The 487587-nt window shown below is 42.7% G+C and overlaps 32 protein-coding genes and 6 long non-coding RNA genes across 74 annotated transcripts in view; 16 read left to right on the forward strand and 22 right to left on the reverse strand.

Annotated features, from left to right (window-relative positions):
• The window catches only part of srcin1a (SRC kinase signaling inhibitor 1a), an 86454-nt gene extending 70603 nt beyond the window's left edge, over nucleotides 1-15851 (reverse strand). The window contains 6 exon segments of the mRNA XM_086054886.1: nucleotides 7511-7972; nucleotides 8876-8971; nucleotides 12192-12348; nucleotides 14099-14192; nucleotides 14261-14405; nucleotides 15708-15851. Of these exon segments, the coding sequence (XP_085911012.1) occupies nucleotides 7511-7532 (22 nt within the window). The 5' untranslated portion in view covers nucleotides 7533-7972; nucleotides 8876-8971; nucleotides 12192-12348; ... (1 more) ...; nucleotides 14261-14405; nucleotides 15708-15851.
• Nucleotides 14139-22589, forward strand: wnt9b (wingless-type MMTV integration site family, member 9B). Its single transcript, XM_086054901.1, has 4 exons — nucleotides 14139-14431; nucleotides 15635-15888; nucleotides 18389-18654; nucleotides 19692-22589. Exons 1-4 carry the CDS (start codon nucleotides 14160-14162, stop codon nucleotides 20151-20153), a joined length of 1254 nt encoding a protein of 417 aa, XP_085911027.1. The 5' UTR covers nucleotides 14139-14159; the 3' UTR covers nucleotides 20154-22589.
• Nucleotides 22590-27947: 5358 nt separating this feature from the next.
• On the reverse strand, nucleotides 27948-30294 carry LOC147134410 (uncharacterized). The gene is made up of 3 exons (XR_015090039.1): nucleotides 30097-30294; nucleotides 29452-29534; nucleotides 27948-28517 (listed from the first exon to the last, which is right to left on the reverse strand). It is a non-coding gene; the product is annotated as an uncharacterized LOC147134410 (long non-coding RNA).
• Nucleotides 30295-30320: 26 nt separating this feature from the next.
• On the forward strand, nucleotides 30321-33383 carry gosr2 (golgi SNAP receptor complex member 2). The gene is made up of 6 exons (XM_086054902.1): nucleotides 30321-30559; nucleotides 30641-30705; nucleotides 32065-32173; nucleotides 32253-32385; nucleotides 32580-32720; nucleotides 32869-33383. The coding sequence occupies exons 1-6, from the start codon at nucleotides 30531-30533 to the stop codon at nucleotides 33028-33030; spliced, it is 639 nt and encodes a 212-aa protein (XP_085911028.1). The 5' UTR covers nucleotides 30321-30530; the 3' UTR covers nucleotides 33031-33383.
• A 196-nt stretch (nucleotides 33384-33579) lies between these two features.
• On the reverse strand, nucleotides 33580-59426 carry gpatch8 (G patch domain containing 8). 12 transcript variants are annotated; one of them, XM_086054898.1, is made up of 11 exons: nucleotides 59166-59423; nucleotides 56353-56430; nucleotides 54935-54972; nucleotides 51788-51806; nucleotides 48501-48573; nucleotides 43076-43117; nucleotides 39005-39072; nucleotides 38831-38917; nucleotides 38603-38746; nucleotides 38383-38513; nucleotides 33580-38177 (listed from the first exon to the last, which is right to left on the reverse strand). In XM_086054898.1, exons 7-11 carry the CDS (start codon nucleotides 39029-39031, stop codon nucleotides 34370-34372), a joined length of 4197 nt encoding a protein of 1398 aa, XP_085911024.1. In that variant the 5' UTR covers nucleotides 39032-39072; nucleotides 43076-43117; nucleotides 48501-48573; nucleotides 51788-51806; nucleotides 54935-54972; nucleotides 56353-56430; nucleotides 59166-59423; the 3' UTR covers nucleotides 33580-34369. The 12 variants fall into 12 exon arrangements, with proteins under 12 accessions (XP_085911024.1, XP_085911022.1, XP_085911018.1 ...); XM_086054896.1 differs by having other exon boundaries at nucleotides 51788-54759; XM_086054892.1 differs by lacking the exon at nucleotides 43076-43117.
• On the forward strand, nucleotides 58796-70866 carry map3k14a (mitogen-activated protein kinase kinase kinase 14a). Its single transcript, XM_086054900.1, has 16 exons — nucleotides 58796-60161; nucleotides 64187-64507; nucleotides 64578-64659; nucleotides 64737-64974; nucleotides 65188-65565; nucleotides 65916-66050; nucleotides 66131-66260; nucleotides 66343-66471; nucleotides 67264-67368; nucleotides 67451-67608; nucleotides 68137-68287; nucleotides 68470-68721; nucleotides 68806-68915; nucleotides 69401-69539; nucleotides 69657-69757; nucleotides 70439-70866. Exons 2-16 carry the CDS (start codon nucleotides 64195-64197, stop codon nucleotides 70637-70639), a joined length of 2622 nt encoding a protein of 873 aa, XP_085911026.1. The 5' UTR covers nucleotides 58796-60161; nucleotides 64187-64194; the 3' UTR covers nucleotides 70640-70866.
• A 337-nt stretch (nucleotides 70867-71203) lies between these two features.
• Nucleotides 71204-76741, reverse strand: LOC147134414 (apoptosis regulator BAX-like). 2 transcript variants are annotated; one of them, XM_086054904.1, is made up of 7 exons: nucleotides 76243-76741; nucleotides 75906-76044; nucleotides 73720-73768; nucleotides 73469-73627; nucleotides 72997-73132; nucleotides 72276-72380; nucleotides 71204-72191 (listed from the first exon to the last, which is right to left on the reverse strand). In XM_086054904.1, exons 2-7 carry the CDS (start codon nucleotides 75910-75912, stop codon nucleotides 72093-72095), a joined length of 555 nt encoding a protein of 184 aa, XP_085911030.1. In that variant the 5' UTR covers nucleotides 75913-76044; nucleotides 76243-76741; the 3' UTR covers nucleotides 71204-72092. The 2 variants fall into 2 exon arrangements, with proteins under 2 accessions (XP_085911030.1, XP_085911029.1); XM_086054903.1 differs by lacking the exons at nucleotides 75906-76044; nucleotides 76243-76741 and adding an exon at nucleotides 74737-74870.
• A 2998-nt stretch (nucleotides 76742-79739) lies between these two features.
• Nucleotides 79740-82567, reverse strand: arl5c (ADP-ribosylation factor-like 5C). Its single transcript, XM_086055694.1, has 6 exons — nucleotides 82364-82567; nucleotides 81912-81972; nucleotides 81699-81846; nucleotides 81458-81541; nucleotides 81158-81309; nucleotides 79740-81076 (listed from the first exon to the last, which is right to left on the reverse strand). The coding sequence occupies exons 1-6, from the start codon at nucleotides 82407-82409 to the stop codon at nucleotides 81028-81030; spliced, it is 540 nt and encodes a 179-aa protein (XP_085911820.1). The 5' UTR covers nucleotides 82410-82567; the 3' UTR covers nucleotides 79740-81027.
• Nucleotides 82568-83532: 965 nt separating this feature from the next.
• Nucleotides 83533-111421, reverse strand: cacnb1 (calcium channel, voltage-dependent, beta 1 subunit). 2 transcript variants are annotated; one of them, XM_086055057.1, is made up of 14 exons: nucleotides 111147-111421; nucleotides 106946-107032; nucleotides 96934-97053; nucleotides 95983-96105; nucleotides 95778-95914; nucleotides 95592-95659; nucleotides 94292-94320; nucleotides 91373-91453; nucleotides 90933-90991; nucleotides 90744-90853; nucleotides 89092-89243; nucleotides 88465-88560; nucleotides 87588-87773; nucleotides 83533-85213 (listed from the first exon to the last, which is right to left on the reverse strand). In XM_086055057.1, exons 1-14 carry the CDS (start codon nucleotides 111234-111236, stop codon nucleotides 84680-84682), a joined length of 1872 nt encoding a protein of 623 aa, XP_085911183.1. In that variant the 5' UTR covers nucleotides 111237-111421; the 3' UTR covers nucleotides 83533-84679. The 2 variants fall into 2 exon arrangements, with proteins under 2 accessions (XP_085911183.1, XP_085911184.1); XM_086055058.1 differs by lacking the exon at nucleotides 94292-94320 and adding an exon at nucleotides 94639-94799.
• On the forward strand, nucleotides 85672-87506 carry LOC147134417 (uncharacterized). Its single transcript, XR_015090067.1, has 4 exons — nucleotides 85672-85760; nucleotides 86190-86333; nucleotides 87119-87363; nucleotides 87455-87506. It is a non-coding gene; the product is annotated as an uncharacterized LOC147134417 (long non-coding RNA).
• LOC147134418 (uncharacterized) lies at nucleotides 97852-112067 on the forward strand. Its single transcript, XR_015090066.1, has 6 exons — nucleotides 97852-97947; nucleotides 98183-98280; nucleotides 101475-101656; nucleotides 106909-107050; nucleotides 109250-111433; nucleotides 111816-112067. It is a non-coding gene; the product is annotated as an uncharacterized LOC147134418 (long non-coding RNA).
• A 2344-nt stretch (nucleotides 112068-114411) lies between these two features.
• On the forward strand, nucleotides 114412-117046 carry rpl19 (ribosomal protein L19). The gene is made up of 6 exons (XM_086056483.1): nucleotides 114412-114545; nucleotides 114886-114992; nucleotides 116022-116144; nucleotides 116224-116344; nucleotides 116649-116759; nucleotides 116854-117046. Exons 1-6 carry the CDS (start codon nucleotides 114541-114543, stop codon nucleotides 116975-116977), a joined length of 591 nt encoding a protein of 196 aa, XP_085912609.1. The 5' UTR covers nucleotides 114412-114540; the 3' UTR covers nucleotides 116978-117046.
• A 2455-nt stretch (nucleotides 117047-119501) lies between these two features.
• st8sia6 (ST8 alpha-N-acetyl-neuraminide alpha-2,8-sialyltransferase 6) lies at nucleotides 119502-123396 on the forward strand. The gene is made up of 6 exons (XM_086056674.1): nucleotides 119502-119769; nucleotides 120020-120088; nucleotides 120546-120620; nucleotides 120955-121099; nucleotides 121762-121967; nucleotides 122664-123396. Exons 1-6 carry the CDS (start codon nucleotides 119564-119566, stop codon nucleotides 123139-123141), a joined length of 1179 nt encoding a protein of 392 aa, XP_085912800.1. The 5' UTR covers nucleotides 119502-119563; the 3' UTR covers nucleotides 123142-123396.
• A 3195-nt stretch (nucleotides 123397-126591) lies between these two features.
• On the forward strand, nucleotides 126592-136285 carry LOC147134421 (alpha-2,8-sialyltransferase 8E-like). Its single transcript, XM_086055293.1, has 6 exons — nucleotides 126592-126965; nucleotides 130728-130802; nucleotides 130902-130976; nucleotides 131099-131243; nucleotides 131412-131617; nucleotides 132662-136285. Exons 1-6 carry the CDS (start codon nucleotides 126808-126810, stop codon nucleotides 133131-133133), a joined length of 1131 nt encoding a protein of 376 aa, XP_085911419.1. The 5' UTR covers nucleotides 126592-126807; the 3' UTR covers nucleotides 133134-136285.
• Nucleotides 136286-137316: 1031 nt separating this feature from the next.
• On the reverse strand, nucleotides 137317-170282 carry gjc1 (gap junction protein gamma 1). Its single transcript, XM_086055291.1, has 2 exons — nucleotides 169543-170282; nucleotides 137317-142179 (listed from the first exon to the last, which is right to left on the reverse strand). The coding sequence occupies exon 2, from the start codon at nucleotides 142123-142125 to the stop codon at nucleotides 140680-140682; it is 1446 nt and encodes a 481-aa protein (XP_085911417.1). The 5' UTR covers nucleotides 142126-142179; nucleotides 169543-170282; the 3' UTR covers nucleotides 137317-140679.
• Nucleotides 170283-172654: 2372 nt separating this feature from the next.
• Nucleotides 172655-184724, reverse strand: eftud2 (elongation factor Tu GTP binding domain containing 2). Its single transcript, XM_086056254.1, has 28 exons — nucleotides 184561-184724; nucleotides 183517-183635; nucleotides 183274-183436; nucleotides 182612-182690; nucleotides 182444-182519; nucleotides 182271-182336; nucleotides 182150-182185; nucleotides 181827-181917; nucleotides 181682-181764; nucleotides 181447-181613; nucleotides 181249-181373; nucleotides 181122-181185; nucleotides 180955-181045; nucleotides 180734-180869; nucleotides 180472-180599; nucleotides 180058-180251; nucleotides 179865-179976; nucleotides 179642-179782; nucleotides 179453-179554; nucleotides 179295-179377; nucleotides 178906-178992; nucleotides 178041-178167; nucleotides 177687-177774; nucleotides 176783-176901; nucleotides 176437-176531; nucleotides 176216-176369; nucleotides 173583-173690; nucleotides 172655-172961 (listed from the first exon to the last, which is right to left on the reverse strand). Exons 2-28 carry the CDS (start codon nucleotides 183622-183624, stop codon nucleotides 172866-172868), a joined length of 2919 nt encoding a protein of 972 aa, XP_085912380.1. The 5' UTR covers nucleotides 183625-183635; nucleotides 184561-184724; the 3' UTR covers nucleotides 172655-172865.
• Nucleotides 184725-185531: 807 nt separating this feature from the next.
• On the reverse strand, nucleotides 185532-190265 carry phospho1 (phosphoethanolamine/phosphocholine phosphatase 1). 2 transcript variants are annotated; one of them, XM_086055988.1, is made up of 2 exons: nucleotides 189221-190265; nucleotides 185532-188006 (listed from the first exon to the last, which is right to left on the reverse strand). In XM_086055988.1, the coding sequence occupies exon 2, from the start codon at nucleotides 187953-187955 to the stop codon at nucleotides 187197-187199; it is 759 nt and encodes a 252-aa protein (XP_085912114.1). In that variant the 5' UTR covers nucleotides 187956-188006; nucleotides 189221-190265; the 3' UTR covers nucleotides 185532-187196. The 2 variants fall into 2 exon arrangements, with proteins under 2 accessions (XP_085912114.1, XP_085912113.1); XM_086055987.1 differs by having other exon boundaries at nucleotides 185532-188085; nucleotides 189221-190261.
• Nucleotides 190266-190691: 426 nt separating this feature from the next.
• Nucleotides 190692-207360, reverse strand: znf652 (zinc finger protein 652). Its single transcript, XM_086055986.1, has 7 exons — nucleotides 207082-207360; nucleotides 201829-201966; nucleotides 200735-201689; nucleotides 199640-199787; nucleotides 198869-198984; nucleotides 197576-197720; nucleotides 190692-194767 (listed from the first exon to the last, which is right to left on the reverse strand). Exons 3-7 carry the CDS (start codon nucleotides 201659-201661, stop codon nucleotides 194166-194168), a joined length of 1938 nt encoding a protein of 645 aa, XP_085912112.1. The 5' UTR covers nucleotides 201662-201689; nucleotides 201829-201966; nucleotides 207082-207360; the 3' UTR covers nucleotides 190692-194165.
• Nucleotides 206468-207716, forward strand: LOC147134426 (uncharacterized). Its single transcript, XR_015090146.1, has 2 exons — nucleotides 206468-206965; nucleotides 207076-207716. It is a non-coding gene; the product is annotated as an uncharacterized LOC147134426 (long non-coding RNA).
• Nucleotides 207717-208229: 513 nt separating this feature from the next.
• Nucleotides 208230-211563, reverse strand: phb1 (prohibitin 1). Its single transcript, XM_086056663.1, has 7 exons — nucleotides 211401-211563; nucleotides 210861-210963; nucleotides 210020-210181; nucleotides 209780-209922; nucleotides 209579-209695; nucleotides 208984-209079; nucleotides 208230-208894 (listed from the first exon to the last, which is right to left on the reverse strand). The coding sequence occupies exons 2-7, from the start codon at nucleotides 210943-210945 to the stop codon at nucleotides 208682-208684; spliced, it is 816 nt and encodes a 271-aa protein (XP_085912789.1). The 5' UTR covers nucleotides 210946-210963; nucleotides 211401-211563; the 3' UTR covers nucleotides 208230-208681.
• LOC147134428 (uncharacterized) lies at nucleotides 211540-218081 on the forward strand. Of its 5 annotated transcripts, none has more exons than XM_086056660.1 (6): nucleotides 211540-211631; nucleotides 212566-212749; nucleotides 213115-213218; nucleotides 213613-215913; nucleotides 216365-216573; nucleotides 216651-218081. In XM_086056660.1, the coding sequence occupies exons 2-6, from the start codon at nucleotides 212566-212568 to the stop codon at nucleotides 216736-216738; spliced, it is 2886 nt and encodes a 961-aa protein (XP_085912786.1). In that variant the 5' UTR covers nucleotides 211540-211631; the 3' UTR covers nucleotides 216739-218081. The 5 variants fall into 5 exon arrangements, with proteins under 5 accessions (XP_085912786.1, XP_085912783.1, XP_085912785.1 ...); XM_086056657.1 differs by having other exon boundaries at nucleotides 211541-211631; nucleotides 212563-212749; XM_086056659.1 differs by lacking the exon at nucleotides 211540-211631 and adding an exon at nucleotides 211949-212034.
• Nucleotides 218082-248589, reverse strand: vat1 (vesicle amine transport 1). The gene is made up of 6 exons (XM_086056662.1): nucleotides 247968-248589; nucleotides 240358-240565; nucleotides 227546-227716; nucleotides 226789-226878; nucleotides 226090-226331; nucleotides 218082-223537 (listed from the first exon to the last, which is right to left on the reverse strand). Exons 1-6 carry the CDS (start codon nucleotides 248403-248405, stop codon nucleotides 223271-223273), a joined length of 1416 nt encoding a protein of 471 aa, XP_085912788.1. The 5' UTR covers nucleotides 248406-248589; the 3' UTR covers nucleotides 218082-223270.
• LOC147134430 (uncharacterized) lies at nucleotides 238936-241918 on the forward strand. Its single transcript, XR_015090232.1, has 3 exons — nucleotides 238936-239687; nucleotides 240328-240582; nucleotides 241195-241918. It is a non-coding gene; the product is annotated as an uncharacterized LOC147134430 (long non-coding RNA).
• Nucleotides 248590-250815: 2226 nt separating the features above from the next.
• On the forward strand, nucleotides 250816-278512 carry LOC147134431 (rho-related GTP-binding protein RhoN-like). Its single transcript, XM_086056664.1, has 5 exons — nucleotides 250816-251731; nucleotides 252959-253046; nucleotides 272118-272227; nucleotides 274522-274656; nucleotides 278141-278512. The coding sequence occupies exons 1-5, from the start codon at nucleotides 251630-251632 to the stop codon at nucleotides 278408-278410; spliced, it is 705 nt and encodes a 234-aa protein (XP_085912790.1). The 5' UTR covers nucleotides 250816-251629; the 3' UTR covers nucleotides 278411-278512.
• A 13492-nt stretch (nucleotides 278513-292004) lies between these two features.
• Nucleotides 292005-316495, reverse strand: mrc2 (mannose receptor, C-type 2). Of its 2 annotated transcripts, none has more exons than XM_086054980.1 (28): nucleotides 316220-316495; nucleotides 310697-311122; nucleotides 309698-309871; nucleotides 309271-309435; nucleotides 308767-308880; nucleotides 307722-307865; nucleotides 307457-307648; nucleotides 306283-306437; nucleotides 306046-306150; nucleotides 302173-302288; nucleotides 301950-302098; nucleotides 301660-301883; nucleotides 300847-300989; nucleotides 300667-300763; nucleotides 300463-300592; nucleotides 300042-300074; nucleotides 299785-299951; nucleotides 299519-299687; nucleotides 299204-299346; nucleotides 298511-298622; nucleotides 298267-298433; nucleotides 298081-298189; nucleotides 296879-297117; nucleotides 296040-296202; nucleotides 295685-295834; nucleotides 295489-295602; nucleotides 294282-294461; nucleotides 292005-294194 (listed from the first exon to the last, which is right to left on the reverse strand). In XM_086054980.1, the coding sequence occupies exons 1-28, from the start codon at nucleotides 316365-316367 to the stop codon at nucleotides 293947-293949; spliced, it is 4476 nt and encodes a 1491-aa protein (XP_085911106.1). In that variant the 5' UTR covers nucleotides 316368-316495; the 3' UTR covers nucleotides 292005-293946. The 2 variants fall into 2 exon arrangements, with proteins under 2 accessions (XP_085911106.1, XP_085911107.1); XM_086054981.1 differs by lacking the exon at nucleotides 316220-316495 and adding an exon at nucleotides 311432-312013.
• Nucleotides 316496-317905: 1410 nt separating this feature from the next.
• On the reverse strand, nucleotides 317906-327143 carry tlk2 (tousled-like kinase 2). Its single transcript, XM_086054982.1, has 21 exons — nucleotides 326505-327143; nucleotides 325423-325505; nucleotides 324307-324384; nucleotides 324137-324206; nucleotides 323687-323730; nucleotides 323485-323583; nucleotides 323022-323123; nucleotides 322830-322922; nucleotides 322634-322744; nucleotides 322386-322522; nucleotides 322063-322215; nucleotides 321915-321981; nucleotides 321731-321828; nucleotides 321563-321644; nucleotides 321133-321224; nucleotides 320953-321042; nucleotides 320697-320866; nucleotides 319756-319894; nucleotides 319560-319671; nucleotides 319018-319125; nucleotides 317906-318929 (listed from the first exon to the last, which is right to left on the reverse strand). The coding sequence occupies exons 2-21, from the start codon at nucleotides 325501-325503 to the stop codon at nucleotides 318756-318758; spliced, it is 2100 nt and encodes a 699-aa protein (XP_085911108.1). The 5' UTR covers nucleotides 325504-325505; nucleotides 326505-327143; the 3' UTR covers nucleotides 317906-318755.
• Nucleotides 327144-327337: 194 nt separating this feature from the next.
• Nucleotides 327338-331041, reverse strand: mettl2a (methyltransferase 2A, methylcytidine). The gene is made up of 9 exons (XM_086054983.1): nucleotides 330877-331041; nucleotides 330626-330714; nucleotides 330183-330442; nucleotides 329350-329399; nucleotides 328935-328995; nucleotides 328734-328873; nucleotides 328320-328426; nucleotides 327816-327881; nucleotides 327338-327687 (listed from the first exon to the last, which is right to left on the reverse strand). The coding sequence occupies exons 1-9, from the start codon at nucleotides 331017-331019 to the stop codon at nucleotides 327527-327529; spliced, it is 1077 nt and encodes a 358-aa protein (XP_085911109.1). The 5' UTR covers nucleotides 331020-331041; the 3' UTR covers nucleotides 327338-327526.
• Nucleotides 331042-331614: 573 nt separating this feature from the next.
• Nucleotides 331615-343427, reverse strand: LOC147134435 (integrin beta-3-like). The gene is made up of 15 exons (XM_086056219.1): nucleotides 343166-343427; nucleotides 341704-341789; nucleotides 341260-341464; nucleotides 340933-341185; nucleotides 340688-340850; nucleotides 340464-340625; nucleotides 340175-340270; nucleotides 340016-340105; nucleotides 339815-339949; nucleotides 339315-339744; nucleotides 335117-335339; nucleotides 334199-334299; nucleotides 333997-334116; nucleotides 333423-333589; nucleotides 331615-332475 (listed from the first exon to the last, which is right to left on the reverse strand). Exons 1-15 carry the CDS (start codon nucleotides 343221-343223, stop codon nucleotides 332401-332403), a joined length of 2364 nt encoding a protein of 787 aa, XP_085912345.1. The 5' UTR covers nucleotides 343224-343427; the 3' UTR covers nucleotides 331615-332400.
• A 5533-nt stretch (nucleotides 343428-348960) lies between these two features.
• On the forward strand, nucleotides 348961-349569 carry rprml (reprimo-like). The gene has a single exon (XM_086055868.1). It carries the CDS (start codon nucleotides 349162-349164, stop codon nucleotides 349525-349527), a length of 366 nt encoding a protein of 121 aa, XP_085911994.1. The 5' UTR covers nucleotides 348961-349161; the 3' UTR covers nucleotides 349528-349569.
• Nucleotides 349570-352339: 2770 nt separating this feature from the next.
• Nucleotides 352340-362578, reverse strand: LOC147134437 (uncharacterized). The gene is made up of 3 exons (XR_015090138.1): nucleotides 362465-362578; nucleotides 360802-360899; nucleotides 352340-352604 (listed from the first exon to the last, which is right to left on the reverse strand). It is a non-coding gene; the product is annotated as an uncharacterized LOC147134437 (long non-coding RNA).
• A 108-nt stretch (nucleotides 362579-362686) lies between these two features.
• On the reverse strand, nucleotides 362687-366020 carry tcap (titin-cap (telethonin)). Of its 2 annotated transcripts, none has more exons than XM_086055961.1 (3): nucleotides 365933-366020; nucleotides 364418-364700; nucleotides 362687-363577 (listed from the first exon to the last, which is right to left on the reverse strand). In XM_086055961.1, the coding sequence occupies exons 2-3, from the start codon at nucleotides 364564-364566 to the stop codon at nucleotides 363187-363189; spliced, it is 540 nt and encodes a 179-aa protein (XP_085912087.1). In that variant the 5' UTR covers nucleotides 364567-364700; nucleotides 365933-366020; the 3' UTR covers nucleotides 362687-363186. The 2 variants fall into 2 exon arrangements, with proteins under 2 accessions (XP_085912087.1, XP_085912088.1); XM_086055962.1 differs by having other exon boundaries at nucleotides 364418-364687; nucleotides 365933-366011.
• Nucleotides 366021-368593: 2573 nt separating this feature from the next.
• LOC147134439 (melanoregulin) lies at nucleotides 368594-372849 on the reverse strand. Its single transcript, XM_086056215.1, has 6 exons — nucleotides 371378-372849; nucleotides 371113-371283; nucleotides 370595-370760; nucleotides 370431-370521; nucleotides 369267-369430; nucleotides 368594-369068 (listed from the first exon to the last, which is right to left on the reverse strand). Exons 2-6 carry the CDS (start codon nucleotides 371196-371198, stop codon nucleotides 368877-368879), a joined length of 699 nt encoding a protein of 232 aa, XP_085912341.1. The 5' UTR covers nucleotides 371199-371283; nucleotides 371378-372849; the 3' UTR covers nucleotides 368594-368876.
• A 137-nt stretch (nucleotides 372850-372986) lies between these two features.
• Nucleotides 372987-381570, reverse strand: stard3 (StAR related lipid transfer domain containing 3). The gene is made up of 15 exons (XM_086056214.1): nucleotides 381469-381570; nucleotides 379834-380063; nucleotides 379664-379741; nucleotides 378800-378877; nucleotides 378653-378706; nucleotides 378302-378419; nucleotides 378111-378212; nucleotides 377993-378048; nucleotides 377826-377918; nucleotides 376535-376597; nucleotides 375648-375743; nucleotides 375227-375306; nucleotides 375046-375150; nucleotides 374866-374959; nucleotides 372987-374623 (listed from the first exon to the last, which is right to left on the reverse strand). Exons 2-15 carry the CDS (start codon nucleotides 380047-380049, stop codon nucleotides 374492-374494), a joined length of 1365 nt encoding a protein of 454 aa, XP_085912340.1. The 5' UTR covers nucleotides 380050-380063; nucleotides 381469-381570; the 3' UTR covers nucleotides 372987-374491.
• A 1135-nt stretch (nucleotides 381571-382705) lies between these two features.
• ppp1r1b (protein phosphatase 1, regulatory (inhibitor) subunit 1B) lies at nucleotides 382706-435900 on the reverse strand. Of its 6 annotated transcripts, none has more exons than XM_086056735.1 (8): nucleotides 435867-435900; nucleotides 432391-432522; nucleotides 411045-411107; nucleotides 394638-394968; nucleotides 387258-387347; nucleotides 387094-387169; nucleotides 385147-385251; nucleotides 382706-384429 (listed from the first exon to the last, which is right to left on the reverse strand). In XM_086056735.1, exons 4-8 carry the CDS (start codon nucleotides 394743-394745, stop codon nucleotides 384260-384262), a joined length of 549 nt encoding a protein of 182 aa, XP_085912861.1. In that variant the 5' UTR covers nucleotides 394746-394968; nucleotides 411045-411107; nucleotides 432391-432522; nucleotides 435867-435900; the 3' UTR covers nucleotides 382706-384259. The 6 variants fall into 6 exon arrangements, with proteins under 6 accessions (XP_085912861.1, XP_085912860.1, XP_085912863.1 ...); XM_086056734.1 differs by lacking the exons at nucleotides 432391-432522; nucleotides 435867-435900 and adding exons at nucleotides 420125-420194; nucleotides 420314-420371; XM_086056737.1 differs by lacking the exons at nucleotides 394638-394968; nucleotides 411045-411107; nucleotides 432391-432522; nucleotides 435867-435900 and adding exons at nucleotides 387849-387964; nucleotides 388040-388760.
• On the forward strand, nucleotides 404611-409952 carry neurod2 (neuronal differentiation 2). 2 transcript variants are annotated; one of them, XM_086056732.1, is made up of 2 exons: nucleotides 404611-405049; nucleotides 407457-409952. In XM_086056732.1, exon 2 carries the CDS (start codon nucleotides 407464-407466, stop codon nucleotides 408580-408582), a length of 1119 nt encoding a protein of 372 aa, XP_085912858.1. In that variant the 5' UTR covers nucleotides 404611-405049; nucleotides 407457-407463; the 3' UTR covers nucleotides 408583-409952. The 2 variants fall into 2 exon arrangements, with proteins under 2 accessions (XP_085912858.1, XP_085912859.1); XM_086056733.1 differs by lacking the exon at nucleotides 404611-405049 and adding an exon at nucleotides 405067-405230.
• Nucleotides 435901-436409: 509 nt separating the features above from the next.
• On the reverse strand, nucleotides 436410-448032 carry cdk12 (cyclin dependent kinase 12). Of its 2 annotated transcripts, XM_086056731.1 has the most exons (15): nucleotides 447418-448032; nucleotides 446080-447319; nucleotides 444213-444923; nucleotides 443361-443540; nucleotides 442867-443006; nucleotides 442622-442792; nucleotides 441767-441956; nucleotides 441624-441680; nucleotides 441418-441519; nucleotides 441231-441308; nucleotides 440294-440410; nucleotides 440082-440213; nucleotides 439749-439990; nucleotides 439155-439541; nucleotides 436410-437495 (listed from the first exon to the last, which is right to left on the reverse strand). In XM_086056731.1, the coding sequence occupies exons 2-15, from the start codon at nucleotides 447219-447221 to the stop codon at nucleotides 437164-437166; spliced, it is 3981 nt and encodes a 1326-aa protein (XP_085912857.1). In that variant the 5' UTR covers nucleotides 447222-447319; nucleotides 447418-448032; the 3' UTR covers nucleotides 436410-437163. The 2 variants fall into 2 exon arrangements, 1 of the variants encoding a protein (XP_085912857.1); XR_015090246.1 differs by lacking the exon at nucleotides 436410-437495 and adding an exon at nucleotides 437916-438827 and having other exon boundaries at nucleotides 438866-439541; nucleotides 446080-448032.
• A 1275-nt stretch (nucleotides 448033-449307) lies between these two features.
• Nucleotides 449308-464114, forward strand: fbxl20 (F-box and leucine-rich repeat protein 20). Its single transcript, XM_086055359.1, has 15 exons — nucleotides 449308-449949; nucleotides 453019-453080; nucleotides 454583-454637; nucleotides 454715-454789; nucleotides 454895-454989; nucleotides 455082-455150; nucleotides 455545-455640; nucleotides 455841-455967; nucleotides 456047-456121; nucleotides 457016-457146; nucleotides 457269-457329; nucleotides 457454-457498; nucleotides 457864-457920; nucleotides 458022-458234; nucleotides 459113-464114. Exons 1-15 carry the CDS (start codon nucleotides 449908-449910, stop codon nucleotides 459218-459220), a joined length of 1311 nt encoding a protein of 436 aa, XP_085911485.1. The 5' UTR covers nucleotides 449308-449907; the 3' UTR covers nucleotides 459221-464114.
• A 139-nt stretch (nucleotides 464115-464253) lies between these two features.
• Nucleotides 464254-487311, forward strand: LOC147134445 (SH3 and cysteine-rich domain-containing protein 2-like). 10 transcript variants are annotated; one of them, XM_086055363.1, is made up of 14 exons: nucleotides 464254-465331; nucleotides 466366-466415; nucleotides 466595-466663; nucleotides 467831-467892; nucleotides 475339-475696; nucleotides 477328-477422; nucleotides 478804-478888; nucleotides 480496-480611; nucleotides 481426-481495; nucleotides 481888-481961; nucleotides 482473-482564; nucleotides 483853-483904; nucleotides 484944-485084; nucleotides 485771-486884. In XM_086055363.1, exons 4-14 carry the CDS (start codon nucleotides 467842-467844, stop codon nucleotides 485867-485869), a joined length of 1233 nt encoding a protein of 410 aa, XP_085911489.1. In that variant the 5' UTR covers nucleotides 464254-465331; nucleotides 466366-466415; nucleotides 466595-466663; nucleotides 467831-467841; the 3' UTR covers nucleotides 485870-486884. The 10 variants fall into 10 exon arrangements, 7 of the variants coding, with proteins under 7 accessions (XP_085911489.1, XP_085911488.1, XP_085911490.1 ...); XM_086055362.1 differs by lacking the exon at nucleotides 466366-466415 and having other exon boundaries at nucleotides 464254-465787; XM_086055364.1 differs by lacking the exon at nucleotides 466366-466415.
• Nucleotides 487312-487587: the final 276 nt, after the last annotated feature.

Below are 487587 nucleotides of genomic sequence, written 5' to 3' on the forward strand. Positions count from 1 at the left end.
ACTTTAACTTGAGTCTTACTGTACTGAAATAACAGTACTCTTACTTGAGTCAATTTTTTGGCTACTCTACCCCCCCCGCTGACATTAGGTTAATTCAGTTAAGGTTTTCTGTACATGGGCCCCGAAAAATAAACAAGTAAGCTAAACAAATGAACAAACACCAACGATAATAAATAGGCGTCACATGATTGCAGACAAAAGAAAACAGCAATCGTTTTTCAGCCCTAAGAAAATCTCAGTGGGAGAGTATATTTCTTCTGCCTGTCTTCTTTCGCTCATGCTCCCTGGCAGTGTTTCAAAAAATGTCAATGCCACACACTGGCGTTAGAGCCTTGGGTTTGCCGTTAACGCATTGGACTGAGGAGATGGATGCAGCCCGGCTGATCGATGGGGAGGCAAGGATCGCATCGAGCGCTGGATGAACTAAAAAGGGAACAGGTCGGTCTCAAGGGGGACGAGGAAGAAGGATGTGACCTTTTCATAGTCGCTGCCCTGATAGTTTGTGGCAGTTGGGTCGGGCGCGGCCGTGGACTTCGCATGCAATGTTTCGCCTGATCAACTGGGAGACTGGGCATTGAAAGTCCTGTACTGCTCTTTCCTATCATTTGCAAATATTACACGGACAATATCATCTTTTTTTGTGGGGAAGAAGGGCGGTGTTAAGCAAATTCCCCGTTTGTCTTCATCCTGAATTTGCTGGCGTTGGATTTTTTTTTTTTCTCCCAACCAACTAACAAGTCAACCAAAAAAGTAACCCCCTGTTGAACTCTCACATTGCACTGGGAGGAGGTCGACTGACAGTCTAAAGGAGGCTCTGCATCGTACAAGGAGGTATTGGAACATCCTGGTTACGATATGCAGAAACATCAGTTGGTTTCTTACCAAACCAAAAATGCACAAAGTTCTTGCAAAGCTTTGCTGCAGAGACTTAACGGGCACTCATTCAAGTATTGATCTAGAGAAAGGAAAGCACATAATAAAGAAACACGGTGTAAGCTAACAGGGATGCAGAATGAACATCTAAATTATTTTTCGTGCCCAGAGGCAGTTGAAACACTGGGAAGGAAAAATTGTAAAGTGATACTTCATCACAGTCACTTTGGGGATTTCAGGTTACGGGGTCTGATGAATCGAGCGGGACAACTGAGAGAACGCCGATGAACGAGTATAGAACCAGAACGCAATAAGTGATAAGTTGGACCCAGTTGGGAACAGAAGGAGGCTAATCTGGGCCCGGAATCATCAGCGCCTGCGCAGCCTGCTTTGTATTCCTGCCAGAGCATCTGGGGAATGAAAATCAGAGTTGATAAGAGGTAGAACGTAGGAGGGAACCATCGGGAGGGGAAAAAGGAAAACTATTACCGCGTGTGCCAGCGCCTCGCTAACGTCGCCAAGCTCATTTCCTCCAAAAGCGCCGCTTGCCTCATCGCTCTTTGTTCTCTTAGCGAGCGCTCCCGATTGCCTTTCTCGGCGGGACTTTAGCGCAGAGGCCAGGAAGTAGTCGTAAAGCCAGGTGAGGAAAACCAGCATGACACAATGTCAGCCGAAAATGTATTCAACAAAGATGAGTTTGGCCATTCCGTACAGACGACAATATACAAGAAAATGACTAGCTTTATTTTTAGATCACAATCTGGCAGTCAACATTTTGCCAATCAAGAGACAGACGTATGTCTAGCTCTGCCATTTTTGTACCCTAACATGAAATTGGTCCCTTTCATCCATTTTCATTTGGATTTGTCCTTATTCGTGTCACCGATAAACTGGCGCCTATCCAAGCTGGCATTGAGTGAGAGGAGGGGGTACATACAGGACTGGTTGCCGGCCAATTGCAGGCCGCTGTCACACCTACGCACAATTTAGAGACTTCAAAGAACCTTAAGGTGTGTGTTTTGGAATATGGGAGGAATCCAGAGTATCTGAAGAAAACGAGATGTGGTAACCAGTAGCAGGCTAATACCATTTTTTAGTCCTTTTGTACATACTGTGGCTGTCAAGTGGGGAGTTTGCGATTTCACTTTCTGTCATGGTTGTTAAAACTGATATGACATGATAAATATATGACCTCGCCACTCAAACTTGAATTTCCTCTAAAATGTCATTACGAATAAGGTGCTTTTTGTGGGGTGGCAAGGTTTGAGGTCAGCACGGGTCTGCCAAGTGCCAAGTGGGCGATGGATGACTGACACCTCATGAGTCACGCTTTCGGCCTCTGATTGGTTGTTTTTTTTCTCAGGTGTGATGTTTTCTTTGTGTATCAAATTAGAGGCAAAAATGGGGACTGGGACGGCTTACTTCCTCTGGCAGAATGTAAACTTGAGACATGATGACGTAAATTTTGACCTGTAGCCTCGGGATGACGAGAAATCTGTCAGCATGTGACAGGAGGGTGATGCACTGCTTTAACTAAGGCAATCTAGCTTTACAAATCCGGTGTACATATGGTGGAGGCCAATTTTTCTAAGTCCATTAAAAAAAAATTATTCAATTTCAAGTCAAACCTGGTTATATAATGAGTGTAATAAATGAGAACAGATTGCTTTGTCTTAACGATCCATCTTAGTGATACATTCAGGCGTGACAACAAAAAGACTAAACCTGCTGATAAATGGCAACAGTGATGATACAATAGTAATGACAAGTCTTCTCATTATTTCATTCTTTGCCTGTCATCACTGCGCCCACACATCAAACTTCCCACCTCAGAGGTGCGGCATGAGAGGTGAAGAGAACATTCTTTGATAAATGTCTGTAATATTGAAACTATTGAATCATTAACAACCTTGTGACTACATTGCCAGACAGAGGGAGAAATCTCTGGAGCAGAATGCCGAAATTTAGATTTTAGAGAGTGTGATAAGACTTCACAGGAAATGTACAGTCTGCCGCGCTGTATGTTAATTAACCATCTTGGATGTGCGTCAAGAAAGCTCCGGCAGGCGCCGGTCCAGTGACAACCTGCCGGGACAAGGACGCCATATGAAGCATAAAAGTGGATGTTACTACCCGCGTGAACCAAATATGATATTCTCCTATTAATGTGTGCATGACTATCAGATTTCATCTCGCAACGCTGCTCCCACAAGGGTCAATTACTCTCTGACATGCCCCGAAAGCACAGCGAGCGAATGGCTGTCGAAGCCCGGCGTGAAACATTGCATCATCGCCAGCCAATCGCGGGCCAGGGCTGGCGGGTCTTTGTGCAGCGGGAAGGAGCAGGTGCGCGACGGCCAATAAGTGAGTGTGCAAACACGCTGACGTCGGTCTACTTGCGCTCTGTCTTTAAAATAAAGCTCAATAAAAAGGCGAGTTCATGTGAGGTTCGCTGTTTGTGCATGCTGGATAAACATCGGAGCCCAAACTGCCCACCTGCCTTAGGAAAAAAGACGAAAAGCAGAAGAGAACAACTCGATTTGAAGTCCTCGGGGGGGATGTGGAGGGGAACTGATGAAGACGCAAACGTGCGCGGTTGCTAAACAGTGTTTGTAATTAAGAGTGCAATAAATGGGAGTATCACGAGTAAATCCCATTCTCAGTTGATTTGGCAGGATTGATTACGATGTTAGGGTCCCATAAAATAATATTGCCCTTGTGGAATGTAGTCATTTGAAGATTTAGGTGACACTTTCAGGGCAGTATTAATTTAACCAAATGTTTATTAGTGTGGTGGTGAGGAAACTGACCGCACACGTTCACTGCCTTGTATTTGTGGCACAAAGTGTTTTTCATATAACTTTACTCCCGCGTTAGCGTATGCTAGTGATAGACAACGCTAAGTTAGGGCGTTAGGTACAAATTCTAGTAGGCATTTAAGTCCATCATTAGCCGAGGACCCCTTTACGATGGAATGAGAGGGACCAAATATTACACCACCTCTCAGTATGATATGAGTAAACATACAGTTTTGCAATTCCTGTTTTTAAACCACTGCAATGACTTTCGGATCCCTGTAGATGGCGGAGTTCCATTGTTTTGAATGTGAGATCAGCACAGCTTCGGAGCAGAAGGTACAGATTAGGGGGTGATTATGTCAATCATGAAGAGAAATGCCAAAACATTTGAAGTTGGACAGGTTCATGCAACAGGTACTTGAACAGTGCCTTGTGCTATACGATAAAGCTGCCTTGCCTTATACTGCCAGAGAACACAATATTCTATGGGTCTTGAAAACCCCGAGAAAATGCTCTAAAACGGCTGGGAACATGCAGAACTCTGCTTTGAGAATGACCGCAACCTAAACAATTCAAGAACATAACTAGTGCCTCTGTAAAGGTTTTTTTTTTGTATTACTACTCAACAATATCTCAAAGTCATATTCTTCCGCACCAGAGTACGTTTCTTTTCTTTAACGTGCATCTAAAAGTGTCACTGCAGGATAGGATAGAGGGATTTAAAAGGGAGATGAACACGAAGGTTAGCGGGATCAGTCATCTGTGGACAATGGCATCATCGGCGTCGGCGCACGGGTTTTAACGCTCCGCTCTGCTTAAGATATTCCCCCGCTTGAGCCCGCTAGTGTGACGTCTAATGGGTTTACTTCCATTCGCCACGGCAGCCGGCGGTTAGAGGCCCCGCCTGCTCCGGAGGCATGTTGCGGCAGATTAGCCATGTTCAACTAATTGCTCTTAATTGCCACCAGTGGCGATGAAAGTGTGTCGTAGCCTCATAGTATTGTTTGACCCAGGGTCTCTCAAAAATGGGTCGAATGTATGCCTGCTTTATGAAAAACGTTAAGGCAATACATGACATCATTTCGGAACATCTCAGCTTTGAACTATTCGTTGCATGACTTTAAATTCCCAAATAAACCACCGAGGCGACAGAAACGAGTTAAATCTGTTGTGACAGACACAAGGCTTTAGCGTAATAAAGCATGAAATCAAATAAACTGCAGAGTGCAAAAGGTCTAAACACGCTTAAGTCGGCCGTCACCTGAATGTGACCCGGGTAAGCTCCTGAATGAAACAGAAGCAAAGTGTGTTTCCCTCGCTGAGGCGGAATAAAAGACTTTAGGGGCTGTTGAGCAGTTACGAGCATCCTAAATGATGACCTTATTCCAGCGCGCCACCACTGACGAGACCCTCGGCATCTCCGCGCCGCTCAGCTCTTTCTCGCCTTTCTTGCTTTTGTGTTCTTCTAAACTTCCTTTCATTCCTATCATCGCCTCCCTCGGGCTCACTCGACTGTCCGCCGAAATGACGGCTGAGGATGAAGACTTTGAATCCTCACGCAGCATGCCAGTTGTTGTTCCCTTTCACACCCCCGCACCCTCGGTGCTTTTCCCTCCTCTCTGCGTGTCCTTGAATGGACCCCAATGAAAGTAGAATGGCCGGGCAATCCTAATTTGGATCAGCACTCAATGGCCGACCCACCTAGTACATATTGCCCAATGAAAATCTCATGAATCCACTTTATGGCTAATATGACTGGAAAACGGGATGAGACCGCGCATGCGTTGCCAAAAGTGTAAAGCCGAGCAACAAATAAAAACAAGGCTGCCAGAACACCAAAAAATGGTTCTTCTTTTACTTATGACCATTCGGTTTATGTCAGACATCCGTTGACATGACGTAATCCGAATATCGGAAATACGCTGTAGTCAGACATTAACCTACGCTATTACAATAGAATATCAACAGAAAATAATCCAATGAAAAACAGTCAATGCGGTGCGACTTACTTTTTATTTCATCTTGACGTTTGTTTTTTAAATTCAGTTTAACTCGTTTTTAGAGGGTATTAGTTTTTATTTTTCCATAAATGCTTTGTTGTATATGAGTTTCTATTAGTTTTAGAATTAGTTTTAAATTTTTAATATTCATAGAGTATTTGTTGAGAACAAGATTTTAAAAAAAGTACATTTATTGTCTAAGTAAACTACAATTCCAGAATTACTTTTAGAAAAACATCTAAAATAAACCTTGAAAGCTCACGTATAAACTTAAAGACAAAAAGGAAGGACATTTTCACTTTTTCTACAGTCAGTTTTAGTGAGCTTTCAGTTTTAGTTATCGTTTTTAAAAAACTTTTGTTCTATTGAAAAATTTCAGTTCTAGTTATTCCGTTAGCTTTCAATAACTATAATAACTTTGGCGTGGTGGTAGCTAAGCGACCATATTCTTTCCCTGCTGCGCAAACTAATTCATTTTGCATCGTTTTTAACCTTGAAACGTCATACATTGCTACATTAGCAATTATGTTGAATTCAATGTAAAGCATCAATGTGTTGCTTTACCCTGCTAACCATCATTACAAGCTGCAACGAATGTCTCACACTACATTCACACATCAACTGATTCAAAACATACAAGTACAACAACTACAGTACAGTATTGACAGTGGAAAAAAATCAGTAGTGACTTGATATATGGGTTTAATTTGTTCCATAACCATGTTTGTAACTTGAATTTGCAGCTCAAATCATCTCTCCTCATTGATATGAATGACCATGCTAATAATGTGTTCCAGCCCCCCCAAACAAAACAACAAAAATGTTGTAATGTGCAAGGAAAAATAGCTCTCCATAATATTGTACTTTATAAAAACATGCAGTAATGGCATAATTAACCCAGGTTACAAACTTGGACTGTTCGCCAGTCAGTCCTAGTGCGCAGAGACAGACATCCAATCACATTCAAAATCACAATTTCATTTAGAGCTTTTGAGAACATAACAGCCATGATTCTGGAATGGGGGAGCAAGCCGGTGGACCCGGAGATTTGAAACCCAGAACATTTCAACCGTGAGGCAAACGTGCTAACCAGTATCGAACTACGCTGCCCCCGGTATGAACAAAATGTGACAACACAGCTATCATCGGACAGAGGCGGTACGCTTGACAAAATGAAGGAAATTGCACTTCTCATCATGTCACCTCTATTAAACCAAAACTGAAGGGGTTCCACAAAGTTTTGTGGGAATTGGTTATGTCATTTTGCTTCCATTTACTACAAACTGCAACCTTGGTGGAGGTAAGCATCCGGACTATTTGCATCGTCTCATTAAGGCTCGCCTTGACCTTCAATTAGCTTTGTCATTGGAACAAATGCAGCGTGCACCCCCGAGAATAAAGGACAAACTATGACAGAAGGAATAGAGGTTGACCTGGACATTCATCCATTAGAAAATACCATCCCCAACATGGCCTCTGGAGGACAAGTCCCTGTAATCAGCCAACATGACACCCGGCAATTATGAGTCCTCTGTTGCGTGTGTGTTTGGCTTTTCCTATCACCACTTTACAAGGAAAAGCTTCCATATAGGCGTCTTCGGGTCCAGCACACCTGCACACACACTAGCACCACCTGCTTCCAACCTTATTGTGCTCCCCCACCCCAAGCACCTCTAACCTAAACTGAGCTTCACCCGTACCACCTGCATCCAGCATCGCTCTCCTCCGGCACAGCCCAGCCCCCCATCTTGAACAGTGTGACAGTCAGCAGGTTGGCTCGCACAACACACGCACACACACACACATCATATCATATAAAAAGCAGAGGGTTTGACATGCCTTGGGATGGTGCATTGCCCATGCTGCGTCAAGGAGCGCTGCAGCCGTGACAGTGATCGCGTTTCCCTTTTCCTCGATCCCGCCTCCTTTTTCGCTCCACGCTCCTTCGCCTCGCGCCGGGCTCCGGCTTCCAGTCGCTCCACTCCGGCTTTGTTCCCCTTTTTGTCCCTTCGCCCTCGCTCTGACTCCCTTCCCTTTGGCGAGATGGCCGCGGTACAGCGGCAGCGGCGTGTGTGCGTGTGTGTAAGCGTGTGCGTGTGTAGGGGTGAGTGTGTATGTGTGTAGGTGCCAGCACGTGTGTGTATGTGTAAGTGTTTGTATGGGTGTGTGTAAGGGAGCGCCCGGGTGGGGGGTGGGGGGTGGGTTGGTAGAGCAAGAGAGAGAGACAGAGAGGGAGGGGGCGTGCTCTTCACAAGCCTTGGGAGAGGGGTGCATGCCGGTGCACGGAGCCTCGGCACACAGCTTGCGAAAGGAAGCACAAATGTTGATAAATTCACACGTTCCTCTCTCACTGGCCCCCTCCACTTCCACATTAAACATCGTACTTTCTCTCTTAAAGACACAGGCGCCACTAAACTAGGTGCCAATACGCGATGGTCATTGAGCTTAAAGCCGTGGTGGACAGAAAGAAGAAAAATGAAATTGTTTAAAACGGGCAGGGGCGTCGCACCAAAACCGGGGCACCCATAAATAATCATCAGGACTGATATTTCCATAAATTAAAAAAAAAAATATATATATATAGACATAATCAGGGGTCACCTACGTGGTGCTTGGAAACACCATGTAGCGCTCAAGTACCACATGGGTAGCCTGCGGGCATGTTCTAAAAATAGCTCACTAGTGATGGGACACTGTGATTTTCTAGGAACGCTGTAGGATTGATCATTTGGTAATGTAAACACTGGCAGAGATTTAGAGAAATACAAATCTCCCTCGAAAGTCTTCCCGCCCGCTGGGTGCTGTTTAAAAGGTACTGACGCAGAAATGGGGGACCAAGCCATCGCACCAATATCTCGCATCACATCAGAGCTATATCCAAATATCTATATTTGCATACAGACATTTTTACTACTCGAATGATATAATTTTTTTAGACAGCTGCACATGAGGCTCTGTGCTACAAGGGTCAAATGGTGTGAAACCAGTAGCTAATAAAAATAAACAATTAATCGCAAATGAGCTGCACCTATTTTGTTTGTTTGCCGCATATGCGTGCATATTTCAAGGTAATAGACGGTGACCGAGGCAGAGGAGAAAGCAAATGTCAGGATATGGAAAGATAAAAGCGGATGAGAGCCTATTCACCACGAGAACGGATGAATAATGGATGTTCACGCCGCGCATCAATTACACGACACATACCAGTTTGTCCAGTACGTCCAACCGGTCCATCGGCACTCTCCTTTCCGCCAGTCAGCAGGGACCGTCCACCAAAAAGTAGGCCATGCCAAAATATCCCTGCAATGATAGTTCTTGCATTAAGTTGTTGCATTCACTGACTTGTGTTTAACTTGGGAGATATCATGCATAAATTAGCAGCAATAACCCTTAAGGGCGCATCTAGCAAGTATTCCCGTGGGTCATGAGCGAATGCAGCACAGCAATGAACATTTCTCTGCGATAAAACATGATTAACTTCATAATTAGGTGGCTAACAAGAACAAAACGTCGCTGTATTTCTAGCCTTTGGTCCGCTTACTCCCCAGATGAGGCGCTTTTTATCGGTCATTTCATGGGATGTAAAGTAAGCAGTCACCAAACACACACAGCTTTATGTAGTGCTCTTGTGAAGCTGTATTTTACACTTTTATTGCAAATAATAATCAGCTGAGGCAAACAGCGCTTTAGGGCTATATGAAGGACAATTAGGCCAAATACGCACAGTGAACAACACCGAATCGCATTTTTTTTTCTGGGCCGTAACGAGACAGGATTGAAAGTGAAAAATCGCAACAATACATCTATATATTTTTTTAAAATATTTTTTTCCATTGTTTTATGACTAACATAGGTGATAATGTGTCTGACGTGTTAGGTTTGACATACATGCGGTTGGTCATTTACATTCCTTTGAAAGGCAAGACACATTCAAGTGCCTGCCTACTTCGTGATTGCTACACACCCGCTCAATTGAGGGAGAAAATGTCTGAGCAGCAACAACACAGCAACTTGAGGACTCGAGGAATAAACTGCTTCCAATTCGTTTTGGGGAAACCTCCTGAAAATTTCGAAAGCGGAATTGTGCTGTGTTCAGGCACATTTCGCAGAGGATGGCTTTGTCGATGTAAGCTTTCATTAAAGCAAGCCTCCTCCAACTGTGGCTACCGTCAACCCTCATGCCAGTTCAACCACATGAAGTTGGTCAGAGGAAAGGAAGACCCATAGCGAGTACGACTGATAAACTGATTATTGGAGGTGTGATTCATTCATAATGCGGCTGTCGTTGACCGGCAATTGTCTTAAACCGGTAAAAGGTAAAACTAGCTTGTCCACAACGAGCTTAGATACATTACATGTACCTTAAAGTACCTGTTGTACGAATGGCATCCGGGCCATTTTATTCTTCATAAAAATAAAACATTCTATACAATAAATCGAATGTCATGCACAATTGTGATCACACTCGAAAAATGCTCTTCACATGTCGTCGATCTTATATGGTGCATATTGGCTGGTGGCCATTAAAAGTGTCATTTTATTTCCCAGCATGCACTTCAGATAATATAACCGTCCTGAAATTGCACGGCGTAATGTTGTTCCTGCAGCAGGTTCATGTGTGTGTTTTTTTTCCTTGTGTGGGGGTGTGTTTGTGAGTGCGTTAATAGCACTTTCAACTTCCCCAAGGAGATGAGGAGTCAAAACAAGCATTAACTGAGAGATGAAACAAGCCTTGCATTTAGTGACAACTAAAACGGCGTTTACTTGGGGACTATTATACATTTCAGCCATATTGTGAATCCACAGTCCACTGCCAATCACCTGGTATGGCCTGTGTTACCATGGCTACGTGAGCGGCTGGAGATGACTTGCCTTTATAATGCGATACGGCCACTTGTGGACTCACTGGCTCCACATAGTGTGAGCGTGTATGCATGTGTGTGTGTGTGTGTGTGTGTGTGTGAGCGTGTGCATGTGTGTGTCCGCATGTGGGTGTAAGGACAGGCACGGCGCTGAGCACCTTCTGTGCTTTCTGCAAGCCAAACAAATGCAAGTCACCGTGCACGTTATACAACAGCTCCCTAGCTCTTGTGTTGTTTTTACCTTCACTCAGTCACTCGCCACCCTAAATAATTCACCGCCAATATCCACAGATTGATCTTGAAATATTGATCTGATGGCGAATAATGGTATGGAGCTTCCTCTTCCTTTGCTGAGAGTGATGTATGGACTCTGGAAGCCAGCAAGGGCAGATGAAGAGAAGGGAAAATACACAAGGATGGATGGATGGGCGAGCGAGCGAGATGAAGATGGACGGCGTGAAGGATGGCATGATGATGGATGGATGGAGATACATGGATGGATGAATAGTTAGCAATGGATGGATGCAAAGATTAAGACTTCCCATGGATGGATTGACAATGGATGTATTGATGGATGAATGGATGGATGATGGCTAGATAGACACTATATGGAGATGGATGGATGATGGATGGATGGATAAATGTATGGATAAAATAGTTAGACAGAGATAGATATAGTGATGTTGGCAAGAAAATGATTGGCGGATGGAGATAAATGGACGAATGGATCAATAGAGATGGATGCATGGAGATGGGTGGAGGGATTGAGATAAATGGATGGATGTATAAACAGAGATAGATGGCTGCACTGATGGATGGAGATAGCTAAATCAATAGAAGTGACTATAGATGGTGAGCTGGTGTGAGAAAGGTGACAGGTGGGTGGATGACTGAGTTGGATGATGGATGGACGTAGAAGGAGATGGATGAGTGATGATTGATAGCAATGGATGGATGGATGGGATAATAAATGGAGATAAATGAAAGGGTGTATATGGAGATGGATGGATGGATGCACATAAGAAAAGAGATCAATGGATGGATGAAGACGGATTGACTGAGTGATGGGTAGGTAGATGAATGACAGAGGGAGAGGGACAGAAAGGCAGATTGAAAACGAAATAATTATTGTGCTATAGGACAAACTCCTCTAAAATATAATCCCATTATCATCATTCTCTCCAACGTCTACTCTAATAAAATCTAATACAAACGCTGGATGAAAATTACAAATATAATAATGCTCAGTTTTGGTTGACGTTATTGATTTAACAATACGACGCAGTGGGCAGGAGCAATCATCCTCTTTTGGTTGCCCTATTATTGGAAAAAAATGTGCATTACTCTCTTTGAATATTTAATGCAGCTTTCATATGTGATGGAGCCAGTGTGCCTAATGTTGCGAACAGTGCCTTTCCATTGGCAGAAATGGCGGCTGTTGGCTCCAAAGACGATTGGTAATGTGCTGTGAAATTAATATTTGTGACATCTGACAGAAGGTTCCATCCAAAAGGTCACACGAGGGAAGTAGAGTATGACGCTGCATATCTTATCGGAATAATTCCCGCTTCTCTTCTGTGGTCAAATTGATCCAGTTTGATGCATATCACAGATAGTCTCCTACAGTTGCCATGCTTTGGAGAGGGCTACCACTGTACCTGCAGAAAAGGACCCTCAAAAGCACTGTGCTCGCTGCTCCATCCTTTCGCAGTGTGCCTCTCTATAAATACATAGGGTGCCGTTTCCAAGGTAACAACTCTTTGGAGGATTGGCCACCTGAAATGCAGCCGGAGCGAGAGAAGGAGGGTGAGTGGTCTGCAGGGGAAAAAAAAAGAACAAAGGCATACATGTGTACAGTATAGTATGTACAGTGGACATGTGTAAATTTAATGTATTTGGTGTAACTGGAATGGTGAGTTTGCAGAATTGCATAAATACGCATTCATCATATTAAATTTGGTGTTCATAAAGAAATATAGGGACAAAATAAAGTCTACTTAAATGAGAGGGGACTCTATTCAGAGGATTTGCAGAATCGATATTGAAATGGGGGGTTTGCGATGCATCGATATATTGATGCAGTTGACGTCTGCGGTCATTGCATCAATAGATTGAAATAGGCAGCAATCGTGCTCGCACAATCATGGCTGACAAAGGTCATCTGTGGGGCACACTATTAAACTTTTTTTTATCAAACCAACTTTTTGAATGCAATCAAAGGTGAGACATCAGAGGAGATAGAGTAAATCAAATCACATAATGTTATGTGCTAATGTTAAAAAAATATTGGGAAAAAAAATCCACTTATGGTGAATCCAATTCTTTGATTTGATCGAACACCCCTGACAGAAATCTTGTTACAACTTTGACTCCCTCTAGATCAGTAATGCCCTAAGTGTGGCACAGACAGCACTGGTGATACGCGGACTCCCTCTAGTGGTATGCAAAAAGCATAACGTTAGTGTCTTGACCTTTTTTTTAATCCAGTAGTTCTTCAGTACATTAACTATTCGTGTGTATTAGTATTTGCATTTAGTATCTCATAAATATCTTTTTTTCCAAACATTTATTCAGGTAGAGTATAGTTAGTTCGTTAGCAAAAATAATTCTGTCTGCAAAGCATGGATGGCCTCATTACTAAAACAGTTCAATTTCAGTAGATGCGCGCACTAACGACCATTAACATGAAATAGAACATTTTGAGCACAAAAACGTGTTTCGAGCACGAAAAACAACTCAAACCTCTGAATCTGCAACATCAGTGCGCTATATAAAATACAGCAGTAACATATCAAGAGCATAATAATGCCAACATTATACGCCTTAGCCTTACTGTATGTCAGAGACCATGAATTGGGTAACAGCTATAATCAATGCTACTGTAAATTCAATAAAATACTAATTAAAAAAAATATATCATAAAGCGTCATCTCACAAAATAACCTCTTAATTAATTTTACACTTGGGAGGGTGGGCATGAGCCATTCTAGAGAGACAAATGTTTTGTTTATAAACATTAAAAAGGTAACTTTAGATAATAAAATAGGTCCCCTTTAACTTGAAATTAATACAATCTTAAATTAATTTCTAGTCCAAGATATTTTACACCGCATTAACTTACATTGTAAAAGAGTACCTTATGTTCTGGCCAGTGAGTCTTAAAACTAAAATGTATTTTCAAACCACTAGATGGAGCAATTTCCTCAAATAGTTTATTTATCAACATGGCCACGTCATCGCAGAAGACACATTATTTTCATCTTAACATAAAGACTGAATGTAAAATTACAACTAAAATAAAAAGGTACACGCATTGAAATATTTCATTATCATTCTTGTATTCCTACTTGGAATAGTAAAGTGTTATTATAGATAATAATTCTTGCAGATGGGCACCATTTAGATTTATAAAAAAGGATTATCATTAATAATAATTTGCAAATAGATAGTTCATATTTCATCTTATTACTCCTGAAGATTGGCACCATTACTTATGATGTATGGCAAATGAATTTCACTTATGAATACACTTTTTGGCTCGGCGAACCGTGACGTTTTTGTTTACCGTGACGTGAAGGTGTTGGCGGTGCTCAGGTAAATGAACTCCCCCCTGCAGCTGCATCCACATGGGTGGCGCTGACTGTGGGAGGGCACCACACCTAATAAAGAAAGTGGAGAGGGACTTCAGTGAGGATGATACGTCATTCCTCCCCCGGCCCCCTCCCACCTTAAAGAGGCGCGCCGGTCGACAGGGCTCGGACTTTCTCCTTGGGCAGAATCAGCGCGATGAAGAGCAGAACCGAGCCGGCAGCATGCGCTCCAGGCTCCCGCGGACCGCCTGCCTACTGCGCCTCGTTGCACTCTGCATCCTCCTGTCGCACAGCGCAGCTTACTTTGGGTCAGCAAACCTTTTCACATGGTGCACATTGCAAATGTTTCGAGAGGCGCAAAACGAGAAATGCACGTGTTGATTGTGCATTTGGAATTGTGTTGATTTGGCTCTTCGAGCAGGTTTCTCCTGCATGTACCTTGTTGCTGTTTTGGTTGTTAGATATAGTTTTGTTGCTGCTGTGTTAGATTTGGTGCGTTCGACGTTCCCTTATAATATGCTGTCTCTTAAATCAATTTTGTTATTGCTTGAAAATAGGGTTTAATTCCAGGGGGTTTTATGTGTGTGTAATGTGTAAAGTGACTTCAGAAAACCTGTGTTGTGAAGTGGTAACAAATCAAATTGAATTGAACTGAACCTAGAGAAAATTAAATAGTTTAAGTTAACTTTTCCTTTTTAAATGTTAATTTTGAAAGACTAGACATTTATTTACTCTGTATAATAAGAAATTATATTCAATACTCAACATCATTTAGATTTTTTTTTAATATTTGAAAATATTTTAATAATGTATAACAATTATAACTTTAGATGTAAAGTACAAAAATACAATGAGTTTTTTTTTTTAACTATTATTTTTTGGAAATAATTTTGAGGCAACTATCAATCAGTTTTGATCAGTGCAAGAAATAAAACAGGTTTAGCTAGTTTAGTACATAAACATATTTGCACAAACAATTTTTTTTTTACTTTTAAGCTATTATGTCATATCTATCGATTGTAGTGATTCTAATTAGTATAATACATTGTTTCATAGCTTTTTATGAAAATGTTTCATCTGTGGGAAACTGATTCTAATTAGTATAATACATTTGAAAATCAAGCTTTTTTAAATGTATTTTACTATTTTATTCCACTGATTAAATTCGGTATACTTTAATACTGTAAAACTATACTTATTTAGCTTTTTTATTATGAAAACATTGAACAAACCTTTAATTTAATATACTTATTCAAAAAGTATACTGTAATAAAAAAATGATTATACAATCACAATCACAACCTACTTTTACTGTATGAAAACTTAAATTGAAGATAATCAGAATAACAAAAAAAAATGTTTTTAGCATTATCTTCTTATTTCTTGACTGTTTTTTTACTGTATGAAATATTTTTTAAAAAGCATATGCATAGTTCAGCTTTTAATGTGTGTGGGCTTTTGATTTCATTTTCCTTATTATGATTATTTTTTATCTTTCTGTCCACGTCTAGGCTGACAGGGCGGGAGCCCCTGGTCTTCCTGCCCGGCCACTTCTCCAATGAGCCGACAACGGGCAAGGCCCACCTGAAACAGTGCGAGCAGATGGTGCTGTCCCGGCGGCAGAAAAGGCTGTGCCGACGTGAACCCGGCCTGGCCGAGACGCTGCGTGAGTCGGTGCGCCTCAGCCTTCTCGAGTGTCGCTACCAATTCCGCAACGAGCGGTGGAACTGCAGCCTGGATGGCCGGGGGAGCCTCTTGAAGAGAGGTAGGACCCCATTTGGGTGGGGGGGGGCAAGTTTGAGGGGGGCAGGGGGGCCTCCAACCTGTGACCTCGGGAGAACGTTGCGGTGTATCCTCTTCTCCCAATCACTCACAACGACAGACACCTGAAGAGGACAGAAGACATTAGCCGCGGTGCAACAATTCATAGCCGCTTGGCAAGCCACAATATTAGGTACTAGCGGTGTAACAAAAAACAATTCGAAAAATCGATTTTGATCTAAAAGATGGGAGTGCATCAGCTATCGAATATTTTGGTATTTGGATACCTTACTGAAGAATTCCATTGAATAATCGAGTATTCGGATAAAAATGTTGACACCACCAGAAAGGCCATCAATTTGTTGGAAAATCATAAACACAGATATTCAAAGAGCAGTAATAATACACTTCTCAAATTCTACATGCACTTGGAAGGTATTGATCTACTTTATGTGTTTACATGGCTTTGGTAGTGCGATGCACTCAATTTTAGGAACCTTTCTCCTATTTTATGGTTAACCAATCAATCAGCAATCACTTTGAGTCAAAAATAAAAACCTTCTTGCAGCTGCAAGTTGAGCTTGAATCAAACAGAGCTGGTACATCTGCATATCAACATGTGGGCTAGATGAACAGGTCAGCAAGGAAGTAATGAGGGAGTGAGGATGCCAACAAATGGCGGTGGTGGTGGTGGCGGAAACTTCTGAAGCTCCGTGTGGTTATTTTTATCCACCAGGAAAAGCGCCCAATTCCCAGAGGAAAAGGGTGGCGCGATTGCCCGCTTTCATGTGGGAAAAGGCTGCATCCTAGTCAAAATAATAATTAATTGGATCAAAATAGACACGCTGGGCCGATATCTCGGGGGCGACGCAAATAACAGAGTGTGACATGGAAGAGACGGGTCAGAGGAGGATGACACGATGACATGACAACAGGGAGAACGCTTCGTAAACATTTGGGCTCACAAGCTTATTCAAGGGCATTTGGGCTTTTTGGAGTGTTTAACAATACAACCAAAATCCTTTTGGTCTTATTTTTGGGTTTTAAGGTTTGGTTCCCATTCAGTACAACACAGCGACAAAACACAAAACTGCGAGCAGTAAATTGTCCGATAAATCAAAGATGAAATAAAAGAAGAAGAGTTTAAATCTTTTCTTTTCAGGGAAGCACAATCAATGTATATAGCATGTTTAGTTAGTTAGTTAAATCACATACTTTTACTAAATATGGTTTATTTGCCATTATTAGCTATTAGCTTAGAAGAGCCAGTCCTCTGTAGCCAATGCGCACTAGCTTAGCACCTAGCATTGCCTTCACAGATCCCGGGTAACTGAGGAACCAGGGACGCTGGGTGACTGCTTGGCAAGTTTGACATACTGCCAAAAGCATATCACTAACGAACCACATCTGCTAGTCACAGGATGAGTTGCACTGTATTTGTTTACAAGAAAGTTGCAATACACTTGCTGACCCTTACTTAATACGGTATGCTCCTGAAAATGAAGGTCCCATACTGAAAAATTTGAATACTTGGACCATTTACACCCGTAAAGACTAGCATGACCACATTCATATTTTAACAACAAAAATTCACACTTAATTAAAAAAAGAAAATGCTGGCTAGCAGGCGCAAGCATCATAAATCAACAGACCTGGATGGATTCTTAGTGAGATTATGTTCTTTGTGCTGACTTGTTGCGAGGCAGAATGTAGCCATTAAAACATGTGGCAATTTGGCTCTGCTGGCTCACGCAATAGAAAAAGGATAAGGAGAGTCGGTAGGTACAATAACTGAAATAGTGCTCCAACGCTAACATGCAGCTAGTCATAATTACAGTAAATATTAGGATGAAAGACGTCTAGGGCATGAATGCCTGAAGTTCCAAAAGTAACCCAGTGTTTCTCATATATATTGTTTTGCTTTAGGCGTTAATTTACAAATATGCATGTCTAACAAGTTCAATTAAAGAACATAAATTCAACGAATTCTCTCGTAGCCCAGTCGAATCATTCCTGTGTGTTTGCACTGCTTTTTTCCACTATTTTCCAAAAACAGCTCATAACAGACCAATGGATTTGACAACAATGCGGAACATTTCATTTGGAATTGGTGTCTCACAATTGGAAACATTCTTTTGACAACTCTTTAGACAAAATGACTGTCGATAGTTCTGCTGTGTAAATCTTTTTTTTTTTTAAATCCATTGGTGTGAGGTCCAGGAAACACCACCGCAAAACTAGTTCATTGCACGTCGATCGTAACCCCGAAACGTATGTCGGTACCAATGGCAACAAAGTACCGTGCCTGGCTGCATTGAATTTGTTTGGAAAGTCGGCAGGAACAGTGATTGACTCAGTATTCGGTATCAAAATTAAAAAAGGTACGCTTATCAACGATTTTCTTTCTTTAACCACAGCACTCTCTGTTGGACATGGTGGGGCACTGTCCGACTTGCCCCTAGTGTAAAATCCCCTGTGAACCATTTCACTCTGGTTTGTTCCAGCCTTCAAAGAGACGGCCTTTCTCCTGGCGGTTTCGTCGGCGGCGTTGACCCACGCCCTGGCCAAGGCGTGCAGCTCGGGCCGCATGGAGCGCTGCACCTGTGACGACTCACCCGGCATCCAGCACCGGGAGGCGTGGCAGTGGGGGGTGTGCGGCGACAACCTCAAGTACAGCACCAAGTTCCTCAAGAGGTTCCTGAGCCAGAAAAGGGTCAGCAAGGACTTGAGAGCTCAGGTGGATGCCCACAATGTCAATGTGGGAATTCGGGTGAGTACACAGCGGCCAAAAAACTGCATTTTTTTTTGTTCTTAACTGCACCATGAGAGAATTCTAGACTTGGTTTTAAGTCAGCAAGATGAGAGTCAGAGCCAGGTGTTCTCAGACATGATAAAGCTTGCTGTGCGGGCCAACTACAAATTAAAGGTCTTATATCGCAGAGGGAGCGATTATAAAGCGGCCTCTTTTTTAATATACGAGCAAGCGTTTTTTTCCTCGTACTAAATCACTGCACTCGCCATAAATCCCGCCTAATGTTGGTAACCACCACTGTGGCGCTCTGAGATAGACAAGAAACCCCCGGGAGGCTTTCACCCTAGAAACCAAAACAAAAAAAAACAGGAAGAAGTAAGGGCAGCTAACCGAGTTGACTGTTTTCCTGACTTTACACCAATGTGGTCTGAGAAGAGAGCATGGCCCTCCAGCCACCCACCCATCTCTCAGTATTAGTACTCACAAGCCCCCTGAGGGTTTCATACCTGCAGAGGGAGGAACTGCGCAGAACTTTTCAACCCCAAAGTACCCTGGGGCCTGTCAGACTAACCCCTGTGCTATCTGACCTGTCTCTGGCTCTCACCAAGACAGATGGCTGAGCGATGGCGCGAACAAATCAGGAGTACCCCTTATATTCGAGTTTTTTTGGGGTGGTTGGTTGACGTTGACTGCATGGCGTGAAAGAGAGGCGGAGAGATTCCAGCACTTGCACCACGGGTCCCTCCATGCCTCGGGCTCGAGGAACGAGACATGCGAGGCAGACGGTACTAGTCGCAACAGAGCCCGAGCTGTCCGAGTGAGAGATGCGAGCCAAATGAAATACGACAGTTGCCTCGATCCATTATGTTAGAGTTTCCACCGAGCCGAGCAGAAACATTTTGAAAAGGTGCAGCCGACCGCCTTCAGGAAACCGTCCGCCTCCGTGCAGATAGACCTCCCAGATAAGAGGCCAGGTAATGAATCAAAGCCAGAGAACTGACATCTCCCTGTTTGTTTCCCCCTCTGCCCCCTCCTTCTTGCGCTGTCTGTCCAAGGCGGTAAAGAGCGGCCTCAAGACCACCTGCAAGTGTCATGGCGTTTCCGGATCTTGCGCCGTACGGACTTGCTGGAAGCAGCTGTCCCCGTTCCACGACACGGGCCGGCTGCTCAAATACCGCTACGACACAGCCATGCGAGTTCTCAGCGTCACCAACGTGGCCACCGGCGAGAGCGAACTCGCGGGGCCGCGTCGCCACAGCCAGAGCTTGCGCACCACCGACCTGGCCTACCTGGAGGAGTCGCCCAGCTTTTGCCGGCCCTCGCGCTACTCAGCGGGCACGGGCGGACGCTCATGCGCCAAAGACACCAGCTGCCAGAACCTGTGCTGCGGCCGCGGCTACAACACGGCCATGCGCCTCACCAGCCTTTCCTGCAACTGCCAGGTGCGCTGGTGTTGCCACGTTGAGTGCCAGACGTGTGTCCGTGAGGAGGAGGTGTACACCTGCAAGAGCACATAGGCCTCGGGATCCTGCGGAACACTGAGATCCCCTGGGAACGTGGCAGAAAGTTATCAGACCAGCCACATATAAACATGGCCGAACTTTAACAGCCAACGGACAACTCATGTAATCTGGCGAGGCACACTTTGGAACACTTTGTGCAAGATAGAGTAATAGTGTTTGCCATTTAAGGCTTGAACATTTTCAAATTTAATTTATCATCCATTTCTATGACTAGATTACATTACGCCTCCAAGCAACGGCAATTAAGTGTCCAGCAATTCGGGTTAAAACATACAACCTAAGACCTCATTTCCAGGAGGTGGTACAATTCGGTTCAGGTCGTCTCACTGCAATTTGGAACACAAAATCCAATATGGAAAGTGTAGTCTGGATGGGGTGGTGGTGGATACTGCGTTAGCTACGTGAAAAGCTTGACAACACTGCGTAAACCGCCCCACTTAAAACAAAAATGGAGGAGGCCCAGCATTGGATGTTGTTTCTTCTTTGACACGTGGATCAGTTTTGGTTGTTATGGTGTCCTAAGAACTTTTACCATGCCATAAGAGCTTGGTGCAATGCGGAAACTTTAGCATGATAAAATAATAAAAAAATAAAGAACAAAAAAAAAAAAGCAAGACCACTATGACATTTTTCATCGCTTTCTAAAGAGCAAATTTAGTTTGGTCTTTCCACTTGTAATTTGGTAATTCTGTCGTCTTTAGTCCGTCGCAAACATTCCGTACTATCTGGAATTGTGGGTTAGCGAAAACAATTACAGTCTGTGAAAAGTTATTTCTTTGACTCTTCTGAGGTTGTTTTACGATATTATTTTGGATCCAGATGGTACATCACACAGGATAGTGCATTTTACATCAACCTATGTTTCCACCAAGAGTTACAGTTCAGTTCAGTTAGTCACAATACGATTTCAAACTCAAAGAAAAGATTTTGGGGTTCTTTTCTTGGGACAAGAATCATTTAACTCATTCACTGCCAGACATTTTCAGACAGTTTTATACCCTAACGTTTGAATTTAAAAAAAATATATATATATATAATTAAGTTTCAATAAGAATTGAATGGCTGGATTGTGAAAAGACAAATAAATATGTCAACAACAGTGAATGAGTTAAAGGTATCGTACTGTAAAACTGTAACATTATTTTAAAAAGCGTGTGTACTACGACCAATGTCATTGCTTTGAGCAATGTCATTGCTTGAGCAAATTCACTATTGTTTTTCCACTTCCGTCTTCACACTCAAGTCTCGTGTGCCATACTTTCTTCACCGGGCCGTCGGAAATGGTGACTGTTCCCCAATGACACAATATGGCTTATTTGCCAGGGCCCGTTAGCTAACACACTATTATATTATATAGCTTACTATTCACTATTATGTAATTTTCCTAATATTCATCATCCAAAGGGTACATCACACAGGATAGTACATTTTATGTAAAAAACAAAACAAAAAAAACATTTGTTTCAGCTGGTTTGTGACCCCTGAAATAGTACCCTTGATTTTGAGAGTTTCATGCTATTCTGCACAATTTTTCCATTGTGCCAGATGCACTGAAAATTCCCACTGAGCATTTCAAACAGGTACGGTAAACTTTCAAATGTATCTGATCTACTACTGCTGCTTTTTGTACTTTACGCTCTGAATGAACTTGTCTGTCTTTCATGTCTGCTGTATTTTATTATTTTTTTGATGCCAGTTAAGGGTTAAAGCACTTATGCTGCTCTAACTATGTGCAGTAAAGAAAAAAAAACAGAATTGATAGGAGGGAGTTTAAAAAATGATCACTGGAGGACATTATTTTGCGTGCATGTACAGGATGATTATTGCCCCCCCCCAAAAAAAAAAAACCACGCTGGCTCTTCGGTTGCTCTTATGGAAATGTTTATGGAAATCTCTGAGTGGAATGAATGCGTGCCTACAGAGGGAAGTAAAGGGGGTTTTAACAGTGTGGGGATCAAAAACAACGATGCTTTAAAGTTTAAAATTGCCCCAGAGAATAATTTGTTATTGTTTAAAGTGTAATTTAACCACATATTTACCATAAACGCTTTCAACGTGACTCCGTAATTGGCCTCCCTGTTTTCCCTCCCAGTTGCAAATCAAAGAAAATGGCCGTGTGGCGGCCCCCAAAGAAGCAAAGTGTCCATGTGTGCAGGTCAAAAGAGCCCAAAAGCCTGTGGGACTTTGCAATTAAAGATCTTTTGAATAGAACTAACATCAGGGTCATATAGTTTTCTACCTCACCTTTGATGCCCATTGATGAGTGGCATTATACTCTCATGGAGATTCAGTAAATGTCCTTTAAGTATGTCCTTTGTAAAGTGTCTTTTGAACCTGGTAATATATCTCCACATGTCAAAAGTGTTTTTTTTTTTATATATTTACTTTCTTATTTAAAGCAAATAAATAAATGGACAAATGTTTGTAAGAGACCGTGTCACTGATGTCAATGAGTGCCCACACAAACACACAAATACACGATAGCAATAGCGTGGCAGTAATTTTGGCAGGAGACTTCCCAACAGGTGTTGTGCCTATGGCCATCCATAACGCGATGATGATGATAATGATGATGATGATCACAACGAGGAGGATAACGCTGAGGAATGTCGCATATGCAAACAAACAAGGGTGGTCGACCCAGCCGTTTACGTGCGATTAAGCGTGATTCAGAAACGTATTTTGTACGCCCTTTTTTTTTTTTTTTTTTTTTTAGGAACGTCTGCTTTTGATGTTTTCCAAAGGCAGTGATTACGCACTATTATTCCTCGTTAGGGTATCAACAAGAGCCCGTTGTAATGAGTAGAGGTAAGACAAATTGTTCTCTATACGCACAATAGCCAGCACGGAATCATATTTGTTAATGTGGATAGACAAAACACAACTGATTTCTCCAAATTAATCTTTATACGATAATAATGTTGTTCAAACAACCCTTGCAGAATTGATGCGCTTCTATTGTCTCATAAAGGCCTACAGAGTCCATTTTGAACCCCCTAATTCCTGCTAGAGAAAGTAGTTTTCCTACTCAAGAATAATAACACTTTGTAATAATAACAACAACAATAACTTGGATTTATATAGCACTTTATAGGTCCTAATATAGATCCAAACCTGCTGAAGCGCTACTTAATCTTGCTACACACAATAATACTGTAAAATTGAAGTTACAATGACGAACACCCAAACACCCTAATCCAGGGATCACCAAAATGGTGCCCCAAGGCACCAGGTAGCCCCCAAGGAGCACATGAGCAAGCCTGTTCTAAAAATAGCTCACAGGTGATGGGATTTGATCATTTTCTAGGAGTATTTATAGGATAAAATATGTTTGCTAATTATTCTGACAAATCCTTAACACGTTTAAGAAATGTTTATCAAACTGGAAGCCCTTCGCACTAATCCGTAGCCAAGTAGTAGATCTCAGCATCAAAAAGGTTGCTGACCATTGCCCTAATCTAAAATTAAAGTTATAACGATAACACCCACTAAACATGGTACCACATGTGGTTCCACACCTTCTAAAGCACAACTAGTTCTTACTATTCACAATACTCCAACGTTTAAGTTCTAAGGAGGAAAACAGAAACTCCCTACTCTTAAATTGAAGTAAAGTGAGGAACACTAAACATGGTACCAAATATTGTTCCACACCTGTAACAGTGTTCTTCAACATGTGCTGTGTTGTTAACTTAAGGTTCTAGGACTCACTTAACCTGCTACCAAATTTGAGCTCTTGCTACTTTATATTAGATATGAAGATATATTTGTTATATATCATTATAACAGTTGAATACCCAACCCTTCACTTCGAATTTTTTCTTCACTGCAGAATTCATTTCCCCTTCCTTCAAAGCTGAAAAGTCACAGAGCACCTGAATGCGGCATTCTTCTCACTGGCGCCAGAGGTTAAACAAGTTCACAGACTAGCCCACTAGACAACCGTATCACTGTATCATAATATCACAAATCAATATTTAACTTTAATCGACGTGACTTCTGGATAAGGAAGGAGATGAGGGGGATGTTTTGATTTGATTTTTTTTTTTGCTATGTCATGGGACATCAAGGAAGAAAACGAGGATGGACTGATAGGGACCCCCGCGAGGCAACCCCCTCCTCACTTTGCTCATGCTGCTTGTTGTTGTTGTTTTATAATGAACTCCTAAAGCCTTCATTTCCCTTCTCCACCCGAGTGGAGCGGGCGCAGCGAAGGGGGCTTCGGAGTGTACCGCGGGATTCGCACGCACTAGCCCCAGGGTGGCGGCAATGAACGGGGGCGGGGGGTGGTTAGATGTGGGGTTGCGATGTAATATCAATGTGTGTGTGTGTGTGTGTGTGTGTGTGTGTGTGCGCTTGACACAGGCTGACATGCGGGTGAAGGTAGGAACAGGTTTTTGCATATGTGTGTGCACACACCTGTGGTCAATTCAGCAGGATTGCAGGTGACATGCGAGAGGGCGTGTTTGTATTTGGGTTCTTCGGTGCGGGCTTGGAGCTAGGCTAGGCTAAGCTAAGCCAGGCCCAAAGCTCCCGTTTGCCACCCAGGAGACAGTGAATGGCACCCAACACAATTTGTTTCGATTTGGTTGGACAATTTCTCCCATAGGTAGGAATCCATTGCAGGGCCTAACTCTCTGTACATGGTCATAAATTAATAAGGTTAACAAAGTTTTAGAGTGAAAAAAAAAAAACAATAAAAGAGTCGAGTAGCACTTTGGCAGGCCAAGAACAATATTTGCACATGGACAAAGATGTACCCTTCTCGATGGAGACAGAGTGGAAGAAGACGATGCGTCATCGCAGCAATCCATGCCTCAATGGAGCAGTCTCTGCTCTGGTCATGATGTGGCAACTGACCACATGAGCAGGGTACTCTTGTTAAACACAGAAAGTAGCTGGTGATCATTGCTGCTAACTTAAAACTGTCCAAAGGGCTCAGTATAGTAAAAGTAGAAGAGTAAAAACTAGTTAACTACCGGTACAGGCAATGTGAGTTTTATATATTTTTTTAGATTTCCCCCCAAATTCAACAGTTCTGTTGTATTATTCTAATTCTGCTTAACTGTAACTTTACTGTAAAAGCGTATTTTCTAGCTGTAGCTAGCAATGCTCGGAGGTTTATATGTGACTTATTTGTGGGCCGCTCAGCGAGGCGTGCAGAGGTTTGTTCGATGCATTAGCTCAAGGACACAAAGCGTTGGTTCCTCATCTGTAATCGGAACCTCGAAGCCTCGGGTGAGGGGGAAAAAGAACAACACCTAAAACCTGACCGAGACTTCCGCATCGATAAGTGCTTGATCTTGATAGCATCAGTGCTAATCTGCTGCATAGCCCGACACGACCGTGGCGGGAGAATTCAACCGTTGATGGGGGTTTAAATTAAAAAAAAAAAAAAAAATTTAAAAAGCATTTTGTAGAGGGGTTAAAAAAAAAAAAAAAGAGGGGAAAATTACAGATACAGTACACAGAGAATACAGCATTGGGCAGGAATTTAGGAATGAGTAATGCAATTGCTCAACCCACAACAAGAACATGCACTGCCTCGGGCCATGACAAGGTTGAGTGCATACCTCTATTGGGGGGTTGGGGTGGGGGCAACTGGGTGGGTGGTGTTTTGGGGGTTGGATCGGGTATGGTGGCTGACGAGGTCGCGCAGTCCAAAAAAAAAAAACTTTCCAAGAATTACAACAAAATTCCACATATTAAATCTGAAAATAATTGCGATATGGTGTGAACTGAATTACACCTTAATTAAAGGTAATTGAATTGTTATGACGAATACCATTCAAGACATCATAGCTTGATGGTATAAACTTAAACAACAGCTTATGTACCGTATTTGTAATTATGAATATAGACGCACATGCATACACACATACATACATCCACATACAAACATTATGAAATGGTCTAGATTTCCCATGGAAAGGATGCCCTGTAGGGTGTTTCTCATCTCTCTTGACCACACACGCGCACTCATTTGGACACTTACATACACATGCTGTATGACTGCGCAGCAGGGAACTCCTAGGAGAAGTTGTTCCCATGCTTCTGCACTTGCACACCTGCAGCAGCAACAACAAGACGGCCGGTATCGTCGGACATGATAACGCCTTTGTGCGCTTTCATAACTCACTCCCTGCGCCATGCTACTCCTCTCGGCTACGCACACACATTCGCAAACCTCCATTACAACCAATACCAACACATCCCGGCATCAACATTGTCCAAGAGGGGAAAAACACACTGATAAAAGGAAAAGGAAGACCTTGTGTCTGGAATGTTGGCGACACAATCATGTTGTCGGTTGGGTACGGACACTTTATTAGCTATAGCTGCAGAATCAAACTCCGGCAAAAATCTTCAAAATTGCTGCACCCTTAAAAATACAGTAAATAGCTGACACCGAAGCACGCTCTTAGAATGTGTTTGCTGGATTTTACTGACATCAACTTTAGTTTTTCAATGATAACAGACATAAAAGAAATGCATTTGGACAGGGAAAATCTCATCTAGAGAGCACCAGCGGCCTGAGGGAAAAAGAAAGTTGCTGAAACGCATTGCACGTCCACTTTAACAACAGCCGGTGATCAAATGTTCAGGTGATGGAAAAATACTGCTCGAGGGGTATTGAAGTGTTGATGGTAAAGTGCAGACCTTTTTATCAACCGAGGGAGTTCAGTGTTGTGTTCGTGGCAGCTGTTTACATCCTACCGCGAGACGACAAGACTACAGCGCTAGCTCTACTGCATGACATCATAGATAAACATAGACTGCACACCCAGACGCCATGTTTGTTGCAGCTGGAGATTTTAACCACTGTAACTCCAGAACCGTTCTCCCAAAGTCATACATATTATACACTTGAGCCCAACCGATAGGGATTTTTTTGAGGCCTATGACGATTCCGATATCTGGCGAAGTAAAATTCTCATCACCGATTAATTGCCCAATTAATAATAATAATAAACCGGTATAATGAATAATATGACTTTTTAGGGTGCTTTAATGCTTACAACAGAATAGTTCCCATTGGAAATAACACATGACGACAGTGCATTATATTTATATATAATTAATTACTACCGTAGGGATTTTCTTATATTAGCAAACTAACTGTAAGTATGGTACCATTTGATCCATCTTCATTGGAAATAATCACCATGCATATCATTAGCATATTAGAATTTCATCAAAAAGGATATGATTACAGGGCATTATTTAAAACTTAATTGTTCCATTCTAGCTGTTTCTGAACTTAAGTTTCTATTCATCTTGCAATGTGTTAGCATAAAAACTGTTAGCAATTTACCATTACAACAACTTCAGTACACTTTAGCACCATAGCACATTACTGAGGTACCAGATGCTCCACAATTAACATTATGGGCCAAAGAAAGTTGTTAGCATGCTATAAGTTAGCATTCACCCATCAAAAATGAGCATTTTTATCTTTGTGGCATCAGCTCCAGTTCATGTATTGGTTGGTATTGTAATACAGTCCAACCTCAGTTTTTACAGGCCCAGGTTTTCATACAATTCGTTTTTCACCTATTTTTTTCTCGACCCAGTTTCATTTGCTCAGCTTTCGTACGGTTGAAATGGTCCATACCAAACTCATCCGCCTGTCCACGGGACTTACCCACTCATTTCCTGGAATCTAACCCCACATCAAGCATCCAATAATCATGCACGGCTTTGAGTGTTTTCTTGTTGCAATCATAAGTCCCGAGAAGAGACGAGAAACACCTTAAAATTCAAGAACTCAAAATCAAAAAACAAAACCAAAAAAACTATAGTTTTTCTTTTTAAAATGCAATGCTTGTTCATCTTTTTGAGTGTCTGGAACGGATTAATTAGATGTTTACATTATTTCCTACAAGAAATATTACTTCGGTTTTTGGATGCTTCTGTTTTAGTCAGTCTTTTTGGAACAGATAGCGAAAACATAGTATATAGTGTACCTAATATTGTGACCACCAGTGTAAGTGTAGGTAGGAGAAGGCCTGAGCCGTCAAGCAACCATCCCTCAAGTGTCACAGGTGGTGTAGCCACAGGCCTGTGTGTGTCTGGGTGCACAAATATGTGTGTGTGTGTGTGTGTGTGTGTGTGCACATGGGAGTGAGTGAGTGCATGTGACTGACAGCTCGATGTGATGGTCTCAGCCTCTGTCGGAAGGAGGGAAAGCCGATCAGCTCAATCAGAACATGACTCACTTGCAAGCAGTCCCATTTTTTTTTCCCCAGCAGAACTCCAGGCGGCCCGGGCCAGGCCGGGCAAGGTTCTGACAGGCCCCGTTTGTGCTCTCATTCAGCGTCTCGTCATAGCAGCTTCAAAGTGGAGTAGATGGTCTCCCTCGGGGGGGAAATGAGAAGAAGAAGATCAGTATGCCTTCAAAAAAATGAGTGGTATCCCAAAAATTGCGGAGCCGAAGGCCTTTTTTTCTTTTCCTCCTCCTGCTCCTCTCATAATTGTCTTCTTTACTTCAGTCAGTTTCTCTGTGACTAGTAATTTTTGAGTTATGATCTATGACAATGACTGGGAAACTTCCTTTCCTAATCCTTAACAGGGTAGTCATTGAAAAGTACTTTAACACTAGAAAATTACTGTAGCACATGAAGGCTTTTTTAATTTATTTTTTAACTTGTGTGCCTATTTCTGGATTTGCAATCATTAATATTATGTTTAAAATAAATATCCATTTGTCCATTTACTGAATTGCATTTTGGAACAAATCACATGGTTCAAGTGGCATCAACTTCCACTCCGGTACCAAATGTCGTTCCAGAATCAGTCTTTCCAAATTGTATATAGGGTCCATAGCTTTTTCTGCTTTTTCTTTGACTTTTTGATGATGTGTGCCTTATTTGTTAAATTAGCCCCACAGTATCACCAATTCACATAAAATTCTTTGTGCATGTCTATCAGTTTATCATAAAAGGATGCATGAAAAGGTCTCATTGAACATCCCCCAAATTTAACAGAAAGTCAGACATTTTGATTGGAAGACACCATTTTGGGCGAATTCAAGGGCTTTTACTGGGGAATTCACCCAAACGAGCCCCTATCACAAGCAGCTATCCTCGACAGATGTACAATGTTAAATTGACCTGCTTTCTTGCATCTAACGAGGGCGGAAAATGTCTTTCAGTGCCTTGTTCAAGAGCCACTCTGTCTCGCATGGTAATGGGCTGGCCTATCTTCAGCAACCAGTCCCAATTTCACAACGGTGCGCTTCGTTGGTGGAGGTAAGGTCAGGGAGTGGTGCGGTGAGATGCCTTGAACACACCTGCAGTCTGGACAGTGGCTTGTGCCCATGGTGCTCAGGTGTGGAGGCGAAGCAGTAAGCTCATCTCATCCTTTCCTCGGGGGCTGAAAGATAAAGAAAGACAGACTGGATGAAAGAAAGAAAGAAAAAGAAAAGAACCCCGCGACCTTGAGACTGGGGGGGGGGGGTAAATGCTCCCTTGTGGACCTCTATGAGTTGACAGGGGCCTTCATTTGGCGCTTCCCCACGCCGCAGGGGGATGTGTTATGACAACCGAGAAAAAAAAGCAGGGTGAGCAAGAAGTGGCATGAACGCATCTCCAGATTTTCTGACAGTTTCATAGCCTGGAGATACACACTGCCATCAAGTCAAGCACCATCTGTCTGGCTCCACTTGTTGATGGCTGTGCCCAATGAGGTAAACAAATATTACTAAGGAAAAAAAAAGAAGAGCTTGTAACAGCTTGCTCATAGATTTCACTGGACTAATTAACCCCCTTGCCTTAAAATTAGTCAGCAAGATGATGGAGGACGGAGGTGATTGCGGTTTTGGCTTGGGAATCAGTTTTCCACCTAAGGAACTGTTGTGAAATGTTGGTTGGGAAATGCCATCTGATACTTTCACACAATACTGCACAACAGTTCTGTGGCTGTAATCTTACCTCACCTTTTTTGAAACATTAGGCCAAACAGGGATATCCTGACATTTAATCCATTAAAATGGAAAATAGCTTGACTGCTTAGCCAGCCTGAGGACACGTGTCAAATGATTCTTTCCTGCCGCCTTAAATTGCCAAATGAAACGCACAAAAATACAACTTAAAGGTTAAAACTGTTGCTCAAATATTTAAACCGAAGTTACCTTTCCAAAATGGCGGCCAGTGCTCGCCGCCACTCAATTTCCGTCTTTGGTGTGGCGTCACGGTACTTCCGCTTTCTGCACTTCCGTACACAAACGCTGATGACGTGGGCTTTACTACAGCGCTACCTCGAGCTAGCTAACTTTCCTCACTGAGTTACTCGCCGAGGGGCGATAAACCCGTAAATAAATATATAAACAAACAAAAAATAAGCGAGTAGCTCAGCGGGAGACTGTCGAAGATGGAGACGCTTTACCACCAGACAAACAAGTGAGTTACTTGGAAATGTTCTTCGATTTAGCTTACTAGCTTTCGATTTAGTTTACTAGCTAACCTATTTCTTATGTTTAGGCAAATCCAGGAGGTGCAGTCGCTCATGGGCAAGCTGGAGGGAACAGATCGCCAGTCAGTTCACTGTGAGTATCAATTGCAGATGCTGGAGTAAGTCACACACTGTACGTGCAAGTCATACAGGATATGTTATGCCGAAGCTGCCGTCTCTATTCCTATCGTTGAGCTGCTTACTAGATCATTATTGTGTGGTGTTTCCGTGTATGTTACCCCTTCTATCCAGAATATTAGGATCAGATCTGAGTTTGATGTGTCCAGAGTGAGTGACACCCACCAATGTGTGTGTTTGTACACGTGTATTCCTTCCGGTACTCCTTTCTGGGCTAATTAATGTCCATTCCGCACGCACTTCTTGTTATGGCTGCCCGTGCTTGATTGTTTTGTATGCTTGGTGATCATTTTGGAACAGGAAACTGCAGGGCTGGGTTCTTTTAAAGATAATGGTGGGAAGTTGGTAAAGTCCCCCCCCCACACACCAAAAAACAGCAACAATAAATACAGTACAATAAATAAACTAGAACCATATGCAAGAGGCAAAAATGTGACGGTAATCATTGATTCAGTACAATATGGCTAAAGTGACAATACCAATAATAGAAAAACTGTGAACAGTGTGTAGTCAGCATGGGAAATTGATTTTGAAGTGGTTTAAGACTGTAAAATGAATTCAGAGATTAGTTTCGAAATATATCAAGCCTGCTTATCTTAATTTTACACCAGTATGACAGTCTCCAAGTTTAAATTGCTACTTAAAACTAGGGCTGAACAATTAATCAAATTCAAATTAACAATGTAGTAGAATGCAATTTTGGAGGGGAAAAAAGGTCAGTAGTAGGCTTTATTTTTGTATATTTTATTTATTTATATAGTGTCTGGATAAGTTCATTGTTCAAGAAGTGCAATCCACATGTTTGTATATCATTGTTTCATCAAACACAAAATAATCAGATTTATGACTTACTGAAATATGTTTACTTCACGCTTGTTTGGTAGAATTTTGTTAACTTATCTTCGTGAACGGTTAAAAGACTGCACATCAAAGTGTGTAGTAGGTTAACCATTCTAATTGAAGCAGATAAATGAACTCTATTATTAAACCATGGTTCATTTTGTCTTTATTTTAGCATGAGCCTAAACTATAAGACCAAAACATTTATGTATAGTAAATCAGTTTTTTTTTTTGTAATTCAGTTTCATTTGTTTGGGTTTAAGAAATACATGGGAAGAGGACCTTGAAAAAAATAATTGCGTATTAAATCGCAATTGCAGTGTTAAGGGGAAATAAATCACAAATACTTTTCAAAATGGTTCAGCCCTATTCAGAATCAAAATGTGAACACGTATGAACATTTGAGGGGGCTAGTTATAGGGGAAAGGCAATATTTTAGCAACACCTCTCACTGTGATCTTCTCTCCATGTTCAGTGTTAGAGAATGAACTTCAAGCTCGCATCGAGCAGATCTTCAACCATTTGGAGCGTCTGGAGATTCTGGCCAGCAAAGAGCCGCACAACCGCCGCCAGAACGCCAAACTGTAAGTCAGGCGAGTCACCCCTCAAAATGGAAATCACAAAGAATGATCTTTTACAAATATTTTCCTCTCGCTCCAAAAGGCGCGTGGACCAGCTCAAGTATGACGTCCAGCACCTGCGCACCGCCTTGCAGAACTTCCAGCACAGACGCTACACCCACGAAGCTCAGGAGCGAGAGCGGGAGGAGCTTATGAGCCGGACCTTCACCACCAATGTCAGTTGTGTCCATTTTGTCGCTTGTAATAAAGTATATCTCACTGCAGTTCTACATTTAAACCACACAACTCTAAATTGGGATTTGTTTATATACTGTAACACCCATGAAAACTGATTGCTTATATCTGTCGTACCGTGGGGTGAGAACAATAAACCTCTGGGAACGCTCGAATGGTATCGTAATTTCCACAGGACGCCGACACCTCCATCCCCATCGATGAGACGCTGCAGCTCAACACCAACCTGCACAACGCACACAGAGGCATGGACGACCTGCTCGGCAGCGGTAGCAGCATCCTCAATGGGCTCAGAGATCAAAGATCGTCACTCAAGGTAAGTGCATAAACCCTTCGTAGAAAAGAGAAGTGAATCTGTGGGTGGTACAGTTTGGAAAGCCAAAATCTTGATCCCATCTACCATTTAGTGACCCCCCCCATTCCCCCCTTCTTGTAATATGTTGTGTCATGTGTTTTTTTTCCAGGGGACCCACAAGAAAATGCTGGACGTGGCCAACATGCTGGGCCTGTCCAACACGGTGATGCGGCTCATCGAGAGGCGAGCCACCCAGGACAAGTGGATCATGATTGGAGGAATGCTGCTCACGTGTGTCTTTATGTTCCTGGTGATACGATATCTGGGATGAACCCAGCCGGGCGATTTTGGGGATTTTTTTTTTCCCACGTCAGATATTTTATTAGTCGTGCCATCGCGGTTGTCATTGTTGCACCTTCCTAACAGTATTCTACCATTCATGGACTCACACCTTTGAAATACAAGCTGATCTGAAATGACCATTTAAACTTTGTTTGGGGGTGGGGGTCAAATATACCATTAAACCGTACGCTGGTTAGAGGATTAAAATGTGATGTAGGCTCATTAAGAAGAGGTGAAAGGTAAAACAATTGTAATTGTACAGCTTATTGTCATGATTTACAGTTGACTCTAGTCTCACTATGTGAGTGATTTAAATCTGTTAAATAAAACTTGTATCATTTCCTTGCTTGTCTTATTTTAATTAAATCTAAATTCATAAAATAGTTTGGGTGCCTTATGGCGTTCCAGCAATCTAATCTCACTTGTACTTTGGGTTTGGACTCCAAGGAGCAATGGCGCCACCTACTGTCATAATGGACAGTTGCGCACTGTGTTATTGGTAGCTGTTAAATTCCCCAAAACAAAAAAATACAAGGGATGAACTCAAGGGTTTATTGGTTGAAACAATTAAATGTTTTAAAGAAAAATACAGAGTAGCTACAGTTTGACCATTCTCTCCAGGCCCATCGAGGCAGGTGAGCAACTTCCTTGACCAATAACAACCGCTAGAATGTTAAGGTTACTCTACAGCAGCTTTATTTACAAAAAGAAAAAACAAAATTCACAAAGATCAACAAAAAAAAACCAAACCTTTCCTTCTTGGAAAAGCGCATCTTGGAAAATAACTTAAAAACAAACAAAAAATTATTGCAGTATACTACAATCTGACTAAGATTTCAGTGCAAGAAATGTCACCTGGCGTTGCGAATTGGGGCGGGGGTTAATCGCTTTTGTAAATAGTCGCAATGATCTAGGTCGCCAATTCTTCTTTGGGTGGGATTCTTCAGATTGCACACTGATATATATGTACACGTTACTGCAAGTAAGTAAAAGTAGTCATATTAAAGCAGGGGTGGTTCTCCTTAAATGACGTTTGGACTGTATATAGTTGCTCACCCCTGTCTTATTTTTCTTCTCATTTCCTAATTTTTCCTCATGGCTTTTGCCATTTTGTTTGTCACTGGCTGTAGAAGAACAAAAGTACAAACAACAAGGGGGGAAAAAAAAAAACATCCAGTGGTTTAAAAAAAAAAAAAAAAGTAATTGATCCTGTTTATGTACCGCATGGAAAAACCAAGCCAGTGTCCGGAGAAAGTCTTAGGAAAAAAACAAACTCCAAAAACCTCCAAAAGAGAGGAATAATTAGTGTCCAATCAGACTTCACCTGCTCAGGTGCCGTGGTTAGGTGGATGCTGTAGGTCCTGCCCTGAGAAGATGGGGTGGAGGAGCGGGTGTAGCTGGAGAGCTGCCGCTGCCGCCGCCGCCGCCTGCGAGGGCCTGGGCGTGAAGAGAGTAGGGTAGAGGGCAGCGTGGGGCACGTGGTGGAGAGCCAAGGGCGTATGGTGGAGCGCCGAGGCCGGGATGATGTGTATGGGCTGCCCGGAGAGGAAGGCGGTGGGGTGGGCGGGGATCAGCCCGGCGTGTCCCAGTGAGTGTCCAAGAGTGGGCCCCAAGGGGGATAAGGAAATTGGGGTGAGGTGGTGCTGGGGTATGTGGTGCACCTGGGCCAGCTGGGCATGGGCGGGGTGCGGGTGGTGCGCCGGGTGGATGCCCATGGCGGCGGCGGTGGCGGCGTGGTGCTGCAGGATGGCGTGCTGCACGGTGGCGATGGACGTGCCCGACGCCACCGATACGGCGGGCTGCTGGATGTGGATCTGCTGCAGGGCGGGCGGGGGCGGCGCCGGCGCCAGGTTGGCGGTGGCGGCCACGGCAGCCGGCGGGAAGTTTTTGACCTGCTTGGCCAGCAGCTGCTGCTGGATGTGCTGCTGCGCCGCCTGCTGCAGCTTGCTGTATTTCTCCATCTCCTCCGGCGTGAACGTGATGGGCTGACTCTCCAGCGGCGCCAGGCCGTCTTCCTCCGCCTCCAGGCCATCCTCCTCCAGGCCGCCAGGGGCGTACATGGGGTAGCCGTGCATCGGGGGCTGCTGCTGTTGCATGTCGGGCATGAGGGTCTCCATCATGGGATTTTGCAAGGGCTCCTGCGGCAGTTCCCCTTGGTACTGAGGTATCATCACAGAGGAGTCCTGCTCATACAGTAGCCGCGGCTCTTGTAGCACCTGAGCCTCTGCGGTTGGCTGTTGCGTCTCTTCCTGTACCGTCGTGCTCTGTGGGGTCTCCTCGACTTTCTGCACTGGCGGAACTGGAGGTGGCGGTGGCGGCGGCGGCGGCGGAGGAAACTCCCTTATGGGCTCCACTAGGATAACTTCTCCGTCAACCTCAGTGCTCTTCCCTGCTCCGGGTTTCTCACATTCATCCATTCTGTTTGGTGGGATCACGGGCGCTTTCTTCCCTGCTTGTAGTTTGCCAAAAAGCGGCAGCATGCTTTTGGTCGATGGGGGGAGTTTGGGACCAAAGTATCCCTGTGGCGGATCCTTGATCTTTAAACCGGATTTGGTTCCTGTGACGGGATCATCCGAATTCTTTTTGGACTGAATCTTCTCCAGGAGCTGGCGTGCCGTGAGGGAGTTTTTGTACTCCCCTGCATCCCGGGAGCCGCCTAGCCGCTGAGCCTGCGTGCTGGTGGAAATTCGGTTCAGGGTGCGTGAGGCGGATCGCGGGGACTGCGAACGATATATGTTGGAGCGGTTAAAGTCCCTGCGGAGGGTCTCGCTGCCCCCTCGGCTTCGGGTGCTTCGGTGCGGGGAGCCCTTGGCGGAGCTGGACGAGCGGCTGGCGGAGCTGCGGCTCCGGCTGTAGCTGCGCCTCCAGGACCTTGCGCTGGTGCTGCGGCTCCAGCTACTGGAGCTCCTGGAGGTGCTGCGGTGGTGCCGCCGGTGCCGCTTCCTGCGGCTGTAGCTCCGCGACCGCGAGCGGGAATCGTCGGAGGACGACGAGGAGTACTGGCGCCGCCTGGACCGCCGGTGACCCCGGCTGCCCCGCCTCTCGTAGTCCGAGTCCGACGAACGTTTGGAGTGCCTGCGCCGGTGCCCCTCTGTACTGTAGTCGCTGTAGCTGTCCGAGTAGCTGCGGCTTCGGTGGCTGTAGGCACTGCTGCCCGCCGAGGAGCGCTCGGAGCTGCTGGAATAAGAGCGACTCTGGGAAGTTTTGCCGCGGTGGTGCCGCCGACGGCTGCTGCCGCGTCTCGAAGAGCGGCTGCAGGAGCGCCTCGACTCCTCGCTGTGGTGACGCCGCTCTTCCCGAGGACTCGACCGGTGATGGCGCGAACGCTGGGTGGTGGAACCGCCTTCCTCTTCACTCTCGCTGCTGGGAGGTCTTCCGGGACCGGGGCTTTTCTGAGCCGACGTGGAACAAGAGGCACTCTGGGAGGGACCGGAGTCGGTTTTTAGTCGCTTGTTGCTGCCATGCTCCTCCGAGGTAATGGCTTTGTCTAAACTTTTTCCCGTGCTGCCTTCCTCAACTCCTGATCTGCTAATGGGGTCCTTCATCGCCCGCTTCCTCTTGCCAGTGGCTACATCTCCTCCAGCTGGGGCATGCACTGAGGAAGGCTCGGGTTTAACTTCAGACTTTACCTTGGCTTTCTCCTTTTCCTCACCTGCAACCTCTTCTTGTTCCGCTGCTTTGTTCTTGCTCTTCTTTTTTTTGTGCTTCTTCTTCTTCTTGGGCGTCTCTTGAATTAGTTTAGCCTCGCCCTCGGCATCTTCGACAGCCGCATCTTTATCTTTTGCTTTGCGCTTCGAATGCTTTGTCGACTTTTTGTGCTTCTTCTTTTTCTTCTTCTTCTTTGCGCTGCCGCCCGCTGACGCTACTTTTTGATGGTCGCCTTCGGATTGGCCACGCTCTGCCTTCACAATGGCCTCATCGCTGTTGAGCTCTGTTTTAGCAGCTGGTTCCGCTTTAGGGGGTATCACCTCTTTCGGCTTTTTTTTGTCAGGCTGCTCATCACACTTTGGAGACTTAACGGCCTTGCCTGCGCGCGCGCCTCTGTTACGAGACAACTTGAAATCAAAGTATAAAGGATTGCAACTGTAAGACAGCGAGGGCAGTGCTTTGGTGAACTCAAGGAGCTCAGAAGGCCACTGCAGGGTGGTGCTCTCATCTTTACTCAACACAGGGAAGAAGGGACCCACGGGAATCTTGGGACCCAAGTCGGAGTCCAGAGGCTCCGGTGGTGGTGAGCTTTCTTCTTTCTGCGTAGGGGAAACAGGAAGATCAGGAGTTGCCTCTACTGTGCTTGAAGTGTTATCTTCCTTCACTTTTGAAGCCAGAGGAGTTTGTTGAGCTTCAGGGGTTGAGGCAGTGACGGCATCATCATCATCATCATCATCATCTTCATTGCTGCACTCGACAATGTTGGACCCCTGAGAAGCGTTCTCGGCGTTCTCAGCCTTCTCCTCCTGCACTTCATCCTCCTCTTCCTCTTCTTTGCTCTGATTCTGATCAGACGCCTTCATGAACAGCAAAAACTGGAAGTGGGGCTTCACTCGACAGTGTGCTGGGGGCATGTAGTGGTAGTACTGTGGCTCCTGTCCTGTGTAGCTCTCCTCCTTCTTCATCATCATTTTCAGCTTGCTAAGCGTAGAAGCCAGCGAGCTTCCGTCACCGGACTGCTGCGCCTCCTCTGTCCCGGTCGCAATGCTGGCCTCTCCTCCATCGCTTACCCGCGAGCTTCCTTTGGGGCTGTCAGCATTGCAGGCAGACACTTCGTCCTGCGCCACCGCCACCGCCTTTTCCCCCTCCTCGCCATCCTCTCCTTCGATGACCTCCTCGCCAGGATCGGTAAACACGGCGGCTGCCGTCTCCAGTTTCACCGGCGCTTTCTTGGCGAAGGAGAACGACACGCTGACTTTGGATGACGCGCTGGTGGTGGGTGAGGAGCAGTTCTTCTTCTTGCCCAGGGAGAAGCTAAATGTCGGCGCAGGCTTCGGGGAGGCTTGTTCGCTTTTGTCTGGGACACAGACCTCCGAGGCAGGCTCTGCCATGACAGCGCTCTCAGGGGGAAAAATGTCTCCATCTTCGGCCTTCTCGCCATCTATAGCCACTGTGGTGGTTTTGAACATGGGCCCGCTTCCTGGAGTGCTGAAAATAATAATCACAGGACGGAAAAGACTTGTAAATTCAACGGAAACGCGACACTAACATCTGACACCACTCGTAATACCATATTTGAACGCACTATATCAATAAGAGATGTTAAACTCAATGACAACTGTAGCATATTAGTGCGTTTATCAACTAAATCTACCAGTAGAGGGCGCTGCAAGAACGAATAAAAACATCCTACCGGTCCTGCTGTTTCCTCTGCTCGGCCAGCTCGTGCAGTCGGCGCAGCATCTTTTCCTGCTTTTTGCCACCTTTGCGGGAACGTGACGACACATTCCGAGCAAACTCCCGCTGCTTGAGCTCCTTGAGCCTCTGTGAGACGAAACAATCGGCGTTAGCCTCAAGATGACTCAGAAAAAACGTCGGTCATCCATTCAACGGGGGGTGCAACCAAGTTGTACCTGCTTGTGGGCGTGGTCATAGGAGTTGATGTGGTTGTCAAATTCCTGGTGCTTGGTGTACTGCTTGTCACACAGCTCACAGTAAAAATTAGCCCTCAAGTCTTCCAAGGCTTTTGCAATTGCTTTTTCCTTTTCAATCTGATCCTGTTGACAGTGAAAAGTACAGGAAGAAAAAGTTTAAAAGGAGTTTACAAGCAGTGGTCTAGTTCTGACCAGACTAGGCCCCACCTTGTATTTTTGCCGTAGCTCCTCTGTCTCTTCCTTCTCCACTTCGAGCACTCTTCTTTTCTCTGTGGCATCCTCTGCATAGTCCATCTAAAAATGGACATTGCTTACAATCCAATCCAACAACAAAAAAAAAAAACTGACTGAAAAAAATAATCTACAGGAAAATGCCCTTACCTCCATCTCCATCCGTCCCATCCCCATGACATCATATTTAAGAATAATGGGCACGGGGTCCGTGCGTCCTGTGGGAACAAGAGACAGAGAGACAACAAGGTGAGTTGTTTCTTAAACTCGCTGGGTGGAAGGCCAGCTCGGAGACAGCCTGCTTTTAAGAGCATAGGGTGCTGGGGTTAGAGAAATTAGCCTTTTAAAAAAGTGCAAAGAGACCAGAAAGCTACAGTGAACCAAAGCCCAGCCATTATCACAGCTTACTGATGAGACTGCAAGTTTACCTATATATTAGCTATGGTTAATATGCTTAGTGTGACAAATTTCAAATTTGTGGTACCTTATATGCATCAGTTTCAATGTCAATGTACAAGGAGCAGCAACAGGCTGGTACACACAAGCAGCATCATCCGTGAGGACAACAAAGCCTCGCTGTGTATTCTGCAGCCTAATGCCTCACCATCCCTTTCTGATTGTCGTCTGATTTCCCAGTCCACAGTTAAAAAAGTATCCCCAAACCTCTCTGTAAAGTTTATCCGTAAGCTGTGAAAAGAGCTAGATCAGTAGGAAAGTAATTGTAGAGAAAAATAAACAAAAGACAATCAAAAAGAAAATATAAAATAGAAATCAAAACTACTTGGAAGATTGAGACGTAAACGGCTTAATCCACTCATAATCAGCCAAACAAAGCAGATAGAGATAAAGACATACTGTAGTCAAATAAAAAACAAAACAAAAACAAGACACAAGCAATGAACTACAGCAGTAGTGACGTCACAGGCCAAGGTATCGCCATGGTGACAGTGCAAGGGATGGGGATACTTACCCGCTAACACATGGAAATGGGGAGGAGTAATAATAAGGGGCTGGGAGTACAGACAGAGATGGACAGGAATTCTCAGAAATACACACATATATATATATACATATATAATATATATATATATATATATATATATATAATATACATATATATATACATATACATTATGTATATAATATATACATATATAATATATACATACATATATATACATACATATATGTATATACATATATAATATATACATATGTATATACACATTTATACATATATATGTATATATATATACATATACACACATATGCATTACATATATACATATATACACATATGTACATATATATACACACACATGTATATATATATATATATATATATATATATATATATATATATGTACATACATACACACACACATATATGCACATTATCTCTCTCTCTCTCTCTCTCTATATATATATATATATATATATATATATATATATATATATATATATATATATATATATATATATATATATATATATATATATATATATATATATATATATATATATATATATATATATATATATATATATATATATATATATATATATATATAGATATATATATATATATATATATATATATATATATATATATATATATATATATATATATATAGATACATACATATTAGGGATGTTACAATATCGGCAATATCGTAATACCACTATATTAAAATTGCCACAATATATCATCGCAGTCGTACCACTATATTAATAGCAGCAAATCTAATTTAAAAGCCTAAGTTGTTTTACATTTCTGCAGTTCCACCACCCTCTGGTGGTTAGTTTATTTGTGCAGTTTAAGTTGATGCAATAGATGTTTAAGACCCACGCTAATCGCCAGATAAAGAGGAACATAACACATTTGCGTTCGTCCACAAATGTAGCCGATTCATAATGTGTGCGTGCATTAGCAAGTAAATGCCTCAATATTAAGTGTTCGGTCATTGTAGGTCATCTATTTCTTTGTGAATGCTGTTATGTATAGAAAAAAAAAAACAGAATATTGTAATGTTTTTTTTTTAATATCTCCCCTGTTTTTTTTTTTTTTACAATATCGTGAGTTTTTATACAGTATTGGGAGCTTTTAATATATCGCCAACCTCCCCACAATACCGTGATAATTATCGTATCGTGAGGTTAATAGTGATAATTATCGTATCGTGAGGTTCATATCGTGACATATATATACACATATATATATATACACATATATATATATATACACATATACACATATATATATATATACACATACATATATACATATACATATATATATATATATACATATATATATATATATATATATATATATATATATATATATATATATATATATACACACACACATATATATACACACACATATCTATCTATCTATCTATCTATATGGACCAGTGAGTGTTGCTCCTCTTACCAGCCAGACACAACAACCAGTCTTATTATCATTTCAGTTTGGTTTCAACTTTTTCACACACCCCCTCCCCCCGCCTCACATGGTTTTGGTTGCAGTGAATCATGTTTAGGCGTATACCATTGGGTGTATGAGATAGGCACAAGTATGGACAAGTAAATACTCTTGGGCAACTAATACTTTTGCATGGCTGTCACTTTTAAATCTCTCCGTAAAGATAAATGCACTAATATCTACAGAGCGTTCTTTTCTTCCCATGGGAGGCCAAGAACAGAGAAATTGTTTCATCAACTTCCTTTTTAGAGATCATCACAGCCCAATGACATTCAATTCTGAAATCACAAATGCATGGGCATTGTAACATTACAGCCTGCCTGGACTCTCAGCCCCACTGCAGTGTCTGTCACTTCCATAGAGCTTTTTGGCCCTGTTCCACTGCATCGTACCGGCTGGGGCTAGACCGGCTCAAGACAGTTTGCTTCTGTTTGGCGCAAAGTCCATATCGCTTGGAAATGGATCAGTGCAGCAAAGGTGAAGACTGTGGAATCCATTATTGCGCCATCTCCAGCTGACGCACATGAACAGGTTCAGCTAACATTAGCCTGTGTTTATTTTTGTCGTTTTGAGGAGTGTATCCAACAAGTGTTAAAATGATTCCCTGACTAATGTGCTCGACCAATGAGCGACGAGCAGTGATTTACGTCACTCATAGGGTATCAGCATGCTTTGAAACTGAAGTAGTACCTGATTGTACTTTCTTTTGCCAATGGAAAATATTGTGTAACCTCTTTTCACACTGCATCTTAAAACTGTCATTTTCCCAGCTGATCTGTATAAATAGCATCAATTCAGAATTGGGAGGACAAAGTCGAACAATAGATTTTCAGAGGTCCAAGGATATATAGGAGCTATAACAGAGGCCCAAGTGTAAGGGTATTTTGTAATGTCAGGGCCGGGGGTGTGAACCTCGTACTAAATTTCTTGTGTTTAATGTGTTTAAAGCAATTGTCGCCGCCCATCCTGCTATTTGTCATCTCGCATCTAATTACTGCAGGATAGGACATTGCTGTGTGAAGGAAAAAAAACTGTTGCGGCAATACCCTGCTTAAAGATATAAAATGCAAATGTGGATTAACTGTGGATCTACTGTTGTGGTTCTGAAGTGGTAATATTTGTGTCAAAGAGCAGAGTAGGTACCGTGCAGTGAAGAAGGCACATTCAAACTGCCTGCCTCACTGATGATGTCATAATTCAGGGGGCAAAATGTGGGATGGGTGATTGTCTGGTATGTTGATGCGGAGTTAAATGTGTCTACTGGTACTAGGTGGTTGGCGTGCACGTCAGTCCACTGCAGTGGTTCGTCTGAATGGAGTCGCAAGCCCAGCCCAGAATTAAAAGATTCATTAACAAATGCATCCCAAATCTTATCACCAATCGTCAAACACAGTGACAATACGTCCACATTACCCATCCCAGTGGAAAAAGAAAGGGACCAGACAACAACGATGTGCATCTAAATCACAAGGTGTGAATCACAAGGTTTAAAAAAAAAAAAAAAAAGAGAAAGAAACAGAAGAAAAAAAAAAGAAAACAAAATGACAATGTTCTAAGAGTAATACATAATGCATGATAATATATACAAGCAGCAGAATGAGGACTAATACGGAGAGAATTGAAAGCCTATGTAGTAGCATTGGTGCTGTGATGACAGGAGAAACAAAACAAAAAATGGGAGGAAACAAAACAAAAAAATAAACAATTCAATTGGGGGATAAAATAACATTTACCACTAAGTTTACCATCAGCACAACATGGGCAGGATCAAATCGCTGTAAAAAAGAAACACCAATTGGTTAAGCAGGAAGATTGAGACACATAGAGAAGGGAGGGCGGGGTTGGGTGTGTACGTGAATGTGTGTGTGGAAGTGTGGGTCTTGGCTGGGGGGGCGGATCATTACCTGCGGGGTTTAATGTGTCCACACCCCCCATCCGCCCACATCCCTTTACACACAACTAGGTGCTTACAGGATCCCTCTCACCACCATCTCCAAACCACAGGTCCCAGTGCCCTGGCTTTTTTGGTATTTATCTCATTGCCTCAACCAGAATAGGCCCCAAACACCACTGTGCCAATAATGTTCCCCTTTGTAGCTAAAATGCGGCTACACTGTATGGACACAAGTTTTGGGACAAATTGCCCAATGACAAGGGTGAATCTCTTGAAATCGTAATCATCTGAGCGAGATGTAGGTAATTGTATGCTTCCAACTCGGTTAAGGCCCTTTTCATTCAGTTATGGGGGGTGGGGGGTGGGGGGGAAGGTTCTCAAAGGCATGTTTGAATGGGTTTAGTGTAGATGAGGCCAACTGGCAAAGACGAAGCCAGCCAGGAGGCCCTCTCAAGTCCAAAATCAGTGACGAGTCAAAGGTGTTATAGATTCAACACACTTTTCCAGTTGGTAAGACCGATGTGTGCCAAATCTTGTGTCCACATAGTGCAGGGTTGGGGAACCTACAGCCCATGTTTGCATGTGTTACCAGAACCAAATAAAGGCCTCAGTGGAGCTGTTTAGAAAACAGCTTCAACCACGCATTGACAAAAAACTGAAATGGATGGATAAAGGTTCCCCATCCCTAATATAGTCCCAACAACTAAACAATTTTGGAGGAGCTTTACTGGGTGAGGGACTGACTTTAAACAGCTGAGAATCTTATCAGCTCAGACAAAAATAAAAGCAGCACACAAGCTAAGGGTGCTAACGTAATGAATCCAAAACAAAATGTAGTTTTGGAGTATCAAAATGTGGTCATCTTGGCCATCTATTGTGGACGACCGCCACCTTCCCCCTTTAAGATGCCTTGGTGAAGTTAGCAAAGCCTTAATCCAAAATGTGTTATTTTTTTGGGGGGGGGGGGCATATTTAAACTTCTCACCCCAGAATGGTGAAGACGTGACAAGCAAATGTACCTGAAGAATTTAACCCGCCAGACTTTAAGCAGTGCTCGACACATGCAGTGCACGCAATACCTTCAACTACTAAAAGTCACACTGTACTACTGGGCGACATTTTATTCTGCCATTTTGTGCGCAAGACCACCCTGATGCGCCGACAGCAACACTGCTTAAAGCCCAGGGGGAGTGTGACAGTCGGAGCCAGGCAACGGTGCACCTCTGAGACAAACATGCCGTGCAGGGGGGGGAGAAAGAGGGGAGGATGGGTGGGAGTGTGTAACCAAGGCAACAGAGATGTTGAGGGTGTAGGAGGGTGGTGAGGTTTTCCCTGTAAGTTGACACTATGGCCCGGTCAGTTACAGTTACATTCACACAGACGCGCTCGCACGCACACGCGCGCACACACACACACACACACACGCATCTCATCAGTCCCACGTGTGACAAGCACACACATCCCAGTGTCACAAGTTGTTTTAAAGTTGAAACAGGCAAACAAGCAGAGAGGAGGTGAAGTTGGGTCTACTCTGCAAGCCATTCAAAGTCTGAGCCGTGGTCGCAGCCAATCAGATACCCGACAGCAGCCGCGGAAACTCAAAGTGGGGGGCGGGGGGGGGATGACGAGCTAGTGATAAATAATGATTCTAGGGAGTGTGACGGAATCACGGCTTCTTACGTCTGCATTGATTGAAATGAATTGTCGTTTTTTGCTCAAATCACAGCACTTTACATCGGGAGCGGATTCAGATAAAGGTTTAGTGATTATGAAGCAGAGAGGAGGAGGCTGACAGAGGCCATTAGCCTACAGTATACTGTATATAAAAAAAATAAAAAATAAATAGGGGGGAGGGGGTTACACTGAGGTGAACTGCCAAGTGGGAGAAAGAAAAACACACACCCACACACACGGGCACGCACGCACGCACGCGCACGCACGCACACGGACATACAGAAGGGTCCAACAAACCTTACCTAAAAAGGGGCAAAAAAAGGGACAAAAGAAGAATAAGAACACAGTCAATACAGTGGAAAACTTAAAAAGGGGACAATGCTTTTCACTTGAAAATTCAAAACCCTTTGATAAAAGAGGATTAAAACGATTGCACTTCAACAAGACACAACTGCTGTGTTGCAAATCAATGCATCCGGCAGGAGGACAAAGCCCTGATTTGTCTGAGTGGACGGCACTTTGCCGCAGAGACATCTGCACACAAAGCAGGAAAGCTTACGTAAGCGTACGCCAGCGGCGCCCGGGGCCAGCTCTGCAACTTATTCTCTCTCCTCCGCACAAAGCAAACATCCTTATCGGGTTCGATACATATCGCCCCGCCGCTCAAGGCCAGACCGGCGAGTTCGTACTATGCAAAGCCCGCCAGTGACTTATTGTCTAGGGCCTGACCGATTAATCTGCCTGTCCGATTGTTTTTTTATTTTTTTATTATGTACTTTATCAATTTAAAATGACGTCCACAGATAAATATGATCTCAAATTTTACTTCAGAGAAAACTATATCATAACTTTGATTTTTACAAGCAAGGCTTGGGTGAGCATTGTAACTCGTGTGGACGAATTGACCGGGATGTCGCTAGTTTGCACACAACCTAAATTGACGGTTTGCTTGATTAAAGAAGACACATTTACCAAACTATTGATGTGTTGCGCTATGCTACGGCAACTTCTAAGCTAGTCCGGGCTAAGTGTTTCTGTGTTCAATGTTTGTGGACGTCACAAAAAACTAAATATCAAGTAAGCATGTTCTGTATTGATAGCACACGCTTTGACGTTGACAAAAAAGTACGCTTCATGAAAATTGGTTGACAAATGAGCAAGGTATACGTTTTCAGTGCACGTGCGCATCCCACTTTGATGGAAACGTTGCCACCATCGTCGCTGAGCTGAGCTTGGCTGCTTCTTTTCACGACAGTTGCAATGCTAATGCTTACGAGGTACTGGCTCGCTGACAGAAAGCGGGTCGTGAGAGTTCACATTAGCATTAGCAGCTAGCTTTATTACGCCACCAATCATCGCAAAGAGTTTTACAATAGCCGGTGGTCGCTGCCTGGGCCTCTAACGGACATTTGGGATTGTCAGTGTAGTATTCTCAACTATCAGTCTTGTATTCCTTTTTTCCACTATTTACAGCTCAGCACACAGTGCTACAGTTTGCATTTGACATGCACGTCTTATGTAGTGCCCCCCACTGAGACACGACAGTATGTTAAAATATCGCATTCATTGTTGTAAATTCCGTGGATTTGGATAACGCTTGACTACTTTCCATAGTGAATTCAGACAGTATATTACTCTAACAAACTTTTTCTGTCTTTGTATTTCGTTATTTTTTTTCCTCCATTTTCCTTTTCTCTGTATTTGTTCATTTTTATTTTGAATGATTCTTCCATTTGTACTGTTATGCTTGACCTTTATGCTTGATAAATTATGTGTTCATTTTTATTTCGAATGATTCTTCCATTTGTATTGCTATGCTTGACCTTTATGCTTGATGAATGTTTACATATGTAAAAGGTTGGACATAATCAGTAAGTATAATGATTAAAACGGTGCTTTTACCAAGACGACAAACCTGTGCATTCCTCAATGTTACTTGAAGCGCGGTTGTATCCAAATTAATTCTTTGCACTTGACTCCTTGAAAAGAAGTTTTACAACCACATTGATTGGGACTTTTTTCCGGTCACTGGATATTTCTGTTTCTGGCATTAATTTAATATAGTTTTAAGGAAAAATACTTTAGGGGACCCCAAAAAAATAAACCCTCATTTTATCTATTATAGATATTTTAAATTAATCTTCTGATTAATCTGTAATCTATATTGTTGTCTGCCAAATATTAGTATCGGCATTGGCCTAAAAAAAATCCATATCAGTCGGGCCCTACTTATTGGGCTTGGTCGGCTTTCGTGCATGCTTGCTAGGCTGTGCAGAACGCAGCAGCGATGACATGTTGAATGAGGTTCACGTTGATATATTGCATATGTTCATGAAAGAGAATCAGGGGTGTTGGTTTCCAACACAGCTGCAACAAGCAATCTTCATATCCTCTGGCTTAACACAATCAAGTGTCTAAATGTGAGTCTGCAATGTACATCGCCCTTTTAGTCAGACATAAAACACTGTTAACAGCAAAGTCGAGAAGTGTATACCACGCCTTCAGTCACGTAATTGTAAAATATACAAGATAATTTGAACTTTCCTGGTTATATCTTGCTTCCAACTGAGCAGAATGACCTCATTATATCCAAGATCCTATGGCAGTCAAATATTAACTTGCCAAATCTGATGCCAAAGTGACATAAAATACCGCACACTATATTCCTATAGCGTATATAATCTTTATGACGAACGTAAAGGCCTGTTAGCCACATTCCAGAAGTCTCAGATGTCAACTGATTAATATTCTATGAAACATGCATATGTTCTGCAAGAGTGTTACTTGCTAAGCACAACTGAGCAAAATGATGGTTAAGATGGCAGAAGAGAGCATTAAATGCCAGACATTACATGGAAACTCAAGCTCCACTTTGTGTAGACTGCAAAGACTGAGTGCATGACGCAGACTATAAAGTCAGAGTTTAGGTTAATAAAAGAAAGGATGGAAAAAAAGCAAGCAGTATAGGAAGTGCCTGGGCGTTTTAGAAACATGCCAGGGCTCAGCAAACAAACTCTGCGCCAAAGAGCAGAGCACCGCTGTGCTAACACCATGACTATCTGGCCTACTTTGGCCCAGACAGCCAACCTAGCTCTTCAGCACAATTTCTTTACCTCTGATACATGTGCTCAACTGGGTCAGACAAGAAAAGCAATCTAATGGAAAATTAACATTTTCAGGAGCTATCACCATACCAGAACAGAGACTCTAAATTCTGCAGAGGAGAGCTGATTGACCTCAAGGCAACTTCAATTAACTGAAGACTAACAATCTAAAGGCTTGAAAACACTCCAGCGTGACATTTACTCAAGTTAGCTGAATATCTGTAAATCAAATGCATTTCCCCAATCGCCAGAACCCCTCCTACACCTCTTCATTAAGCTCCCCCCAAAAAATGTCCTCCCACTTCATGTTTGAGAGGAAGCAGAAGGACAGCAGCAAAGTGAGGCCAGTAGCACAAGATGGACATAAGAAGGTGTTGCAAAGTCGCCGGGACAAATAAGGACCCTGGAAATGTGAACAGAGAGAACTGGCAAATGGCACCAGTGTACATTGGCAGAAGGGCTGTGTGTGGATGAGTGAGCGCTTACCCTGCATGGTTTTGCCCAGGCCCTGGCCCAACTTCCAGCCATGTTTCTGAAGCAGCCGGTGCCCGATGTTGTCCTAGCAGACAGGAGAGAGGAGAGAAACCAGAAATATTCCAATAATAAGAGGCGCTTTTCCCCCCGTGGAGTCACGGTTCACACGACAACAAAACAAAGCACTCAGCTCACACGATCATCAGCACAGCCACCACCACCACCATCGTCATCATTAACGTCATCCACGTCAACTACAAAGTGCACGTCAGTGTCTTCCATCACAAGTGTGGGGGCAGAAGGGTGGGAGACTGAGGGGAACGCTTGGTTTTTTTTTTTTTTACCATTAAAAGAGGCTATGTGTAGTCTGCACACTACAATAAATCCTAATGTGGCAGTGTGTGAACAGCCGTTTAAAGGCCATGACATTGATCACTAAAAGTTGGAATGGGAAGGAGGAAGAAGGGCAATATATGCATCTCACACACACACACACACACAAGCGCACACAGATATATATGAACCACTACAGAGCAAGATCTTAGTAAACAAAGAAAAGTGACACAGAACAAGTATGGAAATCTTGCATTAACAAAATGACGACCAGAAACTCCAAGCTTGCTGTGATTCTGTAACCATGGCAGGAGGAGGGGGTGGCGGGGGGAGCATCATGAAACACGTAGCTGTCACAAATAAAATACAAAACAAAAACAAAACAAAACAAAAAAAACAAGAGGAAGAGACAGGAGTGGGGCTAGCGGGGCCTTGGATTACCATTACAAGGCCCGGGGGTGGAGAGAATAAGCACGTGTGAAGGGAATATGTGCAGGCCAAAAAGCGGGAGACGACGTATGCAAATAACCCCATTGAAAAAAATGGAAATTGCCATTGTGCATGTTGCAATTTTTTTTAAACATCTTTACAAAAACATTATCTTCTTGGTGGATTGTTCTCAGAAGAATTGATAGTATGACTAAGATGAAAGACCCCACTTAACTGGACAAAATGGCCTCCAATGCAGGGTGTTAACCCAGTTTTGCACTATATTATTGGAAAAAAGTGCCTTTTTCATAATTCAATAAATACTTTCTTTATTGAATGGCCTGAAGTGAGCGGGGGCAGGCTACAGTCACCCGCAACGCTAATGGGGGCGAGCACTATAAATTATCGTGATATGGAACGCTAATTCTTTCTCTCCATGTCGAAATGGTGAGGTCACTATTTGAGAGTGCTCGGTAGCCTGGCTTTATATCTAATTTCATCACGGTCATTTTCTTCCTCATACCAATTGCAAAGAGGCCATCTCATTTTGGAGTCTAAATGCTCTGGATTGTTTCATATTATCGCCCAAATCTGCCAAATGAAGATGAGTCACAAACAGGAACGTATGAACATGCACAAAAGGAATTCCTTCAACACTTTGGGGCGAAATGTGCAAGTCTCCCGAGACTGTTATGTCACTAGTATGGGTCAGCAAAAAAAAAAAAACGGAAAACATTAAGTGAAATGCAAGACTGTCCGAACACTACACACTACAGTACAACCTCAAGCACAAATAAAGAAGACAATGACGATTTCTTAATAAAAAAAGTGTTGTTCTATTGTGATTATAACTATTCCAGGTTTGTCTGACATTCACCAGAGTGCTGCATTCTACCAAAAAAAATAAAAAATAAAAGAGCAAAACATACAAACCAAACATGAAGGATATTTATAATCACAAAGAGATTGACATCAACGTTCACGAAAACGGAAGGTGAAGGGGGTTGGAACAAAAGAAAAATAAAACTGCATGCAGCTTTTTGTTACAATTGCTTTAACAAAAAGCTTCTGTATTAGTAGCACACTGCCAAAAGGTGCACATACAACTGAGGAGGCGGGAGTGTAGGGATTGTGTCAACAAAACACCAAGTGTGTTAGCCTCAGGTGGATCAGGCACAGAGAAGGTGGTGATGGCTCAACAGGGCCCTTTTCGTTGTTATTTTTTTTTTAATTTGAATTCAAGAATAGATGAGAATGTACAGGGGGCAGTAAAGAGCAGGCTGAGCCATGATGGAAGGAACGTTTTTGTGTGTGTGGGGCGGGGGCGTGAAAGGTAAACTGAGTATGGATGGGTTAGTGCATGTGAAGGGGAGTGGCAGTTACACGTAGCACGCACAGCATCTCAGCCCACAAGGTCCTCATTAGGGATGGCTTCTTCAATGCCAACCATTTCAGATTTAACAATTCTGCTACCAAAAGCAAAGAGAGGCCACTTCCCATTTCAAAAATGTGATATTTTGTCTAAGTTGAGAGCCACGTTTCCACCAAGTGGTACAGTTCCCCGTGTGCAACTCCATTGTCACACGCTTTGAAAGGTGCCAACATACTGAGGCCGCTTTTTGGCAACCTTGTGTGGTGGGTGTTGTGGTACAATACAGTGGTGGTTGAGTTAACTGCAATCTGTTGAGGCAGGCGGCCACCCCGCAACGAGTCACGGGTCTGTTTGAGATTTCTTCTTGAGAGGGAGTCTTTTGTTGCCAAGTGCTTGCTCATTCGAGCTCGCCTGTTTTCTGAAGCTGAGCCGTAATTGGTCGTTATCTGAGCATTTGTGATGTCATATTTCAGTCGACAGAAGTGACAAAATGGCCGCCTCCTGAGATGGCTAAAAACGGGTGGATTTTGCCGCTTAACTCATATTCCACAAACAATACCGTTCTAAATCCAGAAATAACTTATACCACATAATGGAAACATACCTAAAGCTAAAGGTCAAATCAAAAAGCTATTGTTGTGCATAACTACCTCGCTAACATGTCCAGAATGTGAGGAAGTACGGATTGTGGAGCATCTCCTCGATTTTAGCGTGGTTCGCTGATTTCATTGTGTGTGTTGGGGGACATTGCAGAGTTTGCTGCAGGGAATGTTTCATCCCTCCCTATACGCCTCTTTCGGTCCACTACTGCAGGATTATGCTACAGTACAATGGCATCTTTATTGATTTAGGGCATAGACTCGGAGAAGGGCAATTAATAAGAGGGTCCCCAAGTGTATGGCCTGATTAAGCGAAGATAATGCTCCACTTTCCTTCAATGTGCTTGCACAAAAGTTCTTTCCTTTTAGCTATATGTAAAAACAGGAAGGGCTGGTTAGGGCAAGATTTGTTTCTGGTGGCAGAGATGAGGTGCCGGCGGCGTGTCGGAGCGACAGATATGAGTGCACCAAAAGAATGGACGGACAGACGGAAGGACGGACGGATGAAAGCAAAGACGGCGAGTCCAACAGCAGTGCAAGTGGAGTGAAGGCATTTCCATACGAACCTGGCTTTAAAATACTGGGCTGTCAAAAAAACAGTCACACGTGACACAACGTAAGAAACCAGCCAAACGCTTTCAACTGCAATTCTGCTAGCTTGTCTACTAAAAAAAAATCCAAAACAGCTTCTCTCTGCTACAAAAAAAAAAAAAAACAATACTGTATACAAACAGAAAAGGTAGGCATGTCAAAAAAAAAAAATCACCCCAAAAAAAATCCAACTGTTAATACAGGAGAAAAGAAAAGAAGAAAATGTTATCCAAACAAAAAACCTCTACAAACTGGGGGGGGGGGGGTTGGAAAGTTTGCACTGCGCTGTTACCGACACAGTGCCTTGCAAAGATATGGCCGTGGGAAGAGATATGCAGGGGAGCCCACCTTGAGACCCCAGAGTACTAATGCAGTCAGTCTATGCAGCAAATTGGGGGTTTAGTGTATGTAATTGCGCGTGAGAAATGACTAAGAACTGGTCTATGTGTTAGCAAATTTAGCATGTACGCGAATGTGGCACATTTCAAAACTTGTCGAGTGCCAGTGGCGTAGTCTACCACTTGTGCAACAGCCAATTCAGAAATTTGGACAGTTGTGACTTAGTGAATCAGAGTTACTGCTACACGTTCTACTCTAAGAACAGGAAATAACATATACAGGCATGATACTTACCTCTGCATTCTGATGTTTGTGGCTGAGTAAGTATAAGAGTATATGAGGGACTAGTAAAGGAAGTCAGCAGTAACTCATGTGGTTGACTGATTGGGAAAAGAGAACCCTGTCATTTGCTTTCCCCTAAAATCACTGATAGAGGGTCGGTGTGATTGTGATTGGGGTATAGATGTTCATTTTATGGCTCTGAGGGTGCCCACTGCATATCGGTCTGATTCAGGATGATTGAGAAGGGGAGTAAAAAGGTGACAGGGGGGAGGAAAGTGAAGACGACAATTGGTGGTGTCGTACTGAATGCTACCATGCATGCAATGCAAAACCAATGTTAGAGAGACGGGGAGAGGGGTAAAGACACGAGTAAAAGATCCCAGTCAAGTACCACAGACCTCGAGCTGCCTATGGATGACATACAACAAGAGGTTGAGGGGAGGGGCTCCCAGACGCCACGCTGAAGCATTCACTGAAAGAAAGGATGATCTTGTGACACAATCAATGGCTACGTTTACATGGACACATTTAGTCGGATTAAAAGCCTGATTGGAATAAAAATACTTCATGTACACACCGCATTCGGAATATTCCGACCCGATCAGGCCCATTCCGAACAAGATTTTACTCCGAACGCATTAAAAAAACAAACACTTCTGCCCAAATTTCGGAACAAACCAAACCGTCTTTACTGCACATGGCTGTGGCATGAGTATACGCGTTTCTGTTATTCGCGGGAGCTAGTAGAAGCAGAGCGAGCGAAGGACATGGCAGGCGCAAGACTGTGCTGGTACATTTTGAAGCTCCAATAGGAAGTGTTAACTCGACGTAACAGCGAAAATGGGAAAAAATACGCGAAATAACGCTAACGATTAAAGTAGAAATGGACAGAGTGATGTTTAGTTGACAGGGAAGTCGCTACGGCTGCTTGTTCTATTTCTGGTATATTTGGTCAATCTGCGCATGTCAAAATATTTTTTCCGGAACCAAAATGTGATGCTTGAACACGCAAGTCCTAATCAGATCAATATTTTTAGTGTCCATGAAAACAGCGCATCCGATCGTAATTTTAATACATGTCTGATCGGATTAAAGAAATTTTGTCCATGAAAACGTAGCCAATAATCATGATGAGGTTATGCCAAGTACAGTGGTACCTTGACAGGGTTCCTATAGATTAAATTCAAGACTTTTTAATTCCACTTTAAATTACATTTAAGACCAAATTCAAAATTCTCGAAAGAATTTTCATTTACAATCATAAAATTCATCCTTATCACGTTAACAATTTTTTTAAGACTTTGGAAAGACTGATTTAAATTACTGGTTTTTAGTTTCATGCATTCATTGCCTTTTAAGACTTTTTAAGAAGCCGCAGGAACCCTTGCTTGAATTAGCAGCACCCCAACTTTCAAGTTTTTACATCTGCGAGCCATTGCTTGGTCAATTTTTTCACTTTGTGCTAAGAGCGAAAATCGGAATTACAAGTGATCTTCAGATACGCTACCGCTCATGTAAGTGGAAAAAAAATAGTATCCCAGTAGCCCAAAATCAGTCTAGGATCTCACACAGACATGTTCCTGATGTCACGCTCTAGGCCCCGCCCTCCACCACACAGCTCAGTCGCAGTTGTTGTTGTGACTTCTGGCTTGGCCTAATGTTCAGTAATTAAGCTTTTTTAAAAACAATATATTAACTTTTTTTTTTTTGTAATTTTCATTATGAATATCCTTGCTAATCAAGGTACCACTATACATAGCAGTGTTTATTTGATCATTAGACCACTTTTTGCTATAACAACTTGCTGAAACTCAGCTCTCGGTGGCCCCCCCCCCTTCCTCCATCCATAAATAATAGCGCAGGAGCAGAAGAGCCACTCAAGCCAGGTAAGCAGGCCACCTCTCGCCCTTTTGTATTTTTCCACCACCCACACAATAGTGGATGACTCCCTCCGTGCAGGAATAGGTGTTAAACAGAAACAGCTACAGCGCAGCTTGTCTTTTGGTACATACTACAGATGATTGAACTTGTTTCAGATCTGGTGCTGGCTGTTGTTCCAGTCTAACTGGTTCAGGTAGAACATCCACAAGAGAGCATGCTCGACTCCAAGGAAGAAAAAAAAAACGGGCTTGGGCCTGCTTAACACGAGGCTTCAGAGACCACTTTAAGCGGGAACGGAAAAGACGGGAGACAGTAAAAAGAGAGAGCTTCCTGCGCTATTCTTCACGTGCCTCTTTAGCGGAAATAAATAAAAATAAAAATGCAGTCCCAGTTGCACAAGCACCATGCCAGCACAGAATGACAGAGGGTACTGTACACCGAATCACTGTGTAGTAGGAGGGGAGCGAGGCAGAAATTAAGACAGAGATAGAATAGAGATGTAGAGTGTAACAGTGGTGAGTGAGAGCAAGAGAGAGAGAGAGAGAGACAACAACAGTCAAGAAAATCGTTACAAGGACCCTAGAGACAGGAGTAAGAAAGCAGAGCGTGCAAATACAAACCGGGTCATTGCTGCTTAGCTAATTGGGGGGCCAATTCGCTGCAGGAGAGAAATGTCGAACACCCCAAGTTGTGTACAATAAGATAACTGTCCTACAAACACAAACAAATTCTAAGCTACGTACACAGACGCACACACACAAACACGCACATACACAGTCACTCAAACACAAAACTAGCCACTCACATCATCTAATGTGTGCTTTGTTGTTTGGGGAGTGGAATAAGCACTGCTCAATGATTAGAATTGGGGTGGGGAATATCAAATCAAGATATAAAGTTGAAACCAGAAGACACACAGGCCCTGATCTTGGCCAATTAAATTGCCAAAATTACTTCTCGGATTTTCTAAAATATCTATTAACCATAAATATTTTCCCAAAAAATAGCCCTCTCTCATAATTCTGTTACTTAGTAAAAAAGAAATATTTTGGGTAATCCTAATTTGACTCCAAACAGGAAAGTTTTAGTAGCATTTCACATCAGACAATGATTACAAAAAAAAGTGTGTCTTCAGTGGAGCACGGAGTTCAAAGTAAACACGGTGAAGCTGCATTTAGCCGTTATGCTGCACACAACTGAAATAAAATGCCAACAGACGTTAAAGTCAGCTCTGAGTGTAAATGCTTTTAAATACGTTTTTTTTTTAAATGTTGCTTTTGTTTCCCCCGTACCTTTCATTCAGGTCTTTTAAACATTTTTAAATAATTGTTTTCTTTCAGGTATTTTAGAAATCTACTCTTATTTCTTTACTTTTAAATGTTTTTGAAAGTTTTCTGTTAATGTGTTTAAATGTTGTCAATGTATGTTCTAGTCATTTTTGAGAGTTTTGTTTTCTCTTCTTTGCTTCTGAATGTCGTTAACTGTTTGTAAATGCATGCAGGTGTTGTGTCTTTGCTTGTGTGACGAACATTGAGTTGCCTTGTGTATGAAATGTGCTGCAAAAATAGAGCTGCCTTGCCTTTTTATATAGCGCATGTAATCTTCAGGTTTCAACTGGATGTGAACATTCAAATAGCAGGTCTGTAGTCACAGAAAAATACATTGCTCCGTAAACAAAAACTCACTAAATTAACTTATTTATTCAAAATGACTTCTCAGTGCTTTATCCACTCAATTTTCTCAACTCATCTCATAGTGTGACAAAGGCTAATGATAACGTTATTTGCAATTGAAGCCAAACATCTACCTAGCATGTATGCTATCAACTTAAATGTCACACAGGATATGGATAGCGGAGGACACAGGGGCGGGGGGGTTGAGAGGTATTAATCGACACGAGATGTGCATTTCTATTGCTTAAATTGAGTGAAGAGGCCGCTTAATGTTAAAACAAAACAAAAACAAAAATCCCTGCCTGGACCAATCATCCACTCTCACAGCTGGTCCAATGGTGCGGGACGACGGGATGCGGCCTTACCGATTCAATGGGCTTGTCCAGGGATGCCTGCTCCAGCTCCACTTGGCCATCTTCATACTGATCAAAGTGATTCCCACCCTGTGCGACACACATTTAAAAAGTCCATTTCACACACAAGAAGCACTTTACTGTCATGAATTACACAACCTCTGTGCAAATATTAGAATGTCTGTCTCTACTTCAAACAAAAATAGAATTTAGTGACGAAGCTAAAACTGTACGCATTATTGCCATGTCCACTCATCCTGCATAAGGACGAGCCATACAACTGCGGAGCAGCAGACTATGAATTTATGGGTTTGTTGACTCCAAATAGGGAGTGTTTGTACGGCGGACAGATGGCTTCCTGCATTCGGCTGCGGAGGACAGGCCAAGGTTGCGTTTCATCCAGTCCGCCGACCTTCAAGTGAGCAGTAAATGCAAAGAATAAAAAAGTCCTCCTTTGCTGGACATGGCACAAAGCAATCACGGGGTCAATCGCACTGAGCTTTGACAAAGACATCGTACCCATTTGTATGTTGCAAAAGCAGTGATTAATCCATATTTTACAGACTTTTGACCTGAGGTATGTGCAAGCAAGCCACAAATATTTAGCAGAAGTCGCCTTGCTTCAACTATGTACAGGTTTTGTCAAATGAGACATTTTTCGAAAGAGGAATTATATTTTTTATTTTTTTTATCTATAACCCAGAAATATTTATTTCTATGTTTGTGAAAGCTGATTGTTGTTTGCTTTTTCTCGGAAACCTGATGTTTAAGAAAAAAAAAATCAAAGATGTAATTAAGGCCATGTGTGAATCCCTACTAATCCATCAAAATATATTGCTATATTCTCACGCACTTCAGTTCAGTTTTGGAATTGCTGAGGTTAACGTTCCTGGGCCAGAGAATGTGATTTCTCCCATAACAATCTAGGATCCCGCAATGAGGTGATTTGATGCAATGCTGGTCACTAATTCAGATTAAAACAGGAGCCTGCATCAGAACTAGTGAAGCCAGTGAGGGAGGGATTATGATGAAGAGAGTTGCCGTGGAAGAGCGAATCGATTTCTCCCCCACACACACCTTCTCTCTCCTTTGGGTGACTTTGCCATCACACCACTGCATGTGCTTGCGGTGCAGCACTAATCCACCGCAAATTTGTATTCTCCAGACTCTGGGGTACTGTTCCTCACTCCATTTTATTTCTAAACAGATTGGTGCGTATAACTGCTTTAACATTGGTCCATGTGGAAAAACAATCCCTGCAAAGTTTCAAGACTGACATTTTTTAAACCTTTTTTGTAATTGAATCAATTAATTGCCGCAGCGTTACTTATGACATGAATAAAATTATTACTTTGCCTGATTTGTCAATCAAAGAAGAGTATTTGAAAGCCCTTCCCCAGAAAGGAAATGATAAAGAGTTTCAACCAGCTCTGTGTGTCCTCTAAACCTAAAATAACAAAGCTGTGTGTTTCTAGTGCTCCAGATAAGCCGCCTGGGTAAAGCACAATGCAGGTCAATAGAGAGTGCAGTTTGCAGCAATATCCACGGATGCCTCCGGTGGCCAGTTGCTTGGAAGCGGGCGTCGCTCCGTGACTGAACCCGTCCAAATACTGAAAGTGCCACTGTGCAGAATTGAGACGCTGCTCAGCAGACACATTCAGATTGCATTTCACCCATAAACTGCAGATACGCATTTCCCACTATGAGCAAATAAGGTGAGAAATCTGGGGAAGCAGTGTCACCAAATTAACCTAATTGGAATCGTTAGCCACATACAAAAACAGGTCATGGGGTAGAATGCATGCTATGTAACAAGACAGTCATATATTGTCTGCATTAATAAAACTTTATAATTTCATTTTTGTCTTAGGTTTGATCAAAGTAGTCCAGTCATACAACATCAGTGTAAAATACAGTACTATACATGTAGAACACACATTTTTTTGTACATGTATGTAATACGAAGATTATGAGAAGCCATGTCACGTAATAAAAAGTACAAGTTAGCGTTAAGCACTGACTGCACAAAATGCAGTGTTTTGTATTATCGGGTGTGGTCGCAAAGCACAGATAACTGAATCATGGACCAACTTCTCAAATGCAGGCTGTCATGATGATGAAGAGCAGTACAATTTAGAATTTACTCAGTACAAATAGTGTAACACGTGTAATAATACGCTTTATTGACATTTTCAGAATGTTACTGTCATTACGCTCAAACTGATTTAACAGCATCAATAAATACAATCATATTTGTGCTGTATGTCATGCTACCATCAGATAATTTAGTATTTCAAACTACAACAGTCATCTGGGTGGAATCAACTACTAAGGGAAGATCGTAGACTCTGCAGATTACCAAAAAAAAAAAGAAAACGTCACTGGCATTGCATGGTGATGTTAACATGAATGCACAATAAACGCACTAGTTAGCGACGTGCTTGCTGGTTAGCCATGCCTCGTTAGCATATGTCGATAAACATCCAGGCTTGTCAAGGTCATTAAAGCGCAATTCGGTGTAAATTATCGAATGTATCGCTGCATGGTTTTGCAGGTAGAGTTACTGTCGCAGAGGTAGACGAGTGTTACGACTCAGAAAAAAATGCGTTGGATGTTAATTTAGAGAACGCCAAAACATCGAAAGGGGGAAGTGAAATTTGACAAGAGCCGCAGTGCACTGCCGCTAGCCTGGCTAGCTGCGAAGGCTAACTAGCGAAAAGGATGCAGAAATGAATCAGCTGTCAGTGTTCGTGGTTATTTATTAATGTCTCGAGACATCACAGAGGACGCACAAAAACAAAAAGAAGCCACGAGTGGCCTTTTACCTGGAAATCACGCTCTTCGTTGAAACGAGAAAATCTGTCGGCCATTTTCTAAACACAGCAGCTTCTCTTTGCTGGCCGTGTGTGTCCCCCGGCAGAGTGCACCGCTGTGATGCGCACTCAGTAGACTATTAGCTGCCAATTAGCTTCTAGCATGCTAACAAGCCAAGCAAATTGATAGATGCGTTATTGTCCAACACATTACTGTTAAAACTAGCTGGTTAGAAATATCACCTTATTCCATATGCATGTCTTAAAGTGTACTGAAAGTTCCAAAAAAAATGTGGCACAGTACTGTTAATGACACTTGAATACTAGTTTAGAAAAGACTGTCTCCATCTAGTGGTAACGTTATACTTACGCTTTTTTTCAATCTATTAAAGGTTCATTATTTAATTACAGTAATAAAATAAGAATATTGTCGTTGATTTTAATGAATTGAAGCAATGGAAACGAAACGAAAGACGACAGAATCAATAAATACAAGGTTGAACATACTGCAACTTGTGTACAGTACGGCATGGGGTATACAGCAAATAGTTTTGAGGTATTTGATTAATCATTATTATGTTTAAATATGTGAGACGCACTAAAATTAAGAATTCAGACATTTAAGTAGGTTTGTTTATGAAGTAACTAAAAAAAACCTCCGCCTTTGAGTCCAAGAAAGCGGAACTATGCTGTCAAGTTGCTGTTAAACGCGCTGCGTCACACAGGATATTTGAACCAATTCCAACTTCAAATGAAAAGAATCATTGCATTTGTAAAAGGACAAAGAATGTCACGGCACGAGAACCTAAGGAAGATAAAACATTTTATCAACACTGTAGTGTTTCTAAACTTCAAATTATTGTATGATCTTTATTACCAATGTGGTAAAAGTGTGAGCGCGACAGTTACTTTGAAAAAACGAATCAACCAGGAAAAACCAAGAATTTACTAAAAACATTTTTTCCATGCAACAAACGACCAACGCCTACTAATAAGACACTCGACTCGGTAAGTAAACAAATATCATCCTAATTTTAATCTAGGCGTTTGTATGCCACCAATATTGTCTTCTTTATCCGTATTCTTCGCGACATCAACATTTCACGCAAGATATACCTATTTTCTGTCCGTTTCCGGTGTGGTGAGGACGTTTTCTTCTTTTGCTCGAAGATCATGTGGCAAAAAAAAAGAAATGTCATTAGTAAATGAACGGATAAACTTTGGTTGGAAAAAAAAAGAGTGTATTTTAGACATTCCGTTGCAAATTGCCCACAGTTTTGTCTGTTTGATCCCGTGTCGGAGCGTTTTCTTCGCGGAAAAAAAACGAGGCCCGTCATGTTGCATTTTGCGGTTTATGCTTACTCAAACTCTCGCCAAAAACCCACGTTGTTTTTCATTTTGCATGCATTTAAACGATCTAGGCAAGGATTTCCTATGTTTCCTCAATATATATCTTCAAAACACACGGTTGACACGTTAAACTGTGTTGAACTGGAAAGTGCAAAAAAAGTTAAAAAAATAAAATAAAAGTTAAAAAAAATATGAAATAGTAGGTCAGTAGTGTAATTATAATGTATATATAATTGTCGGGATAAATGTCTTAAAACTGCACTAAGTTACTAAAAGGATGGTTTGTTGTAACACCTAAACAAAAATTAATTGAATATGAATTGCAGTGCAACTGCAAGCACCAATCACCTACTATTCTATAAAGTACTATAGAATTGATAGAAAACAATTATAATACAGCACGTTTTCTGAGAAAAAGCAACATAAAATAAAGCTGCAAACAGCGATGAACGTGCCCTTGCACGCTTTTACACTGTTAAGCAAAATTCAAAATGATCATTGAAGTTTGACGCTGAACGTAGGCAAAAAAAAAAAATCACATTGTGAGATCAGCTGTCTGTCTACTATAGCTGCTTCCAAATGGGGATCATTTTAGTGAATTCCTTCATAGATAGTCAAATTACGAGTGCAAAAATGTGCCCAAAATGACTGCTTCAATCTAAAATGGTCCACTTCCTGTTCAATTTCAGACACAGGCCCTTGAGACATTTTCGTGAGTTCTGTTATGACACCCAATTTTGTGTCAAACAATGAAGCTGGTGCCAGAGGCTGTTCTTTCGTATTACATATTGGTCAAGTTCCCAGAGGTTTTTATTGACTGCGAGCATACACTGTACATGCAAACTGTAAATTATGTGAGCTTGCTGACAGGTTGGACAATGACAGGGCGGATTCGTTTTGTCAAATAACTTGTTGCAGACATTAAAATCATACCCTGTAGTTAGCAGAGCAGTATAATAATATATGCGTATAAGAAGACATCAGAATTTCATTATTCTATAGTTTCCCGATGACTCAGTGATTCTATTAAAGACACCGAAGGCACCTTAAAGTGATGACCCAAAAATAACATTGTTGAGACTCCATATTTGCCCATAGAACGTTTGCCTGCTGCAAACAAGCAATACACACGAAGCAGTCAACATTCCATGTTGTTGTATGATTATGATCAATTATTTTTTTCACCCTAGTGGCAAGTGGCCAAAGTTTTACGAGAGTTGCCAAGAGTCCTGTGTGTGTCTGTAAATCGAGCCCCCTTTTCACTACTCTTACTAAAGCCCTTGGAATTTCATTAATCTGCGTGGGCGTGTGTATGCGCCACAAGTTAGCTCAAGATAGCCACTGTCGCTATGCGGAGTTCAAATCAGGAGTACACTAATAATGCAAGAGGATTCAGTAAACAATGTATTTACTATTGTGAGTGTCATTTAGAGCCAAATGTTGCATTTCGTAGGGTAATGCACGTGCATTTATTGCTGGGGCTGCCTCTAGAATGCAAGATGTTATTTACATTTCTAGTTTTGATCTTTTCTCTTTTAGAAAAGAAAAAAACAAAGGCGCTTAAAGGACTACCGTATCTTTACATTACAAAATAAATTGCTGGTTCTCGCGGACGATTGTCTGGCCGCATGAATTCCATCCGTAATGTCTACTTTTCAATTACATTGTTGATCCAAGTGGATCCAATTTAGCTATTGTCGCTCCCTGACGTCACGCTTTTTATTTCATTTTTTTTTACCAAGCAGCCGTTGAGTGTGATCTGCCTACAGCCAAATAGGTCGTGGCAATGCATTTCCCCTAAGTCACCAGACTCCTCCTATCAAAGGCGCTGCAGCAGTACAGTGAGTGTCAAGAGCACAAAGGACAGGAGCCGCTTGCACTTTTATTACTCAGCTCAGAAACGCTTTCTCTCAAAGAGTTTTTACGGTTGTTGTTTTTGCTCGGGGACTCTGTCTTCCATCTTTCCACTCATTTGGGGTGTGACTTCGTGAGGAAGCGACATTCGGATCGCTTTGTTCTGCAGAGCCAGAAGGTAATGACTTCACTCGACCGACTGCTTGAAATGTAAAATGTTTCAGCATGCTGTGGTCATACCCGTTTTGCTCCTGAGTGAGAACTCCAGAGAAGCTAGCTCCATGCCTACAGTGTGTGCACTAACGGACAGAGTGTTGTAATGCAACACGTCGAGACGAGACATTCATTTGCTTCATTGTTAGTGTTGGTAAAGTGTCACGCAGTTCCCCTAACTGTAACCAGCGCTTGAGTTACTCGACAACAACTCTGCACAGCAGGCCCGACTGAGTTTCCTGTCATCATTCTCTACCCGCTAAAAAAACGATTTAGTTTTGTGACGTTAAATGGCACATCTATATAGAGGACAATGCTAACATACAACCCCCGTAGAAATGGTCATTGTTGTGGTTTGGTTTGCGCTTCAGCAGTTGGACATTGGACTTTTTTTTTCTAGCCGTTTCCTGTCCTGGAAATGTCAGTGTAGCTGAGTCAAGTCAGCACGCATTATAAATGTCATCAGAGGTGTTGGATTTAGCTCTCAGGACAGGTCATTGTAGCAAAGCAGAACACAGAAAACAACACAATAAAACTAATTTTCATTAAAAAAACAGTCGCATTAATAAAGCTAGATATCGTCACTGTCTGATGCCAAAGTATTTCTTAAGACCTCAGCACGAATGAGTGTTATTACGCAGATTTAGTGGCCGAAAGGTAAGCGTATGCTCTCAGAACTTGTCCTCAATACAAAGTGATTATTGATAGGAGGTGTGGTCTAAAGAGGAAGTATAGTTCTACCAGATGATACAGATGAAATAAAACATATATTCATTGGGTGTTTCGCTAGTCGAGAATGAAAGTGAAGTTAGAGCCTTTCAACAAAGTGTCCGTTGTTAGAGAAGATTAAGATTCCTCTATGGCCGTTGTGATGAAATGAACAGAAAACTCTGTGTAAACAAGATGAAGCGTTTGTTGTTACATTGCCAAGAGCCGAAAGAGAGAATGGATTTCAAATGTGCTCTTTCAAATCAGGGAATTACAAGCAAGGCCATTTTTGTGACTCAGATGTTTTTGACAATTCAGCCCATGATGAAAATTAATTTAGATTTGGTTGGTTTGAAGAAGGGTTGAAACATTATTTGAATTCAAATCAACATTGCAATGGAGAAAAATGTAATTTTCAGACAATTTTGAAAAAAACAAAACAATTCTGCTTCATTATTTTATATACCGGTGTGTGTGTGCGTACGTGTGTGTGTGTGTATGTATATATACATGTATATATATGTGTGTGTGTGTATATATATATGTATATGTATATATGTGTGTGTGTGTATATATATATGTATATGTATATATGTATATGTGTATATATATATATATATATATATATATATATGTATATATATATATATATATATATATATGTGTGTGTGTGTGTATGTGTATATGTATATATATATATATGTGTGTATGTGTATATGTATATGTGTGTATATATATATATATGTATATATATATATATGTATGTATATATATATATATATATATCATATGTATATAATATATATAATATGGATCCAATTTTGCTGAGCAACATGACATTTGGTAGGTATATGTAAGTAAAAAAGTTTCAAGAACCCTTGTCTTTTTTTTTTTTTTAATACCCACAGCAGCAGACATGGCAGTGAGCCAGAGGATCCTCAACTCCACCGCCCCGTTCTCCGGCTTGCCGCTGGCCGACCTTAAGGCCTCGTACCCAAAATGCACAGTTGCGGAGAAAGGAACACATCAGCACCACAAACAACAGCAGCAGCAGCAGCAGCAGCAGCAGCAAGCCGAAGAGGAGGAGGACGATGAGAAGTGGAAGAGCAGCAAAGTGGACTACATTGCACGATTGAGCCCACTCTTGAACAAAGTGCTGACTCAGGGCACCGCTGAGCAAGTCGGAAAGACACCGCTGAAGAGCTCCCCTTTCATTGCACAGGCTGAATGTAATTATGAAGATTCCATAATCGCAAAAAATTCACAACTATTGTAATTTAACACGGCGCCCTCCTCTAGGTGAAACCCAGGACTCCCAGGAATTTAGTCCATCCTGCTTTGAGCGCTCCTACGTTCCCTCCTCTCGCTGTTCTATCGTCAGGTATCATTCGCACTTCAAAAATTCAACCCCAAAAATGTTAGCATTGCATCATGTTAGCATCCATACTTTTGTTTCAGTCTGCAGCTGGAGCACAACAACGTGGCGTGTCCGACCACGGCCTCCGTCCAAGTGCCGGCCACACTCAACCCGAGAAAGAAGCCCCGAAAAAGAGTGAAACGTAAAGGCCGGAAAAAAGTCCCCTGGCAGAAGAAGAAGAAAGAAGAAGAGGAGCAACATAGCAAATACCACATAGACATTGCACTGCCCTCTGGAGTCCCTGAACAGGAGAGCGGGAGTTCCCTGGAGCACATCCGAGTAAGCGCAATGGTTTCGTGAGATAGACAAAAGTATTTAGCCAAACCTTTTAATCACTTGAATCAGTCCATCAATTCAATTGAAGGCTCCATCTTATCCGCATGGAAAAATGTGGGGATGGATGGATATATTCCATACATGGCATGTCAAAATAGAAGAAAATAAGACAGAAGCTATTATATGAGGAAATCAGCGTGCTTTCCCCTTTTGTAGGGTGATTCGCTGCGAGGAGGAAGGAGCCCCCTCGGTTCCTCGTGCTGCAGCAGCGTGGAGAGCTCAGAGGAGGAGGATGTAGCGCCCCCTCTCTATCGCAGCAAGCTCTACAACACATGCTCCAGATGCTCGCCACTTGCCTGGACCGAGCCATTCCCGGGCACCCTGCGGAGCCTCCGCTCGTACGGGCCGGACAGCGACTCGCTCAGCAGCGCCGGCGACTGCTCGCTGGCTCTCATCGGCCTGCGGGGCAGCGTCAGCCAGGGCGACCCGTGCTACGCCGGGCCCTTCTTTAAAGAGGTGGAGCGTAGCGCGGGGGAGGAGGAAGAAGACAAGCGGGAGTCCGTCGACAATGAGGGCATCATTTTTTACAACGAAGTGAGTTCTTTTTTTGGAGATATGTTTTGCGTTTTTTTTATGTATCCATTTAAAACAGTTCCCAGGTGTCTTATTAACATGTCTGCGGCATAAAAATACCCTAAAATATTTGCAGTTTACTATTCATGATTAGAGTCGATGTAATTACTTATAGATGTTACACATGCCAGCAAAGCATTTTTTTTTATTAGACAAGGATGTTGCTTGACAAAATGAAGCTCCTCCCCGTAGATCAACATAGTTCCTTGACACCAAGATGTCACTAGGTGGCACCAAAGCAATTTATATATTGGACATGCCTAAATATGCGGCCTTTAATTACAAATAGATAATCTGCCCCTGCCCATCAGAACATCCAGCCTGTTGATTCAGAGTATAAGGAAGGAAGGGAGTTTGTCCTGTCGGAGTTTATCAAGGAAGGCTCCTACGGCGAAGTCCACAGCGCTCGAGATGTCAAAACGGGCTTTAAGTTTGCTGTCAAAAAGGTAACATTGAAAAATCAGCAATTCATAGCCCAGTTTGGATTTTAAAAAAATGTTTGTTTTTTACACCTTCCTACTTCCAGATCGCCCTGAAGAGGTTCAACAGCGAGGAGGCAAGCACGTGGAGTGCCCTCCGATCTCCTCGCATCCTGGAGCTCTTCGGAGTTGTCCGAGACGGGCCTTATGTTTTCTTTCTCATGGACCACAAATCTGGCAAGTGCTTCTTTAACCTGGCCCGCAATAACCCTGTGATATACTGCATTGCGATAAATAATAGTACACCATTTCCGTCTAGGCTCCCTAGGCCAGCTGATAATGCAGCGCGGGCGGCTGCCGGAGGACCTGAGCCTCTATTACCTGTTGCAAGTCGCGACAGCGCTCGAGTACCTGTCCAAGAAGAAAGTGGTGCATCTTGATGTTAAAGGTATCTGTGGCAATTTTTTTTAATACCTTTAATTCTACACACACCTTTCTGGATGTGTGGCCTACACTTGCCTTAAGTTTTGGCGCAGGTCCGATTAGAAGTACAAATCCGGGGCAATTAAAGTTATGCAGGACTGTGTAAAAGTCTTGTTTTATTTTGATGATTAGTTACACATAAAATTGAGAAATTATTCCTATCTATTTAGTCTTTGTACTCCTGTGATACCTCAAGTACCTGAAGCCTAAAAAATATATATGCATTCTACATGTTCCGATGTATGGAGACTTATGGTTCATCCTGTAGTTTGTGAACTGTAACAGGACTGCAACCGCAGCTCTGACTTTAATTAGCTCTCATCTGGACGTTTAGTCTCACATGGATTTACAGCACCTGTGACTGAGCGTGAGGACGGCGGCAGCGGGTTTTGGGAATTTCCCATTATGACTCAGCCGCTGCTGGGAAGCCAAGGCGCATGCGCGGCGGCCAAAAAGCGCGCGAGAGAGAAGGGGGGAGGGAAGATAGAAGAGCTAGGAAGTCATGGGAGAAAAGAGGTGGGAGGGAGGTGTGTAGAGGTAAGGGAAAGGTGGATGAACTGAAAGTAAATGACACCAAAACTGCTCTTGTAGTTTTGTATTCTCTCTCCCCCCCTTTTTTTTTTTTTTAATATCCCTCCCTTGTCTTTCTGGGCCTGTGCAGCTGCTCTGTTTCCAATTAAACAGCCCTTCAAGTATGCATAAGTCATGGAAGTCACCCAAGCTCCATATTTTTTTTTTTTCCCCTCGTGTCCCTCAGCCGACAATGTGTTGCTGTCCGAGGACGGCAGAGACTCCTTCCTGTGCGACTTTGGCCACGCCGAGAGATTGGACACTGGCGGGCAGAGTCTCAGTGGGTCCCGAGGTAGGACCCGTCCGTAGGCGGACCACCAAAAATATGACTTACCTATCGCGTTTCTCACTGTTGGCCATCTTGTCGAAAGCAGACCTGAAGGGTACTGAGACGCACATGGCCCCCGAAATGGTGAGGGGTGAACCCCGTGGAGCCAGAGCAGATGTGTGGAGCAGCTGCTGCATGTTACTGCACATGCTCAACGGGTGTCAACCATGGACCAGATATTACACCTGTAGACTCTTCCTCAAGGTACCAAATGACACAGGCGGCAAAAATACTCACAATCTGTATTTAAAGTGAAAGTCAATGCAAACTCTTTTTTTTTTTTTTTTTTTTTTTTTAAAATATGTTCTATGCAAGCCCACTAGTTGAAACGGGGCATTCCGATAAATATTGCGTTTGTGGAATAAGTGTTAATCCACTCGATTTTAGCCATCTCTGAGGGTGGCCATTTTGTCTTCTGTCGACTGAAAATGACATCACAACTGCTCACAATGAGCAATCACGGCTCAGATTCAGAAAACAGGTCAGGTGTGATTGGTCGTCGTGAGCAGTTGTGATGTCATTTGCAGTCGACAGAAGACAAAATGGCCGCCCCCCCGAGATGGCTAAAAACTAGTGCATTTTGCTGCTTAATTTATATTGCACAAACGCAAAATTAATCAGAATGCCGTGTTTCAACTAGTGGGCCTGCTGGGAACATATTCTTGAAAAAAATATGTTTGGGTTGACTTCCGCCTTAAGATTATATGATCAGTGAAATCTTGTTGTCAACAGATCGCTAACGACCCGCCGCCGCTCCGAGAGATCCCGCCCGACTGCGGCCCCCTCACGGCGGAATTGATCAAGGCGGGACTGCAGAAGGATCCCAGCAAGAGAGCGTCGGCCAGTAACATGAAGGAACGCGCAGCCAGAGCTCTCAAACAAGGTGCTTATACTCCGAAGTTTACATGGGGTCCGGTGGTATACATTGTGGCAATATACAACCAAGCTTTTCTAGTTTTTGTATCATACACACTGAATGAATGAATTTGATGAAGTAGTAGATAGGATAATCGATTCTAAAAAGACATGCCTGAACTTTATCTTACCCTTGACCTTTGCATGTAGTCGGCGGACTCAAAAGCCCATGGAGCAGATCCTACACGGAACCTCTGTATTTCACCAACAAACCTCCAGACTCCCTGCCAGCCAAGTGCGAAGGCGATGAGAAGACGGACAGGAGCGCGATAGTGCAGCTGAACGACTGCGGTGAAGACGAATCCGACGTGTGTGAGCGAGGAACCCATTTCGATTCAAACCAGTCGAAAAACAGGATCACCGACTCGGTACCGGAACTTGAGCTGCGTAAACTAGAGAGAGGTGAGCTTCCCGTCCACTGTCTTGGCTTGTCTATGCGACATATTTTTCAGCGCTTTCTCTGTTTTTTTTGGGGGGTGGGAGCAGATTTCTATCTTAGCAGCCTTTCCCAGCTTCACTCTGCTGAGATGCAGGAGCAGCTCTTGTCTTGTCTCAGCAGCGACGCCTACTCCAACCGGGATCCGTGGGACAAAAAGGTCATTCATAACTCGTACGATCTCAATTAGGCATGGACCAATATTAAGTCCTGACGGTTTTATAACTATAAAATATTTTGGTATTGCGGTATTAAAATTACAGCTCTAAAATGTATTTTTTAAGAATATTTAGTTGAATTAAAACAGCATTTGTTTCCATTGAACACAATCTGTTTTCCTTTTGAAATAAGATATAGAATATTTGGTACATTAAGAAGCGTGTACAATGTTAAGTTAAAATGAGATAAATAAATATTAACATTCTTCTTCTGTTTTAATTCTTCATAGTAAGTCAGAGTCCCATCACTGGTAGAAAAAAAACAATGGGCTACTCGTGTTGTCCTTAAGGCTAACTAGTACCCGCTGGTACCATATTTGTTTTTCGGGACAATGCACATTAATCGACATGGAAAAAGATATTGGTGTAATTATTCCAAAGTTACTGTACTGCAGTGTACTCACCCTTCCCCGCTTGGGTTGTTCAGGACTCGGGCCGGTGGTCGCTGAGCCCCACCGACGACTGCAGCTCGGGAGTCTGCTCCGACAGCAGCCAGCTAGATGGGCAGCAGAGCGTCAGTCTGGACCTGCTGGGCCATTCGCCGCCTCAGCCGTGCTGCTTCCAAGGTGCAACGCCAAAGCGCATATAATTCTCGCACGCTTGCTCGCTCTCCCTCCCTCTCTCTCTCTCTCTCTCTCTCTCTCTCTCTAACGGCAACGGTAACCTTTGTTGTCCGGGTCTAGGGGTGGACGTCTGCATCAGAGACTTCAATGGGACAACCATCCAAATCCGGGAGACAAGGCGGGTGAAGGTGGGCCACATTGCCACTGGCATCAGTGATCAGGTGAGACCCACCAATTCCTCCTCCTCCGCCTCCTTTTTGAAATACAAGGCTATATTTTAGGGGTGTACCTGTACTCTAATCTGATTTTTCAGTACGGTACAGAGGCGTACCAAGTACATGGAACATATAGTGTAACCACTGATCTATAAACAAATGCAATGCAGCTCATCTACTGGATTGTGGAAGTCATGGCAAGCAATATGACTTTGGCAGTACTTGTTTTTATTTTCATGATCATTTAGACCATTCAAACTGTTATATTGCTCTTGGTTGAATTGTTAGTTTCCTGAAAGGAAGACAAACTGCTGATGTTGCACTGTCCTAAAATTTAAAAAAAGACTAAAAAAGATTTATGTTATTTAATATATATTTCATTGCATGGATTTTATTATTCAGTTGAAAATCTTTTTATTGGTAAATTAACTGTTGCGCTTGTTTGCATGGTTTGTTTCCTAAAAAAAAAAAAGAGAAAGAAACTTGATGTTGCACCTTCTTAAAATCTTAAATCGAATACATTCAAGCTGTCATGTTTTTTTTCCTTTAGTAATCTTTACTTTATTGGAAAATATACCAATATTCTTGTCTTCTTAGAATTGATGTAGACATTTTCTTTATATTAGAGAATTAACTGCTAGCCAACATTACACCTATTCTAAATACATATTTCTTCCCCCGTTTTAGATCTCTGAGAGAGTTTTCACTTTGGAGACGCAGCTGGGATGCACAGTAGCTCACGACAAGGAGGTGCAGGAGTCGGGCCTAAAGCTCTGCTGCGTCCTGGCTCCTGACTTCAGCGCCTCTTGGCGATGGAGGATCAGAGATGGAGCGCTGGAAACTAGAAGAGAGTTTAAACAAAAATGTAGTCCTTTTGACATGATTTGATGTCTTATTCTGTCCGTTCTAGTCCCTCGCAAACTACATTGCAGGTCTGAGACTATGTAGTTTGATTTTGTTTTTTTATAATAATCCTGTACTTAACCTTAATAATAGAAGCATCTGAAGATTCCCATGTCCATTTCCACTGCAGGAATTTAGTTATTTTAGTTACCCAGCAAAAAGTCTCCATTTGTAGAAAAAGATAGATTGCAATAAATCCCAATCTGACCATGTCAATGCGTCTTTTTGTTTTTTTTAATAAGGAAAAACAGCACTCTGTTATATTGGACTTCATTACAAAAAAAAACATTATCTCATGATTAAATAGGATGTAAATAAAAATATTTTTGCCTCATGATTTAATGCTGCTCCAATTTATTGTGCTGCTCCTTCTAGTGTAACCGCCTTGGCCACCGTGAGGCAGTATAATTCATGGAGACACAGATCAACACATCAGGCTCACAGTTCTGACACCGGTAAAATGTATGTCTTAGCTTCATTTGAATTAATTGTCAATGGGCGTTCATGTTTGATCTTACGGAGGTTTAATATTGAAGCAAAGAAAACACACAAGAGTTAAGTGTTTAATATCCATATTACAACATACAAACTCATTCCAAAGTGATGATTTCCAGGGCTTGACTTGAAACTTTTAGAAAATGTGATAGAAAAAGGTGAACATTTCAGTATATAAAAACAAAGAAACAAGACCAAGGCACTGACAAACCAATATATAAAATATTTTTTTGCTGTGAAGTCAAAACTGATTATTGAATGACTCCCATAGAACTAATACAGTACTGCACTTTTGAAACAGGTGAAACACCCCCAACCTTTCTGTGTGTTTTATGACCACATGCGCACACAATTTATTACAAATGCTGGTCCAAAGTGTGACTAAACATTACATAAGCAGACTCCATTTTAGAAGACAACAGAACAGCTCTATTAACCATGTGACTTGTCCACATATTGCTTTTGATACAGGAGTCAAACAAAAACAGGACAGAAACGGCAGCCATAGTCTTGTTTTTTTTTTTGTTGTTTTTTTTTTAATCTTACTGACAAATGAAGATTGCTATTTTTCTACGTAAAGGAAGAAGCCAATAGTAGAACATGTTGATTGCACATTGACAAATCAGAGGAAGATGCATTCTTTCTGAATGAAATGAAGGAGGTAAAACATCCTCCAAGTGACAGCAGAAAACAAAAATACAGTGTTTTTCTTTTCTGTACCAAAAAGGTAAAAAATAAATTACTTAAAATGCATTCCCTCGCTCAGGCGTGTGTCTGCGTGTGTGTTTGTGTGCCCCCTGCAAACAGCCTTTAGTGCATACGGCTCACATGACACGGAGGGGAGGGGGGCTACGACAGCGCCACGGTCCGTACAAAAAGTTCAAGTCCTCATGCAAGTTCTTTGTTCTCCTTGGCCTCCTTTGCCCCCTACGGGTTGCGCTCCTCACATTTTACGAGTCACAATGATCGTGGCGATGACCCCCGCCATGAACACGGCCACCAGCTGCCACGTCGGAGTACCAAAGTAGGCGCGAATGCTCTCCTATAAAAAAATTGAAAAATACAAGGAGAATGTTTGAATGCTGAGTAAGCAGCGCCTGGACGTGGTGATTTCTGATATCCTTACCCAGCCTCCTTGTTCCCAGATCCAGTTGAGAACGTTTTCGCGGAGGTAGTCGATGGTCCAGTTGATGATGGTTCTTATGATGTCAGGAACTTGAGTCAGGAGCGCCTGCAATCAATATACACAATTTGGAAATAGTTTAATTTGGCGACTTTTTCCAACTTGTTAAAAAAAAATAAAAATAGCACTACACTACTACTGGATAAAAATGTATCGCATATTTTGATACATTTTTTAATGATAGGGGGCAGTACTGTATTTTACAAAAACAAGAGAATGTACATGAACTTGTTTTGTAACGTTTAATTACTGTATGCACTGTAGTATTTGTGACTTTAAGAGCTGGAGTGAGTGTATTCGACTACCTGTCGTGTGAAATGAACGTCTGAAAGTGCATCGTGACTGTGGCGCTTTTTGCCCACATCTAAGTGCCTTACTGTACTTTCAGTTATTCACTGCCAGCGCAGTAAAGATGGATCTTGGGACCTCTATAACCGTCAATGGCAGTGAACGAGTTAATTGCCCCACATGTTTTTTCCCCCCTTGCTTGGTGCGTGTGAAGCTCAAATTTTGGCTCACAACAGAGCAAAAACCTGTATTGGCAACTTGGCAAGAAAATAGGGTGTGGTATCTGTTTTAAACTGTGAAAAAAAATCATGGTACGTTTCCTTAAGCCTCTCTCTCATAATTGATCATTTCCTTGTGTTCATTCGGCTTAACTCACTTTGATGACAAGTCGACAGGCCAAGTAAAAGAGGGTGACCACTCGGCCCCAGCTGAACTTTCCGTCGGAGAAGATCTCAACAGCAACTTTGACAAAAACCTCCTTGGTAGGTCTCAGCGAAGGGCAGTTGATCATCCTTAGCGAGTGAAATTAAAATCATTAGGAATTAGGGTTACTGTTAACCTTATCATTCGATTACATTGACCGGTCAATTAATCTGCCCTAGTAGATGCAGTAAGGTAAGATAAGGTAATATGAGATAAATGAAGATACTGTATCTTGGATAGATACACAAGGGGAATTTACTTTTTCAGTAGTCTCCACAATGACAGCAACGCAAGGCCTAGCAGCCATGACATATTACTAAAATTTAATCTATGTGAAAACATTAAACATGTCATCCTTACAAGTCTTTCTTTTTCATTTTCTTTAAATACAGAAATAAAAGAATTAAAAATGATGAGTGAATTACCGTTGGAGCTCCACGTTGCCGTCCAACTCGTCTCCAATCTTCTGCAGGCACTGAGCCAGCCTCTTATGATTGGTATCACATATCTCGTCCCCGCCCAGCTGGGCCCGGGTCACTACGGCGCTATTGTCTCCGTGCCGGCTGACTCGCTCGTAAATAAAACTGCAAGAAAAAAAAATCATTTGATTTCAAGAAAAAAACAAAAACACATGTTTTTGTGATTTGTTACATGGTTACATGACATTTGAGCTTACTCCTTTAACAAGACGGCTCCCAGTTCCAATATCTGCTCCTTGGAGTCACCTGCAAGACATAGAACAGGGTTGACACTGATAAATATAAGAGAGTAGAACTTGCTACGTTCATAACCATTGTATTATTCTGATTTGCATTTTCAAGGAGCTGCCATTTTGGCCTATATATATATATATATATATTACAAAATTGATGAATACAAAGAACTCTGTTCATCCGTTTGGTGTGATGTGTTGCCCACTTATATTTACAATATTTTCACACAACTCATGCATTTGTCTCATGCTGAAAATGAAACAATACCTTAGACACAAAAACTATTTTTTCTATATTGACACAAAGTATCATGGGATGTAAAGTACATTGAAACCTTGTAAATTCCTGGTTTGGCCTTCGCTGTTTTTGTGATACTGTTGGCATCTTGGTATCAAGGAAGTACGCTGAAGTGAGCTGAGGAGTTTCAATTACACATAAGCAGTGGTTGCTGCCAACTTGTGGCATGTATCGCCAATTATAAACAGTTTTTTTTTATGGGGAGGTCACAAATGTCCGGCACTGGCAGATTTTCGCAGTGTGGTCGGTTCACTACATTATTTTTCTAGTGACCACCAGTTGTTCACCATACATTTATAGTCACATTCCCTCATACAAGAACTGTGAAAAAGGATCAACAGAATATGTTACTCTTGCAAAGTAACAAAGGCTAGAATATAACATAAAACATTGTGACCATATATGAAAATAGGTCAACATTTTGAGGTCTACGTCGCCACACTGGTGTCGTTTGTGTCCTCCTGACTTATCTCGAGACTAACTTGAGGCGCGCGCTAACGTGAGGCTAACGTCTCGCCTCTCGTGGCAAAATATGTTGCGTTTTCCCAACGACAATTTAAGCCACTGTCGTAGAATGAGAGCGAATGGCGACAGGGCTGTGTCGTGTACGCGTTACGAAACGCCGGCGACACTGTCACGGGTACTTTTCGTGAGCATAACAAAGGTGCGACTCGCTAACCTACCCTTGCCACCTCCACCCGGGTGCGCTGCCATCTTGAACGATTTGTGCTCAAACAAACACACCGCTGGAACTTCCGGATTAAAACACGTGACCGCTTGTTTGTCTTTGGCAGGCGGTGCGATGATGTCATCTTTGTTTTTGTCTTCAAAAATCAACTAACTGCCATGTTTATGTAACCAGTAAGTATTAAAATATATATATATATATTATGTAGTTTTTCCGTGGTCAGTAGCCACGCGCTGGTTTGTGCCGTTTTCAGCTTTTTTTTTTGATCGTTTTCAGATTTTACAAACCTCGACCTTAGTGACAGTGACATAACTGTAAACGCTAAACGAATTTTAAAAAAAAAAATTTTAAACTCAATGACAAACGAAAAATTACAACAAATGACATACTTTTTTTTTTTTTAATGGACTGTTTACCTAATGGCCAGTAAACGATAATTAAAAATGTTAAAAGTTGTCTTTCCGTAGCGTCATATCCGGTAGATTTGTCAGTCAGCCAAAATACGAAAAAGAACCATAACATACGAATAGTAACATGATTGTATTCTGAGGTACACCACGCAAGGTTTCAGTTCTACGTTGAAATAATATCCACGGATATCGATACGTGCCTATCATTTTTGGTAGAGGAAATATATCCATCATAAATTTTTCAGACATTGCATTCTACTAAATAGAAGTTTATAGTGATCTAAAATCGGTACAAACTTAGCTTTAAAATTAAATAAAGAAAGAAATAAACTTTCAGTGACGCCATTTTCGAACATGTCCATGTTTAATTACACGACATTAAAAAAATATAATAATTACGTGACATACAGGAGGTCATATTTATATGTAGAGAAAGCTCTACAGTTGCCACAATTCTGAAATCAAAATTAAAAGCACTGCATTACAGTTCTAATTCATCCCTTCTTACTGCCAAAATGAAAGACAGTTGCCATTTTGGTGAGATATTTTTGGCCGAGAATATCCATCCATCCATTATCGATACCGCTTATCCTTACAAGGGTCGCGGGGCGTGCTGGAGCCTATCCCAGCTGTCTTCGGGGAGCAGGCGGGGGACACCCTGAATTGGTTGCCAGCCAATCGCAGGGCTCACAGAGACAAACATCCGCACTCACAATCACACCTAGAGGCAATTTAGAGAGTCCAATCAACTTACCATGCATGTTTTTGGAATGTGGGAGGAAACCAGAGTACCCGGAGAAAACCCACGCAGGCACGGGGAGAACATGCAAACCCCACACAGGGAGGCCGGGGCGGGATCGAACCCACGACCTCTAAACTGTGAGGCGGACGTGCTAACCAGTCGACCACGTGCCACCCCAAGGAGGATATGAAAATACAAAAATTATCAATAAATATCAATAATATTTATATACTGTGTTTATAATGGTTATACGTGGAAAATGCCACAAGAATATTATTACCAATTTGATTAAAAACATCTCAATTCAAGACTTTCCCACTAAATGCAGGAGAAACTGAACAATAATTACCTCTCAGATGCCATGCATTTCAAAATAGATGTTTGATTCTCTTGGCATATGTGATTAGATAGTTGCCTTGAGCTTGGCTGTTGTGTCGCGGTGACCTTTCCTTCTGGCTCGGCATCTTCTTACCTATGGCACCCTTGGCTCATTAGTTGATTTCAGTTAAGGCCATAGAGTCACACCTAGTCACAAGGACTATGCAGAGTCGCCCCCATTGAACCATGAGTATAAGAGTGGGAATCCTGGGACTGGGGGTTAGGTTAGACCTTCTTCTGAAATCTCGCAGAAAAGGCTCCACGGCAATGTATCAATCTTTCTGGCATCCATCTTTCTGGTATGTATAGTACTTACTATTAGCATAGCGAGCATGAAAGACAAAAGAATCTGGCAAAGTTTCCGCCCAGAAACCTTTCAATGACAGTCATTAGTGAACATTTCCATATTTCAAGTAATGTTTAAAAAAAAAATTAAATAAAGACTAAAAACACCCTTTCTTCACATAGAACATTTCCCTCACTGGCTATGTTCTTCCTTCTACTAAAGCTTTGTGATGATTACTTCCCTAAGGTGATTGGCTGGGAGATGTCACATGGGCTCATTCTACTGCCCTTGATGTAAAAGGTTACCAAATTCCCAAATACTGTACTGTTAAGACAGGACATTATCAAAAAAATTGTCCAAACATTGGTATTCAATTACTACAAATAAAATGCCCTCTATGTCCTTGAAGTGAGTTGAGGTATACAACTTTGCGACAGAGAATCAGAGAGGGTTGCTGTTATAGCTTAAGGGAATGCATAAATGACTTTAAAATCAATGATAAGAACAAACAAAGCAAATGTGTGTCTCTATTAAAGGTGTTAATTTACTGAACAATTATGAACTACAATTAAAAAGGTGTAAATCACTCGCTGTGTAAAAAAAACCAGAGGTTTAAAAATAACGTTATAACATTTTAATCTGGTATAAATATGAATATATTATATATGGGTATGTATGTATATGTATGTATATATGTATGTATATACAGTATGTATGTATGTATGTATGTGTGTATGTATGTTTGTATCCATGTGTATATATGTATATTGTCAAACTGTATGGAAATATGTCATACTAGTATAGTTCATTGATATGCTTATCTGTACATGTGTATAAAGTGTGTTAAGAGAGCATTTTGTTTTTACAGTATCTTGTGATACATTACTAGATATGAATAACCTACTAGTGTATTAACATGGCCCTGAGATTGGCTGGCAAACAATTCAGGGTGTCCCCCACCTACTGCCCGACGACAGCTGGGATACGCTCCAGCACGTCCGTGACCCTTGTGAGGATAAGCGGTATGGATAATAGATGGATGGATGTATTAACATGATTATGATGAATAATATATAGAGAACAAGTGGTAGGACTAGATAGGTTTTTGTCATCGATCTTTTCTTTCTTTCTTTCAGTTTTTATTTTATGTGTTCATCTGTTCAATGAATCAGTCAATCAATCAAAAGTGTATAGAACAAAAATTCAAATGCTCTTCCACTACCAGAGCTACAACCATTCATTATTATAATTTCAGTACGTATAATTTCAGTATGTAGTCCTTTTGTGACATTTTTGTTTGGTGGTGTGACATGAGGTTCGATCCCGGCTCCGGCCTCCCTGTGTGGAGTTTGCATGTTCTCCCCGTGCCTGCGTGGGTTTTCTCCGGGTACTCCGGTTTCCTCCCACATTCCAAAAACATGCATGGTAAGTTGACTGGACTCTCTAAATTGCCCCTAGGTGTGATTGTGAGTGCGGATGTTTGCCTTTGTGTGCTCTGCGATTTTCTGGCAATCAATTCAGGGTGTCGCCCGCCTACTGCCCGAAGACAGCTGGGATAGGCTCCAGTGACCCTTGTGAGGATAAGCGGTGTCGATAACGGATGGATGGATGGTGTGACATGAGATTATTCCAATGTAAAATATGTCACAATTGGTGGGGAAACAGCTCTTTAAAGGGCCCGCATTGACTGCGGGGTACATTGGAGGAATTGTCTCACCTGCATGACATCACAGTTAGCACTGTGCTATTTATCTGTCCTCTGGCTGAGAGGAGTTGACAGGTGGAGTCATGATGACATCACACTGTGTAATTTTAAATCTTGAGCGTGCCGGAATGGATGTCCAACTTAAATTGCACCGTCACCTGCATGACCTCACAATTTACATTGTGCTAATTACCTGTCCTCTGGCTTAGAGGAATAGATAGTTGGAGTCATGATGACATCACAATGTGCAATTTTAAACACTAAGCGCGCACTGCCCCGGAATGGATGTCCGATATAAGTCACGCCAATGCTGTAGATCGGCCCAGCAGCAAGGATGCGAATCCTAAGCAGCGTCGGTACTTGGCTAGCCGCAACGGCGAGAAGCTGCCTCCTGGCAACACCCTCAATCGGAGGCCCTCACCACCCCATCAATGGTGCATCGCCACCGCAAACCGAGCGTGCTCCCCTCCACGGGAAATCCAACAGGCACGTCCTGCTATATCAGGTTACCGGAAGCTGCTCTACGCACGTTCAACACACTCAATGCTGGCACCACCTGCACACCATAAGCTCCATGTTGAGCTGCATGCACCGCAGGAGGACTCCTCTGCAGTTTTATCCGTATATTTCCTCGCCCATAGCACTCGGCAAAACCGAGAAACAAGTTCCCACGGTGCTCGGACGCTTAGCGCAGTCCGCTAGTTCTGTCATGGCAGCAAGCGGACGTACGGCATGTTGGTTCTTTGAAAGCGTGAAGAGAAAATTCATTTACTGCTTCAAGATGGCAGTGATGCTGTACGTCATATTGTGCATTAGGAACCTGGTAGTGGATTGCATTGACATTCTAGCTGCCATCCTTTACTTGATTCTCCTGTTTAAATTGTGAAATGAAGATGGAATACACAAACATGACTGCATCAATACAGCATAGGTAGCAGAGCAACAAGGAGAATGTTTTGATAAAAAAAAAAAAGTATACATCTGTACTATTTAGTTTCAGACAATACTAAGCAAATTGCATCACAAAAACTCATGACCTCATATAATCAAAACAAACACTGCCGTTTATGAAGCAAAAAAGCACTTAAAAATGTTTGGGAAAAGGGCTGTCAAACCCATTTTTGTGGCGGGCCACATCGTAATTTTCTTTCCTTGAACCCAAATAAATGTATGATTGCCCCATCGCATACAGCACACACAGCAAATGATGAATATCTAGTTTTGAAATCAGGCGAGGAAAAACTGTTCAAATATTAATTACATTTATTTTAAAAGGGGGATTACCAACAAAAAATGCTTGTGATATTTCAACATTTTAAAAGTAAAAACAATTTGCCATTTTAGTATTTGAGTAAGAAAGATGAAGTCGATGCAGATAATTTGCTTACTTGGGCCATATATAAGGTGGCAGGCCGGATCTGGCCTCCAGGCCTTGAGTTTGACACTTGTGATCTACATGAAATAATCCTCCACAAGGTTTAAATAAATAAATACTTTATTGAGTATCCGTGTAATGTAATGCTACACATGACTGATTTTTGATACCAGCCAACCATAAAATAGGCACGATAATTGGTGAAAATAAAATGATAAAATCCAAAACAAAACATTGCATTGCACAATACATGATCAAAAGAATAAACTTTAACAAAATTAATTCTACAATTTTCTAACTGCCCTCAGGCATTGCAATTGGTACAATAAATATGCATTTCAAATGCTACAAAATGACAAAACCGAGTAAATCCCTTCAGTGGTTACAGTTTGTATAATAAATAAATTCAATATAGAGTGGTGCCTTGAGATATTAGTGACTCTTAGTTTTTCAAGATACGAGCTGTCTTTTAGCTTTGACCTTTCAGTCTGCTAGTTTAATGCTAATGTTTAATAGCATTTATGTTGAGGTGAGATAACAAATGATTGAACACAAATGGTGCAGCAACACAAGTACAAAGATAATATAGCAGTCCTCAGATTCTCTATCTCCTGTGACTAATAATAGTGCCACACCTATATGCTGAGAGAGGAGTTAAGATGTCTCAATGAAAGTAAATCATGTGTCTATATTGTCTGTTTTTATGACGTACAATACAATGGAGTGCTATTTGTTCTCATTAAATCACACATTAGGGCATTTTTTTTGTTTTTTGCGGGGAAGGCTGTAACAAATTATTGGCATTTCCATTCATTTCCATGGGAAAAAATGATTTGAGATAAGCAAGCTTTGACTTACGAGCGTAGTCTCAGATAGCATTAAACTTGTATCTCAAGGCACCACTGTATTTTAATAATGGCATAAACTGTCCATTTTAACCAAGTTTATATTTCAAATGTTTGGTTTTGTTTCATAAAAATGTTTTAAAAATCCAAACTCTGTAAATATCCAATGTAGTTAATTCCCATTAATTCCTGGTAATTTATAGGAAAATAATTTACATCACTAAAAAAATTTTTATAAATCCATCTCATGCAATCCTAATGACACCAGACATGTGTACAAAAGTACTTGGTTCCTTTCCCAGCACAAAGGAGGTTTTAAAACCAAACATCCATTCATTTGGTCTGATTTCACAAGTAGAGCAGAGAACAATCACACAAGTGTTATAATTACATGGTGAACAATCCCAATTTATGCTGACGTGAATGCTGTGCACGTTCTTGCATACCAATCGTATGATTGGCACGGTTCAGCTGAGGTAGGTGTGTTCCAGTGTTCACTGTTACGCAATCTTGACATAACCTTTGAGGAAGACGTTGAAGGATCTTCACGAGGCGACTACCTGCGACTGCATCCAGTCCAGACTGGAATTGAGGCTGGAAGACACAACAAAGTGATCTTGATGCTGCTGTCAATTCTCATTTTTTGTAATGATTCTTTCATGTCGTGAGACTGACCCCTCGCCAGTCAGGCCGCAGCAGGCCTGCACGTGCCAGTTGTGCGTTGTGATGGCGTCCAGCGTGAGGCGCCGGGAGATCTCGGCTGCCGTCATGGAGCCCTTCACGTCCTGTTTGTTGGCCAGCACCAGAACGGCGGCGCTCTGCAAGTCCTGCGGGAAGCACAAGAGAACAAGCGTCTGACCGTTCAACTCTGTTGACCAAAATGAAAAGCTTTCATATACACTCGCATACCACTCAAGTGTGTAAGAGTTGCAATGGGCGCCATAGAAAGTGAAAGTATGGAAAATGCCTATGCACCTCATGTGCGAGCATTCGGTGCAGCTCGTCTTTGGTGAGCGTGAGTTGTCCCGGGTCCGTGCTGTCCACAACAAGGATGACAATCTGAAAAGTGCACCGTTGTCACAAACATCATTAGTTCAAGCAGATTTGCACACATCAGTGATTATCACAGCTCCTGGTTATCAGAAGCAGTGATAAGGCCCACAAAACAGAAAAATGCTTATGTAACCGTTCACGACAGAACACGCTATCGACACACCTCAGCGTTGGAGTAGTAGGAGTACCAGGTGCTACGAAGACTTGTCTGGCCTCCGATGTCCCACACTAAAAAGTGTGTGTTCCTGACAGTGATCTGCTCCACGTTGCTGCCCACCGTCGGTGACGTGTCAACAGCTTCCTTTGTCAGACTAGAAGTCAACAGCGTTGGTAACACATCAAGGAAATGTGTTGCTTAGTAAATAAGGTGACTTACAACTGGTAGAGGATGGTCGTTTTGCCTGCGTTGTCAAGACCAACAATGATGACTTTGTGTTCTGGAAAACAAAGTTTGTGACATTGCTTTAACAAAAACAACAATGACACATTGTTGTCACACATGATGACAAATGAAAATATTACGTGATGTAAAAAATTCACTTATGCAATAAAATGTCATCGATATCATTACAACAAAAGGAACTTAACGACTATGTGAAGTGATCTTTATTGTGGCATAATGAAGCTAATGAATTCCAGTGATCACTTTTGACACTATCACTTACAAATAGTGATAAAGCACATGCATTATGACAATGATCAATATACAGTATAAGTACAGTCATATTAATTGGCACTGCTGGCTAAGCGATTACAGGAAATTAATTTCAAGATGCTGTTCCATTTTTGTAGGGGGGGGGAATTGAAGAATAAACTAATTAAGCTTACCCTTGTTACCAAACACAGTCATCATCTTGGTGAGAAGGAACCCCATATCCAACGGATGTGTATGAAGAAGGAAAGTAATGAACAAATCCGCACGAAGAAGTCTCCTGGTAGAAGCTGAACTGAACTCTCAACTGAACTCTCATCAAACCGGAATCTTTATTTCACAATGGAAAAAATGGAACGGGAACGCCTCCGATGCTTGAATCTCCCACGCTGGCTCGTGATGCATGAACCCACCTTTTTCGTGACGTAATTAATTCTCATTCAGTACATATTTTCTGTCGTTTTGTCGCGTATCAAGAGCTAGCTTAACTTTTTCGTAAAATCGAAGGTTATCGTCTCCAACAATAAAGACATTTTTTTTGTTTTAATTAAGTGACTGTGGGGTTGAAGAATGAAAACTAAAAGAATAAAATGTTTCATGTATTATTTGGCAGTATGGATTGGACGTAAATACATGCGTCTTAATGACCATTTGAAATGCGGAAGGGATACGCTGATTTTGCGTTCCAAAGGGTGGATACTATTTTTAAGAACTCAGGAACAGAGCAGAAAATATGAGTTTATAAGTTCAGCACTTGAAAATTACGAGTGTGTAAATCTTAGTTCGCGGCAACATTCTATATTCATCGAATGTTTAGAGTAAATCACTTATACTGGCGACTGTTAAAAAAAAAAAAAAAAAAAAAAAAAGCTTCAGTACCGTGTTGTACCTGAGGGCAACACTGTTCTCTCGAATGGAGAGATTGATGACGCACCTAGTGACGCACCCGTCATCTCCAAATAAGGGCAAGGGGACTTTCGTTTCCGTGTCATTTCCAATACATGAAGTGAAACAATGTGTGTCAGCAATAATGTAATATTATAGCGGTTAAATAAAGAAATTATGGGCGAAAGTTGAGTGAGTCCTGATTAATTCATGTTAAATGTAACCTGGAACACCTAAAGTTTGAATTGGGCCATTCTACATTTTTATGACCTCCGCATAGAAACTTTATAGCTATCCTTTAGGAACCTTTAAGATGCTAAATGTAATTAAACGTGTATCAATTAGAGTGAATCCTCAGTGGCTTACTGAAGGAGCATTTTGGCTGGCTGCACTGACCCATCCAGCCATCTTACTGGGACCTATTATACTTTAAAAAATACAATAAAAAACGACACAGGAATTTTCTGCTGACATTTTTAATTAAAATACGAATTTATCCACGGATTAAAAATGAAAGGCAGAAAAAGCAAAAAAAAATGTAGCTACAATCAGGCACCAATGATACATGTTATGTCATATATTATCTTTTTTTAAGCAATTGCGATAACGCAACAATAACATTATTCAATATTCATTTATCCAACTGAAGAGGGAAAGGGGGAGCGGTTAATGTTTAAAGCCTCTCACAACCTCACAAGTGGAGCTTAAAAAAAGAAGATAAGAGGGTGGCACACACAAATTGAGTTGGTGTGATTTGAAGCAAGTATATCTGAGCATAAAGAACACAAAGAAAGCCAAATGTGTTGGACCTAGAGAAAGAGACAACATGTGGCCTGCAAAGAAGGAGTGTAAGAGTTAAGACGGCGGCGGCGCTGTTGGCGGACATGGCTTGTCGAGACCTTCCGGCACTTGGGATTGTGGGAGTTTTTTGGCAGGATGGTGGGCTTGGGGGTGCAAGGGTGGCACACTGAAAACTACAACGGAGGAGAGAACTGTGTCCATAAAAAATATCAAACATATAGCGACTTGTCCACCTGTTTTAAGGTCCGGGTGATAAGAAGTGGACTTTTAAAAAGGGAAGATGTGGAGCGACCCTGACACTGCACACTGGGGGGTGTATCGGGGTGGGGTGGGGTGTTGATATAGACCCTGTTTAAGACTTTGGAGGACAGACGTGAAGACGTCCTCACATTCGACTGAAACTTGACGGCGATGACAATCATAACAAGTAGTGTCCTCGTGCTGTCTCGTGACATTCATGCAGAATTAACGTGGAAAAGCAAAATACAGAAAACCCCCGTTATTTGCAAATTCGCCTAATCGAGATTTTTTTTTTCCTGAAAAACTCATCTAGTTACAGTGCCTTGGCGAAATTTGGAGCTTTTTTCTGTTACGCCCTAAAATGCCACACGATTGCACCAAAGCTCAGATGAATTGATGTCTGGAAAGTATATTGAAATAACATATTTTAAATGCTATATGAAGGCGAATCGATCCTCAGATTGCTTGTTTGGGCTCATAATGTGGAGATCTGCTCCCTGCAAATAGCGGGGGATTACTGTAGTTGTCGGATGTAAACATTTGTCGTCTCCTCCTCTTGTGTCCCCTCAGCGGATGTAGACGTCCCTGCCCCAGTCATCCTGGTTCTTGTTGCGGCCCTTGTTGGCCACCGTGTCCAGCGGCTCCTGGCAGTAGCGCTCCCTCAGCTTGGCCCGCCCGTGCTGCTGCTGCCCCCCGTGACTGGGCGCCGGCGGCTGGTTCAGGTTCTCCTGGTCCGGCTCGGCTCCCTCGTCCTCCCATGATGCCTGGCGCCCATGGTGCTGCGCCAGGTGGAGGCGGCTGCCCCCTCCTCCGCCGCGGTAAGGCTCAGGCTCCTCGTAGGGGTCGGTCTCAATGTCCATGCAGGAGTCTCCGGCCTCGGTGTACGCCGAGTCCCGGCTGCCCTGCGTCTCCGAATCGAAGGTGTCTTGCCGGGATAGGCCGCGGCCGCTGCCCCCTCGGAGCTGGCCGCGGGAGGAGCGCAGGTACTGCTGTTGCTGATGTTGTTGCTGAGGTTTTCCCCCGAGGTCGCCGTGGTATTCGCTCCCGCCGCACTCCGTGCCCTCCCGCTTGGGGGGCTCGCCGTGCACCAGGTTGGACCCCTGTGGCGAGTCAGTGGCGAGCCACGTGCACGGTGACCATGCAGAGACAAACAGTGTGAGTAGTTAGTTAGGGGATGCAGGTTGAGCACAAGCAAAAAACACATTACAGTTTACAGTCGAACCTCCAAAGTTGAATACCCCCAAAAGTGGTAACATCCAATTTGTCAGAATCAAGGCTATACTAAAATATTAGCTTGTAAGTTACAACGCTAGTATCAGATATCCTCTTTCAATATTGAAATAAATAGAAGCGTCATTAATCCGTCCGTGTTTTTTAGTAAGGTAAAATATCATTCTATAATACTGTACTTTCTAAAATCTTTTTAGTAATAACACAAGTAAGTAGAATGTAAATAATTAAACAGTTTGGGCAATTGATTTCATTGTGCTGTGCCTTCAGGTGTGCTCGTCTTGGCCACCAGGAGGCAGTATAATAAAGTCAACAAAGAAAAATGGTACTTTTCTCTTCTACGCCTACTGGAGTCTACTACTCAGTAAGATGCTGTAGTAGTAGTAAATTTTCCTACACAATAAAGAATATATGCTTGTAAGTATTGTTATATTGTCGGTTTTCTTGCGTTGCTCCACGGTTTGTGTTCAAATCTCCGACTCCTGTTCTAAAACTACAACCAGAGATGCTAACCGTAAGCATGTCTGTGGCGCTTTTCCACTTCATGTTAGCATTTAGCAAGTGTGCCGTTTTTAAGGCAAGGTTGTTTCAGGGCCGAGTAGTTTAACTTATTCTAGTTTGATCTTTTTTATAATATAGAATGAACCCAGTTTTTACCCTTGTATGACAGTTAAGAATGTAAAAAGAAGTTAATTAAAACGTGTTGATAATTGTGTTCTGATGGTGATGTGATTCTGATTTGAACAGAGTAATCCACCGAATTTCATCTTTGGAGATTCGACTCTGTGCTACTCTTTACAATACTATATATACTAACCTAAATTGTACTATTTAACAAATTTGCAGGTTAAAGTGCTGGTGTAAACATGCTCAAAACGTCCATAGAAATATGCACAAAAGTGGTCAAGGCAAACCAAAACACACCCAAGCAGTTAATCGACACAACTGTGCCACCCTCTGGCTCAACGAGGTCATGGCACCAAACAACAGGTAGGTTACCTTTTTACACTAAATGTAAAAAAACATTTTTCTACCTTTAAATGGTAATTTAGTGGGGATCTGTTTTAAAATATGTTTTTCACACCAAGACGTTTGTGGTACTAAAACAGGGCTGGGCAAACTTGATATTTTATAAAATATTTGATTTAAAAAAATCATTTGTACATGAGGTAATGTTTAAAAAAAAAGAGAAAAAAAAGTTAAAATGTCTATGTAAAATGTGTAAAACTTTAATTTTGATTTTAATAATGATTAATTCAGATGTAAAATTGTCCATTTCAATATTTTATTTACAATAAATCAATTAACCAATTATTTAATAAATGAATTCATACATTTTAATGAAGACACAAAAGTACTTCGCATTAATTTGTCATTTTTGTCTCTAAAATTGGTCATTTAAAATGTAAAATTATTAAAAAATATATTTTTACTATACATGTGATAAAATGTTCTTTTTTGTCAAATAATTGGTTAATTATCCATCCTTTTTCGTTACTGTTTATCCCACTCTTAATTATTAATACATTGATAACATGTATTACAATAAAAAAAAAAAAGATTTGTCATTCTAAAAGTTTCATACACATTTGAACTTTGACCTGGCCCATCTGTCTTGTTTCAAAAATCGAATGTGGCTCTTGAGCACCAAAGTTTGCCTAGCGCCTGATATTGAGAGATTTTTCATAGCCAATAGCTCAATCAACCAGACAAGTGTTAGATGCATAATGAAACTGCACTTTTGGATTAGTGTTTTGTTGTTTGTTTGTTAAAAGGTATATCAGCGGCAGCCTGGACCAAACTGGGCGCCTTTTCCAATTGAGGAGGAGGCAGGCATGACTTGCTGTTTTCAGGGGCGGCGCCATGGCAACAACGGGGGAGGACAGCAAACCGGAGAGCTGCTGGCGGAGGAAGAAGGCCACCGAGGTGACTAAACGAGGGCAGGGGATTTGGCTCTTAATTGCAAAGAGAAAGAGGAGGGAAGCGGAGCCTTCTGAGTGTCTCCGGATTTCCACTTTGGGTGAGATGGTCTTCATTTAGCAGGTCTCTGTGTATGTTTTTTTTTGTGTGTGTTTTTGGTTTTTTTGACGAGTTTCTCCTCCCGCGTTCAGGCGGCCAGAGTCTGAGTGGTGTGCTGGACTGACTTCAGAGGGTGTGCTCGTCCTCTATGCCCTCAGCGGCGGCGTGGCCGTCCAAATCGGGCCACAGATCCATATTCCTGCGCAGCGAGGTGAGCACCTGTACCTGCAGGTTGGACACGGGCTCGGGCGAGGCGGCCAGCGCCGCCGTGGCCATGGTGCGGTTGAGCAGCGGGTTGGGTGGGTTGCTGCTGGGCGGGTGCGTGGCCTTCCAGTAGGCCTCCAGGTAGTCGGCCAGGTGCTCGCAGGCGTCCTCCAGCTGGTTCTCATCCAGGATGATGTCGAATAGTTCCTGCAGGTAGAGGAGATGCCAACATTGCATTAGGAGCAAATGGGGCAGTGACCCACTGGATCTCGTTACAGTGATCCCCCCTTAGGAAGTATATAATTGCCTATAGATGGCGGGAAAGCACTATCTTTGTCTAAATGAAACCCCTGGACTCACTTCAATATAGATCCTTGACACCATGAAGTGCCAAAGCACTAGGTTTGTCTAAATGAAACTCCTCAATTCACTTCTACAAGGTTCCTTGACACCAACAATGCAGCAATACCGTTTGAAAGATGAGCCACGGTTGAAAGTTGAAGGATACATGGATTGTAATTTCACTCTTGGAAGCTGAATTTTGCTGAATTGTGATGTTAAAGTCTGGCAAAATTCAGAAAGGCTTGCTCACAGACACATTGTCAGAAATAGGCAACTCACAAAAGAATTACTTGGTTGTTTAACTTCACACTTATTGTGTAGTCAGGTTCTCCAAATTATTTGTAGACAAGCTGTTAAATAGTCAATTTTCTATAAGTCTCTTTTCAGACTTTTGTGTTGAATCAACAGAATTGTGAAACTGGTTGACAAAAAGAAGACTTGGAGCAATGAATCTTCATTGCTATGCCTTCTAGATAAGATTTTTAGCAATAGAATATCATTTAAATACAAAAGCAACACTCAAGCTTTTGTCAAAGTGTCAAAAGTGAAGACTTACAGGGGGGCACTGAGCCAACTTGTCTGCCGCCACCATCTGCACGTTGAGGTGTTTGGCTTGGGACTTCCCCCTGGATTTGATGAGCCTCTGCAGAACCTGGGAGCCATTTACAACCCCACAAATGGTGAAAATTTTGAAAATAATTTTTAATGCACTTATTCAAAGACGCAGAAATTTAAAATTTCAGCCCTGGACAAATATGGGGAAAAAAAATTAATAATAATAATTAAAAAAAAAAAAAAACATTGTCACTGTCTATTGAAAAATACCCCAATTTATGGTGACAATTTCCGTTGGTGACAACCAATCATTCTGATTGGTTGAATGGTTTTGTTACTTCCCCTTTCTGATTTGCTAGCTGACAACCAATAATAAGCTTAGCTAAACGTTGCTATTTACTTAGATTTGTTACTGCTTGTATTATGAGTATGTTGGCAAGGTTGGTATGTGTGCGTTTTATTTCAGAAAACCACAACTGTGGATGTAATGCTATATATTTTTATGAGAAAAACGGCACTCTTGGATATTATACTTGATAAAAACACGCAGCAATGACAATTAAATACAACCAGCTAGTACTACGTACTTGTAGTTCCCTCCAGAAACAAAGTACTTCCCACCACTAACCTTAGGTGATGCTATCTTGATGTAGACGATGATGGGAGCCAGCGAGGTCTTGGCCAGCTGAGACGGGTGGTTGATGGTGTCGGCGTCCAAGGCCACCAGCTGCAGCGTGCGGGCCAGCTCGAAGATGCGCTCGATCTCGCTCTGAACCTCAGCTACATGCAGTGCGGCAAACACATGAGAGGAAGCGGTGAGAGCAATGACAAGCAGTACTTGAATACTGTGTTCTAACTGCTTGGTTAGTTTGAGATCATGCAAGAAAAACCCAGTGTGAACTGGCTCAGATCACACGTTCAGTTCCATTTATGCACAGCTAAATGGAACGGTGCACAGCATTCTCATTCTGTCGCCTCCCAAACATTACGGAAATCCTCATGTTGCTTTTCTCTTCTTTAAAAAAAAAAAAAAAAAAAATACATGAATAAAATATGACAGAAGGAGGCAGTTGAAGAATGAGATGCCATAATAATACGGGCACACATTCTCATTAACATGACAGAAGCCAATGAAAATAAACAGTTGGCGATTAGTGTCCAAAGCGTGCTGTGCTAATCTGAATGGTCCCTCCGTACTCGGTGGAAATGTGGTTAGTGTTGCCATCAAGCGTGGCGCCCTCGCTTTTGAAGCGCTATTGAGGCCGGAAGTGGAGGCAAGGTTTCCATTAACCTCCGCACACACACGCACACACACGTACTGATTGGTTGCAAATTGAAGTGAGAAGCTTGCCCCCCGCTATTCCTGGACTTCCCACAGTAGCTCCACGAGGACCATCTAAAGCGCCTCCACCCTCACACAAGGTGTAGAGCGGAATGAGAGTATCAGCTTGCCACTCCGGTTTGGCTCTCGCTCGAAGAGAGCAGCTCGCGGCCCTTGTGCCCTCCTACGGATATGCTTTTTGGTTTCATAACACTTTTTTTTTTTTTTTGGGGGGGGGGGGGGATGGTAGTCTTTATTGGAAGCTACAGGCTGTCACACAGAGAAGTATGAGGAGCAGCAGACAAGGCAAGCAGACGGGCAAATAAAGTGTGGGGGATGGGAGAGAGTCAGGAGGAAAAGGTGGGCTGGGGCGGGGGGTGCATACATACCCAGGACATCTGATTCAAGAGAGGGTGGAGGAGGAGGAAGATGATGAGGAGGGTGGGCCAAAGGAGGTGGAAGAGGAAACATGGGCGAAGAAGGACAGAGAGACAGGATGAAGAGAGGTCAGACTCAGGAATTTTGGAAGAAAATTAATGATGAATAATTTTGTCAGGTTCTGATTCATGGTCCTGAGTACTTGAATTATGTTTGAATGCTTAACTATTTAGTTAAAAGGACATCATATGTTCTATGCTCCTCCACTAGTCAAAACACGGCATTCTGATTGATATTGCGTTTGTGGAATATGAGTTAAGCAGCAAAATCCACACATTTTTGTCCATGTCAGGGGACGGCCATTTTGCTACTTGTTGTCGACTGAAAATGACATCACAGTTGCTCAAGGCTCAGGTAACAACCAATCATGTCTCAGCTTCAGAAAACAGGTGAGCCTAATTTGTTGTTTGGAAGTATATCTTATCTGATAAGACAACATATAATAACACAGATGTTTGCTGAACAAAGTGGTATGACAACAACAAATATTACAATTGTGTGTGTGTGTTTTGTGGGCTTACCCAGACTGGAACGGGTGCTGGAGCGCTCGATGATGGTGTGTTTGCTGGGATTATTGAGGACTGAGCGCTTGGCCAGCGAGATGTCCGCCGTCACCCGTGTGATGGATATCCTGCGACCGGGAGGCAGTCGGTTGGTTTAAAAAAATTTTTTTTTTTTTTTTTAAACGCCGCCGAGGACAGACCACTTACCGTCCCTCGAACTTGTGTTTCAGGAAATCAAAGAGAGCCTTCTGCATCATGTCTGTCACCTGCAGCACAGTCAGCAATATTGACATTGTCAGAGAGGTACTTGGAATATGAATATGTATGAAAAAGTATCGGGACACATAGTTGTTACACCTGTGCAAATATGTGGATGAAAGTATTGGGACACACTATGGTGTTTATGTAATTAAAATCATATCAATCAATCACACTAAGGTGGATTCAAGTATGGGGGGCATGGATGGATCTCTTACACTTGTGCACAAATGTGGACAAAAATAATTGGACAGATGGTCATGGAGGCTTCCACTCTTCTGGGAAGATTTGTTCTCTTTTTTTTTTTTTTTATATACAAGCCGAGTCTTTGCTTCGTTGAATTTCTCAAATTGGAGCTTATGAGATGAATGTCCCGTGAGTGAGCTCACCTCGTAGCCTTTGAGCGACGGTCCGACCAGGATGATGGGTCTCATAGAAGGAACCACGTCATAGGGTGGTACGTGCTCCATCTGTGAGAAGGGACACACATCTTTTAATACACTCACAAAAGGACCCGCGGCCACATCCTGAGAGCATTTCAAATCAATATACTTTCATCATGATTTAATGACTTCTGTGAGTCACTTTCATACCAATTACAGGAACTTCTATTCCTCTGTCTGCTGTCAAACTTAATTAAAGTCTGCTTAATTATGCCCAGAGTACCAGGGGAGCTGTTTTTTTTACACTCACTGGCCAAAACATAAAGTACATCTGATAAAAGTTAGGAAGTACAACATACGAACGGAATAAAAGAAAATTCCTTTTCAGACATTTTTTTTGTATTTAAGCAGTATAACTTCCGTAAGCCGTAAAATGGACTGATCCACAACATGGGTCAATTTGACCCAACGTTCTTGGTTGTTTTTGCAGAAAACAACCCAAAAATGGGCTGTTTTGTACAAGACAATCCAAGAAAGTGGGTCAAATTGATCCAATTTGCGTATTGGTCCATTTTTGAGCCAAAATTGTGTTATTTTTAACCCAACTGTTTTTAGAGTGTGTTATCTGCATTTGTTCTCAGCATATTTATTAGCAATAGAGTACAAATTAGTGCAAGTCGATTTACAGTGTCCACTCCTAAATGTTCTACTCTGCCCAGTGCTGCTAGTAAAATGGGTAGAATAATACTCCCCAAACTGGTCGCCAGCCAATCGCAGAGCACGTATACACAAACACCCACAGACAAGTCAGAGTCTTCAATTAACCTACCATGCATATTTCTGGTGTGTGCGAGTAAGATAGAGCATCTGTAGAAAAATCATGCAAGCACGGGGAAAACATGCAAACTCCACGCAAGAAGGTTAAGGAGCCCAGATTCGAACCTCCAACTCAGAACTGAGTGCTCAACACTTTATCACCGTTCCACCAATACTTGTGGTAAACATATTCTTATAGTTAAACTTTCCTCCCAAAACAGCAGTATTACCATTTTACAGTGAACCCTCATTTATTATTGCAAATACATTCCAGACCCACACAAGACAGGTGAAGATCTGCGATAGAAAGATAAGGTAAAAAAAAGCATTTAAAAAAAAAAAAAAACAGTTTTACCACTCCCACACACCTTGAACACATTTAAACTTTGTGGTGCAAATCTGTAAATCAGAAGTTTTGATACATAACTGGTAGTGAATCTTAATAAATTGTGCCGAGGGTGCAAAAAGTCTATATAAGCATGTTTGCACTCTTTGTTGAAGCAAAAAAAAAAAAAAAAAAGGTACATTAAGCCTTCAACACATATACACATTGCCCACGCATAGATGAGCCACGCTTTAAGCTTATTCTTACATTGTGACTCATGACAAGTATGATTCAAGCGCTTTCCCTCTTCAAAGGTCCCTTTTTCCCCCCCAGGCTCAACACAGCACCGCCACGCAGAATGGGGTGAAAACAGAGACTCCAGAATACATGGTGACGGCAGAAAATCTGTATTCCCGTCATGCCTCCTCTTTCTGTTGAAAGCCATTTACATTATATTACATTACATTACATAAATCTCTTTCGGCCTCATTTGCATCCACACGGGCTATAAATACATATTTAAAAAGGCTCCTAATGGTTCTCGTCCGCGCGGGGCCCGGCGCTGGAGTGGTGTACATAACAGCGGTGTATTAATAGTGTTAGCACAGTGCACAGTGGACTGCATGGTGTCAAGTACGGTGTACAGTAACGCTGTCCCGCTCCACCGGCGCGTTTACATGCATTTCGACTTGAGTGATACGCTTTGGCATCGAATGCAGAGCTTCCAGAATATCGGCTCTGTTATCTGTGCACCCTGACTCAATTTTGCTAATTGACGACTACAGTATGTGTGTATAGTTTTATATGTCTCAGATATGCTAATAATTAGCTCAGGATTATCCCTTCCCTCATTCCGTGTGATGTTCAGGGTAGTAATTGATTATAGATTAAGTCTTCAAATCATTTTAAGGGAAATGGTTTATATAGTATGGATATATATGTATTCTACAAGCACAGCAATGGTCATATTTTACTCTAATGGCCACTTAAAAATGTAAATACCTAGATATTTCCGTTCAAACAGATCTTCCCGCGGGGCCTCCGTCTCCCACTTTCGTCACAAATGGAGATGAAGGCATGTCGGGAAGCATCAATGGACATGGACCTGCGGCGTCGCCATGGCGGGACAGAGTCGCGAGGCTTGGCAAGTGATGCATTTGAATGCATATTAGGCTGTGTTGGGGATGGGAAACACTCCCTCTCCACTGAATGAGTTTCTAATTTTGTTGTGCTCTTTAGACAACTAATGATCACTAACGCAGTCCATCTCATTGTGCTGATATTTATACGGTAAAATGTTCCATTTATAGGGGACTGTTTATTTTTTGCATTCAGTTGTTTGAAGTTTTACATTTACCGTTGCATCTATGCTAATTTCTGTTCGTCATTTTATGGCATTTTACATTATATGTTAGCATTAAGATTTTCCTTGATATCTGGTTTGTTTGAACATTTCAATGTTTCGATGTACAATTCCTCTTGTCGTGTCAGTTTTCCAGATTGAAGCAAGCACACTGAGCCTCTTACTGTATTTGGAGAACTGTGAGCGTGGGACCAAAGGAACATTTTTTTTTTTTTTTTTACGTGGTGACGCTATCACAGTTTTTCACCTGCCGCTAGGTCTAGAATGTATCACAGAGGATAAACTTGGCTTCACTGTTTATTGATCAAGGAGTATACAGTTTTTTCAATAGAGACAATGCTCCCAAAAATGTCCCCTTTTGTAAATCTCTCTGATAAGAATGAAGATGTTAGTCCGGTTAGGAAAGGAAAAGCGCACTCACCGACTTCTGTTTCTGTTTTGCCGGACCGCCTGCATAAGATTTCCACAGAACATGCCAGAAGACACACAAAAAAAACACACACGCGAGCATGGTTAGTCATTGGCAGGTTAGCATTGAGGGGAGCGGGGTGTTACAGTTTATAGCGCCTTCCTATTAGAGTTTCAGGCAGCTGTGAGGTGTTAGTGGAGGCATCTTAGATGAGTTATGGGCAGAGGGGCGGGGGGTTCAAATCAGGCAGGTGGGAGGAGGAAGGGAGGGAGGGTTGCTGGCAAAGGCGAAAGCATCCAGGACCCCTCTCCCGCCGCCCCCGAATCCCAAACTCCAGTCCCATCACTTCCTAGTGTTACCTTCTTAAAGAAAGGCAGCCGGTGCGTGTTGGCCTGAGGTGAGGTCACGCTGCCGGACATGCCCTTGGGGGAGCGAGGGTCCCCCTGCGACTCAGGGAGCTCCTCGGCATCAAGGTCCAGGGGGTCAACGTCATAGGTCACAGTGGGCATGTCCACGTGCGCTGATTGGGAGGCGGGGGGGGGGGCAGGAGATATGGGGGGGGCGCAGAGGAAAAGAAGCGAAAGAGCAAAGACAGTGACAGAAATAAGGAAAAAGGGGGAAGATAGATGACGAGATGTGAGATGCATTAAGACGGAGGCACCAAAGGAAAAAAAAAAAGGAGACGTCATTGACAGGACGTGTGAGGAAGGAAATGTCAGATTGTCACGAGAAAACACAATGCCGCATGAATGCTGAGTGATGCTTGAAGAAGGTAACGCATTGAGGACAACAAGCATTCAGCACACAGCAGAACGTGAAAGCCAAAATCATTTCTAGTCATTTGTTCATATTGAATATGAATAAACAATTCCCTGTTCATGAGTTTTGAATAGTCCAAATGCTGAATAGAATCTTGTCTGATTTCAATCTGCTTTGCCGCTATTATGCGAAATAAAAACGTGTCAGTAATTTTTTTTTTTTTTTTAATCCCAGAGATTATTGTGTGCGAATGCCTGTCTGAGAATTCACTCACAAATGAGAGCTAACTGATGTGGCAACAAAACTGCAGAGGAAAGCCTTAATTCAAGCAACAAAAGCTGAGTGACGTGAGCAGAAAATAGAGACAGAAGAAGGAAGTTATCGAGGAACGGGCGGGTTTTTTTTGTGTCAGAACCTCTTGATTTAACACGGGGTGGGAAGATCGGTTTCCAGGCAGAACACCAGAACCTGTGACCCGATACTCCACTGAGTGATGCTCTGATTGGCCAATTATGCTCTTCATATGAAAATGTACACATTTTCTTGACCTCACCTGTGCCAGGTGGGGTGGGCCTGCGCGTTCCCGTGGCGACATCCAAGCTAGAGCTTCCTCCGGATTTACTAAAACAGGACAAAAGGACATATTTTATCTTTAGCGACAATTTGTTTTTTTTTACAGACATGCAAATCTGAAATGGGTGCTGACAATATAGTTTCTTGTATTTTTCCTAATCCTGACCTGGAGCTGAGTCTGTTCTGTCTCATCCTCTGCTCCTGCAGAAGCCGGGTGTTCTCCAGCTTGACCGGGCTGGGGATGAAGCCCACCTCGCAGCCCTCCTTCACCAGACGCCCGATCCACCAATCGTTGTTGTATTTCTGCACGCGTAAAACCGACAGCCAGGCATTAGGAGACCATCTCCGAGCACAGGTTGGCGCAAACAAACCTCTTTGATGTGTAGGAAGTCTTTGGCTTCGAAGGATATGGCCATGCCCTGCACAGGAACGTCGTCGCTGGGGCCCGGGTTGTAGCCCACGTTTGTCCGCACGGCAAACGCAACTGGTTTGGTCTGAGCAAAAATAAAGAAACGTTCAACAATTTTCATTCAACAGCAAGTGTCAAAATGGCCGCACTCTGGGCTAGATAAAAACAGGTCAATTTTTCTGCTTAATTCATATTCCAGAAGTGAATTAATTAATTAACAGAATGCTGCGTGTAGACTAGTGGAGGCGCATACAACATATTATTGTAAAGGAAGGTTTTGACTTGACTTCCCTTTTATGTAGACTCTGACATGGGACCCAACCTAAATGGATTCTTTTAAGGCCATTGCCACTTCTGATATTTGACAGAACAAAACTCAGATAAACAATTAATCAGTTGATTAATAAAAAATATATACAGTATATATAATGAATAACAGAAATTATTTTTTTGTCCCTTAATGCTTATAATAATAATGATATGAATTACAGAAACAGCATTTGACTGTTTTACAGTATTTTGTCCTTTAGTAACTAAAGTAAAGCAATTTTAACTTTACAACACAGAGAAAAAATGACAAAAATCTGATTTGTTGTTTGTTTTTTGGGGGGAGGTGTCATTATCGTTGCCTTATCTTGTAATGTGTTAATGTATTTAAAAGCAAATCATTAACAGATCTAATATCAGGCCCTGGTCTGAAATATTTTTTTATTGTCAATTACATACAGTAAAATATTCAGTTTTGACAACTTTGCACACCAGAAAAAAAAAAAAACTCTATTGTAATCCTTGTCAGATCGTGTAATCATCCGCAAACATTGAAAAAAGTATTTTGACAAAAAGTAAAGAGTAGAAAGTGCAGACATCTATTTTAAACTTTAAGGAGGAAAAGTAAAAAAGTTAAGTGGACGACCTTTGCTTTCTCGAGCGTGGCGAGGGCCTGCCTGTCCGCCTCCTTCCTCAGGGCCTCGGGATCCTCCTCCAGGGACACGTCAGAGTCCGACGGCCGGCTTGTATAGGAGTCCGCCGAGCCCTGCCGCACAAGCAGAAGAGTATGAGGGACGTTCCCTGCGCTCTTTTGCAGTTTGGCCATCTTTTCCAATTTCCTGCCTACTGTACTTGCGCGCCTGTCGAGATGACTACGCGGCCCACATCGTCGTTCATATTACTGTAAGAACTGAAAGGTGACTCGCTGTAATTTGAGGTGCTTTGGCCGCACAACAAAAGGTAGAGTCAGCCATGCAGATAAGCCGTCTGGTACACACCACCACTACACACACATAATGGCCCGAGGACCGGACACTTCATTGGCTATAACTGCACATTCTCATGAGAGCCAATACAAGAGCTGGAGGCTATTAAGAAAGCCGCCTTAAAAATTTCAGGCAATTTTGCAACCAAATTATTAAAAATACCTCTCCGTATTATGAAGTGGAACTCAATTTATTTATTTATTTATTTTTTAAAAATCATAGATACTCAATGTTTGTCAAGTTAATGCTTGGAGATGTACCTGGAGATGTCTTTTCATCTATTTATGTAACCGGTGCTTTTCAGCCCAAATTGATCATTATTATGTAATGTAAAAATATATACACTCTGGTTCTTTTCCATTCTTTGTCTAATTAGTGACGTGGTTACTTTTATTACTTTTTAAATTTATTTTACTTGTATTTGGGGATACAGCAGGTTTTTTTGACCCTTTGAGGACATTCAAGACCTCTCAATAAATAGAGAGTGGGTGCCATGGGCTCTGTGTTACTTCATAATATATTCAAAACATTTTGTGATGTAATTTTTTTGTACATGATTTTTTTTATTTATTTTTATTTATTTTTTTACAGTGACTGCAGCTTGCATTCTGGAGCAGTTATTAATGTCAACGACCAATGACTGTGGATGGAAAAAAAGTGCTACCTTTGTAAAGGTAAAACATTTTGACGCGGCTCGTGTATTGCATTGTGCAAGTGTACCTAATGAAGTGTCTAGTGAGTGCATATTTTTCATGGAGGGTAACTTGACTCCCCGCCACTGACCACAATGCAGACACCCGTCCCACCCGTAACGTGTCGGCCCAGCAGTGTGAACCTCTACTATGGAGTGTTTAAGAGTCAAATTTATATAACCACCTCTCATTGTTTTTTCTTCTTTTTTTATTTTAGCCCTCTAGTGCTTTGTAGGTGGTGCTGACAAGAGCGCCGACAGCTGAGTGCGCCAAGCAGAACAAGTGAGTCATGAGGTGTGGGCCTCCAAAATAGAGGTGAGAGAGCGCAAAAGATGACACAAGCCATATGTAACCGACATATTCCCTGCCGGCAAGTCAACTGCACGTGTCAGATTTGAAACACCATCTTTGATGTAGTGACCACATTGCTGTTCGATTAAGTCTGTGTTTTGAGGTCTATGGTACAATAAGTGAAATCCACAGAAATATCGAAATACTCCCGAGGCATGTTTTTATAGCATTTATGGCACTTATTTTTTAAGGTCATTAAACACACTTTAAAACAATATAAAGGCATTCAAACACATTTCATGTATCGAGATAGAGCAAGAAGAGCAACGGCTAAGACCAAAATATTGTACAGACAGCGTAACAGTGCACCACTCGCTGTGTTTGGAGTAAACGAATCCTGTTTTTTTACAAACTAACAAACTTAACTCACATTATATGGTATTTCAATCATGAAAAATTAGTTCATGGCATTTCAATTAATTTCAATGGGGAAAATGGACCTGATTCATGACTAAATAAGGTTATGAGTGTGGTCACTGTCCCAGAACGAATTAACAATTTTGGGTGTGCATATATACACTAAGTGTGGAATGGATTTCTGCATGTTTGTGTAAGGAATGAGTGCAAACCATTATTATTATTATAATGAGGAATGGGATCGGAGTCCAAACGTGTTATTCTACTGGCAGCTTTGAAGATTTGGTTACTGGATGCTTCGGGGATGCTGTAGGAGGCAAAAAAACAACAGCGTGTGTGTGAGGAGAGCTTTTGGCTGCGTGTGTGTGTGTGTGTGTGTTTAATGTACCGCGCTGCCTTTCATGACGGTCCTCATCTCTCTTTGTGCAATTCCCAACCAAACGACAAACACCAGAGTGTTGATTCTGGCTCAACCACCTGTCGCATTGTGCCGCTCCGCAGACTTGCATGTAGACACTCCCTGTTGCCGGGGCGACGGCACTCTCACTAATTCCCGGTGTTCCTCCACACATACACGCTTACGCACACACCGTCCCCACTTCCTGTTGCATCTCGGCTCATGTAATGAGGATGGCACCAGCCGCCTCCGCTGACCAGCTCTGACTCATCCTCTGGGAGCATCCCGACAACACGGGAAGTTCAACAGAGCTTTTAATGGCTGACCTTCGAGGTGGGGAGGGGTGAATTGTACTAAAATAAAAGGCACAAGGATGACGTCTGAAATAACTGACAAATGTTTGAGTCACACAGCTTGTTGAGTCGACTAACACACACAAATAAAAAAAAGAATATATAGGCAGCTGTGCCTCAATCGTGTTTATCCTTATTAAACATTGCCAGACATTTTAGGGCATTTGGAATTTTGCAAGACTCTCAGGATATTGTATTCAATGATTATATATGCACCAAATCTACCACATGAAATTACAGACTCTTTCCTTTCACCAGGAAAAAAAGTTTGATTCTGCCTTTTTCTGTTCTTTTATAATCGGCAGCGGAACAAAAGTAGGTTTAACAAAATGCAGCCGTTTCCCATACACAAACACACAAACTGGGTTGATCTCAGCTAGAATGGTGCATCGCTGCCATCTACTGGTGGTTGTGTATCAGTAGAGTTGGTTCCAACCTTGAAATTTACAGTGGATCAGCATCAGATTCTCACCCACCCATCCCTGTTGAAAAATGTAATTGACAAGTATACAGTGGGAATAGGGGCCAAGCTGGCCTGCTATTAGTCAAAATAAGCGAATTGACGCCCATTGAAACGCATTGGAAAAAAAGTCTTTTTTAACCTGCCCCCCTAACTTAACCAATCAGACATGAAAGCCTTTTTAAATCGTCTTCCTCTCTCCCCCTTCCCTCATCCCCTCCTCATGTCACCGGGGCTGGCTCTAATTTAGCCGCTTGCTTCACTCCGCATACAGCTCCCTGTTCAAAATAGCTGCGAGTCATGTGACGGCCCAACCGCTCCGCCATTGGCCGCCGCCAGGCTTGAGACCCCCGCGGTGTCATAGTAACCACCTCAGCCGCATCCGTGTGCAGGAGGAGACGGGAAACTTGAGGATGGTTGTGGATGAATTTAAACGTGTTGTAAATAATCCATCACACTAAAATCTGGTGTGATGCCCTTGACCATCAACATTGCGAGAATAATCCAGAGAATGGTGAAAAAGGGAGGTGGTCTGTCAGACGAGTCGCATGCATTGTGATGCATTCGCACCTCCTTAGCAGTGATATTGAATAACTAACTCAGTGGGGGGAGGGAGAAAGCCAGGCCAAGCAGAGGGGCACAGTGGTAAATGGACAAGAGCTTCGACTAATGAGGGTCGAGAAGCATCGTCACCGCGCAGCAAAGAAAAATGAGTTCACGCTCCCCGTGGGTGCGTTCTCCGGAACCTGTGGAAACGGCTTTCAGGCAAGAAGCAGAACGTCAACTCGAAAAGCAGCTTAGATTGGTGAATCGAAAGAGTAAGGGAGAAAAGATGGGACAGTACCAAGAAACGTCACAAATCCCCCGCTAAAGATATCTACATCCCAACATATTTGCTTACTCCTTGTACAAAATACATGATAGAGTTTAAGATATTAAACAGTCTGAAAACAAGGGCTATAGAGCCAAGTGATTGGACCACTTCTGGTGTGGACAAACTCCAAAGACGGAAGACATTAGGTCCAAGCCTAAAGTCATTTAATCCAAGTCTCAAGGCTTTTGGTCTGACTTTAAAGTAAGTCCAAAGACAACAAGTCTAAATTAAAAGCATTTGATACAATTCTAGCCTAATTTAGTCCAGTCAGAGTCATTTGGTCGAAGGCTACAGATAACTGGTCAAAGGCAAGTCACAAATAATTAATCTTAGATCAAAGCGGTTAGTTCAAATTCAAAGCAACCTTCGAGTCTACTCTTAAATTTGCAATCGTTTCGTCAATATCAAAAGGCGCGTGATCAAAGCCTGAAGCGGTCATTGAGTCCGAGTCCGACAGTTTTTAGTCCAAATCTCAAGCAAGTCAAATATGAATTCATGTTAGTCTTCTTTAATTATGTTTGCTTGAGCAACGAGTCCAATACGAGTGGATGCGAGCAGTGAGGCAATTGATGCATAGTGTTCACACAAGACACCTGATGATGATAGCATCCGAACGCTAATAGTCACATAGGGTCATTTACTGCCGGATTATTCAAGAGCAAGGAATCCTAAAGTAAAACAAAATAGCGGTAAATGTTGTATTTGTTTTGTGCTTAGAAGTGGTCGGCAAGACAAGACTGAAGTGCCTGGATGCCACGCGGCGGAACAAAAGCAACTGATCTACAATAACAAATCACGTCTGAAGCACACGGAGAGCGGCTGCGGGCGGCCATCTTTATTTGCTCTGTCACAGCGGTGCCATGGCAACAAAGTCTGAGGGTGTGGAGTTCACTGGAGATGTGAGTCATGCATTCCTTTTTTTTTTTTCACGACAATACTATAAATATGAAAAAAATAATGTCACTGGCAACTTATAGGAACATCTATACCATATATACCTTATAAGGTTACAAAATTATTACAAACAGCTCCTTGAATGATGCAGTATACTGTAGCTGTACACCGCAGCAAACTACAACCACAATAATTAAAAATATTGTGCAACGAATATCTCGCTGACGGTATCAATACAAATCGGGGATTATTTCTTCTCTAAAGGCATAGTTTTGGATGCAGCTGCAGTATCTCATAAAAAAAGCTTTACAGATAAACTGTAGATAAAGAATGCATGTATAAAGTCATGTGCAAAAAGTTATTATTACTAACGCAACAAGAATCTGCTGTAGAAAAGCTGGCAGTTGTAAAAGCGTCATTTTGGGAGACCTTGGTAGAAGTTTTAAAGCTATCATAACATCAACTGAAGCTGAAACATTACTCTATTTTGATTTAAGAAAATACAAAATGTATAATACAAAGTAGGACGTTTATCTAATAGTGAAAATAACTCCACTCCCCATAAACTTGTCGCGCACCGTTAGTAAACTAATTACTGACAAGACATTCATCGAGTATATTTCTGTAATTCAAATTTAGTAGGAAAGCATACGATATTGCATACTGAGATTCAAACAACTGTGTTATAAAAATACAGAAATATTGACCATAACATGCAAGACTTATATTCAATGAATAATTTAACAGGATTCATTTCTGATGCTTGTATCACTTTGTATACAAATTCCTGAAGTTTCCTCCCAAAGTACACCATCATTTTTACAGATTAGCTACACATTGGTCGGTTCTATGTGTTTATAAAGTTAATAAAGTCCCCCCCTATGAAACGGCCACAAAGCTGTGCCGGAAAGCTGACTGGTCAGTGTGCGTAGCACTAGACGCAACCGGTGGGACTGGAAGTCTAAATTAAAAACACAGAGCCTTCCCAGCAGCTGTGACCGACCCAAAATGGAATTACAAAGCAAGCCGCTGACCCGGAGTTATGGTGCTATCAGGACGCAGGGTGGCAAATTCATATTTCCAACCCGAGTTACTCCATCTCACAGCAAAAAAAAAGCACCTGCCAAGGCAGTTAGTCCAACAAAAGGCCGCCGAAAAGTCGACAAGATTCTTCTTACCACGACGGGCCGCTGAATCCGCTCAGTCCTCTCCATGCCTCCTTTGCCACACTCTCCTCACCACGGCCGACCCAGGGGGGGCAGTGCCGGAGTCCACAAACTGTGTGTGTGTGAAATGGCAACTTGTGTGCGTGTGTTAGCTGGACAAGTGTACATGAGCAGAGAGATCCAGAAAAGAGTGCGGTGTGTGTGTGTGTGTGTGTGAGAAAAGTAGGAGACGCTCTCTTAACCTCCAACCCCTTTACGCCCACCCCAACCTCACCGCGCTCTCCCGTATACCTCCACAACCCAAAGGAACGTGAACCTTGTGTAAAGGAAGGGAAATGGAGCCAGCGGGATGGGGGTCGGGTTGCAGGACTTGTGCTACATTTGCAAACTGGGGAAATATATTTAGCCGCCGGCCCGGCAGGAACAGGGACGTAAGTGCGTCGAGGCCAAGGAGGAGGCTCGGTATGCAGCCGTCAGCCATCCAATGCCCCAGCTGACGTGGGATAGGACGGGGCAGTGCCCAGGGAAACCCCCCTCCCCTCTGTAGCTCGCTCTCTCACTCTACTGCTGCTGTGATCTCTCATGGACGCACAGAACTCTGTCTAGGATCACTTGGAAGCAACTGGCTGTGGACAACCTCGACTGACGAAAGACCATTGGTCGAAGTCTGGAGACATTTTGGTCCCAATCTGAAGCAATTCTAAAAGCGTTTGATGTTGAAAGTAATTTGTTCCAAGTTTAAAGCAAGTCTTAAGGTGTTTTGTTGCTCTGTTCCAAAGTAACTAGACCAAAGCATCTGGTCTACAGCAGCCCTACAGTCATTTAGTCCAGGTTCTGAACCAAGCTCAAGTTCCAAGTAATTTGCTCCAAGTCTAGAGCAAGTCTTAAGTCATTAGGTCCAAGTCCAAAGTCATCTCACCCAAGTACCAAGTTATTTAGTTCAGGTCTAAAACAGATGTAAAGTCACTTAACAACTCTTTAAAATCTTTCAAGTCAATTTCAATTCTTAAATCAAGTCCAAAGCTTTTTGGGTGCAGGTCTTAAACCATTTTAGTCCAAGTGATTTTTACTGGGTGCAAGTCCAATATCGTCTTGTGCTTTTCAAATGAAGGTCTAAAGTCAAAAAGGTCCAAATATTAATCTACAGCTCAGATTCTAAATCAAGTTTGTCAAACAGATTGCTTGTCCTTTCACGAGGTAAAGGAAGGATGCCTACAAGCAGCTTGATGGCGCTCTAGTAATCTGGAGCCATTGCGTCCACTAGAGGGCAACCTATTATCCGATCAGCAGGCGCCTGTAGCTGATGTCAACATAGTCAGCAGGCGAAGGTGAAAAAATGGAGATCCGCCAGTTGGTCAGACTGCAGCAACTGGGGCTCTGCTGGCATTCTTATGTCACCACTGACAGAAGCACTGGACCAGTGGTTCTAAAACTGAGCCTGTCATGTTGGTGCTGGTAGCAGTGCATGTCAGATAGCGACAATAGAAGAATATGTCATTTATTGAATAATTTGGTTGAAATGTGAAAAAAAGGTCATTATGCATGCATGTGGTAATTATGTTTACTTAGCATCGGTGGGTCCTTGGAAAATGTTCTGCCCTGTAAGAGGTCCCTGGTCCTAAAGGTTTTGAGAACCCCTGCTTTAGACATGTCAACCAAGACCTGATTTGGTCTCATTTCCCCTGCTTTCATGATAACAATCAGCAAAATAAACCTGCAACTGGTCCTGATAAATTTGTCAAGTCTTATGTCTTAAAGTACGGTTAAGTGAAGATAAATGTCTTCTTAACAACCCTGCCAACTTTGAATTAAAAAAAAAAAAAAAAAAAAAAATTTAAGTCAAGTATTTCAAATTAGGCTTCAAAATGGTAAAAACACTGTGGGCATGTTCACTGAATACGTTGACACCACGCTCCGTTCAACTGTCAATTCAATACCACTGTCTAAAAACGTTCTTATGTCTGCAAATCCCTACATGTTTGAGCTGCATAAATATATCTGCTTAAAGCCTTTAGGTGGCTGGAATTACATCCCAACGAGCCTTCACAGGGCTTTTCACGCCCTGATACGAGGCGCTAGTCACCAGCTAGCTCACAAGCTAACAGACTAGCGGAGCTGACGCCACGGACCAGGCGGGTTCGTTCGCTGCATCGCCTTCTCGCTTGGTGTTGTATCGGTTTGTAGGTCCAAATAACACTTCAGAAAAACCCAACTATTTATTAAAACAGCAGCACGCGCTAATGCTTTACATAACACAAAATACATAAAAGATAGGAATTTAACACCACTCTGTTCTATAAATTGTGGTGTCCAGAGAAGATGCATTTTCGGGTGTAGTCACAGCTAGCTAGCTAGCTAACTGTGCGCTGTAGCGGTCGAAACTATATACTGAACCGTAGTGGGGAAGGGGCGGCTCGTGCAGCTCACCGCAATGAAATATCTGAATTCACTTCACAGGGTCTTTAAATAAAATGAGTCTCAGTCCTAAATAAATGCGAATGTTGTGATACTATTCTCGATGTATCAGTAGCACAAAGTCACATCCCCTTCCAACATAGTATGTCATTGCCCAGGAGAGCGCAGCACACGTCAGCATCATCCGTGGCAGACAGTCATCTTCATCGTGTTTTTGTTGAACTTGACGCGCGAACGAGGCTACGCAAACACGTAGGCCGCGGTGGCGCCCACGCACAAAAACAGAGCGCCATCCAAGCACCGTCCCCCTCGCATCTCCATCCCACTGTGGCTGCGCACACGGGGAGATTCAGTGGCCTGGTTGCCATGGAAACCAAGCCCCGGTGTACCAGCCAGCTCCGCCGACGGTTGATCGTGTGTATCTGTGCGTGTTTGAATTGAGTATGCTCTTGCGTAGGTGTGTGCGAGACTATAATGCCTATACGGCGCCTGGCTTTGAGCAAAAAGAAATGAAAAATAGGGTGACTGTACAAAAACCTATAGGTTCGCCTACAAGCTTTTTGGTGGTAGTGTTTTTCATATGAAAAGGCAGGAAATCAGGTGCATGCCATTTATAACAGGTCCTGTTATAAACCAGAACAATATGGACATTTCATAACTCTGAGTCACACGTCACTTGAGCCAAGTCATTAGTTTGAGTCCTAAAGCTTGTATTGAGTCACTTGATTCAAGCCTAAAACAATATCCAAGTAAATTAGTAAAAAGAAGATTTAAAATTATTATTTCATCCCAGTCGAAAAGAACTCCAGAGTCCTTTGTCAAAGTCTTAAGTCCTTTGGTCAAAAGCAAATTCATTTGGTCTAAATCGGGAGGAAGTCCAAGGTCATTTGACTCAAGTTTGAAAAAGCTTGGACCCAGCCTAAAGCAAATGCTAATTTTTTTGTCATGAAGTCTAAAGTTTACGTAAATTAATTTGGTCAAAGTTCACAGTAGGTGCCAGGTCAATTATTCCATTTCAGAAGCAGGTTTCAAATCATATGGTCCATGTTTAAAACCAACCCAGACTCAAAAATACTTTAGACGAAGTCTAAAACAAGATTAATTCATTTAGACCTAGCCCAAAGTGACTTCACCTAAGTGTAAACCAATTCTAGAGCAATGAGGTTGACATTTATTCTGGCGCTTGATACCAAGTCTAAAGCTGTAAACCTTAAATCACTAGGTCGAGTCAATTAAGTCTCAAACTAGTCTTAAGAAATTTGGGCCAAGTCTAAATAAAGACCCAAGTAAAAAAGCGGATCTCGTCCAAATCAAAAGCCAAACTTAGTTCTATCTTAATTTTCCCAAATCTATCGCAAGTTCCAGGACCTAGTCCATTGTAATTCTATCAAAATGTAATGCAAACCGACACTTATCTGGCCGCGGTCCGAAGTAATTTGCTCTTAGTCTGAAGTAAAAGGCAAGCCATTTGGTACAAGTCAAGAGCAAGTCTTAAGTCATCTAGTCTTAGTCATACAACGCTCCAAGTCTAAAGTACTTGGTCCCTAGTCTTGATTGAGTTGAGGAATCATTCACAGTATGACATCGACGTTATACCATAGACAAAGTTGCAGTTTTTGGTGTTGTTACATTTGTGCAACCGCTACTATTTGAGTCTGCGATGTGATTCTCAACAGGGTGAGGCTCCAAGTACCCAAGCGGGACGGAGGTTACCTGTCGGACAAAGCTGTTGGACGTGGTGTCGGACGAGGTGCTTCCATCGGAGCGCTTGAAGCGGCTCTTCCTCTTGGCGTACTTGCCCTGACGAAAGAGAGAAGGGTGGGTGTGGGTTTGAAAGAGAGAAAAAAAAAGTTGGCCTCCACACAGTCATTTATCTTAACAGATCGTTTAAGCCCCGGCCACTGTATGCGATGGAGTTGTGGATAAGGCGACATTAGCCTGAGAGGGAACACGCGCGCGCGCACACACACACACACGAAATTCATGAGCAGCCGAGGCGACTCCTCATTTTTCATGTTCTGTTGCAACCCGCTAATCAGATTGGCGGACCCCTGCCAAATGGGTTCTATCCGGGTTGGGCAGAGGCCGCTCATTACATTAGAAGCCCACCCTGCCCACATCGCCATGGTTACGCAATGCCGACTAATCATGTTTGCGGGGAGACGGCCTGTTCGTCTTCTTCCTGTGTGAAGAGAGTAGCCGCTGCATCAGACGAAAACGCACCGCCTAACGTAATGTGCGCTTGTATTACACTCAGCGGACACTTTATTAGGTACACCAGCGCAATCAAACCACAATTAGAAACAGCTCTCGGTATGATGCAGTTCTCTTCAATACTACTGCAACCACGGTAATAAGGATACTGTACAAAGAATACTTCTCTGACAGGGTCAGTCAAAAATGATCATTATGTTTGACTCGGCAGGTGTAGCTACCGAATTAAGAGGCCTGTGGGTGTGCATTACGTCAGGGCGGGATAGCAGGCTCACGCTTACTTTTCTTGTTCTGCTGGTACAAAGAGTTGTGTTGATTAATTGCACATGTAATAATACTCCAGACCCGCAGGTGGCAGCAGTTTGTGTTCATCGTTTAAAAAAAGCCATAGGTGCCATGGCTCCATAAAGTCTGCCTGAGAGCAGTAGTAGTTCGCAAACTTTTTCTACTGAGCTCTCTAAGTACCACCATAATGACTTGCGTTAAAACACAAAAAAATATAAGGGAGGGGGAGGAAAAACAACAACAACCCTAGGCTGAGCCCTTGTAAGGGGAGCACAATATGAGTTTGGAAAAAAATAAATCAACAACCAAGCATATATTACTTCACGACACACAGACTAGAACCTGTGGAGGTGGGGTCGGGGGGTGTCGGAGGGGGACATTACAATCCAACCTGCAGAGGGCAGAGTTTGCAGCCAACAGGGTGCCACCACATCCCATTCTCCAGGTGTGCCATAATAGGAAGGAAGGGAGAGGGGTGTATTGCATATAAAAGTAGTTTAAAACAACAGTCAAATGTAATGTAAAATACATCTTAACTGTACAATATACTTCTGGTATCATTTTTCTTTAACGTTAGTAGCATTAACAAATGCCTGTGGGTGCAGTTTTTATGCACCACGGGGGCGATGCAGCGATGTGCCAGCTCCTTGTCAGTGGGGAGGGGGTAAAAAAAAGGACAGGCAAATGCCAGCAACAGGAAGAGCAGGGGCTTCTTGTTGGTAAATTGTCAACCAGATTAGAAGTAGTGTATAATTAAAGAGGAAGCAAGCAGAGGTGTTTATTCAAGTGGAAGCCCGGCGGGGCAAACTGCCTTTCCTGGCCCCCGGGTGATACCTTTCAATCGATGCAATTAGTTTAATCACAGTTAGATGTAATTCCAACAATTTTGAATGTCTGGATGGGTAGCACAAAATAGCTGCGTCAAACTTAAAAGATGTATCATCCTATGGCGACCTATATCGAGCTAAGTGGAGTAGTTGCTCTTTTAGGATCTAAATGGTCTTCAAAACATCAGATGCAAGAAGACTTTAGGGTTTTAGACACCTCCAACACAAAATGACCGAGTTAACTCAAAACAATTGCATCTCTAATCATCTTTTCCAATGAGAAAGAATGGAAACGCCATAAATATCATTCAGCCTCCCCAAGAAAACAACAAAAAATGTTGTACTATGTATTTTAATAAGGAAAAAATATCACTCCATAATATTGTACCTCATAACACATACAGTAAGGACATTTAAATAGCGTTTTTGTCACACTCTATCAATTGAATGGCCATCGGGGGCAGTATCAGACATTGTTCATTGAGACAGTCCAGCTCCTCTCAGCTCATCAGTATGGCACTAATATTAGTCATTCTTCAGTGTGGATAAAGAATATACATACCTGTCAAGCATGTTAAGCTATAAAGCTAAATATGATTTAACACCTCACTACCGGGCCGAATTTTAATCAATCTTTTTCATTTGTCCAAGATTTCCTCACCGTTTTTTTTTTTTTTTTTCCCGGCATCAGACGCAAGTTGAGACTAAAGTTCAAGTTTCCCGGTACATGGAGAACTTTGAGGGGGCCGAGAGGATGAGGAGGCCAGAGGAGAGTGGGAGTGAAGGCATGATGTGAAGCGCCTGTTTCTTTCGCTGCATGTGCAGAGACAATGAGTGTGCTCAGCGTGGGTGTGTTTATTCCACTTTTTAACATTGTGTTGTGTTGTGTTTCCACACTCAATCCCCCGAAAAAGAAAGGAACAGCCTATTTGCGGTTGCCGGGAAGTGGCACCATAGAGAAGTGAGGAGTGTCAATACTCTCAATGACGGGAGCAAAAACCGGGCTAAAATACACTCATTTGACACAATATTAGGTACAGCTGCACAATCTGCTCGGATCTAACTAAAGATGATACAGTTACATGAAGTTACATGAGGCATGATGTTGTTTTCACAAAGACTTTGTACTGTATTTGTATTTAAAATAATTCCGTAAAAAAAAAATCTATAAATGTACTCTGTATAAAATAATTTTCATTTTTTTAAATGAAATATATTTACTGCTTTCATTTTTTTATGCATCTAACAGAGCTGTTTAACCTCATTTCAGTCCAACACAATTTTCCTCCATAAAAAATAATTGGCCAGCTGATTTAACCCCCCCCCCGACACACACACACACACACACACATTAACACATTACGACAAAGATAATGACTTTCAATCATCCCGAAGAAAATAAAATGTACAATTTTTGCACATTTTTCTCTCTGTTGTGAAATTTAACAGACACTAAAAGACAAAATATAGCAAAACAGTCAAATGTTCTGCTTGTAATTCATATCTTTATTGTTGTACGAGTTCAGGGAACAAAAGTCATTTTATTTGTATATTTTTAATGAATCTGCATATTATTAAGTTATCAAAAGTTTATTCTGACAAATATTGGAATCGGCATCGACCTAAAAAAAAAAAAATGTTGGTCCAGCACTAAAAAAATATTAATATTGATTTTATTTTACTGTTCCACATTTTATATTTATGTATTTTATTAATTTTAAACAGCAAAAAATGAAATTTACTTTTTTTAACATTCATTAATTTGCTCCAAGTTTTATTGTTTTTTATTTTGTATTTTGTAAAGAGCAACATTTACTTACTTAATTTTTTCTTGTTACTGTTATATTTAAGTATTTTATTTTGATGTTTTATTGTTATACTATTTTTAAAGATTACAATTATTTTTGTTTGGAAATAAAAATATAAACATTTTTTATTTTTATTGTTATTATTATCGTAATTCTTATTTCTCCTAGTTGCCCTTGTAACAAAATATATTGATTAAAACATTAGAAACGACATGTACAATAATAAACAGATGAAATTACAACTTCAAAAGTGAGCATTGTCATCTTTGTAAATGCACAATTTTTGATTCGATGGCTAAGTAGATCGTGCGAGTGTGACTAATGAATGAAACTAAGTCTTTAAGATAGTGATGATATTCTTTCCGTTCAAATGTGTTCTACTTTCTATAATTATGACACAATGTTGTGTGTGTAGTTAAACAAAGGCGTGGCTTTACATCGCATCCAATTGACATCCTTACGTTGCTTATCGCACCACTGTGTGCACAAACGCTGATTATTAACTACCAATTACCATCTGATCACATGCAAAAACACATAATACATATCATTTAAAATATATGGGAAGAATTTGGAAGTTAGTGTACATAGAAAACATTCTCGTGGGAGAATCATCTCATTGGAAGCAAATGTGCAACTGGTAAACAACCTGTTAATCTGTTTTGGAAAACACACGCAACATTTAATTTGTTGCCAGAAAACGGGTGCAGTCTAGTTGTCAAGAATATGTGTGTCCTTTTTTTTTTGTTTTTGTTTTTTAAAATCCTCCCTTTTTCTTACCTGTGATTGAGGATGGGGGTCGAACATGTCCATTTGGATCTCCTGGGTCGAGGTGGAAGGCGTCCTGGACATACTACTTTTCTGTACCATTGATTTAACTTTTGGCCCTTGATCAAAGAATGTCTTTTAGGCGAGGAGGTGTTTACGTCGGCCTCCACGGACTCATCTCTGTCGTGTCAGTGGGGCTCGCCTGGCCGATGCTGAGTGGAATGGCAACAGCTGCCTTTGCTGCGAGCCTGCCGACAAAGCGGAGGAAGGAAGCGCCGTGTTGCTAAGTTAGCGGAAGAGTACGTAGAAACATCCGGTTGTAGCCTTCAAAATAAATAAGATGTGTTGTTGTTTTTTTCATTTGACCAATTTTATGCTTGTTCGTAAAAGCTAAAAGTCACTTCTGTATTAGTAATGTATGTATGTATTATCATTCTATCAATACCTCCCCCACCCCCGTTTTCCAATAATTCTGGGGGTTTAATTGTTTTTTTAATCCCATTTTAAAGGAAGAGAATAGAATACGACAGAATAGAAAAGGAATGCTGGTATACGTTGTAAAATGTTAAGAACGCCCTAAAAAAAACAACTACTATCAGGGGTGCCTATCTGCATGCTTTTATTTCAAAGAGCTCCAACTTCCAGTGTCATGTTTGTGTACATTGATGTTTCTCTCTCCAGCTGTGAGCCCAGCAGCCCCACCCCGCCGGACAGAGCTCATGGATTGATGGGGGAGACCACACACAGAAGGTTCTAGTTGTATTGATAACATTAATATTAGTACATGTGTTGCTAAAAAATATACTGGGTGCAAGGTGTTCCTGAATGTTACATTTTGGAACAATTGATTACTTGAAGTGACAATCATACTATATATTAAGTACACCTGCACAATTTTCATTCTTAATTATCCATGTTAAAATACATCTGCATATTCATATTACGAGTCTAATTTGTTCAGTGACCATGCTCAAAACTCAAAACCCTCTTGCAGCAGTAATGAAATAAAAATAATTAAATCATTTTTACCACACTGAATCTATTGAATGCCCAATGTGGTGGTCCTTTTGGTGTGCCCACCTTGGCTACCTTATACTTGGTAGTGTAAGACAGCCAAATGGATACACTGTTCATTCAGATGTCTCGCAGAAAAATGACATATTGTGTGTCTACCTGTGTTGCTGCACTGTTTTTGCACAATCCGTTGCTAAGCGGGTTAAAGCACCGCAAAATAGATGCTATTTATCCTATCCTTTATCCTTTTGGGACCCACAAGTGAGACTCGTTGGTGATTTTTATCAATATTTTGTAATTATTATCCTGCTTAGTTTGAAGTTCTATTTTATAGAACTTCCCTCAGCTAGATTTCATCCTTCAGACCTGTCACATTTTTTACAATCTGTACTTTGCAATTTGGAGAATAACCATGGGAAAACAAGCCCATCTCCTTTTCCGTGCATGATGCCATGGCAACAGCAAAGGCTATTAGATTATATCAGAGCATCTCATTTTTATACATATCATGACCTGATGGTTTGGATAAGGCATGAGCTTGCCACATTTATGTATTTTGGTCAAAAGAATTCAGGCAGAAGAAATAGAAGCAGGAAGTAAAAGTGCATGAGCATGTTGTGGTTTTAAATTCAAGCTAACGCTTTTTAAAACGAAGGAAGTAGCGGCTCCCTTTTGCAAATTTTATTCCAGCCATTGATACACAGACTTGTGGCATGCTGCTGCCGAAACGGGCTGCAGAAGATATGGAAACTAGAAATAAAAGTACTTCTTGAAAAGAAAGTTGAACATCATGTAATGAGAATGCTGAGTAAAGAGAGAGTGACGTAGTAGTGCTTGTGGCACACTGCTGCCAAAACAGGCTGCAGGAGCAAAATTAATAGTAAGAAAAAGTACATGCGGTATAGAGGTCATGTAATGCTAAAAGGTAAGTAAAGAGAGAGCAAGGTAGTGGAACCCCTTAGCAATTTTTGTTGTGTTTTGTGTTTAGTTGTTTTGCCACCTTTTAATGCTCCCTTTATAGCCAGATAACATATCGTGTGCGGTTATTAAATGCACTAGCACTTTATCTTTGCAGAGAGATTATGATGAAGATATTGTCGGTTACCTGAGGTGAAGGAGTGCATGCATGCAACCACACTGCTGGCGTGCACTGTTGCCATGGCAACGGCCTGCTACTGCTGCCAGGCTACCGCTGTATAGCAAGCATACACAGTTAAATGAGGAGCATTGTATGTAGTCTATTTAATTGCAGTATTCATGGGGGATAGGGACCAAGCCCTGTGTGAATAGCATAAATCCATGAGTAATTGTCGCACCCCCACCCCCCCAAAAATGTTTAGAATTTACTAAACATTCCACACAATCGTGGCAAAACACATTTTGTGTCTGAATGAAACTCCTCAACTCACTTCCATGACACAAAGATGCCACAAGATAGCGGCATCAATTCCTACCAAAATGATTAAGATATCAGATGGGCCTTTGTTTGAGTTCTTGTAAATATTTAGTAAATACAGCATCCTGGCCAAAACTCATCAGCATTTATACTTCAACAGACTAGTTAAGGTTAGTAAAGGTTACAAAGGTTTTTTAAATGACTCATATGCGGATGTGCACACATGTGCAACCACATTTTCTCACTTGCTTATTTTTACTTAAAGATATATATGTCACAAAAAGCTAGTATTTGAACAGAGTTTGTAGACTTTTTATATCTACTGTAGCTTCTCTGCACCAGTTTTGGAAATAGTTTTATTAGTTACTGTGTTGATTATGGATTTGTATTGCATTCACTTGGGAAAAAAAACACCTTCCGTTTTTTCAGAGAAATTGGGTGTGGCCAAACTATTTTTTGCATTTATTTATTTATTTTCTGAGCATTTTCTCTATTTTGGAATATTTTGTCTGTTTATTTAAATCATTGTTTTCTTTTTCCGTGAAGACAATACGGTTCCATAGTCCTACAAATGAAATATTTACGGATTTTAAGGTTATACTGTATATAGAGCGGTGTGTTGCTTTAATTAGATGAACTTTTTACTAATTTGCTCCAGGCCATTTACCCACCGAAACATTGCCTTCGTGTGGTTCAAAGGTAAACTGCACTCATACGACCCACAATGCAACGGAATAAGTGTGGTCGTTACCATTATGGTACAAAGGGGAATGTGTTGAAGCTTTTGTAAAGTAAGATGAGTGTATCTATCAAAAAACTAGAATATTATTGTGTTATATATGATTAAAGTTACCTATTAGTAAACTAAGCAGTGTTTCTGCTGATTTTAATCGGCGTTGCAAGAAAGCTTTTTCATAGCTTGAAATGGACTGACCTCTACAATGGTACATTCCTGCTCGTTGCCGCAATCGCTCTTTTTCTATCGAAGTAGCAGCCATGAGGTAGGACTGTCGTCGAAAAAAGACAAATAGCCGATTTAAACCGTCCAAAAACACGTTTTTTACATAACGCGATTCTCAATTAAAATACACTATGTTGCATTTAGATGACACATTTTGTAATCTGCCCTCCAAATGCCACCATGGCGTGTTTTATCGTGGCTTCGCGTCGCACGATGTAGCTGAGCGGAGAGGCCATATTGTCAACCCGACTAGCGGTTAGCAGCATCAGCTAATTACGTGGAACCCCCAAGTCCACGTTATTAATATGAAATCTAACTATCTAACTTGTAATACTTGGCGTGTGAGTGTTTAGCTGTTTGATTGTGTTGGTTTTGCCCAGCATGCTCAGGCTCCAGAAGAGGCTCGCCGCCAGCGTGCTACGCTGTGGTAAGAAGAAGGTCTGGCTCGACCCCAACGAGACCAACGAGATCGCCAATGCGAACTCTCGTAAGTAGTCAACTTTGTATATTTTCGGAATTAGATACAAAATGAACTCCAAATTACACCCAAAGCGTTCCAATGGGCTAAAATTTCTATCTAGACCCGAAATGTCCTCATGAGTAGACCCTCCTTAGTGCAACTTAAAAATAATTGAACAAAAAAACATTTTATTTTGTTACCAGGGCATACATAAAGACTCATGATTATTGACAGGATTATTTTCCTTGGGGGGGGGGGGGGGGGGGGGGTCCGGTATGTAGGATGCAGTTAAAATTGGGGGGGGGGATTGCACAGCCCCACTTCCATTCCACACAGAAACCAGTTTAAGTGTAAAGGTTTTTTTTCATCATTTCTCTTATCTATAGAAATCGTCCGCATCATCCACACGGAACCTGTGTTTTGGGAGCCTGCATGTGATCATTCTTGAATCTGGGTGCCAGAGTCAAGAAATTTCAGAACATTGTACTTTCGATTCAGGGTGGACACCGTATACGCAACTTTCCTGAGTTGATGATGCAGTACTACCAGGTCTCGCGTGTTGCTGACATCTCCAACCGCAAGAATAATTGTGGATCGCCGTTTTGATGTTCTTTACCTCTGCGGTGATCTGGTCTTTCATTCCAAATTAGGATTCCTAACACATCATCAGTCCACACAAATGTCTCTTTTTCTTGCTCGCTTGCTATTCCCTGTGAATTGTTGTGAGTCTCCGCCGCACGGGCTGCTGCTTGTTTTTGGTGACATCCTGTGGCAGTGTTTTAGGCCTGGCATACTGTGTTTCAGCGCCTTTGTGTGGACACATTTCTTGAAACAATTCCCTTTTTATGGGAAACTTTTTAAAAGAGGAATTGTTGGACTCTGTTTCTATATGGACTTATTTTCCTCCCAAAAACTGAATGTAGTCAAATATGGTCCTATCACTAAAGTGTGCAATTGCTGACATTTGACAACAGAGGGTGCCCTTTTCCAAGTAATTTTAGTACAACTAATCCTACAAGTCCGCCTTGCTTCTCTTCCTTTTGTTGTCCCTTCCAGGCCAGCAGGTGCGCAAGCTGGTGAAGGATGGTCTCATTATCCGCAAGCCCGTCACGGTCCACTCCAGGGCCCGCTGCCGCAAGAACACACTAGCGCGCCGCAAGGGCAGGCACATGGGCGTCGGTAGGTGTCGTGCACTGCCCCTTGTAACCTGGAATTTGTGCCAGTCTTTTTTCCCCACATTATGCCTTTCCGTCCATAGGCAAGAGAAAGGGTACCGCCAACGCTCGCATGCCCGAAAAGCTGATGTGGATGCGCCGCATGAGGATCCTGCGTCGCCTGCTGCGCCGCTACAGGGAATCCAAGAAGATCGACAGGCACATGTAATAAAAATAGGCATTTTGACAATGGAATTTTGATTAGGATGCACAGTCAATTCCCTTTTATTGCAGGTGATAGTCTAGTATAAATTCGCAATAGAGGATTTTTAAAAAAGTATTTTTTAGTAGTACACACTTTTAAGTACATTTAAACTTTAGAACACAAACATTTGCTCGTAAAAAATTTTACTAGCTCTGCAAAAAAAAATCTGCCATATAGCCGTATTGTTGCAGGTGAATTGCGATATAGCAGGGGAGCACCAATTTGGAATCTAACAATGAATTCTGGGTGGATTTTCTTTTCCAGGTATCATAGCTTATACCTGAGGGCCAAGGGTAATGTGTTCAAGAACAAGCGCATCCTCATGGAGCACATTCACAAGCTGAAGGCTGACAAAGCTCGCAAGAAGCTCCTGGCGTACGTGTGCAGCCTCACTTTGACATCATTCTCACCAGCTGACCTGAAATGTGTATATATATTTTTATTTTATCTTATTATTTTACTATTGCAGCGATCAAGCCGAGGCCCGCCGTACCAAGACCAAGGAGGCCCGCAAGCGCCGAGAGGAACGTCTCCAGGCCAAGAAGGAGGAAATCATCAAGAACTTGTCCAAGGAGGACGAGGGCAAAAAGTGATCAGGGCTCGCCGTCTCCCGCCTATATGTGTGTGTGGATCGCTGAAAATAAAAAGTGTATATAAAGACACATCACGTCTCATCTGCTTGACTTGACACAAACCTTCAAAATATGGTTAGACAAGTGAGGGATCTTTGTAACTCAAAGAGGACGGGTATGTAATAATTGCTTACATGCCTCAACAAGTAGTTCCAAGCAAAGGGTGTTACTTGAACAAATCCAGTTGAAAATGCTGTGAACCAAAAATACTATTTTGTAATTAGTGCCATTAACCTAACGCTTAACCTTTGCTATACACTTAAGTCTCACTGATCTTGAAACACAATTTTAACAAGTGCAAGTTGAAGTGTGTCTGCATTGGCGTGAGGTGTTGCTACTATACGCCCGTATGTTGTATTCAATTTCTTGTCAATTTGGTGATACTTGTTTACATTGTTTTTGCAATAGAAAATGGTCATTTTACCATCAAAAGTTAAAATGTAAAAATACATTATACCACCAAATCCCACATTTGTAATTTGAGAAAGTGCAAGTAAAATTTTAAACTCGCACCTGTTTGACCAGTAATTTTGCAGATTTATAAAAAAACATACTTTTCTTGAACATGTTGTTGAGAAACATGTGCGCCACACTTCAGCCCATTTATTGGTATTGAAAAAAATGAGCAGAGTGAATGCCCCTAAAATGTAAAGTTAGCTGCACTGTGCCACAGTGCTCCTAGTTAAAAAAAAAAAAAGTTAGTCTTATCCCTTGATCCCTGGCAGGCCACACTATGCTAGTATGGATGGGTCCGTAGGTATACCCACCTAGTACGTGCAACCCTTTGCTTCAACGTCATGGGCTATATCGCATAAAGGCCTATTAAAACCACAACTCACACCATTTTAATACATGCTGTCAAATACGAGTGTACAATAATACCTTAAATAGTAAACAGTAAGTAAACATTTGCATGCCCTTTGAGTGCGACTTTCAGTAGCTCAAACTGATTGCCTGTGGATGGGGCTTGCACGTGAAAGCTTTTTTTTTTTTATACCAGCGGGACTAAAAAAAAAAATACTGGCGGGAATGGGCTTCTTCCAAAGAAAAGACATTTTTAAAAAAAAATTTTACTGGCGGATTTTTTATTTTTTTATTTTTTACTGGCAGATTTTTTTTTTTTTTAAATGGCGGATTTTTTATTTTATTTTTTACTGGCGAGAATGGGCTTCCATAGTGACATGCGTTCATCATGTGATACAAATAAAGCAACCTCGGCTTGAAGGCAGAGGAAGTTTCCCCACATGCGAAATGGCACGAGAAACTAGGTTTTCCTGTATGCGCCGCGTCTCGCCTGACTTCCTTTTTTCTTTACGCCACAGAGAACAACTTCCTCTTTCTTCTCTCACACGTACGATGGTGGAGGAAGGAGGGGGCAGTGGGTGATGGTTTGAAGATGCCTCCTTTCTTTCTTTCTTTCTTTCTCTTTGTCTGTTCATTCCAAAAAGTACTTCTCCATGATGTCACACGCATGCACACAAAAGCAAGCATACAGCACGCTTCCTGTCACAAAGAGCAAATTCGAAGGGCCCATATCACTTGTACAGACACAAGACACTGCTTTTTCTGTCAACTGTACGACTATTTATTTGTAACTACAGCTTTGTCATAACGCTATGAGTTTTTCGTTCCATCAAATAAATGTTTTTTTATTGTACCTCTCTGATAGAACTTTAATGGTAAATTTGGAAGTCTTATGAAATAACATGGTGTGCCGCAGGGATCCATTTTAGGCCTTGTTGAATTTACTTATGGTTCCTCTTGGTAGTGTCATCAAGAGGTTAGAGTGCGCTAACGAACGATATTTGAACAGAAATAGTGACTATAAATTAACTATAAATAGCACTTTGGAAGCCTGTTCACAGCCTGCATGGTCCTCACCCAAATCCGTCCCTCAAGCAACAACTCACTATTTTCCTCGCCGCGGCCATCGAAGCCTCGCCATGAAAAATAGACTAATGACAGACTACTGACGAATGGTGGATTAAATAAAGGGGCTTCCGTCTATGCTTAGTCCGTCTTTAAAAAAAAAAAAAATCCTGTCATTCGTCAGCAAAACGGTCTTCCGTCAGTGACGAATAGACGGACCGGTCCGTCATCATAGGCGGAGGCCCAGCTTTGCAAATTACATTAATATTAATATTAATATTATTATTTAGTTCATCTGTGTGTGAAAATGTTTCTTGTGCACAATGTTCACTACATTTTGTGCATCTCCTGGGGGTGGGTGTCCTCCATGTCCACAAAACATAATGACGCCCCTGCTCTGCACCAAAACTTGTGTGTGTGTGTGTGTGTGTGTGTGTTTGTGTGTAGGAGTGGTGGGAGGAGTTGATTTTAAGTGGTTTTTAGAGTAGCATTTTTTTTACAAAAGCGCTTTATAAATAAAGTTTGGTTGCTTGATTTACTCATTAATATAACTGCTAGCTAATAATAATAATAAAAATGTGGAACTTGAAAACTGTCCCACGACGTCAGCTAATTAGTCAGTACTAATCACGCAACAGCTGTGTGAATGCGCGCGCAGTCACCGAGTTGGGTGCGTGCATGCGCGAAGCCTTGGGAAGGGAACAAAACAAAAACAAAAATCGCCGTCCCTACCGTGACGCCATCCATTTCGTACAGCAAAAGGGGCTCCCATCGGCTGACTTTTTGTCGAAGATGGCGTCTTGTGGTGTGTCGTCCACGATAACTCTTTTGTGTTTGGGCAGCCTGTTGTCCAGCGTCACCTGGTACTTGATCGACGAACAGAGGTGTGTCGGGAGGCAGGGGGTGTCCAATTAACACTAATTTTCGTTACCTTTTTTATTTGTCCATTAAACATGCACCAATGTAATGTTGGTAACATGTTAAGCAATTATATATATAAACCCATAAGTTGGACAAAAACAAATAGGTTATTTTAATTACCTGCGTTCCTGAAAAGAAAAAAAATAGTTGTATTCAAACATTTTGGTTAGGTAATTTATGTGTTTGTGCCTATCTGTTTTTGTTTTTCCACAGTGTACTGGCCTCTCACAAACCTCCCGCTCAGAGGAAAAGTTTCCCATCTGAGCTCTGTAAAGGCTGTAGGTGAGACTTTATTCATTAAAGTTATTTCTCAGACCTTAGTCTGTGTATTGCGTGTAGGGCTGCAAGTAACGATTTTACCAACTGATAAAAAAACAAATCCATCTTTTTTTTTTTTTTTTTTTTTAAAGCAGGAAATTACTTCAAACAGAAAGTGCCCCAACATGAATTATGATTCAGTTACTGGTGTGGTCTGCAACATCTCTCAGAAAATAGGCAAACATGTTGATCTTTTTCCAAAGTAAAAGCAAATGTTTACATTTATTTTTTCAATTCAACACAAAGATCAGTCTGCTTTCATGTAAGACTACAGACAACAAATTTCGAGGATTGGGGCAATTTTAAATGAAACAAGCTCTCTAAACGATTCATTGATTTATCAAAAATTATTGATTAATTTGATAATCAGGTGTCGATTTTTGAATCATTGCACCTCTGGTTCATTTTACGTGTGTCACAGGGAACTGATTGACGATGTGTTGAAGCGTCACTCTCAAAAGTGGGAGAAGAGCGAGGAGAACTACCGGAATTTCACGTAAGACAAGCCAGCGTGCGCAAATGTATGTAAAAGCGGACATGCAAAGCAGTGTCACGCTAAGATCATGTCAGTGATCAGCTCAGCTGAGCATCTACAATTGCCTCTCAAAAATCTTTTTCAAGTACTACCTAAAAAAAAAAAAAAGGGAGTGTACTAGGTTTAAATGTTCATGAAAATATTTTTGCAAGTCGACGTAAGAAAAAAAGTAATGGAATGCAACTAAAATGTACTTGTTTAGTGATTCTTTCAAGTACCTCGAGTTAGGTGGGGTACCACACTTGGATAATCACTGCTGTAGAACACCAACTAAAGTGTTCGTCGGTCCCGTCAGGTCCAAGCTGAGCGGCGAGTGTCGAGGGTTTGAGAAGGCCATCATCACGCAGGCCAACACGCCGGTGGGAACCAAAATCGTCTACGATGCCGAAGCCACCAAGACGCTGCGGGTGACGCCGGCCATCTTCAAAACATTCATCAAGGCACGCCGCTTTGTGAACATGACGAAATTCCCTCACATCTTAACGACTTTTTTTCCCTCAAACTTTGACCATTTTCACGGAATGTAATTTTTTTTCCCTCGTAATTCAGACTTTTTCTGTTTTTCATGACATTTTTTTACATCTTAACCTCACTTTTTATCGTGTTATGACTTGCAGCTTTTTCTCTATTTTTTTACTTTTCCTCATTTTTACAACTTTTTCTAATTACTTGAGTTTTCTCTTAACTTAGATTTTCTAATAACCTTAACACTTTTCTCTCAAATTTTTTCTTGTAACCGCCACTTTCTTGTAACCAGGACTTTTTTTTAAAATGTAACAGTTTTTGAGAACCCCCCAACTTCTCAACTTCTTTTTTTTCCTCTAAACACCTATCTATCTATATATTTTTTGTGAATTTTTGAGTAATACTACGAAATTTCTTATTCTTGTAACTTTAAGACTTTTAACTGTAACATTACATTTTTCCCCTTGTCACATTACTTTGTTCTCAAAATATTAGTTTCTCCCACCGCATTCTAGTAACATAACATTTCTCCAAACCTTACAACTTATTTACTCAACATTATTTCTTCCCCGCTTTACGCTCTTTATCTCTGATTTGTATGAAAATAAACCTGACCTTGATGTGCCTTAATATCCAGGAGCATCCATTCTCCAACGAGACGTTTGACACGTGCGCCGTGGTGGGCAACGGTGGCATCCTGATGGACAGCGGCTGCGGAAAAATGATCGACTCGGCTCGGTTTGTGATGAGGTGCAATCTGCCGCCTTTGAACGAAGAATACGGCAAAGACGTGGGCGTCAGGACGGATCTCGTTACGGCCAACCCCAGCATCTTCAAGGAAAAGTGAGCGTGGTGACCAACCAACCCACATTTCCTGCAAAAACATTGCTGCAATAATATTCCTTGTTCAAATTAAGTCGGAACCTGCAAGGTCTCTTTGGTTACGATCCCAAAATGAAACGTAAACACTGAGCTTCTGGGAACACTTAAAGCGGAAGTCAACCCAAACATATTTTTTTCGAGAATATGTTCCCAGCAGGCCCACTAGTTGAAACACGGCATTCTGATTAATTTTGCGTTTGTGGAATATAAATTAAGCAGAAAATGCACTCGTTTTTAGCCATCTCTGGGGGCGGCCATTTTGTCTTCTGTCGTCTGAAATCCGGAATCCTTGTACTACTTTTCAAGAGACTTGCCCAAATGGCATGTTTGCTCAAACATTAACATTATATCGTCAAAGAGCGCATGCAATGTTCAATACTTTAGATTGGTCAAAAATGTATAATCATAAATAACTCCCCTCACATGTAGACTGACCCATAGTATAGATTTGTGAAATATGGGATATTTACCAAATTTGGCCCGGCGCCAGTGATCAAGATTAAAAGAATAACACTTAGTTTGAAAGGAGCGTTGTCAGTTTTGCACGACCTAATGACATTAGGAATCAAAGGTTGAACATATCCGTTGTTACGGTCTGCTTGAATTAGGGCCTGAATGGGGCAGTGACCCTATTGCAAGCTTGTGCTGTACCTCCAGGTACAACTCCCTGTCGGAACGACGGCGGGGCGTGATGGAGAGACTACAGAGCTACGGCAAGTCCCTGATCCTCCTTCCCGCTTTCTCTTTCTCCGTAAACACGCCGCTGTCTCTGCGGGTGGCCTACACCCTGGAGGACTTCGGCAGCCCCTCTCACGCCGTCTTCTTCAACCCGGACTACCTGCGCAATCTGTCCCGTTTCTGGGCTGCCAACGGCCTGAAGTCTCAGCGGCCCAGCACGGGCATCATGATGGCCAGCCTGGCTCTGGAGGTGTGCTCCAACGTGCACCTGTACGGCTTCTGGCCTTTCAGCAACCACCCGCACGGACTCTACACACTGACTAATCATTACTACGACGACACCAAGGCCAAGCGTGGGTTCCACGCCATGCCCGCCGAGTTTGACCTGCTGCTCAAGCTGCACAGTCGGGGCGTGCTCAGGCTTCACCTCGGACACTGTCCAACCGCCGAAAAGTAGTCATGGAAATGGCTAACTGACGTGACTCATCTACACTAAACAAAACAATGAAGACTGAGCCTCAAAGGTTATTTATTACTTGGCACCATTCAACTGGAGTCTGCAAGAATTTAAAAGTCATTCTGAGGCCTTTGAGTGGAATTACATAGTGTTTTTGAGAGTAAATTACAATTCCGTGTTAGGCTATTGGGGCCATTTTTAGATTACAATGTAAGTAAGTTAATGCAATGTAATAATAAAAATTGGAATTTCTGAGACCGTTGGGAATTTTCCTTTTCTTAAAAAAAAAAAAAAAAAAGGCTTACACGATGCCTTCAGGGATATCAATCAATCAAAAAAGAAGCGTTTATATTTCTTGACAATTGAATGACTTCTTCCATTGCTGAATTATCTTTTTGATGACAGCAATTTGGATAAATCTGAATAAATATTTGTAAATATACAAATCATTTAATTGTTGTAAGACAAATAAAGCAATGGGTTGAGTATAGAGCCCTGAAGGATGCCATGCGCTCATTTGAGTGAGAATCCCTGAACACAACATGAAGTGAAAACATTTAGTGCAAAGGAAAAATCACAGTGAGCACAGATTAGCCCTGAGGAATGCCTTTCTTTTCTTTCTTCCTTTCTTTCTTTCTTTTATTTTTAAAGTAATATGCATTAAATCTTCATTCCGGCTAAGCTTGCTTCCCACCCCCTTGGACTTATTACAGGGTAAGTTACAGCCAAACTCACTCATAAATCGATGACTTCCTGTGGTTAACATGCAACGTCCTTCATTTGTTAAAATGTTACTTAAAAAATTGATAAACCTTTACTAGGTGTATTGTGCAGTGATATTAGTGTACTATATCTCCCAGTCAATAATATTGTACTTTGTACAGTATTTGTACATATTCATGGTTCAACATTCACAAATTTACTGTCTTGCCGCCCTTGTGTAGCATCTACAGGCAATTACAAACAGTTTGGGTGGATGTTTTTCACTATCCACGGCAGGGATCTGTCTGGGGTCCTTAAGTTATCCCCTGCAAATATCTTTTTTTTGTGATACTCTTTTCTGACCAGTCTCCTTTCCTCCAAACAGCATAAGACATTGCAACTGTGACGTGCCAGATAAACTTCCCATAAATTGTGATGATTCCGATGCCCGATTTGGGATAGCGTCGTTACAAAGCCTTCTTCCGTTTCCCACAAAAGTGCCAAGAGCTGTTTTAAGACTCTCTTTAGCTGCTCAAGTGTTCCCCAGAGAGGCCACCAGCAACTGGGAAGGAGCAGAGCGCTGCAGCTGCGCGTCCAAGCGGGTCACAACTGGGCTGCATGACGGCTCGTGCACGATGGGGAAACAAACGTTACAATCCCGTTAATGGCCCAGTTGGCCGCCGCCGCGCTAATTTTAGGTAGCTTCCAATTGCAGGCCATCAGGACGAGGACTTGAGAAGTCATCCTGACGCTCTGGTGAGCTGAATTCATCCAGATGTTCGCATGTCTGGTATGTGTGGTGTCCTGAAGCAGGACAGGAAGTGGAAAACCTGATGGAGTGGAAGATACATTCATGGATATCACAGCTGGAATATATTGTATTCAGTATTAGCTCATCCATTTCGAGTCGACTTAAAATTGAACAAATTTTACAACTTATGTTCTGAAATGTAGTTTCTTTTCTCCTATTTCATACGGTAGACGCTTATGTAAACGTGTAATTAGCATGCTAGCAGTTTGGCAACTTCTGGTTGACACGGCAACGGCATTTTGAAGCCTGAAACAGCACAATGTAAAATGACACTACTATTGTTCTCATCTTGAAAGCAGTCAGGTGTGAAACTTCAAGTGTACTTTAACTGCTGGGAAATGTTTGCTTGCGCAACAGGGGTGGGCAGCCTACAGAACAGACTCAATCATATGTCATCAAAGAACATTTGATAGTTTTGCCTATTACTATAGATGGTTGGCCTAAATAGATGAACAAAACCGTTTTGGAATTAGAAAATATAGATATATTTTTTTGTCCAAATAATTGACATAGGATAATTTCCCACGGCACACATCTCTCACGGCACGCTAATATGCTACGGGCACACTGGTTGAGAATCACTGTTCTATAGTTTCATTATGGTGGTTGGTGAGCTGTAAAATTCCTAGCTGTGAATGTATCTTTCACTGACAATAGCAAGATAAACAATGCTGATTCTGAGTATGTGCCAGGTGAATGTGTTTTTCATAGGGAAAATAATAGTCTTTAAAAATGCAGCAAAAAAACATAAATAGAATGTAAAGGAACGAAACTGTTTGTGCATCATGAGTTAATGCCTCAATTCAATTAATTCGGTTGCTCCTTCTGATGTTCCTGCTCTTCTTCCATTGTCTGTATTCACACTCACTTAGCTGCAATGGTATTTTAGGTTGTTGTTGTTTTTTGAAGAGGATAACGAATATATACCTGTCAGTATTGTAATATTGCCTGCCTACTGTACATGTGTATTGTTCAAATATCGATTGACTGTCTGACTCTAAAACTGCCACTTAGATGCTAATTGTTAGCATGTCAATGCCGTTTTCCATTGTATGTTAGCATCAAGCTTTCTGGTCTTTTTATAAGCATTTTTAAATACAGTAGATGTAATTGATTTATGTTTAGTTTGGAACTAAAAAATAACTAGGAGTGGCATTAAATGGCTTGAAGCCTCCTCTGCTAATTGTGAAGTGAGTTGTTCACGGCTAACATACAGCGCTCATTCGAATCGTATCTCAAAGCAACAATGTGTCTAATATGGACTGAAGGTTCCTCACCCTTATATTGATTGGTATTCTTTGGTATTCTTTATTTTCAAGGGCTGTATGTGATACTGACTTAACAATTTTTTTTATTGCCCTAAAGTAACACAGACAGACGCGCAGACACACACGTTCTCACGGTTCAACCTGACACAAACTGTTGTCTGGTTCTAATGAGCTGCCTTAAAGCTTCTGTTGTCATTTCAGCTCAAGTCCCTCAAATTGGCAAATTCTGCAGTCCGGAGGGTAAAATGGAGGTTTAGGGGAGGGGGAGGCGCGCCCCTCAGCATTTGCAATGAAGCGCGCACACCCCCTCTCATAAGTTTCGTAGTCTGTCAAGGTTGCACTTCCTCTTTTCTGTTTCGTTTCCGCTCCGTGCAGTGAGAGAAGCTCCCCTCCATCCCCTCCCCGTGCCCCTCCCCTGGCTAGTGGGGGTTGTCACCGGGCTCCAATGAGGCGTCTGTGGGCCTCCCCGAACATGTGTCCCTGGAGGCTAATTAGGTCCAGGGCACTCGTGTTACCGCCTGCCTTCTTGTGCCAAGGGGGAGAGAGGACAGAAGGAGAGGCTGTGTGGGTGGAGGATGGACCAGGCAGGGGAGGGGGTAAGGCTGTAGGGAAGGGAGTGGAAAGGGTGTCTTTTGGGGTAGGGGGGGTTGTTTTTAAGGAGGTGGAGACCTTGAGAAGCAGCAGTTTTTTAGCTTTGGGGACGACGCTAAAGTGTTTTTTTTTCTTTGCACTGCGAGAAAGACATCGCAAGGGCGAACTTTGCATGAAGTGTTAAATCTAGGGGAGTAATATTTGGTGGTGAGGTAGACGAGAGAGAGAGAGAGAGAGGGGGGGGGGAGGGAGAGGGAGATGCAGCCGAGGCTGAAGTAGGAAATATGACAGCACATGGACTCAGAGGTGGTGCGCTCGGCGATGGGTTCCCCAGCTGAAACGGGAGCAAGACAGAGAGCCAGCATGGCTTCGGGCATGTCCTTTATGATCGCTCTGCTCTGTTTTGGCAGCCTGCTGTCCACTGTCACCTGGTACATGATTGACGACGAGAGGTATGTCTGTCTCGGGCTGACTAGTCACCGCTTTTGTTCCTTTTCTAACGTTCTAGAATGTGTGTGAGTGTGTGTGTGTGGGGGGGTGTCTTTTGATGGAGAGGAACTGGCTTAAATCTTGACATTTGTCGAGCCAGATCGCAGGCCAGATATGCCAGAAGCGACAAATCAAAGCATCTAGTTCGGTTTGTCAGCTTGAATCGCTCGCTGTATCACCTAAAGTTGTTGTATACGAAAAGGATTTTCATCCAACTGTCCTTAGTCCAACTACCGTAATCAGTTTTTCACACTTTGAACAAACTGGTCAGACCAACAAACTAAACCCATCTTGTTGTGTTCTAAAAAGATTACAAATCCATCCGTCTAAAAATGAGTGTATAACGGTCTGAAAAAAATGGTCAGACCAACAAACCAAACCTTTCTTGTTGGGTTCTGAACAGATTTTTAGTGCAACTGTCTTAAGCAGTTGATCACTTTGTGAGAAATTGTTTAACCCAAACATTTAACTCAAAACATTTAACTCAAAGATTTCTAGTCCAACTCTCTTAATCAGTTCATCACAGTCGGAACAAACTAGTCAGACCAACAAGCCGAACATACCTTAATGGGTTGTAAACAGAATTTTTAGTTCAACTGTCACAATCAGTCCATCGCGGTCAGAACAAATCGGTTCAACCAACTAACCAATCTCATCAAGTCGGGTTTGTCCTCTACCGGATGATCCATCAAGAGATCTTGATAAGTCATAGTATACTAAAAAAAAAAAAAATAGGCAGCTCCAACTTTTCTCATTGTTTCCACTATCATGTTCTGGGGAAAAAAAGTCAACCTAACAAATCTAAACCCATCTAGTTGGCTTTTATTGTCTTTAACTCATTCACTGCCATGGATGAATTTACACGTCTTTTCAAAGTCCAGCCATTCAATCCCAGGAATTTATTTATATTTTAAAAATGTTTTTTCCAAACATTGGTGTAAAAGAGGGCCTGAAAATATCTGGCAGTGAATGAGTTCATCACTAGATGAATTTGATGCCAATGTACAGATGAGTTCCAAAAATATGTTTTTCTTGCTCAACACCAGATGTTATATTAAGAGTTAATGTGTCACCTTACATTTTTGTATGTGTGAGTTTAAAAATGCATTTTACTTCAACTGTTGTTCAATTGGACTGGAAATGTGACTTGAAACTGGTCAAAATGGTCAAACCAACAAGTTAAACCCATCCAGTCGGATTTGTCCTTTGTTGCTGGTTTCCTTCAGCACCGGCTGATCTATTAGGAGGACCACATCAATCGAAGTTCAAAGAAAACACACCCTATCACGTCTTACCATATAACGACCCGTTTGGGTCCAACCGTCCCATCTTTTCGTGGAAGCCTCGCCAAACTGGTCAGACCAACAAACCAAACCCACCTAAGCTTTGCCATTGTGTTGCTTATCAGCATCAAGCATCAACCTGACATCTAAAGCCTTTGTGTGTACATGGGTTTTTCCACGGCCGTCAAAAGAAAGCATGAGTCTTTTGGCTCTCACAAGATGCTGCAATAAATAACGCTGTAACATCAATCAACATGTTGCGACAGGGCTGTGGGAAGAGAAAATCTTCACATATTCTAACGATATGACTGGAGGGAAAGGAATTTGTAGAATTCTATACTAGTGCTGCACCCTATTCAATATTGCAAATATTGGGTCCTTGAGGGACACTTTTTCCGCTACCCAAAGCCTTATGACTTTTGCTTGTAACTTTTAAACTTTTTTTTTCTCCTTACGACTTTTTTGCCTCACTTTAAAACTATTTTTCTTGGACTAATGCGACCCCCACCCCCACCCCCATCTTATACTGTGTTGTAATTGAACGACTGGTTTCCTCCTAACATTACGACTTCTCCAAATCCTTAAGATTTTTTTTCTCTCAACATTTCAACTTTTTTGTCAGATTGTCTTTTTTTTCTAACCTTAACCCTTTCATGCAAAGTGGTCACTACAGTGGACAGCTATTTCAAAGTTGCTTTCGCCTATATTAATTAAACTAAAAAATATATTTATATTTTAAATAATAACATTAAATCATAATGAATGCATGAAAGGGTTAAGTTCTATTCTGACTTTGACTTAATAGCATTTTTTTTACTTTTCTTAGAACATTCCAACCTTTTCTCTGTTTTACATTTTTTTTCAGTTTTACACTTTCTCCTAACGTTCCATTTTTTTTTTCTTATAACATTTTTTATTTCAGGTTTACATTTTCTTTGCAACTTTATGACTTTCTTGCAACTTGACAGTTTCTCATTTGAGATTTTTATTCTTTATAGCCTTATGGCTTTTTCCACTTCATTTTTTTTTTACATTTGTCTCATAACGTTACCACTATCCAAACCTTATTTTTTTTTTTGTAACTGTGATGTTTTCCAGTTCAGAATTTTCTCACAACTTTAACACTTTTTTCTCAACATGAAGATGTTTCTCTCTCTACATTATATTTTTTTTTTCTAGCAATATTACAGCTTTTCCTCTCCATGACTTTAATGGTAATGGTAAAGTACTTAATGACTTTTCTTGCAACTTTGACTTTTTCTTGCACTTTAACATCTCATTTTCCACAACTTTTGCCAATGACATTTTGTCCCGCTCTCAGTTTTAAAAAACACTTTTTCTCATACTTTTACTTTTTTCGGAACACAAATATACAAAACAGGGTCAGTTTGGAAAGTTAACAAAATAATCTGTGTGATGACAAACATTAACAAAGCGTGAATTAGTGGAGCACTCATAATTTGATAAAATAGAATAAAACAAACTACAATTTGCACTGTGCAGGTGCAGGCAGTAATAACCTGATATTATTGTAGCTTACTTCCCACAATGGGCGAACTATCAGGTGACCGTTTACACAGCGCGTTGTACAAAGCAGATTTGCCAGAGTTGAATATAATGCGATGTGTGTAAAACATTAGCAAAAAGGAGGTGCACAATGAATGTCTATTAAAAGCTTTTATAACAAACTTTGAGCACAGTCGTAAAATAAAGAGCGCTCAAAGGTGCAGCTTATTTGCCTTCGATAGGATTGTTCCATCCATACGTTGACACAAAAGCAAAGGTCATTAGTGCACTCTACATGCATTTTAGAAGTACTTGATGATTATTATTAATGGTACTGGTAATGATAATATTGCTTAGGATATTTTTTTGTTTTTTTCTTAAATATATTTTCAAATCAGTATTGTATTCATAATATTCAATAAGTATAACAATGAGTTATTACTCATTAGCTTTTTTTAAAAAGTCGATATTCAACGCCAATTTAAAAATAGAGGCGGACCAGCCTATGCACGGGTAATATTTTTTTCCCCCCGGCAAAAAAGGCGAATGACGGACGACAAAAGGGTACCCACGCTGCAGACGGATGACGAATAACGGACGCTCAATTTTTTGTAAAATGCCCATTGCTCTGTTTTTCAGTTATATGTAACTATATGCATGTACTCTTCAAGCCACACTTTTGTAACCCCCAAAATATTATTTTGTGTGACTTGTGTGAAATGTGATAATTATTTCGAAACAGTAATCTGTATACTGTATATGCGCAGTATATATTTGGCATTTCAAATATGTTTCCCTTACTGCCCCTAAAACATTGTACAACAATAACATACTTTTCACTTGAATAGACTTTTATTTAATGGCATCGGGATTGCATTCATTTTTCTGTCATTTAATTACGATGGGTAAAAGAAAAGTTTCTTTGTGTTTCCACAGTGCGGTCGGCGCTTACAGGCCGCCCCCTCAGAAGAAAAGTCCCCCTGAGCCGTCTGCGTTTTGTAAAGGCTGTAGGTGAGTGCAACGCGCTCGCACAAGTGGCCTCTTTGTTCTCACTGTCATCCGGGTTTTTTTTCAAGCAACTCGTGGCATCTGTGTCCGTGTTTGTCGCAGGGAACTGATTGACGACGTGATGAAGCGTCACTCTGAAAACTGGGAGAAGAACTTGGAGAACCACCGAGCATTTACGTAAGGCAAACTGGAAGGAGGTAGAATTGCAAAATGCTCTGTGCAAGCAAACAGAGATGACGACACGCAAAGCTGGCTAATGTGAAAAAATGTTGTTGTTGTTTTTTTTTTCCGTACCGCAGCTCCAAGCTGAGCAGCGAGTGTCGAGGGTTCGAGAGGGCCATCGTCACGCAGGCCAACACGCCCGTGGGAACCAAAATTCAATTCGATGGAGACAAAAACAGGCTTCTGCAGGTCACGCCGGGCATGTTTAAAACATTCATAAAGGTAATGCAAACTTGATGGTAATGGAATATCTGTTTGAAAATTTGGGATTAGACAGGCCATGTTATGGGGAATAAATTGCGTTGGTCTCATATATAAAGTCAGCATATACCGTACATCGAAATGAATTCAAACGCCATGAATTCATTCCATCCTCACCTCGACTTCCAGGAGCACCCGTTTGCCAACAAGTCGTTCGACACGTGCGCCGTGGTCGGCAACGGAGGCATCCTGATGGACAGCGGCTGCGGGAAAAACATCGACTCGGCTCAGTACGTGATAAGGTGCAACCTACCACCTCTGAACGATGAATACAGTAAACACGTCGGCGTCAAGACGGACCTCGTCACGGCCAACCCCAGCATCCTCCAAGAAAAGTGAGCATGTCAACCAGTCTTAGAATACACCCGCCCGAACATAGAGCCTCTGCCATACGACTAAAGCTTTCATTAATAATACCGATGTCATATCATGGCTGGCGAGCAGTTCAAGATGGAGTCCCCCTTTCTCCCACAGTCAGCTGGGATAGGCTCTAGCGCCTCCTCGCGACCTCGTACAGGATACATGACGCATATTTCAACTGTCATAGAAATAGCAAAAAGAAAGCTACCCCCCTATTAGTATTGAAACTTTTGAATTGTTTGACTTCAGGCATATTAAACCTGACACCATCCTCCATATGTTTGTACTTGGTATGCTCAAAATGTCTTTGCTAGCTAGTTAGCTAGCCACCTAGCTAAATGCTACCAGCTAGTTGGAGTTTGAAAGCGACGATCACAAGCAACTACAGTCGCAACGGTGCAGTGAGTTCGATTTTGAGTAATTTGTTTGTATTTGATGTCGGCCGGTAGTGAAGTCCGCGACTCTCCCGCGTGTGTGGCATGGTTGCTGGGCAACGCTGATCGACTCTCACACACTTTTCTATTGAAACGCCGGTTCCAAACATGCATTCAGTCACGAGCACAATACTCGGATTAAATGACCTTTAAAGGATGTATTACTTTGTAAATACAGAATGCAGAAACACATGCTTCTTCAAAGTAGCCAGTTGGATGAGCTGTACATTAGCCTCTTGCGGGTACGTTAGAAGTCTGGACAGGAGAATCGGTCGAGTAGACAGTCGAGTAAAAAAAATAAAATAAAAAAGATGCCTTAAATGTGAAAAGGGAGAATATGGCCCTTAGTTAGTAGGTTGGTCAGTCACTCACTCGCCAAGTCATTTAGTTAGCTAATAGCTTAATTAGCTGATTTTGCAAATCCTACATTCGGGATTACTAGTAAAACAATGTGAAAGTGTGTAGTGAAAACGTGTATTTGAGACTTTAAAGACCAAACTTCTAACGTGTCCCTGAAGAGCAGCGGGCAGCTTTGCGATGTTGTTGGGACGAGACACTAATCCCGCCGACGCTTTTCCCCTGCAGGTACGAGTCTCTGGTGGGACGACGGCGGGGTTTTGCGGAGAGACTCCAGAACTACGGGAAGGCCTTGATCCTACTTCCCGCCTTCTCCTACAGAGTCAACACGGCTCTGTCAATGCGGGCGGCCTACACCATGGACGACTTCGCCAGCCCCACTCAGGCGGTCTTCTTCAACCCGGACTATTTGCGCAACCTGTCCCGCTTCTGGAACGCCAACGGCCTCAAGTCCCGCCGGCTCAGCACGGGCATCATGATGGCCAGCATGGCTCTGGAGGCGTGCTCCAACGTGCACCTGTACGGTTTCTGGCCCTTCAGCAACCACCCGCACGGACTCTACACGCTGACCAATCATTACTACGATGACAGGAAGGTCAATGCCAAGTTCCACGCCATGCCTGTGGAGTTTGACCTGTTGCTCAAGCTGCACAGCCAGGGCGTGCTCAGGCTTCACCTCGGGGATTGCCCAGCCGATTAAAAGCCGTGACTTTTATTTGCACTGGAGAAAAAAAACAAACACTGAAGACTTTTTAGACTTAAAGATTATTTATTACTGTGTGTCGTCCAGCTTGAGTCTGGAGAAATTGTTTGTAGAAGCCATTCTGAGGCCTTCGAAGGGGTTCACACAGTGCCTTTTGTCAATCTAATGTAACTTAATCTTGTTTACACTTATATATATTTTTTTAACTGGCACGATACCTAGGTGTGACTGCTTGTTCGTCTTTGCGTGCCCTGCGATTGGCTGGCAACCAGTTCAGGGTGTACCCCGCCTACTGCCCGAAGACAGCTGGGATAAGCCCCAGCACGCCCGCGACCCTCGTGAGGATAAGCGGTTCAGATACTGGATGGATGGATAATACATTGGAGACCGAACCCGATGGCAAATAGCGAAAATCCACAAATGATTAATGCTCCCTTGTCATTATCATGGCATTTGATTTTTTTTTTTTTTTTTTTTTTTGGGGGGGCTGGTAAAGAATATTACGTAGTGTTCTTATGAACTGCTACTGACTGCAGTTCTGGACTAGAAACCAAAATATCCGCCATTTTGTCGTATGAAGGAGATAAGTACATTCAAGGTGTGTCAGAAAGCTTTCAGGTCTGGTGTCGCAAGATACATTTCAAATTCAAGTCAAATGCACTTTCCCAGCATTCTCTGGCGCGGCCGTCTTGATGCTATTATCTTCAAAACGGGTCACCTTGCTGACCCCTTTGAACTAAGAAAAGGGGGATAAAAGTCACATGGAGCCACGTCTGGTGAGTCGGGTGCTTGCTCCTCCACGGCGATGTTCCTCTCAGGCAGGAAGTGTTAGATGCTCAGGGTGTTTTGAGCAACCACAAGCTGACCCGCCACAACTCTTGCCTCGAAGCAACTGAGACAGGATCTCTTTGTAGATGTGCTGAATGATACACTGAATGATAAAACTCATGCTTTGTAGTTTGGGTATGAAATATAATTATTGTGAAGCCAGACCTGAAACTTTAAGCATGCCTGATAATAAACAGACTGTTAAGATTGGGATCTTGTTACAAGTGTATAGTTAAAGGTCGAATGCCACCGGTTTTTTTTCTTTTTTTTTTTTTTAATTATCTTCGATGCCATGTTTTATTTTTATTTGCAAGGTAATTTGAGTTGGAAGTGTCCTTTCTCAAGATATTGTAGTTGGTCAAAAACCCCTGGCATCTTGAACGTATTTCCCATTAATCGATGTGTAAATAAGCTTTGCTCTGATTTGATCGCTGTTTTCCCCGATATGAATATGGAAAACAGCAGCTTTCCTCTGATTGGTAGTTGGCAATATCTCAGCCTGCGGGGGCCGTGCCCTGAGTGGCAAGCCTGTATAAGCTTTTGAGACTGCACATAAAGTACGGGGTAGTATACTTGACCAAAATTAATGAGTTAACCCTAACCCTACAATAGGGTGACTAAAAAAAGGTGACGTGGGTGAAAATGAAAAGAGGCGGAGATTTTTATATCGAGGCCCGCTCGGCCAAAAACAAACTATTTTGGCGAATTATAAATGAACTGAATTATGTTTTTTGGTGGCACGGGACCTTTAAGATGACAATTCTATCCTCGCAACATTAGTCTTGAATATTTTTGTATTTGATATTGCGTGATATTGACATAATGCTATCTTCACAATTTATCAACATTTTCACGTAACTTTACACTTTTTCCTGCAAACATTACGGCTTCTTATCGGTTCAGCTTTTGGGCTTTTTTACCACTTTTTATCCTGTCGTAACAACTTCTCGTAAATTTGTGAGTTTTTCTCTTAAATTCATGACTCACTACTTTTATTTCAGAAATGTTTTTTGTCGTTACATCACGACTTTAGCTTGCCAAATTTGGACTCTTTCTCCTAACTTTCCGGCTTTTCCTCCCAAATGTATGACTTTTTTATTAAAACTTCATCTCATATCTTTTTTTGTGTGACATTCTGACTTAAAACACAACTTTTGCGTACTTAACTCACCTCATAACTTCTTTCACGTAAAATGACCTTTTATCGCAATTTTTTTTAACTTTTACCAGAATTCTTATGACTTTTTCTTGTAACTTTGGAGTTTTTTCCCATAGTACTTAGAAATTTTATTCCTAACAACTCAACTTTTCAGCATCACTTTTCAGTTCTTTCAGCTCTCTTCTTTGACAGTACGACTTTTCCTTGTTACATAGCGACTTTTTCTAGTAATTTTACGTATTTAACTTGTCATCTTTCAATGATAATGTTCCAATTTCTTTCTCGTAACGTTGCAGCTTTTTCCCTCATTTTCTTTTTTGTCCAGTGTTAATCTATTACTTTGCAAAGAGAAGCCTTGAAGGGGAAGTCAACCCAAACATTTTTTTTTTCAAGAATATGTTCTATACAGGCCCACTAGTCGAAACATGGCATTCTGATTAATATTGCGTTTTTGAGGTAAGCAGTAAAAGGGGACGGCCATTTTGCCACTTGCTGTCAATGGAAATTGACATCACAGTTGCTTCGGGCTCAGGTAACAAAACTGGTGAGCTGTGATTGGTCATTACCTGAGCCCTGAGTAGTTGTGATATCATTGTCAGTCAACAGAAGTGACAAAATGGCCGCCCCCTGAGATGACTAAAAATCGGTGGATTTTTGCTGCGTAACACAATATTAGCCTAGTGGGCCTGCATAGAACATATTCTTGAAAAAAAATATTTGGGTTGACTTCCCCTTTAAAAGCGGTACTTATTTTTTATTTCATTTTTTTTGAATGCAGATTGTACTCAATTGACTTGGGGAACATAACTGTGAATGGAGCACTTTGGGTGAGAATTTGGTGTTTTGTTATTCTTCATATGTACATTGTATGGTTCCTATCGTTCAGTCACATTGACTGTTGTTTATGCCTGCAACATGCACATACAGACAAATTGGAGGTACTTGTTGACAACATTAATAAGCAATAAATGAGCCAAAGTGCTGTACGGACATGATGCACAATAACCACATGTTTTCTTGATGCACTGACAATAGGAAGAAATTGTTTTCTTGAACTCAAACTGAACATCTGAGGGACGCCTTCAATTTGCAAATATGAACATTTTATGACCTGAAAATACTAATTTCAAAGTCTTGATCATAAAACCTTGGTTCTATGCTGGCCTTGCTTGAAGTTTTATTTAACATTTTAACATGCACCCTTATAAAAAAAAAGAAGTTAACAACGGGCAAATAAGATTACTCATCCTTTGATGACATGGAAGTAGGAAGCAGCTTTTTCACATTCCAAAGAGTCATGAACCCTGTCCAGAACATGAACCCTCCCCTCCACACAGCCGGGACGGAGAGTGCGTGCTTATCGCAGTTCAGCTTCATTTCCTGTTCAATGGTTGTCATCGGAAGCTGCCAAACCACACGAACAGCCAAAGAAAAGACATAAGAATATTGAGCTTTGAATAATTTTCCAGAAAATTGACTTTTTTTTTTTTTTTTTTTAAATATTCTCAACATGCTAACGTAACCAACCAACATCAAAGTAATGTAATGAAAGAATATCAAGATAAGAAACCCCAACACTTGTTTTCTTTGGCATTTTCCATTTATTTTTCTTATAAAAATAGTTTTTTTTAACATGCATCTCAAATATACCCATTACAGAATGTAAAAAAAAAAAAAAAAAAAAAAACCTTTGCAAGTAAACTGAGTTACATTTAAAAGGCATAGGAAAAATGCATTTTCAACAATGACAAAACCATCATATTGTTTGTTTTTTTTTGTTTGTTTTTACCAACATGAAGGGAAGGAACGCAGCCTGGCCATGACAGCATACATTGTTTGACTGAGAGCTGCCTCCGTTACAACATTTCCTGCAAAGACTCGAGTGTGTCAAATGTAAGATACACAATATAAGCGCGGGAGGTTATTGCTAGGCACCTCTCATGTCTTGTGTTAATCTGTTTTCTGTACAATGTCGCTACAGAAGCGTTTCAGGCGCGGCACCTGAAATATCACATGCTTGAGTGGACGGAACGCTAACATTAGATTCAGCCTTATCATGGGAACGCATGCAGCTTGATGCTGGAAACTGTGGGAATATCAAGTTTGTTCTCACAGATGTCATTTTTAGGGAGCAAAAATGCCATCACCCCCTTCACCACCCCCCCCCCCCCCAGCCCCCACCGCCCCCCCATCTGCACGCCGCTGGAGTCCTTAGACGTTAATGTTAATTTGTAAAATTGTTGTTTTTTGCAGCTTTTTTTTTTGTAACTCAGGGGGCGCTACGGGGGGTGAAAATGGGTGACTTCTTATTCAATTTCAGGCACGGATCATTAAAGTCCCTGTAAAGTGAAAATAGTCTTCTAATTTTGACACATCAAACAGAAGGTGTGTTAACAACCTTGCTGAATTTCAATGATTCAAATTATGGTTAAATATAGAAAATGAAGCTTAAAAATTGTGAAACTGGTGGTCCAGAGGTCATCATGGGGCTTTTTCATGCTGCAACAACGAGGCACTCTAAAGTGACTACGCCAGCTGTGCCCTGTCCACACACTGGCTGTCAAGTCAGATGTAAAAAAAAAAAAAAAAAGCTAAAATCGGGCCCTCCTTGCTCTTCCGTCATTCTCTCTGTGACGTGCATGCACTCACAGCCAACAATAAGGCACTCTAAAGTGGCCACGTCAGGAAGACTTTCCAGGTTGACATGCGTCTTGTGTCTTGCTTGGCAAATTTCACTGCTCATTCAAATTTTTCTGTCAACCGGGTGGGTATATGTCCATGAACGCAGCCCCGTCAGGCCCCCCCCCCACCTTTGCACGCCACGATGCCACGTTTTAAACAATTATCTTCAGACATGTATATTGTCTTTAGAAACTAAAGTCAGAATTCACTTTACAGGTTCTTTAAGACTTTTTCATGTGTCTTGTTATGATGATGATCCACCCAATTTAGAGTCGATCGGTGAAACTCATTTTCTCTAACTTTCCATGGGGCGCTACTGATCGAGTTTGGGAGCATTCATGTTGGAGTTACACCAGGATACACACGCTTGCAAAATATTTGCAGGCATGTTGAAGCCTCCAAAAAGGCAATTCAGCCGCACGTTTTTAGCTCGGTGGGTACCTGAATGCACCTTCTTTGGAAACGATGTAAATCATCACCTGCAACTCCGCATTGTTACCCTTTTGCTTTCTTCTATTCAAAGCGAGGCTTGAGTCGGCATCTCTGTTGGCGGGTGTATCTTTTCCTGCTTGACTGCTATTCATTTGCATTCGCCCAAGCGTTTAAGCTATTCACACACAAGCTCGTTTGGGGGCATTCTGACGCCATGTGGCACTCGGGCGGGTCCTCTCCAGTGACTTTTGCCCCTTGTTGAAAAGTTCAACACGGCCTCCAGCGCAGCCCCAAATGGTTGCTAAGTTCCTTTTGTCCCTCTACATTGTGTAAAAATAGACTGTCATTCCATTTTTTTGTTTTAGGTTTTACAACTGGAAGGCAATTTCAAACACGACGATCATAAATACCCACAGTTAATTCCATTTTAAAACAGTTTCTGCACATGTTTTTGTTTTATTTTACAAAAAAACGGGGCGTATAAAAACAGACCCCTTTTGCTGTTGTTTTAAATCCCAACACGCACATACATTGTAGAAAAAGAAAGATAGGTGACTTTTACAAAAGGGTTGGTCTCAACGCAGGCGTTTGGGGTAAGCATGGCCACGGCATTCCGACGCTTGAAATCTTGGCACTGACAAGTCACACAAAACAGTGTTTGGTCTCATTGTTTAAATGGCTTTAACCCCTCAGAGTTTCACATGAGCTCAGACCAATAGGAAGACTTTGAGATCCATCACAGCTGCTGCTGGATGCAGCATTGGCAAACTGGCACTGCAATAAGCAGAGACTTCAACAGGGGGCAGTCAGCTGCCAGGCATGGGAGAACAGAAAAGTACAGAAAAGTATGCACCATGTTGTTTCGGGACTTATGAGGTGGAAGGAAAACAATCGGGTTTTTCACTCATGTGGGAACCGACAAGCGCGCACACACACACACACACACACACAGGAGACATAAACACCGTTCAATTCATACATAGTGGGGACGGTACACTGATCCTCTCACTTCACGGGAAAAAGTCACTGCCGTTGGTTTTATTTCATTTCTAAGGTGGCGCCATTGCTTCAATTGGGATTCAAATCAGATTGGGATCTGGTTTGTGTTCTCACTGGACAATTTCCCCTTCAAAAAGGCAGACAATGAGGGCAAACTTTAAGGGGGTGAGACACAAGAGTGACAATGTACGACAATAATAGCTCGGACAAAAGTGTCAGCTGCAACGTCTCATACACCATAAAAAAAATTGTGTCCAGCTCGCAGGATTCTCTAAGGCAGGTGTTTTCAAACTTTTTGGCTCCAGGGGACGCATTTTTCCATTGATCCGCCCATGATCCTATCACCAATTAAACATAAGTACTAGGTCAGCTGTAGAATAGATTTTAAAATGATGCAACTGATCTATAATGGATTGGGTCCTGAATATGTTAACAAAAAGTGCAAATGGAAGATGAGGTTAACAGACTCGGGTCAATTTGTGGAGCCCAGACTTCAAAGCAAACATGGTGCATCAGCATCTAGCTGTTATGCTGCACGCAAATGGATCAAGCTGTCAAGAGAATTGAAGATGGCCCCAAGTGTAAATTCTTTTAAATCCAGGTTTAAAACTATGCTTATTTCCCATACCCATGATGAAAGTCTTTGACAGCATTTCTAGAATCATTTTTTGTCAAATGATGTTCTTGCGTTGTACATTGTTTTAGTCATTTATGTCAACTAATTTTGACTTCTCTTTTTTTAACTAAGTGAAGCACATTGAGTTACCCTGTGTCTGATATGCCCCGTGTACATAAATCTGTCTTGCCTTGCCTTGCCTAGGGTTGTGCAACTCTCCAATAAAAGACAATTTGATATGTATATCGATACATGGGGTGCGATAAAATCCAAGGATGGTTCATTTTAAAGTGTCACGATTCGATTGGCTTCGATTCACTTGGGTTACGGTTTGATTCGATACTGTACGGCTTAGCTGGAGACGATATGATGCGATGAGTTTCTTGTTTTCATTTTACAATAGGAATGAACTGTAAATGTGGCATTTCCTTCACATACTCCACATATGTGTATATATTAGGGTTGTAAATAGGTTCTTTGCATCTTCGCATATCTTCAAAAACCCCGCATAAAACCAATTTATCGTCATTATGAATGTTGTTAGTGTCGTAACCCCCCGCGTTTCCCGCACCAACCACTTTTCACACTGCCCTTTTTTGAAAATAGCGTTGCAGGCTGTGTCAAGCGTTATTGTTGATATATGCTGTGGGCCGGCTAAACGAAAGCACAGTGGACCGGATTTTGGACAGCCCTGTGTTAAGATTATGAGGGGGTCCTTGGGAAAACGTCTCCCTTGTAAGGAATTTCTGGACCCAAAAGAATTCGGAAGCCCTGCTTAAGGCACTGTCGGTTTTCAGTCTGGTCTGTACACTGCATACGCGTCGGGGTTAAATCCATACCGAGGGCTTTCCCTCCCCTGATTTGCTGCTGCTGCTGTTGCTGCTGCTGCCTCCGCCGCTGCTTCCGCCCCCCTTGCCGTGCTTGAGTCTGTGCTTGCGTTCTTTGTGAGGCTGAGTCTGGATAATGTTGCTCTGGGGTTTATCGTCCTGGCTGTCTCCGAGCTGCTCCTCGGCGCGGTGCTGCTGGCTGTAGGCCTGGATGGCGGCCTCCAGCTGCTCGTGGGCCTGCTGAATCATGTCCTTGTTGAGGGCCACGCGGGCCTCGCCTCCGGTGGGGAAGTTGTCTTCGTTGCTGCCGAACTGTTGCTGCTCCTCCTGGGCGATGTTTGCCCGGTTCTGCTTGCACGCCATCTTGGCGTTGCTCAGGTCGGTGTAGGGCATCTGCTCCGGCTTCACCACGATGTTGTAGCCGGGCGGCGCCGAAGGGGTGTTCCAGGAGAAAGGGTAGCCCACGTAGTCGGCCGGCCCGTCGCCGCCCGCGTCGCCTTCGGAGCCCGCCTCCGGTCCGGCGCCCCCGACCGAGCCCTCGCCGCCCACGTTGGCGCCCAGCAAGCCCAGCTGGTACTCGTCGTCCGGAGGCGGGCAGCGTCGGCGGCGGAGAATGTCGCAGATGGAGCCGATGCCCAAGTGGAGCATCTCCCAGACGTTGAGCGTCAGGCAGAGGACGGTGACGCCGTACATGATACGCAGGAAGATGGTTTTCTCCGTGGGCCGTGACACGAAGCAGTCCACGCTGTGGGGGCAAGGCTTCCCCGAACACACGAAGACGGGCATCACGCGGAAACCGTACAGCAAGTACTGACCCGTGAGGAAGCCCGCCTCCAGCACCGTGCGGCTCACCAGCTGCAGAACGTAGACTCGCATCAGACCCTCGTCTCGGATGCGCGTGCGACCGTCGTGCCGGATCTTGGGCCTGGGCGTGGGTTGCAGCGGATCGCGAGGCCTTTTGGGAGGCTCCGGTTCCGGGACCTCGTATATCATGGGATCGTCCTCGTGATCCTCCTCGGTCTCCTCGATGCCTCTGTGCTGCCGTGCCCCGAAGCAGATTTTCCTGGGCTTCCTGTGCGTATAGCCCCCTGCCCCGGCGGTTCTCACCGCGGCGGCGCCAGCTCCTCCCTTAGCTTCGTCCAGTCGCGCAATCTTATTGACTGCGTAGCCCATGTACATGAGGGACGGCATGGCCACCAGGATGATCTGGAAGACCCAGAAGCGGACGTGCGAGAGCGGGGCAAAGGCGTCGTAGCAGACGTTCTCGCAGCCCGGCTGCCCCGAGTTGCACACGAACTTGCTCTGCTCGTCGTAGTAGATCGATTCCCCCCCAACGGCCGTGAGGACGATGCGGAAGACGATGAGCACGGTGAGCCACAGCTTCCCCACGAAGGTGGAGTGGTTGTGGATCTCCTCCAGCAGCCGCGTGAGGAAGCTCCAGCTCATGGTGTCGCTGGACAGTGGGGCAGACAGTGTCCCTCTCTCACCTGCTCACAGACTCTGGGGGGGGGGGGTGGGGGGGGGGGGGAGGAAAAGAGAAAAAGTGTGACAGCCTGAGTACACGATGACATGTTACCCAAAAATCACATTCATTTTCTATCCCGATTATTCTGTTCAGGGTCAGAGGAGAGCTGGAGTGAACCACTGAAGTAACTCACTTTGAAACAACCACACAAACATTTTTCGTCCGCTGGGGTATATCACAGCTGACTGGCTAAGGGATGGGATACGCCCTGGAATGGCTTGCTTTCAATTTCAGGCAGTGTTGCGAAGCAACTAAGGGCAAACACTTTGTTGCTGTACTTAAAGCGGAAATCAACCCAAACATGTTTTTTTTTCAAGAATATGTTCCCAGCAGGCCCACTAGTTGAAACAGGGCATTCTGATTAATTTTGCGTTTGTGGAATATGAGTTAAGCAGCAAAATGCACTCGTTTTTAGCCGTCTCTAGGGGCGGCCATTTTGTCTTCAGTCGACTGAAAATGACATCACAACTGCTCACAACGACCAATCACAGCTGATCTGTTTTCCGAATCTGAGCCGTGATTGGTCGTTGTGAGCAGTTGTGATGTCATTTTCAGTTGACAGAAAACAAAATGGCCGCCCCGGAGATGGCTACAAACGAGTGGATTAGAATTTATTCCACAAACGCAATATTTATCAGAATGCCCTGTTTCAACTAGTGGGCTTGCGTTCATATTCTTGAAAAAAAATTTTTTGCATTGACGTGTCTGTACTTCACTTGAGTATTTAATTTTCTTATTTTAAATACATATATTTGTTCTTTGTGCTCACTTTGCCAAAATAGGCTTGTTGCTTATTCCTACCTCCATGGATGACAACTCAATGTAAAAAAAAGATGTAAATAGAGAGAGGTGAAGTCAACCGCGGTTGGGTTCTGCACTTTAACTTCAACAAAGGAGATCAATCTTTTTACACAAGGATCTTCGCTGCACTTCTACTTAACCACAGTGTAAGTACTTGTGCCTCTTTTTGCTCACGGGGGCAAACAACCTTTCAAACTTATACTTTCACCGAGTGGGAACTATATTGCTATAGCAAGCTAAAGCTAAATGGTGAGTTTTCTTACATTACTGGAATTGTACTGTTCTTCTTTTCATACCACAGCAAAGAATGCTCTGTGAGCAACTCCTCATATTTTGCAGAGGTCAATTTGACACGGTCAGACAGCCTAAAGTGGCCTACAATCTCTCACCTCATTATCCCAGCCAAAACATCACTCCGCCAAATCCTTGCTGACTTGTTGCAACGTGGTGGCAATCCACTAACCAGAAAAAAAAACAACTCATATGTTTATTTCCCTTAAATCCTACTATACCTACAATGTGGAACACGTTGTAATTAAATGACACACATTTAAGGAAGCAGCCGACATACAAAATAGAAGAAGGTCTCGTAATGGATGTACATGCTAATATCAGCACAAAACTACTCATTCTTGCGTGTGACAACGTTTGCACATGTAAGCAAACACACAACTCTGAACAATAAAGTTAGCGCCAACGCTAACGCTAACCTAACAGGGAAGCTGCCAGGGCCACTGAAACCACATCGATCAAAACCACACTGGCGTGCTTGAGTCAAAAGCATTCTGAAGCAGCAATTTCTAAGATCAAATACTTTCATTTGGTTCAAAACACAGGTGTGAAACGCAAAACCCGGGGGCCGGATCAGGTTTGGCATCTTATTTTTTGCAATTGTTACAAGGGATTTTCTGTTAGCCTAGGTTCCTCGAAGTCCCGCTCTGCCCCTCTATCGTATGGTGTTCCACAGGGTTCTATTTTGGGGCTCTTGCTGTTCTCGTATTTGCTGCCCCTGAGTTCCATCCTTCGAATTTTCCTTCCACTATTCCGCTATCCGGATGACTGTCAAATCTATGAAACCTGAACTACGAAGTGTCCGGGGCTGAAAATAAATTGGACTCCCCTGGTTTAAGAGGTTTAGAGCTGATGTCATAATCCCGTCATTAAAAGCAGAGTTACCCCCCCCTCCCCCCCACATTGAAACCTTGATTCGATCTGTTGCTCCTTGCAGCATAAACAGGATACACTGAGAGCTCAGTGTCACTTTGCGGCTGCTGTCAAGTTGCCTCATAAGGGGAATTAAACACTGCCGGAAAGAGGATATCAGTATTTAAAAAATACCATTGCGCAGCAGCGAGAAGGAGACGCAATAATCCAAATAGGGAATTTCCTACCGCCAAACACACACACGCGCACACACTTTCTATCTTTTTTTTTTTTTTTTTGGAAGAAATAAATCCTCTTAGCGAGCCTTCTTCTGTATGAGGTGCAGTTCTCAGGGTTGAATTAGTTTGAGAGGTAAATGTCATTGCGCTGTGCTGTTCTATTGTGGGTAGGTGTCTGGAAAGAGCGGGACATGTTGAATACGCGGGTTACTTCACAGCTCCGGGGCTCTTCATCGAAAACAGCCGCATCAGCAGGTGGTAGACATAAAGCATCAAACCTGCATTAAAACCCAAACACTGGCAGCCCCCTTCGGGATGGCTTTGGCGGGGCAAAATATGACAGCGCCGCAAGACTTTTCTTTCCCCAAGAGCGCACGGTTTATCGTCAGCGGCAATGCCGGGGAAAATCCCGGCCTGAATAGTGGCAGAGATTTAAAAAGGGCTTCCAGGGTGCGCATCCTTAGCCAGCAGGTTGAGAGCTTAGCGAAGCATTCAAGGAGGAAATATACCAGTCGGCGTTCAAAGAGGTTCGACCGCAAAGCATCAAGACAAAAATATGACTGAGGACTGCGAGGGAGTAATGTTAGTTTCGATTGAATGCGTTCACATATAGTGTTTTGCATTGTTTGTTAGCATTAAGCTAACTGGCCTTTCCTAAAACAAGATTACCTGGTTGTTTTAAACACGCAAAGTTCTCTTTTGTTTGATGTCTAGTTTGACATTAAACTTCAACTGTGAGTGGCAACAAACCTCTTGATGAAGCCTCTTTTTTTTTAAATGAATTGTTCATCTTTATAAATGCGTTTCCAAGCCTGAGGTCTGAAATTTCCCTTTTTTTGGGGGGGGAATGCAGCAGTAGCCAAAGCCCTCTGTCTTATGTCCTCGCTTACAGCCCGGATGGAGGAGGAGGCGGTGAGGGACTGTTTTTCAAGAATGCTCGCAACGGTAGCGTGTGCATCCATCACCGTGACCGTATAAGGACACGGCCGGGACGCCGCTGGAAGGAACATGTCAGGAATCGTTTACGTGTGCGCTCCCCCGGCTTGCGATGTGAGGACACGCTACAAGTTGTGGGTTGTGACACACACACGGTGAGTCCATACTGGTCTGTCATTGTCTTTACGTAACTCCTTGCGTTGTCCCTTTTACCGCAGGCCGCAAAAGGTTAAACGGCTCTTTTAATGTGCCGCATCCTGTACCGTACAAAGTGACTGTTTGGAACAACGTGGCAGGCAATCGCCGCTTTGATGTGTTTAAAATGGCCGCATTTTCAAATTATGCAAATCTTTCCTATCCACTGTCACATTTGAAACAGTGACAGGCACAGCGGGTGATTTATTCCCAACCTAATCTGTGTCATTCAAACACATTCTACTACAAGGTCACTCCTCTCGTCTCAGCCATAAAAATTAATCGTCAGGTGTTCGGCAATATTGCTTTAATGATTCAAACATGACATTATCAGTTAGCATTAGCCTGCATTGTTGTTGTAGTGCTAATCTACAGGTATTCTCCATATATATATATATATACATATATATATTTACATATATATGTTTGTGTGTGTACTGGGAGGTGTCATAGCACCTCCTGACCAAAGGAGGCGCTAAGGCCCCTTACGCTCGCCTGCTGTTCTGAGTACTTCATACAACCTGGCACTTTGCTTTCACATCCTATTTGAGTCTGCGGGAGCTTGTAGGGGCAGTCAGGGGTTAACGAAGCTGACTCAGCGCGTCAAGTTAGCGGCGGCGTGAGTCAGCAACGCAAAAGTAACAGTACACAACACAACAGCGATTGCGTTACTCTCAATGTGAACGTCAATTTGGTGGACATTTTGTCACAGGCTTTGGATGCACACGCAGGTTGTCGCCAGGCCAGCGTGGCGACGAGAAACCTGGACGAGGGCTTCTTGGTTGGACTGAGTCACCATGCCGAGGGGTAACAAGGAGAGTGTGAGGGGGTGGGCGTTTGTTCATGGGCCATCCAGCAGGCGGGAGTTTGCTTTTCTCAAGATGGAAACCGAAACATGACGGATATGTCCCTGATTTTGTGAAACAGTGGCACTTGGGTCAAGGAAGAGGCCGTAGTGGTACAAAGTTACAGACCACTTGCATCGGGGCCCAAGTGTGGCAGTGAGCCACCAAATATATGAGATGGAGCTGTGGTCAGAAAATCGCATTGTCACCAACTACAACACGAAATCGCTTGTGACTTATTGAAAATATGCAAGTGCATCATATTGAGCCGTATCAAATTGGTCCACATTGTGTCAAACAGTGGGAGAGAGAGAGAGAGAGGGACAGTCCATTCATTTCAATTATTTGTTTCAAAAAGTGAAATTTAAATATCATATTAGTACACCGCACACGCAGTGAAATATTTCAAGCCCTAATTTGTTTAAATTTTGATGATTATGGCAGAAATCTGAATTTTAAAAATATTTTTCAATAATATTTTTATGAAATGAGTTGCAAAGTGAGTAAAAAAAAAAAAAAAATTAAAAAAATAAAGCTTATTGCCTGTAAACTATTTGTCTAGTTAAATATTTCATATGCCCGCCAGGCTCTATTACATGCAGATGCATGTACATATATATGCACATTCTCATTGTGAATAGACGGCTGCTGAGGGGCAGCGTAGATAATAAAGGCGGTGCAAATGGTTTTTAAAAAACTCTAATGAGACCATGCCAGGCTTACGGCTTCATTAGCCCCTGCTTGAACTTGACTCGGGCATGCAAAGCGTGTATGGCAAAATGACGTTTAATAAGCTATTAGGAGCAACAATTTGTTCATGTTCAAATGTGTTCAGGGTCACTTCCTGTCCGTTTGTTTGTTTGTTCCTCTGGTGCATGCACTCTCGCCAGACACTTTATTAGGTACACCTGCACAATGAAATGTCAGCCAAAACAGAGATAAGAATGGAATATGTTTATATTGCGGTTGTGGTCTGGATCGATTGCGCCATACTGAGAGCTATTAATATTAATCACGTTATTATCATCACACTGCAGTGCTCTGCTGTCACCGTGACAACGATTTAAAGGATTTTTCTGTTCTGATAGATTACTGTCTGCAGTCTAAACACTTCTTCAGTAAAAATTTAAGTATGTTTTATAGTTTGTTAAAAATGATAAAAATCTAACTTAATAAATAGAAATAGCTGTGAAAATTTTTATTTAATTTAATTAAGAGTAAAATAATTAAATAAAATGTAAATGTTAAAAGATTTTTGGTCTGGTTAATGAGTTACTCTATCCTCTACTAAAGTAAAAATACATTTTGAAATTTTTTATTTGTTTTGATCATTTATCTAAAAATGAAACAAATAAAAATCTAATTAATGCATAGAAACTGACATCAATATGAATTAATTAAATTAATTCTAGACTGTTACACTACTATTAAATTCACTAAATTAAATTAAAATAAAATTACAAAATTCAAATGCTAAACTCAGATTTATATTCTGCTCAATGATTTAGTTTTAGCACTTCTAAATTAAAACTATATGTGATTTAATTAAACATTGTAAATAATTAAACATGTTTGAAAATATATTTTGAAATGAGCAAAATCAAACCCCACATAAATATGAATGACTATAAATTTAAATTTAAATAACTTTGGAAAAAACAATACAATTAAATATTATTATTATTATTATTATTATTATTATTATTATTATTATTATTATTATTATTATTATTATTATGGTTATTATTATTAAACTTACAGTGGAAGAAGCGGCACACAGACTGTTTCAGCAATATTATCTACGCAATGGACTTATGGACACGGGAGTCTATTTATCACATACTTTTAAAATTGGTTCTTTGGTGCAGTGTGATGAGGGAAAACCTCAATCAGCAATGAGAGAAACATAATTTTTTTAGGGGGGTGAAAGACTAGATGGAGTCATCTGTCATGTGACTCATCCACAACCATAATAATCACATAAAAATGTCACATCAAAAGAAGAAGAAGACGAAGACGCGTGTACGTGTCGTTGCAAAGAGCAGCAGCAGTTTTGTCTGAAGAACACGCCGAAGAATATTTACTACACACTGGTGATTGATTATTAGCCCTTAAATGAATCAGACCAAAGAAAATGATGACATCTGCACTACATCGGCCACTCTAATTTCTACTATATAAAATAGGCTGCCCTTACCAATTATCAACATTTATAATTGGATAATATGTATATATATATATATATATATATATATATATATATATATATATATACATATATATATATATACACTTAAGGTATACATATAAGAATATTAGAGAAAAGATATCAAAGCCAAACTGCGCAAATCAAGTTGAACTGCTTCAAGTTGGTGTGAAAAAAAAAAAAGCATCCACAGAGCACTTACATGAGAACAAACATCTCAGCTCTTCACACTATTTATTTTCCCCCGGTTCAAGTAGTGCAAACATGTGCAAAGACTTGAAGGTATCAGCGTTGGTCACGATTACACATCTATTAAGGCAGTGCAAAAAAGGGATGATGGAGGACTGCAATGATGAAAGCACAAACAAACGTCAAATTCCACAGAAATGAACTCCCCTGCCATTAGGGATGTGAACAATGAAAAAGCGTGTGTTTCCTTTTCTAAAAGATGGGGATGGCGCACGTGTGCGTGAAAGTCAAAGTTGCCTCATTAACGCTGTCCGAAGGCAAAGTGCCTCCATATGTTGCAGGGGGGGGGGGGGGGGGGGTTGTTGGGGAAGCAGCATCTGTGCCTTGGACTCCACGAGACACGATATGAAAAGTTCTCCACGAGCAAGGGGAAGCAGCAAAGCGGGATATACTCACTTGCGCCCTCCTTACGCCTCCTCCTCCTCCTCTTCCCCCACCATCGTTCATCCTTCACCTCAAAGCAACGATCCGTCCGCTTGTGGTGCGCCCGCCCGAGTGCGAGCTCGTGCGGTGCGCGAAAGGCGGCGGGATGAGAAGGAGGCAGAGCATTTTGTGGCGCTTAACAATGGACCCTCTCTTACCCTCATCATCCCCCCGCAAAGTGGGTCACGGCTTGGGGTGGCGGAGGCGGGATGGGCGAGGGCGAGGGCGCGGGTGGGTGCGAATGTTGGGTGTGGGGGGGGGGGGGCGGGGTGTTCAGTGCCTTGGTGGTGGGTCAAAGGGAGACCAAATACAAACGCCAGATTTTATCGTTTGAAATAACATCCATCACACAGTGGTGAGTAATCAGCAAAGTGACTAAGTTACTTTTGAAAACAAGTAATCAATAAAGTAAGTTTCTTTTTCTTCTATTATTGATCACGGACATTCATGCCCTTTTTCGCCTTTTTCGCCAATGGTGGGGGCTGTGCATGCCCCCCCCCCCCAGGTGGATGCCCTTTGGCCCCGCCCTCTGCACGCCCCTGCACATCGAGGGGAAAAAATTCAATGCGCAAGAAAACGCACGTCAACCCGAAAATAATATTGTCCCGTTGAAATCATCTGTTGCACCGCTCCCAAGAAAACACCACAATTTATTTTAATGAGAAAAACAGCACTCTATAATCGTACTTTATAAAAACAGAGTAGTGATATGATAGATCGATATGATAGAGTGTGTCTCAAATTCTTGCTCACAAGTCAAAGCAAAAATCTGCCAAATTTTGTCTCTCGAAAAACCCGCATGTCGAGTCCCCCGTATCTCAAGGCACGACTGTACCGTGCCGTATGTTATATTTGACGTAGCTTTGCATTTAGCATCATGAGCTGCCTTGCTACTTCCTGCAAAGAGTCATGTCAGGACACCAGTTAGAAAAGTCTCCAGAAAGGCCCTTCTTGACTTAAATGCTTTATGTCAAGCGTCCAGTCCAGTGAGCGCTAACCCATAATCCCCATCTTCACTTTCAACCGCCACCCCCCCTACCCCCGCCACACACACACACACCCTCGCTCCTCCACCGCTAATCATGCAGAGACGGCCAACAATAAGCGATGTTCGTTTGATTTGCTCCAAATCCACTCACTAGTGCTGGTGGCTCAAATTAGGACTGCGCTATCTCCGCCTGGCTCCTTATTTCCGCCGTTCACACATCCCGGCCCGGGCAATCCTCTTTAACTTCATCTGGTGTCACTCAAAGTCCACAGGCGCCGACACGTGTTGGAGCAATTTGCGGGGGACTTCCATCCGTGTGAAGTTGATGAAGATGATTTGCTTCTTAGATTTGACATTTGTGTTATGTCTCTCATGTGCTAATAACTTCCAATAATCTGATGGCCTCGGCGCCTTTTGATGTGACTCTGGCTCAATCTGCTTTAGCGGCCTGCTGTGAGGATGGTTTCATTTGCAGCAAGGGATGAAAGACTTCCTAATCGAATTTCAAATTTGGAATTTCTATTTACAATGTGGGTTTTTTTGTTTCGTTTTGATCACGGTTCTGACAGAGTTCCCCGCCGTCAATGCTGTGCAATGTACAATGTACAAAAAATATATATTTGCATTTTGACTTTGGGGCCACCGAAGCGCAAATCCAATTTCTCGCTCCGACTCGTCAGATCTCAAAGTTCACCGCAAGTTTTCCCTGCGGAAGAACTGTCAAGCTTCGCCAGGCTGCAGCCAAACAGCTCTCTTTTATTTGTATTTTATTTCTATATTTTAAAAAGACTTGTACAGATATTTTGTTCAATATTTTCCCATATTTTTAATATTACTAATAATTCTGCCCGCCTGCCCTGCCTTGAATTGTTTTTATTGTGGAGACTAGTGGATCTATCGATCTAGCTATCTATCTATCTATCTATCTAGCTATCTATCTATCTATCTATCTAGCTAGCTAGCTAGCTAGCTATGTAGCTAGCCAGCTAGCTAGCTATGTAGCTAGCCAGCTAGCTAGCTATGTAGCTAGCCAGCTAGCTAGCTATGTAGCTAGCCAGCTAGCTAGCTATGTAGCTAGCCAGCTAGCTAGCTATGTAGCTAGCCAGCTAGCTAGCTATGTAGCTAGCCAGCTAGCTAGCTAGCTATCAGATAGATTGCACGTTATGAGGCAATTGCGTCGGATAACCGCTGATTCAAACGAAATCCCTCACCAGGCACAAGTGTCGGTCAAAAATGATTTTTTATAAGGTGTATTTTAACATGGAGTGTTTTTTGTACTGTTTGTCATTGAGCAAGTCTTCCTAATATTTTGACCACTGGCTATGTGCAACTTGATCCTAAAGTATGTTTTGAGCAAAACTGGAGAAGAATATGCCCTTTTTGTACTGTTGTGTGTGCCTGTGTATGTGTGTGTGTTGCAGTGAGTCAGAATGAGATGTTCCATTTCGTGTCTTGCGCAAAGTGCATGTGTGTCCGCATGTGCATGAGCACCTTTGCCTTTGGTGACAGCTTTGGAGGGCAGAAGGAGTGTGAGCGCGCGTGTGCGTGCCTGTGTGTCTTTTATTCATATTATTCACATTCGGCAGGAAAGCGGGCCCAGTCTGACAGTTGGGCGCCCAAGGCCTAAAGTGTACCTCCGTTGTTGCCCAATATGGCACACCTGGATCTGCACTGGCGCCCGCCCGTGTCTTCCGCGAGCCCGTTAGCGTGCTAATAATATCCTGCAAATCACACGGCAGCTCCATTCATCCCGATGACTCGACACGAGCGGCGGCACGGACGAGGATTAGCAACGACTTCATTCACCGAGGATGAAATAATCCCAAATATGCATAATTAGCACCTGGCTCCCTATCGCTGTATATGTGGTGAAATGGCATATGGGGGATTAAAGCGGGATTAGAATGCGCATGTTTGAATTTGCATCGCATTTCGGGGCGCTGTGCATTTTTTTACGACACACCACATGTTTATTAGCCAACTTGTTTTATGGTGCTGTGTTTATGGAAGCGTTAATTGCTGTAAACAGCAAACAATGAAAATGGGATTGCCGATAAAAAAAAAGTTGAGGGAGTTTATATGTGCTGCGCTCTTGGAGATAACTCGCATTTTTGTAATGGGAGTGTTTGCTGCCGCTAAAAATAAAACAGCAGTCTAGAATGATAACGGTTATAGAGGAGCACATTGTATTTCAATGGACACATGTTTTCCGTCATTATGTCATCATATGAAAACATATGGCTAAAATTATGACATTTGGGGAAAGCATTTGTTAAATGGCTTTAAATTGATGTGTGACTCATGGATATAGTTGGACTTTTCATTAGAGTTTTTATTTCGTTTTCACTTTAGTTTTTTTTTTTAAATGTAGTTAGTTTGAATTCACTTTTAGAGCAAGTTTGTTAGTTTTTCATTTTTTTAAAGAACTTTCATTTTTATGTTGTTCACCAAAACGTCTTTTCAATTTTAGTTTTAGTTATTTTGTTAGTTTTCATTAAATATAATAACATCGGTGTGACTCTATGTGCTTTTGTAGCAAAAAGATATTTGAAATTGCTAGCGGTTCAGTTGACCCTTGGAAAATGTCATGTCATTGTCATGTTTAATCCTAAAAAGATGTGTTTTTGGTCATTGTTATCATATGAAAAGATATTGCTAAAATGACATTTCTAGAACGCCTTCATTACGGGCTTTAATTTGACCTGTGACTTAATGTGGTTTGTTGCAAAACGTTTTTTGACCCAGTTGAATTTGACCTTGGGGAATCTCAGTTAATGCCCTGTTTTACCTTGAAAAATGATCTTCTCTTCACTGTCCAGTCTAAATGCTTTTGCTTAAAACAACAAAACAAACAATAAACCCCCCAAAACTCGCGTGGCCTCGTTTTTATTTTTCAATAAAATGTAATGTCATTCGTGCATCACATTTAAGGCGCCGCATTCATAATTGTAATTTGCATTGTCATACATATTGTTAGCAGTCTTAGCGAACGTGCGTGTTTGCACATTCATAATGCTAATATGGACTTTAAATTATTCCTGCTGAACACGAGAAAAAAAAAAGATTCCGGTCAAGTTCTGGTGAAAATTCCCATTCCAGAAAGCAACGGGAGCTTGGCATGCTGCGTTCACTGACCGGCCCCTTCCCCCGGCACCCCGACTGTGTGTCAGCGAGAGACTTGACTAACCCATTTATGCAGCTGCATTTGCATCCCGGGAATTGAAGCGAAAGATTTAAATGGCATCAGTCTTGTTATTAAAGCAAAGCAAAGCAAAGCAAAGCAAAGCAAAGCATCAGACAAACAGGGAGGGGCAGCTCGACTCTCTTTGTGCATGTGTGCGCGCGACTTCGCACGTGTGTGTGCGTGTAGCAGCTGCAGCTCTCCGCCTCGATCCACACTGTAGGGGCCATTCTGCTGTCTAAAAGAGCGATGATGAGAGATGACTTAGCGGATCCTCCCATATTACACAGGCACACACGCGCGCATACCACACATTCACACAAACGCAGCGTGGATTGAAACGCAAGGCCACGCCCCCTCTTTCTCCGCACAGTAAACAATAGGCACGCCGCCATTAATTAAAGCTCTGCCCGTGTGCGTTTCGAGACCGGGTCGTGTGTGTCCGTGTCACGGCGGGCTAGAGGGTGTGTTGCCAACCTCACGTTAGCATTAGCATAAAACCGGGATTCCCAAGCAATGATGTGCAGCGGAGTGCACGTGCACCTTTTACCAAACTTTTGAAGCCGTGCCTTGACAGGGTCTTTAACTTTTCTCTGATGTGACAGTTTTTTAGGGTGTGTGCAGCAGGAAGGGCTGCACTACATCTGTCGAGATGTTGAAGGGTGTGCGTGACTGGCTTAAGATTAGCAAAGGCTGTCATAGAAGAAGACAACCTGACTAGCTGGAGCTAAAGTTTATTTTAGGTACGGTGCTGCACCACCGCTTGACTATTATTTTATTGTGTTCTTATTATTAGCATATATTTGCCTTAGGGGTATTAGGTGGTCGACTGGTTAGCACGTCCGCCTCACAGTTCAGAGGTCGTGGGTTCGATCCCGGCCACGGCCTCCCTGTGTGGAGTTTGCATGTTCTCACCGTACCTGCGTGGGTTTTCTCCGGGTACTCCGGTTTCCTCCCACATTGCAAAAACATGCATGGTAAGTTCATTGGACACTCTAAATTGCCCCTAGGTGTGATTGTGAGTGTGGATGTTTGTCTCTGTGTGCCCTGCGAATGGCTGGCAACCAATTCGGGGTGTCCCCCGCCCACTGCCCGTTGACGGCTGGGATTGGCTCCGGCACGTCCGCGACCCTTGTGAGGACAAGCGCTATAGATAATGGATGGAAGGATATTTGCATTATCCCCCCTGTTTTTGCGTGGCAGTCATCCCCTGATTTTCACTTTGTGTGATTTCACTGTATCACAGCTTTTTAAATCATAAATATCTCATTTTGTATCACAGATTTTTTGCTACATTGCAGATTTTGCGGTGATTATTTATCCACACAGACGGTTGCATGCAGACTCACATAGCAATAAGCGTGAGCCGGGAGGAAAGACAATGTAAAAGACAGAGAATGTCCAAAGCTTGGGATCATTTCACACTTATAAAAAATAAGACAGAAATCACAACTGCACTTCTATGGTCAAGTACACATCATTAGCTAATTTTGATATAGCCTACCATAACCAGTTAGCACGAATTGTAAATCCTCCACAGAAGGTCAAGGATCGACACATCACTCTATTAAACCCGTAATAAGCACATTCATTCATCGCTCACTCTCACGTCACTCAACAGGCCAGGCCGTGCCTTTTAAAGCGACACACATTCAAAATCACAGATACGACACGGTAGAACTGTGAGGATGCCGACCGCGAGTATTAAACGAATACGAATATAGAGGCTACTGTATTTGAAATAGTTTTTTACGAGGGTGTGTCCAGAGGTGAGAGAATGCGCCGCCGTTGTCGGGATGTTACAGTGGGTGCGTGGTTGGCTGAAAAACTTTGTCTGGCATCGAAACACACACGCACACATTCACATGTCTAATGAGACGAGCGAGTGCATCCACGGCCGGTTGGAGGCCTCTGTGCTCACACGAGGCTCTCATGCAACATCCCATTCATGAGGCTAACTCATCACAAGGCTGCTATTAGAACATCTGCTCGCTAGTATCCCCCCCCCCCCCCGAAACTACCCCGCGCGATTCCCTTCGTCCTGGGGGTGGGGGGTGGGGGTCTCCTCACTGTACCCGCCCCCAACCAATCCAATCACGCTGCCGCGTTCCCCAACCCCCAGCGCTTCCTCCTCATCCTGGCACATCCATCAAGGACGCTTTTACACCTCGTATGCACTTCCTGTCACTGAGGCTGAATTATGTTCGGTGTCAGCCGGCGTTAGAGGTCACGTATGCTCTCACCCGCTAACTGTAACTCCAGATTTTCAATATTGATATATATTATTGTCTATGAAGCCACTGTGTTAAGAAGCTTACACATTTGGATTTGGATTTTTTTTTTCCTCACTGCTTATCAGCTAAGACTTCATAGGAACTTTTCTCGTTAGCCTTGTTTGGCTTTGGGCCGTTTCTATGCTTTCATTACAGGGGGTGAAATTATGTTGAATTTAACTTGAAATACCGGATGAATTTTAATGTGGACGGCGGCCACACTGAAAATCTGTCACTCTCCTCGCGAGCGCTGGACTCTTTACGATTTAAGTAGCAAGTGGTGTTGATAAACAGCAGTTAAAGTATAAGTACACAATATTATGACAAATGAGTGTCAGAGACAACTTCTTTACATTTTGATGTACTTCTGGCTTCTTCTCTGCCAGATAATGACTACTGGGGCCAATATAAGTCACAAGACAGACGGTTTCACGGTTAGAAATGGTAAACTATGAACCGGCTTGAATTAATGACCCAAAAAGGAGTCGGTCTTAAACTTAAACCCTGTAGACTTAGACCCTATAGAGCATGTATTTCCCCTGCTAAAGATGAGGCTGAATTTGGGGGATGCCAAAGCAAGCAAACAGATTGAGATGCATCATGCATAAATTGCCATGGTACAGAACTGCCATTTCGAACGATAAATTCGTACTGTACCAAACCGGACCAGATTGTGCTACTTCTTAAGTGTCTCTCTTAGAAGGCCTATGTAATCTCCATTCCGTCATGATTGACAAATTTGAGTAATTTGGCTCTCAATGGCAATTTGGCGGCAGACTCGACGCTACAAAAGCAGACCTGCGACATATTTAATCAAAGTTCTTAATAGAATATAAATCCCTCCAACGTCCCCTCAGGGTTTAATACAACAGCATTAATGAGTGACTGATTAACAGCCGCCTCATTAGAACGGGCTCCGATTTAGCACCTGACAATTCACTTTCAGAATAGCGCAACGTCCGGGGCCGCCCCCAAGCTAGCGTGAAATTGGCACTTAGCGCACCGCTAATGTCTGGACGTGTATCGCGGCCGTGGCGATGAGTCAATCAATTAGACGCATGCGTGGCTTCCTGCGGAGATTAATTAGGATTGCGTAATGAAATGTGGCCCGTGCCCTGCGGCGGCGGCGCGCTATTTACGGAAGGCATCTTGGAGGAACGACCGCTGATTTCCAGATGTCATATCGCGTCCTTTGTTGCCAGAAGGACGTCAAGGAGAAGACGTCTCGCTGACTTTATTTGGACAAGGTAGTAAAAGATGGCGACTTAAAAGAAGACTTTAAAAAAAACATGTATAAATGACATAAATGACTGCTCCACTAACAACCCCCCCACTTCAGTGTTGGTGTAGCCAAAGCCTTTAGTCAAATTTCGGCTCGCAGCACAAAGCAAAAAAATACTAAAAAAAAAAAAATCGACTAAACAACAGCTCTTTACGCAAAAAAAATTGTAAATTGGGGTCTAATTCACGAACAAGTCTTAATTGACGCCCATTATAAATGCATTAGGGGAAATATGTTTTTTATTTTAACCCCAAAAATTTGTGAAAAAACAGGGATGAACTGCCATCAAGCATTTTCCACAAAAAACGGACATTGGCTCCCTCACATAAGCAAAAACAAACAAATTTTAGGACTTTCACACCGAGCCCAGCCAAGCAGACAAAGCTGTGCAGTCAATTAGGAATGTTGGCACACACACACTTACACACACAGCGGCTACATGTCCTATTACGGTTCTTTTTGTCGTCGACATGAATTCTTGATAATCTGCGGCTCCCAGAGGAAGTGAATAATTCAGTGAACATAAACAGTGACGCCCACCAGGGTGTCTGCTGCCTGCTGCTGTTGCCCCACCCACTCCGACTAAGTGATGCCGTTAGTAATTCACACCAATGCAGCCAAAGTCGCAGTGGGATTCTCAGCTATGCGTAAATACTCACTGAAAGGCAGAAACATACTTTTTCATTTGTAAAAAAAAAAAATGATAAAAAAATGGCTGTTGGTCAAATGATGCATTGATTTTTGCATTATCAGCCTTATTAAAATATATTGAATTGGGCTTGGAATGAGGAGTCAGAGCAGAGACTTCCAACTCAATAAGATGAATTTTACATTTGTTTTGAGTCCAAGGGAAAAACATTTTTCTAATGATAATATATGCTCAAATAAGGACAACAAATTGGAGGTATAAGCCTCTCAAGATGTTAAATGGGATTTTCCATTTTAAATTTCAAATATATAGACATGTAGATATTACGGTTTCCCTTGAATGAACAAAAAGTATCGATTTGAATTATTTATTTATTTCTTCATTTATTTAATACTTTGAATACCTACAACAAAATCCAGGCAGGTAAGCGGTCTATTATGTGGTGTAGGTAATAATAATAATTGTAATAATTAAGAATGGGCATTTGATCAAATTTCTTTCAGCGCCTGTGGGATGTTTATTCAAAATGAAAAAAAAAAATCAATTTTTTTGATATATTTATATATTTATATTGATTTTAGATTAAAAAATAATGGAAATGTTTTTTTTTTCTTTTCAAATAATTAAAAAAAATCATTTTTAAAATAGTAATTTTTGAAATGCTAATTACCGTAAACAAAAAAAATGGGACGGACAAATTAGTACAGCTATTAATTATTAGGTTATTCATAATTTTTGTATTTATTGTAGGAGGCAGCGATAACTAAGTGTGTTTATCCATATAGGTACAGTATATTGTGGTTAATGAGTTCGTCTTGTCTTATATGTCTTATAAAAAAAAAAAAATTATGGTACAGTATATTCATAATGTATTTTCTATTTAGTATTTTTGCCTTAATAGCAGTTACCTACTTTTCTCCAACGGTATTCAATCTGCTACATTGTTAGTGGCGGAAGCTCAGGAGCTTTGACTTCATTTTAATTTTTCAATTAAAAAGCAGTCATTCAAAGATGTAACTAGTGCATAAAAAGCAGGTCGAGTCTCTTTTGTGCTACAAATATAAAAAGCAAACATGTCTTTGCTTCTAGAATGCTCCGTCCAACGCCCTGAGCCAGGCAGCCACCCCACGGGAGGTCACGTATCATACGTATGCGCTTCCTTTGCTCTAAATTGTAAACACAACAAGTGTACCGGCGTGGCCCTGACCTTCTTTCTGCACTCACAAAAGCCACAGGGACACGGCTGGTTTACGCCCGGCCAGCCTTGGGAGGAGCAGAGAGGCTATTACGTTTGTCCTCAGACGTTTTTCATGTACCGGTCATCAGCATGCTCACCTCGCTCACTCGAGAGGATAAAGAGGGGGACTCGGGCAAAGCTTTATTCTCATTCATATTCTCATTCAATCTCATTCTTATTCTCATTTCTAACTTTTAAACACTTGTATTAGTTATGGCTCTACATATATATATATATATATATGAATTTTTTAGCTAGTATTTCAAAAGGTGTGTTTGGTGCAAACACAATACTGCTCATCACCAAAATAAGAACATTTCTACAGTGATGCCTCAGTTATTAGCATTAGCCGCCAATTCATCCCTATTGCCACGTGGCACGTCAGTGTTTTCAAAGAGCGCCCTCGCCATCTTCTCGGTGAGTTATTTCACAGAGACCTGTACCACCACTGACTTTTTTGGACTCAAAAGAGATCAAAAGGCGAGCAGCCAGCAAGAAGGAAAAGATTAAAATGGCGAAGCAAAGTCGGCGCCAACATTAACAATTGATTCTCTGTCGCCGCCAAATTCAGCAGATGGCAAGCGAATGAAAACGGAAGCGAGCGATTGAATTTGAGAGCACACGCCGCACACTTGAGAAGAAGGGTGCCGAAAGGAGGGCCGCCAAGGCTTTCAATATGTCACAGCCTACGGTTCCTGTGCAACTTTAATCATCCCACTCAGCTGACATGTTTGTTGCACAAAACAAAAAGTGTTTTCACTCATATTTAGGGGTGGCATTTGAGGGGCCCAATGGGAACCCAATAATTAGGGCCCTTCGCATCCATGTACTGCATTGCGCTGACAAGAGTTTTAACGCACCACAACATAGGCGCTATTTAGCATTAGCATTAAGCTAGTGGACTGAAACGCTATGCTATGTGGTTGTTTTACATACAACTAATGTAATTCTCTTTGTTTTATGTTTAGTTTGACAGTAATCTTCAACAGAGAGTGTCACTTCAGCTTGAAGTCTCTTTTTAGAAGAATTTTTTGCTTTTTGCTAAACTGCTGCCACTGTATTCACTTGTGGAGATACTGTATAGCATTAAACTGTTTTTCACCCTTTTCTTTTTTTTCATGATTTTCAGGGTGTGGCTTAAACGCGGTCCAGTAACGCACTTGGGCCCTGACATGAGTCGCCCTTCCATCACTACATAAGATCTGGTGCAATTGTGTTGTGCAGCTAGCTAGCTAGCTAGCTACACTTACACTCTGAAAATTAATCTTGATAGATTAAGCATTTTGATCTTTTTCAAGCGGGTGAATAAAAACTAAAACAATAACTGCTACAAATAGAACTAAACTTTCCTAATCCGTTTTTACGAGACTCTGGTGGCCCCAGGAAATCTCGGGGCCCCAGCCTATTGCCTGTGTTTGACTCATGGTAAATCCGCCCCTGCTCAAATGTAATCCTAACAGCACAACAAGTGTGACTAAGATCATCACAGAGGTTTTTAAGGACAACCTTTTATTTTTTAGCATCTGAATAAAAGTCCCCTGGAGAAACAAGGCGCTGTAAACTCTGGATAAATCCATTCCGGCCTGCGGAAAAAATCCTTAAAGCGTGTTTACAGCAAACGCCTCGTGAAATGCACCCCGGCACGCTCTTGAGACACCACAGCCTGTTTATCTTAGTTAGCCTGTTATCTCAGGGTTCCACTAAGACCGCATAAAACATCTTCACAGGAGGGAATGGCAGCAACAGAAATACCAAATAATGATTAAATTTGAAAAAAAGTAACCAAATAAAATAACATTTCAAACATCCGACAATACAAAAGAAATAGATTAATAAGTAAAAATGAATAAATGAAATAATTGAAACATAATAATAAAGCTTACCTAGTTACATAATCATTACATGACATCTTAACGCACGGTGAAAAAAAGGTTAAAAAACAGTCAAATCAATAATACTAAATTATAAAACTGCAATGGAGAGTGCGAGTGGTGGTATGCATGGTGAGCAGAGAACGATTATAAGGGTGGGGTCTTTCTAGTGAGTGTTTTATAGATAAATACGGACGAGTGGATTTGTCTGCGTGAGTGAAGAGAGGGGGATCTAAACAGGTTGCCAAAAACTGGAGATAAGTCAATTTGGTCCCGTTGAGCCTGGGAATAGAAAAGCGCATCATTGCATCACGCACGCACCACCAGGCCCGACACAACAATATGCATAAAGATGCTATTTCAAGTGAGGCCTTAAGCACGCATATGTCAAACTCATCCGTTGCTCCTTTCTGTTGTTTTTTAGCTTTGTTTTGTTTCGCGCATAAAGTCTCATATTATTATTATTAGGCCGCCGGCTCGCACGAGAGCATCTGCGCTCGCCCCCCCGGCCCGGCGGCCTTTTTGTCCGAGCCATCGCACAAGGGAGGGCCTCAGTTCGCATCGTCTTGACGCCTCGTGGCCACGGAAAACCGCTCATGTATGAACATGACTTTGTTTAGCCGTGACTGCGGGACAAAAAACAGAGGTGAAGAAGAGGAGAAGGTTGAAGAGGAGGAGGGTTGTCCAGGGAGACAAGGCGCATGCTGATGATGTAACAGGCTGAAGACAAATGAAGCAACCGGCTACTTGTCAAAGCAGCGCTTCAGTTTTTGCACTTTGGCTTGCGGATGTGACTGGCTGCGAACAAATCACTAAGCAAGGGGGCTGCCCTTTTCCAAACAGATTCTTTGACAGTTTCAGCTTGAATCATTCGTCAGTGGAGGAATTTAAGTTCAAGTGACAAGATATTTATACAGTGGTGCCTTGAGATATGAGATTAAGTAATCATCTTTCCCAACTCAAATGAATGGAAATGCCATGAAAACAAAAGTAGCAGTCTATAATAGTGTATTAAATTTACAGAGAGAACAAAATCGGCCAGGAAAATTGGGGGGTTGGGGGCGCAGGTTTGAATGTCATTCTTTTTGTCATATGTTGTAATGTGTTCATGTGTAAAAAAAACAAAAAAAGACAAAAATCGACAAAAAAAAAAATCTGCCGATTAATCGTCACGCTAGTAAAAATACATAATGTTGTGACATCAGTTGTATTAAAACAAAATCATAATTGTAGGAGGAAAAAGTCATGATATTACAGAGTCATATTTTTTTAGCTTTTTTTTTCAGAACAAAAAAAATCGCAATGATAAAAGAAGGAGTCATTATATTATAGGGGAAAAAAAATACTTAACATAAAAAATTGTTAAAACATTAAGTTCGAGCAAAGCCAAACCGACATCCGGAGGGACATTTCCGTACTAAAATGCATAAACATACGAGGACGTCTGGGTTATGCTGTATATGGAACGGGACGAAAATAACCTCAGCGTACACTTGTGTGCGTGTGTGTTTTTTCCTTGCTATTTTTATGGGTGCAACCCCCCCCCCTTGTAGACGCTTCATTGAGTAGAATTAGCGAGACATGTAAAGAGCTGCCGGCATTTACGGTGACGCCGCACGTGCGTCGCAGACCCAGCCAATTAGAAAGCCCGGACGCCGTCAATAGTCGAGTGTTTACGTTTGGGCTGAATGATGACGTGTGACCCAGAAATAGAGGTCGTGACCTTTCCGAGTGAGGAGAAGCAGAGGGGGCTGTTGGGGGGGGGGGTCCAACACGGAGCTGATGAAATGGGAATAATGTGTGCATTCGCTAGCAGTGACTCACCAAAGCGCGCGCTGCAAAAACAGCCAAATTTTGTTCTCTCTCCGCATGGAAAGTCCACGTTCCGTGCGTTTGTGCACTCGGTGTGCGGCTACTTTGGTGTGACTGTGTGCACCCACGTGTGCGGACCCCCAACCCCTCCCTCACCCTTACCCCCATGTGAGACGACGCGGCGGCAAGGCAGTGACAAGGTGTCGGCCCCGCGGCCTTTGAACTTGACTGCTCGGTTCCGCCGGGAGGCTGACGGTAAGCGAGGGGGACGGGAGGGTAAATCCCGCCCATCCTCCACATGTGGACCAATCGGGTGGAAGCGATGGGTGTCAGCCTCAACCATCCTCAAAACAGAATTAAACGTCTTAAAAGGAAAGGAGCCATATTTGGGAACTCCAGCAAATACAATTTATGGTGGGATCATAATAATAATAATAATAATAATAATAACTTAGTGAGTTAGTAAGATGTCATTTTTTTGTGGAGGACAAAGAATATATGCCTGTGAGGATGTTATGCTATCAGTTAAAAACGACTATGGATGCTAAATAGACTCATTTTCCCTGTCGCCGGAATGCACCCCGCTAGCAGCATGGCCACTACACGCTCATACCAATGTGTCGTTGCTATTTTCTAACGTAAAAATGTTGTCTCTGAGTCATTGCACTGACAATTTGACCTCCTGTGAGCATTAAAACTGCCATAAATTGTATTATGAGGACATTAAAACGAGTGTAAAAAATGTTACGAGTGTCTTTAACGAGTGTTGTAGAATCCCCCCAACATTTCCCTTTGATTAACTTTTGTTTATCGTTTCGAAAATACTCCGCCTACGCTGTTAGAGAGAAATCCATCCGTTTTGCAGACTTCTTAATGGCAGTGCCTCGGAGTAGTCGTATCGCCTGAACAATTTTAGAGTGTGAGTGTTTTCAAACGGAGGTGTGAGTAAGTCACATTTGTGCATGTCAAGTCTAAAGTCTCAACTTCAATTTTCAATTAAGTCCCAAGTAGGGCTGGCTGATAATGGAAAAAAAAAATCATCATCAAGATTATTATATTATTCGTATATATATTCGAATATTTGTTATTTGAAGGACTATCACTCCCAGAACTCAGTGATAATTTTCATTTCAATGCGATTTTACATTGACTGCATCCATTGGCACACTTGCGATTGCTACGCAAGCAACAAGGTGCATTCAGGGTGCTGTCACGTTATAGGAACTTGCAAATACACACCACACATAGTCGTTTTTCTTTGATTTGAATGTTTTTATGATCACGAGAAGCCAAACTGGAAATCACGATTAAATTTCAATTAGTTGCCCAGCCCTAAGCCTAAATTACTGTGGCAAAAATCAAGCAAGTCAAGTCATTACTTCGCTTAAGCAAGTCGTAAATCAAGTCTTACAATCTTGCGCAGTCACGACATATATTCCCACATTAACTGCTGTCTACTGACTGCGGCTGTGGAGCAAATAAAGTTCATTGTCGTCCATGCTCGACCCTGAATGAAAGACCTCACTCATGCTCGCCTGTCACGTTGTGGTTCCGCCCCCCTCAGGCCCCCAAGGGGAAGTGGCATAAGACCTGTCACCCCGCATCACGGCGATGGCCCGAGCCAGTATGTAAATGTGTCAGCGTTCGCCAACTCACGAGTTGGGACATATCGCTTTGAATATGCGTGCTCGACAATGACTGGAGCGTAAACACGGGATTCACTGCATCCGGCACGGGCGCGTGCGTGCGCTGCGTATGTACGTCTGAGTCCATCCCGCTACGTTACAGTGACATTCCCAGTGGGAAGGTGCCTGCCGCGCAAACTGCTTTCATTTGCTACAACGCCCATTTTGGACTTCATGAGCCAAGCCTAGGTGACATGCTGCCTCATCTGCACGCACTCAGCATTTTAGCGTCAGCGTGAAACGGGCTTCGCGGGTGGAGTTAGCAAGTCAAGATGAACACGGTTTAAGTTTGTGATTTTCGCTCAAGGTGCAAGAGGTCCTGGATTCGAATTCCAGATGACCTTGAAAGCCTTAATTTAAGATTCAACCTTCCATTGCCAATTGGTAGCTCACATCAAAAAGCGGTGAGAAAGGGGCTTCGGTGGTGAAATTAGCATATAAGCAGGTGCTTGTTTGTCTAGGTTCTCGCTTAGGGTGTGAGAGGTCTGGCGTTAAAATTGTGGACAAGCCCATCCTTCATATTTTATTGAAAGGGGAAGTCACCCCAAACAGATTTTTTTCAACAATATGTTCTATGCAGGCCCAATACTTGCGTTTGTGGAATAAGAGTGAATCCACTCGTTTTCAGCCATCTGTGGGGGCGGCCATTTTGTCACTTCTGTCAACTGAAAATGACATCACAGTTGCTCAGGGCGCAGGTAACAACCAATCACAGCTCACCTGTTTTCTGAAGCTGAGCCGTGATTGGTCGTTACCTGAGCCCTGAGTAGTTGTGATGTCATTTTCAGTCGACATAAAATGACAAAATGGCCGCCCTCTGAGATGGCTAAAAACGGGTGGGTTTTGCTGCTTAACTCATATTCCACAAACGCAATATTAATCAGAATGGCGTGTTTCAACTAGTGGGTCTGCTGGGAACATATTCTTGAAAAAAATATGTTTGGGTTGATTTCCATTTGAAGGATTTTAAGCCTTTTTTAAATACAGTATGAAAGGGCTAATACTGCTGAAATTAGCTTGTGAGGGGGCACGCTCGTGGGGGGGGGGGGGGGGGGGGGGGGGGCTCGGAGTCATCCATAGTCACTGACAATGTAACGCTCAAACGGAGGACTTTGTAATGATCGACTTTATAAGAACAGAACTGCCACCTGCTTTGAAGTGATGTCAGGACAGACCCCAGTAGCTTTCCTTTCACAACAACATTCATCTACTAATTTAACTCTTTTTATCCTCTAGATGAAACTACCGTGCCAGATCATTTGTTTATTCCAGAAATATTCCCCACCAGCCAACCCAACTCCCTCTTTGAAACCAGATTTTTCAGATGTGGACTTTTTAGAAGTACGATCTTTATTTCTACTCTTTACTTTGTAAAAACGGGCTCATTACATTTCATTTACCTCTGTGGAAGACAGAACGCAAAAAAGACAAGTAGCTCGCTGTGACAAGACGAAAGCCACAAGAACACCGCGTGATTCTAAGCGATGACTTTAGGCCCCGAAAGTGGGCGCCTGTTTACAGCGTGACGTCTTCACGGCTGTTGAGGTGGTTAGCCGGCCAGAAGCGTCGAGCGCCATCCCCTCTGCTGCCGCTCTAATGTGGCGCGCAGCAACTGGCAAACCCGAAAAGGGTTTGAGCGACGCACAGTCAGAGGGAATCCAGACTCGTTGGCAGGAATCTAAACGGCGTTTCCCCTCAGCAAGTCGCACTCTGAGGATTAACACTGGCTGCGTGCGCGCGTCTGCCAAAACAGATATAAACATAATACCTTGATATTGCACATTGCTCGACGCCCTGTTTAAACATATACTGGAAACGCGTATAAAGTGCAGCGGGAGGTACTGCGGGCGCCTCGCCAACTGCTCCTTCAGGGATGGTGGCATCATTAAATGTTGACAAATTCACACTAACTTGCCCTTATTTTACCCTCCGTTTTTGGCCGGGACCTAGCTGATGTTAGCTTCGAAGGTTTCAAAATCAAGGTAGCACTTACATGGTGGTTCACATATATCGTTTGAGTCTGTGTAAATCTGAAAGAAGAACGAAACAGGAAGTACTTTGCTAATCCTGCTTTTTACGTCAACATAAAGCTCTGGCTGTAGGTTCATTTTGTGATGTACAGTACATCTTTGACCGTGATTATTGATGTGTATTGCTAAATGATAAATTAGATTGCTTAGTTTAGAATTAACTGGATTTGCAATTTGGATAATGGATGGATGGATTACACTGTGCAATATTTTTGTGTTGTCCATTGCGCTAGTGCTCTCTTAATACATTACATGTTTAAACGGATTCGTATTATGTTAAAAGTGTGTTTAAAGACCTTAAAAAAATTAAGTGTCATAAATATTATAAATAGGGCATTTCTACACATGAGCTATATCATCATCATCATCATCATCATCTGAAGGAACACCTGCCACTCACACACAAAGTGCTGTGATTGGTGTGTAATTGACCCTCCACTGGCTGCACGTGACACATTCCCAACTGCAAAGAAAGAGCAAGTGCATTCAAAGCACCCCACGATAGCGAATAGATGTCGTTGAAGCGTGTCATTGACTTTAAAACGCCTCCTGCGGGCGTGGCGCTAGGCAGCTAGCATCACTGCAAAAGCCTGATTAATTGCATTGTGATTATCTTTTTTTTTTTTTTTTTTTTTTTTAATCAATTACACCATAAATTTGATCCTCGCAATAACGTGGGGACATTTTTCGAGCGCAAATTACAAAAGCAGAAAGTAACATTAATGAAGACATTGCCCCACCCCTTCGCTCCATACAAGATTTAGTCGGCATGCGTTATGCACTTTAAAAGGTTACAACTAAGTCTAATGGGCCTTCAGCCTGACGAAGCGTTGTTAATTGCGCACCCGCCCCCCAAGAGTGTCATTCAGGCTTTTAACTATCAGCAAAATAAAGTCTGGTATTGATTCTCATAAATGGTCACACGTTATTAAGACCCCTCTAAAACATATAAGTAACGTCAAGTCAGGATGAATGTTTATTTATTTATTTTTTTCCATATAGCGTATTTCCTCAAATAGTCTCCTCTTATAGATGCCGTGCTCCAATGAAATGTTGGTAGTGTTGAGGGTGTCGCAAACGCACAAAGACGCAAACTACACGCACACCGAGGCTGCAAGTTAGGAGAAAGGTCGAACAGGAGCACTTTGGCTTCGGCTGTGGTGCTGCCACACACAATCTTGCCCTCATTGCTCTTCAGTGCAGGTGTCCAATGCCCAACCCCCACTTCCCCCTTCCCTTACCTCCCTCCTCCTCACCCAATAAATCGCCGGTGCAGGAGTTGTAACAAAGGTGGGCTAGGTCATCGGGCGACAGAGATGGAGCACTCTGCAGGAATGGTTAATATGACAAATGATCTGGAAGAGCTATGGAGATGAGTGTGACGAGCCGAGGCGTGTATGCACTCCCTGCCATATGATAAGTGGAGGCATGTATGCACTCCATGGCATAATATTGAGGCGAGGTATCTTTTGTATGTGCACAATGTCCTACGATGTGTGAAAGTCTGTATCTGCTACATGCACTCATAATGAGTGGGGAGGTACGTATGCGCTCCATACCTTATGATGTGTGGAGGTATGTATGTGCTCCGTGCCGTAATGATGAGTGGAGGTATATACACCAAGCTCCTTGCAATATTGCGAGTGCGGGTATGTATGAGCTCCAAGTTGTAAAGATGTGTGAAGGTATGTTTAGGCTCTATGCCATACGAAAAGTACGTGTGGGCTCCGTGCTGCAAAAATGACCGGAGGTATCAATGTTATCTTATCGTACGTATGCGCTCCGTGCCATGTGACGAGTGAAGGTATTTATGCAATCCGTACTGTATGAAGAGTGGAATTACGCATGTACGCCATGCTGTAACGGTGTGTGAAGGTTATGTATGCGCTCTGCACGTTTACGATGAGTAAAGCTACGTATGCGTGCAACTTTCCATACGATGAGCGGATGTATGTAGGAATGAAGGTGATGCGTGCTGTAATGAACGGAGGGATCTATGCGCTCTATCTTATAAGATGAGTGAAGGTATGTATGCGCTCCCTGCCATATGATGAACAGAGATATCGATGCGATCTATCTTATATGATGAGTGAAGGTACAGTACGTATGCGCTCCATGCTGAGGATGAACACATCACATCCATCCAGTGTGAGAGCAGCGTAACGGTCCCACTTTCTGGTCACTGGGCCAAATCCAGCACATTTTTGAAAAATGTAATAGATAACGCTCATTTTGTGCAGCGTTGAAGGGGAAAGTCATCATAGTTGATCATAATTCAAAAGCATCCAGCGTGTCATCATGCTGAAGACTGCCAGGTGCAAGTCGCTTCCCCGGTTAACTGCCCTGAATGATGGTGGGATGAAGAAGGCAGCAGGGGGTGGGGCGCTATTGGCTTCATAAAGGGATGGCTTGGTGCAGCTTACAGAAAACGAACGGCAGGAATTGAGCTCGGCTACAACATTAGGGACACTTAACGTGAGATCCAAGACAAGATACGTAAAGACAAAAAAAAAAAAAAATACAATCATAGTTTTAATTGGCGATATCCGAGAGATGCTCATTTAAAAGAATGTTAGCACTGTCTGCATTACGCAAACATATCCGTAATATTTCAAACGAAAAATATTTGCGTTCTTTATTTCTTTCAAGATGCTGCGCCCCCCCCCCCCCCCAACTAAATTCCTCACAGTTTTAAAAACTATATGTAAATAATTAATGTAATCCCTCGCAAATAAATTAATGTTAGGTCTTCATATTTATCCAAACAACAACAACTTCCCCGCAGTTTCTCGGGCTGCTGTGGAGAAGCCCTGATACTTTAAAAAAAACACCTCTTCTCATGTAGCTAAACTAACATTGATACAGTTTAATTCATCATACGAAGAGATATTTTCTCTTATTGATTAAACAAAATATTACAAACAGTAGAATTTGGCTACCTTAATTGCGCAATATGTATTCTTTAGGTGCATGGTTTTATATTTAAAGGTGAAAAATGACATTTGGCTGAACAACTGGCTGGCGTTGTGCGTGCACGAGCACCAATTAAGACGCGCATGCACAGCAGAAGTCACTGGCATTCATTAATGTGTGCAAATGTCACGTAGAAATTATTCATATTCAATTGAAATAAAAATCTGTCATACACATGCAAGCCTTTGTGTGCGCGCCATCGTGTCAAAGGGCGCGTGCACGAGCACATTGAACACACGTTCGGAACAAAAAAAAAAATCTGTGTAATCTAAAAGCCTAAAAATCATTTTCTTAAAAATGATTAGCAAGTGGTTGCTTACCGCTGTATGCGAGTCTGTGAAGATGCTTTAGGATTCAAGAAGCCCGGGAAGAGGAGAACGAGGTTTTTGGACTTGGCTCGGTCCAAACTTGAAGATCTGCCGGACTTTCTCTGTTCGAGTCTTTAATTCTTATTGTTTCATTTTTCTCCCCTCTTCTTTCCTCACAGCCCCTCTCTTCTTTTGTCCATGTCAGCCTTCCTTTACACAATGTGGTCACTATGTGGTCTGCTGCGTAAAAGCGGTGCCACGATCCCCGCGGGCCCGTTCCGTCACAGCGCTGCCGGATGATGGTGATGATGTCCGGGTCATGTTGACGCTCTGAACCGAACCTTCTTCTTTTTATTGACTTCTTTATTTTTGCTCCGTAGGAGGACAGAGCTCTCGCAGCGATCACAGCCGAAATCGGCGCTCACGAGTCGGTCATATGCTTCGATCAGGCTCGCTCACATGCTTGCCACCGTATTGTCTTCCCCGCTGCACGTCCTCCGCGGACCACCGACTCGCCGATCTGTTGATCACCGGAGATCAGCGCTCGGATCCCGTGGAGGGCTGGGCTGGGAGGCGGGGTAGTGGTGGTACTCGGTTGTGGAGGTTCCTCAGCGTGGAATATACGGCAGCCGAACCCGTGGTCCGCTCTTGAGTGACAGCTGAGGAGGGTCGGGTAGTGGGGGTCTCGTAGGCATGCGCGCGCGTCTTGGTGAGAACGAGCACGGCGCGTGCGCATCTGTAACCGTGCGCGCTCCCGATGGGTCAGCATCTGTTTAATAAAGGAACAGAGACCAGTGAATTATATCATGAATTAAATTTTAAGCAAGTGTGACATAGATTACATTAAATTAGATAGATTAGATGGATAGATTAGATAGATTAGATAGATTAGATAGATAGATAGATAGATAGATAGATAGATAGATAGATAGATAGATAGATAGATAGATAGATAGATAGATAGATAGATTTTTTTTTGAAGATTTTGCATGATTTCTGGAGATTTTGGTATGAGTGGGGATTTTGTGCTTGGGTGGGGGTGATTTGGCAGGCTTTTGGAGCACTTGGGATTTTTGTGGGCATTTTGAAGGTTTTAGGGAGATTGTCGTATCCCTATTGGGAGATCTTTTCCGGTTTAAGTGGATTTGGGGAGATTCTGAGGGAGCTTAGAGATTTGGAGGGCATTTTAAAAAAAAATGGAAGTTGCATTGTCACTTGATTGGTCATGTATTGCTGGTCCGGTACATCACTTCTTGCCTTACTCAGAGGGCGACGATGACACAGTGCCTGTGATTCTGTCAGTGGGGAATGATTCAGGATTTGAGGGGTGCTGCGGGGGCAGGAGTCACATTGTCACGTGGTGACATTTTGTGTTTTTTTTTTCCATGCGTCGACCTTAACGGACCTCAACTTATCACATGGGCACAACTAAACATGGACAACCCAACACAATCACAGGACACTTCTTTAGTGTACAACTGATTTCAATCGGAAAATCGGTTTTGATTTAAAAGATGTGAGTGCAACTTCCACTTCAATGTCCACGAATCGTATCGCGCCCCATGTATCAAGATACATATGCCTTTAATTGGAGAAATGCAAAGCCCTAATATATACACATTTACCAGTAGGTCACCATGTGGCCAAAAATGAATTTCAGTTGATAAATTGCATCATATACCCTATGTAAAGGCTGAATGGTGAGGTAAAAGATGAGGAAAAGGAGTGATGAGGTGGTGGAGAGCAGATGGAGCCTGGAAAAAAGGGGTCCATCTAGGCCCTGAACGCACCATAAGAATCTGTTTCTTTCTCCACCATGGTCTATATTTAGCACCGCATGGGACCACAGATTGTAACAAGTGCTCGGGGGCCCTTCAGTGTTCAGACCGGCAAGAACCGCCGCCATCCGTCTCGTGGCCCGCGGCCAGGAACGACTCACGCCAGAGAGCTTGAGGAGGACGAGTGACGGGGTCACGTCAGCTGAAGTCAGCCTTTTTCTGTTGGGGGTGAACGGCCCTTAAAGACATGCAGTGGTGCCTTGAGACATGAGTTTCATTTGTTTAGTGAATTTCAAAATGAGTTCTTAAGATTAGTTCAGTTGTGTTATCGCCAGTCAGCACTAAATGGCAGATATGTCTTAGTTGCACTTACAGACTTTACGGACAGCTTGTAGATTGAGAAAAAAACAAAAAACAAAAAAAAAAAAACATCCGCTTTCTTGTTATACTTTTTGGTGAAAATCTCCAATCTGACTCCAGCTACATTCTCTCCTTGCTATCTCCATCACCTACAAGACAGTGGGGGTGTATGGTATCATGGTGGGGTGCATAGTGAGTGTCAAGTGATAGACTGAGCCGCTCTGACACCTTCGCAAGTCCTGCAAAGGCGTCTAGACAAGGCAGTCCATCAGCATCACGTGCAGTCAGACGATGTAAACTCTTTAGTGGACATCCCATTTAAGTGGACAGTAGCTCTGTAGCTAACATTTTAAAAGGGAATCCAAACAAAGTATCAATATTTATATGTACATTGCACGTCGTGTCGCTTCAGTGTCTTCCCTGCCATGTTGCATCAGTGTCTTATTTTCCTCCCAACTTTGGCTTGGTCCCCGCCTGCCTCCATTCATTCGTCAGACTGTCCATCAGTCACGGCCCACACAGTGTCGCGAGCCGACACGCCGATCACCGCAAACGTTGCCGCGGACGCGACCCCGTGCCGCTCACTCGAAAAGTTTTTGGCCATAGAGGAGCTGCCGACCAGATTCCCTAGCCAAATTTTTGAAGTTTTTTGGTTTGTTCTTTCGGTCATGCCTAATCGGCGGACATCTTTTCTTTGTGCTCTCTGAACCAAATGAAATTACATTTGCTGTGGTCATTCAGTGTCAGAAGTTAGTCCAGATCTGCGCAAGATTGCATTTAGCAACTTCAATGAGCTTAATCACCGAGCTTGTGTCATTTTGATTTCATTTCGAGTCAGGGCTTGGTCCCAATGCCCTGTGGGGTTTACTGGAGTGTCATTGTGTGGACATCCAAGCTCAACAAACCGGCATCAAGACGGGACATTTTCTTGAGAGGTAATAAAAAAAAAATTAACAAAGTTCAAGTATACACATTCTTTTTTTTTTTTCTTCCCATTTTTATTATTCAAGTCAACAGCATATTCTTAAAAAGTTTTTCAGGTGTTTTGTGTATTCTACAACAACAATTTTACAAAAGGAGTTACAATAAAAACCATGATGACTGTATATATCTACGAGGATGTACATGGACTTGTGGATTTTTTTTTTTTTTTTTTTAAAGAAAAAAGAATGAGTTTTAGCCACATTGTAGTTGCACTCACATGGGATAATTTAGCACCACATCCTGTTTGGCCAGCTCCAACAACATAGGATCGTCGAAAAACTTGCTGATGCTTACATCCTCGCTCAAACCCTGTCACAAAAACAATACAGGGTGTCAGTTGTGAGGGGGGGAATAAAAGCTACTAGAGAAGATGGTGAAGAAGAAAGAGAAGATTTTCTTAAAATTTCATTTCCGAAGTACCATTAACTATTCAGGGTGATGGTTTTTTTTCTGGGTCAACCTAAAATGACTCCACACAAAACTGAAAATCCAAACTGAACAACAGGTCACGGAGATAGAAAAATCAGTTGCCAGTGTTCTACTCTAAGGCGAGCCTTCAAAATGCCCATCAGAGTGGGCAGAGGATCTTACGGGTTACCCAAATAGCCAACTTGGCAGAACCGGATAGAAAGTTGATCAGAGTGAGGACTCTTTCTTTTAACACAATATTTGGGTCTAAAGATGAATGAATCAAAAGAGATCTCCTAACTCCTGAAAAACCATCTGCAGATAAACAAAGAAGTCCGGATCAAGGTAAAGAAGGAGGAGAAGGAGAAGAAGTCGAGCAAAGAAGAAGAAGGAAATGAAGGAGCAGGAGGATAAGAAGACGAAGGAGGGACGAATGATAATACAAAGGAGAAGAAGCAGAAGGAGAAAAAAAAAAAGGAAGAAAAAGTAGAAGAAGAAAAAGTCAAAGAAGAAGAGGCTCACCTTGCGCCGTCGGGTCTTGATCATGAACTCTCTGGCCAGGTGGGGGGCAGGCTGAGGCTCCAGGGGTCTTATCACGATGCTCTTGTCCAGTGGGTCGCCCGGAACGATCTGGCAAGCACGATACAGTATATCTTTTGAGATACGGCGCTCCCTTGACTCACGAGTTTAATTAGTTTTGTGACCGAGCTTGTAAATCAATGACAACACTGCCCCATTCCCCCACAAAATTGGCAAGAAGAAAATTGGCAAAAGAAATATATTGTTACAAGCGTTCAGGAACCAAATCGGAAGTTACGTATTTTATACATTCTTTTTTTAAAATCGTCAGATTAATCTGTTATCAGAATTGTATTCTGCCAAATGTCAGAGTTGTAATCGGCCGACAAAAACCCCTAAAATCCGAAACTCTAGATAACATGACCACAAGATGCGTCCACATGGTTTAATTGAAAACTCTCTCATTTTTATCAAGCTGAGAGAAAAAAAAAAAATCGGAGAAACAATCCATCAAATGTGAAAGACGCTTGACGGTCCCACTGAGTGGACACCTTTTTATTTTTGGGTGTTTTTTTTTTTTTTTTTACCCTCCTGCTTCACATCTGATTCATTGGCGAGTGTGTCGCGCTGCTGCCACTGACTCAGGAGCGCGTCCATCACGTTGATGGAGGCAAGACGTGCGAGCGCAACTGGTGACCAGCGTTGGCATCAGAGCAACGCTGGCAGGTTAAGCCTTTTTTTTTTTGTAAGATGATTTGGCCAATGAGTCATGCAAAGCGCAAGCACGCCATGAGCCTCATTGTCAGGTAATACTGTCACATCATACAAGACTTTCTTTCCCATGAGGCTTCTTCTCTTCCCCACTTTTTGGTGATGTTGAAAAAGTCATAAACTGACCTCCTAATGAGGCACCGATGGCTTAATTCACTCTTCCCACTATACTACCGACAGACGATAAAAGTAAAAAAAAACATTTTAATGGCCAGGAAATAGGTGCAATGTAAAGCAAACTGACACCCTCAAAAAGGCCTTTCACACACACACACACACAGGCAAAATTGTACTTTAAAGAACCAAAAAAAACACAATGGTCACTGAAATTACTTGACCAGAATTTTCTAAGAATCCAAGCTACAAAGTTTTGGGAGAAATCACACCAGACTAACGCACGGAGGCGTTATTTTCTGGGGCTGCTTTTCTACTTCCGGCACTGGGTGTCTTGAATCTGTGCAGCAAGAAAATCTCAAAATAGGATATCTGGGAGTGAAATCTGCTCCCCAGTATACTTAAATTTAGTGTCTGCCATAAATCACAGGTCGTCCGGCAGAATAATGCCCGAAACAGAACGGCTAGAGAAAATTCAGAGGAACCGTCGTGCTTTTCTTTATGAGGTGAAGCATCCGAGTTGACTTTCAGTTTGACCCGAATGACCGAGTGAGTATCTCCCAAGTACTGAAGGCAAGTTTCCTGGCCTCAGGACGGGACGACACATGGGAGGCGACCGTCAACTGAGAGGCCGAAGGCAAATCAACAGATGGACGGAACAGTAAGTTGACATCGATTACAAGCCGGCACTGGCAGACCACCAGCGCTCTAACGAGTTTAATGGGGCAAACAAAGCGTCGTCCAGGGGCAGCTGAATCGATGCTAGTCAGCCTGTTCTGCCCAAAGCCGTAGCGGCGGAGAAGACGGATGCTGAGTAAGTAAATATGTAATTATGCCATCTAGCGATGATGCGACTGGCTGCTGGAGGCCATCGGTCAGATCCTCTGGGGACAAGGACACCAGTTTGCCACTTTGAGAAATAAATCATTCCTATGGGACGGCGTTATGACGGAGCATTTATAGGAAATGTTCCATTTCGGCTGACTGCAAACACTAACGTCAGCTATGAAAACATGAATCATGGAGAAAGAATGCTCATATTTAACCTGAAAAAAACAAACATCGCTTTGGTGTAGTATTTGAAACTCGCTAGAGTGACACAAAAGGCGCAAATCGAGAATATGCTCGAAAAGTTATTTACTTCACTACTTCGATTCAAAAACTCGATTCAAACCGATTCATTAAACGCAAGAGTTTCCAGAAGGCCACTTCCGACATCACTTCTACGATATATAATTTCTGCTGCCAGTGAGACGCTCAGGTGCTAACATGGCACCTTCTCTACCGCTTCCAGATGAAGGACTTTGCCATAATAAGCACTCATCTCATCTAAGTGGAGCTTAACGTCAGGCGACAGCCGCTGAGAGCGCGCGCAAACACATGTCGGACATGGCAGCCCGAGACGAGGCTTAAATCTTAATGACTCAACACTTGCTGCACATCAGCGGTGATTGAGACTGAGTGGCGGACGTGATGCGCACTGCGCGGCTGCACAGCATGGCAAGTTTTTGTTGCGCACGGGTTGGCACGTGTGCAAACAGTTTGGAGTTGAACAAGTTCTGCATTGGTTCGAATGGAGTGAAATTGACAAAAATCTTGCAGTGTATACTATGTGTTGGCTTTTATATCCTTTTTTTTTTTTTTCATTTTTGAATCTACAAGATAATTCTTGTCATTTCCCATCAAAACAGTGTCTGTGTCTTCACTCCACTTATTTGTGGCATAAAACCGATTTGGTGTCAAACTCGTACCTGCCAGTGGTGAAAGACGGACAGCGCGAAGGCCTGCCCCTGAGTGTGCGTGCGAAGGTCGGTCTCGAAGCCGAAGGAGTCAATCGCCGGGATGAAGGCCTTGATGGTGTAGAGGGGCGAGCCCGGGATGGGCGCGTCCTGCGTGACGTGGCCTCTGCGAAACAACGACAGCGGTGTGAATCCCGGCTCCGCGGTTCAAAGTGCTCGGGACAGCGACCGACCTCCTCCGGGCGAGCACCGTGTAGACGGCGGAGACACAATCAGCCGGCGCCTGAACTTCCACAAAGTAGTATGGCTCCATCAACCTTGGAGTGGCCTGGAATGCACAAAAAAAAAAAAAACCGAAAAAAAAAAGAAAGAACCCTTGGTGAACACGCGGCTAACACATGCATAGGTGACGCGGTCAAAACGAGACGAGCCAAAAATCGTGAGCGAGAAACGTCACTGCGCCGCAATTAAGGAGAACGATCGTCAGCGAAATGCAAAGTGTAATCAGGGTAATGGAACATTAAAGGAAGCCAGTCTGTAGGAGTCTAATAGCAGACGGGAAAGTCTCGGCGATCTCACCATGAGGAAGGCCGAGTACACCACCCTCCTGGCGGTCGGGATGACCTGGCCCCCTCCGCGGTGCAGCGGCTCCTGGGCGATGACCGCGTCCAGGATCTTGAACTTGACGTTCCTGATGGCTGAGGGGACATTTAGAAGGTAGAAGGTCAAGGAGGAAAAACGCACAACCTCAACGGCAATACTCAAGGTGAAGTCGGGTAGCAGGTTTCTGGCTCAACTTCAAGTCGGCCGACTCACTTTTGAATCAATCAAAAGGCTCATCAGACGCCATTTGTCGTTTGGCATAAGGAAAAGAACGAGCGGCAGTTGGCAGCTCTCAAGTGTTACAACGATTGGAAGAATTTTAGTGTCATAAATTTGGTCGCGGGTGGTTAGGAGGTCTGACTCACAGTTGAGAGGTTCCTGGATTAGAATCTCGGCTCAAGTCTTCCTGTATGACGTTTATATGTTCTCTGCGTGTTTTGAGTAGTTTTGTCTGTTAACTTTAATGACCTCCCACATTCCAGAAAGCCGTCTCCAACTGGTGGAAAAGTTTCGATAATCTTGTACAGGTCAAAATTGCGAAGGGTGTTCCGAGTCAGCGTGTCGTAATTACTGCGATGTTTTAAAGCTCGATTTAAATTGAGCAAATGGAACATTTTGTTGGAAAAGCAATATGGGCAGTAGAACAGGTCAATAATCAATTGTTTTATATTGTGCATTTGCAAGGATTTTAGAGGAAGTATTCATTCCATGTTGTGGCCAGTTGTCACGTTGCCATTTTATCTTTTGTCCTTAGCATTAGCTCACGTGTCATCGTTAGCTTCCTATCTGCGTGCGTAAAGCAAGTGTAAATAAAAAAAAAAAAAAGAATCCAAAACGAGCGCAGCGTTAAGCCCATCTTTAAAGAGTGACGGAGCCTTACGTTCGTCACACAGTGGCCCCTCCCTGGTGCCCCACTGGAAACCTTGAACGATGCTGTCTTTCACCGAGCCCAACAGCGCCTTGTCCACCTGCCAAGCACAACAGCACAGACGATTGAGAAAAAAAAAAAAAAAGAAAGGTTTTCTAGTTATTTTATTGCTACTACAGGTGACAAATGCACAATCGCTATTGGCTAACCGTGTTTCTGAGGTGCTGACCTTTAATGACCTCCACAGTAAGGAGCATATGAGATACTATCCTACTTGTTGTCGACATCAATTTGTTTTTTTCTTTAAAAGACGTGTACTACGATACGTCTCCTCAGAAGTCTCGTTTGATTCCGAGTGATTCTGACCTCCGAGGGCAGCGTGTCGTCCACCAGGATGTTGGGCCCCGTTGTGTCGGGTCCGAAGGCCCAGATGGACCTGGCGGCCAGCAGATCCCAGTCGTACTTTGTCTGGAAAAACTCTCCCAGCTTCTTCCTGGAGGAGAACGAGAGGGGGAGGCGGTTAAGGAAGGTGCTCGGCGTGAAGTGTCAGCTGTAACATAAAGGAGGTTAGTTGATTGGGGCGGGCGCAGGGGTTAATGGAAGAGGAAGAGGTTCCGTCTAATGGGGTGTGAAGTGTGTCGCTTTTGCGGCACCGTCGCACCTGCACAACCCTCACACGCGCGCGCGCGCGCGCACCTTGTGCCACAGGGAGAGGAAACCTCATGTGTGCTTTCAGAGCATTTTCAATTAGCGTAAGTGAGCCGATCAATACAGCGAGGAGGCTCTTAAAATTGAGCTCCACGTTCTTTTCACCAAACACAGCACAACATCTTTTATTTTCTGTCCAAATATTCCACAAGAGAAATGCCCTATAAAACAAATCATTGAATCAAATTCCAGAAAAACCCTCACTCCGCTGAATTAAAAGCCACCGGGGCTGTGGCACGCAACTTAAAAAGGGAATAAGAATATTAAGTAGTTTGTAGCATCAAATGCGCACGTGACTGTGCTGCATTTTTCCCTCGTGGCATTTCATTAAAAGACCAAACGGTCACTCCGGCATGCCTGCGCATTCGTCACCCACTAACTGAGGGATAAAAGAGAAATATGACGACGTCTGGGGAGCCGTTGCGCAAATGTCTTGCCGTATGGCCAACATTACAGCTCGGCCATTTTAATTCATCACGGGCTAACTGGGTGCGCGGTAGTTGCAAGCCGGCCGGCGTCGTACCTGTTCCACGTGATCTGCACCACCTCGTTCTCGATGTCCTCGGCCAGCCCCTTCTCCAAGGGCTCGGCGATCATGGTGATCTTGTTCCTGCCAATGGCAACGCACAGCCAGCTGTCAATCACTTGCTCTGACACTACTCGCCAGAAGTAGGGAGGGGAGGGGGGAGGCCATCGCTGATGGCGACTCTTATTTAACTCTATGATGATAAAACCTTCCCTGGCCACAAGATCCAACACACCTAATGAGATCTGAATATTAAAGGTTGTCACCGTGAATTTGTTATAAATTGTGAAAATAACACCAAATATCTCCTTTAACACTAACTGCATCACACTCAATAAAGCAAAATCTTTGATAATGCTCCTGTATTTTGTATGCCCAATACTCACTTTTTATTGGGTGTCTCAGCAAAACACTTCAAAGAGGACGTTTCCACGACTGTTTCACAGAACGTCACCACCGGGTCGGCAACCTACGGACATGGAAAGGCCTTGTCTCAAAATAATAATAAAACCTGAAAAATGACAGATAAATGGATCACAATTACTTTAATGTCGATCTCAGAGTACATCTTGCGCAGGTCGTGCATAACACAGTCCAGGTAGAGTTCCCCTGTGCCCAAGATGACGTGCTCTCCTGACTCCTCCACCTAGCAAGGCATACACGATGGAAAAAAAATAAAATTAAGCACATTGCACCTTTTCCACCTTCGCACCTTTTGACTGATGAAACTCGCCTTTGTGGTGAGGGAGGGGTAACTCTTGTTGACCTTCCGCAGTCCGTCCAACATCTTGGGCAGCTCTGACGGGTTAACGGGCTCCACTGCGATTTTAATCACCGACGCTGTGTTGAACTTCAACGGCCTGAAAATCTGAGCCTGGAGCCAGAGTGAGAAGTCGATAGAGCACTCGTTCATTTTTAGGCTTTACCGCCGTTTGTTGGAGTGGGCGGAGTCTGACCTCCTCGTTCCCTCGCGGCTCCGTGATGGTGGCCGTTTTGACAATGGGCTGGTCACATCCCTCGATAAGGACCCAGTTGCCGGCTGGAACTCGATTCACTTCGATTTGATATCTTAAAAAAAGTGGCGCGGGCGAGATTTAATTGACAAGAAAACCACTCCAGCCTTAGAAAGTGCAAATCCTCAAGGCGCACCTGGCGACGGAAATCCAGAGCCGGCCCACGGTGCAGACTTGGGAATCCTCCTCATCCTCCAGGGTGTAGTTCTCGCCTAACACCTTGACAGGCTGGCCCGCCTGGATGGTGCCGCTCAGCACGCGGCCAAAGGCGTGGAACTGAACGCCGTCCTCGGTGCTGTACATCTTGGTGGTGTGGCACATCAAAGGACCCTGAACAAAGGAAGGTAAAAGTTACTGACAAAGAGCTTTAGTGAGAGTCTAGGATTAAATAAACTCTTTAACAGGTGTTTTTTAATACACTATACGGACAAATGTATTGAGACATGGACAGAAATGAAAGGTGTGGCTTGCCATCACTGTTCTAGTCTAGGAATTTATTTATTTTTTATTTTCTATTTTACGCCTTTATCAGTCGCTCATATAAACTCACTTCGGGGTCACACTCAGCCATGGACTCCCCCAAGTCGGAGTCCAGACCTCCAGTGTAGGTGTGCTCTATCTTGTTCCGGGCGCCCTCCTGTGGTGAAGGGATGTGCTGCACACACATGTCTACCAAGCCTGCAGAGGACAGGTCAGGGTTAAGGGGACATATTGTTAGCCTAATAGCAGAGGTGCTTATATGTCTGTCATCTATGAATGGCTTTCTTAAATAAGAATTACATAAAATTTAAAAAAAATTTAAAAAGGCATACCGGTGAACTCTCCAAAGAAGCGGTTGCACACCAGCCTTAACAGCGGCCTGATGTTCAGTTTCAGTTCTTCTTTGCTCAGATGGACCCCCAGTTCGTCCAGAACCCTTGGGAGGGACGTGTCCACATCCCCGACCACCTAAACAAAGAGACAGTTTCAGGAGGTTTGGCTTGATTGGACCTCGTGGGCATTTAACATGCTTGTGGAGGATTTTGTATTCAACCTGTGAAAGGATTTTGTAGAGTGGCTCGAGGACAAACTCCACAAAACTGCGCTGGGAGTTACTTGTGGGAGCTTTCTTGGTGAACTTGCGCCTAACCGACATAAAACACACACACAAAAAATTGAGAAAACGTACGTTTAAAAACCAAATATTGGGCAAACACTCACGTTTTTGGGTTAAAGTAAATATCCCCCCAGAGTCTCTTGGAAAACTCAGTATAATTGATGTCACCTGCAAATAAACAGACTCATGAGAAAGGAAGCTTCTTACAGTGCTTATGTGCGGTTGCCTCACCATAAGTGTCTGCGTAGATCTTTGCAAAGGAGCCGAGGGTGAAGCAGATGCTGTACTGGGAGCTGGCAAAGCACACGTTGCCCAGCAGAGGAGAAACCACCAGGTTCTCGTCGGTGGAGTACGTACTGAAAGGAGGAAAGCGGCACGAATGAACACACCGCGTCGTTGCGAGAAATTTATGCTGTGACGGCCACTTACTTGAGCAGGCCGTTGACCTCGTCCACAATATGGCGGAGTTTGTAGTAGGCGTCGGTGGGCGGCAGCTTGAGCTCCACGATGAGCCGGTCCACCTTGTTGATGCAGATGGTGATGGCCATGCGCTCCTGCACGGCGTGCTTGATCAGGCGCTCCGTGTTCAGCATCACCTGGTCGTTGAGAACAATGACAGTCCGTAAATGGATCCCAACATGGCTGCCACGACACGACGACGTACTCCTTCCGCCGCGTCGATGAAGAGGACGATGCCGTCCGAGATGCGGATGCTGGACGTGACCTCGTCGGAGAAGTTGACGTGACCTGTTGGGGAAACGGAACGGGTTCACTACGTGACGGTGACGTCGCAGAATGAAGGTGAGTACCTGGTGTGTCCATGATGTTCAACAGGTAAGATTTGCCTCTGGAATCAGGCAGCACCATTGTGACAGGTGTGCTCTTAATGCCCACGCCTCTCTGTGAAATGCAAACATATTCTATTTGATTCGTAGTGACACAATGCTTATTTTCTCAAATAGAGGCCCCCTCTCGAATATACATATACTGTACTGTACGCATGTTCAGTTGGATGCACTCTCATCTTTTGAATCAAAAAAATCGGTTTTCATTACATCCCTGATAAATATGTATATATTTGTATATGAGATGCCCCTTTTCTGAGGATACTAGTCTAATCTGGCGCACTCACCTCCTGTTCAGTAAAGAGGATGTCTGTGTATCGGAGCTGAAAGGATCAAGAAGCCTTGCGTTAGTCAGCAGTCATATCAATAAAAATTTTGGTGAGCTCTTATTACGAATGGCACACTCACGTCTATGTCATCTCTCTTCCTGATCTCCGGGTGGGTCTGCTCAATCAAACAGTCCACAAAGCAGGTCTTAAAAGGGAAATAAAGACATGTTATGTTGGATTCATCGTAGAGAGCAAAGTTAATTGGGCAAAGTGCCACGGAGGAGGAATCACAGATGGCGGGCAGAGTCCCACCTTGCCGTGGTGGAGGTGACCACACAGGGTGACGTTACGGATCAGCTCAGGACTATCCATCAGGTCGGCGAGGAACCTGGCAAGAGGAGGAAAATGACAATTCCATGCACCCACATTCCGACAAATGGGATGAATTCGAGCATTTTCTCTGCTTCCGATCAAACTCACTCCATATCGTAAACCGTGGCTGGTAACTCCTGCTCCATCAGGGTGAACTGCTTGTGTCGCACCGGCTTGATGATGGGCTCTGAATGGACGGTAAGAGGAATTTAAAGTACCAAAAATGGTGGTAGGTGTTGAAATTAATCACAAAGTATATTTACATACCACTACAACCACAATAATAAACCTAACCTCCCCGACCCCAAAATTTTTCATTATGCTTAATTTTGCATTATGCTCACTAAGGCTTAATTGTTTCATTTAATTTTGTGTCTTTGGGTACACCAACATTGTTCATCCGGCAAGATTAGTCAGTACAAAAAACTGCACACAAATAAATAGAAATGGATTTGTCCAAAAAATGCATGACATAAACACTCATGCTCCCTTTTAATCAATTTGGGTCTCTTCCATAAAACGTGGACGGGGAGTTGTTTGCAAGTGTTAACAAATACATGATAAAACTATATCTAAAAAACAAAACTGAAACGAGGTCATCGGAAAAATATTATAATTACAAAAAAAACATTATTATTAAATAAATAAACTAAAAATAAACAGTTTTTAAATAGTTTTTTCCCCTAGTGTTATAAAATGTGAAACAAGTCAATTTTACCAGTAAATATGTATTGAAGGCTGTATAGGCATTCAAATCTTGGATCTCTAACCTGTGAGCGGTTGTGTGTCCTCCTCTTGAACGATGGTTTCCACTTCCGGCCCGTACACCTCCTCGGCAGTCGGATAGTATTTCTTGTCCTCATGGAGCACCACTTCCATGCCGGGAACGTCATCGTTGGCATCGGCCGGCTCGTCGTCATCATCCTCGTCTCCCTGCATCAAAAGAGGACACGTTATTTCAACACTGTTTCAACAAACACATTAAATGTGCCAAAAAAAGATCTACAGAACACCTCATCTGCATCTCGGTCCTCTGCATCCAAGTCGTTCTCGTCATCATCGTCAGAGTCAAGCTCTGGGCCGATGTAGTTGCCAAATTCGTCATACAGATCAGCCTCCATTGCACAGAGAACTTGACCAAGAAATTCACATGTGGGTTAAAAGTATATATGAGACACATAGTATAAATACAATGACTCTGTAAGCAAATGCATGACAGTACTGAAGCTGAGAAGACTGTAATACATTAGGTTTGGGTGCCTGAGCATTTCATTATACTGTATATACATTTTGTTGATTCGGTATGCATGGATTGGTTGATGGCTGGCCCTAGGAAGTGGTTAGTTGATGAGCCTCACTCTCCATCACGCAATTTGAGCAATCATTGAACCGCTGTTTTCCGTGTTTCACCTTACATCTACACATCACTAATGATGATATAGAACACTCCCTAGTTTTATTCACAACTTTGAAATTTCCTATTGACTGAGCATAAATTATGCCCCTCAAAAACTTCAAAAGTGAGTATGTTAATTTTTCAAATACATATGGATAATAATCCGTATAATATATTTTGATATGCTTCTGTCAAATGTGATCGAATAATAAAACAGCCTGTTTTATTATAAATGACAGCGTTCTTGTGTTTCGCGTATGTAAATACACCAAGAAGTGTCACACAAATTGTAATGTAATACATTTTTATTACATTTTGTCATGTAATAAAAAATGTAACGCTTAATTTTTAGGTAACTCAAGATCAGGGAACCTTACAATAAGGCTAATGCTAATTTAGCTTGCAGTGTTTCCATTACAGTACATTCAAGATGCAATATTTATAAGTGAGATAAGCATGGGTCGTTGAAGGTGTAGACTCTTTTACCCACATTTATGAATTTTGCAAAACATGATTTTAGTTCTCTATTAGCATGCTAGCCGGCTAGCGAGACAGAGAATGAATGACACCCGAAACAACGTTAGCGATACGTTAAGGTTGTAATGCAACAATGCTAGTTTACTACGATGAAGTGATAACCCAATGATGAAGGAACACTTACCTGTATTCTACTACAAAAACGAATAACGTACTACGTCCAAAATTTTATGTGGCAATTCCTATCGCTTTTAGCAAATAAATCTATTTTCCAAATAGCGCCATGCGTGTGGAACGCCACTTCCGGTCTTTTTTTTTTTCGTTTGCGTTAACAGCGAATAAGCGCCCTAGTGTGCTCACTATCGCCACTATTTCAACGACTGATGGGTTATAGAATGCAACAAGTAAGCCTTATTAAGCATAATGCTAATATTTAATGTGATGTTTTAAACACAATAAATTAGTTATACCTCAAGTTGGATTTCATTCCGTAAATTGAAAAAAAAGATTAAGAAATTATATCTATTGAAAGTTGGGGTCCTTTTGTTTTGTCACCCTGTATATGTATGACGCAAGAAATCCATAATGTTAAGGTAGATAATTATATGCTATCTGTCATACGATTTTGTCAAAACGTTTTCGTACTCAAAATTAATATGGCGCAACTGACACAGAAGAAAGTAATGAAAATGTGTCTCAAAAAATATTTTACTATACTGGAATTTAGAAATTACTTATTTTGGTAATGCTAATTGACCTTATACCGGAAAACCTTTTGTCTGATTTCATGTCAGACCATGATGGCCCAAAAAAGCAGCCTTGGTTTCTGTAGGTTGCCTGATATTTACATTTATTTGATGATCTTGAACATTAAAGTGGACAAAAGATGCAAAAAAAATTGAGAAGACAGGAAATTATTTTCACAGGATTGTATACTGTACCTGAACATATTATGTACATAAAATATATACACTCAACCAAAATGATTTGTGTTGTGTTTTGGATAATAGTAAAATGCTTTCTTTTGGGAAAACATATATTAATTATTAGACCAATGTGCTCTGCTAATGAGAAGCCAGTCTCAGTCAAAAATGGCAGGGTTATTTTTTTCCCTCCCCTCCGTGAAAATTTGATAAATCAAAACACAAACATGGCTTCGGTTGATGGCTTTATTTCCATATTGCTGCTGGTAACAAGTTCCTCAAGTAGGCAATAGCCTACAGAGTAAAAGACACAAAAGACTTAAAACGCATATTCAGTACATTTAAAAAATATTTTAACAGAAGCACCTTGAGAAAAGAATATTGCTGCAGAACATAAATGGAAAAGTGCAGAAACAACACATGACAAACATTGAACAGGTATTGCTATCAGATAAGAAACACGATTTTAAGAGAAATATGGACGGAATGAGGTGCCCCTGCCACATTAAGGCCAATATACAGGCACAGGCTGCATGGCTAAACACACATAAGTGACTTCAATGAGCCAATACAATGGTATTATAGTATTACCTTCAATGTTGTTTCTGGTGGGCAGGGACTTGTTCTGGGCATGGGCACAAATCATCTAGAAATACTACACATCTTAATTTTTGTATGTGTTTTAATAAATAACTTAATTTTTTAATGTGTCGAATGCTGATTTTCCAATATTGTGCTCTGAAAAACACTTTCTTCGAGTATAGGTATTTTTTTTTAAATAACGATGGGTACATCACATCATTTTGTGGAGCAATTGGTAAAAAAAAACAAACAGTTTTATTTCGATTTTTAATGCCATTACAATAAAGTTTTCTATTAATATGCTCAACAAGTATTTATGTATATTAGGGATGAACATTGAGTACTTCGCTCTCGGTAAGAAATCATATACAGTACAATATATTAAATGCTAAATGTAATTGGTATGTTTTATTTTGAGTTTTAAAGCTAGTTTATTCATTTTTAGAGTTTTCCCATAATGTGCTCTAAAATGCACTTTGCATAAGTGCTGTATATAGGGATGGGCATTCAATTACATCTTTATGTAAAACATCTCAAAAACAATCTATATTATACAGACAATCTATATTATATAGATTGTTTTTGGGCATTTTGATTTGTAATTTTGGTTTTCTTCTCAGGTTTTTAATAATGTGCTCTAAAATGGTCAAGTAAATGTTCATTTATTAGGGATGGGCATTCAGGAAAATGGCCTTGATGGATTAATAGGGAAAATTATCGATCGATAGTTTTGATTTCAACTTCCAATAGCTGGCGTTATGTTCTTCTTCGGAGGGCAAACTAGTTAAGACTGACTCAATTGCACCTCTGCTGATTGCACCCAAGTAGTGCACTCCAACAATCAATTCCGATGATTAATTACACTGGTTAACACAGTTTAAAAGATGTTTCCTGAGATGCAAGTAAACTTTTCTAGATGATTTTTTTTTTTGGCTTATTTGGACTCTGCCTTCATTTTTTCTTGACCACATCAGGTTTTCATAATATTAATACAATTATGCACAATACAACAACAATATGAAATATTTAGGAATTAAGGGTTAGGGTCAGAAACAGGTGGATTTTTTTCTGAAACGTCACAGCTATAAATTACATTGCATGGCACAATCCTTACTGCGCAAGCTTTTACTGTATAGGTGAAATTTAAAGACAAACCAAAAAAAGAAAATATCTAACAAACCTGAAATGCTAGAAAAAAGAAAAGACATTTTTCAAATCAGCGTCAAAAATACATTTAGGGACACATGTAGCCATTTCTGAATAAAATTTGCTGTTGACCATTCATCGATTACGATGCCCATCCCAATTAATGCTCCTACTCGGCCACGAGCTTCCTGAGGCGTTGGACCACCTCCTCAGCGGAGGTCCAGGGCACCGTCACCGCTTTGAACTCCCCCGGCATGGCCTCATGGGTCTCGGTGATGAGACGGTGCATGGGGAAATCTCGCCGCGCGAAGGCCACGTCCCGAGGCCCCATGGCGAGCGCCGGGCAGAAGTCGTTGGCGCCGTCGCCCACGTAGAAGACCCTCTGGTAGGGGCGCCCCCTCTCCTGGGTGCGGCGCATGACGTACTCCCGGACCACCGCCTGCTTGCACATGTTCTCGGGGCAACGGGCGCAGTCGTGGGTGTGGAAGGGCCTCATCACCAGCCGCCCCTCCCTGTTGAAGGTGGCCGGGTTGGAGAAGATGCGATGGAAGAGGGACCGGGCGCCGGCTCGCCTCAGCCAGGACTCGATGAAGTAGGTGTTGGCATCTGACACCAGGACGACCTCGAAGTCCTGCGGTGGGCGGTTGCGCAGGAATTGGAACAGCGCCAGCATGCCAGGGGTGGCGGGCAGCTTTTCCATGACGCCGCGGATGTCGCTCTCGGTGACTCCCTGCTCGGCCAAATAAGTCAGCACCCGCTGCATGTACCCGTTATAGCGGCCAGGTTGGTACGTGTCCTTCAGCCAGGTGGGCAGATGCTGGTTGGGCGCCGTGTTAACCACCATGTCGTCGCTGGTCTCGTCCACGATGGTCTCATCAAAATCAAAGAAGATGATGAAACGCTTGTCCGGGGAGATGCGAGAGGCCATCCTGCTCTCGCCGCGGGTTCGGAAGCCGGGAGGCTCCTCCTCACCTGGGGGCTGGGGTGGGAAATAACAGCAGTTGAAGAACGAGTCCCCCATGACTGTCACACCTAGGTTACTGCATCCCACGCTGATGCTACAGAGGGAAAACATGGTTATTTAGTAGAATTTCAAGATAACCTGATTTTTAAAAAATTGTTTAATAAAACCATTGCTTCAGGTCCCCCGGATTAATCTGCAAAGAAATTGCTCCTCAAATGCAGTCAATGATTAGCAAAACTGCTCCTCAAAGAAAAGTGATGTGGTGGACTTGCCCCTTTATTAGGTACACCAGCGCCATCTCTTAAAAAATGATATCATCATAGCGATTTGGAGAATAGATGGATGGATCTATGATTACAAAAATCTCATTGTACATGGCCAAACAAAATTTTCACAGAAAGCATAGTAGTAGATACGAGTTGCCGTTAGTACATTCCAGCCGCCTTGAAAACACCAACAGCTTTTTGTACATGTTTTTTTAATGTGTAAAGTATCACTCTGCAGTATTGTACTTTATAAAAACAAACAGTAATAACAGAATCAAATAAAATGTAAATTGTGCATCATGATTGAGGATAAGCGGTTTGGATAATGGATGGATGGATTTCATGCTGTCACTACGCTTCTTCCTCCTTTTGCCACCAGATGGCAGTGTAATACATGGCATTCATTCACCTGACTTCAATTGGTTACTCGTGTCAATCATCGTGAAAATTGTTATTTCTAATCCAACTACATAGTGCACGCGGGTGTGCCTGATAAAGTGACAATTTAAAAAAGTTATTTAATGTCAGTTTCTCGTTTTCCCCCCATTCATTGATTTTTTATTTTATTGTTTTAACTCACTGTAATGGGAAGCTGTGTGTCGTGGGTAAAGATCACCCGCCTGTGCGCCTTCTAGATGACTGCCTATAATTATTTTTATCGATGAAAAACACACATTATAAGAAACCGGGAAAAGACGTTACTACAGAAACAAAACAAGAAAAAAAAATATTCGAGCATACGTCTTTATGATTTTCTATACATTGAAATTAAGTGTACAAAGCATTATCGCAAACGTGAAAAATTGGTTTCCAAGCCATGTTAAAGATTTGACCTAATTTTCCGAGGAAAATGTCAACGAAAGTGAGGCGCTCGTTATGTATTGCAGTCTACCAGTCTATAGGCTATGGAGGTATAGTGTAACGTGCATTAAAAAAAAAAAAAACACAAAAAAACATACATACATGTGTCACTGGTGTGGGTCGGCACTCGTCGGTCGTTTTGAGGTTCGGTCCCGTCGCAGTGAGAGGAGAGCGAGGAGTAAGGGTGGTTTTATGTCAAACCCGAACGCGCCGCCGCGTCGAGTCCGCCCCCCCCATTTAATGATAGAGCTACGGTGCGCGTTCATGTGCAAAGTAGTCTGCTATAGTAAGAACAGGACTTTACTGCTAAACTGGACTAGACTACACTAAATTGGTCTAGTCTGCGTTAAGAATAAGAACTGCACTAGCTCACTAGATAAGACTGGACTACACTGGTGTTGTCTGCTCTAGAGTAGACTAGAAGAGTCTAGTCGCCTTTAAAGAAATATTTAGACTAGACTGGATTAGGCTGATCAGGTCTGCTTTAAGGGTAAAGATCAGCCATTTAGACTGGTCTAGTCTGCTCTAGAGTAAAAACTGGACTGGTCCGGTTAAGTCTGCTTTAAAAAAGAAGAATCTAGACTGCTAGATTGAACTGGAGCAGGCTGGTTTACTGGTGTACTTCAGTTTAAGAACTGGAAAAGGCAAGGTTGGTTTAGTAGGCTTTAACGAGAGAACTGAACTGGATGACTAGTCAAGAATACACCTGTGATAAATAGCACAAAATATATACTCCACGGTACAAACTACAGTACAGTAGGGTTACAGTATGATGCTTAACCGGCACTCAAAACCATTCTTTTTATATTTCCATGTGAGTTCTGATTATTTAACATAACTCCCAAAAGGATGATGTTAATGTGGGTCCAATTTATGACCCAGCAAGTTTTCTTCCAATGTGTGTCGCTTCATTGTAACCATTACAGAATTGCAACCGAACAACGCACTGCTGGTTCACTGCATCGTGCCGAGCCAAAAAGGAAGAAGAGGAGATGTTCTACAGCGTGTTATTATTTCCCGACCTCGCTCGCCGACCGCCTACACGCCGGCGGTGAATCACGGCTCTCCAGACCCAACCGCCTCACTTGGACTCCCCCGCTGCTGTAACGCGTACCCCCACCGAGCACCTGCTATCACACACACGCGCACAACAAAACCCAATAATCGCAACGCAAACACACACAACAGTACAGTCCACGTCAACAACCAAATCCAAATACACAACACAAACAGATCAACAAACACAAAATAGACACAAACCATGACCTGAAAAAAAGTTTCTGCATTTTCTACACTGTCAATTTGATGCCATATTTTTCAATAAAGGGGTGGAAATTAAAATATGCATATATTTTGAAATCTGATTCACCGATTAATCAACAAAATTATCAACACAATCGATTATTAAAATAATCTTTAGTTGCAGCTATTTGGCTATAGCATTTGGGGTGAATTCCAGGGTTCTTACTTTAGTTTTTGCCAATGCCACCTAATGTGGGTGAAGCACGGTATCAAAGTGCGATGACCATTTCATAGGTTTTTCCCGAAGCAAGAAAACGTGAGGGTCAATTCCTCGATGCTTGAGTCTTTAATTTTCGTGTTGCTTAATCACTGGATTGCATTTGGCAGTAAATGATCCCGTCAGTCTCATTTATTAGCAACCCTATTTTAACCAATGCAATAATATTTGAGCAGCTGGTCAAGGTCAAAGCTCCTGAACATACAAGCTACTTAGTACTCGTTATCGACGAAAAAAAAAACAAGAATAAACAAATAGCCGATAAGAACTTAGGCCTCACGTGCAGTCAGCAAGCGAACCTATTGACACTAAAATTGTGACCAGAGTTTGAGATAAGATCAACATCTGGCTTACGTCCACGTGCTCGGTTGTTTTCCTTGCGGACTGTTGCCAGGCAACCAAACAGAGCAGGCGTCACACTTGTGGCTACTTGTTTTTACTTAAAGTTAGCAGTCAGTTAAATGTACATTATTAAAAAAAAAAAAAGGCCCAACTTCTCTTTCCAAGTTCCTCAAATCTCCAGAGAACATACAAAAATAAAGACAAACCAGGACATTATAAAGCTGCATTTTGTACCAGATACAATAATAAAATACACAATAATGCTACATTAAGAGGTTAGAAATACAAAGAAGGGTGATGGGGGAGAAAAAAAAAGTATAATGATTTTTCTTTTTAAAACATCTTAGAATATACAATGTTATTTTTTCGCAACTAGCCAAGAGTTTTAGTTGTAGAAAGTGCATTCTATACAGCAAAGAAAGGAGGAGTATCATCATCATTGTTCGGCCATCTTAGCAAAAACATGAAAATAAAAGAATGTACTGCGGACAAAGCTTGGATGGCCAAGTGTGTGGTCAACAAAGCAGGGAGGTGCTTTGCTTTTTTTTCTTCTTTTTTCTTTTTTTAGGTGTAGAAACATTTGTTTTTGCTAGGGTCCCTTCCACATCACCCACTATTCTCCTCCTTTCCTTGCCTTACAAGAGAAAAAAAAAAAAAAAACACTCAATGTCAACTAATTTCAAACGCAGCCTGGACTGCGGCCTGTTCCACAATACAATCGCAGCTTCCCTGCGCCTTGCCCACGCAGCGCTAAAGTGCAGAGAATACACGCAAAAAGAAAGGGGGGGAGGGGGAAGGCATCAGATAAGACAAAGAGCCGTATTGCAACTGGATGATGAGCTGATAATGAAGTGGAGCTAAGAGCCACACAAACACAAACTGCAGGTCCAACCAATCAGACAGAGGACGCCTTAAATTACTCAGTTTCACCACTGCAGGCTAAATACTGTAGAATGATGGTCACAGTCAATTTAATGCTACTGTCTGCCCAAATACAAGCTCATTGGTATCAAACAAACTTGTTCCAAAATAGTCAGTACTGCGCAACAGGATGTTTGTCCACCGTTTTGACACCGTCAACCACATTTAAATTTGGTTGTGCCACAAAACACACAACCACGATACGCCCCTCCAACTGCATCGTACTGCCCTTGAGTTTGTCATCTTCTGCGAACCAGGAAGTAGCTTGATAACCAACAAACAATTTTGTTAGCCTTGCGGGGAGGTCTGTGCTCTCCTGTGCGATCTTTTCAAGTGAGATCCTAACAGTGGGCTCAGATTTGCGCAGTACTGAACATCAGATAACAGTCAAAGCTCTACATCCTTTAAAGGAAAAAACGACATTCACACCATCGGCTGGTAAATTTTGTTACCAATGTAATCGCTCGCGCTTGTGACCGACTTGATCGCGTACAAGTAACGGGAAACTGCAAGGTGTCTGCCATTTTGTCCGCTGCGGTGAGGCCAAAAACGAGACGCATAAAAACAGTGAGTGTCCTTCTGCGTAGGCAACATTCAACGGGCTTAAGACGCAGCCGTGCGGTACCAAGGTCCAAAAACGACCTTGCAAAAACCTTCACAGCGCCAAAGCAAACCGAGCAACTCGTGCATGTGTGTGTATAGTGAGAATGTGAAGTGAGTTTTAACGTGGCGACCCGTATTATTGGCAGCAGCGTGGCAGAAATGGAGAAAAGGAGGGAGGGTTTGGATCCTAATTGGCGGGGCGGCCGCACGTAGGCGGCCCCTCACAGTGGCAGTATGGGACGAGAGAATAGGTTGCGCTCATCTGTTTGCGTCCTGCAAAACCTGAGTTTCTTCAAAATGATCGTATCCTGCTCCGGTCCACGTGAGCGTGCCCCCCTGCAGTGGGGTTTGGGGGTGGGGGAAATATGAACAGCGAAGCCAAAATTAAGAAATTGCGTCTACTGGAATGGAAAGCACCATTAAACCACAATGAATCTCATTACATCAGATCCAACAGTTCAATTTTAAGTCTTAAAAAAAAAAAAAGAGAGAAAATAAAACTCCTCTCCCGCACACTGGAGTCCATGGCACTGCGTTCTTGCGCAACTGGTAGAACCAGCGACAACATTCACAGAATATTTTTGACCTCCAGGGGGGAAAAAAAAAAAAAAGTTCACTCACAATCCACTTGAGAATACTTGCCACATGTAAAACATGTGTAGCTTGTCTTAAATAGGAGGTCCGTATCAGACTGAGTCTTTCAAACACACATGTAAAATGTGTTCCAGAGGCGCACCCTTACATGAATTGCTTTGTGACGGGCTGCTCAGGAGGTCCAAGATTTTAACAACAGATTCACGGAAATGCTTTGACCAACACGGGCTGGCTGTATCATTAAGCCACGTTTCCACCAAACAGTCCACTTTAATTGGCTTCAGCATGGTATGGTTTGATTGTTTTGACGTACTGGCACGGACAGGAACGTCAACACGACCAATTTAAAAAATGTCCACTTTTTTTTAGACCCGTATTCACCTTGGAATTACATTTTCTCATGGTGGAACGGTAGATGTATTTTTTTTTTTTTTTTACAGTCCGGATCTGTCAGTATGGTACAGAGGTCAACCGATTTGCCCCATGGACCGTCAGGTGAGGTTTGGGTAACTGTGTAACTGCTTTGCGCTGTAGCCGCACATTGAGCAGCTCAGCCTCCGGCCGTAGCAGGCAAAAACAAACACCAGACTGTTCGGTGTTAATATTACACTTGACTGCATTGGGAATCTCCTAAAAAGACACCATTGTTGTTGCCCGCAGTTCACCTGGGTTGGCCAAGGCGGGGTGACGCACTGGATCCCCCCCACGCCCCTTTTTTTTTTTTTAAGCCTAATCTTGTTAAGCCCCTGTCATTTCTGTAACAATTGTAAGACAAAAATTGTCGATGACTGAATTTTTGGCGCAATCCCTAACTTGTACCCCAAAGGAAGGGTGCTGACAAAGTGGCAGTGCAGGATATTTTAGGACTTTATACAATGGATAAAAAAAAAAAAAAAATGCATAAAGACCTGCTGAGTGAAAACGTAGCTTAACTTGGTGCCAGATGGTTGATGTAAACAAAGGACTGGGTTCAGCTAAAATATGAGCCCAGTGGTTTACATACTGTATCCAAGACGTTGTTAATGGTCCGAGTGGCTGAGGCAGTGCCCGCGGGTTGTGGTTTTCAATTCAGTGATGCTGAGAGGCTCCGGGACCCTTATCGGCAGAAGCCATGTGGTGCATGTAAGTGCTGTCTTCATGCCCACAGTGGTTGAGAGGCTCGCTCTTAAAAAGGGCCGGGGGAGGGGGCAGGTGGGAGACAGGGGGCACTGCCAGGTGGTGGTGGTGGGGGGTGTTTGAAAGGTGCTGTTGGGAGTGGTGGTGCGAGGAGGCCGTGTGGAGCTGCACATGGGTGAAGGCATGTCCCAAAGGGCCTCGTGGGGGCAAGGCCGCCCCGGGTGGGTTGAGCCCCTGGGTGGTCGCGCTGGTGACGGCCGTCGGGGTGGCCGCCGAAGGCCCTGGACCAGAAGACGATGACGAGGAGGAGGTGGAGAAAGTGCTGGCGAAGATGCCGACCGGCACGGGCGGGGCGCCGGGCTGCAGCACCAAGGGGCTGGTGACCCGGAAGCACTTCTCCTTGTGTGCCTTGAGCATGTTGGAGAAGCGGAAGCGCTGGCCGCACACCTCGCACGGGTACGGCTTCTCGCCCGTGTGAGTGCGGCGGTGGCGCTTCATGTTGGGCCGGCTGGTGAAGCTCTTGCCGCAAATCTCGCAAATGAACGGCTTCTCTCCTGTGCGGAGAAGAAAAAAGTCATTGTGGTGAGGGACGGTTTAAAATGAAACAATGGAATTAAAATGGGGATTACAGTAAGTAACAGGATAAACTGGACATGTGAAGTCAGCCTGTCACTGTTAAATTAGAGGTGCATCGATTAATCGACAGCTCATCAATTATCAAATAAATCTTTAATTATTCTGATAATCGATGAATTGTTTTGACATCTTGTTTCATTTTAAATTGTCTGTTAGATTACATATCACAGCATCTTATTGAATTACTTAAAGCGGAAGTCAACCCAAACGTATTTTTTTCAAGAATATGTTCCCAGCAGGCCCGCTAGTTGAAACACGGCATTCTGATAAATATTGCGTTTGTGGAATAAGTGTTCATCCACTTGTTTTTAGCCATCTCCGGGGGCGGCCATTTTGTCTTCTGTCGACTTAAAATGACATCACAACTGCTCACAACAATCACGGCTCGGATTCAGAAAACAGGTCAGCCGTGATTGGTCGTTGTGAGCAGTTGTGATGTCATTTTCAGTCCACAGAAGACAAAATGGCCGCCCCCAGAGATGGCTAAAAACGAGTGCATTTTGCTGCTTAACTTATATTCCACAAACGCAAAATCAATCAGAATGCCGTGTTTCAACTAGTGGGCCTGCTGGGAACATATTCCTGAAAAATATGTTTGGGTTGACTTCCGCTTTAAAGTAGTAGTAGAACAAGTACTACTATTCATTTGATTGATTTCATGTCCATACAATCCAATTTCATTCTAATAAAAATGTGAAATTGTTTCCTGGAATATTTCCTAACTTCTCAACTAAACCTCCCATGGTCACACCCTTGTGCAACCCTAATTGTGACGCTCTACTTTTGCATAGATATAGCTTCCATTTTTCTACCAAACATCACGTCTCGTTCCCGGTCGTCTTTCTTTCAAATGCTAATAAGCTTCCCTCTCCATCGGAGGCTCTGTGCCGCTGAGCCGCCCACTCGGCAGGAAGCTATTACAATTGACACTTTGAGGAGACGTGAAAATGAACAGTCGGAAGAGTCACTCTCATTAACCTCCTCCGCGCGGGTATTCAATGCGCCCGCTGGCGCCCACGCGGCCGTCCCTCCACCGGCTGCTGAAGGGCTCTCTGAAACGCCTTCATCTGCCATGTCGCCGGCAAACCAGCTTGAACATTAGAGAGGTGACAGCCATCTTGTGTAACCGCTACATTATAGTGGGAAGAATTTGTCATGAATCTGTTTGTGGGGTACAGCTCTGTGTTCTAATGCAGGGATTCTCAAAGTGAGGTCCGCCGCGCACATGGCACATGAAAATAATAAATAAATAAAATCACGAAATTACAAGTTCAAACTGTGCATAATGTTACAGAGGCTGACACCTTGTTTAACCCAGTACAGTTAAGTAATAAAATTGCATTTATCATTTTGTAACAGTTTGTTTCAATCTTTTTTCTTTTTTTTTTTTAACTTATGGGCAATATAATTTAATAAAGATGCTCAAAAAGACTTTTTTCCCAGACCAAAACCAGTATGAGTATTCACTCTTTGAGTACTCATTGATACTGAATACCCATATCTAAAATTTAATTTAATACAATGACAAAACTTTTCTTTCTGATGCAGATGATGATTCTTACTTGATGTCAGATTTTCTTTGCCTTAAATATCAGTGGCTATTATCGGCAGCCTCCACGAGCACCTGATACCTAAAAATAAGGCAGTGGCTTGCAATAAATTCAAACATACATTTGAGGAATGAAGTCTCCGCCTCGTTTTTTGACGAACACTTAAGCTTACTATGCTACTGTATTTTAAAAATGGTCGTGACGGTTGTATTTGTGGAAGTACTGTACATTAATTTTTTTTTTTCCAGGTGGCACTTAATGTAAAGTTGGACTGTTCTAAAGGGTGCAGCCGGTATTGCAGGCCTTGACTGGGTGTGTCTTTCCCCACAGCAAGGACAGGAAAGGAATTGTGTAATTACACATCACAAATAGAAGCAGTGTGGAACCCTGGAAAAAGGCTCATACCACAAAAGCTCAGTTTTGGAAAACGGCGAGGTAGCAGGCAGAGAAAATCAGAGGGATGGAATCGGCAACATGTGCGCGGCTAGTTATTACATATGCACAGCACTCCTTCATGTTGTGCGGTCCCTCTCATTAAAAAAAAAAAAAAAAAAAATGGGCGACGTCTCACTATAACATGCATTTCAACAATGCCACACACCCTTCTTCTTTTAGACGGCAGAAGCCACGTTTTCACACAGCGGTCCCGTACGGATTGCCATGGTACAGTTTAGAATGCTAAATCGTCATCTGATTTAATCAGTGTGACATCGTGGAAGTGTGAAACAGTGGATGGTGGTAATTAATTCAACAACAAAGTGGAAAGCCACATTAAAAAAACAAAAAAAAACCAGAAATGTCTTAAAGGCTGGATTTACACGGCATGTACAAGTGAACTCCATGCATGCAGTTCCGGGTGCGAGGTGGCATGTTAACTTCTGTTTGGCATTTAAGGCGTAGTGACAACATGGGGAAAAATGTTAAAACTCAAAGGATGACGCTGAATATTGGCAAAATAAGTACAACTTTGGACTACAAACACTGAGTAAACCAGACATCTTGAGCAGAGAGAAAAAGGCGGTGGGAAAAATGCAAAGTGAGCCCAATAGGAAGCCCGAACCAGAGGCCAGGAACTAAATTTAGTTGAGGGAACGCTTTGACATTGAGAAAATGTGAATTCACGGACTATCCTACAGTGGCTCCATACTCAAGCCGACCACGTGCTCAGTTCCTCACCTGTATGCGTTTTCATGTGCTCGTCAAAATACTGCTTCATGTTGAAGTCTTTGCCGCACCACTGGCACATGAACTGCTTGTGCCCAATGTGGATGCTCATGTGTGAGCGCAGCTGGTATTTGTACTGGAAGCGCTCGTCGCAGTTCTGGAGGTTCACATAACACAAACATACATCGGGTCAAACAAATTCCTCAAAATCAACAAAATGCAGATTATGTTTGCATACTGAGACTGCTCACTGACAGCACCTGGCGAAAATCAAGCCAGGGGTGGCAGTGTGGGCCGAGACCACAGAGGAGAGTGGCCTAGAAGTTACACGCTGCTATAATAAGCCAATAATAACACGCTAGAGGGGGAGGGTGATTTAATCAGAGCGGCTCCACCCGTGCACACATGGCATCTGAAAAGCCGCGGGTGAAGGACAACGCTCCATCTGTCCATTTGAATTCATAAAGGTGGGACGTGAAAATGCCAAGAATAAATACAAATGTAAAGTTCAGGAACTCCCACAACAGTTTTGTGTTGTTTTTATACAGTCTCTTCATATAGACAAAAGTACACTTAAATTAAGACCCCTGTAAAGAAAATTCAGGAATTTGTTTCTAAATAAATGATATGTTTTAAGATAATTGCTGAAAATATACAAAGATTAAGATCTATATAGTACTCAATTGTGAAGATAGTGTTAAACTCCTTTTTTAAACATGGCTAAAATGGCACCCAATGGTCCCGGTTACGCAATTCACAGTTGCTTATTTATAATTACTTGGCCCATTTGTACGGCTACAGCATTTAATTAGCTAGCTAGCTAGCTAGCTAGCTATACCTCCACTGCATAAATGCATCTTCCCTGGATGTGACGAATTACAGAACAGCTCAGTGTCTCGGAGCCCGCTGTCAGTGCGCCGGCTGAGAGAAACGCCGGTTAGCTTGCAAGCTAGCTGATGGCTACAGCCTCTCGTCGCGGCGTGCAAAGCCTAGCGATACACACAAGCCACCGAAGGCTTTAAGCACATATATTTTGGCAGCTCTAACCACAAAAACAACCTCGCTGGAGACTGCTAGCATAGATGTCTACAACATTGCTATACTTTTTTTTTTTTTTCCCAAACAGACTGATGGGTGTGGATCGCATCTGCTGCCAAGTGTCATATAGAACAGTTTACTAGAATGATGCAACAATGTTCCATGGTTCCATCAGAACGCAACCCCCCCCCCAAAAAAAAACATGTAATTGTGCCATTTATTGTGTACCGAAAACACAAAGTTTGAACTGGGCTGGTGACATCTTACCTCGCAACGGAAGGGCTTCTCTCCAGAATGCTGCAACGAGTGCACCTTGAGGGACATGCTGCGCTTGAACGACTTGCCGCAGGTCTCGCAGGTGAATGGCATGTCCTTGGTGTGAGCTGTGCGTGTTGACAGGAAAGACATACGGCTTGAGACAGCGAGAAAAGAAGCGCGAGATGAAGACGAATCACATTCAACATTACATTGAGTTTTAACTCCCAAGACGTCAGTTCAGCGAGACACCTATTCAATCCTCAAAACGGGGTTCACACAAAACAGAATGTGAGTAGTTCAAGTTTCTTTTTTTGTTTCAAAATGACTGTCATAAATCATTCTCTACATTTTTTTTTTCACGATTCACAATGCAGTATAGCTCATTCATTTCATATTTTATGATGGTTAATTCCTTTGAAATTCATTTCAAATCCACTGCGGTGGTGTTTAAACCCAAAAATATGACAATTGTGTTAATGTCCCAATTTTTATGGATCTGACTGTATAACACCGCCACATACTGTAGATGATAATGGTTAGCCCATCTATGGAATTTCCCATTATATGCTAGCATTAAGCCAGTGGAGGCTATGTCATTGTTTTAAGTACATGCGTTAAATAATATGATTGTCTGTCAAAATATGTAAGGTTGGGGACTGCTGCTGTGAAGGATCCAGTGAACCATAAATATGCAAACAGGTAAAATTGCTTCTACAATGTATGACAATGGCAGAAAGGGGTCGTCTTTGAGTGTCATTTGGACTGTCATCCTTAACTCACCAACCATGTGCTTGCGGACGTGGGCCATGGTGTAGAACTTCTTCTCGCAGATCTCGCATGAGAACTTCTTCTCGGCGTAGCCGTGCACAATCTTGATGTGCTCATGCAGCGACCACAGCTTCTTGAAGGATTTGTTACAGGAGACGCACTGGAAATAATATATTAACAACAGCAATTGAAAGGGGCAATGGCGCGCATTAGCAATACATGCAATGAGTATGAACGGTCTTGCATTTTGTGTACTGAATATTTTCTTATAGTTTAGCTCCCTCTGCTGGCTGACAACGAGTCCAACAACGCATACCATTGGGGAATACGGCAAAGCCAAGACATCAAAATTTAAACTTCAATACACCCAGCTGAAACCATTCAAATCAAACGTACAGCAAAAAGCTTTGACATGAGCACACACATGACAAAAATCTGTATTAATCTTCTTAAGGTAGATATAAATTGAACCAACTGAGTGATTCTTGTCCTATTTGAGGCACTTACCTGACTACAGTCTAATTTAGTCATTTTCAATACAATATCACCATTTGTGTAATAGTAATATCCTTAAAATGTCTTCATTGTATTTTTGTAGTTTATTTTAATTGCATTACATACAGTGTTATTCGCAGAGGCTAGGGAACAAACCCTGCCGCAAACAGCGAAACCCTGCGAATAAGTGACGGCCCTTTTATAGTTTACAATTGCCTATTGAGGCCACAAGATGGTGGCAAAGAGCTATTTTCTCTCAAGGAATCACTTCCGAGCTTCTTGGCACCAAGACGCCAGCAGAGATACACATTTATTGCTTTGGCCTAAGCAGGGAAACTTTTTTTTTTTTTTCAAATAAATAATGTAGGATATGTCCAGCAAATGTTAATACGCGAATTATAAATATGCACAAATTTACTGTGCTTTTAGCTGAGCCTCTAATTTGTGTTTACCTGTCATTGCTCAGGACATGCTGTGATGTAAAAAAAAAAAAAAAAAAGACACACACACACGAGCAAGGGAGACATACAACCGAGACTCCAACCCAGGACCTGGTGAAGCAGACGTGCCAAACTCGAGTGAGTGAAGAGTGTGAAGCATGTGCCTTCTCACCTGGATGTTCTTCTCGCAGTCGGTCTGCTGGTGCAAGGCCAGCTCGCTCTCCAGGACAAACTTCTTGCCGCACTTGTCACAGATCTGCATCCTCCTGTGCGTTACGTTCATGTGCTTCTCCAGGTACCAGCGCGTGTTGAACACGCGAGGGCACTTTTCGCACGCCAGCATCTCCTTCTCCGCCTCGGCCTTGCCGCTGGGCACCACGGCGCCCGCAGACTGCGGTGGGGCAGAGCGCCGCTGGCTCTTTGCCGTCTCGGCGTGCTTCCGTCGCCCCCTGGTGGTCATCCCGGAAGCTGTTGAGTTTAGAGCCGTCCGGAGACTCTTCCTCTGCGGCTGGCCGGAAGCTCCGCTCGCACCTCTGTGGGCCCTCTTTGCCTTCGTCCTTCGACTTTCGATCTCCTCATCCTTGTCATCGTCCCCATCGGGGCTCTCTTCACCCTCTTCGCCATCGTCGTCATCCTCGCTGCAACCTCTCTCCGAATCGTCTCCGGCCGCGCCGCCTTTGTTGTCGCCCTTGGATACGTGGAGGGTCTGATTGTTGAGGTTTACCTCCACGATGATCTGCTCGCGCTTAAAACCCTCCTCCTCGCCGTCCTCCTCCTCTTCGTCGTCGTCGTCATCTTCGGTCTCCTCTGAGGTTATCTCGTCCGCCTGCGTGCATATGTCTTGTCCCGCCGCGCCCTCACGGAAATACTGCTGAGCGGCGTCGGCCGCCGCCGTCTTAGTTGCCATTTTGTTGTCCACCAGGACCGAGTAGGGCTTGCCACCCGCCTCCTTCTTGAAGAGCTTGCCTGTCAGGTCCACTTCAGGGATCGGGGGGTGGTAGTAGGACTGCGACACCTGCGGCCTGCGGCCCTCCTCCTGCGACATCCCGCCCAGGCAGGGGACAGAGACTTCCTCCTTGAGGCTTTGGCAGGATTTCATGAAACGTTATGATGCTGAAGTGACTCCACTAGGAGGGGTAAGGTGCACCAAATCCCCACCTTCCCTCGACAGGAAGGAGGGGATAAGGTGTATGAGACAGTCAACCGGATTCAAACAAAGCGTTCATGTCGTCCAGGGTGAGAAACTACATTGGAAAGGGATACAACCTGTGGCGAGTGCGCCTCCATGAACTTTAAAATGACAGCAGACGAAGATTAAGCTCCTGTGAAGGGCAGAGCAGGTAAGGGAGAAGAAAGGAACACCTCACGTCTTCCTGCCATCCGGGGACATGAACAGAGCATCACCTACGACAAGCAAAAACACACACTGATGAGTTTCGGGGGGGAAAGAAAAAAAACTCCCTTCCGCTGTCATGCTATGAAAAAAAAACTACAGCGGACCGACAGCGATGCTCATAAAAGTCACAAATGCATTTGCGCGGCTGCGAATACAAGTGAAAACCACAAGTCCTCACAAACGACTGGGTGTGGTCTAACTCAATGCAATACATGTTTTACATGCTATAGAGGTTGCGTGAAGTCGACAGATAATCAGTGCTCAAGAATCATCCGTCAAGCCATCCATTTTCGGAACCATTTGTCAATTAAAGCCACAGAAGTTGAAACAATGCATCATTTTTAATTTTTATAATAATTAAATCATTTGATCAATTCGATTAAAAATCCTGAAAAGTCCACATTAACTTAATATGCAAGTAGAAGACCACTTCTACCGATTTAGCAGAACAGGTATTTACCTTTTACAATGGAGAACTCTTTTTCACACTTAGTTCATATAAAAAAATTTTTTAAAAAGGGACGCATATGCACCATAACTCACTCAAGGATTACATCTTTGTCAATTAAGTTAGACATGTTCGTTTGACTCCCCCCCCCCATAAATATTCACAGCAGTTCACTTATTTTGTCATTTGGGACTGCCAGACTTACCAATCCCTTCCTAAATTTCTTTTTCTTTTTTTTTTTTTTCTCCAAAGTTTGCACCCGAGACATTAACCACCAACGCTTGAATATTGACAACAGTTAACATATTTTTACACAGGTATAATGAAAGACAACCGCCTCACTGTTACGAACTTCTTTTACACTTTTAGAACGTTGACTACCAGCATTTATTTGACTATTTCAACAAGGCGCAAAGCAAGGCAGGAACTGTAACCGCAACGATGGTCAAAGCATAAAAAGGCTACAAGAATGACTTGAAACGCACTCATCCAAGCGTGTGCGTGTCCCCGGCTGACTGCGAGTTGACCTCACACAACCTCACAACCTAGCTCTCCATTATGAGTGTGCAGCGGGACGGGTTGCTCGCTAGAGAAGCGCCCGCAGGAAATAAACTACAACACGTGTCTGTTCTTGCAGAAAACACAACATTTTTGTGCTGTCGCCGTGTTGCAGGTATCTTATGCTGTGCCCGCTTTAATAAACAAGTTGTACAACAGAGGCAACAAATCAGTGAAAAGAGAGGGCAGTGCAAACAAATCATAAGAAACAAGGGTTAATGGTTACCTCAACTAAAGGCCAGTATAGCATATCAGATTTAAACCGAGTTAAAAGGCATGTCCACCATAATAAAGCCAAAATAGCCAACAACATGTGATCAAGTGGAAATTGTACGAGGGGAGTTCAAGAAGCAATGAGCCCTGTTCAATTTACCCGACTTTTAGTTCATCTTTTTTCCAGAAATTTCAATAGTGGGTAGTTAAAATACTTGTTTAAATATAAACTGCTTAGAGGGGAAGTCAACGCAAACATTTTTTTTTCAAGAATATGTTCTATGCAAGCCCACTAGTTGAAACAGGGCATTCTGATAAATATTGCGTTTGTGGAGTAAGTGTTGTCATTTTCAGTCGACAGAAGACAAAACGGCCGCCCCCACAGATGGCTAAAAACGAGTGAATTTTGCTGCTTAATTTATATTCCACAAACGCAAAATTAATCCGAATGCCATGTTTCAACTGGTGGGCCTGCTGGGAACATATTCTTGAAAAATATATGTTTGAGTTGACTTCCCTTTTAAAACCAATCCACTTCAAGTCAGCGATTTTGGAAATGATGGCATCATTGAATGTCCACCAGAAGCAAAGACCTTTGATTTAATTTCTTGTTTTGGAAGAGGAACCACCAATAAAATTCTTCAAAAATATTGGACAAAGTTTATGGGGATGCTGCAATAGGCCACAGCACTGTCAAAAAGTGGGTGCCCAGGATTAGAGGTGAAGAAGAAGAGCCAAGTTTAAGTCTATCTGTTTTTTTTACTGCCCCCAGGTGGCCGAGGCGGGCACAACGAAAAAGAACAGCACTTTGATTCTATTCAATTATGCCATTATTATGTTTTTTTGTGTTTTGTTTTTTTAATGAATTACACCACATGTAAAGATCCGCTACACTAATTCACAAGTCTACATGGGCAACTAGTTGATGAATTGCTGCATCCGCCTGTGCTCATAGTCAGATACTGCCAAGTGTCTGCTTTCATGGAGGAATACAGATATTTGAGAATGTTTACTGTTGAGAGGCTGACATTTGGACAATTTCAAGTTGAACAAGTAAAGATTAATTGATTTTCAAAATCGGTGACAATCAATTTGATTGATCAGTTCATTGTTGCACCTCTAAACTGTTTTAGAATAATCTAATCTAAAATAAATGCACAATATTGTCTTTGTACAAGTTTGACAATTGATAATCCCTTCAAAATCACAAACGAGAACCTCCTTGAATACCGTATGCTAACACATTCTGAGAATGGAAAGGTAACGAGCACTCGGGAAAAGTGAGCTCGGTTGTGATGGAGCGACTGGGCCGTATTTGACACAAAGCCGACTAGATTATCCCGAGTGTGGATGACAGGGGAATACAAACTGCATGAAAATAAAAGCCCCCACTGGCACGCTAGCGGCTTATAATATCCCATTTCGCCCTTCACAAATTAACCTGATTAACAACCCAAGCACATGCACGACGTGTGGTTACGCAACGCCCGTACTGAGCAAAAATGCCTCCACTGCTTCGTATTATTGTTGATGAGTCATTTGAGAGTTTCACTCAGCGTGAAAAAATGCACTTTGATGTGGCAAATTTCAGAATTCTCAATATCTATTGTATATTGCAGAGAGAATTCCTCTCAGGTCTGGGGTTTATGTGGACGTAATTTAAAAAAAAAAAACAAAAAAAAACATTGACTAATCTTAACTGAGATGCATCGTAATTCTAGCAAAATCAAAGTGCTATAAATGGACTTCTATTGTGCCTCAACAGAAACTAGCAAGAAACCAAAAACTGGTTTCATATGGGGTAGGCCGCAACGTGACTCACACAAACACCGGATATGAATGAGTGTGGCTTTTAGATGACAGGATGGAAGCTTCATACTGCAAACCCCATGGCGCAGTACTATGAGCAACAACATAAAATGGGGCAAGTGTTCACAAGTGTGGAGTTGACAGTGACCTGGGAAGCACTCAAGCTTGCTGGTGCTCAGACTTTAATGAGCTTTTCACCGCTTGCAGGGAAGGAACCGTGCGAGGGTTCACATTCCACACTCTTGGCAAACTCGTAAGACCTTAACCCGCTCACTGTGTGCAGCGCTGCAGGGGTCCCCCACGCCTCGCTAGGTATTTTACCCCCAATCATGTCCTTTGGAAAATATGAATATTACAAGAAATAAATCAAAATAGAGATATACTTTCTTGACCATTTTTACAAGAATAAAGGAAGAAAAAATATGTTGTAATTTTATGAGAATTAATGTGTAATATTTGGAGAAAAGTGACCGAATGGTATGACAAAAAAAAGTCTTGAGTATCTCAGTACCAAAACCTAGACTATACTAGACAGGGAAGAAAAGTCATTGGGCTCACTGATTACTTGCACAAATAACAGTAGAGGAAGATTGTTTCACTTAGGCTGCACTAAGTGACAACACAAAACAACAAGTCTCCTACTGCTGAAGGAAAGTTTTAGTGGTTTTGAAAGAGTGACTTTCTAAGACCGCGGTATACCTTGAAACTGGTAACTGGCGCTTGCCTACACCTAATTTCCCCATATCGTTATGTAACGTTACGAATAACATAACGTCATTTTCCCAGTAGCATTAGGTCTTTTGTACAAGCAGTTACGATATTTTAATCATAACACTACAACTTTCCCTACAACAGATTTCTTTTCCTGTAAGGTGACTAGTTTTTGCATGTCGTTTCGACTTTTCACTCTCATGAAATTTTGCACCGACAATTAGGAATTTCTCCCATAATGCTATGACTTTTTACCTCTATCATTACTTTTCAGTCGTATGACTTTTCCGACACATGAGAACTTTTCTGCATGCAAAATGACAATGTTTTTGTATGTGGTGGTTGTTACTAGTTTTGTCTTTCCAGCTAAAGACCAATACTTCCTAAAAAATATATCAAAATATAAAATGTCATCGTTGACAAGTTGTTAAATAAAAGATAGTTTGTCAGCGTTGCAACAAATGGGCATCTCATTTAAGTGTTCAGCTCAAATCTCGACTAGGCTCTGTTTGCGTTTGCCATTTTTTGGAGCAAAGTGGTGAACCACCATTCCACATCATTTTTGAAATTATGGCTGCAGTTAGGTTGCGTTTCTCGACTTTCTCTGGTTGTATGTTGGTAATGCCAGTCAATGGTTAACCACGTTGTAACCGAGAAGCGAGCAAAGGGTTAAAACAAACGCAGAAAACTGCACCAACACAGCACAGGCCCCGGTTAACTTGAGCTACTTAGCAAGCTAAGCTACTCCCCCAACCATAGGTATCAACCTGTACACACATGACAAGCTAACTTGGCTACGTTGGCTGAAAAGAGCTGGTCAAATATTCCACTACAATTACACCACCGGTCAAAATATTACAAAAAAAGAGCAAAGCTTAACGTCGTGTTCCCCAAATAATTAAGACAACACTTTCACTTTTGTTTTTAAACCAGTCCAAATCCGCCCAACGCGATGCTAGTTAGCATCGAGCTAACGCTAACGTCAGATGTTTGAGCAGCGGCAACTCAACAACGTCGACACGGACCGTCAAGGAGGAAAAAAAGTGTGTCAGATTTCGGGAAAATCGTAAATTAAAAAACACACGCACACACCCAAAAGCCACATTTAATTTGTGTTACTGGTCGGGAGTTTACGATAGGAAGGTTATCTATAAAATGCCAAATAATGAAAACCAGGGGTGCTGTATTGACACCCTGGGTCGATCGACGCTGTCACAAAGTCGGCCGCTCACTGAAGCTAGTCACCGCAGCTTCACCACCAGCTACCGGTGAGCAATGAGCGCATCCTCCTGTCATGCAAATAAGCGAGCCGGAATGAAGTTGCTGGCTAGCTGGCTAGCCGGATGGTTGACTGACTTGTTGGTTGTTTGGTTGGCAGGCTTACCTACGCGACCTCCTCCCGGAGCCCATGCAAGCAGGGTAGCTCACGATCCGGGTCTCATGTGCTTCTTCAACCGCTGTCCCGAGATGAACCGTGACGCGGGACCTTTGGAGACGGGTGCCCACCGGCGACCTGCGCCACCCTGCTGGCGATGCGTGGCCCGGCCGAGCTTGAGTGGTTCGCTTGTTGCTCTGACGTCGGCGTCCCGCGATCATCCCAGTCAGGCTGGCCAGGCCGCCTTCGCCTCGTCGCCGCCGCCGTCTGGAGGACAGGCGCGCGGCTGTCTGGGCTGGGGACGCGCGCGCACCCACCTGAGATCTTCGATGGATGGATGAATTCATTAAAGAATGAAACGATTAAATGACGGTAATCCATCATCTATATGGATGTCCAATGCGCTAAAAAGTATTGAAGTGGTCCTTCAAACGATTAATATTGTCTAAAAGGAATGATAAATTCAATCGCACCAGCTAAATTCTTAAAATGAAGAAAAATCACTAACGTTCCCTCACTTTGATGTTTCCCTTGAAGGATTCTAATCAGGATAATACATTTAGAAATGTATTAAATGAGGGATTCTGCATAAATGATTTTGAAATGTCTTCCAAATGAATAAAGTTGCTTGGGTTTTGACTGAACTACTGCCTACTTCTTATTATACAGTATTACAAATATGGGATTTTAGCCCATTTATATATATACAATGATCTACATAAGTATGAGTAAAATGTATTAAATAAAAATGTGAATATAAAACTAGGCTCTGACCAATAAGGATTTTTTGAGGCTGCTGACAATATTTGGCTGTATATAATTCCGATAACTGACTCATCTAAAAAAAAAAAAAGCCCATTTGTATAGATTTTAGAATGGTAAATATTGGCAGATTCATCAGTCAGGCTCAATATAAAACAATGAGATATAACAATCGTCAGCGACGTATAAAATAATGGCCAGTCATATTTTGACCCAAAATATATACATATATTTGTTGCCTTAAACATCTCAGGATGCTGGCCACCTCTGCTAAAATCAGCTACATTGTTAAATGGAGTTTCATTTTTTTGTTTTCTGAAAAAAAAACCCACTAATAAATGACATAGGAATTATTTCAGGAAGTTTACGATATGGGCATAAAACGAGATTTAAACTAAGTGGTTTCCTTTCATTTATTATCACATTGCTGTCAAGCACAGTAACATCCTTCTTAATATGCAAAAGTAAAACATGTTAAGCAGTTGTGTCAAGTGTCTCATTAAAATGAAGATATTCCAGAAATATATAAGAGAATAAAAAGACTTTGTTTGTGTTTCTACCCGCACATAACCACCCAAAAATATCTGAAATTAGAAATTAACGTCCTCGGTATTGTTCAAAACAGCCCCCTCTTGTGGCAAAAAATATGATGACGTACAATGGGAATTTTTGGACGAGTCACATGACTACAGCGCAGTAGAAAGACATTTTTTAATTGTTCTTGAGGAATACGGTTCTTTATGTTTTTCACATCCACACGCTAAAGACATGAGTATCCATAAAGGCTATTCCTAAACAATTCTCTCACACGGTTGACCGAATATAGTTTACACAGATAAGGATGTCATCACTGGGGCAGCTGAAGCAACGTGCCCTGCCCCGATGGCAGGTACGTGACATTCCGTGCGCGAGACAGCTGGAAGGCGACATCCTCGGCCGCCTCCAGTTTGCGCAGCTCCACCAGGCCGTCGCCAGCCTCCATGAGGGAATTGGCGATGAGCAGGGCGGCCTGGGAGTCACCCTCGGCTGAGATGATGGCAGCCTGCTTCAATTGTTCCGCCTAAATTTAAAAAAAAAAAAAGATAACAATTGAAGGATGCTTTAATCCACGCATCTTTATCACATGGACAACCAAGTGAGAGAAAGTACCTTCTCCACAACGAATCTGGCCCTCTCGGCCTCCTGCTGTGCCACCTGCTTCATCTCCACAGCTTCTGTAAACTCCTTGCCAAACGTCAAGTGTGTCTGAAATTATGCAAAACCATTGTTAAATAACCTCACACACGCAATACATCATTGACATAAAAACATGAAAAACAAAATTAAAGAAAAAAAAAGATCAGTACAGATCTCAGTTGACTACATCTGATATTTTCAAAGAGAGTAGGAAGAAGGACTAAAGTAGAGGTGGACAGGTTTAGAGACTTAGAGGAACAGCTCTGCACCATATTTAGCTGCAGCTTGTGCACAGCAGGTTCGCTAAGCACCTAGCATTCTCCGGTAGTTATAGTTCACCCCAAATGTGTTTGAAGGTCTTTCCCTTGAAAGGCATCCAAGGCATGGCTTTCTGGCCCTCACTTTGTGCACTGGGAACAGACACGGACCAACCGTGAACTGTTCCCAAAAAGCTGGAAGCCTAAAGCTACCAAAATATCTTGATAAGACCAACAAATCGAAATGATGGTCTACTCTAACCTCTGGTTACTAAATTATGATGGGTGCAGTAGTGCCAATTTCTTCATACCAATGAAACGTCATCCAAGATGAGGCCGAAGGTGGAAGCTCTTTCTGTGAGGTCCTCGCTGACCTGGCGAGAGACCAGCTCCCTCTGTGTGATGAGCTCGCCGGCGTCAAAACGAGCCTTAAAAATAACAAACCATCATGTGTCAGTTTTGGCAAACAAATATCCAAACTGGCCCCAATGAGTCAAATCAAAATTACGCACCACTACAGCCTTCAGCACCTCTGTGGTAATGGACGGCAGCACTCTTTCGTCGTAGTCCTCGCCAATGCTGGTGAAGATGCGCGGGAGCTGAGTGCTCACCGGCCGGAAGAGGATTCGTAATGTGATGTTGACATTCTGCAGATCTGTGGGAGACACGTATCACAAACTAACCTATAGTGCAAGAAGAAGGCTATAGTGCATCCATGTATTGTTACTTTCAGGATAGGGCTAGCGACGGACCTTTGCTTCCTGTGATGACGGGCACGTTTCGGGGGCGGGAGCGACAATCAAAAACGATGGGCTTCTGCACCCACGGGATGAGGAAGTGAGTGCCCTCGCCGACGACTGCATCCTGCACGCCCCGGAACCTGTCAAATATCACCGCCTGGTGCCCGGCATCAACTGTCACAGGAAAACATAGAGGGGCTTTTTAGATACATATCTAAGAAAAGTGTTTTGGAAAAACTATGCCTCAAAAGTCATACAAATTATTCATTATGAGTGACGTTAGAAGCTCCAACTGTTGGCCTTGTAAGCACAATGTTTCCAAATCTCCTTTCATAATGGGCTTCGGAGGAACACAAAAGCTTCCCTTCGAAGTAACACGCCATCGCAAATTTCCGACATATATCAGGTGTTTAGCCACATTTGGAAGACGACTGAATCCTATTTGAAAATTACCAATTTTTCCCTCTATTTACGCTTTCACAATGCATATCCCAACTGTGCCACTTGAGAGTGGGTAAATACAAAATTCAGAATTGTGCCACTTTAAGCACGCAGTTGATATCCAGGCATATTTAAAAATGGACTAGCTGATCAGTACACAAGCAGATACTAATGTCATAGCATGTAGCTGAAAGCATTAGCCAACTGTTTGCAGTCATATCTGCAGATGTTATCAAATTATGGATAGCTTTCATTAATTTCGGTTTAATTATGCACTCTCTTGTACGGCGATCAAGAAGGAAAAACAATACTTATAACAGCCTTTACTGGTCAGAGAGGTCTTGTGAGGGTGTCATTTTGATGCTCAAATTGATTAAAGTATTTCCATTAAAAAGCACCTATAGTTACTCACCATTGAAAAGGGCAGAATTCACAACACTTCCACCTATGGCCAGCGCCAGTCCCAGCTTACCAATAGACTCAAACAGCTTGGCCATTGTAGAAATCTAATTTTACTGCAAAAGAAAACAAGACAAGTTGAGATTCTGAGCACGTTTAGTCATTTCGAGGCCATGGATTGTTGACTCTGGCCCGGAGCGTCTGAAGGCGTCAACTTAGCTAGCTTTTACTTATTAGCTAGCTAGTATGGCAGCTAGTGGGGGGAAAAATACGGGTACAAAAACGTACGAAATTACAGAAATACGCATCACTTACACTCGAAAGAGAACAAAATAACCCCAAATGACCCAATTCGTAAACAGCACGTGAAGGAAGAGGACGCTTATCTCTCGCTAATGGGCTACCAAAGAGGGTCGCCTACTTAACGCGCAAATATATGATATTAACTACGCACAACCCATTAAAGAAATCTCAAAAGCTCGCAGGACAGTAATCGTTGTGCAAACTTCACAGCTTCCCGTGTCTTTCAGTCAGCATGTGTTACACAACTTACCTGGGTTCTTCTCAGGCGTCTGTGACCTCCACCGGACACGACGTGCAGCACATGAAATAACCGGACCAATGCGCATGCGCCTCGACTGAAGTAACATAGCATCCGATTGGCTGGGTTTCTTCTTCTACGGTTTTTGCCTTCCTACGCCTCTCTGGACGTCTTCCGGTATTTGATTTAGCTGTTAAACATCTCCTGCTGTACGATGTTAAACACACTGATTTGCTTTTGCCGGTAAGTAAGGCACGGAGTGTAAAAGAAAGGCAGCAATTTGTCATAAATTTATGTATACGGATATATATTTGATATATTCCTCCCAGTCGCCCTTTTAGAGTCCATAAACAACACTTTACAGTGGTCCAAAGTTCACCTTATTTTCCTCTCTAAATTATTTAAGTTGTTCTCTGCAGTAAACTGTAAAACAATGAAAACTGACGTTTTAAAACAACCAAACTTGACATTTTAGAAGCTCAACTTTTCTTCACGTCAGATCAGGCTTTGCTAGGGCAAAAGAATGCACGCGATCGCCCCCTGACACGGACAGACCAAATCACGGTTTCACTTTCGTCCTCTTAGTTCATGAGTCTTTGGCGCTCTAGAAAAGGATAAATATAAACCACCGAGAAACGTCTGTAAGGTAACAAATATACTTTTTGAAAGTAAAAAGTAGCTGTTATACATTTGGCAGTTAGTTAAATACTTAAAACGCCGTTTTTGAATGGGGGGGGGGGGCGTGTTTTGTCTCACTTCCTGCATTTGACAGCCTATACAAACATGCACGTTTTTTTCCAGAAATGGAGCAAATAGTACAGGAAAATTGTAGAAGTTTATTTTTTAATTTAATAGTAACTACTGGGAAGTGTGTGTTTTGTGTGTCACTCTGCCAAATGTCTGTCAAAGAAGTCACGATGGACACATTAAGTACACCTGCACTAATAGCATAAAAGCTGTTTGAAAAGTCTCAATCAGAGTCATGTCCCCGTCTTCAGATAATAATTTTACAATATGTTTATTATTTTGGTTCTACAATTGCACTGCATGATACTGATTGATTGCTCTTACTACTGTTACTGTTATGTTGATCCGTATTTTGAGGGGGAACAAAATTCATTGAAAATAAATGTGATTCGATTCTAATATTGTGAGTGCTTGTGTCGTCTGTCAGCAGATGGCAGAGGCGAGCAGGACTGTGCGAGTGAGCGGCCTGCCCACAGACATTGAAGAAGAGCGGCTGCTCGATAAATTAACCGTCTACTTCCTGCGATCCAGAAACGGCGGAGGAGAAATACTGTCTGTTACAGTTGATGAGACAAATCCCTACTGTGCCCTGGTCCAGTTTGAAGACAGTGGAGGTCAGTGTTAGGTTACGGTGCAGACAGACCTCCACCAAGACCGCACAGTCCTTAACATGTTCATCTGTTAGATCTGTTTGTTCACTGCCCCGCTTGGCCCCAGTGCAAGTGGACCGTAACAGTAAAAAAAAAAAGGGTACCTAATCAATGTGTGCTTGTTGGAGGTAATAATGATGAGGGAAAATCTCAACACTGTCTAAATAGTCCACCTCACAGCTTGAGTTCCGTGGGGCTAAAAAAAGTGTGCTTATTCTTGATCTTGGATATTTTGACAACAAAGACTTGTTATTAAGACACCTGAAAACGGTTTAAGATTATGCAAAACATGTCTCCTTTAAGTCACACTCATATTGATTGTCTCTTAGTGGCCCAGAGAGTAATTCAACTCGGCCAACACACTCTCAAAGTGGACGGGAAGGAGTACATGCTCTCTGTCAGTGAGTATCGCCAAAGGCTGGATCCTAACAAGGTACATGGAAAAGCCCTGACGTTTGCTATTCACCAGCAGCAGCAGTAGAAGAAGAATTTATCGTTATTCATCTGTCTAGTACATTTTGTTCAAAATTAGGAATAACTGTACAAACTCTCGAGGAGGGGTTTATCTTTGAAGAACCCCTGGAAATAGCCAAAATGCCCATAAGCTGTTTCAAGCCAAAATGGATGCCTTCCTGTGTCTTTTGAGACATCTTGAGACATTTTTGTGAGTCTACTCAAGATAGACATGCATACCATATTTCATGTTGCTAGGGGAAAGTAACTTCATAGCTAAATGTAAAAAAATGTTTTAAAACAGTTACTAACAGGCGACAGAGAAACAAGTATTTCAGAAACGCCTTCATGTATGTTTTTCTCATTTCTCCAAGGTCATTATAAGTCTAACAGCAACTGTGGACTACAGTCAGATTCCCGAAGGTAGAAGCGCATTTACTCGTCTGCTCGGGGACCACCCCGATATTGAGACGAGCTGCAACTCAACAAAGAAGTTGTGCCAACTCCGTGGTGCCTATACTGAAGTGCAGTCGGTCTTGACCCAGCTGCTTGGCCCCCATCCTGAAGATCCGCAGTCGCTGGAGCTCTCAGGCTCAGGTCGAACTTCTGTTAGTCATTCAGAGTCTCCGATCAAGATCCCCAGTGAGAAAGTGGACGAAAGAGATCTTACTGGTGGTGTTCCCACCCCAGAAGAGGACCTGTCACTGATGGTGGATGCAGACGTGTTCCACTATCTGCAGAAACGCTACGGCCACGAGTTCCAGCGCCTGCAGAGTCAGCATGGCGTGGAAGTGGTGGACGTGACCAATCAGGGGATCACTACTCTGTTTCTGCAAGTCGTAACTGGACAGGGCAGCAAGGAACGAGAGCGCATAGAGCTTGCGAGGTCGGCGATAAGTGAGCTTTACCAGGTGAGCGAGAGGAGGATATGTCAGGCGCAGCTACGCAAGACTGACCTGGACCCCAGGGGGGACCTGCAGCAAGCAATGGAGACGCTACGTGTCAGATTTTCTAAACTTGTTCTCAGTGAAGATGACAGTTTTGTCTTCCTCATCGGCGACCGCAGCGAAGTGTCAGAGGCCAAGCAAGTTCTTCTCCGGGAACATCGAGTGATGGAAACAGAAGACGTCGCCAGTCTGCTTGGAATCCCGTCTTCTCGCCAAACCGCTGCTGAGGAGCGCGTCACGCTTGCCGTGTCTCAGTCCGTCTCAAGAACTCTGGATGTTGGGAGGGATCGTGTTCGGCAATCAGAAGGCGGCAAAATGTATCATCTGGCTGCTCGATTTAAAGAGTCTGGCCCACCACTACGGACTCCCGCAGGGGACGTGCCCTTACGCGGAACCTCGAATCCCGGTAGGCATTCCGCTCATGAGTTGAGGTCAGAAGCAGCGGGAGACCCAAGTGGAATTAGGCGTCCATTAATGAGGAGTAAAACCTCCTCAGACATTCCTGCAAAGAGTGGAAGATCCTTTAGGAATACCACTCCAATCCCCCCGCCTGGAAAAGTCCACTTGGGATCCATGGCAAAGAGGACGAACAGTTTTTCGGGAACGACTCAGCAGAGACTCCCGAAGACCGAAGATAATTCCCCTGGATCTCCGCTCAGAGCCAGGACCTCTAGCCTGAGTGACCAAAGACAGACGGACCAACATGAAATCTACCATGCGGAGGTTCTAGTGTCCACCATTATGTGGCTTCATCTTAAAGAGGTCTACAGCACCCAAGTGGAAGCCCTGACAGGCGACCTGCAGCTTAATGAGGGAGGATCGCAGGGCAGGATGCAGTCCGTCATCGGCATCAGTGGCTCAGAGCAATCCGCTGTCACTGCGTGCCAGCTTGCTTTACAAGAACTGGTTGACACTGTCGGCGCAGATATCTGTGTGCATGAGCTTCACCTGTCCGAGCTCGGCGTCAGCGACGTGGAAGATGAAACCTTGCAGGCCTGCTGCGCAGAAGTTCAGCACCGCTTCCCAAAGATAACTGTCCGGGTGATGAGGAATAGTTTGTATCTCATTGGTCCTAAACGCTGGTGCTCCCAGGTGGCCGCCTCACTGCAAGAAGTGTTTTCTGGAGATGGTACCCAAACGGAGTCCACCAGCCCTTCAATAGGGAGGCAAGTAATCAAGGGCAATACTCGAATGCCCTCGGAGATCCAGCCGGATTCTGCAAGTCAAGAAAGGATTTTGAACCATAAGGAGGAGCATCCTAAGACCGAGCTTCTCAATGGAGCTAACAGTCAAGTGGCAACCATGAGGAGAGACTCCGTCATCAAGGAGAAATTGGAAAAGGCAAGCATTTTGGATAGACGTAAGACGTCGTCGGTCCGCGGAAGTATGACAAGCCTGGCAAATGTGAATGGCGTCTGGTCAGTGACACCCCAAAATCACCGAGCCAAACAATCTCACCAGAAGGAACCCCAGCCAGGTGGCATCTGCGTGTGCGGTGAGGCCGTCACCTCCATGAACAGGACTGAGTGCGGGGTGGTTATGTGCGCCAAGTGCCTGGATGCGGTTCACGTCCATTGTAGGGTGTGCCACAGTGGACCACCGCAACACGCGGCACCAGCGGGCATCCAGGGCACGATGAACCACTGCAAACTCAACCTCAGCCTGCCTGGTCACAACAAGCATGCCACCATCAAGGTCACCTACGTCGTTCCCGATGGTACACAAAAGGTGGGAAGCTCTATGTAAAAATACAATTTTGCCTGACTGCACAGTTAAGTTGTCACTCGATGACGGTGTGAGTTTGAGCGTGAATGGTTGGTTGTCTAATTGCATTCAGCGTTATGGTGAGTTATATATTTACCAATAATGAATTTTAAAAATGTCTTTCTTTGCCGGTCTGTCGAAACATGTCTTCACGTGAACCTGAACCGTACCAATTTGGGACCGCTGTGTTGAAGAAATAGCGATGACATCATTGAGTTAACTCGACTTTTATTTATTCATTAGAGTCAACTACAAACAAAATCTTTATAACTTCAACCGCTATTACACACAGTCAAAAGCCTTATGCCCATGTAGGAGACGGTTAAAGAGTGTCGTGGGGTATACTCTGGACTGGTAGCCCGTGACTCCCTGGGCCATACTGGGAGGAGTAAATGATTTCCTCTTGAATTGCCAGGACCATCACCCTTCTCCTGGAAAGCCCTTCCAAGGTGGCGTCTTCGAGGCCTTCCTCCCCGACTGCGACAAGAGCAGGAATCTGTTGCCCAAGCTGGAGGACGCCTTCCGGCAAGGCCTCACCTTCACCGTGACGAGCAAGGAGAAGGGCTCCAGGGTTACCTGGGACGCCATCCCGCACAAGACCAGCCTGCAGGGCGGCCGTTCGGGGTGAGTGAGGCTGTTGATGATAACGAGTGTGTGTTGCATAAATGAAGATCACAAAACTCGAATTGTTGGTCCCTCAGGAACGGTTACCCGGATTCTTCCTACTTGGAACGCTTGTCAGACGCATTGACGGCACACGGGATTAAAGGTCAAACTTCCACTTCTTGAGATTTCCCTGTCGCATTGTACGTTCACACATGGTTTAAAGTAGTAGCACTTTATAGTATATCATTGTTGTCATTATCAGAGAGAAGACCTCATTAATGGGGAAACCATTAGTTGTGAAGATGCATTTTTATAATAGGCTTATTTTTTTACAAATATTTTTCCACTAACAGTCATAATTAAAAACTCCACATGAACATCAGCTTTACTCTAAAAATATCTACATAATCTGTTGTCCTGGTGAATGAAAATACAGATAACTAGTGGCATTGTCTGGTAGTCCTCTCTGAGGAAAATTAACTGCAATAGGTTTCTATAAGAGAGGAGCCCACTATTTCAGGACATATGGTAGTATAATTATTAGGAAGTTAAACTGCATCACAAAGCAATTTAACTTTAAGAAAAAAAACAACATTGGATGGCCATCGCTCTTATTTCATGACACATTTCATACTAATGTGTCCATATGTGTTTTGTGTCTTTACACATTTATACTGAAGCTTTATTAAAGGGGATGCCTTTAGTAGCTATGCATTTTTTATTATTTTTATATACTATAAGAAAGAAATATATTTTTCCACAAATAATGATATTTTAAACACCATCTTAAACTTTCACTTATAGAGATAGCACCTCTGCTCTGGATTAAGAGGTAATGAATTCATGAAGGGTCTTTAGTAACAATGCATTTTCATAATGATATCTATTTAAAAAATATACATATTTCCACAAATAATGATAATTTCAACTCCGTTATAATATGTTACACTGTGTAAATTGCATCTTTGACCATCCTCTATATGCCCATTCAGAGACAATCCCTGCAAGTATATATACAGTATATGTTAATAAGATTTTTATTCATCCTTAGACTGCATCATTAGTATGTTGCTATCAAAATGTACATATTAATTTGCTAACTCTATTTGTGTTATGATGACAGTCTGCAGAGCTGACAGAATGTTATTATTCGTGAATTACATCTTGATCCATCTTTGCATATGCCCATTAAGACGCAATGTTTTTAAAGAGGATGTCAACCCAAACATATTTGTTTCCAGAATATGTTCTATGCAGGCCCACTAGTCTGAAAACATTCTGATTAATGTTTGTTCCTTTTGTGGAATATGAGACATTTTAGCAATTACTGCATAGCTAAGAAAACAATCCAGATTTCTTTATTAATATTCTTTTTGAAATAATTGACAAATTTTTGGGTTATTTTAATTTTTGTATCAGCCTAAAAAAAAACTTTATTGGGGCAGGCCCTAGTTGCAGCCACCTGGCACCATGTTTTTTGGTGCCTGTATTGATTTAATAGGACTTATTAAACAAATCACAGACAATTTTCATATTTCTTGTTATGCTTTTTTTTTTTTTTTATTAGTCCTGGAAAACATGTAAGGCATATGGTAACATTACACACTGAAGCGTTACAAGCTGTAGAGGCCCACGCGGAGCCCACCCAGAGTTGAGCACAGAAAGAAGCAGCATCAATTCAAAAAGAGTTTAAAAAAAATTAAAAACACAAACAAAAAGTGGTTTTGATGAGCGTTGTTTTTTTTTTTTGCGGGGGGGGGGGTGCAAACAAAGCTACACAACGCGTGCGAAAATCATCCCGTTTTAGGGAAGCCTGTGTTGAAGGGGGGGCGGGGGGTCAATGGTGAGCGTTTTGGTGCGGGGACGGGGCCTAGAGGCGGCGCATTCCCAGAGTTAGGTGGCTGCCCATGCTGGAGGCTTGGCTTGGCAACTTGACACGTGACTGAGCGGGCATTCTTTCTCACACCACACCACCACATGAACACTAAACTAAGCTGTATATACACAACATACACACACTGTTACTTTTTTAAAATCTAAACATGCATCCTAGTACTGTACATGATCAGCCAATAACTTGAACTGAGGCCGCCTCTCTGGTTGGTTGGCAGGCATGAGTGGAAACGGGATGTGGAATTTGGGAACATTTCCACTGACGGGACGCGGACGTGACAGATTGTGCTGTAAATCGAGCTAAAACTTTTGGAAGGACCTGAGAAACCACATTAAAAGAAAACCGGTATCTGCTCCAGAAGCCAAAAAAAAAAAAAAAAAAAGGAATGTGATTGGACGCGCGTTGTCTCAGTGCATTTTTTTCAGCCCCTCTTTCCTCGCCACACACACTTTGAAAAGGAGCATGTGACATCCAATCCAGAACCGCAATGTTTGCTCGGAAACTTTCCTTCTGTTGCATAAGTGTCTAGAAACGCTGCAAAACCGTTTAAAGATGTCGCAGGAGGTGGTGAGCAGATCCACTAACGAGCATTTTACCTCAGAGCTATATGACATACAATACTGTGCCAATGCCTTAGGTCCCAAACTACTGGGCTAAGTGTTAGCGTTCCGAACGCCTCTCATTCAGGTTTAAGGGTCTCTCGAAAATCTTTATGATGAATGAGTATGGGTGCGCAAACAATCTCGCCATCACTCTTCAAATGCAGCCCCTCAATGTGTTTGTTGGACCTGCCTGGACGCTTCTGATGATAGTGTTAGCGCCAAGTTTAACATTTTAATCCCAGACAGTAAATTTGTTAAGCACAATTCTGTTGTAATTATTTTTCAAGTGCATTTGCATTTATTTTTTGGAACGTCTAATAAATGAATCAATATTTTCAAATATGTATAATAATAACCTACCTGTTGTGTGCAATACTGTTTAATTCAATCATTATTTAAGCTGTTGCGACTTTCTGCCTGTCCCATCGGGGCTCGCCAGAGCGACTCAGTACAGGCTTTTGGAATTTTACTTTCCTATATTTAAGTGCAGCATTAATGTTCAAACTTTGGGTAATGTTACAGTGGCTTACAATAATGTCAGATGTACTTTCCAGGAACAAAACCTCTGGCTTGTTTTTGATGACCACTTAGGCCTACTATGCTACTGTTCAAATACAATAGCAAGCGTTAGTCATTATGGTGGCACTTGGAGACTGTGATTTTTATAATAATTGGTACAGTATTTGGTTTAGAAAGCTTGAAAACCACTGCTCCACTTTATTTTAGGAAACAAAGGATATAGATTAAAAAAAACATGGCAGCCTAAGACATTTTAGCACAGTATTGCACATTGATAGATGCATGAAGTTTCCCTTTTCAGACAATAGCTTGTGTGTGCGTGTGTTTTTGCTGCTGTTTTTAACTGGGATCAGACGTCAGGGTGGCATGTCTGGTTTGGACTCGCATGACCGCAGCCGACTGGGCCCGAAACAACATCTGCTCGCTCACTTGCCACACAAGCTCATGCAGTTAAGAAAGAAGGTTACTCCCACATCACGTATGCTTGGCGTCAAAGTGTAAAAATGGAACCTTGTCCAGCTTCTTCTCACTGTGACGTGGTTGTAAACACGTGGACGGGTCATGTCGGACCGCGTACGGGAGCTGGTAGAGAGCTGGTAGAGCACAGTGAAAAGGATGTTTCTGTCTAGTTAAGGGACGGACTGAGGTAAGCTGTGTGCAAGGAAGGAGGAGGAGGCACAGTGCGGGCCCATGAGCTCAAGCGACAAACCGATAATCAAAAGCGAGGGGAAAAAAACAAATGAAAACAACAACAACCCTCTCTCGGTGCACATATTTGGGATATTTGTCAGACGCACTGGGAATTTTGTCTTCTAAGGATGATGAAAATGCATCCAAAACCACACTTATTTTCATACTGTATATATATTTTTTGTATGCGCTGTAAATATTCAAAGCATTGACAAGAGGAATATACATTGTCATTTGGCACACATGGTTCGGACACAAAAGACACAGCTTAATAATAAAAAGGGTCCTCAACACTCCAAACAAACCAAACAAAATACTATATGACCATATTTTTTTTTTGTGGGGGGGCGTTTGTTTTTTGTTTTTTCGGGGGCGCGTTTGTTTCATCACACATGACACTCGGAACAAAAGCACCGTGCACAGGTTCACAAAGGGAGCCCAGCAGATTAGAACGAAACACGAATAATAACAATAATCATCATAATCAGAACCAGAGGTGGACAGAATGCATGGGTCCACGCTCTGCTCGCACTCCAGCCCACTGGGGGGCGCCACACGCAATCTAGTGAATGGATGGAGGATGGGGCTGGGGTGCGAGCGCCTTGCTTGTAAGTGCATTAGGATCAGCGAACAGAGTGCAAAACATACAAAACACCACTTTGTCTTCCTTGTTCAGGCCTGGAAGAAGGGGTTCGGGGTGGGGGGGTGACTAAAGATGGCGGTGGGCTTGGTTAGGTTGGGGTACAGATGACCTGAGGACAGACGCACGCACGCGCACACACAATGGCACACAGCACATGAGGAAGGCCACTCATGCTTAACACATTTTTTTCTAATACATTTTTTTATACATTTATAAACAAATTCACCAGTTGCCATCTAGGGGGCGCCCACACTAACAGACAGGCAGGCAGACGGACGGCAAGAGTTACATATTTGGGTATTTAAAAAAAAAAAAAAAAATAGGACTTCCGGTTTTAATCGGAAAAAAGGCACAAGGACAATAGCAAAAAAGAGTATATTGAAAGCAACCAGGGATGGGCAAAACAACTTCTGATAACTCTTCTTAATTAACTTCTTAATTGATAAGAATTCTTTGGATTGCGCAGAATTGCTTAATCGTGTCTTGAAGTGATCAAGTCAAAGTGACGTGAACTATGGGAAGTCGAGTTACGTCATCAGACTCAGTAGGACACTGACGCTGGCATGGAAACAGGAGTTCAGGACATTCGGGAAAAAAATCCTTCCGTCCATCGCATAACAATTAATCGATTCATTGATTTTTCGCATTTTCCGTCAATATGTATTCGAATGCTGTTAAAACAAATTGTATGAACAGGACCTCATACACCGTGTTACTGTTTTCGTGGTGAATACTCAAAATTATTATACAACTTTGGTTTCACGCTCCATCCCCCATTAGGCAGTAGACAAAAAAAGCTACACAATTTCGTGTTGCCCATCTGTCGAGGATACCTGCTTCCAATTCGGGCTCATTCGGGCAAATTCTCTCAAAGTTAAAAGTACGAGCCCTCGGAATTCATGCCCAAAATGACTACTTCAAATCAAAATGGCCGACTTTCTGTTCAAGTTCAGGCATGACTCTTTGAATGGCTTTTTTTTGTGTGTCTAATAGTAGACATCCACACAATTTCATATCAACCAGGTGAACTGATGTGGGCTCATTTTCAGGTCAATTTCATATTGATTGGTAAAACTGGTGCCAGGGGCCCATTTTCCTAACTTCGGCCATCGGTGCTACTGAGTGACTTTTTGCGGTTCCGTTTTGAGACCCCCAAAATCTATAAATTTCAACCTGGATACTTTTTTTGTACAATTTGATGAATGTTCAAGATTTAAGTAATCCATCTAATTTCTCTATCACAAATACCCAAATGAAATCTGTTTGTAACATCATGCAAAAGCTTCTTTTGGTCTGCTAAAAATTAAAGTTTTAATAGTCATAAAATAAAAATAAAAAAAGATGTTTTGAAATGTTCTTTTTAGGAATAGCCACGTTTAAGTGACAATGAGCTTGTGATGAGAATTTTCCTAACGACCACTAGGCGGCACTGTGCACTCTATTTAGCAACAGCTTGCTTCCATTCAATTGTCAATACTAGGTAGGCTTTATCAAGGAATACATTTTTGGAGAGGAAGGCCCCGCATCTTTTCAGTGTTATCATCTAAAATATTTGAGGAATGGGGGACGGGTACATTATTGGCAAACACGGTCGTGTTACATGGGGGTAGGCTTGTGGGGAGCGATAGTGGCATCTCTTGAGAAGCCTGACGCCTGTTGCTATGCCGACCACGGAGAGGGAACGGGAAGGAGAGGGGGTTGGAGGCTTGTACTGGAACCCCCCACCCTTTTGGTTGGGTTGGGGTGACGGGCAGGACTTGCTGAAAAGGAGCGAGAGGGAGGCCTCGGTGTGACAGTGCTTCTTTCAGCTTGTGGCCGTCACCAGTTGAAAAAAAAAAAAAAGACCCACATGCCCCTCTTCTTCCCACTGCCCAATTCATCTTACACACAGAGAGGCTCTTTATGAGGGACTATTATTAACTGTAAAGCTCTGTCAAATTAGCAGAGGATACTTGTTGATGCTGTCTGAGCGTCGGCCAATCATAGGACTCGCTGACTCATCTGAGTGACATAACTGGAGGGAGGGAGGAAGGGTGGGTGCGGTTCGTCTTGGTCGTCTTTGTGCCTGTCTGTGGGCGAGGTCTATGACAGTAAAAATGGGGGAGCAGGTAACAACAATTTAGCAGTTGGAAGTGGTGGCTATGGCGGGGAGAAGGTGGGTGGAGATCGTCGACCCACCGGGAGGTGGGGGGGAAAAAAAATCACTGTCGGATGAGTTGATTTTTTTTTTAATTTTTTTTTTTTAATTTTTATGGTTAGGCAGGAGTAATCACTAAAAGAGACCTGGAGGGGAATGAGAGCGGTTTAATCTCCCCAACCCACTCCGACCACCACCACCAGCCCCAAACTATCAATCTCCATGCCCATTCACTTCTCTTCCTTCTTGGCCTCCTCCTTTTTCTCCTCTTCCTCCTTCTTAGGCTCCTCCTTCTTCTTGTCATCCTTCTTCTCCTCCTTCTTGCCGTCATCCTTCTTCTTGTCGTCTTTCTTCTTGTCGTCCTTCTTCTTGTCATCCTTCTTCTTGTCTGCCGCCGGTGCCTCTTCCTTTTTCTCCTCCTCAGGCATGGGCTCTGTAATGAGGACCACCTTGCCGATGTTGTTCCTCTCCTGCATCTTTCGCATGGCATCGCCCACCTGCGGGGGGAAAAGAGAGAGAGAGGGATTGATTGTTTGGAATGTCCTTAACGCAAACAATCGCATCTCTGTGTCTGCTTGTTGATAATCCAGTGTGAAAAAGTGATATTTCCAATTACTTCTTCAACCAATACGTAACGACTCCCGAAGGGTAGGAGGGAGATCCTCAAACGACAACGTAAAGAGGGATGATTCGAAGGCGTTCCCAGGCCAGCTGGGAGACATAGTCTCTCATGTGTGTCTTACCGGGAGCCTCCTCACAGTGGGACATGCCCCGGAACACTCCACCATGAATTTCCTAAACAGATGCCCGAGCCACCTCATCTGGCTTGTCTCAATGCTAAGGAGCAGCGTTTCTTCTCTGATACCCTCCCAGATGACCAAGCTTTACTCACTCTACTCAGGCCAACTGTCTAAGGGAGAGCCCAGACACCCTGTGGAGGAAAGTCCTTTCGGGGACTCATATCAGTGATGTTGTTCTTTCGGTCACGACCCGCAGCTCGCGACCATAGGTGAGGGTAGGAACGTAGACCTTTCGGTTTTGCTCCTTCTTTACGACGACAGACCGATACAGAGTTCCCATCACTGCAGATACTGAACCAATCCCCTCTGTTGCTTTCCCGCTCCATTCTTCCCCTCACTCATGAACAAGACCCCAAGATAGTTGGGACAGGATCTTATCCCCCGACCTGGAGAGTTTTCCAACTGAGGTCAATAGCCACAGATTTGGAGGTGCTGATTCTACACCCCAAACCAGGAGTCGCCAACTCCCGTCCTCGAGGGCACCTATCCTTGCGTGTTTTCCCTCTCACCCTGCTGCAATACACCTGATTCATTGAAGCTGTCTGGAAGTTGTTCGTCATAGCCTCGCCAAACTCCCCCCATGTCTGAATTCTTGCCTTAGCTTACAATTTCCAAAACATCAAAATCAAGAGGCCACTCTTGATTTTTTTTTTGGTTCTACTTCAGCTATCAACATTCAGTATATCTTGTGTATTGCTCTTTGTCCCCCCCCCCCCCCCCCCCCCGACCTTTGCAGTATCAAACAAAATCGTGATACTGGTCTTTTTCGATGTCAAAAATATCATGCTAAGATCTCATTATGAGTCACTCTTGCGACCCAGCAGGAGGGAGCTCGAAGTTGCTCTCGCATTCTGCGCGATTCCACTTGTTGCGCGCCGACAACGCCTGCACCCGCCTCTTCATGCCTCCTCTCTCGTCATCACTAACGCGAGGCGGGTGGACCACCTATCGACCGGCGCCACGGCAACGGGGGCCATCTCCTAGCAACCTAAAGCCCTGACGACTTCCACACGCCATGGGAAATGAAGGGAGGGAGGAGGGGATGGAGAACAACCGGCGGCCCTCTAATAAGAGTGACCGAAGCGCCATTCAAGCCCACAAAACATTAGGTACACCATCAAAACGGAGGATTATTATCCAGACGGAATTTGTTGACTTTTGGGCGGGGTGGCCTGTACCTAATGAAGAGGCCAGCGATTGTGGCTATAAATAACCCCGCTGTGCCGTTTTGTCGCTGCTATGATTATTGGAAAGGAATAGAATAGAAGCCTTGATGGAAGGATTCAAGGTGTTGTCTCGTGAAGAACTTCACCTTGCATTTTTTTTCCCCCTCTCATCCCCTCGTCTCTGTCTCTTGCATCAGGGACCCCGCCCTGAGCCAGACGCACGCGCACAGACGACACGGTGTCGCCATGGCAACAAGAGAGGGAGGAAAAAAGAAGCGGAGAATAGGAGGGAAAAAGAAGGGAGGGAGTAAAAAAAAACTGGAATCTGTGACAGATGGAGAGGCAGAGAAATGGCCGAGGAGAAGAAGAAAAGGATGAACAGTAGGAGGGCGTCGTTTCAGAGGATCCAATTGCTGACCGAGTGTCACAGTCTCGGCCCTTTTTTCTCACACTTTTCCATTCATAATCTGCTTTTTGGCAGCGTTCTCCTCATCGACAGTCTGACTCTGTCTGGCCTAGCCTGAGACATTGGCCTTCTTGTGGTTGGAATATCGCTGATGGCTTCTCACGTCTGACACCAATTTTAATGGAAGACTTAAGAGTCCTATCCTTAATGGAACTCGCTAGAGATGGCCTCACGGATAACCAGCCCACTTCTGACTCCATAACCCCCCCCCCAATTTCTCAGGTCTGTAGAGTAGGGGGCCACCTTTCTCAGGAATCAGTGCTGTTGGCATCCTACTTCTGACAGCTATTTTCATATAACTCTTAGGGTTAGTAATCTTAACCCAATTTTCATCGCAAGAATTTTGAGTTGAACAAAACGTACACTAAACTCAACACCAGAGAGGCAGATTCTCTTGAGTTCCACATGCACAGGAATCACCTCTCCAAAAGAATCAGTGCCGATGGAATCCCACTTCTGACACTAATTCTCACAGAACTTTTAGGAGTCTTCCTCTTAACTAGGGCTGTGCACAAACGGGCGGGGACTCAAACCGACATGCGAATTGCGATTAAAAATTCATGCTGGATCAGAATTTTCTGATTCCGAGAAGTGAATTGCTCTGGGCGGACATTCACCTGCTCTAGGTGCCAGGTGGAGTCAATGCGGGGCTTGACCTTGCCCTGCTTGTAGAGGTCCAGGATGGTGTTCAGGGCCTGGCTGATCAGCTCCGTCTCGCCGTCCAGGTAGCCTAGGTGGAAGCCGCACACCGACTTGTTGCTCTGGATCAGGTTGAGCGTATGGATAGTGAACTGGTGGTACCAATTCTTGGCCACGGCCAGCAAGTTCTTCTTCTGGCCCGCCAGCATGTTAGCAGCACCTGAAGAAGAAATGCCTCGTTTACACAGTGCGTCACATCAGGTGTTCCTTTCATACATTGTAGAGTGTACAATCTGGGACTCATAGACACATTCCAAGTTCGGAATATACAGAATGTGCTCCATTGTTTGGTTCCGCATAGTGCTGATAAGATGGAAGAGAGGGTCCAGGATGAAAGGGTGAGTGAGGGTAGGAGGCCGCATGCAAGGATTTTTGTGCTCCGTGGAAAAAGCCGGAGCCCTGTTCTCCGTGCATGCCGTCCTCACCCACTCCGGCAGGCATCGCCATAGAGGCCTTCCCACGGACCGCACATGCACGCACGCACTACATAGGGGGCGGTGTAATACAGTCACGAAGACACAAACGGAGAAGACTTTCACAACTATTGTAGTTGTGAAAGTAAACGGCAATAATATCTCAAGGATAACTTTTTTTTTTTTTGTATTGTTTTTACTGACCATAGGTGATGAGTTTGCCCATTGGTTTAAGCAGGTTGTAGGCTTTGTGGGTGTCTGATCCGCCAAGAGGGTCCAATACTATGTCCAGTCCTGTATGGGAGACAAAATAAAAGCGCTCATATTAACGTGTATTCACCAAAAACACACAGTAGAAGGCGTATTGATTCCGATGTCTAATTATCCGGCTCTTATTTTCGCATCTGTCGGTGGGGCGCAAATGCGGCGGATCCCAATTTTCATACGGGCAAAATGCTCACTAGGCGTGTTTGCCAATTTGGCTGGTCTTTGCCAAGCTGTGCACTCCAGCACAGTTAGGGTGTGTCCTTGGAGAGGCGCTCAGCGGAGTGGCACAAACTCAGTCTAAAGTTACGCCTGCTCGGACCAAGCCTAAATACTGGCGCAGCGAGTCTAACGCAATTTTCATTAATTTTGATTATAGCACAGATGGACTGATGTCAGACCGACAGTCTTTCATTCATAAATATGTGAACAGCGGGTATCAAACCCACTTAAGCTTTGTTTTCTATATCGGTACAACTCTGTGGGGGGCGCACAAAGAATCAGGTGCGGGAGGCAGTGTCCAAGTGCCCACTTCATGGTGCGGATGTGCTTCCACAATGTCAAGACTCAAATCAAGCGCATGACTGGCTTGAAAGGAGTTGCTTTGATTCGTCTTGATGGAAGTTGGCTGTGACCACACCCACAACGTCGCAGTATAATTTTTGGCTGAAAAGGTTTTTTTTGTCCACCCTCTCACCTTTGGGACTAATCTTGCGGACCTCCTCCACGTAGTCCTTGGTGCGGTAGTCGATGGGATGCGTGACGCCGGCCTGGCCGATGGCCTCATGCTTGCTGGCTGATGCCGTGCCGAACACGGTGACGTCCTTCACTGTTTTGCACAGCTGCGTGGCTGCCGTGCCCACCCCACCTTGTGGGGAACACAAAGGTGTCAAATGTTAAATGGGCGTACAGTATATCGCAGCAAATTGACTTTTGTCAACAGTTGTGTGGAGAGGGAGATCAATTGCTATTTTCCTATTTCTGAAAATGTGTCTGTGAGTCTTGAGAATTTTTAAGAAATTACATAACAAGCGCCCCAACACCCACTTTCTCTGCCCATGACTGGGCAGCTGAGCTGGGTGGAGATCCAGAGCCACTTTCGAAACACTATCATGCCAAAGCCAAGCGGTAAGTAGAGCTGCATTGAGTTTTGTTGGATGAAGATTAGCGTCAGCAATCATTCACCACCTAATCTAAATCTTCTACTCAAAAGCTATTCTGATTTGATTCAGCTTCCACAAGGAGACGTCGCTCATCTAGTAGCAACACCCTAGTTCCACCCCTGGTAACAAAAGCCGCACTTTTGCTCACCAGTCATTAAAACAGGCTAATTTCAGCAAGACAGGGAATAGAGTGTGTTATAATTGTTGATCCTTGGGTTTTCTTGTACGAAAGCATGTCACAGCAGTATTATTAAAACGCCCGGGAACTGACTAAGAATACACCTAAGCAACATATGACATGACAACAAGTAATACCATGCACACTTTTTAAGACAAATAGAGTCAACGTGATTAGCATTATTCATTGTTTTGAACAAGCCAGCACCATTTTGATTTGTGCTTGTGCATGCATGCATAGATTGTATTGTTATACAATCACATTAGGGAGCCTGACACTCCACACAATGAGATGGCCAAATGATGCATCTCTTGCTTTGTTTTCTGGCTCATTCAAGGAATCCCACATGTCTGTTTTTCTGCCAGTCACACAAAAACAACATGTGGCACATTGCAGACATTTTAAGAGGATATCTGTGTTTGCTCTCGCTCTGTTTGAAAGCGCATAGCCGTGTTTGCCGAGAAGTAATAGGTTACTGATAAGTGTGAGGTGGGCTCGTTTGAAAGGGAGGCTGACTGGAAAGGACTTGAAGTGAAAGGCATCCATAAAGGTCATTCATGCCCGACCCCGTCTAGCTCTAGTCGTCTTATCTGATAGCACAAAGCCTTTGAAAGAGCAGACATTTTTACAGTGTGGCTGCAGTGTGGAAACAGAATACTGTATATATCTCCGTTTTATTGCAAATTACACTTTCCACTTTTGAAATTCTACCTTTTTGCGTTTTAGGAAAGTCTGTATGAATTTTTGAGCTTCGTGTATGCTGCTGTTTGTATGTATTTTAGGGAAGGCAGGGGCACCCCCTGAACAGTTAGGAAACAAATGAGCCCGTAACATCAGTTTGACCACTTGACCTGCCATGCATATTTAGATATAGAAAGGTCTTTTACGACAAAATCTTCCTTCGCACTACCACTGACTGACTGACGCCTTGCAGTGGTGGGAGAGATGGTGCTAAAAAAAAAACAAAAAAAAACTGCCGTACAAGAGCGGCACAATGGCTCCACTCTCATTCTCTGTGGTGAGAAACCCAAAAAAAAAAAAAAGTGTTGCCAGGGAAACACGTGCCAAATTGCTGGCAATGAGCGAGCAAAAGGAGACATTTTGCTTTTAATCTCAAGCCACAGACATTTTTTTTTTAGTTGACAAAAGACTGTCATCATATAAGGGCATTGTGCCGGGATGTTTGAATGAACCATGAAGACAAATTAACACACACCTGCACACAATGAGCCATTTTTTAATTGGATAGTCTACTTTCATTATTAGTTTTTATGCAACTTTAGAACAGGATTGAAGTACCTTACAATGATTGGTTAACTAAGTACAGTATTATCTAAGTAATATTTTTTTTATTAATAGCATTGCAGTTATTATTGCTACACCAGTAATTTATTTGTGTTTACTTTTTAAACTATTATTACTATGGCATTGGTTTGCCGATTGACTGGGAGAAATCACATGATTCTACTGCCTGTTACTGAGGTGTGTGACACCCATTTTGAGTTGAGGGCCCTCCAAGAAAAAATAATCAATGTTACCACGTCTGAGGAATCGAGTACACAAGATCAATTATGTTTCATAAGCAGAGAAGGTAATGTATGGTGACCGTTGCAAAAAATTCATCATATCTTAACTCAAATCCGCCGGTGCTGCTGCTGCTGCGATAAATTGTGCGTAAACACATTCGCTCCACATTGGCGCGAAACAAAACGTGACCTTCCGTGCAGACTTTAAATCAGCACTTGGCCGACAGCTGAACAAAACAAGCGCATGTCGAGCCATCTGATAACTTTGTACAGCGTGGGGACGCGTAAACACGAGCTTCCAGTCAGCGGAAGACGCAGAAAGTACCTGTCCCCCACACCCCGCTTTCTCCCCCAGCTTGAAGAAAAAACTCCTGACGGTGCGTCACAAGACCTGGATTCCTCGCCAGGGGCCTCCTTGTGCACTTTTAACTGGCTTCGCTCGCACTCATGCACATGTGCACGGATCCCAGAATTTAATCTGGGCAAGTATGCCGCCGCTCCAAACATGAAAGCTTCATTTCGTCGCTGTCCTGTGAAAAACACTTAACTGCAGTTTTGGAAACTTTTTTTAATTTTCGCATTAATGCGATGTCTGTAATGTGGAAACACCATTCATGTAAAAAATAAGAAAAATGAAAAAAAAAAATGGCTTGGCTCGCTTGGTCCAATCCAAAACTGAGTCGGATTTGCTAATCCCGAACCCTAACTGGCTAATGATAGCCCTCATTCTAAACCCAACAGCCTAGCGCTCTAAGTCTAGCTCTAACGGGAACTCAAATCCTAACCTCATCCCGAAATCGAACCCTAACTCCCCCGAACTACCACTAAACACTCTCACCCCTTATCTGACTCCAACTGACCCCGCAATGGGGCTGTCACTCTCTAATCTTTTTCGAATCGATTATCCTATCAACTATCCCATGGAATAATCAAGTGACTCCACCCTCCTGTAATCCAACCCCCAACCCCAAACCGAACCTTAACCTGAAGACCACAACTCTATCCCTGACCCCTTAGAACCCAAATTCAAGCCCTAACCAAACCTTAGCCCCTTGTCAAGGCTGAAATGGCAGCCTAAGCAAATTCCTGCTCTAATCTCATTGGTTCTCTTGAAATCAAATTGAAATGTTTACATTTGTTGTTCCCTTACAAAACATGCACGCATGTTGTTTGTTTTCCCCTCAGTCACAGCAGGGTTTTTTGTTTCCCCCTCAATCCTGACATACTTCCACCGAATGAGGAATTTGAGACAAAAACACGGAGGAATCCACCACGACACCATGACACTGTTGTTTTAGTCGGAGCCCGACAACAGTGCACATTGCTCGTAAAATGCTTGTTGGATTTATAGGAACATGACATTGAGATAAGGTGACACCTCGGCATCATCCTGATTAAAACCCACAATGTCTTCATTTATATTCAAAGCTTCTATCTATGACTGATTGTCATTGTCTTCCTTTTTGTTTTGTTGCCATGTGGGGTCCTCAGCATGTTAAACTTGACTATTACAGTATTAGTTTTATACCACGTAGGTTACTGCAAACTATTAAATCCTTTTTAAACTGTACAAAATTTTGGAAAGAAAATATAATGAATCTATTAATGAAGAATGTTTTATGATACAACTCGAGTCAACGGTCCATTTTAATCCTTTTCATCACCATTTTCTACCTAATAGCATAAATCTAACATATCAAATACATACAATTATTTACAATCGTAATTATATCAGGTGTGCTTTTGTCATATTTTTATGATTTTTTTTTTTTGTGTAAAATTAGAAATCTTAAATGTTTATAAAATTGAGTTTTTTGTAAAATGTCTTTCCCCATATTCGTTTATTTATAGTATAAACACATCGCTGTACTGAATGTTCTCATCACTATCTAAATGAAAATGCTTGCGAGCTGACAGACTTGTTTGGCTGTGTCACTTCCTCTGCATCTATTTCCACTTTTACTTGAGGAACTTTCACATCCCGCCATTCGCTTGCGGCAGCCTACGAAAGAATGGCTAAAAAAAAAAAAAAGAAAAAGAAAACATCTCTCAACAACCAACACGGGCCGCGTTACAACTTCAACAAAGCCTTTTATTTCCCCTCCTTGTCCTCTTCTCTGTGGCCCCAGCTCAGATGCCAGAGTGATGGGAGCTTGTTTGTCAATGTGCACTCTTTGCACTGCTATTACTCTGCATTATGTAACCTTGGTATTTTTGTGGGCTGCGCAGGCAAAGCTTGGAGAGCAAATTAACGTTCTTTTTCCCTCTCTCACTTTTTCGCTCTCTCAAAATTCTCAGCAGGCAGCATGTGGAGGAAGCCAGTTTTGAGTGTGTGAAGGCAGGCAGCCCGTAGATTTCCCGAGGAAGGAATGTCACGCCGGTAATTCATACTATCTTGTTTGTAAAACAGCATGACTATTTATGGAGGGAACGTGCCTGCCTAAAGGAACACACATTGATGGTGATCTTGTTGCCCTCTCTTTCTTATGCAACCGCTACGCGCATTAACATGCCCACACCAAGTGTTAATTTTAACTCACATTTATACTACTGACAAGGAATTGTCAAACCAACCGCGACCCCCTTTTCTCAACCCCAAAATAACTCCCAAAACTAACCCTTCCTAATCCCAACCCCTTGACCCTCTTTATCCCTAACCCCGTAACACTAATTCACTTATCCTAACCCCAGACACTAAAACCCTAACCCCAACCTTCCCATTCCCTAATCCCTAACCCTACCGAAATTAGATTCAACCCCTAACACTAACAACATAACCACAGCCCCCTCACCCTATGTCCCTAACACTCCCCAACCCTTAATCTTCCCAATCCCCTAAAAAGCAAGACCCTTCCACAAACTTGAGGCCTCCCTGAAATCATGAACATGTACAAGTAATAGTGTATAAAAAAATCCAATGTTATTTGAATTATTTAGAGTAAGGAATAAGGGGTTTAGAGCTGCATGTGATGTGTCACTTAAAATACCTTTATTTTTAAAAATCGAATTGTATTTATTATATAATATTTAGTTTGTAATATTTTTTACAAAAAAACAAACAAAAATGTCAATAAATATCCCAAATTTTTAAATTTTCTGCCAAAATCCCTGTATCCAAACCCCACCAACCCCAGCCCCCTAATCCTAACCCGCTAACCCCAATTTTAACAGTAACCTGATTTACAAACCCGTTCTAAACCTGAACTCATGTCACCATTCCAAATCATTCCAAACCCCTAACCTAAGGTGCTGTACAAATAAAGTCCAGCAAGAAACACAAATAATTATAATAGTAAATATTATTTTGATTGAAAATATAATCTTCAAAAACATAAAACCAGTCATGACATCCAAACATTCCTGCCCACCTCCAGTATGTCTTTAGACCAAACTGTCCAAGTTGATATGTTGGCTGCCTGCTTTTCCACTTGTGGCCTGTGTGTGGTGTCAAGGTGTATAATAAATCATCAAAAATGTCTCAGACTACATAAACAGGACATTTTTAGTGCCGAAAGTAACATCACCAACCAGTGGCCTGGCATGCACATTATTACAATATGATCATTCATTTTAGCCGTGACAGTTTAAATGTGTATTACTAAAACACACACACAGGTGTCCCTAACACAAATCAGACACACCTGCCAGTGTGAGCGGTGGTTAGAATGAGGCTAGACAGGGGGTGGTTGGTTTGGGGGAACGGGGATTTTGGGGGGTTTAAAGACTGCGGGAATGAGAGCGGCAGCATGATTGGAGCGTTAGTTCAGAGGTCGCCCTGGTTTCCCTTCGCTTATCAGTGCAGCTGATGCGCCGGCGGCCATGCCAGGCCTGAGGAGCGCTGACGGTTCAACGGCCCCCCCCCCCCCCCCCCGAACGACTCCCCGCTTTGCTTGGTGGTCACACCGAATTAGCCCAGCATTGCAGACAGTCGCACCGAGGCTTTTTACTGAAGCCCTCAGGCGGCTTGTACACGTGAGCGACATTGTTAACTACTAAATAGCGCATGAAAAAAACATCATGTGTGCTGATAGAACACAATATATAAATGATTGTAAATAACTTGATAAAAAAAAAAAAAGAAAAAACTCACCACTCCTCAATCTCATCAGTCATCATCTCCTAACCAAAGAATAATATGCCCGAGACCTGCCTGAGGTCATGAACATGTACACGTGTTTTAAACATCCAAGCAGAGTCTCTGACTCGACTCATCCAACCTAAAATATTAAAGGACAGAAAAAACTAAAAATTACTCAAATGTAACTGTGGATATAGCACTCCATAATATTGGAGTATTAAAAAAAATGCAGTACTGACAAATATGTGCCTGCCTTGGCCCCCTGGGCATAGTACAAGACAGACGAAGGGAGAGACTGTTATCTCAAATCCTCATAGCTCATCAGTATGACACTAATATTAGTTATTCATCACAGAGGATAAATAATGACTTTGAGTACTGTTTTATTATCTGTTTACATGTGTTACTGCACCATTTGTGTTCAAGTCATTGCTCAAAGGGTTATAGCATCGCAATATAGACGTTATTTAGCGTTAGCCTTAAGCAATGTGAACGCTACCTTTCACAGACAATGGCAATTAAGTGATACTGATTTTGATCGTATCAGTTGAAAAAAATAAAATAAAATAAACCCCCCAAAAAAGAAAATAAATCACTAAATGTGTAAATTTTCTAATGATTGGTGAGTCTTTTTGTACAAATTTCACAACATTTCTGGTGAGCGCAGGCACTTGGTTTAAAAGTGTTCAAACACAGATAATTCTCACTTCAGTTCTTAACAAAAATATTCATTTGTACACAAAAAATGGCTTGTATCCGAAAAGAGCATCTCATATGCCTAAAACTGTGGCGTAATAATGCGAAAACTCAATGATCAACCTGGCTGGTACACAAAGTTACACATCCTGAAAGGAGGAAGTGGTCATAAAATTGCCCAACGCAAGTCATTTAGCCATATATTGGTTTCCAGATGAGCAAAATCGTGAAAAAGACTGGCAGCTTGATGACTTCCAGAGCTTGTGTCTGTGGAATAAAATATATTACTGAACTCTGGTTACTTCTAAAATCTATAAAAGTAGACAAGAGATAGATCAGCCTCAAAAACAGCAACGTTTTGGCAATTTCGTAAACAGAAACTATTCATTTACCAATGGCAAAACGTGTGTAAATGTGCGTGTGCGCGCGCGCATGTCTGCAGGTGTGTGTACCACTCAAAATAATGAGATTGATAACACATTTATTTTTAAATGGTTGATTTGATCCCCACCAGAGTTGGTTAGCTGTGTTCATGTCCAAATAAATTGCACCAAAAAGGGAAACCAATTAAGCCCAACCCCCAATTGTCCCTAACCCTCCAAAACCAGAAATACAAATCAAACATTATGCGTGCCTCCCTGTTTTTCCCCCTGTTTATTTGTGTACAGGTATGTCCTTGTTACTATCATACTAGACTGACTCCAAGTACCACAGATTTTTACTCACTTGGCCAATGAAGATGATTCTGATTCTGGCTGTCATCCGCTTCCACTCGAGAGCGCACATTTCGACTCTCTAGCATGAAGCAGTTGCATGGAAGTCTTCCGACTAGGCTACTAGTGCCAGAACTAGACTACTTTACGACCACTGCAGATGGATAACATATGCTAGTGTTTGTCTATCACGGGAGTCCTGACACAAAACCAAAGTGGTGTAACGTCATCATTGGATTGTATGCAGGAATGTTTAGTGTGGGTGTGGTGCTGTAGTGGATGGCAGGCCAAGAGTTCACAAACACTGGGCCCTGGTTCAGGGGGAGGTCAGAGAGGAAAAGCCGGTCACACTGGACGGCTCTCGCAAAGACGTATCCAAATGTCAGTGGACCTGACCACACCCAAATTCCCTCAGGGGGGTGACACAAGAGGGTTAGCGAGAATACATTACGCCAACGACGGATATGGTGGTGGTCGTGCCGGGGGAGTGGAGGAGGATGCAGATGTGCGCAATGGCGGGGAAGAGAGGCACGGCAGGAGGAAATACAACAAGCTATTGTTTGGCAAATAAAGAGGACAGCGGCGGCGGTAGGGCCACGAGAGAGGCAGCTGAGGACTGTTTACTCTTTCTCGGGCCGGACGAAGTGCTTTAGCGGGTCATGTGACAGGGAAAAGTTGACCGAAAAAAAAAAGATATTTGTAATTAATTTGTACCGTTCCAGTAAAGCTGGCTACCAAAAAGCAATAGGCCCGCCGCCCATACAGAAAATGTTGCAACCAGGAACTAACCTTATTAGCTTCACTGGCTAAGATTGCTATAGCCTAGAGGTTGGTAATCTTTTGGTTTGATGTTGAGCAAAAGCATAACATATGCAAAAATCAGAGCCTCTGTTCTGTGCTACATTGCGACTTACTAGGCCAGAGTTTCTGTAGTGTGGCTTAGTGAAGTGTCAGCCCTTATAGCCTTTTTAAACCGTTTTCCCTTTTAAAGATCAACAGGTTGTACAAAGAAGACGAGTATTACTGCATTACCATCTCCAGCAAAAAATATTGATTCACTGAGCAGCACAACATGCGGTGACATGGCTGCTACGTCTGGCATGGCATTCTAGCATCCTACTCCAAGTTCTACAAACACTGTATTTTTGGCACAACCTTTGGAATTACAATAATGAATGAAATCCACGCTCGTATTGTAAATATTTATAGAGATAGCCCTTCGCTGACTTGTTTGATAGTTGGCTAGCATTAGCAGCTAACAGCCATCGTAGCAGATGGTGGCCGTAATCGTCCACTTAGCTGAAAGCTTCTACGTTTCTTGTCAAACATGCCCAAATACTCATTGCGTTCATTGTTAGCATAGTTTAGATTACGGCATGACGCATGAAGTAATCAAACCAAAACCATTTACTGTATGTCACATTTTGAAGTAAACCCTCCATAGAATCTAAATCACAGTTTTTTTTTTGTGTTTTCTTTTTGGCAAACGCTAGTAATGTTATAAGGGTAATACCCTCAGTGGCTATAAACAAAATATATCTTGAATTTAACAATCCACACAAGCTATTTACAATTTTATGCAAACACTAATAATGCGAAAATCCTAACACACAGTGGTTACAAACAGAACATTCTTTGCAAAAGTTAGTCGCATCTTGCACTGAATGCTAGTAACACTACTGTCTTTCACACTCATTCTAACATTGTACTTCACACTTGGCATAAATTCAGCCAGTTTCCGAGCGCTACTAATGCTAAAATGCTAACACACATTGGCTACAAACGTAATAAAATATCTGGGAATAATGTTCTACAGGAGCTAATTACAATTGTATGCAAACACAAGTAAAGCTAACAGAAATGCTAACACTTAGTGGCTATAAACATAGCATATCCTGACCTCAGCGGTTTTAGGTCAATGCTTGTAATGCTAAAATGCTAACACTTAATACTTCAATGACTGGCATAATCTATTACAGCTGTACATGAGAGACAAGTGAAACCACAATAATAAACACATTGTTCAATAATTAGCTGTGCATGGTTATCATGGCTATCATTTAAAGATTCACAGCGACAATTTGTAGATATTCAGTAGTAATTTACACGTACATTTATGCAATCTGTCAAGCTTTTTTGTGTATTTAATGTTTATGGAACATCTCTCAGAATAGTCGCTCCGATCATAAATCTCAATGTCGGGATGGGCGGGGGTTCAGGTTTGTGACCTCAGTGTTGCATTGTGAATCTATGTGTGTCACCACAACTTGATTATTTTGCATCCTGGCACCACCTAAGTTGATAGGGCAGGAATGCAGAGTTGTACAGGCATGTCACCGCTGTTTATTTGGCTGCTTTCAGTTCCACACAGTCACCGGATGGCTTGTGACACGGCCCCCCACCCCCGAACCCCCACACACAAATCATCCAATTGGGGTTGACAATAAAAAATAAAGTATATACAAGGTACTTGGAACGGTGACATGAAAATGTGCGGATTTCTGATGACTGCTTGAACTGGTAGCTGTAACGGTGGTGTTCCACATAGTCATGTGACATACTGATTGGTTTTCTGATTGGTAAGAAAGAGTACTGAGAGCTATTTCTAATATTTACACCCTGCCACTAAACAGGTACCCCTCATTGCAAGGACAGATTATTCATCGTAAAATGCTTGTTATGAACACAATATTCTCGCCCAGTAATGATACATATCAACACAGTGTGCATTTGCATTATTGCCACCATACCCGCGTGGACGAATACATTCAATAAACTATATGAAACCTAGGGTGTAATTTCCTTGGTGATATTGCAAGCATGAGAGTTAAGAATGCAGCAAGAAAAAAAAAAAGCCTCGCTCTGTTGGCGGAGCCGCCTGTCACCACCGTTACCTTTAATCTCTCTAATCACAGAACATCAGGAACAATTTTTGACAGGTTCAGCTGGTAAGACCTCCCACCGCCTCGCAGCCTGAGGCACCATGTGAGCCCACTGTTATGTGCATCTCACACTCTGTTCGAAGTACTAGTAGAAGTGTGCTCTGTTGCAATCGTATTAATTTTTATCTTGTCGATTATAGGATGTGCAGCTTTGGAGACTGAAGGAGTTATTGCCTGTTTGTACGAGACATAAAAACAGTAAAAGAACTGGTCCGGAGCATCAAATCAAGTTAAATGTATTTATTTGCAAAAAACAGAGTCTCAAAGGGCTTCACGTGTCCATAGTTGAAAAATATTAATGACATGCCCTAATCTTAAGGATTTAGTAAAACACCCAGTCTTAAATTCTAATTGTTAAAACTATAAAGCAGTCTTAACTGTCACAAAACACAAAGATGCAATTTGTAATTTTTCAAAAGATGAAACTATGACGGAATATCCAACATTGTAAAATGAAAAATAATACCCATCCCTCGTTGCCAACATCTGAGCATAAAAATAGCAAACAGAAGCAGGACAAAGAAGCAACAAAAGCTAAAAAAGAAGGAATTTGGACAGCTCCCGAGACAAAACAGCTGAGAGAATTCAGAATTTCTGCTCGACAGGTAAGTTTATCACCACTTTTCAAATTTGTAATCGATTGTACATACAAGAAAATCAAACTTCAGACCGCTAACATTTAGGGTTATGATAACTCAATTACAAATAAGTCATGCTAGCAACATAGCAGCCAAAGCTATCGTCAGCTTGTTCACATTGCTAATGGTAGCTAAGTATTGCTAGCACTGATATTTATTTGAAGCTGAATATGCATTTTTTTGTGACTGCTTATCATTACTATTAACTTTCATAATTGCATGCCTTACGCCAGGAAAACCAATTAATGGTGTTTGAGTGTCTTTGATCAGAGGTTCAAAGATTGGGGGAATTAGTGAAGTGAAGCTACACTCCGATCTCTCTAACAGTCTTAACATTGCAAAGTTCCGCCTTAACGGTCTCAATCGAAATGTGAAATTTAGATTCGACTGCACATCGCTGATATACACTTTGTAATGACAGTAGTCGGCCTGCCCTGATAAACTGCCTCCAAACTATCCTGTCTCCAAGCCTCCCTGCATGAGAAAACCACATTTCCACGATATTGTTCCTACAATGAATGTGTGCATAACGCCCTGTCGTGAAACCTCTCTGACGTATGGCTTTCCCAGGGATGCGAGACATCGGCCGCATCCAAACATTAGGGATGGAGGCCGTCGCTCATCTCCCAGGAAACAACGTTGTATTGGTTTCTACTGTAAACTGGATACACCTGGGCAGAAATGCAGCTCCGATTTCATTCCCGGCCTCACTTCTCATTCCATGTACACCCACTCGCTGTCCCTTAAGCCTCTGGATCCTGTTCCTGCTCCGACTCCCTCAGCACTGTAAGAGGACGAAAATTCTACAGACGGCTAACTAATGTATTTTCCTGCTCTGCAGCTGCCTGGAGCAGCAGCAAAATCAAATGTTCTCATCGGCCTTGCTGCTTTACACCCCAAAACAGGTGTGAATGCTTTCGCAGTTTTCTCCCACCAATCCCCACCCCCATCTTTAACCCCCGTGAGGGGGATCCTATTGGAACGCATGGAATTTGGTGGATTAAAACATTTGTATCAACAAGGTCTTGATGTGGAAATCCCACGTCTTGACTCAATGGAGGCAATTCACTATTTCGTCCATAGAAATCGAATTAGGAAGATGAAAACCGCACTGCACCAAACTTGACCCCGCAGCAAAAAAAATGGTTTAAGATGGTAAATCCTATATTTTGGGAAAGTGGAGTGAGGTTCCTGGAGATGGTGAAGTATTAATGATTAAGTATTCATACGTCAATGCGAAATTGTCACAAGGTTGCTATCACATGCCGGCACGGCTCATAATCGTCAACATATTTAGTTGCAGTTGGCTTTCAAAACTTGATTGTGAAACCTCTCAGCACGGCGCCTCAGGCTTCGATGTTGTGCATTTTTTTCTTTACTTTATCTTGTTAGTATCTTTTGGGAAAAAAAACATTATTTTGTATTTTCCGATGGCTAACATGCACAATCTAAAATGTCAAAAGTACTTGACAATGCAATGTTAATATTCCAAATGAATTAATTCCCTAAGAAAATGTGAATGTGCTTTGCCTTATCATTTCAAAGAGGGTGATGCGCATTACGCATCAATCCTACCTGCCGCCGAGTGGATGAGGATGCTCTGGTTGGGCCGCAGGTGACCAAAGTCAAACAGCATCATGTAGGCGGTGATGTAGTTGACCGGTATGGCAGCGGCCTCCTCGAAGCTCATGCCCTCCGGCATGAGGAAGGTGTGGTTGGCCGGCACCACCACCACCTCCTGCCACAGGCCGAAGCGACTCAGCACCATCACCTGGTCGCCCACCTGGGAAACAATGACAAGTACGTGGATGTAAAGACAAGATCAGTGATTACCAATTTGGGGGAAAAAAAAAAAAAAAAAAAAAAAACACAGTCTTCCTTGACACCAATTACAACCAACCAGGACTTTGGGTTCCGCAGAAAAAAAAAACATTTGCGAATAGTGAACTGTGAATAGACGGGGTTTCACTGTTTATAATTTTTGTGACATTTTTGTTTGGTTATGTGCCATGAGATCTTTCTAAAGTCAAATATGTGCCTTGGCTCAGTAAAAGTTGTGACAGTGGTCTATACAGTCGAGCTTTAATGAGTGCCACGTTTCATCCATTCTGCTTTCGCTTCCTATTTATTTTTGGCAGTCAGAGGGCTCGAATTCTTGCCTGGGTTCAGTTGCAATCAGCATTATTGGCAGGACGGATGCCAAGCGTTACCGCAGCTGACATTGCAGCGTGTTTTGACTATTAAGACCACTGCAAAAAGTACTTTATCGGCACGACAATGCGTCAGTGTCGAGGTGACACACTCACTATTGATTATGTTGGAAGCCATGTCAGCCGTAAGATGGAAACAGAGCCACGTATCAAAGATGGGTAAATGTTTGTTTTTATAGTAACATCTTTTTTTTTTTGACAGGGTCTGGATCCTGCCCGTGTGGGTGGTTTTTGGTCACCACAAGGGCAGACAGGGAAAAAATGCATCCCATCAGCTGCCTAGCCTTGAAGGCTTTGCTCTGCGCAAAGAATGAAAAACAGAGACAGCTCTTTTGCAACTCTTGATTATTGTCTTGTGTCAAAAAAGAGCGCTGCAAAGAGTCAAAATGAAGGGCTAGGGTTAGGTCTTAACTTTGAACAATTTATATTACCCACTGGTTAATTTGTGAATGCAAGGTTCATTTATTCATCAGTGTTCCATAGATTGTTTCAGTCATATAGAGTGATTTCTGGCATGGATTAGAGCATAGAGGCTAAATGGTTGCATTTCCACACCAAAACAGAGACTGTCCTAACTAGCATTGTTGCATCAACCGATGAAGCCTGAATTCTGCCGAATCCGCCCCCCGGCCTTGAGTTTGTCACCTTGTTGCACAGATGAAGAATTAAGATGGATTGATTAAATCGATGACGTCTTCAGCGCGTAAGAGTGTTAATGTGTCAAATTGCTGCACACTTCCTCTTTGAAAGCCGCACGAGTTTCTTGTCACTTATTGCTTATCAAAGCAGCATCCTCCACTGACTGCACAACAGGCCTTTGCTGTAAACTTCCCTGTTGCGACGCCGCCGCACAGTCCAATCAGGAAGGCCCGCTCAAGGGACACAGGAAACAGAGACAACTGCGGCCTTCTAGCCCTCTTCCTGTTTTCTTCCTCCTTTTATGAAAGACTCTCCCTCCTCCTCTCCGCAATCCACACTTTTTCTCTTCCCTTCTTTCTCTTTCACTTCCCGACACCAGAGCAACTTTAGAACGTTTTCCTTCCCCCTTCACGAGTACATCCCTCCTCCCGTCTTTCGATTTCTTAATCCCCGACTGTCTCCTTCTCAAAGACTTCGCCCTCCTTGTCAAGCAGACAGGACAATGGGGGCCCATCTTCTCCCCCTGGCTTCCCTCCACTCATCATCGGCCCTGCCAGATTTCTTCCCCATGGCTAAGCATAAGACAAGCGCTCTCCTCCTGGGAACAAACCCGCTCCGTTCGGCCCCCTCTAATGGTCCGGAGGGAGCCGTGCGCCTTTCAGTCTATCGGCTCCAATTAGAGACAGCTCCCCTCTTTCTCCCTTCTCTTTACAAATGACGCTTTCCCTTTTTCAATCCTTTGTTAGACATGCTGACTCTGGGGGGTGCTTGAACGCATCGGGCCTGCCGGTTCACTTGTTAGAACAATGCAAGACAGCGGTAGTTGTGGTGGCGGCGGTGGTGACGGCATTTACGGGAGAGCGACATGACTCACGCAGCCATTTCAGCGCTTCTTCTGTGCCCACGTACAGCATGTGAGGAGTACTCAAGGCCAAGTGAGACAGCCTTGTGACACTTGCAAAACACACACACACACACACACACACACCTCTATACATACATGCATAAGAATATTTCTGGGCATCCAGCAGAGTCAGTGTCCGGGTCAACAAAGACGCTTCCAGTTAGCCGCATATGCATTCACTGACTTAATCAAATGGTGATTCAATTTGGGGCGGTATGCAGGTCAGCGGCTTTGTAGCTTGACGAGTTCAGCAGAAAACCAAGGATTTTTGCCAAAGGCCATATGTAGCCAGGTTTTAAGTTTGGTTTGAAGGGTTTTTTTTTTTACTTCTGTTGTCACATTGTTAACTTCTTTATGGAACCAACCTTTGATTTATGTCACAGAAGTATGGTAGCTAATGAGTGACTAGACACAATGCGGTCCATTGATTGGTCGGAAAAGTATGGTTGGTCACTTATATGAGTGACAACAAGGAATGGAATGGGAAAAACACCCAAGAGCTTAATTCCTACAATCGTATTTCTATAGTACAAAAGATATATAGTAGTATTAGTATAAGTAATAGCGATATTAGTCAAAATAATATTGCAACAGGGGCAGGAGGTGAGGAACTGTGTAATGATTTAACAGGCGTAAAACATGTCTTAAATGTGTGAAATCAAATGCAATGAACCTTTTTCAGATTTCGACGCTATGCTCATTCCAATAGCATGGCATAGGCAAAAAAAGCTTGGCAATATAGATCACCCAAATATAAGAATCTTCTTTCGTATTAGGACTCATTTGGGCAAATACTCTAAAATGGAGAACTCTAAAATGACACATTTACACCAAAATGACCAATTTCCTGTTTAATTTCAGGTCTGGGTCCGCGAGACTAGTTCATGCCTCCTCTTATGATAGACGTGTCCGACCAATTTAATGTGGATCGGTCAACTGGATTTTCTTTTTATAATTTTCCAGGGAGCGTACTGCATATATTGCATGCATTTTTCACCAGGATGCATGTGCTTGAAACTATTAGTGAGTTTTTATGTTAGGCCCCCCAAAATGGCAACTCGTTAGACGGCGATGTCTCTGCAGTACTGCATCATAAGACGTAACGACGAGGGGCCACGCCCTGTTTGCATGCAGCGGCAACAGCGGCGAGGAGGAACCTCTACTCGCTGCTCTTTTGCACTTGACTGATTTGATTATGCAAATAAAGCACCGTTACACTTCACTTATGTTCGGATTATGCAAAGTAAATACGACTAGGACAGCACATGGACAAAGCTGAGAAGGGATACCTTAAATGACAAGGGCAGATAGATGGAGAGGTCTTTATACAAAAGAATGAAGATTCAGATAAAAGGGAGGGCTGGAGGAAATACCAGAATGACAATGCGAGCCAAGGGTAATTGAAAACATATGGGTCAGATCCGACCAATACTTGCAAAGGGCTCGGCGTGTGGATGGAAAAAAAAAAGGAGAATAAAAAGTGCTGATGCGCTGCGTCACAAGAGTTTCGATGTGATTTGTGATCCCCCCCCCCCCCCTTCCTCATCTTTCCTTGCTTACTCATTGTCACACTATTCCAAAAAAAGGCGCTTTCTTAGATCATTGTGGATGACTCGTCTCCAAAGTCTAATGAACAGCACACTTATAGTGTTGCTACACTTAGTGAAATACAATACAAGACAAACAAACAAGGTGCCAAGAGAGAGCGCCACATTCATCACCTTCTACAAAGTGAAGATGAATTTCAATTCGGCATACCTCGTCGTACATCAGTGCGAGTGGCGGTTTGGGCCTCTTTTGCTGATGTCAAACACTTTTTCTATTACTTTAACAGGAAACCAGTGCTGGGACCACTCTGGACTCATACACATAACCTCAGCATAAGGCTGCATGCCAGTCACTAATTATTAAGCCGCCTTCCCATCAAGTAGTACGAGTCAATTGAGTTCGGTTTGGAAGAGTAAATCCCAAAGGGCGATAACAATATCGGCGTCATAGCGTGGCAACGTTTGGCATTGGGGAAACCATCAAAAAGAGAAAATACATTCCTCTGACTAAACTGAAAAATATTGTGGCCTATCTGGCATTTTTGTTTTTTATTAGTTAGCAGGTCACTTCCTGGTTTTCAAAATCAAATCATTATATTTTTTTAAAAGTAATGTTGTAAGATGAGTTTGAAATGAGAGTAAAATGTTTTACAATCATAGTTTGAGGTATATTTAGGCTTTAACGTTTTAATATATGTGATACCAAACATTTTTAGTGGGTGTCCATTACTTGTAAATTTTCGCTATTTGGGTCATGGCGAATAGTGAAGATTCTGTATACGTATACTCATATTTGAATAAAACACTCAGTTGGAGGCTGTTTATTACGTGTGTGTGGCTCTAAAGTGGCTGTTGCTTTCTGTTACGCTTTCACAACAGCATGTTTTCAATTGCATCCTGCCTCAAAGGCTCGCTGTCAGAAAGTCTTTTTAACATGTGGTTAACGTTGTGAAAGTTCCTATGCGGACCTAAAATCAAAGCCAGTGCTCTCCACAAACCCAGAGAAGAAACAAAACAAAAAAACCCAGAAGAGCTGCTCAGACCCAGCCAAGCTTCGCTTTTGCCTTCGGGTGGTCAGCAACATTTGCTCTGCCGAAGTGCCAAAAGATCTCATAGATCTCTTTCCATTAGCTAGATTGCCTCTTAATTCTATAAGTGAGGGCGTAGGCGATGACAAGCCGTGTTGTTTGCGTGTTGACCTTTAAATCCAATCTACATGACTGACAATGTGGAAAGAGCCTATTGGGTATTTCACACACCCAAAAGGTTGCCGGCCCTACCGCGGTGTCCGTCTGACCCGTCACCAATTATAATCCAATTATTCGACAGTGACGCCCCCCCAATCCATCACGTCAGATTAACCCACCACGCCCACTCGAACTGTTCTCTTAAAACAGCATCGAGGGTATCGACATTGAATGTTACGTGAACAAACGGGCCCTAATGACAAAACGAGTGAGTCACTGACGGCTTAATGGTCGCCTGTTTACTTTGTGGTTTAATTGACTAAAACTAATGGTGACGATGCCATTGAATGTATGACTTATCATCTTAGTGTCCCTTTACACTGTGAGTAACACCTGTTCCAGTTTCAGATATATGCCAATCTTCCTAAAATAACAGTCAAGCAATTTACTGTAACTAAAATGTAGCTAACAACACTGTAGAACATTAATCGAGCTATGTTAAAGTCGGTGTGCTTTTCAGGTTAAACATACATGATGCTAACATGTGGCTAAGAGAGGCTATAAGAGCTAACATGCTATGTTTTGCCCAAGTTTCTCTTCAGGATAACATCAGTCAACAAGGTGGCTAACAAATGTTCTTAACATGTGGCTAACAGAATCACTTTCAGTTTTTTTGTTCAAGTTAAACATGCACCATGCTAACATGTAGCAAAGAGGCTACAAGAGCTAAGAAATGCTACATTTAAGGTTTAAATACATAATAAGTGATAATACATTCAAGGAATAGGATACCATATGGCCAATATACATTCAAACAATGGTAATTAATGGCTAAGGGCTAGTTAGCTCTAATCTAAAACCATACTGAATTAAATGGGTAGTTTTGTGCAAAACAACCCAAAAAATGTGCTGTTTTGTTCAAAACAACGAAAGAAGGTGGGTCAAATTAGTGGATTTTTTTTTTTTTTTCAAAAATCTACTATAAATACTATTGGTCAGTCCACACGTGTGGGTGTTAATTTTACACTTTATTGACCAATCTGAAGTGTTGAAAATGGCTTTCTCACTTTCACAATGCAATGCAGATGGTTGAACAAACTTGCCATTGTCGTAGAGACATACAATGTTAACAGGTGGCTCAGCGAGGCTCATATACGTTGAATGATGCTAACAGAGCTGGCGCCTAAAAACCACTAACTGGTGGTTTTAGTGCCAACGGAGGTTAATACCTTAAAAATGGCTTATGCATTCTATAGCCTATTTGTCTGGTCTGAGTGGGTTTTATAACGCAGTACAGCTGAAATTTATTTGATCATGAAGACACACAGTTTAGTGTTTGCCTGGTAACCTTTTAGTTTTAAATACAAAATGACAGCAACTCCACGAACATAATGTTGAACATTTATAGTAAAACCATTATGTCGTTTACAGTGCAGAGTCTTATTAGCATGGTGCGGCACAAGGGTTAACCACGCCCCAGTTCTTCTTCATCAGCCAGCTCTCAGCCTCTCAAAATAATTAGGCCAATGTTCTGTGATGGCTCAACACCACAAATGAGGCTTTTTCCCCATTCAACGACACAAAAAAAGGCAGTTGCAAAAGATGGATGCAAGGATTGGCCAGGGGCCTGTCTGTCAAATGCCATCTTCTATGTCTATGGGGTCATTGAAATAAACTTGTGTTTTGCCATTTTGGTTGAATAATGGCGTGTTTATGAATAAAAAAAATGCCGAAGTATGTCTGTGTTCTGCTGCACATTGCCAAACTCAGTGCGCCGCGGTTTCAGCTAACAAAAGGCGTCAATAACTCCAGCTCCTCCACGGGTGTCGAGTCTGACAACCACTGCAGCCGGTTTCCAGCGTTTACAAAATAAAACCACCAGGAATTATTTGAGCCCTTTCTTCGTCAAACGCCTACAAAAGTGTCTTTTATGGCTATCACATGCCCGAACACCGGAATGTACGCCTAATATTTTTATTTTTTGTAACATCTGGCCACAAACTCTTCGCTTGCCATTTGACCTATGGTGACTATTTTGAATGGAGCATGACTTAACTTCCGGTGATGTCCTGGAAATAACTGGTTAGCTTGACGCGGCTTTATTCCACGCCTTTGCGCACCTTTTCGTAACGCAATACAAAAAATACAGTCCAAATGAAACTTATAAAACAAAAACGCGTTAATTAGACTTTTGCATTCACTGAACCAGGCAACTTTATTGGCCTTGCATTGCGTTCGTTAAAAGTTGCTCGAAGGAAAAGTGGCAGCGGCACAGTGCGTGAATGGCGCGGCGCAGCGTGGGTGGGACACCCGTTATCCCCTGCCAATTGTAGGCAATTTGGAGCATTAATTTCGAGAAGCATTCGAATTCCATGGTAATTTATACACTCTAACTCACCGAAGCTTCCCTTCCATCTTTGCAGCATGTGGAACAAGTGTTTTCTCCCTATGCACAATATGGACTTAACACATCGCAAATTGTATTTTTGTGTCATTAATGTCCTTTTTTTAGTTGGATTATGACGATAGATATGGACGGTGTCAATGCATTATCGAAGAAAATCATCACAACGTCCTGCACCCACCAGCCGGACACGCCCATGTAAAAATCGTGCACTCTCAAGCTGTGTAGCATTTAATTCACTTGCACGACCAGTTTAAGTATTTGCAAAGGTGGAATGGATGGGTTTGTGCTTACTTTTCTGTCCGTCACCTCCTCCCCGACAGCCTCCACCACCCCGGAGCACTCCATGCCCGGGCTGACCGGCGGGGACGGCAGCCGGTCGTAAAGCCCCTGGCGCGCCATCAGGTCGGCGAAGTTGAGCCCGCACGCCTTCACTCGCACCTGGACCTCGGCCGCCTTAAGGGACGGTTTGCCCTTTTTCACTTGCAGCTTCACTTTGTCGTAGCCGCCGTAGCCGGTGAGCACCAGTGAGCGATACGTGAACGCCTCTTCCTCGGGGACCTTCTCGGTGGCCGCAGCCGCCGGGGCAGCTGCGTCCGCTGCAGCCGCCGACGCATCGGCAGCCCCGGCGGCCGCTGGCTCTGACTCCGTCTTGGGCTCCTCAGTGGGCTTGGAGTCCTGCTTCTGGTCCACGGCGTTCTGCTGCTGGACAGGTGCGTCTTCTCCAGACATGTTTGCAAAGAAGCTTTTAAAATGTGAGACTATGAATTTTTCTTATTTCTTTAAAAGATTTAAACGTGGAGTGGTCTTGCAAAATGTAATAGCGTAGCACGGAGTCTCTTCTTGTAGCAAGTCACTAAAAAAAAAAAAACGACACAGTGTGCTGACCGGCGGAGAGGAGTGGTGGCTGTCAACGCCGGGCTCAGGCAGTTAGAGTGAGTGGGACGAGACTGAGGTAGACTGGAAAACACGGAGAGCTGATGAAATTCGCGGATTCCTGCGTGCGTGATTGGGTGGATTTGGGTTTGCAATGGGTAGGGCTTCAACGTCAATCTGTAAGCCATTGTAAAAAGCACATGGCTTGCAAAAAATGACAGTTAAGAACACATTCTGTTGATGCCACATTTCTGCCTTAATGCTGACTTTAGATGGACAGTATTTACTCATCTAAGAAACTATTGCGTCACAATCTTGGTAACTGGGTATAACCACTTTAAATTGTCCTTCATGTTCAGTTCCTGATTTTAATATTTTTTTTTTTTTTTTTGTGGTGTGGATAAAATCTGGCCTAGCGACACACTTGGGCCACAGTTTGAGTTGCTCATTCCGCACTATAAAAAACTTCAAAGCCTTGAAGATGAATTACAGTCAGCTAGCTAGCTATGCCCACTCCCGAAAAAAGGCATGTTCCCTTTGGATCGTCGACTGGCGTAGCGACTTTACTGCATCAGAGTCAGCCGAGAGTGTGCTTCCTTCATGCAGAGAAAGGCAGTAGAGTGAAGATGGATAAAAAAAAAAAGTAAAAAAGTCAGATTTTACAGCTACCATGTACAATATAGGGCTTCGGCTGGCGTGGCTGCTTTAGAGTGCCTCGTTGTCAAAATGTGGAAAAGCCCGGCGACAACCTGGAGTGACATAGTCCAGCTCCTGGAGGTTTGAATAAATATATTTTTGTTGTGGTGTGTCAAAATTAGAAGACATCTATTTTCACTTTACTGAGACTTTAAAAATAATAGTCAAAAGACTTCGATAAAAACTGAGGTATATATCAACCCAATCAATCTTTTATTGTTAACAGGAGGGCAATTGTCGAACTCAAACACACAAGACCACTTAAGTTTTTGACACATTTATTGCTGCATGGTGCTGGGAGAAGCAGGTACAGAAGGAAGTGCACATTACCCTTACAATAGGGTAATGTTACAATACAATAGAGGGTTACATGCTCATTGTTGTAATTCCCCTTTGCAGGCAGCATTATTGGGCAGTGAGAGATGGATGGGCCTTTTCTTTTTGCGTATGTGAAACAATCTTATTTGGCTTGTGACAGACAAACGCAAAACACTTAGTGATGAAATCCAGAAGTCCTATTTTTTCCCCCTTCTTTCTTCTCAGCGGTGTGGCGGAGACACCTTGTGGCTGCAAAGTGCCACTCAGCACTTCTTGTGGAGGCCAGCGTCAGCAGAGTTCCAATCGATATCCCGCAAAGGCCCTGAGTTGAGTGGGAATCAGGATGATTGATTGATGGATTGAATGGTTGTCACTGTCAAGCTTGTTGCACAGCTCATGTCTTGTCTTGAAAAAAGAAAGACATGAGAAAATCATGATGACCACAGCATGGAACTTTAGAAGGAGGATTAGATGAGGAACACACATGCAGTAGTCTCATTTAGTGAGGCAGACAAGTCCCGAAAATGCTCCAGAAAATGCTCCAGAAAGTCTCCAAAACAAGTCTTCAGCTGAAGAAAGACACAAGCTTGGAACCCCACCTGATGTCATCTTTCATCTAAGGTAGGTTAATGTTACTCTGTGCTGTAATTGGGCCAACGAAATATGTGTGGTCTATGAAACGCATATGGGAATTAGAATAGGTCTTGTGGAGGGTTAAGTGAAATCCAGGAAATACTTTTCTAAATAAAAGTAATTATGTAAAGTCAAAAAATTCCCTTAATTATTTTTTTTTTTTAATAAAAAGGCACTTTATTCCTAAATCTCACTGTTAAAAATGCGCTAACAATTAAAGTGCCGTGTAGTCTAACTTAGTTACTTATTAAAGTAGGCAATCAGTAAAGTACCTAAGTAGCTTTTTCGATGTGGAAAATGTTTGAAAATGGCCTGCTCTCTTTGTTGAAATAATATATTTCAATGCCTATTCTCCTGAAAAGTAATGATTTTGGACGTACGAGGATTCTGACCGACGCTCGTGATATCCTCTCTGTAAAAATCTTCATTTGAAATTATGGTAGTCAGCTAAACTGAAGTAAAAATACAGTATTTATTTACTTAGAAGTATTAAAAGTAGTCAATCTAGCAATGCAGTTCAATTCTGGCCACAAGAGTGCAGTGTGACTCTTCGTGGAGACCTAAAATGATGCCAAACTGCACAGCACGTGGTAGTTCCAGTTTAATGAGCTCATTCATTCATTGCTCAAAACCAATCATTCAGATCCTAACTTAACTGACGGAAAGACGAGCTATAAACACAAAGCAGTCACCCTGAACCGCTCCATTTAACAGCCTACTACATAAACATAGCGTTTAATGTGTTTCCATTACTGGCGGGTATTCAACAGACATAATGTGAACACATTTCCATGAGGGCTGCAAGGCGGGTTAGTCTTATAGATTTGTTTTATTTTCTCAAAAGAGGGCAGTGAGTAAATGCTGGTCAGGTTGCTATTTATTCCATATGGCTGCCAGGGATGACGTCAATATTCTTGTTAGTAACAAAACTGGAACTAGTCGGGCGCTTTTGTCATTAGTTAGAATAATGGAATGACAATATTATGATGTGTAGACATATTGGCATTATAAAAAATACATCACTGAATGTTATATATTTGACATGATCGATACATACAAATTATTTATTTAGTTGTTTTAGTCTACACATATTTGACTGATGTTTCCCTCAATGGAAGGTAAAGAGGTCCAAATTAACCTTTGAACCCACGTCTTTCTCGTGCACACCCGGTGGGCGTGGCCTGACACCTCAAGGCTCAGCGTGCGCGCGCGCGCGTTTACCCTCCCCACTTGGCTGACTGGTGGCTCAGTCCGGTCACCGGGCACTATTTGCGACACACAACCAGTCTTCCAGCCGCACCGGGGGAGCTGCAAGCCGTTTAAGGCTGTGCTGGAGCTACGGGGAGCTCCGCGGAAGTAGTCTTCGCTGTTTGTTTGTTTGTTTGTGTAGTGTTCACGGATGTTGGCGAACACCGACTGTACCTCTGACCGGCATGGAGAGCCAGGGCAGCCGCTGTAAGATTGTGGTGGTGGGCGACGCGCAGTGTGGCAAGACGGCGCTGCTCCACGTTTTCGCCAAAGACTGCTACCCGGAGGTGAGGACCAAGTCAGCTATTTTTTTTTTTTTTTTTAAATAAATGAATGACATATGGACCTACCTGAACGCGGAATTTAATAGTTTAATAGTTAAGTAATGAAAGCTGTTTTTAAATCTGGGCTTCTTCAAACGTTTTGGGTCCAGGGACCCCTTTACTCTAGATATGTTTGTGAACTTCAAAGATGAATTGGTAGATTTATTTTATCCATTGATGAGACCGGCATTATCAGACAGATCAATAAAGACGATTCCAGTTATATAAGTATAATGTTTCTTGCAATAAATGCTAAGAAAGTTATGATTCATTATTTTTAAAACTTGTGAGAACGCATCCATTTCTGGACAGTAAATGTTTATGATTTTTGTGTGGTCCTTTCTGCTAAATCCAAGTTTCAAACTTTTATAATATCCTTAATCATTATGCTACTGTCAAAAGGTTGATATCATTACAACGCTAATTAAGCAGAAACCGACAACATATAATTATAATAATGGAACACTTGATGCATTTGTGTCATATTAAGCAATAGAAGAGCATGACAACAACTGCCAACATTCAAATATTCAGATCAGTAAAATGAATTGATTTTCCAAATGAAATTAAGTGGAGTATGTATTATTGATCATTTAAATGAACCATATAGTTCATATTGTTGGGATCAATTCGATCGGCATATTTAATGACTTTTCCGACCACTTGAATGAGCATTTTTCAATAAAAGTTCAGTGGTTTATCCACGTTGGAAACTTTTGACCCGAGGTATGTGTGTCCAAGCTGTAAATATTTTGCAGAGCTTTGCCTCACCTGCACAGCTCTACATCAGTATCGAGCATGAGAGATCTACAGATGCTGCAGGCATGCTGTGATGTCAGATTTTTGTGATGGCGCAACAATCACATCGGCGTACCAATCCCTATTCATAGGAATGCTTTTTTATTTCTTTTATTTTGTTTTTTAAGGGATACAACAAAATGATTGATTGCAGTATTGTGCGCACCCCCAAGTCCCAGCTCGCAGGCCCTCGAGGGACCCCAGACACTGTTTCATTGTTTTAAATCATTTCCTGTTCCAAATGTGGTGGTGTTATGGCCTTATTGATTTTCAATTTTTTATTTTCTAATGAAAATTGCTGTTATTCACTTGTATATGCATTAGAATGTGCTAGATATCCAATGAGCTATGTGGTCAAGTCTCATTTCTGATGCATCTTTTTGGGGTTTTCAGACTTATGTGCCCACCGTGTTCGAGAACTATACGGCCAGCTTTGAGATCGACAAGCACCGCATTGAGCTGAACATGTGGGACACATCAGGTGAGTCCCTTTGTTTGCGTCCGTCCCGCTTAGAAGCTGTCTCGTGTTTGACTCATAGTTTTGACCCAGACGAATGATTTGATGATTATGGTCTCTGCTGGAGTGCCAGCCCGCTTTCTCTCTGTTTGTTTTCCCCTCCTGTGACGACCGCTCTCACGTCTTCCCAGGCACTGGCTCCAAGGTCATGCGACCGTCTGGGGCTGGGATAGTTGGGGGTCGATGCAAGAGTGGCTAACTCTATGCTTATATCCACGCCAATATGTTTATTTTGTGTTTCTTGATCATCCATCCGCTGAAAATAGACTTTTGGGAATTTTTTGCCCACAACTCAAGACAAAATAACAATCAAGTGATGGCTTGTATCCTAAAAAACTTATAAAATTGGGTTACTCTGAAATCAACGTACCACTGTAAGTTGAGTGTGAAAATAAGAATTTATTTGTATCAATTAACAAGCTCTCGCTGCCCCTTTTCATGGCGAGTCTTTAAAATGATCAATGAAATGATCATGACAGCATGCTCCGCCTACATTAGGCAGCGTAGGCAAAAAGGCTTGGCAATCTAGCAGTGCTCATCTCGCTAGGATCCCCATCAGGGCCCATTTAGGTTAATCCCTAGTTGCAGTTTGCCAAAGTACGAGCCCTGGAATTGAGCCCAAAAATGGCTGATTCCAACCAAAATGGCTGACTTCCTATTCAATGACAAGTGGGCTTTACTGGATTTTGATGACTATAAGATGCACCTTTATATAAGCCGCACCCACTTTATTTTTTAACAAAGAATGAAAAAACAAAAAAAAAACAAAAAACACAACAACAACAACACATATATAAGCCGCATCTTTATACAAGCCGTATGGTTCAAAACCTAGGAAAAAAGCAGCGGCTTACAGTCCGGAAAATACAATAATTGCTATCTTGCCTTTTCCGGAAATAATTCGGGTCTTTGGTTAAAATGGCTTCAGGCAACTTTATGAGATGTTTTTTGACACCGGACTAGATGGACAAGACAGGACAAGTCAGCAACTGCCCCGAGTGTTTAATTTAGTGTTTTCCTGACCTTCCGATCGGAAGCTCTCCGCCACCTTATGACGGTTAAAAACATCAGAATCTGAGACCCCTGCGAGGGGGAAAGTCTACTCTAAACATTCCCAACCCCAAACTATCTTTAGATCTTTAGACGCTGCCTCATGGTCGGCCAGGGAAAGAATGTTGTTGTTTTTGCATTGGCCCCTGAGAGTAAGTCTCCTTGAGCCTGCCACTCAGCGGCACCCCTCCTGCGTTCCCCAGGGGCCGTAACTTAACTTAGGAGGGGCTCCTTATCGCCGCGGCTAATGACGCTGTGGGAATGTTGTGCTTCTGTGCGTCTTTCGAACCCCGAACCACCTTTGCCGCCAATGGTCTTTAATCTTCTTGGCCACCAACAAACACGTCGCCTGTCCACAGGGCACATATGAGCCCCCCTCAGACCCCCGCGTGTGTGTCTGTGTGAGTGTTCGTGCTTGTGCGTGTGTGCTTACCATTATTCGCGCAGATGTTAATGTGTTCTCTCAACAACAAAAAGAATTGGCTCCCAGATGGAAAACGGCTTTCACCAGAGAATCCTGGCAAGGTATCCTCACTTTTGGCTTCTGCCATTTTCATTTTTGGACATTTCTGTTTTTTGGCCTTTTGGTGTATTTTTCAAAATGAATAAGATTCTTTTCAGGAATGATTGAATACGGTTAGCTGAAAGGTGACCAGTGTTGCCACAGTTACCTTGAAAAAGTAATCGGACTGCTTCTTTAGAAAACACAAATAAACGAGTCTTTTGTCTACAATAAATGGCGGGAACCGTTATGTGTTGTTTGTGTTTTCCTGTATTATTAGATTGTGTGTAACCTTCCAGTCCTTTTGTGTTGTATTTGTGTTGCAGGTTTGTTTTATTTTCGTTTAACTCTGACTGCAAGCCAGGGTGTGTTTGGGGTCATGTCCTCCTGGTAATTTCCATTATGTTACTAAATGACCAACTGACTAAGTAAGCGAGTGTCCCTTTCTGCCGATTGCTCATTAAAGCATCTTGCTTTTTTAGCAAACCGAAGTGATGTGATATTTCTCGAGCGACTTATTCTTGCCACCATAGCAACTGACAGAAACTGTAGTTTGCTTATCAATCTAGAAATAATAACGCGTTAGATTACTTGTTGCTGGAAAAAGTGGAAATTGTAGATTAGTGCTGCAGTTAGAGTGGTTTCACTGAAGGTGACATTGGATATTCAGGGACCGTGATCTTGGGCTGTATTATGTATTAGATATTTTTTTTAGAATGAATAGTGTTCTTGCGCTGATCTTGAAGAATATTCCCCGCGACCAAGTTTTGTAGATTAAATTTTGCCAATAAAAAAGGTGATAAGGAGAGTGTTGCAAGTTCAACTGTAGTTTTTTTCTGTCTTAAAGTCGATACAGTTCTTGCTCTGAAGAGAACTATTCGTAGGGGGGTTACAAAACGACCCCTACCTCAAGTAACCTCCCAATTTTTTACAATGACCCCTATTAATAGTTTGAACTGTAAATATTGTAGACCACAAGCTATGATCCCAGATTTTTTTCATCTCATTTTATAATTTTATATAAATGGTTTACAGATGATTTGATTTGTAAAAAAAATGCACCCCCATCCTAATTTCCACTAACAACCCAGGCTAAACGTAGCTCTTCTCTGGCAAAGCTTACAAAGCTTGTCTCTCAATTGAGATGTATCACTCCAACATTGAACTATATAAGCTTTGCAAAGTTTTACAGTTCTATTTACAAACATCTCTTCATACGAAATGTTCAAGCTACGAAACACCTCAAAAGGAAAATATTGCCTCTTGTTACGAAAGAAATTTCAGGATACGAAAGGTAAAAATACAGTATGGGCTGCTATTCGCAGCTCCAGAGTTTCCTGAACGCAACATACACAGAGCTGCTCTGCCATTGTCTATTACCTAGCATCTTCCTGGCATCCCATTGGCTAAGACGAACCTCTACCGTATGTGTCTATTTGTGCAGATAGACAGGTAGATAGATAGATAGATAGATAGATAGATAGATAGATATGTGAAAGATATGTCTATGCAGCGTCCTCGTCATTCGCCTCTCGGGCCATGAGGTGTTCCGATAAAAAGGAGAAAATCAGATTTTTTTTGTCCATGCAAACAATTAAAGAGATAATAGAAAAGTATGAAAGAGGGATGCGTTTGGTTGATCGCGCCAAAGAATATGACCGTAATGTATCGACAGTCGCCACGTTATCAGTTGTTTACAAAACGCCGGGCAAAAAACACTTCTGAGAGAGAACATGAACCAAAGAGGGCAAAAAGCGATGAGGACAGCAATTAAAAGGTAAACGACTATCATTTTTATTCTTTACTGTATTCTTTGTTTTTTACATTATACACAACTCTCATTTATTGTGCAATAATCGAATTGTAACATGTATTTGTTACATGTTTTGATGCATTTTCATGCTTTATAAAACATTTATGTCTGAATATTGAGAGGCTTGGAACGGATTAGGGCATTTACATGGAAAACACGTCTCTACTTGCAAAATTTTCTACTTAAGAAATTTCTTCCAGAAGCAATTAATTTCGTAAGTAGAGGTACCACTGTACATTAGCTACCTTTAAAAAAAAAAAAAAAGTTCTTGCTGTAATGGAGCTCTATTACCGATATAAGCTTGATCAGGTGTCCAAAAGTGACTGGGAAGAAAAGTTAACAGGAGAATGTGTTTTTCTGGAACCGTTTTGATTTGCAACCACTTGTATTTACGCTCTTTAAAAATCAATGGGCTACTTGCTTTGATATAGATCCCAAAACGTTTGAAGAATATTGGATCCTAAATAACAGGTTCACTTCCCCCCTGCTGGGGCTCTGGTTGTGATCACAAAGCCTTGCCGGTCGTCTTGGCCTTCCTCCCTCTCGCGATCACATGTCATTAAAGTTCTTCTGTCATCGGCCATCGATTGGCTGGATCTCGTTAATTCCCCTTCTCGGATGAGAGCAAGGCATTCTGAGGTGTTTATGGAATTGATTTGTGAGCTTTATTGTGGCGCCTTGGCCCTTTTGTGTGGACTTTATGTCTACAGTTTGGGATTGATTAAATGCTTAGCTGCTTCTCATTCTGAGGATGTTACTGTGGAAATATTGGAGAAGTCTCCCCAAAAAAAGTGTACATAGATAGTATATACTGTATAATTTATATTATTTTAAAAATGCATCCAGATTTGCTTTTGCCACTCATTTAGATTTACATGAATCATTCAAATGATGTAGGTTTGGATTTGTGTTGTGATCGTTTTCCTACTGCACCCCCAAGTATACAAATAATTGTGTACATTTGTGCTCCTTTCCTTCAGGTTATTTTGAGATATATTGAACAGAAACAGAAGGCTATTGTCGCTTCCGGGAAAAAGCCAGACGGCAACTTTGTCTCTCTTGTGTGTGTTGAGACCATCTGGAGAATGAAGTCAATTAGAAAAGTGACTGGAGAGAATTCAAATGTTTGTCTGTGCGCCTCACGACTCCGCTGCCATTTACTCTGACAAGATCTTCCAGTGTGTATCCGCTTCCTAATTGATTTTTCAAGTAACCCTAGCGGTCAAGTGGTCCAAATGTCAATGTGTCTTGGTGAGAACTTCCCTGAGGGTTATTACGGCTTCTTACACTCAATGCTCGGGAGGAAGGAGGAGCGGGTCCGTTGCTCGTCAGTCAGTCTGGGAGGTTGTAACGCGCCCCAGGCATTACTGAACTCTGTCTCTCTTCTCAATATAGTTCCTCAACTGATTGTAATGTTTGTTTTTGTTGCAAGTTTCAAATTCCCCTTTCAAGGCAAGGCAAGGCTGCATGATTCTTGAACTATTTTGGACATTTTCCTTATTTTTTGGGGTACATTTTTTTCCCCCTCCATGTTTGTGTATATTTGAATACATAACATGGACAATGGATCACATTTTAATTTCAATGTATGTTTCAATATTTGTAATTTATTCCAGCATTTAAAAAATACATTTTTGATATGTTTTATTTTTGGAATCATTTCTTTTATTTTTATTTACATTTGATTTGATTTTACTTGATTTTTTTAAGTACCGTATATTTGATATCTTATTTGCCAAACAAATCATCAGCGAGCGTCTCTCTGTGGCAACCCCAGATGGATTAAGACGGATGTCACAAAAACATTTTAGCGTTTAAAAATATGATACATGATTAATTAGTTTCCTAGAAACTAAGAAAAAAAAAATGTAGGACTGATCTCCACATCAACTTTTGCCTGTTACAGTCTGCTTGCATCGGGGCCAAGCTGATTGTAGTATCAGCATCTATAAATGCGCTTGTTTTGACTGCAAGGGCCACCAGCCTGACACCAGCAGTGTGCAGCAGCAGCTGGCCGCATCCCTCTGACATTCCTGATGTCTTCATCCTCACATTCCCGACGCATTCGAGCATTTCAGTCATTCGGAAGCTTGTGCAAACAGCAAGCAGAGCAAAGCGGACGTTCAAACATGCTTCATCTCGGCGGAGCACCCCAGGGTGCTACCACGTGGCTTGACGCGATGTGAGCAGACACACGTAAGCTGTCACTGTGACCTCATCTTGTACTTTTTCTTTTTACTTTTTGGGAAAATGAGATTATGATGTTTGGGTTCAGGTGGAGGATAAAAATTGAAATGTTTCCAACGGGAGTTTCGGAGTGTCTGAGCCCGGAGGCCGCTCGAGGCAACAAACGCCTAATGACATGTGTTTTGACACAGCGTTCGCCAGTGAAAGGTGTGTCACGTTGTTTCAAGCTTGCTTTGCTTGTTAACAAAGTTCCAAAATAATCCCACACTCGGCACGCTTGGCTGTGATTTTTTTCCAACCTAAAGATTGAACAGAGATAATTGCTTGTTTTTTTGTTTTACTGCATTTTTAAAAACATGTTCACATTTCTATATATTTAGCTTTTAGAATAGCGAAAATCTGCTTATAAATGACGGCCATCATAAACGCACTGAGGATTTTTTTATGGGTGTTTTTTTTTTTAACACCATAAATTCATAAATTCTTGAGAAAAAGGTAGATAACCTTCAATAGACATTTTTCATGAAAAGTTTGGCTCCCCCAAAAAGAAAGGAAATTAAAAAAATTATCATTTTTTTTTAGAAATATTTGTTTTAAATATTGAAAAAAAAAATTGTGAAAAGGTGAATTGGCGTGTGCCGAACCACGAGTATGCCAGGGTTCACTGAAAACATAAAGCGAATTACACTTTGTGTATTTAAGACAACTACATAGCCTAGCCTTTCAGTCCACTAGCTTAATGCTAACACTGAGTAGCATCTATGTAATGCGGTGCTCGAAACATGACTTCCGAAATTAGTATATTGAGTTACGAGCATGGTCACGGAACAAATCCAGCTCATATCTTAAGGCACCACTGTATTTACATTTTGAATTGATTAATAATAAAAAAAACTATGACTGTTTCTGTCAGCGCAGGATGGTTGTTAGCGCAGCGCTGCTCAACGCTAGGTCAGCAACGTTATTTCAAGCTTTATTCGTTAACCAAGTTCTAAAATGAGTTAACATTTAATTCCCTAATCGACACACTTGGCTGGAGTTTAGGTTATTGAACTAAACAAAATAATTGAAGTTGTTGTACCATTCACCCCAAACAGAATTGAGAGAATAACACATTCGGTAAAGCTTCGAATTAAACCTCCACAGTGGCCCGTAATGTATTGTTCGCTTTGTTATTGTTATTTTATTGATCCATTAAACAAAACAAATAAAACTATGCAGGTGCATTTGCCGGTAATTAATTTTTAACTCAGTTGCTACGGCGGTTTGCTTGTGAGCGACTGTTTTTTGATGCAGCATGTTAACCTTAAAGGGGTTTACATACAGTATAGTGCACACAACAAGAAGTAACCTAAAAAATTTGGGGGCTGGTTTTATCGACAGTCAACACTGTAGAATCTTTAACATTTTAGACATATACCTTATTTTTGCATTGAATTTTTAAAACATTTTATTTTCATTTTATTCATCTCATCTGATTTGCAAAACTTATGGAGATTCAAAAACTGTCATCTCAATGCATGTTTAATCAGAAATGGAAAATTCATTTTACAAGTGCAGACTTTTTTTCGGATCAGGATCTTATTAAATTTTATTCGCTGAGTCTCTCTTTCTGCCATTCAAATTGTAGTTTTTTTTTTTTAATCATGAGCTTAAATAGCATTGTGAAGAAAAACGTAGAAGCATCTTCACAGTCATATCGGGGCCGAGGGTGAACGTAAAGCCCCCCCCCGACACCTGCTAAGCCGCGGCTTTACAGTGGAGCCGGTGTGAGCTCTCGGCAAAGTCCCAGACAAACAAAAGGGCGAGGTGGATGTGAAGGCTTTGTCGGCGTAATTAAACGCATCGTTGGACAGCAGCAGTAGCACAGCAGCAACAGTGCTAAAATGAGCCAAAATGTGAGTGTCTAACATCATTTCGTCGGAGAATGTGCTATTTGGATGTTTAACATCTCCAAAGCTCCTCAAATAAACTGTAATAGCGACAACTCATTTGAAAATCCGAGACCACTGGGCTATGGGACGCTACACTCCAAAAACAAAATGGCGTTTGTGTTCATTTGACTCTTCGGAAAAAAATCACAGTAGGGCTATGGGGAAAGAAAAAAGAAATGGATAACTTGGCTAAGTTGACCACAAAAGTAGTCAGACAGCCGTGATTTTAGGATTGTTAGTCCTTAGCGGAAGTCTGCTGCTCGAGTTCCATTTGTAAAGGCAGATTTTTTGTTTTCCTTCTGTGTTGGATCCCATTCGACTGGACAGGTGTACTTAACTATAGGTCTAGTGTCGAAAGACAAGCTGTAATTAGCGCGCACATAACATTGTGTATACTATAAATATAACATCTGATTAGGCAGACCAGCCGTCGCCATGGATACGCCGACATCCATCGATTCCGTGATCTCAGCGCGAATGCATTTGCAGCTTAATAATAATGTGTTTGAGTAGCGAGCGCCACAGCCGGTCATCATGGGACTAATCATATGATGGCTTTATTGCGTTTGGGTACATCGCGCTAATTAAGCGCAGTGGTCGGCCGCGCGCCGAAGACATGAAATTCCACTTGACTCCCATCATGTCTGAGTGCGCTGACAGGAGATGCTCTGGTCGCTGTAGTAACCACACGCACACGTGCGGGCATTTGTTGCCAACGTGCTTTTCTGACTGAGAGTTCAAATGACAAACGTGTACGGCGATCATGATATTTTCTTTCACTTTTAGCCAGTTACGTTTGGAATGAAAGGATACACAGGTTTATTTTTATACGTACTAGTATCTGTAATGGCGTTAATTCTTCGTCTCTGTGCATTGTCTTGACTTTGGTCTCGATTGGAAAAAGTCCTTTTGGTACCCCCTGTTAGTACCTCATTTACTATTTAGCTAAGGTTTTGCAACAACACCCATATTATATATAAATGACATTCTTGCTTATTTTGCTAACTTTGCAACAAATTAAGGAAGGAAATCACTTTATTTGTAGACTTTAAATTGTAAATAATGTTGAGATTTGTATTTATATTTAATTTATTTTACATGCAATTACATAATGCAATTCATTCCTTCACTCTAAAAAGAGTTGGGTCAAAAATAACACAATTTTGCGTCAAAAATGGACCGATCCACTATTTGGGTCAATTTGACCCACCTTCTTGTGTTGTTTTGTACAAAACAGCCCAATTTTTGGGGGTTGTTTTGGATAAAACCTTTTTTTTGTGGTTGTTGTTTTTTGCAGAAAACAACCCAGAAAGTTGGGTCAAATTGACCCAAGTAGTGGATCGGTCCATTTTTGATCCAAAATTGTGTTATTTTTAACCCAAATGTTTTTAGAGTGCATTTACTTTTGAATTGATGAAATCCATCCTTATTTTTTTTGTTATAAAAAAAAAAAAATCTTATTTATGGCTACTTTCAAACTTTGTTGGAACAGAAAGGAGATTATGCTTTCGAGGCATTCTCTTGTGGTCACCCTTGGGCCCTGACCCTCTCTTGTCCCGTACGAAATAAAAGACGCATTTTACAACACACAGCGGTGCTCTCTTAACGCACACATACCTACTGTTGCCTCCTCGGGGACGGCCAACGCTCTCGCTCTAGTGCCGTCTTCAATGACCTGAAATAACGCGACCCGATGGCGCCGTGCGAAGGAATCCATCAGTGATCCTAAACGGAGTTGCCTCCTGGCTGCGCTAGAGGAGAGTAATGATCGTACGCATGCACAGCATCCATTTTCAAACTTCCCCTCGCCTCCGGCCTTTTTTTTTTTTCTTTTTTATCAGCCTCCTCTCGCTGCTGTAACGAGAATTCCCAGTTATCTGCTACCCGCCGTCACTCAGGTTTACTGCCCACTCGCTCCTGTATCCGCCTGTTCAAGTGCTTTTCAAGCGGCTAATTTAAGGTAAAACTTTCACTGCGAATCCGTTGGAACGCATCAAAGCGTCTGTCAGTCAGTGCAGGGGTCCTGACTGCGTCATTTCACTTGAAGATGTTCAAATGGAAGCCCAATTTGTCTGGCAACCTTTTAGCTCCTGTGGATACGTGCCATGCTTGTGAGTGTTTTAGATGCATCCAATAACGCAACTTACAGGAACGTCGAGAGGCTTTTAAAAGCATTCTGATTACCGAAACACTCGGCGTTAACGGAAAATGAAATTATTGGGTTGGTAAGGCAGAAAACTGACTATGCAATGTCTTTCTATTCTTGTCAACATGAAGCCTTTAATGTATTACGATAAACAATACTGTATCTTGTTAACCTAGCAGTAGTAAACGTTTAATCCCCGCAGACAGGAAGAAAACCCCACCCGTGGTTTTAGTGTCGGCATCGCGCCATCCGAGACCACCCTTCACCTTCATCCTCCACCTTTCATCCTTCAGGCTCACCTCGCTCACACGCGCCACAGCTCCCATCATTTATGGATGACGTTATTTATAAACACGCTCCCTTCCCCTGCTCACCCGCCGCTTGCTGCTTTTGTGGAAGTGAAATTGCACTGGGAAAGTAGCTTCGCATCCCCCTGGGGGAGGTTCACAGTGCACGAGGGTACGGACAGATTGATAGCGCTGTGATGGGAATGCGTTTGGACAAGCCTTTCCCGGACGTTCTAAGCGTTGAGGCGCCCCCCTCTTTGCCGTACACGCCGATTATAGTCATTTTAATGGCAATATGTTTATCATGCCAACGTCAGCAAAATGTCGCAAAAATTTAAAAACAGTCAAAAGAAGGATTAGGTTATAGCCAATAAAGGCATGGTGTGTAGAGACGGAAAATGTGAGCAACCGTCAAGAATGCGCGCTTGGATGAGTACGGTGTGGAAGAACAGAACAGAAAATAGAACTTGAATGGCGAAAATTCTCACCTGTGGACACACCGCAAAATCAATATTCTCTTCCTGCATGTGAAGTCATATATCAGGTCGTTGGTACCTACTTAGCCTTTTAATTGGAATACACAGTGGTGCTAGTGTCTTCAAGTTGGGGCTTTATCACACCGGGTCATGACTTCAGCACAAGAACGGATCTGAATCGAAAAGAGATACCAACAACTTTCTAGTCAGCAAAAAAAAAAAAAAACTCACTCACTCTATGTAAGTGTTTTTTTTTTTTTGCTGTCTGCTGTCTCCGAGCTTTGATTTGATGAGAGTCGTCTGTTTCTCTGAGCCCAAAGAAACGCACAATTGGATGAAAACACGCTCCCTGCACGCCTCAATAAGCGCAAATAAGTGCAGTGGTCGTGTTTTTTTCCCCCCCAATGTCCCGCAGTGTCTCCAAGGGGTACAGATGTGTGGCAGCATGCTGAATAGAAAACATAGGAAGGAAGAACGCCTCTGCCCCTACGATCCATGCTGCAGTTGTTTTGGAAGGAAAGCTTTTGTGATTAATCCGTTCCAGAAAGTCAGACTAAAACTGAACTGTACGAAATCCAAACAATATTTCCCATAGGAAATTATGTAAATCCAAGTAATCCATTCTAGACAACCAAATATATTGACAAAAAAAAAAATGAGTAGAATTCCACAAGATTTCACAAGTGGCCAAGTCTCGGTTAAACATTTTGTGAGGAGGCGCAGAACGTGATACAGGCTTGCACAGTCCACATCGCAAGGAGTCCTTATGCTGAATCGCCCAATGTGCAGGGATGAGTGGCCAACTGTCATTTTTTTTTTTGCGATGATCCGGTCCTAGTCGGATTCAGAAGCATGCCGCAGTATGTGGCGGCCTTATTATAAACCTTGCTGAAATCAGCCCGTTTGGAATAGATGGTCCTGTCAACGCTGTTCCCACTCTTTCCAATCGTTCTGCAACCTTTGATCTGTATCGGCACGCTTCCAGGAGAGAGGATGAGATGCTAAGCTTGAGTACGATCAGAAGCAGGGCTCAGTAGGCTTGGGAGGATGCAGGCGGACGGACAAACCTCCATCCCCATCTCGCCGCGTGCCGGCGGGAGGTTGACAGTCATTCTTTGTGTGATGTCCCCCCCCACCCCACCTCCCTCCCACTTTTACCTCCATTATCACCCGGCCCCGAGTGGCTAATGTCACCGACTGGATGACAAGCCACAGCTGCCGCGAATGCAGACCTCGGCCGCTCTTCTTGTTCAAAGGCAGGGTTTATCCCAAGGTGCGCCGTCAGTGGCGACTTTGATGAGTGGCTTGTAGACGCGGCAGGTTAATGGAAACTTAACCCAACGTCGAGAAGAGTGTGCGAACACATGGAAAACATGACAGTCGCCTCAGCCAATTTTGGTGGACTTTTGAAACACTGTCTGTTTCAAGCTTAAATTTGTACTTTTGGTTTCTACCACAGCCCGTTTAGGCAGCGAAATAGTCTAGCCAAAATTAGTGAGGAGGAACCTCACTCCATACGTTTTCGAGATTGTTCTCTGACAAAATCAAACAAAGCAACATGCTAGGTCCAATAAAAATTCTGTCAGGTGTTGGTGGCAGTGTTTTCTGGAATAGGCGCTTCCTCCATGCCTGCATTTGCACTGAACATGATGAAGACAAAAAAAGAAAAACAACAACAAGCTTTTACAAGTCCCCTGAGGGCAAATTACATATTTATATACTCGGAAATTAAATGGTTCGGTGGTCAAACCACACTTAATTTCTGCAAAAAAAATTCACGCCTTGAGCTATAGCAACACGCTGAGATTAAATTGTCCACCGTTTTAGTCCATAGCGGGACTTGTACCGTCCACTTGTGGGGCTTTCTAATGCTACAACAACAAACGCAAATCTGCTGTGTATGTTTTTTTTTTTATGTACTTTTACGAGCATTACCAACACCATAACAAGGATAACAACAACGCTTTAATGTGGTCACTATGGTAACGGTAATGGACATATGAAGTGCATGAATGATATGGGCAACACTGAGGTATTTTGTAGACATAAACGTGGAGGCATATATTTATGTAACTGTATTAGTAGCATCCTCCTGAAATGCGGCAATGTAAGGCACCACAGAACAAATACAAAGTGCAGGAAAATATATAACTCACCATAACGCTAAATCAAGAGCCGCTCGGCGCATCTTGTGCAGTGTAGACTTCATTCGCGCATGGAAATCACCTGTCGCGGTAATCCGTATTTCAGGTAAGTCTCCTGCTATTTTCTGTCATAGGTTCAAAGAAGTTTTTTTTTTTTTGTGGTCATTTTACTAGCTCTGTGGGTTTAATGTTAGCGTAACGCGGCAGAGACAATTAGCATCTTGGCATCCGTCTAGAGTCCATCATTGACGGATGTAACGAATCTGGTCACTTTTCAAAATAAAATATTTTTCAGCCCTTTTTTTTTTTTTTAAATAAATGAACCGGAAAGTTTTTATTCTCTCATCTGTGTAACCCGCCGGCCTGTTGGTTGGGGACCACTGGAATATGCGATTCTAAATACTTTCAATATCTACAGTCCCACTAGAGTCATCTTAGGCTTCATATTGTTTATTTCTATTTTTTAACTCCAGCAATAAAGTCTCCTTGCCAATCCCCCCTTTCTTCTTCTTCTTGTTCTTCTTTTCTTGTTCTTCTTGTTCTTTTTCTTGTTCTTTTTCTTGCTGTTGTTCTTGCTCTTGCTCTTGCTCTTGCTCTTGCTCTTGCTCTTGCTCTTGCTCTTGGTCTTGGTCTTGGTCTTGTTCTCGTTCTCGTTCTCGTTCTCGTTCTTGTTCTTGTTCTTTTTCTTGCTCTTCTTCTTCTTCTCTTTTATTCATTGGCCACTAATCATTCATGCACCAGAGTTATTGGCCTCTAACAGTCTTCGCTCCCCCCTCAAAGAAGACGCCCTCCCCCAGCATCCGTCCAGGTTGCTACGATACTCGGCCGCCCAGGCACCAAAGGTGGAAACCTCAGGGAGGAGAAACAGCTGCGGGAGAAGAGCGGCTGCATTTTCTCGGGTTACGCTTTAACTGGCTCACGCTGGCTGTTTTGCATGTATTTGCCGAAATTTGAGAGCGTATTAAAACGGCTTTTGTTTGTGTGCGCGCCCGGCGTCTCGGCAGCCTAATGAGGCTGTTTGCTTGCCGTTGATTCTCTGCCGTATGCGCGCCGACACATCAGAAAGCCTTCAAGCGCAAGGCTTCTTTTTTTTTTTTTTCCCCTTTGGCTTTTTAGCAAACAGCGAGGTGAATATTCCATTGGTGACGAACACGCTTAAAAGCTTCTAAGGGTTGCCCACCCTCGCCAAAGAGGCTTTAATGTTTTGGAATTGAGATGCTTTCAACACAGGTCAGAGTTTTATTTGGATCGCTGTAAAATCGAGTTTAACAGTTTGTTTCAGTTCAACAGTTTAATTGGAGCTTTTATTAGAACCGGATTGTTTTTTTTTTTTGAGATACTTAACATAGTATAAACAATTGAAGGATGCCCAGTAGGGTGCCTTGTGGTTACCTCATTATATAGGGTTTACTTGTACTACGCTTTTTCTACAGTAATTGAGTCTGGATTAATTCTCTTCACATTTCCCTTCAAACTTTATAATGGCAAACCATCTTTCCACCGTGCCGTTGAACTTTTATTCATAAATTAATTTTACTTCACCAGAAACATGCAGCAGTCCTCTGTCCCTTGCACACTAGGTAACTGGGCCCTCGACAACTCCTGGAAAATTGCGACTCTTGGTGTTCTTTTCCGGAGACACCGTATTGCGATGCCACAAATATTGTCAAATTTTTTTTTTTATTATTGATTGTGATTAATTTGTTGCGATTGTCAATTTTAATGATCTAAAGACAACAAAAGGCAGAGAAATAGGAGAACATGTCGATATATGACCATTTCATTGCTTTTCATGTTTTGATTTAATTTTATATGAAATTATAAAATTATAATTAAAATTATAAATTATTGTTAATTGGCCTTTTTTGGGGGGGGGGGGGATTTGTTGCCTTGACTTGCAAGCACAAACTTGTGATATGAGCACTGTACTGTGGCAGTGAACTCAGTTCACCTCACTTCACAATAAGCAGCAGTTTTGCCACTGCTGAACAATTCATCAAAAAGAGGCTTCAAGCTGTTTAACACCGCTCCCACATGAAATTAACTGTTAAACTAAACATCAAACCAAGAGAATTACATGCATATTTAAAGGGGAAGTCAAGTAAAAAAAATCGTATCGGATTCGTCAGTGGGGCCGCATAGCACATATAATTGTAAAGCTGATTTTTTTTTTTTTTTACTTGGCTTCCCGGAGCTTTCCTTTATGAAAAAATCCTCTTATCTTAATGCAAAATGACAATGACATGCTAATGGTTAGCATCGATAGCTGAGCATAAACAGCGTAGCAACGCATTTAGTGTACAGCTGCATATTCAAATTTAGAAGATTTTCGTCTGCATTGCGGTAGGGGCTGACGACGTGGTCTGTTCTGAAAAAATAAAAGTTGTCTCTATGTGTGGTCCGGTATCAAATGGGGCAGCAGACCGGTGGTTGGAGACCACAGCTAAAGAGTGACAAACGTGGGTGGCAAGGGAAAATGTTTGTCCCAATGTAAAACCCAACACCCACTCAGTGCTGTACGTCTGTCCTTGTCTTGTTCCCATTTAACCTGATGTGTTTTTTTTTTTTTTTTTTTACCTGGTTCCTCCAGATTCACTTAACCTTTAGTCTGTCAACAAGGGCAGAGCTCTGGTGGTTCTTTATTTGATCTGCCCAGTCGAAACCGGCGGTCTCAGCTCGACCCCAACAACCGTTTTTTTTTTTTCTTTTATCTTCTGTCAACGGGCTGCTGTGAGGTGATAAGCTGTTGAACTCTTGAACATGCTTGCCTTGCTGTCTCGATGCTTCTCCTCCCTTTCAAAACCACTTTATTGATGTATTGAAGACACACTCGCACACTTTGTAGAAAATGCCAACAGCGTTGGTGAATACGAGATTACGCTTCAGTTTGTACTGATTGACTGATCGGGCACTTTTTTCTTCTTCTTGAAGGAAACGTCAACAAAAACACAGCTCTTCCATAGTCAATTTCTTGTAGAGTTTCAAATCGAGTTTTTTAAACGCACTATCGTGTAAGAAGGATCGTTAGGAAAAGTTACGTCTCTTTAAATGAAAAGTTGTTTGTTTTTTTTTTCAAGAAAATAGGTTGTTCTTTGGGAGTAAAAAAGAATAATTTAATATTTTAAAAAATGGATGATCACATTTCATCTGGATTTTTTTTTCTGGTGTTTGGCTTTTATTTGGTTGAGCCCGCCATGCACTTTCCCCCCCCCCCTCTCTGAGGACTTTCTGTCTGACTTTGCCAGAAGTGCTGAGGCGGCTCCCTGGTCACCCGTAGGGGAAATAGCCTGCGTGGTTTTCTCGCCGAGACGAAGGCCCGTCGTGACCGTGACCTGCCAATCATTTTGATGTCCGGGGCTGATGCATCCGTCCCGACGGCCTCGTTATCAGCCTCTAAATTGAAACATTCAAACAGCTTTCTAAAATGCCGGCCGCTTCATTTGCATGATTTTGCCTAATTCCCTGCTTGCTTCTGTCATCACTTAATGCCTCGCCTTCTTCACATGCAGACCGATGTTCACCACGTCCTTGACTGGTCCGACTGAAAGGCGGCAAACACTGAAAACAAGCTGTGTTAAACACAATCAATTCATTCAAAGCGATTTTATGCCGTGCCTTTGGGGTCCGACCAATAATATTGCATCGTATTGTACTGTTATCGTTTCCAGTACAGTATCGACATCCAAACGTCTAATATCGATATCGTCTCATACAAATTCAGCTTTCAAAATGTAAGTGAAATTGTGTGGCTTTGGTTTGTGCAATTTTGATATTTCTCATTGTACATTCAGTGATGTTCATTCTCTGTTTCTTAATAAGAAAGGCACGTAGAAAATGTTTTCACTCTATGTATGTTCTCAAGGGCTCGATATTACCAGGCCATTTTTTCTCTATTGTTCTGAACTTTTATAAAATTGTCACGACTTTACGACAAATGAAAAATGTGCGTCCCGGGGTGACAACACTTTAACAACAGTCTAAAATAAATCCCCTTCCCTTCCTAACATGCAGTCTCACTGCACACTCTAAAAACAGTTGGGTTAAAAATAACGCAATTTTGGTTCAAAAATCGTACCGATCCACAACTCGGGTCAATTTGACCCAACTTTCTTGGTTGTTTTTGCAGAAAAAAACAAAAACAAAAAATGGGCAGTTTTATACAAAACAACCCCCCAAAATGGTCTGTTTTGTACAAAACAATGCAAGAAAGTGGGTCAAATTGACCCAATTTGTGTATCAGTCCATTTTTGACCCAAAATGTTATTTTTAACCCAACTGTTTTTAGAGTGCATGACTACACAATGTTGACATTCTCCATGATTACTACTAGTGGGATAATAGCGCCTCCAACAAGGCGACAAAGCGTTCACGGTGCATTGTAGGATGTGTACTCATGTCAAATATAAACAATGCGGGGTGCAGGGATGATGTTGTTGAAAGGCGACTGCGGCCCCAGCTCACCCCTGACTCGAGCGACGATATGCGCCATAGAAGGTGGAAAGATGGATGTTGTATTGTTGTCGCTTATGGCACTGTATTGATACGGCGTCAAATATCAATATTGTAGCGTTCTCGTGCAAAAGATAGATTGAAACTTCTGATGCAGAAGCTCTCATTCGTGTGTTTTTTTTTTTTTTTTATCTAAATATTTAGTTCCATTTTTAATTGCTGCCAAAATGCAACATTTTCAGATGTTACTTTGCTCCCCAAACTCAACATCTCCACTCGCCTGAGGCTGAAAGGCATCCATGTTTTAACGCGCAGCCTGCGAGCGCGTTCCGGGCTGTTTACTGCATTGTTCTCAGCGGGGAGCGATAGCAGGTCACCCTTGGGGGGGGGGGGGGGGGGGAATTCGACGCTCTGAATGACGTCGCCGCATGCTCGCCATTGTTGTCGTCTTATTCTGCCGCTAACAAAAGAGAACACGGGGATGCTAAAAACCAGGCTGCGCTCGCCTTTGTGCACCTCCGACTGAAGTCTGCTTTAACGAGTTGAATAGTGAGCAGCGGGCGTGAGGCATGCGGCGTACTCTCACAATATTGATGCTGTTGCCGTCCAAAAAGCATGAGGCCGCATGGCCACCGGCTTCTCAGAAGGGAGGTAGTGGGCGGGTCCCGACAGCCAACAGTGAAGAGGAAGCAAAACTTCTCACATTATGCACATAAGTAGAGGTAGTAGAAGTACTCAGATACTTGGGTAAAAGTAGACGTATTGATTCAACTCTTGTACAGACTTTGGTTATGGACTTCATTCATTCATTGCCGTGAACATGTTTCACGTCCAAATGTTTAATGCCATCAACAAATATTTATTTATTTATACATATATTTATCGCTTTTTTTTTTTCAAACCGAGAACTAGCTTGCCATAGCTTGGCGAATGTTGCGAAACCATTAGCTAATGATATCGACCGAAAAAAAAATGCACTTTACTTGGATGTGTTTTTCAGATTAGACCGAGAATTTTTGAATGCCAGACTGACACACGACACAACGCGTTCATCACAAATCATTCTTGTAGCTGTCAAAATCAAGTCATTTTCTAAAATAAAGCCATAAATGCGGACTCTCTTGCTTTTTTTAAAATCGGTTGCGTCTAATTCAAGAAACGCCGGCGCTTCAGACTTGATCAAGGTGTGAAAATGAATGTGAGTGGGAGGCGAGTGTCAGTATTTTCGAGAAGCAAGCAAGAATCCGAGACAGTTTGAGCAATGCCTCTAAAGGCTTCAACCTTTCAGTTTGGCCTTTGTGCTGCCGCTCTCGAAATGATGAGGAACAAAAGCTGGGCGGCCCTTGCGCCGCTACGGCCTCATTTTGAGAAACCACTCCACATTCTTACTTTGATAAAAGAAAATCACCCTTGAGCCTGACCAAACCCTAATAAAGAGATGCAGTGGTACAATCAGGACTTTAGGCGAAATGCTCTAAAAAAAAAATCAAATTTCATCACCTGTTGCGCCGTTGGTAACTCTAACGAGACATATGCAGAAGATGGGAAAATGCTGATGTCATCGGGGACGAGTTTGACATCTGATTGGTTCAAGAAACCATCCCATTGCTATTATTGTTCTGTTGACCAGCACGACTGATTCTGAAGGCCCTGGGCAGATTAGATTGACATGGCAACACATGGAGGCTGAAACCTGATTGGACCAATCGGGATCTTAGCCCTTGTTCCCTTTGTTCCCCTCACTTTATTATTTCAGGGTTCGCCTTTCCTGTATGACGGTTAGAAAAATCTGCCATAAAACATGTCCCTGAAATAAATGTTTTTTATCACAAGCTTGGTATGGATTAATTCCGTTTTAGTTTGGCAAACAACTTGGAAAGGATTGTGTTGACTTTCACATATCCTCCTAATGGATATTATCCTCCATATGGTCAAGGGGATGAAAACACTGCCGGGGCTCCCGAAACAAGCTCGCATGTTTATTTCTCGCTGCCAGTCCTGACCTTTTTCTAACCATATGTGACATTTTTTGTGTGTGCATCCGCAGGCTCCTCCTATTACGACAACGTGAGGCCACTGGCGTACCCCGACTCCGACGCCGTCCTCATCTGCTTTGACATCAGCCGCCCCGAGACTCTGGACAGCGTCATTAAAAAGGTCAGTGGCTTGTTTTTGTCAAATCACCCGCACATGTGGCTTGGTAGCGTAGTAACGAATGGCAACCTCGCTGCTCCTTTTTATCTCATCCAAATATCCACTTGACCTTCAATCCTCTGCAGAATGGAAGGTCGGAAGGGGAGTCTGAGGGGGCGGGGGGGGTATATGATACGCAAATGAGCCTTGAGAATGCGTCTCAAAGTGGAGAGGCGTCACGCATAATGAGTCGGAAAAATACGACAAAATTCTGCCTATAAAGTGGAGATGGTGGAACCGAGCCGGAAGGTGGGATTGGTCGTGGTCACACACACGGTAAATCGTCTCGCTTTTGGACACCCGGTCTAAGGTTGTGCTATACATTAAAAACAGAACAACAGTTTGAATGCCACAGATTTGTTTGCATTGTGGTTGTAGTCCGATTTAGGACTTACTGACGGTTTACGTCACACTAAGCCTAACCAATAAGTACTGAAACGTTTAGAGATAATAAATCGTAGATTGTTTATTGTAACGCAGATTAATTTGTGGCCTGTGTTTGACACATGGAGGAACTTAAAACTTAAAAATAATCTTACATTAAATCGTAATCTGACGGGCGAAAAAAATGGCAATTAATTTTAAAAAATCGTTAAACCCTGCTTTTAATATACAAATAATATTTAGTTATCTGTAGTAATTTGCATATTTACTGTTCTCAAATTCAACTATTCTCGTTTTGTCCTCCATTTTGGGGAATTTTCGTGCTCCTTTTGAAAGGCCATAAAATGGCAACGGTCTAAATAAGAAAGTAGTATAGTAGTAATGTTGTGGCAGTTTGTTGAAGTCATCTTGACTGAGGGACAAACTTTGTATGTCAGGGAGGAGCTAAGTTTAGCCTGGGCTGTTACAGAGAGTCTTTGCCGCATGTACACCTGCATTCCTGGCGCTTTATTTCCTCTTTTTTTTTTTTTAAATCAAATGATCTGTTAGCCATCAATTTGTTATGTTCTAAGTAAGATGATATTGAAGCGAAAGTATTTTAGGATCATAGTTTGTGGCATATTTATGGTGGAAACTATTAATGTCGAAAATGGTCATTCCCGTTTTTAGGCGGAGCATCGGTTGCGACAACTCGTTGTATACATGTGCATCAATTTGAGTCCATGGTGGTTACTGGGCTAGTGGTGGGCTCAGATTGTCCACCCCCTGCAGACTTTGACGATCTAACACAGGACACCCTCAAATATGTGGACAAGCCTCAGTGGAGCTTGTCAACAAGGGCAAACAGATCCACGGTCAAGCTTTTGCTTTTCCCATGAATCCCCTCGAACACAGGGGAAGGGGAGGAGTTTTACCGTGACCCCCTAACCCCTAGCCGTCGCCCTGTTAATCTCATCTCAGGGCCGCGTTCAAAACCTGTTGCGACAACGGCCCTCCCGAATTAGACTTTTGCCTCGCGTTGACAAGCAAGGCCGCCGCGGAGGAGCTAGGGTTAAACAATCAAAGCCTTTGATTGGTGCTTGTTTTCGGGGCAGGGGCGGGGCACGAGAGGTCAGAGGTGTTTTTTTGGATCACAAAGGCCGAGCGGCGGGTCTGACGATGGTCACATGGCATGCAAAATATTCCAGGCTGTGCTGTGTTCTTGTGCATTTGCGTGACACACATTGAGCAAACTGTTGTTTGAGCTGAGCTTCACTCGCCACATTTGGCGCACACACACACACACACACAAGTTGGAATAAACTGGTTTGTTCATCCTTTTACACACCTTGTGTATTTAAAAGAACCGCATACCAAAGCCTTTCAGTCCGCTAGTTTGCTACACTAAATAGCATTTATGCTAAGCTGCTATATAAGACCCAAACGTATTTTGGGGGGAATCTGGGAGGAAACCGAAATTCACAGAGAAAAGCCACGCAAGCACAGAATGACCATGCAAACTCTACACAGGAAGGCCAGACCTTGCATTTGAATTCCCGACGGCAGAACTGCGCGGTGGACAGGCTAACCACTCGCCTCAATGTATTTGTTTATGAGGAAAATATTGATCGATTACTGCAGTTGTGATAGAACTGGCAATTAATGATCCGACATATGGCATTTCCGTTCAAGGTAATTTGATTTTCCTGTGCACTTGGATGACGTACAGACCTCTGCCAAGGACGGATGTGCTACCAAATGGAACGGGCTACTCTTTTTGGCCCTCTTTCATGCACAGTACCTACTCCTCCCTTTGGCCAAAACCAAATAGTATGAGATACAGTAACAACCCGGCATATTTGTGGTTCAATAGCAATATTATATTTTGTCCACAGTGGCAGGGGGAAACGCAGGAATTTTGTCCCAATGCCAAAGTGGTGCTGGTGGGCTGCAAGCTGGACATGAGGACGGACGTCAACACGCTGAGGGAACTTTCCAAGCAGCGCCTCATCCCCGTCACCCATGAGCAGGTAACAAGGACGCATGACCTACCAGTTGGTCCTCTTTTCGAGGGCCCCCAAAACTCACTGATATTTGCAAGTAGCCACTTGTTGGTACCCCATCTGTTAATGAAAAAAAAACAAAAAAAAACACAGTGGTCACTGAAATAACTTGAATCCGACAAAAGTAATAATAAACATTTTATGAACATTAACCAATGAAAATCAGACATTAGTTTTGAATCATGGTTCAACAAAATCATTACCAAAAAAATACATGAAACAAACCTGGACAAAAATGAGGGTACCCCTAGAAAAGATTGAAAATAATTTGACAGTAGAAACAATGTTCAACAAATGTGTGTCGTATAATTGGAATCATACATGTCTTCAAACTTGTAAGGAGTTAGTCGGCCTATTTAAAGGGTGACACGTAGTCACTGTGCTGTTTGGTGACATGGTATGTACCACACTAACCATGGAACCAGAGGAAGCCAAGAAGAGAGTTGTAGACAACCTACAGTTGACTACAGTTGCACATATTATGCAGAAATGTCAAATCCACGGGACAACAGCCAACCTCCCTGTCAGATCGCACCGTCCGTCGTCGTTCGAGCCAAAGTGGACTTCACAGGAGATGACCAAGGAGGACCCCCATTGCCGAATAGAAATCAGCAAAAAGTGAGACTGCAATTTGCCCAATTGCATGTTGACAAGCCACAAAGCTTCTGGGAGAATGTCCCACGGACGGACGAGACAAAACCGGAACTTGCTGGTTCCTGCGTGACAGACGCCAAAAAACGAAGCTCACCAAGATAGAACACGCCGTCAAAATAAAATCAGCTTCCCGCGATTTGTTTACAGCGGAACGTGAGAATGCCGACATATCGCTGGGCTCTGCACTTTCGTCGGAGTTTTCACTGACCTTGCGACTGTGGCTACGCGCATATTTGCATGTTCCAACACTGGAAAACAGACGTTGACAAACGAGCGGGCCCGACCTCTACGACCTCCTCGCCGGGGCCGAGGCAGGTCTTGTACGAACCTCTCGGCCAATCCGCGAATCACAATCAGCTCGTTCCGTTGGTTGGGCGCCGCACAAAAGCTGTCACACCAACAAAAAAGCTGTCTGCCGTGCTGTCTACGTTGACGGCGGCGGCCATGTACAATACGCGTCAGCAGCTGGGAAACAGAGCGCCGGTGTAAATAAGAAGCGTAAACAAAAGATGGTGTGACACGCTCCATTGTGTCTCACAGGAAGGAGGGGAAGCACAATCAACGCTCGTTTGAGTCCTCTGCTGCACCTTGCGTAAAACTTTCCGCATTCTCACCGGACACAACATTAGGTACACCTGCATGAGCTATTTTCAAAATACACGGGAAGACGGAACAAATTACGGCTTTGTTCTTGGAAAAACTAAGCATGAGTTTTTCGCGCAAAATTACCAGCGAGTTCTCAAACTAAAATGTTCTCCTAATATTTTCACTATTTCTCACAAATCTACGACTTGCAAATCCTCGAAATATTCCGACTTTCATCGTAAATTATTACTAATAACTTTGACTTTCCTGAATGGGTTCCCATATTTGAATTGGAATATTCAAACTTTTTCTTACTATATTCCAACTTTGTTCTCAAAAATAAAACTTTTGATATTTTATCACCGTTATTTCATTTTCACTGTGTTCTCTGAAAAAATATGGAACAAATATTTTTATCTCCAGTAATATTACCGGGCCAGATATTTTCGATTGTAATTTTGAATTTCTTTCCTAGAATTGCTGGTTTTGTCAAAAACAAAGAAAACCCTTCTCTTAAAATTCCAGGAGTATAACATTCACCCAAAAATTTCATACGACCTTTTGTCACAGTGCTTGTCACATACAGTGCTCGTATCTTGAATTTTTGCTCTCAAGTGAAAGCAACAAATCGTCTGCTCAATGGCTCGCGTCAACTTACTCGTGTCTCAAGGCACAGATAAAATGAAAATGGCCACTATTGTGCAGGTGTACCCACTAAAGTGTCCCGTGGGTGTCACACCGCAGAAGCCACCAGCGTAATCCGATCGTCCTCGCCCTTTGTTGATCTCAAATCGAGTTCTAAGCACAACGGAGGAGTCGCCAGTTCGACTGACCGCTGCTTGAACCCGACACGTTTCTTCTGGAATCTGTCTCTGATCACATCATTTTCACACCACCTTTTTTTTCGGCCGCACGGATGCGTCTCATGTGCGGATCGTTGCACACCGCCGTGATGGAAAAAATCAAAGCGTGCGGATGAAAAGCTGGAGCATGTGATAGGTGGAATCATGGGAAATGCTGTTGATGGTCACAGAAAGCGGAGCAAAGGAAGAAGAGGAGGAGGAGGAGGAGGAGGAGGGCACTATGTACAGCAGTTTTCTTGAATTCCAAGAAATGATTGAGGTTAACTTCGTTGGCTCTATAAATTGCTTGACGTGTTTGCACTTTGCTGTCAACATGTCGTCGTCTTTGGGAACATTGCGTCCTCTGCTTTTGATGCGGCGACCATTAATGACGACCGCTAAAAGCTTGTTTCAGGGTTACTCTCTCTCATAACATTCTGCCCGGGAACAAAAAACAGATTCGGAAATCAAAAACTCCAGCGTAAATTGTCACTGGGGTCTGAGGATGAATTGTGTGAGGATTTGCAATTAGGGCCGCTTACTTGGACTTTTGACTACAAAAGTATGACTTTTTCTTGAAAAATAAAGTTTTTCTTAAAATATTATGACACTTCTCCAAACATTGACCTCTTATAAAAATCTTCATAACATTACATCTTTTCTGTAAAGTCCGACTTTGTTCTAATTAAAATACCATACTAAAAACTTTTTTCTCAAAATATTGCGACATTTCTCATATTGTGAATTTTATTGAATTGTATTTTCTCAAAAAAAGTACATGCTTTTTAAACTATTATGACTTTTGCCTTGAAGAAATACGATTTTCTCACCAATTTCGAATTTGTTCTTAAAAAAAAAAAAAGTTTTTCCTAAAAAATAAACTTTTCTTGATAACGTTGTGACTTTTCTTGGGAAAAATATAACTTCTTTCCCCATAACATTGCAACTATGTCCTCACAAAGACTTTGGCCTTGAAAAAATAAAACTGAACTTTTTTTTATCATTCTATTTAGACTTTGCAAAAAAAAAAATAGGCAAGTTCTCTTGAGAAATAAATCCATTCTCTCGTAATACTACTACATTGTTGTACAAAAATGTAATTTCACTATTGAATTATGTACTTTTTGGTAAGATTTTTGTGTCTGTGTAGCCCTTATACTCCTTTGTAATGTCGCCCCCTTGTGGTTTGGAGGCCACGCGTGCGCAATATCTGACAAAAAACAAAAAGACGACTTTCACGCCCACATTGCGTTCATTTTGCTCCTTTGTAATGTCGCTCCCTCGTGGTTTAGAGGTCATGCGTGGAATTTCTGACATAAAAAACAAACCTACGTCTTTCCCATCCACATTGCGTTAATTTTTTTTTGCAGGGCAGCACCATCGCCCGGCAGATGGGTGCCGTGGCCTACGCCGAGTGTACGTCCAAAGTGTCAGAGAACAGCGTGCGGGACGTATTCCACGTCACCACGCTGGCCTCGGTGCGCCGGCCGCACAAGCCGCCGCTCAAGCGCGCCGCCTCCCGCCGGGGGCTCAAGCGCGCGTCGCAGCTGCCCCTCCCGACGCTGCCGGGCCGGACTGAGCCCGCGGACCAAGCGCCCGTCCTGAGAAAGGACCGGGCCAAGAGCTGCGTGCTCATGTAGAAACGATACATGTACAGAAATATATACCAGAGGACGCCTATTTATTGTTTTTGTTGCACTGCAGGAGTTGAAAAATGAAGTTGCACTGTGGGAATTTGCTTATTTTCGGTGTCATTTCGTGTTGAGAATCAGGCCTTAAAAGGAACACACTACACACAAGGACGCTGCTGTAGTGGAAGTGTGGCGAGTCAAGAGGACGAGAATGTTCAGGATGATGATGATGATGATGATGATGATTGTAAAATTGAAAAAAAAAAAAAAAAAACAACTGCAAGGATTGGAGCCATGAGGCGAGTGGGTGGTTTGTTTCTGAGCCGTGCACACGCGTCGCGACCACAAGTGCTTTCGATTGAGAAAATCACATTTGCTTATGTTTGCAACACTGACGTTGTGTTTAATGTTATTTTTGTGCTACTCTTCTTCGCTCACGTTGCAAAATAAAGCGCCAGCTTGACTGCAGATGGCCAATTTAATTGCTGGCTGCTGTTTGTTTATTAGCACGCCACACATCCCGATGATGTCATTAACGCTAATGCTTAAAAGGCACAGACTAATCACTGGAAACGAAATGTGCTGCAGCATTCCTATACTGCTGTCCTAATCGACAAAAAATAGCGTGCATGTCCTCTGGCAGTGATTCTGGAACTTTTTATACAAAGTGTCGCTTGAAAAATAGTTATCGCTCCAAGTCATTAAAATACAGAGGCGTAAGTAGCATTCACCAAAAAACAGAAGTTTTATTTACTAAAAAGAGTTTAATACTATTGTAAACCATGGTAACGATGCACAGTTCAAACGTTAACACTGCAACTGCAGTAAAAACGGTTGTAAAATTTAAACTACCTCAGAAATGATTTTATATGAATTGTACTTAAATGCAATTTTAGTTAAAGATTACATTCAAATGTCCTTAAATGAAATACAGCAGAACTGTACTTGATCATTGATTCGATGTTGCCCTGCCGCTTTAGTGCTACTTCTGCTTTTGTGGTCAAGTATAGGGACAGACGTTTTTGGAACAACTTGGTATTTAATAACTTTTCCGCAATTTTTCATTCCAAATATGTCCTCTTTCAGAAGTCTTTGCTTGTAATGGATACAAATCTTAGTTTTACAACTTTTCTCACAAAGTTGTTGGGTTTTTTCTTTGTAATTTTACAAATATTGTGTATGCATTCAGGTTGTTGAAGATTCTTCACATACAGTATGTCGCTATGGTGATTTACTTTTAAAATATTGAAACTTTTAACATTAAGATGCGAAAAAAAACGATGAATATTTCACTGGCACTGACTCGATTGGAATTATTTTGGGGCATATTTTCTCTCAAGAATTAGTTTCATTATACATTTGCGATAGGTGGGAAATGCATTTTTTTTTTTAATTTTTAAATCCTCATGTAAGAAGGAACACTCATCAACAATCACTCGCCTAAAACACACACCCGTGCAGCGGGTGTTGCCTTTAGCAGTGCATTAAATCTAACGACCTTTCCCTCGTTGACACTTCTCAGCTTTTATTGCGTTCGACTGCTTTGTCTGGCTCCACTGTATGGATTAATCAACCTACGCACTTTTTTTTAAGTGCTTCTAATTTAAATATGAGAGGGATTGACTTGATGCAGGACATTGCTTTTAAGTGTTTTTTTTTAGGGATCTTAATTGCTGACACTTGTGATGCTGGTGTTTTTCCAGGTAGACGCTCGCCCAAACACACACTTTCCCCGAAGGGATGGCAGATTGTGTGATAAGTGGGAAAAGCGGCGGCACGTTTTGCCAGTAATATCGACTCTTCGTGTTTCTAAAGTGGGGTCGTGAGAGTGATAGGCAAGCTGGAAGGGAATGAAACAGCTGTTTGCACGCTTGTCGACACGCATGTTCACACGGCGTGTTCCATGTCAAGGTCAAACTGATGCAGAATATTCCGGAGAGACGCTTGCTGGACACAGGTTTGATGTCCAGTGTAGATGACGGTTCTCCGGCCAAGTCTCATCGCCTGTAATGTTTCCTATCTTGAAAAACGGCAGATAATTCCTACCTATTGCAACATACCTACAGTTAAAAAAGCAAAAATGAGGCATGGAAATGATTATGTGTTGGCATGGAGTGGTACAAATTTAAGTAGCATCCAAGAGATTTTTTTTTTAACAAATTCAAGGGGGAAAAAACAAATCATCATGCATTTTTTAAAATTAATCTGTGATTACAGCGTTAAACTAAGAACTCAAATTTTTTTTTCTGAATTGGTTTCCAACTTCCCACCTTTACACTGGGAGCAATTTCTCTTCTTTTGATCTCTCAAAATGTCCCATTATGGTTACCTAACCACAATATTAGAACACCCTTCATCAAAAACAACAGCCTTCCATTTGTGGCAGAAGTGCAGTACGGAACAAGATCAATTGAAAGCAAAAAAAAGAAAAATCGTTGCAAGTCTTCTTGCCATTCTTTCCTTTATAAAAATGTAATTGCCCAAACATAATTTGCAAGCAGGGAACAAGCATTAACTGTGCTGAAGTGTCCGGCTGACGTCATTGACTTGCAAATATCACTGAAGATGTTCTGCTGCCTTTTTTGATACCGTGCGTCTGAAGACCGGATGCTGGGAACAAAATATGCAGTTTTTCCAGCTTGGAAATGTGAAGCGAAAGGCTGTGCAGTGTGCCTTTGAAGCTTACATACACCATAGCAAAGGAAATCATGTAGCTAATGGATGCTAATGTGGCATAGCAGAAAATACTATTGACGAGAAACACTGTTCTTGTCAAGCTGGCAAGCTGAGGCTATACAAACCAGGGGCTTGTCACTAGCCTCCTGTCAGTAGCATGACATGAGCATTTTGAGCTAACAACATAGCATGGCATTATTTTTATTGACTTACTTTCAAGCAAACGAAAAGTGTGCCTGTTGGCCGATTTTAAATGAATATGACTACAACTGTATATCTAGCCTTGTTACCTTGCTAGCAGTACGGCTAGCAGCCTCACATTAGTAGTATAATGTTAGCATTTGGACCTAGCAACAGCATAGCCTTATTTTACAGATAGTGCAAACATTTACATAGCAGTATAGCTAGTTGTAGCTTGCTAGGGGGCACGGATATTAACGTTGCGTTATAGCACAGTGTTAGCATTTTGGCTTAAAGCGGAAGTCAACCCAAACATATTTTTTTCAAGAATATGTTCCCAGCAGGCCCACTAGTTGACACACCGCATTCTGATTAATTTTGCGTTTGTGGAGTATAAATTAAGCAGCAAAATCCACCCCTTTTTAGCCATCTCTGGGGGCGGACATTTTGTCTTATGTTGACTGAAAATGACATCACAACTGCTCACAACGACCAATCGCGGCTGACCTGTTTTCTGAATCTGAGCCGTGATTGGTCCTTGTGAACAGTTGTGATGTCATTTTCAGTCAACAGAATGCAAAATGGCCACCCCCAGAGATGGCTAAAAACTTGTGGATTAACACTTATTCCACAAACGCAATATTTATCAGAATGCCCTGTTTCAACTAGAACAAGAACATATTCTTGAAAATGTTTGCCTTGACTTCCACTTTAACAACAGCATGGTGATTTTTACAGATAATACCTCTTGACCGATTTGTGGATTGCCACATTGTTTTATTCATTTTTTTTAAATGCAATTTAACAATGACTACCTTTTAAAAGAGTGAGGACTAACTTGACACAACATTAGCTGTCCTAGCCCATAACAAAAATGCATAATTGCCATAATTGCTGCTTGTGTAGCCAACTAAACCAATTATGTTGCTTTGCCACTCATCTTGATGGCGGGATGCGTTTTATTATTGTGTATTGTGCCACTTCATGATTACGGCCTTGTTCTCCAGTCGGATGCCAGTCTCTGCGGAGGAGGAGATCATAAAAGCGTAATAAAAGTGCGCTCTGCTCTCTCTTGTGCTTTGTCAGCTTGACTAATGGGATGCAGGTTTTCCCACTTGGTCTTCCTTGCACTCCAAGCTAACAACATAAGCCTGTTCTCTGCTTAGTGGACGGAGAAATCCAAGGCACATATGCGGACTGTGTGAATGAACAGTCGCATGACAGAATGTGATGATTTCTCACCCCCCACCTTCCTTTCCATCTCAAGTGCTGAATTAGTCACTGACGTCATGGCAACAGCGGTGGCAGCTGCGCTTCAGAATGCTGATGAGCTCCTGGTGGTCACCGAGACGTGCTCTCACTTACCTGCCACCACAATGAAAGACGAGAGAGACAGAAAAATAAATAACTTAACGTAATTGCGCAGCGTGGCACGGTGAAATAGTGGTTGGCGCTATCTCAGAGTTCTGAAGTTCTGAAGTCACGCTTGCTGCTGCTGCAAGCAACACAGGTGCGTTCAGGCTGCTTTTACAACGCAGGAACTTTGAGACACTATGCCGTGCAGCACAGCAATCGATTTTCTACAACTATAATGTTTTATGGGGATCGTGACAAGCCAAAAATTTCCATTAATCGCCTAATGTTACAGATGTGTCGGTGGGTAGTCAATTTTCTGATGAATTAAGTATATTAGCTAAAGATGGTATTCATTTTAATGGTCTGCTTAATTATGCATCAATGTTCCTTTCCAATGATTAAATTAGTTACTGGCATCTGTTTGTACTGCTGCTAATGGGCTTTTGTCGTGGATAGCTGATTATAGGACATATTCTGTCAGTTGACAATTTATTTATTTATTTTTTTACATTTTCACTTGAAGATGGAGGATGCCTTCCTGATTTATATCCATTTTATCTGCATCGCTTGGTAACATCAAGTTTCCTGGACTTTGATTCCTTAGCTACTAAATAATCTTTCTCTGTTGTTACTTTTTTTGAAAAGGGTTATTTTGGTATAGAAATTAGCAGTAATTGGCTCGGTTGATAACGGTGTGAATTGTCACGTATAGGTTAGATCTTCTTTGATTCACTGGCAGTACAATTGTAAAATTTCTTTGCCGATTTTAATGAGACTGTGTCAACATGACATCCAAAAGTGCCTGCTAATTGGCTAGCGAGGAGGGATCAAATCAACTTTTTTTTCTTTTTTTTTTTTTTTTCGGAGAAGTCCACAACCTAAAAGATTCACCCAAACTAGCAGGCTTTTGTGCACGTATCTGGGATAGGAACAAAGCAATTCACATTCCGGGAACATACCGAGTGCAGCTGGTGTCTTCTCTAAATCCTGTGCCGTCGTGTCATCCAAATAAATCCAAGCTGGCCTCCAGGCAGGCCCACGGCGACGCTAAGGCTCTCGCACCCCGAGAGAGAATCGGCTCTGTTCAACCATGGCTCATCACAGAACTGAACGTTGTGGCCAAAACGCTACAAGTGAAGTTGCGTTGGCTTCAAAATGTGGACAAACGGGCCCAAATTTTATAGCAGACGGACAGAGGTGGCAGAACTACGAAGTAGCTACTGATTCAACCCCTGTACTTCAAATCCTGTCTTAAAAGACTGTAAAATCTCAGTTAATCGAAATCTCAGCCAGGGTTGATTTAACCTCTCTCGATATGTCTTTTGTACATCATACATAATATTGGATGGACATTGTGCTGCCCTTTCTGGTGTGCCCACCTTGGCCACATGGGGGCAGTATAAGATAAACAGACTGAGAGACTTTTCATTGATAAGCAGTACAGATAGCGGGTGGATGGATGAGACGTCTCAACTCCTCAGCTCGTCAGTACGGCACTAACATTAGTCGGTCGTCGCAGAGGAAAAAGAATATATGCTTGTGAGTGCTGTTACATTGTCTGTCCAAAGAGTTAACGTACATTAAGTAGACATCTTGCTGTATGTTTGTGTTCAATCCGTTGCCTAACGGGTTACAGCACCACAACGTAGATGCTATTTAGCATTAAGCTAGCGGACTGAAAGGCTAAGCTTTGTGGTTGTTTTAAATATACGAGATGTAATTATCTTTGTTTTATGTTTAGTGTGACAATAATCGTCAACTGGGAGTAGCAATAAACAGCTTGAAGCGTCTTTTTTTTTTTTTTGAAGAATTCTTCATAATTTGCCAAAGTGCTGCTCATTGGGAAGTGAAGTGAGTTGAATTGACTGCCATACTTTGAGGTACTTATATCTCAAGGTACCACTATACTCAAGTAAAATACAGATACCTGAGGAATCTACTTAAGTATATTGAGGAAGTATTTGAGCTTCACTGCAGGTGGCCAAAATACAGCACTGCTACACACGCGAAATCAATTCATTGGCTTTTTATCTGTGAGCTGTAAAAATGAAGCGTTTTATAAAAGTGGGCCTTTCTACAGCCTCTGAGGCTGAACATAATCACAGTGTTTCGTCTCTGATGGCTGCAGCCAAGGAAGGAAGTAAGGGGCTGGCACAATCATCAGCGACGAGGGCTTTATTCTGTCCTCTGTGTAATTTCTTTGTCTTGGCCCGTGGCCCTCTAGAGCTGGGATGCAAAGTGTAACGTATCGTCGCTAGAAATCCGCTAACAAAGTTTGAGCTGTAAAGCTGGCACAACACGGGGGAAAAAATAGGGAGTCATAGCACGTAATATAAAATACTGTACACCCATCAAGGTTATTTAATAAAATAAGTCAAACTCAAATTAAAACAAAACAAGTTCATTAACTAAATACAATTAAAATGAGTGCTATTAAAAACAGTAACTGAAACTACATTTTACGTTTATAAAACGAACTATATTTAAAGCGAAAATATTCCTCGTTTTCTTCTTTGTTAATGTCATACATGAGCTTTCAAGGTTTATTTCAGATGTATCTATTTCGGTTTTACTGTTTGGCCATACGGGAAAAAAAAGTCGTTAGAAAATTATAGTTTAATTTACTTTAGTCAACCTTTTTTTATATTGCACTCGACAAATACTTTATATTAAAAAAAAAAAACTAATACTAAAGCTAATAAAAATGAAACTATGTTTTGAAAAAATAAAAATGAAACTCGCTCTAATATCTAATAAAAACGATCTATATTTTGAAAAAAACAGGTCAAAAAGAAATAAATGAAAAATCCCAAACTATTATAACCCTGACACCCACAATCCACTTAGCTGTATCAAAAATGAGTGAATGCCTTTAATGACTGAAAGCGTCCAAATGGGCAAATCAAAACGCTGTCATTGAAAAGCAATCGAAAAAAATTTCACCTTCACAAAGACATTTATGCTCATTTTTGACTGACCCCATTCGAGAGGTATTAACGATTAATAGCAGTAGAACGGCTCAACCAATGGGATTCAATCATAGTGCAAAATCTGCGTCTCGTGCCAGACATAGCTGCTATTAATTTCCCCAACGCAAATATTGATTCCTTTTACCAACTGGAGCTCAAAGGTGATCAAAGCGCCGATGCCACGGCATTGCCTGATCGCATCCAATCGGCATCCGCGTTGCAATAAACGTCTTCACATCCTCTCAGAGTGATGTCATTGCCAGTACTGTTCACGGCCACTAGGTGATGTGATATATCGAATAAATTGACCCCGTTTTGGTCGCCGCTCCTCGTCGGGCCGCTGCCAAGCCAAGACGGCGGCAGTAAGTCGCGACGACGCCTGGCTGCGGTCGTCGTGGCGACACGAGCCAGAAGACTTCAAAGCCTCACAGCATCCATCTGCCCGTCTGCCTATCCATATGTCTGTTTGTGGCCTCATGTGACTCCTTGCCAGGTGCACCCTTAGAGGAGCTAACGAGGTCACTGCCCACCTCAGCCTCAAAGCGCTCAAAGCAAGAAATCGTCCAAACGACGGCTCGTATCTCAGGACATCCCCAAAGTTGATCATTCGCATCTCTAGCCACCACTATATTTATAATTCGTCTAATTATACAGTGAATTGTCGAGCGATGCGATATTTGTGGTCCAATATGCCCATCTGCTTCCTGCTGGGCCACAACAGGCCTCTTATTCTCACACGCACGCACGCTGCCTTAATCTCCACGTGGCAGGTGGGTTCAAACACATGCCCGCTGTCTCGCAAAGCGCCAGGAAGTGGCAGCGTTGCCCGGCGAGCTGCTAGGGCGATGAAAGGATGCCATCAAACAAACGGAGGCAAGACGACAGCGTGGAAGCAGCTGGCGAGCAGGCACACCAATAGCATCAAGGAAAAGACTTCAGTGGCGGCTTTATTAGATGGTGGGCACCCAGGGCGACAAGCAGCTTTAATATCATTTTTTACGACCATTTTTTGCTTACTGATCACTTGTTACTAGGCAGAATTTAAGGGACACCTTTCCATTTCCACTAATCCAAACTAGGAAACAGGCTTTTTGCTATTGCTAAAAATAATGAGTCCAGAAGCCACTTCAACACCTGCATGATCCGCTGCGAAACACTGCGAGGCTGTTGTTAATTAGGATGAAAAACCGAGGCACTTATTTGCTAAAAGAGCTTTTTTGTGTTAAATGCAAATCTATTAGCAGCTCATTAGAATAGCAGGGATTTTTCGTTTTTTTTTTTTTTTTTTTTTTTTTTTTTTTGCCAGGGCTCATCCCCGCAGGCCCACAGTGCTCGTTGATATGAACGGCCATAAAAGGGCAACAAGCTTGATTATGAGGGTAATGACATGTTTGATGATTCATTGGGATGAGCGCTTGGGAGAATATTTTCTGCTCGTGGCTCATTTTGGTACACTTGTCACTTGGGCCAAATGGTGTCTTGTTGTTGACTGGGAGCAGACACCCTGTTTGCGCTTTGTCTTTGGAACGCAAAGAAACACACGTGCGCGTGCACACACACACCCAAGCTCAATTTGTGGAACGTCTGACATTGCCAATTTCCACCGCCTGGTTTCATCCATCCTTCCACTCTCCCTGGAGACCTGAGAAAAGGGGGAATGGAAAGACAGGTGAAATATTGGATGGCAGAAATATAATAGAAGAGATGTATTTATTTATTTTTAGATGCATTTAGGTACATTCAAATGCTAGCTGATTCAAATAGAACACTTTCAGCACATTTTTCATGCTTGTGTATATCAATGTTCTTGGAAAATGACATCAGCGAGAAAGTGGGAGCCCTTTGCACAGACATATTAAAACACTAAAGCTTATAAAGAAAACATTTCCTCCACTTTTGAATTATTTTGTTTGCTATTTTTTCCATACTGACTCTCGTTGGTTAGTTGCTAAATAAAGCATTTCTTCCGGATTAGTTTAAAAAAAAAACGCCTTACTATATGATCATTTGTTCCCAAAAAAACACCGTACAATACATGGTTGTTATTTTCCCCCCAAAAATTTTTGTATATGAAAAAAACGCCTTACTATACATGGTCAATTAAAAAAAAAAAAAAAAACACCTTACTATACATAGTCGTTTTTTTCCCAAAAAAACGCCTTACTATACATGGTCGTTTAAAAAAAGAAAAAAAAAACGCCTTACTATACATGGTCGTTTTTTTGTCAGAAAAAAACGCCTTACTATACATGGTCGTTTTTGTCAGAAAAAAACGCCTTACTATACATGGTCATTTAAAAAAAAAAAAACACCTTACTATACATGGTCGTTTTTTTTCCCCAAAAACGCCTTACTATATATACATGGTCGTTTTAAAAAAAAAAAAAAAAAAAAAGCCTTACTATACATGGTCATTTTTTTTTCTGAAAAAACACCTTACTATACTTGGTCGTTTAAAAAAAAACAAAAAAACCTTTACTATACATGGTCGTTTAAAAAAAACCAAAAAAAACGCCTTACTATACATGGTCGTTTTTGTCAGAAAAAAACGCCTTACTATACATGGTCGTTTTTGTCAGAAAAAAACGCCTTACTATACATGGTCATTTAAAAAAAATAAAATAACACCTTACTAACATGGTCGTTTTTTTCCCCAAAAAAACGCCTTACTATACATGGTCGTTTTTTTTTCCCCAAAAACACCCTACCATACATGGTCGGGGTTTTTTTCTCGAAAATACGCCTTACTAAAAACATGGTCGTTTTTTTCATATTCCGTCTTGGAAAAGCACAGACGTATGTCTATACCATCCCAAATTGTTTCCTGTGATTTGATTCCTTTCTGATGCCACCGCTTGTCCATTTCTATGTAAATGTTCTGCTCGCAGCAGCCGAGGATGCTTTCTTTCTGCTGAATATAAATCATGCCTTGGCGGAGAAGAGAGAAGAAATTATGGCTGGAATTTTTATGTATACATATTTTTTTTAATCCTTTTACATCGTCCATTTTAAATATTAAGTATCACCATTGCAGTAATAACCTTTAAAGATGTCAAAAAGAGATATTAAAGAATATGAAGAGCGCATTTCACAATAATATTATTTTACAATTTAAAGGCCATATAATTTGTATTTGTCTGGTCTTTATAAAAAATAGTATTTATTTCGAAATGTTTTTGAAATGTAATTAATTTAGACTCTTTTGGCCTTCCAGGATCCAACTTCAGCCTCGTCACTCCCAAACAGAGAGAAACTCATTACGGGCGAGGATTAGATCGATCGCCTTGAGACGGAGATGCTCAGTGGAAAGTCTGCATGCCTGCCTGGCCCAAGCAATTTGTGCCAACAATGGAGCGGCTCTGTGTGCGCGCGCGCGCGCGCCCGCGTGTGTTACGCGAGAGCTTCACGCGGGCACACGCACACGCACACGCACACACACTCCAAACTATTACGATTTATAATCAGAAGAGGCGTTAATGCGTCTATAAGGGGGATGTTTTCATTTCGAAATAAACCCATACGCACGCACGCACACTCACAAAAACACACATACATTAGTGGGCTTTGCCTCCTGCCGTCGCCATGGAAACCGGAGAGTAAACACTGAGATTGGCTTGTTTCTCAGCTACACGCGCGCGCGCGCACACACACACACACATACACACACACACACAGACACTTCATGCCTATCTTTATTTCCCAGTAGGGCTGATGTTGTTGAAGAGTGATGATCGTCAGCTTTTGGAGGTGTATCTGCAAGTTTGGGCTTGATGCGAGAAGCGGCGGGTGGGGGGTGTTAATAAAGGATTAAGCATCAAAGTAGAGAGCGCAGCAGCAGCAGTGAAGCTTTCCATAAATTACCTTTTGGGGGGCGGGGGGGGGGGGCGGGGCGGATGTCTGCATGGCACCTCCTTATTGTTGTGTTTAAACGTGGTCAGTGCACGCGTGTCAAATTGAGCCTTTGGTGAGGTGCGATAATGACTGCTTTTATGATTTCGTGATGGGATTATGTTGAAGAACACTTGCAAAAGGGATGCGGTCATATTTCAATGGTTATTTGTTTTTATTTTACGCTTCAAATGGTACAAATCTTTTGTTTTCGATGCACAAATGGCTAAAAGTTAGCGTTTTGTTTTTGATGACACGGGATGTAATGACAGATTTAAATGTCATTTCTACTTCGCTTATATGCATTGTTCATTCATTAATATAAAATGGCAACATTGTGGAAATTGCTGTATTTTTGTTGTATTATTGACATTATAATAGTTAGTTTACTTTTCAATCATCCTAATTATCTTTTATGTTGTTTTGAAGGTGTAATATTAAAAAATCCGTTGTCTGACCTTGTATATGGCCAAGAGAACTCAAGTCACATGGTTCTATTATCTTGTGTGGCAATCCGTTTTTGACATCACTTACTTCCCAACATGGTTGACGGAAATTCCCCGGTTTATCGCCTTCCGCCTGCAGCTGGGGTCCCCTTCCGCTGTCCGTCCATCCGCCTTTTGTCCAAACAAATATTAATCGCCTATAGGCCGGTCTGCCCGTCATTTTAATTGGGCTTCAGTTTGCGTTTCCGTCGACCAACTTGGACCAACTTTCACTATTCCGTCCGTCATAAGGCCCTGATAGACCCAACCAACGTCAGAGGTCGTGAAGCGTCGTGGCGTCTGAATGCGCCGTCCGATTGGTGTAGTGTAGCGAGCGTTTACGCTGGTTGGATCGGCGTCGCGAGTCGTGACGTTTGGTCACTCTGATTGGCTGTTAGCTAGCAAATCAGCGCTCGGAGCACCAACGGGAAGTGACAAATGCGGATAAACAGCGAGCACGCCTCCGCTGCCTTAATCTTCTTACAAGTACAAGAGCGAGGGTTGACGATGTAAGTATTTCAAGAACGGGAGGGTTTACTTTGCGTGGGAGTTCATCGTGAGCGAAGAATAGAGCTGAATGCATTCTTTACATTTTTATAATGCCCATAATGAATGATGTTTAGTTACCTACCTTTTGAAAAGCACCTGTAATACACCCAACATCTGACATCAGCCCCGAACCGCTGGAGAGGAAAAAGAAGAGGGGAGATTTGGTTGTTGACCTTGACCTACTCAAGTTTTACTGCAGGGGAAATGTCCCAATACTTTTGGCCAAGGTGATCACACCAAATGACGTTCCTCCTGTGGCTGCAGCCAACATTCTCCTCTGGCCCACGTCCACTTGGATGACTGATGAGGATGAATAGGTTATTAATTTCACTCGTTTAGCGCCACGCTTCTTCTGCCGCCTGCCAGACGACGACACGGACGGGAGAGCATTTAGTTTCAAAGTAGAGTTTTAAATCCTTGATTAGGGTTTCAACTATGTGGAGGATTCCAAACAAAGATTAGGGATTCAAATTCAGGCCAAGTTTTGGTTTCAAAGTAAGGTTTCAAGCAATGCTTATAGGTTCAAAAGTAGGGTTTCAAGTAGAGTTATGGTTTCAATTTAGGGGTTCGAGGCAGGATTAGAGTTTCTGAGTAGGATTTCAAATCAGGGTTAGAGTTTCAAAGAAGGGCAATTCAAGTTATTTTAAGCCTGGGTTCAGGTGTCAAAATAAGGTTTTTACACCGGGTTCATGCCAGACTTTGGTTTTCAAATTCCAATTCGGGGTTTAAGCCTCGAGTGTTGAAGTAAGGTCTCAAGTAAGGGTTTCAAGCCTGGCTTTTGGTTTTAAGATCGAGTTAGAAGTCAGGGTTTGCTTTCAAATGAAGGTTTGAAGGCTGGGATGGGGTTTCAAACAGGTTTGCAAGGTTGTTTTTATGTCGGGGTTCGAGTTTCAAGACTGTAATTAGGGTTACAAATTAGACGAGGCATATGACAGGCGAGCTACACCCTCTAGTCGAAAGCTACAGACATTACAGTCTATTTCAGCTAAAAACATCAAAGTGACTGAACGGTTTGTTCTGTCTGAAGTCAATAAAGAGCAATCAAATTCCGAACGTTATCAAAAATGGAAATAGAATCCTAGAGAACATATATATAATTTTATTCATCATTTCATATAAAAAAAAACCAACACTTTTGCACAAATTGGGACTTCCGGTCATATTCACAGGGGTAACACGTGGCTTGATTTGACAGACTTAATGGCAGGAAAAGGCATTGTCACATGCACACGCACAAAAGTCCACTCACGCTCACACACGCCGTACGTAATTATTGCGTAACACATTGATTGACGTCTCACAACCAAACTGCAGTACAGCGAACGGCCACCAGAGGGCGGACGCCCTCTTCCTAGTACATCCTGGACTCCTCGTCACCTCCCTCCTCTCCTTGCTTACTCTCGATCCCTCCTTCACTTTGCCTCTTTCTTTCACCCCCTCACGTCCCTGAGCCCCAGGCGCCCCCCCCCCTCCACACACACACACACCCCAACCACCCACTTCAGTCTTTTCTCTTCTCTGATTGGTTCCAGACGTGCCACTTCTTGCCGACTCAACATTCCACAGCTGGAGACAGTGCGCACGCGCGCACTCACGCACGCTCAAACACACACGCACGACCTACACACACACGCACAGCGACACGCACGCACCTTCTTTTCCTCCCCCCTTCCATCACAGACCAAATCCATGCAGCAGCACCCAAAAAAAAAAAAACATTCCTTCAGGCCGGGGAAGACGGGGAAATGATCCTAAATCTGCTTTTTGGGGGGTAAAAACAACACTCTGGTATTTACATTGGTGTCAGGAAGGGGATCTTGGTTGTTGGCAAATGTCCCGAAACAAAGTATCAGACACACACAAAAAGAGAAGAGGGAAAGTCTCCAAATATTTTGAAGCAAAAAAGAAAAAGAAAGCCACAAAGATAGAGAAACATAATGACAATGAAACAAATGAGTCATTAGGTTTCAAAGTTGGGCTTCAAATCAGCGTTTTAAGACAAGAGTTGGGGTTTCGAATAAAGTTTTAAGTGTGGGTTAGAGTTGAAAGTAGGGCTTCAAGTCAAGGTTAGTGTTTCAAGACAGTGTTCAGTTTCCAAATTGGGGTTACAAGATGTGTCAGGGTTTCAGAATCAGGGTCTTAAGCCTGGGTTAGACTTTCAAAATGAAATTCCGTATTTGGGTTTTCTGTCTGGGTTAGTCCGTTCAAAGTAAGGTTTTAAAATAATGTCTTACAAAGTATGGGTTAGGTTTTCAAAGTAGGGGCGCATGGGTTTAACAAATGGTCTAAAAGCAAGCACAAAAGAAGCGTGAAAGTCTTGAAATCTCTTTCCTCAAGCCACATAGAAAGAGAAAAAAAGAACCAAAATCAGCCGTGAAGAAGTCTGGACCCGGGGCGCTGTGTTAAAGTGAAGAAAAATTGCTGACTCAGCTCCAGGTGGGGGTACAGGGGCCAAAACACACAATGCAGCCACACTTGGAAGCCAAAGAAAAGTGCAAGAACAGAGCAGGAGGTCACGTCACTAGAAATTTGGACACCTCCTCCTCCTCCTCCTCCTCCTCCTCCTTCTTCGGATGCTGACGTGTCCGAAGGGAAGGAGGCGGGATCGGGATGATGACATCGTGGTTGTGGTCGGCTTGACTTGTCTCAGTTTTAAACGAGAAGAAAAAAGGGAATTTGGCAGGAGAGGAGCGAGTTGCTCCTCGGCTCGAAAAGCTTCCGAGTCGTTTATTTCAAGACTTAAAGGGGACATATTATGGAAAATATTGTCTTGTATATTCAATTGTACAACTAAGTGAATCTTTCGTGGTCTTCCTATTTCTGAAAATGTGTCGGCGAGCAAGGTGTTCTAATTTACATAATCCCACCCCCCTCAGAAAAATTTCTCCCGCCCATGACTTGGTGTCTTGGCTGGGTGAAGATCCGTCATTTTGGAGTGGCGGCGGCAGAGCTGCAGCGTTGGCGCAAATTCGCAAAATTGGATTACTTGGACGTGTTGGTGATGAAGTGCCGCTCCCATGAATGAAAATGCAACTGATTTTTTACGGGTGCTGGCTTTTCTTCTAGTTGTATCTGCTCGCCTCGTCGCAGTCCCCTAGCACTGTCACTGTCAAAAAAGGCATAGTTGGGATTGGCCCTGCAATACAGGGGGCGGGGTTAACAGTGGCTCATTTGCATGATAAAATAGTCTGATTTCATTTGTTCTGTAAAAAGTGTGCTGTAATTGTTCATCTTTGCTGTATTTTGAGGAAAGCATGTCACAGACACACTTGGGAACAGTTTTTAGAAAAAAATGCATAATATGTCGCCTTTAAATCGAGACGCTGCTGCGCTCTACACAGCCTTTCACTTTTTGGGGGATTCATTTTCTCCGGATTATTTTTTTGGCTTCGCACAATCAAGGTTCCGGTGCAGTCCGGCCCAGTCCGAAGTGTCGGTGGGACTACTCGGGCTGCTCGTTGAGCTCCATGTCCGATACCAGGATGTTCTTCTCCACCTGCTCGCCCTGGCCCGAATGCGTGCGACTGTAGCGGGCGCCGTCGTAGGAGCCGCGCCCGCCCACCCCGCCGCGCCGTCGGTACAGGTAGATGACGCCCACGATCAGAACCACCAGCACCACGCCTGTCACCAGCACCACAATCAGCGTGGGCAGGTGGTCGCCGCTCAGCAACTTGGTGGAGGACTCCATGACTGTAAAAAGGAAATTGACATTTGATTATGTCATTATATATACACATATATATATATATAAAAATGTAGATTTCTTTGGCCGCTTACTTCTCGGCCGCTTGCAGATGACGCCGTGCGTTCGGTTCCGGCACGATCCGGGCTTCCAAAGGCCGCTGTTGCTCTGGATCCAGAAGCAGGAGTTGGGAGACAGCACGGAGAAGGCCACGTCATGAGCCTCCCAGTTGGTGTACGACATCTCCGTCTCCTCGCTCCACACCAGACCTCGTCCTAGGTCACGACACGTGCCACACAACCAAACAATACTTGAATACATGTTTAAAAACACACAAAATCACTTCTGGATGTAAATACATTGTGCAGTATTTAAAGGTTAAATTCAACTGAATTGAAAAATGTATTGTTATATTGTTTAAAAAAAACAGAATTAGGGCCCGAGTGACAGGGATTTTTATTTTTAGGCTGTTGCCGATTTTGATGTTTTGCAGAGTAAAATTTCTATAACCGATTAATAGATCAATTAATTAAAAAAATATATATATTTTAATTTTATAACTTCTTTTTGGGTTCCTTAACACCTACAACAATCAAAAATGTGAATTACAGACAGAACAGTTGACTTCTTTAGTATTTGTTAAATTTTATAACAGACAGACTGACAGAAACATTTTTTAGAGGGGGATATTATAATGTCATGATCTTTGTCATGTAAAAAAGGTAGAAATTATCAAATTATGTGCAGGTTTTTGCAGATTTTACTTCGGCTGATTTAATCATGCGGGCTATAGAATATCTGCATTGCTATAAGCTATTATGGTAATATGCTTAATTGAATTGTATGTTTTGTTTTACATTTTACTTTGATTGAATTCAGCGATTCTTTCGGGTACAAGTAGCAGTACTCGCACCACACTTTGAGAATCACTGCACTAGAGCGGCTAATCGGGGGCAGCTCGAGCAGTGCCCGAGCATGTACTATACTTAATACGGCATCATGGCTCAATTGGAAAATGATCATAATCCTCACAGTCATTTTTATAAAAACAACTTCCTTAGTAAGTCCCAGCCCATAATAAAATTGAGAGAAAAAAAAAAAGACATAATTCTCTCCAGTAACTAGTCCAAACATTGATACGTTTGTCCAAAATGGGTTTCAAATCCTGTGCTTCAAAGTCACTATTTCTTCAATTCACTCCACAGACAACTTCTTTCATGTAGGACAACCGTAATGAAATCAGAGTGACATTGATCCGGCGCCAGCGCGAGGAAGAAAAGGAAGAAGAAAGCGATTTGGGACCTTTGACGCTGACTCCCAGCCAAGCTCCGTGGGCCTGCTCGGCCGAGCTCTGGATGTGCTCCCACACAAAGGCGTTCTCCGTCTCGTCCAAGATGGAGAGAAGCTCGGCGCCGACTAAGAAAACGCAAAAGGAGGCGATCCGTTACGGCAGGGAAGCCTTCCCGACATACGGCGCAAGACCAGAAGGGGTCGCGACCTTTCTGGCAGGACAAGCGTGCGTCCTGCTGCAGTTTGAGTCGTTGCAGGTTGAAGGCGTAACAGTGATTCCTGAAGGACACCCAGGCCCAGTCGCCCACCGAGCGGGGGCAACTTCCCGGGTAGAGCCACTGGTGAGTCTCCGGCGCATCTGTTTGAGAAACGGCAGAAGTTCACCAACTGGATTTACTCATCTTATTAGAGAGTGGAGGTATCCCTAATCAAGAGACTAGAAGTGTATATAATGCTAAACTATTTTTGAGCAATGTAGCTTTTACTCATTATTGTTACTTATTACATTATCAACTGAACTAATTACGCAGGAAAGTACAGGACGCCGTGATATTGTTCCCCACCACTAATTTGACAGATGGCAGCATCCAGTTTGGCGTCGCAGGGGGTCATGGTCCACAGGCCGGAGGTGGTCATGTGACCGCAGCCTGACAGCTGATTGGGCTGCCCGTCCACCCAGTTGGAATAGGGCAAGTCTTCCTCGCCCAGCCAGGTGAAGCTTCGGCCCTGAGGACGCACAATTGAAGGTTTCCGCTCACGGGCATATACGCGTAGAAGCAACTCATCGCGGATTTTCCGGTGCAAAGATTGCACCCTTCCCATAATGTCATTTTCCTTCTTTCTTTTTTTTTTTTTTTTAACTTCCATTGATCCATTGATGACTGTACATCTTAACTGGGAGGCCTGGCAGTAAAAAAATGACCAATACTTTGGTGCATATTCTACTAATTACACAGCATGATTTTTTTTGTCCTACATGAATCAACAGATCAGAATATTTGATTTAATTAAAAAAAAAAAAAAAAAAAACACTATTACTACAACCAACCACAATTTTGGTACATATTTTACTAATTACAATGAAACTGTTATTATTATTTCTATAATATTTGTGGTAGTAGCATTTATTTATTTTTTTATTTTTACAAAAAATGCTACAATACCAAAATTGCAGATTGTCTTCACTGTTAACATTTTTTCATATAGTATATAAGTGCAAGCATGTCTAGTCCAATCCCTCCTTTTAAAATAAATGTATGGTCACAATATTTGAACAAACAGTATTTACAGGCCTCTGATTTAAAAAAAATCAATTTGTAGCCCTCTGAAGGAAACCATAACTGAAGTGGCCCGCGCCAAAAATTAGTTTGACGCGCCTGGGGTAGAAAGTCAGCGGACTCACCCCATAGTTGTAGAGTGCGATCCACGCCGGCTGCCGCAAGCTGTTGATGAGCAACGTCAGGTACGCCTGCTGAACGGCATCTTTGGGCGCCGCCAAGGTGCCGTTTAAGGAGTTACACAGGTGGAGGGCGCCGGTCCAGTCCAGTCGCTTCTGCACCACCTGGTACGTGATGCCGCCCAGTTCCAAGCGCTTGGACAAGGAGGCGGGAATCAGAGTAGGCGCCACGGGCATACCTGGATCTGAACAAAGGGCGGCGTCACGTCACTAGATTGAAGACAAACGTGTTGTGTAGAGTGGTACCTTGACTAATGAGTTTGTAAATATCATTTAAGATTTGCAATTGAGTGACAGATTAATGGGAGAAAATTCTATTCAATTTCTTTTGTGTGGAGGGAGGAGAAATTTCAACTAGAGTGCCTCGTTGGGTAGGGTGGGCAGGGCAATAAATGTGAGCCGCCATAGCAAAATGAGTCAGATGTGAAAAGTGTCGTTTTCATGAAATCTAAAATTGTTCAAATGCCGCATAATGTAAAATGTACTCAACAAAGAAGTCAGTAATTAAGCAAAAGATAGCAAACAATCGCTGTTTAGTCATAACTTGCTCATCTATCAACCAATTTTCATGAGGTTTAATTTTTTTGGGCAGTGCCAAAGCGTGAGCTATCAAAAAAAAAAACGTTTGAAAAAAAAAAAAAGCAGCACAAAATATTTTGACCTGCGAAAGTAAGTAAAATGTACGTCGCTGTATGCAACCGTATGCAGGACACATACTCGTGACTTTGACCCTCCAAGTTTAGCGTCACCGCAGACACCCAGTTCAAAGTGGGCGTGTCGTATCTGCGGTAATGATGTAACGTGTCATAATGATGTAATGAGTACTGTGGCTCAATGGCTGATGTAACACCGGAGAGCTGAGATGATTATTATTCAGATTATGCCGGATCGTTTTTAAAATATGGGTCACTGTGGCTCATTTTGCTGTGGCGGGTCACAAATGGCTGAAAGCGCATCGGCGGCTATGAAGATTCATTCCCCCCCCACTCCACTCAAGCAGCGGCATATCTTAAACTTGCACGTAAATCACATTTCAGTTCGTAACATTGAATTAGAAACAAAAAATAAATAGTCGTTGTATTACTGTTAAGACGTATGAGTTGGGGTACTCACAAGTCAAGCTAGCGCTAAGTTTTGGAATTGCGCACCTTGTTGCCTCTGACAGAGGTAGCCGATGCTTTCCGTCTCGCAGGCCCGTGAGGCCCACATGCCTTTGTTCTTCTGCGGGTTGCCGTGAATCGTCACCACGCAGTTTCCCTGGTCGGACAAAGTGAAACCATCAAAACCGGGGAGGAAAAAGAGGGGAGAACAAGTCCGCCCAGTGCAGCCAGTACCGGGTTCTTGTCGCGATGCGGCCCGTTGTTGTCGACCGGCTGCCCCGGAGCCCAGTTTGTGTAACCGAGCAGGCCCGGCCGCGCCCATTGGAAGTGACCTTTGGCGTCGGAGCTGAGGCCGAGCCACAGGTCGGTGACGGCGTTGGACAGCAGGGTGGTGACGAAGGCTGCGGCGACGAGAGCGGACGGCGTGACGAAATGTTGCGCGGTTGGAAAAGGAAATAACGGTCTCCGACGGTCTCACCTTGCTCCAAGTGGTTGGACACCACGGCCAGGACGCCTCCTTGCAGCTCACATTTTATTTTGGCCGCAGACCACGTGGCCCTCTGGAACTGAAGCTCAAACACTCTAAAGCACTAGTAAGGACACAAAAGAACATTCGTTTCACGCAGATACTCTATATTTAGTCTGCATTTAATTAATTTGTTACGTGATCATTTTCTCAAATATACCAAAAATTGTACAGATTCTAGTAATTACAGGACATGCATTTTTGTACAAAATCCTGCTTAAGTCTCATAAGAACCACTTCACTTGATTTTAGGATTTTTCAATGAACCGCCCCCAACAAATATTTATGAATTCTATTACATCCAAATGAATAAATGAATATACAGTGGACCAGTGACTGGGCTGGCCTGCGAATTGAGAAAATCTGTGAATTATTGCCCACCATTATAATTTCATTGAGATTTTTTTATTTTATTTTTTCTAATCCCTAGAATTCTTGAATGAGTGTTTGCCACAAAAAACAGGGGTTGGCTCCTCCCCCACAAAAAGGAGGGGAAAAAAAAATCTGCAAATAAGTGATTCTTGGGGTGGCGAACCGTGAGTATACAGGGATTCACTGTTAAGTATTTTTGTAGAAAATCCTTCTAAAAAAACATGCGTGCAAAAAAAGTGCAAAACCGTCTCGCGATGAAGGCCTCTCGTGTACCTTGCGCTGAAACGAGATCCAACCTTCGGGGCAGCCGGCCGGCACGCGGGGGGACGATGGCGTCGGGGGGGCGGTGCCGGTGACGTTCACCCTCTTGCAGATGTACGGCAGGTCAGAGTGGCACTTCTGCTCAGCCCACTCCGCTGTTGAACAACGGCAAAAATGCATTAAGTAAACACCTGCCAATTTGCGAGTCATCATTTGCAAACTATTAATACGGGGATTTATAAAAACAAGTCCCAAGTCCTAAAGTCCCTACTCCTGGGCTTCATTGTACGTAACAACACAAGTCCTCGACAGCGGGGCTCGTCTCACCTTTGCTAGCAGTCAAGTGCACACATCTGCGGTCGCGGCTGAGTGGGCGTGGCCTGTTGGCAGCCCAGGACACGTAGTTGAGCACGGAGTGGTCGGACCAGCGGAAGCGTCCGTCGTTGTCGAAAGTGTGAAGTCCCAACCACCAGTTATCTCCCTCCACCTTTACCATCTAAAAAACATATTTAAAAAAAATAAGATAAACAGAAAACATCATTTTGTGATGTTATCACACTGCCAATGAACTTTTGTAGCCGTGTTTTCTTTGCCTGGTTGAGTGTGCCGGCCAGGAATTTCTCCTCCTGCGCCGAGTGAACGGAGGCCAGAGATGAATCAAACCATGAGCAAATTCTCTGCGCCTGGTCCCACGTGGTGCGGTGGTCGAAAAATTTGTACTCGGCCTCTTGAAAGCCGATCCATTCCGGCGAAGTGGTGCCTAACAAGGAAATAAGACGGCGTTACATTATCAGACTGATGACTTTCATGTGCTACGAGGTCACATAACAGATAACACAATAACACCGACCTTCAGCAGCTTCTGGCTCCTTCTCAACACTGCCTAAAAGCATGGGAAACAAAGAAAAAGTTTACTTTACTATAGCGCCAAGCAGTGCACATCGGTTCAGTTTGATATGGTGTGACCATTTGATCTAGTAGAGTCCTAAACACTCCTAAAAAAAAGGGGCAAAAAAATCCTGGAAATGATGATGTGATGGGGCATGCTGTTCTACTCCAGTCCTGCAGATGGCGGTAATGCAAATTTTAAAAAGCAGCTAATATCGTCTAATTAAATCGGCCGGGGGATTCATTCCTTAATCAAAAGCATTGTAATTCATTAAAGTGGGAAAATTGATTTGACATACAAGTTGAATTGAGGGTTTTTTGGGGTCAAAATTAAACTTGTCAGTCAAGCTACCAGCGTATAAGAATATGCGGTGCCGTTGTACCTCGGGGGATCTTGCAGATCCAGTCCAGTTGAGAGTCACAGTGCATTGCCAGCCAGGTCATGGAGCCCAAGTCTGCTGCGGCGCACTGACGGACGTTGTAGTAGTAGCGGCCGAAGTTCTGGTACGTGACCTAGTAATCCGGGTTTCAGCATGATCAACTCATGTTTTATTTTTTTTATTGCATTCATAAGCGTCAGCACTCACAGCCAGCCCGTCACTCCACTTCCAGCTGCCGTTATCCATCGGGTTCCTGCGGTTCAGACCGATCCAAAACCAGTGCTGCTCGTGGTCCTCAGACTCCCTGTGGATCACATCGCATGGTCATCACGACAAGCATCATCATCATCATCATCATCATCATCATCATCATCATGGTTCACGAACCCAAAGGCCTCGTGCAGGACTTGGAGAACAAAGTGCTCCTCGTCGGGAGTGCCGATGCTCAGCAGGTTGGCGCCGTGTTTGCGGCAGAACAGGTGAGCCTGCAGCCAACTCAGCTTCTGATCCAGTTGTGACCAATGAAACACCTGCACACACAACGGCATCAGTTATTACAGAGTGAAAGATGGAGTGTCTGTTGGGTTGAATATTTTGGGGGCATTGGTTGTTTTGAGGCATTGGCTGGGTTGGGGTGCGGATCAGGTTTGGGTATTTGCTATTTTGGGGCATTGAGAGTTTTGTGGCAGAGGCTATTTGGGGATTTTGGTGTTTTAAGTGCATAACTGGTTCATTGTCCTTTTTTAGTGCATCGCCATTTTGGAGGATTTGGATGTGTTGGGATGTTGAACATTTTGGGGGCATTGGCCGTTTTAGAAATTGAGCCATTTTAAGCCGTTTAGCATTCCAGGTCATTGACCAATTTGGAGTATTGGCCATTTTGGGGTGTCAACCATTTTGGGACGTTTAGCATTTTGGCTCACTGGCTGTTTTATGTCATTAGAAATGTGGAGGTGTTGACCATTTCGGGGCTTTGGACATTATGGGACATTGGTCATGTTGGGACTTGGATATTTCGGGACATTGTCAGGCATTTACCCAGGTTGGAACGATGGCCAAGTTGACGGGCTGACAATTGGGGGGCATTGGCCGTGTTGTGGTATAAGCTGCACTGGGGCACATCGGAGCGCTAAGAACATCCTTGGAAGACTACCCAACATAAAAAAAGGCCCTTCAATCCATCTTGGAAAGGGTCGGTACCTTGTAACAGTAGCGCAAGTTGCTGTTGCTCTTCCAGCCGTTGGGGCAAGACCCGCTGAGGCTAGGCGTGGGCTGGAGGGCGGGAACGGAGGGCTCGGGGCTCAAGGCGGCATCCTGGTTCTGCCGGCAGATGTATTTGGCCTTCGACGATGCGCACTCTCTCACTTCCCACAGGCCGGTTGCCGAGCCGGTCGCCATGGAGACGCAGCCTCCTCGGACGCTGACTGGAAGACAGTAAGTATAGTGTGAGAGGGCGTTTCCTTGGCCTGCACCAACCGTGCGTGGCCCACCTGGCTGGTCCCGGTTCCAGTTGGTGTAAGACACTTGGTCCCCGCTCTGCCAGTGGAACGAGCTGGGGCTGCCCTGGTCGTGCAGGCCGATCCAGAAGGAATCAACGGAACGGCCGAACACCAGACTGTTGGCGAAGGCCTGCTCAAACCTTGTGAGGGCGATTTCAAGGAACATTAGGGGGAGATTCAGGTGGGGATTCCGTCATGATTTAGTGGCTGCTACCTGTTGGTGATGGTTAGGAGAGACGCCTTGTTTTCCTCGCACGACTTCCTGGCCTCGTTGAACGTCAACAGATCCTCCGACACCCAGTAGCAAGATGGACTGTGCCACTTCCAACCCTAAGGGGCGGGGGGGGGGGGGGGGGGGGGGGCGGCGATATATGATCATGATTTCACATATGAAATTCAGAAAATAATTATATACATATAAATAATAATAAATACAAACTTTTTAAAGCGGAAGTCAACGCAAACATATTTTTTTTCAAGAATATGTTCTATGCAAACCCACTAGTTGAAATAGGGCATTCTGATAAATATTGCGTTTGTGGAATAAGTGTTAATCCACTCGTTTTAAGACATCACTGGGGGCGGCCATTTTGTATTCTGTCGACTGAAAATGACATCACAACTGCTCACAATGACTAGTCACGGCTCAGATTCAGAAAACAGGTCAGCGGTGATTGGTCGTTGTGAGCAGTTGTGATGTCATTTTCAGTCGACAGAAGACAAAATGGCCGCCCCCAGAGATGGCTAAAAACGAGTGCAATTTGGCTGCTTAAGTTATATTCCACAAATGCAAAATTAATCAGAATGCCGTATTTGCCGTGGGCCTGCTGGGAACATATTCTTGAAAAAAAATGTTTGGGTTGAGTTCCTCTTTAAAAAAAAATAGCAACCTTGCACTAACAATTAATCAAGACTAATTGAATGAAAAAAAAAAAAGTCCAGACAAAATAAAAAAAAAAAAAATGAAAGAATGCAATTCATGTCATTTGACTGTGCCCCAAAACACACAATACAAAAGCGCGCACGTGGGTGTGCTGAAATGACTAATGTTGCTGGCGTGGCCGCACGCAGGCGCATCATCCAGCCAGAGACAGGAGGTCATCGGGGGTGAGACAGACCATTCGTCTTCGCGCTAGTGCGAAAAATCCAAAAAGCAAAAACCACCATCTCATTTTAGCATCTGCACGCAAACCTCAAACCCTTCAAACCGCATACTTCATGTCTCTCTCTGTACTCTTACACTTCAGGCTGTGACGCCTTCAGTGAAATGTAACACCTGCTTTCACCAAACAAAAAAAGTAAATATGCCTCTTTTCATTTTTAAAAGACCGATCAAATATGCTAACTTTGTATAAAAATAGAGAGTAATGACATCATTAAACAGAAGGTTAAAGAATGAGTTTTTGTCACACTTTTTGCTTCAATTCAATGGACACTGGGGTGCTCCTTCTGGTGTGCACGCCTTGGCCACCTGGGGGCAGTATGAGAAATCTTAGGGGTATAAAAAGTCTTCCAAATTTGCTTCAAATTCCAAATGTTTCTTCCAGACGACACAGATGGCGTTCACTCGGCATGAGGGATGCGTCTTGAAGAGTCATCAACTCTTTCACTTCTCCTCAGATGCCCAAAAACCTTCCATTAGCATGCGACACTTTATTTTTTTTTTTTTATTTACAAGATGATGTGTTGCAAAGGAAGTGCTGCTAATATAATCACAGCGCCACCTTCTGGCAACTAAATGCGTTGCGGGAAAAGAACTCCAGAGTTCATTACAGCCTCTCGGGGAATGAAATTATAAAATTAAAAAGTTCTGGCAATTTATAAGGTAATTTCAAGACACTTTTACTTGATTTTGATCAAATTTGAAGAACTCCTTATTTGTGTCACGTTGCTGACTGAACAGCAACAAACATCGAAGACAGCTTTGTTAGCTTAACCGTCACGTGGCGTTTTCTTTTGTTGTTTCACATGTTGAGCTCAGCTGGAGACAAACTAGGCCGCGGGGTGAACTCCTGTCACATGACCACCCGTGAGGCCCACCCCACCACCCTCAAACAAATGCTCCGCATCCTTTAAACCGGGGATGGGAAAACCGTTGTGATCAAGGGCCGTATTTGATTTCAAACGGGCAGGTGGACCTGGCCATTCATAGATGAGGTCAAAAAAAAAAAGAAAAAAAGGGAAAATTTGAAAAGTGAACTATTTTATTGTGACTTAAGAATGTAATTTCTTTAGAAATTGTGTGTGAATGCTGAAATGAAATGAACTGAAATGGTGTAGAATTAACACAAATGTTGAAATGTCGAATTCAAGACTTGAAGATAGAATGTTTGAATCGGTCAAGAAATGTGGAAGACGGAGGTAAATATGGAAAATATCTTTTCAGTTGGGAATTTTATTGTGGAAATTTGTGAATTTTAACGGGGTAGGAAAAAAATGTTTTGTGGTCTACAAAAAAAAGATGTCAATTTTAATTATATATTTGATTAATTAATGAATTTAATAACAATGAAATAAACATTTTTTTGCATAACAAAATTGCTCAGTAAACTTTCTTCAAAATTGTATTAACAATTGATTTATTATTTAACAATTACTTTATAAAATAAAATGTTTTTCTTGTATCCACAATAAATCAATTATAATATATTTATAGTTATATAAGATAAAAGAACAGCAAGTAAATACAAAATGAACAAATACAAAATGGAACCAATTTAAGGGGAAAAAAACCCAATTATGCTTTGTCCACTTGTGTTTTCAACGTGAAACCTCTGCAATTTGCGAATCACGCTAACACGTTTCCGAGAAATGCGCACGAGTTGCACTATTTCAGGCCCGTCGAGTCAGCGACGGGAGGCGTTATGTATGGGCCGCGCATGTGGATGTGATTACGGGGATGCGAAACCAAAGACAGATGTTTGTGTGAATCCCCGCATGTGGGATTTGATTCGCGCACTGTATTCACGCTGTCCTCACTGACTGTGTATAAGGGTCATTTTGGGAAATATACTGTAAAAGATAGACGGGGTTGGTGGGTAGTGGGGGTGTGAGGAGGTCCAAGCTGAAAGAACAGCTGGAACACATACAACAATTATCAGGCTCCCAAGGGGCCTGCAGACTGTCAGTAGCTGCAGACGACAATAAAAGGCTCAATTTGGAATTTATAGACATGGACGCAGGTATGCTGTGTGTATACATTGAAAAGTGTCAAGAACATTTTTTCCAAAAAGTGGCTGTTTATTGCCACTCCCACTTGAAGTTTTCCTGTCAAACTCAACGTAGTCCATAGAGAATTCAGCATCCAAATGAACCACGCAACTAGCTTAATGCTATCATACAAGGCTAAATGACATACAAACCGCATGGATAGTCATAGTTTTATTGTTACAGCTCTAGCTGTTATGAAATGCGCTTTGTAAATAAAATTGTATTGTATTGTATTGTAACTCTTTAAGCGGTGGATATGGTGCAGCATCACACGAAGACAAACACTTTTCAAAATCTCACAGGCATATATTCTTTGTCCCTGAAAAAAAACACCAGCAAACAATATAACTGCTTCCTGTGTCACTTACAGGACTTACAGGAAACTATTCTTTTCAATTTGTGTATGTATTATTATCATTATTTTTAGTCCCCAACTGCCTTAACTGCTTTCTACAGGTGCATTTAAATAAATTAGAATATCACAGAAAATGTTTTCTATTTCATAGGTTCAACACAAAACATGAAATGATTTATCAAACACATACGGATGCCAACTCGTACGCATTTTTACATGGCTTTTTTTTTTTTTTTTAATGCAATGATGTAATTTCTTGAAATGTTGAATTTTGTGTTTTAGCTAAGTTAAGTTGTCACGATTTACAAGCATGAAAATTATGCCAAAAATACAATCTTCCATTTTTTTTTCCACTCTGTGCGACTGAGTGAATTTATCATTCACTTTTACAATTGAAACTAAATCAAGTTTTCTATTGAGTGGCATCTATACCACTTCAAAGACCGAGATACCGAATATGGTCTGTTCCTCAGACGTTTTTTTTTTTTTTTTAAAGGAAGTTGAAAAGAGAGACTATCATACTTGTTTGCAGTCTTGATGTTGAGGTTTGCCTTCGCTCTTGGTAGCAGCCTTCTTGCAGATGGCGGGCAGAGTCAAGTTACACGGACTGTCGTCCCAGCGGCCCTCCTGCGCGTGGCCGTGAGTGTATACAAACACACAGAAACACACACACACACACACACACACACACACGTGAGGATTGGAATAAGCAGGGGGTGAGGTGGTGGTGCGGAATTGGAGGGTGGGGCGGTCACTCACGGCTCCCCACATGGACACGCAGTCTTCCTGAGTGTTGCGGAAGTTGTTGGGTTCGTACGGGTGCCAGTAAGTGAAGAGGACGGGCGTGTGGTCGCTCCAGTGGAAGTCCATCTGCATGGCGATGTCGTGTAGGCCGAGCCACAGCTGCTCCGTGTCTGGATACGCACAGACACGCGCACGCATCACGCATCGCGGTGAGGAACACACGCATGCAATGTGACGCTTGGAGGGAATGTTAATGAAACGCAGAAAGTTTGGACGGAAGATTGCGCTTCGCGTTCAAGTGAGGAGGAACGGAGGATGAGGAGAGCTGTGGGGATGTGTGGTTGCCGCGGCAACCAGGGAAGGGACAGGCCAACATTCCCAAGTGACAGTCAAACAATGATAATAATGTCCGGCTGAGCGGTACTGCAAATAAAATATGACTACATAAAAATACAAAAAAACCCACACTGGATTGATTTAGATTAATTAAAAATCTTAGCCTAAAAAAATTTATGGAGGAGGCTTTAGCACGTTTGCATGTCCCCGTGGCTATTTGGTGTTCTGCTACAAAAACGACCAAGAGTGAGTTCCCCGTCCCGCCACCTGTGTATTGGATTTAAAACATTGCTTGCACAAGTATACGGGTTTTAGGATGGTGAAACTTTAAAGCGGAAGTCAACTTAAACATATTTTTTTCAAGAATATGTTCCCAGCAGGCCCACTAGTTGAAACAGGGCATTCTGATTAATTTTGCGTTTGTGGAATATAAGTTACACAGCAAAATGCACTCGTTTTTAGCCATCTGTGGGGGCGGCCATTTTGTCTTCTGTCGACTGAAAATGACATCACGACTGCTCACAACGACCAATCACAGCTGATCTATTTTCTGAATCTGAGCCGTGATTGGTCGTTGTGAGCAGTTGCGATGTCATTTTCAGTCGACAGAAGACAAAATGGCCGCCCCCACAGATGGCTCAAAACGAGTGCATTTTGCTGCTTAACTTATATTCCACAAACGCAAAATCAACCGGAATGCCGCGTTTCAACTACTGGGCCTGCTGGGAACATTTTCTTGAAAAAAATATGTTTGGGTTGACTTCCCATCTTTAAGCAACACAATTTATCTTATTTCAAATGAAACGTAGAAAATAATGAAAATAAACTGGGTGGGTGGTGGATCGCAACTGACCTTTCTTGATGTTGCGCAGGATGAACTCCATCTCGGGCAGCGTGTGAATGCTGACCAGGTTGGCCTCCATCTTCTGGCACGCCCTCAGCCCCGCGTCCCAGTCGCCTTTTTCCGGCACCAGCTTGTAGCAGCCCGCCTGGAAGGCCTGCCAGCCCACTTCGCACTCGTACTTCTCATCGTCCGCCCACGAGTCTGCCGGGACAGCGGAGACGCGATGTCACTCGTGTTCCGGAGCTGGTTTGAATCAACCTGCTCGTGCTCTGACCCGTAGTGAAAGGATCCAGAGTGGCGTTGGGCCTCTTCTTGCAGACGTAAGGAAGAGCGTCGGAACAATCGCGGTTTTGCCAACGACCCGACGACTCGGTCCTGATCGCAACGCAGTTCTCCTCGTCTTCGTGGTTCGGTTGGTCTGGTGAAGGAGAGGGCGATGCTAAAGCGGATGGCGCTTTGGGGGAGAGATCTTTTCGCCATGACATCACACATACTTCAAAGCCTTCTTCTTTACCACTATTGTTTAAATGCGGGAAGTGTCTGTTGAAAATTATGTTGTATGAAGTAAATTAAGAGGGACAGAAGACCAGCCGTAATTTACATTTGGACATGTAAGTTGATTCAAAATTACACGTTTTGGAAATTCAGACATGGCCCTTTAGAAGTGAAATTTTCTGTCCAATTATTATCAACATCCACTGGATTTATCTTCAACATCCACGTGCCGCTGAATTAATTTTGCTTTTTTCTTTTTTTTTGGACATTGAAAAAAAGCGGAAGTCAACCCAAACATATATTTTTTTCAAGAATATGTTCCCAGCAGCCCCACTAGTTGAAACACGGCATTCTGATTAATTTTGCGTTTGTGGAATATAAGTTACACAGCAAAATGCACTCGTTTTTAACCATCTCTGGGGGCGGCCATTTTGTCTTCTGTCAACTGAAAATGACATCACAACTTCTCACAACAACCAATCACGGCTCAGATTCAGAAAACAGGTCAGCCGTGATTGGTCGTTGTGAGCAGTTGTGATGTCATTTTCAGTCGACAGAGGACAAAATGGCCGCCCCCGCAGATGGCTAAAAACGAGTGGATTAACACTTATTCCACAAACGCAATATTTATCAGAGTGCCGTGTTTCAACTAGTGGCCTTGCATAGAACATATTCTTGAAAAAAAATATGTTTGGGTTGACTTCCGCTTTAAGGGGACTGTTTGGCGGCACAACGGCTAACTCAAATTTTTCCTGATCGTTTTGAGTTCAGGTCACTTGTTTGCCGCCACTCGGAAGTGGTGCCCAGCTTGTCGGCAGGCTAACCTTGCTCCCAGTTGAGGTAATTGAGTGGCGACGAGTCGGCCCACTGCCAGCCGCCGTTGATGTCCAGGTCGTTGAGGCCGAGCCACAAGGCGGCGCTGTAGCCGGTCAACAATCCTTGAAAAATAAGCAGCAGAACAGTTTTAAGACCAAGGACCACATGCAGTGAGGAAATCAGGAAAGCTAGGAAATACGGCTGGGAAATTGTGATTTCCTAGGAATGTTGTAGGATGTGAAAATGTAAAAATGCGTGTGTGTGTGTGTGTGTGTGTATATATGAATTTATCTTAAATATAGTAAAATAAAAGGAGACACTCAATAACTGTGGGTTGCTGGAATTTCACTGGTGGTTATAAAACCTGTCATAAATGGGCGGAGGTCTGGAGACGCTGAGTCATCTGAGTGGTCTCAGTGGGAGTCGGGGGCGGTAGGGGGTGTTGTCCCCTTTTTGCACATTCCCTTCACATGGCATTCGGGCCTAAAAAGAGTCCAAACTTGTAAACAAACCATTGATGTAGGTCTGCTCGTGCAACTTGGTGACGCTGAGCAGGTCGGCTCCCTGCTGCTGGCAACTGACGCGGGCGTCGCTCCACGACAGCGACGCCTGGAAGTTGAACTGGTAGCAGCTATCCGTTAGTGGGTCCGTGTCCCAGAAGGTCTCGCAGCCGCCATCTAACCGGCCAGAACATGCCAATGAAGTAGAGAGTGAGGGACATGGAAAACAAGAAGGCAATAGAACCGGGCGGGAAAACGTTGGTGCTCAGGGGGCCAGATTCGATTATTAAAATGGACAGATGGGCCGAGATAATTTGTAGTTGGGCATAAAAGAAAAAAATCTATATATATTATAGAAGTAATTTCATGATAACGAATCAGCTTGTGTTTCCCATGAAATGTTTTTTTTTGGTCTTTTTTTTTCCCGTGTTAAACTCACTGTTGACCGGACAGAAGCCCCAGCGCTCGTCTTGGGCATAGTCGTAGGTGGTGGCGCACCACAGGTGTCCGTCCTCGCGCCCGATGCTGGTACAGTTGTGAAACCACTGGCCGTCGTACAGGAAGGGCAGGTAGCATGGGCGCCCGTTCGAGTTGCCCTGGATGGTGTAGATGTCTGAGGAGAACCCAGTTAAGAGAACGAGAGGAGTTTGCAGATGTCAAGCTGCTAGCACAATTCGAACGTAGCCTCACAGACATAAAGGGATTTATAATAAATTCATATGAATTCGATACATGTATATTATCAATTAAATGACTGTCAAATCACAAAAATGGTAACTGGAACCTGTTGCCACGGCTGTAATGGATACATTTCTACAGACATTTTCCGCGTGTACACATTTTTGTGCGCAGTGTGAGGAAAAGGGCACGAGGGGGAGAACGCACTTGAAAGACTGAAAAGTAGGGCAGACACATTTAGCGAGAGCGAGCGAGAGCAAAGATTTCCTTTGGGCTCCGACACCGACTGGCATTCTTCCTCGTCTGACTAACATCCCGCGTGACCTTGCTCAAGTCTCACGCTTCAAATTGTCGACGTAAACACGGAGGAAAGGAGAACACGCATGTGGTTTGAATTGAAAGAGCTAGGGTATATGTTGTAACTGTAGTATATGAAGCAGGTTCTCCAATGAACTCTGCAGGTGTAACCATATTTTTTAGCATTATTATTATTATTTTTTTTAATCTATAAAAAAATATTTCCAATGGGGACATTTTTGGGAAACTTTTATCATTGTGTTAAAGGAAATTTTAGATCTCAAAAGTATTAGAGGTATCGGTACTTGGTATCGGTGAGTAATCAAAGAGTGAACACCCCAAATTAAGATGGCTCAGAATGACCCTGGACCAGATGATTCCCGAGGCAAACATTTTTCAAAATGTGAACAAATGAGAAAAAAGCAGTTTTTGTGTTGCACCTTGGAGTCTGTAGATTACGTACCACGATACGTTTTGGCGCACAGGTCTTGTTTTTCACCATGCACGCTCCATTTGGAGCTGGTCGTGGAGGGCGTGGATGCGTTGGAGAACGAGGGCCAGGACAGGTAGATACTGAGGTCCTCCAGCACTTTGTCACAGCTCCACGTCCAGCGTACCTTGGGGGGCTGGCGGTCGCACGTGTACACGCTCAGAGGGGTGCGCCCCGGCCCGGAGGCGGCGGCGGCGGCGGCGGGGGCGGTGTCGTTGCCGGCGGTCACGCCCAGGCACAGCGAGGAGTCCAGGTTGAAGAGGCGACCGCGGGTCACCCACTTCCAGCGCTGGCCGGCCTCCCGACAGGATGTGGACAACACCAGGGAGCGCGCGTGCACCCCCAGGCACCCCCGGGTGCCCTCGTGGAAGAAGGCAAAGTCATCGGATTCCAGCGGCGCTGTGGAGGGAAACCACAAGTCAATACGGTGAATGAGGATATTCCACGTGAGCTGCGGGAAAAATCAATTCATCCGATAATGGACAAAGGACAATCAAGTGGAAATTAGATCCCACTGGAATAAATAAATAAATATATAAATAAATACATTTTAAAAAAACATATGAATAAAATGAATAAATATATAAATAAATAAAAGAAATTCAATAAACATAAATCAATTAATTAAAATAAATATAAAAATAAATTAACTTACAAAATAAATTAAAAAATATATATTATATATAAACTGGATATACATGCACATACATATACACAGTATATACATCCTAATGTCTCCTCCTACAGGCTATTGGGCAGAATGCACCTGTTGAACTGAATGCCCTTTGTTTTCTGCTGCCTCTAAACAAAGCTCATGAAGGGTTTTTCTCTCATTTTTTCTCTTTACAATTTTGGTTTTGGCGGAGTCGAGGCCACCGTGACTACACGACTGTGTGTTTGTGTGGGCAGCACAGACAAGACAGAAGAAGGGGGGGAAAAAAAAAAAAGCTAAACTATCATCCAGATATTGCAAAATATGCGGTGTGCAGGAGCCTATGCTGAAAAGTCGCCCAAAGTGTGACCCTCAGCATTCCGACCCAGCAGGCTCCTGCGAGAGGCCAGGAAGTGAGGAAGCATGGGAACCATCACCGCTGAGCTAGTTACTGTGTTGCAACACATTCCCCTCTGAAGCCCCCAATTAGCCTCCTCTTGAGACAATAAAGTCGCGCCGTAAAGGCAGCCTGCAATCTCTGTCGGAAACAAGCAACACACATGCTCCAATAGGCCCGCTTTCCTTTCATCTTTTAGAGTTCATTTGAATTTGTCGTCGCATAGCGGATCATTTCAGGACCTGGCCTAAACGGGATACGCTCCGTTGGGTTCCGGTATGTTTTCTTATTGGTTATGCCCGGTGTTCATCTGTCGCGAGATTTCATTATCAATCAGACCCACTGGTGGCAGGTGCGAATATTTTCCAAGGAATGCTTGAAGCGTACCTGTGTTGCGTTCAATGAAGCAGACATGAATGGGATAGGCGAATGCTTGTCAAAAGAAGGCGTCCTAGCTGACAAAGCAATTCGGAGCAAAAACCTCAACAGACAACAATGTGGCAAGGCTACAAGAAAGAAGAGAATATATAATTGCAAAACACTTAATGCTCCCGAGAGCATTGTAAGCTTTTCAAATTCTTCAATGGCAGAAGTTTGGGACGCCGCCGCTGAGAGCTGGCCGGCAAACTGGCCGGCAAACTGGGGGGGAGAGTGCAGGAAAACAATAAAAGAGTGGGGATGATGAAACATACAGCAACCAGAAAAGAACCACCCAAAGCCTTATAAAAAAAATAAAAATAAAAAGCTCTTTTAACATGTCCAATGGCTGTTTGTGACACTTTTTAACGGCCAAAAAAAAAAAAAAAAATACATGCACCATTATTTTCATGTTACAAAAATGTCCCTCCCCTCTTCTTTGAAAGAATGCAACACTTTTTTCTGAAAAAATATTACTTAATCCACATAAAAATGGCATTTTTCTATCAAAATAACAAATTGTTCTCATAATAAAACTTCAAAATATTTGTTTCACAAATAAATGCAGTGAAAAAAAACCTATATTGCTCAAATTATATTCTCCCCCCCCCAAAAAAATCAGATTTCATTCTAATAATATTGATGCCTTTGCCTTATAAAAAAATATTTTCTTAAAAAATATACATTTTATTTCTGTTATATATATATATATATATATATATATATATATATATATATATATATATATATATATATATATATATATATATATATATATATATATTTTTTTTTTTTTTTTTTTTTTTTTCCTGGGGGAAAAATATGACTTCAGTTTCTTAATATTAAAACTAGTATTACAAATGACTGGACAATACAATTTTCTTGCCAAAATTAGACGCCCAACAATGCAGAATGTAAGATTAAATTTTTGGCCATTTTTGTTTTACTCATTATATAATCTTTTCCCCCAAAAATAAAAGTAACAATGACAAAAAATATATCTTTACTTGTGTTAAAATAAATAAAGCAATAAAAAATAAAAACCTGACTTTTTTTTCCTACAAAGACTAATCCTGTACTATAAATTCCAAAATACATATTTTAAGTGGGGCTTTTTCTCCAAAGTATGACACTGACCGCAAGCAAGTATTCTTTTTGTCTTACTTCAAGCGATCATTGCATTTTAAGTGCACAACAAAGCCATGTTGTCATCTTTTGGGCAGGGTGCGCCGATGGAAAATAAGCTTTAGCTTTTAGTTAGTTGCTGGAGAATTACAGAAAGCAGCTGCAATGAATCACGCCGCACTTCCCGTTTTGTCACACAACATCTAAAGTGTTGACATCCAAACGTCTCCGAGGCTTCCGGGAATCGAAAAGAATGGTGACGGTGCAAATGTTTGGCTCAGAGTTCATCTGGCTCCTTCCCGCTTCCGGGGCGGGACGACGGTGCGCCGCCACGGACGTCGGCCTCACACCGTCTCACGCTTCCTGTACGGCCAACGTGGATGTACGGCGGCGCAAAACTGTTACCGCAGGAGCCCGAAAAGGTCCCAAGTCCTATTGTGAGGATGGCATGTGATACGGCGCCTGGACGCTGTGGTTTTAGGTCTCAGTGACAATTAGCATTCTGAGCCTAAGCCTCCTTTCAGCCACAAGAACACGTCCCTTGACTTTATAACGTCGCACGTTTTGTTTCCCCATTGTCAAAGTTTACGAAGGGTACCAAAATAGCTCATCTGTACTTTCGGCACTCTTACGTTGAGATACCAACTGCCGTGCTGGGTAACTTAAATAACTAAAGTTACCCTTAAAAAAGTTTATTTTTGTTTTTTGTTTTAAAGAATCACTGTTAAGCAAGCAGTTTACAATACACAGTCCAGCAATCACAGGATACATAGGCCTTTAGAAAAAAAAATACACTCACATTCAAACGTTTAATGCTGCTCGATACAGTACTAGCATCATTTTGAGTTTGGGGCCTGTAACGTGTTAATGAAATGATTGATTTCGTGCCCCAATAAAGCCGTCAATCACACATGAGCGGTCTGTTAATGTGACCAGAAGTGAAGGTCACATCTGGCCGCAGGGGGCGTGGGGGTGGGAGGGGGCGGGGGCAAGAAATGACAAATCACTCCACCATGTCACGCTCAAATCAGCCCATAAAAGCAACAGCGCACACAATAATAGAAAATATATAGTCACATATATATTTTTTTGTGGTGTTTTTGCAGTGATAAATCACAGTAGCAGCAGCTAAGGTGACCAATATTTTGAAATCAGACAGGTGGGGCAGGTCAGTCATAATATTATTTTTTTTTATAATAAAATAGTTCAGACTCATTTTGTAAATCCATCCATTTCTTGTGAAGCCGGGTACACTTTGAATTGATTGCCAGCCAATCGCAGGGCATATATATATATATATATATATATATATATATATATATATATATATATATATATATATATATATATATATATATATATATTGAGGCTGGAGCGCTGATGGTGGCTGTGACCTCAACTCACGACAAGCAACTTGCTAGACAAAATTAGTAAATATTCTTCCAAAAGGAAGCTTCAAGCTGTTAATTACAACTCCCAGTTGAAGGTTAGTGTCAAATTAAACAGAAAACAAACTAAGAAATGTACACCTTGAAACAGCCACAGAACGTAGCCTTATGCTATCTTAAAAAGTTGTTGAAATGCGGCATTCTGATTAATATTGCGTTTGTGGAATAAGAGTTAATCCCCCCCGTTTTTAGCCATCTCTGTGGGAGGCCATTTTGTCACTTCTGTCGACTGAAAATGACATCACAACTGCTCAGGGCTCAGGTAACGACCAATCATGGCTCAGCTTCAGAAAACAAGTGAGCTGTGATTGGTCTTTGCAACCCTAACCCAGAGATGGCTAAAAGTGGGTACATTTTGCTGCTTAATTTATATTGCACAAACGCAATATTAATCAGAATGCCGAATTTCAACTAGTGGGCGTGTATAAAACATGTTGTGAAAAAAAATACGTTTGGGTTGACTTCCACTTTAATGCTAACATAAATTGGAAACACCATAGACTAGCAATAGCATCAATAGTTGCGCCATTATATAGTCACACAATATAACAATACTCACACTTCCTGAGTCAATTAGTGTAGTTGTGAAGTATTCTTCTTTGTTAGTGTCTGCAGGACTGTATTGTACTGCCACCCGGTGGCCAAGTCCGCACACCAAAAGAAGCCATTGTTAATTCTAACAATTGTTTTCAAACTATTAGTGAGCAGAATGAATACAAAATGAATTGAAACGTTAAATAAAATCCATTTTAAATGACCAAATCTGTGGGCAGGGGGCTAAATTAATACAATACATGTTACAGGACTCCTGATGATGTACAGTACTGGTGCTTAAGTTTCATAAGATGGCAGAATTTGTACAATGCAATGATTAGGCAAAAATACATGTCTTTTATTTTTAGTGGAATTCAAATGAAACTATATAATGCATTTAACAATACTTTTTTTCAGTGCATTTATAATAGGCGTCAATTACACGGATTTTCACTATTCGAAGGCCCTATTCACTGTAGCACATCTGAAATAAAATATAGCAATGACAAGAAAAGAGAGTTCGGTTATCAGACATGTTATCCTTGAAAAATTGTCAATGTTTTCACAAATTCTGCAAGGATACGAAAACTTGAGCACTGTAAATGCTCCGCGGATTAAAGAACGGCCATACTTTGCCCACCGTGGAGCTAAACACTCCAACATTTACACACACACTCCACACACACCTCCTCCTCCTCCTTTCTTTTCTTCCCCCCCGTCTCCTTCTTTCATGAACATCTGGTTCCACTCACTCTCGGACTTTTTGGTTCGTGGCAAAGCAATTCCACAATGAAATACCTCTCAAAAAACAATTTTTCACACAATAACACCCCTTCAACGTGCACTTATGCTTAAAGATGTGATGACACGTGGAGCAAATGAAAAGTATTTTTAAAAAAAAGAAAAAAGAAAAAATGGCTCACCCGTGGCGCTAAAAGTCACGTCCACGCCGAGCAACAGCAGCAGCAGTAACGGCGAATACAAAGTGCATCGCTGGAGTAAGCGGTGCCGACCGGTCCATTTTGTTGCCGTCGTTGTTGAATCTCGGTGCCGCTCGTCGTCGCCGTGCATGCTCTCAGCTGCAGCCCTCAAGCACGCGCACGCTCACGCACAAAAGAAATGGTGGGGGACGCACACACATACGCACACAAAAAAAGAGTGAAAAAGTGACACAAATGTTGCACTCAAAAGAGTTTGAACCGTCTGCTGCCCTCACACGAGCAGATGAATGGAGCTGCGTCAACAGTGTGTGTGTGCGCGTTTCCCAAAATAAGGCCTGAGGACCCCCAGTGGCCGCTCAGTGAAGCCGCACTCATCGGACATTTCATTAGGTACACTATACTGCATGCAACCTTACTGACATGTAATCATTTGACTCCTCTTCCTTCATAAAGATGTTATTGCTCAGTCTTGGTATGATTATTACTGTTGTATTTAACAGTTGCGTGGCATTGTACCTCACCATGAGAGCTCATAATTTGACCTACTTACCTCGTCCAGGATGCAGACTCGTCTAGTTATTGACGTTCACATATTTGTCTGTAAACATTTTCTTATTTTTTTAAATAATAATGAGTTTTCAGAAAGTCAATAACACAACTTTATTATTGTACTACGCCTGCCATAAAACGACCAATGAATTGTCGGCCTTTATCACATTTTTTTCACCCAAAACTGAACTCTTCACATTTACAAAATCTATTCAATATTGTAAAATTCCAGTGGCGCCTGGAGTTTAATTTGTTCCTCAAAAAAGTCCCCACTGAAATGAATGGAAATGTATTAAGCTCTTTGCATCATCATTGCGGCTCCTCCTTTTGTGTTCTCCGAGGGGCAGTCATGCAGACAAATATCCGCAGCTTTGAATGTTTTAACGCCACATAGACGATATTCATTAGCATGTTTTTCATTATGCTAGCATCGAGCTAGACAACTTAATAGTTATGTGGTTGTTCTGAATAAACAAAATGCGATTCAATTTTGTTGAATCCTCTTTTTTGAAGATTCTGAGAAACTGCTGCTAGTTGTTGAGTCAAGTTGTTGACTTTTGACTATTACCATACAGCGCTTGTATCTCAGTTGTTTGCACTCAAGCAAAAAAAAAAAACGGTAAATTGTCACGTGCATCTTAAAGCACCACTGCACTTAATCTGCATGATGACGATTTTTTTCCTGAAATACTACTTTTTCTATTTTCACTCAAGACACTACTCAAATCCTGTACGATTTATTTTCCTAAAAAACAAACAAAATACACTATTCTAGATATATAGACCCTTTTCTTAAAGCAAAAAAACACCTTATTTTTTTGGTGAGGAATGCTCTGATCTCAGTCTGTCCTTCAAGGCAACATTCAAGATCGATGAAGGCAGATGTGGGCAGACGTGGGCAATATACAGTAGCTACCTTTGAACAAGCACCATTGTCAGAGCTCCTTGGTTATCAACCCACTCTTGACTGCCCCCCAACCTCTTGGTGGACCTTTAAAACTCATTACATTCTGTATTTAATGACAACTTTTCACAGAATACCGTTTTTATACAGTATAATGGCAAATACTATTCTGTTTTTTTTTTTTTTAAGTCAGACAAACTAAAATAGTCAGAGCACATGTTTGAAACAATAGTTTTTAATGGTTTATGCAACGTCCTGGTAAGGCCCAAACTCTCCCCCCCGAAAAAGTACTAGAAGGTCAATCAGTCCCTTGCATTTTAAAATGGCTGAAAATTGAATTCAAACATACCTAAATAAATATGTGTGTTTGTTGTAGGAAGGCAGGGGAGGAGAGAGGGGGTAGAAGGCGGGCGGGGTCAACAAAAACAATACGAGTTCTAATTAAAGGCAACTTGAGAGAAAAAAAAATGGTTTTCTCCATAAAAATGGTTTTGCTCTTTCTGAAAAACATAAAAGAAGAAAATGGGGGTGACATGGAGGTGGTGGGGGTAGTTTTCGTTTCTGGGAGGGAGGGTGGGGGGCGTTCCTTATTGCTCCCACTCCATGTCAAGCATTTCTGTTGAGAACCGAGGAGGAACGGCGCCACCATCTGGTTAAAAGCTTTGGTCACAGGGCTGACGGGGAGATGGCGGTGAGGGGGCGCTTGTGTGATGGCCTCCTCTCAAAGGGCGCGCACACACACACAAACTCCCGGACTTCAATGCTGTGTGGTTGGGGACTGGGCTAAGGGGCTGACTTGTAACGCAAAAAACGTCCACCAGAAGGGGTTCAAGCGTGGATTTGCGAGCAAGGAAGGGGACAAAACAGTCTCGTCCTTATGGCCAAGCTGAAGCATTTCTATACTTTTTTTTTTTTGTTTGTTTGAAGCAGAAAACCCCCAAATACCGCAGCCCACCTTCACTCCTGGGCTTTGACACCAACCACCAGCAGTGGACAGGAGAGGATACGTCTTCTCCTCAAGATGGATGCTATGAGTAGGATGGTGTGTGATTGGCGGGCGGGGTCTCAGTTGGAGGCGCTGCTGTTGGAGGAGCTGGACGTGGAGGCCACCGCCATGGCCGAGTTGCCCGAGGAGCCCACCGACTTGCGGATGTGCGGCATGAGGAAGGGGTCGTTAGACAGCTGGTGCACATCGATACGGTCCTCCTTCCGGTACACTAAACAGCGTCGGATGAACGCCTGCGGGAGCGCCGACGCCAAAACATTCAAGAAAAAGAAAAAAAAAAAAAAACAAACGCAAAAAGCCAGGTGAGGAATCGTTGCTTACCTTAGCTTCCGGTGTGACGACTGGTTTGGGCGGGAACTGCACGTCGGTGGCCTTCAGGATGGTGTTCTCCTGCAGGATGTCCTGCTGAGACTGGTTGTGGCCGAAAGGCTTCAAAAGAAAAGCAAAGGAAAATTCAGCGTTCACTATGACAAATTCCACAAAATTCTATCAAACAAGTGACCGTAAATATAAGTCACTAAGTCTCAAGTCACGCTACAACAATAATGCACAAAAAAAAAAATCCTCCAGCTTTTTTATGTCAACTTTTCATGTTTTATTAAAAAAAATAAGTAAGACATGTAAACATCTGGACTGAACTTCTTAAACATGCAATAAATAAATTAAACTAAAGCCTATCAACCGATGAACTAAAGCAGTTTTTCCCGAGCAAATTGCAGCTTTTGCAATTTCAAAATTGTATTTATACTACAACGCAATGTCGATTTCAATTGGATTACTCGTTCAGCCCTGGATATGGCAGATTTGGGCTAATCATCAAGTCAAGTCCAAAACCAAGGTTGTGTGTGAATTGTATTTCTTACCTTACGGCCGTACAAGCACTGATAAAAAATAACTCCCACGGACCACACGTCCACTTTGTTGGAAATTTTGGGCGGCTCTTTTCCGACTACGAAACACTCGGGTGGCAGGTACCTGGAGGTGATGACGGCACGAGAACAGAATCTTAAAAACAAATAAATAAAAGCTCACTTTCATGTCCGAGAGCTTTCATCTCACCAGTATGTGCCGGCACCCTGCGACGTGAGCTCCATGCCGTCTACAGAGTTGTAGCTGTCGTCGTCCATAATCTTGGACAGGCCGAAGTCTGTGATCTTGATCTCGCCGCACGCCGTGCCGTTCACAAGCAGGATGTTACCTGAATGCAGTATTTGGCATTTTAACGAAAATAACAAGAATAACCTGGCTAATATCGTGTCTTTGTGGGACCAAACGGTGCCTAAAGGGGAAGTCAACCCAAAATATTTCTTGACAAGAATAATATGTTCTATGCAGGCCCACTAGTCGAAACATGGCATTCTGATTAATATTGCGTTTGTGGGCTATGAGTTAAGCAGTAAAAGGCGACGGCCATTTTGCCACTTTCTGTCGACTGAAAATGACATCACAGTTGCTTAGGGCTCAGGTATCAACCAATCATGTCATAGCTTCAGAAAACAGGTGAACCGTGATTGGTCGTTACCTGAGCATCTGTGATGTCATTTTCAGTCGACAGAAGTCACAAAATGGCCGCCCCCTGAGATGGCTAAAAACAGGTGGATTTTGCTGCTCAATTCGTTCTATGAAGGCGCATAGACATGTTATTGCAAATAATTTTTGGGGTGTCGACTTCCCCTTTAACAGAATTTCAAGGGCTAAATGGTTCCTTGCATGTCATCTTCCACATAAGCGAAAATACAGCTCTTAAATTTTTTTTAAATCACGTACCAATGTGTAAATAGATCAAACCAAATGTTTCCAAATCCTCTTTTTTAAGCCTCGATTTAGCACACTGTGTAAAATTGTCCACATTGAATTTTCTCCCAAATAAAATCTGTGACGCTGGGGAAAAAAAAAAAAAAAAAAAAAAAAAAAAAAGACTAGCTTTGTCAATATAATTGTCCAGCGCTGATGGCATTGATGGGAAGGAAAGTGAGTGACGAGGCGCGAGTAACGCCCACCAGGTTTAAGGTCGTAGTGGATGATGGGCGGCCGGATCTCGTTGAGGTACTTTAGGGCGTTGACAATCTGCATGATGATGGAGCGACCCTCCTTCTCGGACATCAGCTTGTGCTGTTTCAAGTAGAAGTCCAGGTCGTTGCCCTCGCAGTACTCCAGGACTGTGCAAAACCTGCCAGCAAACGACAAGGGGCCGGATGAAGAGAAAGTTCCTCAAAACCAACAGTTGAATCTTTGGAAGCAAAACGCATGACTTACGAGTCTGTGTCGAGCGAGAAGTAGTCGTAGAGTTTAACTATTCGCGGGTGGTCCAGCTCTTTGTGGATTCTGTATTCTCTGCATGCGTGTCTGAATCAAACAAATGCAACATGGCTTGCGTGACGCACAGGACGGCATGTGCTTGGTGGGGGAAATCGGTGGCGGTCTCCTGTCACTCACTTGTGGTAGTTTTCCTTTTTCTCATCCCTCCAGTTTTTGTTGAGCTGGTGGATTTTGACCGCCACGTACCTTTGCTCTGTTAAATCAAAGGCCTGAAAGAGAAGGTTTAGTTAGGAGTCACTTTGAGTTGAGAGGTCCTAATTTTTACTTCAAACAAGGAGGGATTCTGATACCACTTTTTACGGTGGAACCTTAAAAGTAGGAAAAACAAAAACTGCACAATATTAAAGCCTCAGGAGTTGCACGAGACATCCGCGGTCAGCGCAAGACCTCAGTTTAACCCATTAAGGACTAAAGCGCCTGCCTAAACAGCTCCCCAAAACCTAAGGCGACTGAAAACGACATGACAGTTGCTCGGGTAACGATCAGTCACAGCACACCACAAACTCATCCTCTTATCTTATAATGAAGCTCTCTCTCTCTCTCTCACCTTGTAAACTTCGCTGAACCCCCCGCGTCCGAGTAAATGGAGAAGCAGGTATCGGTCGTTTAGCGTCGGGTGATCTTTGAATCTGCAAGCAGGAGAGGAAGGTGAGTATCCTAGCAACACACGAGGCTGAAGGAAAGAAAAAAAAAAAAACAAAAAAAAAACTCCTACTGGGAGTTATCCTCGTTGTGGATTCTTTTTAGCTCGCGAATGTGCAGGTTGCGGACTCGCTCCAACCTCTCCAGCTCCGCCTGGATCTCGGCCTCCTCCTGCAAAAGTTGACCGAGACGTCAGTCGGTGTGCCCCCGCCCACGCCAGCTCCGGCAACTAGGACGTAGCGCAAGCGGAGGATTACCTTCTTTAGGTGGCCCAATCTTAACTTGAAGATTTCCTCTTGCTCGTGGTACTCGGCCTGCGATAACCTGCGACGAGAAAACGAGCCAGACAAAGTTACAGAAGGAAGATGATCCACTTATCGGGAGATCCGAACTGCAATCGCATACGCTTCACTCTCTGTGCCGTTGGCTTTGCTCTTGCGTTTGTTCTGTTCCAGGTTGGGCGGCGGCGTCTGGGCCATGGAGGGCGGCTTGCGCTTGGCCAGCAGCTTACGTTGCCTCTCGATGTCTTCTCGCTGGGAGTTGATGCGCTCCTGTTGCCTGGGAAGGGAAGCGAGACACACGCCGTTAAAAAGGGGACATATTGTGGAAAAACGCCTTCCCGGTATCTGCGCGTCTTCCACTCAGCTCATTTGTGCGCCGCCCGTTGATCAATCACGCTCTCCTCGCACATTAGCCGAGCGGAATTCGAATCGCATGGTGCCACTTACTTGATGAGGTTCTGGAAGGCGTAGCCGTCCGTCCACTGCTCGGTGAAAGACGCTCCGTGTCGGACCGTGGTGAAGTGGCCCAGCCGAAGGCGGTCCTGCATGCTTTTGTCGCGGCATGCCATCTTCTCCTGCTTGGACTGCGGCGGGAGACAAACGCCGATCAATTAATCACAAGTCCTCCGTGGGAATGCGCGGTGGGGTGGCGGTGGGGGGGCGGGCGCTAGTGGTCCAGACAAGTAGGGACGTACTTTTTCAATCAGCAGCTTCTTGGACATGGTCACACACTTATTTAAGCGCTCCTTATATCGCTCAAGCATCCTCTGCTGCTCGTCGATTTGTCTCCGCAGGTCGCAGTTAGCCTGCAGCACACAAGCAAGCCTAAGATGAGCTTTGAGAAAGGAATGTCCGAGGCGTCTTCGGTGAGGTGAGGCGAATTATTTGTACCCGTAGCAAATCGTCTATGCGTCCCTCCTTCTTCTCCAGGTCGGAGTTCTTGTTGTTTTCCATCGCGATTAGCCTCTCTATGGTAAGGTCGGACTACAGGGTGAAGTGCAAGGGGGCGAGAAAAAAAAAAGGGGGTGCTTTGGTTAATATAGAGGAGGCTCAAGGAGTTGAATTAAGGGTCTCATGAAGCACCTGTGTGGCTTTGTGGAGCAGGTAAAGGGCGACAGGTTTCAGAGAGCACGACGAGTGCTCTGTGTTGGCTGAGCCCACGGACGACGGGCTTCCCTGCTGCACCTGCGAAACAGAAAAACACACATCAGGTCATCATCATTTGCCTACCCCGTCTTCAGCTGTACAGTTTGATCCAGGAACACATTGTTTCCATTATTTGCCATCGGAAAGTTGCTCAAAAGATCAGCCTGCATTCCAGAAGATATTGGTTATTTTAGTCAAAGTGTTGAAAGGTTGAAATGACTCCAGAAGTTGACTAGTGGCATACTTTTTTTTTTTTTTTTCCCCCAGCTACAATCATGCAATTGCAGCCGGAAAAATGTCAAAAGGTACCCCGTGTGAGCAATCCAGGTTAATAACAAGGATGGAAGAATAGAAACGGCAGGTGATAAAGGGAAGCGTTAAAGCGTGCACGGACGCTCACCGTGACCGGCGGGTTGGAGAGGGAGTGCTGCGGGGAAGAGCGGACCACTGGCGGGATCCCCCTGGCAGGGCTGGCACCGGGGCCGCTGCCTCCCGCAAACTTGACAGTGAGAAGGAAAAGAGAAGACGAGAGACAGGAAAGCGGTTGAGCGGGAAAAGGATGAAATTGGGCAAAACCGAGAGAGAGCTTTCACGAGACTCACCTCAAAATAATCGCTAATTTTATGGCCCCTCGTTCCTGCTTTGCCTGAGGAAGAAGACGCGGGGAGAGTTAGCAGACAGTTTCAAATTCAGACATTTGGGCCCAAACACCTTGCTCTTGCAAAACATTAGCCTAGAAAACCAAAACTTTTCAGCACAGCTTCACTGCTACAAAGTGAGAGCCCATCTGAAAATCCATCGGGCTGACCAGAAGGGAGGCACTGCACTAAAGACACTCTCATAATTAAACACTTTAGAGGGCTTTTGTTCGGAAAAGTGGTCAAATGTTGCCACGTGCTGATGGCCTGACATGACTTGAGTGCTGTGTGCAGCCCCGTCATAGATAAATTGTACGTTTTGAACTAATTTATTGAGTTGGCATCGGACTAAGAAGCTGCAGCATTTTAACAGGGGCGCGTTCACTTTCTGTGTGATGGAAGGCGGCGGCTCACCTTGGCTGCCGTCAAAGTGGTCCGCTTTCCGTTTCCGGGCCCTCTGATCATTTGCCTTTTTCTCTGGAGTCTGGGAGGGGGGTGGAGTCAGGTGAGTCCATTACAGTCATGTATTCAGATTATAGTTTTTTATGCCCATAACAAGTAAACAAAAGGAACGACTTACTAACCTCAAGCTCTTTGTCGCTGAGCGAACCGACGCTGCACAGACTCTGGTTGGACGACTCATTCTGATTCTGGCCCGAGCCCTGGGAAGAGAAGCCATTTTATCACTCTGGCTTGCGTTCGTTTGAATGAAACACATTGAGGATTGGATGCTGTGAGCACAAACTGGCGGAAAGTAAAAAGCTGAGGCCGCCTTGTTGCTATGGGCGACCGCGTGATGCCTCTGCTCTTCCCCGCCTTGTCACTCAAACAAATCACATCAGAATTCCGCAGACACTGCCCGATGCGGGGGGGGGGAGCGACTTTGTCATTCAGAGCACACGAGCGCTCTCTCACTGAACCCTCCCTAAAATGGCTCCCTCAACATTAGAAATGCTGCCAAGGATGTTTTCCACGGTCACCTTTTAAAAAAAATGAACTGTCAGTTTTTGCTGGGAATTACTGGGCTTTTTATCAGACTTCAACAGAAAAAAAAAGGTGCCCAGCATTTCACTTTTTTTTTTTGTTTAAACCCCGCAAAACTTCAAATGTATCTTTCATGACCCAATGAGTGAACAAGATCAATGTTAAGAATAAAGCCTATTTGTGACATCAGACTTTTTTTTTTTCCCAAGAACACCAAATTCCATATTTCTTTTATTAGTAGATCCCTGAACGCATAGAGCACCTCTCATCGAGCAGGGCGGCAACAGGCCGCCATTTTCTCTGCGGCGCAAGCAGCCATGCCATGCTCCGGGCTCAATCTCCGCCTATGGTTGGCACGCAGCCCACTGCTGGCACCGAGTCTCCTTCCCGAAACCGTTCCAAGATCACCTTCCGCAAAGACGGGGCAACAACACCACCTCACTCGCACCTGGTGAAGAACTATTTCAGCATTCCTCCTCGGCCTTCATCCTTACTCCCCTCCCCCCCTTTGCACTCCCATCCCGTCTGTGGCCTTCTTGGCAGGCACCGCCACTTGTATATGCAGGCACTACATCATGAGCAAGGGGGGAGATGTCATGTCACGACAGCCCAAAAACACACACACATATACGAGTCGCTCCACACAAAGGAACGCCACTGAGAGAAAGGTACGCCACGGCAAAAATCCTAAGTAGCAAAAAAAGGCCTCCACCGACCTTAGCCACGCCGACCCCGGTGAAGCGAGCCTCCAGCAGCTCCTGCCGCCGGGGGTCCAGGCTGTGCAGTTCTTCCATCATGGCTGCGGACACAAGAGAGCACAGATGAAGATGCGGCCGCTGTCGCCGGGGTCCCGTATGATCAAGCTGCAAGCGACGGATCATTATTTCACAACACATAGGTTGCGATGAGTCACAGCACAGCTGTGGGTATCAAATAATCCTTCATCTGACTCACCCCAAAATATTTCCATGTCTTCTGTACAAACACTAAAAGATATAGGCTATGCATCAGCGACGGAGGCCTGATGTGTGGAATCACTGCCTTAGGAATTTAAAAAAGGATGGCATCATGTGATAACTGCCTAACATTAAAATTAGATGCCCAAGTTACATGCAGCTGGAGCTACCTATCAAAGGTCACACAGCTGGAGGATAGCCGGCAGGCTCATGTACAGAAATTGATGTACATACATGTGATTACCTTAAAAACCTTAAAACAAGGCAACAGTGACTTGATCATATAAATCAGTTTACTGTATGACCATTATCTGACATATGCTCACCTATGGCTTGCATACATTAAAGCAACATTAAGCACACAGGTCAATTCTTTTGAATTCTGTGGAGGCGGGGGATAAATTGACTCATAAAGTGACAATAGAAGAGTAATGTTGACGATTGTAATGATTAGCAAGATAGTTAGCCGCTTCATAAACGAGCTAACAAACACAAACACACACACACACACTCTCTCTCTCTCACTCTCACACACTCGTTAGCATAGCAACCCCTGACGCTAACACTAATTATAAATTACATTTAAACTTGAGATTTTACTGCGTTACGTACTCACAGGCGTGACAAACAGAGGTGATGAGGAGCAAATGTGTGAATATGTCCGCTCAAATGTTTAAACGGAGACGCGTGAACGAGTGAAGGCAGCCGGCTAGCGTTAGCTCGTCTGTCCTGAAAGAAGCATCTTTCGAGTGTTGTCAAGAGGTTGGTGCCACGACGCTCGAGTCAATGTAGCATCTTCCTCCTCCATTCTTTCACTCGGCAACCTCGGTAGGGATACTCACTGCACTCGAGCGTTTCCTCGCTCCTCGGGGCCTGCCTTAATCCCCGGGTGGCGTCCCCGTTGTTCCCCCCCGGTGCTCGTCAGTCCCTACCGGGGTAGGCCGCATCCACAGCCTCGGGCCTCGCGTGACGCTTGTAAACTGGGATCGCGCGGTAATCTCGGGGTACGGTCGACGGCCGGATTCCGACGGAGGATTACCCCCCCCCACCCCACCCTCCGCTCGGGAGGCCTCGGCAGCTGAGGGTATCCCGGACCCGCCTTTGAGCACTCCTTAGGCGGGGATCCCCTTCACGTCCCCGTCGCCGAGCACCATAACTGTTGCGATATTGCCTCTCCCCGTCCACACAATGGCGACCCTGGAGTTATTTGCCCCCCACCTCTCTTCGGCAGGTATAAATGATGTCTTTCAAGATGCCGTCAGTTAACCCCGACTTTTTTTCCTCCCCCTGTAGCGAGGATGCTTTTCTGGTCCAGTGCGATCAAAACAAAGTTGGGCTCCGCACGTCTTCTCCCTTCCTCCCTCGTATAAAAGGCAATGTTGTCCTCCAGAAAAGTTGGTGTTTCAGTAGAATCCGAATCGATTCGGTTCGGTTCTCATGGCGTTTTTTTTTTTTTTTGCAATGTAAACAATAATCACCCAAATCTCATAATGTCTCGTGAGATTGTGTCAAGTAGTTAGCGGCTACTCCTGCAAATCTCGTGCGGACCAATAGCAGATCTGCACACAATACAATCAAAGCACAGAGTCAGTGCATATGATGATGGGAAAGTGGCCTTTCCCCTCTTAACGCATGCTTTTTTTCTGATACAATTGGAGGTTTGGAAAAAAAAAAATCCAATTAACTGACATTTTTATTCATTTTGCATGTACAAAAGGTTAAAATCAGGTCATGGTATTCAAAAATATTGCTAAGAAAAAAAAATACAGCATCCATGTGAATAGAAATAACAAGAAACCCTTTCTGAAGTTTATATAACAAAAAAACGACACATGATGGCAGCTAATGCAACAATAGCTTGGTTTCAAGTCGTGGTGGTTTCCTCCTCAGGGTTCCGCCGGTACTTGCACTGGATCCACACTCTGTACATGGTGAGCTGCTTGCCGCGGTTCACCTGGAGCCTCCTATCCACCAGGTTCTGCAGCTTCTCCAGCCCGGCCTCTGTGAATATGTCGTGCAGCTCGTCTAGAACCCAGAAACACAGTGATATAATCATATTGTGTATGCAGAGTAATTCATAATTGATTATTTTGCAGCAGTGACCCCTGAATGGACAAGCCTAAAGTTGCAACTAGAACAAATCGAAGCGTTACCTTGTGTAAAGAAGTACACCCTGGTTCCATCTCCGCGAACGTAAAAGTTATCGGACAGACACCTTCCTAAAAAAATAAATAAATAAGGATTATGCATTATATCAATAATTGCAGTGTTGTTTGTCTTTACTTTTCCCATAGGAAATGATCTGATGTAAAGTCAAACTGTGTCCACCGGAGTGTTTTTAGCTGCGAGGGCAGCATTTATAGTAACATTTTCAGTCTTTTTAACTGCACTACTCACAAAAAGTTAAGGTACTTTTTACACAAGTTGCTGTTTTATAACAAGTAGATGAATACAAAAATATATATATATTTTTCACTCAATATTTTTGCTTTAATTAATTTAATTGGAGCGCAACAACGTATCTCATTAGAATTCCTATGGCCATGATAATTTCAGGGTACGTCCATTTGAGTGACGTTCCATTGCACCTGTCCCAGTTGGACGTCTGAAGGTTCACATTTCCCAGTTTCCTGCAATGAAGCATCAGGCCAACTCACCTTTCTTAAAGCGCAGCTGTGCCATATCGTAGCGTCCGTAGTCCCGCAGCAGCATCACCCCGCCCGGTTTAAGCAGCCGTGCCAATCTCCTTACAGACGCCCGCATCCTGAGATGAAGAAGAAGCGACTTGTGTGCGTTAATTTCCCAAGAAACGACTATAAAGGGGCTAACATTTGTGCCGCATTTGATTTTTAATAGATAGATCGGGTTGGTCGTCTTCACTTTGGAGTCTGCCCAAGCAATTTTCAGTGACAGAAATGCATGAATAAAATAAAAATAAAAAACCTTTTTATTACCCAATTTCAATGGAAAATGACTAAAGGATTACAACAAAGTTGACAAAACTATTGACAATGTAAATGCATGGTGAGCCGGCCACAATTTGCTCAGCGCGAAAAGGAAGGCGTCCATACTTGTCGGGATGCAACGCCGACAGCACGAAAATGAGCACCACCACGTCAAGGCTTCCGTCTGGGACGGGATAGGTGGCGCCGTCGTCGCTTAAGTCGCCCACGAAGGCGAAGCAGCGTCCGGTGTTATACTCCGGGTTAGCCTTGAAGGCAAGAGGGTGACGTTTTTGACTTGATAATGACATTTTATTGACGCGCTCTCACCTTGACAAGCTCCACAGCGGTGCTGGAAAAATCGCAGCAGTACACAAATAGTCCTGGGTCGCTGTAGAAGAAAAAATGGAAAAGGTCTACGAAGTAAAAAAAAAATTAAAATAGCAACTAAACGTGGATACAGTGGTACCTTAAATTACAAATGCCCGGACTTGCCACACCCCTTAAAGGCACTCATTACAACAATTTTGGTTTGTCCCAACGGACAGTAATTTAACTTTTCTGAACCAGACTTTTCTCTTTATCAAAAGATTGTAAAAACTGGAAAAGATGCATGGCAATTTTAGTTCATTTTAGTGGGAAAAAAATAGTTTAAATAATTTACGAGTAAATTGAGGTATTGGCTTGGTCACAGAATTAATTAAATTAGCAAGTTAAGGTAACGCTGTATGTAGTTCGTTCTCACTTGTTGGTCTTCAGGATGGGAAAAACAGTGTTGCCAACACCACAACCGACCTGTGAAAAAGAAAAACAGAGTATTGCTTCAGTTAGCGTCACACAATCAGGCCACATCATGAGGTACACATGCTACAGCTCCAAGGCATGGTGAAAAGAGCAATATGTGTTTATTATTGTGGTGGCTGGAACACATGGCATTTCAGTTTTCAGTTTAGGTTATTATACAGTACATTGTATTAGAAATATGTAGTACTGTATATATATATTTTTTATTTTTTTTTACTATACAGTGCACCCCTCCTATTCACATGGGGTGAATACTGTAATGAAAATCCCCTTATAATTGACATACAGTGAAATGCACTGGAGGGGGGTGGGGGGGGGGTTTCAAACCCCCAAATTCAAAATTCACAAAACACTGATAAACAGATCAATATAGTTTCCACGAATAACACAGGAAAATTTGGAAAATGTGAAACGTAAGTATGCAGGGGTTGACTGCATATTCTTACATTATCATTATGATTATTCCAGTGTATGCGAGGTTCCAAATGCATATACAGGAAAAACATGTAATTTAAAAAGTAAAAATCAAGTCAAAAATGTTCTTTACAATAATATGTTCTACGCGGCCCCACTAGCCTAAAACACGGCATTCTGATCAATATTGTGTTTTTAGAATATGAATTAAGCAGCAAGATCCCCCCGTTTTAATCCATCTCAGGGGCAGCCATTTTGCACTTGTTGCCGACTGAAAATATAGTCCTCTGTTCCATCCATTTTGATGACAGACATTTCAGTGTTTAACACAATCAAAGCTCAAATAGACAAACAGGTCACCTCGAGAATACGATATGTTGCGGAAGAACCCGGGAAGTCAGTCGAATTTAAGGGGGCCACATCTTCACTTGGATCCAAACTGGATTGAGGACTGGGATGTTTTTCCAAGCTATCATTAGGATGGGACCGTTGGTCGTGGAGGCATGTCGGCGCCAACTCGGGGAACTCAGTGAAGAGCCAGTGGCGGTCTTTGAAGAAGCGGTTCTCGTGGATGGTGTAGAAGTCATTCCAGTATTCGTTGGCTCGGCTGTCAAAGTCCTCTGGGGAGGATTGACAATGTAAGGTTATGAAAACAGCCTGTTTGCGATACTTCATTAGGGACACCTGCAAAAACTAAAATAAATCAATTTTAAAACATTACATAATTTTATATACTACTTATGCTCATTTGGGTAAATCCCAACACGTCAAATAAACATGATAGTCACAATTCAAAGTTAAACCTTGTTTCTCCTGAGGTAGCGGCTGACTATTCTCTTGTACTTTGCTCTTTGCAGCTGCTTCTTGCTCCTCAGTCCACTCCACGTTGTCCCTGTAACCACATTAATGGTCTATAAATCGTATTGTATGACTTTTATGATCGTTTATAGTTGGTGGCACAGTAGCATCAATAGCGCTTGGCTCTCCCAAAACACGAACGTTTGCCGGCCAAAAAGGTGGCGATTTAAGATCATTCTGGGTACAATTCACCCACCACGCGTTGTGCTGGAAGACCTGCCGGGGGTCCGTAAGAAAACGAGTTCCGAACTGAGGTCGCTTCTCCTCGGCGGCGGACGACTGTGACAGAATGTGAGTGGATCCATGGATTCCGTCGGCCACCGTGCAGGGCGCCGCCATGTTGGAAAACGACGTATCGGATGTGGACATATGAGACGTTCAAAGACTATCAGGAATTTTAGAACTACAATTATGTCGGAAATGTACTACAGATCATTTTTTAGTAAATATGTATACATACTTTTTAATGATTTGATAATGGTTTCAATTTGATTTTATTATCAATCTTGATGTGATATTATACAACGTATACTACTTAACCGAAGGCTTTACCTAATTTACCCAAACGCCTCAAACCAAAGTTTGCAATGTATCCAGTAGAGGGAGACATTTCCCACAAGTATATATATTGCAAAATAGTTTCAGAAAACATGTGCATAGACCGAGTTTTATGCAGAACAGAATTGTGGCGTTGGATCGTTAAAATGTTTTTACACCATTTCGGTTTTCATGACTTCTTTTGGGGCGTGGTTAAAACGGTGCCCCTTTGACGCACTTAGGAGTCGGCATCAAATTAGGCAGCGTTGTTAACGTCACTCTTGTCTGTGGTGTGTCGAATTTAATCATGGCAAAATCTAAGGCCAACGTGAAAAATATTGCTCACAACAGATATCAGATTTCTATGGAAGTCATGAGAAAACTGGAAAAATTGACGCACATTGTCAATCATTTATTGGCATATTCACCCGCATTTTTTGAAAGCATCATACAATACTGCATACACAAGTAACAAAAGCACATGAACATAAGTGATTGCAGTCATTTTAAAATAACTTACAGAAAAATGCATTTATCAAAACCATTTACCAGTTTTCGGACATGTCTTAAATAGAGCCGATTAAATTGACCATCTATGGAAAAAAAAAAACACTTTTGTAAAGAAACGAGTGCAAACTTCATGCCCACACAGCAGATGTGACAAGATAAAAAATGTGCCTTTAGCTATAAAAGCGAGTTGTTGTTCTTTTTAACTGTACAAGTTATAAATCCAAGTTATAAATCCACATAGACAGCAGGGGCCAAGCCATGGGTGTGCACAGGCCCACCCAGATTGACAGACTGCCCACCCAGTGAGATTCATGAAAAATATATATTTTTACATTTATTATTTAACTATTATTAAATTATTTTTTAATTTGCATTTTGTTGTGTTTTTGTATTTTATTGAATATTAAGAATGGCACAATTGTGAGTGTCTAAGGAAGATCTGAACTTCATATTATTCAGTTTGTCATTTTATTTGAATATATGATGTGTTGGGACAGGAGGATTGTGCTCAGTGAGAGAAGTATTCAGGCCCACCCTGATTTTTCTAGGCCACCCTTTAGCCACGTTCTGGCTCTGCCACTGGTTGACAGCAATAAATATGGTTGGGCTGCAGCGGCTCGCTGCATGTCGTAACTGTCTTTTGGTGTGTGTGGTTGAATCCTGAGTGCTGCAATCAACTGGAGGCGCCGCCTCTGTACGCCACGTTGGTGAAGGTGGACGTCGCTCCTTTGTACAGTGGATTGTTGGCCTGAGGAATAAGAAGCGGTTCAATTATGCAAAGGAAAGCATCTTGAAATGCTGCCGATGGTCTGGATAAAGGTACAGATGCAGCCGTCAGTCCATTTGCTACAGCAATTGTTTATAGTGCCGACTTTTGGTAAGAGAAGAGGGGCATGGTGAAGCCTCTCCTATTTGATATTCAGATTATTTTTGAAACCCATCTCTCATTATTTGCAGAAAAAATCACCCATTTGCTGTTTCTAGGCACCATCTGTTTCTAGGCACCTTGCTACCAAGGAAATTGAGAAGCGTCATTCAGACCAAAGTAAAAACATTGCTGCCATCTTGTGGCTTTGGTAGACAATTACAATCCATTTTGTTGGGTTGTCAATTACTCACAGATTTTCTTATTTGGGTCACGGCTTGGTCTCTACCCTGTGGGGGTTCACTGGTGCCCTGCATACCCTAGAATGTGGCCTGAAAAAGCTTTGCCACAGTTTTAACCGGAGGGCAAGCGATGAAAAGAAGTTCAACACCTCTGAGCGGAGTACTGTGAAACCCTGCTAGTCGTGGGGGTTAGGTGAATACCCGCGAATAATTGATGCCCACTCCAAAACGTATTTAATTCCGAAAGGATTCCACAAGATGGCGGCAAAGGGCATATTTTTGGATTAGACAAGGCTACGGCCTGACTGCATAATTGCATCTCAACAAGTTGGTTGGCATCAAGACATGTTCACTTAACTCAGTCACTCCCAAGGATGTTTATATTCATCAGCCGGAATACAACCGTATACTGCCACTGACTTATATAAACATGAAGTTTGTTTTCAACATGTAGGCGCGAAAGAGGGTCTCACCCAGCTTGTCAGTGAAATTTGGGTTTGTAAACCACTCTAATGACTAACAGATCCCTGTAGATGGCGTTAATGATGGCGACGGTTTGAAGCTGAAACGGATTATATCTATCCTCACCGTGTTCCACCTGGCTTTGGCTCGCTCCTTCTCAAACCTGTCGTACTCCCTCCGGTCGTGGATGGTGACCAGCAGCTTCCAGATGAGCAGGGCCACCAGGCCCAGGAGCAGGATGGCTCCTGCCACGGCCGACAGCACCACCAGAGTGTCAGGACCCTGAGGACATTCTGAGCAAGACAAAGTATAGTTTACAAAAAAAGTGACTAGCAACAAATGTAGCGACATTTTGTGGAGGCAGCAATTCTTCTCCAAGATGCTGTGTGACGAAAATTGGCAAATTTTAGATCGGCTCTCGTACAGACAGATTTTCAGAAATAGGCGTTTGAAAAAAGATTTACTTGGTTGTGTAATTTCACACTGGATGGGCAGGTAGGCACTGCAGAGACTCAATATATTTGTATAAAAACAAAAGCCAAATTTTCCATGATATGGCTTAAAGAGGGAGTCAACCCCCAAAAATTCTTTACAATAATATGTTGTATGCGCCCCCACGAGGAAAATTTGGGGTTGACTTCCCCTTTAAAACATATCATTCATACATTGGCGCGCCATAAAAAAGATGACAGTTACCCACCTGGCTCTTTTATCACAAACAAGATGGATTTGCCACTTTCATCTTCGTAATACTGGAAGTGCTCCACGCAGTCGTTCTCGTCCTTGTACGAGCAGTTCACGGCATTCTTTGAGAGGAACTCTGCGTGACAAACAGATCGTGGTTGGCCATGTCAGAGAGGCGTTCAATATAGAAAAAAAAATCAAGACGGCGATGTTCTCACCGAGTTGGGTCACGACTCTAATTTCGTCTTTGCAGATGCGACTGCAGCTGTTGTCATCAGTGTACTGGCCTCTCTTGAAGTGCTGGCACTCAACACACTCCCTGCAAGAAGATGAAAAAGTTTTTGTTTTTTGTTTACACATGACGCCTGAATGCGCCACGACAGAAGCTTTCAAGAGGAAGGGCCGAATATCCACCATTGATGCGGTACAGTATATAAGACATCACATGGACAGTGTGTATGTGTTTTTTTTTTTGTTGTGTAAAATAAGTGGTATCACTGTTGCGCAGAGGAACCATATAATAGAAACCAATCAGAAAAAAATGATACAGTACAAATGTACAGTTAATTATAAAGATGTCATACTGGTATTAGGAAATGCTAAAATGAGGATGAAATATTTAGTAAAAGTCGCAAAAGCTTGAAATGTCATTTATAGACACAAATGATATTGTTAATTTACCAAAAATCAACATTATCATCATCATCACGAAACAGTTATTACAATTTTGTTTGTATTCTGTAAAAAATAGTGTTATACTGTACCGGTAATTTAGAAAAAAAAATCAAAGTTCATTATTAATAATAAGTGTACAGTATATATTAATTCAAAACAAACAAACTGAATTTAAAAACCAGTATTTGAACAATAATAAACGCTGCTAAAAAAATTAAAGGACTAAATTATTCTTCCTACATTTTAATAAATACAAAATATAAAATATAGAAATATTAAATAAATTAAAACAACAATGACATTTGTACAATATAATTGGTGTCTAATTAAAAGCAGTCCTTTTTGCTTTTCTTATATCCAAAATTCAACTATCGTAGTAAGCTGTATGACAGGTTAGCTACCTGTATTAGTTAAGGAATAGTTATTTATTAGTAACTAAGTCTGCAGCCTTCATATATTACTTTTTGATGGTGCACGAGTCAGGGCAGGTGGGACACTTTTCGCAGGTGGCACCATAGGCCCCCGGCTGCGTGCACTGGCACACGCCACACTCGCAGTTGCCGCGGCCGCTGCACAACAGGCCGATGCTGGACATGCACGTGTCGATGCGTGTGGTGCAGTTGCAGTTGTCGCCCACCCAGCCGGCATCGCACTGGCAGAAGCCGCAGCTGCACTTGCCGTGGCCTGCAAGAGGCAAACACCTCGTTTAGCCCGTTTGTTTCCACTGACACCATTAAACTGTTGATTCATGTTGTTCTATCCCAATTTACGGTTAGGATTAAGGTTAGTGGGGCCAGGCCTGGGATAATAGGGGATAAGGTTTAGTGCCAGGGGGTTAGGATTAGCGTTTGGGTTAGTGGGTGATGGGGTCAGTTTTAAAGTAAGGGGTTAAGTTATAAGGTTATGGGTAAATTTAGGATTACGATTGCGGGAAAAGGTTACGGTTAACTTTTAGAGGTTAGTGTGTAAGGGACACAGGAACGTATGAGGGGTTTTATATGTTTAACAGTCATGACAGTCCTCTGAGGGAAATGATAACTGTTGCCCACAATTAAAATAATGTTGACCTCACTGGTTTAAAGCAACAATGCTCCCATGATTTAAAGAGGAAGTGCTAACGTTGCTAACTCAGTAGTGGGCTAGCACAACACAGTCATTTGTAGTTGAGAAACGCAACTAAAAAAAACTTTATGAACGCCTTGAAGCTCATTTATCTGCTTACAAATGATCACTTTAACATTGTGTACAGGTCCATTTAGTCACATTATTGAAAGTGTTGTCATTCTATGGAAAAGGATGTTAGCATTCGCAGTAGCACTGTTCAGCGAGTGCAAATATCAGCAAACAAATAGAGCAAAGGTGTACAGGGGACGTGCCATTATTGAGATATAAACAAAATGAAACAATATATTTATAGAATCACATTCAACCAGCTGGGAACATTTGGAAGAGCAAAAAGTGGAGATAGCGCTCATTTCCGCCGGAGTCATCGCAGACTCCTTATCTGTGCGCGTGTGTCGGATGTGCGTGTGCGTGGGTGGGAGTTTGGGTGTGAAGAGAGACTGTTTAATTTTTATTGATGCTGTTGGCTCGCCATGCTGCTTAAATGTTTCGGCACATCATTTGAGGTCCATTGTGAGGACATTCCTGTTTAATCTGAAAACATATTAGCCGCTAAGGCCTTTCATGCCACGCCTGCTCTTGTTTTTGGACGTCCCTTGTTAGCGCAATGTGTGTGTTCTTTGAAACGCTGAAGCATGTTCAGGCAATGGGACCTGTGGACTTTTGTTCTCACTTGTTGGGAGTAGTTAGTCATTATTAACACTAGAGAAAGTGCTAACCTTTCATTGCCAATTGCACTGGTCTTTAAAGTCCCTTTAAAAGGTAAAATAAATGTTACATTTGACAAACCACCACAAAAAGCTTTAAAAGCTTTTGGGTAAGTCACGGCCCACTCAAATGTCAACTGTCAATCAAATGCCTAAAACATTACTACATTTGAGGCACATAATATCCTTTTAAAGTCGCCGGTGGCTGGAATATAATTATCTTTAAACATGTACAGCGTACAGTATTCTGAAACAAATCACAGAATTCACTTTAGAAAAAAAGAAAAAGGAGAAAAAAGACAATTTCCTTTGTAAACAACAGATGCATTGAATGACTAATTGAAAGCATGGCTCAGCTAAGAGCAATTACGTACTTATCGACATATTTCACCGACAGACAGGAAGTGCACGATTGTGAAAGTGAGCATCGACAGCTTCCCCGTCTCCTTGTCAGACATTGGGCATGCATGAGAACATTTCCTGAGATGGCAGTCAAGTGAGAAAAAAGGAAGGTACAGTGGCGAAACCTTGGAGGTCCAACGCGAGCCATTCAAGGAAAACATTGGAGATGCATTGTTTATAATAGCCTCCATATTGTTTCACTCCAATTTGTCGTCACTGTTCAGATGCAGCCTCTTTATCTATCTATCTATCTATCTATCTATCTATAAGCACCACCTTGGACAATAGAAATAAAAACAATGACTTGACATACTTTAATCCACAGGGTACAATGTTACTCACATTGCACGTGTTTGCGTGCTATATATGTCATATAAATATTGTGATCGCTATTCTGGCTAGTTTTTGAAGATAACTGCCAACCTGCACAATAGAATAAAATAGAATAACAAGAAATTATATAGACAAAAAAAATCCACGCAAATTGTATGCGTTATACAATTAATACACACTAATTGCCACCTTGCACAAAAAACACAAAACAACCAACAACAACAACAGAATGAATCCAAAAAGTCAAACAAGGCCATGGCACATGCTCGCCCCGTAACGTAGACATGTCTTACAATTACTCAATTGTTCCTCGCCAGTTAGTCACGATAAACGCCACCTTGCGCAACAGACATAAACACAATGAACATGATTTTTGTGGTCTATGATAGTTGAATTTTGCTGGGTGGAAACACATGTGCACTTTTTTGGCCCTAAAAAAAACCATACAAGGCACATAAAATTGACTCAGGATTTGGAAACGAATGACTCTGCAGCAGCAACAGCAGCCCATCTGGATCAGGCTCGCCCAGAGCACACCACAGAACGATCAAGGGTCACTCATTCCCTAACTGGTTAATGGCTAATGACACAACGCACATTTCCGCTAGCGCGGACCTGGCAGGAGTGAGGATAAACATTAAGAGGGAGTTTTTAGCTTGACGTCATTTCACATCCGGCTCATAAAACTGGCGAGCAGGCTCGAGGGGAGGTCGACAAAAGGGGATAAAGGGACATTAAGATAACAATTGTGGGAGGAGGGCGTTATAGGAGGGTTTGTACTCTTTTCCTGTGGAGGAATGCAAATCTTCTTGTTCTCTCTCTTGCTCCCCTTCTCATTTATGGGCCCCGATGATGGGCTTGCTGCCTCTTGTCTTGCAACTCATACAGACTCAAAAAAAAAAAAACACTGTTGGGAAAGAAAATGCCTTGGCTGCCTTCATACCTATAATTGCACAAAACAAGCCCTTCAATGGTCCTGCAGGGGTATAATACTGTATATTATTATGAAAAAAAGAATATGATGATGTGAAAGTTTTTTCTGTGTCAACAGGCCCGGAGTGAGCAATCGAGACAACCGGGTGAGTTCCCAGTGGGCCGACCTGCTATAAAAGAAGTGCTGCTTGGAGCCGCTTTTCTGGCCCGCGGACTAGTTTTCTTCTGCTCGCTTATCCATTTTGGAAAAAAGCAAATAAAGTGGGTTCGCGACATTTGGAGCACCTTCTCGTACAAATGTACTACTAACACACTGGGATTGGGTGGTCATTACATAACACGGACTGCATTACCGTTGTTACTGAGGGTTTCATCAAGTTGCTATTTAATACCAAAAGTAGTAATCATTTGTTACATGACATGAAACGAAACCAGTGGAACTATATAAGACTCTGTCTGTACAAAATAATGCATCGAGAGGCTTACTTGTCACTTGTTGTTACGGCAACAAAGCATCCTGGGAAAGCCTCCTCCGATTCTCTAATACAGCGCCTGTTGCTGTGTGGCGATCGTAAAGTTAGCCTCAGTCCGCTAAGTAGTGGAGTAGCGTAGCATAGGATGTTGCTGACTTAACAGCATATAATAAATCTACCTTGTTAAGTGTAAAGTGTCTTATCTCATGTTATGTCCACTTGCCTATTGGTCCCATTTTGTCTTTTTGTGCCTTTTAATTATTTATGTTCTCATACTTCTTGAAAGAAACATAAATCATGATCTCGTGGGAATGGTAAGCTATTTTAGGCTGATACACCAAGAAGGGTAAAATTGTATATGTTCATTAAAACATTGTGAACTGAAGTGGGCCGTTCTCAGCCATGAAACTCCAGGGCTGAAAATGACTCCCTGTGTGTCGTAGTAACAGGTGGAGAAAGTTTCATAGTCTGGAAGAGGAAGGGAAAGCGCCTCTTTTCCTGATAGCTTTGGCATGAGTGTGTGTACTGGGATCAGTGGAACTGAGGAAACCGCGCCGTATTGAACGCAACGCGTTAGTGAGCAAAATCAACGGAGGAGAACGAGGTTCCACGGTGGCCGTTGGTAACCCTTGGTTCCCCTTTTTCACAAACACCTGCATTGCTTTTGTCTCTCTTGCATACTCACTCACCCGAGCACAGCGCCCCCTTGAAGCGCAGGCAGTTGAAGTCGTCGCACTCGCAGTGTTTGCCCCACACTTGGCCGAACTCGCTGTTGTGACACGAGCACTGTCCGCACAGGCAGTCGCCGCGGCCATTGCAGACGGGGCTCCCGGGCTTGGGGATGCACTTGTCGTCGTCAGAGGGGCTGTAGTCCTCTAGCGAACACTCACAGTGAGGGCCCAACCGCCCGGCGTGGCACTGGCACACGCCGCACTCGTAAGTGCCGTTGCCGTTGCTGCAGGACGGACTGTCGGCCTCGGCATCGGCCTCGCAGTCGCACGAACACGCAAAATCCACTGTGACCTCCAGAGAGTTTTTGAATCCTAAAGGTTTGATGGTGAACATCTGGGTCTTGTCCTTCGGGCAGCCTCGCAGTTGAGCTTCCACACTGAAAGACACCTGAAGAGGAGAGTTGTTTTGGGATGGACACCGATCCAAACGTTCGACCGAGATCAGCATTTCAAGATACCGTGTCTCCGATCTTGAGGCCGGAGCAAGACTTGAGACCGGGGATGACTTCACCGTTCAGGCAAGTGGCGTTGAAAGACAGATTCAACTCCTCTGGCACCTCCAGAAGTTCCAGCTCCACTTTAGAGCGAATTTTCTGCACCCAGATGATCATTAATCACACTTTGGGATTCCTTCGGAAAACGATCTAGGAAGTCCTTACCGCGTACGCTGCCTCAATGAGCTCAATAACATTGCCTGAGTCACCAGACAACTCTCCCACGGCGGTGCCTGGAATGAGCTGACTGTATTCCTGGGGGAAAAAACAGAGCGTAGATAAGGTGACAATTTGTGTGTTTTCAAAGTCAAACATTGTTTTTACCTTGTAGAGTGGCAACACATAGTTTGTCACGGCGAAAATCAAGTTGATGTTGCTTTCGGACATTTTCTCAGTCAGAAGCGCCAGGGAGGGATAGTCCTGGAAAACACGAAGATGTCAAAAAACAGCCGAAATCGTCTGCCTGAATATGTAAGAAGCAGGCTCGGTAAGGCGTTGGTCTCGTAAACCAAAGATCATGGGTTCAAACCCCAGCTGTCATTGGTCAACAATGCACTAAGAGCAAGAGAGATGGGGTGTTTGTAAAAAAAAAAAATGGCAAAGGATTCTTTACCAGCACGGTGGATTTGTTGTAGACATTATCACTACCCAGGTGACACTGTCCGTCATTAGGCTGCACGATGCCGGCGAAGCGTCCATCCAGGGCGATATGCATTTTGGCGTCGGTGGTGAACACCACAAGGTGCGAGGCGTCCGGACGCCAACCCACTTTGTCCTTACAGACGATCAAGAGAGGTAAGGCAAGGAACGGTGGAAATGCTCCATTTGTAATCCTACCTTGCACACTACCGCCTGCATGATGGCATCAAATCCGCCCTCTGGGGCGTCTCTGTTTCGCGACACCTGCTGCTTCTCCACTTCCTCGGTGAAACGAGCCACCTTATCCGTGAGGGACAGCACATGCTTGAAGCCGAACTGGGCCTGACAATCCTCGTGAATCCTTCGGGATTTGGTCGAGATGACTTCGTATCACGGAAAAAAGCCTCTTTCTCTCAGATCAACCGATTGCTGTTGTCGCTTACCCATGGCAAGGGTTGTCGATGGCTTCGGGAGGAGCCAAGTACATGTAGGGTGACGCAGTCTTGTCGACGAAGGCTCCAAAACCCATGCGCAGGTTACTGGTGGTCTTGCCCATAGTCTCGGCCAACTTGTTGCCCAGAGTACGTAGGCGAGCCAAGTCATCCTTCATGGAGAAAGAAAGATCCATCAGGTAGTAGAGGTCCACTGGGTAGTCCTCTACTTGTTTCACGCTCACAGTGAACCTCTTGGAATCACCTGCAAAGAAGCGAGGTTATAGAACGGAAGGGACTGCAGTGCAAGGCTCTAGACTTCGGTCGCGTTTGGTCCACCTGGCCTGAGCACCATGCGGATTTTCTGGGGCTGTATCTGGGTAACGGCTTCGGCCTCGCCCGAGGCTTTTTCGCTTAGCGCCTTGTCCTCCAGAACCGCCAACGTGCTGGTGGGCGACTCCAGGGCCGCCTCGGAGCAGCCGCCGTCCAGCAGGTTCTGCTTCAGGTCGCAGCGGAAAACGCCGGAGCCTCCCATCCCAAAGGTCTTGGAACACAAGATATTTGATCGCTCTGACCTTGCGGGGTTGTGTTATGAGAGTTTCTTATTTTATGGCAATCATCTAAACTCGCCGGCCAAGCAATGCAATGACCAACACTAAAATGTTTCCAAATATATGCAAAACGTCGTATATGTCATTTGGATTTTTAAACCGCAAATATGCAGCGGTTACTGTACATTAGATGATTTCAGCACAGGGTTTGGGAATCCCTGCTTTAGCGTACCTCTTGCGAGCACCACGCACAGCGCGGGTCAACCATCAAACACTGCTGACATGTCGTGACTCCTCGCGACGTGCACACGTTGGACCCTGTTGGGACAATCACAAAAAGTGACAGCGGTTGTGGCGCGTTTCCCGCCGCACGGCGGCATTTACATTTCCTCAATGATTCAGCGCCTAGGAGCGTGTGTGAGCAAGATAGCGCTCGTCACGCACAAGCTGCCTTTCAGGAGAATGATGAACAAACATGCCCATGGAGGGATGACTAATGGATACTTGAACTTCATGCATTATGGCAGAGTGGACTTTTTGGTTTCGCAAGAAGTCATACAGTGGATATTATAAAACCTTTATTAAAGGGCTGTCAAAGTTAAAGCGTTAACTATGGAGATTAATTACAATTTTAGAACGCAATAAAAAGATTAACTCAGTTAACTCATTTAGTCACTGTAGCAGGCAAACTTAGAGGAGAGTCATTGTCGCAAAGACGGACTTTTTTACGTAGTTTTACTTTAAAAAGTTGCTTGACGGCTCTTTGGAGAAATCTCAAATGATTTGCGCACTTTGCAAAGCCAAATTCAAATACCATATTAGTTATATGTCTTTGGTGTATCGTTTAACATTTGTATTTTACAGGAAAAGAATCATATTCAAGGATCAAAGAAAGCTATTAGAACAGTCTTTGAATCAAAATATACTTTTTTTGCACATTAATTCCAAGATTTTACTCAAGTAAATATCGGTTCTAAGCTTGGTTAAAAAATTGTAGTTGACAAATCCGATTAATCGCGATTACAGAAAATATTTGCGATGAATTAGTTTAAAAAAATTAATCGCTTGACAGCACAACTTTATTAACTACAGAGGACATATTTTAATCAATATTTGAAAATTCAGTCAACCACTGTATAATAAAACAAAATACAGTGAACCCCCGTTTATTGCAGGGGATAAAAAAGGTGAAAATCCAAACTATAGAGACAAAATATAATTATTTAACTCCTTCCACATGCTTTAAACACATTTAAAATGCACTTTTCAATCACAATGAAATTCAAGCATAAAATCTATCGAAAATACCGTACGTATTAAAGTTTCTGTGTGTGCATGCATGTGCCTTGAAGAGGCGGGGCCTAGAGGGTGGTACGCAATGTGAGCGAGTCTGCGTGAGTGTCTGGCCGTAACAGCTCCCCTTTCCCATACACAAGGGCATTACGGTCAGTCAGTAAATATACGGTAAAAAAAAAAGTTAAATGACAAAATCTAAACATTATTTCCAATGGAGTGCAAATTTGTGATGCTGTCCATCCGATGACTTGATTTTTTCACAGAATAGTCCACTTGAAACAGATTTGATAATGATAGTCCTAGCCTGTAATGTATCCCCGGTGATAAAAAGGGCTTCACTGTAGAGTTAAATTCAACTGGACATTACTTTTGAAAAGACAAAAGGGATAAAAACTCACCATAAAGCGGAGATGTGGCCGTGAGAAGGAGGTACAAGGCGGGCAGCAGCGTCGTCATGGTGAGTGCGGTTCACTCACTGGGACAACTTTTCCTCATTCTTCCTGAATTGCTACACAGTGCGCACACACAAGATTCTCCTTCCACACCACGTCCACCTCCACGGTCCTCCCCTCCTTCATCACTCAACAGTCGACGCCCTCTTTTTCGACTCACTCACCTTATTAGCACCTAAACACATGAAGCGATGTGCTTCATAACAACGAGACATTGACCCAAGTGGCCAGTGAATCACTCACAGGGTAGTAAATAACATGGGGGGCTGCGTCTCGTAAACAATACCATATAAGGACATACAGTCGGGATGTTTGGCCCGTTTGCAGTGTGCTGCATTAAAGTTATGTAATGGGGCAATCCTACATTATGAGGTATGCTCACACAGTACTGTAATGATGAGTAAGATAAAACCTGAAAATTTGACTTTTGGGGTTTTGGGACTGTAATATGTCGAATTATATACCGTATACTTTATATACCACGTGAAGGAAGATCACTTATTTTTGAAAGTTTTTTTTAAAATAGGGATGTGTGAGACATCATCAGGTGTGCCACAGGGAATTAATCAATTTCACTTCCTTGGGTTGAAAATGATCATTTGTCCCTTCCATGTAATGTATCTTTGTTCATCTGTTTATGCCAGTTGTGTACCGGTACTGTTGTGGAATACTGTGCCCGCAGACGCAAATGAAGACAAATAGTACTTCTTTTACTACTCATGTTAGTGACTCAGTAATATTGGTCATTTTTCATAGAAGATAAAGAATATATGCCTGTGAGTATTGTTTAATTATCTGTCGACATGTGTTGCTCCACTGTGTTCAAATTGTGTCAGTTGCTTAAAGGATCTTTAAACCGTGATTATGTTAACTGTTAGCATCAACATTAGCATCAAGCGATTGGGCTAATCCGAAGGTAACAATTGTTTGGCTGTTTTAAATACAAAATGTCTAATTCTCTTTGTTTGATGTTTAGTTTGACAGTGAACTTCAACTGGGAGTGGCATTAAACAGATTGAAGCCTCTTTTGTGAAGAATTGTTCGCTATTTGCCAAACTGCTACTCGCCAGACCAAACAGTGCTGTCATCTCAAGTTTGTGCTCGCTCACTCACTCATATCTCACGGCAATACAGCATTTCATTGTATGCCGTGTATACCATCTGTGACATTTTTGTAAAGTGATGTGTCGTGACATTTTTCTAATATACAGTAAAATATTTGTCTTGCTCTAAAAAGATCAACTTTCAAATGCTATTTTAGATGCTCACTGTTTGCACTTGGAAGTTGTGCTAGAGCCACCCCTTGTGGCGAAATCAGTTAACACAGGGGACATCTTCAATGAGACAGTATTGGAATCTGTCAATTAAGAATGAAACCAAAACGGTTTTTTTTTTGTTTTTTTAGAAGTTGGCCTCACAACGCATTAACTTTCCTTTTAGAATAAAAAAAAAAGACACAAAACATCTTGGCAATGAAACATGCCATCCAAACACGTGGATGCTTCTTGAGCGTCCATATATTGAATCATTCATGTCGCCGACCACCCATCGGCACCCCCCCCCCCCTCCTCATGCTTTCCAGATGGTTGCTAAGCTACCGCCCGCCTAGAAAAAAGAAGAGACGACAGAAATAGGGAAGTAAGTCGAGCAATAATAGTAGCGCTTGCCTTCACTCAGTGTGTGTGCGTGCGTGCGTGCGTGTGTGTATCGATGGGCCCGGATGTATCGACACCCTTTTGTTGGGCGTCTCGCCCACAGATGAGTGGCCTTTCCGGAAGAGCACAGCAGTGAATGAAGGAGCCGGACTGGGTCAGATGGCAGCCAATTAAGACCGAACAAGACAAGTGGAGGAAAAAGGGAGGGGAAGGGGAAGGGGGGGGGGGGGGTCTGAGTGTGGGGGTGGGGTATGGACAGGAAGTGTGGGGGTCTCGCCCTGTGTGTTATATATCCCCGCAGAGGCCTTTAAGCGTTTCGCTCAGAGCCAATCAATGCCATGGCAGCGAAGCTTTAATCAGAAGACAAGTGGGGGAGTAAAGACGGGGGTTGGGTTCAGAAGGGCTGGCAGTGATGAAATGTGGACCATCTGAGATCTTAGCGCACGCTGGCTGAGCGTGCCCGCTCCCATTCCACCTGTAGCGCCCAAAGTGACGTGACGAGCTCTTTGCTAAGGACGTCGTCGCTTAATTTGTGTTGCTAGGCTGCCAAGTCCCTCCCGTTAAGTGCAAAAAACCCTGCTCCCCCCCCACCCCCCACCCCCGCAATACCCGGCCCGAGCACCTCTGGTGGCCTCCCAAGTCCCCCTCCCCGCAGCCCCGCCCCCTCCACTCCGTCTCAAAATAACTGCACCAACCATCTGTCACCGAGCTCCCGGGTCCGTTGTTGCTTGGAAACAAGTCTCACATCCGCGCCTTGATGCATCCGCAAAATGTCTTCATGAAGTTTGGACTATTGTGGAAAGTTGGAGCAACAGGTTCAAGAGCGCTTCAATCAATGTTCCGGATCATTTTCATTAAAAAGGATTGAATGAATAATGCGAGGCTTCGTTTGGAGCTCAAAAGGAGGATTTACATGACGTACACGCCGATTTCCACGAACGCACTGTGCGACAATTAGACTATGTTGATTTGCATGAGACAAATTATCTGCAGGTTAATCCGCTAAGTAATGAGATTATTTCAACAGAATGTAATATTCTACAAGAAAAACACAATATGGTACCACTACAAGGGTAAATTGTGCCAGGAATATACAATTTGATGCCACCAGATGTTTGTTTTATCACAAAAATGTATTGCCACGTAAACAACTTCTTTTTTTTTTTTTGCCAGAAAATACTGTTGTGCCATGAAAACAGAATACTACAATATAGGAAAAGACAATATTGTATCACCAATTGTAATATTGTGCCCAAAAAGGCTATATTTTGCCATAAATTACTATATTGTGCCAAGAAATATTACGCCACAAAATGCCGTGGTGAAAATTTGGACCACAAGATATACTGTGTCACGAAAACGCCAAAATGTGATATTCTGCCTCAAAAATGCAGAATTTGACCACAAATTCTAATATTCGGACACAGAAATCCGATATTATGCCACAGCACTGTTTCATGACATGAAATATACCACAAAATGATATGTAGTGCCTTGAAAACAAATTTAAACCCAAATTGTGATATTCTGTGATAGAAACACAGGATTTTGCATGACTGTATTGTGAAACGAAAACACAATGCACAAAATATTCAGCCATAAAAATGCCAAATTTGGACACTTAAACATTGACACCCATAGGAGAGGAAGATTATTCCTTTCCTATTGTTTCTTCAACTACAACAAAAAGACTTGTTTGCTTGTCATTGCCTCAATGTTTCTGGCAGATCGTCTCAAAGGGGGATTTATCTGAAGGACGGGTTACTTTACATAAGCACACTTTGATTTATTAATAGAGACAATAACACCTTGTTGATTTGCATATGGAAAATTAATTAGCTGCAGGCGAATCGGCCGACTAATGAGATTTCATTCACATAAAAGCAAAGCATCAGAGGCGTTTGTGTACGCGTTCAGCCTCCGAGCCGATTCCTTATCGGGAGATTCCCAAATTGAGGGCGGTGGCCTTTTTCCGATTACCATGACAGCCACTCATCGCCACCCCAGCAAGTGTTTATTTATTTGTCAATTAACCCATAAAGGTCGCACAACTGCCGCTTTAAAAAGACATTCGTATGTCATTGCTGAAGTATAAAAGCTCTCAAGGTAGGTTGGCACATCAATAAGATATTTCATGTTCGAGCTTGTTTTAGTTGCTTGTCAGGTCTAACTGTACAAATCACGTGAAATGCAAACGAGTTCATTCTTTCATTTGAGTAAATTTGGACTTATTTTGAGCCGCAGCTTGGCACAGAAGCGGCAGGTGTAATGATGGAGAAAAAGGACCAGCCAATAACCGCAATAAATATTTGCCTCGGCTCAACCACACTTTATTAATTCATGTGTTCATTTCTAAGCGATAACCCGCCGGAACTGACAGCTCCCAAGTGGCAGAGGATGTCTCCACGGCAACCGGTGTTAAACTCCAAAGCCCCTTCATTAGGACCATCCACCTCTGTGGATCAAACACAAGAACTGTATTGGAAATTCCGCCTTGATCCTGATTTACAAATGGGGACAAAATCGGTGGTACCACCTCTGTTAATGAAAGAAAAAATAACTAAATCAATCATTTGCACGGAATTTGCATCACGGACAGACCTCCAACGAATCTTATAAGTCCGACATAGATTTCATTTTTAACTCATGTTTTTCCTGTATGTTGCTAAGACTGGGAAGCGCTGGGAGCACGCAACTCCTTTGTTGTGATGTTCAGAGCTCTAAATTCCCACTTTCAGTGGAACCTGAACACGCCATGATTCAGTTGACGCGAGTCACTCTCACACTGTCAAAAAATACGTCCCTGCGCAACGCAATTTAAAAAACACGTCATTTTCTCCATATACATTTGTAGCCTACTTTATTTCTACTTAGGTCTTGTCGCATTTTTTTAACCATTTGTATCATCCGTCTCTTCAATTTATCATCGATTTTCCTCCTGCGGCCACATCCGGGGAGGTTGGCGGCAGTCCATGGATCGTAAATGTCTGAATAACATTTGCAACTGTAATTGGCTGGCGACCAGTTGAGGGCGTTCCCCACCTCTTGCCCACTGGCAGTAGCGATAGGCTCCAGCACGCCCGCGGCCCGAGTGAGTAATTCACAGAGAACGCATGGATGGATGTGCAACTGCAGTCACAGGAACCATCACGCTGCTTGCATATGGTCTTACAGCCTTTAACTTTAACATGCTTGTTCATAATTTTCTTTCTAATTTCTTGAGACAACTCCCTCTGCTTTGCTTCCTCCGGTCCACGTTAAGTGTGGTGCACACCATGTCGACAAAACTCACAGTGACTACTTATCACCCTTTAAAGCAACACTGTGTCATATGTCGGTTTTTGTCCACATGGCGCCGCCATGTGGACAAAGGTGGTAGTGTTTTGAAGTCAAAACACCATGTCGTGAAAATCCTGAGCTCTCGCTGGCCTGCAAGTTGGACTGAATTACATTTCTATTTCCAGTGGCTGTGTGAAAGATGAATACTGATGAGGTAATGAATTTAATTTTGTTCAAACAATACTTTTGTTTTTTGTTTTGGGGCTTATGCCATGACACCAGTAATAGCGGGTAGACGTTCGAATCGACTTCCGTACTTAAAGCGAAAGGAGGAAGTGAGTATACCGTAAAGTAATTCAGGACGTCTGTATTTTTTTTTGTGTGTGCCAGAATTGCTCCCATCCTCCTTAAAGTTGCTTAGTGCCAGTAAAAACAATCCAGACCCCCCCCCCAGGGCATGACAAAAGTCCCATTCAACTACTTGTAAGTCAATGTTTCATGAAAAGAGTTGTGAATTTTTTTTTAATCAAGGTCGAATTCTTGCCCAGTGCTGCTTTAATGTGGGACACCAGCACCAACAGCACACTCCAAAAGCTTGACAACATTTAAAATATATAAATACAGTACAATTAATTTTAAAAGTGTGGCATCTAACTAACTGCTTCTCCCCGAGAGGCACAGACTGCAAGTTGGGAGCTCATCATGACTTTCAACGCACCAAAGCCTTAGCACAAAAGGAGCGCGTGGGGAGGGGGGGCACTGGAGTGAGGGGGGGGGGGGGACTCCACGCACACGCAGTCTCTTATTACACCTTGCACACTCTTTTAAGAGGACCCACGAAAAGAAGCCACCACGAAGTGGACGCTCAACAACTCCAGCACTTTATTTTTTCCTCATAGCTCACTTGAGTAGTTCCACGTGATCATTACGCACCAAACTCCGCATCTTTCTTTTAATTCCATGACGCCAAAGTTGCTCGCCTAATTGTCTTGAGCCCAACTTGAAGCCATGAACGCCTCCTCCTTCCTCGACGCCACGCACGGCGCGCTCCTCAACGGCAGCCAGACTCTGGCGGGGACGCTGGCCGCCTACTCCGGCAACGGCAGCGAGCAGGCGGTGACCGGCGACGGCGGTGCGGGCGGCGGCGTCGGAGGCGGCGGAGGCTCCCTGGTTCTCTTTCAGGAAGAGCGCAAACTGCTGGTGATGCGCGTGGTGCAGATCGCCGTGTTGTGCGTGCTGTCGCTCACGGTGCTCTTCGGGGTCTTCTTCCTGGGATGCAACCTGATGATCAAGTCCGAGAGCATGATCAACTTCCTGGTGAAGGAGCGCCGGCCGTCCAAGGACGTGGAGACCGGCATGATCGGACTCACCTAACAGGGGGGGGGCAGAGGGAACGGAGCCGAGGTCTTATCTGCATGAACTTATTAGACGTTTGCCCCCCCCCCCCCCCCCCCCCCCCCAACCTCCTCTCCTAAAAGTCAGTCAGTGAGGATTAGATATGCAACACGGTCACGACTCCTTCCAATTAAGCGACTCCAAAGGAGCTACATTTGTGCGTAAAGTTTGTGCGTAAAAAGCAGCCAACTGTTGACGCGCGGGTCGTTCAAGTGAGTTTAAACGTTGCCAACTTGAACAAAAAGCGACGGAAATGTTTACAAGCTGTTACCTCACGTTCGTGTCGCGTTTGTAAAGTTTGTATTTTGGGGTAATCGTGAATGTTGTGAAACAAAAAAGGCATGATTGTGATTTTTTTTTTTTTTTTGCAGTCTGCTCTCTTTAGTGTGCGCAAAAAATATTTTTCACCACTTGTTTACGTAAATAAAAGGAAACATGGGACAAATGCTGCACGTTTTGAAGCACACGCTGTCGTTTTTGACAGCTTTATGGAGTGATGATGCTTCTCCTTAAGTTTGGCATGCTAGTTGCTTGGTGCGTATAAAGTCATTATGGGTCTGTTTTGCACTTTGGAAACAATATGATGCATGAAATCTTTATTTTTTTTGTACCAAAGGAAATTGCAAATATTAAACAAAACAACAAGAGCACATTAAACTCTGTCTGATGGATTAATATGTGATTAAGGATATGGAAATTCTTCATTAAAAACACTCCATTAAGTAATGTAAGCCTGATTTTGACATGAAAAGTGCATCATGTGGAAACAAAAATGATGACGTCACACGTAATGTATTTTGACACTCAGACTTTCTTCCATTTCATAAAGACTTCCTTCATTCTTTTTGGTGTGGTTTGCTAAAGTGATTGTCAGCTTTCTGCCTGAAAGAAACACAATCGTTTGCCATGAAAACTCTACTTTGACCATACGAAGCAATGTTGTGTTACCAAAAAAAGTTATGTAGTGCTTACAGAACACTACATTTTGCAATACTATAAAAAATATTTTGACATGATATTGCTGTCATGGGAATAAAACATGTCTAACAATATGAAAACATTTCCATGGAAAAAGATTGCGTTATATCACTACTTTGTAAAGGTAAGAATATCTGCATCAAAATGCTGTATTTTGCACTAAAATTGTATATTGTGCCACAAAATATATAGTTGGCCGCAAAAGGCTAGATTTTGCAATGAGAAGGACAGAAATAGAAAGTGGTGTTTTGTGCACAAACACAACACTACACTTCAGGAAAAGCTATGTTTTAAGGTGATAATGCTATATTCTGCCAACGCAAATAAAAGATTGTGCGACAAAAACGCAAACTCTTGCGATAAAATGTGGCCATGAAAACAAAATTCAATGCCAAAAAATACTTTGTACACAGTTGGCCATAATGAGTAACAAAACACCATATTTTGCAAGGAAAAGGCTTTCATTTGCCACATACGTGTTGCAAAATGCTAACATGTTAAAAATGGCGTATTTTGCTGCAAAAACTAATTTCTGGGAGACGATGACACAAAACTAGTACATTTCAAGCAAAATGCTTTTTTTGTACTTCAAAAATATTTTGTTGCACCAACTTGTTTGTTAAAAAGAAAAAAAGTCCGCACTGATCACTTCCAGCACTTAGCCTGATCCCACTCAGGAGTGTGCAACACTCAGGCCACTTGAGGCTCCTTTATTCCACCTGAAGGTGGGACTATAATCATAGATGAGTTGACATTGGAGCTTAGCTTAACGCCAAAGCGATTTATGACCACCAAAGCCTCTTGGGCGAGGCCCTCATGATTATTTTAACACGCGCTAGGGGAGCCGGGCGGCCGCCTCACAAACACGCCCGTGCGTTCACCAAGCACGCCGATGTGCAACAGAGCGGCAAATGCTCGCAAGCGCCGCTATCCCCGAGAAACTGCATGAATAAATAAAAACGCTGCCGATAATTAGATGTCAGCAGCTGAGAACAATTCCAGCAGCTCTCAAACAACATCCAATAAGATGATGATCATGTTCTGCGGGTTTACGTGACAACAATCTACTATGGAACTTCTAGTCTACAAACAAAACAAAAACAAACACTCTGAGCCTAAGATGTACTTCACATGACAACATGTAATATGCCATATTACACACAATGCACACAATGCAACATTATGCCACAAAAACGTTGAATCGTGCCATGAAAACACAATATTATGACACAAAAATGTGTCAAAATGTGATATAATGTATTTTTTATGTAATATTTTGGCACAACATTTTAGATTGTGCCATGAAATGTAAAGACATACTATTTTTTTTCTTGTATGAATAATTTTACAAATGACTACTGTTTTGTTTTTGTTTTTTTTGGTATGTATGTCTTGTACATACCTGGTATTTTCCATAATTACAGTATGGACTTGCTTGCTAAAGGGAACAGGCCCATACAGAAGGCGCGCACACACACACACACACACACTTCAAGTGTATTAATTAGTGTAAAATAGAAGACGGTTCTTTATGTTCCGATGACTGCGAACGGGACACGAAGGTCGCCGTGTTGTTCTTAATTATGATAAGGGCAAAAAGGGGACATGGAGTGTTTTGCACAAAAACACACACACACACACGCAATCCATGCTCTCGAGTACGTTTGCTTGTCAAGAAGGTTCACCGCTGACCTTTAGCGCGGGTTTAATAATGAACATCGCAGCCGCTCTGAAGTGGTGTCGAGAAAAACGGCGTTAAAGCCGCCGAGATGACAAAGAAGCACACTCGCGGGCCTTTTATTTTATTTTTTTTCTTGGAAAACTGTTCTTAATTCCCTCCTGTGTTTTTTGACAGGCGGTCCGGATGCACAAAGGGTTGGTTCCAGGCGTGCACACGGTTCCCTCCAGGAGCGAGTGGCCTTTCTCGGGCCCATTCAGCCGCCGCCTAATGGGATGTGTCGCGTCGAAAGGAGGAGGCGGGGAACAATGCTCGCTCAAACGCTATCCGCAGGTGAGGCCTTTCTTCTCATCTCAATTACTTTATATTCAGACGTCGCCGAAGCCTGACGGGTTATCCCCTGACACACACACACACACACACACACAGATTTCATGAATACACCTCAATTGTGATCACTTGTTCAAAGCGACAATATGGAGAAATTGCCATTTATTTCCTCATGTTTGTAGATGTTGCATTCTCTCAATACGTCAATACGATACAGAAAACAGATGTTTTTCAAAATATGTCCTTAGTAGTTTTTAGGGCTGAACAATGAATGGAATTCAAACTGACACATGCGTTACGGTAGCGCATAAGTGATAAAAAAAAAATAATAAAAAAAAATAAAAATCCAAGGGCCTAACATTAAATCTTGATGTCAAGTAGCGGGCCGCAAATGGCTCATGTAAACAAACACATATGTGTGTGTTCATATCATATATGGATATCATTGTGAAGTATTAAAACAAAGTACGTGAGAGTGTATTGCAGTGGAGAAATGGTAAATTCTCCACCTTGACAGGGAAGAAAAGGACATTCAGTCCTGTTCCTCCTCCTTGTTCTTTACTGCATGTTGCCAAAAGTGCAGCACAGTGCTGTCAGTATGTGCTACAGGGGGGAGCAGGGGGGGTGGTGTCAGTACTCCCTCCTTTCGCGCAGCACCTCCGCCGTGTTCCGCAAGCTGACCAAGAAGAGCGCGGCACACGCTCCCCGGCAGTTCGGACGACGTTGGGGACTGCCTTAGGCCACTGTAGAGTGAGTAATAAATACAAAGTGCTGCCCTTCTTCCATGATCTTATTGACAAAATCAAAACGCATCCAACTCTATTTAGAAAAAAACGCTTGAGGGCAAAAAAAATGGAGACTGATCCCTCTGAGGCTTTTATGAACATTTAAGGGGGCAGGAGTGGAGGCCCGTACACCACAAAGGACATTTGACATAGACGGGGCAAGACCAGATCACCAGGGCATCCTAAGGCCACCGCAAACTACTGTCGACCACACTGAGCAATTTTCACTCATCTTAGGCCACCTTAAAGCACATTAAATAACTTTAAATGACCACCTTGGAGACCACCACAAATCACTTTGAATGGCCTTAAACCACAATCGACTACCCGAGGCCACGTTAACCGTCTTAAAACGGAAGTCAACCCAAGCATATTTTTTTCAAGAATATGTTCCCAGCAGGCCCACTAGTTGAAACACGGCATTCTGATTAATTTTGCGTTTGTGGGATATAAGTTAAGTAGCAAAATGCACTCGTTTTTAGCCATCTCTAGGGGCGGCCATTTTGTCTTCTGTCGACTGAAAATGACATCACAACTGTTTATAACGACCAATCACAGCTGACCTGTTCTCTGAATCTGAGCCGTGATTGGTCGTTGTGAGGAGTTGTGATGTCATTTTCAGTCGACAGAAGACAAAATGGCCGCCCCCAGAGATGGCTAAATACGAGTGGATTAACACTTATTCCACAAACGCAATATTTATCAGAATGCCCTGTTTCAACCAGTGGGCTTGCATAAAACATATTCTTGAAAAAAATATGTTTGCGTCGACTTCCGCTTTAAGACCGTCTTAAACCACTTTTTAACCACCAAAACCACCAATTTAGACAACATCAAACGGCCACCTCAAGACATCTCGGAGACTACCACAAAGCAGTTAAGATCACCTTAGATGACTTTGGAGCATCTTAAACAACCTCAGTCTTAAACCAGCTTCATGTCTCTGACCATTGATAAGATCGGACCCACTTGTGATCTCATTATGCTAAAAATGAAAACCCCCAAACCCCCCTCAACACACAGAGACAGTTGAATACAAGATCATTGGAATCCACTGACTGTTATGTATTAATAAAGTGAGGATATCAACAGAGATGTGTTAATTGGCTTTGGCTGGCAGGAGACAAACCACCACATACCACCTTTAACAAATTTAAACCACCTTAAGCAATGCTTTGGCCTCCTTTGACTTGAAACACTTTAAAACGTACGCCTACTTTAAACAACTTTAAGTCACTATAGGCAAGCTATGGGCCCTTTATTGCAATACAGTACTAGAATTGCCTCACAGGCTATAATTTCCATCTCATCATGTTTTTTTGTTTTTTTTTGTGTGTGTATTTGTGAGGTTGATAAGTGACCCACGGTGACCACACATCACCATCGTTCTCATCGCTATGAAGCCGTTAGCCCTTTAAAAAGTCATCTCTCCTCCCATACAGGAAGCCTGCCGAGCTGCTGTTGCCAAGGCAACAAGGTAAGGCATAACGGCCATGTGCAGGTGGATGCACGGCAACTTACTATTTGTTTTGATATGCAGCACAACCCACTAATGGCCACCCCCTTGCGCCCTTCAGCTTGTATGAATAAGTCATGGTTAATGCTAGGCGCTAAACCTTTAGCTGATGCGATGATCCATTAATAGCGAGTGAAAGTGACTGCAATGAAATATTACAGAGAAGTGGCAATATTCATTAGTCAGCAGCCTCCTGTGCCCATACCGGGGATGAGAGAGGGAAGGAGCCATATTTTTTTAGCAGTGCTACTCAGGGGGACCACATACTTCCTAACTATAGTTGCATGCTATTTTAAATATGGACAAAACACATGCATATGTGCAAAATGCGGATATTTTATTTTTTTATAACACATTTCCCAGTGCATGTATAAAAGATCCACTATACAACGACAAAGGGCAATAGTGCATTAAAAAAAAAAAAAAAAAAAATTCAAGGATGGCACAAAACTGCCGAGCAGCAAACCAACATTAAGTGCAAGAACTCATTTTGTGCATTGTTTTGTATAATCAATTTGTATATTATTGAGGTGCTGTTTATCATGCATGGCATTGCAAATTTGCCCAAAAAAATGTTAAGCCTACTCAAGTTTTACTGTACCGCAGGTGCAAGCGCAACAAAGCCACGTCTGCCATCTAGTGGTGAATTGTGATCTTACAACTTCAAACTATACAGTGGAACCGTGCTATTTGCGGGGCATGGCGACCAGGCTGGTCCGCAAATCAAAAATCTGTGTATAATTATTTAATTGCAATCAAAATGCATTGAAAAATAAGAAAAAACATTGGCAAAACTCCAGTATACATTTTCGACCCCCCCAAAAACCCCAAATGAAGCAAAATGTTTTTTTCCAGTATTGAAAAAAAAATATTGGAAAAAGAAACGTGAATGGTGCCGAGCCTCGAGTATTTGGGGGTCCACTGTGACGGAAGAATGTTTATAATGCGCCCCGTGCCCCCTCACAAAAAAATAATTTAAAAATAATCATAAATAATCAAGGGGTCACTCAGAGTGTTGTCACTGCCTTTGGGAATCCTTAGGCTAAGTTAAACCACCCCAAACCACCTAAATATCTTAAGAGCAGCTTCGTCTCTCCTGCATATGACGGCCGTCGCATCGCTTTGACAGCCCAACTTTGGTGGGCGCGTGCGTGTTCTATAAAAAGAAGCGCGTGTTATTGCAAAGGACTTGATGTGTTTTGCGTGGGCCGCACGGGAGAACACAACAGGAATTATCTCCTGCACCGCGCTTCCAATTAAATATGCTCTGCTTGTTTGTTCTTTGTCTTGAGTGAAGATAGACATCGCGCACACACATGCGCGCAACACACACACACACACACACACACACACAGACAACTACGCTGAGCCACCATTTCAGTTTTACCGGAGCACCTCAGGGCTGCAAAGACGTTCGTGTTATTAAAAGAGAAGTCTCAAGACTGTCAAACGCGTGTACTCCACACACATATCCCCCCCCCCCCCCCCCCCCCCACACACACACACACATGCGCCCCACATTTATACACGTGTACGCGCACGCACGCACACGACGCCGCCTTCTTCACCCGTCTTTTAAGACTAGCTACCATCCGCGCAGATTACAGCATTTTAATTGCAGGGCCGGAAATGTGATTGAGGGGGCGCGATGCAGCCCTCTTCCTAGATGTGGTGGTGGTGGGGGGGTCGGCGGGTGGGGGGGGGCTATGTGTTTAGCCTCAGTGCAGGGAATGTAAACACAGCGCTAATTAGCGTTGTCTGCCAAAGTGGAGCTCCCGAGCCGGAGCTGTCTATTATACAAGTATTGTTAGCAATGTTAGAGGAAATACGCCACACGCCTGGAAACACATTTGCTGTATTCCAAACACACACACACAAGCAGAAAACATCCTCCGCGGGAAGACAACTTTATAATTCTCAGGTCCCAGAATAAATAAAAAAAGGCGAGTGAAAGGTCACCCGGATGCCTTCTAGGATGTTCTCACTACCTAAACACACGTACACACACCAGTGATTTAATAATCTAATAATGGGAGCTTTTAAAGCACCACATTGTGTGTAGCGCAGGACAAAAATTGCAAATATTTTATGGCGTATAGATTTTTTTTTTTCCTCAAGATAAAACTCATCTTAAAACAAACTCATCTTAATTGGTAGACTTTCTTCCCTGCGAACGTTCAAGCCCACCAGTGGACAACAACATTAAATATCAGTTAGCGGTGACGGCGCGGGTTCGAAACCCAGGTGTAGCTGGACAGCGCTGATACACCTGTACTGTATTTGCATCCACTCCCCGAAACATATTTTGAAAAGTCGTTTTATTGCTTCCGTATGACAATGGCTTGGGGTAAGGGTCAAGTCACAAATACAGATTATTGTCGATCAAAAATACTCACGGCAGAAGGAACCCATATCTGGAAATACCCAACACCAACATTTTTTTTTATTTACATTTTTTTTTTTTTTTACGTACTTACTGAACATGGTTGGGGTTAAAGCATACACGACTCTTTAAAATAACAAATAGGGAAAGCAACAGGAAAAAAATTCTCCGTTTCAGTCCTAATTAGGCTGCTTTTTTTTTTTTTTGGACAAAATGCTACTAAATCCTCAGGGGACGTTCCGTCCACTGGTTGCCATAGTGACACACCAAGCAGCCTACAGTTGGCGGAGGCTAAAGTTAAAAATAAAGTCAAAGTGGAAGAACCAATAATGAGCTCTGATTACTTGTTGTAGTGGATGAATGAATATAAGCATAGAATTCATGTAAAAAAAAAACAAACAAAAAATCAGAGTGAAACATCGGGGTCTCAGAGGCGTGTGTGCGTGTGGTCGTTTGGCTGTGTGGGTGAGTGTTGCGTGGGTGCGCACGTGTGATGCATATGCGCATTACAGACGGTGGCTTTTGTGGGGTTTTTTTGTCGCCTGTGCGCACCTCTGCACCCCGGCAGATGGGCTACAATTACAAGCCGCCATCTTGGAAGATAATATTAGACTATTTTAGAATGTTTGTAAACAAAAGGCGTGGTAGAAAAGAGAGTGACTATCAACCAGTGGTGTGCAAAGTCTCTCTGCGTGTACATGCAAGTCAAAAGCGGTGAATCTGAAATCGGATTGTTTTTTTTTGGTTTTGTTTTTTTAAACAGCTTTTGCCTACTGGTGTGTATATGGGCCGGCACTAATGGCATTGAAGGCCCTGGGCAGATCACGTTGGCATGGAAACGCATAGAAGCTGATGGGGGAAAAAAAATGTATTTTTGATACTTGTCTGGAATTTCGGCAGCTATGAAATAAAATCAGACCTGCCCAACAAGAGCCTGTGTGCTCCAAATAAGGCCTGGATTGAGTGACCACTAGTATGAAGAAGAAATAATTCATGACACAGTCTGCTTGTACTAATAGGGGCGTAGGAGGGACCCATCTTTAGAACGAGTGGGACGCCACTAGCAATCAACACCAATCACGGCTCAGATTCAGAAAACAGGTCAGCCGTGTTGGTCGTCGTGAGCAGTTGTGATGTCATTTTCAGTCGACAGAAGACAAAATGGCCGCCCCCAGAGATGGCTTAAAACGAGTGCATTTTGCTGCTTAATTTATATTCCACAAACGCAAAATTCACCAGAATGCCGTCTTTCAACTAGTGGGCACGTATTCTTGAAAAAAATATGTTTGGATTGACTTCCGCTTTCATATTAGGCCACCTGAAGCCACTTTAGCCCATTTTAGCCCACCGTAGTACACCTTAAACCGCCTTAGGCCACCTCAAAGAATTTCAAATCATTCTTCGGCCAATTTCAGTGCTTGATGAAAGTATCTTAGTCCATCTAAAGCAACTTCAGACCATTTCGATCTTATCATCGCCACAATGCAACATTTGAAGCGCCCTTGCAGCTTGTAACGTTGCCTCAAGAATATATTTCGCGCAATTGAGAAATCCTGACTTGGCTCCCGCCAAGGAGTGATAGCAAATCATTGCTGTCTGAGTTTTACACGGTGTCCTGTCTTTTACAGAATTGGGATTTGTGACAAGACGATAACAACCCCGCCCCCCGCCTCACCACCACCACCGCCCAGTCCCCTCCAAGTCACTCACCCGCCCGGGTGGATCCTTCCCTCCAGTATACTGTAGGTAGCAAGACTTTATTGGGAGCCGCACTGCGTCCAGGCAAACAGCCTCATTATAGGCCCATCTCTTCCTCAGCATCAGCGCCCACGTTGACTTCTCGCTATCCAACCCCCCCCCCCCACCCACAAACCACCTTATTAGTCCCAGTGGTCATGTCAAGGAGGCGATGGCCGACTGTCACTGCACATAAACTGAAGGGGGGGAAAAAAAATCCTTTCTCATATCACACTGTGGCCTGCCCGTCACATTACCTGCAAATGTTTGAGTAATTATGGACTTCTTGTGACAATGGTAAGAAATGTGTTGGAGAGCAAAAGTTTGATGATTATTTCTTTCAAGGAGCTGCGGGAGGCTTTTTCAGACATTTAGAGAAAATAGTTTTGTCGGTTCACTCGAAAATATGTGTATGTTTTATAGAACGGTGACTGTGGCTTATTTAAAAAGTTTTCCCATAGGAAATAAATGGAAATACTGTACTGTGATATGACACACACAAACACACACCCACACACACACACATAAAAATTTTGACAGCATGCTCAGTCAACCATTGTATGTATTATCACATCATTAACATGATCGCTCCTCTAGGGATTTACTCCTGATAATTACCAGTATGCGTTATAGGAATACACAAACTAGAGATAATTCACAATTTTTCATTTTCAAGTCACACATATGTGCATGCACACAATTTACTTGACATGTGACAATAGAAATAAAAGATTTTAATAGGAAAGAGAAAAAAATGAATCCCGCGGGATCAGGAGGTCAAACGCAGGCACACAGCGGACGGCCAATTAACAGCCTCGACTACCAGTGACATCACCGCCGCCTTTTGACAATGGCGATAACAACTGCGGCCGCGCTAACAAGAGGGCCTGATTGAGGACATGACGACGATGATGATGAGGAGGAGGAAGGTGTGTAAATGGCGGCGGCTCATCAGACGCAAAATGTTATATTAAGGAAAGAAAGCAATTACTGATTTAACTGACACAATAGACAATAAAACTCTTTTTAACGCCAATCTTTTGAAACAAGTGAAAAAAATACACACTAATACACACATATTGATTTTTGACATTAAAACTGATCTTTACAATGAGACTAAGAGTACTGTAAATGACTACAAAACTTTTCCCACCTCTCTTTAATATCAACAATAGTTCTAAATTCATTGAACATTAGTGTAGAATTTTAAGCTGCATTACCCCCAATTGACCAGTAGAGGGTAGCAATACAACGACGTACAGTACCACTCTGCTGCTGTTGTTTACACCCGAGTCAAAATATTAGGGACAGTTGTCAGCTTGTAGATCACAACTACAATCACACAAATATGCAAGAATACCTGTCAAAATATAGGCCAGGGATGGACATCAAGACCTATCATTTTTGTTGCACCAATTTTGCATGTTTTTCCCTAAAATTGTTTGGCTAATAAAAAAATGTGTTGTTGTTTAAAATTAATTTATCTCTTTAAGCAATTTATTTAAAATAAAAAAAAATACTAAATATTCATAAAACAAATACATTTAACATGTTTTAATGAAATAATTGGTTAATTTAGTTACTGTGAAATAAAAAAGTAAAAAAAAATGTATTTAAAATGGTTAGTTTATATTACTAAATAAATGGTTAATAATTACATTAAAATTAATACATGTATCTCTTTAAACAGTTTATTTAAATAAAAATAAACATTACATGACTGGCTCATTTATTGTGAATTATAAGTAAAATAATTTTTATAAATTCAGCATTAAAATAATATGCTGTTTAACTATTATAATAAATTCCATGTAATGCTAAAGTGTTGAGTGGTGAGAGAACATGCCTGCCAGTTCTGAGGTTGGTGGTTCGAAACTTGTGACGTTTGCATGTTATCCTTGTGCTTGCTCGGGTGTTGTCCAGGTACTCAGGCTTCCTCCCACACTGCAAAAAAAATGCTTTTGTTCATTGAAGACTCTAAATTGGCCTTTTATAGGAATGCTAGTGTGAATGCCTGTTTGTCTATATGTGCCCTGTGATTAGCTGGCGGCCTGTTCAGGACATACCTCACTTGTGACACTCTTAAAACTGATGGGTCAAAAGTTAACCCAAACTGGATGAAAGAGCTAACCCAGCGCTGGGTCGAAAAAGGGACCGAACCAATGCTGGGTTATTTATACCCAATGCACTGGATTGAGAATTTGACCCAGCATGTTGGGTCAAGATTTGATTCCAACAAGGGGTAAAAACGTTAAAAGTTAAGTATAAGTGCCAAAACCATCTGAGGAAATGACACGTGCCTTCTCCATGTGGCCCGATCTCCACTGGGACTGTGGTGGGCCGTGCCGCCGCGTCGTCTGTGTGTGCTGGGGGTCATTTCAAGACAGGGGAGCACATTGAGATCCCTGATAACGCAGCGGGATTAAAAGCTCAAAGGGGTTAGAACACGCCGATAGCATGCCAGTGTTTCGTTTACCCGGCTATTAATACCACAGAGCGGAGGAAGAGCAGCAGCCAGGCAAAAGAAGCGGCTCTCGTTGATTCGTTAACACCCATTGTTCCGAAATATTGTGCCGTGGGTGGCGGTAGGACACTTTCACGCTACGGTATGTCGCTATCCAAATAAAGCGTAGGCGCAATATTTGTTTCTGTTCCATTATCACGGCTGCATCTTAAAATAAAAATTTTTAATGGGTTAAATCAGCTCAAAGTGACAAAAGCTCACTCGGGCTCAGTTGAGTGCAATCGGCTCTGTTTATTCTTTTGGTCCTTTCTGTTTGCGGTCAAAACTAAAAATAGCACTTCACAAGTTATGAGAGGTGATTTTTGGAACTATACAATGCAATCCGTACAAGTTTTTGCTTTAAAGCTGAATCTGAATAGATATGCGATCCTAGGGAATTCATTCATTGAGAGGTTGAAATGTAGAATGTGGGCGTGGAATGATTTGAATCAGTTGAGAAATGTGGAATGCAAGAAAGACTAACATAGCGGTGTCTTGAGATAGTTTTGAGAGAGTTTAATTTGTGCCATGATAACACTCCTAACTCAAAACACTCATATCTCAAATCACCGTTTCTTAGTGAAATGAATTGCCCCCCCCCCCCAAAAAAAAAACATAAATTCTTATCATTTGTATTTTTAGGAGCAAAAAATAACACTCCATAATATTGTGCTTCATAAAAGCATACAGTAATGACAATTCATTGTTGTCACTGCATCGATTCAATTGAACGATTCTTTTTCTGGTCACTGAGCCTTCTCAACTCCTCTAAACTCATCAATGCTACACTAATATTTGTCGGATTAGTTCTGTGCAGAGCATAAAGAAAAGACTATAAGTAGTTATATTTTCCATCTACACTATGTTCATCATAGATGCTATTTAGCGTTTCAGTGGTGCGTGAGTCTTGAAACTAAACTCATAAATGATAAACGTTCTTTCTTGTTACTTTACTAAATGTAGGGTTAATTTAAATATCTTAATTATTGACACAATTTACACTCACGTGCGGAACCAGCCATGCGCTCGCGTTCATCAGCGAATGTAGACCGCAATGAATCACTCCGCCTCAACGGGTCGTCGTTTGGTCGAGGTGTCCTTCCGCCTCCCACGCGATGATCTTCCGGTCAAATATACGTCTTCTAATCTTCGATCATATGATGTAGTCATTGTTCAATTTATCAACATTGTATGGTGTCAAGACTGATTAATGACACTGCAAAAAGAATCCATAGAAGCTCAGATTTTATTATTAAAAACACAAATTCAAACATATACACTTTTGCTCTCAGCTAAAGAACGCCCAATCGGCGAAAGGACAAACACACAAGACACACAAATACTGTACCTATATACACTATATCACACTATATCATCCTCAGGTGTTTTCAGAACCACTTGCTCTTCTGTCCTTCTTACACTTAATGATTCCTTCCAAAGCTTTTCCATCCCAGTCAGAACACAACCACTAATTGGACCGAATCTTTTTTTTTTTTTTTTTTTTTTTGGTGTGTCGTGAAATGTTTTCCATATAAAATATGTGCTTTAGTTGATAATTCCTTCCCTGTGACTAAAGTGCAGTCGATACTTATTACCGCCCTCTATCCCGGTAAGAATACAATCATGTCTGTTTGCTGTGCTGGCCTCAATAGCCAGTGCTACAAATCAGAAAAAACAGTCGGTTTAGTGCATGCAAGTTCCTCATCCACCCCATCGTCCATATTTGCTTCACCCTCTCTGGGCCTCTTGGGACATGGAGCGCCCCAGGGCTTTGGGTGCTTTGGAGAACTCCATGAGTGTGGGTTTGACGGGCGGCAGGTCCCGCGTGATCTCGCTCACGCTTCTCTTGGTGCGGCAGGCACCGTCTGCCATGGGGAAGGACCGCAAGTCCTCGGGGGCGTGCGGGCCGCCGCGGCCCAGCCGGACGCCCAGCTCGGCGGGGGTGAAGATGGGCAAGGGTAGCGTGTGTCGCTTGGGCAGCAGCTGGTGCTCCCTCACGCCTCGCTCCACGGTGCCCACGCGGAGGATGCCGGACGGGCAGGACTGGGTTAGGGGGGAGGCCTTCCACTGCCGGCTGAGGGTCTCCTTGCGGGAGGTGTCGTTCACGTTCACCGTCTTCCTGCGGGCATCAATCAAAAATTCAATGAGCGAGACCTTGCACGGAGAATGCTCAGGAGATCCTTAGAAAACTATCATCTCACACTTGATGACACTTGTTAATGTGATTATATGTCGTAGGCCCAAAAAAAAATATGGCAATTTTTTGGGGGGCATTGCTTATGGTGTCATGAACAGCTTAATAGCTTAAAGGCTAGGAAGTCAACCCATAACATTTCTTGACAAATATATGTTCTATGAGCCTCCATTAGTCAAAACATGGCATTTAGATTTGATTTTGCGTTTGTGGAGTATGAGTTAAGTGGTCAAATCCACCCATTTTTGTCCATCTCAGGGGGGGCGGCCATTTTGCCACTTTCTGTCGACTGAAAATGACATCACAGTTGCTCAGGCCTCAGGTAACGACCAATCACAGCTCACCTTTTTTACCGAAGCTGAGCCATGATTGGTCGTTCGAGTTCTGAGCAACTGTGATGTCATTTTCAGCCAACAGTAAGTGACAAAATGGCCGCCCCGCGCCCAAAAATGGACAAAAATGGGGGGATTTGACTAAACTCATACTCGACAAACACAATATCAGTGCTGTCTTAAGACTAGTGCGGCTGCATAGAACATATTGTAAATATATTTTTGGTGTTGACTTCTCTTTTAAGCCTGAGTAAAACATGCCCATGTAAAAAAATGTTTGCGATTGACACTTTCTGGGAATTCCCCACCCCATTGCAACCACGGTTGACTATGTGAAAGCCCTCAAAATGTGACGGTGCTATTTGACCCCAAAATAAGTTGTGTTATTTTGTTATTTTTGTGAAAGGAAAAAGCATTCCGAGCCATTCCTCACCGTTCCTCAGGTTGAGTCTTGAGGCTAATGCTCGTCCAATCCGCGCAGTAGCTCTCCCTCTGGGCCTTATTCTCTTCCCGGACGCTGCATGACAGCTCAGCTCCGGCCACCACGCCGTTACACTTCTCCACGATGCTATACACCGGCATCTTCTTCCTGAACCTCAGATCAAACTCCGATGGACTTGAAATGAAGAGTGGCGACGCTCCAGCTGGCCTCCTCTATGTCTCGGGGTGTCCTGGTGTGTCGGGGCTGAAGTCGTGCCACCGCCTTTATGGACACACTGTTGCTATTTCAGACACGTGTTGTCACCGGACAATCGGCCGAGAGCTGACACCGGACACCGACAAGTGTTCTGGGAGCTGCTGCGAAGCTCCTCCGCGGAGACTAATTGCCATGAAAATCCCCCCCCCACCCCGGGATGGTCGTCGGGCCAACACTTTCCACATCAGCTGTGCCTTCGCACACTGTATAGGGATTACGTAACCACACACAAACCTAACAGGCTTGGACAAAGAGGAATGTTAATATGGATTTGGTCTTGATGTACATTGAGTGAGCCATGGCTAATGTGGAAAGAGTCAATGACTGGCATAGCTGCTTTTCACCTTTTAAGCCTTTAAGACTTGACTCCAGGGTTAGGGTCAAAGACACCATTTGGACACTGACTTGAGAACTTCTCTACCAGTTGGACTTGATCTCAAAGGCTTTATACAGCACTTTAAAAGGACCATTCCTCATACGAAGTGTACACGGAGTATGAATTAAAATTAAAAATACAACTTTTCTTTCACTCCAAAAACAGTTGTGTTAAAAATAACACAATTTTGGGTCAAAAATGGACCAATCCACTACTTGGGTCAATTTGACCCAATTTTCTGGATTGTTAATAACGTAAACAAATCCCAAAATTGGGCTGTTTTTTACAAAACAACGCAATGTGGGTCAAATTGACCCAATTAGTGGATCGGTCCATTTTTGACCCAAGATTGTGTTGATTTTAACCCAAGTGTTTATAGAGTGTTTAAAGGACTTTTTCTTTTGCGCTGGTGCATCAAACCTCCTCGTTACGGCCCGCTGCCTCACGGCGGCCGCGTGCACTGATTCATCACCTCAGTGACAGAGCGTCACGCTCCGCACTCGGGTTACACCGCCCGGGAAGCGCTCGCCTTTGGAAAGTTGTCTGCTGGTGTGATGTTACGCAAGTGACTCACTCGTCTGTATCGGGTAATGATGTAACACATACACAGACAAGTACCACACACAAACACAATAGCTATGATGGCAGAATCAGCTGTTATTCGTGTTAAACCCGAGCCAATGGAGACTCAATATCCTTTTTCAAAATTAGTTATAATAAAAAATAATATAAATAATAAAATACAAAATAAAAAAAAAAAATAAAACAATACTGTAGCTACTAAAGCAAAAGGGTTAGGGGAGTCATGACGAGTGGATTTGCCCCGAAAAGGGACAAAGGAAACAACCATAACAATACAAACAAACATGTCTTACCTGACATCATGTTTGGTATAAAAGTATTTTTCTGTCTGTTTGCCACAGCGCCATTTCACCACTCTTGTCTTGAGGCCAACAGCTTTCTGGTTGGATTTTTCTAACCATGAGAAACGGTGACTACCGCCGCCGATGGTATGGAAGGGTATTACATCTTATCCATGCGCAGAAAGTACTTTACTGGTCAGCGTCGCTGTCTGTCGTTGCCGTGCGTTCCTCCAGCGTGACGTGCCGACAGCCGGCAGGATGCCACAGGGGGTAAAGCGTCTGTCACTGTTGGCCAGCGTCTTTTTGGTCCATCTAGGCGTTTAGACACACTCAGTAAACGTCAGACATGGTTATCGCTAGGAATGGGCCGATTACCTGTTTGAAAATTTAGCGTGGTTTTAAAAAGTTTCAATAACCACGCAAACCATCCATCACAGGGAAAACCAGCTCTTCTTTTCTGTTTTGAGCAAACGAGCCGTCTTTTTGAGGTTAATTGCCTCCAATTAACTCATGCTTTTCATTCTCGGTCAGCAGAGAGGGGAGGGGTGAGCAGTTAAGCACAGATGAGGAGAAGGAGGGATGGGGGAAGTTGGACAAAAGAGACACACTTTCAGCTACTTACACGGATCTAAACTTAATATGATCCACATTTCATAATGGACTAAATATTCTATATTTTGTATAAAAATAAAATAGATTGTGTTCAATGGGGAAAAAGCAGTTTTTATTTACCCCAATATATAGACTATATCTCCTTTCCTGATGTGAGACCAACCCATCTGAGAAATGGGACACCCATGGGGATAAATCTTGTTATATATGATATCTGCGGGTACGGCCCTTCGTTCTCGTGAATGCGAATCGAGGGCGGGTGAAAATGTTGGCGGCATGAAGCCCGGAATCGCCCATAAAAACTCCATAAATTATCTAACACGCAGGACAGTGAGCTGGGAAAATGGCCATTGTAAAAGAGGTTTTGGCCCTTAACTACAATTTAAAGTCCAAACGGCAATACTTGACTGGACTCGGGCTTCAAAGATCCAAGTAGTCGAATACTTGTAAACATTGATTGTTTGGATAAGGGTTCAGGGTTTAGTGTTAATAGTTAGGGGTTAAGATTTAGGGATTAGGGTTTCAGGGTGTTAATAGCGTGGTTTAGTTGGTAGGCTTTAGGGATTGCGTTTGGGTTGAAGGATTAATAAGGGTTAGACATCAAGGTTAGAAAATGTCGACAAGCGAGATATGGACTTGGCATCTGTTATGACACCATGGCAACCTCGATGAAAAGCCAGTGTATCGTCTCGCAATGTGACAGAGTTGTGGGTTCACCTTTTAAGATGATTTCGGTGGCGAATCAGGCGATGAACCCCGCCCATACCGAGGTGTGTGTGTGTGTGTGTGTGTGTTGGGTCCTGCCAGGCAGAAGAGGTCCGTGTTGCATAACCAATGCACTGTCACAGCTGTCAGGGGGTGACATTTGGATGAGCTGTCACCACGGTGGAGATGGGTAGCGAAAGAGGAATTGAGGGGGGGCGGGGCCAAGGGGTGGTAAATAAAGCGGGGCAAGCGACCATTTTGAATGAATCTTGTTTTGTTTTGAAGGAAGAAGGAAACATGCGAACAGTCTTTTGACTGTAACAAAAGGTTGTCCATAAAATGGAACCCAACCAAAGTCATGTAATCCCTAAATCCTAGCCGATTTGGCAGACCAGTCCCCCACAACGGTGGCGCAATGAGTAAAACAGAGGAACTCGACAAATAATGACAAAAGAAGATGATTGGGGTTTGACTTGAAATACATTATGTACATTGTTTGTACAATAAATAAGAAATATACTGTTTAAAAAAGAGCAGCAAAAGGCTCCACAAAAAGGAGTTTGGCAGATAGCGAACAATTCTTCAAAAAAGAGGCGTCGAGCTATTTAAAAGCACTCCCAGTTGAAATTTAGTGTCAAACAAAACATGAAACAAAGGACTACATGTTGTGTATTGAACCCATCTATGGCCTGCAAACGTCTGCTATCTTAATGCTAACGCACCATCTGTGGATAAACGACTAATTGTGACGGTGTTCTGTGATTCATCACCACATACATGGCTGGGGGGGTGCTGACATATATGCACATAGGGGCATATACGCTCCGCTACAAATAAAAAAAAATAGTGCCAAGTGTGCATCACCCCCGCCCCCCCCGTCAATCTGGGACAGAAGGGCGTAAAGACCATCAGATTGCGGATATACTGTATAGAACAAAATTGCCTGTAGCTTGGTTGAGGATATTAATAATAACCATGACAACAAACCCAAGTCGCCACAAGGTTTTTATGTTCCTCATAATGAATGCTGTCTCTGTAGAAAAAGTCAGAATTGTCTCTCTTGTGTCGCTCAAACATGACCTTGAGCAGACATGCGTCTCTAACTTAACAACAACAACAACAAGCAGCAGCAGCAGCAGCTGAGCACCAAAACAGCATCCAGCTCCCCGGCACGATCACCAGACACCGGACGGCGCCCCATGCCGGGCCCCGGGATTTGCGGCATGCCTGGCGGAGCGGCGTGTCCCCGCCAGCTGGACCCCCGTGCACAGGCACACGCCCCCAAAAAAATCTCCTTTTAAATCACTCCGCTGGACTCCAAATAACCCGCTGACAACATGTGAGTCGGACTCATGATGGACTCCGAAAGGCTTGCAACTTTATTCATTATCATTGGCGACAGGACACATACAGGGAGCATCGTGGCTGGAGGGGACTGTGTGTGTGCGTGTGGGGTGGGACAAACACTTGACTGGTTGCTATTCTCCAAACATACTTGTGCGAGTCAGCTGTTCGGAGAGGCAACTTGTTGTCTAGTCATGTGACGCTCATAGGAGCCCTCAAGATTCTCAACCTTACAGCGAACATCTAACCTTGATGTCTGCCGCCCCCTGCCTGGCATTGGAGCTACTGCAGCCGTTCAGGGCTTCTCCAAACTCCCGCCACTGTCGTCATCGTCGGCGCAGCCGTTCATGGCTTCCACGCGGGCCAGCAGCAGCGGCAGGTTGATGGCGCCGGACGGCTCGTCCGAGTCCGAGCCGTCCCGGGGCGGGAAGAAGCGCCTGGCCTTGCTCACAAAGTCCTCGGCGATGTCCAAGTACAGCAAGCGATCCTGGCCAGGAAGGACAAAAGGTTGGCAGCGGCGGAGCATATTATTGAAATATAGTTGAAAAGAAGACACTGATAGGAAAGGGGGTTTTTCACAGCTCTGAATTGACTAGCTAAAGCCAAAAGGGTACATTATTTGGACACCATCGCAGGGCTGAACGACACCAAACTGTACGTGGGGGACACTTTTCAGGCTTCTCACCAGGATGAAGAGGTATCTCTCCGGCGGCGGCTCCCTGCTGCTGAAGAGCGACGTCTCCGTGTGGAGCGTCTGCAGCAGAGAGCGCGCTGCGGCGGCGTTGCGCATGCGGTCCAGCGAGGCGCCGGCCGACACGTTCAGCAGCGAGTCGGCCTCGGCCATGAAGCCTTGGAGACAAGAACGAGGGTTAACTTTGGACGTGAACGTAACTGCAGTACAAATACACTGTTGCCTTGAGATACGAGCGCGGGTGATTTTGTGGCTTTAACGTGCAAACATTTGAGATCAAAGCGCTAACAAAGCTAACAATTCAAAAATTTTAATCGCAGTGTTACAACACTCTAAGCGACGGATATTTGAACACAAATGGTGGAGCTACACATCCAGACAGATATGACACTATTCACAGGCAAGTATTCTTTATCATCGGCTCAGAACGACTAATGTTAACGTTGAGGAGTTGTGACGTCTCCTCCGTCTCCACATACTGCATATCTGTATGCCCGCATTGTACTCGCCCTGGTGGCCATGGTGCGCAAATCAGAAGGCGCAGAACAATGTCCATTGAATTGAAGAAAAAAATGCTCCAGCTTCCAGTCTTTTGTGGGTTCATTTTTAAATTTTTTTTTTTTTCTCCAATCAGATTTCAGCTTCAAAGTGTTGCCATGCAAGTATTATTTGCCCACAGCTTCACAATCCCGAGTACTGATGTCGACCACACACACACCATTGCAATTGTTGTTTCTTAAACTTTTTGGAAACAATCAGATTTTAGATTCACAACTAGCTGCACCCTCACAAATCTACCCACCACTGTGTTCAATTATCCATTGCTTCCAAAAACCTACCAATGCTAACAATTAGCACGTGAATTGTGTTATGGATTGTTTATTAGCATTAAGCTAAGCTGACCTTTCCTTCGGCAAAGCTATGTTGTTGTTGTTGTTGTTTTTTTAATACGCAATGTTTATACTGTGTATTTAAAACAACCAGCTATTTTCTCTATTAAGTTTAAGCTCACGAGTCAAAGCAAAGAAACGTTCGAATGATGGCTTCTATCCCGAAACACTCTTAAATTGGGTCACTTGTATCTCAAGGCACCACTGTACTTTATACAAGACTGGTTAACTTCTACATGCGCTTCTGACGAGAAAACATGGGACTCACCAAGATTCTCCAAGATGGTCTTCCACTTGTCCCGGACTTCCCTGCGCGTGTCTCGCATGGCCTCAATGTCTACGCTGAGGCGGCGGTAGCCCTATAGAGGAAAAAAATGCAAAGCTCCTTCATCCTGCCTCACTCTCATTTTGTCTTTTTTTTTTGTTATGTACCGTGGATCCCATGCGGGTCTTATTGCGGGCTTGCAGCAGTGCGTAAAGCGCCCGGTCATCCTGCCGCTCCGAGTGGCTGCGGTCCCCCGGCTCACTCCACAAGTTGGCTTCTTCGTCGCGGCGCTTCTGCACCTCGCGGCTGAAATACTCCAACGGATCCGGGGTCCTTGGAGGTGCGAGTGGACATACATAAACCATTATGTCAAATAAAAATAAAATGTCAAAATCCTTATAATCCCGGTAATAAATGATTTTAAAAGTATTTTACAACTATTAAATACTAAGAAAACGTAAAAGTTTATAATTATTGAAATGTGTGGAAAAATATCAATTTAAAGATGACTTAAAAAAAAAAATATAGGTAACATATCTTGCACTGTATTAAACCGGCACCACAAAAAGGCAGCAAATTTTAGGCAAGATGTAAATATCCCTTTTGTTTTAGGCCGAATTCCGACCGCCTCATCCACACCGAGGCGTCATTTGCCTTATACAAAAAAAAACATGAGGGTATTTACTCCACTAAGGGCTGCTTCTCATTGTCGTCATCGTCATTGCAGCAGCAGCAGCAGCAGCAGCAAGTCTTGAAGAACGCCGAGCCCATGGAGGATCAACGTCGGGATATCGCCACAACACTTCTTGTCTTGAATGACTGGGGATGCCTTTCACCTCACATTCACTCTCACATCCTGGCAGGGTGGGAAAAAAATAACAAGAACAGTGAGTAAATGTGAAAAAAAGTCCAAATCCAACCAGCTTTTTTTTTTTTTTTTTTTTTAGTACCTCATATTCACCTTCCCATCTTGCAGGATGCTGCGGCGGAGGCCAGAGAAGGTCTGCCGCCTCTCGAGGAGTCAACTCACACACGCAACTTCACACATATGACGCACACAGCTATCGCCCCGGCACGCGGTCACAGCCATGTCATGTGAGCGGGACAAAAACCCCTCCCCACCTTGCCTCGGTCCAAGCACAACACCGCTTTTATTCATCTTCATCAGGGTCTCCGTTACGTGCTTTCACCCCGCTTTGGTTGCTATAAAATCGCCTCGAAACTGGCACAATTTGCCCCCTCGGGCGCCCAGTTTGCATGTGACTTACACGGCCGGCTCAATTGGCTTTATTGTGGATAACAGTGGTGCTTTAGGTCACCTGATTTCTGCAAAGAATTTGAAGTTAAGTATAGTACAGTAAGCAATACAGCAGCATTTTTGTCTCATGAAGAATGCATATACCTGTATAATCGTATGCCTTTGCAGAACATACGCGCATTTTTGTTCTGAGAACATTCTTCTTAAAAAGGAAGCCAATCCAAATATATTTGTTTCCAGAAGAAATTCTATGTAGGCCCACTAATTGAAACAAGGCATTTTGATTAATATTGCGTTTGTGGAGAGATCCACACGCTTTTAGCCATCTCAGGGGGCGGCCATTTTGGCACTTCGACCAATCATGGCTCAGCTTCAGAAAACAGGTGAGCCCTGAGCATCTGTGATGTCATTTTCAGTCGACAGAAGTGAAATGAAATGAAAGAGCAAACGTTGCTTTGACCTGAACAGGAAAAAAAAAGGGCTAATGGAAAAACTAAATCAGAAAAATACTCGGACCATCTTTGTAGTAGTTATTAGTCAAAACCAAAACGGTTCCTGTTCTGACATAGAACAATACCACTGGTCAACAGAACATTTTAATCAGAGATGGCTTTATAAGTTCCTTTACGTATTTTTGATGCTGATTCAAAAAATGTCTTTACTTTCTTTTTCTAGCGGATCAGGTTTTTTGGATATTTTCATTTTTAAGTTTGACCAATGGAAGCTTGCGGAATACGTTTTTTACCATGTGTTGTAATTTAAAGCTATGACCTTTCAGAAAAAAATTAATTATACGTGCAGCTGAACCTAACCCTTAATTCATAAATATATTACTATATTACATACTACTGTATTGTTAAATTATTATTATGAAAATCTGATGTGCTAGAGAAAAAACTAGTGTAGATTTGGAATCGGCGTAAAAAAACAACAACCTGGAAACGTTTATTTGCATCTGATTAAAAAAGCAATTGGTAGATAGGGTTGTTGACCAAAGTAATCGGTTTCAGAATGATAACTGGCTGGAGATGTGACTTTGAGTATGTTTTGATTTCACTTTTGAACCAAACTCCCACGGCCATCTTGTGTCCAGATATTCAAAACCAATACGGTCCTTGCCTCAACATAAGGAAAGTTTAAATCAAGCATGGCAAACTTTGATTTGTGGCCATGTGTCAAGCACCATATCGGGATCTTTTTGTCACTTTCCCTTCCATCTTTATCATTCAAAATCAATTTCAAGTTAAAAGCATTTTAACTGTGGCCAGTAGTGTGCCCGTAGTGGCCCATGAAAAAACCACTTTGCAACATGAAATCAATTTATTAGACACCATCTAAAAAAAAAACTGTTGGTCAGTTTGGCATGATGACTTCAAACAAATGTTTTTATAAACACAAGTACAGTTTTATGTGTATGTGTGACATTGTCGAAACAAGTGCACGTTCATTAAGACACAAAGCAAAGATTGCGTTGAAGGCACCAAAAATGTCTCCATGGCTCATTACCCCCATCTGACATTTTCCCACACTCACATGTCTGCCGCTAAATGTGAGCGAAGAACAATCTGTTCCCTTTGGCTGGGATCATCACATGTCATCATAATATGCTGCCCTTTTTTTTTCTTTTTTTTTTTTTTTTTAAACACTCCCAAAACAATGATTACGTGGTTTTCGGCTTTTAAAAGTCCACAAAGCTGAATTCTATAATAAGATCGACCGTTAAGTGTTCGTATTCATGCTAAGCATGTCCTGGCCATCCACACACCAAACACTTGTAATATAATAATTAACACGTGTTTCATTTCTGAAATAGCTGGAAAACATTGATATTTTCAGGGTTTTTTTTTTTTTTTCCCCCAAGCTTGGGTGCCCATTCCTGTTCAAAATGGGGTCGGACGGTGCCCAGTGTTCAGTGTCTGCTTCACAGTTCTTAGGTCTCACCCACTGACAAGAAATTGGGTGGATATGTCTCTCGTAACAGCGCGCGGAAAAAAGTCTCAAGGACCCATGTCTCAAATTGAACAGGAGGTTGGCCATTTTGGACAAATTCCAAGGCTTGACGAACAGCAGCTACCGAATTCGCACAAATGAGCAGTTGCGCAACGCAAAATGGAACGCTTTTTATCCTACGTCATCTAACGTGACTGGGCCATATTGTCAAATTTTCTCACTCAGTAGCTCCCCGACCGGAAAGTGAAAAAAAAAAATGAGCACCATGGCACCAGTTTAACCAATCCACACAACATTTGTTGGACATAACTGACATGTCCATCGTAATGGAACACACGAAAAGGTCTCAAGGACCCTTGCCTGAATTTCAACAGGAAGTCAGCCATTTTAGTTGAAAGCAGCCATTTTGGGTTGGGTCTTCACCGAAGTTGAGACCTCGAGCACTTGGACATGGAAAAATGATGATTTGGCAGTAGGGTGACAAAACTCTAAATTTTCAAAGTTGACGGGAGTGTATGGGAATTAATACGAATAAACCAGGACTACAGTATATCATTTCCCCAACTTAAATTCCTATGGAAATTTACCAGAAACTTTCCACACTATTGCAACTCAATTTGACAGCCATTTTGTGTCTTTTTTTTTTTTTTTTTTTTTTTGCACCTGAAGGCAAGGAGATCAGCTTCGTCTGGTACTGTCTCCCTCATGTGACTAGCAGGTTAAATGTTGAGCGGGAAGGCACCGGATGCAGTCGACGAGCAGACCAAAAAACGCAGAAGAAGAAGAAGAAGGCTCGGATAAAAGTTCAGTCTTAGCGGCCGTGCCATTTGCAGGGGCCACTACTTTCGTCATGGCCCTAGCATGGGTGATATTGGTGCTGGCAGCGCATAGCGGGCCGCAGTTCTGCGATGCGCTGGCGCAGGTGGGACATGAACTCAAACATGGTGGCGGCCAGGCTCTGGTGGATGAGGTAGCGCGGTAATCGACCCTGAGAGGAAAAACCAAGCGTCTATTACGTTTGTCAAAATGAGTTTGATTTATATGGACAAAAAGTACAACGTTTTGGTGTGTGTCTGTTTGGCTCTAAGACCAATCACTTCCACACCAAACACAAATTTATGGATGGTTGTGTGAAAAAAAAATAAAAATAAAAAAATAAAGAATGTCCCAATACTTTTGTTCTGTTCATGTTACCCGTCCCAGTTGTTTGTTTCATTCAGTTCTCCTTACCTTCAGGTCCGTGTTGAGGATCCAGATAAAGGTGCAAACGGACGGGTTGCTGCTGGATTTGAGGACCACAAATCCACCAGGACCGTTCTCTCCCCTGTTGTGCAAAAAGTCACACAAAAACGTTAGCGTCAGTGCAACAACAACAAAAAAGGGACTTTTTTTGGCGCTTGTTTTTCTGACCTGACATAACGTCCGCAGGGTGTTTTTGCGTCGTGATTTGTGGCCATGCCGGCGGAAAGGTAGCAGTCTCGTTTACGCTCCACCCGTCGGACGTTGACAAAGTCCCTGTGTGGACGAAACAAATGATTTGTAAAACACAGAGAAGCTAAGGAGTAGAAAAACCGAGATGGCGGTTAGATACCGGGCGGACACAACTCCTCCGGCCGCCCCAGCCGAGACGTCATACGTCACCAGGGTGTTGTCGTCCACCTGCTGCAGGATCTGAGGGGGCGGGGGAAAAAAAATCATCATAATGATTCTAAAGGATTGACTAGTGCTGACTTGGGCCTGAAATCAATTACAAACTAAACACGCATTCAAACTAAAGTGGTAGCGAGCAAGACTTCCCATACCAACCCGGAAGAAGAAAATCATTCATTCACGCCAGCTAGCACGTTTTCTCAATCACTGCCTTGGTCAAATAATATCGAGGTCACTAGTAAAGAATACTAGCGGTCCAACTGAAGAATGCTTTGACTTTTGCCACCCGGAAGTATGTGTGAAGTCTAAGTGAAAGGTCTTACTAAAATAAAGCTACAGTGGTGTAACTGGTCAAATTTCACCTGGCAGGCAGACACAGTTCTGTTCCACAGGACCATCTTCTCGGGCTGCAAAATGACCTCCTGGTACACCAGCTCAGCTGGACACTGCATGAAGGCCTGCCGGAGCACAAAACAATGGTCTTGTTATAGATTCGCAAGTATTTCATTGAGTGCGTTATAAAATGCGAAAGTGGAAAACGGTCTTGTTTCTTGTGTCGCATTTGGAAGAAGTCTTCGTCTTGTAGCGTGTCTCCATATTTTCAGAATTCTAACTTGGTCAAAGCACATTCTACAGTTTTACAGTTCAACATCACTACCAATAGGAATAAAAAGGGTGTGTATAAATCACGGCCTCTCTTCTCACATGATGTAGTCCAGTCAGAACTATGCGGGGCTGCCGTTTTGCTTGAAAGTCCCTTTTAGCACACTTGTTTATGATTATCAAACAAAGCGATAAGCCCATTGACACCATATAGCAAGCCACAGCATCAACAACAGCTACATTGTCCATACACATTAACTGAGGTTTTAGTTTCTACGCCTTAGCTGTCCCGTCAGGTCAACAGACTCACACTTCCAAAGCCTGTTGGCAGTAGAGCGCCCTCTGTTGAATGTTTTCTGTAGTACATTTCTTGAACAAAAATAGATTTGATGCATTTCCACAAAGCTTCAACGGAGTGGTTGGTACGGCCAATCGATTAAAGCAAAGAAGATGTGACCGCGTTGGCAATAATGGCATGGTCACCCTAACAATGAGGCATTGATAACCAGTGACGATCATGGGTTTGTACGATTGGAAATCGCTTAAGTTGGACTCCCAACGAAAACCGAGACAACAAAAGTGTGGCATGATGTCAACAGGATGCGGGTCGCCAGTGACACCATCACGGCGAATGCTGCTCCCTCACCTTAAGGATGAACGTCTTCCCGTGGAATGGAATCTCCAGAGTGTAGACGGAGTCGCCTACATCCTAAAAAAAATAAAAAATAAAAATAAAAAAAAACTATTTAAAGAGTATAGCGAAGACTCATGCTGCGGACTTACCTCTATTTATCAGTGCGACAAAAAAAAGAAACAAGGCAAGACTCCCCCCCACACACACACAGTTTTTTTGAAGAGTTATTCGGAAAACAAAAGCTCCTGGGGAGCTTAGCACGATTATTTAGCATACGATTAGGACTGGATGATTACGAAAATAACAAAATTGCTATTTTTCCCTGTGAGTATTGGGATTGGGATTTAATAAGTGATTAAGCTTTCAACTACAGTGCTACAGTGTATAAGAAAATGAAGTCTAACAACCCACTCTAATGAAGTTGCTTTTTTGGGGGGGGGGGGTGTTATGGCCCTCATTAGGACAAAAGAACAAAAAGTGGTGGAATATCGACAGAGCAAGGCCAAAATGAATATTTACAGTTAAAGCGGAAGTCAACCCAAACATATTTTTTTTCAAGAATATGTTCCCAGCAGGCCCACTAGTTGAAACATGGCATTCTGATTAATTTTGCGTTTGTGGAATATAAGTTAAGCAGCAAAATGCACTCGTTTTGAGCCATCTCTGGGGGCGGCCATCTTATCTTCTGTCGACTGAAAATGACATCACAACTGCTCACAACGACCAATCACAGCTGACCTGTTTTCTCAATCTGAGCCGTGATTGGTCGTTGTAAGCAGTTGTGATGTCATTTTCAGTCGACAGAAGACAAAATGGCCGCCCCCAGAGATGGCTAAAAACAAGTGGATTAACACTTATCCCACAAACGTAATGTTTATCAGAATGCCCTGTTTCAACTAGTGGGATTGCATAGAACATATTCTGGAACAAAATATGTCTGGGTTGACTTCCGCTTTAAGCTTGGCTGAGTGACTCATTGTTTTCTAAGTTTAACTACCACATCCTCTTTTACTACTGTACGCATTATTATTATTATTATTATTATTATTATCATTCCATTAACATTAATATTAATAATAATAATATTATTATTTGGGTCGACAAGATTCTAAACTGTGAATGTGGGCGTATATGCTTGTTTGTTTGTTTCTATGTGCCCTGTGATTGGCTGACAACCAGTCCACGGTGAGCCCGCCTCTTGCCCAAAGTCAGTTGGGACACATTCATGTTACCTGTGACCCAAGTGAGGACAAGCACTACGGAAAATGGATTTGAAGCAGCCAAGCAGGCAGGAAATGCTCACGTTGTTCTTCTCAAACTTCCAATTTTCCTCCTGAGTGAGAATCTGCTCCACGATGGTCATGGCCTCGCGTCCTTGTCGGACAAACTCCTTCTCCTTCGAGGAGAGGACCGAAAAGTCAGAGGAGAAGCCTTTGCGTCAACTGTGAGGCGGGATCGCGTTTGGGTTACCTGAGCCGTGACGGCGCGCCGGCCGAGACCCTCCTCGTCGAGATCCTCCTCAGAGCCTGCAGGAGGGTAAAGATAATCAGCAAACAGGAGGCGTAGATGCAAGCTTAGATGAAGTTACCTGCGACCGATTCGGGCGGCGAATAAAATTGTCCGTCAGACATGGCGCGAGGGTACATGACGGGGGCACGCTCGCAAGCCGCGTGCACCGCCGCGAGGTAAGCTGAGGACAAAAAGGTTGAAACCTCTAAACGCCTGTTTTTTTTGTTTTTTTTGTTTGGTTCTTCTTCCCATTCAAAGCCCGCCACTCACCCCGCTCGTCGTCCGCCTCCTGCGGGAGAACCTTGAAGTCCAGGAACCAGGTCTCCAGCCAGGCCACCACGAAGGAAGTGATGGGCAGCACATAGCCAAATGCATTCTGGGAGAGAAGCTGGACGGACACAAGGCGGGGGGGGGGGGGCGTCACCATAGTCGGTGGGTCACAAGGTGAAAAGTAGCGGCACTTCCTCATTGTGAGCCACGCGGCTCGCAATAAAACAGGACCGGAGCGCTTTCAGTCACTTTCCCGGCACTCATGCAGAAGTGAAAACGTTTATGAGGTGGAAACTGATAAACCTGAATTACACAATACACACACACGGACGAAGAAGTAGCGGCACTCACGTTTGAAACAATGACCTTCACCACGAGGAAGACGCTGGTCACGAGGGTGGTGAGCTGCAGGGTGTTTATTTCGGGGGTTTTACATCCTCATGTTTGGGAAGTTTTTCAGGTGGGCGGAATTTTGTCAAACATTCCAAGGCGACTCACCGCGATCACCCACCAGTGCCTTAGCCGGAAGGCGGCGTAGCCCACTTGCAGGCACAGGAAGCGGAATAGCGCCAGGAGCTGTGAGCAGGAAGAGGACATGATAAGGGCTGGGGAAAAAAAAGTTGCTTACATCAACCGCAAATCATTTCCGCCTCAAAACTACCGTATAATTAAGACACACACGTACCGCCGTGGACACTGCAGTGTACAGTGTGAGGATGGCGACCCCAAGTGGATAAAGATAATACCTGCACCTCACATGCATATTTTGTATTGGTATTTTGCAAAAACTGATTTGGGATAAACAAGTGACTACTGTACATTGATTTAAGCAGGAAACAGATGCTTGCCAAATTTGCTAAGTTTTCAAGCATGTTATTGATCCCCAAGTGAGCCGTTTGATCAGTGATTCTGGGGGTCCCTCTAGTGGTGTGCAAAAGAATCATTGATTAAGTTACAGTATTTAACTCAAATGAAATGCATTTGCAGAATTAAAAAGTTGTGTTTTTAAACATTTTACTTTTTATTCATTTTGATGTGCAATATACTTTGATTAAATCGTTATGTAGTGTTTCTTTTCCCCTATGATTATGTGCAGTCTTAATATTCAAAATGTGAAAAATGTTATAGTGTCTTACAAAAACAAGAAATAGACTTTTTAGGAATCAAACCACTGTTTCATTTTTGATTAACACTTAGGCCTCCTACGTTACTGTATTGTCATGTCGGTGATGATGATGCTCCTTGGAGCAGTATTTAAAAAACATTTTTTGTAATACTTTAGTTTGACAACCACTGCATTAGACCGAGCAGATGACTCAGTGTAACAACATTTGACTGTAAAAATAATCTATGGTTACTTACAAAGATGTCGAAAAAGGAAGACCGAAAGTGGTAGTGGATGACCTCTTTTTCTAAACTGTCCCAGATGGTGCTGGAGATCTGCATAGAGAGCCGTGCGGACACAGTCAAACTTTCGATGGTCCCCCCCCAAAAACAACAAACAAAACAAGACAAAACAAGAGGTCTCTCACGTTAAGCTCGATGATCCACAGCAGTGAGATGAAGAGCAGGTCGAAGGTGACAAAAAGGCAGAAGGTGCGGCGCACATCCGAGATGAGCTTGCGCTCAGCGGGCGGCGGTAGCAGCAGGTACGGGGACGGCAGCGACAGCGACGTTGAGTACGACGCGTTCAGCGAGGCGATGGCGGGCAGGCTGCCCCCGAGCTCCCCGTACGCTGCGCCTGACATTTTCCCCGCACGACCCCAAAACACAAACACAGAAAATTGGGATGAATGTTTGGAACTACTGTTGTTAATTGTCCTACCGAGCACAACAATTCAATGTAATTTTCAATTGAAATGGACAACGCAATGTAGCAGAATACAATTTTCAAATCGCAAAAGGTTGCAATTCAGAAAATGTTTTGTTTTATTTATTTATATAGTGTCTCGATAAGTTCACAGTCGCAATGTTTACATATTGTTTCGTGAAACATGAAAAGTTGAAATGAAGCCAGAGATTTGTTTACAATACTTGTTGTAAGCGAACTTGTGACTTACTGACTTTATATTTACACCGCACTTGTTTGTTAGAATTTTGTCAAGTTGTCATGGTGAACGCTTAAAAGACTGACAAAAACTTTGTAAGTTAGCAATTTATCCATTTGCCAAGACCCAACCATTTTATGTATAATAAATCTGATAGGTCATTGTACAAAGTAATAGAGATTAATTTATTGTTTATGTTTTGTCACAGTTCCAATATTGAGGTAGAAAAAAAACACAATTCGATTATTTATCTAAATGTTTTGAGTCGTAATATATTGTGCAGTGATGCGAGTGCAACACATTTACTTTACACTATGAACAGTTGTACACTTTTTTACTTCGTGATTACAGTTAGGAAGAAGTTCTCTTTTCTGTTCCCATGCGAGGTCCATGAAAAAGTGTGCTTGGTCAGATCAACAACAGAAAAGGTACAAATCAACACAAAGCCGTCCCAGAAAAGCGACAGCGTGTCCACATACTTTACTTTTTCCGCCCATTACGCAAATTGTACAAAACAAAGTGATTAAATGCAAAGATTGCAAATACACAATAATAATATATTTCTATTTATTATTTTGCCAGTAATGGGGAACATCGCCAACAATGAATCACAACCTCTCTATCTAGGTTTCGATTATCTCTTGAGGTAAACAACAAGTCACTCTTTACCATGAGTCATCTCTCCACAGGTAACATTGTAATATATCACACCCCATATTAGTTATTAGATTGATTTACATGCAAAGTAAGCCCGTTAAAGACATTTAATAAATAAAATCAAGAACACGATAGCGAAAAACAAAATATCTGTGCACTGCACTGCTTGTACGTTTCGAGTCAATACGTAAAGCAAGACAGCTAACACACTCCATACAAAAGTATTCAGAAAGGGGATAAAGCATTGATAAATCGTTTTCAGATAAGCAATCAAATCGTTTCCTAGCTGTCTTACAGCTGCTAGCTGCCCCAGTTAGCTCACAAAGGCTAATTTACCTTCCTCCCTTGGCTAGCTGTGTGTAACGTTCTACAAATTAAGGATAGCTCGCCAGTAAACATTGTTAACAAACATTTGTTCCTCACGCCTTCATTAAAATGCCATTACTTCGTGATTTTAACTTACTTGTTTTATCGCTTCATCATCGCAATGCCAAGTTTTCCTGCCAGTCTTACGACCTTCCGAAGAGGAAAAATGAGAACTAAGATAATTCCCGGTATCGTCGTCGTCAGACGCTCGATCACGTGATTACGTCGCCAATGTGCGCGTGCGCTTGCGCGTATTTGGATCGTTAGTTCGCATTTTAGAAACACTTTAGACGAGAGAATGTTGTTTACTCAAGGTCTTTGTGGGGTTACTTGTAAACAGCGGGGTCAAGTATTTAACTAAAACTTCAATGCGTGTTCTTTGTTGAAAAATATAGTGATTTGATTTAACATTTCGTGGAAAAACGAATGTTAATTGGATCAAAGATGATATTAAACATATTTAGGGGAAAAGTCATGAAAATGTCACCAGCGGATCAAAAATCAACTGCTGACAATTCACTATGCCAGGTAGGCACTTGTTGAAGTGATGAAACGCAACCGAAACTGTAATTCCAAAGATTATGTGACCACTACCGTAGTGGGGAAAACACCATAGAGAGTAGTATCGACACATAATTTCCTGTTTCGGCGGCCCACAGCAAAATGAACTTCGTGCAGTTCCGATTTTTTATTATAATTTTTTTTGACATTTTTATTTTTTAGATTTTTAACATATTACATATATTTTAACAATCATGTGCCTTAATGTCCATCAAGAACAATTTCGCACTACAATTAGATTATGATTAGCTATATTTACTTTTGGATAAAGTGGTAAGGTACTTTATTGAAATGTGTCTCAAATATTTCATTAAAATTAATAATTAAAATATTTCTTAAAGTACTGTAGACAAGCCTAAAATAGAAATAACACTGAACCACCTGCTTTAACTAGTGAGATAATGTATATTACAGGCACTCAACACATCTCAAAGAGTGAATGAATAAAAACAACCGAATGTGTAACAAGATGTTCAAGGTCGAACATATTTGAAAAAACGTATTAAAATAAATATGTATTATGCGAAGACCTTCAATCAGCTATTGATGGCAATGTGAAATTATTGAATCAAGTTGTTTGAATTGCTAAGGTCATCAACCTTTGCATCACACATGATGTAAATATTACAAAATAAGATTTTTGACAATAGTCTAATGGAATCTAATGTTGAAATTTTAATTTCTAGAAAATGTACATGCGTCCAAACTTTTAGGGACACCCTCATAATGTGTAGTACAAGTATTTGAGACATTGCAAAGAAGACAACAGCAGTCAGGGCAAAAAAAGTGTTTTATTCTGACATTGTTCTTTAAAGTTGGTCACTTGAAAACAACCACCAGCAATCACATTTAAAAACGAGGCAACGGAAAACAAAAATAAAGAGTGGTGAGCTCGGGCATCCCTTGGACCCGAGAGAAAGTAGACAAGAGGAGAAAGTAAGGAAGAGGAAATCAAGCCTAAATACATGAATTGTTCATTGTTACTTATTTATTTACAAACAGCAGCGCAAAATTATGGTTGGGGAAAAAAAAATCAATCTTGTTGAAATGTCAGTCTCATTGACATTGGTATTTCTCATTGCGTGAAAATTACTGATTTAATAAAAAACGAGAAAAAAAACAAACAAAAAAAGAAAAAAAAAAAGAAGGGGATTCATTTGCAGCTGATAAACTGTCATTACTGGTAGCCACCAGATGGCGGTATATGCATATTAAGTGATGAAGAGGCCTTTTAAAAGACTGTACAGTGGAACCTTAAGTCAGCCAAAGTCACCAGAACTCAATGTGTTCAGATTAGCCAGTGGGCCGTCTCAATACGTACAGTATTTCTGTTTGACGATCTATTTGCTGCATGCTAAACACTTCCTGGGGGCAACAGTTTGAATCCTCATAGCAATCATTCTATTTTCAATTGCCGATAGAAAAATAAAAAATCGAGTCATTGTTTTTTTCCCCCCAAATCGAATTCAATTTTAGGCTGAAAATGTTGTGAAATGTCGGACTACTTGGGGCAAATCACTTCAACAACGTTTTCTTTCTTCTTCTCCCAACCACTGTGTAATGATATGCCAGGAACCGTGTGAACTAGATAGTTGACCGCTTGTTGCGGGTAACAAGCTCATGCATCTTTACTAATGCTCATTACTAAAGCTCAGGAACACGTAAACCACCACTTTACCACTTTCTTTAAGAACACTTAAATATTGATATCAAACTCATTCTTGTGGCCTACTTTGTGACCAGATGAGGTTAAAGCCTCATCTTTGTCATCCACCTAAAATTTGTGCTGACATCAAAACTAAAGCGATGCAATGCCGCCAACTAAAGAGATCTGTTAGTCATAGAGTGGTTTATAAAGATGAATTTCAAAGACAAGCTTGGCGAGAACCTCTTCCGTCAGTGCCTGTTGAAGAACCTATTTGAATAACGGTGGCAGTAAACGATGGAATTCCAGTTGATAAGCAGCAGCAGTTTTCTTTTTTGCTGACCGATTTTTAAGTGGGAAAAACAAAACGAAACACAAATTCATTTGACTCTTGGAACAGATTAATTAAATGTTGGAAAACAGTTTCAAAATCCACACAAATGGTCAGATTGTGTTAGACTCGGTTCCACTGTACTGAAAAGCTCAACAGTGTCATTTGCGATCAAGTGGGGCCTCACAGCACATATTCAAGCTTTGTTTTGGTATAAGGACGTGAATTTAGTGTCGCCGGCTAGAAGGTTCGCGCCTACACTGCTCTTTATGAAGTCACACTGACCTCGGCTTCAGAAGCAAAAGGGAGGCAAGTGCAGTCCTTTTGGATGATATCAAATGAGGATTTCCTCAATTACTGCCCAGCGACTTGCTCCCCGCCGTCGTCCCCCGGCCTTCTCCCCCTTCCTCACCCTCCTCCTCCTCCTCCTCCTCCACCTGTGACGATTGGATCAGTTTATCCGTCTCCTGGGCCCCGGGAGCCGCTTCCGACTGGTCGCTGGTCGCCGTTTCCTGGTGGTCTAAGCATCGAGGGGAAGAACTTTTACTTTTTACGATAAAAGGGGACGTGTTTGAGAGGTGTGGAAACACAGAATGATCTGGTAAGAGGGAGAATAAACAAACCGAAAGAAAGAATACACCCAATTGGTCAATAGCTTAATGCTAGCTCTTGCTAGACTTGCATACTTTAGCTATTGGGTGCTTTTTTTTTTGCCCCTTAAAATGAATAAAAACACGTGCAAACAGGCGTAGTGCTCTGGAGTGTCAAATATGATTATTATCAATAATTTGCACTTATTGAACCTTTAAATAACTTGCAGGTGCTTTTAATTTTTTCAAACAAATGATAGTATGTTATGTGTCCCCTAAAGACCTGAAGTATCAAATACGAGTCATTCTCTCATGCTACACTTAACTTTAAAAAAAAAAAAAAAAAAAAAAAAAAAAAAAACTGCTGAGTGCTTTTTTTCCTTGAAGTAAATGAGAACAGACGTAGGACTGAAGTCATGATATGCCGACTTTTTTTTTTTTAGACATAAATACATTAGGGGCTTTCCCCCCCTATAACACAGATGAGTACTATACTGCCCCCAGGAGGCCTGGAGTGTCAAATATGTGGTATTTGCTTATGCTAGCAGATCTAGCGGGTGTATTCTTCCTTTTATAGGAACACGAAACACAAATGTGTGCAGCGCAGTCGGCCCAGTTTGACGGTGGAACGAAAGCCTCCTCCTCACCAGCAGCTTTTTTGGGGTCGTCATCCTCCTCGCCCTCACGAGGGTCCTCCAGAGGAGGGTGGACGCCAAGGTTCTGCATGTGCGCCTCGGCCATCTTCTGCACAGCTATGCACACACGCAAAGGTACGCACGCAAACACACAGGGGGAGATGACGGCACACAAACACAAGGATAACAAGGGTATGGTGTTTTGTTTTGACCACGCTTCAGCTCGCTCTGTTTCCTCATAACAAAATAGCACTGGATGGTGTTGTTATGCCTTGCGCACACTGTTAAAACATTTGTCTGAAAACGGATGTTTCTGTTGTGTTTTGGCATCAGTGCGGAATCCCATAGGTCAAATGAAACCCCTGAAGTCGCAAAATCACAAAATTAGAGAAAAATATTCGAGGAAACATGCCGCAAGTTAGAATCACGTTAGCATACGGCTTCTTGTATTTGTCATTAAATAGTCAAGTAAAGACTTTTTGACGTTATTTAAAACGGAAGACAACCCAAACATATTTTTTTCAAGAATATGTTCCCAGCAGAACCACTAGTTGAAACACGCCACTCTAATTAATATTGCGTTTGTGGAATACAAGTTAAGCAGCAAAATACACTCATTTTTAGCCACCTCTGGGGGCGGCCATTTCGTCTTCTGTCGACTAAAAATGACATCATAACTGCTCACAACAACCAATCACGGCTGACCTCTTTTCTGAATCTGAGTCGTGATTGGTCGTTGTGAGCAGTTGTGATGTCATTTTCAGTCGACGGAAGCCAAAATGGCCGCCCCCAGAGATGGCTAAAAACGAGTGGATTAACACTAATCCACAAACGCAATATTTATCAGAATGTCCTGTTTCAACTAGTGGGCTTGCATAGAACATATTCTTGAAAAAAAAAATGTGTTGACTTCCCTTTTAATATTTACTTTTCATGTTAGCAACACGATTATACAGTGGTGCCTTGAGATTTGGGCCGAACGATTTGGAAAAACTATCTAATTTATATTTTTGTTTCACTTTCGTACACAATTTCAGTGTCATGAATTCTTCCCACCCCTTTCATCTGAACTGCCTCACGCTGTTGTTTACCGTCAACAGGTTCGCTCGCGTCTCTCCTCGGCTTTCTTGGCCACGCTGACTCACTCGCTCCTCCTCGCTTTTGTAACATCGCCTCTCTCTAGCCCTCAGGGTCACCTCACCCCCCCCCCCCCCCCCACCTCCCTCTTCTCTCCTTCGCACCGCGTGGGACGCACACCCGGGCGCCGCGTCGGGTCACCTATTCTGGTAGAAGGCCGCTTATGCAACCTTGACTTGACACGCGGCCGTTGCGCTCTCAACGGACACGTAACGCGTTGCAGGTGCGAGACATCTTGTCGAAATAGAACATCGGTGCGCACTCTGGGCGCCTTGTGCATAAGTGCACAAAAGGGTCTTTGTGTTAATGTATGCATTTGCAGCGTGTGTGTGTGTGTGTGTGTGTGTGTGTTAGTGTGTGCATGTGCATGTGTGTGTGTGGCACAGCTGTACACACAACTGACTGTAATCCAGGATGATCCACACTCACACTCACAGCTGTCCTGCTCTAATCCCCCGCCCCCTTTCCCGTCACACAAACATACACAAGCTGCTGTCACGTTCACACTCAAAACAATTGCGTGGCACACAATTGACTACATCAAAGGTGGGCCAAAACAAGCCAATACATGTCAATCTATTTGACATTTGCACTTATACTATTTGTTCCAATTACATTTATTAGACACCGTTTAAATCTTGTGACTTCAAAGTGAGGTTTCAAAATTCCCTCTCTTCTTTCCTTGCATACATACTTCTCATCTTCCTTCCCTTCCCTTGCATTTCAAGGCCTTCCTTGTATGCATTGTGAAGCGTGGCAGTAAAACAAATAAAAGGAATAAAAACACAAGGTTAAATCACACACACGCACATTGTCACTGACCTTTAAGTGATGGAGGCTGGTACACGTTTGGATTGACTCGTTTTGGTTTGAGGACGCCGTTTTCCCCAACGACCCACTGTGCGACAAGGAGACATTTGAAAGACAAATAAAGGCATTGTACAGATGAAACAAATGAGCAATAGTATAAAAAGGGGGGACTTCACCTTTACCTGATGGCTGGACTGGTCGTCTTCGGGCGATGTATGGTCGGCTACTCTGAAGAGGGTGGCGGGCGTCGGCCTCCTGCGCCGAATCTGCAAACAACACATACGCGTCAAAAACAAATATGTATCACATCGCATGGCGTTGTATCGAAAAAGTCTGTCTTCATTATTATTTTCAATTACCGGTACTTTTACTTGATTTTTTTTTTTTTTTCAATTCGGGCAATCATGCGCATATTTTGCATTTGCTTGTTATGAGTCTAAAGTCCCTATAAGGTGAAAATAAATCATGTGTGTCTTGTAAATTGGACACACCAAAGAGAAGAGTGACATTAACAACCCAAATTTGAATGATTAAATTCATCGGTAAGTATATAAAAAGAAGCTTCAAATGAAACAACAAACCCTTTGCTAGCTAGCTAACTGCTCGTGCTAACGGTGCCAGATAACCGCTGATGCTAACGAAGGTACTCAACTTCTTAGATAGTGGAGGACAACTGCAATGGTTGAAAAACAGTTAACCGCTCTAACTCCACAATCGAATACTAGATGGTGTAGTGCTCAGTCTTTTCACATTTTCAGGAAACTTACCTTCAAACACTCTACAGGGTCTTTTAACATCCATTTTCCACTAATGGAAGGAATGTGTGGATTGATCAGCTAACGTAGCCTAGCATTCCCACACAGTGGACATCTGAGGCTGCCACCTCCAGGAAACATGTTGGATTTAATAAAAACGGCGAGCACGCACGGCTTAGCGGAGAGCGAGCCAGCCAACCAACCTTGGTCATGACATGAACCTTTGTGCATGCGCCTCATGACGGGAAGAGAGCGGAATGGGGGAAGCGGTGTGTGAGTGTTGCCAAAGCAGAGGCCGCACGGTGGAATTGTGCCACAAAGCCACACAATCAAGTGTGGATTCCTCCGTCGGTTGTGACGCCGCACGCAAGGCTGCGGCATCCAACTTCCTGTTTACCATCCCATATTTTATCCCTGGATTTCCTTCCCGTCCATCATTGGAGTGCGACACCGCTGATTACATTAACACGAGTGTGTGTTTCCTGTCTTCTTTCTCCTCACGGCCAGGGATTATCGAAAGGGCTTCCTTCCTTCTACGCCCGCTCAAAGAAAGCGCCCCATTGTCACAATCGTCCCCTGGCAAGGTGAACTGGCCCGGGGGCCTCGCAGCGACCGACACCTGCTCTCAGCCTTCCATGGCAGCAGCTGGCTCAGATGGACGCCAGATGCTGCCCCCTTTGTAGGACACTAATTCTTAAAAAAAAATAAAAATAAATAAAAATGTATATCAATAATTAGAAATAAATGGTTAACATATATATTTTGTTTAATCTAAAAAATCATTGATTAAATTGTTATCAATTTTGACACTTTAATTAATATTATAATTAAAAAGATAAAGAAAAATATGAATTTGAACAGAAGCTATACAGTTAATGGACATTTCAAATACATATTAGATTAGAATAATAACATAAAAATAAAAGCTATATTTAGACATTTCACACTCTAAAAACAGCTGAGTTAAAAATAACACAATTTTGGGTCAAAAATGGACCGATCCAGTACTTGGGTCAATTTGACCCAACTTTTTGTGTTGTTTTCTGAACAAACAACCCCAGAAATGGCTAGTTTTATACAAAATAACACCCACAAATTGTGCTGTTTTGTACAAAACATGCACAAATGTTTGGTCAAATTGACCCAATTAGTGGATTGGTCCATTTTTTACCCAAAATTGTGTTATTTTTAACCCAACTGTTTTTAGAGTGCAGGATATATGTTTAAAAATGTATAAAGATGAATAGATTATAATAAGATAAATTAGAAATGCAATTCTACACGAAAATGTTCATATTTAAAATATGAACCATTATTGGATCCAATTATTCCAATGTTGTATGTTATTATTAGTTCATCTGTAATGTATTCATTTCAGTTTTTTGTAATCATTTGCATTTAGTCAAATGTTCTACTATGATAGTAATATTGCATTAGAATTTCTTCACTATGGGCTACATATTATTATTACAATGTACAAATTTGTGTACTACAGCACATAACATCCCTTACAAGTACCAAACAGGTAATCAAACACAAATCCCAAATATATGTGATGCTGCATGATCTGTACCACATGGAACGGCGGCCATGATGGCAGCCCTGTCGGTGGCCCGGCCCCACGACACAAACACACTCTAGTAATTGTCCAGCCTTAAAAACCAGCCCGCTCGACACCGCTTACGTAATAATCGTATGTGACTTCCTCATTTGCGCCAGCGGTGGGTGGGGGCGCGGAGATTACTACGCATTATCCCCCCCACCGCCACCCCGCCCTGCCTCCACTTACCTCCCTCCCTTCTATCCTCCAATATGACTCTCTGCTCTGACGCTTCGGAATTGAAAACGCTGAGGCATTGGGCCGATGTGGGCCTGCTCCCCAAGCGAGGAGATGCCAGGCCTATAAAAAGCAGCGTCAAGAGGACAGCGTAAACTAGATCACAGGGGGGTCTCGAGGGGACCACCAAGTGACAGAATCTTGAGGAGAATCAGCTGTGGGATACGCACTTTGAGAGATGACCAAAAGTCTTGGGTCACAGCCTTTAATTAAAGCTGCTGTGCAGCCAAGTGATCATTACTTGTTGACTAAGTGGTAATCAATAATCAGAAATGAGATGACTTTTTCCAGGTAACTGTAGCAACACACTGATTCATGGCGGTGCCATTTCCAACTTTTGACAATGGAAACACAAACCAGCAGTTAAACACATTTCCCACAGCTTGTTGGCAAGCTGATGTCTGCTGGTCGGACTGGGGAAAACAAATTCATTGTGACAACGGAGGATTTTCAGGATTATGCCTGCAGACAAAGCTCAGACAAAACGGTTCCATGAGCACGGACAGTGAGCCGGGCCATCTATGGTACGCCGAGCCAGTCGCGGTGGCGGTCAAGGTCGCGACAATGCTAATTACGAGCACAACCGTTGCCTGAGCATTCATTTTCATTCAAATTTTTTGAAAACATTGCTCATTATGTCGAGGGTCTCGCGGCCCGGGTGAACTTTGGCCCCACTACGGGCCAAATGAATAAACAGATTGGCCACGCAGTACAGCATCTGGAGGGTCTCTCCAATGACTGTCCACCCCCCCCCCCTTTGCTTCCCTGAATAGACTCTATTTACACCCAGGGGCACAATGATCTCATACAAGCACCCTTCAGCATACTTGTAATGGGATGCAGGTAACAAGGGGATGAAGGGAAAACAGGTTAGCGTCACAACACTATGTTCTTGTCTTGTTCGCTCGCATTTGCGGTGTAGAAATAAAGATAAACATGGCGGTGCTCCAAAGGGTTTGTTCCGGGTACAAACAAAGGATGGCGTAGTCACAGCGACACAAGAAAAGACTGTTGACGGTCGGGGGGGGGCATTTTAAAGGCTACAATGTCAGTTGATTAGCCGTGCGTATAACATTTGTGTTGTAATCATTTATTTTTCTTCTGGACCCTGATCTGCTTCTATGCAATCACTTAATATGAATTCGGAGACTTTATTGGAGAGGTTATTTTTTAGCAGTTTTAAGGGTGAATTAAAAACAGCCGTTTATCGCAGGGAATACATTCCAGGCGTACCTACAATTGGTGAAAATCTGCCATATAGAGAATATTAAAATATTTTTTGAAAAAACAAAAAACAGGTGTACCTAATGAACCGTCCAGTGAGCGAGGTTGCGTGCGTACAAATGTGCGGGGGGAAAAAAAAAAAAAATCCATCCAGGAGAATTAGAGATTATAACATGTGTGTCATGTTTTGATGGATGGCAGGGATGATGACCAATCTCATTTGTTTGTCAATCACGCCTCGGTGCATTCATCCCGAAGAATGCGAGCGGAGCCGACTGACCGCCGCGGCGGCGATCCAGCGGGCAGAGCTGCCGCAAAGGGCCCGAGCGCGATGACTTTCGCTGACAAGTCATCTCCAGATGCAGCCCGTGCTCGATCCGCCATGTCTGACTTAATCCCTCCTCTCGCCGCAACGGCCGCCGCTGTTGTTCTCGTCATGTACGACGACTCAGATGAGTGGACGTGCATTAGGGCCTCGATTGATTCAAATCCCGCTAGTGAGCCACTAAGTGGGATTGGAACATCCGAGGAACGTGGCAAGCCTCCATGGTGACGGTGCATATACTCAACAAGTTTGTGTACACTGTCATCAACATGCAGTACATGTTCAATATTGATGTTTTTACACTGTTTACACATTACACAAGTTTATAAGCACACGCAAGATGCACGGTTAACTCCTTTTGGATTAGCATAAAGTCCATTTGCGGAATTTCCTAAATATGACTAAATTCTATGCACATAATATCCATACTGGTACAGGCAGTCTTCGGTTTATGATGGTCGACGGCGTATGATTTAAGAGTATGTGGTCACGTGGCACAATACGGTATTATTGTCATTTTTTGCGCGGTCGTAATCTTCCTTGGCGATTCTGTAATAGTTCACAAAATTGGCTTACATCCTTCAATGAACCTCCATTAAAATGCACTTTTTTTTTTTTTTTTTTAATTCGGGCGATTTTTGAAAAATGTCTTCCAAATTGGCTTTTTGTTTTTTGCAAAACTCACAAAATTAGAAACACACAACCAAATACAAATTTCTTGTTGGGGGTATTTATTTATAGAAGTCGAAGCTCTATTCATTATGCGCCCAACTGTATAATACATTGCGCAACCATCCACCCATTCAACTTCTACATTGCTAATCCTTCTGAGGGTTACGAGGAGCTGCACCCAATCGCAGATGGCTTTGGACAAAAGGCAGAATACGCCATGGACTGGTTGCCAATCACTGAACCCACGTTGCCTACACCAAAATCGGGATACACCATCAGTGACACATACTCAAATAGGTACTTTGAATTTATACTTGTAGAAGTCCAAAACTCAACTTGAGAACCTCCCAAATTGCTTCATCGAGGACATTCCAGTGGAGGATCACCCACCACTCTCCCAGCATGCTTTGCCCCACCAATCAAGATGTGGAGTGTGCCGGTGTGTGTGTGTGTTGACAGTAGGCCAGACCTCCCGTGTTTACCCACAAACTCGTCTAGCCTCAAAGGTCGCCGCGTGACGTTTAACCCAGAAAAAGTGGACGGCGGGTGGGCGACGAAAACCTCGGACGTGCTCGGCCTGCCGCACACAGAGAGACGTGGCCGAAACAGACGCGGTGTGCGAGCTTCGGAAAATATTTATGTGCGGTCGACTGTCGGGCCACCGGTTTTGCTGCGATTGAAAATTTGAATCGCCAGTGAATGGCCAGAATGCCTATCAGCCAGTCAAAGAGTCAGTGAAAAGGGGTAATCACCCCAGTCATTTATTTATTTTATCTTTGTGGCAAATAACTTCTCCCTTGACAAGCGTACTATGTTTTTGTGGTTCAAGAAAAAGTAATACAGTTCGGAATATTGTCTATGCAGCATCAAAACAATACAGAGTCGCAGGTTTTCCGTTGCGCAGCGTCAGAAGCTTCATGTGCCGCGAAGAGTTGACTGATTTTTTTTCAAAATTGTCCCGTTCAGTCACTTTTGACCACGTCGCTTTAAGTCTGCTTTCAATGCCGCCGCAAGTGCTGTAGCATAGTAGCATATTTTGCGCAATTTCTAGTTCACTTTTACCGATTTGTCGCACATTATTCCACTAAATCATTCTGGAGATGATGCAAATGACCCTAGATTTGGTGTGCTTTCTTCGAATTTTTAACTTAAAAAGACATTTTTCAACAAAATATTATATCAAATGTATGTTTTAAGTGCTTATAATACTATATTTGGGTCTATGGAGAGCCATTGAGTGTGAAATTAAAACAAGCAAGTAAATCCCAAGTCTCTCCGAGTCTCAAAATGTGCGCTTTTCTTGAAAATGTCCGTTGCTGACATTATAAGTGGAGTGGGGAAGCGTTTGCCTGACATCACACATGCATACTCCATTGTGGTCAGGTTGGAGAGTACAAGCAAAGCTACTATACATTACAACCAGGAAGTAAGGGTTTTCTTATACCGAGATGTGTTCCTAATATTTTGTCCCTCAAATCTAGGTTAAAGACGCATAAAAATCTCCTTATCAATCAAAAGGAAGCATGAATATTTTGAGCGAGTGTTCCTAAAGAAGTGTCCGGTGTTATGTACAAACATGCGCGGGATCCATCGCAAACAAAGGCGCCGTCCATTAGAGTCGACCTTTTCAGTCGTCTGCCCAGAGGGAAGCTTGGGGCGACATTGTTGTCCGGCCCGTCTCCATGGCGACCGGGCAGCTCAGTTTTAGGAGGGGAAAACAAAAAGGGGGTTCTGGAGGGTCTCATTAGCAAAGGCACGAGAAGTCGGGCGTCGGCGATGGGCAACCACGCATCTTTATCTCTTCGTGTTCTGGCTTTCCAACGCTACTTTTTTGCACACGAGCAGAAAAAGACCATCAACATGACCATCTAAGTAACGTATATAGTTTTGATACAAGCCACAAAAGTAGAGAACGGTACAGCCGACGAATGGTGGATAGACCTCCTGTGGATTCTGGGAAGAAAAGGTAGGGATTGGAGTGCCAGATTAAGAATGGAATAGCAATTGTCAGCAAAATGTCAGAAAAAACGAGCAGTCGTTAGGCAGATTTTTTTGCTTTGACTTGCGGGTGCGCACTTGAGATACGACCGCCGTATTATGGCAGTGAACTCAATTCGACTCACTTTGCAGTAAGCAGCACTTTGGCAAATAGTGGAGTATTCTTCAAAAATAGGCTCCAAGATTTTGATTGCCACTCCCATGTATTTTGTGAAGCACATTGAGCTAGCTTGTGTATGAAATGCGCTATATAAATAAAGCTGCCTTGCCTCGCCTTCTTAGCAATTGCTAAAATGTGTTTATTCCTTGTTTCACCATTGCTGTAAATGTGTTTTTTTTCAGAAATGATTTTTTGGGGGCTTCTGGAATATTAAAAAAAGGCCTTAAGATTAAGTGTTATAGTGCCACTTGTTGCTTTGGCATGCACCTGACAGGAACTGATTTTTTTTTTTTGGAGGGGGGGCATGTAGACATAGCGTGAGATCAAAGTAGAAGAAATAATCATTAACGTGTGCAAAACGTTCAGGGTCGGGTGCAATGGTGCTGATCATGATGGCGGTGATGTAGGGGGAAAAAAAAAAAACAGGTCAAGATGAGACACTAATCTAATGAGGAAGCGGCAAGAGAGAAATGTCACCATCGTTTCTCAATGATAAGCAGACAGGAAGTTGTTGAGATCTTAGAAACTACTGAGAGAAACTTGAGAATTTTTTTTTTTTTTTTTAAAACAACATCGCCCACTCACCATCTCAACTTGCCGGGGGTCCAGGTTGGTGGCTGCCGAGGTCGGGACGGCGAATTGGATCTTCCTCCGCTCTTTGGGCTCCAACTCGGTCGACATGGAGGGCTCCATGGCTCCTCGAAACGGGATCGGTGCAACCTCCCCGGAGGACCTGCTGATCCTCGAGACTCGCCTCCCTCAAGCACGGCGAGCAGACCAGAGAAGTCCACCAGTTGCTCAAAAGTCCGCTGTGGGTTCCTCCTCTCCGCGCAACCTGTGCGGCAACGGCAGCAGCAGCAGCCGTCCGTCTGTCCGTCCGTCCGTCCTCACATGAGGCTGAATGGGGAGGGAGGGACTGAGGGGAGGCACACAAGGGGGAGGAGAGAGAGTGAGGGAGAGAGAGGATGGATGAGCGGTTTACTTTCCATCCAAGCTCAAGTGGATTTGTGATCAGAGAGAAATGGGGAGGAAAAAAAATAATCCCATCACGTCAACTGAGCCTCTTTTGGCCTCTCTTTGTGAATGAGAGATTGGAGCCAAAGGGGGTGAACGAGAGGAGGAAGAAGATAAACAAGAGAAGGGAACATGGAGGGGGAACTGACATCACCAGATTTGTCTTCTTTAAACTTTGGATGTGGAAAAAAGAAGTAGAACTGAAGTTCAAGCCACAAGAAGGCAACTCCAGGGGTTGAAACAGGAAGTGAGATCATATGGCGACGTAGTCTACCACAGTTCAAAAAGGGATTTTTTTTTTTTTAATTCGGAATTTAAAATGTATTGCATAGAAAAGATCAATAAAAATTGCACTGAAATAAATAGTCTAAAAACTTTTAAGACACTGTGGCATTAAAAAGTAAAGTTTCAACATTTAATACCGTGATTCTTTCGCATTCCACTAGAGGGAGCCTGGGTACCACTAGTCTGGCCTCAGCTCCCACATCCCACCAGGTGCTACTTGCCGGGCGTCTTCACTGTCCACGCGAAAAAAAATTATTTGGTCCTGGCGCACGTAATAATACTAGTTATTCTCATTTGAATGGGAAAATTGCTTCGCTTTAAGAACATTCTTAAAATGAATTAATTATGTGAAATGAGGTTCCATTGTACTGTTCATCATCAATGGGACACGAGGAACAAACTTAATACAAATTTGGAAATAAATAAATCACACCAGTTAAGAAAAAGAATCGTGATTAAAACAGGAAAAATATAAAAAGGTAATTTAAAAAAAAATCATGTAATTCACATTTTTTTGAATGTGCATTTATTTACCTATGAGTTACCTACAAAAACTAATATTTGTTAAAAAAAAAAAAAAACGTTTTTTAAAAAAAGTAAAACGTAAAATAAGGGAAGTAAAAGTAAAGTACACATGGAAAGTGATGGCAACGCTTTGATTGTTGAAATAATATTGCTTATTTTTGCTGACTTTGAACAGTCCTTTGTATGGGGAAGCTTTGCTCACGTCCACATACTAATAATAATAGTTAGGTGAAATCAAAAATGCATCCCACTGGAGAGGAGTAACTAATTCCTTGTGGCAGAGCACACAAGGGGTAGTCGGTTTGCAGTGGCTGAATTTCAAACATGCTTTCCCCAGTCCTGGGCACCACCCCCCACATTCCCACAGGTAGGCCCTCACTCATCATTCTTCATGGAGGAAGACGGAAGAGCTCTTCAAACAAGCAGCTGCTGGAATATTCGGGAGAATTCAAAGTGCTCTCTTTGAATTCACGCCAGCGTTGTTGCATAACTTGCTGTGAGTTTGGCCGGCAATCCACAAAAAAAAAAAAAAAAAAAAAATCATGAGGAATGTATTAAAGACTGTAGAGGCCACAGAGTCGCAGGCAACACATCGTATCGTCACTCCATTGTCCGATAATGCGCTTTAACCGAACATATGAATGTAATGAGGTGGCGCACAGGTGCATCATAACAAACAGGATGCGGATTAACGACTTAGTCACTCCAGCGCTGCAAAAATATGAACAACATCAAAATAAACAAAGCAAAGCCAAATGAGGCCATTAGCTTAGCATTAATGTGACTCTACACTGAGGGGCGGAGCTTGAAAAAGTTAGGATGATTTTAATCAGTCAATGATTGAGCACTAGATATGACCTCAGGTTACCAATTTTGTCATATTATTTTTGCGGATGGGCAAGTACTGACACCAGGTATCGTATTGGGCTTTATTTCAATGTATCGGGTACTCATGATGGCCGCCGATAGCAGCCACCGATACTTAAGGAGTCCTCTGTGGCTGTTCTACTAACAGGAAGTAAATGACATGCATGGTTCACAGAACGTTTGTCTGTGTGAATTGCATCTTTCTCCAGCCTCTCTCCTGTGTGTATATACGTTTATACACATGTTTATAGTGCATTATTAGCGTGCTACTTACTTTATTTGCTAGCTCAAAATGGGGGACTCTGCATGGTTGACTGAATGTTTTTCTGTATGAAACGCATCCGTCTTCATCACATCCTTTCTATCCAGTTTGCTGTAGTTTTGGTGTTCATTTTCGGTGCGGCATTTATTCTTAATTTTTAGACAATGCACCCAGTGATTAATTGGTGTCGACTGCAGCAGAGGCATTTGTGTCTGATGAAATACAGACACAAAGGGGGCTCATCAGAGGCTCCAGGAGTACGACAAGACGATTAATCTCACTCCAAATCCAGATTGCATGGAATAAATATTCTTTATCTTGGTTTGCGCTCGGTGAATTGCACTTAAACGCTTCAAATGCAGAAATATGATCGCAGATTGATTGCATTTGTTGAGCAGTGGTCCTTGGAAGGGAGCTGGAGCATAAATCTCAGAGACAGCATTCAACCCCGAAGGCCACGACTGCAGACTTCAACTAACTTTGAACTGGCAGTAAGCAAATGAGGAGAATGCTCTTTGAGTGCAACGTGCGTAACGTCTGCGTGGATTACGCACGCAGGAAATCAGATTGAGGGCACCAGTAAATCTGTTTTTTTTTCTCCATTCCTAATTCAGATGACACATTCTGTTTTTTTTTTTTGTTTGTTTGACAAATCCTGATATGTTTTACTCCTGGGAGATGCTTTGTGCCATCTGCTTTGCAGCTCTGTGGATGATGACTGGGTCATTTTGTGCACATGGTAAAAGTATTTTGTAAAATCTCGAAGGTTCAACACAATATGATTCTTCCCATAGGAAATAATACAAATGGAAAAAATGCGTTACCAGGTCACACTGTTGTGAATGTTTTCAGTAATTTGCAATTTTGTAAAGTGCAAACAAACAAAAAAAGCCATTTTTATCCTATTGTTTCTGTGTCGGTGCCATTTAAAACACAGGAAAAAGGCGGGAAACGGTAACACCTGAAAATTGTTAGCAAACCTATCTGCAATTTGCAACTTGCTAAGTCACTTCTTTTTTTTTTTTACCCATCCTATATTATCTGCTGAAAAACTTGCTTATTGGCTATTTTTGTGTTCAATCTGAAAAGTCCTAAAATGCCACAAGATGCTACCAAAGCCCTGCCTAATACAAATGCAGTCCTGCTTTCGACTAAACAATTGGCGCCATCTTGTGGTAACTCGGTGCCAAGCTAGCATGTTGAAGTGACATCTCGACTGAGAGACAAGCATTTTATTTTGGACAGTGACCAATCTAAGCCTAGGATGCAGGAGAAATTAAATGTTCAATTTGAAATGATATTAATTAAGGCCTGGTCGATTATCGAGCGATTATTATTGATATCGATAGTCAAGTCAAGGTACCACCGTTCAGTACTGTACAATATTTCAAATGTGGTCAGAAAACAATGCAGCATTGCCACCTGATGGCGTGTTGGGTAACTACAAGTTAATTGGAAGGAAGATAGAACACACTGGCCACTACATTAGGTACACCAGCAATAAGACACGGACACACACACACACATACTGTGACATACTGTAGAAAACATAACAGTTTCCGCTGTTATAAACTACTGGAAGTGAAAAAAGTCCTCTGTCGGTAAATGTGTGATGATATTCCAACAATAGTTTATGTTTCTTTACCACTTTACTAACTACTGTACTTTAGTAAAAAAAAAAAAATGCACATCTGACGCTTTCACGTTTCTCTTTGTTTGTTTGTTTTTATCTTGTAACAAACGTAATGGTTATTTTGGGGCGTTTTATCATTTGGTATGTACTCCTATGTTTAATTATAGTAAACGTCAGTAGCTCGTGATTCGTTGCAGATAAACTACACTAGAGGGCAACCTACACTTAGACTATACGGAAAGAAGAGCAACACTTTGGTGCATTTGTGTTTCAAATCCATGTGAAACACGTGTGTGTTTTGAGAGCAAAATGCCCAGGGTGGGGTCTCTGGGCTGTAGCAGGTGGGAAACATGGCGGACGTGGCAATGGGGCAGTGATTTAATTAGCACCCTCTACCCCCTCAAGCCTTGCACTCATAGCATCAATAATGCATGCCCCCCCTTGTTTCTCCACTGCCATAATTAATCCTCTCTTACTATAATTAAAAGGCAAAAAAAATCCCACAAGATGGTCGCGCTTGGCCGGGCGCGGGGCTGACTTGGCACGGGAACTGATGGAGGGGGGGGTGGGAAGTCTCTCACGTGTAGACCGAACAAAGTGGACTTCAACATCCAAACGGATGGCACTTATCTTGGAAGTAAACGAGAGGCTCACTTCAGCGGTATGAAGGTGAGTGCAAGAAGACAACAACTCGTGGACTGACTGCATCTGACAAGGTTTGACTCTGTTGCAGATGAGCCAAAAAAGCAAGTGAGGAGGAGGAGAAGAAAAAGAAGAAAAGGAGGAGGAGGAGGAGGAGGAGGCCGGGTCTACTGATGCTGCAATTAAGAACCTCATTGTCTGCAGGGCCAGCTAACAAGAATGAATATTTCAGTCCGGAGCTCTCAGTGCACAGTGGGGCCCAGGCACGCTTACACACAAACTGACAGATCTTAGCAAAAGCTTCCAGAATCACCCTTCCACCCCAACCTCCCCAAACACAGATGCCACAATTATCACATCGGCGACACTGTAAAAACTGTACCAACTGCTCTCCTCCTTGTACCCCACTTTGCACCACCTATGGATAGTATAGAAAATTTACACACCTTTATTAACCCTCTTCCACGTATACTTGTACCTTGATTTGAATTCTTGCTAATTATGAGTTGTTTAGTTGTACTTTTAGATTTTGTGTACGGCAATCAACTCAATTATAACATGGCCTGTACGGTAAATAGTGTACGGCTTTTCGCTATGACCTATACGACAAAGCAAAAAAAAAAAAGAATAAAAAAACTAACCAATTATAGTTTAAATCCCCCCACTCACTTAAAAAACATTTAAACATATATCACTCGCAGTTCTCCAAATAAGAGGCGCAGTGTGCTTGCTTCAAGCTGTTTGTCACCTCCAGTTGGAAGTTTACTGTAAAACTTGACACATACCACAAAAAGAAAAAATGAAACGCTGTACTTCCAAATCACCAAGAGGTTCAAACCATATAAATTGGTTTGTCGAAAATATGCTAACTTAATGCTAGCATCATATTCCAAAACACCAAAGACGGGCTAACAGAAAGTAACAGAGTTGTTACAGTATTAAAGTTTAAAATCTGCGCTCGATCAGGGGCGTGAATGATGACCTGCAATACAGCAAGGGAACACTATACTGTATTTTACTTTTATTACCAGGGGGTTAACTTCTTTTCACACATGTATGTCCGATACCAATCTTAGAACATAACCAGTACAGGTAATAAAAGATGACAAAGAGTGAGTAGTTTTACTTTGTTTTTCATATACGGTGATTAAATCCACTTTCTACATGAAAATGTCAAAATGTATCGCCTGTACAGTTAAAGATTTTATGATGTTGGGGACTAATTGATTCACTTCGCACCATTTCCCATGGCGAAATTGTTACAGTTGTACAGTATTAGTTTTAGGGTGTCAATATTTGTGTTTGAATTTACTGACATTCGACTAAAGCTGGTATTTTGATTGAATTTTTTTTGGTGTCTCCACTGTATATGAATATGCATCCAAGCTCCTTTCGTGGGTGCCCACTTTGCTTGGCCGCCTGCCAGCAAGCGACACAGCTGGCAGAGCACGGTGTAGGGGGCGGTCACGTGCCGCCTAAATTTAATCCGCCTCTACCTTTCGCACCTCGCCCTTCAGACCTTCGCTTCTTTGTCGACGTGGCACGCGGACGGGGCCCTTCCTCCTCAAACTCCGCCATCGGACCACCCGCCCCACCCCGTCGCGCCCTCCTCCTCCTCCAGACGTCCTCTGCCCCATCTCCACTTGATTTATCGCTCTAAAATACCACTGCACTAATTAGTCAAGTAATTAATTAATAGGCATTTGCATTTGTGCATATGCAATTAGCGGGTTGGAGAAAGGAAAGTGCAGATGGGGTCCGGGACGCTGGCTGGTGTGTCTGGGTGTGTGTGTGCGCTTGTAATAGGTCCAGAAAGACAAGAGAAGTGCAGGTCATCACCTCGCACGTCTGATGGAGAATTGAGGGGGGGGGGGGGGGGGGATAAGAAGGTGTGGCTTGATGTCTTTCACCATCTACTGGATGACATTCAGAGGGAAAAGAAGACATTTAAACATTTTATTTATTTATTGATTAACTTTGCAAAAGCAACAGCAGGCGGTCTCCTCACTTGCCACTAATCGTACAAACGCAAAGTCGTTGAGAGTATTTTGGCGAATTGCGTGCGGATGCCGAGAGATACCAAAGACAACCTGATTGAGGAACTCTTCAGATAATAAGCAAATTTCCCCATTGCCCAAATTTCCGGCTACTCTGACTGGAATGTGAACTAGAAATTCCCTCAGAACGTAAGTACCACCAAAACAAATAGTCTCGTGCCAGCCATCCTTCTGTCACGATGCTAAGTGGCTACATGTTAGCTTGTAATGCTATTCCACACATAGGAAGGGTATTATTAGCACTTAGCGTTTCAGCACCGGCCTCTCAGCTCTCAGCTGTTTGTTTGGCCCGCCCGTTGGCTAAAGTGACGCCGTTGACATTCAGCATCCATTTTGGCAAGGTCGCTTGAAGGTTGTTGGGGAGCTCCTCCTGCCAATCCTCTGCTTGGCACCGCTTGGCTGGCACAGAGGCCTTGCTACTCATACTAAATACTATTAACTACCGGTATTATTTATTAGTTTGCTTCCTTTAACCAGAGCATGCCCAAGTTTGTTAATAAACCGGCTAGAACCTGACGGAACTTGCTATATTCGAGGCGGATGAATTTTTAAAAAATGTTGAATTAATAAAATAAGACCGGTTTAAGCCCACAGCCGCACATGTTGCCACCGGTTAATGCGATTACAAAACCTAATTTTCACCATTCCGAATGAGAGCTAGCTGCTTTTTTCGCCGAGTTGACCACTTTGGAAAGTTTAGGTCTTTGGTGGCATCACAGTCATCTTAACATAATTAATACATAAATAATTAGCATATTAAAGTTCATTTGAGTAAATGTGTTATTTCAGAAGTGTGTAAAAAACTTGTAACCCTTCGCGTCAACCAGTACCCAAAAGCAGCTCTTACTTTCAAAAAGGTTGGTGACCCCTTTACTAGATTCAAATATCAGCTAATGCTGGGTGCTTACTTTACGTTCCGCTTTCCAAAATGTTCTGTGAAGCCTTAGTGAGCATTCGCGACACACCTGCGATGAATCACGTCTTGGTAAAAGCACAGGTGTTTCCAAATCAACACTCGATTGCGGTATGGTGGCCCACACCGCGAGAGGTGCCCAATGAAACAGATCCATGTCCCCAAAACGTGATGAATACAAACACACACCTATGTTAGCTGGTGTGCTTCCAGGTTGACATCCCCGCATCCCAAAAGGGATGGACACATGAGTGAGCAAGCATCATCACAAAGACCGCAAACATTCCCTCTGCTTATACACACCCGGGCACACACACACACACGCAGGGCCACGACCCAGACGAGGACGCAACAAGCTCGTATCGCCGCCACGTCAACGCCTCCCTCGGCGTGGCGACGCTCTTCGCCAGCCAAATTGGACGCGGCGGTCATGGAGCTCATTTCGCTCGCATTAGCTCCACTAATGTGCACTAAATAGAGATCTCAGTGCAGGGACGGACAAAAAGCGAGCGCGCAGGAGGCGGCGGGGCAAGCCGGGGTGGCGCCAGGTGCCAAGTCTCCCTCACATGGAGACGTACCCCTCCTCCTTTACTATTGGCACACCTGCGGCCCGCTTCGCCATCTTCAGCCCTCGAGACAACGGCAAACGTGCGGAGAGTGTATTTATGCGTACATCAACGTCGCTCTTTCCCCACCGAGGAAAGTTAAGTCCTTTAAAAAAATGTATGTTAGTAGTTCACATAAACCTCAAATTGTTAAGTGTTGAGCCCATTTGCTAGTTAAAAACACCAGCACCTTGCAAGTCTTAAGTGTACAGTCTTGAAGCTTATGACTTTCTTGTCTGTATTAAAGGTCATCTTGAACTATGCCGAGATGGTTTCTTAACGAGGGCCTTCCAGGAGATACTATTGTGTGTTGCTAACCAAAACAGAGGAACCTAGTCTCTCAAATAACCAAAGTGTGGAGTCTTGGCGCACACTGTAAATGAGAATGAAGGAGGATATTACATTACGTGGCAAAATATTTATATATTTAATAATATTTCTCATGACAGTTAGCATTCCAGAAGACGCCGCAATGTTGTCTGTGTTGCTAACCAAAACAGCAGCACCTATGGAGGCTTACCGGGGAGTCTTACAGCATGTTGTAAATGACTTTCCGGTGCACTAATAAAGATTGTGGTGACGGGGGTCTTTAGTAGCAATTAGCATTGCAGTAGATTCATGTGTTATTCGTGTGCTAGCTAAGCAAAACAGCAGCACCTACTGAGGCGCTCAGATTATTTTAAGTTTGGAGTCTTATTGCATATTCTAAACGACTTCCCTGCGCTATGTGGAGATGCCATTATTATATATGATTAGCACTCCAGTAGACTCCTGGTTGATCTGCAGTACGTGCATTGCTAACCAAAACAGCAGCATCTACAGTCAGGGAATCTTACAGCATTTTTTTTTTACTTAAAGAGCAATTAGGAAACCAAACCTTTTTGAATTTTCGTTGACATAAACTGGACAAAACGATCCCAAATTAAAGACTAGAATGTGACCTAATGTGGCTGCCAAGAACACCACTGAAGTAGACTGACAGTTACACCGTGGCTCCGCATGTCCCCGTTTATATTGCAGAGAGCCAATTTGCCCGTGGGTTTGCCCAAAAACCTTCCTAGAAGAGCACAAAATGGCGGAATGACTTTGAGCCCCCCCCCCCCCTGTATGCACTGTAAAGTAAGATCGCTCGTCCCATTACTTTTGCGACTTTTTTTCTGAGCTTTTTACTCAAGTGGGTCAACGGAACAAAACGCCGACCGAGGCCACATTCGTCGGCATAGCATCATTGGATCCAATTAGGTAAATAAATAAACAATATGCCTTCTGCTAGGGCGGCCTTAATGCACTTCTAATGCATTCTCAACCCCCCCCCCCCCCCAAACCCCCCACCCACCAGTGGCCGCAGTGTGGCAGGCTGCACCTTCTCCACTTAATTGATGTAATTGTACGATAAGCCGCCTACAGACTTATGCGGACGCTAAACTGATTAATCGCTTGTGTTAATATGATTTAATAGCGGGTGATCTGCTTCATGCGGTTAGCCATGCAATGCACATACTATTAATAAGGGTGACTTGTGTAATAATAAAGCGTTTTTTTTTTTTTTAAAAAAAAAGGAAGGTTCGGCTCCAACATTTTTTTTGGTGCGACACCATTTTATTTGCTCGTCTGTTTTTTTGTTTTGTGTGGGTTTTTTTTGTTGTTGCTGCCTTTGTGCGCACTAGTGTGGCGACAGATGGCGAAGCCCACCTCCTCCTCCTCTTCCTCCTCTCTCTCTTGCTCTCCATCTATGTCTCTCCATCCCTCTCGCTCCACCCCTCCAGGGAGGCCAGATCCCTCCGAATGCGGGCGCATGTCAATCAGCGGGCCCCTCATGTGATGGCTCTTGCCGGTGACGTGCAGCCATATGGGCGCTGGCATCGCAGCCTTATAGCTGCTATGTAACCTCTACTCTTCTCTTCTCTTCTCTCTCTCTCTCTCTCTCTCTCTCTCTTTCTCGTGCTCACCATTTCTCGCGGAGGGTGCGGAGGAGGGTGGGGGGCGAGGCACCCATTGAAGGACGAGCCCGCGCGCCGAACGCACCTGCACGCCGACACGGAGCGACCATGCCGCTTCGGTCCCTGAAGATGGTGGTCTGAGGAAGAGGGGGGAAAAAATAAATAAATAAATAAAGGACCCCACCCCCTCCTTTTTCTTGGCTACTGGACCCTCACCCCTCCCCTCCCATCCCGCGAGAAGAGCTCGAGCGCAGGTGAGTTTGCAAGCGAACGCGGGGAGAGAGAATCTTGAGATTTACGGATGCTCGCAAACGCACCTTTTTGGGGGGGATAATTGGAATCAACTCGCGTGCGTGCAGCGCGTGTTTGGTGCAGATGGATACTAGCTGAATGGCCACTTTTCGGTAACGTCGTCAAATTAATTCATGTGGATGGGTAAGCTATCTTTTTCGTATAAATAACGGACTGCTTTTGTCGTTATTTGGTGTAAATCTCCAGCCAGCGGGCGTTTTGTTCGTATGGATTCGGCTCAAATCGGCAGTTCCAAGCCTCCGTTTTCAACGTCGTTAAATCTAATTAATACAGACTGAGCAATGTTGCGTAAAAAATTACAGATTTGGAGGGGCGCAAATCATGTTTTCGTTTGTCCGCATGCGCTCTAAATCCGCAGATGCAAGCAAATAAATGATCAAATATAATGAACGTTCATGGCAATGCAATAGTTTTACTTGTGAAATTACAGCTTTTTCTCCGAAAATGTATTTGCATCGTTCTCCCGCCCTTTTAAGTAAAGACACACGTCTCGGGTCCTTCATTAAATCACAGCCCACGGCCCACTTTTATATATTTCACGAGCCCTAAAAGCCCCTACATGATGTGTCCATTTGTAAAGGAGTACGCATGCGTGAATTCAAATCAATTTCATGTTTTTTGCATGCTTGGCATGTTAATTGTTTTTGCTTCTAATTGCTGCGACGACAACAGGCGCGAGTGTGTGGTTTTAAAAGTAGATTTTGCCCCCGGCGTGCCCGCACACACTCATACGCACGTAAACACATCTAAAGATAATTACCTAAAAGTGCTCGACCGTCTTACATTATTACAGAGATGTAAAATACATTTTTTCAATCAATTAATCATGTGGTAAAGGCTAAAACGTTACTTTTATATTTGTATGCATTTTCCCGTTGAGGTCAAATTGAGCCGTTTTCAAGTTTAACACGAATGGCATTGATATTTCCCTCTATTTGTTTATTTATTTATGAATATACATTTTATTTTACAGGGCGGGTAAAAATGTCCAATTCGTACATATTTGGGCTGGGAGGAACTAATGTATATTATTACGTTACCACTGCATCACACACAAACCTTTTGTGTTTGTGTGTTTCTTCACTAATTTCAATATTTCCCCTTTGGCAAAAAAGGGAAGCCCAAAATCCACACTTAAAAAAAATAAATAAAATGTTAAAACGCATTGCTTTTATCCCTGCCATTTTTCAATATTTACAAAATGTGTACCGAAGAAACACAACAGGAAGGTTTGAAATAATTTGGATAATGAATTTACAGAAGTCAATACAGCCAATTAGATTATGATTTATTTATTCATATTTTGGGGGGTGGCGGGGGGGGTTCCTTCTGTCGTCCTGTGACAAGATGTGTTGGGGATGAATAGTGTTGGAATGCAGCCAGGAGTGGATGTGGGCGTCCCACCCTCCCTCCTCGCTTTCTCACCGCCTCATGGGACCTGTAGTGACCCCCCCCCCCCCCCCACCGCCTCCACTCCTACCAGAGGACATTGTGTTAAAACAAATAATTAACTTTATTTGTAATTCGATATGACTAACAAGTGGATAGTCTTTTGGTGTGCCCCGAAAATGGACTTACTCTTTGACAGGCCATAATTTAAATATTTCATTTGACGATATGGCTGAACTCAAAATTTCAAGTCAACAAACTTGGATAAAATTTGGGAGTTTAGTTTTGCTCATCATGAGACGGACGCTCCATTTTGGGATTTCCTATCTCACGATTTCCACCAAATGTTTTTGTCTTGTGGGGCTGGTGATGGACGGCCGAGGTCTCCCAACACTTTCATCCGCTTCTAATTTAGCACTGATGCCAGCAATGATGAATGCGTCGTATTGGTGGAGCTCTGGGAATCTTCTTCTTCTGCTTTGGAAAATATGCCTTGCCCTCTGCGAACTTTTCTTTCTACAATTATTTTTGATGATCGTTGAATCGTTCGAATAAGGTTTTTAATTTAAAATTGTCCAAAAGATTGGACTTTCATCTTCTCAACAATAAATTATGTAATTTCTGTAGTCTTCCATGAAAGCGGATTGATTATATTTGTGTTCAATCAAAAAAAAAAGACTTTACTTTGGAACACAAAGATCAACATTTGTTTTCTATTTTCTGACGTGACACGACGCAAACCAGGAACTAAATCCTAATCAATTTGAAAAAACGTCATGTTTTGTGGGTGCTTTTAAATCCGATTAATCGACAAATTAATTAATCTAGGTGTAGATTAATTAATCTGTCGATTAATCAATGATGAAAACGATCGTTAGTTGTAGCCCTAAATTTGATCAATTGTTCAGCGCTACTTCAAGGTGATAGTTCAATTTGTGTTCCTTTTCCCCTCCCTCCCAGAGGCAAAATGTTGACAAGGCTTTTCAACGACCCCTCGCTGCTCCCCGACGTGCAGAAATATTCGGGCTGGGCGGACGACAGCGACGACGACAAGATCAGAGACGAGGACGGCGACACTCGGGACAACATGGACGACTCCTCCGAGCTTCGGGGCGACAGCCGGACGCACTCGGAGCACGCCGGCGAGGACGAGGACGACGAGGACGAGGACGACGGCGCCGAGGACGACGAGTGCGACGGCGACGACACGGAGGGCGAGCGCCCCAAGAAGCGGGGCCCCAAGAAACGCAAAATGACGCAGGCCCGCATCGAGCGCTCCAAGATGCGCCGCATCAAGGCCAACGCCCGCGAGCGCACGCGCATGCACGACCTCAACTCGGCGCTGGACAACCTGCGCAAGGTAGTGCCCTGCTACTCCAAGACGCAGAAACTCTCCAAAATCGAGACCCTGCGCCTGGCCAAGAACTACATCTGGGCCCTTTCGGAGATCCTGCGCTCGGGCAAGCGGCCGGACCTGGTGTCCTACGTCCAGACCTTGTGCAAGGGTCTCTCGCAGCCCACCACCAACCTGGTGGCCGGCTGCCTGCAGCTCAACTCGCGAAACTTCCTGACCGAGCAGCAGTGTCCCGAGGGGGCGCGCTACGGTTCGGGCTCCTTCGCCATGCACTCGTACCCGTACCAGTGCGCCCGGCTTTCCAGCCCGCACTGCCGCCAGGGCTCGAACTCGCACCCGCTCGGCTCGCACGGCTACTGCCCCGCGTACGACTCGGCTTACGGCGGCGGCGGCGGCTCCCCGGAGTACAACAGCCCCGAGTACGAGGGGCCCCTCAGCCCGCCGCTGTGCGTCAACGGGAACTTTGCCCTCAAGCACCAGGGCGCGGCGTCGCCCGACCACGACAAGGCGTACCACTACTCTATGCACTACTCGGGCCTGCCCGGCTCCAGGCCTGGCGGCGGCGGTGGCGGTGGCGGGGGCGGGGGCGGGGGCACCCACAACTTGGTGTTCGGCTCCTCGGGGGCCCGCGGCGGCATTCACTCAGAAAACGTCCTGCCTTATCACGACATGCACTTGCACCACGAGCGCGCGCCCGCCTACGACGAACTCAACGCCTTTTTCCACAACTAAAGCCGAGAGAGAGCGCCCCCTTGCTGCCCACAATCTTTAGTCACGCTTGATTTATTTGACTTTTATTTCTTGTTGTTTGCAATCGTCAGGGAAACGAGAGCCGTGAAAACATACGCCACCGCGCACAGAGAGATTTGTATTTTACACTTTTATTTTCAAATTACAGCTGCAACGATTAATCGATGACTAATCGATCAATTTTTGAGAATCGATTAATCGTTTGGATACCTTTTTTTTTTTTTATTCGTCCAAATCCTCCTAATTTTAACCTCTCAACAGTACACATTTTGAGATTTCTGTACACTATAAAAAGACGTAACTTGTACTTTTTGGGGGCTAAAACAGTCATTTAAATTGGAACCACTTTAGAATATAAATAATTGACATTTATGGCAACAATGTTGGTACAACAAATCAAGCAAGTAAGTTGTTTTACGTCAACTCTTATTTCTTTGTAGTGAAATGCAGGAAAGCCAATTTTCACAATAGCAAAATTTTAAATTGAATTGCCCAACTTAAAATTGTATTGTTTGTTGCCTCGAAATGTTAAATCAACCCATTTTATTTTACAGTGTAGGTCTTCATTAGGTTTATGCTGAATCAAAATAAAACATTTTCTTATACTTTGGAAAACAATGATCAACATTTTGCCGAATTTCTGACCCATTACAGAACAAACCAATAACTGAATCATAATTTGTGCATTTTCTGCACTGGCAACTTGAAGTAATGTCCTGTTTTTTTAATAAAGGGATGGACATTAAAACATTAAAATCTAAAATCTAATTCATTGATTAATCAACATATGTATCGATTTAAAAAATAATTTATACTTGTAGCACTATTTCAAAGGGGGAAAAAATGTACTTTGTATTTGTGCTGGTGCGTATTTATCTTATTTATTTACCACTTGGCCACTGGAGAATCGGAGTAAAACTGCAAATGCACTATATGAACATTTGCAGGAGGTTGTGTGTGATTCATTTTTCTTTCATGTTCATTAAATTATCAAACGGCTTTGAGGGCTGTTTTTCTTTTTCTTTCCGTCGCTCAAATCTGTTGTTTGGCATCTATGCAAAAGCAGACACAAAAACATTTCCTCGTTTTTCCTACTTTTATTTATTCTTGATCCTCCTTCAACTGACCCATTACACTCAATTTTTCGCATTTTTATTTAATAAATTATTTCTTATCGCTGTTGCACGTCTATTTATTATTGTGTTTCCCCCGTAATTAAAGTGAATAGTCAACGGAAATGAAGGGATCCCACGTGTGCATATTTATTAATTTTCCCATCCAGTCTTTCAACTTTGTGTTCAACCATGTGTGGCATAAGAAAAAAAAATACAATAAAATGACCAACTATGAAATTGTGCAACTTGACTTCTTTCCATTATTGCTCACTACATATCATACTTCCTTCACTTACTGAGATCAGATTTTTAATGAGGCGATTAGTGCATGAGACCCTCCTTCCCCCATGTTGGCATTTTTCTGCTCCCTGCGCGAGGTAACTTGGCGCCAAAAGTGAGCGAGAGCGTCAGGTGTGCCAGATATCTTAATATTTTACAAAACAGTCGTTTAAAAATACAAGTGTGCGCGCGTGTGTGTGTGTGTGTGTGTGTGTGTCCTATTTCAGGCGGAAATTTTGTGGTGGATTTACAGCGAGACTCGTTTAGAGTGGCCAGTGATGCGTTCAAGGTCAACTCGGTAATTTGGAAAACCACCGCATATTTCTCCGGAACACTTTCGTTCCATCCAAAGATTTTTTTTTTTTACATGTACTTTAAATGCATTTAATGTTTTAAGATTGTGTTCTTGGGCAATTAAATTCCGCCATTTTGTGTAGGCCTACTCCGTCTCTTTTTTTTTTAACTCTCAATGAGCATTATTAAATTTCAACGATAGTAGCAAAACAAAGCAATAGTCACATTTCACAAAGTTAGGAATTTTCATTGCTTTACAATAATTTGTTCAGAAAACGTCACTGGACGAGACAAGCTTTAATTAAACTGTGTTGCACACACAATACACACTAAATAATACACAAGCTGGTCCATCCGTTGCCACGTCGACTGGGTTTGGACCGGTGCCCCAGCATCCATATGCTGCCCCTACCCGCAAAAAAACAAAATAAAAGTGCCGTTTCATACTGACCACCAGCGAATTGAACGGAGCAGTATGGCCTTACAAAGGCCGGCTTCGGTCCCTTGAATGCAACATCTTCACCTTTTGCGGTTGTGCAAATAGCGCCGGTTTTAAATATTATTCGATAAAATTGTCAAAATTATCTTTTACTATTTTTGGTGCATTTTTATTCCATTTTTGCACATCGTCTCTAATAATTTCATTTTAACCCCGGAAATGTTACAGGGCCTTTTTCTTCACACACACAAAAAAACATATATTGTTTAAATTTATATTAATGATCAGGCAATAAAGTTATATAATGAATGAATTACCTTTTGGGGCGGGTAGGCTGGGAGTAAACACTCACGTCAATACTGCCCTTGCATTCGTTGCTGCTGTTAAAAAAAAAAAAAAAAAAGATTTAGCATACATATACAAGTTATATATTGTTTCTAATTTCGTCAAATGTTCATGTTTAAGTTGATTTATTCCTGATTTGTGCACGTCTAGGCCCTATTTGTGCGCAGAGGTGCAGCCTTGACAGTCCAGTGTTTGTGTGTGTGATCCAGGCAGTACACCGAGCCAAGTCCCTTAATGTTCCCCCGCAGTAGCAGCGGTTCGCCGGCCAAAGTGGGAGTGCTGGGAGGGGGGTCCATCATCCATGTCTTCTTGCTGATTTTTTTCTCTTTTTTTTTTTGAGCATCTGTTCATTATCTTACAATGCGCGCAGACGAGGCATTTAGAATTATTTCGATTTTTTATTTTCATACCGCACACTAAGACTTGTTTCTAGGTCTTTGCTTTTATTATACTTCCACCTAACAGTAACACTAGACATTCTTCTTCTATTTTTCATTTATAATTTTTATTTTGGACCATGTGGCTTTTTTTCCGTGGAAAAACTCTTCCTTAAACTTGCAGTGACACCGTGCGTGTGTGTGTGTGTGTGGGGGGGGGGGGGGGGGTGCGTGTGCGTGTGCGTGTGTGTGTGAGTGGTCTCGCTGTTTAAATTATCATGTACCGTGCAGCCGGCCCACTCTTTTTCTCACTCAAACTTGAGAGTGTGTTTGTCCGACATGGCCATGAGCAAAATGTCACAAGTACAATGGTGTTAAGTCCAATTAGCCACGAGAAGACCCAATAATTAATAAATAAATACGATTGTGCGTGTGTGCGTGAGCGTGTTTTTCTGCGATAGAAAAATGAACTATCGCAAGGATGGACTTAATAATTAAATACACGCAGGTACCTTGAAATATAAGTTAATTTGTTCTGTGACTACGTTTGTAGCTTAAAACACATCTCAAATCATCGTTTATCATTAAAATGAACGGAAATGCCATTAATCCATCCATACCAGCCTTCCTGCAAAAAAAATCTGCAAAAGAAATTCTAAAGTGCGTTTTAATGAGTACAAAAGGGCATCCCAAAATATTCTTTATAATAATAAATAGAATTAAAAATATTTAAACCGTTTTTGTCCCATTGTTGTGCCCCCTTTGTCCACCTGGGGAAAGACAGATGAATATACTGCAATATTTAAACTCCTCTCAGCTCATCAGTACAACAGTAATATTAGTCTATCATTCTACAGAGAGGATAAAGAATATATGACTGTGTACTGGTATATTGTTTGTCTACATGTGTTGCTGCATTGTAAAATTAATTATTTAAAGGGATATAGTACAGCATCACAGATGCTCTTTAGCATTAAGATAGCAGAATTGTATGTCGAAAAACTCAGTCAAATCACTCATATCTCAACACTAAAAAAAGTTGGGGTCAAAAATCACCCAAATTTTGACGCAAGTGGCGACTGGTCACTTTTTGACCCATAATTGGGTTATTTTTGACAACTTGTTTTTCAAGTGTAAAAGCAAAAAAATTAAATGAAATTATTAAATAAACGGAAAAAAAAAAACTAAACAGAAAAATGACTCAAACAATTAAGTGGAGTCACTCATATCTCAACACTAAAAACAGTTGGGTCAAAAATAAGCCCAATTGGCACAGAAAGGGACGAACGCAACTTTTTGGGTTATCTATTTAACCCCCCAAATTGGGTCAAATGAATAACAAAACAACCCTTTTTTTTTGGTCCAATTCAGTTTTGGGGTTATTTTGTGAGTTAGTCATTGACAACCTTTTAGTTAACCCCAAAAGTTGGGTCAGTCCCTTTTTTTTTTTTTTTTTACCCAATTTGGGTTATTTATGACCCAACCTTTTGTATATGTGCATATTGGCAATTTGTTGAGGAATGAAAATGCAAGCCCCCCCAAAAAAACATGCAGAAAAATACGACGTTAAAAAAGAAAACAAGTTGATGATAAGGATGATGATGAAATTCCGCAACATCTGCGTGTTTGCGCACACTCAAGTGAAGAAGAAGATGAAGAGCTGCGGGTCCTGCTCGAGGGAGAGACCCCAGGAAGAGGAGGGGGTGAAAGGGGTCTTTTTGGCGAGTGTCCAGGAATGTCAGGGAGGGGGAGGGGCAACATCTGGCAGATGTGCATGCACCAGGGGAACGAAAATGCTCTTTTTTTTTCTTTTTGACGAGCAAGCACCTTGCTCTTCATCCTCGTCCTCATCCTCGCGGCATGTAAGTGTGACGTGGGGGGGGGTCAATGCAGGGGTGGGGGTGACTGGCCTTAGTTTAGGAGGTTAAGTAGGAGCGTGCACGGGGACACAACTGGATGAGGGAGCTTGATGTGGGGGGGCTTTGGTTGCTGGTCTGCACAGATGGCGTGCGCGTGGGTCCGTTATGATAGGCTTGGATGATGCCCTCGTGGTCACATGGGCAGCAGTAATTAGCCTCCATATTGACCAGTTTGCAGCGCTGGGGGGTGTAGGGAGTGGGGGCATTCTCCCAGCTGGACCTGTCACACGGCATTGAACACAACCCACTGATCACACCCCGCCTGGAACCCTTCACCCACACCTTACGCTCCGCCTACTTTGTCGCCGCACTTCATGGCTACAAGGGTCATAGGTCGTCTGCTCTGAGAGTCATTTCCTGTCGCTATCTGGCACTTCCTAAACCGTCGATCATTTCCTACTCTGACCATCACTTCCTATATTCTCACTTCCTGTTCCATGTATTACTTCCTGATTCAAGAATCATTCGAAGGGGAACAAATATATTTTAAGTAAGAATACATTAGATGTTCCAACACTATCAAAACTGGTGCGCTTGTGGAATAAGAATTAAACAGGATAACTCATCAACATAAGAGGGGCAAAATTATTATCAGCTGCAGACCGGAAGTGACAAAGACGCGGTGGTAGAATGTTGTGTCATCGTGGCTGACAGATTGCAAAGAGCGACGGGTTTCAGACGTCGTCTGAATTTTTACACTTTAAAAAAAAAGTGGTGAAAATAGCGTGACAACAAATCCATTAACACTACTGAATGCGCCACTGTCTGACTCACGTCGTAACCCTAACCCTAAGATAAGAAAAAAATTTGCCGGTCCAATTCATAATTACTGTCCAATTCAAAACCCAAGCTCGAGACTGTTGGCTTTTGATACGTCAGCAGAGTGGGATGTACAAGGGCCACTGGGACCAAACACTATAACTTCTGGTTTCTTTTTGTTGAAGTTCAAGCAGTTTAGTGCCATCCAGGCTTTGATTTCCCCCCCAGTCTGGAGAAAAGCGGCCTTAAGGAGAAAGCATCCTTTTTGCTTAGTTGGACAGAGATCTGACTGTCATCCCCATAGCAGTGAAAGCAAATACAATGAAAAGAGCAGGGGCCCTTAAATTGAACCCTGTGGATCACCATATGACAGTGGGGCAGAGTAGAATTCATTCTTCACATTACCTCCTGATTTGACCATCACTTGTGGATCGGAACCATTTGGTTCGGATGAGCATGAACTATAAAACATTATGCTGTGGACAAAACATGACAAAATTGCCTTTTTGGGGACATTTTTCAGACCAATTAACATTAATAACAACTCCTAGTAGTGAAAATATTTGCAACCCTGCGTGGCCTCCTAATTTAACAAATACACTCAGGCCTATTGAGATGACTTATTTCTTTACAGCATGAGTAACCAACAGACCTCTCTCCATGTTTCTGACCAAGTTTTAGCATGCTATCACCCTCCCACCTGGCGCTGATGTGTGAGTGCGTGCGTGCGTACGTGTGTGTGTGTGTCTTTTGCAGCGTGATGCCCGACTGCGAGGGAGTTAGCACTGGAGAGCGCCTCTCATCTCAGACTTGGCAGGGGAGGGTCTCCGGGTACGAGGAGAACAATGGTCTCTCCTTGGCTGCTGTCAGCCAGCAAACACACCACGCTGGCACGCGCTCAATGGCGGGAAAAAAAAAAAAAAAAAAAAAAAGAGCGGGATGGTGACAAGGGGGATGGACGGGCATACACACGCGTAGACTCGTGTGGCATCAAAATAGGCACTGGTGGTACCAAGGAGGATTGTGGGATGTCATGAAAGTCACTTGTAAAAAAAAGACTGCAGCGATATAACAATATAATGGGTGACATCACATGAGATTTCAGCTCAGCAAGCATCTAAAACAGGGTTGGGCAAAATTAATTCGGTGAAAAGTCTTACTCCTGTAATATTTGTTGCCTTTGTTTAGCTGTTAATTCCTAAAATGTAGTAATTGTAATGCATTTACTCATCATCTTTATCTGTAATAATTTGGCAATTTATTTATTGTAAATAAATCAAAATATGAGTAACAAAAATAAACATTTGATTCGATTGGTTAATTACAATGATATGAAATGTAAATATGACAAAAGCTAATCATTTATTTTACATGCACATTTTATTTTGAAATGATTTGAGTAGCTACTTTTTTTAAATCCAGGTCAAAAGACTAAGCTAAAATATTTTTAGTAATAGATTCACCCCCCCATACTTTTAATACATTTAAACTCGTTCAAATACACTTTTTAAAATATCTCACTCTACGGCCGTCAAGAAATGGGAGACTATCATTACAACATCACTGAGGAAATGAAAAGATTCCTGCTTGCACAGATCGCCAAATAAGAAGCAAAGCATGTTTGCTTCAAGCTGTTCATTTGTCACTCCCAGTTGAGCTTGACTGCAAGACGGATCTAAAACGACTGTTTTGAGTTGCAAATGTGGTTGTATCTCAAAGCCCCCCTGTTGCTTCCTCTAAATAAAGTAAGCCTGCTTAATGCTAACAAATAATGTAAAGTGCCATACATCGGATAATAGAAATTAGCATACCGTACATGTTACGGTAATTATAAACCTTCAAAGAAGTGCTATTTGAAAAAAAAAACGGAACAGCAAAACATACAAATGTCATTATGCCCCCGCACCCTCCATCAAAATTGTGATTCAGATCACTATTTGCCCGCACAGTGAAAGGTTTTACATTAATCACAGATTAATGAAACAGATTGACTCTGATTTTACCGTTATTCCCTATGTGGGGAAAAATCATTGGACCTTAGTGGTTCCACTGTATTTTCGTCCAGGCGTGAACCGTGTGTGCGCCTTTCCTTATGCGTGAGCGAGGATGAGGAGGAGGAGAGACGGGAGATGAGGTTCAAGTGTGTACGCGTGTGTGATGAAGGGGTGGGGGGGGGGGCTGTAGAGGTAGTGGTTGGGGTGGTGGTGGCGGTGGTGGTGGTGGGGTAAATTCTGTGACATCTGTTCATTACAACTAGAGTGTGTTTATTTTTATACAGCCACAAGCAGCGAGCTCGACTGGCACCGCTGGTTAATGTACCAGCCCCACACTGCCAATGAAATATTCACCAGCAGACAGAAGGGGAGGAAGAAAAAGAAGAAGAAATAAAAGCCAGGAGAGGACAAAGGCAGAAAAATAGGGGAAAAAAAAAAAAAAAAAAAAAAAAGATGTGACAATGCACGCACACACAGTGTTATTATTGACACGTGCTAATTTCCATTAAGTCTATATAGGTGCTTGTTTTATTTGTCTTTCATGTTTGAATGATGATCTTAACTCAAAATACCGTTTTGGGGGCACATCTCATTTTGGTTTATGATGCAAAGTGCTAGAAAATCAGATCGCATACAATAAATAATTATATTGTCCATGACTAGACCATAACTTCACTACACAAAGACATACTCTACTTTTGAAAAAAAAAAAGTTTTCTCATTTTGGTTTGGGGTGAAAATTGCACAGAAACATAAAAAAAAAAGTAGGAAATCATACAAGAATTTAAGAACTGCTACTGTATTTTGTTCATAACTTGACAACACAAGTACAGACAAAAAAATTGTGACATCTAATTTTTGGTTGGGATCCAAATTGCATAAAATAAAAATAAAAAAAAAAGGAACTCATACAGTGATATTGCTGCCTAAATCCCAGTGATGACGTTTGCCTTCTCCTTTACTATTTTCCTTCTCAACGTGCCAAATTTCTGCCCCTAAATCGAATTGAAGCATTGTTACAAATACAATTTTACAGGCATAAAAGAACATTTGGTAAATCATACCATGTCATTGTATTTTAGCCAAAATGTATGATTTTTTTTTTTTTTTTTTTAATAATTAGTGGGGCCATTTTCCTGCCCCCCTCATTGAAGTAGCAGCGGCGAATAAATCCAATCATTGTGACCTAGCACACTTTAGCATTAACAAGCCCCCCCCTCCCCGCCACTGGCCGGGCCCCCCGCTACCGACGCTCCCACGGGACGGCCTGCTCTGGAATGCCGCTCATGGGGAAGAATCTGGCTGCAGGCGCTCAATATGTCACATGCGTCTGCGCGGGGAGGGGAGGGGTAGGGGAGGAACCCTACGACGGGTTTCGGGGTGGTGCAGTGGGGCGCTGGCAGGTCGGCGTGTTGGAGTGCGACAGATTAAAGGTTTAAAGGGTTGTGATTAACAGGCTCGGGACACTCAGGGCTGGGGGGATTAGGGGGGCATTAAGAGCTCCTGTGCAACCGCACATTATATATTCATTAGGGTGTGCTTGCCCTCGACGTGCCAGGCTCGAACTCGCCGCCTCTTTCATGCCATGCGCCACCGACGCTTTGTTGCTAATAATTGCAATTGTCTTCCATTGGACCCAAAGTCAACTAAATACTGTATAAACGTCATTATGACAATATTGGGAAATTACTTTAACTGAATTTAAAGTAAACTTGAAATGAAATAAGATACACTAAGCCATTTATTTTCTGAAGTTAATTTATCGGGATTTGTCTTTTAAACTGTTGTCGCTAACCGGAGGTGGCTATTCCACCATAATTTCGGGGGGTAGGGGGGGGTTGTTGGTGACAGGCTATGAGTTTGCTCGTGAGTGCACAGCAAATGATTGACACCTCATCGGAAAAGCCTTCTGTCCGTGATTGGTTGTTTTTCTTCAGGGGCGGTGGTCTCTTTAAAATCAAAATAGAGGTAGAAGATGAGGCCAGTGTCTGATGTTTTTTTTTTTTTAACAAATCATTTTACGAATGTATTACCGTCGGGTTTAAAATGACACTTTTAAATGGTGATTCAACCCCAAAAAATGTATTTACAATATGTTCTATGCCACCCCAATAGTCGAAACACTGCATTCTGATTAATATTGCGCTTGTGGAATATGAATTATGCAGAAAAATCCACCTGTTTTCATCAATTTTAGGTGGGCGGTCTTTTTTGTCACTTGCTGACTAAAAATGACATCATAGTTGCAAAGGACTGAGGTAACGACCAATCACGGCTCACCTGTTTTCTGAGTTTGGTCATGAAACGTTCGCAAGATGAGCCGTGATTGTGACTGAACACTTTACAGTCCCTTTAATCTTATTAGAACATGTGGTGCAGCCCTGACTAGTGTTGAATGAGGTGAAAACACAAACTATTTACGAGTGAACAAGGAGGGGTGGAAATAAATTGTAAGAAAATAATCCAAAACCAGGAAGCAACAGGCTGCAAATTAAATGTGGTCCTTCACTGTTGAAATACCGTTAGATCAAAACTTTTTTTTCCCCTGTTTTTTTTATTTATTTATTTATTTATTCATTTCTGTTGGTGGATTGTTGTGTTTGTTCCTGAAGTGCCAAGAAGAAGTAAAGCCTTCCTCCTCCTCCACCACCGCAGATTAAGGGATTAGCAGGCGAGGCGAGCGCTAAAGCCGGCTAATTCTCACCCAAGCTCACAGCGGAGGGAGACGAGGCTAAGGAGAGTCCCGCTGCCACGAGGCACCGTCGGGCCCCGCCGAGCAGCTGTGCCACGGCGCTGGTAGTTCGGTCCATTACAACAAACACGTTTACAGGGCGAACTTTATGTTACTACTACTTTTAATCTCTCTGTATTCTTTTCATTCAGTCAATGTTGATCACTTTGCTTTATGTAATTCTGTCCATTTCCTTATCAAATTGTTTCTTTTATTTAATTCCCAGCTGCATTTGTTGTTGACGCGAGCTGTCGCGCATTCTGTTACATCGTAATTTGATTGGTTTTTGTCAAATGTAATTAAATTAAGATGCTTTTTTTGTGGCCTCGGTTTAGAATATGAAGGGGGGAAAAAGAGATTTACACCATGGTTGGCGATAATGCGATTGCCTACTGCATGGAAGAGTCTAGTATAACGACACAAAATGCTACACAAAGTAATAATTATTACAAAACATATGATTTATTAGAAGAAGTGTTATTGTTTTATTTTGTTTTGTTTTGGTTTTGTCCTAAGACAGTTAGCATGTCCAATAATTTAAGGAAAGAAGGAAATGCTAGCTTGGAGCATTAGCTTTGGTTAAAACACCATTTTACTTGACTTATATACTTGTATATTATTGTGCTCAAATACAGCGGTACCTTAACTTAGAAGCTAAACTAACAATAATTAAAGTGAAAATAACTTTCGTTTTTGTCTTTGTCAGTTAATATCATACATGAGCTTTCAGGGTTCACTTTAAATGCATTTATTTCAGTACTGCAGAGGCAGGAAAGTCAAACAGTAATTTGAAAATTATAGTTTAATTTACTTTAGTATACAATACTTTGTGACCATTTTTTCTTGGACTTGACAAAGATTCCATATATACTACTACTACTACTCCATTTAAAAAAACAAAACTAATACTAAAACTAATAAAAACTAAAGTGAAAAACAAAACAAAAAATAATAAAAAATAACAAACTTGCCCTAAAAACTAATTAAAACTAAACAAATGTTAAGTCAAAACATAAACTAACTATAATGAAAAATGTAAAACTTTTATAACCCTGATTGGCACAGCATGTACTTTTAAGGAGAAAAATTCTATCTGGGATAGATTAGGCATTAGCATTGGCTATAACACTCTTTTTACCTGACTTTTTGAATTATTCTGCTCATGTATGTTGAGAAACTTCAGTTAGGGACTGAAGGTGTGAGGCCTAAATTACTTAAAGTTAGCTTGTTCAGCTAACCTAAAATAAAATAAGCTCGCTAAAGTTTACTGACCTCACTCAACTCCTTGCCAAAGTCCTGCATAGCCATTTTGTCCAGCGTTGTCATTTTGTCCACCATCTTGCTTTCCCGACGACACATTAAGACCCGTTAGCTTTATATTTGAAATGATCTATCAGCAATTCAAGTATAAGTGTCCATTTTCAAAAGTACGAATAACTTTTAAGAGTACATAAAATCTACCTGGATTCAGGATTTTGGCCTAACGTCCTCCTCAGGTGCGTCGGGCAAACGCTTCCCCAGGCCACTCCTGAGCATTTTATTGGTTCCGACATGGTCAAGTCCATGGTTAAGGTTTAAGAGTTGAATGTAAAACACTTGTGAGTTGTAATGTGGTAATGGGAGAAAATAATAATCACGATCATTTGGATTGATATTGAAATCACGATTATCAAAAACAATTATTCATTGACTTCAGAACTTAATACCCCCCAGACTTATTCATCCTTGCACATTGAACACTTTATTCTCGAACAGTTTTTTTTCTGTCAGGTACAAAATCACTAAAATATCAAATATTATGTGCAATTCAAGCCTCTTGCATTTGAAAAAAAAAAAGTAATATTTGATTCAATCCTTGAGAGAAGAAGGCAAGATTGTACAACGCAGAGGCAAGGAAAGTTAGTATACAAGGTCTTCTGCTTGCAATGCTATGCTAAATATCCACTCGCCAGCAATTTAAAACAATAGTTTCGCTACTGGAATTTGACAAAGTGTGGAAATTTTGGCACGACTAAAAAAACAACACAATGCGGGAAAGATCCATTTCCCAACGGTGCGTCACCTGCGCGCACACCCCATTAATCTCAGGTGTGCACTTTGGAGACCCTAAACGTGAGCATCCATCTCAGTGTACGGTAAACACGATAAAAGCGAGCGGGCGAAGGCGGGGGTACGTTTCGGGCACGTGTTCTCCAGCAGGCAGCGGACAATGTGGGGCTGGCAGAGGGGGCTGCCTCGTGCCAGGGGGAATAAAGTACCACATGGTGCCCCCTTATGAGAGGGAGTGGGGGCCGAGCCCTGGAGGCGAGAGGGTGGAGAGGAGGGGTACAGTGTATGTGTTGGTGCATGTACATGTGCTGAAAGTGCGGAAGATGCATCTTTGAGGTGTAATATATGAGATCCTGTACATGTGGGGCAGGGGTGAGCAAAGTATGGCCCACATGCCACTGACAGCACGCGCCACTCTTCAATCGAGTCCACTAAAATTGATATTTCATTATCAATTTTACAAAGTAATTGGCTAAAATAAAACGTCATTATTGATTTAGCTCATAAAAACAACTCAATGAACCAATCATTGAGTTGTTATAAATTACAAATAATAAACGCAAATAATAAATAATGCAATATTAAAATGAAGATCAATGACTTTGTTGTTAAAATACGCTCATCTTTTTTTCTTGAATTGATAACTTTTTAAATATTTAATTAAACCCGAGGGCCCTATCCCCGGCACACCCCATTAATCTCAGGTGTGCACTTTGGAGACCCCTATATGGACTATAATACGCTTAAAAATGCATAAATAACATTTTGAAACCTAAAATTAGTCCAATTTAAAAATGACAATAAATATTTAAATATTAATATTTTTAGATATTTTAAATATTTAAATATATATATATTTTTTTTTATCCTCTTCTAAGAATGACCTGGCCCAACCGTCTGTTTTAAAAATCAAATGTCGCACCTGAGAACCAAAAGTTTGCCCAGCCCTGATGTGAAGTGTGAAACTGGTTGTGTGTGGGTGTGTGTGTGTGTGGGGAGAGGTGGAGTACACCATGGGGGGAGCCCCACTTCCCTTTTGCATCTTAAATTCCTCAACATCTGTTCAAACCTTCTTGGGTTGCGATGTTTTTCGTGCGTCTGCGTGTGTGCACGCTCGGCTGAAGGTGCTCCTTAATGAGACGCGGGCTCATTTTCTGCAATACTTGCAGGTGATGCCAGGCGCCCACGTCCAAATGCAAACAAGGCAATCACCTCAAAAAGCTGCCACCAACCTCGAACAAAAGTGTCAAAACGTGCGTTTTAACAACAACTAGGTCAAATGATCGGCCCAGGAGTGCGGCCTCGCTCCACACGCATACACTTGAGAGTTTTTGTGTTTGTATTCCAGCACAGCTTGGAGGATGTGGGTTAGCATTAGCATCCCACGTGCACGAGTGAATGCGAAATGACAACGGGAGATGAAATATTTACGGACGATCTCTGGAGTCAGCCTGACGGGAGTTTTCCAGGCGAAAAAAACAAACGGGCACGGCAGCTGCGCGAGCCTTTTGATGCCGTGTTTCGTCGCGTCGCTCTTCTATCATGTTTACCAAAATTACGCTTTTTAATTAGGTCACGTTGCTTTCTGCAAACAAAATATTAGCCGGATTAAAGAAAGTTTGTTGAGGGCACCATTCTGTACTCTTAGAAGGAATCAAGAGCTTTACTTGTTGAGACTTTCCTAAAAAAAGACCTACTTATGTTGCACTGTCCTTAAGAAAATTTTGCAGGTATTTTATGAAATGTGTATTTTCAATGTTATGTCTGGTGTTACAATTTACAAGCTGAGAGAAACATGAATATGAAGTTTCTACCTGTTCATTTTAATGGGGAAGAGCGAAGACAAAGAATCTTAACTTTGTTTTAAGGGCTCGGGTGTCGATTATTTTTGTACAGTTTATAACTTTATTTTGGTCTAACGCTCATTTATATTGGGTGTAATTCCACAATTAACCACTGGATGGTAGCAAACTTATTTGGTTTGAGACGGTGTAGATTTGAAAGAAGAAGAACGAAAGCCACAGTTTATGTTAAAAATTATTGAATGAAATCTGCTGTAATCCTGCTTTTTACGCCTACAGAAAATGACAGCCCTTGATTAATTTTAGAATCTACATCTTTGGGCATGATTATCAGTGTATATTGTGTGACATTTGTAATTTGTTGTTGTAAACACATTCAGGGATCACTACACTGTTACACTGTCACTGTTACAAAACTGGTTTTGTTTTGGTTTTAGGGTACTGTAAATAAATTGAAGTTGAAAAATGTTAGTGGGCTTGGAAGTGTCAAGTGGATATACATGGACATCAATGATCTCGCTAACCCGGTGTCAGTCTTGCGCCACCTTGACACCAAGTCTGCCAAACTTGTGTCACATCGGAACAGCTTGTCACTTCACATGTTCCACGCCAACCCGAGCCAGCGTCACGCTACGGTAGGAGGCCATCTTCAGACGCCGAATGGAAGGTCAACGGCGGCTTGTGACTTGGACTTGAAAGACAAATGGGCATCGGTTGTTGCTCTCCTTCCGCAATTAGCGGCACAATCCCGTTTATGAGCTCTAATCCGACAATGTCTAGCAGCCCCGTCTCCCGCCGAAGCCCCTCACCTCTGCCTCCCCGCTCTCCTTCCCCTGATGCCTGCTGGCACTTTGGGAGCGGTGCCCCTCCAATCCCTTCGCTCCCTCCTCCTCCTCTTCTGGATGCCAGCCGACGGCCCTCGCAGTGTGGCACGCCATCTGCTGCCGCCCGCCCCGGCAACCCATCCTGCCCCTCCCCTTCATCGCTGACTCTACTACACCACCGCAAACCCCCCGCCCCAACCCCTGCAGACAGCCGCTACCCACAATCCTCCTCTGCCTCAGCGCATCGAACAGGAGGCTTTCGCACAGATCACTTCACCCCTTCGATGCCCCCGCCAGAGAGGAGGAAGATGGGGAAAGTGTGCGTGTGTGTGTGTGGTAGCCACCTCTCGGGCAAAAAAGACAACAACAAAAAAATGGAACGCATATGAAAATATGCATCTATTCTCGGTTCCTTTGGTGGCTTAATGCTCACTTTATTCTGAAGATCGGCAATTAAATTCTAAAACTCTGTATCATGTGGCAGTGTTTCCCAACCTTTTTTGAGCCAAGAAACATATTTTATAAGAGAAAAAAATATCACGGAACACCACCAAACAATTTTCGCCATTGTAATCAATCAAAATGCCATTAATCAGTTCCAGCCTCTCAAAAAATGAAAAAATAGCACTATATATAAAAACACACTAAAAGACGAAGGGAATCCAAAGAATAAACAGGTTTTACAAAAATGTTCCCACTGTACGACCTGTAATATTTTTTTTTTGTGCTGCTTGATGTTCGGTGCATTGGTGTGCCTTTAATGGGCATGGCTTTAGTGAGTGACATTAGAAGCTGGAGTTGGCTGTAGTCCTAGCGAATGTTCTCATTTTGTATTTTTGTATTTAAATTACTTAACAAAAGAATAAAAACAAAAATATTGATATATTATAATGGTATACGACACAGATAAATGGCAATATCAAAATTGTGTTCGTCAACTATGGGGAATTTACCATACATTAACAGCTAGCTGCTAGCATAGCTGGTGTCACTTACATTCTTATTTAAAGCACAAGAACATGAAGAACCACGATATTGTACAAATGATGGTGATATATGGAGACTGCATCAGTCACAGACGATACAGATACATGCCGATATTGATATTGTATTCATCAACTACTGGGAATTCACCATAAATTAAATGCTAGCTGCTAGCATAGCTGGTGCCTTCTTTGAAGCACATAAGCTCAAGAACGACAATATTACATTTCGATATCCATATTGTATTTATCAACTAAGGGGAAATTGCAGAATCAAATGTTAGCTGATAGGATAGCTGCTATCAACTTTTGGTACCACTAACATTCACACGCTAAATATGGATGGTTTTCGCTCATCGACGTCAATTTCCGATCAAACGACACGGACGACGGTAGCAATAGCGCCGGGAGAGGGAGGCGATTTAATCTGCATACATCTTTTGTGCGGAGCCTCCTCGCTGGCACTCTATCCATCAATGAGCGCAACATTAACTCTTTGGATCGGAACCAACGTTCCCAGATATCTCGCCATCGCTCTTCCCCGCCCCTCGTTCTGCTAAACACACACACACACACACACCACACACACTAGAACCATTAGTATGCCACCGCCATCCAAGGTTTTATTTCCTGCTCTCATCCCAAATTCTCCAGCTCTGTCCGGAAAAAAAATCTATTCTTTGTCGTGCCCCCTCCACATACACAGTCGGTGTTAATAATTTAACCAGTGAGCTGGTGCAGAGCTGGCTCGTGTCCAGGCCCACCATCGGCACTCTCCCTCTATTTATGATCCTGTGTGTAGGTATATGCGCATTCTATGTGCTGCACATTAGCATCGGCAGCCACGAGATGGAAATTGAAGTTCAAAGAGGACGACACAAGCGTTTCGTCTTCCTGGTCCAGATGGGTCACGCTGCTGCGTCATTTAGCTTAATGTTCACACAAGTGGGTTTGTGTGAGTGTGTGCTGATTGCCAAATTCCAAATGAAAATGGTATTAATAGCTCGCTGCTACCAGGTTATTTGTGGTGTAATGTAGGTGCAATGTTGTTTTTTTCACACATTTAAAACAAAACATAATATGCTGTGTGTGTATAACAAGTCGAGTTCACGCTTTTTAGATATAATAAAAAAAGCATAGGGAAATAATAAAAAACAAAACACAATATTGGAAGAACCAGTTAAATGAATACTAAAATTCTAGGGTAAATATAAAAATCTCAAAAACACTATTTTAAAACTATGATTTTCTCAAATTTTGGGGAAATAATTTTTTTAAAAATTGTGCAGTATCATTCATTTTAAAATTAAAATGATAGGAAAATAGTAATGAATAATAATAATGTGCCACTTTAGAATTCATTAGAAAAATTCTAAATATAAATATATGTAAATATATGCAGAAAGTATGCCTATAGAAAAATGGGAGCGCAAACCTCTTTCTTTAGTATTTTTTTTCTTCTACAGAAATCATAAAAAAATATTGGCGCTATCATTTTAGTGGTACTTTTTATTTTAATAATAAAAGCGTATAACTAACTAGAAGCTTTTCAAGATTTTGTCAATGCATGGTAAGACAAGAAAATCTGAACTATTTTTACTATTTGTGGAGAAGTATACTACAAAAAAGGCTTACTGAATTTAAAAAAATGAATAAAACATTTTCAAAATCAGTGCCATGTAAACAAAAGGGTTTGAATGTGCAATGGGAAAAAAAGCAAATTATGGAATGATGTCACCACCTGAAATTCCTCCAAGAAATGCTAATGGACTTCAAAAAGAGAGAGAAGTGATTTTGGGTAGAAGTATGTGTGTGTGTATGCGTGCGAGTGTGTGTGGGAGCATTACCACGCCACCTCCCACACCTCTCACTCTCCCACAGGCCCACCAGAGACATCATCATCAGCACCGAGTGGCTCACGACGCTCACGTTTTCATCATCTATCTTCGCGAAAATCGTCCATCGTCCTCTTTTAGCGTCATGGTGCCCGAAATGAACGCCAACACCTTTGGACTCTGTCCAAAAAAAAAAAAATGTAATTTTCGCATGCATGTGATTGTCCTTGACTTTGTCTTTTAATATGCCAACCGCACAACCAAATTGATCAGCAGTGAAATTTAACTTCACTTACAGGTCATGTTTAAAAGTTGAATTGTAGAAGGAACAATTTGATTAAATAAAAAAAAAAAATGCAATTAATTTCCATAATCTTTCATGGAGTGGTGAAGCATTGGTTCAGAACCAGGATCAAAGTACAGTTCATCAGCTTTTACTTTCTCTGTAATAATTGCGGCTATTGTTGTCATGGTGTGACGACTTCTAAGAATATACATACGATTTCCTAAGTTAATTCAAATAATATTCTTCTGTCAGTCCATACGGATCATTTTAATATATGACAAAAAGTGTTTTCAACTGCAAACTCCGCCCTTTAGACCATTTATATTTGACCACAAACGGTAGCAACACATGCAGAAAGACAGTTTGAAGCCAGAATATGTAACTTCCGTTTATAGTAGACGTATGCGAGGCCCGCCTAACTCCGGTTTGATCGCTCATCATCAGAGCCTTTCACATGGTCGCGTGCATGCCCGCGTGCACGCAAACAACCTGCACTGTCATTTAATTTCCAAGATGGCGGCAGGTCAGTGCGCCAGACGGCGTTGGCGCGTGCGAGCGAACGACGATGGACTCGCACGTATGTGAGGATGTCTATGAGGGCGGGAGGGAACACACACACACACACACACACACACCCATGCGCATGCACATACGCATGGCGGTGTTGACAGGTGGCTGTGGTAAAGAGGTGGTCCCTGAGCTGGGGTCCGCCTGTCTCTGGCTGAGGCAGAGAGGAATAAAAAGCTCCCGGCAGCTGTCGCCCTAATTCCTCTAACACGCTGCTTGTGCTCTGATTAGAAAACAGATCTGGCCTCTAATTTACTCCTGACACCAACTAATGCGAAAATATCTCAATCGCCACGGAAGAGGCGGGCAGTGGCCACACGGTTGCGGCGGCGACGGCAGTCCGAGTGCCCGCTTCCATCCAAGCGAGCCCGACGTGTCAAGTGTGACGCCTCACGAGGGGGCACTGCCTGCCAACTTCCTGGAAACGTCCACGCCTGATTTATTCGCCACTTCCTGTCACCTTTGGCAAGACATTTGATTTCAAGCCTGGAATGTTTAGAAATGTTCCCTTGGGATCCAAATCTGCATTTTTTTGGAACTAGCCCCTTTCACACAATTCTGCAAAGCCGGCTTTTTTGGTGTGAAAGGTATCGGACATATAGTGGGGTTTGAATTTCCCGGCTCCGGTGGTCGTATTTTACACAGAGATCCTGCAAAATTGCAGCATTGGAGCCCGAATAGCTGAGATAAGGCCTTTTGCACGTAACCCATCCAATATTTACGCGACTTATGTGGACTTTTACTTTTATTTGATTTCAATTAGGGCTGTCAAAAGTTAAAGCGTTAACTATGGAGATTAATTTAAATGTTATAACATGTTTTAAAAAAATAACTCAGTTAACTCAGTTTTATTTACTTCCTGCGGCAGCTGACCTCTGCTGACTTTGCAGTCAAACTTAGAGAGTCACTGGCGCAAAGACGGACTTTTACGTAGTTTTACTTGAAATAGTTGCTCAACGGCTCATTGGAGAACTCCAAAACAGTTTGCGCTCTTTGCAAAGACAATTTCAAATTCCATATTAGTTGTACGTCTTTGGTGTATCGTTCAACAGTCGTATTTCACAGGAAAAGAATCGCATTCAAGGATCAAAGAAGCTATTAAAACAGTCTTTGAATAGAAATATACTTTGATTTTACTGTGCCAAGCTTCGTAAAAAATTGGAGGTGAAAAAAACGATTAATCGCGATCAATTAGGGAAAATGTTGCGATTAATTAGTTAAAAAAAATATCAATCGCCTGACAGCACAAATTTCAATATATAGTATATTAGGGCACAGTCTAACTTTATCATGGCAAAATTCAAATAAAGTCAGAGAATTTACATACAGCACGGTACACAGGCGAGGATATAAGGACCAAATTCTGTACTGTACTGTATGTCTACATGCAAAAGTTGAACCAATGAAGAATTCCAAAGTGATGTTCGCTTCCCACAGAGGAAGAGGAGGAGGAGGTGTCAGGCCGTGTGAGTGCGTGTGCGTGTACGTGCGCGTGTGTATGAGTGTGTGTTGACGGGTCGGGCCCAGCAGGGGGCAGAGGTGTGATGCGGGGGAAGTGGGAGGTGACAGCTCGGTGTCACATGACGGCACACTGGGTGTCACCTCGCCCGGGACCGCGAGACCCGGACAGACAGACGAGGATGCAGGGAGGGAGGTGTAGAGGATGGTGGCCATCTTGATGACACATTAAAACAGACAAAAGTATTGGGACAGGTGTTCTTTCCACCTACAGGAAGTGACCACAGAGGATAAAATGGAGTTGGTTGCAGCTATGGCGGCTTCTACATGATGTTGCGGCGTGTCTATGCCATCTTTGTACACTATACTCATTCAAGCAGAACAGAACGAAACACGGGAAAAAATTTGGAAGCATACACTTGTCCAGAAATGTCTTAATTTATACTTTTACAATCGATTATTGCATCTGTTAATCGAAAAATCTGACAAAAAAATAATTTGGATTGAAGTTTATTGCAAAAAAAACGGATTAAGGGCATTTCCATTTGTTTCAGTGGGCAAAGATGATTTGAGATGCGAGTGTTTCGAATTGCGAGCACGGTGAAGGAACAAATTCAAATTGTATCTCAAAGCACCTCTGTATAGAAAAAACAACCATTAGCATTCAGTATGGAGTCACATGTGCATGATTTTGGAATGTGGAAGGAATCCAGAGGAAACGTACACGAGCATGGGGAGAACACGCAAATGCCAGACAGGAAGGCCGGAGATGAGATTCAAATCCAGAAGCTCAGAAATGTGAGACACGAGTGCTAACCACTTCCCACCACTATGATTGATTAAAAGGTGCATCCCACTACTTTTAACCAAATAGTGTTTATGGTAATACAGGCTATGTGATGTTTGGCTTTTAATGTGTGTTTCTGTAGCTTTCTCTTCCTTTCTTTTCTGTGACAACCACATACACGTGTGCGTGTGTGTGTTAAAAAACCCTCTTTTTTTTATTTCCTCTTCTGTCTCTTCTATGCGTCTCAGGGGACTCGCTTGGCATCTCTCCCTACTTTTAATTCTCACTCGGCAAACTGCTGCTGTCTGAAGGCAAGCTGGCATCACGTATACACAAACACGCACACCCGTACACACTGTTCAGCAATGCGCCGGCGTGTACACACTCTCCCCTTCCCCTCGTCATCTCCTCAAAAAGAGACGCCACGAAAGAAGACAGCCCACGTATTCGTCCCACGTCCGCTGCGGCGTTTGTGTGCACGCGTGTGTGTGTGTGCGTCGCTCAAATGTGGCAGGAGAAGCGGTTAAACACACGCGGCAATGAGAGGGTACAAGTGGAACTCAAAGAGACTAGCGCATATACACACACGCACGACCAGATGAAATGATGCTTGCAGCCTCCCTGGAAATTTGCAACACACACACCCACATTGACAGAAGCTGACGCACAAATACACACAGAGCGTCCCTGCGACTCGGAATACAAATCCAGCGTGAAAGCAAACACAAACACGCTCGACAAGCCCTTCAAGCGTAAACACAAATCAAGGAAATAAAAGGACGCTATTGGTTCATCGCCGTCCCTTCTAGCTTGAGTGTTCCTTTCAGAATAAAGCACCTGTCATCAGAGGGGAGCTCTCACACACACAAACACGTACGCAAACACACTTCATCAGCCCGACTTCAAAAGCGACGGATAAATAAGTTAAGGACAAGTCTGATGGGGATGAATAAATAACACGAGGGAAGCAAGCAGGAAGCAGGAAGCAGGAAGGCAGTCGTATAGTGTCTCACGCGCACACAAAAGCACACGCGCACGAACACGAGCCCACGCTTCCAAACTCATTTAGCTCCATCTGATATCCAGCAGCACCACAAATGAGATGAAGGAATGTCGAATGTGCACGTGCAGCGTTGCCTCACAATACAGACTGACTACATGAAGCTCCTCCAGTCGCTTCAACATAGTTCCCGATGGCAACCACCTTGTGGAGGATAAAGAATATGTGCCCGTGAGTATTGTTATATTATCTGTTTACGTGTCACTCCAGGTTTGTGTTCGAATGTTCGTTGATGACCGATGCTATTCATTAGCTAGTGTGTAGCGTTTTGTATTGTTTGTTAGCATCAAGCTAAAAGGACTGCGCTTTGAAATGTACAAGGTGTAATTCTGTGTTTACAGTTTAGTTTGACAGTAAACTTTAACTGGGAGTGGCAATAAGCTTGAATCCTCTTTCTGGAAAACATGTCTAAAATTGTTAAAGTGGAAGTCAACCCAAAAATGTTCTATGCAAGCCCACTCGTCAAAACATGGCATTCTGATTGATATTGTGTTTGTGGAATATGAGTTAAGCAGTAAAATCCACCTGTTTTGCCACTTTTTGTCGACTGAAAATGACATCACAGTTGCTCAGGGCTCATATAACGGCCAATCACGGCTCAGCTTCGGAAAACAGGTGAGCCGTGATTGGTCGTTACCTGAGCCCTGAGCAACTGTGATGTCATTTTCAGTGGACAGAAGTGACAAAATGGCTGCCCCAAGAGAACGGATGCTGCTCAACTCATATTCCACAAACGCAATATTAATCAGAATGCCGTGTTTAGACAAGTGAAGGGGCAGAGAACATATTATTGCAAATTTTGGGGGGATTGAGCTCCACTTTTTGCTCCCAAGCCAAAGCAAAAACATTGTCGGCTTATGTCTCGAAAAAAATCGTTAGGCACTGTATTTAAAAAAAAAAAATAGACACTTAATGCTCAGGTATTGACAATGCATCACAAAAATAATGAGTGTGAATTATTATAGTCTCTACATGTGCCCAGTGATTGACTTGCGACCAGTCCAGGGTGCAATCTGGCTTTCGCCAAAAGTCAGTTGGGACAGGCTCAAGCTCCATGCAACCCTTAACAGGATAAATGGTTATAGACGCCATATCGAATTGTTGTGTGCGCGTGTGTGTGCGAAACTACAAGCTGGGCAACTTTTATTTTTTTTATAGATTTTTTTTAAGAGGGGCGAACAGGGCGTGAGTGTGAACACACGTATGCAAATGATGCGGTTATTATTGTGTTGCTCATCAAGCAGGGCGCAACGCGGACATTAATAGGCTGATGAATATGCATGCAGAATTTGTTAATTAAGCTAATTATTCCGCCGAAAAATGCATTCGTCTTCCAAGGACATCTTCCCCAGGATTCCAACCTGCTCCGCTCATTAGTCATGCGATAGTTTACACCGGGCGGCGGGACAAGAGGTGGCACAGGGAGGGGCCACGCCGTCGGGGGTGTTGGGGGGGGGTGACGCGGACACAATATAAGGTCACCGCGGCTTTGAAGGCACCTCGAGGAACGCGGCGAGAACCCCTGAAAGGCGTATAATGGCGTTCTGATGGCGCACTGGCCATTCATCAGCCCCTCAAAAAAAGTGAGAGGTCAGCGAGGAAGACAAAAAAAAAAAAAAAAAAAGCGGTGCGTTCGCTTGCAGTCGGACGTGCCAGACGTTCGCGCCCGCTAATTCCCCCCTCTTCGCTGCTTTTCCTCTAATTGCTTATTAAAACCCTCTTAAATGAACTTTTTGTGCCAACTTTCCAACACATTAATTAATTGTTGTAGCCAATTAAGTGTCGCTGCGCAAATGAGCTTCAGCACAAATGGTCCTGCAGGGCCCGTCGACATCCCACACACCCCCACCCCGACACACACACACACAGCTAATCACGCAGACTCACCAGCACCACCCTCCATGGCTGCCTGGGTTCCCATCAGCCCCTCTGCCTTAAAGCGACAACGTCTGCACGGGAAGTAGGAGAGGAAGGCGATGAGGCCTGGTAGAAGTGCTGCGTCATGCCGAGACTTTGACTCTGGAAATGTCGGAAAGAGATTAAAAAGGAATCAGTGGCCATTTATCACTTAAAGACTTAAGGTCATTATGCGATGAATTATGAGATTTCTAGGTAGAGTGCATACTGTGCTTGTCAAAATGGTAGAGTGATCTATATGATATCATATACCAGCGATATCAAAATAGAAACATGATACAGCGATTGTATTAGATATTTTGGCCAATCATCGATGATACTGATAATGTCACAATATGGCAATTTTGTGCAACAGCTGAAGAGAAAACGTTTTTTTAAGTGCAATGCATCATGGGTTTGCTAGCAAAATGGTATCTTTTCCAAAAATATGACATAACTCACTATACAATACTATTATGATATTTTGCTAACCATTGATAATACGTTTGTTACGTCGATAACTGAAGATGGGAATCGCATTTTTAGGAAAATAGTACAATGCATCACGGGATTGCTTGCAGAATTTTACTTGAGTAACTCACAATATGATACCATCATGAAATTTTGCATATTTTGTAATATCTGTGACTGAGTGTGTGTGGCCTTAAAAGGTGGGGCCTGGACATGACCTTGGATATCCTGCTGGTACTGCTAATATCATTCATGACACGGCAATAGGCCTTTTGACAAGTAATTAGAAATACAGAGTAACTCACAGTACCGCGTTATGACGATATTTTGCATATAAAAAGCATGATACAGTAATTGTACGATAGTCACAGTACCAAAAATTCACGTATTTCAAGGAGACAACCAAAATTGCATCAATAGCTCTCAGTAGGCAACTTCCCGGATGGTAAATCTGCCACAACATCTCAGACAGACTTGGATTTATTCCAAAAAGCAGGAAGCCCTTATCCCGGATTTCGCTCGTCTTCTCCTGACCCGCCGCCTGTGACATCAGCGCACATCTGCACCTCCTAAAAACTCCCAGTGTGGCCTCGCTGCCGCGGAGCGATGGCAAAATAATAATGAGTATGTGCGTGTGTGTGTGTGTGTGTGTGTTGAGGCAGACGCTTCTCTCAAGCAAAACTATAAAGTGCGGAGCGAAGTGAGACGCCGTTAGGGCGTCTATAAAACACACAGTGTGACTCGCCGTAAAGAATATTTCACTGCTGGGAATCATGGCAGACATTTTTAAGGGGGATAGATCACATCTATAAAGTGTCTAACTTTGAACATAATTATCGATACAGATAGACAGACGGAGGGATGAACAGTGGATGAAAAGATTGACGGGTAGATGGACAGATAGAGTATATGGATGGACTGCCGGTAGGTCGGATGGATTTACAAACAGAAAGATGGATAAATGGGCGGATGAACAGATTAAATTGATAGATTGGGCAGATGGACACACACAGACAGACAGGTAGACAGGAGACAGATGATTGAATGACAGAAAGACTGATAGAATTATCGACAGACGGATGGCCAGACGGACAGATGGATGGACAGGCTAACTGACAGATATGTAGGGGACAGAAGGACACACAAATGGAAAGGCAAGAGAGCTGGACGAGTGGACGGACAGACAGACAGATAGATAGATAGATAGATAGATAGATAGATAGATAGATAGATAGATAGATAGATAGATAGATAGATAGATACATAGATAGATAGATAGATAGAATCTAAACTTTGACCTTGATCAATCGTAAATGCAGCGGTTGGGCACCGGTCTGCCGTCGTTTTTCAAAAGGTTTTTTGCCATGTTATAAATCACCTCGGGCCTTCTATCCTCCTGAGTGAGAGTTTGCCGCCAAATGAAATGCGCTCGCTGTCCAACCTCGCATTGTTTGCCGTGGCAACATGAAGAACGACCGCGGAGATTGCCGCTAAACGCCATCCATAGCTTTAGCCGTTAGCCTTTTGTTCGGCGTCAGCTTTTTAACGAATCGCGCCAATCATCTTAGGTGGCGAACACATTTGGGTCAACGAGGGAGTTGATTCCATTGAAAGCGGGACACTTGACAGACCACCGCTATTGTTTGTCAAGCCGGCCGACAATCACTCAAAATGGAGACCGCGTTCCATTACCATGTCGCCTGTCTGCGGAATGGCAACAACATGCTCCAGTGTGGCAAGCGTGGCACGTTTATGGGCATCCCCCCCCCCCCCCCCCCCCCCCCATAAGGTGCCCTTCTGATTGATGGCACATGCCTCCTCGTCCTCGCCCTACTGATTTATTCGCCCGGTCTCTGTGACTTGGCACTGGCAGTGGCCACTCCTCCCTACGGGCACATTCACTATTATTCCCGGTCCCGGCGGGTGAAGGCATCAGACAGAAACATACACAATAGTCATGCACGCGTGCACAGCTGCATACACACGTAGTCTGGTGTCACATGCGCACACGCACACACACAGTGTGCTGGTGCTGGAGGGCAGGTGAGCTACTCAATGAATGCATCTTCACCCAGAGGCCTCAGCTGCACTCTTTGGGCCAAGAGGGCTAAGCGTCTCTGTTAGCCTGCCAAGTGAGGAGCTGGTCGGTGTGTGCGTGAGGCCAATCCCCACACACACACACGTACACACACACACACACGTGTGCACACAGCCAGAGTGCATGCAGCTGTCAGGCTTGCCGATCAGCAGTTTATGATGCTTGTCTGCCTGTCAGGAGCTCCATAAAGAGATCAAACCCAGGTTGCAATTCAGAAACAATGCTATTTTGTGCTTTTAAAAACAGTCATTAACGTCACTTAGCAATATTTTTATGAATTCTGAAACGTTCTAATTTTCAGTGTCAATATAAAATGCCATGTCAGATGGATAGTTTCGTGTTTCACTGAAGGAAACGCCAAAAGAACAAACCGGCAAGGTGATTGGACAAATGTTTTGTCAGTCTTCAGCTCTAGCCAATCAGATTGAGACAAGACAAGGCGGGCCGTACCTGCAGCAGCAAAGTAGCCACCGTCTTTGTTGACAGTCTCTCGTTGTCAAAGGAAACAAAACATGAAAACCAAAAGAATGTCTTTAAAATGAGATATACTACCCCTACCAAGTTTAAAACAACAACAAACAAAAGTGTAATACTTTTAAAGCGTTGTGAAAACGGATATCAGACGGAGCTGATTGGTCCACACTCTCGCATGGCCACCATAAAGCAGTGTTTTTCAAACTTTTTTGAGTTAAGGCACATTTTCTTTCATTGAAAAAAATCCCACGGCAAACCACCAGCTGAAATTGTGAAAAAAAGCTTATTTTAACAATCTAAGTGTTATATTGTTTATATTAGCGTTTTTAACATTGAATAATGATGTTATATTATAATGTCTTGAATAGGAATTGAATAAACACAAAGAAAAAGGTGTTTTATAATGTTTCATATTGATACTTACTCAGTGTGAAACATGGGCCTGTTTGGATAAACATGCATTACTAATTCGCTTGTCTCTAAACGTAGACAATTAGCTACCTGCTGCTGCTGCTGCTGCCTACTGGTATGGAAGAGTACTACAATGTAGTAACTGCATGATTACCCTGCCAGGCGCTAGACTGCACAAGCACAAAAAAATGGATAATTTCCCACGGCTGACAAGACCTCGTGGCACACCAGAGTGCCCCGGCACAGTGTTTGAAAAACACTGCCATAAAATATACTACTTTTTTAATCAGTAAGATATACAGAACTGAAGTGCAGTCAGAGTAATTAATGACTAGTTTTACATATTTTCCTAATTCATCTAAAGAAAAACAACAACTGATTTTGTTTCTGTAAATGACTTCTTTGGTTATTAGTTTACAACAACTTGCTGAGACAGAGTCCAAAATATGCAGTTAGTTATCAAACTTAAATCATAAAGTTTTAAACAACAACCATAGTAAGTCTTTTAGAGGTGACCCACATTGTTCAGTTTAGATTCCAAAAAGTACACACTTCAACCGGTCGCATAGCTTCCTTTAATAAACTCAACAAACAAAACATATATTACAAAATATTTGCTTTCCTCTTAGACACATGAAATGTACTCATTTGAAGAGAACCGTGGACCATTATTAGAATGATTTTCTTTCTTTAGAAAATAACTGCACGAAAAGAAAAAAAGAGAAACATTTTGCACACATTCACACAGGGAAGTAAATAGAGGATTCTGGATGCCCTCCAGGAAAAGCGCTGAAAGTCTGTTTTGTGCGACTAAACTTCATACTCCACCAAGCAGAAATGCATGTTGCTGAGCGACTGATTTTATGTTTTAAAGAGCAGAGGATGAGCATAATGGGCTATATTAATAAGGCTTGTCACAACACTGAGTTTACTGTTGTTTTTTTTAATTGATGGCAAGTACAGAGCAGCATCTGAGAAAAAGAAAACAAAAAAAAGCATCCAGCCTTGCAGTGAGCACCATCCAGCATTCAGGCAGAAGAGGAGGGCACTAAGCAAAGCGTCTTTGCTGAATAACTGCCTCACTTCCAGTGGCAGACAAATGCAAAACCTGCATAACAATCACTTTTTAAAATAAATCAACCTAGCAGAACGAAAACACTTCCATCATATAATCCCAAAAGTCCCTTTTTCCCCCCAGATGATCTAACATTCACTTCCTGTGTGTCTTCTCTCAGCTATGGAACTCATTTGGGGGGGGGGGGGGGGGGGGAGGGTGGTGCCCCGAAGCCCGGGTGACCAAAAGTAGGGGCTCAGTGTGTTGTCCCATGGGAAAACCGGAGGTCCTGGTCCTTGAGGAACTGTGCTGCGTTAGAAGAATCACCTTCAAGATGGGACGGGGCCTCCGCTGCGGGCGGCGGAGCCTTGGCTGAGCCCTCCGTGTCGGGCGACAGCTCCTCTCCATCCGAAGGGGCCCCGACGTCCGAGATGAGCTGGAGGAGGGCGGCCGCCATTTCCGATGTGCTGATGTCCTGGCTCAGGCAGGGGGTCCCGGCGGCAGGGGGCAGCCCCGGAGGAGAGGGTGGACGCTGGTTGCCAGGTGGGGGCGCGGGGCAGGTGGTGAAGGGCTTCCTTTTAGGTACATCTGGAGAGGACATCATACGTTAGCCATCAGTCATGGTTTGTTTTAGGATGCAAGGGCACGATGTAGTTCCTACCTTGACCACAAGAGGGAGCCATTCAAATGGATTACAACATGCATTACAACTTGTTAGCTTGAAAATTCTGAGTGAGCACCATTTTAAAAATACTGAAACTATTTTTTTTTAAGCAGCAAGGTGGGGAATGGGTGGGATGGAGGGATTAGCATGGACAGGATGACCACAATTGCAAGAAAGTTGCAGCACCCTCAAGACCAAATAAAACAGTTACTGCTGTCTTAAGTATCGACTTTTCAATGAAATGGCTAACCACATTCATCCTTGTTGAATCCGTGTTGAGAGAAAAAAAGTCAAAATGGTGTGTGGTAAAATAAAAGTAAAAAGAAGCACATGCAGGTAAGGTCTAAAGATTGAAAACATTTATTTCCACTTGATAACTTATGAGCATGTAAAAAGGCGGACATGACAGTCTGAAACTTGCTGCTGCTGAGAGGTGGTGGGGGGAAAACGTGATACAGAACCAATGAGTGTGGAGAAACAAGGAAAAGCGGGAAAACGTGAGAGGAGGGACGGGGATGAAAAAGGTGGACTTCTTTTACTTTCTACAAATGAATGACACTCGACTTTGTGGTGCTTTTATTGTGTACACCAGCCGGCTATATCCATATGCAGCAAACCGTCACCCCGGTAACATGAGGACACTTTTTTTTATATATATATACACATTTGGGGACAGAAAATTTGAAATTTGAAGGAGTTTAAAAGAGGACTAAATCATTTGGCCAATTAAAAATAATTATCTCTTTAATTTCATCAGAATATACTGTACAGTAATCCCCTGCATTACCGAGGTCACCATTTACAAAGTCACCTAGCAACGTTTTTTTTTTTACGGAAGCTACCCTGTTGTTACTTGCTGAAAAACTTTTGAGCGTATTTTTGCGCTCTTTCTTAACACTAAGGGCTGCCTGTAGCACACCGAGTGTCACAACTGGACAATCCCGAACCGATTACAATTGCCGACTCTCCGCGGCGTAACGGAAAAACTGCAAACTCTGGAGCTGTTTTGGGGGGAAAAAACTTTTCAATATGATAATACAAAGAGAGAAACCATCTTAGAACTAAAAGAAAGGAGTGTGCGTGGATATTTCTAAGGCTGTTGGCAATGATCGCCCCATTCATTGACTGCACTGTTTTCATTAGGAGGCACTCAAGTGTCATGTCTGACACTCAAGGAATCGTTAAGATACTTTTATGCCATTTTTAATTTAAAATTGTCCAAATGTAAGAGTAAATACTACCCTGTTTCTGTAGTCCTTCATGAAAGCCGACTGATTATGCGTGGTTTGACTGCATACAAACTGTGTTGGTCAGACTTGTTGGCGGCTGACTGGACGTCGCTTCCTGACTGGAAATGTAATTTTTTGGCATTAAAGATGGTGTGACAACATGGCCTTTTCATCTGTGATGTGGTAACGCTGATCAAAACAGAGCTCGGTCGCTATCCTCCAATAATAGCGGGGGATTACTGTATGATAATTCTGTTCAGAATTCGGAAGTAACAATACTTTTCCTTGTCCCACTGCCGTTCCCAGTGACGACCTCTCCCCGTGTCACCTCTTACAGACTAAAGCCAGACTTGCCCTTGCGCTCAGTAGTTGAGGCAGACGAAGCGCGCGTTAGGGCCTCCCCCGACTGGACGCCGTTGCTGCTCTCGTCGGCCTGCTCCTCGCCCTGCGGCTTCATGATGTGGCCCAGGATGAGCGCCAGCAGGTTGGCCTGCTCCTCCGGGAGATGCGCCGCATCCCCGGAGGCGGGCGACAGCTCGGGCGCCTCCGCGGCCGACGCGCCACCCGGGTGGTGGTCGGAGGCCTCGCTGAGCGCCGACAGCGACTGGCTGAGCGTCTCTGCGTTGGACAGGTTAAGGAGCTGGGAGACCTGCTGAAGGGAGAGGTCCGTCTGGCCTTGAAGGAGGTTGAGCAGCAGGGCCATCTCTGTCTGGTTCAGCTGCTCGGCGGCAGCTCCCAACGCTGGGCACACATGAGGAGAACCACAATCAACACAGGAATATTAAGTCTGACTTATTTCTCATCCAAAAGTGATAGAAAAAAAATAAATTATGAATCAGCCCACGACAGCAGTTTCAATCAACACGAAATTGCCCGCCCATTGAATCAAGATTTTACAGCGTCAAAGTATGACCCTTGAACACATCATTTCCTGCGGGAAATATTTACCTGACAAATCGTTGTCCTGAGCCGCAGCCGAGGGCGGCTTTCCCTGTGCAGGGGGAGGGGGTGGCGGCGGCGGGGGAGGCGGCGCTCCGGCCGGGCTGGTTTGCGGTCGACTGTTCTCTCCGCTCGAGGTGCCCGACATGTCCTTCCGGGGTGCTTTAGGGACCTCCTCGGGCAGCCCGCTCTGACGCGCACGCCGCCGCTTCTTGCTCCACAATTCGTGGCAATCTTGATGATGAGGAAGACTAAAAAGGTGGCGGGAAGAAAAAAAAAATAAAGCCCTCTGTTACAGAAGTGAAGCACTCAACTGAAAGACAACAATTCCAGTCTACTGACTCTGGCGGTGGCATGTTGTTGGGGTCCACGTCACACAGGAAGTCACTGTTGAGCGCCCCTTCCGACGTGCAGCGGCGCGAAGGGTCCAGGGTCAGCATTCGGTCCAGCAGGTCAAGGGCGGGAGTGGGCAAGCTGGAAAAGACGGGGAGACGTCTTTCAGCTGCACAATAGATGACCAATCGCGCTCAGGGTGAATTTAGACAAGGACGCACAAGGCAAATTCCTCCCGCAGTCGCCGCCGGTACTGCTTCTTGGGCTTCATGGTGTTGAAGAGGGGCAGCTTAATAACGTCAGGCCAGGCCGCAGGACAGGGGGAGCCACACAGCCGACTGCAAGGCACACACAAAGTTATTCAACAAACAGAACTCAAATATGGTGGATTCCATTTCAGACTCAAAACCAAGTAGAGCTCCCGACCTCAGCCATTCTCTACTTATTGGACTTGTGCTAGGCACAAGCGTTCGAAAAAAAAAAAAAACTAGACAGATTTTATTCCTAAAAAGTATATTCAATATTCTATGCAAAGTTTGAAAATTTTATGCGGATGGACAAGAAAACAAACAAGATTCAATTAAAATGTATTGTACATCGGTTAAATTGCACCTTCATAAATGTTTTTAAAAAAAGATGCATAGGTAAAGATGAAATGAAAATGTATTACACTTAAAACTTTAACAACTAAACTATATAGTAGTAGTAGAGCAGGGATGGTTAAGTGGCGGCCCTCTTTGAATCATTTTCAAGCAACTTTTTTCTTTTTACAAACTCAAGAAATACTTCCAAAAAGGCTGATTAATACCCAACATTTTCAAGTTACAAAATCAGTTCTTGCACTTAATGTTGGCCTCTTGTCAGAAGTTTTGTGCCATTCCTGAATGATATTTTTTATGCACTTTGCACTGGAAAAAAATAAATACAAATACAATATGCGGTTATTTTGCTGTTTGGTGCAATCCCTGTGTTGTTGGATTAACATAATGGATCTTTTATATATGCCTTGAAAAATATAATGTCAAAAATGAAATACATTAACAGCACATATTTTGTCCATCTTTAAAATGGCATTTTTGTCACACATCTGTTTAGGAAATGCCCGGCGACCTCCACCATTTAAGTTGCCCGTGTCCCTGCACCTTAAAATGACCCTACCTGATGAGCTCCAGTTGCAGGAGCTCCTGATTGGCTTGAAAGATTGGCTTCTTGGTGAACAGCTCTCCTAGAATGCACCTGAGCCACAACAGGCAGAGTTAGTCAAAAAAGATAGTCAAAAGTGACTATAGGCCACACAGAAAGATAAGCGCTCCCATGAGGATTTTTTCATTGACTTTACACTCACCCACAACTCCACACATCGATGGCTGGAGAGTACCTCTCCTCGCCCAGCAGCAGCTCAGGGGGGCGATACCACAGTGTGATGACTTTGTTAGTGTAAGGCCGACTGAAAGCATAGAAAGAGTCAAAAAGAGTAACAGTGACATCTAGTGGCGAGTCGATGTTACAAAAGGGGAAACTGCCAATGTCACATTGAAGTTTGATTATTACCTCTCTTCTGAATTATAAAGGCGAGCCAAACCAAAGTCAGCCAGTTTAATCTGACCTCTAGAAGAAACACATGAGCACATCTCATATTGGGAACATGTGACAAAACTTCTCCGCACTGAAGCGGCTTCTTGTGCGAGTTGTACCTGTTGTTGAGCAGTATGTTGGAGCACTTGATGTCGCGGTGCAGGAAATTGTTCTTGTGGCAGTAGTCCAGGCCCTCCATCAGCTGACGCATGAAGCTGCGGATGTGCTCATGCGAGAACTGGACCATGCCCGACTCCAGCAGGCCCATGAGGTCGTGGTCCATGTACTCGAAGACCAGGTAAAATGCTCCTAGGTTTGTTTTTAAATAAAAACAAAAACAATGTAGTAGTTAGTACGTCTGCCTGTGTGGAGTTTACATATTCTCCTGATGGTGGAGGTTTGCTTTTGCTTCCCTCCTGGTGAAACTACCAACACCTTGTGTAGTCTAATTTGCCGTTACAATTTCCCTGTATTCCCCAACGTTTGCGTGTAAATGGCAAAAGGTGAGTTAAATTATCCATTTTGGTTCAGAGCTCGTGTGCATATTTGCTTACCCATGTGTGCCGTCACGCCACTTTGTGCTAGTGTGTTATTTAGGCTAGTAAATGCTAGCTAATGCTATTGATGAGCTTCATTTTAAGGTGCTTTGTGTGAAATAATTGAACTACTGAATACAGTCATTTATGTAAAATGGCCTCGGGATTGTGTATAAGCTAAATGCATATTGCTGGTGCTTTATGATCATCTCCGTTTAACTCTTATTTAAATTTATGCTAACATGATGCATTTTTTTCCTGCTCTTTTGTGTGCTGAAAGTCAGCTACTCGCTCCATTTCACACACAAACACACACAGATCCTGACCTTTGGACACCAAAGCACTCGGCAAACTGATCTTATCTTTGACAGCAACCTCTAAATCTTTGAGCCAAAAACTTTGAAAGGGCAAGTGACACAGCAGTTTCCAGCCGCTTACCTTTGTCCTTTTTAAAGTCAAGTGCATCCTGCTTGTCGGTGACGATCTCCTTCATATTGACGACGCTGCAGTGTTTGAGCTGCCGCAGGATCTTGATCTCCCGGATGGCCGTGATGGGGAAGCCCTCCTTCTCGTTGTCCAGGCGTACTTTCTTCAGGGCCACCAGCTCGCCTGGCGACAAGCGTGTGTGGCAATCACGACACGGTGTATGTCATTGTGAGCGGAGCTGACGCCGACGGGCTTACCCGTGTCTTTGTCCTTGGCCTTGTACACCTGGCCGTAGGTGCCCTCTCCGATGATGCCGATGATGTCAAACTTATCGACGCATCGCTTGCCCCAGTCGCTCTTGGTGTGTTTGCGCTCGCCATAGCGAGGGCAACAAATCCTGCGGGCATTAGAAAAAAAAACAAAAAAAACAATGGTTTGACAAAATCCTGGCCTCTATATGGAACAAAATTCAAATACTGTGCTAATAAAATCAAATAGAAATCGACCACAATTTGCCAGAAAAACAGTAATACTTTTCTTATTATAAGATCATGTGAAACTTCAATGGCAACTTAAATGGCATTCATAAGAGTGGTAATGTGATTATTTTGTCACTAGATTCACCACTGTGGGCAAGCCTGAAAATCTTGAGGCAATGTAGTGACAGAGGATGACAAAAAAACAAAAAAAAGAAAGAAAACAAAAAAAAGAAGAAAAGCCGCTTCATCGATATTACAAGTAAGAAACTCACTTTGGTCTCTTTTTAAGGGCGGGCAGGGGGAGCGACAATCCCTGATGAGCAGCCAACTGGAGGGGTGAGGAGTCGCCGCCAGGCAGGGTGGGCGGCAGCGGGAGGTCGATGATTGACGGCCGGCTACGGGTTTCCTTCTCCTTCCTGGACCCTCGCTGAGGATAAGTGGACTTCTTTGGGCTGAGCACGGAAAGAGGAAAGAATTGTTTTGTCCAGGGACTGCAGAAACCAGCAGCTATATTCATAACTATATCGATGAAACACTACAACATAATATTAATGTATGCCCTACTGTTGTCAGGCCTTATAGTCCAGGGCAATTTTTCCCCTCAACATTTTTTGCCGAAATACGACTAATTTCTTGATTTCAGGTACCAGCATTTATTCATACCAACACCATAAAATCGATCTTACTGTAGCTAACGCAACAAAATGAACTACAAACTGTTATTTCTTGTTTACTAGACTACAATATTGTTTCCATCGTTGAACAGGATATTGAAGGATTAAACTGTCATTATTAAGGATAATTGAGGCTGCCGTTCAGGGCAAATTACAAAAAACATAAGTTAAGAAGCAAATAGACAAGAAATTGCAGGCTTGCCTGAAAAATAATCAATTGGCAGATTCAATATCAATCTGAGCTGGAGTGCCATTTTATGTCATAACCTAAAGTTTGACATATGCTGGAGTATGCCAAATAGTATCTTACTGCATTAAACCAACGGTAGCGTTTACCTGTGGAATTTGGTGCATGTTTTTATATTCACCATGACTATAGCATCATTCTGCCCGTATGGTTTCTAAAATGGCAATTAAACTTGATTTAAGGCTGTTCTGGGTGCTCCTCACCTGTGCTGAGAGTTTACCAGCAACATGGGGGGCAAAGGCAGGGGCGGCAGAGTGGAAGTCTTGTGGAGTGGCGTCGGTCGCGCAGGACTCCGCGCGGGGATGGACGCAGGCGATTTGGCCGGAGCCGTGGGGGCGGGAGGCGGAACGTTGGCGTCGACCTGCTGGGGCTTGGGTGGCGGCGGCGGCGGTGGAGTTGGGGAGGTTGAACCCAGGGCCTCAGTGGGTGACGGTTCAGGGGGAGCAGCTGGAGAGAAGGTGGCGGAAGCCGAGGGTATGGGAGCAGCAACTGGTTCTTCCAACATCGGTGCTTCCTGTGGTGACTGCACCGAAGGCGGAGGCTGAGATTCTTTTTCTCCAGAGTCTTTTTCCTGTTGCGGCTCCTCCAGTTTAGGTCGTGAGGAGGACGAAGAAGTGGCTGAGGATGAAGGTGCTGCGGGTTTCTGTGCGGCGGGGGAGGCGGCGCCGCTACTGCAGGCACGAGCCGCCGCCGCCTCGGCAGCCTGCCGCTCCTTCTTCCTGCGGCTCAGCTCGGCGCCCAGGCTGGAGTTGAGCGGCAGGCGGGTGGCAGGAGGCGAGCGGCTGCTGTAGGAGCCGGCACTCAAGGCCCCGGCCGAGGGGCCGTGCCGCTTGCTGCGGGAACGGGACGAAGAGCGATGGGAGGAGGAGGAGGAGAAGAACAGAGGGGATCGACTCCTGGAACGGCCGGAGCGTCTAAAAGGAAAGTTTGGGAAAATTATTAAATGAATAAAGAAGCTTTACATTGGCTGTTGTTCAAGTCATTATGAAACATGTTTGGAAAGTTGTCAATCAACATCGTATTGTTGGTAGAAGCCGTCACTGAGCTCGATGACTTCCCTTGTCAAAAAAAAAAAAAAGGGCTCTTTTAGGAACTTTTCACATATTGATATGCAAAACGCGCTTAAGAATGGTAAATTAATTTCATAGCAACGTGACAAGATTTCCACCAAAATTACTGTTCAGATGTTAAGTCTGGTTGGAATGGCCACTTCATCCTGAGTAGAACACACTATGAATTTTGAAAATAGTCTGGGGGGGAAAAAAAAGCCCTTTTTGGGAAACATTTTTGAGTGATATCACCTACAAAAAAAAGTGTGCTCCTTCAAAAATAGAGTACAACTGCTTAACTTCATTATTTCTCAAGGTAGCTCCTCGACCTTATTTGCCCATTACTTGCGGAACCCTTTCTACCATTGGCTGACAAGTTTCATCTGAAAAATAATCCACCGATGGACTAGTCCAGGCCTAAATTCCAAGGGGTTCTTCAAATTGAGGCGTCAAAATTAACCAGGACATTTCAAACAGTCACTTGCCCTAAAAACTCAACATAAAATAGCATGAACGGAACATTATTCTTGATAAGAGCAGTGAGGCCCGTGCAACAGGTCAAGTACTTTATCAAGTGATTTCTCTTGAATTTGTTTGAGGATAGAGGCATTTGAAGTGCTCATTCCATGCCCCCCTGCCCCCAACTAAAAGGTGGCAACCACTTTTCTGTTGCGAATAACACTGTCTTGAAATTAATTTCACAACCGTGAGAGTTGCCGTGTCTACAATTGTTGAAGCAAATACGACAGACTCGCTACCAAGGCAGATAACTAGCATTGGTAACATCAGTCAATTTCCTGATGACAGCAGAAACGTCGCTACAATTTTTTTTAGAAAAACGCGCAAAGGTATTTATTTATAACTTTGGCGCCATCTAGCGACATCTACATGCAATTCCAAATTACTTTTAGTGTCAAGCTCATCTGCTGCCCTAGTGAGGATCAGCACTATGGCTGTGCTGACAGGAAAAACTAAACAAAACAGAATCTCTGCTGGGGACAATAACTGAAGACATGCTTACCGAGACACGGGGCTGGGGCTGGGGCTGGTGCTGGAGGAGCGTCGGGCCGCGTAGGGGCTGATGGAGCGCCTCCTAGAGTAGGGACTGCTGTCCCGCTCGAAGCTGGACGATCTGTGCCTGCTGCCGTAGGGGCTGTCCGATCTCTGCCTGCTGCGCCGGCTCATGTCCCCGTAGGGACTTGCTGGACACTGCTGGGTCGGCTTGCGTCTAGAGTAGCCGTCGTCCACCATTTGACCACCCATGGGGCTCTCTCCCCTCCTGGGACTGGGCGACAGAGCGGCACTGGCGGCTTTCCTGCGAGGACTACCTCGGCTCGATTTGCCTTTGGGGCTTGATTTGTTGCTCTTGGAGGACTTGCGGTGGCTCCGGTCTCCGCGGACCTTCTGCGAGTCGCTGTGAGCGCCTTCTAGCCGGGCCTCTCGCCTCTGCTGCTTCTCTTTGCGCGATTTGCCGGAGCGACCGCTCTCCTTGCTGCGAGATGAAGACGCAGAGGATGTGGCACTACCTATGCTAACCATGGGGTGCATCTGGGAGAACATAGGATCTCCTCTCTTAAAGTCAACCTCCTGCTGGATGTGACGCTTGGATGGGCCAGATGATACCAGTTTCTCCTTGCCGGCACCGGAAGCACTTTTGTCACGGTCCTTGCTACTTTTTTTCTTGTAGCCGCGTTCCCCATTACCAGGGTCTCGAACTTTATTGGGGTCCTTGGACTTTTTCCGGGAGTGTCTGTGGCTCTTACTCTCGCGGGTGGGCTCTTCCCTGATGAATTCGGGTGAGGGCTCGAGGCGCTCCATCAACACCACCCTTTCGGGCAATTTGGCGCCCGGTGGGTCCAGGAAGGTATCAGAGTCAGAGCTGATATCGTCATACTCCACCAGAGGCTTAATCAGAACGCTAGGAGGCGCCGTGCGGCCCAGGGATATATATTCGGGAATCGTCGGTGGTACCGCTGGCGATTCCCGAACTTTGGCCGATTTGTGTCGTTTACGCTTTGACGAGGCCATTAGAGATTTGCAGTGCAACTTGCCGTCTTTGCTGGTCATGTCCCCCGCAGCTGTGTGGAGGGCGGCGTGGGCCAAGCCGCCGATGCTTGACTCCGGCTTCCTCTTGGTCCCATGGTGTCGGTCCGACCCAGGCATCCCTCAAGCCGGCGTCGGTACCACCTCTCCCGCGGCTAGGCCTTGGCGGTCCAAGCAACTCATTAACCGCCGATTCAAGTACAAATTCTCAAGTGTTCCTAAGCAAACAAGAATAAACAAAAACAAAAAAAAACAAAAATCAACGCACTAGGCCGCGAACGTCCCGTCGGCCTCCTCAGTCAATGCCGATTCATACCCCTCGTAGTGTCGTCCAAACTCGACAAAACTGAGGAATATCCCTCCGTTGTTCTCCGGGGAAGCACAATATTCACTTCGAGCGAGTCCGTAAACGACGTTTTCCTGCCAAACGTTGGAGCATTGTGCTGTCGTCTCGCAGTCTCAACTTAGCTAGCACAGCTAGCTAACGCTGGGCCAGCTAGCGAGTTGGGCCGTGGAAAAAGAAAAAAGTCTCCTTTGTCAAAGCTGTCCTTGTCCGGTGCCAAGTTAGGGAAAAGGTGATTTGGTTCCACAGAATTACGGTCTTAGCGTTCACAAGCTAGCAAATGCCTTCACTTTAAAAGACGCTCATCTCTCGAACAAAATGAAAACTTGACCCGGTTGATGCTGTTTGAATGTTCCCTTTAATGTAAGCTTTATCCCCTTTTAAATTCAATATTGATACGAAATCATAGTTTTTTCGTGTGCAATAGATGTTCCAGTTTACTATCAATGGCTCTGGAAATCAACCAGGCCTATATTTAGGGCGATGCTAATGGATTTAATAACATCCACAGCCCTAGCCGCAGGAGACTACAAACGCCATTGTGGCTCCTGTGACTAGCAACTTCTGCGCACGACTGATTGGACCGGAACTCGGCTCGGTGTCAATCAAGGACCCATCCCAGCGACAGCCAATCATGTCTAAGGACCCGCCTACTTTTCCGGGGCCAGTGACAGTTTGAAGATGCCCATTTTTGGATGCGGAATCCAAAATAAGATAAAACGCAGAAACTGTAAATTAAAGAAGGTAAATGTGCAATGTATGCATTTTATTGTACTTTGTTTCATTTTATTGTATTAAAGTTTAATCGGAAAAACACAATGTAATTTCCACAACAGAACACCCGTTCCTATTAATCCTCACAAATGTACGGCATGAATTATTTACCGATTTAAAAATGAATTATTTGTAAATTAGATATTTATGAATATCGTCGACAATCAAAAATCAAAGTTTTTAATCGGTGAAGGGGGATTAAAAAGCACAGAGTGACGCTAAAATGACGAGCGGAAGCTGTGACGGTGGGCGCGGTCTGAGGGAAAATGAGAAAACAACGTCTCCCACGGCAATAAAAAAAAAGTTCCAAAGAACGTTTGAGGGGAAGAATAAATAGTTAGAATCAAGCCACCAAGTATGCAACCGTTCAAAGACGTCATTCGTGAATCAAACACGTGTCTACGTCATCGATAAGAGCAAAATCGAAGAGTATGACGAAATGATTGCTGATTGGCTATGCGGGGCGTGTTGTAGTAGAAATGAGGAAGTGGCGTCTCCGACGCACGCATTGATAAATACGAAGTCCGTGCTACCCCGGCAATAATAACATTTCCAAATAAGGATGATGTGAAAGAAAGTTGTACAGTGTTTGTCATTGTGGGAAAATTACGTTAAGGCCCTAATTTTTTGTATGGAACGTGCGCTATTGTTGCGCATATGTGTGAATTAAACGTCATCGTTTGACGACTGTGTAAGGATGAACATTGGCATGTTTTAATGAATTTTTGGTATACGAAATGTTTATACGACCCACCTGTTTTTCAAGGACGTTACAAGTTTAAGGAAGTATTTTTTTTAAATCAAAAGTGAAATAAAACAAAGAAACTGTAAATTAAAAGAGTTAACTGTGCTTTTTAAGTTGAACAAGCAAGCTATAACCAAGCTATGACAAAAAACTGAAAAAAGTCGTAAATTATACACGTATGTAATTTATCAATAAGACAAAATCTAAGCATTTTAATTGCGGGGGGGGGGGGGATCCGCAGCGAAAAGGACAATGACGTTTTTGACAACCTAGATGCTGATTGGCTCTGCCGTCACAATAGGGCGCGGTCTAGTACAAACAAGGAAGTGGCATCTCTAAAGGCAATAACAAAGTTCTAAAGAATGCTTGGTGACAAATAAACTCGTTAGAATCAGGTGAACAAGCATGAATGCGATTTGTGTGTCGGACTGTCAGTAGAAAATAAAAGTGATCTTTTATTATTTCTGTCATGGTGGAAAAAGCGTGATTTGGCCCTCATTTATATATGTGGGTCGTGCGCGACTGGCTAGTGTAATGTAATATAAACAACGGTACGATTTGATTAAAAGTTACATTCCGTTTGGACGTCCACTTTAGATTCCTCTATTTGCAGTTATCTGTGATGTATGTGTCGGGCGGTTGTGTGTGTGTGGATGGGAGGGAGCGAGTGAGAAAGGGAGAGAGGGAGGGCGAACCAAAGCCAATAAGGGCCTATGCTGGCTATTGCCCGTACACATAGCGCTATTATTTTTATTTATGGCGAGCAAGAAGCTGTCATTTGTGTTACGCCCAGTCCGTGGCGTCTAGAAGCCAGCTGCCCACTCTGGGGAGGACGGTAGCATGATAGCCGTGGATGGGAATCGGCAGGAAGAGCGTCCCCGACTGCTGCATTCCAACTGCGTCCGCACCCGAAGCCACCGAGTCGGCAAGCGGCGGCGTCCGACATGGGGAAGGAGGTAAACGGCGTCTCGCGGAGCCGCTTTGAGGTGAGTTCACCTGGGCCCCGTCAAACCTTTGACACGCCGTTTAAACACGTCACAGGGCCTCGCTTAGGACCACCATTATTACATTCGTGGACGAAAATAATAATCAACGGCGACATTGACGCGGCTCAAGCACCGTTTGGGATTAGCTGCGGTGCTTTGTGCTAACAACAACAAGGCCTTGACTGACTTGTCATATCGACGAAGAGGACACAAAGCGGTATAAATGCTCTTGTTGTTATCGTCGTGTGGTGCGTTAAAGGTCCCTGGATTTTTTTCTCCTCTTTGCGCCATCAAAACAAAACACAGCCAAGCTACATGTACACCAAAAGATGCCCGCAAAAATCACAGTTTATAGTGACATTGCAGTTTTTGCTCACAATTTAAATTCACATTAGGGTGTGTAGCATGTATTGGACTTTGTGTTAGACGTTTTTTTTCTGCTGCAGCAGGATGGTTTGGGTGTTACAGCTCCAGTTTGACAGCCGACTGCAGGCCCTCATGTACCTTATCAACACTGGCATTTATTTAACCTCAAAGATCAGACTAACTGTTCGTGTAAACGTCAGTCGAGGCCTTGCGGTTGAAGAAAAACGTAAACGTTATTGTCTACTTGCGTAAGTTGCGTTAGCAGTGCTTGTTGTGTATACGGAAACTTGTTCCTTAAAAATGCGGCAACGCCAATGGTGCGTTTGCCCAACAAGTGAGCATGGGATTTGTTGAGTTGTTGTTGCTGCTGGATTTATTATTTTATTTTATTTTATTTTTTCAAATGGGTACAACAGCTAAAGATGCAGGCCGTTATCCTCCAGCCTTCGCAAAAGAAGCTGCGATGGAGTTGCTAAAGCAGCTAGCTACAGACAGCAGGCTAAAACAGGAAAAGATCCTTATTTTCCTTCAAAGTAAAACTGGTGGTGTGTGTTTTGGCAAGTGGATTTCCGGTTTGTCTTTTTTCTCTTCCCAATATTTACCGTTTCTCTAGGTCAGTGTTTCCAACCCGTTACTGAGGCTAGGCATATATTTTACCTTAGAAAAATCACCACCACTCAAAATTATATTAAAAAAAAGTACATGCTGTATACTGAAATAATGACGATGTCACCTCAATTTACTCACAATTTGACCTACCGCCTGTAAAATCTGTTTGTAAAACCTCCCAGCATCACAGTGGGTGGGAATCACTGCCATCAATTGACTTGCACAATCCAGTAAGGTTCATTTCTACTTTACTGACATGATCTATTTATCAATGCAAGTAGTGGAAACAGCTCTCAGTATGATGCACATTATAGTTCAATTCATGACAGAAATGATCACATGGTGCTTTACATATGGAACAGATCTTGAACTGTGCTCAAATGAACACCGCATGATCAAGCAATAGGTGATGGAGGCAAGTTAGAATGACCTCTAAGAAAGAAATCTCCAACAGACCAGGCTGAGACTCACTTTTAGTCATCCATCTGCCTTGACCAGTAGATTTGAGATTTCTCTTTAGAGTTATTGCTGTTGCTATGCAAACTTGTATGCTATATATAAGACTTCACCACAATGGCACACAAGATGAGCATAAGGTACGCACATATTCCAAATCACTATAAAATCGATTTACTGTGTGCGTTAGTGTTGCTTTGTACGGTTCAACAGCAAAGCGTTGATGGCTTGCTTGAGGTTACGGCTCTGGCAGCTTTTAAGACCGCTTCATTCAGTGACCTCAGCTTGCCCGCCGGAGAAAGCATAACGCTCACATTCAAGCAGCGTCGGGTTCATTTTATTTTGGATTACAAAAGAGCGGGCGGGGGTTGCGGGGGACACAAGAAAATGTATGCCTGTCGACCGTGGAAAGAGCTCTGGATTATTTGGCCAGAGAGCACAAGGCGAGCTGTCAGAGTCAATTTGACTTAAATCTAAATAACAAAAATGTCCCCCTGGTCCTCACTTGCTCGAAAACAGTTGATATTGTGTGTGTCTGTACACATACAGTATAATATACATGTTCTTTCACATGGACACGGGCTGGCTTTGACCTAGATCCCCATGTATTTTTAACCACTCTTTTTACACAACCAGATTAATACTTCTGTGATCTTTGTCTATTTATTTAAAGACCATCACATCACAGCCGTTTGTCTTACTGTCCGACCAATCTCGTGTTCTACCAGTGTAGTTGAAAGGGAGCAGCTTGTACTTTCACAAACAATACAGGGGTTCTTCGGCGTGGTGACAAAATTCCGTTCTTATGGTGGCGACCGAACCCAACTTTGTTAGAACGTGCCGTAGTCTATCATCAACGCATGCTAATACAGTAGTGAAATCCAAATTACAGTAAATATTTGTTTGAAATACTTATAGGTAATACATTTCAAACTATCCGTTGAAATGTTGGTACTGTCTTAAACTCAGGACCTCAGTACATCATTGAACCATTAAAACTATTAAAACACAGTTGAGTTTCCCCGAAGCTTTTCACTCCCTGTAAAACAAAACGGGCGTGTGATGTTACCCTCCATGCTCCCCCCCCTTGGTTCGACAACAATTTTGGCGTCCTAATACTCCTTTGTACTGAAGAGCATCAAATGATGCCTGTGATTATGCTCATTCATTCAATTCAGGTCATTTTATTATCAGGGCATTGAATCGATCGCAACTAGACTGTTGTGGTTGTCTTAAAAGATGTTTCGCGTCTCGACTGAGCAAGCTCCAATAGCCTGAATGTTGGCGAGGATGCCCAACTATTTATCCCATAAATTGAAAACCCATCCCTAAACAGAGGGGGAGGTGTTATGACCACAACAAATATCGATAACAACAAATAGCAGTTGCGACCGATTCAATCCTCCGAGAAAGATCACAGGAAGTTAGTTAAAAAAATGCATTCAAGTGATAACATGTTTTCAACTGTCCAAAGTACTTTCTTGTAGTTTTTTCCCCCCTTCTTTTTGCTTCTTTATCACGTCTCAGTGACATTGAAGCTATCTCTTTTGACGAGATTACCGTACATTATCGTCATTTACACTTCTGTGAATTCGAGCGTTTTTTTTGCTGACGTCGTCTGTCTGGCGCATCTTCCAGATGTTCACAAACAGCGACGAGGCTGTCATCAATAAGAAGCTACCCAAGGAGCTGTTGCTGCGGTAAGTGACATTCAGAAGCCTTTTTTTCTTTTCAGCAGATAACATAGACATAATGCATATTCATCACAATTTAAAACTGTTCTCAGGTGTCTTAATATGTTTGTGACACACTTTCATCAAAATACCACAAGGATAAAAAAAACAAAAATGAAGCAGCTACTACTAGCCCAGATGATGAAGAAAAAAGGAATAATTTCATACTTGACGGGTGGGCAGACACTTCAGAGACATAACTATCTGTATACAAGCAATTAAAAAGTCAATTTTCCACAATGTGTCCCCTTTAACTCAATGCAGACCAGAGAGATCTGGATCTCATACTCAAAAGACACATTGGCCTTCGTCTTCCACCAAAAACAAACACAGAATGCATACGTGCCCTCTGGCGATGATATCAACCGAACAGCAGGATGCACATTTCTCCCGATTCCCAACTGCTCCCTGGATGCTTAATTAAAAACAGACGCCTTTAGGTTATACAACATTCAAATTGTTTTCAGACTCGAGGGGGGGGGGGAAAAAACGACATAAGCCTCTTAGCAAAATGAAGGCCGTAACTCAAGCCTCTGTCTCGCTCGCCCATACGTGCGGTCTGCTTCAATACCTCCAAACTATTACACTCTTCACTGGATCGCAGCATCCTATTGTGATGTTAGCAGCCCGTGAAGTTGTTCGGCTGCAAGGTGACCTTCAGTACGGGAGGAGGAAAAACCTGATTCGTTGTGCCAATCTGGTCTACATTGTGAATGAAAAGTATGAGCAGCTGATGAACGTGCAACAGTAACATCAACATGGTCCAAAAAAAAAATGAAGCCTTTTAGTCATCTTTTTTGTTTTCTCCAGTATCATAATCGGAGGATGCCCGTTGAGATTCATTATGGTTGCCAACGACTCTGCAGTCCTAGTATTTTAAGACCTTGTAAAGTAAAAATAAAGGTCTTGTAATTTTAACACGCCACAGCGAAGATTGTTTTTAACAACCCTGCCACCTTGAATGATTTAAAAGAATCCCCAAATAGATTAATTAAGGCTTGAAAATGGTAAAAAAAAAATCACTGTCAATCAAATACCACTACAAATAGCAGTGTATCTATATGCTCTAAGAAAATGGTAGCTACAGTCATATATTGGATGAATTTAGCTTACGCGGTGTAGAATCATGTTACAAGGCTGAATTTCAACAGTTTCTGTGGACTATAATCAGGAAATAAGCACACAAGCCAACGTGTACTCATTGGTGGGGGAATAATGTGACTGCCTACCAGTGTAGATTTTCCTCTTTAATTGCAATTTTTTTTTAAATTTTACATAAACAATTTGAACTGGTATTAAAAATGAAAACAGCTGATTTCATTGATGTTTCACCTCACCCCCACCAACTTGCTCCACTTGAATGAAGCATTTGATTACAATGCACTTGATAGGTCTGTTTTTCCTATGTACAGAAACGTACTGCCGGTGTCATCCGATTGGGGACTTAACTGCCCTTGTCTGTCTTGTAGAATCTTCTCCTTCCTGGATGTGGTGACGCTGTGTCGCTGTGCCCAGGTCTCGCGGGTGAGTGAGTGCGCACATAATCCTAATTCTAGTTCATATATTTGTGTCCAATGACAACCATTTGTGTATGCCCTCAGTCCTGGAATGTTCTGGCTCTGGACGGAAGCAACTGGCAGCGGATCGACCTCTTTGACTTTCAGCGGGACATTGAGGTGGGCTGTGGTTGATTTGGCATTTCACCGCATGTGCGCTGATTATCGAGGTGAATGAGGAGACACTTTGTGTGTGCGTGTGTTATTTATTTATTTTTTTTGCAGGGCCGAGTGGTGGAAAACATCTCAAAGCGATGTGGGGGATTCCTGAGGAAGCTGAGCCTACGGGGGTGTCTCGGGGTGGGCGACAGCGCCCTGAGGTGAGAAGCCAGCCTGGAAGAGGAGAGAGGTGAATTGATATTCTGCTGCCGTCGCGTCCCATATGACCGCTTTTGTGTGTGTATCTCTGTAGGACTTTCTCACAGAACTGCAGGAACATCGAGCTGCTAAGTTTGAACGGCTGCACCAAGATCACTGACAGGTATGGCATACATACAGTAGCTGAGTGGGACCGTGTACTTCCACTAATAGCAAAAAAAAAAAAAAAACATTAGAAATTGACGTGTACCAAAACCGTTTTAATATAATTTCAAAATCATTTCACATTACCCTTAAAAATAAATTCAGATGATTTGATTTTGGAAAAATGCACTAAAAGCGTGCGTGGCCATGCACATGCGGCCAAAAACCTTTTACGCTAACCACCAATGCTAAGCTTAGCTCACCTCCGACATACTAAGCTTGTCTCTCAGTCGATACCTTATGGCATCTAATGGCATTTGGCGGAAAGAGCACAAAAGTGTTCCAGGTTCCACTTTTGCTCATTGATGTTTGTATGGCAAAAGCTCGTTGTCTTGATCCCCTTGTCTTTGCAGCACGTGTAACAGCTTGAGCAAGTTCTGCCCAAAGCTGAAGCACCTGGACCTCGCGTCCTGTACCTCAATCACCAACCTATCGCTCAAAGCCCTCAGGTGGGTACTGCGAGTAGCACACATTATACACTCGCCAGTACAAAGAATAAAAAATAATAATAAAATCAAAGCACTTGACACGTGTCCAGTCAGATTTTGTCTGATTCATACTGCTAGGTCTGAATCCAGAATACCTGAGTTTACAAAATGCCTTTTACTCTCTTTTCATATCACTTCTTTCCCCCCGCCCTCTACTCAAGCGAGGGCTGTCCACTGCTGGAGCAGCTCAATATCTCCTGGTGTGATCAGATCACCAAGGACGGCATCCAGGCCCTGGTTCGATCCTGTCCGGGACTCAAGGGCCTTTTCCTAAAAGGCTGCACGCAGGTGCGCTTGGACTTTTGTCATGTTTTAGGCTGAGTGTCACTTGTGATTCTGTGAAATGTCTTTCTTTTTCCCTTCTTAGCTAGAAGATGAGGCACTGAAGCATATTGGGGCAAACTGTCCCGAGTTGGTTACGCTCAACTTGCAGACATGCTCGGTAAGTGCAGTCAATATGAAAGCAGAATAAGGCTGCTTGCAAGCTCATGTTAGAATCGAACTTAGAGGCCTAACTTCCGAAGCTAACGTTGGAATCTAACTTCCAAAGCTAGCTTTGGAATCTAACTTCTGAGGCTAACGTTGGGATCTAACTTTGGAACATAACATTATGATGTTCTCACACCGAACATGAAGCGAACTTTCGCCACGCATTACTCACGCAAGTTTGGTTGCGGCAGTTGTGTACACACCAAATGTAAATTCACTACATTCTCGCCACACACTCCTCTGAAAAAATGTCTGTCTAGCATTGGCTTGTTAATCAGTCAATCAGTTGTGTTGATATCACCGTTGTGTGGTTGTGCTAAAATGTTGGTTAATGCTATTGCTAGCTTGGTTCAACAGTAAATTACAACCGACAGCTATAAACAAATAAAATATATATATATACAGATATGTCGTCTTCCTCACGCCCCTTTCTTCAGGCCTGCTCTTTTTTCTATCTTTCTTTATACGATGCTGGTATGAGTAGCAGGAGGTATAAAAACAAAATTCTCTGTGTCCACAAATGGGGCCAGTAATTTTATCCTCCATTCTGCTGAACAACTTCTGGACTTGTGTGACCCATGGAATATTCTTGTGTCTTGTAAGCTAACATTGGAAATAACAGTGGAAGCAAGTGGAAGTATTGTTATGGCTTTCAAAGTGGGAACACAAACGCTATAGTCCTCCCACTCATAAGTCATAAGATGTGCTTGGAATCATTTTGGGATCATACTATGGGCTATAGTTAGCTTAAGATATGAATTAATATAAGCAATTTTAAAAGTTTGTCATGGACATTTGCACTTTTTTTTTCCCTGCCTTAAACTATACTTCCTGTATCCACGAGTAGCAGATCACAGATGACGGCCTCATCACCATTTGTCGAGGCTGCCACCGTCTTCAGTCGCTGTGTGTGTCAGGCTGTGCCAACATCACGGACGCCATTTTGCACGCGCTCGGACAGAACTGCCCCCGCCTCAGGTAACACTTCAATATGCCTCAAAATCGGATAATGAGTTATGACATTGAGTGACTTTGAGAGATGATATTATTTTGTAACTCAAAGCTCGTTCTCATTTTTTTTTTTTTTTTTTTTTTTTTAGAATATTAGAAGTGGCTCGCTGCTCTCAACTTACAGACGTGGGCTTCACGACATTAGCAAGGGTGAGTTTAAGTAGCGTATTAAATACAAATGCTCACTATCTATTGATTGATTAGCACAATTTTAGATGTGAAAAAATAAAATTTTACAGTAAGTGGCGCTACAATCTATTGAATGTCTTTATAGAATTGTCACGAGCTTGAGAAGATGGATTTAGAAGAATGTGTGCAGGTAAGTAGACAACAATGTGATGGCGTTTTATCGTTTGCGCCCCTGCTTTAACACATATTTTAAGCGATAGATTGATAGATTCTTTTTTGTGGGAGATTAACAGTAAACTTGCTGTAATGTGGGAAAGGAGAGCCACAATCACCATACATTTTCAGCCATTTATTGAGCACCGTAAGAACAGTAAAACTCGTGGTAAAGCTGCTGTCGGCCGCAGCTCATGTCCGGACACTCACGCAGATTCGCTGATGTCACACACCAACAGCCTCTGGACATCAGTGAACAGTTTATATTTTTCATTTGATGCAGTTTTTTTTTTTCTTTACTGTCAACATCGGTTTGCGATTATGATTTTTCTTTTAACTCAGATTACAGATGGAACACTCATACAGCTTTCTATCTACTGCCCTCGGCTGCAAGTTCTGGTGAGTGTTGCGCTTATCATTTTGCTGACTCACAGCAAGCACATCACGGCCACGCTACAGTCACCGAGTTCTTCACCCCTCCCACCACCATCTCCCCACAGAGTCTGTCTCACTGCGAGCTCATCACCGACGACGGCATCCGCCACCTGGGCAGCGGGCCGTGCGCCCACGACCGACTGGAGGTGATCGAGCTGGACAACTGCCCGCTTATTACGGATGCCTCGCTGGAGCACTTGAAAAGCTGCCACAGTCTGGATCGCATCGAGCTCTACGACTGCCAGCAGATCACCCGCGCCGGCATCAAGAGGCTAAGAGTGAGTGGGTTTTGTTGACAATATTGAGGGTCTCAAATGGACGCAAATGTCGACACGGGATTTTGAGCACGTGCCTAGCAGCAGGTGAGACAGTAACCCCGAACAGCAAGGCAAGTTTAGTCAGTCAGAAACCTTAAATAAGTCATTTCTGGAAAAGGTACAATAACAACAATGCCTAATTAGAGTGAAGAGCAATGAAACCTGTTGGCTAATAATGAAGTAAACATACTCCTGAATGTCACCCTTGAATATGAAAACAAAACAAAATTGGATACACAGGCACAAAATGAAGTAAATACCAAGACTAGTAGATACATATATGATATTAAATATTTTAAACATTAATTCATTATTTTTATACTTTTATCATAGTCACTCATTCACTCATATTATGTATTTTTATTGCCTTAAAGGAGTTAGAGATGCATTTTCAATGAAAACTCAAGTTAAATTTGTTTCTGTTTGAAAAAAGAAAGTTACTGAAATACAAATACAATTGAAAGAATGAATGAATGTAATATGAAGTCTTAATACGATTGTCTATTATTACTCTAATTGGTAAATATATTTAATGATTACACTGGACATATTTCCTCAATGGACCAATCAATGTATGTTATTACTTTATTTTTTTAATACCTTACTATTTTTGACAATTTATTATATTACTTCATTCATATAGTAACTGTGTATTTCATTGCCTTTTTATGGGCTAAAAGAGATAAGGCACATCAATAGTGGGGGAGAAAAATTTCAATTGAAACAACTAAAATGCAAAATACGGTATAGTTAATGTAAATGAATAGAAATAATAAATTCCATGTACAAGTAGTAGCATTCAGGCTAACACACTTCCATATCTTTTTGTGCATTCGCAGACTCACTTGCCTAACATCAAAGTGCACGCGTACTTTGCCCCCGTGACTCCTCCGCCTTCGGTGGGGGGCAGCCGCCAGAGGTTTTGCCGCTGCTGCGTTGTGTTATGATGCAAAAGACGTCGACATCGGTCTTCCCCCTCCACCACGTGTGTCCCGGAGTCCCTCCTATACAAGCTTCCCTCAAAGAACCCCACCCTACATTGGTCAAGCAGTACATTCTTGCTGTGTGCCCCTTAGAAGCTGCTGAGAGACCAAACAGTGCAGGGTAACACACACTCCACACATTCATGTTTTGTGCTGATGTTTAGCACATTCACCTCACAGTTCTGGGGTAAGGGGTTTGGATCTCGTCTCAGGCCTTCCTGTTCGGAGTTTGCTTGTTCCGCCCGTGCTTGCATGGGTGTTGTCCAGCTACTCGGGCTTCTTCCCACGTTCCAAAAACATGTTAGGTTCATTGAAGACTCTAAATTGTCCATAGGTGTGAATGTGAGTGTGAATTAGGGCTGAACAATTTAGAAAAATAACCTAATTTCGATTTTATTTTTCTCAATATTGTGCTTGCGGTGTATTTTTTGACAAACTGAAGCAAAAATATGAATCTGTATTGCAATATCAGATTTATTATACATAAATGTTTTGGTATCATTGGTGAGGCTTATGCTACAATAAAAGCAAACGAACCTTGAATTAATATCAAAAACTGTTTATCTACTTCAATTTGTTAACTTACTAAACACTTTTGACTTGCAGTCTTTTAAGCGTTCACTGCGAGAACTCACAAAATTCTAACAAACAAATGTGGTGGAAGGTCATAAATCAGATTACAACAATGATGTAAACAAATCTATGGCTTTATCACTCAACTCAATTTCATTCCAAATTGCAGCCTATGCGAGTTGAAATCAGCATTCTACTACATTGCCATGTTGATTTGAATTCCCTGAATTCTTCAGCCCTACTTTGAATGCTTGCTTGCCTACATGAGCTACTGAGAACTGCAGTGGCTAACTCCATTTGTGTCATTTTTTTTTTATTTAGTTAAGTGCAGAAATGAACTTAGCAAATGCGCATCTTTCAGATAAATATTGATCTAAATCAAGATTTAGTTCAACTGTTGACTTATAAGGTGAAGTCCATTATTATACTAACCACATTTCCCGATTCATCAGTGCAACTGGTGTCAACTCCCTTTTCCAAGATGGCTGCGCTCATTAAACCAGTCTCCACCTCCTACAAAAACTTCCTAGAAAGTGAGGTTCAGAGATGGAAAGAAGAGTCAAAAAGTATGTAGTGCTTTTGCACACCGGCGCTTCTGCAGGTTCATTAGTAAATCCATTTCATGAATATTGATGAATTTGATGAGTGTCTGGAATAATCTCAAATAGGAAAACCACCATTTCTCAACAATCAAGTACCCAGAAGTAATTATTGCCCTGCAAATTGCCAAGATATAAATCCCCCAAATTGTATTGCAGCTATAAAACTTTCAATCACTCTGAATTAGCCCACTCTAGTTCTCAATGGCTCAATATGTGCTCTGCGATTGATTGGCGAAGCAGTCCAGGGTGTACCCCGCTTGTCACCTCAGAGTCAACTTCCAGCGGATAAGCCGTAGGGAAAGTGTCTGAATGTCTAAATGTTAGGATTACTATCAAATGAATGGAGAAACTGTAACAACAAACACATTGACCTCAGAATACCTCCATTTTTTTTCAGCATCCAATCATCATCACTTACCATCAGAATGCACTTTTCTGATTGGACCACTCAATATGGCCCCGGGATGAGCTTTCAAAATATAACACACTCACACACAGTGTCTGCACATGAGGTTGAAGTTGGCTTTGCTTGAATGTATCTGACTTGAGGGGAGCAAAAAGCAATGCAACGAACATTTAAAAACATTCTTGCTGTGGATGGGAGGGAAAACACAGCTTCTCATCTCACTTCCTGCACTGTTGGAAAAAAGTCCAGAGTCAGCGTCTGGTTCCCCCTCACCCTTCCCTCTCTCCCATCAAAAAAAAAGTGACACAGCCGGTGAACAGCAGCAAAAAAATGTATTGGAAAAAAAAAAGAAGAAAAAAACAGCAAGCTATCTGCTTTTTTGCACCTATTGGAAAAACATCCAGACTGTTTACAAAGAAGAACATTTCAAAACATTTTAGGTTTGTACTAACAATGTGCCCCCGCTCACTGGACACAATCACTGAAGTTGGTTCCCCTGCCCTGTCTCTGTTGTCACTACGTGTTTCATTGGTGAGGGGCGGAAAGAAAAGAAACTATTTTTCTAAAAATGAAAAGCAGCACACATTTGGGGACTGAACAAGATGCCAAATGTTGCATGTGACACCTATTTTTCTTTCTTTTTATTTTTTAACCCAAATGTACAGTACATAAGTGAGGACTGTGGGTATCTTTGGTTGACGGATGAAATAATTGAAAGAAAGACTATAAAAGAAGATGATGATGGGATTTAAAAAAAAAAAAAAAAAGGATTACTCTGGAAGATCAACAGGAAGAAAAAGCCAACCATCACGTTTTGCTTTGATTTCATTGACTTGTACGAAAGAGTATTAGGGTCACCCTGAAAAGATAAACATTGGTCATATTTTCCGTGACAAAATCCGTATTTTGGTCATGTTAGAAGAATAAATTCATAATAGTGCAGAATGTTTTTTTATGTTTTTTTAATCGTGTCAGAATTCCCAAATTTTTCCCAAATGCTTGATTTGCCACTTCAGTTCTTTACAAATTTGCCTCGTGTTCATATTTGTTAAATATGAAATCTAAAAAGGCCAACAGTCAATTAGTATTATTTTCGTAAACGATGATTATTTGCTTATTTTTGCTTAATTTTCATAAGTTGCGATGTTTACCCTGAAAAATTACTTTATTTTTATAAATTAAAAATTTATTGTCATTACTGTATTCAGTGCAAAATTAGGAATCTGTTCAGAAATTTTTCAGGTAATGTGACAAGTTTTTATTCGGAATATTAAAAAATTTAAATTTGAAGCATGACTACTGTCATGTAACATTGTTGTAACATATTCTGCAATTTCTGATAACATTATACTTAGAAATTACGACCTATCCCCCCATTAAATTAGTGCATTTTTCTTGTAAAATTATGCAAATCTTATCCGTGATATTCAGCATTTTTGCTGTAATACTGAGTTTTCGTAATACCATTTTACGACTTTATTCTCATAAATTTGAACTTCGAAATGTACGACTAAATTCTGGTTCAGTTACTTTTCTCTCAATATACCAGCATTTGCCCTAACTTTATTGTTGTAAAAATAACCTTTTTTATTTTGTGAAATTAAGTGTTGTTCTCATAAAACTTTGATTTTATTCTCTTTTCCTTTTTTGTCCATTTAGTGTGGCCCTAATACTGCTTCGTGGACTCCAGGGGGCCAGGCCAGTTGTGGTTGTGATGGGCCCATGAAGTATTGAAACCTCCCACTACCTGCTTTTTTTTTTGCCCCTTCACCATCTAGCTGTCGCTTCATTCTATATATCACTCCCCTTCCTTTGCCTTGTTTCTTTTGAAGTGGCTCCGATTGCGCCTGCTTCATGTTACGTTCACTGTCTCCTCTGAGATTTTGTCTTTTTATTGTCGTAAATGTCCAGGCCAGTTGCAATTGTATGTAGGATTTTTTTTTAATTTCTCTCTCTCCCCGATTACTTCTTGAATGTCCCTGAATGAGATGGCTCTTCAGGCATGACGTGACACTTTGGACAAATTCTCCTGTATTTCTATATGTCGCCCGCATTTCTGCTATTACCCAGCACCAAATTCTCCAAACACGACTGAAACATGGAATGTCAAAGCATCCTAAATATCCCCAAGATGGATTGAGGGAGGCAAAACGATCTTGAGTCAAGATTCTAATAATTTTTTTTGTGGGATAATGCAAGGCAGGATGAGCTCTGTGTAATCCCGCCTGAGCCGTTTTGTTCGAGCGGGGCTTTACACGGGGGATGAGTGAACGTGTCAAAATGGCGGCCGTGTACTCCCGAGAAAGGAGAGCGGGATTGAGTTTGCTGGCCCATGTGTCAATACGGGAGAAACGCCTTAAGGAGCTCGCGGACCAAAATTTCAACGCTAACTCTGAAAAGCTTGAAGCAGTCCGCTGGCCCGTGTGTCAACGCTAACTCTGAAAATAGCGGTGGGAACACGTGATGGAGTCCGCCGGTCCCTGTGTCAATGCTGCAGGTCCAAATGTCAAGACTGACTCTTCTTCTGGCCCACGCGTTAACGTTAATTCTGAATTTACCGATAGTGAAGCGTGAAAGATTCCGCTGCCCTGTGTGTCAATGTTGGACAAAAGTGAAAGCAGCTTGCTGGACCATGTGTCAATGCTAATTTTGAATTTACTGGCAGAAAAGCACAAAAGAGCCCGCCAGCCCATGTGTCAAGGCTAACTCTTGAGTTATAACGGAAGGAATGGTGCAAAGATGTCCACTGTCCCATGTGGCATTAACTATGATACTGCGTTGGCCCATGTGTCAACTCTCACTAGGAATTTACCAGTAGGAAAGTGTGAAGGAGTCAGCTGACCGTGTGTCAACACAGAAGGAAAGCATAGAGCAGCTCACTGGACCGTATGTCAACGCTAGCTGTGAATATTCCAATCAAAAAGCGTAGAGGACCTTGTTGGCCCAAGTGTCAACACTCACTCTGAATATAACTGTAGGAAAGCGTAAAGGAGTCCACTGGCCCTTGTGTCAACATCATTACAAAGTAAACTCCCAGTTGCCCTTGCATTTAAAAACACAAACACTAGAGTCAGGATGCAAGGGGTGAACCCAGCCACCCGGTTGCCCCCCTGTCCCCGCCTCCCCAAACAGGACGCCTTCATTGACATATGGGCGATATTCAAAATTGACAATGACTGTAGTTCATAAAATTACTGTAAATCTTTTCCTTTTTTTGTACAATTAACCGGTATAAATGAATATGTATGTATAAATAAATATATACCTATATTATTAAGGCTGGCCTTGTTTTGTCACAAGGTGTGCTTGGGCTATTGTTTATCTTCGAAAAACCACTAGATGGAAGCATTGAGCTTGTGTGGAGATTTGTGCCATCCCTGCCCAACTGAGTAAATGTGAGTCAAACTACTTAATACAATTTGTACTAATGCAGTTAATATGTTGGTCAACATATACAACGTTGTAGTACCCAGTGGCATATATTGTGTTAAACATTGCGGATGTAGTTTGCAGTGGTGCTTCCCCCCAATTTTAGGTGCCTTATTTTATTTAGCTGAGTGGGTCAAAATACTGCAAACATTACTCAGTATGATGCAGTGCATTAGTACACCGCTGCAAACTACAATCATTGTTGAATGAATCCTAATTAATGCCCGAGAATTATTATTGCACGCAAATGGTGATTGATGAAGATTGTTTTTCATTGTTTTCAATGCATGCCGTACCCAAAGTTCTTGCTTGTGAGTCTATATATTGGTGTGTTTTACATCATTTTAGCAGGGCCAGTGTATCAATCCAGAATGGATTGAAGTGATATAGTTGTATCACTGTTACTAGGTTAAATATCATACCTTTACATATGTGATATGATGTGATCTAGTGTCTTTCTCCGCAGTCCTGTGGTAGCACAGTGACGTCGTGACTGCGATCCATTTCCCGTCTCCTGAGTCCTTTGTGTCCCACTTGTGTTTTTCTTCTTCCCCCTAAGAGCGACACACTGTTTTCTCTCTCCCAGCAGCGTTTCAACCTGTGCTAAGATGAAAACCTTAAGGAGAATTCAAAATGTGTGTTCCCCCCTGCAGCAATTCTCTCGGCTGTTTTGAGCCTGTCTGTTTTTGTAGCACACACGAGGATCAGTTCACAGCTCACGAGGCGTTTGTTTGCCAATGTTTTTGACAGCACTCGTTTGACTTTGAATGTATTTTACATGCAGTGTTTTTAAGGACACCCTTGTATATTAACAAACTAGGAAAAGTGACTTAGTCATGTAATAAACATTCCAGGTCAGTAGGGGGCGATATCATTTTGTACAGAAACGTGGCAGTTCTCTTTCCAGCCAAAACCGTTTTGAGTAGCTATTTTTGTTTGTTTTTATCACGTAATGAATGTACAGTAAGAAGCGCAACCCAGTTGGACATTTTTGTCCTTTTTTCTACGACTGTTTTCATCGTTGTAGAAGTCCACCCATACGTGTGTATTTCCAGAAAAACTATGGTAGCTGCTTTGGTGCAACTTATTGGCGGTATTATTCAGTATTCTTTGTGGTTAAAAAATACAGTATACACTTTTTTCAATTCAATTATAATGGCTGTCAATTATATGAAGAATTTCGCTGTTTGCAGTCATCTTTACTGTATAGCTTAGGTTAGTGATTGATTTACTGTGACGCGTTAACTTACATGTACAAATGCAGGACGAAATTGACAGTCAATCATTAAAGATGCAGCCAAAAAGATGACAGGGAAAAGCAACACAAGTCGGCACTGTGACATGGAAAAAAGTCCCATCTTGTATGTCAGTCATTAGCCAAAATAAATGTGGACTTTTTTTGTTTTGTTTTTGGTAATGACGCAGATTGTAAGGATGTCTAAATATGAACGTTTCTCAAAATAGGAATAGCATAAGTGTGGTAAAAACGATAGATATTAGGAGACGTCAGTCATCGTAACGGTAGGCTTGGTTTTACACGTGCACATGCTAACTGTTAACAAGGCGTATTTATGCTAACAGTTCTCTTAAGTATCTTTTTTTTTTAATCAGAGCTCATATGTCTGTCATTGGATGGAAGACATTTGTCGCACTTGAGGCGTTTGGATAGGTCAGTTTTTCGTAAAAAAATAAAATAAAAACTGTCATCGACTGTGACATTTAAAGGTGACGAGCCAAAAAACAAAGGCCTTGTTTTCCAAAAGCGACCTTTTCAGCCGGCAAAAGTCCCCCCCCCCCCTAAAAATTTGTGTGGACACAGCAAAAAACGTATCAAAGTATCATTGGCTGAAAGAAATGTCAATCGTTATAGCAGAACCATAATTATGTGTGCACATGCAAAACGGTGGACACATTTTCATTAAAATAAATGTAGATTGATTGTGACATCGGAAGGGGACTTGCCGAGTCCATCTGTTTTTTAAGCTGATGGTCCATTTTTAGAAATACACCTGTGCTAATGTGCAATACCTATTGAACTATAATAATTATATTTTTTCCTTCCTCTTCCACCGTGACCTGTTTTGTTTTTTTGTTCATAGGCTCAAAATGGCATTACCATTCACGCATATGACAAATGCATATGTTTGAGGTAATTGTTTTCAGTTGCAAAATGTTCTCTAGTAGTTGAAGAAATAATGAAGGCAACAACAAATCTTTTCTCTCTGAAGACCGAAGAGATGCTGCTGATGCTTGAATCTTTTTATTGGCTCGATACGGCATGTGTTCTCCACCTTATTGCTTCAATCTTTCATCTGCTTCTTTCTAAAGGAGGAGGCATGGTTGATCAATAGGAGCGCACCCCAGGACTGCGGCAAAGCAGCATGTTTTAAAACAGAGGTACCGATTATCCATTTGGCCTTGTGGCAGATGGTTTAAACACGTTAAGTGTTGACTTACAGGTCAATACTTGCTGGGCATCGACTCAAGAGCCCTGTAAATAGCAGCGGTTGACGTAAAGCTAAAAAGACACTATGCTAAATGCTTTAAAAGTTTTTTTCAAAAAGACTTTTTAGCACCTTTTGCCCAAAGGTGGCCACTGAGGGCAGTATAACACAGTCATACAGACACAAATAAGCGTCACCACTACTCTTAGTGCCTTGGAAAGCTGCAATTGTGTTGTATTTTGCAGAGGATAAAGAATATACGTGAGTATTGCAATATTGTCTGTCTACATGTTGCTCCACCGTTTTGAAATATCCGTTGCTTAATGGGTTATAGAAGTGTGACTTGACGATATCTGTGAGCCCGTCATTGGCATTTTCCATTTTATGTTAGGATTAAGCAAGCATGGGCGTTCTTAAGGCAAAGTTGTTGGATTTTGTTTTAAATAAGAGTCTGTAATTCTCTTTGTTTTATGTTTATTTTGACATCAAACATGAACTGAAAAACAAATACAAATAAATATTGAAAAAGAAAAACCCATAGTGCTGGAACCCAAATATGGTGGGGGGGGGGGGGTGTCGTTTGTCCACTGTACTCTTGCATGTCATTTTCCAGACAAAATAATGTTACTTTGATAATACATGTGCAAGTCTGTTAAGAATAAGAAAGCAAGAGGAGTCCACTTGACGGCGAGTTAGTAGAGTATGGTTCTCTGTATTTGGTACTACGTGCGTGCGTGGTGTTTCGTGGCGCGGTTGTAAAAGACCCCCGCCAATCGCCGCTACTCTCACGCATGAGTGGGCGTGGCTCGCGTGCACTCGCACTGATTTTTACGCGCGGCGTACGTGCTGACCAAAAAGGCACACTTCCAACCACGGTACAATACGAGACACTACTGTGTTTGTTTTAAAAATTTCAACCCACCTTAAGTGGCATTTTGCAGCTTTTTTGGGGGGGTTGGGAGGGAACGCGCAATGCGGGACTCGACGTGTCGCGTGGTGTGATATTCCCGCGTGGGTCACACTTTGGCCGCCTCAACGTGGATTTCAAAGTGTGTTTTCTGTGTTTCCTATTCATGTGATTTTATTTGTTTTATTCCACCAATCAAATTGGCCATGACAGAGATCAATGAGATGGAGAACGACTCTCAGCTCCAACTGACCAGCCAGCCGCTGCCGTCCAAGGTAAACGAACACACGTACACACATGCGCACACGCACACACATACACACACATAATTGATTCATTTCTTATACTAATGGAGAGCTAGTTTTTATTCTGTGGTCATTATTTGCACATTTTCCATTGGCAAAGAGAAACATTTATGTGCCCAAACTTGTCACAAGTGTCAAAGGTATAACAGAGGAATGAATGCTCGAGGCATAAGGCTGAATTGTTGTGTGTGCGTGCATGTGCGTGTGTCGATGTGTGTGTGTGTTATCTACCTGCTCTGGTGTTCTTCCACCTGTTTCTCAATTATGTAAGAGGTCACTGATAACATCACAGATCTGGGTAGTACATTTATAAATTAGATCTGGCATCATTACGCACACATGCACAAGCACTGCAACCAGTGTGCGTGTGCATGTTATGAGTAGATTTGTCGAAGCTGATGGTTACTGATGTCTTTCTTGTCGTTATCCCATAAAGAGCATGTATCTCTACTTTTTGAGTTTTTTTCTGTTCTCTGAAAATCAAAGCCACAAATTAAAAATCACTTTGAACTCACCACACACCACACGATAATCAGTGAGGATAATCTTTTAGATTCATCTCCTGATTTTCGTCGGAAAGGGGAGGGGTGTCGTTCTTAACACACCCCACACCCGAGGATAATCACATTAGGATAATCAGTTACAGAAATCTCGGAGCCTGGCTTTCGCTGACTTAGATTCGAAGGATGGAAAATGCTTAAATTACACCTGATTGTTGGTATGTGTGTAAACCTCTTAAAGACTTATGGTAATATGTTTTGATCAGGTTGAACTTTCATGATTGTCATTGTCAATTTTCCGAGTCTATCATGATGAAAAATCCTTCATAACACACCCCACACCCAGGATAATCAGTCAGGAGAATATTTTAGAGACATCTGATAATGGAGCTTTATCTGATTGGTAGCACAAGCGTGTGTTTGTCGAGGGGTGGAGAGTCCACATAATAATCACCTGGAATACTCTCTCGATTGTCGTTAATTACAATTTATTTAATAGGGGAAAAAAACCAACTGAAGAGACGATCAAATCACTCTTCAAGGATAAAAATGGTTTGAAAATTTGAAGCTACCAGAAGGGTTAAAAATGATTAAAAAAAAAGAAAAATTATTAAAAAGATCATGTCGGTACCAATGCAGGATGTCGAGAGCATTTTGGTAGTGCAGTAGTCATGATTAGCTCACGTAGCTCCGTCGTTCCAAGTGCCTCCGTCCAGCTTTGTTGCTCACCATCTGCTGCTGTGTGCTGATATTCACTGTCAAAGCACTCACACGATTCACTGGTCTGCATCGCAAGCGCTCGTTCTCGTACTCATCAGTGGCCCCCAGATCGATCGAGGGGTGGAAGGATGAAGGCCCGTGCTGCGTGCACTTCCAGTGATCCGCGTCCGATAGATTTTCTCTTGTAGCCTTTTTGGCCCTTGCCTTACTGACACACATCTACATTTTATTCATGCTCATGTACATTACACCCCATTTACATGCCACACGATTGACAAAAAGCGATTTGTTCTTTCATTACCATGGTAGACATGCATAACACGTTCCTATTTTGCTATACGTTCCATTTGCTGTTCTATTAGTTATTACATTTTCCATCACTGGTGGAATTTCAAATGAGCATCACCCCCCAAAATAATGACATGAAAAGCTGAAGAAAAAGCTAACACTTTTGGATTTTATGTCCTGTTATTGTCATCAACTTTGTCGCATTTGGAATAAATTAGAGTTGCAATGATTAATCGAAAATAATTGATTATCAAATGATTCGATAATTATTTTTGATAATCGGATTAGTTGTTTGGATCCCGTTTTTAATTTCAAATTGTCCAAATCTTCTGCATTTCAGCAACAGTCAATATTCTCTGATTTCTGTTATCCTCCATGAAAGTAGACTGATTATCTTTGTCTCTTAAAGGGGAAGTCAGCCCCAAAATATTCTTCACAATAATATGTTCTATCCAGGCCCACTATTCCAAACACAGCATTGTGATTGATATTGTGTTTGTGGAATATGAGTTAAGCAGTAAAATTCACCCGTTTTTGTCCATCTGGCGGCGGCCATTTGTCACTTCCTGTCAGCTGAAAATGACATCACAGCTGCTCAGGGCTCAGGTAACCACCAATCACGGCTCAGCTTCAGAAACTAGCTGAGCCGTGGTTGGTGGTTACCTGAGCAATGAGCAACTGTGATGTCATTTTCAGTCGACAGCAAATGACAAACTGGCCGCCCCCTGAGATGGCTAAAAATGGGTGGATTTTGCTGCTTAACTCATTTTCTGCACTGTCAATTTGAAACAATGTTCCTGTTTTTTAATAAAGGGATGGAAATTAAAACCTGTTTTTTTTTTACTCAATTCATAGATCAATCGACAAAATAATCAACAGATTAGTCAGTTATTAACATCATAGTTGCATCCTTAGAATAGGACAGAAATGAAATAGATAAACAGCAAACTTGCGAATAACATCTACATAATAAATAATGCATACAAGGCAAACTCAATAAATCAGAATACAAAGGTGCAAAGTTTAAATCTTTCCCTGACCACGCTCATATCTGAACATTTGTATCTGAAATCATATTTTCCCATTGAAATGCATGGTCATGCATTTAATCCGTTCTGCCTCTTAGAAATGAACTACTGAAATCTGATTTTCTATTCAAAATTCTACAACATTCAGATTGAGCTTCATCTGTTAAACAATAATTTGTTGCAAAATGAATCCAAAAAGCACATGTGGCTAAGACTCTCCCTAACGTTCACTAACAACCCAGGCTAAACCTCGCTCCTCCCAAACATCCAAATGTTGCCTCTCAATTGAGAAGTATCACCTCAACATTTACATTCCAAATTATTTGACTATAAAAATAACAAAGTATCTTGACACGCTTTCATCCAAGCATTGTATGCATATGTATGCTGCGCTTAATTGGACCGAGATGACAGGGAATGTCGCTGCGATCACAATCGCTTGCTAAAATCCACCCGCGGCGCAGTTGACACGTTTTTGTAGATGACTATCAGATGTCAAGAGGAGGCGGAGGATTAACCAGACTGGCTTTTCTCTTCTCTCTCCTGCCGCGGGTGCGTTGCCAAGGCTGGCAGACGCGGGCGAGCGATCGCTCATTGTTGTTATTTTAGGTCATTGTTGGAATACAATGGCAGCGACTCACGCTGCCGTTTATAGTCCTGTGCTCGTCTTCAACCGGCGCGCCTGCGTGCTTGATCTTGTGTATCGCTTCCTCATTTGATGGGGACAAATAGCTCAAGAAAAAGCAGAATGCCTTTTTTGGGGGAGGGGGGGGTTAAGGACCACAAATCAGCTCATCAGCAAGCTCTGAGAAGCCTGATGATGATGCCGATTATTTGAATCAGGTGTGTTGCAGGAGGGAGACATCTAAAACAGGCTGGATAGGGGCTCTCAAGGACCAGACTCAATTTGGGATTTTGTTTTACAAAAAAAAAAAAAAAAAGAGACAGTGTTATTTACATTATTTTATAATAATAATAATTATTATTTTTATGTTGCACATCCAGCAGCTAATGATGTGCCAGAATGCTGTTCTGACACATCCGAAAGTTTAAGTCGATCCTTTTGAAAATCACAGGCTCCACTGCTACTTCACAGAGGAGTCTGTCAAGAAGAGGGCATCTCAAATGGGCCGCATTAATTACAGGGACAACTGATCAGTATTGATTGGTGGTCGAACGTCATGAAAAACTAAGCTTCCTAATCAAAAGTGCTGGTAAAACAAGGCCTGGCAGGAAAATGTTTTGATTCGGGATGGCGGCGGTGGCTTATCATGGAAATGAGCACAAACCTCCTCCTCGACACCGCCAAGCTGTTAGAGATGAGGCGGCCTAGTTAGAGCGTAAAAGATTGTATCCCAAAATTACACCGCGCTCTTGTTCCTTGAGCTCCTTTGAAGTTTTTTTCAGGTCCTAGTAGTGGAAGGAGAAGAGTGGCTCACGGTGTGATACTATCACCATCATTTGGTTTTATGATATGGTGATAGTGAGAATACTGGAAGAAAACATAGTATATGTATAACTGAAATGTTGCAAACTTTTTATTCAAAACAGACCCATGCACACTGGCGGACCGATACTGTATCATGCACTATGATACACTGCGATGCAGTATCGATATTGTCCTTTATAATGTGTGACTGAGCTTCAGAAAAAATCTGAAGAGACCTCACTAGAAAAGAATCTGAGTTGATTACCACTTGAAAAGTGGTCGATTTTTGACATTTTCAAGAGTTGTATTTCAGACAACTTTTTTTTTTTTTTTGGGGGGGGGGGGGTCGGGAGAAGCCCTGAAAGCCAGATTATTTTAACAACATGAAATGCTTTGAGCATGTCTATCATGTATAGACAAGAAAAAAGACTTTTTTTTGTTTGTTTTTATTTCAAGACATCCTTCGAACATGCACCACTTTTGTCCAATTGCTACCAGATTTGAACCATGTATAATAAACAAGTGAATAACACTAAATGGCCAAACATGAACATTTTTGCATGTGGGCGGAGCATCTTTGATGACTCACAGCGTGCCATGCTTTCTATATCATATTTCTGGCACACTGGAGCTTTCACACTGAAATATATCTGCTGTATGACGCATTGATTGGCTGGTCTGCGGGATCTTTTGTCGTGAGGATGGCGTGCGTATTGATTGACAGGCTGTGCATGCACGGTCCAAGGGGGTGCTCAGTATCCGATATTAAGTAGCTAATGCATTTCATCTAGATGACACATACAATGTTTACAGGCGACCTCCACCGATGGAGCTTATGGTGAACCGGAAGCCCAGAGGAAGGCTCTTCTCTCTGTCCAGCTCGCCGAGGATTCGATTGATTGTAATTGAGAAGCGCGCGCCATTTCTGCAGTCATTTGTCCTAATCGGGAGACACAAACGTGATGCTTTAAAAAGCACCATGGATTACACTGACCAAAAGCTTCCTTGCATTCGCAACGCCCAAAATATTAGAAGCAGCTCTTAGTATGATGCAGCCAGTGCGAATAAACACATAGTTAAATTGATAGCTCTTGGACAGTTACACTTAGCCAACATTTGCCAAGAATGTCACATTCAATTTGCTTCAACATCAATATACAACAAAACTGGCATCTTTCAGTTCAGTCTTCAGCCTGCCCAAATCTTCAACCCAATCTTTTGGGTCAAAATAAATAACCCAACCTTGGGTAAAAGTAACCCAATCTGCTCCAAATCCACAGCTACCCGAGTGGTTAGGGAAACAACCTGTCATTTTTGTGCGTGTGTGTGTGTGTGTGTGTGTATGTGATGATTTTCACTTTTTAAATTGCACCACTGAAATAAATTAAACTTTCCATTTTAATTTATTGAGATGCAGCTGGACTTTCATGGCATTAGCTCCCATTTAATCGTTCTTGATTATATTTTTAATTTAATAAAGGAAGCCCTCATATGTAAAATTTTATTTTATCATTTCATAAACAGTAATAACAGTTAATTGGGCCAAATAAATAAGCTTTGTTTGTGTGTGTGTGTGTGTATGTATAAGTATGTATATATATATATATATATATATATATATATATATTGGGGGAAAATATATATATATATATATATATATATTGCCAAATGGCCGTAAGCGTGCTGGTGATCCGCTTATCTTCCAGGATCGATGCATCTGTTGGGGCCTCTCTCGTGTGATTTTATGGAATCCAGCATCCGTAACCCTGCGTGACAATGGAGGCTGCTTTTTGTCAATACGCATGACACACGACGCATTTTGATGCCGCTTCACACTGCCTCCCATCAGATTACGAGCATGGGACAGCCTGTTGATAGGTGATAAGGCTCATTTCATCACAATTGCCCGAGCGCCACCAAGGCAAGGCCATTCACACACTTGATATCCGCCCCAACCCCTCCAATGTGTGAGGATGTTCACCGAGGGGCTTATCTGGTTCAGCCCTGGCTTTAAACCCAGCGTTGTAGTATGTGGACGTCACACCCCAGTATTTGAAAATACAGTAGCGGAAAACGTGCATCACTTTTGCAGCTATGACAGCTTCCGCTCTTTTGGGAGGACTTGAAGTGTGTCAACGGGTTTGTTCTTCCACACCAACCTCATCCGAGCTCGCCTTTAGCACCTTAGTTTTGACCGTTAACTCATTCACTGACAGCTGCTTTCAAAGCAGAGTTCCCCATCGTGGCAGACAAGAAACAGTAGTCTCTCTTTATTTCCCAGAAAATACAAATAGTTTCTAGCTTTTTGCGTCTGTAAGTAATCAACAGTTAGATTTGCCAAATACACCATATTCTGACCTAAAAGGTCAGAAATGAGCTTTTTGTGACAAGAAACATGTCAAGCAGAACTGTGTGTCAAGCTCATTTTTTCCCCCCCGTCATTTCCTGTGGACTGGACCATTTTTGAAGGCACTTTGATGTTTTGTAAGTTACACAAAAACTGCATTAAGCGTTTTAGTCTCTTCACATACTTTAAGAAGTATGTGGTCCTACTTTTCCTTTTTTTTTTTTTTTGCTCAGTAAACGTACATTACAGCTTATGAGTTCTTACTTGCTTATAGTTACGATTTAGCGCAAACAATCTCATTATTTCATTGTATTGTTATATTCCCTCAACCAATGAGAATTAATAAGGAATCAGATCCATAAGCAGTATCGATAATGGAATTGCTAAATTCTTATTTCCCGTCATTACCTGCGACCCTAATAAGGACAAGTGCTTTTGAAAAGTGACTGTTCCTGTCCAACCCCTCATCCCAATACTTTTGTCCACTGCTGACTATGCTCTTTCTTTACAAGTCGTTATTTTTTTAGTGTGACTCATCATTTTCTTTTTACCCCGCGGTGCTCGTATCACAGCAGAATGAAACCGTAAAATTGTTCTCATTCCCTCCCTGAAGGCCAATCCGATTTTCTCCTAAAATGTGCAGCATTATTGGCCTTTTTTTTTGAGTGTGGGTTCAATTGCTTAGGAAACAACTTTGGTTCCAAGAGCAAAAAAAAAAAAAAAAAAAAGGCAAAATTGTTTAAATAAATTATTTTTTGCTTTTTTTGCATGACAGCACTTAAAATCTTTTCATATTTTAATGGTTTTTATTAACGTTTTTAATGATCAATTCACTTGCATACGTAGCTGTTTACTTACATAAATACCCATTTTCATACTCGTTGATCTTCATTTGTGCTGACTTTTTGAATTGCTGACTTTCTTGAGTGCTTCATAAGAATTTGCTCCCATACGTGACATTTCTTACTTGCCTGATTACAACGTACATACTTATACTCACAAACAGTTTTACTTTAATACAAAAGAATGACACCAAAGTAAGATATTGATATTAGATATGGCTTTGGCTTGATCATCTGTGTGTGTGTGTGTTTGTTTACTTAGTTGCAGAGACTGAAGCGCTCGCTGTCGTTCATGCGCAGTAAGAGCGTTGAGAACTTCTTCCAGCGCTCCTACAGCGACGCCCGCCTAGCCCCGGAGTTCATCACGGAGCCCGTGCCCCCCTCGTCGCCCTCGCCACCCCCACTGGAGCTGATGCCGGCGGGCTCGCCTGTTGTGGGCTCGCGGCCCTCGCCTTCGCTGTCGCCATCGGTCAGCCCCAACCCTTCCATCGCCTCCCACTCGCCCTCCCTCAGACTGTCCCCGTCGCTGCCCCCCAAGCCACCTCAGATCACGCACTGCTTCCACAATCACGTCTTTCGCAAGCCCACCAACTGCCAGCTCTGCAAGAACATGATCCTAGGTGAGACCACCGTTACTTACCTACTCTTATACTCACACTCGCTTCATTCGTACGCATCGGGTTTCGAGAGGGTAGAAAGTTGCTATTGTTGATTAAAGCAGGGAATTTCAGAAATAATCCGGATTGGAACCTCTCTAGCTAATTTCATAGAAATGTATCAAGAATAAATATAAACATTTTATGTTTTTACAGTCCCTGTAAAATTGACATAAATATATCTATTTGGCACACTTTGCCTTAAAGATATGTATTTGCTTTCTAAGAGGGAATCAACCCAAACATATTTTTTTCAAGAATATGTTCCCAGCAGGCCCACTAGTTGTAACATGGCATTCTGATAAATATTGCATTTGTGGAATATGAGTTAAGCAGCAAAATACACCCGTTTTTAGCCATCTCACGGGGCGGCCATTTTGTAATTTCTGTTCTCAGGGCTCAGGTAACACACAATCACGGCACTTCTTCAGAAAACGTGTCAGCCGTGATTGGTCGTTACCTGAGCCCTGAGTAGTTGTGATGTCATTTTCAGTTTACAGAAGTGACAAAATGGCCGCCCCCAGAGATGGGTAAAAACGAGTGGATTAACTCTTATTCCACAAATGCAATATTTATCAGAATGCCTTGTTTCAACTAGTGGGATGGCATTGAACATATTCTTGAAAAAAATATGTTTGGGTTGATTTCCACTTTAAATATTGACCATCTTGCATACTTACCTTACTTTAATGACTTACAAAGAGCTATTGGCGTACTGTACATCTGTACATTACTACAGTTTCGTAGATCGTTACTGACTTTCCAACATACATTACTTACGCTTCACGAGTGTCATTTGCATAGACTGTGAAAATCAGAGAAAAAAAGCGTAGTCTGCTTAATAATTTGAAACGCAGTGTATTTATTGATTTACAGTATGTAATTCCTTAGCATTTTACTTAGATGCTGAGAGTTACTGTGTACATAACTGTTTGCTACTTGACATACTTACATTGACTCACCTTTTGAAAATTTATTTGCCACATTAATCACAGAGGGAATCCAGAATGCTGAGTTATTGGTTTACTTTTGTTGATATTTACGTCATTTACATTTACATAGCTATTTTGTTCCATGCACACACAGTCATTGATCCCAGAGGGACAGTCCGTTTTTAGGCATAATTCTGAACTGAAATGAAGAATATGAAATGTCTTTGATGTGAACGTTTCCCTCACTGCGGTTATCGTTTTGACGTAAACTACGCATAGTGTATGTGCGTGTGTGCTTTTATTTGGCATTTTCTGCTGGCGTTTTTTTTACTTCCCATCACATTGATGGATTCCCGACCACAAACTGCTCCTCTTCTCTTGTATTCAATTTTTTTTCCCAGCATGCATGGTGTCTTCATTATTATTACGTGATGGATCATCCGGCTCCCCTGCAGCCTTCTGCACTCACCTCCTCCCCCATGCGGCTTTAATCAACACGTCACAGAAGCGCTCATGTATAATTACGACACGACTGGTATAGGATAGGGAATAAAAAGCGCTTGTGAATCATTCAAAACTACGTCGGATCGTCGTGTCGGAGTGCTTTTAACACCGTGATGGAACCGTGACAAATCAATTATTTCTCTCTTACTTCCCGCATAGGAAACTCCAAACAGGCTTTGCGATGTAAAACGTGCAAGCTGGCGGCTCACCTGTGGTGCACTTCAGAACTCTCGCAGCAGCCGTGTCACGGGAAGGTACGACAAATCACACTCACACAGAACATATTTACTATATCGGGGTTTTCTAAACTACGCTCCAGGGTGTCATTTGAGCGGAAAGGCAGCAAAAGAGAAGCAGTTTCTTTTTATTTGTCACTTCCTTCTTTTCCACCAATCGCACATCACGAAAATAAATCAATACCCGAAAATGCAGGTGTTACATGGCTTTGAGTTTGAGATCAGCACAGCTTTTGAGTAGATTATGTGATTATGAGGTCGAGAAATGCCAGCATGTTATAGGCAACTCATACTCGAACAGGGTATGTGTACATATGAAATAAACAGAGTATGTCTCACGGTTGGTAGTACAAATTGTGTTTTGCGACCCTGAGAAACGATGATGCAGATCGTGGAGTGAATGACATATAAAATCTTTGCTGGAGTTCAATGCGAGCCATATTGTGACTCAGTGTCGCTCATGGCGCGTTTTTTTGTTGTATAACTATTAATACATTTTTAATTTGCTATTGTCTTGTTTTTTTTTTTGTTGTGTTATAGTTTGAGGTATAACAATTTTACATGTGACAAACTTTAAAAACTATTTTAATAATTAATAGCGCTATTTAGTAGTAGTATTTAGTAGTGTGTGCGCGTGCGTCATGCCATGCATGTATGAGTGTGTTTCTATAGACATTACGTCATCACTTCTACTTCTGAATTTCAATCATCTCTGCCATCTTTTCTCTATTTTGTAACACTCTTTGTAGTCGTTTCAATGTGGCAAACACTTTGATCGATGCTTGTAACTGTCCATTTTCTAGAAAGCTGCCTTGGTCACAAGCGTAAAGCATTGTTTTGATACGTGTGATCTCATCCAAAAGAGACCCAATGCTGCCATCTTCTGGCTGTTTTTTTTTTCTCCCCATCTTGAAATTATGAGTTGGCCAAGATTTCTCCACCCATTCCCATAAAAAAAAACGTGACGGCATTTCACGTCAATAGCGCTCAAAATTTTAAGAGCAGCGCGTATCTCGAGTAGTCCAAGATAAACGAGGAAGCTGGTGACAGGCAGGTACCAAAGCTCAAATGTCTCAGCGGGAGCAAAGGCAAAATGCTGATTACCTCGCGAGTGCATTCTCTCCACATAATGTGACAGAGTGGCTCATTTGTAAGCCGAGGCAGCGACACTTATTTGCTTAATTCAGTGTGAAATGACAGCATGGTGTTAAAAAGCCCCGTGTTGAAAGTCGCCACTACAGCCGAGTGAGATGTTCCTTGGCGCCAGTGTGTTTTCCATTCGATTGAATCTCTTCAAATGACCCGGTTGAAGTCTCCCGTAATGGCGGCGTGGGGCCTTGAAGATGGGACTAATGGAAGCTGAACAAAAATCATTAGCCTCTGTGTTCTTCTCCGTTAGTCGGGCGCCTTCAAGCGAAACTTCAGCTCACCGATGCTCGTCACCGAACAACTAGCCGTCGTCAAGGAAGTCCAGCCCAGTCAAGGTGAGTGCGTGTGTGTTGTTCGGTAGTATCGAGCCTCCTGGTAAATTTCCGTGGGAAGCTCATGAAAGGTTTTCAAACATACATGCAAAATAATTGAATTAAAAAGCATGACATTTCAGAACAGATTTATTTGCAAGTTCAACTTTATCTAATTTTTAATGTTCTACCAAACAATCGAATCATTGAAGGACAAAAGCATGAATGTGAGAGTTAAATATTAAGTTGAACATTACTCATCTACCTGACTATTTGAAAATCAACAAAAACGAATAAATTAGTCAACAGTGGTATTTGCAATGTCATTTAGTGGGGCACACAATATATCACAACACGTCTGATTGATGACACTTGTTGTTATGAACAACATAACTGCATAAAATAGCAAGTGAAGTGCAAACACATTTGCACAATATTCAGCACATTAGATTACTTTTCTGTACAGGATATTATTGTAACGGCCGCATTCAGCAAGTAGGCATATTATTCACAAATAATTATGCAAAACAATGCATTTGTTTCAAAGTGCAGCAAGAAGGAGCCAAGATGAGGCCATTCCCATTATTATGAAGACAAAGGCTCAACAGAGCTGGCCGCAGATATCATATATCAGTACACAATGACATTAAAAGCAGCTGACTTGTCCTCAAACAGGCCACCGTACTGTACGATAGGTCAACACATGGGTTCATTTGTCACTCTGAATCAGACTTTAACGCCTCGTGCTGTCACTTCCTTTTAGTCTTCGCGACAAAGGGCCAAAATTAACCCTACAACATCATAGGAAGTCATGGCAACAGAAAAAAATGTCATACTGATACCACCCTTCTGTGGGTTTCAGGAAAAGAGTCCAAAGAAAAAGCGAAACGTACTGGGCGAGTCTCGCAAGATGTGCCAAAATCTTTCCTTAGAATCATGCGCGTTATGGTGTGGGAATTTGTGGGAATACTATACTGTACTTAAATACTAATAACTATGAATGATTAATGATGCTTTATTCTTTTAATAAAATACTTCAATATATATGTTAGATTCTACTTATAGATTAATAACAGTTACTCAAATTCACTTTTAATAAAATGTTTGATAAATTGGCTTGTTGACCCATGGAACCAAAGTTCACGATATATTACCGCGATGCCATCTGGTGGGGCATTGCTCCACTTGCCCCTAATACACATTTGGCTTTTTGCTAAATAAGATTGTTGACTCGAGACAAATTATTGTGAGACAAAGTTCCCGATTTATTATCACAGTGACATCAGATACTGTCTAACTTGCCCCGAATACAAAATTTCCAATTTCCTAAAACTTGGTCTTTTTGCTAAATGAACTCGTAAAAACTCTTGATTGGAGACCAGAACACCATTTTTGACCCCAAAAAAAAGTATTAAAAAGCACAGTTTCACCAGTGAACACTCTTTTACGAGTTGCGTTTAAATGAAGGCATGATGACTTGTTGGCATGTCATGATGCCTTCTTAACTTTTGGCTCTTCTTTCAAACACTAAAGTGGGTCACTCCAGCTAAATTTAGACTCCATTCTTCCCCCACGCCGACATGCATGCACAATATTCCCAGCATTTTGTGTGTGTGTGTGTTTGATTTCAGAAGTGGTGCGGGCACGCGTGGACCCGGTGTACGCCGCCTTGCGCTACGGGACGTCGCTGGCGCAGATGAGCCGCTCCAGTTTCGGCAGCATGTCGGAGTCGCCAACGCGCAGTTTGGTACGAGATTTAGATCAAGTTTCCATGACAGTCATGCACCACCAAGACATCAAACAGTGAACCCCCCGCTATACCGCGGTTCACACTGCTACCGGGGGCATGACTGCCATTTCTTTTTTTTTTTTTTTTCCAGAATATTCATATTTGTGAGGTACCTTAAAGCGGAAGTCAACCCAAACATTTTTTTTTACAAGAATATATTCTATGCAGGCCCACTCGTTGAAACACGGCATTCTGATTAATATTGCGTTTGTGGAATATGAGTTAAGCAGCAAAATCCACCCGTTTTTAGCCATTTTAGGGGGCGGCCATTTTGTCACTTCTGTCGACTGAAAATGACATCACAGATGCTCAGGGCTCAGGTAACGACCAATCATGGCTCAGCTTCAGAAAACAGGTCAGCTGTGATTGGTCGCTACCTGAGCTCTGAGCAACCGTGATGTCATTTTCAGTCGACAGAAGACAAAATGGCCGCCCCCAGAGATGGCTAAAAACGGGTGGATTAACTCTTATTCCACAAACACAATATTTATCAAAATGCCTTGTTTCAACTAGTGGGCCTGCATAGAACATATTCTTGAAAAAAATATGTTTGGGTTGACTTCCCCTTTAAGAGTTTTTAGGTTGCTTTTAAGGAGTATTTCTGTATTTCGGAATAGTTATGTACGTTTTAAGAAGTAATTGAGTACCTCCAGGAGTGCCAATGCTTCCATCTTTTAAACTCCTAACTGTGCTTTGAGTCTCTTCAATTTTGCATGTTTTGTGCCATCAAAGGCCTCAATTAACATGTAGTGTATGCTGTTGTTGATCAAAGGGTGAGGCGGGTGAGGAGAGGCAGGGGAGACAATGCAGCATGGAGGAAGACGTCCCTCAGGAGCCTGGAGGTCGTATCACCGCAATGTGTTTGTCTGTTGTATACATGCATGTATTTACACATCTTAGTGTGTGTTTATATACGCATCTAGTGTATTTACATGTCACTGTGTGTTTACATGCTTGTATTTACCTTTGGCCACAACCCGCGTCCAGATGCTCACGTGGGCCAACTCAGGGGCCGTAGCCCTTAAATGCACACATCCAACACATATAAATTACTGTTAATTCAGTGTGTGTCTACATGCAAATGTTGACACGTAACATGCATGCGTTTGCTAATGTTACCGTGTGTTTACATGCATGCGCGTGTGTGTTTACATGCATGCGCGTGTGTGTTTACATTCATGTGTTTACGCACGTCAGTGTTTTCTGGCATGTTTTCACACGTTTTCCCTTCCAGACTCTGTTCCCGCTGACATTGAGGTGGAGAAGGATGAAGACGAGAGTGCCAGTCAAGCTGAGATGCCTGCTGAGGTGCGTGTGTGTGCGTGCGTGTGTGCGACACAGTTGATGTCTGGGGCACATTTGCCTTTTTGCAGATTTTTATTCACTTAAGAAAAAAAAAACTTTTTTTTTTATTCCTCCCCACCCTTTTTTCATTTTTTTTTTCAATTTTTTCATTTTTATTTTATTGTGTGATTTTTGGGGGAGGCACCACCGTTTTACATGGAAAACTTGTCTTGGAGGTTTATTAGCGCTTTTTCAATATTTTCGGGGGTTAAAAAATAAAAATACAAATTTGGTGCAGGGAGGGTTATGATTGACGTGTATTGTGAATTTCCCATAAATATGCTGTACATTTTGCTGCCCTTTGAAATCTCTTCATTGATGGGGAGGCGGGGTGTTTGTGGTTGCCCCCCCTCCTTAGGTGGATGCCCTAGGGCTACCGCCTTGAATTACCCCCCCTCCCCCCATCCCTTTGCACGTGACTGGTGGTGCCTTTAATGTGTCTGTAAGCGCCTCACTCCCTCCTTCCCCTTTTCAGATGCCCCCCAAACGCATCGAGGTGCACTCCATGCATACTTACGTGGCGCTTTACAGCTTTGTGCCTCAGGAACATAACGACCTGGAACTACAGTGAGTCAACACGCATCCTATTGTTTTGATAAAAATTTCCCTCCTTACATCATCATGACGTCCTCGGAGGACACCTTAGGGGCCTCCTAGGACGACTAATTATGCACTCCCAGCTCGTCACTGTGCCAACATAGTGGATGGTAATAGAAGAAAGATATTGAGGTGTGGAGTCGTTCGCTGTGTTTCAATTGTTCGGCTGGACAAAATGGACAGAGGATTCAGTCCAATTTTAAAAGCATCAACAAAGACGTGCGATAAGGGAGGAAAAAGGAAGGACGCTGCGGTAAAATGAGGCGTGCGTGGAATTGACTATTGACTGTGTGGTTTTGGTGATTAATGAAGCTAATTAATGGAGTCAGCAGCATGTCAGAAAACAGGCAACATTGTTTTATTTTGATTCAACACCAAGATAATCGGTCTGTTTTCATGGCGGACTACAGAAATCTGAGAATATTTACTGCTGAGAGGCTGAAGTTCTAAACATTTTAACCATTGAAAATCAAACAAGGTCTCAAAATGATTAATCGATTCTCAAAATAATTATCGATTACATGTCAATTAATCGTTGCACCTCTCATACTAACTTAACAGAATGTTGAGGATTATATTAGTATAATACAGACAAACTTACTTCATGATTTTAGAATGAAAAACAGAAAAAAGACCAGTAGCTCTTCACAGAGGATAAAGAATATTTGCCTGTGAATATTGTTGTATCATTTCTAGAGATAGACCAATATGGTTTTTCAGGGCCGATACTGATTATTAGTAGTCAAGGATGCCGATAACCGATATTAATTTTAAGTAAAAGGGCAAATATTGGCGTCAAAATGCTTTTGAAAATAATACTCTCAAAGTCTTAATTTTGTTTTATTTTTTCGACCGGGCCCCGCCTCTTAAAGTCACATGCATGTACACAAACTCTATAATAAGCACAAGTCATTTCTGTTGAGTAGTTTGGGGTTTACAATGTGTTTTAATACTTGTACGATGATTTATATGGTCTCTCTACAGCGGGTGGTTTTGGAATGTCTCTGCCACATTTAGCAGGGGTTCACTCTATGTCCTTTTTCAGGTGACCCAGAATCAGTTTTCTACAATTCAGTGTTTCACCTCTTGTTCAAAATCTCATAAGTAATTCAGTGTCCTTTGTCGAAGCCAAGAACTTTTTTTTTTTTTGGCACTTGACTTTTGTCCCGCTTTTATGCGCCTATCGCAAATCCCTCTTTTGTCTTTCTACCGTCCTCACGTTCCTTCTTTTATCCTTCTTTTGCCTTATCATTTCCAGCCCCGGTGATCGGGTGCAAGTCACAGACGACTCCAACGAGGAGTGGTGGAAGGTGGGTGATGAGACGAAATCGTAATTTTGGTGTGTGTAAGTGTCGGTGTGTGTGTGTGTGTGTGTGTGTAGTGCGTATGGTAACAGAGGTGTTGAAATCAAGCGCACCTGCTCAGACACAAATTGAGTCATTTGCTCAGAAGATTAGTCTAAAAAGAGTGTAAAAAAGAAAAAACAGGTGTGAGTCTTCTTATGTGTGCGTGCGAGTGTGTATACATCCAAAACGCGCGCAGCCTATCAAAGCTTCCCATCAACTCCAGCATTTGCAATCAGCGGTGATTGTTGTGAGCATGTGCACATTATATACACTGAACTCCGGCCCTCACAAGCTGTGAAATGTGTGATGGAAAAAATTAATGTGTGAAATATGGCCGCACGGAATGTTTCAGCTGTTTATGCAAATATATTGAAAACAATTTCAGCTTGTCGGGAGTGATTATCGCCACCCATTTATTTTCCAGCCGGCCACCAACAGACACACTTACGAATGTAAATCTCGCTATTAACAAACGTAAATACAAATAATCTGTCTAATACCCATATTTTGTGATTCCCTTTTAGAAGATCAGCAAAGTGCAGTGTGGTCGTAAAGTCTACAATTTCACAGATTTATGTTTTTGTTTTTTTTGTTTTTTTACATTTTGTCATCCACTCACAGTCTTGAGGTTTGAGTTGCTCTAAAGCGATGTCTGCCATCTAGTGGTGAACACAGTTATTACCACTTAAAACCACTCATCCGCACAGTAAACATTTTTTTCTTTTTAAATTAGCAATCAAGCGAGGGCCACTCTGAGTGTGGGCGCAGGCCGCGGGCGACCCCCAGTTGCACATCCCTTTACATTCTGCAGATTGATGTATCATACAGTGAGAAATGAAGGAAAAATTTGAAAAATTGTCTGAATGTTCAGGAAAATACATCAACTGCTGGATTTTTGCTTCGAAGCAGACAGGAACCTCGACATGTCATTTTCCCCCCCCCCACCTGCAGTAATGAATGACTCATAGCATAACTGTGGTCCTGTTGTTTTGGCCTCCTTCAGGGCAAGAGCGGGGACAGGGTGGGTTTTTTCCCAGCCAACTTTGTGCAGCGGGTGCGTCCTGGCGAGAGAGTGTGGCGCGTCATACAGGGAACATCCGCCGGCAGCTGGGAGAGAGGACACATGGTGGTCAAGGAGGCGCAGGTACCCATCCCACAGGCTCGGCTTTATGTTGCGTTTTACAAGCCCCCCTTGTGACATCGTAACCACGGCAACCGAGTGACGACATTCGGAACGACTGCGCCCTGAGCTGCACCCGCACATTCAAATGACAATACAAAAATTCTGTTCTGTTACTGTATTGTCACTCTTTCAAGAGGGGAGCTTGCAGTTTTTAAACCCGCCGGTTTTCTTTTTTGGAATGGAATTAAACATTTAAAAATGAAAAAGGGGGGATAAAAATTCCCGGTCCAGTATGAATGTTAATAATTCGGCATCGTTTCGGAATCATCTCAGCTGCTCATGCCCCATCACTCTGCTTCAGTTAATGAGTTTTATGCTCGGTTGTTATCAAACAAGGCATGGATGTTTGTTTATTTTTCATTGGCGGATATTCCAAAATGCCTTCAGCAAAGCTACTGAAGCTTTAAGCGTGTACAAGGCTGTGCCGGTGACCAGCTATGAGTGTGCCCGGAAGTGCATGGCAAGTTGATTAGCATGATTATCACTAGCAAAAAAAAAAAAAAAAACAACAACAACTGGATTTCAATCATAAAATAGTGGCTAGCTGAGATTTTAACATTGCAATCCACAACTTCACTCAGATGGTGTGTCCCTAATGCACAAGATCCAATTCAAAGAGGTGTACCTAATGAATTGTCTTTGGTCAGATCTGCGTGGGCAAGCGTGAGGATGGCGACACCTTGGTGAAGCTGAGCAGCGGCAAGAAGCGAGGCCTGGTGCCCGCACACTCCATCGAGGAGATCTGAGCTTCGCCGACATTGTCATCACCTCCTCCCATCTTTTTCTTCTTCTTTCTGCACTGAACGGATGAAGTGGACCATAAACAAAACGTTTCGCCAAGTCTCCTCACTGTAAGTCTTAACGGATCACAAAATGGACTCGTTTGTTTACAATGGAGTGACACGCTTCCTTTTTCCTTCTCACGTTGCTGTCTTTCATCCCCCACATGAAAGAAAATGTCAGAGATGGAGAGGGCTGATATGTGATATGATTTTACATGATGTACATTTACTTTCTATTTCATTCATTTTTGGGCAATAGTCTTTTTCTCTTTTAAAAAAAAAAAAAAAGGACAAAATTAATAGTTTTCATTGGACCAACACAGGCCGAAACCTCGTTGCCTTGTGCGCTCTACGCTTTGCTCAGTAAGGACACAACACGTAATTAATGTGACGTCTAATGAACCCAATTAAAAAAAAAAAAAAAAAAGAAATCCAATTAAAAAGGGGAGGTAAAGATAGACTTGCAAGAAGGTTGTTCCGATGAAAAGCCATTTTAGTCTCATTTCCATGCAAAGGATGTTCCAGCGCGCAGACATTTGTGTGAGCTGGAGAAAATGAGTGAGGAGGAACGACGCGTGTGTTGAAGCGAACGGTCAGACGGTGTGTGTGCGCGGACTTTCTGAGTCATCAACGATCCAAAGTCACCTACCGCTCGGCTTCCCGTCGTCTGGCTTTCATGCGGGAACGCTTGCCGCTCCCCCGTAAAGGACACCTCGCTTCCGTCCCTGCGTGAGGCCGGCACAGAGTCAAAGCCGAGATCCTTTCATCTTGAGCATAGCTTTAAGCTATCTTTGTCCTAATTTGACATGCTTATCGTTGTATTCCATTGGACTGTGAAGACATGTACACAACTGGATTAAGTCCACACATGTTAAGATTGTAGCGTTCTAAATATCAATGTTTTGACATTTGTTCTCCGCGTCCCTCAATAATAATGCTTTGAAAATTTTGTCCCTCCCAATAAATGGCTGAAAGTGCATTGCCGATTGTGGTTCTTCTTGAACAATGAAACTACATGTTTGCTGTTTTTATTGTTTTGTTTTGTTTTTTCTCAATACAGTGGATATACATAGAGACTCCTCATTCTTCAGTAGGCCGCAGTAATATTAGTCCTTCTTCTCAGAGGATAAAGAATATATAACTGTGAGTATTGTTATGTTATTTGTCTACATGTATTGCTGCACCGTTTCTGTTCATATTTTTGCTTTTTACCATAAGCAAAGCTTAATACAAATCAAAATTAAAAATAATAATTTGTGACCCTTTCCTGTGTTTTGATGCCATGGTTATTGCGATACGTTTTCTTTTTGCCACCACTGGTACCTTTCTGAAAAGGTGTCACTAAAAATGAGCCGCACCCGGAAACATTGCTGGATGGATGTTGCAGTAGTAAAGGGATCTTAAAGGTAAATGCCATACTATTTTTATTATCATGAAGGTGTTTTCGTCCCAAAAGTTAACATTGCGTGTAGGACTTTGCCTTGGTGATAAAACTCCCAAATGGTTTTGTGTCGCAGTGCTTTTACGTTCTCACATAATTGCACTCTTGTACATTTTCTGTCAATCATAGCTGGCAGCACTTTAGCACTCCAGTACGCGCTACGCTCGCGGCTACCTTCTCGATGCAGTCAAAACGTACCCGAGGCCTTTCATTTGCATGCGGCACATTGAGTGCGATCGTT

This window comes from Filicampus tigris, chromosome 16 (genome assembly GCF_054856515.1).
Source record: "Filicampus tigris isolate MCC_2025a chromosome 16, RoL_Ftig_1.0, whole genome shotgun sequence".
Taxonomy (NCBI): Eukaryota; Metazoa; Chordata; class Actinopteri; order Syngnathiformes; family Syngnathidae; genus Filicampus; species Filicampus tigris.

Coding starts and splice junctions, on each gene's coding strand:
- wnt9b (XM_086054901.1), top strand. CDS start 14,160: ATGGGTGGCGCTGACTGTGGGAGGGCACCACACCTAATAAAGAAAGTG. Junction 14,432..15,634: donor CACAGCGCAGCTTACTTTGG/GTCAGCAAACCT, acceptor GTCCACGTCTAG/GCTGACAGGGCGGGAGCCCC. Junction 15,889..18,388: donor GGGGAGCCTCTTGAAGAGAG/GTAGGACCCCAT, acceptor GGTTTGTTCCAG/CCTTCAAAGAGACGGCCTTT.
- gosr2 (XM_086054902.1), top strand. CDS start 30,531: ATGGAGACGCTTTACCACCAGACAAACAA. Junction 30,706..32,064: donor AGATCGCCAGTCAGTTCACT/GTGAGTATCAAT, acceptor CTCCATGTTCAG/TGTTAGAGAATGAACTTCAA. Junction 32,174..32,252: donor CGCCGCCAGAACGCCAAACT/GTAAGTCAGGCG, acceptor TCGCTCCAAAAG/GCGCGTGGACCAGCTCAAGT.
- gpatch8 (XM_086054887.1), bottom strand. CDS start 59,210: ATGGCCGACAGATTTTCTCGTTTCAACGAAGAGCGTGATTTCCAG. Junction 38,514..38,602: donor ATGACCACGCCCACAAGCAG/GTACAACTTGGT, acceptor TTCGTCTCACAG/AGGCTCAAGGAGCTCAAGCA. Junction 38,178..38,382: donor CAGAGGAAACAGCAGGACCG/GTAGGATGTTTT, acceptor TATTATTTTCAG/CACTCCAGGAAGCGGGCCCA.
- map3k14a (XM_086054900.1), top strand. CDS start 64,195: ATGGCAGTGAGCCAGAGGATCCTCAACTCCACCGCCCCGTTCTCCGGC. Junction 68,722..68,805: donor GCTGCGTAAACTAGAGAGAG/GTGAGCTTCCCG, acceptor GGGTGGGAGCAG/ATTTCTATCTTAGCAGCCTT. Junction 69,758..70,438: donor CCACTGGCATCAGTGATCAG/GTGAGACCCACC, acceptor CCCCCGTTTTAG/ATCTCTGAGAGAGTTTTCAC.
- LOC147134414 (XM_086054903.1), bottom strand. CDS start 74,767: ATGGCAGCGCACCCGGGTGGAGGTGGCAAGG. Junction 73,769..74,736: donor CCCGGGTGGAGGTGGCAAGG/GTAGGTTAGCGA, acceptor TATGTCTTGCAG/GTGACTCCAAGGAGCAGATA. Junction 73,133..73,468: donor GGCAACGTGGAGCTCCAACG/GTAATTCACTCA, acceptor TCACTCGCTAAG/GATGATCAACTGCCCTTCGC.
- arl5c (XM_086055694.1), bottom strand. CDS start 82,409: ATGGGGTTCCTTCTCACCAAGATGATGACTGTGTTTGGTAACAAGG. Junction 81,847..81,911: donor ACGACCATCCTCTACCAGTT/GTAAGTCACCTT, acceptor GTTGACTTCTAG/TCTGACAAAGGAAGCTGTTG. Junction 81,542..81,698: donor CCTACTACTCCAACGCTGAG/GTGTGTCGATAG, acceptor TGCACTTTTCAG/ATTGTCATCCTTGTTGTGGA.
- cacnb1 (XM_086055058.1), bottom strand. CDS start 111,236: ATGGTACAGAAAAGTAGTATGTCCAGGACGCCTTCCACCTCGACCCAG. Junction 89,244..90,743: donor CAGCACCCGTTCCAGTCTGG/GTAAGCCCACAA, acceptor CACTGCATGTAG/CTGAGGTTCAGAGCGAGATC. Junction 88,561..89,091: donor TCAAGATAGCATCACCTAAG/GTTAGTGGTGGG, acceptor AATGGCTCCCAG/GTTCTGCAGAGGCTCATCAA.
- rpl19 (XM_086056483.1), top strand. Junction 116,145..116,223: donor GGGCAGGCACATGGGCGTCG/GTAGGTGTCGTG, acceptor TTCCGTCCATAG/GCAAGAGAAAGGGTACCGCC. Junction 116,760..116,853: donor GCTCGCAAGAAGCTCCTGGC/GTACGTGTGCAG, acceptor TTACTATTGCAG/CGATCAAGCCGAGGCCCGCC.
- st8sia6 (XM_086056674.1), top strand. CDS start 119,564: ATGCGCGAAGCCTTGGGAAGGGAACAAAACAAAAACAAAAATCGCCGT. Junction 119,770..120,019: donor TACTTGATCGACGAACAGAG/GTGTGTCGGGAG, acceptor GTTTTTCCACAG/TGTACTGGCCTCTCACAAAC. Junction 121,968..122,663: donor CCCAGCATCTTCAAGGAAAA/GTGAGCGTGGTG, acceptor CTGTACCTCCAG/GTACAACTCCCTGTCGGAAC.
- LOC147134421 (XM_086055293.1), top strand. CDS start 126,808: ATGGACTCAGAGGTGGTGCGCTCGGCGATGGGTTCCCCAGCTGAAACG. Junction 130,977..131,098: donor GAGAACCACCGAGCATTTAC/GTAAGGCAAACT, acceptor TCCGTACCGCAG/CTCCAAGCTGAGCAGCGAGT. Junction 131,244..131,411: donor TGTTTAAAACATTCATAAAG/GTAATGCAAACT, acceptor CTCGACTTCCAG/GAGCACCCGTTTGCCAACAA.
- gjc1 (XM_086055291.1), bottom strand. CDS start 142,125: ATGAGCTGGAGCTTCCTCACGCGGCTGCTGGAGGAGATCCACAACCAC.
- eftud2 (XM_086056254.1), bottom strand. CDS start 183,624: ATGGAGGCTGATCTGTATGACGAATTTGGCAACTACATCGGCCCAGAG. Junction 179,378..179,452: donor ACTCTGAGATCGACATTAAA/GTAATTGTGATC, acceptor CCATGTCCGTAG/GTTGCCGACCCGGTGGTGAC. Junction 176,370..176,436: donor ACGGTGCTCGCCCGGAGGAG/GTCGGTCGCTGT, acceptor GTTGTTTCGCAG/AGGCCACGTCACGCAGGACG.
- phospho1 (XM_086055987.1), bottom strand. CDS start 188,048: ATGGGGGACTCGTTCTTCAACTGCTGTTATTTCCCACCCCAGCCCCCA.
- znf652 (XM_086055986.1), bottom strand. CDS start 201,661: ATGAAATCCTGCCAAAGCCTCAAGGAGGAAGTCTCTGTCCCCTGCCTG. Junction 199,788..200,734: donor ACTGCGAGAAGAACATCCAG/GTGAGAAGGCAC, acceptor TATTATTTCCAG/TGCGTCTCCTGTAACAAATC. Junction 197,721..198,868: donor AGAAGCCCTTCCGTTGCGAG/GTAAGATGTCAC, acceptor GTGAACCTCCAG/AACTGCGACGAGCGCTTCCA.
- phb1 (XM_086056663.1), bottom strand. CDS start 210,945: ATGGCCAAGCTGTTTGAGTCTATTGGTAAGCTGGGACTGGCGCTGGCC. Junction 210,182..210,860: donor GAATTCTGCCCTTTTCAATG/GTGAGTAACTAT, acceptor TTCCTGTGACAG/TTGATGCCGGGCACCAGGCG. Junction 209,080..209,578: donor TCTTGGATGACGTTTCATTG/GTATGAAGAAAT, acceptor GCATAATTTCAG/ACACACTTGACGTTTGGCAA.
- LOC147134428 (XM_086056660.1), top strand. CDS start 212,566: ATGGCAGAGGCGAGCAGGACTGTGCGAGTGAGCGGCCTGCCCACAGAC. Junction 213,219..213,612: donor AAAGGCTGGATCCTAACAAG/GTACATGGAAAA, acceptor CATTTCTCCAAG/GTCATTATAAGTCTAACAGC. Junction 215,914..216,364: donor TTCCCGATGGTACACAAAAG/GTGGGAAGCTCT, acceptor TTGAATTGCCAG/GACCATCACCCTTCTCCTGG.
- vat1 (XM_086056662.1), bottom strand. CDS start 248,405: ATGTCTGGAGAAGACGCACCTGTCCAGCAGCAGAACGCCGTGGACCAG. Junction 240,566..247,967: donor AGGAGGTGACGGACAGAAAA/GTAAGCACAAAC, acceptor ATTGTTTCCCAG/GTGGGCGACCAGGTGATGGT. Junction 227,717..240,357: donor CCTCATCCACTCGGCGGCAG/GTAGGATTGATG, acceptor GTTCCCCACAAG/GTGGGGTGGGCACGGCAGCC.
- LOC147134431 (XM_086056664.1), top strand. CDS start 251,630: ATGGAGAGCCAGGGCAGCCGCTGTAAGATTGTGGTGGTGGGCGACGCG. Junction 251,732..252,958: donor CCAAAGACTGCTACCCGGAG/GTGAGGACCAAG, acceptor TGGGGTTTTCAG/ACTTATGTGCCCACCGTGTT. Junction 253,047..272,117: donor GAACATGTGGGACACATCAG/GTGAGTCCCTTT, acceptor GTGCATCCGCAG/GCTCCTCCTATTACGACAAC.
- mrc2 (XM_086054980.1), bottom strand. CDS start 316,367: ATGCACGGCGACGACGAGCGGCACCGAGATTCAACAACGACGGCAACA. Junction 309,436..309,697: donor GGGCTTCTGTCCGGTCAACA/GTGAGTTTAACA, acceptor CTGGCCGGTTAG/ATGGCGGCTGCGAGACCTTC. Junction 299,347..299,518: donor GCACTTGACTGCTAGCAAAG/GTGAGACGAGCC, acceptor GTTGTTCAACAG/CGGAGTGGGCTGAGCAGAAG.
- tlk2 (XM_086054982.1), bottom strand. CDS start 325,503: ATGATGGAAGAACTGCACAGCCTGGACCCCCGGCGGCAGGAGCTGCTG. Junction 324,385..325,422: donor CCGGGGTCGGCGTGGCTAAG/GTCGGTGGAGGC, acceptor TTCTCTTCCCAG/GGCTCGGGCCAGAATCAGAA. Junction 319,672..319,755: donor CAGGGTGCCGGCACATACTG/GTGAGATGAAAG, acceptor CATCACCTCCAG/GTACCTGCCACCCGAGTGTT.
- mettl2a (XM_086054983.1), bottom strand. CDS start 331,019: ATGGCGGCGCCCTGCACGGTGGCCGACGGAATCCATGGATCCACTCAC. Junction 330,715..330,876: donor GTCTTCCAGCACAACGCGTG/GTGGGTGAATTG, acceptor ATGTGGTTACAG/GGACAACGTGGAGTGGACTG. Junction 328,427..328,733: donor TCGGCGTTGCATCCCGACAA/GTATGGACGCCT, acceptor TCTTCATCTCAG/GATGCGGGCGTCTGTAAGGA.
- LOC147134435 (XM_086056219.1), bottom strand. CDS start 343,223: ATGACGACGCTGCTGCCCGCCTTGTACCTCCTTCTCACGGCCACATCT. Junction 339,950..340,015: donor TCATTGAGGCAGCGTACGCG/GTAAGGACTTCC, acceptor ATCTGGGTGCAG/AAAATTCGCTCTAAAGTGGA. Junction 334,117..334,198: donor TAGAGTCGTGACCCAACTCG/GTGAGAACATCG, acceptor TTTGTCACGCAG/AGTTCCTCTCAAAGAATGCC.
- rprml (XM_086055868.1), top strand. CDS start 349,162: ATGAACGCCTCCTCCTTCCTCGACGCCACGCACGGCGCGCTCCTCAAC.
- tcap (XM_086055961.1), bottom strand. CDS start 364,566: ATGCCGGTGTATAGCATCGTGGAGAAGTGTAACGGCGTGGTGGCCGGA. Junction 363,578..364,417: donor AAGACTCAACCTGAGGAACG/GTGAGGAATGGC, acceptor TGATGCCCGCAG/GAAGACGGTGAACGTGAACG.
- LOC147134439 (XM_086056215.1), bottom strand. CDS start 371,198: ATGGGCTCGGCGTTCTTCAAGACTTGCTGCTGCTGCTGCTGCTGCTGC. Junction 370,761..371,112: donor GAGAAGCAGCCCTTAGTGGA/GTAAATACCCTC, acceptor CGCACCTCCAAG/GACCCCGGATCCGTTGGAGT. Junction 370,522..370,594: donor AGACCCGCATGGGATCCACG/GTACATAACAAA, acceptor TTTCCTCTATAG/GGCTACCGCCGCCTCAGCGT.
- stard3 (XM_086056214.1), bottom strand. CDS start 380,049: ATGTCAGGCGCAGCGTACGGGGAGCTCGGGGGCAGCCTGCCCGCCATC. Junction 379,742..379,833: donor TGTGGATCATCGAGCTTAAC/GTGAGAGACCTC, acceptor CTCTCTATGCAG/ATCTCCAGCACCATCTGGGA. Junction 375,744..376,534: donor GGAAGACGTTCATCCTTAAG/GTGAGGGAGCAG, acceptor GTGCTCCGGCAG/GCCTTCATGCAGTGTCCAGC.
- ppp1r1b (XM_086056735.1), bottom strand. CDS start 394,745: ATGGAGCCCTCCATGTCGACCGAGTTGGAGCCCAAAGAGCGGAGGAAG. Junction 385,252..387,093: donor CCAGCCTCCATCACTTAAAG/GTCAGTGACAAT, acceptor GTGTGTGCATAG/CTGTGCAGAAGATGGCCGAG. Junction 384,430..385,146: donor CGACCCCAAAAAAGCTGCTG/GTGAGGAGGAGG, acceptor CTCGATGCTTAG/ACCACCAGGAAACGGCGACC.
- neurod2 (XM_086056732.1), top strand. CDS start 407,464: ATGTTGACAAGGCTTTTCAACGACCCCTCGCTGCTCCCCGACGTGCAG.
- cdk12 (XM_086056731.1), bottom strand. CDS start 447,221: ATGCCTGGGTCGGACCGACACCATGGGACCAAGAGGAAGCCGGAGTCA. Junction 439,542..439,748: donor TCAGGACAACGATTTGTCAG/GTAAATATTTCC, acceptor ATGTGTGCCCAG/CGTTGGGAGCTGCCGCCGAG. Junction 437,496..439,154: donor CTCAACTACTGAGCGCAAGG/GCAAGTCTGGCT, acceptor TGTCCTCTCCAG/ATGTACCTAAAAGGAAGCCC.
- fbxl20 (XM_086055359.1), top strand. CDS start 449,908: ATGGGGAAGGAGGTAAACGGCGTCTCGCGGAGCCGCTTTGAG. Junction 455,968..456,046: donor TCCTAAAAGGCTGCACGCAG/GTGCGCTTGGAC, acceptor TTCCCTTCTTAG/CTAGAAGATGAGGCACTGAA. Junction 457,921..458,021: donor GCCCTCGGCTGCAAGTTCTG/GTGAGTGTTGCG, acceptor ATCTCCCCACAG/AGTCTGTCTCACTGCGAGCT.
- LOC147134445 (XM_086055360.1), top strand. CDS start 467,824: ATGACAGAGATCAATGAGATGGAGAACGACTCTCAGCTCCAACTGACC. Junction 475,697..477,327: donor CTGCAAGAACATGATCCTAG/GTGAGACCACCG, acceptor CTTCCCGCATAG/GAAACTCCAAACAGGCTTTG. Junction 480,612..481,425: donor AGTCGCCAACGCGCAGTTTG/GTACGAGATTTA, acceptor TGTTGATCAAAG/GGTGAGGCGGGTGAGGAGAG.